Source organism: Pleurodeles waltl, chromosome 1_2 (assembly GCF_031143425.1).
Source record: "Pleurodeles waltl isolate 20211129_DDA chromosome 1_2, aPleWal1.hap1.20221129, whole genome shotgun sequence".
Lineage (NCBI taxonomy): Eukaryota > Metazoa > Chordata > Amphibia > Caudata > Salamandridae > Pleurodeles > Pleurodeles waltl.
The window spans coordinates 1150765564-1151342279 of NC_090437.1; the positions used below are offsets into that span (position 1 = coordinate 1150765564).

A 576716-nucleotide genomic window follows, 5' to 3' on the forward strand; every position below is an offset into this window, starting at 1 on the left:
GAATCCACGTGGCGGTCTTTCAACCGCGGTATTCCATTGGCGGTACACACCGCCATGCTCAAAATACACACACTCTGTCAAAACACAGCCACATTGGACAAATCGTAATACACACACCTGATACACATACACACACTAGTCCCACACACCCAATACAATATAAAACACACACCCACATCACCCACAAACACCTACGACCAAAATACCGAAAGAAGGCCAGAGAGAGACACTACAAACTACTACCAAGCATCCACAGGCACACAATACCATCACCCATATAACTTCCACGCACCTTACACAACACACCACTAAATATCTCCCCACACATCACAACACACACCACCCCACACATCACCCACACCACCCCCTGGCACGGCAAAGACACCCCAGGTTCTCTGAGGAGGATCTCAGGGTCATGGTGGAGGAAATCGTCCGGGTAGAGCCACAGCTATTCGGATCACAGGTGCAGCACACCTCCATAGCTAGGAAGATGGAGCTATGGTGAAGAATAGTGGACAGGGTCAACGCAGTGGGACAGCACCCAAGAAATAGGGATGACATCAGGAAGAGGTGGAATGACCTACGGGGAAGGTGCATTCTGTGGTATCAAGACACCACCTTGCGGTTCAGCAGACTGGCGGTGGACCACCACCTCCTCCCCCACATCTAACAACATGGGAGGAGAAAGTCTTGGTGATTCTGCATCCTGAGGGCCTCGCAGGAGTAGATGGAGGAATGGACTCTAGTAAGTCAACTCTCTATTATTATCACCCCCATACCTGCATGCTATCACATACCCCCACCCTGGCCCTCACCCCCATCACTCCAACTCCTCACAAATGTCCCAATATCACAAACCACACATCCCAACACCAACCCTGCATGCAACAACAAAGCATGGACACGCATCACCAAAGCATGGCCACTGCACATACCCATACACCCCCCAAAAACACCATCACACAAGGTCCCACACAGGAATGCAAGCACTGGAGTACACGGTCACCCACCCATTGCACACCATGGCACACACAGATGCAATAAACATCCTTTTATACCCCTGCAGTACCCCTACCCAACGTCACCAGACAGGAGGGTCCACACATGTCCACACCACCAACAGAAGAGGCCCACAGTGATGACAGCAGCTCTGTCCATCTGGATCTAGATGATCAGCCCGGCCCATTTGGGACCTCGCGACAGTCGGTTCCCCTGACACAGTCACAGGCCACCACAGAGCTTCCCCCCTCTGGAAACACCAGCACAGCACCCACCCAGTGGGCCCATACCTCTGTCCCCAGGACACGTCACTCAGCAGTGTGTCCACCACTACAGGGAACCCAGGCTAACCCACCACCCCAACAACAACAGGGACCTGGGGGCAGTGGCAGTGGGCACACGGTCCAGGGGACAGAGATCCAGGAACACAGGGGAACTGGGAGGGCTGCTGTGCAACAGGGGGAGGACAGGCCCAGGGAACCCACTCTCCACGAGGCCCTCTCCAACATCATGGGAGCCTACCACCATTCCCAGGAGACAATGGCAACGGTACTGGCCAAGTTTCAGGAGACCCAGCGGCTGCAGGAGGAACAGTATTTGGGCTTCAGGGAGGAACTCAGATCCATCAATTCCACCCTGAGCACCATCGTAGGGGTGCTGAAGGAAGTCCTCAACACCAGGAGGAACACTGTGGCACAACAAGGGGCCCCTGACACTAGCCTGGATGATGAACTGCCCACCACCTCCGCCGGCGCTAGTGGACAGGAGGCACCACCACAGGACCACCACACCAGCACTCCACCCCCTGCAGAGGGAGAACCACCCCGCAAACAGTCCCTGAGATCCAGGACAAAGACAGAGAACGATGCCAAGACCCCCGCCAAGAAATGAGACCACCCTGAATGTCATCCTTTTGTCCCACCTTGTCACCCTGTCCATCCTCAAACTGCCCCAGCTCCACTTCCTATGCCCCTTTGGGCAATGCACCTGTGAGACTAATAGACTGGACTCTGCCATGGACATTCCTCCACCATCACCCATCACCATTTTACAGCACCCTCCAATATTGAGCACTTAAATAAACACCCTTAAAGCACAAAACAATCTGGAGTCTGTCTGTGATTTCGAAATAGTGTATTAGCAATTACAGTGACAAAATGCTCTTTCAATAGCAAAGTCAATATACCTATGTCACACAGCTCTAGTCCATGAGGAAACAAAGCAGATGTCACACAGTGGGACCCACATCTGTGAAATCGTAGGGAAAGTGACAACTCAGTGACCATACACTGGGTGAAAATGACAGACAGGAAGGAGGTAGTACTGTTAAAGTACACATAGTAGGCAGGTTTGTATTCTTACCTGTGTCTCACTGGAAGTATGGCAGGATAACCGAGTTCCTGTTGTCGATGTGCTCTTCTTCTGCTTCCTCGTCTTCACTGTCCACAGGCTCCACAGCTGCCACAACACCTCCATCTGGAACATCCTCCTGCAGAAAAGGCACCTTTCATCGCAAAGCCAAGTTGTGAAGCACACAGCAGGCCATGATGATCTGGCACACCTTCTTTGGTGAGTAGAATAGGGAACCACCTGTCATATGGAGGCACTTGAACCTGGCCTTCAGGAGGCCGAATGTCCGCTCTTTAATCCTCCTAGTTCGCCCATAAGCCTCATTGTAGCGTTCCTCTGCCCTTGTCCTGGGATTCCTCACTGGGGTCAGTAGTCATGACAGGTTGGGGTAACCAGAGTCACCTGCAAATGGCGAGGGACAACTGTTAGACACACACTAACCTGTAGGGACATCCCCAGACCCACACAACCATTCCCACTGACTTGCTTCCAGGTGCTCACCTAATAGCCACACACTCTGGAGTTGACCCATCACATTAGGGATGCTGCTATTCCGCAGAATGTAAGCGCCATGCACTGAGCCAGGGAATTTGGCATTCACATGGGAGATGTACTGGTCTGCCAAACACACCATCTGCATATTCATCGAATGATGACTCTTCCGGTTTCTGTACACCTGTTCACTCCTGCTGGGGGTACCAAAGCCACATGTGTCCCATCAATGGCACCTATGATGTTGGGGATATGTCCCAGGGCATAGAAGTCACCTTTCACTGTAGGCAAATCCTCCACCTGAGGGAAAACGATGTAGATCTGCATGTGTTTCAGCAGGGCAGACAACACTCTGGACAACATGTTGGAAAACATTGGCTGGGACATCCCTGATGCTATGTCCACTGTTGTTTGAAATGACCCACTTGCAAGGAAATGGAGTACTGACAGCACCTGCACTAGAGGGGGGATTCCTGTGGGATGGCGGATAGCTGACATCAGGTCTGGCTCCAACTGGGCACACAGTTCCAGGATTGTGGCACAATCAAGCCTGTAGGTGATGATCACATGTCTTTCCTCCATTGTCGACAGGTCCACCAGCGGTCTGTACACCCGAGGATGCCGCCATCTCCTCACATGTCACAGCGGACGATGCCTATGAAGGACAACAGCGAGCACAGAGTCAACCAACTCAGAGGTACGTACACACAGCTTACACAGAACACGATTCATTATCTGAATTTTGCATGTATGACTGTCTAGGCAAGGCCTAGGTATGTGTGACGCAGTTAAAAATTGAGCCATGTGGCCCCTGAAATGACGGCTGCCTGACCTTTAAAGTGGGACAATGGGATGTGAGATAACTGCGCTGGCGTACACCGCTACGGTAGGCGGTCGAAGACCGCGGCGGAATTCTGCATTGGTTAACATTGGACCCTATGGGTCCCAGGAGCCAATGACGTTGTACGCCGGCGGTGATGGTACGCACCGCTGCGGACGTGACTGCCATTTTCTATCTGTTCAATCAATCGATACCTGATCTTCGACAGGAGAGGACCTACACTGCAAGTGCTGCTGTGACCTCAGTCTGGAAGAGACAATGGCTTGTGCGTCTGGGGAAAGGGCCCCTGCCTTCACCACGGAGGAGTTGGAGAAACTTGTGGATGGGGTCCTCCCACAGTACACTCTACACTACGGTCCTCAAGACAAACAGGTAAGTACACTGAGAGCATGCTGTATGGGCTATGCCTGTGTGGAGTGGGGTGGATTGAAGATGGGGGGGGAGAATGAGGCGTGCATGACACGACAGTGAGTGCATGTGTTACATGGCAAGGGTAGGGATGGGGGCCAATGACTGTGACGGTGCAGTTGGCAATAACTTCTCTTTTTTCCCTGAACAATTCCTGTAGGTCAGCGCCCACCATAGGAAGGACATCTGGTGTGCCACCGCCAAGGACGTCCGGACCATGGGGGTCTATCACAGACGGACCACCCACTGCCTTAAGACATGTGAGGACATTCACCGCTGGAGCAAGAAGACGGCGGAGGCCCAGCTGGGGATAGCCTCCCAACGTGGGAGGGGTGCCCATCGCACCATGACCCCTGTGATGTTACGGATCCTGGCGGTGGCGTACCCGGAGTTGGATGGGCGCTTGAGGGCATCACGGCAGCCACAAGGGGGTGAGTACACTCTCATTCTGCTGATTCAGCGCGCAGTGGAGGTGTCTGGGTGGGTGAGGTGGGCTGTGGGTTTCCCTAGGCCAGGGCGAGTGTTCTAGTTAGGTCCCCTTCTTCTGGCAGACCCTGTGGCACCCCACCCCACCTGTGTACAGTGCCAACTACACCTAGTCAGGCTCCTGTGACATCCATGTGTGCAGATGTCGGCCATAGCCTTGTAGGCCATGTCCCAGGGATTGAATAGTGGACCCCAAGTGCGCGGCGTAGTGCAGGGGGCTTCTGTGTCTGTCGTGTCTGCCAACGGTAGAGGTAATGCATGCACTCAACATGTCTTTCTTCTGTTTCCCCCCCCTTTTTGTGGTCTCCCTGTTCTTGTGTGCATTAGAATCATCAGGCGCAGGAGCAGTGGCACCGGAGCAGGAGGGAGCTGCATCCCACATGGCCCTGTAGGGCGACAGTACGGAGTCTGAATTCACCAGTGGGACGGAGGGCGAGGGGAGCTCCACGGCGGGGACAGGAGCTGACACCAGTGATACAGACTAGTCCTCTGATGGGAGCTCCCTTGTGGTGGCGGCCGCATCTACAGGTAGAGCCACCACCCCCCCTACCAGCACCGCCTTCCCAGCAGCCCCTCAGCCTTTTCCCCGTGCCCGCTCACCCAGGAGGGTGGGCATCACCTTCGCCCCAGGCACCTCAGGCCCTGTCCCAGTCACCCCTGCTGCCCTCAGTGAGGAGGCCATTGACCTCCTCAGGTCCCTCACTGTTGGGCAGTCTACCATTTTGAATGCCATCCAGGGTGTAGAGAGGCAGTTGCAGCAAACCAATGCATTCCTGGAGGGTATTCATTCTGGTCAGGCAGCCCTTCAGCGAGCATTTGAGACTCCGGCCTCAGCACCGATGGCAGCCATTGTCCCTGTCTCTAGCATCCCCCCTCCAGCTTCCTCCACTCAGACCCAATCCCCTGTACCTCAGCCTATCCCAAGAACACCCTCAAGCATGCACACACCTCAACACACAAAGGAAGCTCAGGCAAACATAAGCACCACACATCCCACAAGCACTCACGCAAGCATCACACACATGCAGACACACCAACATCCACTGCCTCCACTGTGTCCCCCTCCTCCTCGTCTCCCTCCTCCCTCCCAGTCTCGTCTCCACTCACACCTGCATGCACTACATCTACACCCACTACATCCATCACCAGCACACCCACCACCACACACCGCTCATGTGCAGTCTCCACCCCCACTACCATTCACACGTCCCCTGTGTCCTCTCCCAGTGTGTCTGTGACGCCACCTCCCAAGGTACACAAATGCAGGCACACACCCACCCAACAGTTATCCACCTCACGACAGCCTCCAGTGCTTGTACCTTCACCCAAAGTCACCAAACGTACACCTTCTACAAACACAACATCTTCCTCCACTCCCAAACCCCCTCCAGCTACCCGTCCCAGTGTTCCCAAGAAACTTTTCCTGTCCACCCTTGACCTCTTTCTCTCACCTCCCCCACCCCGTCATTCTCCTAGGGCCCGAATCTCCAGGTCCCAAACTAGCACATCAGCCACAACATCTCCGGGACCAGTGGTGCCAGTTGTCACCGGATTCTGGAGTGCACCAGGCAGCTGGCAGCCAGTGTGGCAAGGAGCCGCAGCACGGACAGTCCCCCACCTGTCAAGCATTAAGAGTTGGACAGTGCCTGGCGGGAGAGGGGGAAGACTCCAGCCACCCAAGCCGCTCCCAGGGGTACAGGTGGAAGTGTGGAGTCAGCTACGACACCTTCCAAGGTGGGGAAGGGGCACAAGAAACCCAGCAAGTCTGGGAATAGCAGCACGGCGGAGACAGTGCTGCCAGCACCATCCCCGCTGGGCCAGACAGGACCCCCAGCACCAGCCCCGCTGGGCCAGACAGGACCACCAGCAGCTGAGTCACTGCCAATGACCCCGCCGCCTCAAGCACTGCTGAACAGGACACCGCTGCCACAAGCACCGCTGAACAGGACACCGCCGCCACAAGCACCGCTGGCCCATGAGTGCCAAGGGCACTGAGGCTACTGAGTCCGCCATGAGCAGGATGAAGCACTCTGGGCACAAAGCCCCCTCCAGAACCAGTGGAGACTTACATCCACTACCTCTGTCCTTGGCAGGATGAAGCACTCTGGGCACAAAGCCCCCTCCAGAACTAGTGGAGACTTACATCCACTACCTCAGTCCTTGGCAGGATGAAGCACTCTGGGCACAAAGCCCCCTCCAGAACCAGTGGAGACTTTATCCACTATGTCTGTCCTTGGCAGGATGAGGCACTCTTGGCACAAAGCCCCCTCCAGAACCCGTATAGACTTACATCCACTACCTCTGTCCTTGGCAGGATGAAGCACTCTGGGCACCAAGCCCCCTCCAGAACCAGTGGAGACTGTTATCCACTTGAGAGACTGTGGCTTTGCACTCCCCAGGATTGAACAGTGGGCAAACCACCCACTGTAGAGACTTGAGAGACTGTGGCTTTGCACTCCCCAGGATTGAACAGTGGGCAACCCACCCACTGGAGAGACTTGAGAGACTTGAGAGACTGTGGCTTTGCACTCCCCAGGATTGAACAGTGGTCAACCCACCCACTGGAGAGACTTGAGAGACTGTGGCTTTGCACTCCCCAGGATTGAACAGTGGGCATGGGGCCCCCTTGTGGATTTGGCGTCGTGCACTCAACCGGCTGAGGTGCCCCCCCTTTTCCTTCTCCCTGAGGTGCCTGTTTTATTTCTATCTGATCCCCTTGCAGTGTTCTCTCCGTCGTGTTCGGGTATTGAGTGTGGGCCTCGCCCATGCAGTGTGGGGCCAGTGTTCCACGGACTTCAATGGAGCAATACCTGGACTACTATTCATGCTGTATATATTTGTTTATAGTGTATATATATTTTTGCGTACTGGATTTTAATAGATTACAATGGTTATACTCATTTCCTTTTGTCTTTGTATTCTTCCGGGGGGCTTGGGGGGTGTAACTGTAATGTATCATGCTGTATTGGTGTGTGTGTGTTGTCGTGGGTGACGGTGGGGGTGGGGGTGTTGCGTGTTGCATGTGTCCCTGTTTTTTCCCTCCCCCTCCCCTGTTTTCGTAGGTGCAGTACTCACCGTGGTCTTCGCCGCCGGCGTACGTGCTCCTGGTAGAGGAGCAAGAAGATTAGGGCAGGGAAAATGTGAAGCTCTGGTTCCATGGCGTCCTGGTTCCTCGTGGGGTGTGTAGAGGTGAGCGTTTTCCCTTCGAAGTCCTGTTTCCGCTGTGTTTTGGTTCACGGGGAATCCGCCCCGGAAAAGGTGGCGGATTGGTAGGTTGTGATACTGTGGGCGATACATTGTCTCCCGTCTGTCTGTTGGCGGTGACCGCCGCGCTGTTTGTTTGTGCCTCCGTGGCGGTCGGAGTGTTAAAGTGGCTGTCTTTGTTGGTGATTTCCGCCACAGTCGTGATTGCATTTTTTTTCCGCTGGCCTGTTGGCAGTCTTACCGCCGCTAAAACACCGACCGCCAAGGTTGTAATGACCACCATAGTTTCATTACAGAATTTAATGGCCGTTAAATAATTACATTATTTTTTAAATTACTATCAAAGGCTAGTGGTAGATGAGTCATAACAAAAAGATGACAAAACTGCAGGTAAAGTCTATTCACTCACATTTTAACACTTTTATTTACTTAATGAAGTATTCTCTGTTAAATTGTGTTAATATCTATCCACATCAGGAAATTAGCACCTAATGTAGCGCCCACCACCAAAGGAGTGCCTTGATCAACAAAGGATTGGTACCAGAATATTGCACAATAAATATTGTGCTGTAGTGTAGACAAAATATCAACAACCAAAAGATCATGGAAGTAAGTTAATGTAGACAACTGTAGGTGTGTTACACTTACCTCTATCTAAAGGTAACTTGATGATATAGATTTCAAGATACCCAGCTGTGGAGTTAAGAAAAGTATATCTATATTTTGTGTGTTTACTTCCACAATACTCCTGTTGTTGTTAAATTGCTACGATATTCTTGTAGTACTATATTTTTTGTAATGAAATTCTGTCGACATACAACCTGTTGATAGCTGATCTTTTGCAAATGAAGATACTGCAAACTAGTACATGTTTATTTTAAACACTATTTCAATATTCTCTAAAAATTGTAACGTTTTTTGGAGGTAGGTGAACACGAAACACCATTGCAATTTTGTTTAACAAATCGCTTCTAGTACCTGCTAAAATTGCTTTATAAATAAGTCTGCTTTTCAGTTCCAACAATGCCACAGAATGAAGTGATGTGTGTGTTTTAAATCTGAGTAATGTCTTAAAGGAAATGTTGTACAAGGTGTTTTTATCTCGCTGTTTCAATAATCTCTTGCACTTGTTTTAGAGGGGTTGTTTTAAGATCTCGCCAAGCTGACTCACGAGGTGTGCATGCAATCTACAAAGAAAGGAGCACTGAGCTCGGCACCTCTGCCTGTAGGTAACATCTAATCATAATTCATCACATTAACCATTCACAGATTGAATTAACCGGCGTTCATTCCATGTACAATTTTGCAGCGTGCTAAGGTTTCATTGGTGCAGGAGTGGAATGAGCCTTCATAACAAGGTGGAAAGCTAAATAGTTGTTCCTATGTATTGTGCATTTTTTACTACAGTGTGCGGTTATACAGTATTTAAAGCTTGATTTCTACCCTGCAATGATTAGTTTGTTCAGTGCAAGATAATGTTCACCTGATTGCGAGATACGTTCCATTCCAATCAAAAACAACCAAGATGGAAAGCGCATGCTGACATTTTCTCTGAGAGTTTACCTTGTTCATAGTTTTCTATGCATAGCGTCAAATGTACATATAAAGGGGCAGATTTATGAAAAAGGGCACTGCACCTAGTGCAGAGCCACTTTTCATGCGTCCCTTAGCCTCCCTTTAGCGTTACCACTTGTGCGCCATATTTAAAATACGGCGCACCATGGCGGTAGTCAAGGGTACTAGCGTCATCATTTTTTAAGATAATCCAGCAAAGCACCCAGAGGCCCGTTGAAACCAATGGATGCTGCCTTTTAATGCCTGCTCTGAGCAGGTGTTAAAAGTGTCCAAAAAAATGTCGCAAGGAAATCTCTTAGATTTCCTTGCAACATTTTTTTGGCCCCCTTAACTCCAGGCATAATGTGGTGCAAAGGGTTACAAAGTGGCGCAATGCATTCATTGCGCAACTTTGTAAATATGGTGCAGCGTTTTTGGCCTTCTAACATCACATTAGCGTAAACAAATGATGCTAATGTGGAATTAGAATGGCGCTAGGCTCTCTTAAATCTGGGTGAAAGTGTACTGTTTATGACTTAATTTATCACATAGTTCCTGATGTTGAAGCAAAAGGTAGAGCATAAAATATTCTATGGAACTGCATTTATATTGTGCGAAAAATGTGCACACCATTTGTGAATATGGTGTCTTAGTGTGCAGTCTATTATTTTTTGTTGCAGCTGATCTTAGACATGTATGAGGGCAGTAGACAATGGTCAATTGTATTCCATTCCGATGATTTGTAATTCCATCTGAATGCTATGTTTAACACTGTCAGATGAAGGCAATAATTCAACGAGGCCTAAGAAACTGAGCCCATGACGAGGGAGCTGGGATTCATAGCCCCAAAAGATTCATGTTAGTTCAAATTGTTTTAGTACCGGGAATGTATGCAACCTAAATCTGTTCTCCTAATTTGAGTTTGACAGCATCTAAACCAGCACAAACTATTTTTGTACCTACTCAGCATGCTGCTACAGTATTGTTACTTTAGGTGCTACCCAAGTTTGTGGAACCCATTTTTCCTGCTGTGATTCGGTCATCGGGTGTGCTAGTTGCACAGGTATTTATGTATCAGTACATTACCTCTTTGGGTTATTTTAGAAGCTTACGACGTAAGAAATAAAGGAGGGACTGGAATTAAAAACATTTTATGTTGCATAATAGAGCGGTTCCGAAGCAAAACAGATTCTATGTACATTTTTTTTAAAGTTTAGATTAGTCTACTGAGAATTTTAGCAAGCGAATACAGACACTTTAGGGATGAACAATAAAAGAGTGATATAAAAAGTATGTAGAGAGTCAGCATGGTTAAAAACATAAACAAAATGAATGACAGCAAGGCGCTAAATGGTTCAGCCTGAATAAAGTATAGCATGATAATAAGGTTTCATAAAATAAATCTATCTATCTATCTATCTATCTATCTATCTATCTATCTATCTATCTATCTATCTATCTATCGAAATATATATGTATATAGTCACAACTACAAATGGGGTAATAGCACCAATAGCATTTCCATGTATCATTGTACAGCGAGTCCAAATATGAGAAATAACATTATGGTCATGTCAATAAATAAATATATTGATACATGTCACTCCGTAGAGTTGGGAGATAAGAATAAAATAAAGAAAGCGAAGAGAAGAACACAAAGTCATGTGAGTCGAGCCAAATGTGCAAGAGACATAAACACAGTGGTTCATGTAGTGGAGTAGGATATCAGAGACAAGTTATGGATAAAGGAGTCAAGACAGCTCTACAATGTTTGAGATATTTTAGGCTTACTCACTATCAACATCTGAATATAGTCGGTAATCCTAAGGTAGAGAACCCATGCCCCTCAAGTATGGGAAGAAATGTGGTAAGATGTTTTCCATTCAATGAGGAGAGGTTAATCTTGATCACAAAAATTTGTAAAAGGTCTAGTAGAGCCTTGTCTTGTTGGGGTAAAGAAAGTAGGGTTATGTTTCCATAGGGAGCCAAGGGATATTGTGGTGAAATCCAGGGCAATAGTTATGTATTTATGGCTGTCATAGAGATCAACAACCATTTATTTCATTTTCTGACTCATAACCCACGCTATTTCATAGCAGCAGTTAACAGAACTCATTACCCACTGTTGTGATGTCATAAATGCATTCAATGCCAACCTGACAGGGCTCTCTATGAACCAGTCAGCACATTGCTGCTGTCTGCTTTGACTGACCACAGAAAGAACAGCTGCAGGAGGGGGAAGGAACACAGGAAAAATGTTGGGTGTTGGTCAAAGATGACAGGATTACCTCTTGGACAGGGATACATAAAAGAGGCCATTTTATAAATAGTTCCTCCATTAGGCCTCTGCCATTGTGTAGCAGTTGAAAGCAGGGGCAGATAATTTTGGAAGCCATGCAAAATATAAAATTACAAATGGGTAACAAATGAGTTCCAGGGATGTTTTTCACCTCTGGCTTCTGATAGGAATCATAGCCAACTCAAGCTTCACTCTTGCTGTCCACCTGATTTCACTCAGAAGCCCTTGATGAAAAATATCACAAACCTCACTGTTACCCATCTATAATTCTGTATGTTAGAGATGGAGATAATTGCCCCAAATTAGGAGTTAGCATCTTGCATTTGAAGAACATATGTTCATGATTAGCTTGGTTCATTTTGCAGGACTAAGATGCATCTGTATCCAAGGGATGCAATTTTAGAGAGTTTGTGTGGGGTCCAGTAGTCCAATATCAAAAGTGTGATGCAAATCAAAGAGTTTTGTTTGTCTTAGACAAGGTTTAAATGTATTTTGTAGGAGATGAGCACATATATGTTTCCATTATTTTGAGTTGGGGGTTCTCTAGCTTGCTTTTGAAGTAAGCAACCCACTTAAATTGAATAGGAAGGGAGAAAATGTTCATGGATGAGCACAATATTTTATAAATTTTGCCATCATGGAGATCTAAACACAGACATTGAGACAATAAGGTGGCATATGTTGGTGGCTGGAGTGGGCAAATTTGGAGATTTTTGCTTTCATTTTCAGGAACTTATAAAAGTCAACATCAGTTAAACCTATGTTGGAGAAGTGTGAACAATAGGAGGTCTTTTTCAGGATAGAGATCACTCATCAAGTTGATATAGTTAGAGACCCAAATAGGACCAATCACATTGGAGACTAGAGTTTCTCTTTTCTTTATTATTCCATACTGATATATCATAAGATCTGGAGAAGATCATTGAGATGTTTATCAACAATGTTTAAGGTTTTTAGTGTATATAGAATGATACAACATGAGTGAGTTAGCAACAACTTGGTTGTAGAGAAAGAAAGAGAGAGGCTACTAGGGTAGAGGTTAGCATAAATATTGTTCAATAATCAAATTTGCAGGGCATGTTAAGGTAGTCGAGAACCAATGGGCACCTACAGCTGCCAAAAAGGCTGTTTGCTGTTTGGTAATGAAAACAGTTAGGGAGTTTACAACCACCTTTGCAGAGGTTCAGTTTAAGTTTTTTATATCTAATCCTAGGATTCTTTTTACACCAAAGGAACTCAGAAGAGATTTTATTTAAAGGGAAGAAGACTGAAGAGGAAAGTCTAATAGGAAGCCTGTTAGAAAATAGGTCTCTAGGTGGCAGACGTATGCACCTTGGTGAAGTAGGGACCACAGTCCTAGTCAATGTAAGTCAGATACCCACCCTAAATTAACCCTTGGTCACCCCCTGGTAGCTTGGCACAGAGCAGTCAGGCTTAACTGATGAGGCAAGGTGTGAAGTATTTGTGCAAAACTTTAGTTACAGTAACACAGTGAAGAACACCATAAAAAGACTCAACACCAGTTTAGAAGAATAGACAATATTTATTTGAGTAAAACAAGGCCCAAACAACAAAAATCTAAAAAGTAGAACTCAAGATATGAATGTTTAAAGAATAAATATGAAAACAATGCTTAGACGTTACTAGCAGTTAATAGGTTACTTGAGGTCACGAGGAATCAGTGCAAATCCAAAATTCAGGTCCACTGCGATTGAGGGTAGGCCATCTACAGAATCCACACAGAGTCTGCTGAAACAATACCTTTGATGGACAGATGCGTTGACAGCAAGGACACGATGCGTCAATATTTTTATCTCCGTCTGGGCGCTGCGTCATCATCAGGCTCTGTGGAAGTGAATGCGATGGTTCATTGTTGGGATGAACAAGGGTCATAGTTGGACCGTGCAGTTTGAGAATCCGCTGTCGTCGGTCAGCCAACGCGTTGTTGCCAATGAGTGATGGGCTGATTTTTCTCAAGCATTCAGGGCGATGCATCACTTTTTGTAGGTTTAAGAGCAGTACCCACTTCTGAGGCCCTGGACTGGAGAAGGCACCTCAGGCAAGGGAAGGACAGATAGAGTCCAGCAGCACCAGGAGAGTTGCAAGCAGTCTTTGTTGTCCCTGAGACTGCAGAAAAACAGGGGGCAAGCCAGCAACACCTTGGAGATTCTTGCGTTCAAGGATGTAGAGAGCAAGTGTAGTCCTTCTCACTGCAGGACAGAAGCAGCAGGCCAACACAGCATAGCAAGCAGCAAAGTGGCAGTCCCTTCTACAGCATAGCATGTAGCAGCAGTAGGCCAACATTGCAATGCAGTTGCAGAGTGGCAGTCCCTCCTGGCAGCACAGCAGTCCTTCTTCCTGGCAGAGTTTCCTTGGTTCCAGTTGAGTAATGATTTGGTAGGGTCTAAAGTCCAGCACTTATACCCAAATATGTCATCGATGTGGGGTAGACTTCAAAGAGGCCTCAGAAGATCACAAGGTCCCTGCCCTTCCTTCCCTGGCTCCAGACACCCTACAGGAGGGTATTCAGCCCTTTGTGTGAACAGAGGCACAGTCTTATTCAGGAGTAAGTGTCAGCTCCTCCTACCCCTCTAGCCCAGGAAGAACCATCAGCCTGGTGAGGGGTAATCAGAATGCAAATTTCACACACAAGACTCCTTTGTGTGTGACTGTCTAGAGGGAATGCACAAAGCCCAGCTATCAACAAAGACAGATGTTTATTCAGATTCAGGCAGAGGCACAAAATGATTAAAGTAGGAAAATGCCAACTTTCTAAAAGTTCATGCAACAAAAAAGGTGCCAGTGCTGACCAAACTCTTTAATAGTATTATTTTGTATCTAAGATCATGTGACTAAATTTAATTAAAGTGCTCAACATCCATTAAGAAAATACTTTAGGAAAACAGGGTTCTGAAATTCACTACCCAAAAGAGATTTAAACTTTAAACAGAGAGTGTCTCTGATGGGTGGTAATTTTTTATCGCAGGGTTTGTGGTGCTCCCTCTGGTTTTTTCCCATTGATGAGGGTCCGTGAAATGAATAGGATGATAGGTCCTTTTGGGCACTGAATTTCAGAACCCTGACACATCTGTTTGAATATTACAAATGCTGCAATGTCTCCAATGCTCTTGCCAAAACAAATTCATTTAGGTATGTTTATATGTTTGTAGGCTGACAAGAATTATGTACATTAATTTGTTGTTGATTGTCAGATCATTGTGGTTTATGCTGTTTATAGCAATGTATTTTATGAATTTATTGTAATTCCAAAGACATTAAGCTTTATATTTCCATATTGTCCCAAATAGAAATTACACTTAAAATATAATTTAAGGCAATCCCAATGTCAATCTATGGGAAATATAGGACTTGAAGTAATGAGAAACAAATTTAAGAGTTTTTCACAACCTTTTAAATACACTGCACCCCGCCCTCGGGGCTAGCTTTGGTCTAAAAGGAAGGTTTAGGCCTGGCAAGTGGGTGCACTTTGCAGGTTTAAATGGCAGTTTAAAACTTACCACAAAGGCTCTGCAGTAGTAGGCCTGAGAAACGTTTAAAAAGGTCACTGTAGTGGGTGTCACAATCAGTGCTGCAGGCCCACTAGTAGCATGTAATTTGCAGGCCTTGGGCACACATAGTGCACATTACTAGGGACTCACAAGTCAATGAAATATGCCAATTGTGGAGAAGCCAATGCGGCCATGTTTTGTGTACAGAGCAGCTGCACTTTAGCAGTGGACAGCAGTGGTAAAGTGCCCTAAATCCAAAATGTCAGCAAGAGCAAGTCAGAAGTCAGAAAAACAGGAGGTCAAAGGGCAAAAAGTTAAGGAAAACCATGCCGAGGATGCCAGGTCTAACACTCAATAAAAAGTTTACTAAAGGAGTAATCATAGTTTTTAAGGATTTTAATCAGTCCTACCAAGAAATGTACTTAGGAGGCCATGTGGCTAATAAATCTCTGAATTTATCAATATTTTTTTGTTTGTTATTTTTATATATATATGTATATATATATATATATATATATATATATATATATACATATGTGTTCACACAAGAGGGAAAGCAATGAATATGGGAGAGGGATCTTATTTCTGTTTAAGAAAATCTGAGGTGGCTAAAATGGCAAATTCATGACCCTCTGAAAAAATCAACGTCAGCGCATGCTTCAGTTTTAAGGTGAGCATGATCAAACTGAAAAACCGTCATTGCAGGAGAACTGTTCAGCAAATGAAGTAAGGTATCAATGGGCAATAAGAAAAGAAGAAGCGATAGAGGAAAACCTTGGTATGTACCTTTCTGTAACTAAAAAGAACTGAAATAGAACCATTGAATTGATTCTGGGGGTGGATGCTCATATTAACCATAACCATCCTTGAGAACTGATTGCCTAGTTGATATCTGTGTAATACCACGTCAAGGTATGGCCACATGACCTTATCAAAAGCCTTCTCAGCACCTAGCGCAATTGAAGCAGAAGCAGGCGATTGGTGGACAGCAGCTCTTTCTATGATGTGGCGAAAGAATGTGTATAGTCATTGGTTAATCTCCCTTTGACGCAGCCAGATTGAGATGGATGGATTATCATAGTTATATAACGTTGGGGATGTTTGGTGAAAATGTTAATGTTAATATATATATATATATATATATATATATATATATATATATATATATATATATATGTTGCTTCCATGTGAATTTCAGAAACAGATCTGATTTTTTTTTATGGTATGAGAGGTTTTCCCTTCTTTAGGGATAGCTGCAACTGTAGCTTCAACATCTGTGCCAGAGACTCTACTGAGGAGGCAAAATAATTTAGAACTCCATGCAGAGGTTATCTAGACCTTGGCGGGGAAGTCATTCAGCCCATGAGCCCTACTGCTTGAGATTTGCTTAATTACCTCCAATAATTCATCTTGTTCAGTTGGTTTCTACAATCTAAGTATATCTGCTTCTGAGAGAGATTTTAAAGGCAATGAATTTAAGAAGACAAAAAAGGGAGACTCTGGGCTAAATTAGATGGCGTATACAGAGAGGAGTACAAATTCTTAAACAATCTCTAGAATATCAGCTGGAGGAGTCATTAATAAAGGAGATGAGGTTGATTCTTCTTTTAGACTTCAAGTAGCCTGCAAAATACTTCCCTGTTTTGAGGTCAAATAGTTTTTTCCCTTTCTGGGCATGTGGCAATAGGTGTGCTTGTTTACTTACAATTCAATTATATTTGTATTTGAAATTCATAAGCGGGGGAGAGGGATCTTTAGAATGTCTGAGCAATAGTTCTTTGTCTTTGATTGCTCTAGTCATTGTTTCTAAAGAGTTCATAATCTCCTTGTTTTTCTTCAACATATGACTGAAATTTCTTTCCTAATGGCACATTTCAAAGCGTCCAAAAGTGATAGTGGGAAAGAGACTGAACTAGAATTTAATTTCTATGAATTCTTTCATTCTTTGCTGTTGGAAAGTGGATTATTGGAAAGGACAGGTAAGTACCTACACTTAGCAATAAGCCACTAACCCCTTCTAGGCTCAATTAGGTCTCAGTAAATTAACCCCAGCTCAACTCTTGGTAGCTTGGCAACGAGCGACAAGGCTTAATTTAGGAGACAAAGGTCCTCATTACGAGGCTGGTGGTCATCAGACCTCCAGCCTTGTTGTGGCGGTCTTACTGTCGCGGACCCAGAGGTTACTTGCCGCATTACAAGTTGTGGGGTTTGGCTGAAGCCAAACCGCCACAACGGTGCCTGGCCCACCGGTGCGGTTGCACCAAAGTGGCTGGCGGTGAGCTCCTCCGGGCCCACAGCAGGCCTCTGCCTGCCAGACGGATTACAAGGCACCAGACTGCCAGGCTTTCTGTGGCATCCATGCACCCACCCACCCGTCCACACACTTGCAAACACCCCCCCCCAACCACACATATCCTTACAAACACCCCCAACCACTCTCATACTGACATACACACACACCCCCTTGCACTCACACATATGCACCCCCTCTGAAGTCATTACCGCCCCTACCCCTCCTTCTTCATGCACACCCCCACCCCCTCCAGACACGCATATATTTACATACACCCCCTCCGCATATTCACACTTCCCCCTCATCTGCACACTTGCAAACCCCCCTTCTCCGCACACTTGCACACAGACAGCCCCACTCACTCGCACATTTGCACACATGCACCACCACTCACATGCATCCCAACACACACCTACTCACTCACACTAAGACACCCCCCTCCCCTGTGCATACATGCAGACACACACCCTCAACCGCACGCATACATCCAGACACCTCCATTCACTCGCTCACAAGCGCGCACTCAGACACCCCCATTCGCACACATACATGCACTCAGACAGATGCCCTCACCCCTCTGCATACAAACACACACGCACATGCACCCCGACACATCCCCCTCCCCTCCGCATACACGAAGACATACACAGCCTTCATGCACTCATACACACGTACACCCATTCAGGCACACATACACGCACACACCACACACATGCACCCAACACCCCCACTCCTCCACCCCCTTTCGAATGATCAACTTACCTTTTCCGGTGTGGCGGTTGTCCGGGAGGGGATGGCTCCTGATGTATTTCACCACCAGCACAGCACCGCCGACAGGACTCCACCACACCATATTATGCCATTTTACGTATCATAATATGGCAGGCAGTGTCTTGTTGCCGTGGCGGTGCTGGGGGTGGAACCACCTCTTCAACTCCGTCAGCCAGGCAGACAGAGTCAGACTTACACCCATAAGTTGACTGCAGCGGCTTCAGCAGTCTGTTTAAAAGACCGCTGAAGTCGTAATGAGGCCTGAAGTTTGTAAAACATTTAAGTATCACAAAACATTAATAAAATATACCACAGGAAACAGTTTAAAAATCGAAAACAAACTTAAAACAATAGGAAACATTTTTATCTTTAATTTGACACTAAAACTAATAAATTCAGATAAAGGAAACCGTAGATATGAATTTTTAAAGAATTAGGCCCTCATTACAACCCTGGCGGTTGGTGTTAAAGTGGCGGTAATACCGCCAACAGGCCGACGGGAATTACCGCCAAAATTATGACCATGGAGGTGTTATCTTCGATAGACAGCCAATGTACCATACCGACCACAAGGGCAGAAACAACAGCCACCATGGCCGTAGCCACCTACAGCCAGGCAGAAGTCAATATTCCGCCCACCATAATATGACCTAGGAAACTGCCACCTTTTCCGGGCCGGTACCAACGACATCAAAAGCCTGGCGGAAACATAGCTCAGAAAGGAAAGAACTCACCATTGGAGACACAGGGGAACAACCACGCCGCCATGGAGCACGAGCTGCATGTCTTCCCCAGGATCTTCTATGTGCTGCTCCACCATGAACACCAACGACGGCAAAGACGGTGACGGGAAGTACAGCTGCCTAGCACACAAGGAAAGGAGGGAGGAAAATGACAGTGACACACAAACGCACAATACACACCCAACACACACACACCATACACACAATCAGCTGCATTACTAAAACATTTGTACCCCGTACCTCGGATAAATAATGCAAGGACAAAACGTTTTAGAAAAAGTGAATGTTAGGAGAGCAGCACATCAAGATAAATAAGTGAGGCAAGATAATAGATATATACATATGTACATCAAAAAGGACACAGCCCAGTCCACAATGTACATTGTCCACATGGCCACAGGCCACATTCCAAGGCCACACATGGCACCTGCCTTAACATGGAGAGAACACTGCAGGGGCATCAGTTTGGAAATAGGCAGGTACCTCAGGGGGGCAGGAACCGGAGGGCACCTTAGCCAGCAGATGGCTCTGGAGGGGGCAATGTGTCCTGTGCTTGGTCCTGGGGAGTGCAAGGCCACAGTCTCTCAAGTGGGTGACTTGCCCACATGCTCTGGGGGGGCAACATGCCCTGTGCTTGGTCCTGGGGAGTGCAAGGCCACAGTCTCTCAAGTGGGTGACTTACTCACTGGTTCTGGAGGGGGCATTGTGCCCTGTGCTCTTGATCCTGGGGTGTACAAGATCACAATCCCTCAGGTGGGTGTCATACCCACTGGATTTGCAGGGGACAGCATACACAGCAGCCCATGGAGGCAGGATTACATACCGTCTGCCAGCATTGATGGCTGCTCAATGGTGGTAGTGGTGCTGCTGCTGGTGGGGGGAGGATCCTGCGTATCCCCTGCAGCCTCGGACGGCTTCTCAATGGTGGTGGTGGTGGTGCTGCTGCTGAGGGGGAGGCTTCTGCCCATCCCCTGCAGCCTCAGACGGCTGCTCAATGGTGGTGGTGGTGATTCTGCTGCTGCTGGTGGGAGGAGGCTCCTGCCCATCCCCTGCAGCCTTGGACAGCTGCTCAATGGTGGTGGTGGTGCTGCTGCTGGTGGGGGGAGGCTGCTGCCCATCCTCTGCAGCCTCGGACAACTGCTCAATGGTGGTTGGTGGTGGGGGCTCCATCACAGTTCCAGCCCCAGGCCCCTTGCTCTTCCTGTCTGCTGGTGCATGCTCCTTGTTGTTCCTTTCACCAGCTGGGTCAGGCTCCTTAGTCTTCCTGGCAGCTGCTGGGGCAGGCTACTTTAAATTCTTACCAGAAGCTGGGGCAGGCTCCTTAGTCTTCCTGGCAGCAGCTGGGACAGTGTCCTCAGTCTTCCTGGCAGCAGCTTGGGGAGGCTCCTTGCTCCTTCCGGCAGCTGTGGCAGGCTCCTTTCCCTTGAGGCTGCCTAGTGCAGGCTCCTTCACCCTCAGGACATGTGCCCTGGATCCTTTCCCACCACGAGTGGGTATGGTGACGACTGGGGCCATGGACTGGGTAACTGAGGTGCTTGGCTGGGTAGACGTGCAGGAGGGAGGGGATGGGTACGGAAGAAGTCAATGGTGGATAGGAAAAGTTTTTAGGGACACTGGGGTTGGAAGAGGGAGAAGGTATGGGAGTGGAGGAAGAGGGAGTGGCTGTAGGAGGTGTCTGCTGATTTTGAGTGCAGGTGAATGGGCTGGATGCTGTTCTGAGGTGGATGGCTGTTGGGTGTCTGAGTGTTTGCGTTTGTGTACCTTGGGAGGGGACAGACACAGTGGGAGAGGACACAGGGATGTGTGCATGGCTGTTGTGGAGGTGTCTTCCAGTGAGGTGTGTGTTCTGCTAAGTGTGGTGGTGATGCTGGTAGTGGATGATGGTGTAGTGCATGCAGGTGTGAGTGTAGATGGAACTGGGAGGGGGACAAAGTGGAAATTATGGATGTTGGTATGTTTGCATCCGGATGGTGTTTGTGTGAGTGCCTGCGGGATGAGGTGTGGTACTTGTGTTTGCCTGAACCACTCTTGTGTGTTGTCTTGTGTGCATGCTTGTTTGCCTGTGTGCTTGGGGTAGGTTGGGGTTGAGGCGAATGGGACTGGGAAGAGGAAGGTGGAGGGGGGACGGTGGAAACAGGGACAATGGCTGCCATCAGAGAGGAGGCCAGAACCTCCAACCCAGTGTGAATGCCCTCCAGGAATGCATTAGTCTGTTGCATCTGGGCTGCCAGCCCCTGGATGGCATTCACAATGGTTGACTGCCCTACAGAGATGCATCTCAGGAGGTCAATAGCCTCCTCAGTCGGGGCAGCAGGGCTCACTGGGGAAGGGCCTGAGGTGCCTGGGGCAAAGGAGATGTCCACCTTCCCGGGTGAGCGGGCACGGGCAACTCGATGAAGGGCTGCTGGGAGGGCGGTGCTGGTATGGGGTGGCGGTTGTACCTCTAGCTGGGGTGATCAAAGAGGTGTCTGCCACCGCCAGGGAGCTTCCAGGAGGTATCTGTATCAGAACTGTCCCCTCCAGTCTCCGCTGTGGTGCTCCCCTCACCCTCCTTCCCACTGGTGCCCTCAGCGGCGGTGGACTCTGCCTCCTGGGTCCTGTGGGATGCAGCTCCATCCATCACCGGTGCCTCTGCTCCCCTGCCAGATGATGCTAATGCACATAAGGACAGGGTGACAAAACAAGAAGGGCGGGGGAAAGAAAAAGGATACACTTGGTCAATGGCTGCACCAACACCACCGTTGGCATTCACAGCACCCTCACACACAGGGAACAGGCCTACGCACTCTGCATTGAACTACCAGTGATATTGTTAGCCACCAAGGCATGGGGAGAGGCACACACTGGCAAATCCAGCACACCTAGGACCCACGCAGCCCTGCCCAGTAGTGGATGCCTACGAGCTAGGTAGCAGGACTATCCCTTCAAAACCCTAGCCACCAGGGGACCTACGCTGCAATGTCAGGCCTGGCCTAGGGGCACCGACTGACACACATCCACCACCCAGACACTATCCCACCAGGCGGTAGTAGTAATGATGGGGACTGTACTAACCCCCTTGTGGGTGCTGTGATGCCCTCAAGCGCCCATCCAGCTCTCGATAGGCCACCGCCAGTATGCAGGCTATCAGGGTGGTCAGGGTTCAACAGGCACCCCTTCCTCATTGGGAGGCCATCCCCAGCTGGGCCTCTGCCGTCTTCCGTGCCCCGCGTCTCAGGTCCTCCCACCATTTCCAACAGTGGGTGCTCCTCCTACCATAGACCACCAGGGCCCACACGTCCTTGGCGATGGCACGCCATATACCCTTCTTTTGATGGGCGCTGACCTGCAGAGGAAAAACACACAGGAAAATAGTATTAGTCAGACATACCTTCATGTTAAACTTATGGCCCACCATACCCCTTCACATCACCATTTGCACACACATGGCCCAGACAATAACCAATACGCCACCCAGAGGGCATCCACCCACCCCCCTTACACGAGGCCTTCACACACACCACTCCATGCATTCATGCCACATGCATTGTGCTCACAGTGTACTTACGTGTTGGTCTGGAGGCCCATACAGCAGTCCATACTGGGGTAGGACCCCATCTACCAGTCTCTCCAACTCCGCCGAAGTGAAGGCAGGGGCCCTTTCCCCATTCACATGGGCCATGGTAGGTTTCAGACACAGGTCACAGCAGCACATGCAATGTAGGTCCTCTCCTGTTGAAGATCAGGTAGCAAGTGAGGAATCTGATATAAAATGGTGGTCACCTCCACGGCGGTGCATACCGTCACCGCTGATGTAGATCACCATTGGCCACTGAAACCCATAGGGCCCAAATTACCCAATGAGGAGTTGCATGGCGGTTCCCGACCGCCTCCCGCCACGGCCACAATGTCAGCGGAATTACCTCACTTCCACCTGTTCCTCCACACAGGACAGGCAGATGCCATTTCAGGGGTGGGGGGCAAACCCTGTATAATTGCTGCATCACTGTTTAAATTTGGACATACTGGACACTTCACACTGACCCATTACAATTTAACAACAAGCAACGTTCTGTTGTAGCCCGATTGTTAGGTTTGTGACCGTCTCCTCACTCTTTTGCCCCATAGATTGCAACCGCTGCAGATGAATAGGAGATGGAGATATACCCCCATGTACAGACCCATGGTGGACTTGGCAACAATGGAGGACAGGCATATAATACTCACCTATAGACTTGACAGGGCCACAATCACAGAGCTGTGTGCCCAACTGGAGCCTGACCTGATATCTGCTATCCGTCACCTCACTGGGATCCCCCCTCTTGTGCAAGTTCTATCTGTGCTCCATTTCCTGGCAACTGGTTCTTTCCAAGTTACAGTGGGCTTGGCAGCAGGAATGTCACAGCCAATGTTCTCAATAGTGCTAACCAGAGTGTTGTCTGCCCTGATTAAACACATGTGCAGCTACATTGTATTTCCCCAGGTGGAAGATTTGGCCACAGTGAAGGCCGAGTTCTATGTAATGGAACATATCCCCAATATAATAGGGGCGATTGATGGAACACATATTGCTTTTGTCCCCCCCCTCCCCGGCAAAATGAATAGGTGTACAGAAATCGTAAGAGTTTCCACTCTATGAATGTACAGATGGTGTGCTTGGAGGACCAGTACATCTCCCATGTCAATGCTAAGTATCTTGGGTCGGTGCATGATGCCTTTGTCCTTAGGAATATCAGCATTCCAGATGTGATGGGCCAACTACAGAGTGTGGCTAATAGGTGAGCCCTCATCCCCACCCAGTATATGTTGGTGTATGGGTTTGGTGTAGGCCATATGGGATAGTGTGTGGCTAAATGTTGTCCCTCAATATTTGCAGGTGACTCTGGTTACCCCAACCTATCTTGGCTTCTGACCCCTGTGAGGAATGCCGGGACAAGGGCAGAAGAACGTTACAATGAGGCACATGGGCGAACAAGGATTATAGAACGGACCTTTGGCCTCCTGAAGGCTATGTTCACGTGCCTCCATCTAAGACGTGGATTCCTGTGCTACTCACCCAAGAAGGTCTGCCAGATAATAGTGGCATGCTGCATGCTGCATGTTGCACAACCTTGCCCTGAGACGCCATGTGCCTTTTCTGCAGGAGGAGGAGCCTGGAGATGCCGTGTGACAGCAGTGGACCCTGTGGACAGTGTGGATGAGGAGGCAGAGGATGATGAGGATGAAGACAACAGAACAGCAGTCATCAGACAGTACTTCCAATGACACACAGGTAAGACAGTGTTACTTCACATTTCATTGTAATTATTTTTAATTTCTGTGGCACTGGCATGCTGTTATTTCCCACTTCTATGCCCACTTACTGTACCCTTTGGCAATTCATTTGACAGATGTTGGTCCCTCACAATAGTTCCTGGTGTGATCACTGCAGCCAGCTACAGGTCATTGACATATGCTCATTTACTGTACAGTTGAATTGCAATGTTTGAACCTGGTTAAATGAAGACATCTTTAAAAAATTTGACATACTCCATACGTCTATTTTTTCTGAGGGTGTTTATTGAAGTGCTACAAAAAAGAGGGCAAGTGCAGTGGGATGGGGTGATGATGGAGGAAAGTCCAGGGTATTGTTCCAGTCTATTTGTAGCACAGATGCATTCTTCAAAGGGACATAGGAAGGGGAGCAATGGCAGTTCACGGTGGACAGGGTGACAGAGTGAGACACAAGGGTGACAATCAGGAGAGTCTCACTTCCTGGCGGGGGTCTTGGCAAGTGTCTCTGGCTTCTGTCTGAATTGCAGGGAACGTTTGCAGGGTGGTTCTCCTTCTGCAGCAGGAGGGGTGCTGGTAGCCTGTTGGTCCTGTGGCTGGGCCTCCTGTCCACTAGCGGCAGTGAAGGTGGAAGGCAGTTCAGATGTCTGGCTAGTAGCAGGGGCCCGCTGTTGTGAGACTGCCTCCCTCATTATATTGGCCATGTCTGCCAGCACCCCTGCTATGGAGACCAGGGTATTGTTGATGGCCTACAAGTCCTCCCTGATCCCCTGGTACTGTTCCTCCTGTTCTACTGCATATTGTTGAGGATCTGGCCCATCGTGTCCTGGGAATGTTGATATGCTCCCAGGATCTCTGTAAGTGCCTCCTGGAGCGTCGGTTCCCTGAGCCTGTCCTCCCTCTGGCACACAGCACTTCTCCCAGTTTCCCTGTTGGCCTGAGCCTCTGTTCCCTGAACCGTATGCCCACTGCCACTGAACCCAGGTCCCTGATTGTCTTGGGTATGAGGTGTGCCCTGGGGTCCCTGTAGAGGTGGACACACTGCTGGTTGACGTGTCCTGGGGACAAAGGTATGGGTACGCTGGGTGGGTGATGTGGTGGTGTTTCCTGAAGGGGGAGGCTCTGTGGTGGTGTGTGACTGGGCCTGGGTAACCAGCTGTCCAGATGTCCCTGATGGGCCACGTTGGTCATCCAGATCCTGAAGTCCAGAGTTCCTGTCATCACTGTGATCCTCTTCTGTGGGGGGACTGGATATTGCTGGCACCTCTTCTTCGCTGACATTGGCTGGGGTACCTGTGGGGATGTAAATGACTTGTTATGGTTTCTGTGTCTGACATATTGTGCATCAGTTGCTTGCCCTCTTTGGTTGTATTTGCCCTGGCAGCTTTCACTTGTGTATGTTGGTATGTGGTGGGATAGCTGATTCTCTCTAGCGTGCATGCTTTAGTGATAGGTGTCCATGCAGAGCTGTGAGTGGTGTCCATGCATTGGTATGGCATGCAGGGCTTGGCATTGGGATGAGTGAGATGTGATGGTGGGGGGTGTGGGACATGGTGATGTAATGGGAGTGAAGGTGAGGGTATATGATGGCATGCAGGTAGGGGAGTGATAATAGTAGAGAGTTGACTTACCAGAGTTCAGTCCTCCTCCTACTCTGGCCAGGCCCTCAGGATGCATGATTTCCAAGACTTACCCCTCCCATGTTGTTAGTTGTGGGGGATGAGGAGGGGGTCCACCGCCGGTCCTTTGTACATTGAGTTGGTGTCTTGCTGTAATGGAACGTTCCTTCCCCTGTAGGTCTTTCCACCTCTTCCTGTTGTCATCCCTAGTTCATGGGTGCTGTCCCATGGTATTGACCCTGTCCATGATTCTCCGCCATAGCTCCATCTTCCTAGATGTAGATATCTGCTGCACCTTTGTTCCAAATAGCTGTGGCTCTACCCTGATGATTTCCTCCACCATGACCCTTAGCTCCTCCTCTGAGAATCGGGGGTGTCTTTGTGGTGCCATGGGTGTTGTGTGAGGTGTGTAGTTGAGGGTGTGTAGTGTGATGTATTGGGGTGTGTGATGCATGGTTGCTGTATAGGTGTAGGTAGTGTGTGGCTCTGGTTTTGTCTGTGGTCGAGGTGTCTGTCTCGTGCCAATGGTTTGTATTCGTAAAGGGTTTTGGGTAATTTGGGGGTGTGTTTTATAGTGGTGTGGGTGTGTGGGTGTGGTGTGTGTATGGGTGTCAGGTGTGTGTTGTTTCAATTGTCCAATGTGGTGTTGTTTTGTTTGAGTGTGTGTATTTTGAGCATCGCGTTATGTACTGCCAATGGTTTACCGCCATTGAATGTCCGCCGTGGTGATACGTGGGTAATAATGTAATGGGCGTTGTTCTGTTGGCATAACGGTGTGGGTTTTGCTACCGCCACTTAATCACTGACCTTTGGACTGGCGGAATTGTGTGTGTGGCTGAATAGTGAAGGATTGGTGTGTGTGTGTCATAATATGGTAGACGGATATCCTCAGCGGTGGCGTTAAGTTGGTGGCAGTCAGCATGACGGTAAGTGGGATTTACCGCCAATGTCATAATGAGGGCATTAATGTTTTTCATTGCTTAGAAACTAAAAAGGCCATTCTGGATATGTGGTCGCACCTCGACCAGGGCAAAGTGAAAGTTTCAGGATTACCGCAATGGAGCCCTATTCAGCTACAGCAGGCGGGAGTCCTTGTCAAACGTTTACCTTTGGATTTAGGCCCTGATTATGACTTCAGCAGACAGAAAAGCCCATCTGCCGAAGTGCTGATGGGTAGGTTGCCGCCATTATGGCGGCTTCCCCTGCCGGGGTCATTATGAGTTTCCCCCTGGGTGTGTGAGCGGAAACTCAGTTTCTGCCAGCTGGCCTAGAGGGAAACCGCCTACAGGATTGTTTCTGGCTCATAATAGTGCCGGCAGCAATGCTGTAGGGCGTAGGGTGCACCAGCACCCATCGCAATGTTCACTTTCTGCAAAGCAGACAGTGAACATTGCGGTGGGGCTGGCCAGGGGGGCGCCTGCACTGCCCCTGCCAAGTGAAGAAACATTGCAGGTGCCCAGCTGGGGCCCCCTGCACCTCTTCTCCACCAGCCTTTTCATGTTGGTGCTATGGCCATGAATCTGCTGGTGGAGAAAGGGGTTGTAATCCCTAAGGCAGCGCTGCTTGCAGCACTGCCCTGGTGGATTAGGACCACCAGCACTGCCAGATAGTTGTGAAGTCGTAATCTGGTGGTGCTGGCGGTCTGACCGTAGTGCTACCGCTGCAGTCGTAAGATGGCTCTCTGCTAAAAGCATTGGCGCCACCACGACCACCATGGTAGTAATGAGGTCCTTAGTCTTTTTCTTGAAGATTGTCTTCAGCAGGACAATTCGCCAATCCAATTCAACCTCCCTAAAGCCCTCTTTGGATACACATCGCAGGAAGATTTGTTGAATAATTCTACCTTTGGACGATTTTTCAGGATGGAAATCTTCATCTGGGCCAAAGCTGAATCTTGATCCAGTGTCCCTGGAGCCTCCTCAGATACACTGTAAGGGATGTCCTGGTTCAACGTTTTACGTTCTAAATTCGTCACTTTTTTTGAGCTTTTTCTCTCCAATGTCGGAAGACCCTCCACAGCAAGCAGATTTAGAGTCAACATCGTTGGATTGCCTTTCCAGGAGCCTCCGGTGAAACCCCGGAAGTCTGGGGATCTGGAGCTTTTCAGCAGGATGAACCTCAAGTCTGGCCAGGTAACGGTGGACGTTGCTGGCTTGACTCTCAATAGAGGGTCGTCCCTTTATAAAGCTTTTTACCAAACGTTCTCCAGTCTTCTCCAAACTTCTGGATATTCTTCTAGAAGGTCTTTGAAGGTTCTTTATAAGTACACAGCTCACCCCAAGGTTCCAGAAGTTCTCCGTTTCTCCTTGAGGGCTAGGACTCCAACTCCCAGAATGTCCTTGGCTCAAACTCCAAAATGACTACTGGACAGTAGTCAGCTGGTCACTTTCTTCGGGATTTACTGCAGGGGACCCTGTTAGCTATTTTTCACCTGTAGCAAGCAGGGAGTCCCTTCTTGAACCACTTGAAGCCAGGCAAAGTCCTTTTAGTGGTGAAGCCCAAATGTGCATCCTTCGGAGTGCAGTATCCAGGAGCAGGTCAGGGGTCCAGCAGGGCAGTCCTTCTTCTGATGTTGTTCTTTGTAGGGATCTGAGGTGTGGGTGCAGCTCTGCCATATTTATCCTTGCTCCTGGGGTAAAAAGCTGGGGGGGGGGTGTCCAATAACAGGCAGACCACTACCCTTTTGGATGCCCACTTCCTGGGAAGTGTGACAAAAATCAATCCCAGGGAACAAAATTCTTTATAAATTCAAAATGGCTAAAACTGAATGTTGGAGGTTAGTTCTGACTGAACCCACCCACTGGTGTGAATAAAAATCTTTAACACACCCCTCTCCTGCCCTCTCCTAATCTAATCAAGAGGGGACCTGTTGGATTTATTATAACAATTAGTTTGATACCAAACTCAAAATATCTGGCTCCTATGGGTAATCTATTAATTAAAATAAAGTCTCCCCATTTTAGCCAATGGAGCCCGTTCACTAAAGTGAGAGTAAAACAAATGTGACTACTTTACCTCACCAGGGATTATAAAACAATTTTATAAGGTCCTGCTTATAGTTACATGGCATACAACCCTAGGGGCACGTATGGAACACCTTAGGGGTGACATATGTTAAAGTAAGGTAGTTTAAGACTCTTGAAGTACATTTAATTCCAAAGTCGGATTTGTATATAACTTTAGTTTAAAAGCAGCCAGCAAGGTAGGCCTGCCTTTAAAATGACCCTGGGCACCTCAGCAGTGCACCTATGGGTGCATTATCTATGCTAGTGTCCCTAAATCTACATGCCGTACCATATACTAGGGACTTATAGGTAGGTTGATACTGACAATTATAATTAGCCTAATTTGCATATCCACTTTACACAGAGCACTTGCCCTGGGACAGATAAGCAGTACCCAGGGCACAGCCAAGAGTAAGGAACCACCAGTATTTGCCCAAAAAGTTTGGGGGTGAGCAGGGCATTTATCCAAGCCCTGTACATCAGCCACTTGCCCCAATATTTCAGGGTTCACGCATCAACAATGATTTTAGGTTTAAAGTGGGGCAATTTGTAAAGAGATAGTGGTTGTGGTTACACAGTGATCTGAAATGACAATAGGCTCAATAGTAGAGTTTATTGAGTATTGAAAAGATGAAGAGTCAACCAAAAGTTAGTTGATTCTTGAAGACGAGGTTTGCAGGGTATGAAAAAAGGTGAGGTCACTACCTGTAGGATTACGTAGTCTCCAATAATCTGACACAGCATAAAATCTGCTCACACATGCCTTTATGGACACAGAGATGTCTGTAAGCACATGCAAATTGTCTCTCTGGAAGTGGGTCCATGTGGATTTTGAAATAATCACCAAAACAATGTGAAAGTCATTAGGGATAGAGACAAATTTGACAGATAAACCAGCCCAAATGTGTGTGGAGTCACTGTTAGGAGCATATATACTTAAGGCATGTGAGTCTGTGCTGCTCCTTTTAGGTCGAGTAATTAACCATGTTCCCGCATCATCATGTTATGAAGAAAATATAGCCAGTCCAGAGACTGCAGAACATGCCAAATCATAGAACCATCCCTGTCTCAGGGGCAAAGCTGCTTTTGTTTCCTGCAAGAAAATCAACTCACCCCCAGCAGATCTACAGTATTCAAGTATTTTCAAGTATTTCACTGTATGATTTAGCCCCTTGGCTTTAAAAGGAAATGCTTTCACTTGGGGCACATAAGAGTGGAGGTCCATCGATAGCTATGGAGTAAAAGAAATAGACAAGTGGAACTCATAATGCAAATAAGATATCTAGGGAATAGTGAAGATGTCCAAATGAGAAATCCACCCCATCAGAGTTGAAAAGTCCTCATGAGATGAGATTATCTAGTAGGACTCTAGGAAGACCAAGCTAAACCAGGGGCATAGCAAAGACATTATAATAAAACAGTGATACTTCTTGCATGTAACTCAAGCAAAACAGTCCCCAGTAAGAATATCGTCTAATTATGCATAGGCAACATCAGAGGAAAACAAGCCTGCAATAAGGGAATATCTGAATCAAAGTTGAAGCATAATCAACTTCAATAAGAAGAAGCCTAAGATAAACACATATAAGGCCAACTAGACATTATCAAATATGTAGCTTAGGTAATGGGAACAACAATGTAATAACACCATGATGGGATGACCCAGCAATAATATTGTGTCTATTGGCAACAGAAGAACTTCTTCAAACCCATAAACACTATATAAGTTGCAAATTAGGGCCTCCCATTACTATGAACTGTAGGAAAGAAGGAGTTGCCAATTTTGTAGTGCTAAAGATGGCTAGAAAATAAATAACACCCTCCATATTCACAGGTATTATTGGAACATAAACCTTTTTAATGGAAAGTAGAGATAGTGGATGCAGTAAACAAATGTGTCCTGATCAGATGACACTGCCATCCTCTGTTATCAGTGATTTAGATCAAGTGGTTCTCTGGAAACAAAAGATTTCCTTTGAAAGACAATTTTAAATTTTGAAGGCCTAACAAAAGCATATTGGATGTATTTGTCCACAAGTGTCTTCCTAAAGGCCAGGAAACCTTTTCTACATTGATTGTGCCTCTTGATAGTCTTGAGAAATTGAAATCTTCTCTCCAGGCTAGGATATCAATTTGCTCTTTCACATTTGTGCTAGAATATGTTCTCAATGTTGGTGGCACAAGAGTTTGAAATTTAGTGAGATCAGAGAGGGGGCATTCTTAGGTTTACACATGGATATCCTATGTGCCCTTTCCAGTTCAAAGTGTTCATAAATGAAATGTTGCATACTTTTGGGATCCACGATTCCAGGAAATGGATCATTGAAGGTGTCTCTTCTTCTGCCCTCTCTGGAAGTCCAAAGATTCTAAGGTTGCTTCTTATGTTGAGGTACTCCAAATCCATTATGTCATGTTTGAGGGAAGCAAGTAAGAATTCTGATTTCCAAAGTTTTATATTCTGTATATTGTTAGGATCCTCCACTGCACTAATTCTAACTTCTGTATTTGTGAGTCTAATATTCTGGTCTTTGAAATCTTTACAAATTCCAGCTACTTGCACTTGTAAGTCAGTATGTGTTTTAGTACTTTGGGCAATATCATGAACAGTGTTTAACTTCTTCAATATGGTTTTTAAAGTGTTTGAGTCATCAGACTTATTCTTCATGGAAGAGTCTGAAACTAGTGATTCTTGTTTGGGTCTTTTTAGAATGCCTTTCACCTCTTTCTCCATGGTAGGTTTAGCCTCCAACATTTTACCCGTCACCAGAGACATAGCAGGTTCATGATGTGATGGATTTCTGAAGGAAGATGAAGGTATAGAGCAGGTGTTCAGTAAAAACAGAGAAGTTAAATCTGCTGCATTAAGGTGATAGAAATTGTGTAGATGGGCACACATCAAAGGCATTCCCATAAGGCATGTGAATTGCAATAATGGAGGAAGGCAAGTCCAATATAGAGTGAGATAAAATTGTAATCAGGGTGGTAATCAAAGTCCATCTCAGAGAATGTCACATCCAGTGAAATATGATGGATGTTAGTATGTTGCAGCAGCAGAGTGAGTAATTAAAATAATCATTAAAACTAGATAAACTTGTTACAGTAATATGTCCCAGGTGTGTATCTCAACCATGTAGCACAGGGTACTCAAAGGGGACACCATGAGGAAAATACACACAGCTGGGAAGTTAAAGGCAATGCCATGCTGGGGGTTACAAATCATAAACATGTTGTTGAGGCAGGCAGGCAGGGGATACAGCAGTCACTGGCCATCAGATCTCCTGACATGAAAAAGCTGAAAAAGAAGGTGGTTCCAACAATGGGAACTGACCCATTGCACCCAGGGCCATGCAAAAGATTCTAAGGTGTTGGAGACAGGAATATGAGCCACCAGAGGGGCTGTTGCACCAATCAAACAATAGGTGGAAGCAGGCACACAGGGTAGCTGTCTGCAAAGCCCACTGAGTGTGAGACTTACAGATGATACTTCAAGGGAGCCTTCAAGGACGCAGTAACATCACAGCCACGCCTCCTCACCTCTGAGCCATGTTGTGTTGAAGAGAGAAGGTGCGACGTTAAGATGTTTTACTCCCCCGTTTTCACAGCATAGCCCAGTAGCATGAAGCAAGCTGGAATCTAAATGCGGAGCAAGTTGGAACCGCTGAATAATTCCACTAAACTTGGAGGGAGTCTCAGTGTTCAAAAGGGAGCTACCATGTTACTCGGGATCCAAGTCATGTACTCCTCCCAGCAGATTCTAGGTACTAACTGAAGTTATTATTATTTTTTTCAGGATCATATAATTTCCATTTTTGAAAGAGGGTAGAATTTCAAGTGTGTCTTAAATTTGCACCATTTCTCGCTTTTTCCTTCTAAAATGCTGACATCACAGGTGTGTCTAAGAGATAAATGTTCGTGTATAACTGAATTCATATTAGTCCCTTTGATTAATTTGTAAATTATACACTAATTATAAATAATTTAATTATGCCATTCGCTGTGCATGTGCCTTTTGGGGTGACTGGGTGCGCATGCCTTTTGTCACTTGTGCTTGACTCACTCACTTCAGGGGTGTTGCTCTCCTCCTATGTATCTGATAATTCTCGAGAACTTCTCACATCTCGTTTAATTTGAGTTGCAGTTATTTTGTCTGGTTTACACATGCTGTCATATTTCCGACTAAATGTCAGCATCATGCCTTGATTATACTAATTCAAGTCTCTCACATAATTATTCAAGTCCCTCACAAACTGTTTTTTGCTTTAATGTCATCTTTAAGCTTGTCTAACTTTTTATACATTTTTATTGTATACTCTTCAGTCCTTTTTTGACACTCCACTTTGTTGGGGTCATCTCCTTTTTTTTTTAAACAAATTTTATTATTTTTCTGAGTACATGACAGAACCACAACCCCCATTAGTGCTCTTCCTCTTCCAACTTTGCAGTTACCTTAGACATTATTTGCTTATATTTAATGACAATTACACCAGTCTTTGGACAGAATATGTAGGTTTGTTGTTTCCGCTTCGGAAGTGGAGCTCTACTCAGTGAACAACTCCCCCCCTCCGCTTCCCGTGTGTGCCAGCCATTGCAAATGCCCTGCCAAGTAGTAAGCCTCAAAGTCGGGAACAGCTAGACCCCCCTCTGCGAGTGTTCTTTGCAGTACTGAAAGTGCAAGTCATCTCCTGACGTCTCCCCAGAAGAAGCCCACCACTATAGAATTCAGTTCTTTAAAAAAGGCTTTCGGGATCCATAATGGGAGGGTGGTGAAAAAGTAAAGGCGGGGTAAGGTTATCATCTTCAGGAGCGCAACTCTTCCTGCCACAGATAACAGATAGCAGCAAGGAACACCCAGAAGCTCATAGAGCTGCAGAGTCCTCTCAGAGTCTATTCCACATCCCCCTCCAGCATCTCATGACAGTTATGGTAGACATGGACACATAGGTAGGCCAAACATCGTGGTTCCCATTGTAACTCGCCGAGATCCGGTGGAGCTGGGCGACTCTCCACAACTGGGAATAGACTAGATTTTTACCAGTTCACTCTCAGGCCGGATACCTCGCCGAATCTCTCCAACAGTCACCTAGCCCCTCACAAAGCTTCTCTTGCATCCCCCAAAAAGAGGAGGAGGTCGTCCACATAAAGAGCTCAGTATCTGCTCTGCCATTGTTAAACCCTTATAGTTTCTTCCCGCTCTGGCTATACAGGCGAGCGGCTCAACGGCAAGTGCGAATAGCAGGGGGAAAGTGGACAATCCTGCCTGGTTCCCCATTCCACTCGGTAGCTCTCCAAAATGGTGGTACCAGTGCAGACCCTGGCCCTTGGCTCTGCATAGAGTAATCGAATCTAAGCGATAAACGGGCCGCCCAGCCCCTCCAGGCAATCAAAAGGCTTTTCAAAATCAGTCGCGAAAATCATCGCTTCCTGCTTGTCATGTGTATTGTCAGGAATCCCCAAGGTGCCTCCTGCGTTATCTGTCAGCATCCCCAGGGATTAGGGTTAAATCATATCTCTGTTCTTGGTTAAACCTTCATGTTTCTAAATAAACATAATGTGCTGTGTTACACAATTGGTTTTATCAATGCTTGTTTTGCCAATGCTTGTTTGCTAATGTGAGAAGGTGTAGACATGTGCTTCTAATTGGGTGTGGTGTAGACATGTGCTTCTAATTGGGTGTGGAGGCTCATCCACATGTAGAAACTCAACTGCGTTCCTGATTGGCTATAAATAGCAGAGTGAAGCATGCCTCCCTTCCCTGCTTGGCTTTGTTTTGCTTCCTGATCTCAGCATCTGATTTGGCAGTCCAGCCCCTGCTGTCATTCTCGTATTCAGGACTTTTGAGGCAATTCTTTTCTTTGTTCCTGAACCAGCTGACACCAGGCATTCCTCCAGCACTCCAAAAAAGACTGCAGCTAAGTGACTAGTATTCTCCAGGGAGTTTGTTCTCTGAGAGCAGCGCTTTCCTAGAACAGCTGGTGTATTTCGGTCCTCGTATTTTGGCAGATAGCTTATCTTGAAGAGAAAAATGCATTTCTGAACATTCAACATTATTATTGTAGTTACTTGCCTAAATGTGCTTCAGGAAATCTGCTTGAAAAAAAGTGACAGTGCAATTTTAAAAGAGCATTTACATGACTTTTCTTTCTCTAATAGCATAACTCTTGGATTTAAATTGTGTCATTCATGCCTGTGTTTCAGGTTTGAGGAATTTGCTTTTGAAAGGTTTTTCACACACAAAGTAAAACCAAACTAACTGTTTAAACCCAGAGTGGACATTTGTATTTCTTGTATTGTTTTTGTTCCTTTTAGTTTAACCCTATGCATGCAGAAATGTTATACGTGATATAATTAATGCCCTTGTTTTTCTTTCTTGTGCATGATAAGTGCAACCACAGATCTAATTGGAGTGCGCAATAGTGAATCTCTGTGAAGCCAGCCCTAGTGTTGCAGTACTTATTGTTCTGGTACTCAGTTTGGGGTTTTGGTAATGCAGTGTTAGTAATTGTGCCAACCGTTATTATCATCCAAGAAAAGTGCTGGAGCATTCTGGTGTTCTTCTACCGCTCCCGTGCCCATATCAGAAAGAGGCATTCAGTTTCAAGGAAGTTGAGTGCACTAACTCTACTATCACTCTGTCAAAAAACAACCTGCCCCCGAAGATACAGGGTGCCTGGCTGGACCAGCAAGACGTGGCAGTGTTTTGTCTCTTACTCTTCCACTCCCCCTTTCCTTTTGGGACACCTGCTGGAGTTTCTGTGTCCAACAGGAAGTGCTGAGAGGTGTTCCAGAAGGTCAGGGGCATACCATCGCCCCTGCAGACATCCTGCTTTTCAGGTGAGTGGTCCTGTCTCGACATGTATCGTCATTTAGAAGGGAGAGCAGTCCTCATATGTTGATAGCTGTTTGACGCCCGGGGATAAACCCCGCCTGATCTGTGTGGAGTAAATGTGGCATATGTCGCAGGAGGCGTGTTGCTAAAATTCTACTCAATATTTTATATTCTACAGATTACATCGACAGGAGGTGGTAAGGGCTACATTTGTGGGAGATTTCTTTGGCTTGAGGAGGGGGATAATCAAAGCCTCCCGAGCTGTCGTGGGGAGGATGGTACATCTCATGGCCTCCTCAAATAATGCGACTAGTCTAGGGCCCAGCTTAGTAATATATGTTAAATAAAATTCAACCGGGAACCCATCCGGTCCCGGAGTTTTATTTCGTGCTATGTCAGCTATAGCAGCTTTCACTTCTGCAAGTGTGACCTCCGCTCCCAGGTTTGTCGCCTCATGGTCCGAAATTGTTGGGCAATCCACCTGTAGTAGAAAGTTGTGGATGTCTGTCGGAGTAGACTTTGCTCTTGTAGTATAGTAATTATAAAATTCTCAATTAATGGAGGTCTGTGTGTAGACACTCTGACCTGTGGAGTCAGTCAATTCAGTTGTAACCGAACCTCCATGCGCCTGATTCGCCAGCCAAGTCAACAGGGAGCTTGCGCGATCCCCTTCTGAATGGGTGCAAGCTACATAAGTTTTGTAGTTGAAACAACGGAGTTTCTCAATTGTTATTGCCGTTTTTTTCCCAGGCAGCAAGAAGTGCTGCCTGGAGGATAGGGTCTTTTTGGCGCCTTTGTTCTAATATACGCAGCTCCCGTTCAGCCCTTGCTATATCTTGAATCAGTGTCCTGCAAACTCCCTTGGCTGCTGAGATACATTGTCCCCTGTTCACTGTCTTAAAGACGTCCCATTCCAACAGCCTTCGAGCGCTCATTGACTGCAAAATAATCATCTATGGCAGTGCCTATGGTACTTGTGAAAGCCTAATCTTCCAACAAAGCCGGTTGGAGCTGCCACATGGGAATTGGTGCCCAAGTCCTAGATCACTCCAAACGCATCAGTAGAGGGCTATGGTCAGAGATTGTCCGGGTCTAATATTCAGTCAGGCATGCTAACTCATAAATGCCCAGAGAGCACAAAAATGTGTGTAGCCGGTCATGTAGGTCATATACTGGTGAATAAAAGGAGTAATCCCAAGTCCCCGGATGATTCCAGGAATCGACTAAACCCCACTCATCCTGCCAAGTTTGGAACAAGTGGGCAGCTCTCACAGTCGGCGAAGATTGTGACGGAGGATGTGACCTATCTAGTGTGGGGTCTGTAACATAGTTGAAGTCTCCCCCCAGCAACACTGCCCCTTTTAGCTGCGGGGCAAATCATTCTGAGAGGAGTGTGAGGAAACCCAATTGGTCAGTATTAGGTCTGTATATCCTTCCCAGAACTATGTCTCTCCCATCGAGCTTCCCAATGGCTACAGTATAGCGACCCAATGGGTCTATATTGGTCATTGCATGTTGGTAGGGGATTCCGGGTTTAGTCCATATTAAGGTTCCCCTTGCATAGGCCGAGTAAGTAATGTAATATACCTGGCCTCTCCATTGTTTTTGAAGAGCGCATCCCTCATCTGCGTCCAAATGTGTCTCCTGTAGTAGGGCAATATGGATTCCCCACCTAGTGTGATGTGAAAATACTTTATGCCTCTTAGCCATGGAGCGCAGCCCTCTAACATTCCATATTAGAACCTTGATGTTCAACGTAGTGTCCATCGGTGGTGTTGTATAAGACATGATGACAAATGTGGGGGTCTGGGACCCATCTGGAGGGGGCTCTACTCACACCACATCTTTTGAAAGACAGGGCTAGGCGACACTAAACATTTCTCACGGTAACCAAAGAACATTTACCCCAACTCTCCTTCCCTAGGGCAAGAGATGCAATTTGCTCGCCTAAACTATGAAACAACTAAGTAAATAATTTGTGCATGCCGTCTATTGTTCAGGCTACGGTCTGTGAGGGGGTGTCTGTTCCATTGTTATGCAGCAGGGGGCTCCAGGTACCCCCAGCTCACATCTCGCCCCCATTATATGTCCACAATGTAGAATAAGGTCAGGTTGTTGTTAGGAGTGAACCATTGCAGTTAGAATAAGGGAGAGTCCTAGCTGTCCTTTTCTTGCCGAGCAATGTTTGGTGTGGGTGCTGAGGGAGCAGGAGTGGTCTGCAACTGCATGTAGCTGGGTTGTTTGATTGATCTTTCAGATGAGTTAATCTGCTGTTCCTGGGGTTACCGCTAGTAGAACTTCACTTGGGGGGGATGAGGTCAAAGAGTCATTGTCTGAATCTGTCTGTTCTCCACTCACCCATCTGGTTGGGGACATATTGCTCAGCAATGAAACCCCCAATGAGGCAACCGCCACCACCCGCTGCCTCTCCTCTTACACTTCCTCTGCTGTAGGAGGGTTGATCCTGGCCGGCGGCTTTCTCTGGTGGGATCAAGATCTACGGTTCCTTTTCCAATGCTGAGAGGGGCCACTCGGGGTAGGCTTAGGCAGCAGGTCTAGCCAGGACAACACCTCCTGTGGAGAGTTGAAAAATTCCACTCCCGTCGGGGCCACGACCCGGAGTCGTGGTGGGAACTGCAGGGAGTATGTGATCTTTAGTTCTCTGAGTCTCTGTTTCGCAGCATTAAAAACCGCTCTCTGGCATTAGACTTCCCTAGAGCAATCAGGGAATATTGACACTCCACTATTATCCACTATCAGCTTCTCCTGCAGTCGAGCTTGCTGTAGAATGTAGTCCCGATCTTTGCAGTATAGTAGTCACACTACCACCGGCCGGAGGGGGGACACCCGAAGGTGGCGGGGTAGCAGGTACCCAATGGTCCCTCTCTAGCGCAAAGAAAGGAAAAAAGCCCCTCTGGGGCCACCACTGTCCTGAGCCAGTCTGCCAAATAGCTCACCATATCTGGGCCTTCAATGTTTTCGGGGATACCTACCAGTCTAACGTTGTGCGTCTTGCTCTGTTCTCTGCATTTTCGGCTCCATTTTCCAGTATTTTTACCCGAGCTTCAAGTGACCTCAGGCAGCCATCTGCTAAAGTCAATGCAGGTGTTGCAGTGAGATTTCTCTTTCCATTGTACAGACCCGGTCTGCCAGAAGACGATGTTCATCCCGGAGCAGGCCCAGATCAATTTTCAAGGTATCAATTTTAACCTCTAATGCTGTTCTCGAGGCTGCTATTGCCTGAAGGACGTCCTGTAGCATGGGGGTGGGGGCTACCTCATTCTCTGTAGCCATTAATATCTGTTCTTCCTCAATCCTGGTTGATTTTATCCGTTGGGAACTTCCTCCTTCTCCATCTCTTTTCTTAAAGGCTTTTCCCATGACGTATTATGTTGATATTAGATTCTATTTTTTTATGTGATCACTCCAGTAGGCACCATGTTATCTGCATTGTCTCCCCAGTCCCCGCCCCATTGGGAGTAGTCCGCTGGGTGTGTTTAATCAGTCCTGTCAATCCAGTTCTCAGTGACCGATAGGCCTTTGCGAGTATCCTTGCTGGTTGATTAACCAGAGGCGTAAAGTGATTATGAAAGGGCTGGTGTGCGCCTCCTGAAGCGCAGCTATCTGGGCTCCAATTGACTGTAAGATTATGTAAATGCCTTGGTTCATTGAGTGTTCCAAGTTTATGCGTGTTGACGAGCAAGCCAGGGGTAGCTCAGAGAGATATGCTGGGGGAACCCTCAATGGTACCTCTTTTTGCCCAGGGGCGCCCCTAGGCATCCCAGAGGCATCCAGCAGCCCAAGCAGGTCCTCTCCCCGAACCCATCTGGGTCCCCCTGCCATGGTACTCCATTTGAAGTCCCATCCTCTAGGCTGTGGTGATTAACGTGCCCAATGTTTTATGGGGAACCACAGTGTTAATGTCCTCCCTCACACTGCCTGGCCTCAGAGAGCGGCACTCCAGTGGCTTTTCCTGCCACGGGCTTCAGTGTAGCTCCCAGGGCCCTGGCACACTCGAGGGGTCCTGGGCATGCTGCCCCACCCTGGGCTTGCTCTTTGTTGTGCTCACACTGTAGAAATGTCAATCCCAGAGCAAAACTAGTGCTGTTCTAGCTTGGGGCCCACCGCCTCCACTCACATGGCTCTACTGCCGGCCCTGTTTCTAGTCTCCGAGCAGGGCCCGCTGTGGGACTTCAGTGTCCCCACTTGCTCCTGTATTTCCGGCAGATATCATATTGCTGTCCTCCCCCGCTGATCTTTACTGCCCTCAGCATTCTGCTCCACTTCTTTCCCAGCTCCCGTGGCACACTCCCAGGCTGCGGGGTCCGGCTGTGTTGTGCTCACCTTCTGTTCCTGTTTGTATGGTCCTTCGGTTGTGTTTCTTGCAGGCGCTGCTTGGCCTGCTCGCCCTCCGAGCAACGCTCAGTAGGCCCCAGTCCTCGGTGACTCGATGAATACACGTGCTCACCAAGGGTAGGAGACCCCAGTCCCCAGTGTCCCTGCTCCGCTGGTCTCCAGAGGCCTCACAATTCTGGATAGGCCGGCTGCAGTGCGGCTCTCCCGTCGCCCCACCCAGTACTCCCAAGAGGCGCGTTTCCACAGCGGGGCCTCTCCAGGACTTGGGCAGGCACTATCTCAATGCGGCCCTATACCTTCAGTCCGCTGCAGCTCCGACCGTCTTTTCTGGTCCTCCGCCCCTGCTGACGTTCAGCCAGGCTAGTGTCTGGCGTCGCTGACGTTCCTCCCGCTATTACTGACGCTTGTCCTGGAGCGTTCGAGATGTATGACATACAATGTTCTGACATGTTGTTCGCTTATGGCAAATATTGTTCATAATAATTGTCTCTTTTACAATCAAGATTATGTCTCTCATACACTTGGGCCCTCCTTACGACTTTAGTGGTTTTCGGGCAAGACCACCATGTGAAATGCGCCACATACCGCAAGTGGTGGCGGTACAGCGACCACGGTATTTCAAGTCACAAGGAACAAACTGCCCAAATACAGCTACAAAACCAACACCGCCAGGCCTGCGCTGGTGAAATGATGACTGAGCAACCGCTGGCCCCGCCACGACAAGCCAAGCCCATTCCGACAGCCATATTACGAGTCATTTTTCAGCACAGCAGTACATGCAGAGAGGACCACAATAATCTCCTGAAAGTTAGACAGGGACATCAATCACTATAGATGTTGCATATGCCAAATCAACACACATGCAATGTAAGTACAGGAAGCCAAGGTAGAGATGACAAGTCAAGTCCAAAAACATATGGCCATTACAAACCTACATTTACAAGACATACCTCCAACATGGTCCCTCCCTCACAGCAAACAGAGCCACATGTTCACACTGCCACAAACAGTAATGTTGCACTGCCTCCCAATGTTGAATCCCAGTACAGGATGCAACACAGATGACACCACCTAGTGTAGCACAGATATTGCACTGGATCTGGCAGTTCAGGGAACAATGGTCCTGCACATAGATGTCACAAGTGCATCAACACAACAGCAGGATGAGAATAACATTGACCTGTGCACATGAACAACCAAACTCATGGCCACATGTAACCCCACTCAAACAACCCAGAGTCAGATCTCCAATATCTCCAGTTAACACAGACATCAGGTAGTAGCATGGCATAAGGCAGACAGTGGAACTGGACAAATGCCATACATATCACACAAGCCTGTATCTCAGTGCAAGTATTGTCCTATCAGCTCTGCTCTAGAGTCAGCTGCATCCTCATCATCTTCCTCATCAACACTCCTCATGTGTCCAATGACTGGCATACTTTCTGTTGTGTGTAGAGTAGGGCACCTCCGGAGATGTGCAGACACTGGAATCTGGCCTTCAGCAGACCAATGTCCAGCTCAGTCATCTTTCTGCTACTACCATGGGCCTCATTGTTTCTGCAGCTGTAGTTGGATGCCACACAGGTGTCAGTAGCCAGGCAAGGTTGGGATAGCCAGAGTCACCTGTGTGCACAGAGGTAAGAGCTATGTCAGAACCAGGAGGGTGTAGTGCATGTTGTGAAGAGTGTTCAGAGCAGAGGGGCACACATATGTGAGGATACATACCGATTAGGCAGGCCTAGTCCCTCTGTAGTGGTGCCATCATGTGTGGGACGGTGCTGTTCCACAAAATGTAGGAGTCATGGTCAGACCAGGGAACCTGGCCGTCACTTGTGTGATATATTGGTCAGACAGACACACCACTTGCACATTCAATCAATTAATCAATCAAAACATTTGTAGAGCACACTACCCACCCGTAAGGGTCGCAAAGCGCTGAGGGGAGGGGAGGTGCTGCTACTGCTGGAATAGGCAGATTTTGAGGCGCTTCCTGAAAGTCAGCAGGTCTTCGGTCTGTCATAGGAGCAAAGGAAGGGTGTTCCAGGTCTTGGAGGCGAGGTGGGAGAAGGATCTGCCTTGGGTGGTCGCTCTTCGGATGCGGGGGATGGTGGTGAGAGTGAGGTCAGCTGAGCGGAGTTGGCGGATCGGGGTGTAGAAGGTGAGTTGTCTGTTGGGGTAGGCTGGACCGGTGTTGTGGAGCGCCTCGTGTGCGTGGGTGAGGAGCTTGAAGGTTATCCTTTTGTTGACGGGGAGCCAGTGTAGGTCTCTCAGGTGGGGAGTGATGTGGCTGTGGCAGGGTGCGTTGAAGATCAGGCAGGCAGAGGCATTTTGTTTGTGTTGAAGTCGTTTGAGGAGTTTGGCCCGGGCTCCTGCGTAGAGGGCGTTTCTGTAGTCAAATTTACTACTGACGAGGGCCTGGGTGACTGTTCTTCTTGTATCTGTGGCTATCCATCTGTAGATCTTGTGGAGCATGCGGAGGGTGTTGAAGCAGGATGAGGAGACGGCGCTGACTTGCTTGGTCATGGAGAGTGTTGAGTCAAAGATGATGCCCAGGTTGCATGCATGGTCGGTGGGTGTTGGGGCTGCTCCCAGAGCAGTCGGCCACCAGGAGTCGTCCCAGTCTGATGGGCTGGTGCCAAAGATGAGGACCTCTGTCTTATCTGAGTTAAACTTCAGTTTGCTGTTCCTCATCCATTCGGCGACAGCCTTCATTCCTTCGTGGAGGTTGGATTTGGCGGAGAGGGGGTCCTTGGTGAGGGAAAGGATCAGTTGGGTTTCCACAGCGTAGGAGATGATGTTGAGGGTGTGTAGCCGGGCGATGTGAGTGAGCGGGGCCATGTAGATGTTGAATAGTGTAGGGCTGAGGGATGGTCCTTGGGGGACGCTGCAGATGATCTTGGAGGCTTCGGATAGGAAAGGGGGGAGGCGGACGCTCGGGGTTCTGCCGGAGAGGAAGGAGGTGGTTGCCAGAGTCACCAAATCCTCAGGGTCTGCGCACGTTGCGGATTTCCACAAGAGTATGTAAATGCCATGAAATGGTTGCGCACAATGAACATCATGAGTTAAGCACAAGAAATGAATTGCGCGTCTTGTCAATTCGAATGCCACCATGTGAATGCCATGAAATGGTAGCGCACAATGAATAACATGAGTTAAGCAAAGAAATGAATTGCGCGTCTTGCCGATTCAAATGCCACCATGTGAATGCCATGAAATGGTAGCGCACAATGAATAACATGAGTTAAGCACAAGAAATGAATTGTGCGTCTTGCTGATTCAGATGTCACCATGAAAATGCCATGAAATGGTAACACACAATGAATATCATGAATTAAGCACAAGAAATGAATCACGCGTCTTGCCGATTCGAATGCTACCTTGTAAATGCCATGAAATGGTAGCGAACAATGAATAGCATGGATTAAGCACAAGAAATGAATCGCGCGTCTTGCCGATTCGAATGCTACCTTGTAAATGCCATGAAATGGTAGTGAACAGTGAATAGCATGGATTAAGCACAAGAAATTAATTGCGCGTCTTGCTGATTCAAATGCTACCTTGTAAATGCCATAAAATGGTAGCGCACAATGAATATCAAGACTTGCACATGAGCAAAGAATTGCGCGTCTTGCCGATTCGAGTATCAGCATGTAAATGCCATGAAACACCAAGCGCACATTCACACGCACAAGGGTAAAATTGTTTCTCATGCAAATTAGGCCCAAGAACTCGAAAGTCTTCGAGAATGGGATTGGGGGCCCAGCTCGACCTCCGTCTTACCGCCCTGATCAAGGATCACCAACAAAGTGAAAGGGCAAGCTCTGGAAGATCAAAGTAGGCCTCCGGAACAGGAGCTCAGGAAGTTGCTGCTGCTCTGCTCCGAGACCTCTGAATAGTGAGCACGTGGAGCTGGGCTGGCTCCCTTATATAGTCTTGGCCCAGCCCACAAACCACACCGAGTCATGCTGCAGACGAAGCTTCTAGAAGGCCCTGGAAAGGGACCACACCCTCACACTCTCTGAAAGCCTGCAGCAATACATTGCAAATGAACAGTATTTATATGCACCTTGAATATAAGTCTTCAGGATTAAACTCTGCAATGCAAAAGGTTAAACAACAGTACATCAGCATAATGCATGAATTACGTTATCTTGGAAGTGCTAGGTTTTTGCATTCCAGTTGCCCGTAGAGCGCGTACTGCCCTGATGTTGACAGTGGTCCACGCTAGAGCTTTGTCCCGGATCCCTGCGTTGTGGAGGCGTGTGCGTAGGGATTGGTGGAATAGAAGTTTTTTTTCGCTTCCTCGCTTTCCCTCCTGGGTGGCACCAAGGCAATGTGGGTGCCATCTATGGCCCCTATAACATGAGGGACATGTACCAGATCGTAGAAGGCAGCCTTCACAGTGTGCAAATCAGCACAATGTGGGAACCTGATATAGCTGGTCATATGTTGTAGCAGGGCACATAGGATGTCCTTCAGGATGTTGCTGAATATGGGCTGTCACATCCCTGCTGCCAAACCCACTATCATCTGGAAGGACCCTGAGGCAAGGAAGTGGAGGACTGACAACACCTGTACTGTGGGAGGGATAGCTTTGTGAAGTCAAATGGCAGGCAATAGGATCAGCTCCAACTGGGTCACCAGATCCATGTTGGCCTTACGGTTCAGACGATAGGTCTGTCTGAAGTGTCGCTTTTCCAGGGTAGCCAGGTTGATGAGGGCGCTGTGCACCAGAGCATTCCTCATCCTCAACCTTCCACCGTACCTTCAAATGGAAGGGAGTAGAAATCATGATATGTAGCATTTATTGTGTGGAAGCTTATCAGCTTATGCACAAGGCAACATATGTCACCCATGGCGCACCTTAAATGTGCCCTGAATACACATCGCACATGTAAAAAGGTGGCCGCCTGTCCTGCAGGTACTGGACAGATGGAAGTGTTCTCATCCCACCGGCGTAACACATCATGGCGGTAGGCGGTCTAAACCACCATGCAACTTCTCATTGGTTAACATGGTTGCCTATGGGAGACAGGAGCAAATGGTGATCGCTGCACGCATTGACGGTGATATCCGCAGCGGCTGTGACTGCCATTTCATGTGCTCATGCTCACTTGACTCCTGACAGTCATGCACACAGGAGCGCCACTGCGTGTGCTGCTGTGTTGTGACTGTGGTAGCCAAGATGCCACATCCTGCAAGAGATAATGCCTACTCCTTCATCCAGGAGAAATTGGAGAAGCTCGTGGAGGGCGTCCTACCCCTGTATGGACAGTTGTATGGGGCATCAGAGCAGCAGGTAAGGCCAAAGAGACTGTCCTGTCTTTGAGTGGTATGTACGGGGATGGTAGCCTTGGTAGGAGTCAGTGTGACTGGAGAATGGATATGGGTAAGGAGTCTAAGCCTACGTGGATCGCCATGTCTCTCTCCTGCCTAAGACATCCACCCCCAGCAAGGCTACAGTTACCCTTCCCACAGCCAAGCCCACTCCCTTCACTTCCAGGGCCAGGCCCAAACCACACCCCCTCTGGGCTAAACCGCCTCCACCCAGGGGCAAGCCTAAGGATCCCCTTCTAAACCCTGCCCAAAGGACCCCCCCATCCAAGGCCAGCCTAAAGGACCCCCCCTCAAAGCCCAAACCTCCCCTCACCCTTGAGGTGCCTTCATGCCCCATTGATGCCCCTGCCCTATGGAGGCCAGCACTTTGCAGTCAGGAGTCAAGTTGTGGCCTCATACTCTGCCCTGTGTTGTTGGGACACAATGGACAATTTTGGACTGTCCCTTGGGACTCTTTGTAGATAGTTTTATTGGTTTTAAGTTATTTATTATAAATGCACCACTGCGCTGTTGGTGTCGATGAAGACAACTTTGTCCTGGCTTTCCTTCCACATGCATGTCATAGTTATGCGATTTTGCACATGTGTGGGCGTGTGGCGTGGCTTGCCGTGCTGTTTATTTATTAATGTACTCTAGTAGATATGTAAGATATTCATGTAATTCCTTTCAATACCCACTACCCATTCCCACTTTGGGATGATAGTAGTAAATTTGCTTCTACGAAGGAATGGCATACTTTTATGAGGCATATTACAATGCATATTTCCGTGTGCCAGTACAGTGGTTGTTTTCTACCCACCATACCAGTTACTGCAATGTAATATTTGTGTTATTTTTGGGGGTTTATCGCATTCAAGATATTTATTTCTTTGCCCTTTATGTAATTGCAGAGAGTGGACGATATATGTATTATAAATAAGATAAAATTATAAGCGTCTACTTCCACTCCAGTAAGGTGTTATCTGTTCTTACTGCATGATGGTGATAACTTCTTTCAGTCTATCCTCCTGATTAATTAATGCTTTTTAAAAGCACACTGATTTTCACTCAGTATTCACCCATGAGAAAGGTATCCACTGAAACTTGTGTGTTTTTAAAGTTCCATTTACCTGCTGAATATTTTTTTTTCACAAGGAGGCCTGTGATTGCGGTCTGTCAGCGCACTTTAATTTGCTGTGATTGAGAAACAATTTTGATATATTACTATACTTGTGCATAGTTTAGTACTGTATATTATACAAGTGACCCTTGGCAATATTTTTTTGGGAATGCATACTCTTCAAAGTGAACACATGTAACCACAGCGTCCGAGAGTGTGAGAACCTATACGATTGATTCATTCTATGCCTCTAGCCACTGTTTCTCACACTGTTGGAGGCTGTTGTTAAATGCACACTTTAATATGCACTACAGAGTAATTACTGTCAGGGAGCACTTTTATACTGTACACTAAAATACAGTACAATTATATTCTGTAGTAGACTATACAGTACCACTCTACAGTATATAATACCACTTTCAGATTTAGTCAGAATAGCTTAAGAATTTATCATGTACAAACTTCATTCTGTCCGGTAGGGAGCTGAAAGACATCCTTTATCCTTTTGTGTACATGACAATGTATGTAGTAACACACAACCTGCTGAATGCGCTCATAGAATAAAGGAGAAAGGGAGAAAACTGTTTTTTGACTTCTCCGCCGGGGCCAGGGTCGGCGGGAGTACCGCCGACAGACCGGCGGTGCCCCGCAGGGCATTCTGACCGCGGCGGTTCGGCCGTGGTCAGATGCGGGAAACCGGCGGTCTCCCGCCGGTTTCCCGCTGCCCTGCAGAATCCTCCATGGCGGCGGAGCGCGCTCCGCCGCCATGGGGATTCTGACACCCCCTACCGCCATCCTGTTCCTGGCGGGACTCCCGCCAGGAACAGGATGGCGGTAGGGGGTGCCGCGGGGCCCCTGGGGGCCCCTGCAGTGCCCATGCCAATGGCATGGGCACTGCAGGGGCCCCTGTAAGAGGGCCCCACAAAGTATTTCAGTGTCTGCTATGCAGACACTGAAATACGCGACAGGTGCCACTGCACCCGTCGCACCTTCCCACTACGCCGGCTCAATTCTGAGCCGGCGTCCTCGTGGGAAGGCTGATTTGCCCTGGGCTGGCGGGCGGCCTTTTGGCGGCCGCCCGCCAGCCCAGGGCAAATCCCAAAATACCCTCAGCGGTCTTTCGACCGCGGAGCGGTATTTTGGTGGGGGAACTTCGGCGGGCGGCCTCCGCCGCCCGCCGAAGTTAGAATCACCCCCTTAGTGTTTTATAAGCACCGGTAAGATGTCACTGTGCAGTTTGACAATGACCTAGTTGGAATGCCAAGTAGCCATGCAGGATTCTGTTTGCTCTGTAGTCCAGGAACAGTGTGTCTCAATGGGCAAGAGTGCAGGTCTTGGGCAGGTGGTGACCTCCATGGTGTTCCATTGTTGTAGCATGTGTAGGTGAGGGAATGGCGTGTCATGGCATGGCATCAGAAGATGTAGTTACTCTGTGTGACTGTTGTGCTGGCATTGACTGATTGCACCCTGTCTCTCTCTCTCTCTCCCCCTCCCAACCTCCCTCCCTCTCCTTCTCTGTCCTTGTGTGCATCAGCATCATCTGGTGAAGGAGAAGGGGCACCGGCGAATAGGGATGCTGCACCCCACGGGACCCAGGAGGCTGATACCAGCAGAGCTGAGGAGACCAGTGGGACAGAGGACGAGCAGAGTGCCAGGGGGTACACAGGATCAACACCATCTTCAGATTTCACCTCTGATGGATGCTCCCTGACAGTGGCGGTTCAATCTGGGACCATTCCCAGCACCGTCCTTGTCCGCTGCCCCGTACCAGCACCGCCCTCCTTGTAGCTCCCCACCCAGTTCCCCGTCCCCGCTCACCCAGGATGGTGGGCATCTCCTTCGCCACAGGCATCTCTGCCCCTGCCCCAATCAGCCTTCTGCCCTCAATGAGGAGGTTATTGACCTCCTGAGGTCCATCTCTGTGGGGCAGACAACCATCGTGAATGCCCTCCAGTGACTGTCATCCCAGATGCAGCAGACCAATGCGTTCCTTGAAGGCATTCACGGTGCCCTGTCTGGCCTGCAGAGATCGTTTCAGGCTCTGGCCTCCTCCTTGATGGTAGCCAGTGTCCCTTCTTCTTTCGTCCCCCCTCCAGCTACCTGTTCCCAAACAAACATCCCTCTCCCCTCACCTATCCAAGGCACACTCACTGACCCACAAACATCCACATCAACAGACATGGTATGCAAGGACAGACACAAGCACTACAAACGCCTCTACCGCCATGCACACACACAACATACAGATGCAGACAGGCCAACATCCACTCCCTTCACTGACTCTACCGCCTCCCCCCTCACAGTCACGACAGCACTCACACCTGCAGTCAGCACCTCATCAGTCACAGATCCGGCCACATGTGCCCTCACTTGCTCCGTCACCACAATATCAGACCCCCATACATGCACCACATACACCACATGTGCAAACACCACGACAATAAACACCCCCACTCCCAAACGTCCTTCTCATGTCCTACCTTGTGCCCCTAAGAAAGTTTTCCTGACTGAGTTTTCCCTGTTCCCCACCACTGGCCCAGTCCCTGTTCCCCCCATGCACTGTGCTAACCTTCCCAGACCCCTACCTTTCACCTCCCAGGCCTCCACTGGTCCTCGCCATGTCTCTCTCCTGCCTAAGACATCCACCCCCAGCAAGGCTACAGTTACGCTTCCCACAGCCAAGCCCACTCCCTTCACTTCCAGGGCCAGGCCCAAACCACACCCCCTCTGGGCTAAACCGCCTCCACCCAGGGGCAAGCCTAAGGATCCCCTTCTAAACCCTGCCCAAAGGACCCCCTTCATCCAAGGCCAGCCTAAAGGACCCCCCCTCAAAGCCCAAACCTCCCCTCACCCTTGAGGTGCCTGCATGCCCCATTGATGCCCCTGCCCTGTGGAGGCCAGCACTTTGCAGTCAGGAGTCAAGTTGTGGCCTCATACTCTGCCCTGTGTTGTTGGGGCACAATGGACAATTTTGGACTGTCCCTTGGGACTCTTTGTACATAGTTTTATTGGTTTTAAGTTATTTATTATATATGCACCACTGCGCTGTTGGTGTCGATGAAGACAACTTTGTCCTGGCTTTCCTTCCACATGTATGTCATAGTTATGCGATTTTGCACATTTGTGGGTGTGTGGTGTGGCTTGCCGTGCTGTTTATTTATTAATGTACTCTAGTAGGTATGTAAGATATTCATGTAATTCCTTTCAATACCCACTACCCATTCCCACTTTGGTATGATAGTAGTAAATTTGCTTCTACGAAGGAATGGCATACTTTTATGAGGCATATTACAATGCATATTGCTGTGTGCCAGTACAGTGGTTGTTTTCTACCCACCATATCAGTTACTGCAATGTAATATTTTTGTTATTTTTGGGGGTTTATCGCAATCAAGATATGTATTTGTTTGCCCTTTATGTAATTGCAGAGAGTGGACGATATATGTATTATAAATAAGATGTAATTATAAGCGTCTACTTCCACTCCAGTAAGGTGTTCTCTGTTCTTACTGCATGATGGTGATAACTTCTTTCAGTCTATCCTCCTGATTAATTAATGCTTTTTAAAAGCACACTGATTTTCACTCAGTATTCACCCATGAGAAAGGTATCCACTGAAACTCGGGTATTTTTTAAATTCCATTTACCTGCTGAATATTTTTTTTCACAAGGAGGACTGTGATTGTGGTCTGTCAGCGCACTTTAATTTGCTGTGATTGAGAAACAATTTAAATATATTACTATACTTGTGCATAGTTTAGTACAGTATAGTATACAAGTGACCCTTGGTAATATTTTCTTTGGAATGCATACTCTTCAAAGTGTACACATGTAACCACAGCGTCCGAGAGTGTGAGAACCTATACGATTGATTCATTCTATGCCTCTAACCACTGTTTCTCGCACTGTTGGAGGCTGTTGTTAAATGCACACTTTAATATGCACCACAGAGCAATTACTGTCAGGGAGCACTTTTATACTGTACACTAAAATACAGTACAATTATATTCTGTAGTAGACTATACATTACCACTCTACAGTATATAATACACTTTCAGATTTAGTCAGAATAGCTTAAGAATTTATCATGTACAAACTTCATTCTGTCCGGTAGGGAGCTGAAATACACCCTTTACCCTTTTGTGTACATGACAATGTATGTAGTAACACACAACCTGCTGAATGCGCTCACAGAATAAAGGAGGAAGGGAGAAAACTGTTTTCTGACTTCTATACTACTTAGGGGGTTATTCTAACTTTGGAGGAGTGTTAATCCGTCCCAAAAGTGACGGTAAAGTGACGGATATACCACCAGCCGTATTACGAGTTCCATAGGATATAATGGACTCGTAATACGGCTGGTGGTAAATCCGTCACTTTTCCGTCACTTTTGGGACGGATTAACACCTCCTCCAAAGTTAGAATAACCCCCTTAGTGTTTTGTAAGCACCGGGTGCATATGTTTCCTCTGGCCTATATTCAATTGAATGCACACATGTAAGAAACCTTATTTAGATTGTATGCAACTGTTGCATCATTATCTTTTTTAAGTATTTTAAATCAGTCATTCTAGTTTAGTTTTACCTGTGATAACTGAATACATTTACTAGCTGGTCCTTGCTTTAGTTTACTTATAATCTTGTTTTGTTTAAAGGTTGTATTTTAAAGAAGCAAGATTGTAAACTCAAGCTTGTATCGCCATGAAATGGATCCTGCTACTACAGAGATTCTTGGATTGCTAACAAGATGTTTTCTCATACTTCCTATTAGATCACAGATTTTACCAACCTTAAGTATTTGCTCCAAAACTCTGTTTGCTGAATTTACCATACGTATCAGCACTTATGTTTCTTGTTTTTCTCGCCTCCTTTCTACAGCACTCGAGACGCTCCTCGGGAGTGCGTGTCACCATTATCTCCATTAGCTGTGATGAAGGTGAATCAATGCTTGCTCAGGAGGGGTTCGCGGCAGATATTAAGAGCATATTTAGACGAGTTGTCTAACGACAATTGCCAAGGAACAGTCTTACTGTGTGGAGTTTCAATACAGCTTTGGGCAAAGATAGCTGTCACGATTTCAAAATCTTGTAGAACCTTGCAGGTCCTTAGGCCTGCTAGAGTTGAAATTCTAAAGTCAACTGACACGTTAAAAAAAACACAGAAAAATATAGACTAAAGTTATAGAATAAATACATACTGTCTATTTTTGAGTGGTAAATAGTGATGAATACACACTTCAAGCATTGTGCCTCACTTATTCTGTTATTCACTCAGGCGCCTGAATTTAGACCTCTGCTAATCCATACTAGAGGTAGACTTGATTGGCAACTAGTCTATGCCAGCATGCTCTCACTTTAGAATAAATAAACTGCCTGTATTAACACCTCTCTGAGGGCCAACTGAATATGGTGAGCAGAACAACACTATAGTAAACTACTTATGCCACCCGATGGCATCTGTCGTAGGGTTGGCATTTCCTTGGTGGCATTGGCCAAAAAGGATGTTCCACGTTCTGTGTAGACTGTCGGACCAGCAGAGAAGGGGGCTAGGCATGGACACATGCAGGCGAAGAAGGTTGTAAAACATGGGCTTCTTCCTTAACTGCTTGAAAGATGACATTACTCAGAAAAGATGGGCATTGCTAGAGTTAGATTTACTTCTACCCAAGATGGTTGCCTCCCTGAACCAAAATGCTGATAATTTATTTGCTGCAATGTTATCTCCTGCTTTAACTATACATAAGGATTAGCCCTGAGATGGGTGTGTTTCAAAGCATTTGTTTCATGCACAAATGTTGGTCTTTGGTCTGTATTTTGTGCTTTACTTTTTAGAGGTGGATTTCTGCTTGGAATTTTAGGCCATATTTATGAAGCCTTGGCATTGCCCTTGGATCATGCAAGGCGACACAAGGATAATGCAGAGGCTTAAATAGTAATTACAAAGCCATGCATGGGTCAGTTTGCGTGGCCATGCATGAGTTTGTAAAGCAATATAATGCAAGGCAGCTGCTCGTGCTGTGTTTCCTTACATTACTAATTGAGAGGCCCTTTATGGGTGGAGCCTGGGCGATCCCATGCATCCAGTCATGTGACAAAATCGTACACCTTTCTAAGTGAGATGTAATGAAGAGAAATATTATTTACCCTCGTTATCTCCTCTTTCCATGTGGCTGCAGGTTGCAGCACAAATAGAAAGTTGAAAATACCACTACAGATTGTTTTTGTGTCGGAATGTATCCTTTCCTGCACAAAAACAATTCTGCCTGTAATGAAGTCTTCCTAGCACCCTGCATTCGTGCTAGGCTGCACACAGTGCAACAGCACAAGGAGAGGCAGAACTGCTCCATATCTTTGCAATTGTGGAGCATTTCTGCACTCTCCCTTTCATGCAACACAGAGCACCAAATGTGCTTGCTGTATTGCATTTTATTAAAGTTTAGTAAATGTGCATAGTTCTAGAAGACCTATGCTGGGATCATTCACCACACTGATCCTGGTCTGTTTTTTTTTTAAACTTCTCTTCCATTTGTATTCTTCAGACAAGAATCATTCAGATTGCCCAGAACGTTTCTTAGGCCTTTTGTGGTGTTTTCATCCAAGCTGGACACTCTTAAGGACTCACTTGATGGCTATAAATGCACGTGGCTACTGGGAGGAGTTCCCTTTCCTTGGGAAATCACACCGCAAACTACATAGGCCTTTCCCGTATTCATCCCTTTAAATTGAGTGTAATTAGTCACATCAGGGCAGTATCTCATATGTTTTGTGATATTGTAGTTATTATCCCTTTTTATGGGCGAGGGCACATTGCTCCGTACCATGCTGTAATCTCTCTTTGGGCTTCTAACCACTCCCAAGTCACGTCAGTCACTTTTATTGGTTTGTGGGCTTTCCTTTTAAAATCCGCTTGCTTTTATTTGTGAAAGGCATGCATACATTATGCATTTTCCGGTGTTTAGCCCACCTACACAGCACCGGTAAACTACTGAAACCATTCGAGACTTGATGTTTTCAGCATGGTTTCTGGACTACTTTATCTTTTTATTTTTCACTCAGCGCAATCGCGCTGGGGTTTACATAGCGCAAAAATACTCTGTTTTTCCGTTTTCAATTTCAGCGCGATCGCGCTGCATTTTATATAGCACGATTGCGCTGTGGTTTTTTTCCCTGTAATTTGTGTGGCAAGAAAATTCTGGTTAGGTATTTACAACACTAATATCTCTAACTTGAGCAAATGCTTGTTTACTTTCTCTTCTGTTGTTTTCTTTCACTTTCTTCCCCACCCCGTACTGCCGCCCAACCCCTTTCTCTTTTTTACACTGTATTTTCTCATTCACCATTTTTGGTGTCTTGCGTTTCATCCCGGCTGACCCACTGTGTGACCGTGGCAGGGCAGTATACACCTCTGCGCTGTGACCAGCAAGCCACAACGGGGGACAGACACACTGGCAGCAGTGACGCGCCCCAAACCAACATGGATTCTATTGTTGGGACAACTGGAAGTAGCCTTTGGGACACCTCTTTTTCGCGTGCCTCCTTCCTTCACTGGTAGCTGTTCCCTTTAGTTACTCTTTTTACTTTCCCGTCTTTTTCTTTCATTTTCATATTCTTTGGCTTTTCGTGTTTACTTTTTCTTCTATTTTTTTTCTGGTTTGACTTTATTTTTATTTTCTCTTCTATTTTTACTTACCTGTTGTATCCTTTCACTTTTGCCACGTCTCTCTCCCCTTTCTCTTTTACACTTGATTTCCTCATTTACAGTTTTGGGTGATTTGCTTTTAGTCCCGGCTGATGCACTTTGTGACCGTGGGAACGTCCCTCTCTGGTCGGCCATCGAATCTTATTTACTCTCATCTAACCCGGACCACAGACATTTCCCCAGGGAAAGATGTAAACAGAGCTGCTTACGGCCACGTGGCTATTTATAACCTGTGTGCCCTTGGGCGACTTTCACAAGAGTCCCCACCGTGCAAAGGGAGGGGTGTCTGAAGCCCTAGGGGTGGGGGAGAGTATTAAGGTACGAGTGAGCAGGAGGGTGTCATTTATGCCCCCTCACTCTCCACCTGGGGTTGTCACGTGGTAATTTAATTTTACTTCACTTCATTTCTTCGACGAAGAGTGCTCAAACTCGAGGAGAAAGAGGCGCAGCTTGTGCTGGAAGCCCTCGTCCATTCTGCTGGAGGTGCATCCTGCATGCAGAAACTTCATTTACTTCCTCGGTGCATGCACAATTTATCATTCATCGCCAGGGAATATGAATCCTGTTTCTCCAAAAATTATATGTAATGGGAAAAGACGGCTGTCCCAATGAGATTCCCTTGATTTTTTGTGCCCATAAACAGTTTAATTTTAATTCCAAATCATAATGTAATTTATACTTAAGCAGTCCAGTCCATTAAACCTCAAGGGAGATGAATCCCATCAGATTGCACACTTAGGGCCAGATGTAGGTAGGTGGCAAATTGCAAATTGTGTTTTTCGCCGTTTGCGAGGCGCAAAAGCCTACCTACATCTGGCCCATAAACACTTTAATCCCAAATTATCTTTTCATTTATTCGAGTATTCATTGCAGCTCAAGGAAGATGAATCCCCTCAGATTGCCTTAATGTAATAGGTGCCAATCACGTGACAGTGTGGACTCCAGATACTTTCTGCAAACAAGCACACTTTATTCTTCTATAGTGATTTAGTTTTCTATGGGTTTTCCATTTAAACTTGTGGGAGATGTTTACTCAGTCATGGGATAGTGAGTTCTCCTCGCTCACTCCATGCCAAGTGCCGGAGTGGTAATCCTATGTAACTAGGTGACCCATTTTCACACCGGGAGACCAAGGCGACACCTTCCCAGAGATGTGTCTCCAGCGTCCGCCTGGCTCACAGGCAAGGTCACTGGAATTATGTAGCAGAGGACTCAATTATGCGGCTAGAAGATCAAATTATGCAGGGTGAAGCGTACATTTTATAATAGTATTACTTCATTTTTTTTTCGGTTTTTACACTAGTTAACAATGTCTGAGCGCAGGTTGCACCGCTTTAATTCCAGTTAACCACCTGAGTCTAGCAATAAGCAACAGAAAAGTGACCAATAAACCTGTGTAAAGGGTCTTCCACTGCGTGGCAACACCCATCAATGTGTTTTTGGTAACTTCGAACCATTTGAACTAGAAATAATTTTTTGTTTAAAATTAACAGATTATGCAGTAGATGATGGATTAAGTGGCAAATGAGGCAAACACATAATTATGTGAAAAAAGCCACTGCCGCACAATCGCATGATTCTTGTGCCCATGTCTAAAGGGCAATCAAGCACTGCGTGATGGACTGGTTTCACAGATTAGTGTGTGGGCCGTTTTTAGGTCTTGGCTAGACAGCGCATGCTCTGTCTCGAAGAGGCCTGCTTGCAGTTCAGTGGGCTTTATAGGCTTCCCATTTGTTCCGCTCCAACGTTGCTCTTGTATCCTTTGTTCCCGTGTGGCCATGGGATGCATGTGTCATGCCTCATCCTGTGTTTGGCCCTCCTCCACAGCATGGACCAAGTACTTGTGTCCATCCACTGCTCCTGTTTTAGGAGCTACTTTTTTAGGTTGTAATCTATCTGTGGGCTTTTAACCACGCCCACCGCACGCTCATCACTATAATTCTTTCATGGGCTTGCTTTTGAAAAATCCATTATCATTGGTAAATGCTTTAGTTTGTCCCTCCTTGGGGTAGTTTTGTCACCGCCTTGGCCATCGACCCTGTTACATAGATAACTTCACGTTCAACGCAAACTTCTTTTTCCTTTTGTGTCTCTCCTTCGCGGTCATAGCAGCTGTAGCGCTTTGAATCGGCTTGCTTATGTCAACTGTTTACTTTTCATTTTCAATTTCTGTGCCAAGAAAAGTCCAGTTAGGAATTTACAATGCCAATAGCTCTAACTTGAGCAAACGCAAGACCCACTGCATAGCAAATTCTTGTTTAATTATACTTTTATTGTAATTACATTTATTTTACATTTATTTATGCAATAGTAAACCATATCACTGGTATATCTTCATGTGATGCCATTGTATCATAGGGCATGTGACACCACTTCCTGTGATTTCATCAAATAGGGTAAATTGTATTCTCCTGAAAGACATTTGAAAACTAGGGAGATTTTGAGCCTACGCCTTGACAGATTTCATGACATTGAAAAAAAACCTCTGAGTGCTGACAATGCATGACCTATTTCTTTTAGATTCATATGGGACAAATTAGAATTTGCATCTGTGTCTATGTGCATGGTTTTATGTGTACTTCAAGTGTTGACCATCCATGCATTCCCTGCAAGAAAGCCAGACCATCTGGCTTTTTCAATGAGTTTTAAGTGTCTTTCCAACTGATTAAACAGTTGTTTCCTGACTCTCAAAGCCATGTACACATGTAAATTCAAATTGCACTTGAAAATGGCACTTTTAAGAGTGTAACATACTCACAAAATGCGTCCTTGTAAAACAATCTATTCATGTACAATATTATTCCATGTGGGTATTCCAGGGCGAGAATGCCATGGAAAGTTTGGGGAAATCCACAATCTTGAGAGTGTCCGTTTATCTATAACCTCTTTTCTGAGTCATTACGACCCTGCAATTATTGGAGATTATTCTAAGGAAAAAAATTATTTTAAAGATGGGAATGGGCTTGGAAGACCCTAAGATGAAGGTATTTTCCATTCTGTACAATAGGATATGGGGAAATGTCAGTTTGAAAACACATTTCAGGCATATGCCTGTAACAGTCACAGATTTCCTGTGAGTGAAGTCATACATGTGCTCAGTAGGCTCTCATCCCAGACTTTCCCCTGATGTGGAAATAATTATTTCTTCTTCATTCAACCAAAGGGGCTGCAAAACAAATGTACCAATTTTCTGAAAGCTAATTCATTCATCTTAAACATCAGCATTTTCTTAAACTATAGGCATGATAACTTGTGTTTCTGTTATGATATGTTATGTTAACGTGTTTTTATTGTGCACCAATCACAAGTGAGGGTATCCAGGTGTTATGGAGCAGGTGTGTGAGGCTAGGTTTGGAGGGCTTACTCAAAAAGCAAAGTCTTCAGCTTCTTGTGGAAGTCAAGAAGAGAGGAGGAGTTTCTGATGTGTTGCAGGGGGTAGTTCCAGGCTCTTTGAGTCAGCTGTGAGAAACCATGCCCCCCTGCACTGCTTTTATATAAGCTTGAGATAATGAAAGACCATCAGAGGAAGTGAATGCTGCTCTTCAGCACTGCCTGGCATGCTCTATGGAATGCTTTGTAGATGTGGGTGAGGGGTTTGTAGTGTGCACACTTGTGTATTTAGAACCAGTAGAGTTCCCTAAGGTGTGGTGTGATGTGGGCTCAGTGTGGGAGGTTGAGGTCTAATCTGGCTGCTGTGTTATGGACAGCATACAGCATTCTTGTGAGATGGTTGGTTATTCCTGATTACAGTCTGTAGTTCAGTCTGCTGGTGATGAGGGCTTGGTAATCATTTTCAGGATGTTGTCTAGTTAGCACTTGAAGATTTTCTTCAGCATCATTAGGGTGGTATAGTAGGATGAGACCACTGCTTTGACTTGGGTGGTCATGTCCAGTTTGTTGTCTATGATGATTCTGGGGCTTCTCACTTGCAAGCAAGATTTGGGGTAGGCACAAGGGCTGCAGGCCACCTGACGAAGTCCCATGGTGAAGTGTCTTTCCCAAAGATCACCATTTCAGTCTTCGATTTCTCACAAAAGTTAAAACGTTGACATTGATTTATCAATGTCAATGTATAATTGATTCAGGGGTAAAGGATGTATATATAGTACCAGTCCAGTGAAGTGTTCCATGCATGCAAAGCTATTTCCAGATCACTTATTCATTTGGTACAGCTCAACAATTTTACATTTTTCATAAAAATGCTCCTATGACACCTCTATGGTGATATAGGCTGTTATAAAGCATACCAATCCACAAGGATTTACAAATATAGTGGCCATTTATATCACCATTTGAAAACCCAATACATTTTAAACAAATACCATGCTTGCCTAGATGTGTATGTATATGGAAAAGTGAGCACTATATTTTGCCATAGACATCAAAAAGAGAATACGCCGAATGCATACGATAAAATATTGAGAATGGAAGTGCTATGTCAATTAAAATAATCCAAGGTCTGAATCCGAAAACATATTCTTCTAGTCCATTGTCGTACTGCGGACGACATCCAAATGCCTGTGGTATCCAAAGCTGTAAGTAAATAAAAAAAACACATTCAGCATGTCAGATATATGAATTATTGCAAAGCAATAAATGCAAGGTATGTTGTAGCTTGCAATATCATTCCTTATACAATGTAATCCCTAACTCAGCTGCTCAATCATTAACCTGATTTTTTGGAATATCCAGAATCAGAGAGAAATGCAATTCCTATGCCATAGGAACTGAGAAGTATTATGATACAGGCCATTTCTGTGTCACCATTGTATGGGATGAAACTTTAAGTAGTTCCAGAGATAAGTGTTCAAAAACGAATCAAAGTTAATTCCATAGAACTATGAGCTTTATCTAATGACATCAAATTGCTGATGTTTTCCTACTAAGGCACTCACTATAACAATGAGAGCAGCTATTTAGTAATCTCTTGACGATATCCGCAGCCCGGCTCTGTGTTATCTGGAGCTATTTCAGTTCCTTTTAAAAGACCCCTCACCCATCAACCTAGTTGGCGGCAAGCCTCATCATAGGGGTCCCACACCGGGTGCCTAGCGCCTCTGAATGTGCTTCCATGCCTGATTACAGCAGAGCGAGTCAGTTGATTTTGTGCACCTAGAACGTGTTTAGTGCATGAATGTTTTGTTCTCGTGTGTGATTTAAAATTTTCTAAAGGGCACCCACATATTAGCGTACTTTTATTCTTGGTGTCCCTAGACAAGATTAACGAAAGTGTATGATGTATGAGGAGATTTAATGTAATTCTACATCTGATTTAAAGGTCTACATGTTACACCTGATACTCTAAGTGCCTCAACGGGGTTAGAATAAATTTATTCAGGACCTACTCCTTTATGCAACAGCTCTCTAAGATTGGCATCATAATCTGACACAGCTTCTTTGGAGTTCCTGTGAAAGAACACAGAGAAAAGACTTTCCTTAAACACAATCGGTCTGTGCTTCTCATATTATGCTAGTTTTTGAGGGAATCACATTTTCTCATGCAATATTTCTAACCTTTATGGCTTATACCCAGCGACTGCATCCCTTGCAAACCTTGTGACACCCATGCAGGTAGTGTTTTTTTATATATCCTACTATACTGAGTTTAACAAATCACATTTTGCTCATTCATCCGAATATTATAGGTCAAAAAGTTACCACGTACGTGTGCCTAAATAGCGTTTCACTTCATACGGGTCCCATGGGGGTGAGCCCTGTAGTCACACACTGCAGAGGACGCACTCACATTAGAAATTAAGCTCCCAGACCTTTTTAAATCAAATACTGTTTCTAAGTACCCCACCCGTTGGAGTCAGCTCCCACCTACTTTGTCAAGGGTTGTCACCGCCTTCTCACCTTCCCTTGTCCCCCAAGTGATAGGGGTGCCCTCCTCTTTTTGTGGTTAAATATTGTTTGTATTCCCGGTAAAATGTGCTGGTGTGGTTTCGCCTGGCATGTTGTGGGCACGTCCTACGGCCAAAAACGTCATATGTTGTCTGTTCGTCACTTTCAAGGGTGTGGCCTGTCTTGTTAGAGAAAGGTTCTTAAGGCTTTTTGGCTTCCATGTATTATTGTGCCCTTGAATAGTTGCTGTAATACAATTTTATCGAATTACTCATGGACTCCTCAGCCACAGACATATATGCTCTAAAATGTTTGTAGAATTTTTTGTATATGTGGAAGATGTTTTTAAGGTTAGCGTTACCTTTGTATGACCTCTGCCTTTTTGAAAATACCTCCTCTTCATTCGAACTAGGTATATTAAAGGAACCCCTTATTGGAACCCGATCTTTTGGTAGAACTATTTTCATTTATTAATTTAAATCCAATGAGTTAATTACGTAAGATGTATGAGAACACTCCAATTTTGTGGACTATTCTCAGGGAATTTAAAAGAGGGGGCAATTCCTAGTAAATGTTACTGGTGAATATTTTTATAGGTATCTGTCAGTCTCTTCACCACCTCTTGCTGTTCTTAACTGGTATTTCTTCTCCAATATTCTGCTGCCTATCCCAGACTTGATTCCCTCTTACATTTGTAGTGCGCCAGACGGAATGTTGTCATTTAAACCTCCTCTATGAGTCGAGAGCCAATACATCCACCTCTGTGCTTTCTCAAAAAGACTCCGTTCCAGGGCGTTCGTCATACCCCCAATTTGCTCTAAAACTACCCATTCCATATTATTTGGTGTGTGTCCCATATGTAGGAAATGTTGTGTCAATTTATTTGTGCTCCATTTACACCGGATATTACAGCGGTGTTCCCAAATGCATGTTTTCACTTCCTGGTTGTCATTTCAATATAGCATAACTGGCAGGGGCATGTTATCAAGTAGGTCACATCGGCGATGTTGAAATTTGGATGTCCCCTTATAGTTCACATCTTTCCTAGTTCTAATGCTAAATATTTGACTGTACTTGTAAGGTGGCACACACTACAATTGCCACAGGCGTAATGGCCCATAACCTTAGATAATCACCAGGCATCCTGTACTGTTGCTACTTGTTTTAAGTCATTCGGCCTTGGGCAAGTTTTTACCAGATTGTCCCTTAGACTTCTAGCTCTTTTAAAGGAATTTTTTTCCAGTCCAACTTCCGAGTTCTTAGTACTGTTCAGTTTTTATCACCTTGTTTGCTCTATTGGAAATAGTGCTGTAAGTCGTTACACAGGTTAGAGGCATGAAGATTGTCTCTATCTCTGTGTCTCTTCTAACAAAGCCTCCCTATTTTGGTTTCTGAGCTTTTTGGATAACACTGTTTGGGTAGTTCCTGATTGTAGTTTCTTTGATAGTGCATCTGCTTGGTTCTTAAAATCTGCGACTTTTGTGCAGTTTCTCCTCAACATCAGAAACTGCCCATAGGGTGATTTTCACAAAGTGGACGTGCCTGGTTTTGGATGGAAACTGTCATACCGTAACAGTGTGTAATTGTCTGTCGGTTTTTGGTCCTAGTGCAAAGTCGACCTCCCTCAGCAAAAATAGTAACATCCAGAAAAGTTATAGTGGTAGTGTCCATTGTCTGTGTAAACTTTAAGTTTAGATCCCATCCACTAATCCAGGATAGGAATGGGGGGATAGCACCAGTGCTTAATTTGTGCTTGTTGTTTCAGGTGCTGAGCACCGGCACTTATTTGTGAGGGCCGGGGCTTATTCTTATGCTTCACATATGACACATATGGGAAAGACGGAAGAAGAAAAAACTAAAAAGCGTCATAAAGGGAGAAAGTAGAAAGTTGCAGGATGAGCTGAAGGGGCAGGGATGGGCGTAAATGGATTGAAGAGGCCCGAGATGGCTTCAGGATTACGCTGCCTCAGTAGTCAGTGCTGACAGATTTAATTACAGCAGTCTTGTGTTTAAGAGAAGGGCTGTGAGCACCACCCACTTCCCCATCTCGGATGATTAAAATATCATACATATATCTTTTCCATTGGAGTGTTCTCTGCTTGAATTGGTTTGTGTCACAAAGTATATGTTGTTTTTTTTAAATTGCAGATATACAGACCTTCTACACATGGGAGGGAACGTACTCTCAATAGATGTCCTGATGATTTGCAAAATATAGAGTCCGTCATATTTATAAAAAGTTTTTCGCCAATGTCATACGTGCACAATCCAAAATTAAGCTCCTAAGGGCTAAAAAGTTCCACTCTTCCTCTTCCAGTGCCTTTGTTAGGATTTTCAAAGTCTCTTCCAGTGTGAGACTTGTGTAGAGAATCTCTACATCTAAACTCATTAGCAATTGTTTCTCAGGGTCAAACCTCACATCCTTTACTCAATAAATCTTTAATGTCTTTCAAATAAGTGTCAGGGTTTCTGAATTAAGGACGTGAGGAAAAATCGCAGTATTTTAACAAGGGTTTCAATATTTACCCTATCCCTGAGACTATTCAACAGCCCGGTGTTGGGGTCCTATTCTTATGAATTTTAGGTAATGTGTAAAAGTACAGGGTTTTAGGTTTCCTTGGTTTCATATACTCTGCTTCTTTAATGGTGATCAACCCATTTTCTTCTGTCTGCTCTACTAATGCCTTTAGTTCCATGTTTAATTCTGGTGTTGGGTTTGTTGTAAGTATTCTGTAGTACTTCTCATCATTCAAAAGACGCAAACCTTCCCTGTCATAATCTTGCTTGTTTTGGACTACTATTCCTCCACTAGATCAGCAGGTTTTATGACTATTCTGTCATCTCTTTCTAGTTCAGTTTGGGCTATCCATTTCTCCTTTGACATTCTCGTATCTGTCGCACATATTTGTTCTATGCCATTGTACACTGCTCGCTCAAATACCAGTATCTCTATTGGAACTGACAATGGCAGTGGAAACAATGTCGATTTTACTCTTGTATCTGTGTCCCCTTTATTAATAGGGTATATGGTTTCATTTTTATCAAAGATGTCTTTTAGTTTTAAGTTTCTAAAGAATTCAGCCAATTCAATATATGACAAAACTTGTCTAAGTGTGATGTATGAAGAAACCCTGGTCCTTTATTCAAGGCTCCATAAGGACTATGTTTGAGAGATTTGTTATGATGTCTGACCACTGCTCGGATCTGCCACTGGTTCCTTTGTTATGCTCCTCTTGTGCATACCTCCCTTCTTTTCCTGCCTCTGCCTGCTCTTCCTAAAAAAGAAGGATAGTGTTGTGGTGGAGGATAATATTTTTGGGGTGGACGTAGGGGTACATTATAAGGGGTCCCCATCTCCCACTGCTGGAGTCTGAGCCTCTGTTTATTCGTCTCTCTTTGTCTTCCTTTGTTTCCTTCCTTGCTTGACCAGCTATCCACATCAGTATTAATAGCCTCTGAGGGGTTTGACTCTGAGGTGTCGCTAGCCTTACTGGTCTGTCCAAAGCCTGGTGCTGAATAGAGGTAGACCTTGGTGTAAGAACATTTCTTCAAGTCTTTTTGAAATTTCTGTATCGTAGACTGACCCAAATGGTCTTTATATTCAGTCATGTCTTTATTCATTTCCTCATTTTTTTTCGTTAATGACTTCAAGGTTGTCTTAAAATGATTTTCAGTCATCTGTATTTCTATTAACATACTTTCTGACAGGCGGTTGGCAGTTTTCATAATTAGAACCAGCAAATCCCATGTACAGTGCCAGGCTATTTGTGCCCTCTCTTTTCCAAAGGTAGCATCCACCAAAAATGTCCTTGGTGAGTTTGCTACAAATAGTTCTCATAGGGTTGCATTTGTTCTCAGATATTCTGTCATAATCATCCCATGTAGGATAGTTCTTATTCTGGTTCATTTCTGTTCTGTAAGGGATTCCCAGTCCTTAGTGACATTGTTTGAGCCACATTCACGTAGGAGTGGGTGAGGAATTCTCTGCTCCACCGGCGGAGTTCGCAAAGTTTTCCCCACATCACACAAATTTCCGAAAACTCCTCAAAGTGACGGGGAGTGGAGTTTTTTCTCTTGGGTGTCTCGCCAATGGTAAGTTGTGAGCACAAGCGATAGAAATCGCTAAGTTGACAAGCGCGAGCAAGATTTCTGAACACAGGCGGTCACAGTAGGTCGCACCCGCTCATGTTGAGAAAGTTGCTGATCGCATTGAGAAAGCTGCCGCCTGAGTAGAAAATCTGCTTGAGCAGCAGAAAGAAGTTAGCGCTCTGCATGATGCCATTTGCGCTGGTTTTACACTGTCGGAGAAACTCCTGGTGCTGAAAATCAGTGCAAATTACCCAAACTCCACTGCTCGCAGAACTCCACGTAGCACAGCTGAGTTTTTTCAGCACTTTGCAGAGTTCCAAGTAGCAGAACTCTGCGAACTCCACCCAGACCTACATTCAAGTTGGTTAACAGTGGTGGGCCTAAGAAGATCTCGCTTGCGTCCTCCTAAGTAAATGTCTCCCCTTTCGGCCACTTAGAGTATTGGTTTATACATGTTGACTTTAAATCAGATTAGATCTCTGCATACACCATGCACTGTTTTTAATCTTGTCAAGGGACACTAAGAATAAAGTACACTAATATATGGGTGTTGTTTAGACAATTTTAAATCACACGCTTTCATTTCATACAGGAAACACATTCAAGGTGCACAAAAACAACTGACCAGCTCTGCTATAATCAGGCATGAAAGCACACCCCAGAGGCGCTAGGCACCCAGGGTGGGACCCCTATGATGAAGCATGCCACCAACTAGATTTGTGGGTGAGGATTCTTTTAAAGGGAACTGAACTAGCTCTAGATAACACAGAGACGGGCTGCAGATCCGATCAAGGGATGATTACCTGACACACCTACTGTCATTGTTATGGTGAGAAATTGAGTTTCAAAAGGTGAACAGGTATAATTTTCTTCTCACTCTTTCTTTTGTTGGTATAGATACTAATGTACTACTGAACAGCTTGGGCTTTAACTCTATTGGCATGAGAGAGCTGCCAGCAGATGTAGTAACTATTGCATCTGTTAAAATCCGATACTCTGGACCGGAATATAACAGCGGCAACTGAAGAAAGTTGCTGTGGTGCAGTGTTTGTTCGAGAAATGTAGAATCATGCAATGAAGCCTATGTGGGCTACTCTTTAATAAATAAAAACATGTAAAATATGCAGATTTATTCAGAAGTTTTCTCCATGCATAAAACGATCTGTCTACTTGATGTATCTATTTGGAAATCTGGATCTATGTTGCAAAAAGTGCCTCGGGTTGCCACAGGTGTTTGTGCCTTGTTCTTGCCGATCGACCAAACTCAGAGAATCCTTTGTGTTAGACAGGTCAGCCTTAGGGTGCCATTCCCCAAAGCTTACTGCTGTTTTGCTGAGTTAATCTGTGATGGCCTGGGGACTCCACACACTTTACCATTGCTAACCAATGCAAGTGCATGTGCTCTCGCCTTTACATGGTACAATTGGCTTACACTCAATTAGAACATCTAATTTACTTGTAAGTCCCTAGTAAAGTGGTACTACCTGTACCCAGCGCTATTAAATGAAATGCTACTAGTGAGCCTCTAGCACTGATTTTGCCACCCTCTTTCAAACATGTTTCAGGCCTGCTGGTGCAATCTGGGTACATGGTTTTAAACTGGCAAATTGACCTAAAAAGTAAACCCTATGCCAGGCCTAAACCATCCTTTTTATTACATAAATCTCACCCCTGGGTAGGCCCCAAACAGCCCATAACAAAGAATGCAGTGTATATAAAAAGTTGGAAATGTATTTTTTCATGCCTTGGTTGTGAAAACCCCCTCTACTGTGAGGCCTACCTCTCACATGGAATAAAATGGGACTCCCTTATTACATTTGTGGTAACTTTCAATTGGTAGAAGGAATGTCAAGTTTGGTATCTATGGAATGGGTATTTAAACCATATGTAAGGCAAAGTTTAATTTTAAGCTACAATTTTCAAAAAGTCCACTTTTAGAAAGTTAGCATTTTATTGCCCCAACCCTTTGGTGCCTGCAGCCTGCATCCTGGGTCACAAGACTAGGTGTAGCTGGAAGTTGGTCTTTGTGTATTGCTGCCCGACATTGAGACAAAGGGGGAATAGGAGTTGGCAGGATGAGCCATCCCCGAATTGATAGGGGTGCAGGGCTGTCACTTACCTCACTTGCACATCACAAAATCTCTGCCATTAGCACACTCACAAAGGGTTTGGCACTAGTTTTTGTGACCCCAGACAAGCTGGGGAAGGGCAGGGAGGCAGGAAATTCCAAGCACTTCCAAGAACGGGGGTGACCTCTAGTATCTTCTACTTCAAAGATGGCACCAAGTATAAATTCTTCAGTACACCCCTTGACCTATGGATGCTACAGAAGGACGGCTGTGCTGCTCGGCTGTCAGAAGGACTGCTACCTTGCTGTCCTGGCACTCTGCCATCCTACAGCCTGCTACCCTGATTGCTGAGAATGAAGACTGGACCTGCACACTTCATCCCAGGCTTAAGTGATTCCCCAGGCCAGTTGACTGACCACCTGTTCTGAGTGACAGGTACATAAAACGCTCCTGAGGCCTCTCTGCAACTGTTCAGCTGACCTGCTGCCTGGACCTGCAACCGGAACTGCCTGAGCGCTGCTAGACTCTGCTGGAGAGAGTTCCTGGATGCATAAGGGTGCCCCCTCAGATCATTGACTCTTAGTGTGGCTTTGTTTGAGCACCTCTCCACGTAAAGCAGAAATCTTGAAATTATAGGTTCTTAGCAACCTTGAATTGGCCTGTTTGCAACAAGAAACTTGTGAGATATCCACTTCACATTAGAGCATCAATAGCCTGCATTGATTGCCACCGCGATTCTCCAGCAACAACCGTTTGCAACCGTTTGCAAAACCCTACAGGATCTTTGGTGTACAGTGGCAACGGTCTGTGATTCTTGGCCTGCTCTTTATGCTACTGCGATGATCATTTGCACTGCCCTTCCTGCTTCTGGCAGCCATCTCCACCACAAACTGGAGTTTTTGCATGGGACTCTAGAAGGTAACTTTTTCAGAAGGGCTAACCAGGTCCCTGTATCAAGTCTGAGTTCTATTGCAGTCAGCCTGGACATTTTTCCAATTCTACTGATTGGATTTTTGTCATTTTCGTCTAAAAAATGTTTATAAAATGTACTCTATGTTTCTAAATTGGTGTGGCGTTTTCACTTTATTAATTCAATGATTCAAGGTCTGTATATCGCATGTAAACATACAAAGACGTGTTCTTTTGCCAAGAATGCCAGAAAGGCATTGAGCATCTTACCGAAATATTACACAGGAACAAAAATACAGTAATGTTCCTCAGGATTCTCTTCCTCTTGCTGAGTTCTTTGGGCTTTATGGCTTTGCTCGTAGGTTCACTGAGTGTAGGACTGGTAAAATCATTTTTCTCATCAGTGACACTTTTCTCGTTAATTACATCATTCTCGTTAATGCCGTTCTTATCGTTCTGAAATACGGTGCTAATTTCTTCTAATGAAGGCTTACAAACGTCCACGTCGGGGAAAGGGTCCTTCTCAGCTGTGAAGCTCTCACTGTACAGCAGCTCGAATGGTGGGTCTGGAAACAGAGGGCTCTCGCAAGGTATGGTGGCAACACTCTTCAGAGTAAGTGTGTCGTCATCTATTTGCTCTTCCATTTTGCAGTGAATGAATTCAATGACAAACACGTTCTGAATATATTTTTCGATAATAAGCATTATGGAGCATGGTAAATTATACCACGTGTAGACAGGATGGGAATCAGCATAGATGATGGCCAAAATGGAGCCCCAGGACATGATCCAGGTCCCACAGGAAGACCCAACTAAAAGTTCTGCGTCAAGTTTTATTGCAGGACTTTTCCCAACAGTCAGTTTTCTGTTCCCTGTCTTATATATAAGAAGGGCCACGACTCCTGTTAAGCTCATTATGATTAGTAACAGTGTGCAATACAAATAGTAGATGGAAAGAGCTAATTCACTGTGGAACTTTGAACGTCCAATCAGCAGAAAGTAGGTCACAGTAACTGCAATGGTGGTGGACAGCACAACTAGTCCTGAAGCACTCCCACTCGCAATGCCACGGATATCACATTTTTGCTTCTGGTGATGAGATTTCATCTTGCTTCCAATATTTTTCCATAAGACATATAGCATTGCGGAGGCTAGGATGTGGTATTCAATATTGAATGGATACAGGTAGTTTATTGCCTTTGAAAATGCTGTGCAGACTCCAGTACTACAGTTGCACTCCGGTATGGTGGACTCTAAAACAGAAAAAGGAATACGTATATCAAAAGAAGAACACAATTGAACGCATCTTTCGACATTCTTTTAGAAAAAGTCTATGTTACTTTCCACGACTTTGTAATTAATTTTGACCTTCTAAGGAGTTTTTGGAATGAAATTGAAGCTTTTTATTAAGTTATGTTGTGTAGCATGTGTTTATTGTATAACTGCCACGATTGTGGCACTGTTTGCAGTGCCCAAACGTTTTGGATCAACTACAGGATAGAGAACGGGTGGTTGTAACACATTCTCTGTTGGAAGAGCCTAGAGTGATGTATGAGGTTCTGACACACAATATGATCAGTCGCAGCAACTTATCTCTATCAGCAGGCATGCTGGAAAGAGGAAAGTGACATGCAATAGAGTATCAGATGCAGCATTTTTCCAATGTAACTGGTTGATGAATCGTAGAATGTGCCACCCAAATTTGTCTATCATGATCTTTCTGTAAGACTGTTATCTGTAGTGGTAAATTTATTATGCATAGTTATTAAAAACCTTACCATACATCAAGATATATTTGCAACTGCCACAGCAAATTCTATAATACAATACACAGTTTAAGGGAGTAGTGGACTTGATATTAAAAGAACAGAATTAATAAAGTTCACAGTATTTTTATTTTTTGCAGATTGCTTTAAAAAAATGGTAATTCAAAATGATATTTGTGAACTTAAAACAAACTGATTAATAAAGTTCAAAGTCTTTCAGGTATTTTTGCAGCTTGCTTTAAAAATTTAATATAATGACAATTCAAAATGTTGTCTGTTATCTTGAAGAATGTAATTACGGCCTGTCTGCAAGTCTGAACGCCACATTAGTTAAAAAGTGCTCTAATTGATACCCTACTTTCATTCATAAGAGGAGGGTAGTGGTTCACAAATTGTGGTCCCGGGTCCCCTGGGGTTCCTGAAGCCTGATCAGGGGGTCCGCGACTGCTCAGAAAATTTAATAATATTAACAGATTAGGTCCCCAGCTTTCAGTAATGACTCAGTGGAGGGTTCCCTGATTGCAATAATGATTCAGTGACAGTCCCCAGGTTCCAGAAATGATAAAGTGGGGCTCCACAGAAGTCAAATGGTTGGGAATCACTGGACTAGGATAAACAAAAGTTAAATGAACAATAGTTTCCTCCTCAGATTTGCATAGTCTATATCATAATATTTTTGTTTCTAATATTTTTGTTTCCCGAAGCCAGGGCACAGTAGGGGCTTATCCTGCGAGAAGGCCAAAATGGTATCCAATAAAGTACTCTTTTAGTTGCTTGGGCTATGCGGCCTTCAGGTAAGGCTGAAGTTTGAAGACTTTATAGTCATTTATGACCATCCAGGCGTGAGATCTGGCTGATAGTGTCTTTGTCCTTAACCGCAGAGTTTTATTTTCATTGTGCCATTTGTTAGAAATGGGGTTTCTGGTTGGCTAGGGTATGCTCCTCAGCCAGGCAGAACTTACCCACTCTAGTCAGGGCAAGGGAGTTCCACGTACAAGAAAACCCCTGCTCACCCCCTTGGTAGCTTGGCACGAGCAGTCAGGCTTAACCCAGAGGCAATGTGTAAAGCGTCTGCACAACACACACAACACATGTGACGCAATATCCCCACCACAAAGGAAACACAACACCAGATTATATGAAAATATACTGTATTGTACACAAGGCAATTATCAGACCAAACATCACATATCAGTACTATCCTGCTACCTTAGCAGTTGTCAGAACGTTACACATTAGTTACTCTGCAGCCTAGCAGTAGTCACACATAACACACAGGTTACTCTGTATTCTGCAACATAAGCAGTAGTCAGGAAAACACGTTATTACATCACAGCACTTGTCATAAGAATATCATAAAATGCCCATACTAGGAACATTAGAAAACATATGCAAGTTAGAAAAACATATTAGCAAGCATGTCCATAAAAGGAACATTTGCATACACATATGTGAAAACATCAAACGCAGGTAGGTAATATATGAATCAAACAAAAGTCTGTAGAAAGAACTTTGGATTGCCACTATATTGGTCCTTTAAACAGTACCTGGTTGGATGAAGGCACCTCCAGTGCCTAGAAGGCGAACAATGGGCCCCCCGGTGCTCCTATGCGCAAAACGGGGGCCTCCCTTATACTCTGGGGTCAGAGGAGGGCGACATGCACCTCCTCTCTTTTATAGACAGGCCCCTCTGGGGACCGTGATTACTGGGGGCCCCCCAGGGCCTCAACCGGCCCTCACGAGGGGGGCCAAAGCCAGCAAAAATAACTTAGGGCAGGAGGGGGGCACCACGCACCCCCTCCGGTTTAATGACAGGCCCCTCCCGGGACCCACGATCTCTGGGGGCCCCCCCGGGCCTCCACTGGCCCTTCCACCAAGCGGGGGAGCCCACAATAATGTCCGTTTTACCTAACATCAGAAAAGGAGCGTCCTGCTCCTAACGCAGAGGCCAGGGGGAAGGGGGCACTCCCCGCGCCTTCACCTGGTCCTGCCGTGAAGCCACAAGAAGATCGGACCCCACCTGGGGCCTGAGCAAACACTCGCCTGCACCCGATGCGGTGCGCAAGTGTTCTTCCAGGTTCCCGGGCTGCTGCGGTGATCTTATTTAAAGGGGCACAATGCAGCAAGGAGCCTACGAGCTCCCAAGGCTCCATAAGCGCGCTGCAATCAGCGCTATGGCAGCCGCAACCACGGAGAAGCACCCCTCATGAAGAAATGGATGCAGGGGTCAGGGGCCACAACACCCTGCCCCTGGGGAGCAGAATCTTAAGACAAGGCCCTCAGGTGGAGGGCCCAGCTAAAGGCCAGCACAAGGGAAAGGCAGCAAGTGGCAAGTCCTTCACAGTGACCAGGCAGTTCACAGGTCAACACAGCAGCAGCAGTCCATGGCGGTTCCTGGTGAGTCCTTTCAGCCTTTGGTGTCCAGTTCCAAGATGATTCCAAGTCTCCAAATTGTGGGGAAAATTCCCCTGTACTTATAGTCAGTTCTTACAGTGTTTTACAATGGTAGGGAGAGGAGGTTCCAGCCAGTTACAACTGGTTCTGGAAGTACCCCCTCTCTCATTTCAGCACAGGCTCCAAACATCAGTGGGGGGTTAACGACCCTATTGTGTGAGGCCAGGGCACAGTCTTTACAAATGCAGGTGTGCCCCGCCTCTCCCATCTCTCAGCCCAGGAAGACTATTCAGTATGCAGATGCACCTCTGTGACACCTCCACCCTCCCTGTAGACAGGCTGTCTGAAAAGCTGAAAAGTATGCACAAAGCCCCAACTGTCACTCTGCCCACACGTGGATTGGAGTCAAGCTGCAAAACACCAGAGTCATAAGCACAGATAAATGTGCACTTTCTAGAAGTGGCATTTCTGTGATAGTAATACAAAATACACCCACACCAGTAAGCAGCCTTTATTATCACCATCACAACCATACCAGACACGCCTACGCTACCCCTCATAAATCAGACAATACCCTTACACATAGGGCAGGGCATTTCTAATGCAATCCTATGAGAAGGCAGCACTCACAGCAGTGAGACACCAAGTTAGGCTGTTTGTCACTACTAGGACAGGCCATGCAATATGGCACATGTCCTGCCTTTCTACATACATGGCACCCTGCCCATAGGGCTAGCTACGGCGTATCTTAGGGGTGACTTACATGTAGTAAAAGGGGAGTTCTGGGCCTGGCAATTAAATTTAGATGCCAGGTCCCTATGGCAGAAAACTGTGCACCCAGGCCCTGCGCTAGCAGGCCTGAGACAGGTTTGAAAGGCTACTTCAGTGGGTGGCGCAAGCAGCGCTGCAGGCCCACTAGTAGTATTTAATTTACAGGCCCTGGGTATAGAGATACCACTGTACAAGGGACTTATAGGTAAATTAAATATGCCAATTAGGTATAAGCCAATCATACCAACTTTAGATGGGAGAGCACCTGCACTTTAGCACTGGTCAGCAGTGATAAAGTGCTCAGAGTCCTAGAGCCAACAGCGAGAGGTCAGAAAAACCAGGAGGAAGGAGGCAAAAAGACTGGGGATGACCCTGCGTAAGGCAAAAAGTCCAACAACATTTATCATTTTTTTTAAATGAACGTTGGAGAAGGGTCGTTTCCCATAATAGTTGAACGTTGAAGTCATCTATGGCTGAACCTAGATACTGGTGCACAGGCACATTTTTGCTTGTTTGAACTTTGTGCCAGAGGTATGTTGTTATGTTAATTTAACTTTCATCTTGCACAAATCATCCCTGAAAGGGTATCTTGGCGCTGTTAGCCATATAGAGTATAGACAGGGAAGACTGCAAAAATTAAAACACCATAGTCTTAAGCAATTTCCTACATTTATTGTAATCTGTGTACGGGCGAATACGGAGTGGAAGTGCATTTCAGTAAAGAGGGGCTAGGTAAGAAAAAGCACCTTCCCCCTTATTGAGTCCTTCTGATCCGTGGAACAGTACGCAAATGTTTATTACTGCGTAAGTACCTAACTGGGTGATAGGGAGTGAGCTTCGAGGTTAGATTGCAAGTCTCTTTGCCGATCAGTGACTTGTGTGTTAGACAGCAGATTTTTAAAATAATCCTCTCCATAGTAGGCAGCCATTGAAGAGTGCATAGAAGGGGAGAAGATGCTGTCCTCGCACGAAGATTGCACCTGCAACATGCAGCAGTATTCTGTACAACTTGCAATTTAGATAATAGTGTTTCATTAGCAGAAGTAAGGAATTTCCATATTCCTATTGGCTTATGACCAGATCTTGAACCAGAGTTTTTCTTACTGAAAGTGGAAGGAGTGGGAAGACTCTTCTCAACAGCCGCAACATGTCCCGACGATACAAAGAACTTGTGCTTTCATTTTGAGGGACTGGTCCAGGCGAACTCCTGAGTTCTTGACAACTGTTTAGGGCTTAGAGCAGTGCCTAATTCTGGAGGCCACCAATCAGAAGCCTACTACTGCTGGGCCTTCCCAAACATCATAATCTCTGTTTTTCCTGCATTCAACTAGAGACAATTTTCTACCATCCATGCAGCAATAGCTCTCAATCCTGCTTAAAAGCTCTCTTTTACTTTAATCAGATCATTATTGAAGGTGATTGTTAGCTCTGTATCATCAGCATATGATAGTAATTTGAATCCAAATGCTTCTACAATCTTGGCAACGGGTGCCACATAGATATTAAATAGCTTGGGGCTAGGACAAGCAACATGGTACAAGATTTAAAAGAACCTAAAGTGATGGTTTGTGTTCTGCTGGTAAGAAAATCATCAAACCATTGTGATGCTATGTCATTGATTCCAACCTCCCTCGACCTTTGAAGCCGCCTGGAATGCAACACAGTATTAAATGCTGTGAACACATCCAGCAGCATGAGCAGAGATGGTTTATTTGCATCAAGGGAACATCTTATGCAATCTGTGACAGCCACTAAGGCTGTCTCTGTGCTGTGAAATGGTCAGAAACCTGATTGGGATACGTCCACAAGCTTATTAATTTCTAAAGAGTCCATAAGTTTCTTATTTATTTAACCTTCTAATAGCTTATACAAAAAAGGAAGAAGTGAAATAAGTCAATAGTTGGTAAGATCAGTCGGTGTCAGATTAGCCCTCTTTGTGATCAATATGAGCTGTGCCGCTTTCCAAGTTGATAACAATTGGTTGATGAGGACTGTACTCTTTTCCATACTTTGATGTATGTCCCCTTTCTGGTAACTGATTGATTTACCAAGCCAAACTCAAGTCTTATCTGGGCCGGAGAGGCATTAGATGGAGGATAAAAAAGAGATCTGAATATTTTCATAATGATTGAGTTTACAGTTGTTACGTCTTTGCCTCATAACACCTGACTTCCATAGGATAGGCTTGGCGTTAGTTTTGATGCTATTACCTTTAGAAATGGCAATATTGCATCATTAGTGCATTACCCTTCATTTGTAGTGTTAGAAGGAGCCTTTATAATCAAATATTACTCTGAGGTATCTATAGGTTTCTACTGATTTCAGTTATTGTCCTTGTAGAAACTATTTATACCTTTTCTGTATTCTGTTGCTCACTTCCATGACTTTAGTTTTCTTTTGATTGTATGACATGCCATTGGCTACTGAGTAGTTAGATAGTCTATCAATGAGGTGTTGTAAACCGACTTTTGTTTGACTGAGGAGAATCACATCATCTGCGTACAAAAGATTAGAAATATGCAAGTTTCTTTGCTGAGGGGGCTGAGCATTTACCTCGTGCAGGGCTGGGGTAAGGTCTCCCAAATATAGATTGAGCAAATATGGTGCCAATACCAAATCCTTGCTTTAAATACTGGGGGACTGTCTAATTGACTGGACAGGAAGAAGCTATGCCCTATTCTCAGTCTTGCCTAGGTGCCCATGTATAGCATCTGTATTGCTTTCAGAAGTGTTTAGGGATTCCCCAGCATGCCAATGTCTGTCGGGTGAGATTATTCTGCACACAAACAAATGTGGCCTCCAAGTTCATAAAGCAAAGATAGGTTGCTTGCTTGTTTATCTATAATTTGTCCTTTATTATAGAAAGTGATAAGATGTTAAATGCCATGCCACCACCTTGTGCAAACCCAGATTTATTAGGAGGTATGATGTTTCTTCTTCAGCTGAAAGCAATAATTCAGGTAGTAGAAGGCCTGTAAATGCTTTGCCTCAGTATCTAACAGTGTGATTAGACAATACTTTTCGAGCTGTTGGCGGTCACCCCTTTTGAAGATCAGATTAATTATGGAGCCTTTTCATGAGTCAGGAATATCTTTTAGCTGCTACACACTGTGGAAAACCACCAAACGGCTGCCAGCCCAGAAAGTAGGATTGGTTTTATACAATGCTTTTGTATTCCATTTTGGCCCAGGGCACCATCACGTCTGCACTTCTGAATGGTTTTACATCCTTTCTCTTCAGGAAAGCTGAGTGTACTGCTTTTTGTCTCGTGCCTGGAGGCTGTTTTTCCCTCTAAGGATTGATTGGAGTGTTTGGTTAAAAAGTTGACCCATCTTGTTTCTGTTGAGCTTGAATTATTTGCAGCATTTGGGGCCCTATTTAGGCTGTTCACCATCCTCCAGAAGTCCTTCAAGTTTACTGTGATACAGGGCTTTTGCCAAGAAATTTTGCGTTCTTGCTAATATTTCGCCCCACACCATCTACCCAATAGCTTTTATTTATAATCTTAAGGTTCTTCGAGCTAGTCTCAGGATTCTATTATGATTCCTGTTTGCAATACGACATGATGCGGATATTTGATTTAATTTTAAGTCTTGGGAGCACTTTGTAACTTGGTGTATGCTTGGGTGTTTTTTTGATGAATAGTTGTTTATTAAATGACTTGCAAAGAGTGCCTATTTGGAGATCAGAGTTAGGTGTTCAATTATAAAGGAATCCCTAATAAGGGCAATTGTGACTTTCCAATAGCTGTTATAGTATCATTAGACCACCGTAATCTCTTGTAATTTATCCTTCCGTTTCCCCCATCAGAGTACTCTCCTGCTGATGGAGGATGCATTTGACATAATTCTCTATAATTTGTTATCCGTGGTCGCTTTTATTCATTTTTTCAATCTAGTATGATGTAATTAAATGAAGAAGGGGGAGAGTGGCTGCTGTGAAGTCAATTATGGAGTGTGAGTCAGATAAGTAAGTCCACACCGGTGGGGGATCTTGTTGGTATCTGCCACTTAATACTATTAGACCAAAGGATTCCAGATCTTTTACAAGTGACACTGCCTTTGTGTCTCTTTTTGTATTGTTTGTTGTTCCTGCAGATCGTCTGGGGACAAGCCAGAGATGTTCCCACTGTGTGATATGATCAACTCGGATGAAAGGCCACATCAGGCTCATATTAAACTCTCCGGTTACCATAATTTATTGTGATGTTGGGTCTTGCCAACTGTGTAGTTGTATATTTGATAATTGAATGACATGGCTTTCCTGGATACTGGATCTGGGGGACTATAGAAATTGATAAATTAAAGAGGTCTCCTAAATTTATTCATGCCAATTCAACAGTTTAGTCATTAGGCTGTTTTTGTCACCTGATACCCGCAGGCTCTGAGTTTCTCTGCATTGGGTGCATTAAAGCCAGTGATCAGGAGTTGCGCTGTGCTGAGATGCAAGGCTCTGTGTTGTTCTGCTTTGAATCCAGTGAAGCTGCCAATCAGGAGCTGCAAAGTCATGTAATGTGTAGCTCAGTGTCACTCTACACCCCTTTGATTTGGATCTGGTGAAACCTTCAGTTTAGAAGGGAGAAATATTCTCTGACTCCAGCCAATGGTCCAGAGCTTGAGGACAGCATTTGGGGGCAAGGACTCACTTCCACAGAGGCCATGAGAAGGAATAAGGCCATGTCCATTTGGGTGTGCGCAGCTGGAAAACAGGAAAGGCCTTTGGTAGCTTGTGTGCCCCTGAAACTCATACAGGAGGTAAGCCAATTGACCCTTAAAGTCACTTATTGGGTCCTATGTTCAAGGAAAGCAGGTCAATCTCCCTTATTCAAACAACAGGGTAGTTACAGGAGTATACTGTTTTCATGGTTTGAATGTGAAACTTTTATACCTATTGAGAGTGTCTGGGGGCTAGGGGAATCCTTTGTCTAACCCCAAAACTAGTTTTGATCTGTTTTTGCAATTCTCTAGGTTGGCTCCAGTTTTGAAGCAAAAGGTTGGGGCAGACCTGTTGTCAAGTTCCTTTGTGTGTGCTGGGACTGATGCCTTTCAGATATACTCAAGACAGAACACAGCCAACTTGTCAGGAAGACGTACTCTCTCCTACACCCAGGCCCCTTTGTCCACTGTTTGGCCCCAGTAGAACTTTTCCACTGGAGGCGACCATCCCCAGCCCAATAGAAACTAGGACTGACAAAAAGGGCATAAACTACTTTATGAAGGGAAATATCAACTTTCTTTAGCATTTCCAAAATAATAATTTAAAGTCAGATGTTACCATTAAGTAATTTACCATTAGAAGCAGTAATTATCCAGATGATCCCAAAATGAATTTAGCACTTATTAAATGTAATAGGATAAACTAGTGTTAATCTATGTGAAGCCAATCTTTCCCAGAATATTATCTATGCATGTCTTACTTTTTAAATACCCTGCACCCTTTAGGGCCTTGACTTACAAGTATTAAAAAGGAGGTGTATGCTTGACAAAGGGATTATTTTACCAAGTTGAACTGTCAGTTTAAAACTGCACTGCAAACTTAAGTGGCATGCCTGACACATTCTCTAAAGAACAACTTTGGTGGATGCAACAATGAGTGTTGCAGCCCACTAGTAGTATTTAATTTACAGGTCCTTGGTACTGGCAATACCATATATTAGGGACCTACAAGTACATTAAATATGGCAGTTGGATATATGCCGATGTTACCATCTTTAAAAAGGAAAAAACAAACACTTTACCTCTGATTGGTGGGGGTGAAGTGTAAAAAGTCCTAATGCCAACATAATTGGATTTGACTACAGAAGACAAAAATCTTTGGAAAAATCCGACAAAAGATGGTCATGTCTAACAGTGTGGAAGAGGTGTGAAAAACAAATGGTAGCCTGACAAGAAATGAAACGAGATGACTACTGTGAGGTCCACAGAGCATTCAGAGTTGGGGAAGAGGGTTTCTTGGTAATACCACAGAGTCAAAACCTACTTGACTTGACAGGTCTGTTCAGCAACATGTAACAGTTTGGGTGCGCTTGAAAGGGAGGGAACAGGATGCCATAACAATCCTTGTGTATCCCCTGTCTGATTCCTGGAGGGGCCTGGTTTTACTTTAAGATGAGTCAGGGCACTGGGAATTTCCTTATGACCCTCCCACCACATCCTAGCCCTCAGAGTCCAAGCTTAGTGTGGCAGAAGACTTTTGCCATCTTGAAAATGCCCTGGCACATGGCATTTTGAATCTAATTGCAGTAAAGCAAACCAGAACTACTGGAAATTGTGCTGGGTTGCTCCTAAAAATATCTATCCTATTGGTTAGAGAGTACCCAGGAATCACCCCAAATCACTAGCTGGTTTCAAGCATAAATGAACACTGCTGGACCTGCAAGAGAATACTAGGTGGACTGAATCTTCTGTACTTGGCATCTGTGACCCGAGAGAAGGACTTGAGAAGGTTGGACCTCCTTCTTTTGAAACCCAAGACCATACCAATCTCCAATGATCATAAGGCTGATGCACTGTGTAACATAAAATAGCTGAAGCGTGCATTCCTCTGAAGAATGGCAGCAGACCAAAGGCAACAGAACTCGGACCAGACTTTGCTACTGCCCTCTGACTTACACCATGTTAGTCTCTCTGTGCTGTCCCTGAAGTTCTGGGGTCCTTGGAAGTGTACCTCTTTGGTTGGTTTGGGCACCAAAAGAAGTGTTTTCAAACCTGTTGCTCCAGAACTTCAAGAGGACCAACTGGAAACAGCTTCCAAATGGCAATTTTACAGCCTCAGACTGAATTTCATGTTTGTCCCTCATGGAGAAAGGTTTTCCTCAGGAAAACAACTTTTCTACTTCCAGGCCATGGGGGTTTTATCTGTTTTGCATATCTGGCCTGCACTATGTGGTAGTCAGACTCATAAAATGCCTAGGCCTTCATCTACTGCAGTCATTGATAACTTGTGACACTTCGTGCTTTTTGCGACTATTTTCATTAAAATCTTTAAATATTTAGATCTCAGCTTCCCCTTATGCGGTGTTTTTGTGTTTTGGCATAATTTTGCTTAATAAAATGTTCTCTATTTTTATCAATTGGAGCGGTATTTTTATTATGTTTTTTACCTTTTAACTGTTTTGCTACTTGTTAGAAATGGGGTCTCTAGTTGGAAGAGGTATACACCCTTGTCCAAATAGGGATCACAATCCTAGTCAGGGTAAGTCACACACAATCCAAATTATCCTGTGCCCACCCTCTGGTAGCTTGGCACTGAACAGTCAGGCTTAACTTAGAAGGCAATGTGTAAAGTATTTGTGCAATAAATCATGCAATAAAACAGTGAAAACACCACAAAACTACACCACCCAGGTTTAGAAAAATATAGAATATTTATCTCAATGGATTAAGATCAAAACGATCAAGATCTGATAAACACAAGTAGAAATATCACTTTTGCAATGATAAGAAGAGTTTTAAGTCTTTAAAAAGCAGCAGGTGGCTCTTGCAAGCACAAAGTACCTGGTTTGCGTAAAAATGACACACACAAAGACCACAGAGAAGGAGATGCATGGAAAACAAAGGGTGTGTGTCAGATTTCGGTGCGCACACAGATGATATGTTGATTCTTTTCCACGCAGCAAGGGGTTTGCTTCGGATTTCCGGTGTGCAGGCTTGAATACTCTTTGTGATGCAGAGTCTCTTGACGCCTAGGGCCGATGCGTGAAATTCCTGGGAGTGCAGGAGGAAGTCACAGGTGCTCCGCCGATCTGGTGGGCGATGGGTCAGAGTTTCTGTCACATGGCAGGCACTGCGTCGATTCCTCTTGCAGGAAGTTGGGCTGCGTCATTCTGGCTCGGTGATGCATCAATCCAGTGGGCTGTGCATTGAAGTTCCGGTCAAAACGCTGGTGCTGCTTTGATCTCCACTCAGGGAGCCGGGCTGCGTTGTTCCGGTTCGGCTATGCAGTGACTTTCTCACCGCAGGACAGGCTGTGCGTCGATTCCGGCAGGAGGTTCTTTGCAGGAATTAAGTATTTATGGCCCTGAGACTTCAGGAACAGGAGGCAAGCTCAAACCTAGCCCTTGGAGAGCACTTCCCAGCAGAGCCAGAGGCCAGCAAGGCAGCAGAGCAACAGCAAGACAGCTGTCCTTTACAGCAAAGCAGTCCAGGTGAGTCCTTTGGGCAGCCAGGCAGCTTCTATTGGCAGGATGCAAGTTCCGGTGCAGAGTGTCTTTCCCAAGAATTGTCGGGGTTGATAGGTCAGGGACCCAGTTTATATAACCAAAAGTGCCTTTGAATTCGGGGAGACTTAGAAGAGGGGTTTTGAAGTGCACAAGGTCCCCTTCTAGTACAATCCTGTCTACCAGGGTCCCAGTAGGCGGTTTGGCAGTCCTTTGTGTGAGGGCAGGCCACTGTGCTTAGAAATGTAAGTGTCAGGCCCTCAACCCTTCCAGCCCAGGAAGACCCATTCAGTATGCAGATGTGTGCAGGTGTGACTGAGCATCCTGTGTTTGTAGTTGTCTGGGTGAAATGCACAAGAGAGCTGTCAACTAGCCCAGCCCAGACGTGGATTGGAGACAGGGTGTAAAGCACAAAAGGATTTTAAAAGCAGACAAATGCTCACTTTCTAAAAGTAGCATTTCTAAAATAGTAATATAAAATCCAACTTCACCAGTCAGCAGGATTTTGTATTACCATTCTGGCCATACTAAATATGGCCTATCTACTCCTTTCTGATCAGAATCTACCACTCAAACAGTATACAAGGGTAGCCCTAATGTTAGCCTATGAAAGGAGCAGGCCTCACTGCAGTGGAAAACAAATTTAGGAGTTTTCCACTTCTAGGACATATAAAACAAACAGGTATATGTCCTGCCTTTCGCGTACACAGCACCCTGCCCTCTGGGTTACCTAGGGCCTACCTTAGGGGTGACGTGTGGAAAAAGGGGAGTTTAGGGCTTGGCAAGTACTTTTAAATGCCAAGTTGAGGTGGCTGTGAACAAGTCTTACACACACAGGTCTTGCAATTGCAGGCCTGGGACATGGTTAAGGGGGTACTTATGTGGGTGGCACAATCAGTGCTGCAGGCCCAATAGTAGCATTTATTTTACAGGCCCTGGCTACAAGCAGTCCACTTTACTAGGGACTTATAAGTAAATTAAATATGCCAATTGGGTATGAGCCATTATCACCATGTTTTAGGGGGGGAAGCATATGCACTTTAGCACTGGTTAGCAGTAGTAAAGTGTGCAGAGTCCTAAAACCAGCAAAAACAGTGTAAACAAGTAGAGGGAGGCAGGCAAAAAGTTGGGGTGAACACCCTAAGGCTGTCAGGTCTAACACTACTTCTAAATGCTTTACACATTTTTTCTACTTTAAGCCTGTTTGCTCTGTGCCAGACCTACCAGGGGTTGAGGTCACATTTAAATGACTGAAATGGTTCACTGGTTCCAACAGGATAGTTGCTTTATTACTTGTGGTTGAGACTATTCACCTCATCCAATAAATCACTTTCTCACAGTAGCACTTTGTCTTCTTCAACCTTTTAGTCTCTCACTTTCTCCCTCATGTGGCTCATACTTTCTCTTTACTCCTTCCATGAATTGTGCTTTTTTTAGATTCAAAATTGTGTCTGTCATATCATGAGCGCATTAGCAATTTATTAACGTTTATCCTTGTTATAAGAAGCTACTAATTAGAACGGTGTCAAGTTTACAAAGCATTTTACACAAATGTAACATGCTGAAAAATTGCAATTCTGATTAAAAAGAAAGGATCTCTTGATTTTACTGCATGAAGGTGTTAACAGACAATTTGGGGGATATGCAGCTGTTGGAGTGTAGCTTTTATAATCAATATTAACATGAAATGCTTGCAAAATAATGTATCATGAAGTCGCATAGAAAATGTGTTAATGTGCTACTAATGTTCGCATTCGAAATGTGCCCACAGGAAGTGGCCACCAATATATACGACGAGTAATTAAATTGACTAATGATGAATTGATAATGTACTAATGTATGATTTTATATTAGTATTAAGAATTATATGTTAAGGTTTTGCTAAATTAATCCCTAGGCCTTAGTTAGCAGGGGTCTGGGCCTAGCTGCCTGATCTCATATTAAATGCATTTTTCTAACGTGCAATGTGCTGTCTTCCTGAAGGACATGTAACTGTACTTTTTCCAGGAGCTAGAGATGTGTGTGTAACCGTAGTAAATTCTTTCTCATGAGACCCGACTTGCTCAAGGAGACATTCTTGCTGAATGCAACAGTGTAATTCGCAACAGGTGCAAGGTCGCCTGCACTGGGACAAGACAATGGAGCTACTGACTGAAGCGACCAGTGTAACTTTTCCTACCTGACATTCTACCCGTTGAAGACGTCAGTTACAGGAGCCAATAAACTACGTGAGAACTGACTTAAGTGAAAATTCTAGTAAGGTGATCGATGGATCATTGGACAGAGATAGTGACGCACCAAATATTGCCCAATTGGAAATTAGAAGCTTGTTAGCCAGAATCAATATAACATGTCACAAGGAGAAATTGGCCATTATAGGGACACTCTTGCTGTTACTCTGACATTCTGTCTTAAGACTTTGCGGTTTGATTCTTCGAACCATCTTCACTTTTCTTGCCTCACCCACTACTTACTTCTCCTCCTTATGAGGGAAGGCCCTTTTGCCCTACCTTGCTGAGACTTTGATGTTTATCCTGGCCGATGGCGAATCAACTGATGGCCTGAGGACGAAGACTGACTCTGTATGCTGACCCATTTTGGAGGGTAACTATTTGATAATTAAATTGTAATTGTCTGTTTGCCTTTCCGTTCTAGGTACCAACTGCTCTTTGATAGAGTCCATAGTTAGATGTTTTCTAAATTTGTGTTGCTAAAATGTTTTGCATGAAGCCCAACATGCTGATGCTAATTCGAGGTTAGTTAAGGAGCCCACTAATAACGGGTGAAAATAGACAAATGACTGAATCTATGCTTTGTTGAATGTTGTGCTAATAATACTCTGCTAAAGTTAATTCATGTTGGCGTTGTGCTTTGTCCTAATGTTCGTGATCTTTGCTTTGATAAAGTCTTATACAAGTTGCCATATTGTAACATTGTTGATGTGTTTTCTGGTATTGAGACTGATAAAATTGTTAGTAGAGTATAACAAATAGGGAATACATATCCTAAATCTTACTAACTTGGTGTGATTATTCATGACTGAAAGGTCATGGCGTGTTTCGATTCTTATTAATGTCATTAACTAATTTGATTGATTTGTTATTGGAAACAATGATGAGGTTATTGATCTATTGGTTGAAATGCCAAATAGCTATCTCGTCTTAAGGTGTCTCCAATCAGGGTCAAAAGGTTCATTGGCCTGAAACGAGTCCCCGATGAAGTAAGGTAGCTAGGACGCGTTATCAGTTCTGGTAGCAGAGGACTGTTCCGGCCCTTTGGGGTCCTAAGACGAGGAACCATTGTTTTGAATTGTTTTTGGAATAATGCAAATTGAAGAGATAATGTGCCCCTAAGTCCCGAATGACTTTCCCGGAATCTCGGAGCTTGCCGAAGTGAGTTGGGTATGTTCTCGGCGTTCTAGTTATAGTACGAGTGACGTAGAATTTGCGCTTGCACAGCTTATGCATATCACAGGTGAATTGTGAGGATTGGGAGAATTTTAGGCCAGGTGATGTTTTAGTAGGAGTGTGTGTACGCTGCAGTATGAGAGTAGGGAATTCGGCGAACTTCATATAAGTATGGCGCTTTGTGCTCAAAAAAATGTCCAAGTGGTTGTTGGTGATGTACAGACCCTGTGTGGTCTAAGACTCCGGAGTATATTGATAAGTGTATGAGACACTTGGTTATGTTGTAATTTGCGCAGTTTAATAGGTCAATCGGGCGTGGTTGACGAGTCGAGTTTGAGTCAAAGTGTGTGAGTGGAAGATTTCGATGGAGATTTGCGGAGTTCTAAAGTGCACTAGGACAAGCCATTGACAAGTCGAGAGTAAAATTTGCGGGTCAAATTTTGCTTGCGAGTGTGGGATCTGAGAAGGAGAGAGTAGCGGCCGAGGCTTCAAGTGAAATCTCTGTAAAGTTCTGAAGCGATTGTGTTACCCTTCCTGTAGTAAACCGGAAAATTTGAGTTTTTGTTGTTAAGTGCTTGCAAGATATTGCATTAGTTTTGTGTGGATCAAGAGTGAGGAAGACAAGCTGCAAGACTTTGTCAGCTGCAGTGTGTGTGAGTGTGACATCATTGGAGCCGTGCTGGGATAGGTCAATTAGTGAGAAGGGTCGTGCACGGATTGGCAGACCTCCGTGAGAGGCATTGGTTGAGAAAGTAGGCAAAGAGAGTTCTGCTAATTAAAGTCACTTCCTGATTCAATTGTAAACAAAAAAAAGACGCAAAAGGGAAGTTTTTCAAGGCTTAAAAGCAGTGCTTTGAGGGGAGATGTGTATATTACAGCGAATGTGGGGGAGCCTACACCGCCAGAGGATACTCCGGCTTCTGCCGTAATGGAGGAGAAAGGAGTCGCGCCATGTCTTTGGCTGAAGCAATGGTGCAAATTAACAGAGAAAGATGGGTGTTTGGCGTTCCCAGAGAATGGGTTGTTCAACATAGGGATCCTAGAGAATTTGCGGAAGGCGTTATATGAGCAAAAACCGCCTCCAAAACCAGCCCAGTTTGGGGCGCTAGTGATTTGGGAAATAATGGCCATCCGACAGAGGCAACAGAAGTTTGAGAGGAGAATAAGGAAAGCAAAGAATACACTAGTGGAGGCTAGATGGGATAGTGAGCACAGGATGTGGAGAAGGGAAATAATAGACGGAGTTAGGATGTTCCCGGCAATAACTCAAGAAGCCGACACGCAGGGAAGAAAGGCCACTTGTAAAACTTACAAGGGCTCTAGTAAGGAAAAGGAGACTAAGAAGTCTTGGGCAGATGCAGATGACTCAGATGATGATGAGTTTCTTAACCAGTTGTTACACGATCGACCACCACCATATGCCATAGATGACAATAGACCAAGTACTAGTGCAGGTCCTGTAAATTCGACACAGAACCAGGGAACCATAAATACAGCACAGGTAAATACTGTTACAACACCAGTTCTGATACAGAATAGTGTCAGTGTATTCACTGCTCCAGAGATGCAGGCACAGTTGCAGCCACCACCGGTTCAGAGGCTCTACCCTGATGTCCCAGTATTAGAGACAAATACGAGCTTGATGGTGCCACCTGATCAGACATATGCGAGACCAAAGTTGGTGCAGATTGAGCCAACTCCTCTTTTGCCCCCCCAGCCGCAGCAACAGATTGTTCCGAGTTACACTTCGGTCACAGGACCGCAGTCAGTCACAGCACCCATAATAAATCAGAATGTAGGAGTTAATGCTTCACAGGGTTTGGGAAACAGGCAGGCGCCAGCTGCCATATCCTTACCGATTACAGTTGGTCCACCAGTACTGCTGTATGCACAGGGAAAGCCTAGTGTATGTGATCAGGGAGTAATGACCCAAGAGATGACAAGAGGAGGGTTCGTAGGGAGCTCTCAAGGAGTAACTCCAATAGATCAGACAGTAGAGAGATCCAGTTCCCTGTTAGACTTCAGTCCGATTGGGATTCCTCCAGATACAATGAGACAATCAGGTTTGGGACTGCTGACTCCGCAGATTCTAAGTGCGAATGTGCCGCAAACACCAATGGTGCCAGCTGAAAATATCTCGTTGCAAGGTTTAAAGGCGCAACAATTGAATGAATGGTTAGATAAGCTGAATTCACCACAAACTACTCCTGCGACAGCAGAGCGGTCGGAGAGAGAGGAATACCTGAATTTCGTGAGGTTGGGTGTGGAAGCAGCTGAGTTAGTTGAGGGGAGCATGGGAGTGAATAGGCTAGAATCAACACTGAAGCAGAGTTGCGGTATTTGTGCCCAAAGATAACTAAAGAAGTGAGTAAAGTGCACCAGAGGTTAGCAAATTTGGCAGACAAATATGGCATAGATCTAGACAATACAAAACATCTGAAGAGGAGCTACAGGTTAGACTTTGAATCAAAGGATTTTGATCACATGAGATCTACTGGGATGAAGGCACACCTTAAAGAGATACCACAGAGTGCTCAAGTTTGGGGAGCATTAGAGAAGTGGGAAGACAGATGGGCAAAGAATAGAGATAAAAGGAAAAGTGACTGCTCGGAACAGCAGCAGGCAAAAGCCGTGCCAGATACGGGTACAATAAAGATGTTACCAATGAGAGAAACAGCTGGAGGGGTTCTTATCCATGTACCATGGTCTAGAGGTGACATTTTGTCATTCACAAATGACTTTCCCAGATTGAGGGAGAGGCCAATAGAATGGTATCAGCAGACAGACAGGTTTGTGAAGCTTGCGAAGTGTCTTTGGGAGGACTTGAATACGCTGTTTGAGATTATTGTCCCAGCTGATTTGTGGCTTGAGTGCAAGAGAAGTGTGGACTGGCCAACAGAAGAATGGGCAAGGGACAGAGCTACGGGAGCACCGTCTCCTGATGTAATGAGGCATTACTATAAGGTGATTGAGTTTTTAAAGCAGAAAGTGTTGCCGCAAAACATTGATTGGCAAAAGATTGATTGAACGGCACAGGAGGGCAAAGAGTCGATACATGCCTACTATGAGAGGTTGTTGAAGGCATTCAAGCACTACAGTGGTACAGAAGTTATGGAGGCAAAAGACATGAATCATCTTGTGTTCAGGTTTGTTGAAGGGCTGAGACCGGAGATTAGTCAGATGATTAAGAATCATTTGATCTGGTGGCAAGCAAAGCCGATTGATGAGGTGTTGCAGTATACGAAGTACTGTAGTGACGAAATTGAGTTAAAGCAGAGAAAGTTGAAGGAGAAAGTGATGGTGATGCAAATTAAGGCAGCGGAAGCAGGGATGCAGGGGAATGAAGTACAGCAAATGGTGCAACAGCCGCAAGGAAACAGAATGTTTAAGACACAAGTGAGAGGCAGAGGTCGAGGAGGTTTTGTGAACCGTGGTCCAGACTTGAATACTGTTGTGGTTTAAAATGATGTGCAAGGGATGAAGAAGGTGCTACCGTGTCATGCTTGCAAGGGCGTTGGACATTGGAAGCGGGAATGTCCGATGATGGTGCAGGAGGGTGTTATTCAACAAAGCAACAATGTCAGTGCATTTCAAAATGTGAAGGGACCGAGGATGAGAGGTCCTAATCCGAACTTCCAAAATAACATGGTTCAGATGCAGGGTCTTCAACCCATGCAACAAGTGCAGATGCCACGTGTACAACCAGTGCAGATGCAGCAAGTGCAACAGCAGATTCCCGTGGTACCTAGACAGCAAATGCAGTTGCCTTTAGCTCCAATGGGACAGCAACAGGTGATGCTTCCTCAACAGGTCACAGGTCAAGGAATGAGTCAAAATAATGCAGTACAACAGTTCCCATTGCGTGGTGAGAATGGAATAAACGATGAATGGTCGGATGACAGCTCAGACGGTGAGGAGTGCAGGCTTGCAGCGTCCCTATAAGTAGATCAGAGAGGACCCTATGTGCAAGGGAATGTAATGGGCCACAAGGTATCATTCTTGTTTGACGCAGGAGCTACACACTCTACAGTCAGAAGTGCGGAGGTTCCGAAATTGCCACTTTTGTGGCGTACAATAAAGGTAGTAGGAGTAGCAAATCAGCTCCTAACTAACCCGATCACAGATCCGGTTTAGATTGAGATTGGTACCTTCCAAGGATTGCACAGATTTGTGGTTTGTGATTCAAGTCCAGTGTCCCTACTGGGAAGAGACTTAGGCCCATATTTATACTTTTTTAATGCCGCATTTGTGTCTCTTTTTGATTAAACAGTGGCGCAAACTTACAAAATACAACTGTATTTTGTAAGTTTGCGCAGCTTTTGCGTCAAAAAATGACGCAGTTGCGGCGCTAAAAAATTATAAATATGGGCCTTACTGTGCAAGACGAGGTGTTCAATCACCTGTTCCAAAGAAGGAATTGAGGTGCAGACAAACAGTGATGATGAGGAGGATGATGGTCAGATCTCAGAGACGGAGACCACAGATGAGGAGTATCCCTTGATAAGCTTCTTCCCAATGTTCACAGTGACCGTTTTGCCAGCAGAATTGCTGGGAACAGTCACAGAGAAGGTGTGGGACTTGACCGGAAAGGAAGTGGGATTGATAAAAGGAGTAGAACCAGTCAAAGTGGATGTGAAGCCAAATGCTGTGTTTCCCCAGGTACCGCAGTACCATATGGCGCAAGATGTCCTTATATAGGTGACGCAGAAAATTGCAGACTATGTGAAGCAAGGGGTCCTGAAGGAAGTAATGAGCAGTCCATGTAATGGGTCCACCTATAATGAGGTTGAGCAAGCCTTGTGGGAAGGTTGGAATTGTCCAAGATCTGAGGAAAATAAATGACATAGTGGTGAAGTGTTGCCCAATAGTGCCAAACCCAGCTGTGATTATGTTCCAGGTCCCATGTGATGCAGAGTGGTTCACAGTCGTGGACTTGTCTCAAGCGTTCTTTTCTGTGCCTCTTCATGAGGACAGACAATTTCTTTTCAGTTTCAAATTCTTGGACAAGGTTTACAGTTGGTGTCGAATTCAAGGGTTTTCGGAATCACCTTCCCTCTTCAATCAGATATTGAAGAAAGACTTGGAGTCATTGGAATTGCCTTTTAATTCGAATTAGTGCAATACATTGATGATTTGTGGATTGTGTCCAAAACGAAAGATGATTGCAGGTATGATACTATTGCCTTACTGAACCACTTGGGAAAGAATGGACATAAAGGGGGTCATAACTACCCTGGCGGTTGACGGAGAAGTGGCGGTTTTACTGGCAACAGGCTGGCGGTAAAAAAATTGGAATTATGACCATGGCGGTTACCGCCATGGTCATCCGCCACTTCTCCGATCAGACCGCCATGGCGGAGACGACCGCTGGGCTGGAGAGTTGGGTCTCCAGCCTGGCGGCCATCACAAGACCGCCGGCGGTATCATGACCCGGCTTACCGCCATGGATTTCATGGGGTTTGGAACCGCCATGAAATCCATGGCGGTAAGCACTATCAGTGCCAGGGAATTCCTTCCCTGGCACTGATAGGGGTCTCTGCCACCCCCCACCTCCTCCCCCGAGTCCGTCCCCGACACCCCCCACCCCCCTGCCACCTCCCAAAGGTGGCAGGACCCACCTCCCCACCCCTACCCCCGACATCACAACACAGACACACACCCGACACGCATGCATGCACCACTAACACACATTCCTGCACAAACACAAACAAACATGCCAACAGACACACACACAGTCATACACGCACACCCTCATTCAGACATAAACGCACACATCCATACAGACATACATACAGACAGACACGCACACATTTCCATTCACACTACACCCATGCATGCTTACACGCACTCACGCACCCCCTCTACATACTCACACGCACACTCCCATGCACCCACACATCACACAACACCCGCCCACCCCCCTCCCCTAACGGACGATCAACTTACCTTGTCGGTTGATCTTCCGGGAGGGGACGGGATCCATGGGGGCTGCTCCACCGCCACCACACCCTCAACAGAACACCGCCACGCCGAATCACAGAACGTGATTCGGTGGGCGGTGTTCTGTTGACGTGGTGGTGGAGCAACCTCCACTTCCCCGCCTCCCGCCAGTATGGCTGCTGGCGGCTCTCTGTCCGGAAAAGGACAGAGGGTTGCCAGCAGTCATAATACGCCGAGCGGAAAACCGCCACCACTGGCGGTCTTCAGCACGGCGGTCCCTCAGCGGTCTTGTCAAAAGACCGCCGAGGTCGAAATGACCCCGATTGTGTCCCCAAAGAAGCTGCAGTACTGTCAAAAAGAGGTGAAATATCTAGGTCATCTAATTGAGAAAGGGGTGAAGAAAATATCCAAGGAAAGAGTGACTGCCATATTGCAGATATATCCCCGACATCTAGGAGAGACGTTAGGATGTTTCTGGGAATGGTGGGCTACTGTCGTCAGTGGATCCCAAATTTCTCAGTTATCTCCAAGCCATTGGTGAGACTGACGGTTAAGGAGGTTAAGGATGGCCCAGATACATTAATTATGTCTGAGAAAGAGATGAAGGCATTAATTGAGCTGGGAGAGTGTATGTGCAGGGCTCCAGCTTTCGGTATACCTGATTATACAAAGCCTTTTGTCTTGTTTTGTCATGAGCTTGATGCATGTTCTTTGTCTGTCCTGACACAGGTCCATGGAGGTGCAAACCGACCAGTAGCATATTTTTTAGCTACTTTGGAACCAGTTGCAGCAGCCTTACCGGGTTGTCTGCCCTCAGTAGCAGCAGTTGGTCAAAGCCTCACACAGTGTGAAGGCATAGTGATGGGATATCCCTTAACAGTAATGGTTCCACACTCAGTTGAAATTTTACTGACCCGAACTAAAACACAGCACATAACAAATGCCAGACTGACGAAATATGAAACGATTATATTGGGGTCACCTAATGTGTCACTGAAACGATGTACTATGTTGAACCCGGCAACTTTGCTTCCAAATGAGAATACAGAGGTTGATGATGCTGAGGAGGTAGAACATGATTGTCTTGAGGTAACAGAACTGTGCACCAAACCGAGACCGGATATTAAAGATACCCAATTGTAAGAAAATGATTACATTATCTTTGTGAATAGTTCTTGCTTGAGAGACTCAGTATGAGTACTGAGAGCCGGATACGCTGTGTGTACAATCACTGGTATCCTAGAAGCATCTTGGCTTGAAAGAGTATACTCTGCTCAAGTGGCCTAATTGGTTGCTCTTACTGGAGCATGCCATGCTGCAGATAAACTGTAGATCACTATCTATACTGACAGCAGGTACGGATTTGGAATTTTCCATGATTTTGGCCAACTATGGTTACAGATGGGTTTTATGACCTCTTCCGGAACGCCAGTGAAAAATGGTGAAAGAATTAAGATATTGTTGCACGCGATTCAGTTACCCCTTGAAATTGCTGTGGTGAAATGCAACGCTCATGTGAAATCACAAGACTTTGGGGGTCATTCTGACCCTGGCGGTCGGTGATAAAGCGGCGGCCAACCCGCCAACAGGCCGGCGGTCAAAAAAATGCAATTCTGACCCTGGCGGGAACCGCTAACACAGACCGCCACATTAACACTCCGACCGCCACGGCGGAACAAACAAACAGCGCGGCGGTCACCGCCAACAGCCAGGCGGCAGACAATGTACCGCCCACCCTATCACGACCCACCAATCCGCCACCTTTTCCGGGGCGGGAGCACCGCCGATAAAAACACGGCGGAAACAGACATTTCCAATGGAAAACGCTCACCTCGAGACACTCCACGCGGAATCCGGACAGCATGGAACCCGAATTGAACATCATACCTGCTCTCGTCTACCTGCTCATCTACCACGAGTACGAACTCCGGCGCAGACGTCAACGGTGAGTACTGCACCTACGACACACGGGAGGGGGGAGGAAGAAAGGTTACGGGCATACACATATGCGACCCCCCCACCCCCCCAATATGTACACACCAATGCAGAGCAGGAAGTCACAGTGACACCACACAAAGACCCTTTAAAAATACAATGACACAACCAAATTTGGAATAAATTTTCATGTTAAAAAAAAGCACCTGGAAATAATTGAGCAACCGTGAAAAATATTTACAAAAACCAAAAATATATACACATCAGTGTATCACTGAAGTAACAAGTCCTGCACATCCTACGAATCTAACATGTCTGTGGGCCAAGATTCTGCGAAACAAGGGCAAAGCCCACACACGAGACCTGAGTCCTTTGGAGAGAACACTGCAGGGGCATCCGATGTCAAAACTACAGGCACCTCAGGGGGAAGGGAAGGGGGGGCCACCACAGCCACATGAGTCCACGACGCCAGATCCACGAGGAGCCACCATGCCCACTGTACCATCCTGGGGAGTGCAAAGCCACAGTCTCTCAAGTCTCTGCAGTGGGTGGGTTGCCCACTGTACCATCCTGGGTAGTGCAAAGCCACAGTCTCTCAAGTCTCTACAGTGGGTGGGTTGCCCACTGGACCATCCTGGGGAGTGCAAAGCCACAGTCTCTCAATGTCTCTACAGTGGGTGGGTTGCCCACTGTACCATCCTGGGGAGTGCAAAGCCACAGTCTCTCAAGTCTCTGCAGTGGGTGGGTTGCCCACTGTACCATCCTGGGGAGTGCAAAGCCACAGTCTCTCAAGTCTCTACAGTGGGTGGGTTGCCCACTGGACCATCCTGGGGAGTGCAAAGCCACAGTCTCTCAATGTCTCTACAGTGGGTGGGTTGCCCACTGTACCATCCTGGGGAGTGCAAAGCCACAGTCTCTCAAGTCTCTGCAGTGGGTGGGTTGCCCACTGGACCATCCTGGGGAGTGCAAAGCCACAGTCTCTCAATGTCTCTACAGTGGGTGGGTTGCCCACTGTACCATCCTGGGGAGTGCAAAGCCACAGTCTCTCAGGTGGATTACAGAGTCCACTGGTCAAGGAGGAGGCATGGTGGGCACAGTGAACCATAAACAGTGCCTGAGACGGCGGGACCCAGCGCAGCGGTGCATGACATGGTGATGTCCAGCGGAGCGGTGCTTGACAGGAAGGGTCCAGCGGAGCGGTGCTTGACAGGAAGGGCCCAGCGGAGCGGTGCTTGAGACGGCGGGGCCCAGCGGAGCGGTGCTTGACAGGAAGGGCCCAGCGGAGCGGTGCTTGAGACGGCGGGGCCCAGCGGAGCGGTGCTTGAGACGGCGGGGCCCAGCGGAGCGGTGCTTGACAGGAAGGGCCCAGCGGAGCGGTGCTTGAGACGGCGGGGCCCAGTGGAGCGGTGCTTGACAGGAAGGGCCCAGCGGAGCGGTGCTTGAGACGGCGGGGCCCAGCGGAGCGGTGCTTGAGACGGCGGGGCCCAGCGGAGCGGTGCTTGACAGGAAGGGCCCAGCGGAGCGGTGCTTGAGACGGCGGGGCCCAGCGGAGCGGTGCTTGACAGGAAGGGCCCATCGGAGCGGTGCTTGAGACGGCGGGGCCCAGCGGAGCGGTGCTTGACAGGAAGGGCCCAGCGGAGCGGTGCTTGAGACGGCGGGGCCCAGCGGAGCGGTGCTTGACAGGAAGGGCCCAGCGGAGCGGTGCTTGACAGGAAGGGCCCAGCAGAGCGGTGCTTGAGACGGCGGGGCCCAGCGGAGCGGTGCTTGACAGGAAGGGCCCAGCGGAGCGGTGCTTGAGACGGCGGGGCCCTGTTCAGCGGTACCTGTCTCCACGGCGGGGACCTGTTCAGCGGTACCTGTCTTCACGGCGGGGCCCTCTTCAGCGGTACCTGTCTTCACGGCGGGGCCCTCTTCAGCGGTACCTGTCTTCACGGTGGGGCCCTGTTCAGCGGTACCTGTCTTCACGGCGGGGCCCTCTTCAGCGGTGCTCTTCTGCACGGCGGGGCCCTCTTCAGCGGTACCTGTCTTCACGGCGGGGCCCTCTTCAGCGGTGCTCTTCTGCACGGCGGGGCCCTGTTCAGCGGTACCTGTCTTCACGGTGGGGCCCTGTTCAGCGGTACCTGTCTTCACGGCGGGGCCCTCTTCAGCGGTACCTGTCTTCACGGCGGGGCCCTCTTCAGCGGTACCTGTCTTCACGGCGGGGCCCTCTTCAGCGGTGCTCTTCTGCACGGCGGGGCCCTCTTCAGCGGTACCTGTCTTCACGGCGGGGCCCTCTTCAGCGGTGCTCTTGCAGTATGTCAAGGGAGTCATACCTGGCCTGGACACCCTGCTCAGTCGCCCTCCGACCGTGCTGTGTCAGGCCCCTTCGGGGAGTGAGTCCTGAGCCCTTTGGTGTCGTCCCTTGCAGCCGGGATGGGGCTTGTGGGGCCCTCCTGCTCCGCGCTCCTGGTGGTTGTCCTCTCCGCCCTGCTGTCCTTCCGCTCCTTAGATGGGGCTCTCGGGCCCTTGCCTCCCCTGGCTGCTGTGGCCGGTGAAGTGGCCGGAGTCACCTCCTTGGGGGCAGCCGTCTCTGTCCGCTCACGGCGGCCCTTCAATTTCCGGGTCCTCTTGCCTGGGGGGGGCTGGCTGTCCCCTTGCTGCTCACCGAAGTGTTACTGCCGCCAAAGGGTGGACTCCACATGCCATGCACCACTTGCACTGTAGTAGTTGGGCAGGTGGTGGCTGAGGTGCCCTTGGGACTTTTCCCAGTTGGAGGGGGTGGGTCGGGGGAGGGAAAGAGGTCAAAACTGGAGAGGTAATTTTTCTTGGGACCAAGGTAAGGGGTAGGAGTAGTGGTGAGAGAAGTGGAGGAAGAGGATGTGGTTGTATGAGAGCCAGGTGTGCTGTCCTTGGGTGCAGGTGACTGGGACGTAGGCTTTGGTGAGGTGGTTGGCTGTTGTTTGGGTGTCTGCCTGCGTTTATGTGTCTTGGAAGAGGGGGTGAAAGACACAGTGGGAGAGGACACAGGGGACGTGTAAATGCCAGTGGGGGTGGTGACTGCAGGTGTGCGGACTGTAGTGGAGGGTTTGCTGGTGGTGGAAGAACTGGCTGATGTTGGGGTGCATGCAGGTGTGAGTGTAGACGTCACAGGGAGGGAGGAGGGAGACGAGGAGGACGGGGACACAGAGGTGGTAGTGACTGTTGATATGTCTGCATCTGTGTGTTGCTTGGGTGAATGCTTGTGTTTTCTGTGGTGCTTATGTTTGGATGAGCTGGCCTTGGGTGTTGAGGTGTGTGCAGGCTGGTCTGATGGTGTGGATGGGATAGGTTGAGGTACAGGAGACAGAGAAAGGGTGGAGGCAGATAGAAGAGGGAGACTGGAGACAGGGACAATGGCTGCCGTCAGTGCTGAGGCCAGAGCAGTGAACGCTCGTTGATGGGCAGCCTGACCCGAATGAATGCCCTCCAGGTAGGCATTGCTCCGATGCACCTCCCTTTCCACCCCCTGGATGGCATTCAGAAGGGTAGTCTGCCCAACAATGAGCGTCCTCACCAGGTCAATGAGCTCCGCACTGAGGGCAGCAGGGGTAACAGAGGCAGGGGCTGAGGTGCTTGGGGCGAAGGAGACGCGCGCATTCCTGGCCGAGCGGCCACGGAGCGAAGACTGAGGGGCTGCTGGGAGGGCGGTGCTGGTGCGCTGGGTGGCGGCTGTACCTGTTGTTGCGGGGGGCACAGATGGTGCCGCCCCCGCTAGGGAGCTCCCAAACGAGGACGTGTCCGTGTCGCTGGTGTCTCCACCGGCCCCCGTTGTGGTGCTCCCCTCGCCCTCCGGATCACTGGTGCCCTCGGTGTCTGTGTCAGTGCCCACCGGGGCCTGGTGACCTGCAGCTCCCTCCTGCTCCGACGCCAAATCTCCTCCGCCGGATGATGCTAAAACACAAGAAGACAAAGATTTAGGGTGGGGGGAGAAATTAAACAAAGTTGAGTGCATGCCTTAGCAATACCCTTTGCGGAGAGGACAGACACAGGTGCCTCGTGCACTAAGTCGTGAACTTGGGGTACACTACTCAGTACTTCTGACTAGGCAAACAGGTCTAGGGACAACACACGCGCACATGGGTGATGCTGGAGCATGGGTAGCTGCACTTGGCACCCTACAGAGGTGGGGGGCGGGGGCACAGGGCCATGCCTAAGGGAGCGGACTACACTACAGAGAGCGCCCGGGCCTAATGTCACCCACAGCCCTCCTCCCCCCCCAGACGCCTCCAATGTGCATACAGATGGGAGAATGTGCGGATACTCACCCCCTTGTGTCTGCTGTGCTGTCCTCAAGCGCCCATCCAAATTAGGGTAGGCCACCGCCAGGATCCGGGACATCAGGGGGGTCATGGTGCGACTGGCACCCCTCCTAGGTCGGGAGGCCATCCCCAGCAGTGTTTCTGCGGTCTTCCTCGTTCCGCGGCGGATGTCCTCCCACCTCTTTCGGCAGTGGGTGCCCCGTCTGTTGTGGACCCCCAAGTTCCGGACTTCCTCGGCGATGGCACGCCAAATATCGATTTTCTGGTGGGCGCTCACCTGTTTGACATGTACAGGGTGGGAAAGAGAAACCGTCACATATCTGCATGTTTGGAGTACATGCCCCCCCCTCCCCAACCTTGTCATGGTTCCCATTCTCTCATCTGTCGTGCGTTGCACTCCCCATTCCCTCCACACCCCACCAACTTACATCCCCCCCCTCCACACAGGCATAACCCATTCAATGTGCACTGAGTGTACTCACCTGTTGGTCTGGAGGACCGTAGAGTTGCGCATACTGGGGGAGGACCCCGTCCACGAGCTTCTCCAACTCTTCTGAACTGAAGGCGGGGGCCCTTTCACCAGTAGCAGCAGCCATTGTCACTTCCAGACCGAGTTCACAGCAGCACTTGCAGTATAGGTCCTCTCCTGTGGATGATCAGGTCTCGAATGATTGAGGTGATAGAAAATGGCGGTCACGCCCGCGGCGGTGCGTACCGCGGCGGTGCGTCCCGCGACCGCCGGCGCACATCGTCATTGGCTCCTGAAACCCATAGACTTCAATGTTAACCAATGCGTCTTCGCACAGCGGTCTTCGACCGCCTACCGCCACGGTGTGCCCCGCCAGCGCAGTGACCTCACATCCCATTGTCCTTCTTCACAGGTCAGGCATCGGCCATTTCAAGGGCCCACATGGCTTAATTTCTAATGCGTCACACAGGCCTAGGCCTTGCAATGGCACACATACAAACATATCAAACCATACATTTACCTGTACTGTGCAAGCTGTGTTGTACGTACCTGTGAGTGGATTGACTCTGTACTCCATATTCTCCTTCCTAGGCACCGTCCGCTGGGACTAGCGATGAGAAGGAGGAATCCTCGCGTGTACCGGCCGCTGGTGGACCTGTCGACAATGGAAGAACGCCATATAATACTACGATACCGACTTGACCGTGCCTCCATCCATGAACTGTGTGCCCAGCTGGAGCCAGCCCTGATGTCCCCCATCCGCCAACCCACAGGAATTCCCCCTCTGGTGCAGGTTCTGTCAGTCCTCCATTTCTTTGCAACTGGCTCATTCCAGACAACAGTGGCCATGTCATCTGGGATGTCTCAGCCTATGTTTTCCAAGATCTTATCCAGAGTGTTGTCTGCCCTGATGAAACTCATGCGGAGCTACATCATTTTCCCAGAGGAGGGTGATTTGCCTACAGTGAAAGCTGATTTCTATGCCCTTGGACACATCCCCAACATCATTGGTGCAATTGATGGAACCCATGTGGCTTTAGTCCCCCCAAATGACGATGAACAGGTGTACAGGAACAGGAAGAATTACCATTCAATGAATATCCAGGTGGTCTGTTTGGCTGACCAGTACATCTCCCATGTGAATGCCAAGTTCCCTGGGTCAGTGCATGACGCGTATGTGATGCGAAATAGCAGCATTCCCTATGTGATGGAACAGCTACAGAGACAGCGTGTGTGGCTAATAGGTGACTCTGGTTACCCCAACCTGCCGTGGCTATTGACCCCAGTGAGGAATCCCAGGACCAGGGCAGAGGAACGGTACAATGAGGCCCATGGGCGTACTAGGAGGGTGATTGAGCGAACCTTTGGGCTCCTGAAGGCCAGATTTAGGTGCCTGCATATGACAGGTGGATCCCTAATGTACTCACCAAAGAAGGTGTGCCATATCATCGTGGCGTGCTGTATGCTCCACAACCTGGCTTTGCGACGCCAGGTGCCTTTCCTGCAGGAGGATGGTCCAGATGGTGGTGTCGTAGAAGCCGTGGAGCCTGTGGAGAGTGAAGAGGAGGAAGACTCTGAGGACGACACAGACAATAGGGACAGAGTGATACAACAGTATTTCCAGTAACACCCAGGTAAGAATCACCCACGCCATTTCACAATTGCTTATAGCCTCCTGCATCTGTACTTTCTGTAGTTCCCCACAGATGTTTTTCATTAATTTTTGCCTTTCCCTTCCCTTCTCAGTGCTGTCTGACTCAGTACCTGACTTCTGCTTGGTTCGCACATGAAATACAGCGTATTGACATTGGTATGTTGTCATGACTAATTGACAGAACAGAAATTGAACAGTAATATGTAATACATTTGTTAATAATACAGCATGACTCAAAACAGATTTGTGTGCAAAATGTGATTTATTTACAGTGCTAGATATCGGTACATGTGATTCTAAGGGTGATGGGTGGGGGTGGAGGAATATCCATGGCAGAGTCCAGTTCTCAGTCTCACAGGCGCATTGTTCTTTTGCCTGTGGAAGGATGGAGCATAGGCAGTTCATGGTTGGACAGGGTGGCAATGTGGGACAGTGGGAAGACTTGAGGGGGTATGTCCTGCTGGCGGGGGTCTTGACATCCTACTCTGTCTTTTTTTTTGGTCTCAGGCTCCTCTTACGGGGTGGTTGTTCTTCAGCAGGAGGTGGGGTTCTGGGGGGCTGTCGAGGTGTTGGGACCTCCTGTCCACTAGCGCCGGCGGAGGTGGTAGGCTGTTCCTGGTCCGGCCTAGTGACAGGGGCCCTGTGTGGTGCACCATGGTCCCGCAACGCGTCCTCTATCCTGTGGAGGGCCAGGACGATGGTCCCCATTGCGGTCCCAATGATTCTCAGCTCCTCCCTGAACCCCATGTAGCGTTCTTCCTGCTGTGCCTGGATCTCAGTGAACCTGGCCAGTACCGTCGCCATCGTTTCTTGGGAGTGGTGGTATGCCCCCATGATGGTGGTGAGGGCCTCTTGGAGAGTGGGTTCCCTGGGCCTCTCCTCCCCCCCCTGTCGCACAGCAGCCCTCCGAGCTGCCCGGTTTCCCCCGGCCTCTGTCCCCTGGCCGGTGTGCCCGCTACCACTGCCCCCAGGTCCCTGTTGTTGTTGGGGTGTTGGGTTAGCCTGGGTGCCCTGTAGTGGCAGACACACCGCTGATTGAGCTGTCCTAGAGACAGAGGCATGGGCCCGCTGGGTGGGAGCTGTGCTGGTGTTGGCAGAGGGGGTCGGGTCTGGTGTGGCCTGTGGCTGCCTGAGGGGAACCGACTGCCCAGAGGTCCCCGATGGTCCGGGCTGGTCATCAGGTTCACTGTCGACAGAGCTGCTATCCTCAGTGTGGGCCTGTTCCGGGGGTGGGATGGACACTTCTGGACCCTCCTGGCTGGTGTGTTGTCGTTCGGGTCCTGCATGGGGTAAGAGAGTTTGGTTATTGTTTCTGTGTGTGCAATAGCGTGCGTGTTATGGGTGCCCTTGGCCCCCAGTGCAGGCATTCCCTTGAGGGAGGTGTTGTGAGGGTAGTTAGGGGGGGGGGTTAGTGCAGTGGTCATGCTTAGGTGATGGGTGCCCATGATTTGTGTTGGCATGCAGGAGTTGGTGTTGGGATGGGTGGGTTGTGCTGGTGAGACATTGTCAGGGAGGATGTGTGCTGGGGGGTTGGGGGTGAGGGTGGGGGTGTGGGTTGGCATGCTGGTGGGGTGGGGGGATATAGTAGTTGAGATTGGACTTACCAGAGTCCATTCCTCCGGCTACTCCTGCGAGGCCCTGAGGATGCAGGATGTTCAAGACGTCTTGCTCCCACGATGTGAATTCGGGAGGGGTGGGTGGGGGTCCGCCGCCAGTCTTCTGGACCGCGATGTTGTGCCTGGAGACCATCGATCGGACCTTCCCCAGTAGGTCGTTCCATCTTTTGCGTATGTCCTCCCTATTCCTGGGATGCTGTCCCACCGCGTTGACCCTGTCCACGATCCGCTGCCATAGCTCCGCCTTCCTAGCTATACTGGTGTGCTGCACCTGCGAGCCGAAGAGCTGGGGTTCCACTCTTAGGATTTCCTCCACCATGACCCGGAGTTCTTGGTCCGAAAAGCGTGGGTGCCTTTGGGGTGCCATGGGGTGGTGTGGGTGTGGTGTGGGGTGGTGTATGTGATGATAAGTATGTTGGTGAGTGGTGCTTTGTGCTACTATGTGGTGTGTGTGATGGTGTAGTGTGCCTCAGTGTGTCTTGCTTTGGATTGTCTGCTGTGTCTCTCTCTCCTTCTCTCAGTAATTCTGGTCGCAGGGGTTTGTGGGTGATGTGGGTGTGTGTTTTATAGTTGGTTGATTGTGTGGGAGTGGTGTGTGTATGTGTATCAGGTGTGTGTATTTCAAATTGTCCAATGTGGCTGTGTTTTGGTGATGTGTGTGTATTCTGACCGCGGCGGTGTGTACCGCCAATGGAATACTGCGTTTGAATGACCGCCGTGTGGATTCGTGGGTCGTAATGGCATGGGCGTATTTCTGTTGGCGTGACGGTGGAGGTTTGGTCATCTCCAGTTTATCGCTGCCCGCTGATGTGGCGGCCTGCAGTGGAGGACGGAATTTTGGAGGTTTGGCCGTTGTGGGTCAGAATGACCGTGGCGGTTAACCGCGGCCGCGGCGGTGTTATGGCGGTCTTCTGACCGGCGGTAAGGGCCTTTTACCACCGAGGTCAGAATGACCCCCTTTGTGTCAATGGGAAACGGATATGCAGATCAAGTTGCAAGGTTTTGTGCATTGAACTGTATATCGTTTAAAGATCAGTGGGAATTGTTACCTGAAACTGAAAATGAGACATGTACAGGTTACGCATTAAGGGTGGTTGACACATTGGAGAAACTGAAATTGTTGCAGGGACGTGCCAGCAGAGAAGAGAAGCGCTCTTGGCTTAAGATGCAATGCGTACAAAGATCGGATGATCTGTGGGTCTCAGATGAGGGGAAAAGGGTTTTGCCCAACAGTCTTTTGTCACAGTTTGCAAGGTTTTACCATGGTCAAGCATATATTGGGAGATATGCCATGATCAGGTTGTTCAAGATTGATTGGTTCAACCCAAAGTTTAAACAAGCCGCAGAAGTGATTCGTCACAGATGCATCATCTGTCAGCAGATGAATGCGGGGAAAGGGACAGTGGTGAATCTGAGCCACATTGGGAGAGCAGGAGGTCCATTTAGCAGAATGCAATTGGATTTTATTGAGATGCCTGTGTGTGGGGGTTTGAGATACGTGTTAGTGATTGTGTATATCTTTAGTCACTGGATTGAAGCATACCCTACACGTAGGAATGACAATCTCACAGTAGCGAAGTTGCTGCTTAGGGAATTCATACCACGTTTCGGGTTTCCGATCTCTTTAGAAACAGATAGAGGAAGTCACTTCAACAATTAGGCGGTTAAGCTCTTGTGTGCCGCATTGAACATTGAGCAGAAGTTGCATTGTAGCTATCATCCTGAAGCATCAGGATTAGTGGAGCAGATGAATGGTACCTTGAAGTCGAGAATGGTAAAAATGTGCGCAGCTACAAATTTGAAATGGCCTGATGCATTGCCCTTAGTGCTAATGTCAATGAGAAATACACCCAACAAGAAAACAGGATTTTCTCCTCATGAAAATCTCATGGGCCGAGCTATGAGATTACCCGCAGTACCTGCAAATGCTCTTGTGAATATCATGGATGATATGGTGCTGGACTACTGCAAGGGTCTGGCTGACGTGGTCCGCTCTTTCTCTCACCAGGTGGAGGCCACCGCATTGCCACCGATAAATGATCCCGGTCACAACCTGAAAGCTGGTGACTGGATTGTTGTCAAGAAACACATGAGAAAGTCGTGTTTGGAGCCACATTGGAAGGGCCCATATCAAGTAATACTGACAACTACCACTGCTGTGAAGTGTGCGGGAATTCCAAACTGGATCCATGCCAGTCACACAAAGAAAGTGACGTGCCCGACTGATGAGGAAATTGAATTGTCAAAAATAACAGTTACAGAAAAGGAAGTTGGAACGGCTTGGTCACTCAAACAGTAAACGAGATCCAGAGGGGTGACAGGGAGCCTATCTCAACTGAGGCATCAGGAGGACCGACCCAAGGAGAGGTTCTCCCAGAAGCAGACGGATACAGGTTTGAAGTTGAACCCCTGACAGACCCAGAAGGCGAAGGAGTTGAGGCAGAGGGAAGCCAGAGTGCCCGGACTCCTCCTGAGCCAGTTGCAGGTCCAGCAAGAGAAAACACCATAGAACAAGAGGAGGGCATTGGGCTGCGAAAAGGAAAGCCAAGCAGTAGAGAGACACTGAAAGGAGATAAGTTGCCAGAATCGCAAGTGGCAAAAGGAAAGGTGGTTGTAGTTGAAACGATAGAGGAAGAGGTCAATACCACAAGGAAAGAAGACCAGAGTGAAGGAGAGTTGCAAGATGACCTCAAGTTGAAAAGAAAGGGAATAGCAAACAGAAGATACGCTCGTCCTGAATGGGCTTATGCAACATCAGCTGAGTGGCAACAAGAGTTCTTGGCCTTCTGTTTTGATCGAGAAGTCCCAGGTCAATACTATGGTACCTGAGTTTGACCACGAGGAAAAGAGACTGTGTTAAACTGAAACCTGAGAAAAGAGACTGATAAATTACCAGATGTGACACAGTTAACATGAATTGACTTTTAAAACCGATTGTGAGATGCTGCTAACCTGAATTGACAAGGATCCTGGGAGTGAAAGAGAAATCTGTAAATATTTGCTGAAGAAAGACTTTGCTTAGTTTTGCTGAGAAAAAAAATAAGAGAAAAAAAAGGCTTTTCACCATCCTCAGTTGGTTGTTGACACTTGTAGCACTTTACTTTCTGATTCTTTACAGATCATGCCTAACATGGGAGATGATACTGAGGGAAGTAGGCGTTGTAAATATCTGGGTGTTGCTTTGGGTGTCGTATGTGTGAAATTCATAATAGCTTTGTTTGTGGAAATGCGATTGGTGGATGAGAATGAAGCTAACAATGCTACAATTCTTGAGACTGCTACACTAACTCCTTGGGAGAGGTTTGAGCAAGATACGAAGTATCTGCATGAGGAAACTAACACAAAGAGAGAACTGTCTACTAATGTTTTCTATTGCTTGCTGAGTGAGTTTGTTGGCACTATGGATGCGAAAGCTTGTTATGTGTGTGTACACAAATTCCTGTTTAAGTGCAAGAGGGAGTCACCTATCATAGTTTGCCACTAATCTATGGGATAAGCTGTAGTTTGCTACTAACACGTTTCTATTACCAAGAAGAAGTGCAATATTTTTACTCTAATCATGACCTTTTGTTCTCTTATGTGCCTATCATAGAAGATTTTAATAGTGCAGCTAAATATTATGCTATAAAGTTGATTAAAGGATTCTTTGAAGCTAGAGTAACAATTAGTACCTCTTATGCACATCGCAATAACTTGACATGCTTGCTTACACCTGTAGAGAAAAGCTTTTTAGATCACACTGAAGATAGAAGGAGGGTTCTAAAGGGGAAATTAGAAAAAGGCTTGCAGCAACGGTCCTTTATTAATAGTGGTAGTTACAATGGGGTTAGGGAACAAGCGAAATTAGCTTTAGATGCACTACATGTAGGTAAGCTTTGTATAACGCGACCGAAGTCATATTATGATAATGTGTTTGTGGGAACGAGTGAATGTAAGCATGTGTTTTTGTTTCAAAGTAAGTGGACGTTCATGGTAAGTGGACAGGATCCAGCGATCACGGGGGTCTATTATATTTGTGGACGTAATGCTTATTACTGTCTTCCAAAGGGATGGTATGGGAAATGTTATTTGGGGATAGTTTTCCCAAAGATATATCAGCTAGAAGACTTAAAGAAGTTCCATAAAGTGTCTGAATTACATCGTACTAGACAAAAGAGAGAAACTGCTGCTGGTGTAGTAGGAGACATATTTGGAGCAATAAGTCCTTCAGTGGGAGTTATTTTGAACTCCATAAAGATTCAAAAGTTGCTCTACTATTGTGGATAACATGCTGACAAATTTTACAGGAGCTATACTCCTGATGGATACTGAACTTGCTGCGGAGAGGGCTATGACTCTTCAAAACAGGCTTGCTTTAGAAATTCTTTTAGCGAAAAATGGCGGAGTCTGTAAGATGCTTAATGAGCGTCACTGCTGTGCATATATACCCGACAAAAGCAATGAGATTAGAAGTATGCTTACTAACCTAACAAGAGATAGCGCAGATTTGAAGGAACTGAAGGAACCAGGAGTTTGGGAAAAGGTTGGAAAGGGACTTGCCAAAGTGGAAAGCTGGTTTAGTAATATTTGACATGGGATTTTGGGAAAATTAATACACCGAATAGTGATTGTTTTGTCTTTGGTCTATGGTTATCATGCAAAATTAGTAAATGAATTAAGGCAAAATTGGCAAAACGTAATGCGAGGAGGGAAGAGAAGAAAAGGGAAAAATTGTTTAGAGCAAAATGTGAAAAGGCAAAATCAGGGGAAGAAATAGAGATGAAAGAGATAAGAAAATGAATGTATTGTGAAAGAAAGGGATTTGTGTGATGACAAGAGTCATCAGAGGAGGGATTGCTGGAGTGTAGCTTTTATAATCAATATTAACATGAAATGCTTGCAAAATAATGTATCATGAAGTTGCATAGAAAATGTATTAATGTGCTACTAATGAACGCATTTTAAATGTGCCCACGAGGAGTGGCCACCAATATATACGATAAATAATGAAATTGACTAATGATGAATTGATAATGTACTAATGTATGATTTTATATTAGTATTAAGAATTATATGTTAAGGTTTTGCTAAGTTAATCACTAGGCCTTAGTTAGCAGGGGTCCGGGCCTAGCTGCCTGGTCTCATATTAAATGCATTTTTCTAACGTGCAATGTGCTGTCTTCCTGAAGGACATGTAACTGTACTTTTCCAGGAGCTAGAGATGTGTGTGTAACCGTAGTAAATTCTTTCTTATTAAACCCGACTTGCTCAAGGAGACATTCTTGCTGAATGCAACAGTGTAATTCGCAACAGGTGCAAGGTCGCCTGCACTGGGACAAGACAATGGAGCTACTGACTGAAGCGACCAGTGTAACTTTTCCTACCTGACATTCTACCCGTTGAAGACGTCAATTACAGGAGCCAATAAACTACGTGAGAACTGACTTAAGTGAAAATTCTAGTAAGGTGATAGATGGATCATTGGACAGAGATAATGATGCACCAAATATTGCCCAATTGGAAATTAGAAGCTTGTTAGCCAGAATCAATATAACAACATGTCACAAGGAGAAATCGGCCATTATAGGGACACTCTTGCTGTTACTCTGACATTCTGTCTTAAGACTTTGCGGTTTGATTCTTCGAACCATCTTCACTTTTCTTGCCTCACCCACTACTTACTTCTCCTCCTTATGAGGGAAGGCCCTTTTGCCCTACCTTGCTGAGACTTTGATGCTTATCCTGGACGATGGCGAATCAACTGATGTCCTGAGGACGAAGACTGACTCTGTATGCTGACCCATTTTGGAGGGTAACTATATGACAATGAAATTGTAGTTGTCTGTTTGCCTTTCCGTTCTAGGTACCAACTGCTCTTTGATAGAGTCCATAGTTAGATGTTTTCTAAATTTGTGTTACTAAATTGTTTTGCATGAAGCCCAACATGCTGATGCTAATTCGAGGTTAGTTACGGAGCTCACTGATAACGGGTGCAAATAGACAAATGACTGAATCTATGCTTTGTTGAATGTTGCGCTAATGATACTCTGCTAAAGTTAATTCATGTTGGCGTCGTGCTTTGTCGTAATGTTCATGATCTTTGCTTTGATAAAGTCTTATACAAGTTGCCATATTGTAACATTGTGGATGTGTTTTCTGGTATTGAGACTAATAAACTTGTTAGTAGAGTGTAACAAATAGGGAATACATATCCTAAATCTTACTAACTTAGTGTGATTATTCATGACTGAAAGGTCATGGTGTGTTTCGATTCTTATTAATGTCATTAACTAATTTGATTGATTTGTTATTGGAAACATTGATGTGGTTATTGATCTATTGGTTGAAATGCCAAATAGCTATCTCATCTTAAGGTGTCTCCAATCAGGGTCAAAAGGTTCATTGGCCTAAAATGAGTCCCCAATGAGGTAAAGTAGCTAGGACGGGACCCATTATCACAGCTACTTCCACACTATGTGTAACCTAGTGCTGTAGAAATAGGTGTAGCTTGGAGATTGCTAAAGGAATAGGTAACACAAACACTAAGAACACCACAAAGTCATAACTTCACATATTGACAAACAATTCTTAAATGCACGTCTGAACCTATACCTTCACGGTCCGTGGTGTTTCTGGTGCTGAAAGTGCAGAAAATAGTTTGGGAAAACCCGTGTTTGAGACGGGTCATATTCGAGTTAATTCATATAAATGCATGTACGATTTCGTGATAACCTGCACCAGTGGACGATCTTCAATGAACTGGGTCCACCATGTTGATAAAAAAATGCTAAATTTTCCTGTTCTGTCTTTTGAGAACTCTGTTAAGGTATAGTTCTACAATACATAGGCGTACGTAGTTGTTACGATATTTACAACTTATTTTTGTTAATACGTTTTATTGTTTTGGAGTTCATTACAGTCATTCAGTTCAGTTCATTCTAAACATCTGATGATCTAAGATTGAGAGAGTTTATATCTCTTGAGTGCTCCCAGCATTCACAATTACTTCATGCAGGTAATCACGAAGCAGGGTTATATATAATTTAAACAATGAGACAAAATGGAACCCTATTCTATTTCCATACTCATGGGCCACAAGGTGAGGTGAATAAACAGTATTCAAATATGCTGAAATTTCTCTGAATATATTATGGTAGTTTTGCAAGAAGAATGGAAATTATGTCCCTCCATTAAAGTAACTCATCATTGCCTCACTCCGATGAGTTAAAATACGTTTTCTTTAAAACAAAAACATTATATTGAACAACGGTATAGCATTCAAACCATTTTCAGCCAAACTTACCGAGTGTTATATTTTCAAAACCAAGTGTGATGAGTCTATCCATGTGTTCCAAAAGCTGATGCTTTGACTCAGTAAACACTTCACTAGCCCACAGCAGTAAATTTGTGAATACCGAATGGATCAATCCAAACCTAAAATAAAAGATAATAAATTATGGTTTGTTATGACCTTTTCTTTTCTACTGACAGAAGGAATCATCTTGAGTACAAGAATCATGGGAGCTTTATGGTACACTTTGGCCAGGAGATTAACTGTGCTACACTAACGTCGTTTCAGTGGTGTTACTATCTTGTGATTTCTGGGAGCACTGACAAGCGAGTATAAAGTAGTGCAACTCCCCTAAAACACCAAATTGATCCCTTCCTCATGTCCTCAGCACTGGCATCAACACCACTCTGCTGGTTGGCATCTGAAGCGAAAATGGAATATTCATTCAGTTCCCTCAAGGGAAAATATCAAAAGGAACTCCTGAGTAAAGGTCTGGCATGACTGCACACTGATTATGGGCTTACAACATCACATGACTGTCCGGGTTGTGCATTATCTTTAGTATTTTCAGAGTAGATTGCAAAAGAAGACCTGTTATAATACTGTGGCAACCTGACAATGTCCTCTTTCGTGGGTGCAGGGTTAAGGGGAGATCTCTTTATCTCACTGTATCTCACTGTTTCTCCCTCACTCTCTGTTGTCCCCTGCCATTGTTACGAATTAGGTGTATGTGTTATGCACATGAATATCACGGGCACCCCATCAACATTAGTTAAACTGTAACGTTTTTGCAGTAAAAATTCTCTCTCTGCCTCCCGCCCTTTAACATAGTAAACAAACTTGCAAGCCTATATTGGAAAGAGGCAAGTACAGAAACTGAGGAAGATTGGTCACGTTGTTAATTGTGTTTTTAGAGTGACCTGCAGAGGATCACAAAAAAAGATGGAACTATGCCTTCCAGAGGCCGCCCATCTGTGCATGGTTCTAAAAATTGAAAAAGAACAGTTTAGTTTTGTTGTGCGAAGGGCAGTGGGGAAGGATTGTCTCCAATAGTTCCTTGAAAGATTTCTCATGATTCGTTGGACTCTTGGATCACCGAAATCTCCTGTAAAGATTGATCTGTTCTCAGGGCCAACTACCATTACCCATTGATAACTCAAACTGTCTCTGATTGTCTCTCTCTTACTCAATAAGGCAAAAAAACTTCTGGAGTTGCTTACGTTCTCATTCAGGGGGAATGTGGTTTCCCACTTGGAACTGGACTGTATCTTTTGGAGAGATGACAAGGCTGATTACCGTATGGCAGGTTTCTACCTTATTGGTACAATGAGAAAAAATATGGTGAAAATGTGTGCCCACAGTGAGTGCTAGTGGTTATGAACAATGCAGGCATCCCAGATTATTTTTGTTTTTCTCTGTACAACATCAGTCAGGCTGTGCATACTTACAGAGTCTGCACAACCTGATCAAATGCACGAGCACACTCATTCAGGCCTAATGCACCTTTAGTCAGACCTTAAACGCGCTCAGCTTTGCCTTGACTGTCTGAGCTATACCTCACACGCAATTCAACATGAAAAACTCTTCAAACTCTCTGACATGTTTTGCATGTGCCCAGATACGCTGTTCATATCCTCAGTCACATGCAACAGGTAGTCATGATCTGTACGTTCAGACGCACTTTCCAACCCTTAGTCTTGCTCTGCATGTTCTAAATAATACTTTCAACTTTTTATCTCTTTCTCGCTCACACACACACGTGCACACACGCACACACACACACTCTGGGCCTCATTACGACCCTAGCAGTCTGAAGACCGCAAGGGCTTCAGGGGACAGTCGCACCGCCGCCAGTGTGGCAGTCCAACAGCCACATTGCGACCGTGGAGGTTGCGACATGGTCGGACCCCCAGAACCACCATTTCTCCTCCACTGGAGGGACTGGGGGTGTTGGCAGACCTAATCTACCCAGGCAACACGGTTTGCAGCATTATGAGTCCCTTCTCCATCAGGGGTTACATGGCGGTAGCCCAGCAATGTAAAGTTCGGTGGAGATGGCGTGCATGGTGGCACAGGGGGACCCCTGCGGGGCACCTGAACTGCCCATGCACATGCCACGAGCAGTGCAGGCCCCTCCAGCCAGCCCTGTTGCACTTTTCACTATCTACGTGCCAACAGTGCAAATCGCGTTGTGTGCCAATTTACTGATGACTGGCCATCCTGGATGGGGACCAGGAGTGATCAGGATATCTAGTGCGTGCAGTTCAGACATGGACCGCTTCGCTAGGAAGAGGAGGATATCATGGACAGACAAAGCAATTCTGTTGTCCAGCTGTGTGCCCTGGAGACCATTCAACGGAGTTACAGGATTTCTCAAAATCAATTAGTTGTAGAGGGTTTGAGTCTGATAGGGTCTGGGCATGCGACAAAACATATACAGTACCTGGTACTACAGGTTTGCATGAAGCGTGTGGATCAAAGTAGGGGGGCAGGCAGGCACCTCAGGGATTATCCAGGTTGGGAGGGTAGTAGGAACAGATTTGGAGGGGGTTTGGGCATGGGCTTAGGAGGGGTAGTCCTCTTATTCGGAGCTGTGGGCATCTCCTTCAGGGGGAGAGGTATGGCTATTTGCAGGGAAGGAGCAGGGGAGGCCTTTGAGGTGAAAAGGACGGCTTGGGAGCTGCGTGGGGTCCTTTTGAGTCTGGAACAGAGGGAGGGGAAACAGGGCAAAGGTCAAGTTCTCACAAAAAAGGTTTGGGACACACAGGAATGGTGATCAGAAGAGGTTAGGATTTAGAGGTAGAGGGAGTGGCTGTGTTGGTGTGGATGTTGTGGGTGTGTGCTTATGCAAGATATGCTTTGGTGTGGTGATTGTCTGTTGTGTGGGTTAGTGTGGTTGTTTGTACGTCTTAAGGAGATGGGAGGTGGAGGTATTGGGGGATGTGGAAGTGATGGATGTGTGTGTGTCTGTAGGGGTGGTGACTTCAGGTTGGCAGCACGTGGTGGATCTGTAGTTGTGGTATCTGTGGGTGTGGTACTTGTGGTAGATGTCTGCAGGCTGCTGGGTGGTATCTGCAGGTTTGATGGGAGAGCTGGGTGTGTCTTTGACTGTTGGTGTTGTGCCTGTGGGTATGCTTGATGTTGTGTCTGTGATGCTGGGGGCGATGGGAGTCTCCAGGGAAGTAATGAGTGTTGTTATGTCTATAGGTAGCTGTTGTTTGTGTGTGTGCTGGTGTGTTTTGTGGTGCTTGTGTTTGTGTGTTCTACTCTTGAGTGTTGAGTTGGATGTGTCTGTGTGCCTTGGGTGACTGGCTGCCATCAGTGATGTGGTCAGAGCCCAAAAAGTTTTCTGTAGGCTGTATACTGCACCATGAATGCCTTCCAGAAATGCATTTCTGTTGTGGCTGACTTGCCAATCCCTGGATGGCATTCACAATGGCTGACTGACCCACAAAAATACTTCTCAGGATGCCAATAGCCTCCTCACTGAGGGCAACAGGGATAACAGGGGCTGGGGCGGAGGTGCCTACGGCGAAGGAGACCCCCAACCTCTTAGGTGAGTGGACATGGCCAACTGGGTGGGGAGCAACAGGTAAGGCGGTGATAGAACAGGGGGTGGTGGACAGAGATGGTACAGAGGGATGCCCTGATGGGTCCTAAACCACTAGTGAGTGGCCACTGGAGGAGGAATCCAATGATGGAGAGGATGTTCTGGTCTTCCCTGTGGAAATCCCCTTGCAGCCACTGGATCCCTCTGTGTCGGTTGTGTGTTGACCCAAGGTCCCGTGGCTAGATGCTTCCCCACTTGGCTCTGACTTGTCTCCTCCGCTGGCCGGTGCTGATGCTGCAAGGACAAAGAGGAAGGAGGTCATCACATGTCCATGATAAAACTTGAGCGACAACTCTGATTCACAAACATTACCATTTTGTTAAGTAGTCCCCAGAAATAACTTGCACCTTAGTGGCACATACATGTGCCGTAACATATGCATACATGCCATCTGGACTTACTTAAGCTACCCATTGTAAAATCAGGATCTCAGACAACTACAATAGCATGGCTGACCACAATATCCATACAGGATTTAGGAAACCTCTACATCCTCAAAGCTGTCCCACATGATGCAGACCTCAGTTAGCTAATGGCAAACTATGTCATCTCATTGTAAAATCTGTTACCACATATCCCACACAAGGTCATGCACACATCTATTTTGCACATACACGATGATCCAACAGTGAGAAATGAAATCCTGCTCTGTTGCTTACAAAAGTGCTAGGTGGAACGGAAATACCCATGTCACATATGAAACATATCAACTATGTACACTTCACCAAGATACATCACTCCCAATAGAGTCAATTAAGTAGGATCAATGTTACTCAGTTAGGCATCTCATGTGGCATTGGAAGAAACACTATTGGCATTAGGTTCAATACGTCAGGGAGAGATGTCCCTAGAACACACAAAACAATGAATCAGCAAATCCCAGGATAGTCTCCACTAATGTCTGACACCCACTACAATTATAAACTCTGAGTATTTCTGTAGAAGCCATCTGTCCTTTGCATGTTGGAGTGACATGGGACTTGCAAGGACTAATAGAAGGCCTTCAACCTGTTGCCCAATGAGAAGCAACATCAATATCCACCTGTACCCAAACACAGGTCATGTCAACATTACTGTAAATCACTCTCTCATGCATGCTAATAATCAGGGCCCGATCCTCAACAATTACACATGTGCAGTGCAGTTTTCCACATGATCGAACATCAAGAGCACAGATGAACACAAAGTGTTTCCACTCTATGGGCCTACCTGTCATGTTCCTCATTGCTACTGCAGTTCTACATGCCAAATGACATATTATGTGCATGAAGGTATCTGTCAGACAATATACAATGGTAACACATTCTTGTCTGAGGCACAACAGGAAATATACCCCCATTGTTAATCTACAATCCCATATACTGTTTGCCATGCACGCATATGAGGAAATACAAACATCAATCTCCAGGTAGGCCACAGCCAGAATGCTGCCCATTAGGGGGGTCATGGTCCATTGGGCACCACGCCCACATTAGGATGACAGCCCCAGCTGGACCTCAGTGATCTTCTGGGCCCAGCGTCTTAGGTTCTCCTACCTCTTGGAAAGTGGGCACTCTGCCGGTTGTCATCCCACAGGGTCTGCACCTTCTTGGCAATGGCTCTCAATATCCCTTTCTTGTGATGGGCGTTGACCTGCATGGATGCAATAGACAAGAAAATAAATTATGTTCACAAGTCTCATCCAAAATGGCTGAGTCACATACATGCCAGTTCACCAAGCTAAGAACATTCTGTTTTGCCTTTATTGCCCAAGTGTGGCATTTACTAGCCCTTGAGTACAGGGACATGACTACAAACACTTCCCAATCTGCAGACCAACCCACCACCCTGCTCAGACCCTGCACTGACTAGGTAGCTCAACTGACATCTTGTGGGATATGATCTAGGAATATGACTGAGATCTGAGAAACTGTGAGACACATCACACTTCTGTGCCTTCTGAAAATTAGACTCCTCAAGCAAGTATGCATCAAAACACTTACACTCTGTGAGAATGATCCTCTGCATACAGTCCCTAAAGGCTACTGTCAGGGTGCAAACTCTAACATTATACATAGGTAACAATGAAGGGACTGGCATGGTGGGGACAGAAAGACTCTAGGCTGTCCATTTGTGGACACGTGCAAACACAAATGCAGACTCATGCCACTTCAGGAGGTGGGATTCTGTGTGTAATATAGTCAGCACAGAACACACTTTGGACATATGTGTCCATATTACATAGCTTGCAATAAGAACTACATAGGCATGCATTGTACATTTACTGCAATGTTAGCAGACTACAGAGTCGCATATCATGGGCTATGTTGGAAATGGCCTTTCTGCAGAGTCACCCCCAAACTTTTTACCTTCCTCCTTCTCTTTTTCAGACCTAATTTTTGCTGGCTTTAGGATTCTGCACAGTTTCCCACTGCTAATCAGTGCTAAAGTGACTATGCTCTCTCCCTAAAACATGGTGACATTGGCTCATACCCAATTGGCATATTTAATTTACTTGTGAGTCTCTAGCAATTTGCACTACATGTGCCAATGGCCTGTAAATTAAATACTACTAGTGGGCCTGTAGCACTGGTTGTGCCACCCACATAAGTAGCCCTTAACCATGTCTCAGGCCTGCCACTGCAAGGCCTGTGTGTGAAGTTTCACTGCCTCTTCGACTTGGCATTTAAAGGTATTTGTCAAGCCTTAAACTACCCTTTTTCTACATATAAGTCACCCCTAAAGTAGGTCCTAGGTGACCCATAGGGCAGAGTGCTATGTAGGTAAAAGGCAGGACATGTACCTGTGTAGTTTATATGTCCTGGTATGGTAAAACTCCTGTGAGGCCTGCTCCTTTCATAGGCTAACATTAGGGATACCCTCATATACTGTTTGAGCGGTAGATTCTGATCTGAAAGGAGTAACAAGGTCATTTTTAGTATTGGCAGAATGGGAATACAAAATCCTGCTGACTGGTGAAGTTGGATTCAATATTACTATTTTAGAAATGCCACTTTTAGAAAGTGAGCATTTCTCTGCACTTAAAACCTTCTGTGCCTTACAATCCACGTCTGGCTGGGTTAGTTGACAGCTCCCTTGTACATTTCACTCAGACAAACCCAAACACGGGATTCTCAGTCACACCTGCACACATCTGCATACTGAATGGGTCTTCCTGGGCTGGGAGGATGGAGGGCCTGACACTTACATGTCAAAGGACAGTGGCCTGCCCTCACACAATGGACTGCCAACCCCCTACTGGGACCCTGGCAGACAGGATGGAAATGAAAGGGGACCTTGTGCACTTCTAGGCCACTCTTTGAAGCCTCCCCCACTTCAAAGGCACATTTGGGTATTTAAACAGGGCCCCTACCCTACCAACTCAGACACTTCTGACCTGAACTTGCAACCTGTCAAGAAGAACTGCCTGGCTGCCCAAAGGACTCACCTGAGTGCTTTTCTGCAAAGGACAGCTGCCCTGCTGTTGCCTTGCTGCCCTCTGCCTCTGCTGAGAAGTGCTCTCCAAGGGCTTGGATTGAGTTTGCCTCCTGTTTTCTGAAGTCTCAGGGCAAAAAAGACTTCGGGGGTCATTCTGACCTCGGCGGTAAAAGCCGCTTACCGCCGGTCAGAAGGCCGCCACAATACCGCCGCGGTCAGCCGCCACGGACATTCTGACCCACAACTGCAAAACCTCCGAAAATCCGCCCTCCACTGCAGTCCGCCACATCAGCGGCCAGCGGTAAACTGGAGAAGACCAAACCTCCACCGCCACGCCAACAGAAAAACGCCCATCCCATTATGACCCGCAAATCCACGCGGCGGTCATTCAACCGCGGTATTCCATTGGCGGTAGACCCCGCCGCAGTCAAAATACACACACCTTTACAAACCCCTACCACATTGGACAATTTGAAAGGCACACACCTGAAACCCATACACACACCACTCCCACACATCCAATACCATATAAAACACACACCCACATCACCCACAAACCCCTACCAACAAAAACCAGAGACGAAGGAGAGAGAGACACACATCAGAGAATAGATAGCCAGACACACAGAGGCACACCGCAACATCACACACACCACATAGAAGCACAAAGCACCACACACCAACACACACATCATCACATACACCACCCCACACCTCATACACTTCACCCCATGGCACAACAAAGGCACCCACGCTTTTCGGACCAAGAACTCCGGGTCATGGTGGAGGAGATCATAAGAGTGGAACCCCAGCTCTTCGGCTCACAGGTCCAGCACACCACCATAGCGAGGAAGGCGGAGCTCTGGCAGCGGATTGTGGACAGGGTCAACGCGGTGGGACAGCATCCCAGAAATAGAGAGGACATCCGCAAACGATGGAACGACCTACGGGGGAAGGTGCGCTCGATGGTCTCGCGACACAACATCGCAGTGCAGAAGACAGGTGGGGGACCCCCACCCACTCCACCCGAATTCACAACATGGGAGCAGGAGGTACTCAACATCCTGCATCCTGATGGCCTCGCTGGAGTACACGGAGGAATGGACTCTGGTAAGTACAAGGCCAACCACTTCACCCCACCCCCAGCATGCTAACCCCCACCCTCACCCCCAACCCCCCAGCACACATCCTCCCTGAGAATGTCTCCCCAGCACAACCCACCCAACACCAACCCCTGCATTCCACCCCCAAACTATGGACACCCATCACCTAAGCATGACCACTGCACATACCCATCACCTCCCCCCACAAAACACCCTCACAACACCTCCCCCAAGGGAATGCCAGCACTGGGGGACAAGGGCACCTATAAAACGCAAGCTAATGCACACACAGAAACAATAACCATACCCTCTTACCCCATGCAGGACCCGAACGACAACACACCGGTCAGGAGGGACCAGAAATGTCCATCCCACCCCCGGAACAGGTCACTAGTGATGACAGCAGCTCTGTCGACCTGGAACCTGACGACCAGCCCGGACCATCGGGGACCTCTGGGCAGTCGGTTCCCCTCACCCAGACACAGGCCACTGCAGACCCAACCCCCTCTGGGAACAACCGCACAGCTCCCACCCAGCGGGCCCATGCCTCTGTCTCTAGGACAGGTCAAGCAGCGGTGTGTCTACCACTACAGGGCCCCCAGGGTAACCCAACAACAACAGGGACCTGGGGGCAGTGGGAGTGGGCACACCGTCCAGGGGACAGAGGCCCAGGGAAACAGGGCAACTCGGAGGGCTGCTGTGCGACAGGGGGGGGAGGAGAGGCCCAGGGAACCCACTCTCCAAGAGGCCCTCACCACCATCATGGCTGCCTACCACCACTCACAAGAGACGATGGCGACGGTACTGGCCAGGTTCCAGGAGATCCAGGCACAGCAGGAGCAACGCTACATGGGGTTCAGCGACCAACTAACCAACATCTCAACCGCTATGGGAGCATAGTCCAGGCCCTGAACCGCATAGAGGACACGTTTCGGGACCATGTGGCATCACACAGGGCCCCTGTCACTACCCAGGAACAGGAACAGCCTACCACCTCCGCCGGCGCTAGTGGACAGGAGGCCCCACCACAACAACAGCCCCCAGAACCCCACCTCCTGCTGAACAACAACCGCCCCGCAAAAGGAGCCTGAGATAAAAAAAAAACGACAGAGTAGGATGTCAAGTCCCCCGCCAGCATCACATACCCCCTGAAGTCCTCCCACTGTCCCACATGGCCACCCTGTCAAACCTTGAACTGCCCCTGCTCCATCCTGCCACAGGCGTATGGACAATGCACCTGTGAGACTGAGAACTGGACTCCGCCATGGACATTACTCCACCCCCACCCATCACTGTTTCACCATCATGTACCAATATCTATGCACTAATAATAAATCACACATTGCACAGAAATCAAGCAGGACTCAGGCTGTCTTATTTACAAATGTATGACACATTACATATGAATTACGTATTGTGAACATTGTGAATTACACATACCGAGGTAACTTAGCATTAGTCCATGGGCCAACCAAGCCGAGGTCACGCAGTGGCTCATACAGCACAGAAAAGGGAACGGAAATTCAAACACCATGTCCATAGGTCTGGGGGGAAACCGACAAAGTTGAGATGCAGGAGGCTTTCAGGAAATGTAAAATGGCATGGGTGATCATTACCTGTGTGCTACTGGAAATACTGTGCTATTACTCTGTCCCTGTTGTCTGTGTCGTCCTCTGAGTCTTCCTCCTCTTCACTCTCCGCAGGCTCCACAGCTACTTCAACACCACCATCTGCACCATCCTCCTGCAGGAAAGGGACCTGACGTCGCAATGCCAGATTGTGAAGCATACAGCAGGCCACGATGATGTGGCACACCTTCTTTGGTGAGTACATCAGGGATCCCCCAGTCATATGCAGGCACCTAAACCTGGCCTTCAGGAGGCCAAAGGTCCTTTCGATGATCCTCCTAGTTCGCCCATGGGCCTCATTGTACCGTTCCTCTGCCCTGGTCCGGGGATTCCTTACTGGGGTCAGTAGCCCAGGCAGGTTGGGGTAACCAGAGTCACCTATTAGCCACACACGTTGTCTCTGTAGCTGCTCCATCACATAGGGGATGCTGCTATTTCGCATCACATACGCGTCATGCACTGACCCTGGGAACTTGGCATTTACATGGGAGATGTACTGGTCAGCCAAACAGACCACCTGGACATTCATCGAATGATAACTTTTTCTGTTTCGGTACACCTGCTCATCGTCTTTTGGGGGTACCAAAGCCACATGGGTCCCATCAATGGCACCAATGATGTTGGGGATATGTCCAAGGGCATAGAAATCACCCTTCACTGTAGGCAAGTCACCCTCCTCTGGGAAAATGATGTAGCTCCGCATGAGTTTCATCAGGGCAGACAACACTCTACTCAAAATCTTTGAAAACATAGGCTGAGACATTCCAGATGACATGGCCACTGTGGTCTGGAATGACCCACTTGCCAAAAAATGGAGGACTGACAAAACCTGCACCAGAGGGGGAATCCCTGTGGGTTGGCGGATCGGGGACATCAGGGCTGGCTCCAGCTGGGCACACAGTTCATGGATAGTGGCTCGGTCAAGTCGGTATCGTAGTATGATGTGGCGTTCTTCCATTGTCGATAGGTCCACCAGCGGTCGGTACACGCAAGGATTCCTCCTTCTCATCGCAAGTCCCAGCGGACGGTGCCTAGGAAGGAAAACATGGAGCACAGAGTCAGCCAAACCACAGGTACGTACAGACAGCTTGCACAGTTAAAGAATGGCAATGGGTTGAAAGGCGTGTATGTGTGGCAATGCAAGGCCTAGGCCTGTGTGTCGCATTCAAAATTAAGCCATGTAGGCCCTTGAAATGGCGGCTGCCTGACCTGTGAAGTGGGACAATGGGATGTGAGGTCAATGCGCTGGCGGGGCACACCGTGGCGGTAGGCGGTCGAAGACCACGGCGCAAAGCCGCATTGGTTAACATTGAAGCCTATGGGTTTCAGGAGCCAATGACGAAGTGCGCCGGCGGTCGCGGTACGCACCGCCGCGGTACGCACCGCCGCGGGCGTGACCGCCATTTTCTATCTGCTTAATCACTCGAGACCTGATCATCCACAGGAGAGGACCTATACTGCAAGTGCTGCTGTGACCTCGGTCTGGAAGATACAATGGCTGCTGCGACTGGGTAAAGGGCCCCTGCCTTCACGTCTGAAGAGTTGGAGAAGCTTGTGGATGGGGTCCTCCCCCAGTATGCAGTACTCTACGGTCCTCCAGACCAACAAGTGAGTACACCGGGTGCACATGGAATGGGCTATGCCTGTGTGGATTGGGGTGGATGTAAGTTGGTGGGGTGGGGGGCGAATGAGGAGTGCAACGCCCGACACATGAGAGCATGTGCCATATGGCAAAGTTGGTGGGGGGGCCAATCACATCTAACATGCAGGTCATTGATGAATTCCTCCTTTCCACCCTGTACATGTCAAATAGGTCAGCGCCCATCAGAAGATCGAGATTTGGCGTGCCATCGCCAAGGAAGTCCGGAACTTGGGGGTCCACAACAGACGGGGCACCCACTGCCGCAAGAGGTGGGAGGACATCCGCCGCGGAACAAGGAAGACCTCAGAAACACTGCTGGGGATGGCCTCCCAACCTAGGAGGGGTGCCAGTCGCACCATGACCCCCCTGATGTCCCGGATCCTGGCGGTGGCTTACCCAGAATTGGATGGGTGCTTTAAGACATCACAGCAGACACAAGGGGGTGAGTATCAGCACATTCTCCTATCTTTCTGCGCAGTGGAGGCGTCTGGGTGGGGGAGGAGGGCTGTGGGTGACATTAGGCCAGGGCGCTTTCTGTAGTGTAGTCCTCTCCCTTAGGCATGGCCCTGTGCCCCCGGCCCCCACCTCGGTAGGGTGACAAGTACAGCCATTGAAGGTCCAGCATCTCCCATGTGCGCGTTTGACGTCTCTTGGCCTGTTGTCCTAGTCAGTAGTACTGAGTAGTGTACCCCGAATGCGCGGCTTAGTGCATTAGGCTCCTGTGTCTGTCCTCTCCGCCAACGGTGTTGACATTGCATGCACTCAACCTGGTCTTCTTTTTTCTCCCCCCACCCTTTCTCTTCATCTTCTTGTGCATGTGTGCATTAGCATCATCAGGCGGAGGAGATTTGGCATCGGAGCACGAGGGAGCTGCAGGACACAAGGCCCTGGTGGGCCCAGGAACAGACACCGAGGGCACCAGTGATCCGGAGGGCGAGGGGAGCACCACGACGGGGACCGCTGGTGAGAGCAGCGAAAGCGACACATCCTCGGACGGGAGCTCCCTAGCGGTGGCGGCAACATCCGTGCCCCCGCCTCTACAGGTACAGCCGCCACCCAGCGCACCAGCCCCGCCCTCCCAGCAGCCCCTCAGTCTTCGCTCCATGCCGGTTCGCCCAGGAAGGCGCGCGTCTCCTTCGCCCCAGGCACCTCAGCCCCTGCCCCTGTTGCCCCTGCTGCCCTCAGTGCGGAGCTCATTGACCTGGTAAGGACGCTCATTGTTGGGCAGACGACCCTTTTGAATGCCATCCAGGGTGTGCAAAGGGAGGTGCAACAGAGCAATGCGTACCTGGAGGGCATTCATTCGGGTCAGGCTGCCCATCAACGAGCGTTCACTGCTCTGGCCTCAGCACTGACGGCAGCCATTGTCCCTGTTTCCAGCCTCCCTCTTCTTACTGCCTCCAGCCTTTCTCTGTCTCCTGTCCCTCAGCCTATCCCATCCACACCATCAGACCAGCCTGCACACACCTCAACACCCAAGAGCAGCTCATCCAAACACAAGCACCACAGATCCCACAAACACTCACCCAAGCAACACCCAGATGCAGACATGCCAACAGCCACTGCCACCCCTGTGTCCCCCTCCTCCTCGTCTCCCTCCTCCCTCCCTGTGACGTCTACACTGACACCTGCATGCACCCCAACATCAGCCAGTGCTTCCATCACCACCTCACCCTCCAGTACAGTCCACACTCGTGCAGTCACCACCCCCACTGCCATTTACACGTCCCCTGTGTCCTCTCCCACTGTGTCTGTCACCCCCTTTTCCAAGACACACAAACGCAGGCAGCCACCCACCCAACAGCCATCCACCTCACGACAGCCTACAGCACCAGCACCTTCACCCAATGACAGCACACCTGACTCTCCTACAACCACCTCCTCTACCTCCACTTCCATCTCCACTTCTCCTACCTTTTACCTTGGCCCTCAAAAACTTTTCCTGGCTAACCTTGACCTCTTTCCCCCCGATGAGCTCCCCCATCCATCTTCAAAGAGTCCCAAGAGCACCGCAGCCACCACCAGCCCAGCTTCGGGTGTCACTGTTGTGCATGGTTTCTGGAGCCCACCCTTTGCCAGCAGTGACACATCCATCAGCAGCAAGGACATGTCCAGCCCCCCCCCGGCAAGAGGACCCGCAAAAACAAGGGCCGCCGTGCGAGGACCGACAGGGCTGCCCCCAAGGAGCAATGTGCGGCCACTTCACCACCCACACCATCTAGGGGAGGCAAGGGCCCGAGAGCCCCATCAAAGGAGCGGAAGGGCAGCAGGAGCGCGGAGAAGGTGGACCCCACATGCCACATCCCAGCTGGGAAGGAGGACACTAAGGAGGCCAGGAGTCCGTCCCCGAAGGGTCCAGAAACGTCACGGTCCGAGGGCGACTGAGCCGGGAGTCCAGGCCAGGTCTGGCTCCCTTGACCTGCTGGATGAGCACCGCTGAACCGGGCCCGCGGTGCAGAAGAGCACCGCTGAACAGGGCCCCGCCGTGGAGATAGGCACCGCTGAACAGGGCCCGCGGTGCAGAAGAGCACCGCTGAACAGGGCCCCGCCGTCTCAAGCACCGCTCCGCTGGGCCCTTCATCTCAAGCACTGCTCCGCTGGGCACCGCTGTCTCTCCACCTCTCCGCTGGGCCCTTCTTCTCAAGCACCGCTCCGCTGGGCACCGCCGTCTCAAGCACCGCTCCGCTGGGCCCTTCATCTCAAGCACCGCTCCGCTGGGCCCTTCATCTCAAGCACCGCTCCGCTGGGCCCTTCCTGTCATGCACCGCTCCACTGGGCACCGCCGTCTCACGCACCGCTCCACTGGGCCCTTCTTCTCAAGCACCGCTCCGCTGGGCCCTTCATCTCAAGCACCGCTCCGCTGGGCCCTTCCTGTCATGCACCGCTCCGCTGGGCACCGCCGTCTCAAGCACCGCTCCGCTGGGCCCTTCATCTCAAGCACCGCTCCGCTGGGCCCTTCATCTCAAGCACCGCTCCGCTGGGCCCTTCCTGTCATGCACCGCTCCGCTGGGCACCGCCGTCTCAAGCACCGCTCCGCTGGGCCCTTCTTCTCAAGCACCGCTCCGCTGGGAACCTTCATCTCAAGCACCGCTCCGCTGGGCCCTTCCTGTCATGCACCGCTCCGCTGGGCACCGCCGTCTCAAGCACCGCTCCGCTGGGCCCTTCTTCTCAAGCACCGCTCCGCTGGGCCCTTCATCTCAAGCACCGCTCCGCTGGGCCCTTCCTGTCATGCACCGCTCCGCTGGGCACCGCCGTCTCAAGTACCGCTCCGCTGGGCCCTTCTTCTCAAGCACCGCTCCGCTGGGCCCTTCATCTCAAGCACCGCTCCGCTGGGCCCTTCCTGTCATGCACCGCTCCGCAGGGCACCGCCGTCTCAAGCACCGCTCCGCTGGGCCCTTCTTCTCAAGCACCGCTCCGCTGGGCACCGCTGTCTCTCCACCTCTCCGCTGGGCCCTTCTTCTCAAGCACCGCTCCGCTGGGCACCGCCGTCTCAAGCACCGCTCCGCTGGGCCCTTCATCTCAAGCACCGCTCCGCTGGGCACCGCTGTCTCGCCACCTCTCCGCTGGGCCCTTCTTCTCAAGCACCGCTCCGCTGGGCACCGCCGTCTCAAGCACCGCTCCGCTGGGCCCTTCATCTCAAGCACCGCTCCGCTGGGCACCGCCGTCTCAAGCACCGCTCCGCTGGGCACCGCTGTCTCAAGCACCGCTCCGCTGGGCCCTTCTTCTGAAGCACCGCTCCGCTGGGCACCGCTGTCTCAATCACTGTTTATGGTTCACTGTGCCCACCATGCCTCCTCCTTGACCAGTGGAGACTGTCATCCACCTGATGGACTGTGGCTTTGCACTCCCCAGGATGGTCCAGTGGGCAGCCCACCCACTGTAGAGACATTGAGAGACTGTGGCTTTGCACTCCCCAGGATGGTACAGTGGGCAGCCCACCCACTGTAGAGACATTGAGAGACTGTGGCTTTGCACTCCCCAGGATGGTCCAGTGGGCAGCCCACCCACTGTAGAGACATTGAGAGACTGTGGCTTTGCACTCCCCAGGATGGTCCAGTGGGCAGCCCACCCACTGTAGAGACATTGAGAGACTGTGGCTTTGCACTCCCCAGGATGGTACAGTGGGCAGCCCACCCACTGTAGAGACATTAAGAGACTGTGGCTTTGCACTCCCCAGGATGGTACAGTGGGCATGGTGGCTCCTCGTGGATCTGGCGTCGTGGACTCATGTGGCTGTGGTGCCCCCCCCTTCTCTTCCCCCTGAGGTGCCTGTAGTTTTTACATCTGATGCCCCTGCAGTGTTCTCTCCAAAGGACTCAGGTCTCCTGTGTGGGCTTTGCCCTTATTTCTCAAAACTTTGGCCCACGGACATGATGATTTCGTAGGATGTGCAGGACTTGTTACTTCAGTTATACACTGATGTGTATGTCATTAGTTTTGTTGTGAATATCTTTCATAGTTGTACGATAATTTTCTGGAGCTTTTTGGTACATAAATATTTATTCCAAATTTGATTATGTCCTAGCATTTTTCAGGGGTGTTTGGGTGGTGTAACTGTGACTTGTTGCTCTGCATTGGTGTGTACATAGTTGGGGGGGGGGGTCGCATATGTGTGTGCCCGTAACCTTTCGTCCTCCCCCTCCCGTGTGTCGTAGGTGCAGTACTCACCGTTGTCGTCTGCGCCGGACTTCGTACTCGTGGTAGATGAGAAGGTAGACGAGAGCAGGTAGGATGTTTAATTCGGGTTCCATGCTGTCCTCCTTCCTCCTGGAGTGCGTAGTGGTGAGCGTTTTCCCGTCCGTAGTCTGTTTCCGCCGTGTTTTTATCGGCGGTGCTCCCGCCCTGGAAAAGGTGGCGGATTGGTGAGTTGGAATAGTGTGGGCGGTACATTGGCTGCCGCCTGGCTGTTGGCAGTGACCGCCGCGCTGTTTGTTTGTACCGCCGTGGCGGTCGGAGTGTTAAAGTGGCTGTCTGTGTTGGCGGTTCCCGCCAGGGTCAGAATCCCATATTTTTTACCACCAGCCTGTTGGCGGGTTGGCCGCCGCTTTAACACCGACCGGCAGGGTTAGAATCACCCCCTTTATCTCTTCAAAGAAGTTCTTGTGCGGTGAAATTTTGAGACACAGCCTGTCATAAACGACACACAGCCTGCATCATGGTGAAAAAATCACCGCACTTCGAACCGTAATGATGCAGCCCAGCTCCCTGAGTGGAGATCGACGCAGCACCAGCGTTGCAAATGGAACTTCAACGAATGGCTCACAGGATCGATGCTTAGCCGAGCCAGAACGATGCTGCCCGACTTCCTGCAAGAAGAATCGATGCAGAGCCTGTTGTGCAACAGAAATTTCCCCGGATCGATGCAGCTCCTGTGACTTCGTCTGCAGCCCAGGATTTCTCTGCATCGTCCCCGGTGCAACCAAATACCCCACAACCCGAAGAGGATCCAAGTCCATGCACCAGAAATCGACGCAAGGCCCTGGCTGCATGAAAAATATCGACGCATCGTCTGTGTGCACCCGGAGGATTCGACGCACACCTCCCCATTTTCCACGCATCTCTTCCTCTGCGGTCCCTTGTGGATAATTTAGACGCAAATCAGGTACTTTGTGCTTGCAAGAGACACTAATTGCTTTTAAGAACTTAAGACTCTTTATTATTTTCTAAAGTAATATTTCAACGTGTACATTTTGACCTTATTTTATCCAGATAAATATTCGATATTTTTCTAAACCTTTGCTGTGTATTTTTGTGGTGTTTATACTGTGTTAATACTTTACACAATGCCTTCTAAGTTAAACCTGACTGCTCAGTGCCAAGCTACCAGAGGGTGGGCACAGGATAATTTGGATTGTGTGTGACTTACCCTGACTAGAGTCAGGGTCCTTGCTTGGACAGGGGGTAACCTGACTGCCAACCAAAAACCCCATTTCTAACAGGCTCCCAGGAAACAACACACTGTTTGCACCTTTGAAACGTCAGAGATGCCATGAGCCTGTACAGGATATATGTGAACTGTATAAAGGTGACAACAGGGCTGTGGGATAAAGGGACCTGTCAGGTGTCAGAGATACATGTTGACAATGATGCCAAGTGCACATTAGTCACAGATCTTTAACTCACCCTAAAAGAAATTACAGTGTTATCAGAGGAAAGAGCCTCAGCAAGCTGCATATAAGCCCAAAGGCAAGATTTGGCCTCATAACAGGATCATCTGAGATACAGGGAGTGGGGACAGTGCCACAGTTGCATACCAAACATGGTTTTACACCAGTTTAGACTTGAACCCATACTGTGACATACATTTGGCAGGTCCTGGTCTCTGCAGGCTGAGCAGACAGAAACTACACGATAATCCAATCCATCACTTCCGTGCATGACAGTACATCATATAGCCAACTGCAACTTGGCATGTGGTGTGTGTGTGTGCCAAGATGAAGGGCAGAGTGAGTCAGGTTATGCCTTCCAATAAACAGTTATGCAAGAGTAGATGTGGTTTGAAATCTCTGTGGCAGCATACACATGTCTCACTTTACACACAACTGACACATACAAAAGGCATACACAGCTCATGTTGTGTGGTCTCACATTGACAACATTCATGAGGTAAGAGATGTCTGGGGATGACAGTAATGTCAGCTCATCTAGTTAAGTGCTTCCAACACACTGTGGATTAGGGAACACTGAATCCACACACACCACAATATTTTAGAACACAGTATTTGGCACTGGACACAAATAGCTGCACATTGACTCGCCCGTTGAGGCACACTGATTGCTCCTACTGGGCCTTGTGTTTACATACTGCCACACATGGGCACACTCTAGCCTGTGTGGAGTGAATATATGGTGAAATACAGAGAAAATATGTGCACATGAGGCACTTACCTGCTCCTCTGGTGCACCATAGATATGTCTGTACAGGGGTAGGACCTCAGACACCAGCTTATCCAGCTCCTTTGGTGAGACGGCTGGGGCGTGCATGATTTCTGACGGAGGTGGTACACAGCAGCTCACGTAGTGGAGGTCTTCCTGGCAGCAGTGTCATGAATCAAGTGAGGGATTTTGCAGAACATGGCGGTCACGTCCACCACGTACGCAGCCGACACTGCAGACAGACACAGTCATTGGCCTGTGACCACCACTGGCAACAATGTTAGCCTATGGCTGTGTTCGCTGCGGTTGCAACTGCCTACCACCATGACGACTTCCACCGGCAGTCGTGGGCGGTCCTTAATGTCCAGTGGAGTATGTCCGGCATCCACCATGTTAGAGGCCTGAAATGCCTTATAATGCTCCAAAAAATGCATTACTCTTCCAAAAATGTTGTTTTTTGCTGCAAAAAGTGCATGTCTTGTCTTGTCATGTAGGTCCTACTACTCAAACACCATTGTAGGACACCGCTAGGCATGTATAGCAATGTGCATTGGGGTGCACCTCTCCCCCTAAAGGTCATCTTAAAGCTTGGGACATCAAGTCACAGTCCGAGTGGCACTTATAATGCTCAAATTGGTGATGACCAGACACATGATTTGTACACATGTGTGGAAAAGCAAGGGGGGTAACATGTGACTTCTGTGTGATTATCAGTTGTGATGTGTCTGGTGTATCATGTCCACATCTTTATGCCTGCCTTGTCACATTTTAACATTGGCATGCATCCTGTATGTTGCAAGGGACACTACTGATTTATTTTCATATCTATGTACCCAGGGATGAGAAGGATAAGAAAAGCTCCTCTCTATCATCCATTGCCAGACCTTCAGACTATGGAAAAGGTTCACATCATCGAGATCTACCATCTGAATCGACAAACAATCATGGATTTATGTCATCAGCTGGAGCCAGATCTGATGCCTGCCATTCATCATCCAAATAGAATACCACCCATTGCACAAGTTATGGTAGTTTTGCACTTCCTGGCCACAGGTTCCTTCCAAAATACAGTGGCCCTATCTGCTGGCATGTTCCAGCCTATGTTCAGTATGGTCTTGAAGGATGTACTCTCGGCAATGTTCAAACACCTGGACAGCTATATGCGGTTTTCTTAATATGAGGATTTTGCCCATGTGAAGGCTGACTGCTATGGTTTGGCACACATCCCACAAATGGTGGGAGCCATTGATGGTACACATGTTGCATTGGTCCCACCGCATGGCGATGAACAAGTGTATTGCAAGAGAAAGGGTTTCCATTTCATCAATGTCCAAGTTGTTTGTTTGGGGATCTCTACATTTCACAGGTCTGTGCCAATTTTCCGGGTTCAGTCCATGATGCCTTCATTATGCGGAACAGTGCAATCCCTCTCATGATGCCATAAGTTTACCCAGAGAGGGCCTGGCTGGTTGGTAACATATGTTCTGTTTTTGTGTGTGCTATGTCTGCTGCAACAATTGCAATGAGAGGGACCCATAGTTGCACATATGTCTCATTCCATAACAGGGGACTCTGCATACCCAAACCATCCATGGTTGTTGATGCCTATGAAGAATCCAACTACGCCAGGGGAAGTCCACTTCAATGATAACCATGCAAGAACACTGCGTGTCATGGAGTGGGCTTTTGGGTTCCTCAAGGCCAGATTTAGGTGTCTGGACAAGACAGGTGGAGCCCTCCTCTACTCACCTGAAAAAGTGTGTGAGAACATTGTGGCCTGCTGTATGCTCCACAACATAGTCCTTCGGAGGAATACCCCATACATCCCACATGGGGGGGAGCTAGCACTGCCACCAGGTAAGAATCCTGAAATGCCAAGTGAGGATGACAGTGATGAGGAGGAAGGTGAAGACTTGCGGGCAGATCTCATCAATCACTACTTTACCTGAGTGTAAGTATGTAATGTGATATCACTACTGTGACTATGTGAGGAACTGTAGTTGTCATGATGTGTGGAGTAGGTTGTTTTTACAAGAGACAGGGGATCTCATAATTTGAAGCATCCAGCTAAGGGTTGCTTGCTAAGTCAGACATAAACATTTCACTACCTTGATTATCTGCTGGGTTTGGATTAGTCTCATAGTAAGTGTATCTACTGACATTTGATGTGCAGTTTTGGTCATAGGTATATGTTTCCAAACTAAACTCCTTGTATTATTTTAATCCAGGTACCTTCACCATGACATCCTCATGTTGGCATTTCAGAGAAGTTACATTGACATTGGAGGTATCTGATGCTGTTCTGACATAGGAAGTGTTCTTTACTTGTACTTTAGTCAACCAGTATTATTCTGACCTATCCAGGAGGAGACCCCCCTGTTTTGAGGTGGTTGCAACATCCGTTGTTGTTCTTCCCCACATGTCCAGTTCGGTGCTCTCTATTTTACTAAACATCTATTCATCTTTATTGGACTAGCACGGTAGTCCCTTTTTCTAATTGAAATCAGAGTGCAGTATTCCCCGTACTTTATTCCTTCGTGTGCTAGCAAGCTTTATATTTTGTTTTCTGTGCAATAGCACCAATTATTGTTTTCTCACCAAGGATTCATTGAGCGACTTGAGGTCCTTCTCCCTCTATTGTAAAGTTACACCCTGAGGAATGTGGTCCCTGCAACTTTATAGTATTCCACAGTAATGTGCATCAGTGCCAACACCGAGCTGCAGTAGCAGCACTGGGCTATGCCTACACCCTTGATCATTTATGGATATATCTTAGTGATTTCTGACCAATATAGAAGTGAGGCCAATATTATTTAATGGATATTTGCATTGTCCATGGAATGTGATTTGGTTTATACTTAAATTATTTTCAGTTTTGGTTTTCACAGTCCCGTGTTGTTGTATGCAAATATTCTTTTTATTATTGATTGACAGTGCATGTTGGTGTTTTAGTTGTTTCCCTGATTGAGATGGGGAGCCTGTGATACCCTTGAACAATGAATGATGAATTTAGATGAATTATGTTACAGTTTCATGTACTATGTATTTATGTAATATTAGGAGATATGTTTTTTTGTAATAAAAGATGCCATTTTGCTACATTATTGTGTTCTGGCTCTATATGTATGTATTTGTAATGAGTTATGTTTACTTACGTTTTTGTGAATTGGGGAGATGCAATAAATTGCTTTTCGTGTAATGTCTGACATAGAAAGGGGACATAAATTCATCAAGGTAATGTTGGTCACAGAATTAGAGTGTATGAGTCCTGTGCCAAAGAAGCTTGGACAGTGGGTGGCTGGAAGTCGGAAGTGCACAATACACTGGTTTGATGTGGTGTGTTTGGCTAATTGTTTCAAGAGGGTGATCAAATGGCCTTGAGATATGTTGTCTTCAAATGCAAACCATGAATTCTCCTTTCACATTCTGTCAGCAATGATCTTGTATGACCTTTTTGTAGCTGAGGATGTGTGCTGCTATTAATACTCAGCATGACACTACCTGTGACATGTCCCTCCTTTCAGTACTATCTTGTATCTTCCTGATGTGCATCAAATGGGCTTACATCTCAACATTTCAAAATTTGGAACAGAAGCAAGCAGCGATGATTTTTGGATAGGTGAGTTTATTCACATAGGTGCGGAAAATAATACTGATATGCCACACAAAAGGAAAGTGAAGGGATCAGTCACTGTGGATATAAAAAATCCAAAGCCCAGTGTTCTACTACCATAGAAAATGGAAGGTGGTTGAATAACAGTCAACCGAGTGAATGTGTTTTCCTTATGTGACCGGTACACATGCTATCAAATGTATTGACCTGACATTTGTGAAACATACCAATTCCACTTCAGTCAACCAGCTGCTGAATGTATATGTTCATTAACACTTGGGAGGATGGCAGAGAGCTGCATCTTGCCACCAGTGCAGGCAAAAAATGTGGCTGGGCAGGATATGACTTTGAACCTTTCAAGGACTAGTTGCCTGTTATGCAGGCAGACCCTGTACTGTGTTGTATGTGTGATTGTAGTCATCATGTGTCACTGCATTGTGAATGTGTATGCTGTCAATACCATCCAGGTGATGCATCTTGAGGCATTGGGTTATTTTGTAAGTTGAACACAGGTTGAACTGTCATTCCTGTCTCCAATATTTACATCTTGGATTAGCTGCTCAAGATAGATGTAGGTGGTTATCCACATTACAGACTATTCCATGACCTGTCTCATGCTCACTCCCAGGTGAGTAAACTTCATTTGTGAGTTTACAGACAGATGTAATACAGCCTCTCTGCCTCAGACAGGTGCAATATTACCTCTCCACTTCAGACAGTCACCATCACTACCTCAATTCAGGAAGGACCTCAAGAACTGGCTCTTTGACTGAACCCTGAGGACATTCCCCACAGTGCCTTGAGACCCTATGGGTGAGTAGCGCGCTCTAAAAATATCTGATTGATTGATTGGTGATTGGAGGATAGGAACTGGCCGTCCTGGAAATTTCAGTCATGTTGCCCCAGCGACTACACACAGTATACATAGGTTGTCCTCTTAGGTGAGTAAACTTCCATTACAAGTAAATGAAAAAGGATAGTTAGACAGATGCACACTGGGCTTGTTTTTGGATTAGGTGAGCCAGTGCCTCTTCGCCTTGGCAGTCATGTCACTCCCTGTACTTAATGCACTTGTTCCATATCAATCCCCCTAGTTGAGTGTACTTCATGTGTGGAGTCCCAAAGAAGGGTATACTTGCACGTCTACACTGATTGGTAGGTGGAGTGACAGTAAGGGAGCCTCCTGTGAGTTGCAGCCATGTTACTCCCTGTATACACACACTATATTAATGGCTTCCTCCCAGGTGAGTACATTTCAATTATGATATGGTATTTTTTGAGGGAGAACACTGTTTTGGTGTTTGGGGTCGGGGGAAGAGTGCCTGCTGTGAGTTGCAATCCTGTCACTCTCACTGTTCTCCAATACCTGACAGATGCCAACTCTCCCAGTGAGCACACATCATATGAGATTTTACATTACTGTGGACGTCTCAGTAGAGGACACTGTTCTGGTGTCTGTAGTGCCAGGAGCAGTGCCTCCTGGCCTTAGCAGTCCTGTCAGTGTCTGTACTACACACACACTATACAGAGGCCATCCTCGCAGGTGGGTACACTTCAATGGGGAGTTTAGGGACAAGCGATATTTAATCAGAGGACACTGTGGTCGCTGAGTAGAGTGACAGTAGCAGTGCCTTCTGGCCTTAGCGGTCCTGTCAGTGCCTGTACTACACACACTATACAAATGTCATCCTCTCAGGTGATTGCACTTCAATGGGGAGTTGACAAACAAGGTAATTTTGAGTAGGATACACTGTTTTGGTTTTTGAAATTGTGGGACAGTGCCTGCGGAATTGTAGTACTGTCAACCCCTGTAATACACACACAATACAGAGATTTTGTTCTCCCAGGTGAGTCTACTTCACATGTGAGATGTTAGACAGGACTCTATGGAAGGGTGAGCACTCAGCTGGTGAGTGGGGTGATAGTTAAGGTGGCAAAAGGTGAGCAGTGAGCATGCATGGCAATACATTTATTGAGATATTTTGACTTACCAGACTCCACTCGCCCAGGTATTCCTGTCAAACGCTCAGGATGTAGGATGGCCAAGGCCTTTCTTCTCCCATGATGTGAGTTGTAAGGGAGGAGGGGGGACTACCGCCACACTTCTGGACCTGTAAGTGGTACCTGGATGTCATGGAATGAACCTTCCTCCTGTGGTCATTCCACCTCTTCCTGATGTTGTCCTTTGTGCGCAGGGTGGGGCCTACAGAATTCACTCTGTCAACTATCCTTTGCCACATTTCCATTTTCTTGGTGATAGCAGTGTTTTGGATTTGGTCTCCAAATAATTGGAGCTCTACTGTTATGATTTCATTGATCATGACTCTCAACTCTTCATCTGTGAAACAGGGATTTTTCTGGGTGACAAGGTGGTATTAAATGAAAAGGACGAAATTAACAGGTGATGCTAAGTCATGGAGTTGGGTAGTACAAATGGATTTAAATGGAAATGGAAGTGTGTTGAGGGTGTGGGATATGCGCTCTGGCTTCTGTGTTTGGCATTGGAGAAGCAAAAGATTGTGTTGTGTGAAGGGGATGTTTTATAGTGTCCTTTGCAGGTGTATTTAGTGTGGCAATGAATGTCAGCTGTGCTGTTTTCAAATCCATCCAATGTGGTAGTATGTTTTTCTTTGGTGACTGTGAACTACTGTGGTTTTGACCAATATTGGTGGACCGCCATAGCTGACCGCCACTGCGACTTTAGACTTGCAATACATTTGGTGGTTGGTCGACGGGCTGTTAGTGCTGGTGGTCAGACCACCTATTTCCCACCCTCCACAGTACTGGTGGTCTGGATGTTTTGGCTGGCTTTTAGCAGACCTGCCTGTGTACCTTGTATGACTGCCAATGTGGTGGTCTTTTTGCCACTATGGCGGTCAGACCAACAAACTCATAATCAAGCTCTAAATGTACCAGAATGCACCATTGGATATGTGTTCTTCACGTCCAGGGCTGGGGTTGACCTATGTATGCACTGGTTAAAAGAGTATCATGTAATGATCATAGCTGAAGTGGAGACCCACAGGGTCTTCCTGAGTACTACTAGTTAGCAGGATGGCAAAGTTCTGCCAGTGACCTGCACATCTCAGTAAGCCAACCAGTTGCTATTGAAGGTTTCTAGATCAAAATGGAAAATTTACTAGTAATTGACATCACTAATGTGAGGGTATGTTCATGGAAACATGCTACAATTTATACCATATGTTATGCATCTGCCAATAATTGGTCATTGATGGAATATTGTCTCTTCTAATTCCTATAAAAAGCACATTTCCAGTTCCCTTTATTGTAATTTTGTCATTTTTATGTAATTTTGGTTATGAAATATTTCTCTGTTCTTCCAAATTAGATGAAGGGTTTTTCTTGTGTTGTGTTTTGACTGTTCAGCTGTTTTATCACGGGTAAATACTTTTCATATTTTCCTAGGTTAAGCCAATCTGCTTTGTGCCATAGCTTCCAGGTGGCTGTGTCCAGGTTTAAATTACAGAAACTGTGATTTATCTTGGCAGGTTTGTGGCCTTATTCCTTGTGGAGTACTCCCACCCCTCATTTAATAATACACATTCTACAACTATAATTACATTCCCTGAATTAACACTTAGGGCCTCAATACGAGTTTGGCAGGCCGACCGTCGGCCCACAAGACCTGTGGGAAGGAGACCGCCGCGAAGGTAGAGGTCTCTCCCTTAGTCTATTACAATGTTTCGACCAGGCTGACTGGCAGTAACTCCTGTATTGGAGGTGTCCACTGGTCAGCCTGGTGGAAACAGTGTGGAGGCATTGGCCTTGGTTCCTCATAGAGCCGAGGCCAATGCTGTCGCACAGAGGGTGCCCCCAGCACCTTCGGAATTTGTACCCTCGGAATGCGCACTGTCTACCCTAGCAAACAGTGCCCATTCCAAGGGTGCTGGGCAGGGGGATAAGTTATTTTCTAATATTTATAAATGTTTTTAAAATATGATAGTTTAAAAAAAAAATCCAAATCTAAAATAAAAATCAATTTTTAACATAATTCACTATTTTGTTGTTAATAATCAACAAAAAAAAAAAATTGGTAGAATAATAATATAATATGATTTCTAAAAAATAATTGAATGTAAAGTTTAAAAGAAATAATATTCTCATAAACAATTAAAGAAATTAAAACAATCCCTGACCTAAATACCAACTAAATCGAGCAACTTCGAAAATAAATATGTAAAATAAAAACAGATGTCAACTCCAAAGTAACTGTCTTTTCTTTAAAGTAAATAACCGATAAATACAATTAAAAGTATTTAACAATGATTTAAAATATTACCCACCTAAACGTTCTCAAGAAACCTGCATTCTCTGTGTCAAAAAGCTTTAAAAATTAATTAACAAAATTCTTACTTACCACAAATTTCAAACTTTCAAACCAAAATTTTAACATAGTGTTTTTATTACACTGCCTAACTAAACAAAATAAAATACAAAATTCTGAAATTTCAGATTAAAACATCTCTAAACAGTTATATTTAAATACTAAATTAAAGAGAATACCATTAAAAGTAATTTCAAAACAACGTCTAACCAAAACCCCTATAAAACCCCAAAATTACCCCATCATGATTTTATATGAATATAATTGTTGAGAAATTTTTTAAAAATTGTCATATACTACCCACCCAACACCCCTATAAAACACAACAACTAAAAAAATAAATACTATGAGCAAAATGTTTTAAAAATTAGCTATTGAAAAAAGTAAACATTACTTTTTTCCAAAACAAAATATCAAAACATTAAAATAGAAATGTAAAACATTTTGTATTCATTACCTACCTAAAACCCCTAAAAAAAGAAAAAATGAAACAATTAAGATTATTAATATTAAAATGTTGTGTGAGAAATATATAAATGAATTATTAAATTTGAAATTACAAGAAAAAAACATATTTTTGAAACATTACCATTACCAACTCAAACACATATAAACCCAAACAACCTAACCTGATTATTTAGCATTTTCTGTACTATAACTAAATTTAGGAAATAACACATGAATACACAACTTAATAAGCCTGTACAATAAATGTAAAACTAAATAAAATAATTAAGATATTAAACAATAATAAAAACAAACTTAAATATAAAATTTAACTTGTAGGCATTTTAAACTAAAATTTTAAAGTAGCAAGACAAAGAAGTACAAGGCTTACTGAGGGAGGTACATGGGTGAGAACTTCAGAGCTCTGCAAACTGCACAGTACATTTGATAAATAGATGTCCATCTAATGTTTTTACTTTAAAACAATTGAATTTGTAAACAACGATATACCAAATACACTATCACAAATATACCCAATGGCAAAAAGACATCTCTATCCCCTGCTGAACTAGAGATCTGTGTAAGAAGGTCTCCTGGTGTTAATAATGTAAAGCTCTTGCATATGTTTTTGTCACTAAATTAAAATGTGAAACCCCTTCCAATTGTATTTGTAACAGAGGTCACAATCTATTCCTCCTGCACTAATTACAGTGTTGTTTACACCATGCAAAGAACTTTTCTACTCAATTTGACAATGCTTCTGCATTACCAGGATATCTATCATATATGAACATTGGAACTACTTCACAGGTGAAGTAACAGAACTGCTGATCAAATACCCATACAAAATATGGTGAGAAGGGTGGAGCCAAAGCCCCTCTCTTTAGTCTGGCTTTTAGTTCTTTATTGTTCAACATTCTGCCTGTTAGTAGCTAAAGCTGTATTTAGCCATACCTTAAACCAGAGTCCAGTCCTTTACTAGTTGACAAGCTTCTTGTGGACATGGCACTACCTCAAATATATGACCAACCCGTTTGGCACTTCATTGATGATAGAATGATATTCTTCCCACCTTTTAAGCCGCATCTTAAAATACTAGTCTTTATTACATCCTAAGGAGGTTTATGAAATGTGCACAATTTCCTTCTGTGCAATTGCATGACATTTTAGAAACCAATTGCAAAATAATGTAAAATGCTAATCTCGAGTTTAGTGCTATATATTATCATGAAATATGTCTTGAATGGATGTGTGGATGCATTCCGAGTTGACATATACCCCAAAAAACACAAGTGCCATGAACAACAACTGCTTGCCTTTTGCTCGTTCACATTGTTTTACAATTGGATTTGTATCCAAACTAACCTAAAATCATACAACATGGCCTGTTGGTGTAACGCCAGGAACTTTGCAGAACAAGCATCATTCGATCATGCCAGAAATTACATGAGATTATGCTGGCGTAACAAACATATGTCCCAGGACTAATCCTAAATGTATGTATAATAATTTCACGTGTATACAGGGTGCTGATGGAATCAACAAGATTAGTAGGACAAGAGAGGTGAACTGTTGAAGTAGTTGCCTTTTTAAAGGGCAATTTGTAGTGAATGCTGAAAAGTTAAAGTATGGAGACTGGTTTGGAGCCAGAAGAAAGGCCCTTAGAAAAATGGCATAGAAACTCAGCCAAGCTATCTGAATTTTTAGCACAGCGAGCAGAATTTCTTAGGCTGAAAGAGTATTTAAAATTGCAAATCACAAACACTGCAAAATGTGACAAGGATATTTGAAAAGTTATTGAGTGCTAAATTAAGCAAGATTATTTAAGCACAGCATTTATACTTTACATTCAAACACAAGTTAGATGATTATGCACTTCATTGATTCAAATCGATGGTTTTAAAGTCTGCTGTTGAGAGCTTGGCATGCAAAGCCATGTCACCATCCATATGTATGGATTTATGCGTGTTAGCTGTTGGAAATGTTGCCTTACTGCAGGATCATACCAGATTTTTTCCTTCTTCAGTTGAACCAGTGATTGTTGACCATCGGACTCTCCACACTTTACTCCAGATAACCAGTGGTAAAAAATATTTGCTCTCTCTTTAAAAATGATGGAATTGGTTTAAATCCTATTGTCACATTTAATTTACTGTTAAGAACCCAGTATAGTGGGACTATATGTTTCCATGGCCTATGCAATTAATGGTACTATGGACTTTATCACTCACTTCTCCGCCCACTAAAGTGGCATTGTAAAACTTGTCTCTAGGTCTGCGTATGCAGCTTGGGTGGGCAGTTTTTATCTATTGTTTAGACCTGGCAAATAAAACCTTTTGCAAGGCCTAAACCTTATTTTTAAATCTTACATGTCACCCTTAACCTAGCCCTTCCGGCAGGTTGCATTGTAGTTCAAAAGTAGGACATGCATATTTTATGTTGTCCTGGCAGTGAAAACCCACAAAGACAAGCTCTTAGACAGGTTAACACTGGTTTACACTATGGGGGTCATTACAACATTGGCGGTAGAAGCCGCTTACCGCCGTGCAGAAGACCGCCAATACACCGCCGCGGCTGCAGAATTCCGCCACAGCTATTATGACCCACATCTCGGAATCCACTGAAATTCAGTCACCCACACAAGTCCGCCACACCACAGGTCAGTGTTAAACTGGCGAAAACAAAACCTCCACCTCCACGCCAACAGAAACACGCCCATGCTATTACGACCCACGAATCCACGTGGCGGTCTTTCAACCTCGGTATTCCATTGGCGGTACACACCGCCGCGCTCAAAATACACACACATCTCCAAAACACCGCCACATTGGACAATTCCAAATACACACACCTGATACACATACAAACACCACGCCCACACACCCAACACAATATAAAACACACACCCACATCACCCACAAACCCCTACGACCAAAAAATAGAGACGAAGGCCAGAGAGAGAGCACAGAATAGACAATCCCACTACACAGAGGCACACAACACCATCACCCACACAACATCCACGCACAAAACACCACACACCACTACACATCACCACACATCTACACTCACACCGCCCCACACATCACACACACCACCCCATGTCATGCCAAAGACACCCCCGGTTTTCTGAGGAGGAGCTCCGGGTCATGGTGGAAGAAATCCTACGGGTAGAGCCACAGCTATTTGGCTCACAGGTGCAGCACACATCCATAGCCAGGAAGATGGAGCTATGGCGCAGAATAGTCGACAGGGTCAACGCTGTGGGACAGCATCCAAGAAATCAGGAGGACATCAGGAAGAGGTGGAACGACCTACGGGGGAAGGTGCGTTCAGCGGTCTCTAGGCACAACATCGCGATTCAGTGGACTGGCGGCGGACCCCCACCTCCTCCCCCACAACTAACAACATGGAAGGAGCAAGTCTTGACCATCATGCATCCTGAGGACCTCGGAGGAGTCGGTGGAGGAAAGGACACTGGTAAGTCTAATCTTAACTATCATATCCCCCACCCTACCTGCATGCTATCACACACCCCCACCCTCACCCCCTCCACTATCACTCAAACTCCTCACTAATGTACTAAGAACACAAACCACACATCCCAACAACAAGCCCTGCATGACACAACTAAGCATGGACACCCAGCACTAAAGCATGCTCACTGCACATACCCAGAACAACCCCTAACCATCATCACACAAGCCCCCACACAGGAATGCTTGCACTGGGGTACACGCACACCCACCCATTGCACACCATGACACACACACATGCAATAATTATGCCCCTGCAGGATCACGAAGGACCGTCACCACACCGGAGGGTCCAGACAACTCCACTCCACCCACAGAAGAGGCCCACGGTGACGATAGCAGCTCTGCCCTACTGGATCCAGATGACCAGCCCGGACCATCGTGGGCCTCCTGACAGTCGGTTCCCCTTGCCCAGGCACAGCCCAACACTGACCTTCCACCCTCTGGTAACACCAGCACAGCACCCACCCAGCGGGCCCAAACCTCCATACCCAGGACAGGTCAATCAGCTGTGTGTCCACCACTACAGGGAACCCAGGATAACCCACCACCCCAACAACAACAGGGACCTGGGGGCAGTGGTAGTGGGCACACGGTCCAGGGGACGGAGGCACAGGAACACAGGGGAACTGGGAGGGCTGCTGTGCGACAGGGGGCGGACAGGCCAAGAGAACCCACTCTCCACGAGGCCCTCTCCTCCATCATGGGAGCATACCACCACTCCCAGAAGACGATGGCGATGGTCCTGGTCAAGTTTCAGGAGACCCAGCGCCTGCAGGAGGACCAGTATTTGGGCTTCAGGGAGGAGCTCAGGACCATCAGCTCCACCCTGGGCACCAACGTAGGGATGCTGAAGGACATACAGCAGACCATGAGGCACACCGTGGCACTCCAAGGGGCCCCTGACACTAGCCAGGATGATAAACTGCCCACCACCTCCGCCGGCGCTAGTGGACAGGACGCCCCGCCACAGGACCATCACACCAGCACCCCACCGTCTGCAGACGGACAACCACCACCCAAGCGGTCCCTTGAGATCCAGGAACAGGACAGAGCAAGATGGCAAGACCCCCGCCAGGAAATGAGACCACCCTGATTGTCACCCCTCTGTCCCACTTTGTTACCCTGTCCATACTTAAATTGCCCCAGCTCCACTTCCTATGCCCATATGGGCAGTGCACCTGTGAGACTAATAGACTGGACTCTGCCATGGATATTCCTCCACCATCACCCATCACCATTTTGCCACCACCCTCCATTTTTGAGCACTTAAATAAACACCCTTGAACCACAAAACTATGTTGAGTCAGTCTATGATTTGGTAAAATGTATTATCAATGACAGTGTCAAAATGAGTTTCTAGTTGTAAAGGCATCATACCTATGTCACACATCACAAGTCCTTGTAGGATGCATGCAGATGACACACGTTGGTAAACACACCTGTGAAACCGTAATGTAAAGGAACAACTCAATTACCAAATAATGCTATGAAATTACACACAGGATAGAGGAAGACATGTGACAGTGAATGTAATGGTAAAAATGAAAATGTTCTCACCTGTGTGTCACTGGAAATATTGCTGTATGACTGACTCCCTGTTGTCGTTGTCTTCTTCCTCAGATTCCTCCTCATCACTGTCCACAGGCTCCACAGGCTCCACAGCTGCCACAACACCGTCATCTGGACCATCCTCCTGCAGAAAAGGCACCTGGCGTCGCAAAGCAAGATTGTGAAGCATCGAGCAGGAAATGATGATCTGGCACACCTTCTTCAGTGAGTAGAATAGGGAACCACCTGTCATATGGAGACACCTGAACCTGGCCTTCAGGAGGCCGAAGGTGCGTTTGATCACCCTCCTAGTCCACCCATGGGCCTCATTGTAGCGTTCCTCTGCCCTGGTCCTCGGATTCCTCACTGGGGTCAATAGCCAGGACAGGTTGGGGTAACCAGAGTCTCCTAATAGCCACACACGGTGCCTCTGGAGTTGACCCATCATATCAGGGATGCTGCTATTCCGGAGGATGTAGGCGTCATGCACTGAGCCAGGGAACATAGCATTAACCTGGGAGATGTACTGGTCTGCCAAACAGACCATCTGTACATTCATGGAAAGATAACTCTTCTGGTTCCTGTACACCTGTTCACTCCTGTGGTGGGGGGACCAGAGTTACATGGGTGCCATCAATAGCACCTATGATGTTGGGGATATGTCCAAGGGCATAGAAGTCACCTTTCACTGTAGCCAAATATTCCACCTCAGGGAAAATGATGTATCTCCTTACGTGTTTCAGCAGGGTAGGCAACACTCTGGACAGCACGTTGGAAAACATGGGCTGGGACATCTCTGATGCCATGGCTACTGTTGTCTGAAAAGATCCACTTGCACGTCAGGGGGGATTCCAGTGGGATGGCGGATTGGTGACATCAGGTCTGGCTCCAACTGGGTACATAGTTCCTGGATAGTGGCACGGTCAAACCTGTAGGTGACGATTACATGTCGATCCTCCATTGTCAACAGGTCCACCAGCGGTCGGTACACCGGAGGATTCCGCCATCTTCTCAATTGTCCCAAATGACGGTGCCTAGGAAGGACAACAGCGACCACAGCTTTTTTCCAGGTATGTACCCACAGTTACACAGAACACGACACCAAACACAAAAACCTTCCTGTATGTGTGTTGAGTGTAGGCCTAGCTATGTGTGACGCAGAAGTAAATGAAGCCATGTGGGCCCCTGAAATGGCGGCTGCGTGACCTCTAAACTGGGACAATGTGATTGTGGAGTAACTGCGTTGCCGTTGCACACCGTCGCGGTAGGCGGTCGTAGACCACGGCGCAATGCTGCATTGGTTAACATTGGACCCTATGGGTCCCAGGAGCCAATGAGGAAGTGCGCCGGCGGTGATGATACGCACCGCCGCGGACGTCACCGCCGCAGACGTCACCGCCATTTTCTATCAGTTCAATCACTAGATACCTGATCTTCGACAGCAGAGGACCTACACTGCAAGTCCTGCTGTGACCTCGGTCTAGAAGCGACGATGGCTGCTGCGTCTGGGGAAAGGGCCCCTGCCTTCACTGCTCAGGAGTTGGAGAAACTAGTAGACGGGGTCCTCACCCAGTACACGCTACTCTACGGTCCTCCAGACCAACAGGTTAGTACACAGGGAGCACGTTGTATGGGCTAGGCCTGGGTGGAGAGGGCTGGTTGTAAGAGGGAAGGGGGCAGAGTTCAGGGAACATTAATGCATGTGAATGAATGTGCCACATGGCTAGGGTAGGGAGGGGGGACACTCACATCGACGGTGCAGTTGGTAATGACTCCTCTTCTTTCCTTGTGCATGTCATGTAGGTCAGCGCCCACCAGAAGAAGGACATTTGGCATGCCATCGCCAAGGAAGTCCGGACCCTGGGGGTCCACCAGAGACGGGGCACCCACTGCCGTAAAAGATGGAAGGACATTCACCGCTGGAGCAAGAAGACGGCGGAGGCTAAGCTGGGGATGGCCTCCCAACGTGGGAGGGGTGCCCGTCGCACCATGACCCCTCGGATGTTCCGGATCCTGGCGGTGGCCTACCCTGAGTTGGATGGGTACTTGAGGGCATCACAGCAGACACAAGGGGGTGAGTACACTCTCATTCAGCTGACTTTGCGTGCAGTGGAGGGGTCTGGGTGTGGGAGGAGGCCTGTGGGTGTACCTAGGCCAGGCAGAAATACGTAGGCTAGGCCCCTCCGTAATGCAGGCCATGTGGCATTCTACCCCACCGCAGTAGAGTGCCAAGCACAGGTATACATGCCCCTGTGGCATCCATGTGTGCAGAAGTCCATCTGTAGAGGCCAGGAGCACGGCGTAGTGCAGGGGGCTGCTGTGTCTGTATTGTCTGCCAACTGTAGCGGTATGCCATGCACTCAACCTGTCTTTCTTCTGTCTCCACCCCCCTTTTTCTGCTCTCCCTCTTCTTTTGTGCATCAGCATCATCAGGCGGAGGTACAGTGGCACCGGAGCACGAGGGAGCTACATCCCACATGGCCATGGAGGGCCACACCACGGACTCAGAATGCACCAGTGGGACGGAGGGCGAGGGGAGCTTCACGTCGGCCACCGGATCACCAACCAGCGACACAGACTCATCTGCCGATGGGAGCTCCCTTGTGGTGGCGGCACCATCTGTGCGCCCCACTTCTACAGGTACAGCCGCCACCTCCCCTACCAGCACCACCCTCCCAGCAGCCCCTCAGCGTTCGCCCCGTGCCCACTCACCCAGGAGGGTGGGCATCACCTTCGCCCCAGGCACCTCAGGCCCTGCCCCAGTCACCCCTGCTGCCCTCAGTGAGGAGGCCATTGACCTCCTCAGGTCACTCACTGTTGGGCAGTCTACCATTGTGAATGCCATCCAGGGTGTAGAAAGGGAGTTGCAACACGGTAATGCATTCCTGGAGGGCATTCATTCTGGTCAGGCTGTCCTTCAGTGAACCCTGCAATCTCTGGCCTCAGCACTGATGGCAGCCATTGTCCCTGTCTCTAGTCTCCCCCCTCCAACCTCCTCCACCCAGACCCAATCCCCTGTACCCCAGCCTGTCCCAAGCACACCATCAGACCAGCATGCACACACCTCAACACACAAAAGTAGCTCAGGCAAACATAGGCACCACACAACCCACAGGCACACACACAAGCATCACCCACGTGCAGACACTCCAACATCCACTGCCTCCACTGTGTCCTCCTCCTCGTCGTCTCCCTCCTCCGTCCCTGTCTCGTCTACACTCTCACCTGCATGCACTACATCTACAGGCACAAGGACTCGCACCACAACACCCAGCACCACACCCCGCTCACCTGCACTCGCCACCTCCACTCCCATTTACACTTCCCCTGTGTCCTCTCCCAATGTGTCTGTGATGCCCCCTCCCAAAGTACACAGACGCAGGCACCCACACACCCAACATCCATCCACCTCACGACAGCCTCCAGTACCTGCACCTGCACCCAAAACACCTAAAGTGACACCTCCTACAACCACCTCCTCTTCCTCCACTCCCAGACCTCCTCCAACTACCCATCCCAGTGTTCGTCAGAAACTGTCCCTCTGCAAAGTTGACCTTTTTGCCCCCCTCCCAATTCATCAGTCCTGTTGTAGAGCCTCAGCCAAAAAGCCTCCAGTATCAGTGGTGCCTGTTCAAGGTGTGTGGAGTGCACCGGCCACCAGGGCAGGCAGTGTGACACGGAGCCAAGGCACTGCCAGTCCACCCCCTGTAAAGGCTCTGAAGTTGGAAAGTGGCCGACGGGACCGTGTGAAGACTCCTGGAGGCAAAACAACTCACAGGGGTCCCAGGGGGATTGCAAAGTCAGCTGTGACTCCTCCAAAGGTGGGGAAGGCCCAGAAGAAGTCTGCACAGCCTGGTGTGAGCATCACGGCAGAGAAGGGCGGCTTCCTTCCCGGCGGCCGGGACGCCACCGCCAGCACCATCGTCACTGGTCAGGAGACCACCGCCAGAGTCATTGCCCAGGAGGGCCCAAGTATCGTCACTGGTCAGGAGACCACTGCCACCGCCGGAGTCAGTGCCCAGGAGGGCCCAAGTATCGTCACTGGTCAGGAGACCACCTCCACCGCCGGAGTCAGTGCCCAGGAGGGCCCAAGTATCGTCACTGGTCAGGAGACCACCGCCACCGCCAGAGTCAGTGCCCAGGAGGGCCCAAGTATCGTCACTGGTCAGGAGACCACCGCCAGAGTCAGTGCCCAGGAGGGCCCAAGTATCGTCACTGGTCAGGAGACCACCACCAGAGTCATTGCCCAAGAGGGCCTCGGCAGCAACAGCCCCGCTGGGCAATGAGGGACCGTCATGCCACACACCAATGCCCAGTCCAGAGACCGCCATGGCAAAGCACTGCTGAACAGTCCAGAGACCGCCATGGCAAAGCACCGCTGAACAGTCCAGAGACCGCCATGGCAAAGCACTGCTGAACAGTCCAGAGACCGCCATGGCAAAGCACCGCTGAACAGTCCAGAGACCGCCATTGCTAAGCACCGCTGAACAGGGCATGCACCGCTGAAGAAGGAAAAGACCGCCACATCAAGCATCGTTATCCCATGTGCAGCTGGGACAGTAACGGGACAGGAACTGTCACGGGGAGACTAATCCAGTCGGGGCACCAGTCCCCCTCCAGAACCAGTGGTGGCTGTTATCTACTTGAGAGACTGTGGCTTTGCACTCCCCAGGATGGTACAGTGGGCAAACCACCCACTGTAGAGACTTGAGAGACTGTGGCTTTGCACTCCCCAGGATTGAACAGTGGGCAACCCACCCACTGTAGAGACTTGAGAGACTGTGGCTTTGCACTCCCCAGGATTGAACAGTGGGCAACCCACCCGCTATAGAGACTTGAGAGACTGTGGCTTTGCACTCCTCAGGATGGTACAGTGGGCAACACACCCACTGTAGAGACTTGAGAGACTGTGGCTTTGCACTCCCCAGGATGGTACAGTGGGCAACCCACCCACTGTAGAGACTTGAGAGACTGTGGCTTTGCACTCCCCAGGATACATCAATGGGCATGGAGCCCCGTCGTGGATCTGGCTTTGCACTCATCCGGCTGAGGTGCCCCCCCTTCCTTTCCCCCTGAGGTGCCTGTTGTTTTTCTCTCTGATGCCCCAGCAGTGTTCTCTCCGTTTGTGGACAGGTATCTTGTGTGGGCCTCGCCCATGCATTTTTGGACTAGTGGTGCACGGACACTGATTTGTGCTTATCTGCGCTACTTCTTGTAATGTATATACTTTTGAATGATTTTATAATATATCTGTATATATTTGAGACATGTATATTGAAACATTACAATGTTTGAACTGATTTTGTTTTGTCTTTGCATTCTTCCGGGGGGGTTGTGGGTTGTTACTGTGATGTTTGTGAATGCATTGGTGTGTGTGTTGTAATATGCGAGGGTGGGAGTGGGGGTGGGGGTGTTGCGTGTGTGTGTCCCTGACTTTTGCCTGCCCCCTCCCCTACGTTGTAGGTGCAGTACTCACTGTTGTCTTCGCTGGCGCCGGCGTTGCTCTTCGTAGATGAGTAGGAATACAAGGGCCGGTAGGATTTGAAATTCCGGATCCATGGAGTCCTCCTTCCTCGTGGGATGTGTTCCGGTGAGCGTTTTGCCATTGCAGAAACTGTTTCCGCCGTGTTTATATCCATGGTGAATCCACCCCGGAAAAGGTGGCGGATTGGCGGGTTGTGATACTATGGGCGGTACATTGTCTTCCACCTGTCTGTTGGCGGTGACCGCCGCACTGCTTGTCTGTACCGCCGTGGCGGGCGGTGTGTTAAAGTGGCTGTCTTTGTTGGAGGTTTCCACCACGGTCATAATTCCCTTTTTTTGTCCGCCGGCCTGTTTGCGGTATTACCGCATCTTTAATACCGTCCGCCAGGGTTGTAATGACCCCCTATGTCAGTTAATAAATTCTATTCAATTTGAAAGCAACTACAAAAAAAAATTACAAACTGATTTTAATAGCAATTGAAAACCCAACTTTATGGTAAATTCAGATGTTATATTACTATTTTGGAACAGACACATTTAGAAAGTTGTCTTTTTCCTGTCTAAAATGAAAATGTTTTCCTGTCAGTGTCCAGGTGTCTCCTGAGCCATGAATGTGTTCTCCAGTGGTGAGATCGGTACTGCTCCCAGAAACTGTCCAACTGTCACCAGTCCCCCTCCAGAACCAGTGGTGGCTGTTATCTACTTGAGAGACTGTGGCTTTGCACTCCCCAGGATGGTACAGTGGGCAAACCACCCACTGTAGAGACTTGAGAGACTGTGGCTTTGCACTCCCCAGGATTGAACAGTGGGCAACCCACCCACTGTAGAGACTTGAGAGACTGTGGCTTTGCACTCCCCAGGATTGAACAGTGGGCAACCCACCCGCTATAGAGACTTGAGAGACTGTGGCTTTGCACTCCTCAGGATGGTACAGTGGGCAACACACCCACTGTAGAGACTTGAGAGACTGTGGCTTTGCACTCCCCAGGATGGTACAGTGGGCAACCCACCCACTGTAGAGACTTGAGAGACTGTGGCTTTGCACTCCCCAGGATACATCAATGGGCATGGAGCCCCGTCGTGGATCTGGCTTTGCACTCATCCGGCTGAGGTGCCCCCCCTTCCTTTCCCCCTGAGGTGCCTGTTGTTTTTCTCTCTGATGCCCCAGCAGTGTTCTCTCCGTTTGTGGACAGGTATCTTGTGTGGGCCTCGCCCATGCATTTTTGGACTAGTGGTGCACGGACACTGATTTGTGCTTATCTGCGCTACTTCTCGTAATGTATATACTTTTGAATGATTTTATAATATATCTGTATATATTTGAGACATGTATATTGAAACATTACAATGTTTGAACTGATTTTGTTTTGTCTTTGCATTCTTCCGGGGGGGTTGTGGGTTGTTACTGTGATGTTTGTGAATGCATTGGTGTGTGTGTTGTAATATGCGAGGGTGGGAGTGGGGGTGGGGGTGTTGCGTGTGTGTGTCCCTGACTTTTGCCTGCCCCCTCCCCTACGTTGTAGGTGCAGTACTCACTGTTGTCTTCGCTGGCGCCGGCGTTGCTCTTCGTAGATGAGTAGGAATACAAGGGCCGGTAGGATTTGAAATTCCGGATCCATGGAGTCCTCCTTCCTCGTGGGATGTGTTCCGGTGAGCGTTTTCCCATTGCAGAAACTGTTTCCGCCGTATTTATATCCATGGTGAATCCACCCCGGAAAAGGTGGCGGATTGGCGGGTTGTGATACTATGGGCGGTACATTGTCTTCCACCTGTCTGTTGGCGGTGACCGCCGCACTGCTTGTCTGTACCGCCGTGGCGGGCGGTGTGTTAAAGTGGCTGTCTTTGTTGGAGGTTTCCACCACGGTCATAATTCCCTTTTTTTGTCCGCCAGCCTGTTTGCGGTATTACCGCATCTTTAATACCGTCCGCCAGGGTTGTAATGACCCCCTATGTCAGTTAATAAATTCTATTCAATTTGAAAGCAACTACAAAAAAAAATTAAAAACTGATTTTAATAGCAATTGAAAACCCAACTTTATGGTAAATTCAGATGTTATATTACTATTTTGGAACAGACACATTTAGAAAGTTGTCTTTTTCCTGTCTAAAATGAAAATGTTTTCCTGTCAGTGTCCAGGTGTCTCCTGAGCCCTGAGTGTTCTCCAGTGGTGAGATCGGTACTGCTCCCAGAAACTGTCCAACTGTCACCTAACCAAAGATGGCTCCCTTGTCGTGAGATATGTATTGCTCTTAGACATTAGAAAAAGGACTCTGAGTGTGGAAAGTGAAACTCACACCTTGGTCTGCCTCCTTTTTGTCTCTCTAAACACAGTGGTGCCAAACCCAGTGAGAGGGGAGAATCAAACCAGAAGAGGTTTTGGGGTTGGACAAAGAATTTCCCACAGACTGGCATGGGGCATAAAAGTAGAGCTCACAGACCTCTTCTTAGAACATTCCTGGACCTGTGGAGAATCAGAAGAAAAATTGCACTGCTGTCTTAAGATTCTGATGGAGGACTGGACCTGCTTGCTTAAACACAGGGCTCCAGAAGTGATTCCAAGCATCAGTTAGCTGACATGTTTGAGGTACGCCTATATTTTCAGAGGCCTCTCCCCTGCAACTGCCTAGCTGACCAGTTCCAACTGGACCTGTCCTAGACCCGGCTGCTGGCCTCTGTTGTAATGAGTACTAAGTCCCAAGTGAAACTTTAACTGTTTTGAGAGCGTACACCTCCTGTCCAAACTGCAAAATCTGGAACTTAAAATAATTTTGCCAACTTTTCAGCCTGGAAAATCATCAAAGACTGGGATCGCTGTTGAAGGCATAGCTGCTGATGCTGAATCACTGGTTAGTCTTAGCCTGCTAGTTTGCCCCGCTGAAGGAAATCTGACTTCCAGAAAAGTCCGAACGTATAAGGTAGAAGGCTTAATCGGGATCAAGGCTGAGTAGCAATCGGTCAATTTTGAGGCCTTCTTGGGCACAGACTTTGTACTTCGGCCGCACCAGAGTTTACCCACCTTCTCTGATTACTGCAACGGGACTTTGGTCTTCAACAACTCACTGTCATCAAGCCTTGCTTCAGATCCACCTTTAAGCTGGCCCTGCTAACAACTTGTGATGACCACTTTTCTCCATGAAAATTTCCAAGTCTGATCCTGGCCCCTGTTCTGACCAGTCATCTATTGCGGTTGGCCCTAACTTTTGACTTTGACTCAGCCTAATGCAACCGGATGACAGCTGTTGGTGATCTGTGCTTTTTGGCTGTATTTTTTATTTAAACTTTAAAAATTCATATCTCTGGTTCAACATATTGGATTTTTGCTGTTTTGGTTTCATTTTATTTATTAAAATATTTACAATGTGTTTTAAATAGTTTTGAATTTGCTTGTGTTTTCACTTTAATACTGTTTCAGTACTGCATAAAATACTTCACAAATTGCCTCTAAGTTAAGCCTGACCACTTTGTGTCAAGCTACCAGAGGGTTAAGCACAGGTTTATTTATTGGCTTTTATGGTTCTCCATCATACGTATTGCACATTTTATTTGAGGTGGGATAACACCCCTCCCTCATCAGCTAATTCTTCAGTTTCTTACAATACCCATTTATAAGCAAGATTTGGTGAAGCCAATAGGTTTCACCTTTGCCAATGGTTTTAGCGGTGTTGTACAGCATCAATGATGCTATGCAGTATTTATAATATGCAGGAAAAATAAAACCTATGTGGTCAAATCAGTCATTTTGTGGGTGCATGCACCTAACGTGTGCACCTACAAAATGACGTGTGTTTTGTGTGTGTGCACCTACAAAATGACATGAGTGTTTTTTTCCCTATTGTTTACCGATCTAAGTTGGATTGGTTAAAAATGTTAAACAGCACAAGCAGATGCTGAAAGAATGCAGGTGGAGGAAGCAACAGGAAGGGCGGAATCATGAGTGTTTGGAAGCAACAGGATAGGGGAAGCAACACGGTGAGCGGGCGGAAGAAACACAAGTGCATAGTGGCAGAGGCAATACAGAGGGCACCGGTGGGGAGCAGCTATGTGGAACCCACATGGAGGTAAGTAAACAGAGACAGAGCAAAGTAGGTGATGCAAAAATGAACAAATAAGAGAGAATACAATGTTGAATTAAAGCACATGGGAGAGGCATTTAAAAAGGCAGAGCTGTATGAAAATTTAAACATACAAAAGAGCAGATCAAATGACAACGTTGTGGAAAATTCAATTTTTTTTAATCTTAAGAAAATAAATGTGCTGAGAGAAGTGAGCAAACATAGAATGGTAAAAATGCATGTACTCGCACGGAATGCTTCTGAAAGAAATGTGTTGGAAGAAGTGGGAAAACACAGAGAATGGACGAAATGTACACACCTGCATGGAAAGTTTTGAGTAAAAACATGTTCCTATAAAGCAGACATTTATGGAAGGTTAAAAAGAGTCAGTCAGATATATGTAAATAGGTTATGCTCCAGGAAGGTACAAATACTAGATGGACAGCCTAAAACAAGTAAAAACATCAAATAGAAAGCAAGAAAATAAGTCCACAATATGCCTTTTGCGACCAGACAGCTGTTCTGGCTGGCAGACTTTGACTAAAAGGGTGACATGAACAGATTTTCAATTATGCTCTGCCTGTTCTCACCAACACTGAGATGGCACCAGTAAATGTATTTCCCGAGAGTGGTTATTTGTTCAACATGTTAAAGCAATCTTTATATCTCCTCTTACTCCTTCCCCAGGCGCATTGCAGCGCTATTGACGGACTGCCTGCTTTATTGCTGGGAAATTCAAGGATGTGTGCATTGCCCGAAAATACCCAACTCTAATGCATGAACTAAGCGGTTTTCTCTCATTGCGTTCTTTCTTTTTCATAACATAATTTTATTGGCAGCGCAATCCACCAATAGAGGGAAGGAAAATATATAAGGAGGGTAACAGGAATTCACGAGTAAAACAGACGTACTACAAGAGTAAGTCACAGAAAATGCTTTTGGGAATTGGGCCTATTGTATAGTAGATGAGGAGGGCCTCAAGGAGGTTAAAAGGGCAGAGGGATGCAAGGTCATTGTTCCTATATTTAGTGGTGCCGGGTGGACACAGGAGAATTGGAAACAGATTAAGAAACGTATATTCTTTTGTGGAGGTTCATATTTTCATGTGGTCATACTCATTTCCTTTTAACAACTGATACATCTGATCAAATTGGCCAGAAGACTCAATGAGACGATTCGTATTTAACATATAGTTGTACATGAAAATGTATCAACAAAGGAGTGTTTTACACCGTGGATTTTGAGTGGACATTAAAGAACTCAAGATTGGTGTGTATATATATATGAATTATTTATTTATTTTATATTTATGGTACAATATTTTGCACTTCGGTGTTAAAACCGTCTGATTGCATCAGAGACCAAAATATGGGTCAACTTCCAGACTTCTTCATTCAACAATTTATTACTTTGTGATATAGAGACCACAGCACGTCAATGATTTGTTCTATAAATGTTTTTAGACATATTAAATGGGGTGTTTCATAATGTATTTATAAGAAAACGTTAATATGTTTGCCATGTCGTATTTGGATAATGGATCATTGGTTGTTTGCGGAGTTATTGGGTTCAGCCCATCTTTTGAACTGGCACCATGATACCACAGCTTTCTCTCGTGTTTCATAGGTGTAAAACGTCGGCCACCATGCACTCAGTTGTCCCAGCTACACGGGTGACGTTTTTAGTACAAACTGGCCCAGATTTACTAAGATGCGTCGAGTGAAGGGAAAAGTATAGGGCAGTGCCATATCTCCAAACGTTGGCCTGCTGAGGATTTCCTCACCTGAACTGGCACACAATGAGGCTTCATGAATAATGCACAGCCTCACGTGGGATTTGGATTTCCAGTACAAATTTCAATGCATAGAGTGTCGCAGACGAGTGAGATACTTTGGATTGTGCTGTTCACGCCAATTCACATGCAAAACAATATTTTCTGGGGGCCAATCAATGTAACCACACAAAGCGGCTCAAGGTGATTTTGCTGCTTTGAAAGGGACCCTTTTCCAGGATAAATCATATTCCGTGTGTGAAGGTAAATCACTGTTGCGCTTTAGATCACACTGGCACTGCTCTGCAAAGCCCGAGTAAAGAATGATATGTATATAGCATCTTATTTGCTCTATTGAGCAAATCTTAATTGACATATTATTGCCCTTAATTTCTGAACATTATTACCAGACCCTTTCCAAAGCAAACATTGCAATAAATGTATAAAAACAATGGCTTTATAACCGTATATTTATTTATCAAACATATGTTGTTACATGTGAACTTTTTACATTCTAATCGGTCTTCTCAGATATCACTGTTTACCAGCAACATAAGACAATGGCATTTGGTCGATATGCTTTATCTGCTTTATTTCCATCTAATCATCTCCCTTGCTTCTGGATGCCATTACCAGTACTTCATACCTTCACAAATTATTGGTTATCAGTAAGAACACACATAACAGTGTCTGATTTTCATGCATTTCAGCACTCTTGCAATCTCATGTTGTCTATTTGACAATGGCAGTCAAATCTCCAGACACATGTTCATAGTATCGCCATTAAATAATGCAATAAAGGATGATTTACATCGACTAAAAACTTAAATACTCTGGGTCTACAAGAAGATGCTATAATGCCCCAGTGGTAAGGAGGAAGTCAGTGGAACATTTGCACATTTCTCTTTATTTGGTTTATGTTCACTAATACAATCTTAGGTTTCGAAATTAGTTATTTCATACATTATAAGTAGGAACAGGGAAAAGTTTAGGACAACCACAAGCTAGCCAGCAAAGTATGCTGAATTACCTTTCAATGGTTTTAAAAGCCTGGATGATGTCCTTTGAGTGAAACCATAGAAAGCATACCTACAATGGAAAGAAAATAAGAGAAAGGAAATTCAGATAGGACATACATTTGGAATTGATACACATAAATTATGTCAGTGTGTGCAAAATACATACTTCAATCGCAGTTCAATATTTTAAGCTGCATTGCAACATTAAAGAAAGAGAGGCATCATGTGTGTGACTTTGGAATTATAGTGTGGAATCACAGATCCAAAGATGTGGAATCTCTTTATAACAGGTTGTCAATAATATTATTACTGCAGCTGTGTTCTGAAGTCAGAACACACCTGTAATGAGAAAATGATGCAACTAGTTAGTTGTTAGAAAGTATTACAGAGTGACATCTGTGATAGCACCCGTCCTTTCCCCACTGTCACCTCACTTGTAGGAAGAGGAGCAACTTCTGGGCGGAAAGGCAGCATCAGATATAAGAGACAGACCACAGAGAGGGGTCCCAGAAAGCTATCTGCCGCAGCCTTTTGAGGTCAGAGAGGTCATGGACAGTGGAGCAGCCACCTTACATTCAGAGATGAAGTCTACAAACTATACATATTTTTTGTTTTGAATGTTCTTACACTAAAATGAAAATTCAAAAACAGGACCTTGACAACAATGGAAAATAAACCAGTGTATGCAGATTTTCAGTCTTTCATCAGAGAAAAGTGTGCCTCTAAGGATGACAGAAATTGGCTGAGAAGGTGATAGAGAGATTTCAAAGTTTTGAGCCATGGACTTCTCTGATTTACCTCCAAGCCTTAGCCATTTAAAGGTGCCATTACAATCCCTGATGTGGTGAAGCAGTGATTTATGGTTGGTATGTTTTGAGATTCAACTGATAGTTGTTAATTTGGTTAATTTGGTAGAACAGTGACATGTATTGAAGACATCGCACTTAATACCTGCTTACACTGGGAGACAATTTATGAATTTTAGAGTTAATCATACATGGCTACATTTGGAAGAGGTTGGTATCCAAGGTGAATTCAAGTGAAACAGCATTTGCTGAAAGATGGGGTTTGAATTCATCAAGGTTAATTGCATTGAGCCAGTTTTGAGCAATCTCTTGCTTCTGTTTTTGACATATAACACAATTCTGTCTTTGTTGGTTTGAATTTCAAGTTTGCACTGGACATCCAGATCTGAATGAAGTGCAAATAGTGCTTGAATCTTTGGAGCAAAGGATACTTTCAGGTAGAGTTGTGGATATTGGTGAATCTTGATGCCGTTTTCTGTGAGTAAGGTCCTAAGGGGCTCTATGTAGAGGTTGAAAATTACCAGAGACTATATGGAATCCTGTGGGACTCCACATGGGATAGGGATGTTTTGGGATCTGCAGGTGTCCTTATGAACAAATTGGTGTTTATCAGAAATTTAGAAAGATAACTGTAAAGCATTGGTGGTGAATGCCATTTAAGACGCCAGGGTGTGGGCTATTGTTGGATGGTCAATTGTGATAAAGACATCTAAGGGGTCCTGCAATACTCGAAGGATGGAGTCATCTTGATTTATTGTCTGGAGGACAATGCAATGTATAAGCTTGTGGGCTCCTTGCTACAGCATGAACTGAAGCCACAGGGGTAGTCATGCAGGACATGGTTACCATTGATGTGAGCACAGACATTTGGCAGCTCACTTACTAGTGTTACAAGAGCTGATGTAAACCAACAAAAACTGTGTCACTCTTATGGAACTTGAAGTATCTCCACTGCCTGAGCTCCTCAGTCCGAAGAACTACTTCGATTGTTTTTTTAATGCAAACCACTCCTACTAAGTGACTTACTTCTTCCTAGAAATTGCTCCTCACCAGCAACGTTTGTTGCCAGGCAGGCTTATTTAGAGCTCTTAATGAGAGGAGAGTGGTTTGCAGGAAAGTATTTCAAAGAGGGGTCACTGTATTGAAAATTAGATAATGGAGGGCATTGATAACTCAATAATTGTTGTATCTTTCTTACTTGGACAAGGTTAAGAAGTAGGTAAGAAGAAGTAGGTGGTGAATTAGAACATCTCCCTCATCACTCATCTTGTGGTCCACACGTTTGTTCCCTATACATAATCACCCACTGGTCAAAGCTTTCTTCGTAACCAAAGTGGCCCTTCGATGTCTTAATCTAACTACTGTATGTGTAGGGTTGTTCCAGGAGCCTTGTCAAAGGCAGTTCTAAATATTGAATAAGAGCAGAGAGAGGTGTGAGCCTTGGGGTACATCATCTGACACTGCTCTGGAATGTAATTAATCTGCACCAATGATGATTTGTGACTATGATTTGTGAGAAAGTAATTAGTCTACACTAGGCAGATCTAGATACCCTGTCAAACAGTCTAACCTATCTAAAATAATTATCTGTCCCACTGTGTTGCAATTGTCAGAAAGTCCAAGGGCCTTCTTTAAATAAACATTTGCATAAGGTTACAAAAAAAAAACTAAACACGGGGACAGAATCCAAAGCAGACCTATGTGTGCTAACAGGCCCACTTGTCTGCTTATGGCAGGTTGGAAGTAAATATAATGGACAAAGTTTTAAGTATCACTAAGGATCCTTTGCCTCTTAGAAAAGTCAAGTAGGGTTGCAGTAGACTCAAGTGGCATGAAATCATGATCGTACTTACATGTGTTTCATTTCCAGCCAAACAAGATACATCTGGCAATTGTCAAATCCAAATACAATGTTACCATGGAGCTAAGTAACAAAGCAGAAGATCGAGATAATAGCAGGTTAAGGACTTTGAGACACTCCAGGGTGCAAGGTCACCTCCAGGAGATGAATTCAAAGTTGTTGGGTTCATGAGAGACATTGCGTTCTCGCATTTATTGTAATAAGAAAAATGTAGCTCAGGATTCAGCACTGGTGTCAATGTAGTGTTCAGTCCATATTCAACAATATCGAATTAGCTGTTAAAGGTCAGAGGAAAAACTAAAATAATGGAACGCCGGACTGCCCCAGGGCAATGCTCCTGTCAATGTATACTATTAAACTATTTAAATGCAATGCGCTGTGGTGTTGTAGCAGAGACCCCTGCTTGTAAATGCACTTTCCTGTAATGATACTGAGTAATGTTAAAAAAAACTAACTTTAATCAACACACCACACCAATACATGAATTGTTTTATTGATTGATTCTGTTAGCTCACTGGAAACAAATTGACTGGTCTGTGAAGGATCCAGGTGATTGTTGGCTGGCAGCCACCAGTCAATTTAAGGCCATGAGCTGATAAAATTACAAGAAATAACAACAGGACCAGTTCAGCGGAAGACAGTGTTCTTTGTCGGTTTCACTTCTATAGGGGCAAACAAGGAAGGCTGCAGGTTGGCAATGTGGAGTTCTTGTGAAGGGAGGATCCCAGTAGCAGAGACGATGCATCAGTTCTGCCCAAGGTGGTGCTATTGGCAGAGAAGATGCGTCAGTTCTGCTGGATCCACAGACAGGCTGGCAGAGCACCTTCAGAACCATTTCTAAGGGTTCAGGACTGGGGGGGGGGGCACCACGTGGCATGGTAGGACTCACAGATGGCAAAGGTTATGTCCCAGCCTTATGGCCTGAGGCTCTAGTCAGGAGGTCTGCCAACTAATCTGAGAGCCACCTTGGGGTCCTAGGTTCAACTGTTGCAGTTCCAGTCCTTCCCATTGAGGTAAGAGGGCAGCAGATCAGCAGGGCAGTAGTCCTGCAGAGCAGTGGCCCAGCAGAGTGGCAGCCCTTTCAGCAGCATAGCAGTCCTTCTTCCTGGCCGAGTAACCATAGGTCCTAAAATATACTGAAGAGTTGAAGTCTGAGGTCCAATATGTATACCCAGTTTTGCCTTTGAAATGGGGGAAGCTTCTAGAGGCTTTTTATTGACGTGCACAGGTAGCCTCCCCTCCTTGCCCTGACTCTGGACTAACTACTGGAGTATGTAGCCCTTTGTGTGGAGGCATGACACAGACTATTCAAGTGTAAGTGTGTCTGTGCCCAGCTGCTCCTTTCCATCCTGCCAGTGATGACCCACTCAGGCACACCTAATCTCTCTATTGTGTGTGGCTGTTTAGAATGAACAAAGTCCAACTATTAACTATACCCAGTCATGTGACCCAGAGACAGACTTCAGGCAGCAAATGGCTAAGGTTAAGGCAGGAAAATGCCAACTTTCTGAAAGTTGCATTTTGAAAACTGCAATAAAGAAATCTGACTTTACCATAAAAGATGATTTTTCATTACAATTCCAAAGACACCAAACATTAGTTTGGTTCCTGACCCCTTCTGACATTACAGCTTATTAAAGGTAAGAAGGTAACTCCAATGTTATCCTAAGGGAGAGATGGGTCTTGAGAAGAGAAAAATGAATGTGCTAGTTTTTCACTACCACAACATGTCAAACCTAAAAGTACATATCTAACTTTCTAACTAGACCACACCCTGCCCTCTGGGCTGTTCAGGGCCTACCCTATGGGGGCCTTATATATATTAAAAAGGAAGGTTTAGGTCTGCTAAACAGTTCATTTTTCAAGGTCAAAATATCAGTTTAACCCTGCATACATATGCTTCAATAACAGGCCCAAGACACGTTTGAAAATATTACTTAAGTGTGGGTGGCACAATCAGTGCCGCAGGCCCACTATTAGCATCTTTTTAACAGGTTCTTTGTAGAGGTCTTTCCACTTTACTAGGGACTAATAAGTAAATTAATTATGCCATTTAGATGTAAGCCAATGTTACCATGTTTTAAGAAGTGAGTGCAGGCACTTTAGCACTGGTTAGCAGTGATAAAGTGCACAGAGTCCGAAGGCCAACAAAAAACAGCTCACCAAAAGTGGTGGGGGTGAAAGCTAAATGTTTGGGGAAGACCACCCTAAGGCTGAGTGGTCTAACATGCTGTAAAGAAAAAAGACATAAAAGTGTGGGAGGTGGAGCTGGGGAACAGCACAGTAGTCAGATGCATGTACTACCGGCTCTCACTTTGTGGAGCTTGCAGTGGGTACAACCTATAGATAAGAAGGTTTCTACAGCCTCAAATTAAGCATTTCACAACCATTGTTGTCTCCAAAGAGAACAATATGGCCATTGGGACAATATCAAGAGGGCTGCACCAATCTTCATGTCATCCTTTGCCCCCTACTTTCATGGCATTGACCACCCACCTCTGGGCTTCAAGTATATTTTCTAATGATGTCCCCCACCATTGCCTTTGGTTTGTTTTTCATGTCTACTTCTGTGCCCTATACATTGTTCTTTGGATCCCAGACACCTGAGGACCCAAACAGTAAAGGATACAAAAGGAAACAACAGCAGACACACTATTGCAGTGATCAGATATACATAAGTGAACTGTCTTTGTGAGCTCTAGAAGGCACTATGCAGTCTTATTTGTGCAAGGTCACAGCAAATGTGAACAGCTCTTCTGTTTTTTTGCCAGAATCAGAACAATGACAAATGAACACTTTGCTTCAGCTTATTTTTAAGGTATCCACATTTCTGGGTCTACTTGAAAGAATACTTTAAGGTCCATGGGGGTCATTACAACATTGGCGGTAAAAGCCGCTTACCGCTGTGCAGAAGACCGCCAATACACCGCGGCGGCGGCGGGAGACCGCCACAGCTATTATGACACGCATCACGGAATCCGCCGAAATTCAGACACCCACACAAGTCCGCCACACCAAAGGTCAGCGATAAATATGCGGAAAAAAATCCTCCACTTTCACGCCAACAGAAACACGCCCATGCTATTACGTCCCACGGATCCACACGGCGGTCTTTCAACCGCGGTATTCCATTGGCGGTACACACCGCCGCACTCAAAATACACACACCTCTCCAAAACACCGCCACATAGGACAATTCAAAATACACACACCTGAGACACATACAAACACCACTCCCACACATCCAATACAATATAAAACACACACTCACATCACCCACAAACCCCTATGACCACAAATTAGAGACGAAGGCCAGAGAGAGACAGCACAGAATAGATAACACCATCACACAGAGGCACACTACACCATCACCCACACAACATCCACGCACAAAACACCACATACCACTAAACCCACCACACTCATCAACACATACACCACCCCACACATCACACACACCACCCCATGTCACGCCAAAGACACCCCCGCTTCTCCGAGGAGGAGCTCAGGGTCATGGTGGAGGAAATCATCAGGGTAGAGCCACAGCTATTTGGCGCACAGTTACAGTACACATCCATAGCCAGGAAGATGGAGCTATGGCAAATAATAGTCGACAGGGTCAACGCTGTGGGACAGCACCCAAGAAATAGGGAGGACATCAGGAAGAGGTGGAAAGACCTAAGGGGAAAGGTGCATTCAATGGTATCCAGGCACCACATCGCGGTACAGCGGACTGGCGGCGCACCCCCACCTCCTCCCCCACAACTAACAACATGGGAGGAGCAAGTCTTGTCCATCTTGCATCCTGAGGGCCTCGGAGGAGTCGTCGGAGGAACGGACACTGGTAAGTCTAATCTTCACTATCATATCCTCCACCCTACCTGCATGCTATCACACACCCCCACCCTCACACCCTCCCCTATCACCCTAACTCCTCACTAATCTACCCATAACACCAACCAACCACCCATCCCTACCCCAAGACCTGCATGACACAACTAAGCATGGACATCCATCACTAAAGCATGCCCACTGCACAGACCCACAACACCCCCCAACCATCACCACACAAGCCCCCACACAGGAATGGCTGCACTGGGGTTCACGCACACCCATCCATTGCACACCATGAAACACACACATGCAATATTCATGTTCTCATACCCCTGCAGGAACCCGAAGGACCGTCAACACACCAGAGGGTCCAGACAACACCACTCCACCCCCAGTAGAGGCCCACAGTGACGACAGCAGCTCTGCCCTACTGGATCTTGATGACCAGCCCGGACCAATGGGGCCTCAGGACAGTCGGTTCCCCTTGCCCAGCCACAGCCCAACACCGAACTGACACCCTCTATGAACACCAGCACAGCACCCACCCAGCGGACCCATACCTCCCTACCCAGGACAGGTCAATCAGCGGTGTGTCCACCACTACAGGGCACCCAGGCTAACCCACCACCCCAACAACAACAGGGACCTGGGGGCAGTGGTAGTGGGCACACGGTCCAGGGGACGGAGGCACAGGAACACAGGGAAACTGGGAGGGCTGCTGTGCGACAGAGGGAGGACAGGCCAAGGGAACCCACTCTCCACGAGGCCCTATCCTCCATCATGGGAGCATACCACCACTCCCAGGAGACGATGGCAACGGTCCTGGATAAGTTGCAGGAGACCCTGCGCCTGCAGGAGGAGCAGTATTTGGGGTTCAGGGAGGAGCTCAGGACCATCGGCTCTGCCCTGGGCGCCATCATAGGGGTGCTGACGGACATTCAAAAGACCTTGAGGGACACCATAGCACTCCAATGGCCCCTGACACTAGCCAGGACGACAAACTGCCCACCACCTCCGCCGGCGCTAGTGGACAGGACGCCCCGCCACAGGACCACCACACCAGCACCCCACCCCCTGCAGACGGACAACCACCACGCAAGCGGGCCCTGAGATCCAGGAACAGGACAGAGCAAGATGGCAAGACCCCCGCCAGGAAATAAGACTACCTTGATTGTCCCCCCACTGTCCCACTTTGTTACCCTGTCCAGATTGGAACTGCCCCAGCTCCACTTCCAATGGCCAGATGTGCAATGTACCTGTGAGACTAATAGACTGGACTCTGCCATGGACATTATTCCACCATGACCTCTCCCTATTTCACAACCCCCCTACATTTTTATGCACTTCAATAAACACCCTTGAAAGCTCAATAATATTGGAGTCAGTCAATGATTGTGAACTTTGTATTGTCAATTACAGTGTTAAAAAAGGTTAGCCATTGGAAGGTCAACATACCAATGTCACACATCACAAGCCTTTCAAGGGTGCAAGCTGTTGACACATAGGTCAACACATTAGTGAAACTGAAATGGAAGGGGACAACTCAGTTAACAAATAGGGAGAGAAATGTAGGTACAGGATAGAGGTAGACGTGTGAAATGTAATATAATGTGAAACATGAAATTGTACTCACCTGTGTCTCATTGAAAATATTGCTGTATGACTGCCTCCCTGTTGTCGTTTTCATCTTCATCAGCTTCCTCCTCATCACTGTCCACAGGCTCCCCAAGCTCTCCCGCTGCAACAACACCATCATCTGGATCATCCTCCTGCAGAAAAGGCACCTGGCGTCGCAATGCCAAGTTATGGAGCATGGAGCAGGCGATGATGATGTCGCACACCTTCTTCGGTGAGTAGAATAGGGACCCACCTGTCATATGGAGGCACCTGAACCTGGCCTTCAGGAGGCCGAAGGTCCGCTCGATTACCCTCCTAGTCCGCCCATGGGCCTCATTGTAGCGTTCCTCTGCCCTGGTCCTGGGATTCCTCACTGGGGTCAGTAGCCAGGACAGGTTGGGGTAACCAGAGTCCCCCAGTAGCCATACACGGTGCCTCTGGAGTTCACCCATCATATCAGGGATGCTGCTATTCCGCAGGATGTAGGCGTCATGTACTGAGCCAGGGAACATTGCATTTACCTGCGAGATGTACTGGTCTGCCAAACAGGCCATCTGGACATTCATCGAATGATAACTCTTCTGGTTCCTGTACACCTGTTCATTCCTGAGGTGGGGGACCAGAGCTACATGGGTCCCATCAATGGCACCTATGACGTTGGGGATATGTCCGAGGGCATAGATGTCACCTTTCACTGTAGGCAAATCCGCCACCTCTGGGAAAATAATGTATCTCCTTACGTGTTTCAGCAGGGCAGCCAACACTCTGGACAAGACGTTGGAAAACATAGGCTGGGACATCCCTGATGCCATGGCCACTGTTGTCTGAAAAGACCCACTTGCTAAGAAATGGAGCACTGACAGCACCTGCACGTCAGGGGTATTCCAGTCGGATGGTGGATTGGTGACATCAGGTCAGGCTCCAACTGGGTACATAGTTCCTGGATTGTGGCACGGTCAAACCTGTAGGTCACGATGACATGTCGCTCTTCCATTGTCAACAGGTCCACCAGCGCTCGGTACACCGGCGGATTCCGCCATCTTCCAATATGTCCCAACTGACGGTGCCTAAGAAGGACAACAGCGAAAAAACTGTCAGCATTCCTCCAGGTATGTACCCACAGTCATACACAAGACTACACCAGACAATTAACCCATTCGGGAAAGGTTTTGAGTGTAGGCCTCGGTATGTGTGACGCAGTAGTAAATGAAGCCATGTGGGCCCCTGAAATGGCGGCGGCCTGACCTCTAAAATGGGACAATGGAATTGTGGGGTAACTGCGCTGGCGTTGCACACCGTCGCGGTAGGCGGTCGTAGAGCGCGGCGCAATGCTGCATTGGTTAACATTGGACCCTATGGGTCCCAGGAGCCAATTAATAGGTGCGCTGGCTTTGATGATGCGCACCGCCGCGGACGTCACCACCATTTTCTATCTCTTCAATCACTAGATACCTGACCTTCGACAGGAGAGGACCTACACTGCTAGTGCTGCTGTGACCTCGGTCTGGAAGCGACGATGGCTGCTGCGTCTGGGGAAAGGGCCCCTGCCTTCATTGCACAGGAGTTGGAGAATCTTGTGGATGGGGTCCTCCCCCAGTATATGCTACTCTACGGTCCTCCAGACCAACAGGTTAGTACACAGGGAGCACGTTGGATGGGCTTGGCCTGGGTGGAGAGGGCTGGGTGGATGAGGGAAGGGGGCAGAGTACATAGAACAGTCATGCATGGGGATGAATGGGCTACAGGGATAGAGTTGGGAGGGGGCCAATTACAACGACGGTGCAGTAGGTAATGACTGTTCCTCTTTCCTTGTGTATGTCATGTAGGTCAGCGCCCACCAGAAGAGGGACATTTGGCGTGCCATCGCCAAGGTGGTCCGGACCCTGGGGGCCCACCATAGACGGGGCACCCACTGCCGGAAGAGATGGGAGGACATTCGCCGCTGCAGCAAGAAGACGGCGGAGGCTCAGCTGGGGATGGCCTCCCAACGTGGGAGGGGTGCCCGTCGCACCATGACCCCCCTGATGTTCCGGATCCTGGCGGTGGCCTACCCAGAGTTGGATGGGCGCTTAAGGACATCACAGCAGACACAAGGGGGTGAGTTCAACCTCATGCAATGGACTTTGCGTGCTGTGGAGCTGTCTGGGTGGGGGTGGTGGGCTGTGGGTGTCCCTAGGCCAGGGCGAGTTAGGTAGGCAAGGCCCCTCCGTTATGTAGGCCATGTGGCACTCTACCCCAGCTAAAAAAAAAGGCAAATTGATGTATAGTTGCCCCTTTGCCATCCATGTGGGCAGATGTCTACCATTGCCATGTAGGCCATTTCCCAGGAATTGCATGTGCAGAGGGCAGGAGCACGGCGTAATGCAGGGGGCTGCTGCGTTTGTCTTGTCCGCCAACGGTAGCGGTATGCCATGCACTAAAACTCTCTTTCTTATGTCTCCACCCTTTTTCTCCTCTCCCTGTCCTTCTGTACATCAGCATCATCAGGCGGAGGTACAGTGGCACTGGAGCACGAGGGAGCTGCATCCCACATGGCCATGGAGGGCCACACCACAGACTCTGATTTCACCAGTGGGACGGAGAGCGAGAGGAGCTTCACGTCGGCCACAGGATCACCAAACAGCGACACGGACTCGTCCGCCGATGGGAGCTCCCCTGTGGTGGCGGCACCATCTGTGCGCCCCACTTGTACAGGTACAGCCGCCACCTCCCCTACCAGCACCGCCCTCCCAGCAGCCCCTCAGCGTTCGCCCCGTGCCCGCTAACCCAGGAGGGTGGGCATCACCTTCGCCCCAGGCACCTCAGGCCCTGCCCCTGTCACCCCTCCTGCCCTCAGTGAGGAGGCCATTGACCTCCTCAGGTCACTCACTGTTGGGCAGTCTACCATTGTGAATGCCATCCAGAGTGTAGAACGAGAGTTGAAACACGGTAATGCATTCCTGGAAGGCATTCATTCTGGTCAGGCTGTCCTTCAGCGAACCCTGCAATCTCTGGGCTCAGCACTGATGGCAGCCATTGTCCCTGTGTCCAGCCTCCCCCCTCTAACTTCCTCCACCCAGACACAATCCCCTGTACCCCAGCCCATCCCAAGCACACCTACAGACCAACATGCACACAAGTCAACATCCAAAAGTAGCTCAAGCAAACATAGGCACCACACTCACCACAAGCACTCACACAAGCATCAGACCCATACAGACACAGCAACATCTACTGTCTCCACTGTGTCCCCCTCCTTCTCTTCTCCCTCCTCCCTCCCAGTCTCGTCTACACACACACCTGCATGCACCACATCTACAGGCACTAGGACTCGCACCAGGACACCCAGCACCACAAGCCGCTCACCTGCACTCACCACCTCCACTGCCATATACACGTCCCCTGTGTCCTCTCCCAGTGTGTCTGTGACGCCCCCTCCCAAAGTACACAAACGCTGGCAATCACTCACCCAACATCCATCCACCTCACGACAGCCTCCAGTACCTGCACCTGCACCCAAAACACCTAAAGTGACACCTCCTACAACCACCTCCTCTTCCTCCACTCCCAGAGCCCCTCCAACTACCCATCCCAGTGTACGTCAGAAACTGTTCCTATGTCAAATTGACCTTTTTGCCCCCACCCCCCCCTCCAATTCATCAGTCCCGTCGTAGCGCCTCAGCCAAAATGCCTCCAGTACCAGTGGTGCGTGTTCCAGGTTTTTGGAGTGCCCCGTCCACCAGGGCAGGCAGTAGGACCCGGAGCCAAGGCACTGTCAGCCCACCCCCTGTGAAGGCTCCGAAATTGGAGATTGGACGACGGGACCGTGTCAAGACTCCTGGTGGTACAAACAGTGAAATGGGATCCAAGGCGATTGGTGAGTCATCTGTAACTCAAAAGAAGGTGGGGAAGGTCCCGAGGAAGTCTCCCCAACCTGTTGTGAGTGTCACGGCGGAGAAGTGCGCCATCACTTCCGGCGGTCCAGACACAACCGCCAGCACCCTCGTTACTGCTCAGGAGACCACCACCAGAGTCATAGCCCAGGAGGGCTCAAGTATCGTTACTGGTCAGGAGACCACCGCCAGAGTCATAGACCAGGAGGGCTCAAGTATCGTCACTGGTCCAGAGACCACCGCCAGAGTCATAGCCCAGGAGGGCTCAAGTATCGTTACTGGTCAGGAGACCACCGCCAGAGTCATAGCCCAGGAGGGCTCAAGTATCGTCACTGGTCCAGAGACCACCGCCAGAGTCATAGCCCAGGAGGGCTCAAGTATCGTCACTGGTCCAGAGACCATCGCCAGAGTCATAGCCCAGGAGGGCTCAAGTATCGTTACTGGTCAGGAGACCACCGCAACCGCCGGAGTCACAGCCCAGGAGGGTCCAGAATCTCACAGCCCCGCTGGGCAATGATGGAACGTCATGCCACACACCAATGTCCAGTGTGGAGATCGTCATGCCACACACCAATGTCAGTATCTGAACCGCCATCTTAGGCTACCGCTGAACAGTCCATAGGCAGCCATGGCAAAGCACAGCTGAACAAGGCCAAGACCGCCATGGTGAAGACCGCTGAACAGGGCAAAGACCGCCATGGCAAAGCACCACTGAACAGTCCATAGGCAGCCATGGCAAAGCACCGCTGAACAAGGCCAAGACCGCCATGGTGAAGACCGCTGAACAGGGCAAAGACCGTGTGGGTATGAATAGTCCGGCACATCAGGCATCGTTCTCCCATGTGCAGCTGGGACAGTGACAGGACAGGTACTTTCACGGGGAGACTCATCCAGTCTGGGCACCAGTCCCCCTCCAGAACCAGTGGAGACCTGCATCTACCTGAGAGACTGTGGCTTTGCGCTCCCCAGGATATGGCAGTGGGCAATCCACCCACTGTAGAGACTTGAGAGACTGTGGCTTTGCACTCCCCAGGATGGCACAGTGGGCAATCCACCCACTGTAGAGACTTGAGAGACTGTGGCTTTGCACTCCCCAGGATGGCACAGTGGGCAACCCACCCACTGTAGAGACTTGAGAGACTGTGGCTTTGCACTCCCCAGGATGGCACAGTGGGTAAACCACCCACTGTAGTGACTTGAGAGACTGTGGCTTTGCACTCCCCAGGATACATCAATGGGCATGGAGCCCCGTCGTGGATCTGGCTTCGCATTCATGTGGCTGAGGTGCCCCCCCTTCCCTCACCCCTGAGGTGCCTGTAGTGTTTCTATCTGATGCCCCGGCAGTGTTCTCTCGGATTTTGGTCAGGTATCTATTGTGGGCGTCGCCCATGCATTTTTGGACTGTTGGTGCACGGACATTGTTGTGTACATATCTGCACTACTTGTTTTGTACATTTATTTTTGACAGATTTCGTGATATATATCCGTATATTTTTTAATGAGTAGTATATTGGCAAAATACAAAGTTTGGCCGCTATTCGCTTTGTCATTGCATTCTTCCGGTGGGGTTGTGGGTTGTTACTGTGATTTTTGTGACTGCATTGGTGTGTATGCTGTAATATGCGAGGGTGGGGGTGTTTGGTGGGTGTCCCCGTAACTTTTGCCTCCCCTGTGTCGTAGGTGCAGTACTCACCGGTATGTTCTGCGCCTATGTCGCTGTTGGTCGTAGATTAGCAGGAATGCAAGGGCAGGTAAGATTTGTAGTTCCGGGTCCATGGAGTCCTCGTGGGATGTGTTGAGGTGAGCGTTTTCCCATAGCAAAAGCTGTTTCCGCCGTGTTTTTATCCACGGTGACTCCGCCCCGGAAAAGTTGGTGGATTGGTGTGTTGTGATAGTGTGGGCGGTACATTGTCTTCCGCCTGTCTGTTGGCGGTGACCGCCACGCTGTTTGTCTGTACCGCCCTGGCGGGCGATGTGTTAAAGTGGCTGTCTTTGTTGGCGGTTTCCGCCAGGGTCGTAATTCAATTTTTGTTGTCCGCCGGCCTGTTTGCGGTATTGCCGCAGCTTTAACACCGTCCGCCAGGGTTCTAATGACCACCCATGTGCCTAATGTGACTGTAATCTAATTTGCCTGATAGTTACAAGTCCTTTTTCCAAGATGGCCAGGAAGCACTCCTTTCAACAAGGTGGTATGCCCTATTTTTAAATGTTTTGGTTTAAGACAGTCAAATATTATGTATTTATTTATTAATCGTGATTTATGTTGCTTCATACAGAAAATGTAGGACTAGTACAAAGCAGATAAAGGACATTTAGAATGCAGTCAGGTGCAGGAGTTATCCATTATCTAGATTTCCTAAGTCACTGCATCTGTGATATGTTAAGGCCAGTTCTGTAATTTTACAGAGACATCACAAAATGGTCACATATGCCCTCTATGGTTGTTGGGGGCATGGGGGGGAAGGCTAGCACCAAAAAAACACAATGTATGTTGGCAAGGGGTTCCTGAAATACTTACGCATGAGACATACCATTAGTAGAAAGAGTATCTGAAAAGTTCAGTTATTTAAAAAAACGAAAGTCTCCTAAGGCATGTCTAGTTCCACTTTGAGAAGAATTCAAACATGTTCCTGAATTTGGACCTGGAAATCTCAGTGACTTGCATCGATGCCATTGTGATTTGAAAGATGCTTGGTAGATCACCTGTGTCTCTGAGTGAAGCTTTCTGACTGAGAACACTCCGTAAATGAAATTGAATGTTTAAACCTGTTTCCTGGCTCTGCTTGGTGTGAACTAGGGGTTCCAATCCTAATCTCAAGTGGTGATGTTTCTGTTGGGTCAACATATCCTGGGGATTGTTTTTCAGACTATTATGATTTTTTTTGTGGAAGATTTGGAAAAACTGCTCTAGTGGTACTGACCTCTCCTTGCACTGGTTCTCATCAACTCCACATAGTGTACAGTTTGTAGGAATAGACTGATTTTGCAGAGCAACAATAGCTGTATTACATTATATATCAGGCTCATGGTGGGCAGTCTGTCTTCCATTGCTTTCCATTACTATGCAGGTTTGTATTGCTGTTCCGCTCCTTCCATGTGGGTTGCTAGTATATCTGATTCACATTACACAAAGTATCCTGGGGGCCAACGGAAGCATGCGTTCCAGGGCACTACTGTAGTACTGATAACACTGGCACACATGTGCACCAGAGTTATTGTGAGAGGGAATTCCATCATTTGCTTGGGACTTGGCACCATGAAATGAGGGAATCTCTTTGCCTCTATGACCATGCTGCATTATGGATTTGGGAGCAAAGGCAAAGAAGCCATCAGGAGGCGCACTGGCAGTGTCTCAGGGGTGCACCACTTGGCTGATGGGTTTGGGAGTACTAATAAGACATTGGCCCTCATTACAACATTGGCGGTAAAAGCCGCTTACCGCTGTGCAGAAGACCGCCAACACACCGCCGCAGCCACGGAATTCCGCCACAGCTATTATGACCCACATTTCGGAATCTGCCAAAAGTCAGACACCCACACAAGTCCGCCACACCAAAGGTCAGTGATAAACTGGTGAAAAAAAAACTCCACCGTCACGCCAACAAAAATACGCCCACACTATCACGACCCACGAATCCACGCAGCGGTCTTTCAACCGCGGTATTCCATTGGCGGTACACACCGCTGCGCTCAAAATACACACACATCTACAAAACACAGCCACATTGGACAATTCAAAATACACACACCTGATACACATACACACACCACTCCCACACACCCATTACAATATAAAACACACACCCACATCACCCACAAACCCCTACGACCAAAAATTCCAAAAGAAGGCCAGAGAGAGACAGCACCAGCAAGAACAACAGCATCCACAGGCACACAACACCATCACCCACAGAACTTCCACGCACCTCACACAACACCCCACTACATATCAGCACACTTATCACCACACACTCCACCCCACACATCACCTACACCACCCCATGGCACGGCAAAGACACCCCAGGTTCTCGGAGGAGGAGCTCAGGGTCATGGTGGAGGAAATCGTCCGGTAGAGCCACAGCTATTCGGAGCACAGGTGCAGCACACCTCAATAGCAGGGAAGATGGAGCTATGGCTAAGAATAGTGGACATGGTCAACGCAGTGGGACAGCACCCAAGAAATCGGGAGGACATCAGGAAGAGGTGGAGCGACCTACGGGGGAAGGTGCGTTCCGTGGTCTCAAGACACCACCTGGCGGTTCAGCAGACTGGCGGCGGACCACCACCCCCTCCCCCACAACTAACAACATGGGCGGAGCAGGTCTTGGCGATTCTGCATCCTGAGGACCTCGCAGGAGTAGGTGGAGGAATGGACTCTGGTAAGACAAATCTTAATTATTACATCCCCCACCCTACCTGCATGCCAGCACATACCCCCACCCTCACCCTCACCCCCAGCACCCCAACTCCTCACATATGTCTCAACATCACAAATCACCCATCCCAACACCAAGCCCTGCATGCAACAACAAAGCATGGACACACATCACTAAAGCATGCCCACTGCACATACCCATACAACCCCCTAAACCATCATCACACAAGGTCCCACACAGGAATGCAAGCACTGGGGTACACGGTCACCCACCCATTGCACACCATGACACACAGAAATGTCATAACCATCCTTTTATACCCCTGCAGGACCCCTACCCAACGTCACCGGACAGGAGGGTCCACACATGTCCACACCACCAACAGAAGAGGCCCACAGTGATGACAGCAGCTCTGTCCAACTGGATCTAGATGACCAACCCGGCCCATCGGGGACCTCAGGACAGCCTCACCTAGTCACAGGCCACCACAGAGCTTCCCCCCTCTGGAAACAGCAGCACAGCACCCACCCAGCGGGCCCATACCTCCGTCCCCAGGACACGTCAATCAGCTGTGTCTCCACCACTACAGGGAACCCAGGATAACCCACCACCCCAACAACAACAGGGACCTGGGGGCAGTGGCAGTGGGCACACGGTCCAGGGGACGGAGGCCCAGGAACACAGGGGAACTGGGAGGGCTGCTGTGCGACAGGGGGCGGACAGGCCAAGGGAACCCACTCTCCACAAGGCCCTCTCCTCCATCATGGGAGCCTACACCACTCCCAGGAGACGATGGCAACGGTACTGGACAAGTTTCAGGAGACCCAGCGCCTGCAGAAGGAACAGTATATGGGCTTCAGGGAGGAACTCAGAACCATCAGCTCCACCCTGGGCACCATCGTAAGGGTGCTGAAGGAACTTGTGAACACCAGGAGGGACACTGTGGCACTACAAGGGGCCCCTGACACTAGCATGGACGATGAACTGCCTACCACCTCTGCCGGCGCTAGTGGACAGAACGCCCCGCCACAGGACCACCACACCAGCACCCCACCCCCTGCAGAGGGAGAAACACCCCGCAAACGGTCCCTGAGATCCAGGACAAAGACAGAGCACGATGCCACGACCCCCGCCAAGAAATGAGACCACTCTGATTCTCATCCTACTGTCCCACTTTGTCACCCTGTCCATACTTAAACTGCCCTAGTTCCACTTCCTATGCCCATATGGGCAATGCACCTGTGAGACTAATAGACTGACCTCTGCCATGGACATTTCTCCGCCATCACCCCTCACCATTTCACTACCCCCTCGAATATTGAGCACTTAAATAAAGACACTTAAAGCACAAAACAATCTGGAGTCTGTCTGTGATTTCGAAATAGTGTATTAACAATTACAGTGACAAAATGCTCTTTCAATTGTAATGTCAACATACCTATGTCACACAGCTCTAGTCCATGAGGAATCTAAGCAGATGTCACACAGTGGGACCCACATCTGTGAAATCATAAGGGAAAGTGACAACTCAGTGACCATACACTGGGTGAAAACGACAGACAGTAGAGAGGTAGTAGTGTTAAAGTACATGTAGTAGGCAGGTCTGTACTCTTACCGTGTCTCACTGGAAATATTGCTGGATCACTGAGTCCCTGTTGTTCATGCTTTCTTCCTCTGCTTCCTCGTCTTCACTGTCCACAGGCTCCACAGCTGCCACAATACCGCCATCTGGACCATCCTCCTGCAGAAAAGGCACCTGTCGTCGCAAAGCCAAGTTGTGAAGTATACAGCAGGCCACGATGATCTGGCACTCCTTCTTTGGTGAGTAGAATAGGGATCCACTTGTCATGTGGAGGCACCGGAACCTGGCCTTCAGGAGGCCGAAGGTCCACTCGATCACCCTCCTAGTTCGCCCATGGGACTCATTGTAGCATTCCTCGGCCCTTGTCCTGGGATTCCTCACTGGGGTCAGTAGCCATGACAGGTTGGGGTAACCAGAGTCACCTGCAAATGGTGAGGGACAACAGTTAAACACTCACTAACCTGGAGGGATAGCCCCAGACCCAGACAACCATTCCCACTGACTTGCTTCCAGGTGCTCACCTAATAGCCACACACGGTGCCTCTGGAGTTGAGCCTTCACATAAGGGACGCTGCTATTCCGCAGGATATAGGCGTCATGCACTGAGCCAGGGAACATGGCATTCACATGGGAGATGTCCTGGTCGGCCAATCATACCATCTGTACATTCATCGAATGATAATTCTTCCGGTTTCTGTACACCTGTTCACTCCTGTGGGGGGGTGCCAAAGCCACATGTATCCCATCAATGGCACCTATAATGTTGGGAATGTGTCCCAGGGCATAGAAATCACCTTTCACTGTAGGCAAATCCTCCACCTGAGGAAAAACGATGTAGCTCCGCATGTGTTTCAGAAGGGCAGACAACACTCTGGACAATACGTTGGAAAACATAGGCTGGGACATCCCTTATGCTATGGCCACTGTTGTTTGAAAAGACCCACTTGCAAGGAAATGGAGCACTGACAGCACCTGCACTTGAGGGGGGATTCCTGTGGGATGGCGGATTGCTGACATCAGGTCTGGCTCCAACTGGGTACACAGTTCCTGGATTGTGGCATGGTCAAGCCTCTATGTGATAATCACATGTCGCTCCTCCACTGTCGACAGGTCCACCAACGGTCGGTACACCGGAGGATGCCACCATCTCCTCACATGTCCCAGCGGACGGTGCCTATGAAGGGCAACAGCGAGCACAGAGTCAAACAACTCAGAGGTACGTACCCACAGTTTACACAGAACACCATTCATACACAAAAGATGGCCTGTATGTGTGTAGAGTCTAGGCCTAGGTATGTGTGACACAGTTGAAAATGAAGCCATGTGGGCCCCTGAAATGGCGGCTGCCTGACCTCTAAAGTGGGACAATGGGATGTGAGGTAACTGCGCTGGCGTTGTACACCGCCGCAGTAGGCAGTCCAAGACCGCGGCGCAATGCTGCATTGGTTAGCATTGGACCCTATGGGTCCCAGGAGCCAATGACGATGTACGCCGGCGGTGACGGTACGCACCGCTGTGGACGTGACCGCCATTTTCTATCTGTTCAATCACTCGATACCTGATCTTCGACAGGAGAGGACCTACACTGCAAGTGCTGCTGTGACCTCGGTCTGGAAGAGACAATGGCTCGAGTGTCTGGGGAAAGGGCCCCTGCCTTCACATCGGAGGAGTACACGCTACTCTACGGTCCTTCAGACAAACAGGTAAGTACACAGGGAGCATGTTGTATGGGCCAGGCCTGTGTGGAGAGGGCTGGATGTAAGAAGGAAGGGGGGAGAGTGCTGCGTGCATGAAAGACGGTGAATGCATGTGCCATATGTCAAGGGTAGGGATGGGGGCCAATCACTTTGATGGTGAAGTTGGTAATAACTTCTCTTTTTCCCCTGTACATTTCATGTAGGTCAGCGCCCACCAGAAAAAAGATATTTGGCGTGCCATCGCCAAGGACGTCTGGACCCTGGGGGTCTACCACTGACGGAGCACCCAATGCCGTAAAAGATGGGAGGACATTCGCCGCTGGAGCAAGAAGACGGCGGAGGCTCAGCTGGGGATGGCCTCCCAACGTGGGAGGGGTGCCCATCGCACCATGACCCCCCTAATGTTCAGGATCCTGGCGGTGGCCTACCCGGAGTTGGATTTGCTCATGAGGGCATCACAGCAGCCACAAGGGGGTGAGTACACTCTCATTCTGCTGACTTTGCGCGCAGTGGAGGTGCCTGGGTGGGGGAGGTGGGCTGTGGGTTTCCCTAGGCCGGGGCGAGTTCCGTAGGCAAGGCCCTTCCGTAAGACAGGCCATGTGGCACCCCAATCCACCTCTGTAGAGTGCCAAGTACACCTAGTCATGCCCCTATGTTATCTATATGTGCAGATGTCGTCCATAGCCTTGTAGGCCATTTCCCAGGAATTGAACTGTGGACCCCAAGAGCACGGCGTAGTGCAGGGGGCTTCTGTGTCTGTCGTGTCCGCCAACGGTAGCGGTAATGCATGCACTCAACATGTCTTTCTTCTGTCGTTCCCCCCCTTTTTGTGGTCTCCCTGTTCTTGTGTGCATTAGCATCATCAGGCGGAGGAGCAGTGGCACAGGAGCACGAGGGAGCTGCATCCCACATGGCCCTGGAGGGCGAGACTACGGACTCAGAGTTCACCAGTGGGACGTAGGGCGAGGGGAGCTCCACGGCGGGGACAGGAGCTGCACCAGCGACACGGACTCGTCCTCTGATGGGAGCTCCCTTGTGGTGGCGGCAACATCTGTGCCCCCGCATCTACAGCTACAGCCGCCACCCCCCCCACCAGCACCACCCTCCCAGCAGCCCCTCAGCCTTTGCCCCGTGCCCGCTCACCCAGGAGGGTGGGCATCACCTTCGCCCCAGGCACCTCAGGCCCTGCCCCAGTCACCCCTGCTGCCCTCAGTGAGGAGGCCATTGACCTCCTCAGGTCCCTCACTGTTGGGCAGTCTACCATTTTGGATGCCATCCAGGGTGTAGAGAGGCAGTTGCAAAAAACAAATGCTTTCCTGGAGGGCATTCATTCTGGTCAGGCGGCACTTCAGCGAGCTTTTCAGACTCTAGCCTCAGCACTGATGGCAGCCATTGTCCCCGTCTCTAGCCTCCCCCCTTCAACTTCCTCCACCCAGACACAAACCCCTGTACCTGAGCCTATCCCAAGCACACCTACACACCAGCATGCACACACGTCAACACACAAGGGAAGCTCTGGCAAACATAAGCACCACAAATCCCACAGGCACTCATGCAAGCATCACATACATGCAGACACACCAACATCCACTGCCTCCACTGTGTCCCCCTCCTCCTCGTCTCCCTCCTCCCTCCCAGTCTCATCTACACTCACACCTGCATGCACTACCTCTACAGCCACTACGTCCCTCTCCAGCACACCCACCACCACACCCCGTTCACGTGCAGTCACCACCCCCACTACCATTCACACTTCCCCTGTGTCCTCTCCCAGTGTGTCTGTGACACCCCCTCCCAAGATACACAAATGCAGGCACACACCCAGCCAACAGCCATCCACCTCACAACAGCCTTCAGCGCATGCACCTTCACCCAAAGTCACCAAACGTAAACGTCCTACAACCACCACCTCTTCCTCCACTCGCAAACCCTCTCCAGCTACCCGTCCCAGTGTCTCCCAAAAACTTTTCCTGTCCAACCTTGACCTCTTTCCCACATCTCCCCCACCCCGTCCGTCTCATAGGTCCCGAACTAGCACCTCAGCCACAACATCTCCGGGACCAGTGGTGCCTGTAGTCACCAGAATCTGGAGTGCACCGGCCACCAGGGCAGCCATTGTGGCACGGAGCCACAGCACAGACAGTCCCCCACCTGTGAAGCATCTGAAGTTGGCCAGTGCCCGTCGGTAGAGGGGGAAGACTCCAGCCACCAAAGCCGCTCCCAAGGGTCCCGGTGGGAGTGTGGAGTCAGCTGTGACACCTTCCAAGGTGGGGAAGGGCCACAAGAAACCCTGCAAGTCTGGGAAGAGCAGCACGGCAGAGAAGACCGCCATCATCCCCGATGCTTAGGACCCCACCTCCAGCACAAGCCCAGCTGCCCAGGACAGGACCGGAGGCCACCGCCAGCACCAGCCCAGCTGCCCAGGAGGCCACCGCCAGCACTAGCCCACCTGCCCAAGAGGCCACCGCCAGCACCAGCCCACCTGCCCAGGAGGCCACCGCCAGCACTAGCCCCGCTTGGCCATAAAGCCCCGCTGGGCCATGAAGGACCGCCAGCAAAAGCCCCGCTGGGCCATGAAGGACCGCTGGCAAAAGCCCCACTGGGCCATGAAGGACCGCCAGCAAAAGCCCCGCTGGGCCATGAAGGACCGCCAACAGCTGAGACCCTGCAATGGAGACCGCCATCTCAAGCACCGCTGCACAGGGCACTGGTGTCTCAAGCACCTCTGTACAGGGCTCCGCCGTCTCAAGCACCTCTGAACAGGGCATCGCCATCTCAATCACCGCTGAACAGGGAACCGCTGTCTCAAGCTCCGCTGAACAGGGCACCGCCGTCTCAAGCACCGCTGAACAGGGCACCACCATCTCAAGCACCGCTGAACAGGGCACCGCCATCTCAAGCACCGCTGAACAGGGCACCTCCGTCTCAAGCACCGCTGAACAGGGCACCGCCATCTCAATCACCGCTGAACAGGGCACCGCCATCTCAAGCACCGCTGAACAGGGCACTGCCGTCTCAAGCACTGCTGAACAGGGCACCGCCATCTCAAGCACCACTGGCCCATGAGCGGCAAGGGCACTGACGCAACTGAGTCCATCACGGGGTGAATGATGCACTCTGGGCACGATGCCCCCTCCAGAACCAGTGGAGACTGACATCCACTACCTCTGTACTTAGCAGGATGAAGCACTCTGGGCACCCTGCCCCCTCCAGAACCAGTGGAGATTGACATCCACTCCGTCAGTCCTTGGCAGGATGAAGCACTCTGGGCACCATGCCCCCTCCAGAACCAGTGGAGATTCACATACACTACCTCAGTCCTTGGCAGGATGAAGCACTCTGGGCACCATGCACCCTCCAGAACCAGTGAAGATTCACATCCACTACCTCAGTCCTTGGCAGGATGAAGCACTCTGGGCACCATGACCCCTCCAGAACCAGTGGAGAAAGGCATCCACTACCTCAGTCCTTGGCAGGATGAAGCACTCTGGGCACCATGCCCCCTCCAGAACCAGTGGAGACTGTCATCCATCTGTGAAACTGTGGCTTTACACTCCCCAGGATTGAACAGTGAGCAAACCACCCACTGTAGAGACTTGTGAGACTGTGGGTTTGCACTCCCCAGGATGGAACAGTAGGCATGTGGCCCCCTCGTGGATTTGGCGTCATGCACTCAAGAGGCTGAGGTGCCCCCCCCTTTCCCTCCCCCTGAGGTGCCTGTTTAGTTGCTGTCTGATGCCCCTGCAGTGTTCTCTCCGTCATGGTCGGGGATCTTGTGTTGGCCTCGCCCATACCGTATGGTCCCAGTGTTCCACAGACTCTCTTAGAGCACTACCTGTACTACAATGCTTGGTATATATTATGTCTTTGCATTCTTCCGGGGGGTTTGGGGGTGTAGCTGTGATGTATTGATATGCATTAGTGTGTGTGTTGTAGTGGGTGAGGGTGGGGGTGTTGCGTGTGTGTGTCCCTGTTTTTTCCCTCCCCCCTCCCCTGTGTCGTAGGTGCAGTACTCACCATGGTCTTCGACGCCGGCGTTCGTGCTCCTGGTAGAGGAGCAGGAAGACTATCGCAGGGAGAATTTGGAGTTCCGGGTCCATGGCCTCCTCGTCCCTCGTGGGATGTGTAGAGGTGAGCGTTTTCCCTTCGGGATTCCTGTTTCCGCCGTGTTTTTATCCGCGGTGAATCCGCCCCGGAAAAGGTGGCGGATTGTCCTGTCATAATAGTGTGGGCGGTACATTGTCTCCCGCCTGTCTGTTGGCGGTGACCGCAGCGCTGTTTGTCTGTACCACTGTGGCAGTCGGAGTGTTAAAGTGGCTGTCTTTGTTGGCGGTTTCCGCCACGGTCGTAATTGCACATTTTTTACCGCGGGCCTGTTGGCGGTCTTACCGCCGCTTTAACACCAACCACCAGGGTTGTAATGACCACCATTGTATCTAGTGGAGAGAGTCTAAGAAGGGGTGTGTGAACCTAAGGGACATGCTCATGTCTGGAGCTTAGGTTACTAATAGTTGGATGTCTTGGGTGGTGAATAGCTGAGGAGATATGTAGTTCCACATGATATTCAAATGCTTTAAGACAGGTGGTGTCAAGGGGACTGAGGGAGCTGATAATGGGTGCAATGTGACTGTGGGGTGAGCTGATGCATGGATAAAAGAGGGCTAAATGATAGCTAGATGTAGTTTAAAGCCTTTAGGCATGGGAGGATTGGGCACTAATGGGTCTTGTGTCATGTAGCAGTCAACCTAAGAGATGAAGTACCAAACCAAAGAGAGTTATGGCATAAATGGCCTACATGGTTGCCTGCTTGACAGGACCTCTATGCTTTCATTGCAACTACCATTGTGGCAGATGTTCTGAAAGCACAGATAAATGCTGAGCTAGTGAAATCTTTTTTGCCCTATCTGCATTTATCTTTTGTTTTCATGAAACTGTTTTCAAAGTAGGATTTTTTCAGTGAAACAAACATTTTAGGAGGCTGACATCACAACCAATCTATACCAGCATTTAAAGAACTAAATATTCAAGAATAAAATTATTTTCTCATACCACCTAAGTTTGTTCGGCCAGCCTTTACTTCTGCAACTCAGTGTGCTTGTTTGGCTGAAGTACCGAACCAGATATGATAGCAATACAGGAGTTTAGAAAATTAAGGAGAAGTTTAGGAATGCAATGAAAGGTGTGCCATGCTATATACTTTCATGTATTAGCTACACAGAAAGCAAGCGCTCAAGCAACTCGACCCTCCTATCTTGGGCCTCCAAGCCTAGCAACCACATTCATATCATACAAACCACAACACACAACCTACCCATAGTTAAAACATCAAAGATCATGGTTATCAATCCCTAATGTGTCATCTTCTTTGCTTCAGACATTGCTGGCACCTTAACTACTCATTACCTAGAAATACTTCATCACAGAAACATGGTTCAATCCAGGTTATCCCACATAACCACTGTCCTTATAACTTTTTCAAATAACATACAGCATATGGCCTGCTTACATTACACTGATGTCAGGGAAACAGTTGTCCATGAACACACCTGGCCCTACAACTCTCAAGAAGACCTTTTTTCAGCTCCTTTGTGCTTGTCACTTGCTGCTTCCTATGCCTACTACATCAAAAAATCATTTTCCATCGTATTTACTGTCTGCCAGTAGCCTACAATGCTGTAATTGATTAATTATTTGGCATCATCACGAACACATCTCCAGCCACACTAACAACATATTCCCCATTATCACTAGGGGGATGCAATGTATAATGATCATCCTTCTCAACAATTAGGGCTTCAGACAGCAAATTACCATTCTAATTTCCAGCAAATGAAAACATTCTGTTCTTGACTGTCTCTGATTTCCTTTCTTTAAAATACTACACCCCTTTACCTCTACTGTTAGAAGATAACCTACCCACCCCGCTATGCATTCACCACACTGCACCTGCTCTTGATGCCATCTCAAGCCCATTTGACAATTATCATTCTCCTTTCAAAATTTCCCCTAAAGGCACTTAGTCAAAAATGTTCTACCAAGTCAGATTGTACACCATGATCACATGATGTAGATGCTATGATGCCCAGCTTCAATTGAAAGTCCACCATTCAGAAATCAGCAAGTTTCCCATTGAGACAGTTATCAAAGTACAGAATATACACCCCAACTGTGCTATCTACCATTCTTAAATGGAACACATTCACTGCCCTCACTCTAACAGATTTTACATGGCTTGAATGCACTGAAAACTATTTCCAATGAATATGACATCCTCCACACCTCGTTCCCCTCAACCTTGAGACTTTCCAGATGTGCACTGGACCTGTTGGTCCAATACCCATATCTTGCTTATAAAATATTAGTCAAATTCTATATCTAAAATCACATCATCACTCATAATGACCTGCATAACTGTCAGCCTTTTGGTCATGGTGCATCACAGAAACAGTCACCATTCACTGTGTAGATGACAGAAATAAGGCCTCCATAGAAAAAGATTCATAAGCATGACCAATTAAGATAGGACTTAACTGCTTGGCCCGAAAAACAATATTGCTTGAATGCTTAAAGCATGCTCTGAACTCTACTTAACCCATGCTGCATGACTTGCAAAACAAGCTGTATTTTTTTCCTCAACTGTTTCTTTTATAACCTTCTCTGACCTATATGATCTTTTGAAACAATGGTAGCTGTATTACATACAGTTTTACCCAACTACATAACTGCTTTTGGAATGTGCTGAGGATATTAAAAGTAACCATGGAAAAACTAAAAACTTTAACATGTACCTGAATTATGTGAATTACGTGGGTGTTATATTCATACTTAAAATTGTTCTTTCAGATACATAGTGGATGAGAATCAAGATGAAAGTACCAAGCTTAAACTATGGTGAATGTTCAACATTTTATCAATCAAAATGTTATATAGGGTGTCCTAGAGGGAGTGAGGCAGTATTCCTCATTGTCTTAGTCTTCATCTTTGTGATGCTGCTAGATGCCTTTGCAGTGTGATGCTGAGAATCCTGATCCATAGCTGAGAGAATCTGAGAGACAGAGAGAAAAACGCCGCCTCCTTAGCCACCCATTCAAACCGCAGTTGCTGCTGAAGCTAAGAGCCATTGTTGAAAATATATATAGATAATAATGGAATTAGGCCGTAGAGAGCAGGTTGTGTCAGAACAGTACTGCGAGAGCTTTCTAGACATAAAATCTTTAAGTACAACAGAGTTATTCATTCCTCTGCTAGTTTGCCTTGCGTCTTAGAAGAGTTGATAATTTGTTTCAGAGGAAGCCTGATAGCTAGAAGCACATGAGACTGATAACCGTTAGGATATCGTGAAATGTAACACACTGACACTCCATTCTAAAACTTTCTCAGACTAAGAACTGTATTAGACAAGATATGTGAAGAGTAGGGAAAAATTTAGGACACACTTTATGTGTGTTACTGTATATTGGTATTTTTGATTAATAAACTAATTTAAGAATATTCATGAAATAAATATTTTAAACTACCTAAAATTCTCTTTATTGACTCTAAAATCTAAAGTACTGATAAATTGGGTATTGTAGCAGCATTTATGGTTTTCTTTTGCCACTCTCATTACAGATCCACACAAAGTTAATGTATAGAGACATATTTAAGGGTGGTGCACCGAGCAATACATTCTGGTAGTAGAGGGGTGGTTGAGTGCTAAAAAAAAGGGAAACTTAACTAATTAAACTGCAACAAATTTAAAGGATGCTAGAAATTAATTTAAAAGACTAGAAAGTGAAGCTTAGGGCTCAACTTCTGACTACAGTAGATAAACGAGGTGCAGCTGAACGTGGTGGTCACAAGTGGCAGCAGCTGAGTGGCAAACCTAAGTATGAATAGGGCTGTAAGTTGATAATGTAGAATACATTTTATTTTGTTAAAAGAGGTACAGACTAGGTGATAGTCTAAAATCCTAGGATAGACAATTGAGTTGCTTTGTCTGCTACGAAGTGTAATTAGTGAGACATCATCAATTACACAAGATTAGGGAATGAATTATTCTTTGTGTGACCGTACTAATAGGTATTAGTGATTGGGTCACTTCATGCGCAAAAAATTAAGATTTTAAAAGCAATAAGAAGGCTAATAAGAGGATGTTAGAAATGGGGTCTTTGGTTGGCAGTCAGGTTACCCCCTGTTCAAGCAAGGACCCTCACTCTAGTCAGGGTAAAAGAGAATCACCCTCAGCTAACCCCTGCTCACCCCCTTGGTAGCTTAGCAGAGCAGTAGGCTTAACTTCAGAGTGCTATGTGTAAAGTATTTGTACAACACACACGGTAACTTAATGAAAACACTACAAAATGACACAACACAGATTTAGAAAAATAGGAAATATTTACCCAAACAAAACAAGACCAAAATGACAAAAATCGGACATACACAAGTCAAGTTATGAATTTTTAAAGATTAAATTAAAAAATAGCGATTAGAAACACAAAATACTTCTATGAGGTGTTAACACGGCGTTGTGACGGAGTTGTTCCCAACAATCTGACACCAGCGGCGCCGGCCACGAGTCATGCGGACCGTCCAGGTACAGTACCTTGGTGAAGAGTGAAAACAAGCCGATGCGAAAAGTTGAATCTGCGCACTTCGAGCGGCGACGGTCACAACGTGGTGCAGCGACTTCCACGGGGTCGTGGACTTTGGCGGGGCTGCAGCGGTGTCGGGCCTGCGAAGGTCGTCACGCTCCAGCGAAGATCACGGAGTCGGTTGCAGGCGGCGTCACCGGATTCAGCAGCGGCATCGATCCGGAGTCGTCCGAAGTCGATTTCCTTGAATTTTCACCAGTTTTTCCTTTCAAGGGCCCAAGGACTGGATAGGGCACTACTTATCATGGCAGGAGTCTCTCCAGGCACAGCCCTTTCAGGTGTAAGTGACCACTCCTCCCCCCCCTCCTAGCACAGATGGCTCATCAGGAAATACAGACTACACCCCAGCTCCCTTTGTGTCACTGTCTAGTGTGAGGTGCAACCAGCCAAACTATCAAACTGACCCAGACAGGGAATCCACAAACAGACAGAGTCACAGAAATGGTATAAGCAAGAAAATGCTCACTTTCTAAAAGTGGCATTTTCAAACACACAGGCGGTGATTCTAACCGCGGCGGGCGGCGGTCGCCGCCCGCCATGCGGTTACCGCCAAATGACCGCACCGCGGTCACAAGACCGCGGCGGCCATTCTGGCTTTCCCGCTGTGCTGGTGGGCGACCGCCAAAAGGCCGCCCGCCAGCACAGCGGGAAAGACCCAGCAACGATGAAGCCGGCTCCGAATGGAGCCGGCGGAGTTGCTGGAGTGCGACGGGTGCAGTAGCACCCATCGCGAATTTCAGTGTCTGCTAGGCAGACACTGAAATTCTTTTTGGGGCCCTCTTACGGGGGCCCCTGCAGTGCCCATGCCTTTGGCATGGGCACTGCAGGGGCCCCCAGGGGCCCCGCGGCACCCCCTACCGCCATCCTGTTCCTGGCGGGAGACCCGCCAGGAACAGGATGGCGGTAGGGGGTGTCAGAATCCCCATGGCGGCGGAGCGCGCTCCGCCGCCATGGAGGATTCTGCAGGGCAGCGGAAAGTCGGCGGTACACCGGCGACTTTCCGTTTCTGGCCGCGGCTGAACCGCCGCGGTCAGAATGCCCAGCGGTGCACCGCCAGCCTGTTGGCGGTGCTACCGCGGTCATTCGCCCTGGCGGTTTTTACCGCCAGGGTTAGAATGACCCCCACAATCTTAAAATCAACTTTACTAAAAGATGTATTTTTAAATTGTGAGCTGAGACCCCAAACTCCACATGTCTATCCGCTCCCAAAGGGAATCTACACTTTAATCAGATTTAAAGGTAGCCCCCATATTAACCTATGAGAGGGACAGGCCTTGCAACAGTGAAAAACTAATTTAGCAATATTTCACTGTCAGAACATATAAAACACATTACTATATGTCCTACCTTAACCATACACTGCACCCTGCCCTTGGGGCTACCTAGGGCCTACCTTAGAGGTGTCTGACATGTAAGAAAAGGGAAGGTTTAGGCCTGGCAAGTGGGTACACTTTCCAAGTCGAATTTAAAGTTAAAACTGCACACACAGACACTGCAGTGGCAGGTCTGAGACATGATTACAGAGCTACTAATGTGGGTGGTACAACCAGTGCTGAAGGCCCACTAGCAGCATTTGATTTACAGGCCCTGGCACCTCTAGTGCACCTTACTAGGGACTTACTAGTAAATCATATATGCCAATCATGGATAAACCAGTCAACCATACAATATACCCAGAAAGCATATGCACTTTAGCACTGGTTAGCAGTGGTAAAGTGCTCAGAGTTCAAAAGCTAACAGCAACAGGTCAGAAAAAAATAGGAGGCAAAAAGATTGGGGATGACCCTGCACAAGCAAAAAAGTCCAACAGAGGGGATACAGTGGTACCAGTTAGGGAGGAAGACGTGAAGCCTGTGGAAGGAACACCAGGTTACCATATGTTGACAAGAAGGGGGTTACATACATGTGGCTGGCTTCGAGAATGAAACTGAATCAATGAAAAAGTGGGTGATTTGAATTTTCCAAGATGGGAAACATTTAATTTGGCAATAATAGGACATTTAAGGGAAACATTGAGTGAAATACATTCATCTGCTAGATCCACCCAGTGTGAAGCATTATGCGAACGGGAAGAAGGGCCCTAATGTTCGACAGGGAAAGATACATTAAAAGAACAAAAAGAGCAGTAAAGAATTATGAAGATGCAATTTGGGACCAAAAGGCACAGAGATGGAGAAAACGTATAGCTAAAGGGGCAAAACTATTCCCTATGCAATTAATGGAAGAGCAGAAAAGACCAAGAGAAGATGATAGACCGCTAAAAAAGAAGATTAATGGGGAAAATAAAACACAGGAAGAACAACCAATAGTTACAGATTCTGATTCAGGGGATGATTTGTTGGAGTAGATATTAGCAACACGTCCTCTGTCTTATGTTGAAGCCTTTAGAGAAAATGCTGGGAACAGTTTGGTGGAAGCCATGCTCCTGTAGATCCTGCAATTCCACAGCTTACTAGCCAATTTCAAACACCGATGCCTGTGAATATGCCCCTACCAATGGAACAACAGGTCCAATCACAGTCATTAACAATTCAATCGATTATTCCACAGACTGTTACTACACAACATTCGACACAGCAAGCTCTTGTTAGCACTCCTGCTCAAGTTATAGCTGCACAACTGATACCTTCTTCTGAGGTGCCACAGCAGAAATACAATAAGCTTCTGGCAACGCTCCAGTAAGTAGTTTTGTCCCAACCTCACAGAATTTGCAACTTTAATTTGGACACCACCACAGAATGTTATGACACTAGGGGAGGGAGCTTGGTTTGATTTCACAACAGTACCTGCACAGGCTGAGGAGAAATTAAGGGAAGGGTGGGTCCCAGATGGGATGCAAGAGGTGATTTTATAAAGTGTGGAAAGACAGAGAAGGCAGAGGAACTAAGAACCAGTGCTAATGTAGATGGTGTTGAATCACTAACAGGATCCAAAAAAGAGAGACGCATGGATATTCTAAAGTTAAAAGTGGAATTGGAAGAAATCTTATGAAGGTGCTTAGTCTTGGAACATATTGAGCATTATCAAGAAAAATGACGGGTCTATTTATGTAAAGAAATTACTAGAAGAGAAGTTCAAGTGCATGACAATTGACGGAATTGGCAAACAGATACAATATTAATATTTCTAAAAATGTGCCTCTCCAGACAAGCTTTAGACTACAGCTAAATTACAAATCCATTGAAAATATGCACACACCAGGTTTGCAAATGCATCTTACTGAATTAGTAAGGTGCGTGTGCAAATGGAGTGCCATGGAAAAATACAAAGCCAAGTGGGTACAAAGACAGGAAAAGAAAAAGAAGTTAGCCAAGGAAGCTGAGGAGAAAAGAAAAATGAAGAACAGTTAGGATAGGGGGAAACCACTGCTGCTCACCCATTCAAAGGGACCCCAAGTGGAAAATACATATGTGTGCCATGGAGCAGAGGTGATCTCCCAGCATTTACTAACGATTTTCCAAAACTGAGAGCCAGTCCCATGCAATGGTATACCCAGCCTGAGAGGTTTTTCCGTAGTTGGACTCTTGCTCTCGGCAAGACTGCTGGTTTAAGGATGAACGTACTTATGTTTGTAGGCCACTATGCCAGTCCTACAGCAAATTGCATCTGTCGTCCCAACCCTTCCGCTAAACCCAAAACAGTAAAAGGTGATTTGTGGCAGCCTTTACGCATGGACTCAAGAGTATGACATCTCAGGGAGCGTCGTGGTTAAACAGAGATTACCCCTTTCTCACATTAACATGTCTCAATCACACACAGGCAAATGAAGAAGATGCAGTAAAGTTTCAATAGGTTTCATTTGAGTAAAACTGTGATCTGCGATAAGTTGCATGGGCTGCAATGATTAGGATAATGAACAGTGCAAGAAATAGAATGGTACAGACAAGAGTCATTAATACAAAAGCCCCAACCATCTTGCAATATCATGAAACTACATGAAGTCTGTGATCTATCCTAATAACCTAGCATGATAGGCCTAACCTCTAACCTAAAAGATAGCTAGGTATGGTAAACCTAATCTGCCAATGCCATGTCCATGAGAACAGCCCCCAACCCTTGTTACCTTGGAATGAGGTCTCTAGCTCAGACTCTGTAGGAACACGAAGACTGGATCAGCATCAATGTGACGTGCAGCATCAATAGCAGCGATGGTATCTGGTCGGAATCCTTCTGACTATCTGTTAAAGTGTGGAGTATTTATACAGATCTACTTGGACCCCTGACGTAGGTTTATTCCCAAGCAATAGATAACAAGGCGTGCTTGGGACAGGAATTGATATAAACAATCTCCCCGAAAGCATGAAGAGGGAAAGTACCTAAATAGAACACCTACAGTTTGTTTGTCTTTGTCACTTGATCTTGACACCTTAGCGTGGTGGCACTGATAATGCAAACTAAAACATGGGCCTAACTCAAAACAAGGCAGCCATCTTAAAAGATTTCATTAAATAAATGTGCTAAAAAAGAGCAAGCTATGTAGGGTAAATGTCACTGGGAGACGGGGGCACGAGTCTCCAAGCCACAGGCTAAGATAACTCCTGTATCCCATTAAAACAAACTATGATTCACTACAGTTTCTGAAATTGTCAAATGTTGTGTTGACTAATTTAGATGCTTTCTTTGATATAGTAATGCAGAGTGACTTATGGGCTAAAAGTAAAGAAGCTGTTCAATGGCCAATCACAAAACCCCAGAGGAAAATTGGTACAAATGCACCATTTTCTATAGTAATGGCTAAGTATAATGAGGTGATTGCATTTATGAAGAAGAGAGTAGAATGCAGCAAGAAATTAAGAAAACTGTGCCTGAGTTTTGTGAGAGATAAATGAAAGCATTTCAGCAACACGCAGGACAGACACATTTAGATCCAGGAGACATGGGTTTCTTTATTACGATTTTTGTGCTTGGCTTGTGACCTGAAATTTGTTAGAATATACAGTAGAATGTTATTTGTTGGTAGACAAAATTTCTAGATGAAATTTGAAAAATATTCTCAATAATGTAGCGGTGAGCAAGAAATCATGGAGAGAAAAATAAAGGAGAAATTAATGTTAGTTCAGACAAAATTGGTACAGCGAGGGTTTCAGAACATGGAGAGTATGACAGTGATTCAAAGGATGAGAGGTATGGCAAAGATAAGAAATCATGTAATTTTGGGGCGGGGAAGAGTACCTAATTAAATGGGCATAGGTGCTGATATAGCAACCTTAAAGAAAACAACTGCCTTTCATATTATATTTGTAACAAGAAAGGGCACTAGAAGCAGAAATGTCAATTTAATCCTGATAAGATCCAAGCTAATCAGATGCAGGGACCAAATCAGATCCAATTGCCAATTGTCCCTGCAAGATAAGTGCAACACCAAATGCAAAACCAAAATCAGCCTATGCAACAGCCTCATATGACACAACCGAACATAAATGGACCCTGATTAAATCAAAATCAAGTGCCTCCAGTGAACTAAAATGTGACACAAAATCCTGAACTACTAACGCAGTTCCCAATGTTTGATTAAGATGAGGTATCAAATTTTATCACGTCACAATGATGGTGCCTGAGAGGGGAGGGAGATTGCAAGGCGTATTGGTGTATGCATGTATGTGCGGGTGGAGGTAAGTACGGGGATGGGGGAGGGGGTGTTCACTACTGGGAGGGGGAGTTACTGCGGGGTTTGGGGAGGTGGGGAGTGGGAATGTTGTGAGGGAAGGGGGGTGGGGGGGCTCTTGGGTAGATGGGGGTGGGGGAGTCATCTACCGGCAACAGGAATGCAAATTCCTATCGCCGTGGCCTTGTCACCAGGGTTTTTGTGGAGGAGCTACTGCCACAAAATCCCTGGCGGAAATGGGACTTGTGATACTGCCAGCGGTATTGGGTGGACCACCAGGTCTGAGATGCTTATCTCTGGCTCGGTGGGTCCAACTGCCCTTGCGGTAGGAATGGGTAAGTGGTGGTTTGGCACAGGCCAAACCACCACACTCGTAATCTGGCGGTTTGCAATGCTGGCCCGTCGGCGGTGAAGACCGCCACCACGGCCCTTGTGGTCGAAGACTGCCAGGGTCAGAATCACCACCTCAGTTTTGATCGTACTGATCACGTCAAGTACAGAAGAAAATTGCCAGGAAGATTCCATAGCAATGTGAAACCATTTGGCTGGAAATGGATACAAGGTGTCAGTACAGAAATTGCAGTATTGCCAAAAAGAAGCACAATACCTACGACACATAGTTGAAAAAGGGAAAAGAAAAGTGTCAAAAGACAGAACTGAAATGATGCTGAACATGAACACGCCAAGATCGCAAAAAGAGGTCAGAATGTTTCTCCAAGTGGTGAGCTACTGTCAACAGTGGATACCCAACATTTTCCTGGTGGAGAAATCGTTGTTAATAATGACTCACAAAGATATTACTGATCCAATTTTATCAGACTAAAATTGAGAGAAAGTCTTTGTGATGCACCTGTGTTGGGAATGCCAAATTATACTAAAGAGTTCATTTTGTTCTGCAGTGAAAAATACTGATGCACTCTCTCAGTGCTAACCCAAGTTGAAGAAAATTACAAAAGACCCATTGCGTACTTTTCTGTAACTCTTGATCCGCTAGCAGCCACCTTGTCTGGTTGTTTGCAAGGAATGGCTGCAGTGAGTGCAAGCCTTGAAAAATATGAAAATATTGTGATGGAATTTTCTTTGACTGTTATGGTCCACCATTTGAATGAGGGGTTACTAACCAAAACTTAAACACAGCACCTCACAAACTCGCTACTCACAAAATATAAGCAACACATTTTGTCTGGAAACAACATTGTGTTAAAAAGATGCAATTTTTTTAATCCCAGTACGTTGTTGCCAATACCTGAATCAGGAAATTCTGATCATTATGAACATGATTGCCTTGATGTCACGGACCTATGCACCAAACGCAGACCTAACATAAAAGACGAGCCTTTGATTAACCCTAATTACGTGCTTTTTGCTGATGGCCCATGTTTAAGAACAAATGAGGGTTTATTGAGAGCAGCATATGCCATCTGCACCTTAGAAGAGATGATTGAAGCATCATGGTTGCAGGGAAGTACATCTGCACAAGTCGCAGAGTTGATTGCTCTTACTAGAGCCTGCACATAAAAGCTTGGAGTAAGGGTAACAATTTTTACAGACAGCCAGTACGGGTTCGGTGTTTTCCATGACTATGGGCAATTATAGTCTCAGCAAGGTTTCATGAAGCTAGAACACCTATTAGAAATGGGCAACAGGTAAAAGATTTATTGGAGGCTTTAGAAGAACCCAGGGAAGTAGCTGTTATAAAATGTGCTGCGCATAGGACTGACTTTAGCTATGTCAGCATTGGTAACAGGGATGCTGAATAAGTGGCACCCTACTGTGTGACTATGTCATGCACGTACAATGGTTCATTCATGACTGGAAACCAGGAAGGGAGCATACTTGCCATGATTTTGAAAACAGCAGAAAATTGGAATGAACTGACACAAGTGCAAGAGAATGCACCAGTTAAAGAGAAACAAGGTTGGATTCAACAGGATGTAGAATTGATGACAGAGTTGTGTTCATTCCATTCCATGCCATTCATTCCATTCAGTACTACCAGTTTGCTTATTCCAATGACACAACATTTACATGGTCAGGCACATTTGGGTAGAAATGCCATGGACAGAGTATTTACACAATACTGGTATAAGCAGAAATGTAGATCTCAAGAAGATGAGGTTTGTAATAGATGTGTTGAACGCTAGCAAATGAATGTGGGAAAAGCACATGTTACACTGAGCCATATAGGAAAGTCTGCAAGGCCTTTCAACAGAATGCCGATGGATTTTATTGAGATGCCACCTCATAATGGGTTAAGGTACATTTTGGTGATTGTCTGCATCATTCCAGAGTGGGTGGATTCTTACCCAACACGAAGAAATTACAGTCTTGCAGTGGCGAAGGTACTGCTTAGGGAACTGATACCGAGGTACAGTATGCCTGTTTCTATGGAATGAGATTGAGGTACTCACTTCCATAGTGAGATTATAAAAATGTTTGTGTGTCCAGCATTGAGACTTTATCAGAAACTCTATTGTAGTTATCATGTAGAATCTTCAGGAATTGTTGAGCAGATGAATAGTACAATTAAATCAAGATTGGCTAAAGTCTGAGCAGCTACTTTTTTTAAATGGCCAGACACATTGCCCTCAGTCCTGATGAGTTTGCGGAACACTTCTGATTGAAAAACTGGGTTGTCCCCCATGAGGTGTTGATGGGGATAGTCATGAGGCTGCCTGCAGTTCCAGCAAATGTACTTGTGAACATAACAGATGACATGGCACTCGATTACTGCAAAGGGGCGGCTGATGTAGTCTGTTCTCGGTCCCAACAGGTTGAGACTTCAACTGAAAGTTCAAGTCAAGAACAGTGCCACAATTTGAACCCTATAGACTGGGTTTATGTTAAGAAGCACGTGAGAAAGTCCTGTTTAAAGCCTCGTTGGAAAGGTCTCTTTCAGATGGTTCTGTCACAAAATACAGTAGTACAGTATGATGGAATTCCCAAATGGATTCATGCCTCTCACACTCACAAGACAAGAAGTCAAAAAGAAGAAATAGAGCTGAGCGCTTTAGTGAATGTGCCACAGAACGTTGCACAAGAAGAAAACAGTGGTCCAAATCAGCAAGCAAATTGGGATGAAGAAACTGTAACAGGTGAAGTGGTCCAATCTCATATTGTGGTGATGTCTATGAAATCCAAACTGTAATTACTGAAGACCCAGGTGCAGAGGAAAACACAGAAGCATACGGGAAATTTAAGACCTAGGAGAAGGTTCAAGTTCTAACAATAGAAGGACAGTAATCAAGATCTGGCACATAAATACAAATAGGAAACAAAGATTGGGTGCAAATACAAATCTGCCACCACTAGAAACCATCAAAGAAGAAGAAAAATCAAGTTGTGCCACTGAAACAGAAGGATTGGCGTACTCACAGAGAAAATCAAAAAGAACCCGAGTACTTTGTCGGAGATATTCTTCAGCCGAGTGGACTTTATATTTAGGGCAAATACTGAATGTACCAGTTTCTGACATATTTGAATGGAGCACTGAGCAATCTGAACCTCCCTGAAAACAGTCTTAAAAGAGAAGGATCATCATTAAAATTAAAAATCAGAAGAAAGAATTTACCCAGAGCCAAGATTAAGAAGAATACATTTAGGGATAACAATTAAGGAGAAGCATCAATAAGACTAGGGATTGTCTAACAAAGAAAACTAACGAAGAACTTTGAAAGAAATATTGTTTCTCTTTAAATTATTTTACTTTTTCTTTCTTCCTTTTCCATTTGTTGTGACCAACAGATTAAGCTAGGTAGTAGATCTGATTTTAGAGAAAATGTGTACTGTAACCAGAACTAGAGTTAAGATATTTCTGGGAGCACTAGTTATACCAATAGTATTAATAGCCATAGCAGTTTATTTAGTAATATATTTTACACCAGAGACAGACAGGACAATTTCCTTATTCCAGAATGCAACACAACATCGAATCCTAATAGATGAAGTCAAGCTAAACATTGTGTGTGTAGATTACATGCAAGATGACTTTGCAGTAAATGTTTACTCAAGATTAATACAGGAACATACTAAAGCTTTTGACGTTAAGGATTGTTGTGTTTGTGCACACATGCTATCTTCTGCAGATGAACAGGTTTCATACCATCACATACTACTAACATACCCTACATCTTGTAGTATATTACTAACCTTAGAATACAGAGTGCAATATTTAGATTAATACTTTTCAAATTTTGAGATGGCACTTTCAAAAGCACCATTAATGAAAGATACAAATGTACACCCAAAGGCTAGAGAAATGGAGACTGCTAGGCATTACTTTAGAACACATTTTCCTCTCAGCACTGTCAAGGCACATGAGATGAATCTAGCTTGTAAAACGAATACACCACAGAAAGGTTTTACACATATGTTAGAAGAAAGAAATGAAAAACTCATGAAGTCTGAGAGTAATAAAAATGATGTACAGAAAAATGTATGGAAAGGAGAAGATGAGTTTAGAAAGAAAATACGTGGCCTAAATTGAGGTTGGATGAGAGGTTGTCTGGGAAGATATGGGCATACAAGAGACGAACACAGAGTGAGAAAGTATTGGTGGGAAACAGTAAATGTGAACATACTGTTTAGTTATCAGGAGGAGAATGGCAAGTTGTACAGGAAAATGAGCCTGTAATACCTGGAGTGTATTTTGTTGTGGAAAGAATGCTTACTTTAAACTACCCCATTTAGGGAGGGATTATGGTATTTAGGATTAATCATTCCCAAAATGTACCTTGTTGATTCTTTAGAAGTGCTAACAGTGACATCTGCAATAAAAAGATATACAAGGAGTGTGAATGGGGGAACACAACTAATAGGAGTTTTATTTGATGCTGTCCTTCCTGCTTTAGGGGTAGAATTGAATGATGAGGCAATTATCCACAGTTGTAGATACATTGGCTGCTAGTACATCTGGAGCCACATTGCTAGAAAACACTGAGCTTATTGCTGTTAGATCAATGGTTTTACAAGATCGCTATGCTTTAGACATCCTTTTGGCTGAGAAAGGCAGAGTCTTTACATTGTTAAGAATCGAAAATTGCAGCAGTTATATCCCGGATGAGAGTAAATAGATAAAAGCCTATGCCCAGGTAATATTACTGATTTGAAATTGAGATTTACAACCTTTGAAAACCCCAATTATAGCTGAAAGGATCTCTGAAAGCTTTATTGAATTAAAAATTAAGAACATGGCTGAAGGAATCCTTAGTCATATACTAATCCCTGTCATAGTGGTAACAATCTGTATTATTGCCTTCTATAGCTTTTGTGTAATAATAAGACTAATAATTAAGGAAAATAGAGAAACCAAATGAAAGAAAAGAATGAAAAAAGATATAGAGATAAGTGAGAGAGTGAGTGAGGAATATACGAAAATAAAAGATATGGAACAAATGAAAAGAAAACGGAAAGAATCTGAAAAATTGGAGGATCCAATTGAAGTAGAATTATGATGGTTCCAACCATCCAAGGGGGGATTGTTACGGCCTCAGAAGAAAAAGATCCATAAGCATAAATCATTAACACAAGAACTAATTGCTAGGCCCGAAAATTCGCTATTGCTTGAATACTTAAAGCATGCTCTAAACTCTACTTAACCCATGCTGCATAACTTGCAAAACACGCTGGAATTCGTTTTCTGAACTGTTTCTTTTAGAATGTCTCTCTGACCTATAGCACAACATCTATCTTTTAAAACAATGGAAGCTGTATTACTTACACTTTTACCCAACTACTAAACTGCTTTGGAATGTGCAGAGGCATATTAAAAGCAACTACAACAAAATTAGAAACATTAACATTTACATGAACGCTGTGAATTACGTGGATGTTATTTTCATACATTAATTTGCTCATTCAGATATGTAAAGTGGATAAGAAAGCGGATGAAAGTAGCAAACCCTATCGCCCAACAAGATGTATTGTTTAAACTATGTAGAATACTCTACACTATATCGACAAAAATGTTACATAAGGTGTCCTAGAGAGAGTGAGGGGGTATTTGTCATCATCTTCAGCCTCATCTTTCTGATGCTGCTAGATGCCGGTGCAGTGTGATGCTGAGAATCCTGATACCTAGCTGAGAGAATCTCAGCAACCGAGTGACAAACGCTGCCTCCTGAGCCACCCATTTTGGGGCCTGATTTAAGAAAAGTGGCGCTGCACCAAGTGCACAGTCACTTTTCTTGGGCCCCTTAGCACTCCCTAACGCTACCATGTGTGCACTGAATCTAAGGTACAGCGCACCATGGCGGTAGTTAGGGAAACTAGTGTCACAAGTTTTGACGCTAGTTTGGAACTTTGCAGGATTAGCCTCAAAAATCTTTATGCTAATCCTGCAAATCCCATTGAGGCCCATTGTAAACAATGGTGTGCCTCCTTTTAACGCCTGCTCTGAGCGGGAGTTAAAAGTACCGAACAAAATGATGCAAAGAAATCTCTTAGATTTCAGTGCACCATTTTTTGGTCCCCCTAACGGGGGAACGCCCCCTTTGCATACATTATGCCTGACGTAGGCATATTGTAGTGCAAAGGGTTCCAAAGTGGCACAACAAATGCATTCCGCCACTTTGTAAATTTGGGGGGTGATTTTGGCCTCATTGCACAACATACAAAATGACACTAATGTGGCGCAAGGAGGTGCAAGGGTCTCTTAAATCTGCACCTTAGACCACATTTGCTGCAAAAGCTGAGAGCATAAGTGAATATATACATATAGATAATAAGGGAATTAGGCTGTAAAGAGTAGACTGTGTGAGAACAGTGCCATGAGAACCGTCTAGACATAGAATTTTTAGGTGCAATAGGGTTCTTCATTCCGCTGCAGGCTTGTATTGAGTCTTAGAAGAGTTGACAGTTTGTTGCAGGGGAAGCCTGATAGCTAGAAGCACACGAGACTGATAACCATGCGAATATTGTGAAATGTAACGCACTGACACCCTATTCTAAAACTTTCTCGGACTAAAAACTGTATTAGTTGCATTTTGGAAGACAGGATCGACAGAGTTGGGACAAGTTCTGGACACTCTTTATGACTCCCTGCCTTTTTGCCTTCTGACCTCCTGTTTTTAAGGTTTGCTGGACTCTGTTTTTGCAGGTTTATTGTCTCTTCGCACTTTACCACTGCTGATCAGTGCTCAATTTCAAGTGCTCCCTACGTAAAATGTATTGGTGATTGATTTATCCATGATTGGTATATTTGATTTACTCAAAGTCCCAGGGCCTGTAAATCAAATGCTGCTAGTGGGGCTGTAGCACCCACATGAGTAGCCCTGTAAACCTGTCTCGGATCTGCCACAGCAGTGCCTGTGTATGCAGTTTTAAACTGCCAATTCAACCTGGCAAGTGTACCCACTTGCCAGGCCCAAACCTTCCCTTTTACTACATGTACGTCACCCCTAAGTTAGGCCCTAGGTAGTCACATGGGCAAGGTGCAGCGTATGTTAAAGGTAGGACATGTACTGATGTGTTTTATATGTCCTGACAGTGAAGTACTGCCAAATTCGGTTTTCACTGTTGCAAGGCCTATCTCTCTCATGGGTTAACATGGGGACTGCCTTTAAATATATTTTAAGTGCAGTTTCCTATCTGGAGTATATAGAGATATGGAGTTTGGGTTCTCCAAACTCACAATTAAAAAATACACCTGTTGGTAAAATTGGTTTTATAGATTGTCAGTTTGTAAGTGCCACTTTTAGAAAGTATGCATTTTCTTGCTTAAACCAATCCGTGCCTCTGTCTGCTTGTGTATTGTACATCTGTGTCAGACTGTTGTGAATTCCCTCTAGACAGTAACACAAAGGGATCTGGGGTGTAGACTGCATAATCTGATGAGTCTCCTGGGCTAGAGTGGAGAGGGAGGAGCTGACACTTACACATGAAAGGGCTTTGCCTGTCCTTACACAATGCAGTCTCTGGCCCCCTGTAGTGTGTCTGGGTCCAGGCCTGCGCAAGGCAGGATCTTGTCAACAACAGAGACTTTCCTTTGAAGTTTGCCTACTTCAAAGGTGGAAAAGGGTGTAAGCAATGAACCCAAAACCCCAGATTTTCAGAGCACTTCTGAATCAAAAGGAACCTCTGCCAAGAATAAGAGCTGAAGAGATGAATGAGGAGTACTGCCCCTTTGCTTTGTGTGCTTTGCTGGGTTGGCCTGCAGTTGCTGCTTTGGCCTTAAAGAGGACTAAAACTGGGCCTTGCTGTGTATCCTGCTTGTAAAGTTTCCCCAAGGGCTTGAAGTAGAGCTTGCCTCTTGTTAGAAGTCTCAGGGATATCAAAGACTTCAGCTTCATCTGCCTACAGTACTGGGAACTGTGTGTGTTGTGCTGTAATATAAAAAAAAACACTGCAATGCCATCAATGATGCTGCTGCCTGCACCGTGACCTGACAACGCCACAGAGATGTGCCCAGCGTCGCACCACAACCGTGGTATCACCGACACCACCACCTGATGCAGTCACCAAGCTGCTGCTTGCACTATAACCTGTGGGCCCCGCACTCCGCATCACCTTGCTCACACCGCAGCCTTGTCATCCCTGATGATGCTGTTCCACACTGACAACGACGCCACTGCCTGCACTGTGGCCTGAGGACACCACTCACAAGGTCCACGATGCACCTTCCCGTCCTATACCCAGCCCTGGTCCACTGATTCCAGCGCCATCGACTCCAGTGTCGTCAACAGATGCCCCTGTCTGCACCACAACCTGTGGGGGCTGCACGGATCCCACCCTACATTGCGCCGCACCCTTGGGCCAACCGATGACAGCGCTTCAGCAGCTACAACACCGATGCCTGCAATGTGACCTGGAGAAACTGCATGTCACACTGCCCCACTTCACACTGCAGCCCTGGTCTCACTGATGATGCAGGATGTTGACACCAAGCCGCTGCCTGCACTGTGACCTCTGGGCACCACACGTTGCATTTTCCGCTTCGCACTGCAGCCCCGATGCCATCCACGCCAGCGCTTCTGACTTCATCATCAGCCCAGAGTTTGATCTCCAACGTGCGTGACTTCAAGGGTCTGACAACCCCGCACTGACCTCCGGAACCGATGCCTGCGATGCCAGCAGTGCCATACCCCGGATCTCATTGCGAGGATCACAATGCCCTACATTTCCAAGTTACTGTTTGTGGGTTTTTCTGACAACGTATCTGGCCTGTGACGCCACGGCCGGCCTGAACTGTTGGATTTGTTGTTCATGACACCATGATTGCCCCAGATGGAGTGATCAACTTCAAGGGACTGAATTTTTAAGTTAATTTTGTCAAATTTTTCTTGTTTTGGTCTTGTTTTACCAAGATAAATTCTGGATATTTTTAAAAAAACTGGTGTGGTGTCCTTTTGTAATGTTTTCACTGTATCACTGTGTGTTATGTACAAATGCTTTACACATTCCTTCTGAGGTAAGTCTTACTGCTCGTGCCAAGCTACCAAGGGGGTGAACAGGGGTTTTCTGAGATGGGTATCTCCCTTATCCTGTCTAGAGTGAGGGTCCCTACTTGGACAGGGTGCGAACCGACTGCCAACTAGAGACCCCATTTCTAATACTGTCAAATTGATTATTGTTGCCGCATTTGGGATTTCCTTTTGCCACTCTTATCAAAGATCGACACAAAGTTAATGTATAGAAGTATATTTAAGGGTGGCGTACCAAGGAACAGCCTACACTTAATGAATAACAATGATCCCAGTCTTCTTGTGCTGCTGTGACTATAAACATTTGTTGATGCAGAAAATTACAATACCCTCATTGTGTGTATTAATGTGTTGGTATTTGTAGAGATTGAGCCTGGCCTAAGAGCAACAAAGCACTGAACACAACAAGCATGTCCCAGGCCAGGAAACATACAATTAATCGGGGAATGTAAAAGATTGACTGTTGGACGGGGTAGTGCTCGTTGAAAAGTTGTGTCTCCCGTTTTCTTCCAAATTGAAGGTACTCATCTAATGTTGATAAAGATGCTGTTCCAGATCCTGGGAGCACGAGCGAAGATGTCTTTTCTTGTCTTCTGTTTTTTTTCCTTCTTGTTATGGTGTCCACCAGACATGGCTAGTATGGTTGCCAGGTAAACAAGGATCTTGTTATTTAGGACTTCATAAGTGATACAAGTTGTCCTGAATATCATCAGGGCTTCAGGGCTAGGCGGGGGAGAGTGTAGGTCTTTATCATGGGGATGATAAGGTTAAACTTCTTTGGGCCCTTGATGAGCTCTGCTAATGCTGGAGCCATCATATACAAGTAGACTATTGATACCAAGTTGACATTTAAATTTTCATTAGTCAATGACATTCTCTAATTCATGCCTGCCTCACACTTATACTGTAATGGATGTTTCATTCTTACTAAAGTTCAAGCTCACCTAAACAGAATGAGTTCTCTTAACTACGAAAAAATAACACACTCTGTACCTTGAAATATACAAAACCTCTTGGGTTCACATTCAGAGCAACTCCACCTTCAAAAACCATCTGAAAAAGGAAACCCAGATGTATAGGTGCTATACTTTAAAAAGTAAAATTTTACACATTGAAATCAAATATCAGGACTGTGAGAGGACGGTTCTGACTATTGGGTCCGCCCTGATTTTTCACTTTTTAATCACCTGTTTTTTTACCTTTTACTGTGAGGGAGCCTCATAGTTGGGGAGTCACCCACAGTGAAATCATGGTAAAATGGACTGCGCTTGTTTACCGCTGGTGTCGCCTTGCTAAGGAAAGGCTGCCAAGGCACAGCAAGAGTAGGAGGACCCGAGATAGTTACATGTCATCACATGTGAGGGCTGCGCGGGGAGGATTCCTAGCGTGCGCAGCCCAAGAACTACGTTTAGGTAGCGTGGCGCAGAAGGGACTATGCAGAATGTCTTTGACCAGAAGTTTCACTTGGCTCCACCAGCCTGCCCCGAGCCCCTGATACAATTTGACTGCCGTCTGGACAGCAGTTCGAGGCCCTCCTCCACCCGCAGGCACCCGCCTGCGCCTCATTCCTGGTGCCCGGCTTTTCCTGCTGCCCTCGCGTGAGTAATTCCTTTTGTATTTGCCATAATCTGTTTCTGTGTTTTATATTGCCGTTAGTTTTTGCCATTAGTTTTTGTCGTTTTCTGCTGTGTTTACCATAATCCGCTTCTGTGTTTTATATTGCCGTTAGTTTTTGCTGTGTTTCCCTTCCCCGATTAATTCCCTCTGTGTTTGCCTTAATTTGTTTCTGTGATTTTTGCTGTTAGTTTTTGCCTTTAGTTTTTGCCGTTAGTTGTTTGTGCTGTGTTGTTCAGCGTGTCTCTGCCCCCCTGCCCCCCGTTTTAGCTCTTGTTTGTTCTCCTGGTTCTCACCGCCTGTTTTCTCTGCACCGGCTCTGGCCGGTCTCTGTTCCCCTGCCGCTGCCTCCCCTGCGGCCCCACCCCCCGCGCACACCCATTGGCCCTCACTCCCTCCTCCCAGCTGCTCCACCCTCCCACCCCACGCCCTGTGTAAACTCCCTGACCGTCTTTGGCCAGGAGTTTCACTTGGCTCCACCAGCCCACCCTGTGCCCCTGATACTATTTGACTGCCGTATGGACAGCAGTTCAAGACCCTCCTCCACCCGCAGGCACCCGCCTGCGCCTCATCCCTGGTGCCTAGTGGTAGGCTTTTCCTGCTGCCCTCACGTGAGTAATTCCTTTTGTGTTTGCCATAATCTGCTTCTGTGTTATATATTGCCATTAGTTTTTGCCGTGTTTCCCTTCCCCAATTAATTCCCTCCATGTTTGCCTTAATCAGTTTCTGTGATTTGTGCATTCGTTTTTGCCTTTAGTTTTTGCCGTTAGTTGTTTGTGCCGTGTTGATCAGCGCGTCTCTGCCCCCCCTGTTTTAGCTCTCATTTGTTCTCCTGGTTCTCACTGCCCATTTTCTCTGCACGGGCTCCGGCCCGTCTCTGTTCCCCTGCCGCTGCTTCCCGTGCGGCCCGCCCCCCACGCACACCCATTGGCCCTCCCTCCCTCCTTCCAGCTGCTCCACCCTCCCACCCCACCCTCTTAATGGCGGCAACTGTGCCCCCCGCGCACACCCATTGGCCCTCCCTCCCCCCTTCCAGCTGCTCCACTCTCCCACCCCACCCTCTTAATGGCGGCCGCTGTGCGGCCGCACCGCTGGCACGCCAGAGGCGCACCGGAGGCAAGCCCGTCTGCTCCCGTTGGCACCTGGACCGCGCCCAGCGCCAGTCTACCTGGTCCCCCTAACTCAGACCACCCAGACAACACTACTGTACAACCACACCCTCAACCCAGGACCACGCCCCGCCTGCCCCTAAGCCAACCCTACACACACACAGGGACCCTTCACCTGCTATGCCTGCCGATTCTCCTGCTCCACCTTTAACACCAGAAGCACCCACACGCCCCACACCAACACTTCCCACAACAAACACCACAATTTCAACACACCAGACTCCCACACAGCCCCCGCCCATCCCAACAGACCCCACCCCAACAAGCCCCACAACCCGAACACACTCCACGACAACACCACCACAACCCACAGCAACACCAAAAACCCCCACACCAACACCATCGCACACCACAACAACAACAGTCCCCACAACCACCTCAACTGTATACTCCTAAACACCCGCTCCTTACATACACAAGCATGCTGTAGGACTCTGGGACCTCATCACATCACACTCACCTGACATCGTCTTCCTCACGGAAACCTGGACGAACCACTCATCTGAGCCAGACATAGCCACAGCCACCCCTGATGGATACAAACTCCATTGCGGCGACCGCTTAAACAAACCAGGAGGTGGCATCGCCATTCTGCACAAAGACCACCAACACACACAACACCCTAGACAGCGCAGAACACATGCACTTCCTAATTCACATAAACAACAACACCACCCTCAGAGGAACACTAATATACAGACCACCAGGGCCTCGCCCCCCCTTCTGTGACGCCATCGCTGACACCATCAGCCCTCACGCCCTCACCTCCACAGACTACATCCTCCTCTGTGATTTTAACTTTCACCTGGAGAACCCGCATGACCACAATTCCTCATCCCTTCTAGATAACCTCACGAACCTCGGACTCAAACAACTGTTCACAGCACCTACCCACTCAGCAGGACACACACTAGACGCAATCTTCACCTCGAGCAACCACATAACCTACACTCACACCACCGAACTCCATTGGACTGACCACCACTGCGTCCACTTCTCCTTCTCCAAACCTCCCACACACCACCACCAACACACCACACCCTGCCACATGTGGGACATGATCCCCACAGAACACCTGAACTCCCAACTTGCACAGAACCCCCCCCACACCAACGACCCCAACATTGCTGCTCACAACCTTGCCCAATGGATCACAACCTGCACAGACTCACTTGCCCCCCTCAGAAGAAACATCACCACCCGCAACATCAAGAACGCCCCCTGGTATACCACTGAACTCCAAGCGTAAATGCTGCAAAGCAGAGAAAGCTTGGCGACAGGAACCCTCAACCACCAACTTCTCCACCCTCAAAACCTCCATTCGCAATCATCACTAACTCATACGCACCACCAAAAGAGCATACTACAAGGAACGCATAGACAGCAACTCTTACAACAGCAAGGAACTCTTTACCATCATCAAAGAGCTCTCCAAACCCAAAGCCAGCAACATGGACCCCACACACACACAACTCCTCTGCGACTCCCTCTCAAACCAGTTCCACCGCAAAATCTTAGACATACACAACAGTTTCAAACCACACGCACCCGCCACTCAGACCTCTGACTCGACCAACATAGACCCTCCACACACACACCCCAACCTTCTAATCACCTGGGCCCCTACCACCGATAAAGAAACTGAAAAAACTATGAATTCCATCCACTCAGGCTTCCCCTCTGACACCTGCCCCCATCGCATTTTCAACAAAGCCAGCCCAACCATCGCCCCCAAGCTTTGAGACATAATCAACAGCTCTTTCAACACCACCACCTTCCCAGACCCCTGGAAGCATGCAGAAGTCACCGCCCTCCTGAAAAAGCCCAAAGCTGACCCTGGCGACCTCACCAACTACCGCCCTATCTCTCTCCTCCCCTTCCCCGCCAAAGTGACTGAGAAACTAGTGAACACCCACCTGTCCCACTTCCTTGAGGAAACCAACACACTCTACCCCTCCCAGTCTGGGTTCCGCAAGAACCACAGCAATGAGACCGCCCTCATCGCATGTACTATCGACATCAGAACTAGAGTCAACAAGGGTGAGACCATCGCACTCATCCTCCTGGACCTCTCCGCTGCCTTTGACACTGTCTGCCATCATACACTCCGCACACGTCTCCACAACGCAGGGATTCTACACAAATCCCTAGACTGGCTCACCTCTTTCCTCACCGAAAGAACCCAAAACGTCTGCCTCCCTCCCTTCCACTCCACAGCCACCAAAATCATCTGCGGAGTCCCCCAAGGGTCCTCCCTCAGCCCTACCCATTTCAACATTTACATGACCCTGCTCGCCAACATCCTCCGACCACACGGCATCACCACCATATCCTACGCAGACGACACCCAGCTCATCATCTCCTTCACCCGTAACCCTCCCACTACCAAAACCAACCTGCACGCTGTACTCCTTGACACCGCCACATGGATGACAGCAAACCACCTCAAGCTCAACTCCAACAAACCATATGGGATGACTCCTGGTGGCCCACCGCACCTACCCCCGCAAACCACGCACGCAACCTCAGCATCATCCTGGGCCCCTCCCTCTCCATGACCTAGCAAATCAACGCCGTCACCTCCTCCTGTTTCAACACACTCCGCATGCTGCGTAAAACCTTCAAATGGATTCCCATAGAGACCAGAAAGACCGTCACGCACGCACTCATCAGCAGCAGGCTGGAGTATGGGAACGCCCTCTACGCCGGCACCACACTCAAACGCAAACTCCAGAGAATCCAGAATGCAGCCGCTCGCCTCCTCCTGGACCTCCCTCGCCATGAACACATATCGTCACAACTCAGATCCCTTCACTGGCTTCCAATCGACAAGAGGATCCCCTTCAAAATTCTCATCCACACACACAAATCCCTCCACAACACCTGACCAACTGACCTCAATGAGAGAGTGAACTTCCACACTCCCACTCGCCACCTCCGCTCCCCGGACCTCGCACTCGCCACAGTCCCCTGCATCCAACGTGCCACCACCGGAGGCAGATCCTTCTCCTACCTCGCCCACAAGGCCTGGAACTCTCTCCCCACCAACCTCCGCAAGACCCAGGACCTCCTGCTCATCAGAAAAAACCTCAAGACGTGGCTGTTCGAATAGTAACCCCCCTCGCCCCCAGCGCCTTGAGACCCTCACTGTTGAGTAGTGCGCTCTATAAATTTTTTGGATTGATTGATTGATTGAGTGACCTGCGGTAGGCCTCATGAGATGGGAGTATAAGTGAGGGACAATCAGTGTTCTTACTTTCTTTTCACTGTAGGGACACTATGTTACATGTCAACGTCAGTGTGCTTACTGTCTTTTCACTGTTAAGACACCCCATTCAATATCAATGGGATAGGATGGCCTAGAGCGCAACTCCAGTGCCCTAGAGTTCACAGAGACCAGAGTCACACCAACGTACTCCGTAACCTGTATGAAAAGAATAATGCAGGAGGTTACAAAGGCATTGTTGCACAATTGATGGCTCATCTAAGAATGCCATCTTTCTCTGACTCAGATCAGGATTAGGGTGAATTACTGCTCTGTCAAGATGCCTAAGCAGGGCCTTCCATCAATCAGCCAGCTGTCAGCCCATGCCAGAAAATGGGTGGAGAAGGCCTGTAAGGAATGCCAGGGAGGCTAGGCTGAGTCTTTCAAAGCAGATGGGGCACTAGCTCCTGGACAACGCCATTTTGAGTTATCCCAGAAGACTGTACCAGAAGGAGGGGACAGGGGCAAGGAACTGATGTGGCACCTCTGGATTGGCCAGTGGTGCATGCCTTCTGGACACTTCCGGCCCCACTTAAGAGGTCTTGCACAGGAGAGGGCTCTCTGTCTTGGCTAAGCTTCACTACAGGACACTGAGACTGAAGACGGGCTTCATGGACAATTGGAAAGAAGAACCCACTGACTGCCCTCTGGGGCAGGGAATCTGTCCTTGAATGACTTCAGACTCAGCGAGGCACATGCCAGAGCCAAGTAAGCAAGCCCCCTTTACCCTGCCTGAGGACCAGTTGGGGGAAAGACTGGACTGGCGCAACGAGACTGCGCTGCCCAGAAGACCAGGGAGGCAACTAGATGAAAGACTGGCTTGGGGAGTCAGTGGGACTAGCTCCCTACAATTTGCGGATCTTCTAGGCCAGGAGGCCTAAAGAAAGTGCTCCTGGTGGAAAGGGCTTGCCACCAGGAGCTAAACAACACAAAGATCATCAAAATCGGCCCTTGGGGGCCCAAGATATCACGAGGGGAAGGTCTGCGACCGTTTACCTATAGCTGAGCAAGCAGCGAAGCGCAGTGGACTCTGCCACTGCTCTGGTCGATGCCCCCTGGGTGAGCCAGTTCCCAGAGCTGCCCCCAAAGAAATAAAGCCAGGGGCGTTGTTGCGTCCCCTTTGAAGATGAGCATAGGGGCCCTGGACCCCATCCCAGGTCCCCAAGAAAAGCAAACGCGGGGAGCGCCATCTCAGTCCCCGTGGATATGGGCAGGGCCGCGAGCCCAAAGTAAAGACCAGAACACCACTGCACCACCGTGAAGGTTGTGGAAGGTGCTCCCGTGAACATGCAGGAGGTGGGCCCCGGAGTGGCCTGCCAAGAAGAGAAGCCAGGGGGTGCCATCACACTCTTGTAAAGGTGCAGGAGGGGGCCCTGGATCCCATCCTAAGGTCCCACATGGAAAGTGAAGTCGGGTGCTGCCACGCCCCCTTGAAGCTGCCCAGAGTGGCCCCAGACCCCATCTGGGTGCCCCATGAACAGGAGGACGGCGGAGAGCATCGTTGCGCTCCCCACGAAGGTGAGAAAGGCCCCGGACCCCATCCCAGGGCCTCAACCATGCCAAGAAGGAGTGGGGAGTGCTGCTGCACTTACCCGAGGCAGCTGCCCACCCGCAGCTGCTCGTGTCTGCCTACAGGAGCGGACAGATACCAATCGAAGAGCCGGCTCCCACAGCAGCACGGTGCTGGCCATGCAGGGAGCCAAGGGGAGTGGCTGGGGGTGGGCTCCCCGAACTTCTCCCCAGTGGCACTCACCTCGGGGGTATCTGGGTGGGATCGAACACCCTCAACAACAGGAGCAGCCGAGGCTGGGCTCCCTGCACTGTCCACTAATGATGCTGCATTACAGGGGTGTCCGTGTGAGATCGGACACCCCCAACCACGAGGGCAGCTGGGGGTGGCCTCCTCACACTGCCCTCCAACAAGGCAGCATGCCGGGGGTTCCCAGGTGGGACCGGAGATCCCCCTAACAACGGAAAACATGACACAAGGACACTGTACGAAACACAGTGAAACCAAAGTGAAGCGGCTCTCCCTGGCACAGTGGGAGAGCTTCCCATCAACTATGCAAAGCGGCCCACAATGCCTTGCGAGGCACCACATTCCAGGTACTCAGCTTGTGGTGGCCCCAGGAAGATGGGACCACCGCCAACAAAGTGCCCATGGACAGGGGGAGCTGCAGGAACAGAGCTGCTTCCCCCCAATGCAGAGTTGATGTCCCCACCCTAGGTTGGGTGGTACAAAAGAATTATAACCCCTCAAGGGTTAAAAGTACTGTGGTTCACAAGCTGGATGGAACTGTTGTTCTTTGCTTGTGGAACTTTGTCATCTAGTGGCAAAAGGCTGTAATAGAAAGTAGTTTTATATTCCCAATGAAAACAATAGCAGGTTATGCTAAAGGTAATCTGGGAAAGTGTGGTACTGGTAGAGAAATCCATAGTATGGCATGAGAAGGTATGGTCTGAGAAGAGTCATATGACAAGGCATTCTCTAGGGGTGCAGGATGGTGTTATGAGTAACCTGATGGTAATCCTGAAAGTGGAAAGTATTCCACCATGCCCAAATAGGTTCTTATTCACGCTTATTTGAGTAATGAAACTGGCAGCCACCTCTTAACCAAGGAGATGTACTTTATTGCAAGATTCAGGGGCTCTCACTCCAAATTACCTATATTATATTGCATTGGAATGTTTTGTCATGTGGGATGTTGGATTATATGTCCCCCCAGGTGAGACCAGAATGATTCCGCAATGTCATCCAAAAGTAATTCCATCAGCTTGTGTATACTTGTAAATTGTTGCATAGTATTGATCAGTATGTTTGTGTAATAGTTGTACTTTATCAAAAGCAAAAGCACAGACTGGACAATGAAAGTGGGTGTTATTTTTGGGAGCTTGTGAATTGGGATTACTAGCCCACACCACCTCCCGTGAGTAAGCCATGGACTGCTCTGCAACACTATCTACTGAGAGTCAAGCGCTACAATGAGGTGTTTGATTTCCAGTGGTGGTCGATTGCGTACCCATTACTTGTGCTTTCCACACATCTAATGACCCACCTTCCAAAAAGGGCCAACCCCGAGAACTTGATTTCTCACGTATAGAGAGTGGCAAAGCCTGCCTAACTGTCACCTCTAACAACACTTTAGCACAAGTTAAGCAAATCTTACAGCCACACAGTTTCAAAAATAGCCAGTGAAATCTGATCACATCTTGTCCTTCTACATTGGCTTATTGCAAGTAAGTAGCATCTTCAGATTTTAATGGTCACCAGCAAATATAAGATGGTCAAGTCTCTGGCATATTTGATGGACTTCTTCAGAAGTACACATAACAAAATATGCCACCGCATTTAAAGGCCTGGCTTCGACAACACAAGAATAAACAAACTTAGAGGCAATCTTTCACAATGTGTGCCCTTATATTGTGTTTTTTTAAGATGCATTTTTGCAATTTTACATTGTACACATGCATACTTTTTGTTTTTCACCCAGAGTCTTGAATTACACAAGTAAGTATTTGTTTAACATTAACAGCTCTTTTTTATTTTTGAACTTCAACTAAAACCTCCTGCCAGAGAACTGTGTAAGGGGTCATACCATCTATGCTTCACTATTACACTAGAGTCCGTGATGGCCAATGAATGCCAGGTTAGCTGGGGCCCTTCGGTTGGGGTTCATCAGTCCTTTATGGGGAGCACTTGTCTCGGGGACACTGTAGTATCCCAGTTAACGCATGCCATAAGTCCATATCTCCCGGTAGCTTAGGGTCAGTTTTCATTAGCTCCATCTTAAAACCCTCTGCGGTGTTCCATTCAGCCACATCTTTCAGTGATTTAGTCACTAACAATTTTCTAGGGCAGTCGGGATCAGCGCTTACTAGCAGGGTCTTACAAGGACAGAAAATAGGCTCAGGCACTAAAATAAAAGCCCCCCTATTTGCGAATCAGATAAGTGAAAAAGTGGCCCAGGTTTGCAAATAGGGCAGTTTCGAACTTGTAAAGACATGCTGTATGCATGTCAATTCATCAAAATGCCTGAGGTAGCGGAAGTGATGTCACACACCATTTGAGCTTTACATAGCACACACTCATATGCTTACACACATACACACACACACACACACACTCACATAAACACACTCTCACCCCCAAACATGCATACAATATACTTTTTAAAACATTTTTAGCTACCTTAGGCGAACTGTATTGCATTTTTGTGCACAAATAGTGAACAAAGTAACAATTGACAGAAAACCAGTAAAGTGAAGCCTCAACAAACTAAGACGAGCTGCACCTGAGTTCCAGGCACTGATTATGTCACCTCTGAAGCCAGAGGGCGCAAATGCAGTGCCAGGGGTCCCAAGGGGTAAGCCAGGGGTCACAGCTGTGACTCCCGGCGACCCCTAAATGAAGTCCCTGGTGGATGTTTTGCAAAATGTGTGAGACTGCGTGCATTTGTGCTTGCTACAGGCAATGTTTACGGTAATAGCAAGGAAAACCGAAACAACCGGCCCAAGAGACCATAAAGCAGGCCACAGACCTAAAAAAAAAAGCGCCCCTCGGGCATTGTCGGATTGGCCTATTGGCCAGTCCTACACTGATTACTAGATGCTTTACTAATTGTTGGATTATGTTGTTCCTCAAACCACATTGTTTGAGAGCATGTTCTAAGTGTCATGTTCATTTCAATTGAGAAAGAAGCCTGAATTCCCCCTCTACAAAGAATATCTTCTTCTACCGCCTAGACACCAATCAATGTCATCTCCAAATCATTCCTCTGCCCCCAGCTTCTCTGCACTGCCCCGCTCATATAATAATTCACTGTTCCCATAGCTAAGTTTGAATACCCAATACAATATGATAAAATAGTGGTCGTATGTGAAAGAAAGAGCATCTCATAACAGGCCAAGTGCATTGCATCAAACTATTATAGAGCTGTTCTTAAAATGCCACTAAACTCAAGCCGAAAAGTTGAAATAAAATTAAAAGAATTGTTTGCTTTCGCCAATTCCTCTATTTCCAGTGGCAAGTCATTGTGTGGTACATGTTCACAGGTTCCTTGTAACAAAGTATAGGATTACAGGGATCTCAGGTTTCTATAACTAAACCTCCCTCATTGGCAATGGAAATTAACAAAGAAATAGAATGCGCTCTTTAGAATCCTCTATAATAGGAAACAACAATTCATGATGACGACAGAGAGAGTGTTTCTTCATAGTGAAACGGAACACCTATATTCAGAATAGGATATTTTCAGCGAGAGGCCTGGTTGGCAGGAAAAAAAAACAAATACATTTGAAGAGTGAAATTGCTTCCACATAAAAATGAGGAGTTATAGATTCATATTCTCATTTTTATAGACTGGGTGATTACTATTCATGTTATTAGACAACTAAAGCCGTTAGGCAGGCCTACATCAGGCATTATTCTTCCCATAGCCTTTCTGTGCTATATCAAACTTTCTGCTTCTGGGAAGTTGCCAGTTCCTGGTGCAAAGCACTACATGTAAAACGTTCCCAATATATTAGATGGCATCTTTCAATATGAACCTTCTGCAATTCAGATTCTTGTGTTACTAGTTCTACTGACAAGCACCATCAGGCAGTAGGGCTTTCCCCTTTAGTGTTTTACATAAATTCATTTTGCAAAAAACTATAAGCAAAACATTTCCAAACATCTGTAATCGAATTCCAGTGTTTTTAAACGGTTAATGACACAGTTAGCCTGTAGGGAACCTCCTCTTTACTATAAAACAGATTGTTAGCTACTTGGCATCAAGTCAATTCACCAAAATGCCAGGTGTAGCGGGAGTGACATCACACACCCTTTGAACTTCAGTTCCACTCACACTCAGATTTACCCTTACACACACATTCACACAAACACATACTCTCTCGTGTAAACAAACACTAACCCGCAAACACGCACACAACATACATTTAAAAGCAGTGTTTTTTCCACTTACTTCAGCTTCCTGGGAAGGTATATTCCAGCTAATATACATTAATAGTAAATAATTAAATATTATTGACTATTAGTGTGATACAAAAATAAGAGAAAACTGTGGTATGTACTAGGGACAAGTTGCCTATGTGTTCCTGGCACTGATTGTGCCACCTCTGAGGCCAGGGGTCGCAAAATCAGTGACAGTGCAGAGGCGACCCCTACATGACGTCCAAGCTACTTGTATTGCTAATTCAGGATGGTGTAAAGAAGGGCAATGCCGAAAGAAAATAAAACAGCTTATTTCACTAAGAAGATAATGAAGTGACAGGAATGTAAATAAAAAAGAAAGCCGCACAACACGATTCTGGGAAAATTTACAGAATTACACATAATAGGCCATTCCGTGAAACCTTGTCAGGTGCTGGTTTTCACTCTCAAAGGAGTGTAGTGAGGAAATCTACTGCACATAATCACTTAATTCACAAGCTCATGTGGTTAAATGGTGATTGTAAATATATGTTAGACATGAAAATAAAGTTCTGTATTCAGATGGGACACAAAAATGCATTCCAAAGATATTATACTGTGCTCACTTTACTTCGTTCTCAAATATATTCTATGTGCAAAGCCCCAGGTCGATGTAGGAATAAGTAGGGACAACAACAACCTGCATTGTACTCAAGATATGCAAAGACATACTGTGGCATAAAGCAGCAGCTAGGAGGAGAGAACAGATTCAGAATAAGTACCCACAGGAGAAACATGTACATGCATACTTGTTGAATGTGACATCTTTGGCATGGTTTTCCCCCAACATTTTTGTCTTCAATCTTCCTGTTTTTGCTGACTTCATTTTTGCTGGCCCTAGGAATGTGCATTTTACCACTGGTAACTAGTGCTAATGTGCTTGTGCTCTCTCCTTTAAACATGGTAAAATTGGCTAACACCCAAATGGCCTATTTAATAATTGCCCCTAGTAAACCCCTAGTAAAATGGTACTACATGTACCCAGTGCCTGTAAATAAATACTACTAGTGGGCCTGCAGCACTAATTGTGCTACCCACCTAGGTAGCCTGTAAGCATGTATTAGGCCTACCTTTACATCCTGTGTGTTCAGTTTTAAACCACCAGGGGAGGCTGAGCCACAGAGTCATTACCTTGGAACCCACAGGAGATGACATTGCTGCCCTGTGAAACCTCCCTCAATTGATCAATTGGCAGAAGGAAGGAGAACCCACCTGGGAAGACTTCTGCAGAGAGCAGAAGGAGTGTGCTACTCTGGAGAGCCACTGTGGCAGGCCAAGGCCCAGGCAGCTGGTGACACCTGAGGTGATCACCTGATTTACTGGAAGAATGGTCCCCTCTGCAGCGAATCCAAGGTTCCTGAGCCTGGTGCAACTTGTGTGTTGGTGCTCCCCCAGTGCTACAGTTCCTTCATACTGGAGCTGGCTCATGATGTTCCCCTGGCATGTCACCTGGGGCAAGACAAGATCTTTTTCAGTCTTGTCGCCACTTTTATTGGCTTCGGATGAAAGTGACCTCAGATGCATTCTGTAGGTGATGTCTCAACTGCCAGGCCTGTGGGAAGTCAGCAAGGAAGCACAAGGCCCCCTTGGCCCCCTTCCGGTCATTGGCACCCCCTTTGAAAGGGTGGGCATTCTGGACTTCAAGACACCCATAGGCAACAGGTTCCACCTGGCCTTGGTGGATAATGCCACCCAGCACCCAGGGGCTATTCCTCTGAGGACAGTAACTATGACATCAGTGGCCAGGGCACTTATAGGGATCTTTACCCGAGTGGGGTTCTCCAAGAGGGTATTATCTGACCAAGGTACCAACTTCCTGTCAGCATGCATGCATGAAGTCCATGTGGGACGAGTATGGAGTAACATGAAAGTTCTCTACACACCCTCACATCCCTACACCAATAGGCTTGTTAAAAGGTTCCACAAGACCCTCGCAGACTTGATCATGTGCCTAGTAGAGATCCTGCAGGGAAAGGTTGGTCCCTTTGAAATTCTATACTGTCTCCCTGTCAGAGCGCTTACCAGTATGTGAGCAAGCTCCCAGCAAAACCCATCAGGTTGTTGTCAGCTGTATTCTTGTCCTCCGCTCTCAGATGAAGCGCTTATGGAAGAAGGTCAAAGAGAATCTGGAGGCCAGCCAGGAGGTTATGAAGCTATGGTATGACCTAAAGACCACTCTGGTTGAGCTTCAGCAAAACTGGAAATGTGCGGTGATAGAGTATATAGAACCCATGTTTCTTCTAGACCAATAGTCTGGGCTCTATGAGGTGAAGGAGTGCAAGGGAGATGTCAGTCTCCTGGTGGACCTCAAAGCCCCTATGAACCTGTTAATGGTCCTGCATGTCAATTGCCTCAAGCCCCACATTGAGAGGCCAACGTTTACCATGCTCCTGGTCACAGACGATAAAGTGCGGAGAAGAGTGAAGGTCTTTCTGAACTCCTTTCTTTCAAGTAGCAGGAAGCATCACTGGAGGGTGTCAACCTCACTTTTGTTTTGATCCTAGGGCAACAGAGGGGCTCTTGACAAGTGCTAGGCACGCTGTCTTTCGCTTGACATTAACCCTGAGGGCTCACTGCAAGGTGTACCCATGATATCGACCCTTGCAAAAGCATGCATGTGAAGAGTAAGAGCTACAGGCTATTTGACAATGTAAGGACCAGCATAATGGAGGAAGTCTCCAAAATGCTGGAGCTAAGGGTAATTGAGCCCTCACTCAGCACTTGGTGCAGACGAGTAGTGCCAGTCCTCAAGGCTGCCCCTCCAGCACTCCGGTTCTGTGTGGATTATCAGGGCCTCAATTCAGTCACTGGGACTGACACTCATCCCATCCCCTGAGCTGATGAGCACAGTCATTTGAGGGCTGCCAATTCCTCCCCATGTTTGACCAGATGTCTTAGTAATGGCAGACCACCTTAAATAAGGACACCAAAGAGATGTATGCATTCTCTACCCCCAAAAGCCACTTAAATTTTGGCTGATGCCCTCCAGGTTGAAGAACAACCTGCCACCTTCCAGAGCTTGGTCAACAAGGTTCTGGCTGGACTGGAAAATTTAAGTTCTGCTTACCTAGATGACATTTCAGTCTTGAGCCCTGACTGGGAGAACCACATGTGTCACCTACGGGAATGGCTTCAGGCTCTTAGAAAACAGGCATGACTATCGAGGCCAGTATTTGCCAGATAGGGCAGGGTTCTATGGTTCATTTGGGTCACCAAGTTGGGGGGGGGTTGACTACAGCTCCTCCAAGGCCAAGATTCAAACCATTCTGGCCTGGGAATCACCAGGCCCTAGATGGAGGTGAGGGTTTTTCTGGGCCTCAGTGGGTAGAGCTGACTTTGTAGAAGCAACACATACAAGTGATCTGGATGGAGGTGTGCCAGAATGGTTTTGACACCCTGAAGAAGGCTACATGCACAACACCCATGCTCAAGGCCCCTGATTTCTCCCAAGAATTAATTGTGCAGATCGATGCCTCACAGCATGGTATTGAGGCTGTGCTTCTACTGCTAAATGAAGAGGGCCTAGATTAATCGGTACCCTTAATCAGTATGAAGTTGCTTCCCAGGGACCAGAGACAGAGTACAATAGAAACGGAAACGTTTGCAGTGATCTGGGTACTGAAAAAGTTGAGACCATCCTTGCTTGGGGCTCACTTGCAGGCTTAGATAGACCACAGAAGACTCAGGTGGTTGATGCAAACGAGGGGTAAGAATCCCAGACTGATGAGGTGCTCCATCTCCCTAAGGGGAATGGACTTTACAGTGGAGCATCACCCTGGAACTGTCCACGCCATTAATGATGGCCTCTCCAGGTTACTCCACCCTACTGAAAAGAACTCGCATGAGGTTGGGAAGTTCTCTCCACTTTCAGCTGGGGTGCACATGTTGGACCTGAATTCTTTGGCATGGTTTGTCCCCAGCTGTTTGCCAACAACCCTCCTGTTTTTGCTGATTTTTTTTTTTTTTTTTGCTGGCCATAGGACTCCACACACTTTACCTCTGACACCCAGTGCTAAAGTGCTTGTGCTCTGTCCTTTACATGGTAAAATTAGCTTACACCCAATTGGTCTATTTAATTTACTTTCACGCCCCTAGTAAAGTGGGACTAAATGTACCCAGGGACTGTAAATTAAATACTACTAGTGGGGCTGAAGTGACCCACCTAAGTAGCCCTTTAACCATGTCTCAGGCCTGCCATTGCAGGCGGTGTGAGCATTTGTCAATTTGGTTTGGCAAAATAAACCATTTACCAGACCTAAACCATCCTTTTTAATACATTTGTCACCCTGGTTTCATCCTTAAACAGCCAATAGGGCAGATTGCAATGTATTTAAAAGGTTGGACATGTACTATAAGTTATACATGTCCTGGTATGAAAAACATCTAACTTATTTTTTTCACTATTGTGAGGCCTACCACTCTCATATGATAACATTGGGTTTTCTTATTTCATTTACTAAAAGGTAACCTTCAATTGGAAGCAGATAGGAATGCTGAGTACGACATCCAAAGAATTATGATTTAAAATCAGATTTAACAGTAAAGTCAGATTTTAGGCCGCAATTCTTAAAATGCTACTTTTAGAAAGTTGGAATTTTCTTGTTCTAAACATTTGGTTCCTGCAGCCTGTATTCTTGGTCACATGACTAGGTACAGCTGGCAGGTGGACTTTGTGCATTGCTCCCAGATAGTGAGAAACAGGGGGAATAGATGTTGACACGATAACCATCACTGAATTGATGAAGGGGAAAACCTGCCACCTACCACACATGCACATCAAAAAGCCCCTACCTGAGCACAATCACAAAGGGGTTTATGCTATTCTTGTCAAAGACAAGGCAGGGCACATAAGAGAAGGAGTGTGCGCATGTGTTAGTGTGTGTGTATGTGTAACCATGCATGCGTGAGTGAAAGTATGCTTAAATGTCATGTGATGTCACCTCTTCTACCTCTGGCCTTTTGGTGAATTGATGTTCATGACAGAACCTGCATCTTGAACCTAGGACCACCAGAGTGATTCCATGAGGTAGTTGGATGGCCTCCTGAACAGAGCCTCTGGGACAGGAAATAATCCAATCCCGTTGACCCCACACCTGGACTCTGGCTTCTGTCAGTTTTGCCTCTTACGTGGTGCCACCCCATCCCTGGGTCTTTGGTAGTGGGTCTGAAGCTGATCTGCTCACCCAGCTGTGGTTTCTTGGGCAGAAACAATGGCGCGTGATGCATCGCCTTGCACCAGAACCTCCGCAGAAACACACATCCACAGTGCAGGACCTCGGACCTGCAGCTGCATGACTCATCTTCAACCCAGGGCCTCGCATCACAGCCCCTCAGCTCCTCAGAACTGCCACTGCATGACACATTCTCAATGCAGTACCTCAAATTGCTGTCCCACTGCTACTTGGAAACACTACTGCGTGACTTATCCTTAACAGGGGACCTCACATCACAGTCCCGCAGCTCCTCAGAACCACCACTTCACAATACATCCTCAACACAAGGCCCTGAAACTCTCTTCAACCGGTACTTAAGGTGCTTTGTTCAGCAGGCCTAACTTGGTCCACAGTCCATCATGGTCAGCCTGAACCTGTGACTTTGTCCCGGTCCAGTCTGACCAGATAATCTCAGTTAGCGCTTGGCGCTTCTAAGCACTGTTTTCACTCAAATCTTTGAAACTGCATATCTCCGGGTCTACTAATTGGAGTTTTGGTGTGAGATTTTTCTTGCGTAGTGTTTTTACTTTATTAGGGTTTGAAGTACTGCATAAATACACATTGCCTCTAAGTTACACCTGGTTGCTTTTGTGCCAATCAACCACAAGTTAAGCACAGGTTAATTTGGGGTTTGCCGGTGTTTCACCCTAACAAAAATTGCGGTTGCTGGTTAAGTGGTTTTTTATTTCCTCTACCAGCAAACCAGTTTCCAAAAGTATTTAATGATCATGATAGCTGAGTTGTTGTTCAGCACTAAAAAAAAATTGTTCTACTATGTGTTTTCTCATATACTAAGAAGTTACTGCACTTTGTGCCCCATACTTCTAAGGCAGCATATAAATACGACAGACAACTAGCACACTTCTAGATAACGTCCTCTTCTTTATCATTTAGTTACTATATTCCAAATTTAGGCCATGACAAAGTTTAATTATAATAACGAAATTCCGAATTTTGTGGTATGTGAAATTCCACACAATGTCACACTATGTGATTTCACATAACTTTTTTACCCGAACTTGCATCTCTCATAAAATAGAGTGAGATACCACCAAGGGACTTATTCATGCAGAAAATGTCTCACTGAGAGACATTTTCTGATTTTCTCATCGCATCAGTCTCCTACCGGTATCTCACAAGACCTTTTACGTGAGGTGCGTGGTCAGGCATGCGAGATGGCAGCAAAACACATTTCCCTGAAAAAAGTTTAATTTTGTCAAATTATTATGCAATTCTGCGACATTTTGAAAGAAAAATATGATGCAATGTTGCACATCCCCTAATCAACATCAGCTGTTAGTTCAAAACAATCTTGAAAGCAGATAAAATTATGGGCTTGATAAACATGATACCAACTGGGAATGCAAGAATAACAATGTTATATAGGATCAAGTGCAGCCTGTTGACCAAGTTAGGAGTTAACTGGTAACTTCATAAGTCATTGATTGTAGGAAAGCTGTGGATGTTGTTATTTGTGGATGACCCCTTCTATTGAGTGGTGTCTTCCATGTCCCATCTCCAAGGATAAGCAATCATGTAATCACTAATTACATGTCTTTATAAAAGTCGATTTGTTCAACACTATTAAATAGTTTGACACAACTTTCAAACCATACCAGCTGGAGGACGTAAATTCACTTAAGCTTCAAGGAACATGTCATTTAAGAAGGTTACGGTTGAAACCACAACCAAACATTACCTGGATCAGGGTATGGACAGCGTGTGTGACTGGAAACACTCCTTCGGGCACAGATAAACATTCCGAATAACCCAAGTAGTATCCAAGTTTCAAAGCATCCAGGATTACAGAAATCCCTGCAAACAATGCTATGCCACCTAGGAAAAATGAAATGTACATATTTAGGGTGAAGCCATAGGAAACACCTTGCCTGTCTCTATTTAAAAAAAGGTGGGTCCCACTTAAATCTCGAAGACTACTCGTGTTGACATTATCAGTTGAATTTACTTCATGTTTGTTTCTTGAAGAAATATCAGAATTTTCCTCAAAAATATGCGAATCTCTTTTTTGGACAACAGTGCAGTTGTATTACTGCCAAACTCAAAGACAGATTTACAAAGTTGTCACGCAATGCAGTGCACCAACCAAAGTTTCTGTGAAGTGTTGTGTGAGTTGGAGAGAGCAGGACAGTGCCATATCTACCATGAAATAGCACTCCTGCTGTCTTCTCTAGCACTGCTGCACCAGCAGGCTGCCTAGTGCCATAGTGCAAAGCTGTCTGTCTGAGTCTAGCAAAGGAGTCTGTATGATGACCACCATATGTCGTGTACTGAAGGATGCCCTACCAATACAAAATACTATACCAAGATAAAATTAAAACTTTTCCCACATTGGATGTGTACTGTAGAGTGCAGAACACTTGCATTCTGCAGCTCACATAGAAAGAGCAAAAGGCCATTAATGATTGTCTATGTGCAGGAAGGTGTCCCTTCCTGCACATAAACAATCATTCCCTGCAACACAGGGAGCCTGCATTTGCGCTAGGCAGCTAAATTTAACACCACCCTAGGGGCTAGGGGAGCCACAGGGGTGCACCGTATTTTTGTAAATACGGTGCATCCCTGCATTTCCTAAGTGATGCAGGGCAGCACCACTTTCTTGTAAATATGCCCCATGACTTTTTCTCAAATGTTATGCCTGTCTCAAGGAGGGTGTAATTTTTTAATGGAATTCCCAATCTCTTTCTATCAAAGTTTGTAGATAGAGATTTGTGTCAAAATCCGTGGGTGAGTGCATAAGAATAATGATTTACCACCAATGGTACCTCCTTGACATAAAGTAGCTCGTAATGCTACTGTGTTTTAGTTTAGGGATTTACACTAGAAGTCAGCCCCAATACAACATGTTTCACTAGGTTTGATTCAACTTTGTGATGCAAACGAGGCACAAAGTGTTAGTAATTCCACCCCATAAATGTAACACAATGATTGAGGTGTCATAATATTGTATCGCTGCTCAAAAGAACCATTTTTAGCAACCTTGAAATAATAAAAGATTAAGTGAAAAAACAATAAGGGCCAAATTTAAGAAGGCATAGCGCCACGTTAGCGTAAAATGCTAATGTGGCGCTAGGTTTGTAAAATCGGAGCACCATATCCCCAAAGTGGCGCAATACATGCATTGCACTACTTGGTGACCCTTTGCTCCTGCATTATGCAGGCGCCATGCATAATGTATGCAAAGGGGGTGTTCTGGCGCAAGGAGGACTGCAAAACTGGCGCAATTAAATCTACAAGATTTTATTATGTCACTTTTTTATGTAATTTTTAACGCCTGCTGAAAGCAGGCATTAAAAGGGTGCACCCTTTGTAATCAATGGGCCTCCTTGCACTTTGCTTCACTAGTGTCAACATTTTAGACGCTATTGTTCCTAATACCGCCATGGTGTGCCGTATCATATATACGGCACACACATGGTGGCATTAGAGGGCTGCAGGGGGGCACAATAAAAGTGAGGCTTTATTGGATGCAGTGCCACTTTTCTGAAATTCGGCCCTAAGGGCCATATGTACGAACACTTTTTCCCATAGACACAGAATGGGTAAAAACCTTTGCTACATCTGGCCCCAAGTCTCTAAACCTATTTCTTTCAAATTGCATGTAGTGTTTTCATGTCAATTCATAGCACAACGTGTCATATCAGAAGGATTGCTACTTATGAAATCCAAGTAATAACATGATCTCTGTGACAAAAGCAATAACTCACTGAGGTTCCAATATAAAATATGAATCTGATATCTGCTTTTCACGTTGTGCTCTGCAGCAGGAACAGTTACCCTCTATGCTACTATGTCATGAGTCAAAACTGTGACTATACAAATCACAGATATTACCCTTAAGTACATTACCTGCCAGATTTAATATGCCTTTTGAATTTCCCCTGAAAAAATGCAGGGCACTGGAAGATCTCAGCAGACCACTCATCTCAGTTCAGCCTGACACACCATGTCGCCCAGTACAATAGCACGGGTCACATCACCCTAAAGCCAGCACTAATAGTAATAATAATACCCTGCATTTAAGGCTTGTTACAGCAGTCTACAAAATATTGTAAATGACAGATATAACGTTTGCACTGTGTACCGATCTCAGATAAGTGGAAGTCTCAGTGGTTTTATGTCGAGATGGTGTACCATTTGTAGTAAGTAGGAGAACAAAAACAATGAGTGAAATTATTTTCTATCTTCAGTTTGAAGAAACTCAAAAATTGTGTGTCTTGAGATGTTGAGAATGCAATGTTTGAATTTAAGAGTGTAGGGCTTAACACAATTATTGATTTGACCTCTGGTTTTGCTTGCCGCTCGCCCACCAGATCACACAGCTCCTTTCACTGATTCCGCGATTAGCATCAGTGATCCAGTCACCACTGCCGTCAGTTCGCTCCTCCTGCCTCGAGTCTGATTCCTGCTGGTAGCTAACTTTGAATTGTCTTTTGCCTGGCCATATTTTGCCACTGTATTTGGCATTATTGTATTGTTACTTGTATTTCTGATTTTTATATGTAGTTACTTTTCTGTGCCTTATTAGTCGCTTGTCCCGCTGATTGCACTGCATGTTTTCCTACCATCTCTCTCCCGCCTACTGCTCTTTCCGCTTCCCACCCTCCTTCTGCCCTGACAGCCTCTCCCACTTCAAAGGGCTACTTATAGAAGCCGCTGTGCAGCCGCAAGAAGGGGGAAAGCCAGCAGCATCCCGAAGGCACACCAAAGGCAAGTCTGTCTGCATTTGTCCATGCCTGGACTCCACCTACCACCAGAACCCCTGGCTTCCCCACCATCTGACCATGGACACCGGTCAGCAGCTGTTTCACAGCCACCCCGCGATCAACGAAAGGACCCTACATCTGCTGCCACTGCCACTTCACATGCCACACTGGACCCCTTGCCTGCACCGGACCTCACACCACCCCAGTGTCGATGACTACGAATGATACATCACCACTCCAATGCGTCCTGCTCAATGTCTGCTCTCTAGGCAAACACGCCATGGAAATCTGGAATACCATCACCACCTACCCAGATGTTGCGTTCATCACCAAAACCTGTCTCAACCCCTCCTTGAACCCCAACATCGCCACCACCACCCTACATGGATACAATATAATACACCACGACTGCGCAGATAAACATGGAGGGCATAGCCATCATCTTCAAGGAAACCATCCGATGAACCGTCACCAACGACAACCCCATGCCGCTTATGGAACAACTCAACTTCTGACTACAAACTGACACTAATACTTGCCATCAATTCCCTCAACTACGCCCTGATCTGGGACCTCAACTTCCAAGTTGATGACCCCAACCACACCAACTCTCCCCCCCTCCTGGAAAACCTCAGCAACATCGGCCTCACCCAACTACTCACCGAAACCACACACAAAGCCACACACACACTTGATGCCATATTCACCTCCAATGACAGAATCAAATTCACCCACATCCCCGAACCCACCTGGACTGACCATACTATTGTTCAGTTTACCATCTCCAATTACCAGCACCCCAATGGCAAGCACCACAGCACCCCCCCACACACCAGGGGCAAGGTGAACGAGATGGTATGGACTTAAGCCCTCAGAACCTCACAAACCAAAACTTCTGCAGACCTTGTCGAGGCCGTCCAGAACATCTCCAACCGGATCAACAAATGCCTAGATGAAGTCACCCCAATGAAAACAACAAAAATGAACAAAGGCTCCAAACAAGTCAGTTGGTACACTCCAGAGCTTAGAATCACCAAGCAGAACTGCTACCACCTCGAGAAGCGATGGCGCACTACCAAGGACCCTGCGGACAGAGCTGGTCACAAAGCAGTCCTTAGCAATTACCACCTATGCATAAAAGAAGTCAAGCAAACAGCCATCAATGTCTGCATCAACACTGCGGCCAACCACACGAAGGAACTCCTCAAAACTGTCCAGGAATTTTTCAACCCGACAGCCAAGGAGAACGCCATCCACCCCTCCCAAGAACTCTGCAGCACCCTCTCAGAGTACTTCCACAGCAAGATTGCAACCACCTACAAAACGTTTGACCCCCAAATCCACCACCCTCAGCATCGAGAACTTTAACCAACCAACGAACACCACCGGAACATTAACCACTTGGTCTCCTCTCGCCACCCAAACCACCACAGCCATCATATCATCCATCCACGCTGGAACACCCAATGACCCATACCACCTCTTCCACCTGAAAGCCAACCCAGTATGCTTGGAATGAACAAGCATCCTCAGCATCTCCATCTCCAAAGCAACTTTCCCAGATGGATGGGAACACGCAGACGTCAGACCCCTCCTCAAGAAACCTTCTGCCAACCACAGTGGCCTCAAACACTTCTGACTGATTCCTCCTGCTCACTGAACACCCCCACAACGAAAAAAACAACTTCTGCAGCACCATGACCAACATAGCAAACTGGATGAGAGACAGCTACCTCAAACTCAACTCAGACAAAACAGAAGTTCTGGTCTTCGGGAACAACACCTCCACATGGGACCAGAGCTGGTGGCCGGCAAAACTCGGAGCTACACCCACACCACAGACCATGCATGCAACCGCAGCACCATCCTTGACAGCCATCTCACCATGAAATGACAAGTCAGTGCAGTCGCCTCCTCCTGCTTCCAGATCCTCCACATGCTCCAGAGACTCTTCAAAATGATTACCATCAATACCAGAAAGACCATCACGCAGGTGCTCTCTATGCCGGAATCTCCACCCAGCTCCCTAACAGACTCCAGACCATACAGAACACTGCAGCCAGATTCATCCTGGACCTCCACAAACAGACATGCATCCCCCCTCATTTCAAAAACTTCCACTGGCTCCCCATCAAGAAGAGATGCCAGTTCAAGATCCTCACACATGCATACAGAGCCCTATGTGGCCAAGGACCATCACACATAAACCATTGACTGAACGCATCCATCGCAGCTAAGGTCGCTCCTTCCCTTTCATCTCCGCCAAGACCTGGAATGACCTGCCCCTCCACCTCTGAACAGCCCCCTACCTAGGAGACTTCAGAAAGAAACTTAGGACCTGCCTTTTCAGCTGAGACACTGCACCCTCACCACCCACAGACCCTTAGGGGTGGTAGTATTGCACTACACTAATACTGATAGATAGATTGATTGATTCCATATGTAAATGTATCCATGGGTGTGACTTCAGAGATGATCGTGAGATCAATACGCTGTTTAAAAAAAATAAAAAAAAATGAATGAAGCTGTTTTTTAAAGCACACATCGAGGAGTGTCACAGAAATAAAACAATAACACCACAAAACAATCATGAGGATCAAACAAGTCTTTGAACTGTACAAGGACATTTATAACGGAAGATATGATTAACTGAATATAACGTTCATATTTTTGTTCAACGTGGTATGAGTGTGCTGTTTTCAATATACGATGTATATTTAGCTTTTTTCTCGTTATTTACCTTGGAAATACTTTCATAGAATAATAGCTATTGCCAGGCTATTACTTAATTATATCGGCAGTCCACTGTTATTGCAATACCTTTTTTTCTTCTTTTTACCTGAGTCTTATCTTACCTTTATTTCTTTGTAATCAAACTATACAGAGTCCCTTTAATTATATGGTTGATACTTCTTGCTTTTTAACAGTTTTTTATTGATGATAGTCTGTATACAAGAGGATATATGTTATCAAGACAGGGTTACTGTAAATACCTATGGCTGGCGTGGTTTAATGAAATGTTATTTAGGTAAACTTGTGAGATAAAAAATGCGGATTCAGGAATCTCGGTTCAACTTGAGGGCATGATAATTAAATAAACATGGGTGGCTCATGTTTTCATTATACTATGCCATACATCTACTAGGATCGAAGATCTCACCCAGAACACTGAAAGTATACCTGTTTTAATAGATGTCGCCATTATTAATATATTCCTGTATGTATGTCACAAAGGTATGGTTCAAATAATTTTGAGGTCGCAATTGGGGATGATATCTTTACTCTCATAAAAAAATGTCTTTTGTGATGATCTGATTGTTGGAGACGATTGAAATTAAAATGTGCATCCTTTTTTAGAGAGGAGATCCACAGTTACCATTTTGCTGAGGAAGCAGTTCTTTCTGACCAAGGATTACGCTGGGTTAGACTCCATCATATTAATCTCTGCTACTTTATAAAGGATACAGCACACATACTGCCACAAGCCATGCCTCCATTTCTTCCTTCACTGCCCAAGAACCTCTAGCCCTTTTTAGAGGCCTAGGCCACTAGAGGCAAGGAATTTTAAATGTTTCTTTGCAGGGCGAACCAGGCATGTCAGATATAAGATTAGCTTTCTAGCTTTCCTGCTAGATATTCAGAATTACCCCAGGCTAAATAAATGAGTTAAATTTAGGTTCATGCATAAGCGGTTTTCATACCTAGAGTAGAAGATACTTAATCCTGGCACCCGATGATTACATCACAGCAGAGGCAATGAAGGTAGGTAATCCCATAAAGTAATTGTGTGGCCAACAATGTCCCTTTCTCTCCAACCCAAGTTAACGTAACAAAGACCTCCATCATTTGTTTCTAACAGAATGTATTAATTTAATAACTCAGATATCTCCCGAATCACAATCAATCATAAGGGTCCACTGCAATCTTTGGCAATTTGCGCGGAACATGGGTCTTCCTGTTCCTTGTTATTCCCATGGGCATGCATCAATATTTTAATATTTCTCATGTGGCACCAAAGCATCTAACTCATGTTGCCATCACAGGCAACAAACTAACCATCTGCTAAGTGGCATCTGACTACCCACAATCAATTTCGTAATGCAGAATGATTACAAGAAAGTTAAAGGCATTATGTCACAATGCAGATGCATCACAAACCTGAAAAAAAGAGATTTAGGACCTGATTACAACTTTGGCGGAGGGGGTTAATCCGTCCCAAATGTGACAGATACCCCGCCCACCATATTACGAGTTCCATAGGATATAATGGACACGTAATACGGCGGGCGGGATATCCGTCACATTTGGGACGGATTAACCCCCTCTGCCAAAGTTATAATCAGGCCCTTAGTCTTGCTGTTTTTGAAGATTTATCTAAATGTGGAAACTAAAATAAAGTCTATTGGAAATACAGGTCCATCAATTTAGAATTTTAATTAACTGTAATTAAAAATACTGTCATATTTATGATGTAAGTGGACCTGTGTTCTAAGGTTCCACTAGAATGTTGTAATTTAATTTTCTGGTAGTCAGTTGCTGGCAGGATAAAGTCACGCTTTGGTAGGCTGATAAAAGCTTCACCTAAAGTTCAGGCTTGCCCGACTGACACTTCATTTACAACAGTTTTGGCCATGATTTGCAAGCCTGTAATCAGACTGCCAGGTGGCATTGATTAAGAGGGCTGTCTGACTTCACAGTGTGTTCCGGATTACGAGGTGCCACCAGCTTGGTGTGGGAGTGGTTAGGAAACAACCATCTTAAATTACTGTTTTCTCCTGTAGTACTGTAAAACTCACCCTATATTCAACTTACACTCTTCTTTCCATCATGGAGCACCTCGTCCAGGTCCTGCCTTTGCTGTAGACACCTTTCCCATGAATAAAATGCACACCGTTGGCGTCAACTCCTAAGGTAAGCCACTTGTACATTTGTTTCACTGTTACAAAGGCTGTGGACCCATGCTGTTGGACAAGGTATGTTTTCCATAGATGTAATACATATGTGTGTATTTTCAAACTTGATTCGTCTACAGACACACACATATGTATTTGCACTGTGGAACAAAACCTATGAAAATTGACATTCCTAGCGCACCGGTTCACCTCCGTCATAAGAGCGCCGCCCTGAGACCGCCACCACAACAGAAACATCTTAATACAGTGGGTGGGAGGCCGCAGGCTTGGCAACGTTGACAGGCCCACCACCGCAGCAGTCCAGCGGTAAGACCGCCAAAGTCACAATCAAGCACTAAGACAACAATAATACTGCTTGATGCCGAAAAAGCAATTGAACAGGTTCAATGTTTGCCTTTCCTCCCCGATTTGTTGAGGTTATCAAGAACCTCTATGCAAACACAAAAGCAGCAATTATTATAAATGGCAAAACAGCAGGCACGATCACAATAAGTCGTGGAACACGTCAAGGGTGCCTCCTTTCCCCAATATTATTCTCTCTATTTTTTGAGCCATTAGCATGTACCATAAGACTAGAACAATCTTCCAGCCACCTGTAGAAGTGTCAAAGCTGAAATTATTTGCTGGCTCAGTATCTGACAGCAGGCACGTCTGACATTGCAGGGGCTCTCACTAAAATTTGTGGGTTTACGAGAGTTGGGGGCCATAAGATACACTATGGGAAATCAGAAGTGATTCTACTTAACTGCGCCTCCGATGTATTGCCAGACTCTCTCAAGGCTCATTATTTAGTGGGCACCCCAATAACATATTTAGGAATTTATGTAACCTCTAAGCTAGATGATTTATTCACACTTAATTTTAGGCCTACATTAAAAAAGACATCCGGCTCATTGGAGCTATGGCAGAACCTTCCTTTATGGATTACTGAGCGAGTAGCTCTAGTCAAAATGAGTTACTTTGCTACTTCTGTTTTTGTTTGTGAACATTGTGATGAAAGTTCCTCAGTCCGTTTTCAATCTGTGAACTGAGAAATCAAGAAATTGAATCTGGCAAAAAAGAAGCCTAGATTGAAGACCCAGGCATTGCAATTAGATAGGGAAGCGGGAGGGTTGGCATTCCTTAGTATCAAGACTTATTATCAGGCAGCACTCCTAGATTGGTTAACCCGATCCTCCTCTTCTAGTTCAAGAATAGCAAACTTTTATCTCAACCTTATGTTAAAGAATTCTGAAATTAATATCTCCACTTTTATAGAAATTCCAAAGTTTCCTAAAATAACTAGATAGAATAACCAGAGACTCAGAATGGAGTGTTTTAAGAGAATTTGGGAGGATCATGAGATTGTAACTTGTGGATTGTATCCTGCTGGGGCTGCATTTATCAGTCTCCACATGCCTTCATTGGTCTCGGTTAGGCTTCAAGACAGTGCAAGATTTGTATTTTAGTGGCAAATTTATTAGGTAGAATAGGCTGGTGGAGCTCAACCCTAATATAGATCCCTGTCATTTAGTTGTATCCAGGTTAAGCATTTCTGCTTGGGATATAGACCGAGCGAGGGATCTTTTGGAGATGAACTTGGGAAAGCGTGTTTATTTTTACCAAACTACAGGGTTTAGGCAATTGGTATAGCCAACACAGCAAAGCATTGATTAGGGATTTGCTACAGCTTAAAGACGACTAAACAGGGTGTCGGCTGAATAGCAATCAATCGCAGCTCTATAACCGTATAAGCCAGAAGGCACTCAGTGCTATGAATTTTAGAAGGGTGGCTTTCTTCACAAATTGATGCTGTACTGTACACCTGCCAAAATCCCAAAAATATATTCAGAGGCAGATTCTTGTTGCTTTAGATCCAAGCAGGTGAATGGGGATTCGCTGCTCATGACATTCAGGTGCAGTTATCCTAAGGACTTAAGCTGAATTAAGCTCAAGATTTGCGTATACCATCACTCCAAATACATATAGGGCACTGTTTGGTATTGTGGTCACTTCTTTTGAGATGTCTATACCACAGCCCCAGGTGGTTTTTATTGCAGCATGGGGCCAGATTCTTAATTTTGGCTAAATGGAAATCTGATGTAATTCCCTCGGTTTCTCAAAGGATTTTAAAGATGGAAAAGATTTGACCTCGAGACATTATGTATGCCAGGAGAATGGGTTTGATAGCTCGTATTGATAGGATTTGGAGTCATTGAGAGGTGGGGAGTAAGGAATAAATTAAAGGTGGTTCTATACTAAGGCATTACTGTACGTTATGCAAGAAGGAGCTAATTGGTTTTTAGCCCTTATTGGGCTGAAAGAACATGTTTGTATGATGTGCTACCATGGTAATGATTCTGCTATCAAATAATTGCTATTATAACTGACTATCTAGCTGTCTATCCCAGAATAAATGAAACACTAAAAAAAAAAGATTGTGACTGAGTGTCCTCTGCTCTGGATACACAAACATCTTCAAATAATACTCCTAATTATTCTAAGATACAATGCATCATCCTCCAGAAAGGTGCCAGCAGGTTTGCTACCTTCCATTGTAGAAAAGACTTGCCCTCTTCCAACTCACTTTCATCAGATCTCTGCCCATTGCTGGTTAAAGCGATCTATAGAAAGTCCTCACAACAGAGGTGTGCCATTTTTTTAACCTGATTAGCTATACCAAGGGTTGTCTGATGAAATAGCCAAAGGATTTTCACAGGTGTTCAACCACGTGCCACAGATTAGCTATCAAATAAAAAACCTGTCCTGAAAGCCTGGATTTCTCATACCATAAGCCAAGACAACCTGCAGCTGCTTGAACAGGTGTTGTATTATGATATATATCGAGTTCCAACTTGTTACAATCTGCTGGATTAGTTGATGGCTTGGCAATATGTCCTGCATCTGAACCAAGTAAAAGTAATTGATGTTATTATAGGAATGCCAAGCTCAGACCAGATCTGCTGAGTTTTCTCAGTGTGTGGCAGGATGTGGCTCAACATCAAATTGAAGACATGGGAAAAGGTATATCTGCAGAGCTACCAGAAGCTACACTTGTCATAGTGGATTAGTTGCTTTGCTAGTCCACAAAGTCTCACTTTGACGTCTGGTGGAATGCAATGTTAAATCGCTGCATAAGAATTTTACTATGCAAAAGAATATCCTCTTTCTTGGGATGCTTGAGCATTACTGTTTTGACAAGACTGGCTATGACAAACACTCAATGATCTGGAAAGGTCATGTTTACTTTACCATCATGCCCTCATGTGAAACTCAAGGACAACTGCTCTTACAACACTGATACTGCAGTATGGGACAAATCCTTCTTATGTAGCACACCCACTATCATCATTAGAAACCCCTTTTAAATGGTACTTATGTCACTGATATGTCAACTAGTACTGAGGGTACTTGAGGTGTGTGAGGATCACATGGCTCTTGAGTTACTCTCTGCAACTCAAAAATGTTCCTGTATTTGACACTGTGGTTGGTTGGTAATAACACAGAAATAAGCATTGACATTTGGCACCTTATCCTATTGTTGTATATATTTTCTCAGACGGACATTTTTTCCTCTCTGTTCCGTAGGGATATATATTTCCCTTTTCCATTGTGTGAGCCAATGTCACACCAACCTTTGATTGGAAGGTACATTCATCTTGTCCCTGTATGGGTGATAACATCCTGCTCGAATGTGAAGCACCCAGTGTTATTCGAAATCTAAATGTTTCCCAGATCCAGTTCAACCTTGGAGACACCTCCACTCACATGGACTCCTATTTTCATACATCCCACGCATACGGAAAACCAGTTCCAGCAGTCGAGCAACCAGATCCGGAAATCAAGCCTTCTGAATCAATCAAGCTCACTCCTAAACTGTATAACGATCTGCCACTACACATAAGAGCCTCCTCCTCACTTATTGAATTCCACATGAGGCTGAAAACCTAGCTTTTCAAGTAGTCCTACTAGGCCCTAGGGTCAGCTAGACTTATACCTGCTCTGCACCTGGATACCTTCCCAGGTAATAGCGTGTTCTACAAATCTGCATCGGCCTGCTGCTCCTGGAGCCTTTGGACTCAGCTGCACTTCACTGTTATTGAGCAAAGGGAATGATACTGGTCTCTTATAAAAATAAGTTGTATTCTTTTTCTTTAAAAAGACAATTCCACAACAAACATCCCATGGAGGCTTCCAGAGATATACATTTTTAAAGGCACAATAAATCACTGCTTTTTCATTCAGTACAATATATATATGTAATGGGTCACACTCGCTGTCAAATTTTGTAAACTTTAGAAACCTTTTATGAAGTTGTAACTTACTACTCTAGCCCACTGTGAGGGTAGCTAAATCAGGCAGGGAGCAGGAGCTAGAAGCAAATGAAGCTTGGTTTGATGCTACCTCACAGTCAAAGCAGTTTCCAGTCCAGTTCCAGGCTCTACTGGCAAACAAACATACACTGTATTGGAGTGGTCCTGATGTAAGTGATACAGGATTCTGAAGATGTTCAAGGATGCTGTGGCTTCTGATCCAGTGATGGGACTCTCCCTGGAGTCACCCCTCAGTCAAAAATAATAGTGGGGCAACTTTGGCCACAGGGGTCAATGTGCCTTGAAATTCGGTTAAAGTCCAGCCACAAACTAGTTGCAACTGATCTCTGCTTACAGTGAAACCTGAAGTCCAGACAAAAACCAGTTGCACCTGGTCTACTCGTCTCTGCTTATAGTGAAACCAGCAGCGCCTTCAACTGGAGACAGGTCCATCTTGGGTGACCAAACTGCACTCCCAATATCCCTCCCAGGTCTAGCTGATTTGGGTCTAACCTTTGAGGGTTGAGCATTGGCCTCCCAGGCTGCACATTGGTGGTCAGAGGCAGTTAGGCATTGTTGGCTTCCAACTCGCCAAGGCAGGCTTCTTCTGCTTATGTATCCCTGTAGCTGTAACATGAAGTCAGTCAATTGAGTCTGACTGAGACTCAGAGATGACTTTTCCTCAAGCACAGCACCACAAACAGAGTCTACTCTTTGCTATCCCGAGGAGCAGTAGTTGCAGTCCAGTCTTGATTCAGCCTCTTTTTGCTAGGCTCAGGGAACAGCATGGCAGTCCTTCTTCTGTATACTCTTCAATACAAACATGGTCTGACATGATCTAAGGCCTGAGTGCAGTTGTGCCACTTTCCTGCCTAGTGTGTGCCCTCTGGGATGTTGTGACTGCTAGCCACAGGGTTCCCAGGCCCCTCCCACCTAATGATGACTTCCTGTGAGGTGCAGCAGCTTACTAACCCTGAATGCACAATTCTGCCCAATGTCAATATGTCAGGACCCTTAGGTGAAAGGTGAAGCTTCCTAGAGGTGTGGCTACCTGGGGAATACATGCAAGGAAAGAAAGTTTGACAGCAGCTTATCCCTCTCTGTCCTCAATGCCAAACTATACGATAGAGCAGTCCGTCTTGTGTGAGAGCCCATTTGTGCTTTAAAGGTGGCTTCCCATTTGAAGCTTGCCTTTTTAGCTTACACCCTGTTTGGTAATCCTGTCGAGGAAAGGTCACACCTCCTCTAAAGGTAAGCTCCTTATGTTCCTTACTGATAGACTTTCACTTTCCCCCACCTTCCCCAGAAGGACAGAAGCCTGTCTCATGACCAGCAACCATAAAAGGTCACTGGACAACTATGGGCAACAAATGGGCTACTTACTAATGTGCCAATGATGCACAAGTTACATTATGTTGGACTTGACAAGCATTTGGGTTTAATGCAATGATTTTTTTGATACCTTGAAGTATCATATTTAGTAGTCCCATTCAGAAGTTAGCACTTCTGAGGTGTATTCACTAATGGGCTACTAAGCTTTTCACATTAAAAGCAACAATGCAAGGTTTTTGCTGCCAGAACTTGTAATGTTAAGAACACGGACAACTTTTTAATATAACGAATCCTGTCTTTAGGGCTCAGTACACTTGTCTGAAGAGTGACTTATAAATATTAAAAAGGTAGGTTTTAGGCATTGCCATTACTTTAAATGGTAAAGTCTAGTTAGCAGTCAACAACTGTTCTATCAACCAGCAATGAACGTCTGGGAGTCTTACTTTATTTGTCTCACTCGTGGTGGCACAATAAGTGACGCAGTCCATGGGAGACAGCTTAACCTACAGACCCTGGGTACCGCTGGTACTATAACCTCAGGATGTAGGCCTGTTTCACAGGACGGACTCAGTGTACCTTCAGAATCGTAAAACCAGCACCATCGGTTCAAAACCTGGAGGTGATCATGCAAAAAGGGACATTTCTTTACAGTGTCCTACTCTTGTATCTGCATATGTTCCCTGGGACGCTTTCAATTTATCTGACCTTGCATTTCTGAACGCAGAAAATTGCTTTAATACGTTTCTCAATAGTACCTTAATATATGGTTATTCTGCAAGTACCAATTAATAAATGTAGTCCTGGTTTCTGTATGCTGCAAAACCTACCTACGGGTTTTGACACATTAGGAATAGTGCTATGCTGTACACAAGTGGGCCCATATCCTGGCCTTATTGGTGGAAGTATTTATGAAGATAAAGTAATCATTCTAGACAACATCAAATATAGTGTACTGTCACTTGTTTATCAAGTTCTAGAACCCTATTTACATATTCAATAAATGCTTTTGTTTATGTGACCAATATTAATTTTGGAGCAGAAGGACATAACCAATGCAAACTATTTACAAGACCAGAGCTCTTGGGAAAAGCTCCTTTAAGAGATAACAGCCCTCATGGATCATATATATCCAATCTTAATCATACTGGCCCATGTGGCTCAATGTGGTTCAATCTCACACTTGAGGTAGCACATTTACTTTTAGTGGAATTACCCAGAAATATCCTATACCGGCTCATGGTGGTATACAGATAGCAGTAAAGTGGTATGGAAACATGTGAGCTCCATCCTTATTGAGATGGTTAAGCGGTTATGTAGAAACAGGCAACGTTTGAGTCTCTTACTGCAAAAAACATGGCTTTCAAGGTTTGCTGTGGGCCACATTGGGAGCAGGGCTCACCTCTGGCTAGGGACTGGGATCACAACCAGTGCACTAAAACATGTCAAGGCTCTTCAGACTTTTCAACACCATTTGCGCAACATGCCTCATAACAGAAGATGCAAAGCTGAAGATAACAAATTAAGGGGGTCATTCCGACCCTGGCGGTCGGTGTTAAAGCGGCGGCCAACCCGCAAACAGGCAGGCGGCCAAAAAAATGGAATTCCGACCCTGGCGGGAACCGCCAACACAGCCCGCCACTTTACCACTCCGACCGCCACGGCGGTACAGACAAGCAGCGCAGCAGTCACCGCCAACAGACAGGCGGCAGACAATGTACCGCCCACCCTATCACAACTCACCAATCCACCACCTTTTCCGGAGCGGGAGCCCCGCCGATAAAAACACGGCGGAAACAGACTTCGAATGGGAAAACGCTCACCTCCATACACCCCACGAGGAATCTGGACAGCATGGAACCCGAACTACACATCCTACCAGCTATTGTCTACCTGCTCCTCTACCAGGAGCACGAACGCCGGCGCAGAAGACAACGGTGAGTACTGCACCTATGACACAGGGGAGGGGGGAGGCAAAAAATTACGGGAACACACATACGCCACACACCCACCCCCACCCTCACCCACTACAACACACACATCAATGCAGAGCAACAAGTCAGAGTGACACCCTCCAACCCCCCCGGAAGAATGCAAAGACAAAATAAAATGATCATTAAAAATGAAGTATATTATAGCATAATTGAAGTTAAGTGAAATATGAAAATATAAATAAAATATATTACATCATGAACAATATATACATAGGTCAAAAGTCCGGCCCATATTGGGTATCATCCATTGTTCGTGGGCCAATGGGCCTAAACACATGGGCAAAGCCCACACACGAGACCCGATTCCATTGGAGAGAACACTGCAGGGGCATCAGATAGTAAAACTACAGGCACCTCAGGGGGAAGGGAAGGGGGGCACCTCAGCCAGTTCAGTCCACGACGCCAGATCCACGAGGGGCCTCCATGCCCACTGTACCATCCTGGGAAGTGCAAAGCCACAGTCTCACAAGTCTCTACAGTGGGTGGGTTGCCCACTGTACCATCCTGGGGAGTGCAAAGCCACAGTCCATCAAGTGGATTACAGACTCCACTGGTTCTGGAGGAGGCATGGTGCCCAGAGTGCTTCGTGAAGCCCTGGCCGACACAGATCCGGCCCTGCCAATGGGCCAGCGGTGCTTGAGATGAAGGGCCCAGCGGAGCGGTGCTTGAGATGAAGGGCCCAGCGGAGCGGTGCTTGAGATGAAGGGCCCAGCGGAGCGGTGCTTGACAGGAAGGGCCCAGCGGAGCGGTGCTTGACAGGAAGGGCCCAGCGGAGCGGTGCTTGAGATGAAGGGCCCAGCGGAGCGGTGATTTACAGGAAGGGCCCAGCGGAGCAGTGCTTGAGATGAAGGGCCCAGCGGAGGGGTGCTTGAGATGAAGGGCCCAGCGGAGCGGTGCTTGACAGGAAGGGCCCAGCGGAGCGGTGCTTGAGATGAAGGGCCCAGCGGAGCGGTGCTTGAGATGAAGGGCCCAGCGGAGCGGTGCTTGACAGGAAGGGCCCAGCGGAGCGGTGCTTGAGATGAAGGGCCCAGCGGAGCTTGAGATGAAGGGCCCAGCGGAGCGGTGCTTGAGATGAAGGGCCCAGTGGAGCGGTGCTTGAGATGAAGGGCCCAGCGGAGCGGTGCTTGACAGGAAGGGCCCAGCGGAGCGGTGCTTGACAGGAAGGGCCCAGTGGAGCGGTGCTTGAGATGAAGGGCCCAGCGGAGCAGTGCTTGACAGGAAGGGCCCAGTGGAGCGATGCTTGACAGGAAGGACCCAGCGGAGCGGTGCTTGACAGGAAGGGCCCAGCGGAGCGGTGCTTGACAGGAAGGGCCCAGCGGAGCGGTGCTTGAGATGAAGGGCCCAGCGGAGCGGTGCTTGACAGGAAGGGCCCAGCGGAGCGGTGCTTGAGATGAAGGGCCCAGCGTAGCGGTGCTTGAGAGGAAGGGCCCAGCGGAGCGGTGCTTGACAGGAAGGGCCCAGCGGAGCGGTGCTTGACAGGAAGGGCCCAGCGGAGCGGTGCTTGACAGGAAGGGCCCAGCGGAGCGGTGCTTGACAGGAAGGGCCCAGCGGAGCGGTGCTTGAGAGGAAGGGCCCAGCGGAGCGGTGCTTGAGAGGAAGGGCCCAGCGGAGCGGTGCTTGAGAGGAAGGGCCCAGCGGAGCGGTGCTTGACAGGAAGGGCCCAGCGGAGCGGTGCTTGACAGGAAGGGCCCAGCGGAGCGGTGCTTGAGATGAAGGGCCCAGCGGAGCAGTGCTTGACAGGAAGGGCCCAGCGGAGCGGTGCTTGAGATGAAGGGCCCAGCGGAGCGGTGCTTGCCACGGCGGGGCCCAGTTCGGCCGTGCCTGCCACGGCGGGGCCCTGTTCAGCGGTGCTTGTCACAGCGGGGCCCAGTTCGGCGGTGCCTGCCACGGCAGGGCCCTGTTCAGCGGTGCTTGTCACGGTGGGCCCTGTTTGGGCCCAGTTCGGCGGTGCTTGCCACGGCGGGGCCCTGTTCAGCGGTGCTTGTCACGGCGGGCCCTGTTCGGCGGTGCTTGTCACGGCGGGGCCCTGTTCAGCGGTGCTTGTCACGGCGGGGCCCTGTTCGGCGGTGCTTGTCACGGCGGGGCCCAGTTCGGCGGTGCCTGCCACAGCGGGGCCCTGTTCAGCGGTGCTTGTCACGGCGGGGCCCTGTTCAACGGTGCTTGTCACGGCGGAGCCCTGTTCAGCGGTGCTTGTCACAGCGGGGCCCAGTTCAGCGGTGCCTGCCACGGCGGGGCCCTGTTCAGCGGTGCTTGTCACGGCGGGGCCCTGTTCAGCGGTGCTTGTCACGGCGGGGCCCTGTTCAGCGGTGCTTGTCACGGCGGGGCCCTGTTCAGCGGTGCTTGTCATGGCGGGCCCAGTTCGGCGGTGCTTGCCACGGCGGGGCCCTGTTCGGCGGTGCTTGCCACGGCGGGGCCCTGTTCAGCGGTGCTTGTCACGGCGGGGCCCTGTTCAGCGGTGCTTGACATGTGTTCCCAGGGAACCAGATCGGGACAATATTTTCCGCTCAGTCGCCATCCGACCTTTCGCTTGCGGGGCCCTCCTGTGCTGGAGTCCTGGGCCCGTGGGTGTCCTCCTTCACACCCGAAATGGGGCTGGTGGGGCCCTCCTGGGCAGCTCGCCTGCTGCCGGAAATGTCCGCCCTGCTGCCCTTGCCCTCCTTCACCAATTCTCTGGGGCCCTTGCCTACCTTTGTAGACATGCCAGGTGACGGTGCCAGGGCCTCTCGCGCCGTCCCTTCCCTTTTTTAGTTTTTTTCCCAGGGGGTGGGCTGGCTGTCCCCTTGCTGCTGGCCGATGTTGCTGCCCTAGAAGCTGGTGGACTCCAATAGCCCTGGACTATGGTCCTTGTAGGTGCAGGGCTTGTGGTGGATGAGGTGCTGTTTGGACTCTCACGAGATGGAGGGGGTGGGTCAGGTGATGCAAAGAGGTTAATTTTGGAGAGGAAAAACTTTTTAGGAGCAGTGGGAAGGGTAGGTGCTGTGGGTATGGGAGTGGAGGAAGAGGATGTGGTTGTAGGAGATGCAAGTGTGTTGTCTTTGGGTGCAGGTGCTTGTGACGGAGGCTGTCGTGAGGTGGATGGCTGTTGGGTGGGTGGCTGCCTGCGTTTGTGTGGTTTGGAAGAGGGGGTGACAGACACACTGGGAGAGGACACAGGGGACGTGTGAATGGCAGTGGGGGTGGTGACTGCACATGTGCGGAGTGTTCTGGTGGGTGTGCTGGTGATGGACGTACTGGCTGATGGTGGTGTGCATGCAGGTGTGAGTGGAGACGTCACAGGGAGGGAGGAGGGAGACGAGGAGGAGGGGGACACAGAGGAGGCAGTGGCTGTTGGCATGTGTGCATGTGGATGTTGCATGTGTGAATGCTTGTGTGATCTGTGGTGCTTATGTCTGGATGAGCTGCCCTTGGGTGTTGATGTGTGTGCAGGCTGGTCTGTAGGTGTGGCTGGGATAGGCAGAGGAACAGGGGAGTGGGACTGGGATGAGGAAATTGGAGGGGGGAGGCAGGAGACAGGGACAATGGCTGCCGTCAGTGCTGAGGCCAGAGCGTTGAACGATCGCTGATGGGCAGCCTGACCCGAATGAATGCCCTCCAGGTATGCATTGCTCCGGTGCACCTCCCTTTCTACACCCTGGATGGCATTCAGAAGGGTAGACTGCCCAACAATGAGCGTCTGGAGTAGGTCAATGATCTCCTCACTAAGGGCAGCAGGGGTAACTGGGGCAGGGCCTGAGGTGCCTGGGGCGAAGGAGATGCCCGCCTTCCTTGGCGAGCGGGCACGGGGCGAACGCTGAGGGGCTGCTTGGAGGGCGGAGCTGGTGCACGGGGTGGCGGCTGTACCTGTTGTAGCGGTGGGCACGGATGTTGCCGCCACCACAAGGGAGCTCCCTTCCGAGGACGTGTCTGTGTTGCTGACGTCTCCACGGGTCCCCGTTGTGGAGCTCCCCTCACCCTCCGTCTCACTGGTGAACTCGGAGTCGGTTGCATGGCCCTCCGGGGCCATATGAGATGCAGCTCCCTCGTGCTCCGATGCCACTTCTCCTCCACCTGATGATGCTAATGCACACATGAACAGGAAGACCACAAAAAAGGGGGGGGGGGGAATGACATGTTGAGTGCATGCATTGGCGACACCGTTGGCAGAGAGGACAGACACAGAAGCCCCCTGCACTACGCCGCGCACTCGGTGTACACTACTCAATTATTGTGACTTGGCCTACAAGCCTATGGACGACAACTGCACACATAGGTGACCCAGGGCCATGGATAGCTGTACTTAGCACCCTACAGAGGTGGGGGGCGGGGGCACAGGGCCATTCCTTACGGAGGGGACCAGCCTACAGAAGTCGCCCTGTCCTAGAGATACCCACAGCCCTCCTCCCCCACCCAGACACCTCCACTGTGCGCTAACATAGCAGAATGTGCTGGTACTCACCCCCTTTGTGTCTGCTGTGATGTCCTCACGTGCCCATCCAAATCGGGGTAGGCCACCGCCAGGATCCGGGACATCAGGGGGGTCAATTGACGGGAGCCACCCCTCCTACATTGGGAGGCCATCCCCAGCAGAGCCTCTGCGGTCTTCCTGTTCCCGCGGCGGATGTCCTCCCACCTCTTGCGGCAGTGGGTGCCCCGTCTGTTGTGGACCCCCAGGGTCCGGACGTCCTTGGCGATGGCACGCCAAATGTCAATCTTCTGATGGGCGCTGACCTATGTGACATGGACAGGGTGGGAAAAAAAATATCATAATTTTCTGCATGGTCGATGTGAGTGGCCCCCCCTCCCCAACCTTGCCATATGGCACATGCTCTCATCTGTCGTGCGATGCATGCCTCATTCGCTCCCCTCCCCACCATCTTTCATCCACCCCACTCAACACAGGCATTGCCCACAAAGCATGGTCCCAGTGTACTTACCTGTTGGTCTGGAGGACAGTAGAGTAGCGCATACTGGGGGAGGACCCCATCAACAAGTTTCTCCAATTCCTCAGATGTGAAGGCAGGGGCCCTTTCCCCAGTCGCAGCAGCCATTGTATCTTCCAGACCGAGGCTCCTGAGACCCATAGGGTTCAATGTTAACCAATGCTGCTTTGCGCCGCGGTCTTCGACCGCCTACCGCCACGGTGTGCCACGCCAGCGCATTGACCTCACATCCCATTGTCACACTTCACAGGTCAGGCAGCCGCCATTTCAAGGGCCCACATGGCTTAATTTGTACTGCGTCACACAGGCCTAGGCCTTGCATTGCCACTCATACAAGCCATTCAATGCATAGCGAATCGTGTTCTGTGCAAGCTGTGGTTACGTACCTGTGGGTTGCTTGACTCTGTGCTCCATGTTGTCCTTCCTAGGCACCATCCGCTGGGACTTGCGAGGAGATGGAGGAATGTTCCCGTGTACAGACCGCTGGTGGACCTGTCGACAATGGAAGAAAGACATGTCATACTGACATACAGACTTGACCGAGCCACTATACAGGAACTGTGTGCCCAGCTGGAGCCAGACCTGATGTCCCCCATTCGCCAACCCACAGGTATTCCCCCTCTGGTGCAGGTTCTGTCAGTACTCCATTTTTTGGCAAGTGGATCATTCCAAACAACAGTGGCCATATCATCAGGGATGTCTCAGCCTATGTTTTCTAAGGTTTTGTCCAGAGTGTTGTCTGCCCTGATGAAATACATGCGGAGATACATTGTTTTCCCTGAGGTGGGCGATTTGGCTACAGTGAAGGGTGATTTCTATGCCCTTGGCCATATCCCCAACATCATTGGTGCCATTGATGGGACCCATGTGGCTTTGGTTCCCCCCAGTGAAAGTGAGCAGGTGTACAGGAATAGAAAAAGTTATCATTCAATGAATGTCCAGGTGGTCTGTTTGGCTGACCAGTACATCTCCCATGTAAATGCCAAGTTCCCTGGGTCAGTGCATGACGTGTACATCATGCGAAATAGCAGCATCCCTTATGTGATGGAACAGCTACAGAGACACCGTGTGTGGCTAATTGGTGACTCTGGTTACCCCAACCTGTCATGGCTACTGACCCCAGTGAGGAATCCCCGGACCAGGGCAGAGGAACGTTACAATGAGGCCCATGGGCGGACTAGGAGGGTGATCGAGCGGACCTTCGGCCTCCTGAAGGCCAGGTTTAGGTGCATGCATATGACAGGTGGATCCCTAATGTACTCACCGAAGAAGGTGTGCCAGATCATCGTGGCCTGCTGTATGCTTCACAACCTGGCTTTGCGACGCCAGGTGCCTTTCCTGCAGGAGGATGGTCCAGATGGTGGTGTTGTAGCAGCTGTGGAGCCTGTGGAGAGTGAAGAGGAGGAAGACGACGGGGACGACACAGACAACAGGGACACAGTGATACAACAGTATTTTCAGTAGCACACAGGTACGAATCAACCCCGCCATTTTACATTTACTTAAAGTCTCCTGCCTCTCTACTGTCTGTGTTTCCCCCCAGTTCCTGTTAACTGAGTTGTGACTTTCCCTTCCGTTTTCAGAGCTGTGGGCCCCACTGCGTGACCTCTGCTTTGTTTGCCCATGGACTACAGGTGTGTGACAGTGGTATGTTGTCATCACAATGTAACTGAACATTTTGGCACCGTTATGTCTAATACATTTGTTCAAAATACAAGCAGACTCCAGATTTTTTAAGTGCAATAAGTGATTTTATTAAAGTGCTAAATTTAGGGACATGATTGTAAAACGGTGATGGGTGATGGTGGAGTAATGTCCATGGCAGAGTCCAGTTTTCAGTCTCACAGGTGCATTGTCCATATGCCTGTGGAAGGATGGAGCAGGGGCAGTTTAAGTTTGGACAGGGTGACAATGTGGGACAGTGGGATGACATCAGGGGGTATCGTTTGCTGGCGGGGGTCTTGGAATCCTACTCTGTCTTCTTGTGAGATCTCAGGTACCGCTTGCGGGGTGGTTCTTCTTCTACAGGAGGTGGGGTTCTGGTGGCCTGTCGTTGTGTGGGGGCCTCCTGTCCACTAGCGCCGGCGGAGGTGGTAGGCTGTTCCTGGTCCAGGCTAGTGACAGGGGCCCTTTGTGGTGCCACATGGTCCTGCAATGTGGTGACTATCTGGCTAAAGGCCACGACGATGGTCCCCATTGCGGAACTAATGTTTCTCAGTTCCTCTCTGAACCCCATGTACTGTTCCTCCTGCAGTACCTGGATCTCCTGGAACCTGGCCAGTACCGTAGCCATTGTCTCCTGGGAGCGGTGGTATGCTCCCATGATGGAGGAGAGGGCCTCTTGGAGAGTCGGTTCCCTGGGCCTGTCCCCCCCGTCGCACAGCAGCCCTCCCAGTTCCCCTGTTTCCCTTGGCCTCTGTCCCCTGGACCGTGTGCCCACTACCACTGCCCCCAGGTCCCTGTTGTTGTTGGGGTGGTGGGTCAACCTGGGTGCCCTGTAGTGGTGGACACACCGCTGATTGACGTGTCCTGGAGACAGAGGCATGGGCCCGCTGGGTGGGAGCTGTGCTGGTGTTCCCAGAGGGGGTTAGGTCTGCTGTAGCCTGTGGCTGTCTGTGGGGAACCGACTGTCCCGAGGTCCCCGATGGACCGGGCTGGTCATCTGGGTCCAGGGAGACAGAGCTGCTGTCATCACTGGGGGCCTCTTCTGGGGGTGGGATGGACATCTCTGGACCCTCTTGGGCGGTGTGGTGGCGTTCGGGTCCTGCAGGGGTATAAGTGTATGGTTATTGCTTCTGTGTGTGCCATTTCGTGTAATGGGTGGGTGGCCGTGTACCCCAGTGCTGGCATTCCCTTGTGGGGGCTTTTGTGACGGTGGCTTGTGGGGGAGATGGGCATGTGCAGTGGGCATGCTTTGGTGATGGGTGTCCATGCTTTGGGGAGGCATGCAGGGCTAGGTTTTGGGATGGGTGGGTTGTGATGGTGATCCATTTGCAAGGAGTTGGTGTGATGGGGGTGGGGGGGAGGGTGGGGGTATGATTTGGCATGCAGGTGGGGTGGGGGGAATGAAGTAGTGAAGATTTGACTTACCAGAGTCCATTCCTCCGCCTACTCCTGCGAGCCCCTCAGGATGCAGGATGTGCAAGACTTCCTCCTCCCATGCTGTGAATTCTGGGGGAGTAGGTGGGGGTCCGCCGCCAGTCCGCTGTACCGCGATGTTGTGCCTTGATACCATGGAACGCACCTTCCCCCGTAGGTCGTTCCACCGCTTCCTGATGTCGTCCCGATTTCGTGGATGCTGTCCCACAGCGTTGACCCTGTCCACTATTCTGCTCCATAGCTCCATCTTCCTGGCAATGGTGATCGTAAGGGTTTGTGGGTGATGTGGGTGTGTGTTTTATATTTAATTGGGTGTGTGGGAGTGGTGTGTGTATGTGTCTCAGGTGTGTGTATTTTGAATTGTCCAATGTGGTAGTGTTTTGTAAAGGTGTGTGTATTTTGACCGCGGCGGTGTGTACCGCCAATGGAATACCGCGGTTGAAAGACCGCTGCGGGGATTTGTGGGTCGGAATGGCATGGGCGTATTTCTGTTGGCGTGACGGTGGAGGTTTGGTCATTGCCAGTTTTTCGCTGGCCGTTGCTGTGGCGGACTTTTGTTGATGTCGGGTTTTTGGCGGTTTGCCAGTTGCGGGTCAGAATGACCGTGGCGGTTTACCGCGACCGCGGCGGTGTTATGGCGGTCTTCTGACCGGCGGTAAGCGCCTTTTACCGCCAAGGTCAGAATGACCACCTAAATGTACTTGCTAGTTGCTTGGACCTCACCCATTGCATGTTGTTAAGATCTTTGGTCTTCTGAGGGGGTTCACAGACCAAGAAAACCCCTTTTCTGCTCAGGATATTCCTTTATTGTATTTGTATTTTTCAATGTTATTTTTACAGTTGTATGTAGATCACCAGATGCTGCAGTGACACAGCACTTTATAGAACACAATAGAAATGTCTGAGAATAAATACATATTGTCACATCACAATCAAATGTACTAAAAGGCAGGTCAGATATATATTGTGCAAACTTTTTTGCGCCTTTCTTTGATTTGGTGGTATAACCTATGTAGTATTAGCTTGTATTGCAAAAATTCCAGTCACAGGAGGTAGCAAAATAACCTACCTACTGAATATTATCTAAGCAGGTCACTATTTACTACCCTCTGTGATTGGCTACAAACACAGGGAAGGTCGCCCTCAAGGAGCAGCAGACTACAATCTCTGTGCTTGTGCTACCAAATGGGAAAAAACATTTTTAAGCAGGACGAACAACCCAGAGAGTCAGGCTCCCACGATTCATCTCAAAACCGACGGAGACCAGCCGCAGAGGCCTCCATGAAAAACTAATTTGCAAAGCCACAGCAGCTTTAGAAAACCATGAAAATCAGTCAAAGCCATGAAAAATACTAGATGACTCCCAGTTGAACTGCTGCTAAGACAGCAGTGCAACTGGGACAAGGGGTACAGTACCCCTTGATTGAACAAATTACTCCACAAATGTGCAACCATAACATGTTGTTTGGTAAAAAGAATAAATAAATTGTCTTTCATGTTTATTCATGGTTATTTAGAACAAAACAAATGGTCTGCAGAGACTTTCCCAAGGATGTCTCATACACACAATTCATCTCACATTAATGCTTCATAGCTGAAAGGCTGGCTCAGTGAGCTAAACACTCACTACTGAAAATGCAGTGTTGTAAACCTCACAAGTTTGAATCTCAACAAAAACAACTCATCCTTTCGAGGTGGTTAAATTAAGTAACATAAGTTAGTGGCATCTGTTATTTATGATCCTCAGAAGATGTAGACGTGCATAATTTTGTGCTCTATCAAAAACAAGTTAACATCATTTTTCAGTTCCAAACATTTGTCTGACAACAAACAGACAAACAAAATCCTCTCACATTCATATACAACACATCCAGTGGGAAGATATTTGTCCATGGGAAATCATGTCTGGTCTGGTAGGAAATTTTGGGCCTTGCTGTATTAATGATGGCTATGCCCATACACAAGACACTCCGAATGCCATATGACTCCATATGGAACACTGTAATACCTGTTGGAGAAAGGTGTTCTCAACAAAGCAAGGGAAAAGCACACACTGTGCAAAGGGAAAGGCACATACTTAGGCCCTCATTACGAGTGTGGCGGTCTGACTGCCACGGTCCTGGCGATAAAGACTGCCGCATTTCAAGCTCGGCAGTTTGGTCAAAGCCAAATCACCACAAGGCCACCAGTGTGGTCGGACTGGCACAGCTATCGGTGAGCTCCTCCGGGCCGGCGGCATGCCTAAGACCGATGGCTGTATTAGGAGGCAGCAAACTGCCAGGCATTCTGTGGCTGTTGCCCCGCCCCCACAAAAACCCTAGCGGTAACGCACCCGGCGATAGGAATCCCCATTCCTGTTGTCGGCAAACGCATCCCCACATGTCCACACACTTGCAGACACACACTCCCACACTTGCAGACACACACCCCCACCTGATGGCATACATCCAGACATCCCCACCCAACCGCATGCATACATCCAGAAACACACACCCAACAGCACACATACATCAAGACAGCCCCACCAAACCGCATGCATACATACAGATACCCCACCGAACTGCACACATACATCCAGACACTCTCACCTAAACGCACGCATACATCCAGACTCCCCCATCCAACCGCATGCATACATACAGAAACACCCACCCAACTTCACGCATACATGCAGACACCCCCACCCAACCGCACGCACGCATCAAGACACCCCCACCCAAACGCACGCATGTATCCAGACACCACCATCCAACCACACGCATACATCCAGACACCCCGACCCAACCGCACACATACATCCAGACACCCCCACCCAACTGCACGCATACATCCAGACACCCCCACTCGCTTGCACACAATCTGACACGCACCTGCATCCAACCAAACACAAAAAGACAGGTACCCGCACTGGCTTGCATACATTCACTCACACACAGCCCCTCTGCATTCATACAAACCCCCACTCCACACTCCACCTACATTTACACACAAAAACCCCATCCGCATTCATATACACCCCCACCACCAGGCTATGCATACATTCACACAGACAGACATCCCTCCGCATTCATACACACACACCCCCCCACGCTCTGCATACATTCAGCCACACACCCCCTCCGTATTCATACACACCCCTAACCTCTCACTCCACATTCATTCACACACACACACACCACCAAGGACACATACAATCACACACACATGCATACACACCCATTCCGACACACACACATGATCGCACACATATACGCACAAACTACACACATGCACCTACCATACACACACCCCCCTTCTGATTAGTCCACCTATCTTTCTGGGCCACACAGAAGCCCACGTTGAGGTGGTCGTCCAGGAGGGGGTGGATGTCGGCAGTTCCACCGCCAATGCCGCACTGCAGTGCAAGGACCGCCATGCCATATTACTGCTCGTAATATGGCCGGTGCAGTTCTTCCTGCATGGCGGTGCTCACTGTGCCACTGGATTCAAGCTAGCCTGGCTGATGAGGGGTGAAACCCCGAAACCGGTCCCAAGATTCTTGTTTCGGGTCCAGGGAGAACCTGGCCTGGCAGTTCGGGCTGGACTGTTCCCATGTGGAACAGGGTCAAGACTGATTTGCATATGGCTGGGTTCAAACTGGGGTGGCATGGTGAGCAAAATAATGGATGGATTAAACCCAGATCTGTGACTGGGGGTGAATGTTTGATTGGTTCTGCATTCCGTCCATCCAGTTACGCTATCCCACAGCGTTTGTGTTTTGCTTTGCTTTTGCCGCCCTAAGTGCGCCGGGTATGCCCAGACGTGGGTCCCGGGCTCACTGTGCCACTGGATTCAAGCTAGCCTGGCTGATGAGGGGTGAAACCCCGAAACCGGTCCCAGGATGCTTGTTTCCGGTCCAGGGAGAACCTGGCCTGGCAGTTCGGGCTGGACTGTTCCCATGTGGAACAGGGTCAAGACTGATTTGCATATGGCTGGGTTCAAACTGGGGTGGCATGGTGAGCAAAATAATGGATGGATTAAACCCAGATCTGTGACTGGGGGTGAATGTTTGATTGGTTCTGCATTCCGTCCATCCAGTTACGCTATCCCACAGTGTTTGTGTTTTGCTTTGCTTTTGCTGCCCTAAGTGCCCCAGTTATGCCCAGACGTGGGTCCCGGGCTCACTGTGCCACTGGATTCAAGCTAGCCTGGCTGATGAGGGGTGAAACCCCGAAACCGGTCCCAGGATGCTTGTTTCCGGTCCAGGGAGAACCTGGCCTGGCAGTTCGGGCTGGACTGTTCCCATGTGGAACAGGGTCAAGACTGATTTGCATATGGCTGGGTTCAAACTGGGGTGGCATGGTGAACAAAATAATGGATGGATTAAACCCAGATCTGTGACTGGGGGTGAATGTTTGATTGGTTCTGCATTCTGTCCATCCAGTTACGCTATCCCACAGCGTTTGTGTTTTGCTTTGCTTTTGCCGCCCTAAGTGCGCCGGGTATGCCCAGACGTGGGTCCCGGGCTCACTGTGCCACTGGATTCAAGCTAGCCTGGCTGATGAGGGGTGAAACCCCGAAACCGGTCCCAGGATGCTTGTTTCCGGTCCAGGGAGAACCTGGCCTGGCAGTTCGGGCTGGACTGTTCCCATGTGGAACAGGGTCAAGACTGATTTGCATATGGCTGGGTTCAAACTGGGATGGCATGGTGAGCAAAATAATGAATGGATTAAACCCAGATCTGTGACTGGGGGTGAATGTTTGATTGGTTCTGCATTCCGTCCATCCAGTTACGCTATCCCACAGCGTTTGTGTTTTGCTTTGCTTTTGCCGCCCTAAGTGCGCCGGGTATGCCCAGACGTGGGTCCCGGGCTCACTGTGCCACTGGATTCAAGCTAGCCTGGCTGATGAGGGGTGAAACCCCGAAACCGGTCCCACGATGCTTGTTTCCGGTCCAGGGAGAACCTGGCCGGGCAGTTCGGGCTGGACTGTTCCCATGTGGAACAGGGTCAAGACTGATTTGCATATGGCTGGGTTCAAACTGGGGTGGCATGGTGAGCAAAATAATGGATGGATTAAACCCAGATCTGTGACTGGGGGTGAATGTTTGATTGGTTCTGCATTCCGTCCATCCAGTTACGCTATCCCACAGCGTTTGTGTTTTGCTTTGCTTTTGCCGCCCTAAGCACGCCGGGTATGCCCAGACGTAGGTCCCGGGCTCACTGTGCCACTGGATTCAAGCTAGCCTGGCTGATGAGGGGTGAAACCCCGAAACCGGTCCCAGGATGCTTGTTTCCGGTCCAGGGAGAACCTGGCCTGGCAGTTCGGGCTGGACTGTTCCCATGTGGAACAGGGTCAAGACTGATTTGCATATGGCTGGGTTCAAACTGGGGTGGCATGGTGAGCAAAATAATGGATGGATTAAGCCCAGATCTGTGACTGGGGGTGAATGTTTGATTGGTTCTGCATTCCGTCCATCCAGTTACGCTATCCCACAGCGTTTGTGTTTTGCTTTGCTTTTGCCGCCCTAAGTGCGTCGGGTATGCCCAGATGTGTGTCCCGGGCTTACTGTGCCACTGGATTCAAGCTAGCCTGGCTGATGAGGGGTGAAACCCCGAAACCGGTCCCAGGATGCTTGTTTCCGGTCCAGGGAGAACCTGGCCTGGCAGTTCGGGCTGGACTGTTCCCATGTGGAACAGGGTCAAGACTGATTTGCATATGGCTGGGTTCAAACTGGGGTGGCATGGTGAGCAAAATAATGGATGGATTAAGCCCAGATCTGTGACTGGGGGTGAATGTTTGATTGGTTCTGCATTCCGTCCATCCAGTTACGCTATCCCACAGCGTTTGTGTTTTGCTTTGCTTTTACCGCCCTAAGTGCGCCGGGTATGCCCAGACGTGGGTCCCGGGCTCACTGTGCAACTGGATTCAAGCTAGCCTGGCTGATGAGGGGTGAAACCCCGAAACCGGTCCCAGGATGCTTGTTTCCGGTCCAGGGAGAACCTGGCCTGGCAGTTCGGGCTGGACTGTTCCCATGTGGAACAGGGTCAAGACTGATTTGCATATGGCTGGGCTCAAACTGGGGTGGCATGGTGAGCAAAATAATGGATGGATTAAACCCAGATCTGTGACTGGGGGTGAATGTTTGATTGGTTCTGCATTCCGTCCATCCAGTTACGCTATCCCACAGCATTTGTGTTTTGCGGTCAGGCCGATGGTGCTGGATTTCCACCTGTTTATGGGCAGAAATCCATTGGTGCCTCCTAATATAGTGGACTTCGGACCACCAAAACAGGCGGTCTTTTGACGCACACTTCGAAATTAAGGCCTCAGTCTAACTCACACAAGGATATAGAATCTGGTATATGTTTGTTCGAACCACCCGCATGAATGATGTCTGAAATGGGTTTATTACTATTAGGAGCATGGTACCCCTACCAACTTAAAAAAACAGATATGATTAACTCAAAACATATATCCAAGATAATATCTGCTCAACCTCTTGTAGTTATGGCACAAGCAGTATGTAATTCTCATATATTTGTACTCAGTTCAAGCAGTACCAACAATTCCAATTTAAGAACACAACACAATATTATTATCAAATCAGTTTGGAAAATAAAAGAAACAAAATGACACCAAGATCATCAAACCAAAGACACATTTTTTAAAAATTTTAAGGCAAAAAGCAACTATGAAAAAGTCAAGCACTATGGAAAAAACAGTAGTTTGTGGTGGACTAGAACGCAGGTGCAATTTTAAGTCGACTGCGATATTCATTTATATTTACTGACAACTATATGCAGATAGTTTCCCACTCTAAAAATACACACAAATGTACTTCTGGGTGAATGGGTAATTTTTTATGATGTTGAAGGGTAAAGGAGGATTATTTTTCTCAGCAGGAAGAACGTTTTTTATATGGTTGTTGGACTGGGCCCTTTTTGCAGTGTCACCCCAGATTTTTGCCTTCCTTTGTTGAACCCATTTTTGTGGGCTTTTAGGATAAGCAGACTCCTGTCAACCAGTGGTAAAGGGCGTGTGGTCTTCCCCTTAGACATGGTAAAATTGGTATACACCTGATTGATCAATTTAATTTAATTATTGGTCCGTTGTATCATTTACTACAAGTACCCAGAACCTGTAAATTAAACCAACTAGCGGACTGTAGCACGCATTGTACCATCCAATAAAGTAGCTCTGTAAATCATGTCTCTGATGTGCCACTGCAGTCTTTGTGCAGTTTAAAATGCCATTTCGACCTGTCAAAATACATCTTTAGACAGGTTTAAACGTTTATTTGTAATACCGAGGAAGCACCCGTAAGATAGACCCTGAAGGCTCATAGGGATCCTGGTATTAATAATGTAGGATGTGTGCTTATGTTTTTCATATCCTGGCACTTTTTCTCTGTAGCAGGGCTATCTCTTCATAGGCTATCACTGGGTTACCCTTTTGCACATAATAAGTGCTAGCTTAAGTTTGGGAGCAGATAGAGAAATACTTCTTCCACTCAACAATAGAGGTAAATATGAATGTAAAACACATAAAGAAACTGTTGTGGTGCAAAGGAGGAATCTACCAAGTACAATGGAATTGTGATCTTATATAGTTATTGTTAGAAATGGGGTCTTTGGTTGGCAGTCAGGTTACCCCCTGTCCAAGCAAGGATCCTCACTTTAGTCAGGGTAAGTCACACACAATCCAAATTATCCTGTGCCCTCCCTCTGGTAGCTTGGCAATGAGCAGTCAGGCTTAACTTTGAAGGCAATGTGTAAAGTATTTGCACAATAAACCATGAAATAACACAGTATAAACACCACAAAAGTACACCACACATGTTTAGAAAAAACTTAGGGGCATATTTATACTCCGTTTGCGCCGAATTTGCGTCGTTTTTTTCGACGCAAATTCGACGCAAAACTAACTCCACTAGCGTCATTTTTTTGTGTGAACACCTTCCTTGCGTTAATGATATGCAAGGTAGGCGTTCCCGTCTTAAAAAATGACTGCGATGCATATGCGTCATATTTATACTCCCGGGCAAAAATGACGCCTGGGAGTGGGCGGGACAAAAAAACCCGCATTAGCGCCGGATTTTAGCGCCTGGGTCAGGGCAGGCATTAAGGGACCTGTGGGCTCAGAATGAGCCCAGAGGTGCCCTCCCAAGCCCCCAGGGACACCCCCTGCCACCCTTGCCCACCCCAGGAGGACACCCAAGGATGGAGGGACCCATCCCAGGGAAGAAAAGGTAAGTTGTGGTAAGTATTTTTTTTAATTTTTTTTTTGGCATAGGGGGGTCTGATTTGTGCCCCCCTACATGCCACTATGCCCAATGACCATGCCCAGGGGACAAAAGTCCCCTGGGCATGGCCATTGGGCAAGGGGGCATGACTCCTGTCTTTGCTAAGACAGGAGTCATGTTAATGGCGTCTGGGCGCCCCAAAAAAATGGCGCAAATCGGGTTAAGACGATTTTTTTGCCTCAGCCTGACTTGCCCCATTTTTGGACGCCCAAACGCCATTTTTCCCTACGCCGGCGCTGCCTGGTGTACGTGTTTTTTTTTCACGCACAACAGGCAGCGCCGGTCGGCTAACGCCGGCTAACGCCATTCAATAAATACGGCGCCCGCATGGCGCTTCAGAATGGCGTTAGCCGGCGCAGTTTTGCGTCAAAAAGTATAAATATGGGCCTTAGAATATTTATCTGGGTAAAATAGGGTCAAACCCATCAAGATTTGATAAGTACACATTGAAATATTACTTTGAGAATGATAAAAAGAGTCTTAAGTTCTTAAAAGCAATAAGTGTCTCTTGCAAGCACAAAATACCTGGTTTGCGTCTAAATTATCCGCAAGGGACCGCGGAGGAGGGGGTGCATGGAAAACGGGGAGGTGTGCGCCGGTTTCTCCGGGCGCACACAGACGATGCATCAATATTTTTCACGCAGCCAAGGCCTTGTGACATTTTCTGGCTCGCAGACTTGGATCCTCTTTGGGTTGCAGAGTATTTGGACACCACAGAGAAATCCTGGGCATGCAGGACGAAGTCACAGGAGCTGCGTAATTCCGGTGCACGATGCAGGTAAATTTCTGTCGCACTGCAAACGCTGCGTTGATTCTTCTTGCAGGAAGCCGGGCTGCATTGTTCCGGTTCGGTGTGTGGTGATTTTCTCACCGCGATGCAGGCTGTGCATCATTTCTGGCAGGCTGTGTGTTGAAATTTTGCTACACAAGGAGTTCTTTGCAGAGATTATGGCCCTCGTTACAACCCTGGCAGTTGGTGTTAAAGCGGCGGTAATACCGCCAACAGGCCGGCGGTTAAAAAAATGGAATTACGACCATGGCGGAAACCTCCAATATAGACAGCCACTTTAACACTCCGACCACCACGGCGGTAGAAACAAACACTGCAGCGGTAACCCCCAACAGACAAGCGGAACCCAATGTACCGCCCACTGTATTACAACAGGCCTATCAGCCACCTTTTCCGGGGTGTTACCAACCCCATCAAAAGCACGGCGGAAACAGGACTTAGAACGGAAACCACTCACCTCTCAACACCCAACGAGGAACCAGGAAGCCATGGAGCTCGAGTTACAGGTCCTGTCCATGTTGGTCTATCTCCTCTTCTACCAGGAGCAGCAAAGACACCGGCGACGACCACGGTGAGTACTGCACCTAGCACACAGGGGAGGGGGGAGGAAAGAGAGAGTGACACACACACACGCAACACCCCCACCCCACCCTCACCCACAACAATATACACACATATACATGCAGCAACATTACATTTACACCCCGTCACCCCCTGGAAGAACGCTGAACAAAATAAAATGTAATCATTGAAAAATCAGATAGGCCAAAATAACTTTAAATCATCAGTATATACACATATGTACAGACAACCACACAAGTCTGGATAGTGTACCAATCATTGCCCGTGGACGACTGGTCCCAAAATGCATGGGAGAAGCCCACACAAGATACCTGACTCGAAACGGAGAGAACACTGCTGGGGCATCAGATCGAAAATAAACAGGCACCTCAGAGGGAGGGGGGGCACCTCAGCCGGATGAACGGACGACGCAACTGCTCCACGAGGGGGCCCCATGCCCACTGTTTTATCCTGGGGAGTGCAAAGCCACAGTCTCTAAAGTCTGTCAAGTGGGTGGGTTGTCCACTGCTTTATCCTGGGGAATGCCAAGCCACAGTCTCTCAAGTCTCTCAAGTGGGTGGGTTGCCCACTGCTTTATCCTGGGGAGTGCAAAGCCACAGTCTCTCAAGTGGGTGGGTTGCCCACTGCTTTATCATGGGGAATGCCAAGCCACAGTCTCTCACGTCTCTCAAGTGGGTGGGTTGCCACTGCTTTATCCTGGGGAGTGCAAAGCCACAGTCTCTCAAGTCTCTCAAGTGGGTGGGTTTCTCACTGCGTTATCCTGGGGAGTGCAAAGCCACAGTCTCTCAAGTTGTTGACATGTTCCACTGTTCTGGAGGGGGCTTTGTGCCCAGAGTGCTTCATCCTGACAAGGACTGGGGTAGTGGATGCTATTCTCCACTGGTTCTGGAGGGGGCTTGGTGCCCAGAGTGCTTCATCCTGCCAAGGACTGTGTGAGTGGATGCTTTTCTCCACTGGTTCTGGAGGGGGCTTTATGCCCAGAGTGCTTCATCCTACCAAGGACTGTGTGAGTGGATGCTTTTCTCCACTGGTTCTGTAGTGGGCTTTGTGCCCAGAGTGCTTCATCCTGCCAAGTACTGGGGTAGTGGATGCTGTTCTCCACTGGTTCTGGAGAGGGTTATGTGCCCTGAGTGCTTCATCCTGCCAAGGATTGTGTGAGTGGATGCTTTTCTCCACTGGTTCTGGAGGGGGCTTGTAGGAAAGTACCATCTTGCCTGGCATGTTACCCCCATTTTTCACTGTATATATGTTGTTTTAGTTGTATGTGTCACTGGGACCCTGCCAGCCATGGCCCCAGTGCTCATAAGTGTGCCTGAATGTGTTACCTGTGTTATGACTAACTGTCTCACTGAGGCTCTGCTAACCAGAACCTCAGTGGTTATGCTCTCTCATTTCTTTCAAATTATCACTAACAGGCTAGTGACCAATTTTACCAATTTACATTGGCTTACTGGAACACCCTTATAATTCCCTAGTATATGGTACTGAGGTACCCAGGGTATTGGGGTTCCAGGAGATCCCTATGGGCTGCAGCATTTCTTTTGCCACCCATAGGGAGCTCTGACAATTCTAACACAGGCCTGCCACTGCAGCCTGAGTGAAATAACGTCCACGTTATTTCACAGCCATTTTACACTGCACTTAAGTAACTTATAAGTCACCTATATGTCTATCCTTTACCTGGTAAAGGTTAGGTGCAAAGTTACTTAGTGTGAGGGCACCCTGGCACTAGCCAAGGTGCCCCCACATTGTTCAGGGCCAATTCCCCGGACTTTGTGAGTGCGGGGACACCATTACACGCGTGCACTACATATAGGTCACTACCCATATGTAGCTTCACAATGGTAACTCCGAATATGGCCATGTAACATGTCTATGATCATGGAATTGCCCCCTTTATGCCATCCTGGCATAGTTGGCACAATCCCATGATCCCAGTGGTCTGTAGCACAGACCCTGGTACTGCCAAACTGCCTTTCCTGGGGTTTCACTGCAGCTGCTGCTGCTGCCAACCCCTCAGACAGGCTTCTGCCCTCCTGGGGTCCAGCCAGGCCTGGCCCAGGATGGCAGAACAAAGGACTTCCTCTGAGAGAGGGTGTTACACCCTCTCCCTTTGGAAAATGGTGTGAAGGCAGGGGAGGAGTAGCCTCCCCCAGCCTCTGGAAATGCTTTCATGGGCACACATGGTGCCCATTTCTGCATAAGCCAGTCTACACTGGTTCAGGGACCCCTTAGCCCAGCTCTGGCGTGAAACTGGACAAAGGAAAGGGGAGTGACCACTCCCCTGACCTGTACCTCCCTGGGAGGTGCCCAAAGCTCCTCCAGTGTGCTCCAGACCTCTGCCATCTTGGAAACAGAGTTGCTGCTGGCACACTGGAGTGCTCTGAGTGGCCAGTGCCATCAGGTGACGTCAGAGACTCCTTCTGATAGGCTCCTTCAGGTGTTGCTAGCCTATCTTCTCTCCTAAGTAGCCAAACCCTCTTTTCTGGCTATTTAGGATCTCTGCTTTGGGGATTTCGTTAGATAACGAATGCAAGAGCTCATCCGAGTTCCTCTGCATCTCTATCTTCACCTTCTGCCAAGGAATCGACTGCTGACCGCGCTGGAAGACTGCAAAACTGCAACAAAGTAGCAAAGACGACTACTGCAACTCTGTAACGCTGATCCTGCCGCCTTCTCGACTGCTTTCCTGGTGGTGCATGCTGTGGGGGTAGTCTGCCTCCTCTCTGCACTAGAAGCTCTGAAGAAATCTCCCGTGGGTCGACGGAATCGTCCCCCTGCAACCGCAGGCACCAAAGAACTGCATCACCGGTACCCTGGGTCTCCTCTCAGTACGACGAGCGAGGTCCCTTGAATCCAGCAACTCTGTCCAAGTGACTCCCACAGTCCAGTGACTCTTCCGTCCAAGTTTGGTGGAGGTAAGTCCTTGCCTCCCCACGCCAGACTGCATTGCTGGGAACCATGACTTTTGCAGCTACTCCGGCCTCCGTGCACTTCCGGCGGAAATCCTTTGTGCACAGTCCAGGCTGGGTCCACGGCACTCTAACCTGCATTGCACGACCTCCTAAGTTGTCCTCCGGTGACGTGGTACTTCTTTGTGTGACTTCGGGTGAGCACCATTTCTCTCCACTTTGTAGTGCCTGTTCCGGCACTTCTGCGGGTGCTGCCTGCTTCTAAGAGGGCTCCTTGTCTTGCTCGACGCCCCCTCTGTCTCCAGACGCAATTGGCGACATCCTGGTTCCTCCTGGGCCACAGCAGCATCCAAAAACCACAACTGCACGATTTGCAGCTAGCAAGGCTTGTTGGCGGTCTTTCTTCAGGAAAATACTTCTGCACAACTCTCCACAGCGTGGGGGATCCGTCCTCCAAAGGGGAAGTTCCTAGCCCTTGTCGTTCCTGCAGATTCTTCAGCTTCTACTGTCCAGTAGCAGCTTCTTTGCACCCACAGCTGGCATTTCCTGGGCATCTGCCCATCTCCGACTTGCTTGTGACTTTTGGACTTGGTCCCCTTGTTCCACAGGTACCCTCGACTGGAAATCCATCGTTGTTACATTGCTGATTTGTGTCTTTCCTGCAGAATTCCCCTATCACGACTTCTATGTCCTTTTGGGAACTTTAGTGCACTTTGCACTCACTTTTCAGGGTCTTGGGGTGGGCTATTTTTCTAACCCTTACTATTTTCTAATAGTCCCAGCGACCCTCTACAAGGTCACATAGGTTTGGGGTCCATTCGTGGTTCGCATTCCACTTTTGGAGTATATGGTTTGTGTTGCCCCTATCCCTATGTGTCTCCATTGCATCCTATTGTAACTATACATTGTTTGCACTGTTTTCTAATATTATTACTGCATATTTTGGTATTGTGTACATATATCTTGTGTATATTTGCTATCCTCATACTGAGGCTACTCACTGAGATACTTTTGGCATATTGTCATAAAAATAAAGTACCTTTATTTTTAGTATATCTGTGTATTGTGTTTTCTTATTATATTGTGCATATGACACTAGTGGTACTGTAGGAGCTTCACTCGTCTTCTAGTTCAGCCTAAGCTGCTCTGCTAAGCTACCATTACCTATCAGCCTATGCTGCTAGACACCCTATTCACTAATAAGGGATTACTGGGCCTGGTGCAAGGTGTAAGTACCCCTTGGTACTCACTACAAGCCAGTCCAGCCTCCTACAGGGCTTTGTGCACAGAGTGCTTCATCCTGCCAAGGACTGTGTGAGTGGATGCTATTCTCCACTGGTTCTGGAGGGGGATTTGTGCCCAGAGTGCTTCATCCTGTCAAGGACTGTTTGAGTGGATTCTTTTCTCCACTGGTTCTGGAGGGGGCTTTGTGCCCAGAGTGCTTCAAAAGCAGTGTGGCAGGTCCCATCCCCTCACCTGGGTGTGTGTGCCATGAGATTGCCTGGGAACAGGTAGCATGATACTCCATGGAGGCAGAGACACACTCCACCCTGCTGCAACTTTTCCTGCCACCTGCTGGTACAAACAGAACTAGGTGTTGTGCCTCAAGTAGTCTGTGCATGGTCCAGGACGTCTCCTCCAGCCTCGGACATCTGTCCACTGGGAATGTTAGCCATGTCGGCTGTGATGGCATTGTCTGAGCATGTTGCAGGGCTGGTGGCGGTGGTTGAGGCGGTGTCTGTGGCGGAGATGCTGCCGGTGGTGAATGTGTCAGCACCTGTGGAGGGAGACAGCAGGATGTCTCCTGCAGCCTCGGACAGCTGCCCACTGGGGATGAGGCTGGGGACTGTTGCTGAGGCAGCAGACCTGCAGGTGGTGGTGCAGGTGGCGGTGGCTATGTCCACTGTCGTACAGGTTGCTGTTCTGGTTGCCAGATGGGGTGACTCTAGTCCCTCAGCCGGAGGCTCCGTGCCATGTCCTGACTTCCCTTTGCCCTTGTGTCCCTTCCCCACCTTGGATGTGGCTGCTGGTCCCTTGGCACTGTCCCTTTTTGGCTTGGAGTAGGCCTTGCTGTGTGGTTGGTGCAGCTTCTCCCTACGGCATGTGGGCACCTTCTTCACCTTGGTAGGTGGCGGAATGGGCTGATCCTTGGCCTCGCTAGGTGGCACACTGGCATCCCTGATGGGTGCCGCCCGCGATGTGACCGGACTTGCTGAGACCACAGTGCTGGAGGATTTGGTGGCTGAGGTGCTGGGCTGGGACCTGGACATCCTGGCCCTAGGGGAAGGATGGGGGGGAGGTCTAGGGAAGAGGTCAATGTTAGTCAGGAAATTTTTTTTAGACACACTGGGACGGGAAGATGGAGGGGGTTTCGGAATGGAGGAAGAGGGAGTGGTTGTAGGAGGTGTACGTCTGCTGAATTTGGGTGAAGGTGCATGGGCCAGAGGCTGTTGTGAGGTGGATAGCTGTTGGGTGGGTGTGTACCTGTGTTTGTGTAGTTTTAGGAGAAGGGTTCACAGACACACTGAGAGAGGGCACAGGGGACGTGTGCATGGTAGTGGGGGTGGTGAGTGCGCATGAGCGGTGTGTGGTGATGGGCTTGCTGGTGATGGAGGTAGTGGCTGAGGATGTAGTGCATGGAGGTGTGAGTGGAGACGATACTGGAAGGGAGGAGGAAGATGTGGAGGAAGGTGACACTGGAGGCAGTGGATGTTGGTGTGTCTGCATGGGTATGGTGCTTGTGTGAGTGCCGGTGGGATGTGTGGTGCTTATGTTTGCCTGAGCTACTTTTGTGTGTTGATTTGGGTGAATGATGGTCTGATGGTGTGCTTGGTATACGCTGAGGTAGAGGGGATTGGGTCTGGGTAGTGGAAGTTGGAAGGGGGAGGCTGGACATCGGGAGAATGGCTGCCATCGGTGCTGAGACCAGAGCCTGAAATGCTCTCTGTTGGGCCGCTGCGCCAGAATGAATGCCCTCCAGGTATGCATTTGTTTGCTGCAAATGCCTCTCAACACCCTGGATGGCATTCAAAATGGTTGATTGCCCAACAGTGAGGGCAGCAGGGCTGACTGGGGCAGGGCCTGAGGTGCCTGGGGCAAAGGAGATGCCCACCCTCCTGGGTGAGCGGACATGGGAAACACGATGAGGGGCTGCTGTGAGGGCGGTGCTGGTAGGGGGTGGCGGTTGTACCTGTTGTTGCGGTGGGCACAGAGGTGCCCGCCCCGCAATGGAGCTCCCATCAGAGGAGGAGTCGCTGTTGCTGGTGTCTGCTCCTGTCCCCATCGTGGAGCTCCTCTCGCCCTCCGTCCCACTGGTGCCTTCAGACTCCCTAAATTCACCCTCCAGGGCCTTGTGGGTTGCAGCTCCCTCCTGCTCCGGTGCCATTACTCCTCCGCCAGATGATGCTAATGCACACAGGGACAGGGTGACAAAACAGAAAGGGGGGGGAGACAGGATAGACACATGGTAAATGCCTGCAACACCACTACCGTTGGCAGACACAACACACAGGGAGCATACCTATGCACTAGCGCATGCACTAATAGTACAGGGGAAAAGCACATGCCCATGGGGGACTCTGCTTAGACCCACTTAATGCACAGCTGGAACCCATAGGAGCCTGACTAGGTGTAGAGGGCAACTACCACCTTTGGGGTTGGAGTGGCACTGAGCCTGCCTAACAATGGATGTACCTTGGTGCATCTGCCCTGCCTTAAGGAAACCCCCAGGCCACCGTCCCCACCGAGACACCTCATCAAGCACGCTGAGTCAGCTGAATAAGACTGTACTCACCCCCTTGTGGCTGCTGTGATGCCCTCAAGTGCACATCCAACTCAGAATATGCCACCAACAGGATCCGATACATCAGGGGGTCATGGTGAGGCGGGCACCCCTTCCACGTTGGGAAGCCATCCCCTGCTGGGCCTCTGCCGTCTTCTTACTCCAGGAGCGCAGGTCCTCCCATCTTTTCCGGCAGTGGGTGCTCCGTCTATGGTAGACCCCCAGGGTCTGCACTTCCTTGGCGATGGGACACCAAATACCCTTCTTCTGGTGGGTGCTGACCTAGAGGAATAGTGAAGTAAAAATGGATGTTACTCCCCCATCCAGTTCTACTCACTCATTGGCCACAAACCTCCCACCCTAGCCCAGAAAAACATACGCTCACCATCCTCACATGCTGGCCTGTCCCCCCGTCTCTTCCATCCACAACACTCCATACAATCATGTGCCATCTACCATGCACACAGTTTACTCAACTGTTTTTCTGGAGGACCGTAGAGTTGCGTCTACTGGGGGAGGACCCCATCCACCAGTTTCTCCATCTCCTCCACAGTGAATGCAGGGGCCCTTACCCCATACACTGTAGCCATTGTCGCTTCCAGACTCAAGTCACAGCAGCACTTGCAGTGTAGGTCCTCTCCAGTTGAAGTTCAGGTATCAAGTGAGTGAACAGATAGAAAATGGCAGTCACGTCCGCAGAGGTGCGTACCATCACCGCTGGCGTACATCGTCATTGGCTCCTGGAACCCATAGGGCCCAATGATAACCAAAGCTGAATTGCGCAGCGGTCTTCGACCGCATACCGCAACGCACAACAACGCCAGCGCAGTTACCTCATTTCCCCTTGTCCCTCCTTACAGGTCGGACAGCTGCCATTTCAGGTGGCCACATGGCAGGCCAACTAACTGCGTCACAGCACTTTTGGCCATGAATGCGGACAAAGGCACACAAAGAATAGTTCACGATTGTGCTAAACAGCCTTGCGAAACCTATGTAGTGTATGACCTTCTGCTCACCCTTCTCCTCCATGGGGCAGGTGATGAGATGGTGGCATCCTTTGATGTACAAACCCCCGGTGGACCTGTTTACAATAGAATACAGACACATCATTATCACATACAGACTTGATTGAGCCACTATCCTTGAACTGTGTGCCCAGTTGGAGCCAGACCTGATGTCAGCTATCCGCCATCCCACAGGAATCCCCCCTCTAGTGCAGGTCCTGTCAGTACTCTATTTCCTGGCCAGTGGGTCCTTTCAAACAATAGTGGCCATGGTATCAGGGATGTCACAGCCAATGTTCTCTAACGTGTTGTCCAGAGTGATGTCTGCCCTGCTGAAACACATGCACAGCTACATCGTGTTTCCTCAGGTGAAGGATTTGCCCACAGTTAAAGGTAACTTCTATGCCCTGGGACATATCCCCAACATCACTGGTGCCATTGATGGTACACATGTGGCATTTGTCCACCCCCGCAGGAATGAACAGGTGTAAAGAAACCGCAAAAGCTACCATTCTATGAATGTGCAGATGGTGTGTTTGGCAGACCAGTACATCTCCCATGTGAATGCCTAGTATCCTGGCTCTGTGCATGACATTTACATTTTGAGGAATAGCTGCATCCCTTATGTGATGGGGCAACTGCAGAGGCACCGGGTGTGGCTAATAGGTGAGCCCAAGGTCCCCACACAGTTTAAATAGGTGTCTGGGTATGGGAGAGTCCCTAATGTTTGGAGGATGTCTAACAGTTGTCCCTCGATATTTGCAGGTGACTCAGGTTACCCCAACCTGTCATGGCTACTGACCCCGTGAGGAATCCCAGGACAAGGGCAGAGGAACGCTACAATGAGGCACATGGGCAAACTAGGAGGATAATAGAGTGCACCTTCGGCCTCCTGAAGGATAGGTTCTGGTGCCTCCACCTGACAGGTGACTCCCTGTACTACTCACCGAAGAAGGTTGCATGCTGTATGTTGCACAACCTGGCTTTGCGACGCCAGGTGCCTTTTCTGCAGGAGGATGGGCCTTATGCTGGTCTTGTGGCAGCTGTGGAGCCTGTGGATAGTGAAGAAGAGGAGGCAGAAGAAGATGTAGACAACCGAAACAACATCATCATGCAATACTTTCAGTGAGACACAGGTAAGAGGATGGCACTGCTTCTCACATCTCATACTACTGTAAGACATAGCATAATTCTGCATTTTTGGACCCTGACATGTCACTTTGACTTTCCATTTCACAGATGTGGGTCGCACTTTGTGCCCTCTGCTATGTTTACTGCTGCCCAACAACTGTGTTACATTGGTATGTGTAAATGAACATTGACATTGCTATATTTCCGAAAGGTTGCAATTACACGTTTGTAAAAATACAGACTGACTCCAGATTGATTTGTGATTCAAGGGTGTTTATTTCTGTGTTAGTAAGTGGAGGGGGTGTGCAATGGGCTGGGGTGATGGTAGAGGAATGTCCATGGTAGAGTTCAGTCTCTTGGTCTCACAGGTGCATTGTCCAACGGGACATAGGAAGGGGAGCAATGGCAGTTTAAGGTGGACAGGGTGACAAAGTGGGACAGAAGGGTGACAATCAGGAGAGTGTTATTTCCTGGCGGGGTCTTGGCAATGTTCTCTGTCTTGTTCCTCGTTCTCAGGGACCGTTTGCGGTCTGGTTCTCCTTCTGCAGGGGGTGGGGTGCTGGTGGCCTGTTGGTCCTGTGACGGGGCCTACTGTCCACTAGCGCCGGCAGAGGTGGAGGGCTGTTCATCATTCAGGCTTGTGTCAGGGGCCCGTTTGTGTGCCAGTGTGTCCCTCATGGTGTTGGCCAGGTCTGCCAGCACCCCTGCAATGGTGACCAGTGTGGTGTTGATGGACTTCAAGTCCTCCCTGATCCCCAGATAGTGTTCCTCCTGCAGCTGCTGGGTCTCCTGAATCATGGCCAGTACCATGCCCATGGTCTCCTGGGAATTATGGTTTGCTCCCATGATGTTGGAGAGTGCCTCGTGGAGAGTGGGTTCCCTGGGCCTGTACTCCCCCTGTTGCACAGCAGTCTGCCCAGTTATCCTGTTATCCTGTGCCTCTGTCCCCTGAACTGTGTGCCCACTGCCACTGAGCCCCGGTCTGGGGTTGGTGGATTTGCCTGGGGTCCCCATAGTGGTGGACACACTGCTGATTGACGTGTCCTGGGGACAGAGGGATGGGCCCGCTGGGTGGGTGCTGTGGTGGTGTCTCCTGAGGGGGGAGGCTCTGTGGTGGCTTGTGACTGTGGCAAGGGAACCGACTGTCCAGAGGTCCCTGATGGGCCGGGCTGGTCATCTTGAGCTGCTGTCATCACTGTGGGCCTCTTCTGTGGGGGGCTGGATATGTCTGGCACCTCCTGTCTGGTGACGTTGGGTATGGGTCCTGTTGGGGTGTAAATGCATATTTTTAGTATCTGTGTGTGCCATCTTGTTCATTGGGTGAGTTACCCTCTACTCATGTGCTTGCCTTGTTGTGTGTGCCATTGTGTGATTAGTGTTTTGGGGTCTGTGTGGGTGTCTGTACTGGACATGCTTTGGCAATGGGTGTCCATGCTTTGGTGTTGCATGCAGGGCTTGGTATTGGGATGGCTGGGTTGTGATAGTGGGGCAAATGTTAGGTGTTGGAGTGATGGGGTGAGGGTGAGGGGGATATTTGATGGCATGCAGGTGGGGTGGGGGGAAATGGTAATAAAGATATGACTTACCAGAGTCCAGTCCTCCTGCTACTCCTGCGAGGCCCTCAGGATGCAGTATTGCCAAGACTTGCTCATCCCATTTTGTTAGTTGTGGGGGAGGAGGTAGGGGTCCACCGCCAGTCCTCTATACAGCAATCTAGCAAAGGAGGTGTGCTGCACCTGTGATCCAAAAAGCTGTGGCTCTACCCGGATGATTTCCTCCACCATGACCCTAAACTCCTCCTCAGAAAACCTGGAATGTCTTTGAGGTGCCATGATGTGGTGTGGGTGATGTGTGAGGGGATATTTGTTGTGCTGTGTGAAATGTTGTGTTGGTGTGTGTTATTTGAGGTGCGTGGATGTTGTATGTGTGATGGTGTGGTGTGCTGGTGGATGCTAGTGTAGTGTTAGCTATTCTGTCTCCGTGCTTCTTCACAAATATGTCATTGTAAGGGTTTGTGGGTAATGTGGGTGTGTGTTTTATAGTGGTGTGAGTGTGTGGTGTGTGTATGTGTATCAGGTGTGTGTATTTTGATTTGTCCAATGTGGATGTGTTTTGTAAATGTGTGTGTATTTTGAGTGCAGCGGTGTGTACCAGCAATGGATTATCGCGGTTGAAAGACCGCCGCATTGATTCGTGGGTCGTGATAGTGTGGGCGTATTCTTGTTGGCGTGATGGTGTAGGTTTTGGTATCGCCAGTTTATCACTGACCTTTGGTGTGGCGGGCTTGTGTGGGTGTCTGTATAGTGGCGGATTCCAAGATGTGGGTCGTAATACCTGTAGCGGATTTCCACCACAGTATGCTGGCGGCTTTCAGCACAGCGGTAAGCGGGATTTACCGCCAGGGTTGTAATGAGGGCCTAAGTCTTTTTGGCCCTGAGACTTCAGAAAACAGGAGGCAAGCTCAATCCAAGCCCTTGGAGAGCACTTCTCAGCAGGGCCAGAGGGCAGCAAGGCAGCAGGACAACAGCAAGGCAACAGTCCTTTTCAGCAAAGCAGTCAGGTGAGTCCTTTGGGCAGCAAGGCCGCTTCTCTTGGCAGATTGCAGGTTCTGGTTCAGAGTTTCTTTACCAGTGGTATCTTGTACAGAAGTGTCTGAGTTGTTAGAGTCAGAGGCCCTGTTTAAATACCCAAATGTACCTTTGAAGTGGGGGAGACTTCAAAGAGTGGCTTAGAAGGGCCTTTCAGTTCCATCCTGTCTGCCAGGGTCCAAGTAGAGGGTTTGGCAGTCCATTGTGTGAGGGCAGGCCACTGTCCTTTGACATGTAAGTGTCAGACTCTCCACCCTTCAGTCCAAGAAGACCCAATAAGTATGCAGATGTGTGCAGGTGTGACTGAGCATCCTGTGTTTGGGGTTGTCTGAGTAAAATACACAAGGAAGCTGTCAACTTACCCAGCCAGACGTGGATTGAAAGGCACAAAAGGATTTGAGTGCAGAGAAATGCTCACTTTCTAAAAGTGGCATTTCTAAAATAGTAATATTAAATCCAACTTCACCAGTCAGCAGGATTTTGAATTCCCATTCTGGCCATGCTAAATATGACCTTGTTACTCCTTTAAGATCAGAATCTACCACTCAAACAGTATAGGAGGGTAGCCCTAATGTTAGCCGAAGAAAGGAGCAGGTCTCACAGCAGTGTAAAACTAATTTAGGAGTTTTACACTACCACAACATAGAAACTACACAGGTACAGGTCCTGCCTTTTCCCTACATAGCACCCTGCCCTATGGGTTACCTAGAGCCTATCTACTTTTGGCAGGTACTTTTTAATGCCAAGTCAAATTGGCAGTGAAACACACACAGGCCTTGCAATGGGAGGCCTGAGACATGGTTAAGGGGCTACTTATGTGGGTGGCACAACCAGTGCTGCAGGTCCACTAGTAGTATTTAATCTACAGGCCCTGGGCATATGTATTGCACTTTACTAGGGGCTAATAAGTAAATTAATTGAGCCAATCGGGTATGAGCCAATGTCACCATGTTTTAAGGGAGAGAGCACATGCACTTTAGCAATGGTTAGCAGTGGTAAAGTGTGCAGAGTCCTAAAACCATCAACAACAGTGTCCAAAAAGTGGAGGGAGGCAGGCAAAATGTTAGGGGTGACCACCCTAAGGCTGTCAGGTCTAACAGTTATTGAATTGTAAGGTGAAAGGGATTAGGAGTTGGGACTGGAGGTTGGTGGTTAAGGTCAGGAAAGGTAGGGTCTTCTTAGGTTAAGACTTTTCATCCTCACAGTAAGGAAGTGTGAGACATTGCCCCTCTTAGGGGATTACCCTGAAACTTTTAGATTTTTCCTCACAGTTTTTTTATGACTCTCTTTGCATGGCCTTAGCACTCCGGGCGGTTTCCCACTGTACTGCAGTGGGAAAGTGCATGTACCCTACCTTCACATGCCAGGAAGGCCAGTGTGTCCGCACTTGCACAATAGTGTTCTAACATGTGTTCAGCCTGCCATTGCAGGTCGGTATGTGCCACTTGCACAAAGGGTGCTGTGGGCCCAAGAGCACATGCCTGCTCTATATGTGAGAATGAGAATACATCTGCATTTATATATCCCATCAGGAACATAGATAGGCTTAATCTGTATACTGGCAGAGATATTAAATAGAGAATCAATGCACCATGAAAAGCTAACAGTCCTATTCTCAAGGAAGGTGGTCCAGGTGTTATTTTGCTGAAAAGTGATACTCAAAGGCACTCCCTCTTGACGGTAAGAGTTTGAGTTTTCATACATTTTGGGCCGCATGCCATGATCCACGTGTTATTGGTAGGTTACGCCAGTGACATAAAATGAAGATTTAGGCGGTGCTCAGTGCTACAGACAATAGGCGACACCCATGGCATCTGAATGTTGGTAAATCTGCCATGTAATGTAGCATGATTTCATGTCTTGGTAGGTGTATATGTGTGTCAAGGGACAGAGCAGTGCTTACGCTCTTCCATAATTTAAGTACATCTCAGCAGTTGTGGATGATGTACATCATGTCAAGGTCTGGCTGTCCGCATCTCCAGCAGTTGGAGTGTTGCAACAAACTCTCTGAATTCAGATTTTTGGGGGAACCAATACCAGCCATTGATCGTCTTGAATAAGCAAAATTTAATTCAAACCTCTTTGACCCCTCTGTGAAACTGACATTTAGGAGACTGTTAGACCTGGAATCCTTGGCGTGGGTTTTACTGACTTTATGCCTTCTGACCTCCTGTTTTTCAAACTTCATTTTTGTGGCTTTAGGATTCTGTACAGGTGCTCTGCACTCTAAACATGGTAATGTTGACTTTTCTACAATTTACATATTTAATTTACGTGTAAGTCCATAGTAAAGCGCACTATGGGGCATATTTATACTCCGTCAAAAATGTTGACGCACATTCAGCGCAAACGTTGCCCCATATTTAAACCCTGACGCCCGAGCCGGCGCAAAAGGAAGATGGCGCTATGTGCGTCAGTTTCTGGAAGCGGCACCCCGCCCTGCGTTAATGACATGCAGGGTAGGCGTTCCCGTCCAAAAAACGACGTACACAGCGGTGCGTCGTATTTATGCTTCCGGGCAAAAATGACTCCCGCGTGGTAGGCGGCGCAAAAAAATGACGCAAAGCACGAATATCGTGAAATTTTAACGCCTGGGTCAGGGCAGGCGTTAAAATGGGGCAAACACACCTGTACTTAATCAGAACACACAGAACAAACAACAGAGCAGCAGAGCAGCAAGAGGGAGACATGGAGGTGCTTTTTCTTCAGCGTGTACGTAGACGCAGAGCCCTGCAGCAACAACAGCAGCCACAACAACAACAACAGCAGGGACCCCAAAGACAGCGCAAAAGGCAGGAGAGGATATTCCGCCCAAGAACAACCCTGCATGGCCTCAGGGAACGGGACATCATCCAGAGGTACCGGTTGAACTGGCAGGCCATTCAGCAGCTGCTGAGAAATATTGAACAGCAGTTGGCCCCCACTTTAGTGACTCCCCGCACTATCCCAACAGAAACAAAGCTGCTTGCCGTACTTCACCTGCTGGCAAGTGGCTCGTTTCAGACAACTGCTGCCCTGGTTGGTGGAATATCACAATCATCATTCTCCACATTCCTGCCTAAAGTACTGGATGCCATCATTCGCCTGACACCCCGCCACATCTGCTTCCCTAACACACTGCAGAAGCAGCAGGAAACTAAACAGGGGTTCTACGCCATCAGTGGCTTCCTGCATGTCCTTGGTGCAATCGACTGCACACACATACGTCTTGTGCCACCTGCTGCAACAGAACACCTCTACCGCAACAGGAAGCACACACATTCAATCAACGTGCAGGCCATAGTCGATCACCAAGGACTGATCACCAACATTGTGGCTAAATATCCTGGGAGTGTACATGACGCATTCATCTTCCGTCACTGCACCATCAACCAACACTTCCAGGATGGACGATATGGCAATGGACTACTTGTTGGTAAGGACAAAAACCAAACTCATATACACACTGCACAGAAACCCCCTAGGACAAACAACACATACACCACAACAGCAACATCTAGACAGGAACACACTGAGGTACTCACATCACTAGCCATGTTTCAGAAGTCACCATTGAACCTGTCACACATTGGATTTTACTCTACAGCTTAATGTGAAGACATTAATGACTGTGGTTGCCTAAATGTCACCTTGCAAATTGGAAGGTCTCACAATAACCTGTACACCAATACAATGCATAAGTTTAAATGTATGGGATGGCATGGGTATGTTCATATGAAAGTTTCAAATACACTTTCATGTTTCAACTCTGCAAAAGTCACAGACAACACAAGACAACTACTGCCATCAAAGATCCGTACAACAGTGCCTCCTACATCTAATTGATCCCATTCTGTGTTTCTCTTTCAGCTGATCAGGGGTATGGCATCCAGCCTTGGATAATGACACCATTTGGGAACCCAAATACTGCTGCTGAGCGGGCATACAATGACGCCCACATGAGGACACGCAGCATTGTGGAGCGGACCTTTGGGATCCTAAAGTCAAGGTTCCGCTGCCTTGACATCACTGGCGGTAGCCTACTCTATTCCCCAGAGATGGTCTGTAAGATCATACTCACTTGTGCCATATTGCACAATATATGTGTAAAAAGGAATATTCCCCTCCTTGAACTGGACCCAGACATGCCTGAGGATGACGAAGAGGAGGATGCTGGCCGGCAACAGGAGGGGGAACAACCTAACACGGCAGCAGGAGTGCGTAGGCGCCAACAGCTTGTCAACAATTTTTTTACTTAATGTATCTTAATAACTTGTATAGCACAATTATAAATAAACACAGATAACAAACACCACATCATGCTTTGGCCTATGCATTTCTGACCACCTTTATTTTGAAATTGCTGAAGAAGAATGTCGTCTCATTGAGCAATAATGCTATAACAATCATGACAACCAAAATTAACATCACAAATGTATGCACAGAGGGTAGGATGTGACATGATACATTACCATACACAGAGGCCAACAGGAGTACAAATGTGGCAATCACACATGCCGGATCCAAACACCTGAGACAGTATCTCTCCCAGCCCAAAAATTTAGATCATTTGAAAGTCACATCACACGTGTTCAGAGACAGGGTGGGACCATCCATGTGTACGTGACCATGTCATCAATGGCTTCTCTCAAGTGTGTGAGATGAGCAATACACAATTGGAACAACATTAGCTGCCACTAACTCAGGAGGAGACCTTGAAGTCACAGTGACAACATACACCCAGACAGGTGATAGTGGATCCACATTCCAACACACATGTAAACATATGTCATACAATCAACCTAATATTTGAAAGTAGACCATCACAGTTGTGTTCCAGTCTGAACCTAGCAGGAAGAATGTAACATGCCACTAAACCAGTTAATGCAGAAAGGGACACAGACAACAACTAAATAATTTTCATCAGCACATCAGGAACGCTGAGAGTCTTGCAAACATAGTCATTGGAAAATGTAATGCAAGTTTGCTCAAAATCATCATTACTGCAAACGTCAAATGGGATAATGAGATGAATGAATGGTCAACAGTCATTCATACCATATGGCCTTACATTAGCCTGCTGCTGCACGTTTGCCATAATATAATAAATAAAACCCATGGATACAGTAGCTATTCTGGATGGTCAAATCCTAGGGTGCTGGGGGCCTAAGTCCACCTCTACCGCCCCCCAAACATACAAGAATCTTGTACTTGTGAACTAAACACATGCATAAGGCACATGTGTGGGCTACATGTCAAAAGTCCAACACAAATCAGAAACACAAAATCATAATGGGACATGGTTAGCCCGATAAAAACTGTAAGTGACTATTGCACTCCCTGTTAGGACTACAGATAAAAGCATCACCATCATAATTGTGGCCACATTTTGGAGAAGGAATACATCATGGTATCCCATCCATCATTTCAAAACAGCCATCAGCAATTACCCAAAATATGTTGACAAATATGGTCAAGACATTATTTAACGTATCCTAAACATTACAGTGTGAATGCCCTCTATACATACAACAACGGACATGTGTCATATCCAACCACAAATGTGTAACACATAGCACCGTTTGACCATGACAAATCACCTTCCCCAAGTTAAAAACATGAAGACATAATAAAAAATAATTGCTCAATATTCTACGCATACAGCATGGGCGTCATAATTTATTCATGTACATGAGTGCACAGAATACAGAGTCAATTATAAATGTATCCAAAAGTTTCACATGTTTAGCCATCAAAGTATAATTTCCAGCATATATTTTTTGGACTCAGCATCATGTGCACTACTGTACGTGGAAAAAATATGACGCACATGATGTATGCGTGGTAAAATTGATGCAACATGGACAATATGTTGTTCATCTCATGTACATTAAAAAATTATTAATATTCATATCATATTTTTTGACTCAGCATCATGTGCACTACTGTACGTGGAAAAAATATGACGCCCATGATGTATGCGTGGTAAAATTGACGCAACATGGACAATATGTTGTTCATCTCATGTACATTAAAAAATTATTAATATTCATATCATATTTTTTTACTCAGCATCATGTGCACTACTGTACGTGGAAAAAAATGACGCCCATGATGTATGCGTGGTAAAATTGCTGCAACATGGACAATATGTTGGTCATCTCATGTACATTAAAAAATATTAATATTCATATCATATTTTTTGACTCAGCATCATGTGCACTACTGTACGTGGAAAAAATATGACGCCCATGATGTATGCGTGGTAAAATTGACGCAACATGGACAATATGTTGGTCATCTCATGTACATTAAAAAATTAATAATATTCATATCATATTTTTTGACTCAGCATCATGTGCACTACTGTACGTGGAAAAAATATGACGCCCATGATGTATGCGTGGTAAAATTGCCGCAACATGGACAATATGTTGGTCATCTCATGTACATTAACAAATTATTAATATTCATATCATATTTTTTTACTCAGCATCATGTGCAATGTTATGCGTTAAAAAAAAAGATGCACAATTGTGTATGCGTGAAAATATGACGCATAACGGGAAAATAAAAACGGCGGCCATTTTCTGCAGGAAGTGATGTAATAGGATATCCTGTTTACAAAATCTGTACTGGGAGTTAACTTCCACTTTCACTTTGCAGTATCAGATTTATCTAGACTGTGTGGTTGTGTGAAAGGTGTTGTCCTGTGTTTTACTGCTTTTGTGTCCTGTGTACCTTGTATTTTGTCTTTTTGTGAATCTATTCTTGTTGCATAACATTGTCTCAGTCTGTTTAGTCTAGTATTGTCTATTCCTGTTTATGTTTGTATTGTCTGTGGGAGTCTGTTGTGGGTAGCATAGTTTTTGGGGTTAATTGGGCTATTTTTCTCCTGTTTCATTTTCCTTCACACCTCTACCTTTCCCCATTTCCCACTTTTACTTTCTTATTTCATTTGTCAACTACTCTTGCTTTCAATATGTCAGGTAGGCCTCGCCTGTCCAGGATGGGTGAGGATGAATTGGGGGGATTCATATGGCTAGTTAGCCATTTCCTCCCACTGATGCTGGAGGCTGGGGGCCGTGTGATACAGGGGTATCACACCGAGGCAAGGAAAATCCGGTGGGAGAAGGTGCGCCATCACCTGGTCCGGGTCTACGGGAGCATGCGCACTGTCCATCAATTGAAGCACCGCTGGGCAGATCTGATCACCAGGGAACAGGACCTGCTGGACCACCTGGGAATCAGGATTGGTGGCCATGTTGGTGAGTACAAATCAATTACATGGGAATAATAGAAATCTGTGTGGGAACATGTGATGATTGTTACCCAATCTGCTAGATAAGTATCTGACTGTGTGTAATGCTAGGGAAACCTAGGCCCATGTTTATACACATATATCCCCATTTTTGCACCACATTTTCACGCAATAACAGCAGCAACTTACAACATATATATGTATTTTGCAAGTTTGGCCCCTCTCTGCGTCACAAAATGATGCAAATGCTGCGCTACAAAGGTATACATATGTGCCCTAATGTGTATTTGTTGCACAATGTTTATGAAGACCAATGCTAGCAGTCAGATGGCTCATTTTTTCTACACATACCAGATGCCTGTAGCTGTATGTAATGTAGTGTTGCATTTGTGTCAGACAAGCAACACGTGAACGGCTCTTTTTGTACTCTACAGGTCATAATGGCCAGTGAGTAAGTCATGTAGAAACAACATACCTACATATGTAGACGCCATAGCTAGACAGAAAATTTGTAACCCATGATGATGCTACACATGTGTGTTGCCTTCACGACACATGAAGTTAGATATGTTGTCCACAGATATGTCACATGTGTGTGTGGTTGCTGTGTGTTGAACATGTCCACCTAGCCTGTTTGATTGTGAGTGGTCATGCAGTCCTCATGGAACCAGTTTTGGGATGTCTCTCTGGGATGCACATGCTGAGATGTATGGATAACATTATTGTTGGGGCATACTAATGGAGGGTGAACTTTGACGACACCTGACTGTCCTGGTCACTGCATGTGTGTAGTAGGGTGTTTAACTGTAGCAGGAGACCCATCCAATGTTAATGTTGAATACAAAGTCATCCATGCAGTATGAGCATGTGGGGAAGTGTATCATTACCATGTCATATTCGCACAGTGTCATTGTAACTGAAATGATTTGTCAGTTCACCCAGTCTGAGTATATTCTTCCTTTCATGCTTTACAGGTGGACCAGCCCCGTACACCGTGGGAGAGGTGGCACATTTTGACGACCCCGATACCTACAGTGAGTGTCGCCTGAGTGCTATATTCATTGTTTGGTAATGAAGCATGATGGACTACTGTGTGTTCAAGAGTAATCATGATTTGATGCGCTGGCCGTTCATTTGCATTGTTGTTTTAGTGTGATATCAAATTGGACTTATGTTTCTGTAAAGCAATACCTAGCCATCTCTCAGATTGAGGGGCTGTAGGTCATTCCAGTTGGGCCACAAGGGGGAATGGGATGAGTCATTTGGAATACACTGGTCAATGTAAGACTTGGTCGGGGACTTGGCATGAACTGAGTCTGCATATCAGACTGACAGTCTCCCATATAGCTTAGGCACATGGCTTTGATGACAAGTGCTTCTTCCTATTTGAGGATGGACTGTGTACACTGTAGGTTGGATCTTCCGGGGGCATGTACTTCCACAAGGTGAACTAGAAGTGTGTGTGACTTGAGTGCAATGGCCTAGGTGTTCTGTCGAATCATGAGAATGTGTGTTCTACCTCCTCTGTGTGTGTTGTTAAACATGCCTCACTGATAGTATGTCATGTTGGCCTAAGTCATATCATTTAGACATGTGTGGACCTTGGATAGGACAATGTTTGGCTGACTACAACGTGTTGCTAGCCATTCATAGATGTTGTGTGTGAAGGCACATACTTGTTTAACTTTCTATACACTCCTGGGTATGCATTGAACATGGGATTGTTGGTTGTTCTTCCCACACCACCATCAAAGACTAGGATGTTAATGTGAAACAGGGTACCTAGGACTGTAGCAACCAGTATGTTACAGGTACTTGAGACCTTTTGTGACTTGAGTTAGTACCTAGGGCCAGATGTAGCAAACTGTTTACAAGTTGCAAATGTCATAAATTTCTGTTTGTGAGTTGCAAACGTCTGTTTCCTATTCCGAAATGTATTTGGTGATTATGAACATATTTGCAAATTGCTTGTCCAAATCCAAAATATGAAGGGGTTTTTCAGACCTATTTGCAACTCACAGTGGTATGCAATTCCATTTGCAAACGAGTACGTGGTTGCAAAGTGAGTCGCTGTTATCATCCACTTGAAGTGGATGGTAACCCACTTGCTTACTGGAAGGGGTCCCCATTGTAACCCTTCACCTTTGTGAGTGGACCTAAATAATCCTGTACAAAACAGCCAGTGGTCCAAGGGACCACTAACTACCGTGAAATTATCCAAGATTGAAGTTGTTGTAATTTATTTCTAAGTGCAGCTCATTTTCCTTTCAGGTAAACGGCCTACACTTGGGGAAAAATAACCTGCTTTATTTAAAAGCAGTCACGGCCATGGAGGTCTGCTGTTCCCAGCAGGCCTCCATCCCCGTGAGTGCCCATAGTCGCTAAGGTGGCGCAACTTGGAACCCACTTCATTGATGTTAATGAGGTGGGTCTTAGCGTCCCCATAGCGACTTGCAGACGGTGTCAACGACAACGTTCTGCATTGCAAATTGCTAGTCGCATTTTCCAACTTCCTACATCTGGCCCCTAGTGTAGACATTTTGTTATGGCCCATGGGTTCAATCTTAGCACACAACTAATTCCAAATGGCATTGAGTGAGGAGTGTGATTGTTATCACATAGAGTGACATATGTAGTGAAGTCAGTATGCGGAAGAGTTGCTGCCATGATGTCAAATGCCTTAGGTATGATTTGGATGAGTAGTTTAGGGTGATGTCATCCATCATGTAGAGACATGGATATGCTAGGTGTGATATGCCCTTATGTATGCATGCTTCACATGTACTTCCTCTGAGCCCTTCCGTGAACTATGTTGTGACAATTGCTGCAACCAATACATTGCTTGTAATGTACAAGTAACCCATTGTGCTATTCCACCCAATGCAAATCCTAAGGTAAATATTTGCCTTTTCTCTTCACAGCTGCAAACATGAGTGCCGCAGATCGCAACCAATTTGAGCGCCGTGCCATGAGATACAGGCACATCCTGCAGGTGCAGTGTGGGTATCGGAGGATGGGCCGCAAGTACCATTCTGATCGGGCCTCCGGGGCGTGGTGGGCCACACCACAGGCTCCCCCTACAGTGCCACCACCAACCACCAACACCACATCCACCAGGTCTGCCCAAGTGGACCCAGCAACGTCTGCAGCAATGGACCCTGCATCTTCCTCCAGACCTGGACCCAGCCGTGTGGTGGTAGCAGGACTCTCCCGTGGCCAACCAACTCATGCCACAACATCAACCTCCACCGGCACACAAACCAGCACAGACCCTCCTGTGGACCCAGCTGCCTTCCTGGCATTGACCAGAAAATTGGACAAGTTAGTTAAAAAGGTGGACGACCTGAGGGAGGACATGAGTTACATCAAAAAGAAGGTCTGCTCCATCAGGCGCACACTACGGAGGGAAAATCTGTAGCACTTTTGCCCTCTTGAACTTTTACCCCTCCCCTATCACCTCTTTCCTATTTTCTACTGTTAGTTGGATTTTGGGGATTAGTATTAGGATAAGTATAGGTAATTAGCTTAGTTAGTGTTAGGGAAGGGGGTGGGGGTCCTTATTCTTTCTATCTAATATTTTTGTGTGGGTGGGTGGGTGGGGGGCAATGTTGGGATTCCTGTTTAAAAAAAATAACAAAAATAAATAAATCTGAAAATTTCAAAAAAATATATGTTTGTTTAGGATAGTATAGTATGTGTGTAGGTTAGTAAGTGTTGTCCTGCATGTGTCTTGTCTCTTAATGTTGGGTGGGGGGTTGATGTTTAGATCGTTTCGTTACATGTGTCGAGTAAGTTTAGCTTAGGTTAGTTAGGGACAGTTGTGGGTTAGTAGTAGTCAGGGTAGATTAGTGTAGGTTTACCTTTCCCTTAGTTGCCTCTTGTATTACTCAATTGAAATAAATATTTAGTTAACCCTTTACATGATGCGTTAGGTGCTACATTATCATGGCCTTGACATCAGTGTAGCAGAATGTTTGAGTATGACATTTGTGTCCTATGCTCGCCATCCCCAGGAAATTGAGGTTTCACATCCCAGCTACCCGTGTGCTAACTTGGTAAGTATCCACCATGTGGGAGACCCACCATTGGTAGTGTGCATTGATCACCAAGGTTTTGTTTCGGTATGTATCCTACTTCACAAAGAGTGCTTCCAGACTTGTTATTGTGGGTAAATTGATAGGTCGGACAGCAGTGTGAAGTTCAGGGAGATCTTTGTAGATGAGGAGTTGTTCAAACTCTTGTCTTGTTGCTTTCATTGCTGACCTACATCATGTGTGTACTGATTCAGCATGACTTTCCTTCATGGAAGTATACTCCGTGAGGGTGATTGATGCAGTGTAATTTGTTCATGATTCCTTACATTATGCAGCATTAATTCCTATTTATGTATTGCATGGTGCCTACATTTCTCAGCCACCATTTGTTCTCTGGAATAGCGATAGATGGTGCATCATTCTGTCCAACACAGCATGATTGTGTGTGCTTAGTTCCTTCATCAGTTATTTTCCTCAGTATGGTAAGGCTATGATGCAATCCTGGCCACTGCACAGATGTTTCAGTATACATGAAATCAGGACAGTACTATAGAGAATCGACATGGTTGCAACACGGCCACTTTGGAGTTAGGTACTGCACAGTTGAAGTGTGAAATGACACAGAGACACAATAGGTGTGCAAGTGCTATTTATTTATAGGTGGTGTAGTGCAAATTGTCCATTCACCATATTTGCTGAGTCCGTTCTGGTGCATTCTTACATGGTGATCCTACAGAAGGGGTGTGGATGATGCTCCTGACATGCTGGGGTGATGTCACAGACAGTGCAGAGGAACAGGAATTGGAAAATAGTTGGAGAGAGACATTCACTGGCAATGGGGACAAGTCATACAGTGGATTGCCAAACAGTCATTGAGTGTAGTTGTAGTGAGACTGGTCTTTTACAAAACGTAGGACCTTGGTCAGAGTAGGCCATGGTGCAGGGACTAGGGCTTCCGGGTACTCTTGCGTGTGAATGTTATCTGTTCCATGTCTTCTTCTTCAGATGTGTGTGTTGCCTGGTGTGTCCTTGTTGTTGTTGGTTGTGAAGGGGCAACACACACCTCAGTGTTAGAAGACATGGAGGCAGACATCCCGGGGGCTGATCCCTGTGGAGTTAGGAAGGGCAGTACTTCAGCAAGGAGGGCCTGCTGGTTTTTCAGAATTGCAGCCACATCACGATGGTAGGCAGCCAGGTCGGCCCTGAGGGGTTCTAGGTTGCATTCGTGCACACGTTGACTGGCTTGCAGTTGTAGTTGTTGTGTCAACTGGATGACAGCTGTGCAGATTTCCTTCTGTGTTTTTAAAAGTTCCTGCAAGAGCGATGTTCGGGCTTGCATAGCAGCTGCCTGATCCTCGGAAGACATCATGCACGAACGCACCCCCTCAAGGCTGGCTGCCATAGTTTGCATCCCCACCCGCACCTCCTTGGCCAGCTCTCGCTGGACCCCAACGACGGTTCTTTCGAAGCTGGTGCCAGTGTCGTCAGAGTCCTCAGCTGTGTTGGAGCTGGCAGGTCTTACAATTGGGGTGGCGGGTGGTTCTCCTGTGGTGGCTGCTTCTTCTGTGCTCCTCCTTGTGACTGAAGGTGGGGTTTGGAGGCTTTCAAGGACCATTTGAATGGTCTCTTCTGGGATGTTTATGGGCTCGTCTTCCATGTCATCAGGGAACTCAGGGACAGGCATATCGGCAGGAGATCCGTGTTCCTCTGCAATGAAACAGGGTACAATTAGTGTGTCTGTGTTGTGACAATTTTGCACTAAGATACAAGCCTTTGGATGCCTTAACTTTGTGCTCTGTGTTTGTCTTGGTATCTGCTGTCCGTCATAGGGCATTGTTGTAGGCCTATGGCCCACCTGTGTGTCACATGTATGATATGGAGCTATCAGACATGTCTGCCTGATCGCCTCTAGGTGTTGCTTTGTAATTATTTAGGAATAGGCGTGTTTTTGTCCTACTCCTACCTCGGTGTTTAACTATTGTTATGGAGGGACATTTTGTTGGGTGGGCTCTCATTATCCTACATGTGATTACTGGCTTTCTAGGCAGCAGGATAGCTAATGGTGTGGGGGACTAAGTCTGACCCACTTGTAAATAACTCTGTCACCCTGATATTTCATTTTGCTCAGACTAACTAGCAGTGCCTCTGGTCTCCCACATCAAAGGAATGTTTAGACATCCGAGCGCATGACTTCTTTGGAACTTCTCAGGGAAGTCGTGGTCACTCAGATCCTACACAATTATCTCTTTTCCGGTATGTTCCCATACACAAATGAGAAAGACAGTATTTGTTTAATATGAGGTTTCATTGTACAACTGACTTGTTGAAATTTAGGTGTGAGCCACAATAACCCAAACAATACACACTGTTAGAAGTGAAATAGTCCGCAGGAGAGTAATACATTAGTACACAGCTATCATGGTGCCTAACAGTTTATACTCTCCCTCTGCTTGTTCTATGTATAGCACAGCATGTTAAGTTTGGAGCTTGCCTGTCGGAATCACTGGGGAGACATCATCCCTCATATCAGAGGAATGGCCTGTGATCTGGTTGTGCATCAGCAGCAAGGCAGGCAGCATCTAGTTGTGTTTCTCTGTTTGGAAACTCCCTCATGCGTGTCTTGGGACAAGGAAGTGATTTTATAAGTCATATGTCATCGTGATGACAAAGTTTCCCTACGCAGGAATGCCAAATCTTAACCCCTACCACATCTATCAGCAAAGTACCAGACTGTATCCTTGACTGGGGCACAGAGTGAATATGTTCTGGCAAACTCCAGTGCAGAAGTAGGCAAAACAGTGTGATTTGACTAATTAACAACACCTTAGGACTGGCTATTTGCTAAATTAACTGATAGGAAGGGCAATGAGAAGCATTTAGTGCAAAGTGCTCTGAGGCTCTTAGATGTGAGCAAATGAGTAAAAGTACATTCAGGGTAAGATGCACAAAGGCCTCCAGCCTGAGGCTAATGCGCAAAGTATACGTTACACTTGCCACAATACACTTTGACTGACTGTGGGTGTTGTGACTGCCCTGCCAGCACACTTGCCTCTCAGGACCTGCCCCATACACTTTTTATTCACATTGCATGAACTGTACATGTTACGTGGCATTACCTATGCATGTCAATGATAGGATGTGGTATGGATGTAAACATTGTTGATGTTTGAAGATGATGTTGGGTCATGTGTGTTTAATTGGATTGGCCTGTTTATCGTATGAAGGTCCTATTTGGTTGTCAGACTTTGCAGGTGTGTTTCAGTGACCAGTTGCCTGTGTCCCCTCCTCAGGTGTTGTCTGAGCAGTATGACATTAGTGATGTAGCCTTGTTAGCCAGGCACGTGAGGGACGCTGACGTATGCAGCATGTGTGTGTCGTTAGTGCTGTGTGGCTCCTAATGCTGTTTACTTTGGCTTATGTATGTGTCACGTATGGACATTCGGCATTTGAGTGTACTGGTGCCTTTGTCTTATTTCTACGAATAGTTGCGGATGTCATCCTCACCCCCTAATTTGGGTATGTATGTTCCATGGGGAGGTTCCTGCCATTTGGTACTATAGCTGCACAGAGATGAGAGGTATTATTGTCAACTGTTGTGGCAGTTACATTGCAGGTGTTGTTTTGGCTACTGCATTACTGATAGGGACCTAGTTGATGTAGGATAGATTTTGCAAGACAAGTGCCTGGATGTGAGTTTGACGTAGTGGCCTTCACACCTGTCGCTGCTTTCCCTTGGCTCTATTGTTGTCATTACAGGATGGCCCCATGGGAGTGTTGTTGGTGCTGTATTTTGTCGTGCCCCAGATTCAGTCTGTGCTGGGCATGCCCCCCTGCCGTGCCCCTTTACCCATGCCACTTCATATATGTGCTGACTTACATGCATTGTGTAGTAGGTATCCCCCCCCTGCTTACAGTCCCCATTAGTGCATTTTAATTCCCCATGCGACTTACCCTGCATGTGCGTTGTGTCGTGGTAGTCTGCGCTGTCCTGTCCTTGAATCCCTGTGACGATCTCCTCCGGGATGACGGCTGCGACCATCTCCTCCATGTGGTCCAGGGCCTCCTGTTGTGCTGGACTCCCCCCTCCAGTCTGCATTGCTGCCTTCCTGTTCCTGTCCATTTTCTCTTTTGTCCTACGTTTGCAGTCATGCCAGCGTTTCTTACACTCAGTGACTGTGCGGCGTTCTTCAGCCACACTGTTGATCTTGTCCACTATTTGTTTCCATATGGCCTCTCTCCTACTGAGTGGCAATTTAGAGGAGATGAAAAGTTGGTGCTGGTGTTCCGTCACCTCTTTCACCAGGATTTCCTGCTCCTCTTCACTGAAGCGACACTTTCTTTTTTTTCTTATAATGTCCTGGTTCCTGTATGGATCCTCCTGGCTGGTTCCTGGTCTGCTCTCATCCTCCTGGGGTCTGTAGTGGCCTCTGGGATCCATTTTGGCTCTCCTCTGCTGAGAGGGCAGTTTTCGCGCAAAAATTTAACGCAATAGCGTGAGAAAAAACAGCGATTTCCGGATTGCGCTGTCGTAAATCGACCCACAGTGATGTGCGTCGCCTTTACGTTGGTTTCCTTTACGACGGAACGCCGCTGTGTGCGTCACGAAATAATGACTCCCACCTGTTGGTTGCGCCGCCGTACGTCAAAGTATAAATTTGACACCCGCACGGCGCTTCAAAATGGCGTTAGACGGCGCTAACTTTTTTGACGCAAAACTGCGTTGGCGCAGTTTTGCGTCTAAAAGTATAAATATGGCCCTATATGTACACATTGCCTGTAAATTAAGGGCCATATTTATACTTTTTGACGCAAAACTGTGCCAACGCAGTTTTGTGTCAAAAAAATTAGCGTCGTCTAACGCCATTTTGAAGCGCCGTGCGGGCGTCAAATTTATACTTTGACGTACGGCGGCGCAACCAACAGGTGGGAGTCATTATTTCGTGACGCACACAGCGGCGTTCCGTCGTAAAGGAAACCAACTTAAAGGCGACGCACATCACTGTGGGTCGATTTACGACAGCACAATCCGGAAATCGCTGTTTTTTCTCACGCTATTGCGTTAAATTTTTGCGCGAAAACTGCCCTCTCAGCAGAGGAGAGCCAAAATGGATCCCAGAGGCCACTACAGACCCCAGGAGGATGAGAGCAGACCAGGAACCAGCCAGGAGGATCCATACAGGAACCAGGACATTATAAGAAAAAAAAGAAAGTGTCGCTTCAGTGAAGAGGAGCAGGAAATCCTGGTGAAAGAGGTGACGGAACACCAGCACCAACTTTTCATCTCCTCTAAATTGCCACTCAGTAGGAGAGAGGCCATATGGAAACAAGTAGTGGACAAGATCAACAGTGTGGCTGAAGAATGCCGCACAGTCACTGAGTGTAAGAAACGCTGGCATGACTGCAAACGTAGGACAAAAGAGAAAATGGACAGGAACAGGAAGGCAGCAATGCAGACTGGAGGGGGGAGTCCAGCACAACAGGAGGCCCTGGACCACATGGAGGAGATGGTCGCAGCCGTCATCCCGGAGGAGATCGTCACAGGGATTCAAGGACAGGACAGCGCAGACTACCACGACACAACGCACATGCAGGGTAAGTCACATGGGGAATTAAAATGCACTAATGGGGACTGTAAGCAGGGGGGGGGATACCTACTACACAATGCATGTAAGTCAGCACATATATGAAGTGGCATGGGTAAAGGGGCACGGCAGGGGGGCATGCCCAGCACAGACTGAATCTGGGGCACGACAAAATACAGCACCAACAACACTCCCATGGGGCCATCCTGTAATGACAACAATAGAGCCAAGGGAAAGCAGCGACAGGTGTGAAGGCCACTACGTCAAACTCACATCCAGGCACTTGTCTTGCAAAATCTATCCTACATCAACTAGGTCCCTATCAGTAATGCAGTAGCCAAAACAACAACTGCAATGTAACTGCCACAACAGTTGACAATAATACCTCTCATCTCTGTGCAGCTATAGTACCAAATGGCAGGAACCTCCCCATGGAACATACATACCCAAATTAGGGGGTGAGGATGACATCTGCAACTATTCGTAGAAATAAGACAAAGGCACCAGTACACTCAAATGCCGAATGTCCATACGTGACACATACATAAGCCAAAGTAAACAGCATTAGGAGCCACACAGCACTAACGACACACACATTCTGCATACGTCAGGGTCCCTCACGTGCCTGGCTAACAAGGCTACATCACTAATGTCATACTGCTCAGACAACACCTGAGGAGGGGACACAGGCAACTGGTCACTGAAACACACCTGCAAAGTCTGACAACCAAATAGGACCTTCATACGATAAACAGGCCAATCCAATTAAACACACATGACCCAACATCATCTTCAAACATCAACAATGTTTACATCCATACCACATCCTAACATTGACATGCATAGGTAATGCCACGTAACATGTACAGTTCATGCAATGTGAATAAAAAGTGTATGGGGCAGGTCCTGAGAGGCAAGTGTGCTGGCAGGGCAGTCACAACACCCACAGTCAGTCAAAGTGTATTGTGGCAAGTGTAACGTATACTTTGCGCATTAGCCTCAGGCTGGAGGCCTTTGTGCATCTTACCCTGAATGTACTTTTACTCATTTGCTCACATCTAAGAGCCTCAGAGCACTTTGCACTAAATGCTTCTCATTGCCCTTCCTATCAGTTAATTTAGCAAATAGCCAGTCCTAAGGTGTTGTTAATTAGTCAAATCACATTGTTTTGCCTACTTCTGCACTGGAGTTTGCCAGAACATATTCACTCTGTGCCCCAGTCAAGGATACAGTCTGGTACTTTGCTGATAGATGTGGTAGGGGTTAGGATTTGGCATTCCTGCGTAGGGAAACTTTGTCATCACGATGACATATGACTTATAAAATCACTTCCTTGTCCCAAGACACGCATGAGGGAGTTTCCAAACAGAGAAACACAACTAGATGCTGCCTGCCTTGCTGCTGATGCACAACCAGATCACAGGCCATTCCTCTGATATGAGGGATGATGTCTCCCCAGTGATTCCGACAGGCAAGCTCCAAACTTAACATGCTGTGCTATACATAGAACAAGCAGAGGGAGAGTATAAACTGTTAGGCACCATGATAGCTGTGTACTAATGTATTACTCTCCTGCGGACTATTTCACTTCTAACAGTGTGTATTGTTTGGGTTATTGTGGCTCACACCTACATTTCAACAAGTCAGTTGTACAATGAAACCTCATATTAAACAAATACTGTCTTTCTCATTTGTGTATGGGAACATACCGGAAAAGAGATAATTGTGTAGGATCTGAGTGACCACGACTTCCTTGAGAAGTTCCAAAGAAGTCATGCGCTCGGATGTCTAAACATTCCTTTGATGTGGGAGACCAGAGGCACTGCTAGTTAGTCTGAGCAAAATGAAATATCAGGGTGACAGAGTTATTTACAAGTGGGTCAGACTTAGTCCCCCTCACCATTAGCTATCCTGCTGCCTAGAAAGCCAGTAATCACATGTAGGATAATGAGAGCCCACCCAACAAAATGTCCCTCCATAACAATAGTTAAACACCGAGGGAGGAGTAGGACAAAAACACGCCTATTCCTAAATAATTACAAAGCAACACCTAGAGGCGATCAGGCAGACATGTCTGATAGCTCCATATCATACATGTGACACACAGGTGGGCCATAGGCCTACAACAATGCCCTATGACGGACAGCAGATACCAAGACAAACACAGAGCACAAAGTTAAGGCATCCAAAGGCTTGTATCTTAGTGCAAAATTGTCACAACACAGACACACTAATTGTACCCTGTTTCATTGCAGAGGAACACGGATCTCATGCCGATATGCCTGTCCCTGAGTTCCCTGATGACATGGATGACGAGCCCATAAACATCCCAGAAGAGACCATTCAAATGGTCCTTGAAAGCCTCCAAACCCCACCTTCAGTCACAAGGAGGAGCACAGAAGAAGCAGCCACCACAGGAGAACCACCCGCCACCCCAATTGTAAGACCTGCCAGCTCCAACACAGCTGAGGACTCTGACGACACTGGCACCAGCTTCGAAAGAACCGTCGTTGGGGTCCAGCGGGATCTGGCCAAGGAGGTGCGGGTGGGGATGCAAACTATGGCAGCCAGCCTTGAGGGGGTGCGTTCGTTCATGATGTCTTCTGAGGATCAGGCAGCTGCTATGCAAGCCCGAACATCGCTCTTGCAGGAACTTTTAAAAACACAGAAGGAAATCTGCACAGCTGTCATCCAGTTGACACAACAACTACAACTGCAAGCCAGTCAACGTGTGCACGAATGCAACCTAGAACCCCTCAGGGCCGACCTGGCTGCCTACCATTGTGATGTGGCTGCCATTCTGAAAAACCAGCAGGCCCTCCTTGCTGCAGTACTGCCCTTCCTAACTCCACAGGGATCAGCCCCCCGGATGTCTGCCTCCATGTCTTCTAACACTGAGGTGTGTGTTGCCCCTTCACAACCAACAACAACAAGGACACACCAGGCAACACACACATCAGAAGAAGAAGACATGGAACAGATAACATTCACACGCAAGAGTACCCGGAAGCCCTAGTCCCTGCACCATGGCCTACTCTGACCAAGGTCCTACGTTTTGTCAAAGGCCAATCTCACTACAACTACACTCAATGACTGTTTGGCAGTCCACTGTATGACTTGTCCCCATTGCCAGTGAATGTCTCTCTCCAACTATTTTCCAATTCCTGTTCCTCTGCACTGTCTGTGACATCACCCCAGCATGTCAGGAGCATCATGCACACCCCTTCTGTAGGATCACCATGTAAGAATGCACCAGAACGGACTCAGCAAATATGGTGAATGGACAATTGCACTACACCACCTATAAATAAATAGCACTTGCACACCTATTGTGTCTCTGTGTCATTTCACACTTCAACTGTGCAGTACCTAACTCCAAAGTGGCCGTGTGGCAACCATGTTGATTCTCTATAGTACTGTCCTGATTTCATGTATACTGAAACATCTGTGCAGGATTGCATCATAGCCTTACCATACTGAGGAAAATAACTGATGAAGGAACTAAGCACACACAATCATGCTGTGTTGGACAGAATGATGCACCATCTATCGCTATTCCAGAGAACAAATGGTGGCTGAGAAATGTAGGCACCATGCAATACATAAATAGGAATTAATGCCGCATAATGTAAGGAATCATGAACAAATTACACTGCATCAATCACCCTCACGGAGTATACTTCCATGAAGGAAAGTCATGCTGAATCAGTACACACATGATGTAGGTCAGCAATGAAAGCAACAAGACAAGAGTGAACAACTCCTCATCTACAAAGATCTCCCTGAACTTCACACTGCTGTCCGACCTATCAATTTACCCACAATAACAAGTCTGGAAGCACTCTTTGTGAAGTAGGATACATACCGAAATAAAACCTTGGTGATCAATGCACACTACCAATGGTGGGTCTCCCACATGGTGGATACTTACCAAGTTAGCACACGGGTACCTGGGATGTGAAACCTCAATTTCCTGGGGATGGCGAGCATAGGACACAAATGTCATACTAAAACATTCTGCTACACTGATGTCAAGGCCATGATAATGTAGCACCTAACGCATCATGTAAAGGGTTAACTAAATATTTATTTCAATTGAGTAATACAAGAGGCAACTAAGGGAAAGGTAAACCTACACTAATCTAACCTGACTACTACTAACCCACAACTGTCCCTAACTAACCTAAGCTAAACTTACTCTACACATGTATCGAAACGATCTAAACATCAACCCCCCACCCACCATTATGAGACAAGACACATGCAGGACAACACTTACTAACCTACACACATACTATACTATCCTAAACAAACATATATTTTTTTGAAATTTTCAGATTTTTTTTTTTGTTATTTTATTTTTTATTTTTTTTAAACAGGAATCCCAACATTGCCCACCACCCACCCACCCACACAAAAATATAAGATAGAAAGAATAAGGACCCCCCACCCCCTTCCCTAACACTAACTAAGCTAATTACCTATACTTATCCTAATACTAATCCCCAAAACCCAACTAACAGTAGAAAATAGGAAAGAGGTGAGAGGGGAGGGGTAAAAGTTCAAGAGCGCAATAGTGCTACAGATTTGCACTCCGTAGTGTGCGCCTGATGGAGCGGACCTTCTTTTTGATGTAACTCATGTCCTCCCTCAGGTCGTCCACCTTTTTAACTAACTTGTCCAATTTTCTGGTCAATGCCAGGAAGGCAGCTGGGTCCACAGGAGGGTCTGTGCTGGTTTGTGTGCCGGCGGAGGTTGATGTTGTGGCATGAGTTGGTTGGCCACGGGAGAGTCCTGCTACCACCACACGGCTGGGTCCAGGTCTGGAGGAAGATGCAGGGTCCATTGCTGCAGACGTTGCTGGGTCCACTTGGGCAGACCTGGTGGATGTGGTGTTGGTGGTTGGTGGTGGCACTGTAGGGGGAGCCTGTGGTGTGGCCCACCACGCCCCGGAGGCCCGATCAGAATGGTACTTGCGGCCCATCCTCCGATACCCACACTGCACCTGCAGGATGTGCCTGTATCTCATGGCACGGCGCTCAAATTGGTTGCGATCTGCGGCACTCATGTTTGCAGCTGTGAATAGAAAAGGCAAATATTTACCTTAGGATTTGCATTGGGTGGAATAGCACAATGGGTTACTTGTACATTACTAGCAATGTATTGGCTGCAGCAATTGTCACAACATAGTTCACGGAAGGGCTCAGAGGAAGTACATGTGAAGCATGCATACATAAGGGCATATCACACCTAGCATATCCATGTCTCTACATGATGGATGACATCACCCTAAACTACTCATCCAAATCATACCTAAGGCATTTGACATAATGGCAGCAACTCTTCCGCATACTGACTTCACTACATATGTCACTCTATGTGATAACAATCACACTCCTCACTCAATGCCATTTGGAATTAGTTGTGTGCTAAGATTGAACCCATGGGCCATAACCAAATGTCTACACTAGGGGCCAGATGTAGGAAGTTGGAAAATGCGACTAGCAATTTGCAATGCAGAACGTTGTCGTTGACACCGTCTGCAAGTCGCTATGGGGTCGCTAAGACCCAACTCATTAACATCAATGAAGTGGGTTCCAAGTTGCGCCACCTTAGCGACTATGGGCACTCACGGGGATGGAGGCCTGCTGGGAACAGCAGACCTCCATGGCCGTGACTGCTTTTAAATAAAGCAGGTTATTTTTCCCCAAGTGTAGGCCGTTTATCTGAAAGGAAAATGAGCTGCACTTAGAAATAAATTACAACAACTTCAATCTTGGATAATTTCACGGTAGTTAGTGGTCCCTTGGACCACTGGCTGTTTTGTACAGGATTATTTAGGTCCACTCACAAAGGTGAAGGGTTACAATGGGGACCCCTTCCAGTAAGCAAGTGGGTTACCATCCACTTCAAGTGGATGAAAACAGCGACTCACTTTGCAACCACGTACTCGTTTGCAAATGGAATTGCATACCACTGTGAGTTGCAAATAGGTCTGAAAAAACCCTTCATAGTTTGGATTTGGACAAGCAATTTGCAAATATGTTCATAATCACCAAATACATTTCGGAATAGGAAACAGACGTTTGCAACTCACAAACAGAAATTTATGACATTTGCAACTTGTAAACAGTTTGCTACATCTGGCCCTAGGTACTAACTCAAGTCACAAAAGGTCTCAAGTACGTGTAACATACTGGTTGCTACAGTCCTAGGTACCCTGTTTCACATTAACATCCTAGTCTTTGATGGTGGTGTGGGAAGAACAACCAACAATCCCATGTTCAATGCACACCCAGGAGTGTATAGAAAGTTAAACAAGTATGTGCCTTCACACACAACACCTATGAATGGCTAGCAACACGTTGTAGTCAGCCAAACATTGTCCTATCCAAGGTCCACACATGTCTAAATGATATGACTTAGGCCAACATGACATACTATCAGTGAGGCATGTTTAACAACACACACAGAGGAGGTAGAACACACATTCTCATGATTCGACAGAACACCTAGGCCATTGCACTCAAGTCACACACACTTCTAGTTCACCTTGTGGAAGTACATGCCCCCGGAAGATCCAACCTACAGTGTACACAGTCCATCCTCAAATAGGAAGAAGCACTTGTCATCAAAGCCATGTGCCTAAGCTATATGGGAGACTGTCAGTCTGATATGCAGACTCAGTTCATGCCAAGTCCCCGACCAAGTCTTACATTGACCAGTGTATTCCAAATGACTCATCTCATTCCCCCTTGCGGCCCAACTGGAATGACCTACAGCCCCTCAATCTGAGAGATGGCTAGGTATTGCTTTACAGAAACATAAGTCCAATTTGATATCACACTAAAACAACAATGCAAATGAACGGCCAGCGCATCAAATCATGATTACTCTTGAACACACAGTAGTCCATCATGCTTCATTACCAAACAATGAATATAGCACTCAGGCGACACTCACTGTAGGTATCGGGGTCGTCAAAATGTGCCACCTCTCCCACGGTGTACGGGGCTGGTCCACCTGTAAAGCATGAAAGGAAGAATATACTCAGACTGGGTGAACTGACAAATCATTTCAGTTACAATGACACTGTGTGAATATGACATGGTAATGATACACTTCCCCACATGCTCATACTGCATGGATGACTTTGTATTCAACATTAACATTGGATGAGTCTCCTGCTACAGTTACACACCCTACTACACACATGCAGTGGCCAGGACAGTCAGGTGTCGTCAAAGTTCACCCTCCATTAGTATGCCCCAACAATAATGTTATCCATACATCTCAGCATGTGCATCCCAGAGAGACATCCCAAAACTGGTTCCATGAGGACTGCATGACCACTCACAATCAAACAGGCTAGGTGGACATGTTCAACACACAGCAACCACACACACATGTGACTTTTCTGTGGACAACATATCTAACTTCATGTGTCGTGAAGGCAACACACATGTGTAGCATCATCATGGGTCACAAATTTTCTGTCTAGCTATGGCGTCTACATATGTAGGTATGTTGTTTCTACATGACTTACTCACTGGCCATTATGACCTGTAGAGTACAAAAAGAGCTGTTCACGTGTTGCTTGTCTGACACAAATGCAACACTACATTACATACAGCTACAGGCATCTGGTATGTGTAGAAAAAATGAGCCATCTGACTGCTAGCATTGGTCTTCATAAACATTGTGCAACAAATACACATTAGGGCACATATGTATACCTTTGTAGCGCAGCATTTGCATCATTTTGTGACGCAGAGAGGGGCCAAACTTGCAAAATACATATATATGTTGTAAGTTGCTGCTGTTATTGCGTGAAAATGTGGTGCAAAAATGGGGATATATGTGTATAAACATGGGCCTAGGTTTCCCTAGCATTACACACAGTCAGCTACTTATCTAGCAGATTGGGTAACAATCATCACATGTTCCCACACAGATTTCTATTATTCCCATGTAATTGATTTGTACTCACCAACATGGCCACCAATCCTGATTCCCAGGTGGTCCAGCAGGTCCTGTTCCCTGGTGATCAGATCTGCCCAGCGGTGCTTCAATTGATGGACAGTGCGCATGCTCCCGTAGACCCGGACCAGGTGATGGCGCACCTTCTCCCACCGGATTTTCCTTGCCTCCGTGTGATACCCCTGTATCACACGGCCCCCAGCCTCCAGCATCAGTGGGAGGAAATGGCTAACTAGCCATATGAATCCCCCCAATTCATCCTCACCCATCCTGGACAGGCGAGGCCTACCTGACATATTGAAAGCAAGAGTAATTGACAAATGAAAAAAGAAAGTAAAAGTGGGAAATGGGGAAAGGTAGAGGTGTGAAGGAAAATGAAACAGGAGAAAAATAGCCCAACTAACCCCAAAAACTATGCTACCCACAACAGACTCCCACAGACAATACAAACATAAACAGGAATAGACAATACTAGACTAAACAGACTGAGACAATGTTATGCAACAAGAATAGATTCACAAAAAGACAAAATACAAGGTACACAGGACACAAAAGCAGTAAAACACAGGACAACACCTTTCACACAACCACACAGTCTAGATAAATCTGATACTGCAAAGTGAAATGAAATGGCCGCCGTTTTTATTTTCCCGTTATGCGTCATATTTTCACGCATACACAATTGTGCGTCATTTTTTTTAACGCATAACATTGCACATGATGCTGAGTCAAAAAATATGATATGAATATTAATAATTTGTTAATGTACATGAAATGACCAACATATTGTCCATGTTGCGGCAATTTTACCACGCATACATCATGGGCGTCATATTTTTTCCACGTACAGTAGTGCACATGATGCTGAGTCAAAAAATATGATATGAATATTAATACTTTTTTAATGTACATGAGATGACCAACATATTGTCCATGTTGCGTCAATTTTACCACGCATACATCATGGGCGTCATATTTTTTCCACGTACAGTAGTGCACATGATGCTGAGTCAAAAAATATGATATGAATATTAATATTTTTTAATGTACATGAGATGACCAACATATTGTCCATGTTGCGGCAATTTTACCACGCATACATCATGGGCGTCATTTTTTTCCACGTACAGTAGTGCACATGATGCTGAGTCCAAAAATATGATATGAATATTAATAATTTTTTAATGTACATGAGATGAACAACATATTGTCCATGTTGCGTCAATTTTACCACGCATACATCATGGGCGTCATATTTTTTCCACGTACAGTAGTGCACATGATGCTGAGTCAAAAAATATGATATGAATATTAAGAAGTTTTTAATGTACATGAGATGAACAACATATTGTCCATGTTGCGTCAATTTTACCACGCATACATCATGTGCGTCATATTTTTTCCACGTACAGTAGTGCACATGATGCTGAGTCCAAAAAATATATGCTGGAAATTATACTTTGATGGCTAAACATGTGAAACTTTTGGATACATTTATAATTGACTCTGCATTCTGTGCACTCATGTACATGAACAAATTATGACGCCCATGCTGTATGCGTAGAATTTTGAGCAATTCTTTTTTATTATGTCTTCATGTTTTTAACATGGGGAAGGTGATTTGTCATGGTCAAACGGTGCTATGTGTTACACATTTGTGGTTGGATATGACACATGTCCGTTGTTGTATGTATAGAGGGCATTCACACTGTAATGTTTAGGATACGTTAAATAATGTCTTGACCATATTTGTCAACATATTTTGGGTAATTGCTGATGGCTGTTTTGAAATGATGGATGGGATACCATGATGTATTCCTTCTCCAAAATGTGGCCACAATTATGATGCTGATGCTTTTATCTGTAGTCCTAACAGGGAGTGCAATAGTCACTTACATTTTTTATCGGGCTAACCATGTCCCATTATGATTTTGTGTTTCTGATTTGTGTTGGACTTTTGACATGTAGCCCACACATGTGCCTTATGCATGTGTTTAGTTCACAAGTACAAGATTCTTGTATGTTTGGGGGGCGGTAGAGGTGGACTTAGGCATCCAGCACCCTAGGATTTGACCATCCAGAATAGCTACTGTATCCATGGGTTTTATTTATTATATTATGGCAAACGTGCAGCAGCAGGCTAATGTAAGGCCATATGGTATGAATGACTGTTGACCATTCATTCATCTCATTATCCCATTTGACGTTTGCAGTAATGATGATTTAGAGCAAACTTGCATTACATTTTCCAATGACTATGTTTGCAAGACTCTCAGCGTTCCTGATGTGCTGATGAAAATTATTTAGTTGTTGTCTGTGTCCCTTTCTGCATTAACTGGTTTAGTGGCATGTTACATTCTTCCTGCTAGGTTCAGACTGGGACACAACTGTGATGGTCTACTTTCAAATATTAGGTTGATTGTATGACATATGTGTACATGTGTGTTGGAATGTGGATCCACTATCACCTGTCTGGGTGTATGTTGTCACTGTGACTTCAAGGTCTCCTCCTGAGGCAGTGGCAGCTAATGTTGTTCCAATTGTGTATTGTTCATCTCACACACTTGAGAGAAGCCATTGATGACATGGTCACGTACACATGGATGGTCCCACCCTGTCTCTGAACACGTATGATGTGACTTTCAAATGATCTAAATTTTTGGGCTGGGTGAGATACTGTCTCAGGTGTTTGGATCCGGCATGTGTGATTGCCACATTTGTACTCCTGTTGGCCTCTGTGTATGGTAATGTATCATGTCACATCCTACCCTCTGTGCATACATTTGTGATGTTAATTTTGGTTGTGATGATTGTTATAGCATTATTGCTCAATGAGACAACATTCTTCTTCAGCAATTTCAAAATAAAGGTGGTCAGAAATGCATAGGCCAAAGCATGATGTGGTGTTTGTTATCTGTGTTTATTTACAATTGTGCTATACAAGTTATTAAGATACATTAAGAAAAAAAATTGTTGACAAGCTGTTGGTGCCTACGCACTCCTGCTGCCGTGTTAGGTTGTTCCCCCTCCTGTTGCCGGCCAGCATCCTCCTCTTCGTCATCCTCAGGCATGTCTGGGTCCAGTTCAAGGAGGGGAATATTCCTTTTTACACATATATTGTGCAATATGGCACAAGGGAGTATGATCTTACAGACCATCTCTGGGGAATAGAGTAGGCTACCGCCAGTGATGTCAAGGCAGCGGAACCTTGACTTTAGGATCCCAAAGGTCCGCTCCACAATGCTGCGTGTCCTCTTGTGGGCGTCATTGTATGCCCGCTCAGCAGCAGTATTTGGGTTCCCAAATGGTGTCATTATCCAAGGCTGGATGCCATACCCCTGATCAGCTGAAAGAGAAACACAGAATGGGATCAATTAGATGTAGGAGGCACTGTTGTACGGATCTTTGATGGCAGTAGTTGTCTTGTGTTGTCTGTGACTCTTTTGTCTACTAATGTGACAACCTATGGTTGTTGGTGAAAACTTTGGCATTTAGTTTTTTTCCTTGGCTGAGCAAGTGTTTGTTGCCTAACTGGTTGTCAGCAGGATGTATTGGTTTTTCAAGTACAGTGTGCCCTCCCTAGCATTGTAACTTGTGATACAGGTGTCCGTGTGTCCTCACTGGGGGTGTGATGATAGTTCCATGCAGAGTTGAAACATGAAAGTGTATTTGAAACTTTCATATGAACATACCCAGGCCATCCCATACATTTAAACTTATGCATTGTATTGGTGTACAGGTTATTGTGAGACCTTCCAATTTGCAAGGTGACATTTAGGCAACCACAGTCATTAATGTCTTCACATTAAGCTGTAGAGTAAAATCCAATGTGTGACAGGTTCAATGGTGACTTCTGAAACATGGCTAGTGATGTGAGTACCTCAGTGTGTTCCTGTCTAGATGTTGCTGTTGTGGTGTATGTGTTGTTTGTCCTAGGGGGTTTCTGTGCAGTGTGTATATGAGTTTGGTTTTTGTCCATACCAACAAGTAGTCCATTGCCATATCGTCCATCCTGGAAGTGTTGGTTGATGGTGCAGTGACGGAAGATGAATTCGTCATGTACACTCCCAGGATATTTAGCCACAATGTTGGTGATCAGTCCTTGGTGATCGACTATGGCCTGCACGTTGATTGAATGTGTGTGCTTCCTGTTGCGGTAGAGGTGTTCTGTTGCAGCAGGTGGCACAAGACGTATGTGTGTGCAGTCGATTGCACCAAGGACGTGCGGGAAGCCACTGATGGCATAGAACCCCTGTTTAGTTTCCTGCTGCTTCTGCAGTGTGTTAGGGAAGCAGATGTGGCGGGGTGTCAGGCGAATGATGGCATCCAGTACTTTAGGCAGGAATGTGGAGAATGATGATTGTGATATTCCACCAACCAGGGCACCGGTTGTCTGAAACGAGCCACTTGCCAGCAGGTGAAGTACGGCAAGCAGCTTTGTTTCTGTTGGGATAGTGCGGGGAGTCACTAAAGTGGGGGCCAACTGCTATTCAATATTTCTCAGCAGCTGCTGAATGGCCTGCCACTTCAACCGGTACCTCTGGATGATGTCCCGTTCCCTGAGGCCATGCAGGGTTGTTCTTGGGCGGAATATCCTCTGCTGCCTTCTGCGCTGTCTTTGGGGTCCCTGCTGTTGTTGTTGTGGCTGCTGTTGTTGCTGCAGGGCTCTGCGTCTACCTGCACGCTGAAGAAAAAGCACCTCCATGTCTCCCTCTTGCTGCTCTGCTGCTCTGTTGTTTGTTCTGTGTGTTCTGATTAAGTACAGGTGTGTTTGCCCCATTTTAACGCCTGCCCTGACCCAGGTGTTAAAATGTCACGATATTCGTGCTTTGCGTAATTTTTTTGCGCCGCCTACCGCGCGGGAGTAATTTTTGCCCGGAAGCATAAATACGACGCACCGCTGTGTACATCGTTTTTTGGACGGGAACGCCTACCCTGCATGTCATTAACGCAGGGCGGGGTGCCGCTTCCAGAAACTGACGCACATAGCGCCATCTTCCTTTTGCGCCGGCTCGGGCGTCATGGTTTAAATATGGGGCAACGTTTGCGCTGAATGTGCGTCAACATTTTTGACGCACATTCGGCGCAAACGGAGTATAAATATGCCCCTAAATGTTACTAGTGAGCCTGCAGCACTGATTGTGCCAACCACTACAGTAGCCCTGTAAACATGTCTCAAGCCTGCCACCGCCAGTTTTTAACTGCCATTTTGACCTGGCAAGTATACTCTCTTGCCATGCCCAAATCTTCCTCTTTATTACATGTAAGCCACCCCTAAGGTAGGCCCCAGCTGACCCAAAGGGCAGGGTGCAGTGTTCTTAAAGAGTTGGACATGTACTTTTAAGTATAACCTGACCTGGTAGTGAAAAACTATCAAAATATTTTTTTACTACTGCACGGCCTATCTCTCTCAAAGGTCAATGTTGTGATTGCCTTAAAGCATCTTTTAAGTTCAATTTACAATTGGGAAAAGATAGAAATATGGAGTTTGGTGTTTCTGGACTCCCAATTTAAAATCACAACTTATTGTGAAGTCGGATTTTAAATTGTAAGCCTGAAAATACCACTTTTAGAAGGTTGTGATATCAATAACAATGTCTCAACAGGTATTTATTTGAAAGATATTGGCAACAACAAATTCATATGCAACAACGAAAAAGGGAAGAAAATCAATTACATATCAAAATCATTTCACAATTTAATAAACAAACACAAAAACAATTTAGCATCTATCTTTATCCTAAAAAGATTTAGTGACTAAAGACAAGTGAACACATAGGGCCTGATTCTAACTTTGGAGGACGGTGTTAAACCGTCCCAAAAGTGGCGGATATACCACCTACCGTATTACGAGTTCCATAGGATATAATGGACTCGTAATACGGTAGGTGGTATATCCGCCACTTTTGGGACGGTTTAACACCGTCCTCCAAAGTTAGAATCAGGCCCATAGTGCTCGTGAACAAGTGTTCCAAACCTGGTGCATGTGAAACACAAATAAACAAAGAAATAAGAAACTAGCAGCCACAATGTAGACAGTCATTTCAGGTACAATTACATCAAGTCAATGATTCTCATAAAAAAAAATCAGATTTGAACATGTAGGTCAAAGAGCCTAAATTCTGCTGCTGAATTGTCGCACCGTTAAACACTTAAGGTCATCACCAGGACCAAAAAATACATGTGGACAAAGTGGTGCAACAAGTTAAAAGGCTCCCATCCTTTGGGGGAAAAATATCAAGAGGTGTTGTCTTCCTTTCAATTTTTCAGCTTGCAAATGAGGAAAGCTCCCCAGGAAAAGCTAGATACCTTCCAAATATAAAGATCGAATATATCCACGAGTATTAGAAATGGAAACAAGAATAAATCAAGGTTTTTTGGGACATTAAATCCCTTTAACTGTAACTCGGGCTGCTGAGGTTGGAAAATCCACCATAGAAAGTTGGCATTTTCTTATCTTAACACTTCTGTGCCTCTGCCTGTCTCCAAGTACACCTCTGGGGTGCACTGCAGCTGGGCTTTGTGCATTTCCTCTATACAGTCACACACAATGGGAGCTGGGATATGACATTTGCATCTTGATGGCCCATCACCAGGCTGATGACTGGGCCTTCCAGAGCTAGATGAGAGGGAGGACCTGACACGGCTGAATAGGGTTGTGCCTCTCCTCACACAAAGGGCTGCATACTCACCTGTAGAGTGTCTGGAGCCAGGGAAAGAAGGGCAGGGACCTTGTGATCCTCAAAGGCCTTTGTGAAGTCTCCCCCACTTCAAAGGCCAATTTAGGTATAAGTACTGGACACCAGACCCCACCAAATCATTACTTTACTAAAACCAAGGACATTCTGCCAGGAAGAAGGACTGCAGGAAAAAGGACTGATATGCTGGCAGGAAGGACTATCACACTGCAACTGCATTGCTGTGCTGGCCTGCTGCTTGCTGTGTGCTGTGATGTAGGAGGGATTGCCACTTTCAGGCCTGGAGTGAGAGGGACTGGCCTACTCCCTACATCCTTTAAACCAAAATTCTCCAAGGGCTTGTTGACTTGCCCCTGTACTACTGCACTCTCAGGGACATCCATGACTGACTGCAACTCATTTGGTGCTGCTAGACTCTGGTATCTGTGAGTCCTACCCTTGCCTGAGGTGCACCCTCCAGTCCTGGGCCTCAGGAGTGGGTTCTGCAGATGATTTCTGAAATAAACGATGCATTACCTCCACTGCGTGAGACAAATTGTGCATCGCTCTTAAATGATGATGCAGTGTCTGTTCGACGGAAGCAGATTCAGAGCCTGCGTGGCTCGATGATGATGCATGGCCTCTATTCCACGGAGCCCAACAACAACGCAGTAACCAGACTACGTAGAAAATATTGATTCATCAAGCCCTCAACGTGAATGCTTTGACCCAACAAAAAGGTACTTTTTCAGCGGACACTGTGTGAGTTTTGCAGCCAACCTGCCCTCCTTCAGGTCAGCCTGAATTTTGGACTTGCACCAGTCCCTTGCGACATCAAGCAACTCTTTGACTGCTAGTGACTTCTGAGCATGATTTTCATATTTAGGCCCTCATTATGAACACGAAGGGAAAGACCATACCGCCAGCAGTGGCGGTAGCTACTGCCAACAGGCCGGTGGTCTGGGCCACCAAATAATGAAGCACATGAAAAACAAGCAGCCTGAACAACACTCCCCGGCAGCAGAGGAGTGTCGACAATGACGGAAGAGGCCGCCCACAGGGCGATGGAAAGGCCCTACCCGCCCAAAAAACAATGAAGCACAAGACCCCCGTCAGTTCCGGGGCAGGAATCACCTCCACTCAAAGCCAGGTGGAAACAAACCAAATAAAAGGAAACACTCACCAGAGGCTCACACAACACGCCGAAGCAGACATGGAGAGAGAGTTGGAGATCATGCCAGTCCTGCTCCTTGACATATACCTCTGCGACCATGACCACAGACGAAGATGACTACAGTAAGTACCGCAACCTACTAAGCAAAGGAAGAAAGGGCACGGTTACCCACGCACCCCACCCACCCTGCAACCCACCTCCAACCCCTCACAACATCACAAAGCATACACACCTGACCATGAGGTACTTACCTGACACAAGATCAAGACAACCTGGCCAAGGTACCCACATGTGCACAACACCCCCTCACAATGAAACGAGGAAGCACGGATCCAGAGTGTGCTAACACCAACACTAGACACACAAACTTTATTAAAGCTCCAGGAGCAACAGATTGTCCAAATGAGGCCATTGGCCAGTCCATATCAAAAAGGCTGATGGGCCCAAATGGCCCGAACTTGATTCCCACATGTGCACATGGTACTCCACCATAAAGGGACATCAATGGTGCAGCCAGGTAACTCAGGGAACAGGGGCGGGGGTGGCGGGGGTGGGGACTTATGTCTGGGAGGGTTTGTTGGGCTTAAATATGGGAGGTGGAGCGGGCTTGGACCGGGGGTGGCAGATGATCCACGGCCAGCACAGGGCCTCTTGCTCACTGGGGAAGGGGCACGGGAATGGGAAGCGCGGACAGGGTCAGACTTGGACATAGAAGGAGTGGACAGGGCAAGGAGGTGGGCACGTTTAGGGATGAGACGGGGTGAGCCAGTGGGTTCAGAAAGGTCTACACAGGATAGGAAAAGTTTCTTAGGGGCAGTCGGGATGGACCTGGAGGAAGGTGTGGGAGTGGAGGTAGAGAGAGTGGTTGTAACAGGTGTAGGTGTGCATGTCTGGATGCAGGTGCCTGTACAGTATGCTGAGGTGTGGTGGATGTGTGTTGGGTGGGTGTCTGGGAACATCTGAGTGTAATGGGAGGAGGAAGGGTGGACACAGTAGGACAAGTCAGGCTGCCAGTGTAAATGGATGTTGTCTGGGTGTCTGTAAGTTTGGTGAATGTGCTGCATGTGTTACCCAGAGTCGTTGTGGTGAGGGCAGGTGTGGTGTCTGGGGTGCATGACTGGATGTCTGATGTTGTGGTGACTGTCAGAATGGGATCAGAAACAGTGTCTGAGGGTGCAGTGCTTGTGAGTGTGCATGTAGAGGTGACAGACAGGGAGGCGGAAGAGGTGGACACACTGGTGGAAGTGGATGTTGTAGTGGGTGGCTTAGTATGTTGGCTGTGTGTCGGCTTGTGGTGGGAAGTGTGGTGCTTGTGTTTCTCTGTGTGCTTCTTGTGTGTTGAAGTGTGTGCATGGCTGTCTGAACGTGTGTTTGGGATGGGTGAAGGGAGTGGGGTGCTGGAAGGGGTAGAAGTGGTTGGAGGGGGGACGGAAAGGCCAGTGGACTGCCATCAAAGAGGAGGCCAGAGCCTGAAAAGATCTCTGTAGGCCAGGCATGGCACCGTGAATGCCTTCCAGGTATGCATTGCACTGCTGCATTTGGGATGCTAGCCCCTGGATGGCATTCACGATGGTTGTCTTCCCTAGAGAGATGGCCCTCAGGAGGTCAATAGCCTCCTCAGTGAGGGCAGCAGGGCTGACTGGGGCAGGGGATGAGGTGCCTTAGCGAAGGAGACGCCCACCCTTCTGGGTGAGGGGGCATGGGCAACTGGGTGGGGCACAACTTGGAGGGCGGTGATGGTGTGGGGGTGGCGGAAGATGTCATAGATTGGGTGGGCCCACTAGGGCCCGCCACCACCAGGGAGCTCCCATCAGAGGAGGTATCAGAGTCACTGCCTCCAGTGGTAGTTGCCTTCCCTGTGGTACACCCCTCGCCCTCCAACCCACTGGTCCCCTTGGCGTTGGTAGACTCCACCTCCTTGGAACCGTGGGCCGCTGCATCCCCACAGGCTGGTGCCACTGCACCCTTGCCAGATGATGCTGATGTACACAGACAACACAACAATAAAGGGGTGGGGAGACAAAACAGGAGAGAGATTATTAACATCTGAATGGATGTACATATTTGGTTCACCCATACTCCCACCCAGCTAATACCCCAACATCCACCACCTACAGCTATGCTCATGGCTATACCCCTGACTACTGGCCACAACCCTGGTATACAACCATCTCCCACATTACAGAATGACCTGAAGAAAAGCAGACCTGCTCCTTATCATCTAACTGCCCATGGGGTACATAATTCAATATGACATCAGTCAGAGTCCCTGCCGCTAGACAACATGCATACTACAGCACCCACAGACATCCATCAAGGAGGCATGAAATGGTCTTGGTACTCACCCCCTTGTGCCTGCTGTGCAGCCTTCAAGCATCCATCCAAGTCTGTATATGCCACTGCCAGAATGTGGCGCATTAGGGGGGTCAGGGCCTGATGGGTGCCCCTTCCTCGTTGGAAGGACTTCCCCAGCTGGGCCTTACAGGTCTTCCTCGCCCAGCGCCGCAGATCCTCCCACCACTTCCTGCAGTGGGTGCTCCACCGGTTGTAGACCCCCAGGGTCCACACCTCCCTGGCGATGGCCTGCCAGAGTCCCCTCTTCTGATGGGCGCTGACCTGTAGAGGACACAGAGAAAATAAACTCTGAGGTCAGAATAAGCACCTTTGATACCGCTGGACATATGTCCACTATGGGACAGACACTTAACACAGCATTCCAGCACCTCACTCACGCTGAAAGTCATGCATTAAACTGCTGTGCAGTTACAAATCGTGCACACATGCATACAGGCATCCACCACCATCACACACATCCATGCACCCATCCGCCTACTTACCTGCTCCTCTGGTCGCCCATATAACTTGGCATACAGGGTAGGGCCCCGTCCACCAGCTTCTCCAGGTCCTCCGTGGTGAGGGCCGGGGCCCTTTCCCCTGTGACATGTGCCATTTCCAGGACCAGAGTCAGGACACAGCAGCACACTCAGTGGAGTACTTTCATGCACTGAATCTGGGAGTCAAGTGAACCTGGGGTGACAAAATGGCATACGCTCCGCAGCGGTGTGCACCGTCACCGCCGGCGCCTATCATGATGGGCTCATATTCCCCATTGACAACCATTTTAACCAATGAATGGGTGCATGGCGATGAACACCTCCTTACATCATTACAACAACCGCTAGCGGTATGAGGTCACTTCCACTGCTACATATCTGGATGACAAGGGGCTGACATTTTGCTCACCACTACGCAGTTATTACCTGGTCATGGGCCCCATGCAGGCCCTATGGACCCCAGCACTCTAACGCATGCCCAAAAGACTATTTACTTACCACAACAGTCCAGATGTATCAGTTAGGACATGTCACTCCAGTTCAACATCCTACAATGCTAATGCATCACCTAAATGTTTGACAGCAGTGTTGAAAACACAGCATGTTGTGAAAATTAATTTGTGTCCCTCCCATGTGTTCTCCACTCCTCCTAGGTACAGACCCATGTGGCGAGGAAGGGCCCCATCTGTGTACAGACCACTTGTTGATTTGGAGACCATGGTGCTACTCGTGCTACTATTCATGAACTTTGTGCTTTACTGGATCCAGTACTGAGACCGGCTAATCGGAATCGCAAGTGCAAGTGCTCTCTGTACTCCATTTCCTGGCCACGGGCTCATTTCAGGTGACAGTGGGCATGGGTGCAGGGATTTCACAGCCTATGTTTTGCCTTATCTTGTACAGTTTCCTGGATGCATTTGTACAACACCTGCAGTCATATGTGAGGTTTCCCCAAAGCGCTGGACTCCCTGCCATCAAGTCAAACTTTAATGCCTTTGCCAACATTCCCCATGTGATAGGTGCCATTGATGGCACCCACATAGCTCTCATCCCCCCAAGAGTAAGAGAACAGCTGTACAGCAACAGTAAGAACTTCCACTCCATGAACAGTCAATTGGTGTGTACTGCAGACCAATACATCTCACATGTGAATGCCATGTTCCCTGGATCAGTCCATGATTCATTTACGCTGAGGAACAGCAGTGTGCCACACATGATGGAACAACTACAAGGGGAAAGATGAGGGATCATAGGTGAGTGTGTCTGATACTTTTTCTGTACATAGCTGACAGCCAGACTGTCTGCAACTGAGGGTAGTTAGTTACAGTAATGTTTTGCCCACATTTGCAGGTGATTCTGGCTACCCCAATGTGCATTGGCTCCTGACACCAGTGAGGAATCCCAGAACAGATGCTGAGTGGAATTACAATGAGGCCCTTGGACTACTAGGAGGGTGATTGAGCGCACTATAGGTCTCCTGAAGGCTAGATTCCATTGCCTCCATCTCTCTGGGGGTTCCCTGTGCTATGGCCCTGAGAAGGTGTGTAGAATAGTGGTGGCCTGCTGCTTGCTGCACAACGTGGCTGTGAGAAAATCTATCCCACTTTTGGAGGAGAAGGGTGCTGTAGATCCAGACCAGCTTCCTCTGAGAGGGGATGTGAGTGATGGTGATAATGAAGAGGGGGAAGATGTCCACTCCAGGAACCAACTGATCCAACTATACTTCCAGTGACTATGAGGTACTCTTTGCTGATGATGTTGTCTGGACTTCATACTGTCAGTCTGACTTATTCTCTATGGGGGTGTGGGGTCTGTAGCCCTTTACACTGTGATATGATTTTCAAGTGACATGTGACAGGATAAACAAATTGTTAGACATTTCTTTTACTCCACACCCTGTTGTGCGTGGGGTGCAATTCCTGCAATAATGGTCTGATTATTGAATTCAACATGCAAATGCATTCACACTTCGATTTGATTCAACATATTGACAGGGGACATTGGAATTGGTGTACATGTGTTATAATAGGTGTCAGGGATGCATTGGTGCTCTTTACAGTGAGTGGAGTGGGCTGATGGTGGGTGTCCATACCGGCTACATCATCTCAGAGGTTGTTGGCAGTGGTTATATGTCCATCTGTACTTTACTAGTTGCTGAGGTGCTATTGAGCAGTGAGGATGGTGGTACAGTGGCACACTTGGGAGACAGTTCGGGTCAGAGTCACTTATCTGACGGTGCTTTGGTCTTGGCAGGTGTACCAGTGCCATATCTGGGTCTGAGGGACTTTTTAAGTGTCTGGTGTTGGGCTGTACGGGCTGGGCTGCTGGTCTCTTGTGTGCCCTTAGACAGTGGCACCAGTCTGGTTGCTGCTGCTGATATTGATAGCTGGTCTGTATCGTGGTCTGTGGTAGGGGCTTCCTGGTTTGTGGGGGTCCCAGGTTGGGTTGGGAAGTGGTGCAGCAGGGGCCCCAGCAATAGTGGCCATGGTGGCATTGAGCTGTTTCCACTGCTCCATGGCCTCTTGGTGGTAAACTATCTGCAGCCTTTGATTCTGCTCCAGGGTGGCCACGATCTGGCCCATCCTGTCCTGGGTATGGTGGTATGCTCCCAGGACCTCAGATATCAGCTCCTGGGCTGCAGCATCCATCCTTTGGCCTCCCACTAGCCCTAGCCCCCTGTGCCTGTGTTCCCAGCACAGGTCTGGCGGTACCACTTGTACTGGGGCCATTGTCATCCTGCCTGTTGGTAGGTGGAGACTGTGGCCTCTGTGCTTGTGCTCTACCATTCTGGGGCCTGGATACACTGGTGTGGGGTTGTTTGCCAAGTGATGATGTTGGTGGCTGGGTGGAAGGGGTGTCAGTGGTGTCGTGGGTGGGGCTGCTGGATGGTGACAGTCCAGGACTGTGTGATGGGCCAGTGTATTCCTCATTGTCTAGAGTTCCCTCTCCAGTGTTCTGGGTGGTGCCTCTGTCTCCATGTGGGGCGCTGGCACTCCTTGGCCTTTCCGACAGGGTGGCATGGGTGGTGGTGCCTGTGGGGGGGAATGGACATGTATGTTAAATTTACAAAATCAGATGGGGTGCACAAGGCAGGCCTATTTTGTGCAGGTTTCCCACTGTTGGGCAATGCAGGGTCCTTTTGAGAGGTTGCCATTGCATCTAGCATGGGTTGTGGAGGTGCATTGTGGGTGGTGTTGTGCCAATATGATACCTTGCAGGGGTGGGTGGCTGTGCACAGGGGGAGGGATGTGGGCCTGTTAGTGGATTTGTGGGCATTCAAGGTGACTGGATGTAGTGATTGTGGCCAGGGTGGGGTGTGGTCCAGGTGGTAGTTGGAGGGGTGAGGTGGTGCATACATTACAGGTGTGATGGATAAGGGGTAATTGTAGTTGACTTACCCAATTCCATTCCTCCAGTGAGTCCAGTGAGGCCCCTTAGGGTGCAGGATAGCCAGTACCTTTTCCTCGTAGTCGATGTAGTCGGGGGTGTTGGTGGGGTCCTCCCCAGCCTTCTGGACCACAATGTTGTGCCTCGATGCCATGGACCTCACCTTTCCGCGCAGGTTGTTCCATCTCTTGAGGCTGTCGTACCTTGTGTGTGGATGGTTTCCCATTGCGTTGACCTTGTTGACAATCGTCTGCCATAACTTCATCTTCCTGGCGATGGGTGTGTGCTGGACCTGTGCACCGAATATTTGTGGCTCGACCTTGAGTATCTCGTCTACCATTGTTCTTAACTCCCTTTGTGTGAAGCGTGGGTGCTTAGGGGATGCCATGGTGTGTGTTTTGAGTGGTGTGTTGGGTGGATATTGGTGAGGGTGCTGTTGTGTGATTGGGTGTGTGAGTTGTGTGTTGTTGCATTCAGTGTCTGCTTGTAGTGTTGTCAGTCTGGCTTCTCCTATTGGGGATGCAAAGGATTATGGGGTGTGTCTGTGACTGTTTTATGGTGTTGTGGATGTGTGTCATGTGTGTGGGTTTCAACCTTGCCAATGTGTGCATTTCTTGCTGATGGGTCCCATTGCTGGCCATGTAGGTCTGTACCTCCAATGGTTGTTTGCCATCCACTTACTGCCGCTGTGATTTGTGCATCATTATTTGGAGGGTGGGGGATTTGTGGGCTCGGCGGTGTCTGGGTGGGATGTGCAGCCTTTCCGCGGACAAGGCCCTGGTGGTAGCTAGTGGTAACAAATATTTTGGCGGGTTCTGTTTTTGGCATCTTTATATGGCGGGTTTCTGTTCACCGCCAATGGTGGTACTCTGTTCACCATCACCACGGCGGGCAACTGTGTTTACTGCCACGTTCATAATGACCCCCTTAATCTTTAAAAATTCATGTCTTGACTTCTACTTATTGGATTTTTTGTTTTGGTCTTGTTTTATTAGGATAAATATTCTCTAATTTCCTAAACTGGTTTTGAGTCTTTTTGTGGTGTTTATCACTGTTGTACTGTAATTTATGTGTTACACAAATACTTGACACAATACCTCTTGAGTTAAGCCTGCCTGATCTGTGCCAAACTACCAGATGGTGTGCTCAGGTTAGCTTAGGCTGTATTACCCTGACTAGGCTTGTGGTCCATAGTTAGACAGACAACATACCTCTGCTAACTAGACACCAAGGGGCATATATTGTTTTTGACACAAAACTGTGCAAACGCAGTTTTGCATCAAAAAGTATAGTGCCAGCTTGTGTCATTCCAGAACACCCTCCGGGCACCAAATTTATGGAATCCCGCAAGACGCGCAAAGGGTGGGCTAGCGTCTGGGAAAATTACATTAGCTGGGTGTGGGTGGCGGTATGGGGGAAGGAGGCTTTGCACAAAAAAAATCACACTAGGCTGGTTAGAGGCAAATAAATGCCTTTAATCAGCCTAGCGTCATTTCCTGACGCAAAACCATCCATACCACGACTCCTGTCTTATAAAAAACAGGAGTCATGCCCACCACCCCAATGCACAACACAGGGACCAAAGGTCCCCTGGGCATGGCTATTGCACCCAGGGCCATATTGGGGGCCCATTTTAAAGTACTTACCTCTACTTACCTACTTACCTGTAATGGGGTTCCCCCATCCTCTGGTGTCCCTCTGGTGTGGGTGGGGATGTTCCAAGGTCTTGGGATGGGCACCTGTTGGCTCTTTCCATGGTGTCTGACTATAAAAATGGGTCCACAGGTCCTCTAACCCCTGCTCTGACCCAGGTGTTAAATAGTAACACTAAGCAGGCACTCCTCCTCTCGTGCACCATTTTTGCACAGGAAGATAAATAAGGCGGTAGGGGCTTTGAGTAATTTTTTAGACGGGAATGCCTACCTTGCATCTCATTGATGCAAGGTGGTTTCACACATCCAAAACACGTCTAGCATCAAAATATAAATATGGACTTAAGTTTGCGCTGAATTTGAGTCAAAAGAAAGGATGCTTATTCAGCACAAACAAAGTATAAAAATGTCCCCAAATTTCTAACAGATATGTTGCTAGTGAGTGCTCATGGAGGAACCCACACAGGTAACTGCCATTCCAAGCATCTACAATGTCCTGGAATCACTAGGGCATTATCCGACAATTAGGTATTCAAGATGAATCATACTGAAAAAGGGAAAAAGAAAATAATACAGCTCCAGTCCAAGGTCTTAAGCAGATCGGACGTTGCACAGACTGGAGCAGATTCTGCAACTTTATAGACTCCAAGGCCTGACTCAATAACCTCAAAGAATATAGCACCCTCCATGCAGCTGTCCTATCTGAGAGCAGTCCTTCTAAACAGGATACATGGATCCGTTCACAACTGAAGCCTCTGGTCTCAGCTCTTGTCTGATGGACACAAGTAGAAGCTGCACAAATTATTCTTGCCTTAAGCTCAGTGAGGAACAGATGAAGATGTGGATAAAATATCCATGCATGCATGTGCTCTCAACTGCACGTTTGAGCCACCTGGAGGGCAGAAATGAATGATTCAGCAAGGAATGCTTCAGTACAGAGGTAACAGATATCTTAGGTGACTCATGGTAAAGAAAAGTATGCTGTGCAGTACGAACGTTCACTTGCATGAAGTGGTGTGGAAACATGTCAACGGCTGTAAGTACTCAAAGTAATCAGGATATAAAATCTTAGGAAACTGAAGCGGTGTACACATTTAGGGTCAGATTTAAAGAAAAATGGCACAGTGTGGTGCTGTGTCACTTTAGAAACACAGGGATGCGCCATATTTAAGGGGATATGGTGCACTCCTGGGTTTCCCCCTGCGCTGGCGCTAAATTTAGCTGCCAACGCAGGCATCCTTGCACCATCGTGCAAGGATATCTGTGTTGAGGGGTATGATTGTTTATGTGTGGGAAGGTGTTCCGTCCTGCACATAAGCAATCACTAATGGCGATTTTGCACAATGCAGCACACACTGAAGTGCCAAAGCGTCATTTTCAAATGATTGTTATGTGCGGGAAGGGACACCTCCCCGCACATAAACAATCATTTCTGCTATTTTTCTTCTTCTATGGGTGCTGCAGAATGCAGTACTCATAGAAAAAGCAAAAAACGAGGAGGAATAAAGTATTCCTCCTCGTTGCACCCTGCTAACGTCACCCCTGGGGGTGGCGGTACATTTAGGCACTGCCTCAGGTTTTATGAGATTTAATACATTTGAGGCAGCGTCAAAATGCAATGGGTGTTGTTGTGGCACGCCCACAGCAACACCCTTTGCACGCCCTTTCCATGCACAATGCTGTGTGGGAAGGCGCCGTATTTATAAGGTGGCGTTAAGCCGCAAAAAGTGGCTTAACGCCACCTTGTAAATACGGCACTGTGTTTAGCACCACATGCGTACCTGTGGCGCTAGGGGCCTATACATACGGCCCTTAGTAACTAATGAGAAGTACATTTTTATGTCAGATCACTTGTTTGATGTCTCCCTTTATTATGTATTGCAATACAAGTCTCTGGTCAATTCAGTGTAAGTTCAAAGCGTGCATTCACTGGACACGCCAACCACTAGTCCAATATGTAAACGTGGCCACTCACAGAAGGAGAACTAGCCCAGCTGCGCCGCTGAAAACCGATTCCAAAGCTCTTTTCAGTTTCTGAACTTACAAATTCACAAGAAAGACTGGGACGGGGACAATCGGGATCCATTGTGTAAAGCAATATCTGAAGTAAAATACATCTCTGCAGCCGCCATCTATCTTGTAAAGTCATTAAACAACGGTTTCCTTTTATCTTTCAATGACCTATTCTCCCAGAACCTTGGTGACTATTATGCAAAATACAGACATCTTATTGTATGGTCATAAGCTATAAGGTCGTGTTCTTCTGTAATTCTATAGGGGCGTACTTTGAAAAGCTAACTGTTCTTTAGGGATACAATGGAAATGTTTGCGTTCATTGTATTTGTATGGAACTAATGTAGGTTACTTTTTCTCACAGCGATAGAAATTGGGTAATGGAGACACGTTTATAAAGGCCCCCTCTCATTAAAAAACACTATTTATTGTTTTTACAAAACAAATACAGACTTAATTATGTACTTGTTGTTTTTAAGTCTGCAGTTTACATTGCAGTAAGTACTGCAGAGCGTCAAAGTACCACATGACCCTCTATGCAGCACCCCTGTCACCCCTGGTGAGCATCGGTTTTACGGTCTGAAGGGCAAAGTGTGTCAAAAGGGTGTCATTCTTCATCACCACCCGGTGCACGGGTCTCACGCCGCAGCTGGATGATGGCAGATGGCAAGGCATGGAGAAACTCCTTACCCTGCCGCCTCCTCATGTAAATGCAAACGAAGTGAAATTGCCGGTATTCCCGCTCCCTGTACCTAGACACGTTCATTGGCTGCCCTGTTGGCTGAAGCAAACATTAAATGGTGATGGCAACAAGATAATGGTCGAAGGGGGGTGGTCTCCACTGTCCCACTTCATGTATGCTGCCCTGTTATCCGATGCAAAGCGCCAATGACACCTCAAGCAAGCTATGGAGATCTTCCCTTTCTTTTGAATCATTATTTTTATTATTAATTGAAAAAAATCTGGAGATATAGATTCATCTTTCTTCTGCAGGCAACGTGCTGCAGTGTTGATTGTTTGCACAGGACTCAAGAGACCTGTAGTCAGAAACAATGAGGTTTTATTTCCACCAGTGGAACACCGTGTTTTTACTGTAATGCACTGCATCCCCATAGGAAACATCAGAATGTAGAGCTTTCAGTTGCCATCTGGTGCCTTTGATCACTTTATGGACCTGCGGCTCTGCATGTAGTGTCCCTTGCATAAACTGTAACTAACCATCTACACAACACATCTTCCCTCAAGCAAAAGACCATAGATGGATTGCACCCCAGAATCAAGGTCAAAGCTGAAGCTGGGACCCTGCACATCTTCAAGTTCGATCATTCGCAGTCCTAAACAGAAGCTCAGTATAGCACCAGTCCAATAAAGGGGAGTAAAATAGTGAGCATTTAAACGCCACATATTACTCAAGCCAATGGTGAAAGCGGCTTATGTGAGCATACAATTTCACACCAAACACTAAACACATACAGAATCTGAAATCAACTTACGGGCAAAGGCCCAGCTAATATGACTAGTTTTCATTATTTAGTTAGCCCCTGATAAATTGTCCATTACACCTGGAAAAGATTGTTCACTCATATGACTGCACTGAAGTTGCTCTGAACACATGAGGACAGACATTTTAGTCTCCAATGGTACAAGGCAGGACCGCCCTCTGTCCTCTCTGCCGTTTGTGCCTTCGGTTTGGTCAACGGTTCATGAGATGTTGGCTGGTTGATGGGCCCCTGCTCATTTTTATAAGCCAGTGCTGTACAATTGTATGAAAGTGAGCCTCCTGATGTTTTAATGAAGCCTTGATATGGTTAATCGATTCAAGAAAATATGGCTTCTAATACACTGTTCCAGATGCGAGATGTCCCGTCAAGGTTGGCTAATGAGATTCCAGCTCTGTGGACCCACTTGTCGTTAGATAAGCACAGAGAACCATAAAATACAGGAGCATCAACTTTTATCTAAACCTGACAAAAAGAAACACAATATGTATGGCCTGCTACAATCCATTGTGGCCAAAGCAGACAGATAGATAAGGCTTCCCAGCTCAACTGCAGGTAGGACAGTTATTCAGAAACTGCTGATTTTGCCCAAGTTATTGCATAGTTTTCCTAACAACAAGTAGTGGCCACAGTTGACTAGACTGTGGTGGGCTAGCAAGATTCCATAAGCAAATCTAGACACCCTTACAAGGGCGAGAGGCAAGGGGACCTGCAAGGGGAGGCAAGGATGCTGCACTGGTCTCAAATTTTGGATAGTGTACAACTGACTGGTTAGGGGAGCGATGTAGTCCATGATTCTCAATTTAGAGTTTTGTAAATTAGAGAACGGGTAGGGCCTTCTGTTATTAATGCACATTAATCTACAGCACAAGCATAACCACTCTATCAAGATGTGATTCGTTTCAGGCAGCCAAATTGATGAATCTAGTCATTGTGTCACACCTAGCAGCAGAAGGGAATACCATTGGAGGAATACATACCGGAGCAATACCAAGTAAATGTAAGTGAAGCTGGTACCTGCCAAATTATTTAATAGATAAAAATTTGTGAGTTGTGAGTTGGACCTTTGGAGTCTCCTCACGGTGCAGCCAAATAATAAAAAAAAAATCAAAAATTATCACCTGTAAGATTTGCCCTGAGGTGCCCATCCAGCATATTTCATGATTCTGTGTTATTTGACCTGAGGCCATATCATAGAGAGTTCCTGCTTTTTTGGGTCCCTGGGGCACTTTCGTACTTCAGTAAGAGACGTAGACACTGTAATACAAATAGAGCTGGAGCACATGTAGGGCTATGGGAGCCTGGTCCTATGCAAATGAGGGAATCACCTTGCCTCTGAGCCATGCCGTATTATGAACGCAGGCCCAAAGGCAAAGAGCTGTCAGGAGGCCAAAAGTGGCACTCTGTCAGTAGGCCCCCTGATGGCAGCCCTCTGGAGGAAGTCAAGGGGTTCCTATGGACTGCCCAGATATCCCCAGCAGGCAGGTGCAGTCACCCACTGCACCCGCCTACAAGATGATCTTTCATCCCTCCTAAAGTGCAGACACATTGCCCCTGCACATTGAAACATGGAGCAGCTTTGAAGCTCTCCTCTGCCTTTCACTTCCTTGTACTTTCCTAGGGTGGCATGAGTTTGCAGCTGCCCTGAAGGCAGCACATTCACCATGATAGGGCAACCTGCCCTGTTTGCACCCCGTGCACCTGTTTTAAGGTGCACTGTGGCACGAAGCAGAAAAGTGCTCCCTGTATGATAGGGCCCTAGGGACTGTATTATAGAAAGTGTCACAGAGCACAAAGGGCATTTGAGCCCATTTTGTGCACCCACTGGGCACTTTGGTATTGCAGAAGTGGCTGCTGATGATTGTGGAGCCCCTTCTGAATTACAGATAGTGCTGGCGCACATGTAGCGCCTGAGCTATCTCAAGAAGGAATTCCCTCTTTTGCATAGGAACAGTGTTAGTACGATATCAGCAGTATATATATGTGAGAAAAACAATGCTTTCCCTCCCCGTAACCACATGCGGTACTACCGCATTGGCAGCACTAGACTCACCCCAATTCAATATTGGGTGGCATCAGTAACTCTCAATGTCAACCACTATTGTAAATAATGTGCACGGCAGTGCTACCATGTGGTGAAAGCAAGACCAGATACTCACTCCAACACTCTCACTCTCACTCTGCAATGCTATGCAGTGCCATGGATATCAGTCACGCTGATACACACACACTCCAACACACTTGTTTCCAGCACCCTAATGTGGTTCTCTGGCAGCCAACAGGAGAGATGTAAATTAGTTTGTAGGCCCCTCTTGGGCCCGCCCTTCCTCCACCCTCCAACCAATTCCCACACCCTCAGATTTAGAAATTAAGCAACCTTTACCCAGATTCTAAGCCACTTGTGTCCAGTTGTTGCACTTAGTCAGGATCCCAGGGCAAAGGGACAGGGGAAGAAAGAGAGGATGGCTGATCAAGCAACAGGTGGCAAAAGGAGGTTTTGTCCCCTCTTGGGAAGTTCACTCAGGGGTATCCACACTGGCCTTCCAGTGCAGGCCCTGGTCTGCAAAGCACAGGGGAAGGGTTGCCTTGGGATACGCTGTTCACAGTGGTGCCCAGGCAAGCCAGACACTCCATTTAAAAATAGTTACCAATCAGCAGCTCCCAGGGCAGGAGACCCATGTCTGGAGTTTACCAAATTCCGCACCCTCCTGGTATGGGCACAAGGTCTGGTGTGCAATGACCTGGGTCACACCAGATGCTTCTGAATGCACTCACAAAGTGCCACCCTGGGATGAGGTCCAAAGTCTGGTGCACCATGACTTGAGTCACATCAGACATTTCCGGTCATACATGAAAGGTCACCAATGCCGTGCCTCCCGGAATGAGGGAAGCCTGGTGTGCGATGATTTGAGTTGTACCAGACAATATTGCTTGCACACAAGTTACCAATGCTGTGTCTCCATGGAATGAGCCACAATGTTTGCTGTGCTACTCTTGAGTTGAACCAGACAATCCCACTTGCACACAACAAGTTCCAGTGCTGTGCTTCCCTGAAATGAAACACAACATCTGGTGCACGATGACTTGAGTCACACCAGACAATCCCGCTTGCACATGAAAGGTTACCACTGTAGCACCTCCCGGGAATGAGATGCCACACCTAGTGCTCGATGCCTTGAGTCACACCAGGCACTTCTGAACACACAATCAATTCCCGTTCCGTACCTCCCTGGAATGATGCCCAGCATCTGGTACATGATGACTTAAGCTGCACCAGACTAATCCGGTCACACACCCAGAGACGCAAGTTCAACGGTACCACATGAGTTAGAATGTGACACTGCTCCAGGTACGCTGCCCCCTGAGGGTCGCAACCAATGTAAAGGACACTGCACACAATGAACATGCAGTTGGGTGCCGCACAAGAGAAATGCAGCACACTCAACAGCGTACTTTGCGGGGTCCCGCAACCAGTAATCCGTTCGCTACCAACTGAGTATGAAGTGGCCCTATGATTAAGGCCCACACTACTTGAATGTGGGCAGTACTTTGCAGGCTCCGTACCTGGCAAATCCAGTGTCCAGTCACAATTTTTAGTTCTACGCTCACACTGCTGCCATCCAGTGGAATCCAGCAGCTGTCGTAGATGAGTAGGAGGGCTCCACTCTCCAGATGACACAGTAGAAGGTGTAGATCCCATTAGGACCCAGTAGGTCTTTGATGTTCCTGAGACCTCCACACAGAATGGGGGCAAGTCAACAAGCCCTTGGAGAGCAAACTTCAAAGTGTCACAATGCAGCAAGCAGTGTGCACAGGTCAGCCACAATGCAGAAAGGGTGTGCAATCGCTTCCTATGACAGTGAATACTCCTATGCACAACAGATTTCTCTGTCAGTGTGCACCACGCAGTTCGGGTACTCCATCCTGTGCTCCTGCAAGTGTATCTCTGAATTGCTGAAGTGTGGTATCCCTAGTTATACTCAAGTGTGCCTTTCAAGTTGGGAGTGGTTCAAAGGGTTCCCCTTTGAACCACAGATGCCACCCCTAAATTTCAGTCCTGTCTGCCTTGGGGCCATGGTATGTAGATCTTTATCTTTAATGGTGCCATGATCTGATTCTGAGAGGCCAAGTGTCAAAACCTCTCCCTCCAATTTATCCAGCAGGCCCTAAATTGACAGAGGTCTGTCGTTCCAGTTGCCCACATTTTATAGCTGTCATTGAGGAATACACAGATGTGGTAGACCCCAGTGGAATGAAGCTTGAATTAAAAAGACATACAAAAGGGATTAGAAAATGGAAATGCCCACATTCTAGGAGTGGCACTTATAATGTATTACTGACAAAACCACCTGCACCATTGGAAAGGGTTTGTCTTTAGGAACCTAATGATAGTAAACATTATGAGGCTGCTCCACTGCAATCCACTAATGCAACTAGGATTAATTATAAACTTTTCCCCACCTATGGGGAGAGCAGCTATAAATGGTAGTGAAAACACACATGGGCATTCTCCACTCCGTGGGCACATGCGCCCTTGCACATGCACAAGCCTGCAGGTATAGGGTGGACACAAACTTTGAGAACACCACAAGGGTGCAAGTGCGCCCATACAGGCCTGCTGTGACTAGCTCAGTATATATATAAACCACTAATGTGCCAGTGTGCACATACTGGCAAGTTGGGCCAGGCTCAGTATATACATATGAAAACACAAATGTGCAAGTGTGCACATACTGGTAGATGCCACTTCATAGCATATGTAGGAAGGGTGCTTGCACTTTCACACTGTACTTAAAGTGGGAAAGGGCCCAGGGCCCGAGAGTCACTCAAAGAGAATCTGCAAAGCCTCCTAGAAAAAGCAAAAAAGTTTGGGGAACCACTACCTCAGCGTGTCAGGTCTAACACTATCAAAATAAACATAATTAGATAAATGTTAGTGCTTTCAAATTAATGTCAACAATGAGCTAAGAAATGTTCTGACAATGTCAACGCCAACATAATGCCTTAAGTCTGTACCATCAAGCCTTGGATGCCACAACCAGCATTTTGTAAGCGCTAGTACCCACCATGCTATTTATACCGAGAATATGCAAGGAAATATGACAATAAGCTAGGGGCAGCATTATCCACAGGGGTCATGAAAGATCATGGTATACTGAGAATTATTACAATTATTTAAGGGTAAGCATTATGGCAGGTATAGTACCCATCTTACCACTGATGCCAGAATAAACTAACAATTACCTTTAAGCCAAGCCCAGCATTATGTCTTAAGTAATTGCTTTCATCTCATTGGTCGGCAAAACATGGCACAAATCTCCTTAAGTATGGGATGGTCGGTTTTTGGCGCCATACCCATAAGTGAACCAACCAATATCATAAACGTAAATTGGTGCACTTCATGCTTTTTCTTTGACAGGTTTGTTCTCGTGTGATTTATGCATTTTAGACCAAAACGTTAAACTAGTGTGCTAATAGGTGTCTGTATGGATGTGAGTTACATCCTGTTTTTTGTGCACAGTTGCTAGACCTGGCACCCTTAGTATGGTCTTATCCCAGACTTTTTGCCTTTCACCTCCTGTTTTTATTGCATCCTTTTGTGGGCCATAGGACTCTGAGCACTTAACCACTGCTAACCAGTGCTAAAATGCATGTGCTTCTCTCCTAAACATGTTAGCATTGCTGTATACACAATTGGCATATTTAATTTACTTGTGAGTCCCTTGTAAAGTGGTATGCAATATACCCAGGGCCTGTAAGTTAAATAATGCTAGTGGGTCTACAGCACTGATTGTGCCACCCACACCAGTAGCCTTTCAAACCTGAATCAGGCCTGCCATTGCAGGGCTTGTGTGTGCAGTTTCACTGCCACTTCGACTTGACATTTAAAACCCCTTGCCAAGCCTTACATTCCACTTTTACTACATATATGTCACCCCTAAGGTAGGCCCTAGGTAGCCCATTGGGCAGGGTGCTATGTAACTAAAAGGTAGTTTGTGCTTTTAAGGATTACATGCCGCATAGCGAAGAACTCCAAAAGTTATTTTTCACTATTGTGAGGCCAACTCCTCTCATAGGCCAGCACTGGGAATTCCTTAATATATTTTTAAGTTGTAATTCCTGATCAGAAAGGAGTAGTTGCATCATGTTTCATATCATTGAAATGGTAATGATACATCCTCTTTACTGGTGAAGTCAGATTCATTATTTCTATTTTAGAAAGGCCACTTTTAGAAAGGGGGCATTTCTCTGCTCTCACTGCTCTGTGTGCCTGACAGCCTGACTCCAATATACGTCTGGACTGGGCTGGGTAACAGCTACATTTGTGCATTCACTCCCGTCACAACATAGGACACTCAACTGCATCTGCACTCATTTGCATAGTGATGCATCTTTCAGGGCAGGGAGGATCGGAAGGGCTCACACATACACTTCAACACAGAGACCTGATTACCCCCACTAATAGAAGGTACTTTCTCAGTGGACACTGCGTGGGTTCCTGTAGCTGGCCTACCCTCCATCGTGGCTGGCCTGAACTTTGGATTTGCACCAGTCTCTTGTTACCTCAAGTAACCTTTTGACCGCTAGTGACTTCGAAACACTATTTTCACATTTAATTTTGTGGTGTTTTCAGTGAGTTACTGTATTTTATGTGTTGCACTTTGCATATTGCCTCTCAAGTTAAGCCTGACTGCTCAGTGCCAAGCTAATAGAGGGTGAACACAGGTTGATTTAGGAAGTGTAAATAACTCACCCTGACGAGGATTGTAGTCCCTACTTCGACAGGGTGCTTACCTCTTCCAGCTAGAGACCCAATTTCTAACAATAGCTTTGTAGATTCTTTTGCATGCACCATAAAAGAAAGGTGGCTAACAGAGCACCTTCAAGATACATCTGAGTTTGGCACATCGAAGTGACATGGAATATATTTAAAAAGCTGCCACAGTCTCAGTCCCAGTGTGAGCTATACAAAAATACCAAAAGAAGTAATCTTCTCTCTTGATCTGAAGCAGGAAATCCAGAGCTGACCTTCCAGAAAACACTCAAAACCTAGATGGTTAAAGCATGTTAATGCTTTCTTTGTGTACAGCTTTGATAGCCTGACACTCCGATTTGGAGTAACCAAGTGCTTTATGAACACCATAACATAGCATATAACATAACATAATTAAAGCAGACATTTATAAAGCTTGCAAAGCACACAGCTACTGGAAGGATTTCTTCTGCTGAAAACGATGCACTCCCACTTAGACCGGCTGACACAACTAAGGTGGGCTTTTATTGTGAGCAGCTGTCAGTTTCCTCACTGAAAAGTTTACATCTTTCAGTATTGTGCATAGCTTAGAAGGCATGCATTTCATTTATGTAAAATCAACATTTCTTGAAACGACATCAGGAACTGAATATCACCTAGGAATCGCACTACCTATATAAATCACCGGCTTTTCCCCCTTTATGTCAGTTGTTACTATCAAGAAAGCAAGCATTTTACGGTATCCTCTCAGTGGATAAAGTATGTTTGCTTGATTAGCTTAATAACTAAATGATTATAGCTCAGGCTTCTATCTGTCATCATACAACACTAAAAATGAATATTATAAATTAAAATATGTTTATATTCAGTTACCAGAAACAACAGGATTATACCATGCCTTGAATGACATGAGGAGGATGCCTAGAGCATGCTGTCTTCTGTATCTTCAGTAAGGATGCACTTATAGTGAACATTGTGGGGTGTTTTTAGGTTTTATTCCAAGAAGTGGGTTTGTCTCCTAAACGTCTACGCTGAGACATTAACCTGGCACTGAACATTTCGCACAATAAGAAAATTAGGCCCAGACTTCAGAGGGTCTAGCATATCCTTGCACCACATTAGAGTCATTTTTTTAATGCTAATGTGGCCCAACGAGGCCAAAATCGTCATGCCAGATTTACAAAGTGGCGCAATGCATGCATTGTGCCACTTTGTAACCCCATGCACCACATTATGCCTGCGTAAGGCATACTGTAGACAAGGTGGGCTTTCCCCCGTTAGGGGGGGGCTGAAAAAATAGCACACAAAAATCTAGAAGATTCTTTGCACCATTTCTTCGGCATTTTTAAAACCTGCTCAGCGCAGGCGTTAAAAGGGGACACACTATTATTTATAATGGACCCCTATTTAAAGTTCAGGGTTAGCGCGAGAATTTTGGTGCTATCCCTGAACAGTACATCGATGACGTCAAAAATGTGGACGCTATTGCCCCCTGCCCTGTGTCATGGTGCGCTGTATTTTATATACAGTGCACACAAGGTGGCGGTGGGGTTATGCTAAGGGGCGCAAGAAAAGTGGTGCTGAACTGGGAGCAGCGCCACTTTCCTTAATCGGCCCCTTAGAGCGGTGAGTTACACCAGTTCTTTCATCTCTATAATTTATGACAGGAATCTTTTATCCATCAAAACATCTTTTAGGTGTAGGTCAAGACTATCCAGTACATAATACTGAATGGTCACAATGCGGTGATCTGAATATCGAAGGACAAACTACTGAAAGGTAAACTTGTATATATTTTCTCTATGTAATTCCACATATGCTCATACATATATATCTTTATTGGATATAAATGTGGAGTTAAGAATAGTAAGTCTTTACCTCCCTCTGTACTCTTACCGCTTCCAATAATTTGTGCTCGAGATTCCCTACCACAACTCATTATTTTGCATCCTTTCTCAGTATCACAGCATAAACACAGGAAATAGTGTAATCTTGCTTTATGTCTGCACCCTGCGCGTGCCCACATGATCTGAGGAAATGTATACCTTCGCTTTAAAAAAATATCAAATGAGCAGCCAAAAGAATCATGTTTGTCCTAATGCATTTTGTCCCAGTTTGTAAAGTTTTTTGTTCTCCAAATTTAGTACCATTCGAAGTTTTAAAGGATCCGTGTTTTAATGTTTGACAATTCAGTACTCCAGTCGAACAACAAATCAGAACAGGGCAAAATGTATGCTACAAAAACAGCGTTAAAAATGAAGCGTTTCGTTAGGGGATGGATATGCGTGTGTGTGTAGGTATGTCTGAATAAGGGAAGGTTGCACTTTCGCTGATTATGCTCTACAGAGTTTGTACAAAGAAGGCTCATACCCAGTCTGGTGCTGTGTCTGTTCTCTAAAAGTATAGCAGCCAAGGTTTCACTATCCTTATGTGTGGCACTTCCATGTTTTAGTAGGGTCATGTGTGACATGTCAATTCATTTTGGGTGACACTGAATGACACTTTATAAAGGGTAAAACAATGCCTTCATTTCCGTGTTTCCTTCTTATATGCTAGATCATTAAAACAGCAACAAGGTCTTTTTTCAATGTTGGGTATATCAGTGTAATTTTAAGGCATTTTGAGTTCCTGGGCTAGACATGTTTTCATGGTCACTTGAATGCAACTACTTTCAACTCAATTGTCTGTTTTCTAAAAACTCAAGCCTGCATTCTGCCAGCAATGCTGAATTACAGATAAATGAGGAGCCCCAAAATCCTTAAAACCACACTGGTTAGACAGGCACAGTCAGAGATAGAGGTATGTATGGAGAAATTCTGATAGCATTATCAACAAAGATTTAGCTATTTTACCAGCGGGGCCCTCGGAAAGGGGGCCCTAAGCAACTGCCTACTTTGTTCATGTCTTGAAACGTCTCTGGGGCATATAGATTTTACAATTTCCCTCTAAAATAGTGTGAAAATGAGAAGGTGAAATAGGCCAGTGGTTGAACTACCTGCTGCAGCGATTGTGTGCAACCTTCAAATTTAGAGGTTCACAATACCAGAACGTGTATGCTGTGAGGGGTAGGTGTACATAAGAATGACTTTAAACTCTAGAATCACCAATGCATCACCTTAACAGTTACTACTGCTAAATTTACTAGCTTCTAGCTCCTCAAGGCAATTGTGCACACTGCATGTACAACATGAAAACGTTTCTATGGTATCTGTATCTATGGCCTAAAGGAGTCTGACCACACTAATTTATGTTAACAATATGTATTGAAAAGACCTCATTAAAGACATGTGATGTAACTACACCTGTAACCCCCATGCCCCACGCACTAGTCCCCACTGGTGTTCTCTAAAGCGCTTTAAAGGTATCTAGACCCATGCAAATAGTCCAGAACATGATGTAAGAAGTAACCTGTCTGGAACAGGAAGGAGAATTTGGGGGTTAGTTAATGACGAAGAAAGAAGGAGTTTGCTGCAAAGCTTGGGAAACATCCATAAAAGATGGGGCAGTGATTGAGAAGAGCATAGCATATGAAAACAAATATGTAACAACAGGGAACTGGGCTTTTGTTAACTTGTGTAGCCTGTACAACATAATGAGCTCTGGGACTCCTTCTTTCACTTCTATGGACAAAGCATGGACACTTCTGGGTAGATCACACTGGGCCAGGGTAGCCTCAACTCTCAGATGGGTTAGGCCTATCATATTTTGTCTCCCATGCCGCAAACCTATTTTAATTCAGTCCCCAGATTAAGGGCCTCATTACGAGTATGGCGGTCCATGGACCGCCGTTCTTGCAGCGGCGGTCGGACCACCACACCTTGGTGGTCCGACTTCCGCATTATGATGCTGGCAGTCAGACTGCCAGCACACTGTCACCACCGCTAGGATCAGAGCTCCTGATGGGTTGGTAGCAGTGAAAGTCATGGTTAGCCACAGCAGTGTAGAGTTCATCACCTCTATGGTGATCACAACTTTCCTTTCTGCCAGCCTTTACATTGCAGTGTCACCGCCATGAAAGGGTTGGTGGAAAGGCAGAGTTGGTACCATGTCGTGGGCAGTGCGGGGTCCCCCTGTCAACACCCTCGAAATGTGCACTGTCTGCTATAGCAGACAGTGCACATTTCGAGGAGGCTGGGGGCACTGTCCGGCACGGCATTGGCCTCGGCTCCCTCAGTGAGCCGAGGCCAATGCCACCACACTGTTACTGCTGGCCAGCCTGGGGGAAACATCATAATATAGCAGTGGGAGGACTACCAAGTTCCTAATCGGGCCCTAAAACTGCCAACACAAGCCAAACTGTATGCAGTGATTGCTACAGCCACTATCAGCATCTATAATTGGTGACCCATTTGTTACTTTAGCTGGTCAGTCGGCCCTGTCAGGCAGGTAACAGGAGGGAGGCGGGGACTAGAGCCTCAGAAAGCACAGTAACCCCTGACTACGACCTTTTCTCGTGCCCAAGAAAGCTCCAGCAGCAGCTATATGCTTTCAGAGGACTGAGCATCAGGCAGGGCTCTGGGAATTGACCTGTGCTGAGAAATCAAGAGGTGCGGCAGGGTGAGGGACTTTACATTTGCGTGAGGATAGATTTTAGTGTGCTAATGCAGGGATAAGAGCCCATATGCGTTGCCCTGACCGCTGATGAGTGACACGTGGCATTGCTGTAAACGTGAGGGACGCCTATTTTGTTGCTTTCAGTATTTTGCTTGTTTCATCATAGTTCTGCTGTATGGACGTTGGTGGGTTAATTGGTGTGGTCGTCTCGCATGCGTGAAAGCTACAGAATAATAGGAATCAACAGGAATGCTCTTGAGAGGAGTCAAACCTTTTATGAGCGAGGGACGTGTGAACAGAAATGGGTTTCTTAAGCAGAAGTAGGAAGCAATCTTTAACACAAATTAATACTTACATCGTAACCACCGTGCTCCGGCGTGAGAATCCTTTTCTTTGGTAGAATTCTTCCCTCTTTTGGTTAGCAATATATACCAGAGCATCCACATTAGCTGAAGCAACATTATTACTATTAAGTAGCACTGGATGTCTTTCTTATTAAAACCGGTGATATTTAAGGAGCCAGCAAACATCAGGAACATTCCAGCCAGAAACACATTAATTCCATATTGGCTGCTCACAACTTCGGAGATTTTCTGCGTGAATCTGAAGTGATTTTTTTTCTTCTGAATTGTTTCTTCATAGAAAGGAGAGACTGCACTCTTTACCGAAGCTGTTTCTTCTGATGAAGAATTATCTTTAAACATGGTGTCTGGCATGCCTTACGTTTATGGAAATACCTGCAATAACAAAGGTTATATAAAATGATTTTTAAACAGCAACCTTGTTGACTATTTCTCAGTCTAGCATAACATTCTGCATTTAAGAAACTATTAAAAAAAGAAGAAATAGCGCACATTACAATAATCTAAAAAAGCAATGTTCAAATCAATAGTTCGTGCATTTAAAAGGCTGAGCTGTTTACTTTGCCAATGCCTTTTGACAACCACATGCAATGCATGCCCACAAATGACCGGTAATCTTGCCATGGGTTTTCTGCTAAAGAAACCCAAACTAAGAGGGCTGCTGATGCACACACATGCTTTGTGACGCGTTTGTACATGGCTCCCATGACGCATGACAGACATTTTCAATTTACCATGTTAACACAACAGGCAAACATGCTCGAAAATAAATACAAATTAGAAAGTCAAAATAAGTGTGCATCAGCACTAAAAATTAAATGAGCGTCCCAGTAACACTTTGCAGCTGAGCCCTCATAGAAAATACATATTTGTAACGGGCAGCAGGACAGGGGCAACAAGGCAGAGAAAGGGGTGAAAAAGTGAGTATGCGGGGTGGAGAAGCAAGTGGCGAGGAGAGAACAGGCGCAGGCTAAGTCAAAATGTCTAACCTGTAATTGACATTACAAGCCAAGACAATGAGCTATGGGAGTTTTGTTTTCATATTGTTAGCTTAGTCCCAAAAATTATAATTTTTGGACTCTGCACAGTCCAAAGAAACAAATCAACAGAAAACACAGGGGGCACACAGCCCGTATGTGGCATTCCTATGCCTTTCAGTTTTTAAGATCTACAATTCACTGTTTCCTGATGCAAGTTGCAGTACCTTGAGCTGCTATTTGTGGTGCCTCATGACACCTAAGAGGAGTCGCGTGTACACCCAACATACATTTCTTCATTCTGCAGGGCACTACAATAGTTAATCTCCTCAAAGAAAAGAAACATGCACGCAATATCGATAAGGGGAGACAGAGAAATTGGGGCCAGATGTAGCAAAGGTTTAGCGAGTCGCAAACGGCAAAATTTGCCGTTTGCGACTCTCTAAACGCGTATCCCAATGCAGAAATGCATTTTGCGAGTCGTTACCGACTCGCAAAATGCATTTCAGACTCGCAAATAGGAAGGGGTGTTCCCTTCCTATTTGCGAGTCGCATTGGGATGCAATACCATTTGCGACCGCATATGCGGTCGCAAATGGCATCGCAGTTACCATCCACTTCAAGTGGATGGTAACCCAATCGCAAATTGGAAGGGGTCCCCATGGGACCCCTTCCAGTTTGTGACTGGACCCCAAAATATTTTTTCAGGGCAGGGAGTGGTCCAAGGGACCACTCCCTGCCCTGAAAAAAACCCGAAACTAAAGGTTTGGTTTTTTTTGAAGTGCAGCTCGTTTTCCTGTTAGGAAAACGGGCTACACTTAAAAAAAAAAGAAACTGCTTTATTGAAAAGCAGGTCGCAAACATGGAGGTCTGCTGACGACACCAGGCCTCCATGTTTGCGAGTGCCTATACTCGCAATGGGGCCGCAATTTGCGACCCACCTCATGAATATTCATGAGGTGGGTCATTGCGACCCCATTGCGAGTCGCAGTCGGTGTCTGAGACACCGTACTGCATAGCAATTTGCGACTTGCAAATTGCGAGTCGCAGGGACTCGCAATTTGCAAGTCGCAAATTGCCGACTTGCTACATCTGGCCCTTGATCCTTCTGCTTCCGAGCCTTTAACAGTTATAAAATAGAAAGCTACTAAGGAGATGCTTTTCATAAGTGTTTCTCAAATTTCAAAGTGCTTCTTACTTTGAAGTGAAATGTAGGTGGAATCATAAGCCCTCCTCACTGCTGTGCACGAGAAAAAATGGAAGTCACCGGGCAAAGGAAGCTGTGTGGCCAGAAAGGTAGTTGAGAGGCTTTATAATTAAACAGAGATATGCATTCGTTCTCTTAGTTGTGCTATACAGTAGCAAAACATAATATAATTCATACAACTAGATGAATGGCAGTCACTTTTCCATTGTGTCATTTCTGTTCAAGTCTTCAGATTTCTCATCCATAACACATGGATCACACTGTGAGAAATTGGGTTATTGAGTGAGGGGAGGTGAAACCCTCCTCAAGCAACAACTACAATTCTTGTCATGGTAAAACACATAAGTTCTCTAAATTAACCTGTCCTTACCCTCTGGTAGCTTGACACAAAAGCAGTCAGGCTTAACTTAGAGGCAATGTGTAAAGTATTTATGCAGCACTCAAATAGTAATGAAGTGAAAACACAACCCAAGAAAAATCCCACACCAAGTTAGAAATTAGAGTAACATTTGGTAAATTATTTGACGCCAAAATAACAAAAATTTAATCAGTAGAGCAAGAGGTGTGCACTTTCAAAGATTTAAGGTAAACCTAATGCCAAAGAGCAGTAGGGGTTATCTTGTCTTTCTAGACTGGGTGAATGTCACAAGTTCAGTCCGACAACAATGGAGTGACCAAGTAACCCTCACTGAAAAAGTTAGCTTCTCAAATTCTCACGCAAAAAGTCCAGTTCATGGGGGAGGAGGCCACAAGGAGCAAAGATAACCTGCAGAAGGTGTAGTGTGAAGACCAGGCCAGGCATCATAGGCAGTCATTGCTATAGCACGAAGATCCTGTTGGCCACTGTGGACAGTCATTGCTGGAAACTTTCATTGGAGGTCACTGTGGACTTTTGACATAGTACCACAAAGTGCAGATGCTGCATTGCTGGTCATCGCTGTTTGTGGCTGTAGGGTGAAGAGTCACATCCACAAGAGCTTGATGTTGGCAGTTGGTGTGGGCATCAATATTCTGGTGTGAACAGGCCCATTTGTGGTCAAGAAGGGACAAAAAACCTCAGGATTCCTCATTTACTTTCAGGAGGAGCTCAACTGATGCCATACCAAGGGGCTCAGACATGGAAGGCATCTCTTGGGAATGGGAGCTCACTGCAGCAGGGCTGAGGCAGGTCTAGTTGCAAGTCCAGAAAGGTCGGGTGCAGCAGCCCAGCTGGGCAGTTGCAGGGAAACCTTTGGAGCTGGTTGTATCCCTTTAGCTCAGAAGAGGAGGCCAGCTAACTAGACTTTGGAGTCACTCAGGTGCCCTGGGATTTAGGGAGCAAATTTAGTCTTCCTACAGGCTATATGCAGCAAGGCAGTTTTCTGGCAGCAGTGCAATCCTTTTCCTTTAATGTCCATAGGTCCAGGAGTGTACTGAAGACTGGGTCTGAGGGTCCTAATTTTTCCTGGTGCTAGATTTGAAGTGGAAGAAAAGTCTGGACCTTTCCCCTTCACTGAAATGTCTGAGATTTCCTGCCTCCCTACTTTGGTCCCAGGATATCTGGAATCACAATAGCCTAGTGTGAAATTATTGATGTGTGTAGTCAGGCAGTTTCTTTGGAGTGCAAGTGGGGCTATGCACATCTCCAAACTGGCATACTTCCAGAGTTGCTCATCCTGCTGTAACCTAGTCCCTCTATTGTGTGACTATCTAGTATAAATACACAAAGGCCAATTGCCCATTGCACTTAGTCATGTGACCCAGGAAAAGGCTTCAGGCACCAAACGGTTAGGACAAGAAAATGCCAACTTTCTAAAAGCTGCATTTTGAGAATTGTGACTTAAAATAAATCTCACTTTGCCATTAAACAAAGTATTTTAAATTACAGTTCTTTAGACACCAAACATGACATTTTTACCTGCTTGTTAGAAATGGGGTTTCTGATTTTCAGAGTATGCACCTTATACAAGCAGAAACCACCACACTCGCCAGGGTAAGCTAGATACACACTTAGAGATAACCTGTGCTCACCCTCTAGTGTCTTGGCACAAAGCAGTCAGGCTTATCCAGAAAGGCACTTTGTAAAGTATTTGTGCAACACACACACAGTAACACAAAACATACACCTCATACACATGGTTTAGAAAAACAGCTTTATTATGGAGTTTTAAAGTATGCAGATAATTACAATATTCAAAGCATCCTTGCACTTCTATTCAGATATTATGGTCATGCTCGGCACTCAGCAATGATCCCAATAAGGAATCAATAGCTTTGTAGTGGTTTAAAAATAAATCTGTTAAGAGTAGGATTGCGGCTCTTAAGACCGGACCCCCAGGTAAGACCAGCTGCTCAGGAGGCTCTGTGGAACAACTCCAGAAACATTGCGGGTCTCTTGCTGCACAGTACCAGTCACGTAGACCAGATGTGGGGAGTTACAGCTCTAAACAGCAGAGGCAGTTTTAGGCAAAGCGGGCAGATGCGCAACTTCTTCTATTCAGGACCCGTGCTGTGACCTTCTCTTAGCGGTGGGCGAGGCTGCACAGATTGGCCACACTAGGTTGTCCTTGTGCATTTTTACTGCAGGCCAGACTCAGCATTGCTTGACAACAGCAAGGTGGTTTCCCTCAGCAAACATCTTCCTAGAGTGTGAATCAGAAGGGGAACAAAGAGCACTCAATCTTCCTTTCTCTGCTGGAGGGTGAAGCGCTCGCTCTGCTAACACCATGAGCAGAGGATTAAGAGCAATCTGTTCACTGTCAAGAACCCACTGCCAAAGGCACAGTGTGCAAAGTCCCATGGCAGGGGCTAAAACCTGAAGTTTTTAATGGACCTAAGACTTCGGAACAGGGGGATAGCCAACAAGCCTTTGGAGACACTTTGGTTCAGCAGCATGGTCAAGTCCTTGTCCTCAGCAAGGCAGAGATCAGCAGGCAGCAGGGCAGCCCAACAAAGCAGAGAAGCAGTTCCTTGAAACAGTCAACCAAGGCAGACTGGCAAACTTTACAGCTCAGCAGTCTTTACTCCAGCACAGTTTTCCCCAAGTCGAGTAGTGATCTGATTTCAGGGGGTCAGAGCCACTGTACTTATACTCAAAGGTGCCTTTGAAGTGAGGGTGACTTCAAAGCAGCTCCCTGAAGTGCACAGGTCTTCCTTTCATCCCAGCCCTGGCTCCAGACTATAGGTTTGGGGTAACCAGCCCTTTTGGGGGCCTCAGGCCACTACCATTTGAAGTATCAATCAATCAATCAATCAGGAATTTGTAAAGCACACTACGCACCTGTGAGGGTCTCAAGGTGCTGAGGGGGGGAGGGGAGAGATGCTGCTACTGCTCAAACTGCCAGGTCTTGAGAAGTCTCCTGAAGGTAAGGAGGTCTTACACAGGTAGGTGGGAAGAGTGTTCCATGTGATATCAGAGAGCAAGCCAATGGATGCAAAGCATGGTGAGTCACACTGAGTCATCAACTGCAACAAGCAAGCAAGTTGAATTAGTGCTCCCCACTCTTTTAAGGGGGTTCTTCTGCCTAAACAAATTGAAAAATAGACAGTAGTAAGATGGTGTATTTTATTGCAAGGTTTTGCTAAACAATTTGGCTACAAATTTAGATTTAAAAAGCAATTCTCAAAGAGTAGAATTGAAATATTCAAATACTTGAAAGCATGCACACCATTATTTGCAGCAGGAAATATTATCCCAAGTTAAATAGAATACTTATTGACCAGATTGTATAGCACAGTCATCTAATATTTTTCACACTTCTACACGAGTCCTTCTCTATACAACATCAGTGCTTAAGTAGATCATGTCAGACACTCTTTTAGATCGTCCCATGGTACATTTCCCCCATGATAATTGCCTTGCAAACTAATAAAACATACAAACCGCACAAGAGGAACTCTCATCTAAATAACTCTGTGAATAAAACTGTTCAAACCCGAAGTCTGACTGGAGCGTGTGTGCATTTCTTTCATTATTTTTGGTATTTTATTTTATCTTCTTGGCTCCTACAAAAAGGTGTTGGCTGAGCTATCACATGCTCTCACAGATGAAGATGGGTCAATCTTCCTTTCACACCATTAAGGTTTTACGGGGTAATTTCGCTGTTACAGATGTGAAAGAGTTTTTTAAAATTAGAAAATCATGTATATTTACATGTATTTTTGTTAGAGTAACTAGGCCGCACATTTAAATTACTAGGCCTCAGTCAACTGGCATTTACATACATTTTAAAGCTGCAGATGAAAATGTGGCTTTTAAGATTACATGAACAAGCTTCCAATGTTTATGTTTCTTTTCTTTCTTTTTCGTTTTCAGAAAATAGAATAAATGGAATCCATTTTATGGTGTTGTTTTCTTGTACTGAATAGAATGGAGGAAGCCATGTTGGGGTATTCCCCTATGCTGCAACATTGAAGGCATTTTTAGGCGGCCTGTTCAATGTTTCTTTTGATTTGCAAATGCTCTGTTTTTAAGTGTTGCAGATCTATTTCCTGATTTGTATGTATACAAAATAGAGATATCTAAATGTTACTTATTTTATGTATCATGTTTTACCAGAAAATAATTGTTTTTTGTCACTATTTCTTTATTTCACACCAGTACAAGTGTGTGGTTTTTCACTGTCTTGAATCTATAAAAAGTGTCTTGTCTGGTATGTGTACCAGAAGTCTGCAGACTTTCTTCTTGCTTTCTCGAAGGAAGACACCATGTTAGTTAGTCGGTTTCCAATTTTTTACTTATGGAACTTTTCCTGCCTTTAATTCTAAGCAGTCTCCAGGTTAGACTGGTTGCTGATTTATGTCCAGTTCTGTTGGCTCTTTCCTCAGAGGCAGACTTCTTGTAGGTCTTCTTGCTGATATATATTTATACTTCCTCCTTGATGTACAAACTGAGTAGATTTATGCTAGTTCTTTGCTAAACTATATTCTGGTTTATGCTAATTCCCTTATGGTATGACTTCTCACATTTGGCTCTATTTGTATGCAATATTAATGCTGATTTGAATCTGACTGATTACTGTTTTCCACTGATTATGATTCTTACGTTTTGGATAAACCATTATGGCTTTGACTTTTTATTTTGAGAAGTAGTGTTCCTATTGTTCAACTCTCTCAACCTTTTGATCGCCCTTTTTAAACCAATTGTGGGTTATCAAATGGGGTACGGGTCAAGTAACCCCGAAATCAAAATCTGGAAGTTATAGAGGATTGATAAACCCACTGAATATCCAATTCTTAAAGATCCAATCTAATCACATATGTTGATTTAATATGTAGAGTTGACACATTGAGTCAAGAGTGATGAATCCAAACTTTGCTTATTAGTGCACATATGCGTAGAAAGCCACTGAGTGCTGACACGTGTTTCACCCCCCCTAGGGTGTATCAACCTGGGGCTTTTTTTAAGGCTGTAATGATAATGACAGTGCAATCAGTTACTAAGGACTATTGGAAAGAGTAGTTTTATTCCCCTGCATAGCCAGTGACATTGGTGGAAACTGAGAAATCCCTAGATATAACCGCTCTAGGCAAAAGGTTTATACTGGTTTTAGTGGACCATGCCACCCGCTATCCAGAGGCAATCCCTCTAAGGATGGTGACTGCAACGGTGGTGACCAGAGCTCTGATAGGGATATTTACCCGTGTGGGGTTCCCAAAGGAGGTTGTGTCTGACAGAGGCACAAACTTCTTGTCAATGTACATGAAGTTCATGTGGGATGAATGTGGGGTAACCTACCAGTTTACCAACCCCTACCATCCTCAAACCAATGGGCTTGTTGAAAGATTCAACAAGACCCTAAAAGGCATGATCACTGGCCTGCCTGAGGCCATGAGGCGTAAGTGGAACATCCTCTTGCCATGCCATCTCTTTGCTTATAGGGAGGTGCCCCAGAAAGGGGTGTGGTTCAGCCCCTTTGAACTTCTCTATGGTTACCCTGTCAGGGGACCACTAAGCATAGTAAAGGAGGGATGGAAGAAAGCTCCCAAGAAACCTCTCCAGGATGTGGTCAGTTACATGCTGGCCCTCCTCAACCAGACACAACATTTCTGGGAACAGGCCAAGAGCAACCTTGAGGCCAGTCAAGAGGTGATGAAGGAGTAGTAGGACAGAAGGCTACTCTGGTAGACATCTCACCCGGAGACGAAGTATGGGTGATGGAGCCAGTAGAGCCTAGAGCTCTCCAGGACTGCTGGACTTGTCCATTTGAGAACAAGGAGCAGAAGGGGGAGACCACTTACCTAGGGGACCTCAAGATCCCTAGAAACCCTCTAAGGGTTCTCCACCACAACAGACTGAAGCCACATTTTGAGAGGACTGATGTCAGTATGCTCCTTTTGACAGATGAGGGCATGGAAGAAGAGAGTGAGCCTCTCCTCGACCTCCTCTCTGCCAAAGAAGGTGATGGGTCAGTGGAGGGTGTTAATCTCTCTGACTCCCTGACCCTAGAACAGAGAGGAGACTGCTATGAGTTGTTGGAGCAGTTCTCTTCCCTGTTCTCCCTCAATCCTTGACTCACAGACTTGAGTGTGTATGACTTTGACACAGGGGACAGTCCACCTGTAAAGAATAAAATTTACAGGGTGTCAGACAAAGTGAGGTCCAGCATCAAGGATTAAGTTTTCAAAATGCTTGCTTTTGGGTTGATAGAGAAGTCCAGCAGTCCCTGGTCCAGCCTGTGGTTTTGGTTCCCAAGGCTGCTGCCCCCGGTGCCAAGCCAGAACCCAGGTTCTGTGTGGACTACCAGGGTCTCAACTCTGTCACAAAGACATATGCTCACCCCATCACCAGAGCTGATGAGCTCGTAGACAGGCTTGGCGCTGCCAAGTTCCTTAGTACCTTTGACCTCACGTCAGGGTACTGGCAGATCGCCTTGACTAAAGGGGCTCAAGAAAGATCCGCTTTCTCTACTCCTGAGGTCCATTACCAGTTCAGAGTAATGCCCTTTGGATTGAAAAATGCCACTGTTACCTTACAAATTCGACTTTGGAATTAAAAGTAGTTCCAAAGTCTTAAACTACCTTATTTTTACATATAAGTCACCCCTAAGTTGTGCCCTATGTGCCCCTAGGGCTGGGTGCCATGTAACTGTAAGCAGGGACTTTATAAAAATAGTTTTATAAGCCCTGGTGAGGTAAAAACAGCCAAATTCGTTTTTCCCTCATTGTAGTAAATGGCCTTCATATGCTAGAATGGGGAGAATTATTATTTTAGTTTTTAAAGTCTCCTTAAATGATGCATACCAAGAATTTGGTATCAAATTAATTGTTGTAATAAATCCCACAACTTCCAGTTGTTGGATTTAATATAACTTGTTCAGGTAAAGAGTTTTAAACTTTACCTGAAAAAGTTGCCAATTTCAGCCCTGCATTGTTTTTGCTGTTGTGCTCTGATTGGCCAGCCTCTAGCAGCTTGGCCAAGCTACCTTGATGAGGTGTGAAGTGGCCTGGCTTCACACAAAGGAATGTGCCTGTGGGAGGGAATCTCCCCTCAGCAGATGGTGAGGCAGGAAGGGCTGCCAAACTGGTCTTCAAAGGCAGAGAAGGACATTTGGAGCAATCAACAACACCCCCACATCCTGCAGCCCCAGACAACTAGGTGCCCCCTTGATTAGATTAGGAGAGGGCAGGAGAGGGGTGTGTTTATGATTTTTAGCCACACCAGTGGGTGGGCTCAGCCAGATGTAACCTCCAAAAATCAGATTCAGCCATGATGGATTTTTGGAGAATGTTGCCTCCTGGGATGGATTTTTGCCACACTTCCCAGGAAGTGGTCATCACAGGGGGAAGGACCCTGCACCTGATTGGAGAACCAGGACCCCCCTGCTTTTCACCCAGGAGCAAGGATAAAACTGGCAGACCTGCACCCACACCTCAGATCCCCATCAGATTCCAACAAGGAAGAACCAAAGGAGAAGAAGGACTGCCCTGCTGGACCCCTGGCCTGCACCTGGAACCTGCACTCAGAAGGACTGCACCAGCTGCACACTTGGGCTTCACCACAAGAAGGACTTTGCCTGGCTTCAACTGGTTCAAGGAGGGACTCCCTGTTTGCTACAGGTGAAAAATTGCTATCCGGAGTCCCCTGCACCAACTCCTGAAGAAAGCGACCAGTTGACCACTGTCCAGTGGCCAAAAAGGAGTTTGAGCCAGGTGCATTCTGCGAGTTGTAGTCCGCACCCCCCAAGGACCATCTCAGAACTTCTGGACCCTTGGGGTGAGCTGTGGACCCCAAAATAACCTTAAAAGGACATCTGGGAGAAGCCCCAGAAGTCTGGAGAAGTTTGGACAACTTTTGAAAAAAAGCTCCATAGAGGGACCGACCCGCCGCGGCAACTCTAGCCGGCTTGCCTCAACCGCGACCCGGCCTGATTTGCTGGTTCATCCCGGTAAATAAAAATCTCTGAAAAAGAGACTAAGGCCCTCATTCTGACCCTGGCGGTTTGTAACCGCCAGGGCAAAGGGCAGAGAAAGCACTGCCAACAGGCTGGCGGTGCTTCCGGGGCAATTCTGACCGCGGCGGTAAAGCCGCAGTCAGAAAAGGGGAACCGACGGTTTCCCGCCGGTTTTCCCCTGCCCCAGGGAATCCTCCATGGCGGCGCTGCTTGCAGCGCTGCCATGGGGATTCCGACCCCCTTCCCGCCAGCCTGTTCCTGGCGGTTTACACCGCCAGGAAGAGGCGGGCGGGAACTGGTGTCGTGGGGCCCCTGGCATGGGCACTGCAGGGGCCCCCTAACAGGGCCCCATTAAGATTTTCAGTGTCTGCTTGGCAGACACTGAAAATCGCGACGGGTGCAACTGCACCCGTCGCACCCCAGCAAATCGGCCAGCTCCATTCGGAGCCGGCTTTATCTTTGCTGGGGCTTTCCCGCTGGGCGGGCGGGCGATCTTTTGAAGATCGCCCGCCGGCCCAGCGGGAAAGTCAGAATGCTCCGCGGTGTTTGGGCGGTGCCCGCCACCCGCCGGGGTCGGAATGACCCCCTAAGTCCGAAGGTAAAAAGTTGACCGGGACCTCCCAGCCAGCGTATCCGAGGAGGGCTCCATGGACGTCGGATCAAGATCCAGGTTTTCCCCGGTCGAAGGATTTTCACCTCGAAAAAACGACTAAGTCCGAAGGTAAAAATATCCACCGAGGATTCCAGCATCGCGTATCCGGAGAAGGGCTCCAGGAGGTCGGATTGGACTGGAAGGTTCGTCCCGCTGAAGAAAACCTTCGAAAAAAAGGCTAAGTGAGAAGGTAAACTTTTAACCGAGGCCTCCCACGGCCTGTAGCCGAGCAGGGCTACATCGCGGTCGGCCTTAAACTTTGACTTTGCCCCGGTCGAGGTGCAACCAGATGACCCGTTTGGCGCTTTTTGTTTCTAGGCACTAAAAAAAAAAAAATTCTTTAAAAATTCATTTCTCCGGTTCCCCTTATCCGATTTTATTTGTTTTGGAGTCATTTTAAAGATAAAAATATAATGTATTTTTATCAATTGGTTTTGGATTTTTAAACTGTTTCCTGTGTTTTATTTAAATACTGTTTTGTGATATTTGAATGCTTTACACTCTGGCCCTCATTCCGACATTGGCCTGTCGGGGGCCGCCAGAATACCGTTCCGCGGTCGAAAGACCGCGGCGGTAATTCTGACTTTCCCGCTGGGCTGGCGGGAAAGAGGCTTCCACGATGAAGCCGGCTCGGAATCGAGCCGGCGGAGTGGAAGCTGTGCGACGGGTGCAGTTGCACCCGTCGCGTATTTCACTGTCTGCGCAGCAGACAGTGAAATACATTTAGGGGCCCACTGACGGGGGCCCCTGCAGTGCCCATGCCAGTGGCATGGGCACTGCAGGGGCCCCCAGGGGCCCCGCGTCCCCCCCTACCGCCATCCGGTTCCCGGCAGGAGAACCGCCGGGAACTGGATGGCGGTAGGGGGGGTCGGAATCCCCTCGGCGGCGCAGCTAGCTGCGCCGCCTTGGAGGATTCCAATGGGCGGCGGTACACTGGCGGGAGACCGCCAGTGTTGCCGGTCCGACCGCGGCTTTACCGCCGCGGTCGGAATGCCCATTGGAGCACCGCCGGCCTGTCGGCGGTGCTCCCGCGGTCCTCCGCCCTGGCGGTCATAGGCCGCCAGGGTTGGAATGACCGCATCTGTCTCTTAAGTTAAGCCTTGACGCTCGTTGCCAAGCTACCAAGGGTTGAGCTGGGGTTAATTTACTGAGACCTAACTGGCCCTTAGTGGAGGTTAGTGGCCTATTGCTAAGTGTAGGTACCTACCTGCCCTTACCAATAACCCATTTTCCAACATTTTTGGTGAGCAGTGGTGGGATCCTGTACTTGTGTTCAGTATCACGTTACAGTTTTAAGTAAAACAAATTAAAAATCCTTTAAATTGTCCTAGTGCAAAAATTGTTTTTAATTTTTAATTTGGATTAATTTCAATTATTGAATTTTTTTGAGTTTTCTAAATTCTTGTTTCCAATTTTTGCAAAAAGTTTTTGTTGACACAAAACCAGGGAACCAGGGAGCTTGATCTGGCTAGCCTACCCACACTGACAGTAGTCCAGCTTAGGGGGTTGTGTACTGAAAGAGGGTTGCCTGCAACCACTGACCTCAGGAAGCATGTCCTGGTCAAATCCCTGACAGCATGGGCTGAGGCCCAAGAGGCAGACTCAGAAGAAGTTCCAGAGGAGGGATAAGTAGGGGAGGATGCTAGCTCCAACCATTCAGGGGAGGGAGGGCATCTGAGCCTAAGTGAGGATGAGGAAGACCGGTCCTCATTACATACAGTCACTCGGGGCAGACCCAAAGCTAGTTGGGGGAAGGGGGTCCCTTCAGGAGGAGAGAACCTGTCCCTCAGGGAAAGAGAGCTGGAGGCCCAGCTAGCATTCATAGCTTTGGAGGCAGAGAAGCTGGCCCTAGAAAAGAAAAAGTGGGCAAGGGAAGAAAAAAGAGATGGTGGCAACGACAAAGAAGCTGAGGTGTCCCTGGGTGGGGGTTTTTGCCCCAGATTACCCAAAGGGGTGGTTCCTGCCTATGTACAGGGGGATGATATAGATAAGTGGCTGGGAGCCTTTGAGAGGGCCCTCCAGATAAGGAGAGTCAAGCCTCTGTACTGGGGTTCACTTCTTTGGGAGTTGGGAGTTGGTTCCCAACTCTGGGAGGGATAGGCTCCTAACCTTGAGGGGGAAGGAGGCAGACTCATACCCCAGTATGAAGAGATGCTTGACTAAAAAGTTTGGTCTGACCCCAGAGCAGTATAGGCTCAAGTTTAGGGAGACCCAAAAGACAAGCAGCCAGTCCTGGGTGGACTTTGTGGACATTTCAGTAAAAGCACTAGAGGTCTGTATACAGGGAAACAAGGTAAGTACCTTTGAGGGGCTGTACAATTTGATTATGAGGGAGCACCTTCTAACCAATTGTGTCCAAGAGAAGCTCTGCCAGTATCTAGTTGACTCTAAGTTAACCAACCCCAGCGAGCTGGGGGAGGCAGCAGATGACTGGTTAAGAACTAGGGTTAACCAGAAACCCCCAGTGGGTGATCAGAAAAAGGGAGGGCATGGTTCTTCTCAGGGGAAGAACCAAGGGAAAGATGATAAAAAGCCCAAAGAGTCCTCACAAGAGTCCCCAAAAACTTCTCAGGGTGGGGGAGCCCCGAGCCATTCCACTTCTAAGGGGAAAGGGTATCAGGGAAAGAATTATGATCCTGCTAAAGCAGGAAAGTGTCAGGAGCTTGCTAAGGCCGGCAAGTGTTTTGAGTGTCATCAACCTGGACACAAAAGAGGAGATGCTATCTGCTCCAAGAAGCCCCCACTGGTGGGCAATCCCAGGGGATTGCTAGTGTAGGGTTGGGGGTGGAAGTTGGCCCAGGGCTGGGATCAGGGTACAGAGAGGTCACCTTAGTATCCGTGGGTGGGGTGGACATTGCAACTATGGCCACCTTACCTCCCAGCATGGAGAGGTATAGGCAGAGGCCTAAAGTCAATGGGACTGATGTGGAAGCTCTGAGAGATACAGGAGCCAGTGTGACAATGGTCACAGAGAAGCTGGTTTCTCCAGAACAGGTCTTACCTGGTGTCTTCCACCAAGTGACTTATGCAGATAGCAGAACCAAACTCCATCCCATGGCCGTGGTGAGTCTGGAATGGGGAGGTGTGACTGGCCCTAAGAAGGTAGCTGTAGCTCCTGCCCTCCCAGTAGAGTGTCTGCTGGGAAATGATCTTGAAGCATCTCAATGGTCAGAGGTGTAAAGAAGGGTCCATGCACAGATGCTGGACCTCCCTGAATGGGTGTGTGCTGTGACCAGGTCACAGGCCGCACAACAGGGAAGTGCTGGACACTTGGACCCTGGAACAATGGGCCAAGCCTCCAGGAAGAAGAGAAAGGGCACTGGGTCCGGCTTGCCAGCTCCTACAAGTACAGAGGGTCAGGAGGAATCCAACCCTGAGGGGGAGGATCTGACCTCTGAGGGAGGGACACTTCCCCTGCAAGCTCTGCCTGACTTGGCAGAACTGCAAGGGGCAGGTTGGCCCACCAGAGAAGAGTTGTGCCAGGGACAAAGAGAGTGTCCCACTCTTGAGGGCCTGAGGCAGACTGCTGCCAGGCAAGAACAAGGGGATACCAGTGGGACCCACAAGGTTTACTGGGAGGATGGAGTTCTCTACACTGAGGCAAGGGCCCTCAAACCAGGGGCCACCAGGAGAGTAGTGGTCCCACAGAAGTATAGAGAATTCCTCCTTACCTTAAGCCATGATATCCCCTTAGCTGGACATTTGGGACAGACCAAGACCTGAAACAGGCTGGTCAACCATTTTTATTGGCCCCAAATGTCAGAAAAAGTCAAGGAGTTTTGCAGCTCCTGTGTTACCTGCCAAGCCAGTGGCAAGACAGGGGGAAAGCCAAAGGCTCCCTTGATACCACTGCCAGTGGTTGGGACTCCCTTTGAGCGGGTGGGGATTGACATTGTTGGTCTCCTAGACCCACCAACTGCCTCAGGTAACAGGTACATTTTGGTGGTTGTGGACCATGTCACAAGGTACCCTGAGGCAATATCCCTCCGGACAGTCACTGCTCCCACAGTGGCTAGGGCCCTACTTGGTGTGTTCACCAGAGTGGGGTTCCCAAAGGAGGTGGTCTCAGATAGGGGCACAAACTTTATGTCAGCCTATCTGAAAGCCATGTGGGATGAGTGTGGTGTTACTTATAAGTTCACCACCCCCTATCATCCACAGACCAATGGTCTGGTGGAAAGATTTAATAAGACCCTGAAGGGCATGATCATGGGTTTGGCTGACAAACTCAGGAGGAGATGGGATGTTCTCCTCCCATGCCTGCTGTTTGCCTACAGAGAGGTGCCACAGAAGGGGGTTGGATTCAGCCCCTTTGAGTTATTGTTTGGGCACCCTGTAAGAGGCCAGTTGTGCTTGGTGAGAGAGTCTTGGGAAAAGCCTCTGAGAGAGTCAAAGGAGAATGTGCTAGATTAAGTCCTGGGCCTGCGGTCACGCATGGCTGAGTACATGAAGAAGGCAAGCAGAAACCTGGAGGCCAGCCAGGAGCTCATGAAGCTCTGGCATGATCAGAAGGCTACCATGCCTGAGTATCACCCAGGACAGCTGGTGTGGGTTTTGGAGCCCATGGCTCCTAGGGCACTTCAGGCCAAATGGACTGGGCCCTATCCAATTCTGGAGAAAAAAGGGTGAGGTCACCTACTTGGTGGACCTTGGCACCCCCAGAAATCCTCATAGGATCCTGCATGTTAACAGGCTGAAACCCAACCAGGACAGGGCAGACATGACCATGCTGATGGTCACTGATGAAGCGAAGGAGGAGGAGAGTGAACCTCTGCCAGACCTCATGTCCTCAAATGCACAAGATGGGTCAGTGGAGGGAGTGGTACTCTCTCCCAAGTTGACAGACCAGCAACAAAAAGACTGCAAACAAGTTTTGGAACAGTTTGCTAGTCTGTTCTCCCTGACCCCTGGACTCACCAATTGGTGTGTCCATGACGTTGACACTGGTGACAGCTTGCCTGTCAAGAACAAGCTGTACAGGCTGTCTGTCCAGGTCAAGGCCAACATCAAAGCTGAAGTGGCTAAGATGTTGGAGCTCAAGGTAATTGAGCCCTCTGACAGGCCTTGGTCCAGTCCAGTGGTACTGGTGCCCAAACCTAATCCCCAAGGTGGGAAGAAAGAATTGAGATTTTGTGTGGACTACAGAGGTCTAAACGCAGTCACTAGGACTGATGCTCACCCCATACCTAGAGCTGATGAGCTCATTGATAGGTTGGGGGCTGCCAAATTCCTGAGCACGTTTGATCTGACCTCAGGATACTGGCGGATTGCCTTAAGTCCAGGAGCTAAGGAGAGGTCAGCATTTTCCACACCAGAGGGCCACTTTCAGTTCAAGGTGATGCCCTTTGGCCTAAAAAATGCTTCTGCCACCTTCCAACAGTTGGTGAATAGAGTCCTGTCTGGGTTGGAATCTTTCAGTGCAGCTTATCTGGATGATATAGCTGTATTTAGTTCCACCTGGGAGGACCACCTGGTCCACCTGAAGGAAGTGCTTCAGGCCCTGCTTCAAGCAGGCCTGACTATCAAGGCAAGCAAGTGCCAGATAGGGCAAAGCTCAGTTGTGTACCTGGGCAACCTTGTTGGTGGAGGCCATGTACAACCTCTCCAGCCCAAGATCCAGACTATCCTGGATTGGGAGGCTCCTAAAACCCAGACTCAGGTCAGGGCCTTTCTTGGCCTGACTGGGTACTACAGGAGGTTTGTTCAGAATTATGGGACCATAGTGGCCCCTCTGACTGAGCTTACCTCCAAGAAACAGCCCAAGAAGGTCATTTGGACCCCAGAGTGTCAGAAAGCTTTTGACACCCTAAAACAGGCTATGTGTTCAGCACCAGTGTTACTGGCCCCTGACTATAGCAAGGAGTTTATAGTGCAAACAGATGCTTCAGAGGAAGGGATTGGGGCAGTGTTAGCACAAGTTAATGAAGAGGGCCAAGATCAACCAGTTGCCTTCATCAGCAGGCGACTACTCCCCAGAGAGAAAAGATGGAGTGCCATTGAGAGGGAGGCCTTTGCTGTGGTCTGGTCCCTGAAGAAGTTGAGGCCTTACTTGTTTGGCACTCACTTCTGTGTACAAACTGACCACAGACCTCTCAGATGGTTGATGCAGATGAGGGGGGAGAACCCAAACTGTTAAGGTGGTCCATTTCCATACAGGGGACGGACTTCACAGTGGAGCACAGACCTGGGACTGACCATGCCAATGCAGATGGCCTTTCCAGGTTTTTCCACTTAGCTGATGAGGACTACCAGGGTGTAGGTTAGTACCCATCACCTTTCATCTGGGGGGGGGGGAGTGTAGGAAAGTCCTCCTTTTTGCCCTGGTCACCCCCACACTTTTTGGACAGGTACTGGTGGCTACTGACTCTTGGCTGTGCCCTGGGTACTGCTTACCAGTCCCAGGGCCAGTGCTCTGTGTAAAATGGATATGCAAATTAGGCTAATTATAATTGGCTAAGTTAACCTACCTATAAGTCCCTAGTATATGGTAGGGCATGTAGGTTTAGGGACCACAGCATAGGTAGTGCACCAATAGGTGCACTGCTGAGGTGCCCAGTGCAATTTTAAAGGCAGGCCTGCCTTGCTGGCTGCTTTTAAATTAAAGTTATATGCAAATTCGACTTTGGAATTAAAAGTAGTTCCAAAGTCTTAAACTACCTTATTTTTACATATAAGTCACCCCTAAGGTGTGCCCTATGTGCCCCTAGGGCTGGGTGCCATGTAACTATAAGCAGGGACTTTATAAAAATAGTTTTATAAGCCCTGGTTAGGTAAAAACAGCCAAATTCATTTTTCCCTCATTGTAGTAAATGGCCTTCATAGGCTAGAATGGGCAGACTTTATTTTAATTTTTAAAGTCTCCTTAAATGATGCATACCAAGAATTTGGTATCAAATTAATTGTTGTAATAAATCCCACAACTTCCAGTTGTTGGATTTAATATAACTTGTTCAGGTAAAGAGTTTTAAACTTTACCTGAAAAGTTGCCAATTTCAGCCCTGCATTGTTTTTGCTGCTGTGCTCTGATTGGTCAGCCTCTAGCAGCTTGGCCAAGCTACCTTGATGAGGTGTGAAGTGGCCTGGCTTCACACAAAGGAATGTGCCTATGGGAGGGAATCTCCCCTCAGCAGATGGTGAGGCAGGAAGGGGGAGGGCTGCCAAACTGGCCTTCAAAGGCAGAGAATTACATTTGGAGCAACCAGCAACACCCCCACATCCTGCAACACCAGACAACTAGGTGCCCCCTTGATTAGATTAGGAGAGGGCAGGAGAGGGGTGTGTTTATGATTTTTAGCCACACCAGTGGGTGTGCTCAGCCAGATGTAACCTCCAAAAATCAGATCCAGCCATGATGGACTTTTGGAGAATGTTGCCTCCTGGGATGGATTTTTGCCACACTTCCCAGGAAGTGGTCATCACAGGGGGAAGGACCCTGCACCTGATAGGAGAACCAGGACCCCCCTGCTTTTCACCCAGGAGCAAGGATAAAACTGGCAGACCTGCACCCACACCTCAGATCCCCATCAGATTCCAACAAGGAAGAACCAAAGGAGAAGAAGGACTGCCCTGCTGGGCCCCTGGCCTGCACCTGGAACCTGCACTCAGAAGGACTGCACCAGCTGCACACTTGGGCTTCACCACAAGAAGGACTTTGCCTGGCTTCAACTGGTTCAAGGAGGGACTCCCTGTTTGCTACAGGTGAAAAATTGCTATCCAGAGTCCCCTGCACCAACTCCTGAAGAAAGCGACTAGTTGACCACTGTCCAGTGGCCAAAAAGGAGTTTGCGCCAGGTGCATTCTGGAAGTTGTAGTCCGCACCCCCCAAGGACCATCTCAGAACTTCTGGACCCTTGAGGTGAGCTGTGGACCCCAAAATAACCTTAAAAGGACATCTGGGAGAAGCCCCAGAAGTTTGGAGAAGTTTGGATAACTTTTGAAAAAAAACTCCATAGAGGGACCGACCCGCCGTGGCAACTCTAGCCTCAACCGCGACCCGGCCTGATTTGCTGGTTCGTCCCGGTAAAGAAAAATCTCAGAAAAAGAGACTAAGTCCGAAGGTAAAAAGTTGACCGGGACCTCCCAGCCAGCGTATCCGAGGAGGGCTCCATGGACATCGGATCAAGATCCAGGTTTACCCCGGTCGAAGGATTTTCACCTCAAAAAAATGACTACGTCCGAAGGTAAAAATCTCCACCGAGGATTCCAGCATCGAGTATCTGGAGAAGGGCTCCAGGAGGTCGTATTGGACTGGCAGGTTCATCCCGCTGAAGAAAACCTTCGATAAAAAGGCTAAGTGTGAAGGTAAACTTTTAATCGAGGCCTCCCGCGGCCCGTAGCCGAGCAGGGCTCCTTCGTGGTCGGCCTTAAACTTTGACTTTGCCCCGGTCGAGGTGCAACCAGATGACCCGATTGGCGCTTTTTGTTTCTAGGCACAAAAAAAATTATAATTCTTTAAAAATTCATATCTCCGATTCCCCTTATCCGATTTTATTCGTTTTGGTGTCATTTTAAAGATAAAAATATAATCTCTGTTTATAAATTGGTTTTGCATTTTTAAACTGTTTCCTGTGTTTTATTTAAATACTGTTTGTGATATTTGAATGCTTTATACTCTGTCTCCTAAGTTAAGCCTTGAAGCTCGTTGCCAAGCTACCAAGGGTTGAGCTGGGGTTAATTTACTGAGACCTAACTGGCCCTTAGTGGAGGTTAGTGGCCTATTGCTAAGTGTAGGTACCTACCTGCCCTTACCAATAACCCATTTTCCAACACATTGAATCCGCATGTTCAATTTGGGTGCATTTATTAATCTCACACAATGAAGAATTCTTGAGAAATACAAAGAGAGACAGCCAACATGTGTTTCACCCCCTTTTTTTGTGGTGTCAGCTGGGGCTTTTTCAAGGCTGCAAATAATTAAAAGTGATCAGATCAAGTAGTAGTACTATCGGAATTGATAGACTGGGATTTAAGTGAAGAAACTAACAAGATACCACCCATTAGTTCAAGATGGTGAATAAAAGAAAAATAATATTGGATGGTGATCATTATCCAAGTGATTGTCCCATAACCTAACTCAATGCGGTGAGAACGACTGTAGGTAAGTGTTTGTGGCAGTTAATATCCAAGATTCATGCTCGTAAGATTGAGACGTTCATAAAAACAAAATTGGTACTGGCACTAAAAAGTTAAATTTGCTATCTCATTAGTGTTTTGTGTATTAATTAGAATTAGTTAATATCTACTAGTAATTATAGTAGGGAGACATCATACCATAAGTTGTTTATCAGAGAGAGCCAATTTTTTGATCAATACGATTAATCTGAATAGAAATAGGGTATCATAAGTACACATTTTTCTAATTGTTGATTGAATAGACGTATAAGTAATAGATGTAGCAAAACCTTATAATAAAGGAATTTTGTATGTATATTATCGAACATTTCAAAAGATGTGCAGTTTATCCATACTAACAAGGTGAAAAAATATAGGCATACTTTAATAAAACAGATTCTATAGCAGGGACTCAGAGAAGAGCTGATATTGTCATGACTGCTGCCCTGCTGTTGCCCTGCTACCTTGCTGTCCTCTGGCTCTGCTGAGAAGTGCTCTCCAAGGGCTTGAATAGAGCTTGCCTCCTGATCCTTGAAGACTCAGGGCCCAAAAGACCTCATTATGCAAAGAACTCCTTGTGCGGTGAAAATTAGACGCACAGCCTGCCAGAAGAGACGCATAGCCCGCATCGCGGTGAGAAAATAAGCGCACGCCGAACCAGAACAACACAGCCCGGCTCCCTGAAAGGAGATCTTCGCAGCACCAGCATTGCGACCCGAACATCGATGCTCGGCCCACTAGATTGACGCATAGCCGAGCCAGAATGACACAGCCCAACTTCCTGTGAGAATGTCAGGGAGACCAGATCCTCAGGGTCTGCGCACGTTCCCAACATGTCCACAACAAAACAGCTCCAAAACTCTGATAGAAATCACAGAGCCTAAGAGAGTCCAAGTGGGGAAAAGGGGATTAGGAACGGAACAGCTGGGAAGGAGACCTGTAGGAAGCAAAAAGGTTAAACAACACAATATCAAGATATAAACACGTTGTGGTTCATAAAAACTCTCTGTTGAATCTAGGGTTCAATGATACTCAGAACATGAAATAACACTCTGTGGAGTCTAGCGTTCAATGATATTCGGAACATGAAATAACCCTCTGTTGAATCTAGAGTTCAATGATACTCGGAACATGAAATAACACTCTGTTGAATCTAGAGTTCAATGATACTCGGAACATGAAGTAACACTTTGTTGAATCTAGAATTCAGTGGTACTCGGAAAATGAAGTAACACTCTGTTGAATCTAGAGTTCAATGGTACTCGGAACATGAAGTAACACTCTGTTGAACCTAGAGTTCAATGGTACTCAGAACAAGAAATAACACTTTGTTGAATCTAGAGTTCAATGATACTCGGAACATGAAGTAACACTTAGGGGGTCATTCTGACACCGGCGGTCAGAGACCGCCGGGGCCAGGGTCGGCGGGAGCACCGCCGACAGACCGGCGGTGCCCCGCAGGGCATTCTGACCGCGGCGGTTCGGCCGCGGTCAGATGCGGGAAACCGGCGGTCTCCCGCCGGTTTCCCGCTGCCCTGCAGAATCCTCCATGGCGGCGGAGCGCGCTCCGCCGCCATGGGGATTCTGACACCCCCTACCGCCATCCTGTTCCTGGCGGGAGACAGGATGGTGGTAGGGGGTGCCGCGGGGCCCCTGGGGGCCCCTGCAGTGCCCATGCCCATAGCATGGGCACTGCAGGGGCCCCCGTAAGAGGGCCCCACAAAGTATTTCAGTGTCTGCTATGCAGACACTGAAATACGCGACGGGTGCCACTGCACCCGTCACACCTTCCCACTACGCCGGCTCAATTCTGAGCCGGCGTCCTCGTGGGAAGGTTGATTTGCCCTGGGCTGGAGGGCGGCCTTTTGGCGGCCGCCCGCCAGCCCAGGGCAAATCCCAAAATACCCTCAGCGGTCTTTCGACCGCGGAGTGGTATTTTGGTGGGGGAACTTTGGCGGGTGGCCTCCGCCGCCCGCGGAAGTTAGAATCACCCCCTTAGACTGAAAAAACATGAATGGCCTAGCACTAGACTCCAACTAGGCCTCAAGAAATCTAGGTACCTGGAAAGGAATCAAGAATGGGTAATACAATGTTTCATGGGGACTTTTCATGAGTTGTTACATACTGTCGAGGAATACAAGAACCTTCTAGAACAATGTCCCAGAACAAACACTGCCTCATTACATGAGGACAAAAAGGCAATCCAAACATTCCCTGGAAAACAAAAGGAATTGTACTAAGGACTTAACATGCACATAGAATGTAACATCTTGGATTTAACACCTCTGCAGAAAATTCAAGGGCCCTGGATAATTGTATGCACTTCAGGAAACACTACACATCAAAGTTTTGATTGCCATGAAATGATCGCGCACATTGTAAGGGATCTGAACATCAAGATTTAAATGGGGAAATGAATCGCCCGTCTTGCCGATTCGAATGTCACCATGCAAATGTCAGGAAATGGTTGCGCACAATGAATATCAAGAGTTAAATGCAAGGAATGAATCACACTTCTTGCCGATTCGAATGTCAATATGCAAATGTCTAGAAATAGTCGCGCACACTGTTGCCGACCCGAATCTCAAAAGTCAAATGCCAGGAATGAATTGCGCGTCTTGCCGATTCGAATATCAACATGTAAATGCCAGAAACCATTGTGGAATCACGTTCTCCTGGATCCATTTGGACCTAGTAGACCCTGTGATACACAATGAAAATACAGGCCTGTTTCTGTTGAACACATTAAAATGTTGAATTAACTAGGCCTTGAAGAAATGTCTATTGTGCTTGAAACGCATTATGTTGCAAGGCTTGCTAAACTGATGGCCATCATGAGACACCACCGCATGCTAGCTTGCGAAATCCTCACTGCTAAAAGTACTAACGTATGCACTTATGGTTCCTCTTTCTCCACATATAGATGTATCACAAGACATTTGATTCAGAGGACATTGTGCAAGCTTCCTGTTCATGATTCTAACCCTTATATGGAACATCACGTGTGCTATATAGAAACATTTAATCATACAACATTATCAAGAACCAATGAAAATGTATTCAAATGTCTGCGGTTTAATGCTATAAAAGATCATGCATTACTTCTTTGGGCAGACTGTTCGAGCTAGATTTTGCTCGCTCAAGTCTCCGTGTACACGTATTTCTTATTGTGTCTTATTAGTTCTTATTAAAAGTAATCTAAAGAAGAGCGGCTGGTCTCGGTTTGTTTCCTGAATTGTCTGGATCTGGAATACTCTGACTGGGCTTCGATAACTTGGCTTCGACATTTGGTGGAGAATGGAAGAATTGCGGTCTCGTTCAGCGAATAGTTTCCTTCAGCCCGGCTCCTGTTTCGGTTGGGGCGACAGCTGACCCATTGGACAGGGCCCCTCCTGCGACGGAGTTTGGAGCTGTCGTGAGTATCTATTGCTGCTTCGTGGTCCTGCTCTCGCTGTTTGCTCTACTGTTTTTCCGGTGTAAATATTGCGAAACAGGGAGGTAACTGGGGTGTTTCGTTAATATGTTTCCTGCATAGAGTGGTTATGCATTTATGCTTAATATTTCTATTTGCCGTACCCCTTAGCCAGTTTTTTGTAATGACATCTTTTTATTTCTCTGTCTCCGGTGGCATGCCAAGGGCATTTCTTCCTCTGTTGTCCTCTGTTGTGGGCTCCGATAATGCACCTCGTGAAAACATTCAGATAGTTAACTATAACAGTCCGCAGGCTGCTAGCATTCTGTGTTAATTTGGTTCTTCCATTGTATTACACCATTTCCTTCCTCCCTGCGCTGCAGCTGTATACTTAGAATAGCTTCCTGTATTTCATGTAGCTTGTTACTGTTAAAAAAAAAAAAGATGTCCGAGGAATAGAGGCAACTAGCGGTGTTGCTTCAGAACACAGTGCGAGTCGCTGTTTGAGGTCCCCAGCCGGAGGGGCTGGGGCGGATAACTCTGGTCAGAGAGGGTGTTGTAAAAGGGCGTTGCCCAGATATGGGATGGTAGTAGTCCGTTCCAGGTTCTATGTGTACATTTAAGAGGAACTGGCATGTGATTTCAGCTTCCTTGTGTTTATAGGAGTGATAGTGTTTCATTCCAGTAACTGGATGATTGTGGTTCATTCCAGTGGAGCAGGCAGGCTCTGTTTGTTGTGTTAAAAAATTGTTATGTTATCTGTTTCCTGTAATATTGCAGCTCTTTGAACAATGCTTATGGCATATTGAACTATCGGCTACTCATGTGAAATGGTGTAAACTGTAGAAGTGATTTTTGAGGTATAAATCAATGTGTGTGTAAAAGTGGTTTTTGAGGTATAAATCCGTGTGTGTGCGAAAGTGGTTTTTGAGGTATAAATCCATGTGTGTGTAAAAGTGGTTTTTGAGGTATAAATCAGTGTGTGTGCGAAAGTGGTTTTTGAGTTATAAATCTGTGTGTGTGCGAAAGTGGTTTTTGAGGTATAAATCCATGTGTGTGCAAAAGTGGTTTTTGAGGTATAAATACGTGTGTGTGTCTGAAAGTGGTTTTTGAGATATAAATACGTGTGTGTGCGAAAGTGGTTTTTGATTATAACATTATGTGTGTTGATAAGGGTGTGTCCTTCCTGTTTGAACATGTTAATGAAGAAAATGTGTCATAAGGACACTGAGCACCATCATAAGAGAAGGCATGAGGATGAGACCAGGGAAAATGATGATATTGAAATGACACCTGTCCATCAGGATGATTAAACGGTCAATGAGTGTTTTCATTGGGTATCAGAGGGCGGAATGTGGAATCACGTTCTCCTGGATCCATTTGGACCTAGTAGACCCTGTGATACACAATGAAAATACAGGCCTGTTTCTGTTGAACACATTAAAATGTTGAATTAACTAGGCCTTGAAGAAATGTCTATTGTGCTTGAAACGCATTATGTTGCAAGGCTTGCTAAACTGATGGCCATCATGAGACACCACCGCATGCTAGCTTGCGAAATCCTCACTGCTAAAAGTACTAACGTATGCATTTATGGTTCCTCTTTCTCCACATATAGATGTATCACAAGACATTTGATTCAGAGGACATTGTGCAAGCTTCCTGTTCATGATTCTAACCCTTATATGGAACATCACGTGTGCTATATAGAAACATTTAATCATACAACATTATCAAGAACCAATGAAAATGTATTCAAATGTCTGCGGTTTAATGCTATAAAAGATCATGCATTACTTCTTTGGGCAGACTGTTCGAGCTAGATTTTGCTCGCTCAAGTCTCCGTGTACACGTATTTCTTATTGTGTCTTATTAGTTCTTATTAAAAGTAATCTAAAGAAGAGCGGCTGGTCTCGGTTTGTTTCCTGAATTGTCTGGATCTGGAATACTCTGACTGGGCTTCGATAACTTGGCTTCGACACCATGAGCACATTTACACGGACAAGGAAAAATCTTCCAACATGAAAACTAGGCCCAAAAACTCGAATGCCTTCCAAAACGTGATCGGGGTTCCAGCCCGACTTCCGTCTTACTGGTCTGATCAAGGATCACCAATACAATGAAGGACAAAGTCCTGGAAGATCAAGGTAGGCCTCCGGAACAGGAGCTCAGGAAATTGCTGCTGCTCTGCACCGGGACCTCTGAATAGTGAGCACATGGAGCTGGGCTGGCTCCCTTTTATAGAGTATGGCCCAGCCGACAAACCACACCCAGTCATACTGCAGAGAAAGCTTCTCGAAAGCCCTGGAAAGGGACCACACCTGACACACTCTGAAAGCCTGCAGCAATACCTTGCAAATGAACAGTATTTACAAGCACCTTGAATATAAGTCTTCAGGATTAAACTCTGCAATGCAAAAGGTTAAACAACAGCATATCAACATAACGCATGAATTATGCTCTTGCATAAAGACTGGGTTTTTGCATTATAGTCGCCCGTGGAGCGCGCACTGCCCTGATGTTGACAGAGAAAGAAGTGACGCAGCGCCTGCAGTGAGACAGAAATTTCCCCACATCGCCCACCGGATCGACGCAGCTCCTGTGACTTCATCTTCCATGCCTAGGATTTCTCCGCATCATCCCTGGTGCGTCCAAATACCCTGAAACCCAAGGAGGATCCAATTCAGCGCATCAGAAATCAGCGTAAAGCCTTCCCTATGTGGAAAATTATCCTCCCCGTTTTCCACACTTCTCCTCCTCTGCGGGCCCTTGCAGAGAATTTGAACGCAAACCACGTACTTTGTGCTTGCAAGAGACACTTGCTGCTTTTTAAAGACTAAAGACTCTTTTTATCATTTTCAAAAGTGATATTTCAATGTTTACTTATCAAATCTTGCTCGTTTTGACCTGCATTTAACCAGTTAAATATTCTATATTTTTTCAAAACACTGTGTGGTGTATTTTTGTGGTGTTATACTGTGTTATTGCATGATTTATTGCACAAATAATTTACACATTGCCTTCTAAGTTATGCCTGACTGGTCAGTGCCAAGCTACCAGAGGGTGGGCACAGGATCATTTGGATTGTGTGTGACTTACCCTAACTAGAGTAAGGGTCCTTGCTTGGACAGTGAGTAACCTGACTGCCAAACAAAGACCCCATTTCTAACACAATATCTCTCTCCCGCTAAGCCCATTACCTTGATACTTTATGTTTGCAAGTCAACAGATAACGGCAGATTGTAGGAAAATGACACTGTTGGCATAGTTACCCCCTAACCTTTTGCCTTTTGTTGATGCTTGTTATGATTAAAAGTGTGCTGGGTCCCTGCTAACCAGGCCCCAGCACCAGTGTTCTTTCCCTAAACTGCACCTTTTAGCCAGTGTGGGATTTATTGAGAAATACACACAGAGGGCATCTTAGAGATGCCCCCTGTATACCAGCCTGACTTCTAGACCTAGGCTGACCAGTTTCTGCCAGCCTGCCACATCCAGATGGGTTTCTGGCCATATGGGGTGAGTGACTTTGTGCACTCTGTGCCCAGGAACAAAGCCTGTACTGGTTGGAGGTGCTTCACACCTCCCCCTGCAGGAACTATAACACCTGACGGTGAGCCTCAAAGGCTCAAGCCTGGTGTTACAGCGCCCCAGGGAATTCCAGACAGTGGAGATGCCCACCCCCCGGGACACAGCCCCAACTTTTGGCGGCAAGTCCGGAGGAGATAATGAGAAAAACAAGGAGGAGTCACCCTCCAACCAGGACAGCCCCTAAGGTGTCCTGAGCTGAGGTGACCCCTGCCTTAGGAAATCCGTCATTGTGCTTTGGAGGATTCCCCCCAATAGGATTAGGGATGTGCCCCCCCTCCCCATAGGGAGGAGGCACAAAGATGGTGTAGCCACCCTTAAGGACCGTAGCCATTGGCCACTGCCCCCCAGGCCTAAACACCCCCCTAAATTAAGTATTTAGGGGTGACCCTAAACCCAGGAAACCAGATTCCTGATGGCCTGCAACAAGAAGGACTGCTGACTTGAAAGCCTCTCAGAGACGACAGAGATGACAACTGGTTTGGCCCCACCCGTACCGGCCTGTCTCCAGACTCAAAGAACCTGTACAACGACGCATACATAGGGACCAGCAACCTCTGAGGACTCAGAGGACTGCCCTGCATCCAAAGGACCAAGAAACTCCCGTGGACAGTGGCTCTATCCAAACAGCAACAAAGAAACCATCTTTAAAAGGACTTCAGCCTCACTCCGGAAGAGTGAGTCCCCAACACTCTGCACCCGACGTCCCCGGCTCGTGTTCTGAAAAACAACACTGCAGAGAGGATCCCCAGGTGACTCCAACGATGTGGACACCCTGAGATGACCTCCCTGCATCTCCACAGCGACTCCTGCAGAGAGAATCCAGAGGCTCCCACTGACCGCGACTGCCCGGTAACAAAGAACCCGATGCCTGGAAGAAGCACTGCACCCGCAGCCCCCAGGCCCAAAAGAAACCAACTACCAATCCAGGAGTGACCAGCAGGCAGCCCTTATCCTTGTCCAGTCTGTGGCTGCCCCGAGAAGCTCCACTGTGCCCTGCCGCCATCGCCAGAGTGACCCCCGTGTCTCTCAATGGATTTCAACCTAAAACCTGACACCTACTTCATACACACTGCACCTGGCCGCCCCTGTGCCGCTGAGGGTGTGTTTGTGTGCCTGTTGGGGACCCCCCCAGTGCTCTACAAAACCCCCCTGGTCAGCTCCCCGAGGATGCAGGTACTTACCTGCTAGCAGACTGGAACCGGAGCACCGCTAGTCTCCATAGGAGCCTCTGTTATTTGGGCCCTACTTTGACCTCTCCACCTGATCGGCCCTGTGTTGCTGGTGTTAGGTGTTTGGGGTTGACTTGAACCCCCAATGGTGGGCTGCCTATGCCCTGGAAACTAAAGTTGTAAGTGCTTTACTTACCTGAAAAAACTAACTATTGCTTACCTCCCCCAGGAACTGTTGATTTTTGCAGTGTCCACTTTTAAAATAGCTTATTGCTATTTTTCCAAAACTGTGTACCTTACTGTTTTAACTCAAAGTTCCATACTTACCTAAGCCAAGTACCTTACAATTTATGTACTTACTTGAATTCTGAATCTTGTGGTTCTAAAATAAATTAAGAAAATAGTATTTTTCTAAATAAAAACCTATTGGCCTGGAGTTAAGTCTTTGAGCGTGTGTTCCCATTTATTGCCTGTGTGTGTACAACAAATGGGTAACACTACCATCTGACAAGCCTGCTGCTCGACCACACTACCACAAAATAGAGCATTAGTATTATCTAATTTTGCCACTATGAACCTCTAAGGGGAACTCTTGGACTCTGTGCCACTATCTCTCACTTTGAGATAGTTATACAGATCCAGCTTCCTACACGGATCATCACAGCAGACAAAAATAAAGAAACAGCAGACTTGATCAAGTATTCAACACAAGTGCTGGCATACATAGCTCGTATCCCTGTAACTTGTCCTCTGCCAAAAACACCTTTCAAGCCTTGGAAAGAGCTGTTCAAAAAGAAACCTCTAAATCGTGGGAGGCAACCTAACTTAAGAAATACATTGAACATGACCTCATACAGAGGGGTCTCAGGATTCTGATCTTCCCACCCACGGATACTTTCTGTCAAGAGAGACTTAAACAATGGGAAGCAAAATTACACACAGCCTCGAACATTATGTTATGACAACTGATGGAAATAGCACAAGAAGAATTTGAAAAATATAGAGAGGAAGTTGATACGCTCAATAAACAAATTAAAGAAGCCAGTTGGGGTGATATCACCAAGAAAAAACATGACGTCCTTAATAAAATCATAGATGAATATGACAAAGATATAATTCAAAGGAAAATTAGGAAATGCAGACAAGGTCTAACCGACTATCAACTTGGCCAAGTATATATCTTCGGCAAGAAATATGACTACATAAAAACATCAAAATCTCCTACTGAACTACCTGGTTGCTCTGAGACAATACCATTGTCAGAGGTGGAATCATCAGAAGAAAGAGAATTATATCAAACATACCAGGAGTACATATTTACGAAGAAGTAAAAAGACATTTCTTAGCGACGGCACAAAACAACAGTACAAGTCCACCAAGTTCTTTAACCCCAGAACCAAGTATATCAGGCATACAGACATGGGCCTGCAGCTAGGAAGCCAGGACCAAAACTTAAATGAGGAACTGAGGCAAGAAACTGAGTTCCTATGATCCCACTCTCTCATCCTTTAAAATGCCTGTTTTGAGTTGGATGTGGGTTATCACATGAGATATGGACCAATTTGCCCCAGTTTAAATCTTGAGATAGAGGAAAATTGTGAAACTCACAATGCATCCACAGATAAAATTCCAAACTTGTAGGCATATAGTAGTATGAAATATCATGTAGAGTCAAGATGGTAAGTTCAAGGCAGTTTTATTGAGTTTTTTGGACAGGTGATCGTAGATATTTGAGCAGAGAGCCTCAACCAGTTTACATAGATTCAACATAGTTGCTAAAAAGTATAATTTTCAGGGTGACATAAGTATATCCTGAACAATGAACCCCTAGACGTTTATACATGATATCCACTTCAGCATGGCCGTCATCAAAATACACCCATAATGTTGCCTTACAGGTCCATGATAACAGAAGTAGGACTAATGTATCGGATCATATTAAATATGGAGCTGTACGGGCACGCGTACTTACAACACGCGATTCAGCCTGAAATACCATCTGTCATCAGACGATTCTCTCATGCCTCATAGACTGGTAAGCGACCCGTATGATAGCTGCAAGGTTCTGCTTCTTGACAAGCGGATTTGACAAAATATCCACAGTCCACCTATTTACCGAGTGCCAATCCTTATTCTCAGGGGAACCTTGACGATCACATAACTGAAATACGATCCGTGGCAATAAGCTCTGAGTAAGCTTGTACTATAGATCCACTTGATGCCCGATAAATGTTTAGGAGAAACTTTGGGATAAATGACTTGATATATGGACTTCTAAATGAACTCAATACTTACAGGTATCCTCTTTCAGAAAACGAGTTAGACATTAATGCCTTGGGATCTGACATACGGATTGGTAAATGAATCCATTTCCTACCAAGACTCTATTTAGGGATAACAGGTTAGATATATTGATGTACTGTGCATATGTTGTCTTTGACTTACCAACCTAACCCTGTGAGATCTCTTTACACACTTACAATGGCTTCACTTGTAAATCATGCTCAAGTAGGAGGTCTGTAACCTTCATGTTCAGGATATACTAATGTCACCCTGAAAATTATGCTTTTTAGCACTATGTTGGATCAATGTAAACTGGCTGAAGCTCTCTGCTCACATATGTACGATCACCTGTCCAAAAACCTCAATAAAACTTCCTTGAACTTACCATCTTGACCCTACGTGATATTTCATACTACAGTATGCCTACAAGTTTGGAATCTTATATGTGGATGCATTGTGGGTTTCACAATTTTCCTCAATCTTAAAGGAGAAATTGATTGTCAGCCTATTGGATAAAGCACTTTCTAGATCCCAAAAAGAGATCCTGACTAAGGGTCTTTCATTCTGCCCAACGCTGGCATGGGATTTAGTTCAAACTAAACTAGATTTGTTCAAGTTCACCAGAAAATTGGAATTGAAATCCTTCTTTGCCACACAAAAACTAACAAGACCAAGGGGGTCAATACAACATTGGCGGTAAAAGCCGCTTACCACCGTGCAGAAGACCGCCAACACACGGCCGTGGCCGCGGAAATCCGCTGCAGCTATTATGACCCACATCCCGAAATCCGACAAAATTCAGACACCCACACAAGTCCGCCACACCAAAGGTCAGTGATAAACTGGCAAAAACAAAACCTCCACCGTCACACCAACAGAAATACGCCCATGCTATCACGACCCATGAATCCACGCAGCGGTCTTTCAACCGCGGTATTCCATTGGTGGTACACACCGCCGCGCTCAAAATACACACACATCTCCAAAACACCACCACATTGGACAATTCGAAAGACACACACCTGAGACACATACACACACCACTCCCACACACTCAATACTATATAAAACACACACCCACATCACCCACAAACCCCTACGACAGCAAGTGAGAACGAAGCACAGAGAGAGACACCACCATCCACAAACTAGCAGCCACAGACACTCAACACCATCACCCACACTACTTCCACGCACAAAACACCACACACCACTACATATCACCACACTTATCACCACATACACCACCCCACACATCCCCTACAACACCCCAATGGCATGGCAAAGACACCCCAGGTTCTCGGAGGAGGAGCTCAGGGTCATGGTGGAGGAAATCGTACGGGTAGAGCCACAGCTATTTGGCTCACAGGTGCAGCACACCTCCATTGCTAGGAAGATGGAGCTATGGAGAAGAATAGTCGACAGGGTCAACGCAGTGGGACAGCACCCAAGAAATCGGGACGACATCAGGAAGAGGTGGAACGACCTACGGGGGAAGGTGCGTTCCGTGGTCTCCAGACACAACATTGCGGTACAGCGGACCCCCACAACTAACAACATGGGAGGAGCAGGTCTTGAGTATTCTGCATCCTGAGGGCCTCGCAGGAGTCAGTGGAGTAATGGACTCTGGTAAGTCAAATCTTAACTATCATATCCCCCACCCTACCTGCATGCTATCACAGACCCCCACCCTCGCCCCCACCCCTATCACTCCAACTCCTCACAAATGTACCAATATCACAAACCACCCATCCCAACACCAAGCCCTGCATGCAAAAACAAAGCATGGACACCCATCACTAAAGCATGCCCACTGCACATACCCATAACACCCCCCTCAACCATCTTCACACAAGCCCACACACAGGAATGCCAGCACTGGGGTACACGGTCACCCACCCATTGCACACCATGAAACACACAGATGCAATAATCATGCTTTTCCACCCCTGCAGGACCACTACCCAACGTCACCAGACAGGAGGGTCCAGACATCTCCACCCCACCCACAGAAAAGGCCCACAGTGATGACAGCAGCTCTGTCCACCTGGATCTAGATGACCAGCCCGGACCATCGTGGGCCTCGGGACAGTCGATTCCCCTCACACAGGCACAGCCCACCACAGACCTTCCATCCTCTGGTAACACCAGCACAGCACCCACCCAGCGGGCCCATACCTCCGTACCCAGGACACGTCAATCAGCTGTGTGTCCACCACTACAGGGAACCCAGGATAACCCACCACCCCAACAACAACAGGGACCTGGGGGCAGTGGTAGTGGGCACACGTTCCAGGGGATGGAGGCACAGGAACACAGGGGAACTGGGAGGGCTGCCGTGCGACAGGGGGCGGACAGGCCTAGGGAACCCACTCTCCAGAAGGCCCTCTCCTCCAAAATGGGAGCATACCATCACTCCCAGGAGACAATGGCAATGGTACTGGCCAAGTTTCAGGAGACCCAGCGCCTGCAGGAGGAACAGTATTTGGGCTTCAGGGAGGAACTCAGAACCATCAGCACCGCCCTGGGCACCATCGAAGGGGTGCTGAAGGAGATACTGAACACCAGGAGGGACACTGTGGCACTCCAAGGGGCCCCTGACACTAGCCTGGACGATGAACTGCCCACCACCTCCGCCGGCGCTAGTGGACAGGAGGCACCGCCACAGGACCACCACACCAGCACCCCACCCCCTGCATATGGAGAACCACCCACCAAGTGGTCCCTGAGAACCAGGAACAAGACAGAGCACGATGCCAAGACCCCCGCCAAGACATAAGACCACCCTGATTGTCATCCTACTGTCCCACTTTGTAACCCTGTCCATATTGGAACTGCCCCAGCTCCACTTCCTATGCCCATATGAGCAATGCACCTGTGAGACTCATAGACTGGACTCTGCCATGGACATTCCTCCACCATCACCCCTCACCATTTTACAACCCCCCTCCAATATTTAGCACTGGAATAAACACCCTTGAAGCACAAAACAACCTGGAGTCAGTCTGTGATTTAGAAAATTTATATTAGCAATGACAGTGACAAAATGCGTTCTCAAATGTAATGTCAACATACCTATGTCACACATCTCAAGTCCATGAGGAATCTAAGTAGATGACACACCTTGTAAACCACACCTGTGAAACCGAAATGTAAAACTCAGTTACCATATACTGGTTGAAATCGACAGACAGGATAGAGGTAGAAGTGTGAAAGTACTTGTAGTAGGCAGGAATGTATTCTCACCTGTGTGTCACTGGAAATATTGCTGGATAACTGAGTCCCTGTTGTCAATGTCTTCTTCCTCTGCTTCCTCCTCATCACCGTCCACAGGCTCCACAGCTGCCATAACACCGTCATCTGGACCATCCTCCTGCAGAAAAGGCACCTGGCGTCGCAAAGCCAAATTGTGAAGCATACAGCAGGCCACGATGATCTGGCACGCCTTCCTTGGTGAGTAGAATAGGGAAACCCCTGTCATATGGAGGCACGTGAACCTGGCCTTCAGGAGGCCGAAGGTGCGTTCGATCACCCTCCTAGTCCGCCCATGGGCCTCACTGTAGCGTTCCTCTGCCCTGGTCCTGGGATTCCTCACTGGGGTCAGTAGCCATGACAGGTTGGGGTAAACAGAGTCCCCTAATAGCCACACCCGGTGCCTCTGGAGTTGACGCATCACATAAGGGATGCTGCTATTCTGCAGAATGTAGGCGTCATGCACTGAGCCAGGGAACATAGCATTTACCTGTGAGATGTACTGGTCTGCCAAACATACCATTGGTACATTCATGAATGATAACTCTTCCGGTTCCTGTACACCTGTTCACTCCTGTGTGGGGGGACCAGAGCTACATGGGTCCTATCAATGGCACCTATGATGTTAGGGATATGTCCAAGGGCCTAGAAGTCACCTTCACTGTAGGCAAATCCTCCACCTGAGGGAAAACGATGTAGCTCTGCATGTGTTTCAGCAGGGCAGACAACACTCTGGACAACACGTTTGAAAACATAGGCTGGGACATCCCTGATGCCATGGCCACTGTTGTTTGAAATGACCCACTTGCAAGGAAATGTAGCACTGATAGCACCTGCACTTGAGGGGGGATTCCTGTGGGATGGTGGATTGCTGACATCAGGTCAGGCTCCAACTGGTTACACAGTTTCTGGATTGTGGCACGGTCAAACCTGTAGGTGATGATTAAATGTCGCTCCTCCATTGTCAACAGGTCCACCAGCGGTCGGTACACCGGAGGATTCCGCCATCTCCTCACATGTCCCAGAGCACGGTGGCTAGGAAGGACAACAGCGAGCACAGAGTCAAACAACTCAGAGGTATGTACCCACAGTCTACACAGAACACGAAACATAATCCAAAAAGTTGCCTGTATGTGTGTTGAGTCTAGGCCTTGGTATGTGTGACGCAGTTGAAAATGAAGCCATGTGGGCCCCTGAAATGGCGGCTGCCTGACCTCTAAACTGGGACAATGGGATGTGAGGTAACTGCGCTGGCGCTGTACACCGTCGCGGTAGGCGGCTGAAGACCACGGCGCAATGCTGCATTGGTTAACATTGGACCCTATGGGTCCCAGGAGCCAATGACGAAGTGCGCCGGCGGTGATGGTACGCACGGCCACGGACGTCACTGCCGCAGACGTGACCGCCATTTTCTATCTGTTCAATCACTCGATACCTGATCTTCGACAGGAGAGGACCTACACTGTAAGTGCTGCTGTGACCTCGGTCTGGAAGAGACAATGGTTCGTGCGTCTGGGGAAAGGGCCCCTGCCTTCACTGCACAGGAGTTGGAGAAGCTTGTGGACGGGGTCCTCCCCCAGTACACGCTACTCTACGGTCCTCCAGACCAACAGGTAAGTACACAGGGAGCACGTTGTATGGGCTATGCCTGAGTGGAGCGGGCTGGTTGTAAGAAGGAAGGGGCCACAGTTCTGCGTGCATGATGGACTGTGAATGCATGTGCCACATGGCAAGGGTAGGGATGTGGGCCACTCACTTCGACAGTGCAGTTGCTAATGACTTTTCTTCTTCCCCTGTACATTTCATTTAGGTCAGCGCCCACCAGAAGAAGGATATTTGGCGTGCCATTGCCAAGGACGTCCGGTACCTGGGGGTCCACCACAGACGGAGCACCCACTGCCGTAAAAGATGGGAGGACATTCGCTGCTGGAGCAAGAAGACGGCGGAGGCTCAGCTACTGGTAAAGCTCGTGGGCTGTCGCTCAGTGAATTGAAGGTTCAAATCCTGATATCTCTTGGTAGTTTGTCTGTTTATTTAGTCTTTTTTTATATTAAGCATTTCTAGTTATAGAACAGTTGTGTCTTTTTCCAATAAAAATCTTTGGTTTGACTGTCATAGTTACGTCTCGAGACTGCTTGGTAGGGTGTCGCCTGTGGTCTAGTAGTTTAGGTGTCGGACCCTCACACTAAAGGTTGAGGTTCAAGTCAAGGTGTGTCATTTCCCAGTTTTGAATTCTTTTCAACTTCAAATATTTAAGGTACATGCCAAAAGGTTAGCTCACTCTTTTTACTTGACAATTAAATTTTTCTTTTCACTTTGTTTTAAAATATATCATTCTAACTACGTAATTTATTAAAGTTCAGAAAAACTCTCTGGGTGGTTACAGGGAGTTGGCTGCAAGGCCTGGCCACAGGCCAAGCCTTGCGGCCAACCTCTGCCACGCACTGCCGAAGCCTGTGGGCAAAGAGGAGTTGAATGGTTATAGGGACTGGCTGCAGGGCCTGACCGCAGGCCATGCCCTGCAGCCAAGCCCTACAACGCAGAGCCGAAGTCCGTGCATGCCACTTTTTTGCATTTCCTGACATCCTGAGTGTGCGTTATACATGGACTTTTGTTCATTTGCTGTTGTGGATTTGTTTTTACCAGTCTGCTCTGCCCGTTTATGCACCACCCCTCATGGGCCGTTAGAGAACGAGAAGGAGCTTTATATATATATATTTATATATATATATATATATATATATATATATATATATAGAGAGAGAGAGAGAGGTGCACATTTTTTTCACAAAAACATCAAAGGTACAGGACATTATAATTAGGTTTTAGGTTCACACTTTACATACTTAACCATTGATTGTCAGCAGTTATAGGTTTCTCAAGAAACGATAACTCATGCCCTAAAGTAACTATAACTCACAACCCACCATGCACAGTTGTCTTAGCAATAGATTTACAGCAAATGTTGTATTGATATTATCAATGATGTCATAGGAGATGTCATGAGTGAAGCAATATGTGAAGTAATTAAAAGTGCATGGGGAGGGTGTGAGTTATAGTCACCTTGAAGCACTTTTGTAATAAATACCGAAAGTTAGAGATCCAGAGCCTGATTTAGATCTTGACAGGAATACTGCCATCCTGCCATGGCGGCAGTCTAAGGTACTTTGTCAAGCCGACGGAGTTCTGACTGCTGTGTTTACATGTATTACACCTGAACTGCTGACAGCCTTGACGAAGTGCACTACCTCTCCGTCAGGCTGGTGGGCTCCCTCTGACCATATTTAGATGTTACAGTTCTGCAGGCATTCTTCTGGCAGTGGATCGCTGACAGAGGGAGGCTGTATTGGGAGGCAATGTACATTGCACAATGGCAGTGGCTATGGAAAGGATGCAAGTAACAAACACGCCATATACTTTAGCCCTATGTGCCTCCCTGCAAAACACATACAAAACACACTACATACACACCATTATCCTTTTCTATTCCACCACAACACAACATTTAAATGCAAAAAACACACAATGCACACATCCTAAATACAACATACACACACTATTGATACTACACCCATATACAAAAGAACCACAACTTACAACACAATTACACACTCATCTACACACACTGACACAAAAGCACAGCTACACACATCAGAACAACAAACACAACCAAACATCCCCACTCACCTGAATGTGCACACAGCAAAGCATCACACAACCAAGCATACACAACAAGCACAACACCACACATAGGTGGCACACATTCAGACATAACCACATCGCACACTCCAGCTCCCTCTGCCTCAACCAGCCAATCCACTTCCACCCATCCAAGGTAAAAGCTTTGAGGTGCCAGATATGTTCCCAGTAGAAGCCCATTCATGAGGAGGATACCCCTAGACTACAGGCTGAAGAAAAGGGAAGGGCAACAGAGTTGGGGGAAATGGTCCCATCCAAACATTGTTCACTGTCACATATGAGTTACTTTGCCAAAATAACATACATGAGCGTAGCAGTACATGTTTGATGAGTTGAGTCCAACTTTCACATAGCGTGTCCCAAATTGTGTATTGCAGTACAATGAATTGTGTCATTGGAATGGAAATGTTGTTCCAGTGAGATATATATACTGACTCACATTCACAACTAGACGCACAACATTTCACTTACAGGCCCCCTGGCACAATGCACACATAGACATAGTTTACAGTTGTGATGTTCTTTTAATTTTGGTGCAAGCATTCATTTGGCAAAGAATACTTTCACAAAAATAAAAATAAAAAATGTCTTTGTCATCAATTTCTTTTTTTAACAGGTGTTAGAAATGGGGTTTTTGGTTGGCAGTCAGGTTGCCCTCTGTCCAAGCAAGAACCCTCACTCTAGTCAGGGTAAGTCACACACAATCCAAAATCAGCCTGTGCTCACCCTCCGGCAGCTTGGGACGAGCAGTCAGGCTTAACTTAGAAGGCAATGTGTAAAGCATTTGTGCAATAAATCATACAACACCATAGTATAACACCACAAAAATACACCACACAGTGTTTAGAAAAATATAGAATATTTATCTGGATAATTGTAGGTCAACACGATCAAAGTTGCACTACGAATTTGTAAAGATATCACTGAGAAGTGATATTAAGTGTCTTTAAGTCTTCTTTAAAAAGCAATAAAGTGTCTTTCAAGCACAGAGTACCTGGTTTCTGGTGGGAAATCTCCTCAGAGGGCCACAGGAGAAGAGATGCGTGGAAAAAGGGGTGTGTGCGTCGATTTCTCCTCAGCACACACAGACTTGCGTCGTTCTTTTCCACGCGGGGAAGTCGGGCGTCGTTTTCCGGCGCGCAGACAGTCTCTTTTTGTGGATCGCGGGGATTACCAGATGTCCCGGGTCTGTGCGTGGATTCTCCTGCTTGTTTTCTGGCTGCGCGTCGTTCTGCGGGGCTGCGCGTCGAAGTTTCGATCTCACGGTAGGCGTCGCGTCGATTTCTCCTTGGAAGTCGGGCGGCGTTGTCCTTGCGAGGCCGTGCGTCGAAAGTTTGGTCTCACGGCAGGCGTCGCGTCGATTTCTCCTTGGAAGTCGGGCGGCGTTGTCCTTGCGAGGCCGTGCGTCAAAGTTTCGTACTCACGGTGGGCGTCGCGTCGATTTCTCCTGGAAAGTCGAGCGGCTTTGTCCTTGCGAGGTTGTGCGTCGAAGTCTCGATCGTCCGAGGGCGTCGCGTCGATCAGCGTCGGTGTGCGGCGTTTTTCTCGCCGCGAAACAAGCTGTGCGTCGAAATTTTCGGCGCACGGAGCGTCCAAGTGAAAGGAAGAAGTCTTTTTGGTCCTGAGACTTCAAGGAACAGGAGGCAAGCTCTATCCAAGCCCTTGGAGAGCACTTTTACAGCCAGACAAGAGTTCAGCAAGGCAGCAGGGCAACAGCAAGACAGCAGTCCTTTGTAGAAAGCAGACAGGTGAGTCCTTTGAGCAGCCAGGCAGTTCTTCTTGGCAGGATGTAGTTTCTGGTTCAGGTTTCTTCTCCAGCAAGTGTCTAATGAGGTAGGGCAGAGGCCCTGTTTTATACTAAGTCGTGCCTTTGAAGTGGGGGTGACTTCAAAGAGTCTGTAAGAAATGCACCAAGTTCCCTTTCAGCTCAATCCTGTCTGCCAGAGTCCCAGTAGGGGGTGTGGCAGTCCTTTGTGTGAGGGCAGGCCCTCCACCCTCCCAGCCCAGGAAGACCCATTCAAAATGCAGATGTATGCAAGTGAGGCTGAGTACCCTGTGTTTGGGGTGTGTCTGAGTGAATGCACAAGGAGCTGTCAACTAAACCTAGCCAGACGTGGATTGAAGGGCACAACAAGATTTTAGTGCAAAGAAATGCTCACTTTCTAAAAGTGGCATTTCTAGAATAGTAATATTAAATCCGACTTCACCAGTCAGCAGGATTTTGTATTACCATTCTGGCCATACTAAATATGACCTTCCTGCTCCTTTCAGATCAGCAGCTGCCACTTCAACAGTGTATGAGGGCAGCCCCAATGTTCGCCTATGAAGGGAGCAGGCCTCACAGTAGTGTAAAAACGAATTTAGGAGTTTTACACTACCAGGACATATAACTACACAGGTACATGTCCTGCCTTTTACCTACACAGCACCCTGCTCTAGGGGATACCTAGGGCACACATTAGGGATGACTTATATGTAGAAAAGGGGGAGTTCTAGGCTTGGCAAGTACTTTTAAATGCCAAGTCGAAGTGGCAGTGAAACTGCACACACAGGCCTTGCATTGGCAGGCCTGAGACAAGGTTAAGGGGCTACTGAGGTGGGTGGCGCAACCAGTGCTGCAGGCCCACTAGTAGCATTTAATCTACATGCCCTAGGCACATGTAGTGCACTCTAATAGGGACTTACAGGTAAATTAAATAGTCAATCATGGATAAACCAATCAATAGTACAATTTACACAGAGAGCATATGCACTTTAGCACTGGTTAGCAGTGGTAAAGTGCTCAGAGGTCAAAAGCCAACAACAACAGGTCAGAAAAAATAGGAGGAAGGAGGCAAAAAGTTTGGGGATGTCCCTGGTAAAAAGCCAGGTCCAACATGACCCCCTACCAGCCTAAAGCCAGGGGAGAACAATCATTATCCTGATGTACTTCCCTGTTTGAGGCGACAGAACAAGGACCCAGGCCCACAACAGCAGGGGCATGCTCCAGTTCTTCGCCTTCCTGACTCCAATTGGATCCCTCTGTCCATACTCTCAGGGCCCACTAAGCCCATCCATGGGGAGCCTTTCTCCTTTCCTGCGGATCCCATCTGTGCAGCACCTAACCTTACATTGCTCACAGATGTATCCCAGGAGCAGGATAGTACCACCAGGACCAACCCAGTGGTGTTGCCCATTCTATCCCCGTGGTGTGACACTTGTCCCCTCCCCAGGGATAACTCTGTCCACCCGGACAGCAAGCCACTGTGGTTACTGACAGTTGTCAGGGATGAGAGCCAGGCCCCAGGCCTCTCACAGCTCTCCCACCACTGTGGCTGTGGAGAGTGGGGGGCGGTAGCCCCAGGTGCTGGGCACCCTTTAACCACTCTCCCTTCCACCAGGTCAGGGATGACAGCCTGAACCGGGTCCTCCCCTCTGGGGCTCTGTACCCTCCCTCCTGGAGCGGTACCCCCAGAGTCCACCATGGTCAGGGTGCTTATAGAAGTCGCCCTGTACCATTCCTCCACCAGTGCAGGGCTGTTAACCTGCAACTGGCCCTCCAACCTGGGGTCTGTACCTTCAGGTTGGACTAGGGTCCGGGGTGAGGCTTCCCTCCCCCTGCCCTCCCTTCTGGGGTCCCGCACCCTCCAACTAGGAGTGGCCTCCTTAGAAGACAATAGGGTAGGGGCACTGTTATCAGTAGCCCCTCTCTCCAGGTCCGGGGGGACACCCTGAACCTGGTCTTCCAGCCCAGGGTCTGTACCCTCAGACTGGATCACTGCCTGGCAAACCAGGACTTTCTGGGAGGCACACCTACCCCCCACCAGGTCAGAGTTTAACCTCTGCACCTGACCATTCAACTCAGAGTCGCCACCCTGAAGTTGAACAATTGCCTGGCACGCCAGGACTTCCTGGAGGGCACACTGACCCTCCACCAGGTCAGAGTTTAACCTCTGCACCTGACCATTCAACTCAGAGTCACCCTGAAGTTGAACAATTGCCTGGCGCACCAGGACTTTCTGGGAGGCACACCTACCTCCCACCAGGTCAGAGTTTAACCTCTGAGCCTGGTTCCCCAACCCAGGGTCACCACCCTGAGGTTGGGCAATTGCCTGGCACGCCAGGACTTTCTGGGGGGCACACCTACCCCCCACCAGGTCAGAGTTTAACCTCGGAACCCGGTTATCCAACCCAGAGTCAGCACTCTGAGGTTGAACAATTGCCTGGCACGCCAGGACTTTCTGGAGGGCACACTGGCCCTCCACCAGGTCAGAGTTTAACCTCTGAACTGGGCCATTCAACTCAGAGTCACCACCCTGAAGTTGAACAATCGCCTGGCACGCCAGGACTTCCTGGAGGGCACACTGACCCTCCACCAGGTCAGAGTTTAACCTCTGAACCTGGTTCTCCAACCTAGGGTCACCATCCTGAGGTTGGACAACTGCCTGGTACACCAGGGCTTTCTGGGGGGCACACCTACCCCCCACCAGGTCAGAGGTTAACCTCTGAACCTGGATATCCAACCCAGAGTCACCACCCTGAGGTTGAACCATTGCCTGGCAGGCCAGGACTTTCAGGGAGGCACACCTACCTCCCACCAGGTCAGAGTTTAACCTCTGAGCCTGGTTCTCCAACCCAGGGTCACCACCCTGAGGTTGAACCATTGCCTGGTATACCAGGACTTTCTGGGGGGCACACCTACCCCCCACCAGGTCAGAGTTTGACCTCTGAACCGGGTTAGCCAACCCAGAGTCACCACCCTGAGGTTGGGCAATTGCCTGGCACCCCAGGACTTTCTGGGAGGCACACCTACCTCCCACCAGGTCAGAGTTTAACCTCTGAACCTGGCCATCCAACCCAGAGTCGACACCCTGAGGTTGGACAACTGCCTGGCACGCCAGGACTTTCTGGGGGGCACACCTACCCCTCACCAGGTCAGAGGTTGACCTCTTCACCTGGTAAGCCAACCCAGAGTCACCACCCTGAGGTTGAGCCATTGCCTGGCATTCCAGGACTTTCTGGGGGGCACATCTACCCCCCACCAGGTCAAAGTTTAACCTCTGAACCCGGTTATCCAACCCAGAGTCACCACCCTGAGGTTGAATCTTTGCCTGGCATGCCAGGACTTCCTGGGGGGCACTCTCACCCCCCACAAGGGACACGCCGTCCCCAAGGGCCACACAAGAGTCTGGTTGGCGCAGGTCTCCCGACCTCTGCCCATCCGGCAGAGTCTGGGTTTCCCCCAAACCAGAAACGGTCTCACCTGGGTCATTCCTGGGGGGCTCTGCTCTCAGAGCTGACCCCTGACTTTCAAGATCCTCCACTGGGGTCTGCCACCCCCTCTCAACCCTATGTCTGGACTTCTGCACCCCCTCACTAGGAGTGGTACTGCCAGACACCAGAACTGTTGGGATGCTGTCTACAGTCATCCCCCCAAGTTCTTCTGACACTGCGGGGCTTCCCTCAAAAGGTGGCCCTACGGTACAGGTTAGGCTCTGAGACCTACCTGGGACACTACAATCCTCTCCCACCTCACTTGGTCGGGAACCACCTAGACCACTCCCTTCAGGAGCACCCCCAAATGCCTCTTCAGACTCTCTGGTACTCACCCAAAAGTCTGCCTCCACTGTAAGTTCCCTTGGGTCAGAGAACTCACACTCCACCTGGTGTTGGCGTAGCTCTGGAAAATAAGGACCAGACATATGCTCTCCAGCAATTACATCACTCTGCCCTTCACATGTATTAACCACAGTACCCTTCACCCAACCACCCAGTAACTCAGCCTTGGAAAAGCACTCTATGTCACCCTCTTGAGACTGGTGAGACAGTATCTGCCTGTCCCTGACACTCAACCCATACTCTTCTGGGATGTCTCTACACTCTATATCCAGGACGTCCACCAGGGGGGAACCCTTTTCTCTGTCACTCTCTGCTAGAGTCAGTAAAGTGTCCCTCCCCCCAGTAGGAATATGACTCCCTGTGCCAGTTCCCCAATCCTTCTCAGGGACCCTGTGCATAACGGGAACTACCTCATACCCTTGAACTGCCTGGGGTGTGTCAACTCCCTTCTTCAAGTTGGGCACCACATCTCTGGGCTTGTGCCCTTCTTCAGCAGTACTAGATGCAAGATTTTTGCTGCCACCATCTGAACTGGACTCAGCCCTTCCGGCCTCCAGTTTCAGCTCTTTACCGCTCAGCTCTTGAGCTGCAATCTTTTCTTCTTCCAGGGCTAAAAGTCTTTTTGCCTCAACCTCTGCAAGATACTCCTCTAATTGTTGCTCCTGTCGCCTTTGACTTCGGAGCCATTCATCTATTTCTGGGTCACTGTCCAACTCTGAGTAGCCTTCCTCCTCATCTGAGTAGTCTTCCTCCTCATCTGAGGGGTACTTAGTCATTTGGTTTCTTGCTGCCTCTCTCTCTGCCCATCTTTCCTCCCCCCAGACTATGTAGTGATGGAGCATCTCCGCTTTAGTAGATCTCCTTGCTACAGGAAGGCCCCATTGTCTGCAAAGCTTCCTTAGGTCAGCCTTAGTGAGGTGGTCAGTACGAACAAAGCATGAGTTGGTAAGCAATCCCATTCTGATAAGATCTTACTAGCAAAAACCAAAATCCAAAGTCCAAAATATCAATAGTATATCCAGGAGGACATCAGAGAACCAAAGCCAAAAAAGATGAAAAATCAAGTTGACCTTCAACTGTGGGTAGGTAGTGAAATACTTAGCTACTGTATGTCACTGCACAAACACAAGTCCTATCCTCACCGCTGATCACCAATGTTAGAAATGGGGTTTTTGGTTGGCAGTCAGGTTGCCCTCTGTCCAAGCAAGAACCCTCACTCTAGTCAGGGTAAGTCACACACAATCCAAAATCAGCCTGTGCTCACCCTCCGGTAGCTTGGCACGAGCAGTCAGGCTTAACTTAGAAGGCAATGTGTAAAGCATTTGTGCAATAAATCATACAACACCATAGTATAACACCACAAAAATACACCACACAGTGTTTAGAAAAATATAGAATATTTATCTGGATAATTGTAGGTCAACACGATCAAAGTTGCAATACGAATTTGTAAAGATATCACTGAGAAGTGATATTAAGTGTCTTTAAGTCTTTAAAAAGCAATAAAGTGTCTTTCAAGCACAGAGTACCTGGTTTCTGGTGGGAAATCTCCTCAGAGGGCCACAGGAGAAGAGATGCGTGGAAAAAGGGGTGTGTGCGTCGATTTCTCCTCAGCACACACAGACTTGCGTCGTTCTTTTCCACGCGGGGAAGTCGGGCGTCGTTTTCCGGCGCGCAGACAGTCTCTTTTTGTGGATCGCGGGGATTACCAGATGTCCCGGGTCTGTGCGTGGATTCTCCTGCTTGTTTTCTGGCTGCGCGTCGTTCTGCGGGGCTGCGCGTCGAAGTTTCGATCTCACGGTAGGCGTCGCGTCGATTTCTCCTTGGAAGTCAGGCGGCGTTGTCCTTGCGAGGCCGTGCGTCGAAAGTTTGGTCTCACGGCAGGCGTCGCGTCGATTTCTCCTTGGAAGTCGGGCGGCGTTGTCCTTGCGAGGCCGTGCGTCAAAGTTTCGTACTCACGGTGGGCGTCGCGTCGATTTCTCCTGGAAAGTCGAGCGGCTTTGTCCTTGCGAGGTTGTGCGTCGAAGTCTCGATCGTCCCGAGGGCGTCGCGTCGATCAGCGTCGGTGTGCGGCGTTTTTCTCGCCGCGAAACAAGCTGTGCGTCGAAATTTTCGGCGCACGGAGCGTCCAAGTGAAAGGAAGAAGTCTTTTTGGTCCTGAGACTTCAAGGAACAGGAGGCAAGCTCTATCCAAGCCCTTGGAGAGCACTTTTACAGCCAGACAAGAGTTCAGCAAGGCAGCAGGGCAACAGCAAGACAGCAGTCCTTTGTAGAAAGCAGACAGGTGAGTCCTTTGAGCAGCCAGGCAGTTCTTCTTGGCAGGATGTAGTTTCTGGTTCAGGTTTCTTCTCCAGCAAGTGTCTAATGAGGTAGGGCAGAGGCCCTGTTTTATACTAAGTCGTGCCTTTGAAGTGGGGGTGACTTCAAAGAGTCTCTAAGAAATGCACCAAGTTCCCTTTCAGCTCAATCCTGTCTGCCAGAGTCCCAGTAGGGGGTGTGGCAGTCCTTTGTGTGAGGGCAGGCCCTCCACCCTCCCAGCCCAGGAAGACCCATTCAAAATGCAGATGTATGCAAGTGAGGCTGAGTACCCTGTGTTTGGGGTGTGTCTGAGTGAATGCACAAGGAGCTGTCAACTAAACCTAGCCAGACGTGGATTGAAGGGCACAACAAGATTTTAGTGCAAAGAAATGCTCACTTTCTAAAAGTGGCATTTCTAGAATAGTAATATTAAATCCGACTTCACCAGTCAGCAGGATTTTGTATTACCATTCTGGCCATACTAAATATGACCTTCCTGCTCCTTTCAGATCAGCAGCTGCCACTTCAACAGTGTATGAGGGCAGCCCCAATGTTCGCCTATGAAGGGAGCAGGCCTCACAGTAGTGTAAAAACAAATTTAGGAGTTTTACACTACCAGGACATATAACTACACAGGTACATGTCCTGCCTTTTACCTACACAGCACCCTGCTCTAGGGGATACCTAGGGCACACATTAGGGATGACTTATATGTAGAAAAGGGGGAGTTCTAGGCTTGGCAAGTACTTTTAAATGCCAAGTCGAAGTGGCAGTGAAACTGCACACACAGGCCTTGCATTGGCAGGCCTGAGACAAGGTTAAGGGGCTACTGAGGTGGGTGGCGCAACCAGTGCTGCAGGCCCACTAGTAGCATTTAATCTACATGCCCTAGGCACATGTAGTGCACTCTAATAGGGACTTACAGGTAAATTAAATAGTCAATCATGGATAAACCAATCAATAGTACAATTTACACAGAGAGCATATGCACTTTAGCACTGGTTAGCAGTGGTAAAGTGCTCAGAGGTCAAAAGCCAACAACAACAGGTCAGAAAAAATAGGAGGAAGGAGGCAAAAAGTTTGGGGATGTCCCTGGTAAAAAGCCAGGTCCAACATGACCCCCTACCAGCCTAAAGCCAGGGGAGAACAATCATTATCCTGATGTACTTCCCTGTTTGAGGCGACAGAACAAGGACCCAGGCCCACAACAGCAGGGGCATGCTCCAGTTCTTCGCCTTCCTGACTCCAATTGGATCCCTCTGTCCATACTCTCAGGGCCCACTAAGCCCATCCATGGGGAGCCTTTCTCCTTTCCTGCGGATCCCATCTGTGCAGCACCTAACCTTACATTGCTCACAGATGTATCCCAGGAGCAGGATAGTACCACCAGGACCAACCCAGTGGTGTTGCCCATTCTATCCCCGTGGTGTGACACTTGTCCCCTCCCCAGGGATAACTCTGTCCACCCGGACAGCAAGCCACTGTGGTTACTGACAGTTGTCAGGGATGAGAGCCAGGCCCCAGGCCTCTCACAGCTCTCCCACCACTGTGGCTGTGGAGAGTGGGGGGCGGTAGCCCCAGGTGCTGGGCACCCTTTAACCACTCTCCCTTCCACCAGGTCAGGGATGACAGCCTGAACCGGGTCCTCCCCTCTGGGGCTCTGTACCCTCCCTCCTGGAGCGGTACCCCCAGAGTCCACCATGGTCAGGGTGCTTATAGAAGTCGCCCTGTACCATTCCTCCACCAGTGCAGGGCTGTTAACCTGCAACTGGCCCTCCAACCTGGGGTCTGTACCTTCAGGTTGGACTAGGGTCCGGGGTGAGGCTTCCCTCCCCCTGCCCTCCCTTCTGGGGTCCCGCACCCTCCAACTAGGAGTGGCCTCCTTAGAAGACAATAGGGTAGGGGCACTGTTATCAGTAGCCCCTCTCTCCAGGTCCGGGGGGACACCCTGAACCTGGTCTTCCAGCCCAGGGTCTGTTCCCTCAGACTGGATCACTGCCTGGCAAACCAGGACTTTCTGGGAGGCACACCTACCCCCCACCAGGTCAGAGTTTAACCTCTGCACCTGACCATTCAACTCAGAGTCGCCACCCTGAAGTTGAACAATTGCCTGGCACGCCAGGACTTCCTGGAGGGCACACTGACCCTCCACCAGGTCAGAGTTTAACCTCTGCACCTGACCATTCAACTCAGAGTCACCCTGAAGTTGAACAATTGCCTGGCGCACCAGGACTTTCTGGGAGGCACACCTACCTCCCACCAGGTCAGAGTTTAACCTCTGAGCCTGGTTCCCCAACCCAGGGTCACCACCCTGAGGTTGGGCAATTGCCTGGCACGCCAGGACTTTCTGGGGGGCACACCTACCCCCCACCAGGTCAGAGTTTAACCTCGGAACCCGGTTATCCAACCCAGAGTCAGCACTCTGAGGTTGAACAATTGCCTGGCACGCCAGGACTTTCTGGAGGGCACACTGGCCCTCCACCAGGTCAGAGTTTAACCTCTGAACTGGGCCATTCAACTCAGAGTCACCACCCTGAAGTTGAACAATCGCCTGGCACGCCAGGACTTCCTGGAGGGCACACTGACCCTCCACCAGGTCAGAGTTTAACCTCTGAACCTGGTTCTCCAACCTAGGGTCACCATCCTGAGGTTGGACAACTGCCTGGTACACCAGGGCTTTCTGGGGGGCACACCTACCCCCCACCAGGTCAGAGGTTAACCTCTGAACCTGGATATCCAACCCAGAGTCACCACCCTGAGGTTGAACCATTGCCTGGCAGGCCAGGACTTTCAGGGAGGCACACCTACCTCCCACCAGGTCAGAGTTTAACCTCTGAGCCTGGTTCTCCAACCCAGGGTCACCACCCTGAGGTTGAACCATTGCCTGGTATACCAGGACTTTCTGGGGGGCACACCTACCCCCCACCAGGTCAGAGTTTGACCTCTGAACCGGGTTAGCCAACCCAGAGTCACCACCCTGAGGTTGGGCAATTGCCTGGCACCCCAGGACTTTCTGGGAGGCACACCTACCTCCCACCAGGTCAGAGTTTAACCTCTGAACCTGGCCATCCAACCCAGAGTCGACACCCTGAGGTTGGACAACTGCCTGGCACGCCAGGACTTTCTGGGGGGCACACCTACCCCCCACCAGGTCAGAGTTTGACCTCTTCACCTGGTAAGCCAACCCAGAGTCACCACCCTGAGGTTGAGCCATTGCCTGGCATTCCAGGACTTTCTGGGGGGCACATCTACCCCCCACCAGGTCAAAGTTTAACCTCTGAACCCGGTTATCCAACCCAGAGTCACCACCCTGAGGTTGAATCTTTGCCTGGCATGCCAGGACTTCCTGGGGGGCACTCTCACCCCCCACAAGGGACACGCCGTCCCCAAGGGCCACACAAGAGTCTGGTTGGCGCAGGTCTCCCGACCTCTGCCCATCCGGCAGAGTCTGGGTTTCCCCCAAACCAGAAACGGTCTCACCTGGGTCATTCCTGGGGGGCTCTGCTCTCAGAGCTGACCCCTGACTTTCAAGATCCTCCACTGGGGTCTGCCACCCCCTCTCAACCCTATGTCTGGACTTCTGCACCCCCTCACTAGGAGTGGTACTGCCAGACACCAGAACTGTTGGGATGCTGTCTACAGTCATCCCCCCAAGTTCTTCTGACACTGCGGGGCTTCCCTCAAAAGGTGGCCCTACGGTACAGGTTAGGCTCTGAGACCTACCTGGGACACTACAATCCTCTCCCACCTCACTTGGTCGGGAACCACCTAGACCACTCCCTTCAGGAGCACCCCCAAATGCCTCTTCAGACTCTCTGGTACTCACCCAAAAGTCTGCCTCCACTGTAAGTTCCCTTGGGTCAGAGAACTCACACTCCACCTGGTGTTGGCGTAGCTCTGGAAAATAAGGACCAGACATATGCTCTCCAGCAATTACATCACTCTGCCCTTCACATGTATTAACCACAGTACCCTTCACCCAACCACCCAGTAACTCAGCCTTGGAAAAGCACTCTATGTCACCCTCTTGAGACTGGTGAGACAGTATCTGCCTGTCCCTGACACTCAACCCATACTCTTCTGGGATGTCTCTACACTCTATATCCAGGACGTCCACCAGGGGGGAACCCTTTTCTCTGTCACTCTCTGCTAGAGTCAGTAAAGTGTCCCTCCCCCCAGTAGGAATATGACTCCCTGTGCCAGTTCCCCAATCCTTCTCAGGGACCCTGTGCATAACGGGAACTACCTCATACCCTTGAACTGCCTGGGGTGTGTCAACTCCCTTCTTCAAGTTGGGCACCACATCTCTGGGCTTGTGCCCTTCTTCAGCAGTACTAGATGCAAGATTTTTGCTGCCACCATCTGAACTGGACTCAGCCCTTCCGGCCTCCAGTTTCAGCTCTTTACCGCTCAGCTCTTGAGCTGCAATCTTTTCTTCTTCCAGGGCTAAAAGTCTTTTTGCCTCAACCTCTGCAAGATACTCCTCTAATTGTTGCTCCTGTCGCCTTTGACTTCGGAGCCATTCATCTATTTCTGGGTCACTGTCCAACTCTGAGTAGCCTTCCTCCTCATCTGAGTAGTCTTCCTCCTCATCTGAGGGGTACTTAGTCATTTGGTTTCTTGCTGCCTCTCTCTCTGCCCATCTTTCCTCCCCCCAGACTATGTAGTGATGGAGCATCTCCGCTTTAGTAGTTCTCCTTGCTATAGGAAGGCCCCATTGTCTGCAAAGCTTCCTTAGGTCAGCCTTAGTGAGGTGGTCAGTACGAACAAAGCATGAGTTGGTAAGCAATCCCATTCTGATAAGATCTTACTAGCAAAAACCAAAATCCAAAGTCCAAAATATCAATAGTATATCCAGGAGGACATCAGAGAACCAAAGCCAAAAAAGATGAAAAATCAAGTTGACCTTCAACTGTGGGTAGGTAGTGAAATACTTAGCTACTGTATGTCACTGCACAAACACAAGTCCTATCCTCACCGCTGATCACCAATGTTAGAAATGGGGTTTTTGGTTGGCAGTCAGGTTGCCCTCTGTCCAAGCAAGAACCCTCACTCTAGTCAGGGTAAGTCACACACAATCCAAAATCAGCCTGTGCTCACCCTCCGGTAGCTTGGCACGAGCAGTCAGGCTTAACTTAGAAGGCAATGTGTAAAGCATTTGTGCAATAAATCATACAACACCATAGTATAACACCACAAAAATACACCACACAGTGTTTAGAAAAATATAGAATATTTATCTGGATAATTGTAGGTCAACACGATCAAAGTTGCAATACGAATTTGTAAAGATATCACTGAGAAGTGATATTAAGTGTCTTTAAGTCTTTAAAAAGCAATAAAGTGTCTTTCAAGCACAGAGTACCTCGTTTCTGGTGGGAAATCTCCTCAGAGGGCCACAGGAGAATAGATGCGTGGAAAAAGGGGTGTGTGCGTCGATTTCTCCTCAGCACACACAGACTTGCGTCGTTCTTTTCCACGCGGGGAAGTCGGGCGTCGTTTTCCGGCGCGCAGACAGTCTCTTTTTGTGGATCGCGGGGATTACCAGATGTCCCGGGTCTGTGCGTGGATTCTCCTGCTTGTTTTCTGGCTGTGCGTCGTTCTGCGGGGCTGCGCGTCGAAGTTTCGATCTCACGGTAGGCGTCGCGTCGATTTCTCCTTGGAAGTCGGGCGGCGTTGTCCTTGCGAGGCCGTGCGTCAAAAGTTTGGTCTCACGGCAGGCGTCGCGTCGATTTCTCCTTGGAAGTCGGGCGGCGTTGTCCTTGCGAGGCCGTGCGTCAAAGTTTCGTACTCACGGTGGGCGTCGCGTCGATTTCTCCTGGAAAGTCGAGCGGCTTTGTCCTTGCGAGGTTGTGCGTCGAAGTCTCGATCGTCCCGAGGGCGTCGCGTCGATCAGCGTCGGTGTGCGGCGTTTTTCTCGCCGCGAAACAAGCTGTGCGTCGAAATTTTCGGCGCACGGAGCGTCCAAGTGAAAGGAAGAAGTCTTTTTGGTCCTGAGACTTCAAGGAACAGGAGGCAAGCTCTATCCAAGCCCTTGGAGAGCACTTTTACAGCCAGACAAGAGTTCAGCAAGGCAGCAGGGCAACAGCAAGACAGCAGTCCTTTGTAGAAAGCAGACAGGTGAGTCCTTTGAGCAGCCAGGCAGTTCTTCTTGGCAGGATGTAGTTTCTGGTTCAGGTTTCTTCTCCAGCAAGTGTCTAATGAGGTAGGGCAGAGGCCCTGTTTTATACTAAGTCGTGCCTTTGAAGTGGGGGTGACTTCAAAGAGTCTCTAAGAAATGCACCAAGTTCCCTTTCAGCTCAATCCTGTCTGCCAGAGTCCCAGTAGGGGGTGTGGCAGTCCTTTGTGTGAGGGCAGGCCCTCCACCCTCCCAGCCCAGGAAGACCCATTCAAAATGCAGATGTATGCAAGTGAGGCTGAGTACCCTGTGTTTGGGGTGTGTCTGAGTGAATGCACAAGGAGCTGTCAACTAAACCTAGCCAGACGTGGATTGAAGGGCACAACAAGATTTTAGTGCAAAGAAATGCTCACTTTCTAAAAGTGGCATTTCTAGAATAGTAATATTAAATCCGACTTCACCAGTCAGCAGGATTTTGTATTACCATTCTGGCCATACTAAATATGACCTTCCTGCTCCTTTCAGATCAGCAGCTGCCACTTCAACAGTGTATGAGGGCAGCCCCAATGTTCGCCTATGAAGGGAGCAGGCCTCACAGTAGTGTAAAAACGAATTTAGGAGTTTTACACTACCAGGACATATAACTACACAGGTACATGTCCTGCCTTTTACCTACACAGCACCCTGCTCTAGGGGATACCTAGGGCACACATTAGGGATGACTTATATGTAGAAAAGGGGGAGTTCTAGGCTTGGCAAGTACTTTTAAATGCCAAGTCGAAGTGGCAGTGAAACTGCACACACAGGCCTTGCATTGGCAGGCCTGAGACAAGGTTAAGGGGCTACTGAGGTGGGTGGCGCAACCAGTGCTGCAGGCCCACTAGTAGCATTTAATCTACATGCCCTAGGCACATGTAGTGCACTCTAATAGGGACTTACAGGTAAATTAAATAGTCAATCATGGATAAACCAATCAATAGTACAATTTACACAGAGAGCATATGCACTTTAGCACTGGTTAGCAGTGGTAAAGTGCTCAGAGGTCAAAAGCCAACAACAACAGGTCAGAAAAAATAGGAGGAAGGAGGCAAAAAGTTTGGGGATGTCCCTGGTAAAAAGCCAGGTCCAACAACAGGCATGTCTCCATTAACGTCTGACACAGATATTTTACAGACATATGCATGTAACTAGTTTTTTTATAAATATTAATGTGGCATGTATGTTAATGCACTGGTTCCTAACTAATGTTAAGTGACCAAACAACATTCACTAGTAATGCTTACCTTTGAGTCCGGCAATGACAGGGTCATGTTTCCTTCCTGGTCTAGTGGCAGCAGCAATGGCAGGACTTGACCAGTTGGGTTAAGTCGAAAACGGAAGTGGAAAAGGTTAAAATAGTAGATTTTAACCTCATTTCCCATCCAATCTGCCAACTCATGTGTGGAGGTGCCACAGTTTTCTTGGTGGGAATGCACATTGTAATTGGCTCTGCAGGTATAGGGGATGGAGTCACACAGCCAGCCAATGTGTAGATTTCTGGCGGAGTCGTGGGACTCAGGTGGTTAAGGGCATGGACTCAGACAATAGAGGGTGGCAGGAGGGGGCAGAGGCAGCCAGTTTACCATGCTGGGCAGGCGAGAGGGGCAGTGGCAGCACAACGGACAATGGAGGCCAGGGTCAAGGGGTACAGGGGCTTCAAACCAAACTATGCAGGACAAGCAAGAGAGGCTGTGACAATAGAACGGACCATTGAGGGCAGAAAGGAGAGATAATGGCAATACAACCATACATGCAAACATGCCCAATTCAGACAGGAGAGTCACAAATTTTTAAGCCCAAAAGGGCGCTACTGTTAGAAAACACTATAAATGAGTGGCCAGGTATGAGAAGGTGCGAACCTGGGCATCCCAAAAGAAAGTGTGTTTTTGTAAACATTGCACGTGGTGCTCTAAAGAGAACTAAAAGGCTACCTCAAACTTTGCATAGAAGCTAAAGCTTCTTGTCAAAAATATAATAACCCCCTGAGCAGCCGAAATTATATTAATCATTGTAAATTGTCCATATGTTCAAAAATGTTTCTTTATTAATAGTCTTCATATTCTTCAATCAATCCAGACAGAAAATGTAGCCAATGTGTGTTTTGTCGCTGTGGCACGGTAACAAACAACTTCATCAGGGTTACTGTCATATATGATTACAAGTCAGGTATCTTACCAAGCAAAATGTACCATCGTAATAGTGTCAAAAATTCAATGCCAGATTTGCAAGACCAGTCCCAGAAAGGGAATTACTATCTCACTAGAAAAATCAGATTTCTTCCAGGTTATATTAATTATGCAATCTTAAAACTCTTACTGTTGCAAGATTGTCATAAAGGAGAGTACTCCAACCACCTCACATGTATTAGCGGCTTTATTTTAGCTATGTCCCACCTGAAATCTCTTCATTTTCAATGTAAGCCAATGGGGAAAATCAATGCCCCCGATTTTCTTTTCACAATCTCCTTCTTATCACGTTCAAAATGTTGGCATGTATGGAACAATGGACCATGAAGGACAGGATGAATGGGGTTAGAACATGGACCTGGACAATAGAGGGCAGGAGGGAGGGGAACTAAACTGACCTTGCAGGGCAAGCACCAGGGGTTGTGGCAGCAAAATACACCACAACCACACTGGTAAGCAGAAGGGCAGTGCAGCACAACAGACTATGGAAAACAATAGGGAGGGGACAGGGTTATGTGCATGGACAGGAGAGGACAGGAGCAAAGAAGGCAAGGGCATCAAGCTGACTGTAGAGGGCAGGCGGGAGGGGCAGTTGCAGCACAATTAACCATTGAAGTTCATTGCATTGTGCATTCCTTGCATATTTTGAGTAGGTATGTCATAATAATGCCCACCATTAACACAATGCTGACCTGGCATAATATTGATAATTCTTGTAATAATGTCAGTATCCGCGGTATGATGGTGTCCAAACTAGCCATAATGATGACTCTGAAACAATGATTATACTTTGTGGCATATTGTTGACACCATCCCTTTAAAACAATACTAGTCCTGGCAGTATGGTGTTAATTATTGGAATATTGTAGGAACCCATGACTTCATGGTCTCTGGCATAACAATGGCCCTCCTTCACTGTAGTAATTTCTAGCATATTGTGGTCAAACATGGTGTGATGGTACATTCCACTAGAACAATGCTGTCCTAGGAATATAGAGGTCAATGCCTTGTCTATGGCACCCACACATTGCATAATACTTGTCCTGCCTTAATGGAAGTATTTCTTGGAATATTTTGAACATCCATGATATGATGGATACTACATGTACTTAGGACCTGTAAATTAAATGCTACTAGTGGGCTGTAGCACTTGTTGAGCCACCCTCTAAAGTAGCCCTGTAAAACATGTCACAGGCCTGCCACTACAGTGTGTAGTGCAGGTTTAAACTTGTATATCGGTCTGATCAAATAAACTATTAGCCAGGCCTAAACCCTCTTTTTTAATATTTATACATCAACCCTATGGTAGACCCTAACTACTCCTAGAGCCGGGTGCATAGTATTTAAAAAGTAAGACATTCATTTAGGTTTTGCATGTCCTGACAGTGAAAAGGTTGGTTGTGTCATCTGTAAGGTTATCTCTCCTGTAGGCTAACACTGCGGTAACATATTACTCTTAATGGGTGATCATTTCAGTATGGAAACAGATAGAAAAATGCTTTGTTCACTCAACTGAATCATAATTTAAGAGTCTCTTTAAAGATAAAGTCAAATTTTAAGCTATTATTCTAAAAGTGCCACTATTAGGAAGTTGATATTTTCCTGCCTAAGCCAAATGTAACTATAAGCCACTGTCCAGGGTCAAATGAGTGTGAACATTACTCCTGTGGTGTTTTTTGCATTTCATCCAGACATGAGGACAAAAGGGCCTTAGGTATGAGGCAGGGTATTGCTCTCCTGAGCAGAGTGTCCTGAGGATGTGTTCAGCCTTCCTGGGGTTCAAAGTGTAGCTCAGGGCTTGGCTACCCCTTTCTTGACATCTTTAGGCTGCTGCCTTGCTATTGACAAATGCACCTCACACCTTTGGCTGGGGGCCCTTTGCTGTCCCAGACATTCTGGAGACAAACCCAGGGAAGTGGAAAGGACAGGCAAAGGGGGCATTCCCCAACCACAGGCTGGCACTAGGGATAAAAGTGGCACCTTCAGATCCTCTCAAGAGAACACTCCTGAACCTGTGGAAGATTCATGAGAAGGACTGCCCTGCTGTCTGAAGAACGAAGACTGGACCTGCTTGCCTTGGACCCTGAACTCCAAGGATTTCCCGTTTGAGATACAGGGACACAGCAAGCCTCAAGAGGCCTTCCCTTCAACTGCCTAGCAATCAGCCCGAACTGGATTTGCCTGAGCCCTGATGCTGGCCTCTGTTGGAGTGCCTTGCTGATCCCCAAGAGATGCCTCCCAGGTCCTGGACCCTTGGCTGGCATTAGAGTGTACTCCTCCTGAACTCAAGCTAAAAATACAAATGTTGTGAATCCTTGCGAAGGTAAAGTGGCCTCTTCACACCAAGAAACAACCACCTAAGACACTGCAAAAGTAAAGCTTCAGTGGGGCGTGCACTTTGAGCCAACACAGTCCATCCATGACAACTGCTAACATTGGGTTCCTTTGAGCCAACAGCAACAGCCTGAGACGACAGCCAACATGAAACTCCAGCGATGACGAGATGAAAAATGAAAAACATATATGATAGCCACAGGTGGATATTTCCAGAAATACACTTGCTTTGCTTGAATTTTGGGACTCATTTAGAGTTTGCCGGATGGTTTAATCCGGTACAAACAGGACTGATATCCAATTTGGCCATATTACAAGTGCAATTGTATATAAAGCAGTTGTAAGTTGGTGGGGGGATATTTGTCACATTTGTGATGGAGTAACCAATCCACCCTTTCATAAGAAGATGCATAAAACAACAGTTATTCTAGGAAGGTACTTAGGGATTGCAAGGGCACTAGGTAATTGATGGGAAGGGTAGAGAAACAGGAGAAGGTTGCACTTCATGGCGGGAATGGTCATTTAGAGGAGGTACAGGCAATGAAAGTACAAACTTGGCTGAAAAGGGTGCTGAGGTAAAGCTAAAGAGAGATGGGTTCTTGTGCAATGGATGGGGGAGATGAATCAATGAGATGAGTACAGGGCTTTCTTTCAGAGTTACATGTAACAAGGTGGTTACATGGTGAAAGGTTTGTAACTGAGGAGCCAAAGGGGGGATCTAATTGCATAGTGTCTCCTTGGTGTCAGATGCCATTTTCCACTCTCTGCTATGACAGTTTTTAGTTACACTTCTGGGGGCATTTCATCACCTATATTGGTGATGATTTTTATGAATTTATGATTACTGCTGCCTGAGCCAATGTGACAGTCATTTTAACCTGAGTGGTTCCTCCAATGTAGGATTCTGTAGCCTCTATCTTCTTCTTCCTACTCATGAAAGGACGGGTTAGGTAGGATTGAAAAAAGATTCTATCAACATTTTTAAAAAAAAATTATAAACATGAGACATTTATTACACAGAATATTTTAACTCCTACTAGAAGCTAAATAGTTAGGAAATTGTGCATTTGTATAAAGCGTTCTTTCTGATGATAATCTGAATATTTCATTAGTGGCCTATTCGAACCTATGCCATTTTGGTTGAAAGCTATGTCTAACATGTACAGTTTGTCCCAATTTCCACAAGATTGTTTCGTAGGAGACAACCATATTCCACAAAGACTCAAGGAGGATCTGAGCATCACATGCTTAATGGGCTGGCACTCAGCATTTCTAGAAAATATTCATACCACCCCACTTTAAATTGTCATCTGCTACCACTTCTCACTGCAACTTTTTTCCCATCGCTTTGAAACTTTGTCAGTTGACATTGAACAGGTCACCCCATTGCAAGTATTTCAACAGTATTGAGTCAAAACATGTTTCTGTCACTGACCTTTAATGTACGATGGTAAAATGTTTATTTCTGCTCTTTTTTTTATTCAGTTCTGGTAAGATTATGTTTTCTCAGATCTCAGTTGAACATACCATGGACCTTCAACATAAAGACGTTCAGCTATACACCAGGTATATGGGCCTGTTTGACACTTTTGAGTCAGGTGAGCAGTGTGCCTCTCATTATAATAACCCATCCCTTCTATGATTACTAGCAATGTTTTTGATGGCTTGTTTAAAATAGTTTTGAACAAATTCAGTCAATGGGGTGCAGGTATATTAAAGCCATAACATTTCTTATTCCTTACTTGGTGCCTGTAGCATCTCATATTCTGTACTCCTGCTATTAGCCCTTTACATCACTACTAAGCCTTCTCCAAAGATTTACAGTTAGGGCTAATTGAGGTGATGGAATAAGAGAAAAGAGCTACTGATGAAGCACTAATGAAGATATTCACGAAAGTGGACTCTAAAAGTGGCTGCAAATTACACATCACGTTTTGTGACCAGCCTTTAATTTTGCCGCACCACCAATGTAATAACATCTTGCTATGAAAAAACTCCAGTCGTGGGGGGGTCACAGAAGGGCCTGCTTAATGAACATCAATTAGGCAGGTCGGTCTCTGTTACCCCCTGTGACTGGCTACAAACAAAGATATGGTGGCCTGCAAGGAACAGCGATACACTAGTTCCCACCTCCCCACTTTTTTTTTTTTAAAGCAAGCCTGTATCCCTTAAAGGAATAGCCCTTCTTTAAAAAAAAAAAAAAAAATCCTATTTGGCCGACGTCATAAAAGGAAAGGTATAAATCAGTCACTACCCCAACACAGGGGTCGGTAACTTGTCAATGTTTGGCGGCTGCAGTTGTGGTCTCAAACCATTGATACATGTCTTTCTAATTCAGAAATAGGAAGGAAACAATCCTTTTGCCCTCTCATGTTTGCGATTTGAAATAGATCGCAAAAACTTTTTAGGGGATCAAAAGAATTTTCCAACTGGCAAAAGGACTTTTATACAGAATGAAAAGTTACTTTGCTGTCATAAATCCTGTAATCTAGCAGCGAACTGCAGTATTTTCAATTACAAAAGGCCTTTATACTTCTGGTCCATAGCCCCCTAATCCATATCATAGTGATTGACAGATGGAAATAATATTTGTTTGCAAATAAGACATCTGAATCATTATTAGGTAGGCAATCTTCAATAATTCCTAATAAAAACACTGAGATTTTTCATATTGCTTTTTTACACACCTTTTACAAGCTTCTATGTTTTAAATTTATGATGGAAACTATTGTAAAATTCAGAATAAAAAAAAAAAAAAACAGTTAAACCATCAAGGTTTTTTCACGGCCATATATAAGGCCAATACAGGCATTGGGTGTTTCCCTGGGAGGCTGGATGGATGCTTTTGATAATAGGGGTCAGTTCTGTAGCAGTGCTGTGCAGCAGTTTTAAGTGCACTGCAGAGTTCCTTGAATATCCAACAGTTTTCAGGCAACACTAAAAGTGCCAAAATAACTATGGTGAATAATGTAACTACTGGAGAGAGACCTGTGTTGTGTCTAGTGATATTTTATGTGCAATGCTCAATGAGATTCTGCTTTTGTCACAGATATCCTTTTGTTACTGTGCAGTTCAAATGTTACAATCATAATCTATAACAGTGAGCTATGAACTGTCATTGATTACCTCATTTTTGCTAAAAGGGGTTGTTTGTGTAGAAATAAACTAGTAGTAGTAAAGTCAACCCTAGCCACTGTGTTCTAAATCCTGAGTTTATACTTCCGCAGACCAAGCATTCTTGGAAAATGCCTATCAGTATATGGTTGACATGTGAACCCTACACCTTTTAGTGCCTTTGGCTAATGTACCATTTTCTATACACTGATTTACACATGTATGATTCATTGTCTCCGTATTTGTGTGTGACGTAAAGTGCTCTAACACCCTACCCTAGCAAGAGAGGCACTATAAAACAAAAGAAGTACATGTGAGAGAGGGGCCATGGAGAGATGAGACACTTAGAGAGTGATAGTTAGGGAATCAATGAAGAGCCCCAATCAAGATTGCTGTATCTTGGTTCATTGTAAGGTCATCATTTACTATACTTTAACAACTAATACAATTGAATATATAGTGACAAATGTGTTGTAGAATGTGGAATCTTGATTACGGCATCAGTAAAGGACGCTGTCACCAGCAATAAAGGATAAGTTCAATTCAACAACGAGCAGAATTGTTTTAATTTTTTCTTCTTTTTTCAGTTCCTTACTTGTTAACCTCCAAATATACAGACAACAATAAAGGAGCAAGGAAGGAACCACGGGTTTTAAGATACTAACAATATGACTTGAGTCGTTTATTGTAGAAATGTAAGAATGTCTTTAAATAAAAAGCAAGACTTCATAGACCGATCTCGATGGGTCGCATTTTATGGAGGCCAATTGCATCCAATTATGTGTAAATGAGGAATAACTGATAAATAACTCGTTGCCATCCACGCTACACTGGCAGACTGCTAAATAGTGCATTTTGCACCACGATTTTCGTCAGGTTCTTTCCTGCGGAGAACTGAAGGTACAAATCCCACAAATTACGGCCTAGTTGTGGGCAACAAAGGAGTTTGCGCCAAAATGGGATTATCAGGTTTATCGTGATCGGGGTTTAATTGTTTACACTGCCGTTTCCTAGTTTTAAGGAGAGCCACATTACACAAAAACGAGTTGAATGAGACTTCCCCAGTGCCACCGTTATGTTCCTTCAGCTCATTGATTTGTAAAAAATAATGTAATATAGGTGCTCTTTCCGGTACATATTTTTGATTCTAGAATTTTAAAGGCTATGTTATTAAAACTATTTGATGAAATGTGCAGAGGCCACAGTTCACGTCATCAAAGTAAACATGCCAATGTCTAACTTTTAGATACTTTTGAATACATTTTATAAATTAATTGTATTTTGAAAAAAAAAAACACATTTCATGCTGAGACAGTTTACTAACTTCTGTCCAGTGGCCATGGGATCATGCGAGTAGGCGCACCCATAACGTCCCAATCATCGCACGCGAATTTAAGTCCCATCAAGTCTCATAATGAAAGCATGCGCTTGGCTTACCCTCGTTCCGAATCTACACGTTCCTCAGCTTCCGACCCCGCTCCTCTCAGGCGTCTTACTGTTGCGATGTGTGTGTCCTCTCAGGCATCAGTGGCTTTGACTTCTTTGAAATAGGGAATTACAGGAGAAAAACCTACGTCAGCGGATAGGATTTCATAGGCAGGGCACTGGAAGCGTACTCTTGTGAAAGAAGGTGTCTCACAATTCACATTATTCAAAACTCCTAGGCAACCCGCACCAAGGGGCGGCTCCGGCCAGGTATCTCAAGCCTTGGACAGCCAGCTTGATCTTTTTTAATCCTCACAGTGATGGGCATGCAGGGCAGCAAGGCAAGGAGAAATAAATAAACGCAGAACAGCAAATTACAAATAATACATATCCGTAGTGATGAACAAAGCAAATTTATAAATCCTTAACGTGGCAGATATAATGAGCTGGACTGGAAGTGAAGGAGTAAAAGAAAGCTTGTGCCTATATTTACTTTATATTTATGTGTGCGTTTGACGCGTTTGACCATAAAGGTCAAATGCATCCTCTTTCAAATGTAAATATTCTTTGGTAAACAAATAAATAAATTTAAAAAAAAATCATGTTGTGGTGCGCCACGCCCCTATAATCTATACAAAGAGAGTATTAAGAGAGCAACTACTCTAACACCCGTACTTTTTCCACACAAAGCAAGGTGTCCTATAAGAGTGTGTGACCTGGCTTTGCTTGTAATACTAACTGCAAATGAAATTAAGTGCCAACAACAAGCAAGTACACTATTATAGCGATATATGATATTCCAACGTGTCATTTTAGCAAATGTAAACATTTTTTATGCTGCTCACCCTGAGACATTTATCCTCACGTCTAAATTTGTAGGTAGAAGTGCGCCTTACGTGCAATGGAAATCTTGTGCGTGGCTGCGCTAGATCTCCTTTGAACAGTTGCTCAATCAGTAGCACTGCCCTAAAATGCCGTTTTTTGATTGAAAGCATGGCCACTGGCATCAGCGGCACACGTGCATGTTAAATATGACAGAACTCAAGCTTTTCCCATTTGAGTAAAGGTGTGCTGTTAGTTTTCATCTGGTTCTAAACTGCGTGAATGTTAATCTGGATCTAGGAGTTCCTAATGCTGCAGGTGTTCAAAGGTATCTTAGATAAGAATCATTGTAAGACATTGAATTATTGTGCAGGATAGGTCCAACATTTCCTCTTACTGGGAACTAAGCACCCCATTGTACTGCTTAACTCTAAAAAAACAAGGCAACAATGACTTAAAAATATATAAACAGAACCAAATGGGTGATAACATTCTCTTATCACTGACATCTTTAATAATAGTATATTTCTCTATATTAAAAATACAATATATGACTCATCATATCAATATTATAAAATCACATAGAACACAGCAACAAAAATTAAAAAACAATTCTTCTGACAATGCAAAAAGGTTAATGTCCATTCATGTGAAATTCCATTTGGCAATTGAGCCCAGATGTTCAGTCTTTATAAATCCTCAACCAATCGAGGTAAGCTTCAGACCGTACGATGTTTTAGCCGACACATGTTTCGTCACATTCTGGGACTTTATCACGGCTTATGTTTTATTCCTAATGAACTCCAAATTCAATAGAATCAAACTCTTGTTATTTATTTATTTGTTTGCCTTTCAATTTCCTGATTTGACTCATTGATATCCACTATTCAACCCTAATCAGGGTTTCCAAACTATATGTGATGGTGTATATTACACATGCATTGTCTTACACATGTCTCTATCTTCCAACTTGTCTGAGGCCACAGTTGGACATGCCCCCTCCCTGGGATAGTAACAGGAATTACTCTTGCACTGACCCGTGGCCCATGTTGGGGGTAATTTTTCAAAGTTGCAGTGGAGCCCCACACTCTGTGATACTCAATGGGGGTCAAAGGTCACCAACATTGAAAACTCCTTAACATGGGATCCGTTGAGTCCAGTTGGGTGATCCATTTTATTCATGGTGGAGAGCTCCAGTACCAGGAGCAGTCCCCGCAGGCCTCCTGGCCTCAAAAGTAACGTAATTTCCAGGGAACTGGTTTTATTGGATTCCAGCACCAGTTTTCCTCCTTTCCTTTGCCTTTGGTGCTCCACTCTTCCTTCCGGGGCACTGAAGCACAAATCATTCCCCAGCTGGTCCTCAGGAAAGTGTAAGAGAGCCTGCCTCAATGGCACTGGGACAGACCCACTTTTCCAAAGGTCAACCGGGGGCAGAAGCCTTATTCCGTTAAGGCATAAGGTGGTTTGCCCGTTATCCCTAGCTGTTGCTGCCATTCAGTAAAAAGCACTCCTTCTCCCCTGTGTAAGAATTTATAAATGGAAGTGAAAGGTTCTAGATGTCAGGCACTCCCGGACAATCCTGGGATGCCACATCATCTCTGCACCCCTGTCCCAAACTTCCTTGAGGTCTTGCTACTTGCCACACAAGAAGAATTCGACTCAAGGGATTTCAAGAATCTGTTTGAATAGGCGCACACAGCGTGTTGATTTCTGAACATTCACTAACAGCCCCCACCAAGACAATATTAGCCCTTATATTTAGTTATAAAGTTTGCAAAATAATTCTGCAAGCAATCAGACAAAAACAAACATTATATACATGAATATTTGACTGGCCATTTATATGGACTTAACCTAGGATAAGCAATACGTCAGAAAATCCTCGATGCATTTAAGAGAAAGCGATGTGAAAATTGCACCAAATTCCTGCGACTATTTACTGCCAAATCAATGTGACGAATGATAGAAAGATGTGGCTTTCCACTGATCCCACTAAAACCTAGGACTGGGAAAGGAGCTGGGAAAAAGCATCATCTGCCTCCTCGGTAAGTGTGGGGAGAGCCAGGGTGCTCTGCTAAGAGCTCTGGATCAGGGAGTGGAAGAGAGACATCCCACTGTCAGAATAATAAGATTATAAGTAATGAGGCAGGATTGATCAACACTGTGGAAGTCTAGGTGGATCTATAATGCGGGTATTGAGGTAGGATGTTTTGGCCTAGGTAAATTAAGTTATGGGAAAAGGAAGGGGTTTATGCACCCTTGCTATTGAGGCTGCAGCCATGGATCTTAAGGTGGTTTGCTGGATGTATCAGAAAGGCTATGGGGTGATGCAATTGCAGTTGTACAACTTGTATCAATGTGTTAAGCAGTTTTGGGTTTCTAATCTTTAACATGGCTTGAAGATAGGGGTGAACATCTGGATTAAACAGAACTAACCAATACATTGGAAAATGATTCTTCAATTCATGCATGACATGTATATACAATTGTGGATTGAAATGTTAAAAACATGCATGTGATGATTAAACAGAGCAAAATGTACCCATACCTGGTCAGGTAAATGCACACTTTGCGGGGAAACCCACATGGCTAGGCTTGGGTGTGACAAGTTAGATCATAAATGGGCTGGTGCTAGTATAATAAATATAGCAGACTGTCACAATTGCATGCTTTCGATCCAAGTATTAGCAAGTAGGGATTCTCACCAAATACTTGCACCTTTGTTGAGACTTAACGCATGGAGCCGTGTATGTAGCCAAATGGCTGGTTGAAGACCTCTGCATTGCCCCGTGGGGAGGTGGGATTTGTTCAATTGGCTGCCTTGGTAGGAAGTTCAAATAAGACATGTAGACAATTTGCATAGACACTTGAGGCATTCATTAAAGGCATTCTTTAAATTATACATTGCTTTCTTTGTCTTCAATTGTAAAGCAGATTGTATGTCAAAATAGTGAGGGGAAAATATTGTAGGGCATAATATCAAGGTCTAAGTACTAAGAACTGAAATATTCCCATTGTAAGTTCATACAAGTAAGTATAGATTTACTATTCTTAACTTCACATGTATATTTTCCACTCACAACATTTTCCTAAATATTCTGTGAAAAAACTTTAAGAGTGCATGAGTGCATGGATGTCACACTATCAACAATACCAATAGCAGATACCTGATATCATGTACAAAAGTGTTGAAGTTCAATATACATATTGTGATTGGTAATATAATATCAAAAACTTAAATATTAAGTATATTGGACATACAGGAATGTCATACAACAAAATATTGAAATAAAAAATATTGTTTTCCAGAAAATACAGTAAAAATACCAAAGTACTGAGTACATAAATATGATGTGCCAAAATATTAACAATATTAATATGAAAGGAAAACACAAAGTAGAGTGAATAATTTCTGAAAAAATACATATTTTTTTACAATAGAATAAAAAAAAGTTGCTGTTCTCTGGCATCAGGAACAAAATGTTGAAGTCCTTTATTACAAATGTAGTGCATTCTTGGAGTTTTCGTCATTCATTTGAATGTAAAAGTTGCACTGAAAGATTTTTAAAAAATAATTTCCAAAACAAAAACCTAAGATGAGCACCTTGTGTCCATGAGACATATAGGGCCTGATTTAGAGTTTGGTGGAGGAGTTACTCAGTCACAAATGTGACGGATATCCCATCTGTCATATGACAAGTTCCATAGGCTTTAATGGAATTGTAATACGGTGGACAGGAATCCATCACTTTTGTGATGGAGGAATCCCCTCCACCAAGCTCTAAATCAGGCCCATAGTAACATAACATTTGATGAAATACTGAAAAGTTGGAGGCACTAATCATATATTGTTTTAAACGTAGCACTTAACTGATTATATGTTTATATGTCCCAAAGATTTAGACTAAATTACCTAACCATTGAAAATGATTAAAATGATTTAATTAAATATTAAAAGATACAAACAGAACTCAACACATGCACTTCTCAGTCATTCCGAAACCTGTTAAAGGTAAGAATGTTAATTTGGAGCAAGAGAGCCATTGACCCACCAAATTGCAATACAATATTATTTTTTTAATTAAGAGTATTGAATAAATATAACATAAGTAAAGCACTACACAGTTTTCAATATGTTACCAAACTACATCTGAAAGAAGTACCCAATAATATTCTGACAACAGAGATATCACCAGATATGGGAAACCGACACTCTGTTGCAGTACCCCCACACTTTTTGCCTGGTTTCTGGATGCAATTTGGACAGGAGTGCACTGGGATCCTGCTAACAAGGTCCCAAGTGCCAGTGTTCTTTCCCTAAAATTTCAAAGGTCTTGATATAATTGGCAACACCTTTAGCTGCCACTATATGTCCCTAGTAAATGGTACATAGGTACCCATGACATGGCGTACTAAGGGTAGGCCTCTGAGGGCAGCAGCACAGATTGTGCCACCCTCATGGACTATGCATCCAGATGCACCCAGCACTGCCATTGCAGACTGAGTGTCCTGGTGATCCTAAAATGCAAGCTTGACTTGACATACAACCTTTGTGCCCTGTCCACTACACACTGCATGCAATATACATACGTCACCCCTCTGGCAGGCCTTCCAGCCCTAAGGCAGGGTCCACTATACTGTAGGTGTGGTCATAAATGCATGGACAATATGCCCCTACCATGTGTTTGTCAAACCTTGGACATTGTAAATGAACAGAGCAGACATTTTAAATACATGTGCTGAACACTGGTCAGTATGGGTTTCAAGGTTACATGATGGCTACTCTGAATCCTGGGTTGTTTGGTATCAAACAACTCAGAATGATAGATCCAATCTGGTACCAGTATTGGATTTATTGCAAAAGGTACCCAGGGACCACCTTAGAGGTGTACTCTGCAACGCTAACTAACACTGGCCTGGCTGCTGGCCAGTTACAACCAGACTGCCACCATCAGACAAGACTCTGCAACCCTGGGGTGAGAGCTCCTGCTCTCTGGGTCCCAGAATGAAGCCCCTCCCTCCTCAGGAATGTGCACTGCCCTGCTAGAAAGCTTCAAAGGGCTTACTGCCTTTGAAACTCGATCCCCACACCTGCTGCTAGCAGCAAATGGCTACCCCCATTGCAAATTCCCACTTTTGGCAGGAGCAACGTTAGGAAAACACACAAAAGGATAGGAGGAGTGGCCACCACCGGCTTGCAACTCCCCTAAGGTGTTAAATGCGAGGTGACCCTCCATTTAATTTTTCTCCATCTTGCATGGTAGGAAAATAGCCTATCAGGGATAGGGAAGTGAACTCTGCCCGCAGGAAGTGGTCACATAGTGGGTGTAGCAACCCTAAGGCAGATGACCCATTTCTCACTACTAGGTACACCCCTGAATGCCCACTAAATACAATATTTAGTTGGAACCCGTAGACGAGATTCAGATTCAAAAGACACAAGAAGACCAGCAACAAAGAAGATCCAAGGCTCGAGAACTAAAGTCCTGCTGCAGCAAGAAAAAGGTACCAAACCCTGCCTGCTTCACCCAGGACTCAGCAATCACTGCTGAGGGAATGCTTGGACATCGGACAGACTCTAAAAATCCCCAGAGGACCTCCACTCTTCTATAAATCACTGAAGATTTCCCTCCAGAGTGAAGGCATCACTCTCCTGCAACCGAGACCAAAAGACTATTTTTGCTATACTTTGAAAAATCATAACTTATTTATTAAAAAGCTAAAAAATATATATATGTTACTTTTTTAAATTAAAACAATAAAAATGATGACAAATTTAGGGGCTCGTTACTAGTTTGGTGCTCGAACGAGCCGAACATTGGATTACGATGTTCCAGCTGGTCAACCCGGTGGGAACAGTGCTACAGTATTGGTTTCGGCTCCCTTAAGGGAGCTGAGGCCAATACCACAGCACAAAAGCACCCTCGGAATGTGCACTGTCTGCGTGTTGGCGGTCTTCCACCCTATTATGAGTTACACAGGCAGAACCGCAGACTGCCAAACAAAAAAGACAGACTGCCAGCGTCACGGAGGCCTGGAAATAGGTGGTCTGACTTTCAGCACCGACAGAACAGTGACCAAACACTGACCGTATTTGAAGCACAAAGTCGCTGTGGTGGACACCCATGGCAGTCAGCCAATGGTGCTTCGAACCACGGCAGTCCGCGATCAGCAAAGTAATACACAATGGCACATTGCTGAATTTGAAAACAACATAGCTGACACACATTGTCACAGTGGAAACACATGCAAAATACACTATAAAACACACCTCTTCACAAACCATCAACCTTTGCATTTTCACAGCAAGACCCAGCAAGACAAACCAAATTTACTAATCCACATACCATAAATTAGGAACTCCCATACAATACTCTGCACACACTTCACTTCATTCACACCCTATTGCACTACCCCTGTTTAGTAAGCCACTTTCAAACTTTTTAATTCAATTATTTTTCCACCATGTCAAGTACAAAAAATCCCAGTTCCTCAGAAGATGAGTTGAGTCATGGTGGATGAAATCATAGGTGTAGAGCCAGAATTGTTTGGAGCAGAAGTCTAGGGACACTTCTCTCACTAGGAAAATGGAAATATGTGACATGATAGTTGATAAAGTGAATGCTGTAGGCACCAGACTGTGCACAAGGAAGGTCATTAGGAAGAGATGGAATGACCTTAAGGGAAAGGTCTGTTCCCTGGCCACCAGGCACCAGCTGCAGGCCAAGAAGACTGGTGGTGGTCCTCGCAGTCCCCTATGACAGCTCTTTCTCTGGGAGGGGAAGGTCTTTGCCATACTGCATCCTGAGGACTTGATAGGAATAACTGGGGGAGTGGAATTTGGTAAGTTACCACACCAAAAATTTCATATAAATGCTATGTCATGCATGCTCACAGCTCATCTTTTGCCACATCTACTGTCACTCTACTTACCAGCCCAGTGTTTACCTGTCCAAAGACCCCTATTTGTGAACTCCTGATTGAAGCATACTCACCTGAGGGGAGAACATTTGTCAAGTGTGTGTAGTACAGGAAGTAACATGACTACAACTCCCAGGAGGCACTGTTACTCAAAAAAGCAGCCCAGGATTTCCTTCTCCAAATACCCTTCTTTGTCAACTCCCAAATGAAGTGTGCTCAACTGGGAGGATACTATGGGATAACTATTGGGAAGTAGAGGAAGTAACATGACTGTAAAAACCCAATAGCCCCTGTTTCTCCAAAACCAAACACCAGCCCAGTGTACACTTGTCCATATACACCTGTTTGTCATCTCTGTAATGCCCTTCAGTCACCTGGTAGAACAACATTTCCCAAATGTTGAAAAGTAGAGGGAATGACCTGACTGCAAAGCCCAATAGGCACTGTTAGTCCAAGTCCAAACCCCAGCCCAGTATTTCCTTCTCCAAATACACTTGTTTGTTTACTCCCAAATGAAGTGTACTCAGCTGGGGGTTTAACATTTGTATAGAGTGAGTAGTACAGGGACTAACGTGACTGCTATGGCCTGGAGGCACTGTTTTAAGAACTCCAACCACCAGCACAGTGTCCTCTTCTCCAAATACTCCTGTCAATTCACAAATGACGTTTACTGACCTGAGGGGACAGCATATGGATGATGTAAAGGGACTGCCATCAATGCAACTCCCAGGAGGTTCTAATACCGTTACCCCAACCTCCAGCACAGTGCCCTCCTCTCAAAATACCCTTGTTGGTAACTCACAAATTTAGTTTACTCACCTGGGGGATGACATATGTATAGTGTGTGTAGGAGAGAGAGTGACCTGAATGCTATGCAAAGTGTTCCCTTGTCCCAAGACCCCTGTTTGGCAACTCACAAATGAAGTGCACTCACCTCGGGAAATGACGTTGGTCAAGTGTGTGCAGTAGATAGAAAAACTGAATGGCAACTCACAGGAGGCACTGTTTCTCTGACTCAAAACACCAGAACAGTATACATTCGATCAAAGAGCCCAGTTTCTCAAATCACAATGTACGTCTACTCAGATGTGAGGCTACCATTTGTAAAGTGTGTGTGTAGTAGAGGGAGTGACCTGACTGCTAAGGCATGGAGGCTCTGTATCTCTCACTCGAGACACAAGCCCAGGGTCCAGATGCTCAAATATTCATGTCTGTGAAAATCCCAAATGAAGTTCACTCACCTGGGATGATATCATATGAAAAATGGTGTGAAGTAGAGGGAGTGACCAGAATACAAAGCCTAATTGGCCCTGTTTCCCTAACTCCAACAACAAAACCAGTTTCACTTGCCCAAATCCTTCTAGTAGAGAAATCCCAATTGAACTCTACACACCTGGGAGGATGACATATTTCAAGTGTGCCCAGAAGAGACAGTGACATGACTTGAACTCCTAAGAGGCACTGTTTCTCTAACTCAAAATACCACACCAGTGGTCACTTGATAAAATAGACTTGCTTGCTAAGTCAGATTTGAGGTTTACTCATCTAGGAGTGACCAGGATATAGATCATGCTCAACACTGATATGTGTCTGGCTACCTAGCTCCATCTTGATCTGCAACCCCAGATGTTGAGGACTATTGATTATGGGAAAGACAGCTTACCCCAGTATGCAAAACAATGATCCCAAAAGCCTCAAAATGCATCATCAGAATGTTATAGGCAGAATACACATTCACGACGCACTGGCCACATGATCACTCCTGTCACATATGTTACTAACACAGGGACCTAGTACACAACTGGGTAGAATCCACAAACCTCGTGCTCCTCAGGGACGACACATGGCTGGGTACATTGATCAATCAACTACTGTTTGTTGTTGTTGTTTGTGCAATTCCTATGCAATTGACCACTACTCCTCAATGTTACAGGCCAAATATAAGTAAGTAATGGATTGCTGTCCTCAGCTATGTGCCTGGGTAAATTAGTACATAGGCATCTGCTACCCAGAGGCCACTTGTCTTCAGCGTATGACAGGTGCTGGTGCCTCACTGCAATGTGAAGATGCGCAACATACATTTGACAGAGACTACATTGTTTTTTGGGTCAGCTATAGATCAATACTTTCCCTTGGCAAGTGAGGAATGTCCATTGACAGGATTTATGAGCCAACATTGTTTCTAACATTCCTTGTGCCTACATGTCAGCATGTGCCCCTTTCTCTTTTGAAAAACATTTGTAAGCAGCTGTTTCATGCATGGTCTACCTATGTTGATGGGATGATGTCTGTATTCCCTCACATATATGTGCATGGCAACCCGTGTGTGGAATAGGACATTTAGAATGGGGTACATTTCATGTTGTGTAACAGACAGCACTGTGTGATCATTGTTTACTGGCTGACCCATTCCCTCATGAGTCATAGCATGTCATTTGGCATGTACAACTGCAGGAGCAATGAAGGACATAAAAGGTTGCCCTAGAGGTTTGAGCCACAATGTGGAATTCGGTGCCCTTGATGTGGCATCACGTGTAAAAGTGCACTGCACAAGTGTAATGGGTAAGGTTTGTGACCTGACTGTTGGCCAGCATCATGGAGTGTCTTGCAGTTATTTTGGAATCACGTGTGTTTGGGTGCAACGCTTCTTCCACAGACAGACATTTGGGTCAGCATGATCATAATGGAGACAATGATGTAGCTTTTAATTAGGCAACATGTTGAGGGTCTTAAACAAGTACTATCAAATCTGTGGGCCTCTTCAACATCTAAGGGACTAATGGTGTCTACTGAGGCACATAGATTATGTCATTGTAAGGGGTGCCAGACATTAGTGGTGATTACCCTGGGGCTTACTGATTCAATGTATTGTGGATTTTGGGGACATCACTCCCTGACATATTGCACATGATGTCTACAGTGTCCGGAAGCCACATGTGTGGCTTTGGAGTAAAATTAATACTACCCCCATTACTCTATTGGGACAAATATCAGTTGGTGAAGTGTGCGTAGTGGAACTGCTTCCAGTGCAACATGAGCATTCCCATGTCACTTTCTCCAGGCTATTGTACCTTTGTCAGCAACATGTCAGGATTTAGGACCATCACTTCTTAATGTGGGGTGATTTTGTATGTGACAAATAAATGTGTACATGACCTTGTGTGGGATCCATGGGAATGCATCTGACATTGGCCTACTATTGTATGACAACAGGTAATTGAGGTCTGCTCCAATGGACAAAGCTTTTGAGGGTGATGGGGTCTACTACTTGCTGAATGGTTATTATGATTGCACAACTTCAGCCATGCAACTGTAGTTGCGTGAGATCCTGATTTTCCTATGGGCAGCTGTTGGCAGTTGAGATGACATGCATGCATATGGTATGGCACATGTATGGGCCACTTAGGTGGGGTTTGTTGCTAGGGCCTACTTGATATCATAGTAATGTTTGCTAATCAGAGCTGTTGTTCAAGTGTGATCATGGACATGTGATGGCCCTATTCCTCTTTGTATTTTCAGCATCAGCACCGGCAGGTGAAGGAGATGGGTCACAGCCAAGTGGGGAAATATCTGGCCACAGAACCTCAGGTCAAGACACCACAGACACAGAGGGACATTGTGGTGCAATGGCTGGCCTACAAAGATCTTTTCAGGCTCTGGCCTCCTCACTAACTGCAGCCAGTCACCCCTCCACCACCACAACAGTCAGTGACACACCCACCACAACCAGCATACCTGCAAATACCACACCAACAGACATCCCCCACAAGCACCATACCCATGACACCACCCAGACAGAAACACAGATATCCACCACAGACAGCATACCCACACTCACCACCCCAACCGACACACACACATTTACCACTCCATCCTCTAGCACTCACTCACCCACCCAACAGATACCAACCAAACACAAGCATACCTCCCAGAAGCATGCACCCTCAACATCCACATCAACACAGCAGACAACCACTCCCTTGACCTCCAAATCCCCACCCCCTTCTGCTGACCTTCCCCGTGTCCCTAAAAAAAGTTTGACCTTGACCTTTCCCCTGTTCCCTGCACCCTCATCCCAAACCAAAGAGGCCCCCACCCAAATCTCAGCCCTCCCTTCAACCTCCTTCCAAGGCCTCCCCTGCCCCCCTGCAAGCACCTATACCTCTCCCCTCAAGAAGAAGCCCACCCCTCCCAAAAAGAAAACCACACCTCCCAAACCCAAGACTAAACCCTCCCCTCCTGAACCTGAACCCCCGATGATCCCTGAGGTACCTGCCTGCCCACTTGATGCCCCTTCCTGTGGAGGTTCCCTGGCAGTCAGGAGTCAAGTGATTGCACCATGATGTCCCTGTGTCAACACGCATGGACTTGCCAATGGCCTTGGATTTTTCGCATTTATAATTTAATAAACCCAAACTTTTTTGGGGGTATACATTTGTCCTGCAATACCTCTTCCACTGTTATGTTGTTCATAAGTAACATGTGTTGTGTGCCTACATTTGTGTGTGTTTCAGTCTGCTTGCTGATCCATTTACTGTTGTTTGCAGTATCTGACTACATGGGGAGTGCTGGTGTCCCCCAAGACAAGGGTATATATTGACTGTATGGATATGTGGGTGTAGATGCATTGGTGGCGTCATGGCATTGTGTACTGTTTGTCATGTTAAATATTTCACCTTGTGTTGCTCAATGTGAGCATGTATGGTGTTAGAATTATCCCCCTGATATGAATTATGTATTTATCTGATGTGTGTCAGCTTGAGTTTTGTTTGTGAAGATTTGGAGAGTGCTGAATTATGCTAGTGATCATTGCATTTGATTGAGCATGTGTCCATTTAGCTGTGTGCACCTTGTAGCTACTTCATGTAGAGGAGTGTTCCATGCAGTTAGAATTGTATGTCCTTTGTTGATTTGCACACCCACATTGTACAGACAGGCATGTCATTTGGGTCTAGCATTGTTTGTCCTTAAGATACCTGAAGGGCCATTTCCTGTGCAATAGTTGTTTTTGGGCAGTTGCAAGGTGATGTGTGTCCCAGTGCAGCCTCCTTCCCTGGATGTTCCTGCTGGTCCCATCTCTATTGTGCAGGTGTTGTTGACATGTGAGATTTGTACAGTTGTCTTTCTAACTATTGTTCATCCCATTATTCCTCCACTGTGTTGCTATATGGGTGATGTGTGTGTCCATTGCAGAGCTGTTTACTAGTAGTGTTTGTGTTCCATGCCACGTCCATACACATGCGTGTTGAATGTGACACAATCTATGGTATGTGTGCAATGTGCAGGTGTGAGATGTATTTGTAGATGTGATGTTGGTGTTGGGTGAGACAATGTTGTAAACACTTAACTGTCCCTGTGCCTGAGATTAGTGGATTTGAATAGTGTTCTGAAGCAGTGTGAGTGACCTGCCCAAAAAGGGCATATTGTGACTGTGCATTTGTCATTCTTTGTGTAGGATCCTGAGCCGTGAGACAATGACATGTGTACTTGATGCCCGTAGCGTGACCCCCATATCATGTGGACGACGGGACAATGACCTGTTGGCAGGGTTAATAACACAGGTAGGTGTGTGTACTTATGGTCGGTTGCGTCCATGGCAGTGTGGATTCATGCACCTTTGATGATCAGCAGCAGCTGCAGGTCATGTGTGAAGGGCTCCATGGCGGCATTAAATATGTAAGGCTGACTGCAGATGAGTGTCTCCTTTTATGCTCCCTACTTCTGCCTGCTGGGACGTGGTGTTCGGACTGCCATGGTCAAATTGGCGGCATGCAACCCCATACTGTGTCATGTGGAAACACAGGCTCCGCCAACCTGTTTGTGGAGCCTTGTGACCACGACAGTCCATGCTGCATGGCTGTGCCGGCGGGGCAATGGCGGTCTTTGCTCCATAGGCCAGCATGACTTGTAATATTGTGGTCCAACCATCAATCCGACGGCTGTCGGACCACTGCCGCCGCCATGGCAGTCCATGGACTGCCAAACTCGTAATGAGGCCCTTAATCTCTTACAAAGCGTACATCACCTCACAAAATGGGTAACAACTCTTAACCTATCTGGCTACACACATTCCCAAGAAAAAGACATTAATTAAAGACAGAACTGTAAGAGAACAAAATATTATTCAAACCAGTTCTAGGAAATAACAATTGTGGTTAATGGACCCATTAAAAACTGAAGGGAAAAGCACATCTAACGATTTTAATTTGATTTGATTGTAACTCCTACTGGCATTATAATAGCATTTTACGCCACATAACTACCTGTACATTTATATGGGCAAATGGCACCTATTCAACATTTATAAAGAATAATTAAGAGAAAGCTCAAACAATGTCCATAGTTCACACCAGTACAAAAAGATATGACCAGTTAGACATTCACCCCACCCCTAACAGTGACTCATATTTAATAACAATAGCAATGATAAATGAATCCAAATATTCAGAACTTAAAGTAATCTACAAACTCTAACACAATCACCCACATGCTTGATCGACAGTACTTTTAAATTGTCCCCACCCCAGTTTACTCAAGTATACACTATGCACAGGACACATCTAATTATTAACATCCCATTTCTATGTCATTTTCTCCCAAATAAAAAGCCTTTTACATATAATTAACTTATGATGGTTATAAATCAGCAGAGAAACTAGTACGCCAGTTGTTCAAAAAGGCTGGTCCTTTTTCTATCTTCTCTTTCATAAAATGAGCACACAACTGCAGACACATGCAGTGGGTGAGCCACTGGCGAGCTGAACGCATGCCCAAGGTAAGCCAATTTGCTCTTGTCCATGCTCAGGTCGTGTTCAGAAAAAGCCATGCTTTTCAACCTTCCCTTGATTTGGCAAGCTCCATTTCCTACAACAAAGAAGCCCTCTTAGGCAAGCGGCTGTCCAGGTGTCTTCATTCTTCCACCTGAACTCCTGAATGAGGCAGCTCCTTCTTCTGCTCTTTCTGCAACTTTTCCTTCTCTATTGATGCCTTTCCTATCCCCAAGAGTGGTAAAAAATTAAACCATGACCAGGATTTGAAGCTCAATCCTAAGGAGCTTAAAAAAAACACCCTAAAACTTTGCCTAATCACTCTAAGATCCCTCCCCAAACATAAAATGGAGATTTGGAGCATTTTACAGGATAACTACCGGGATATTGTCTTCCTCACTGAAGTGTTGCTTAATCCCTGCTCAGGCCCTGATCGTGCCCTAGCTATTCCTAGTGATCATTCTATTTGACACAGATTAGGCAAAAAATGGGGTGGAATGGCTTTTATTTATTAGACTAAATCACTTTTCTCTAGTCGGTCCCTGTGCTTAGTACAAAGTGGGGTGGCTCTCGCCTTTATTATCAAAAATTCTCACACCTCCGTTTCGAGTGTTCCTAACTATTGACCCGCTAACAGTAGCACTAAGTTTGGTGATCTATTATCAATGGCAATCGTGCCACTTTATCTTCAACATTATAATTTTGTGATTCTCGGTGACTGCAAACTACATGTCGATGACCACAGTTCTAAAGCTACAGGAACAACTCATCAAAATTTTGTCTGACCTCAAACTTCTATAGAGCTAAGGGTGCAACTCAAGATTTACATTTTTCCAATCGCCCTACGTGACATGTTAGCTCTACCATCCTTTTAGCTTGGATTGACCCCTTCTTAGTCCCTTTCAGTTTAGAGATTTCAACATCCTGGGCTCCTCAACAACAAAAGCCATCTTTCTATCGCTCTTTGCACTTTATTACTGATCCAAATAAACACTGTCTGTTCTAAATAGAAGTTAACCAACAGGTTGATATTGAATTGGCCGTCTCTTCTTTTAATTAAAATCTCTAGACTACTCTTGATGATTTATTAGCTCTGAGAGTGACAAACGAGAAAGACATCTACCTCTGCGCTCTAGTTCTCTGCTTCATTGAAAGCCGAAAAACAACAATGTAAAGCCCTAGAAAGGACAATAAAGTGAGGTAAAAACTGCCCTTAACTAGTTCAGAAAAAAGTAAAAAAAGCCAAAGCTTCTCTATTTACAAAACAAATCAACGAAGTTGATAATGCTCCTTGTGCAATCTTTAAAATTGTTAATTCCTTGTTACAGAATCAAGATATACCTACTTCACAATACCTGGTTGATAACTGATCGGGCTTTTTTCACAATAAGATATCTAACATTTACTCCAAATGTACTAACGCCAAAGATACCATGTTGTTCATGTCTGAACTTACTTCCCACATGGGGAACAGTTATATATCCTCCTTTGATAAGATCTCCGTAGAGGACTCCGGGAGTTTGATTTTCAATGCTCGCTCTGGCTCACCACTGGATCTTTGTCCATCTCATATACTCAAAAGGGCTCATCAGTCCTTGAATCTCTAGATTAACATTCTCTTTCATCCTCTCCCTCGATTCAGGTTCTTTGCCTACAAGGTGGAAGAAGACATTCATCCTTCCACTCTTAGGAAAACTAATTTGGATCCTTCCTGTCCTGCTAGGTACAAGCCAATATCTCTTCTTCCTGCATGTGGAAAAATGCTGAAATCTGCAGTTAATCATCAGATTACAAACTAAATGAAGGCAAGCAATGTGCTACATCCCTCGCAATCAGGATTAAGATCTGAATTCAACACAGAGACGGGTCTCCTAGAGGTATTCAAGTTTATTCAATCCTGCCTTGACTTGCATACAGACGTCATAGTTAGTCTGCTGGATTTATCTGCAGCTTTTGAGACAGTGTCACATGACATTCTCGTGCAAGGACTGAAAATGGCAGGAACTGTTGGCACCATGTGCAATTGGGTTAGGTTTTCTTCTACAACCGCAAGCAAGCCGTCTACCTCCCTCATTTGCATCAGAATTTTGTGAAATCATATGTGGTGTACCACAGGGCCCAGCATTGAGCCTGTGTCTATTTAATATCTATTAGGCTCCCCTTGTTGCTTTGTTGAAGAGTACAGCTTCGGTGTGGTGTCGTATGGTGATGACACCCAACTGATGTTTGCTTTTAAACACCTTGACTCCTCAGTTTCAGTCAATTGTGGGTTGTCTATCTGCATTTGCAGATTGGATGCATAAAAACTGTCTTTGTCTCAACACCGAAAAATCTGAAATGTTGATATTTAGTTCCACTTCCCATCTGGATGTGACTCATCTGTGGCCTTCTGAAAATCCTAAGAAAGACCCTCAAATTCATTCTGGAACACTCCAGAAAGATCTTTGTTCACTCATTGATCACATCTAGACATGACTATGACAATGTGCTGCTTCTGGGGTCTCCCTAAGCTTTGATAAATATATTGCAATGATCCAGAATGCGGCTGCCAGATTAGTGTTGAACATCCTCAAAAGACAATCTATTTGGAAAGGCTTAAAAAGCCTGCATTGCCTATCCATTAAGCAAAGAATACAGTTCAAAGCCCTGTTAATAATGATGTGGGCCACTCAATAGAGAGACCCAAAATACATCTGTGATAAAATCAAAAGATATCTTCCCTGCAGAGCTTTTCGCTCGGCCATCCACAACTTACTTTGCGTTCCTAAGATCAACAAGACTACAACAGGTGGACGTTCCTTCTCTTTTTTTGTCTAAAACTCTTGACCCTCCTACCTGAGCACATTAGATGTGCCACCTCAGAGAACGCTTTTAGGAGCCTTCTCAAGACCCACCTCTTCAGAGAGATCCAATGTGCATTTGTTCCTTCTTTCAGTCTACTCCTCTTAACTGCGCCTTTTGTCACTTAGCTCTGAGATGCTCCTTTTGAAGCAGCTGTTTAGTGCCTTGCAAACCTAGTTCATTTATTCATTCATTCATTCACACCAAAATATGAGCATTGATTTTCAAAGTGGATAAAAAAATAAATACAGAAAGCCACATACAAATATGTATTTTCCACCGTAACCAAGCAAGCATAAAATGAACAAAATCTCTCTCTCATCACAGACCAAACTACCATAAACAACTTTCAATTTGAGATAAAAAAAATATTATCTATCTCAATTTGTATATCCTGACTCCCCCCCCCCTCAGAACCCACTTACTGCAAAAACACTGAAGAAACAAATCACAACCATACTGAACTATTTTGAGGACAAGAGGATGTGTTGCATTTGACCACACCTAAGCATCCTCATTCCACAACCTTTTTGTGGAATATGTAAAAAAGTACAAAAACAGCAAATGCTAATAATAGTAATGAAGGATGATGAACTCTTTTCAACGAACTCTAGTAAAATTGGTTGCAAACTTTACCAATTTATAGAGAATGTTAAAAGTGGCCATGGTTTTAGGAAGTATGCAAATAACAGTCCCTAGAAAACACTCAGGGCCCCATTATGAGTTTGGTGGATGGAAAACACCTGTTAGGGTTGCCCCAGCCTACGCCGTGACCTCTCCGCCAGAGCTATTATGGGTTTCCTGCTAGGTAAGTGGGCGGAAACCTAATTTTCAGCCTGCTGGCCTAGCGGGAAACAAACTACGGCATTGTCTCTCACTCTTAATCGAGCCACCGGCAATGCTGTTGGCAGGAGGGTGCACCAGCACCCTTTCAATGTTTACTGTTTGCAAAGCAAAGCAGACAGTGAAACATTGCAATGGTGCTGGCCAGGGGGACCCCTGCACTGCCAATGCCAAGTGCATGGGCAGTGCAGGGGCCCCCTGAGGCCCCCAGGACCTGTTCTCTACCAGCCTTTTCATGGCACTGCTACCGCCATGAAATCACTGGCAGAGAAGGAGTTCGTAATCCTCAGGGCAGTGCTGGTTGCAGAGATGCCCTGTTGGTGTAGGAGCACAGCTACCACAAGATCGCTGGGATCCAAGATTCTGGTTTTAATGTGGCGCCCAGATGGCCGCATTGACGCATTGACTGCCACACTTGAAATTAGGCTCTCAATTCCCTAAAATATCCAATCATTCAAAACAAATGCATGTCATCCTGCAACATATGTTCTCTTGCTTCCCAATGCTCATGTTATGGATTACATTGAATCTATGACCTGCACCACACTCAGAAAAAAAAAAACATTAGAAGAAATAGAAAAAAACAAGTATACTAAAATTAAACACGAATTAGCTAATGGACGTTATGCAGAACACACACAACTATTGATATGTGCAATAAAAAAATTATTTAAAATTATATGACATATTTAACCAAATAGTATTACTTGCAATATTTACAAGCAAGGTCAGTTGATATAATGCACTTTATTAATCTCCTCACTAGCACTCAAAACCAAATCCACAAACACTGGGGAATTGAAAGTTACTTTAGTAATTTCTCTTCCTTCTTTGTTCTCTCTAAAGGCCACCTGGTCTATATCCCTTTTGGTTAACTCCTCTAAGGCCTTACAGGCAGTGAAAGCTCTTAACCCCTTCCCCGCCACGGACGTAATGGTTACGTCCATGGCAGCGCCCGTGTGGCGCCATGGACGTAACCATTACGTCCAGGGACTGGCAGTCGGGGGAAGCGCTAGCGCTTCCCCCGAGGGCCGCCCCCCAACACCCCCAGGCCAGGGCTGAAAGGGGAATCCCTTCCCCTTTCACGGCCACCCCCCCCCCCGCCCCCCCCCCCATGACGTCAGCGCGCGATCGCGCGCTGATTTCATGGAAAGGGGGAATGACGCGCTGGAAGCCATTTGCTTCCAGCGCGTCAAGGGAGAAGGTGAGTATTTCACCTTCCTGCGGGGTGGGGGTGCTCTCAGAGAGGCATCGAGGGAAAGGAAAGGGTTTTCCTTTCCCTCGATGTCTCTTTGAGCATTCCTGCTGCCCGATCGCGATGCGATCGGGCAGCAGGAATGCCCACTAGACACCAGGGATTTCTGTATGTGTGTGTGTGTGTGTGAATATTAGTGTAGGGGAGCGACCCCTTGGGCAAGGGTCGCTCCCCTTTGGGGGCACATGCATTTTACGTCGTTTCTGCCCCCCCTGGGGGCAGATTGGCCCTATTTTTAGGCCGATCTGCCCCCAAGGGGGGCAGAAAGCCACTAGACACCAGGGATTTTATTGTTGCTTTGTATTTTTTGTGTTGGGGGGCGGCCCCTTGGGCAAGGGTCGCTCCCCTTTGGGGGCACATGTATTTTACGTCGTTTCTGCCCCTCCTGGGGGCAGATTGGCCCTATTTTTAGGCCGATCTGCCCCCAAGGGGGGCAGAAAGCCACTAGACACCAGGGATTTTATTGTTGATTTGTATTTTTTGTGTTGGGGGGCGGCCCCTTGGGCAAGGGTCGCTCCCCTTTGGGGGCACATGTATTTTACATCGTTTCTGCCCCCCCTGGGAGCAGATTGGCCCTATTTTTAGGCCGATCTGCCCCCAAGGGGGGCAGAAAGCCACAAGACACCAGGGATTTTATTGTTGATGTGTATTTTTTGTGTTGGGGGGCGGCCCCTTGGGCAAGGGTCGCCCCCAGGGGCCCTCATGTATTTTTGGGCAGTTCTGCCCCCCTTGGGGGCAGAGAGGCCTATTTTTTTTAGGCCTTTCTGCCCCCAAGGGGGGCAGAATCCCAATAGCGCCAGAAATAGTATGTATGTATGTGTGCTTTGTGTTGGGGGGTGGCCCCTTGGGCAAGGGTCGCTCCCCCCAGGGGCGCAATGTATTTATTGTCGTTTCTGCCCCCCTTGGGGGCAGATTGGCCCTATTTTTAGGCCGATCTGCCCCCAAGGGGGGCAGAAAGCCACTAGACACCAGAGATTTTATTGTTGATTTTTATTTTTTGTGTTGGGGGGTGGCCCTTGGGCAAGGGTCGCCCCCAGGGGCCCACATGTATTTTTGGGCAGTTCTGCCCCCCTAGGGGGCAGATATGCCTATTTTTTAGGCCTTTCTGTCCCCAAGGGGGGCAGAATCCCCATAGCGCCAGGGATACTATGTATGTGTGTGTGTGCTTTGTGTGGGGGTGTGGCACCTTGGGCAAGGGTCGCCCCCCCCAAAGGGTGCAATGTAATCTGGGCGATTTCTGCCCCCTCCCCTTGGGGGTAGATTGGCCTATTTTTTTTTAGGCCCATCTTCCCCCAAGCAGAGAAGACTAGACACGGGAAAATGAAAAAATGGTTAGTGGCGGAGTGTTTGTCAACTGGCGAAGTATTTACTTTTATGATAATAACAGTTTTTCTCCTTTTTGTTTTAGTTCAAAGCTTTTGCTGACTTTGCTGTGGCTTGTTGCAGTTTTGGCAGTAGTTGTCCTGCGGTTTGCGTAGTTGCATGTTTTAGGTAAGTAAATAAATTTACTCCAAGTGAGTATTGTTGCAATGCATGAATGACATGTTTGTAGGTGGTGTACTGAATGCAGGATTGTGTGTGAAATTGTCCTTAGAGTTATGCACAATGATTATTGTGTTGTCTTATGTCTAATTTGCTTTTTTTTTTCTCTTTTTAGTGGGATATCGTTGGTGATTGCTGTGGCTGTGCAGAGTAGTTGCTGGTGAGTCAAGCTTTTTCAGGCAAGTGAGCAGTATAGTTTTTGAGTTTATAATTCTTAGTGATAAACCTATACTTTGTTACTTATCTTACACAGTGCTGGTTGTTGGTGGTGTATTTGTCCAGTTAATTTTAGTAGGAAGGATCATGGCCAGCCATAGGATGACCGCTCAGCAGGTTGTTAGTGTGCTTTTTGAGTCATCTTCTGACCATGAATATGAGACTGACTCTGCATCTGAGGCAGAGGAGGAAGTGCAGGATTCTGGAAGTGAATTTTCTGTCAGAGATGAATCATCTGATGATGAAGCCACTCTCAGTGCTGATGAAGGGCCTGTTTTAGAGGAGGACAGTGATGTGCCAATGGTGCAGGAGCCAGCGGCTGAAAGGCTTCCCATTGGAAGACCTGACGCATGGGTTGCACCAAACATGGAGCAGCCACAGTTGCCTGCGTTTACTGGTTTTCCAGGGTGTCGAGTTAATACGGAAAACTTTTTGCCCGTCAACTTTTTTGAGTTGTTTATGGACGATATATTTTTGGAAGAGATTGTTGAGCAGACTAATTTGTATGCAGAGCAGTTTTTGAGGGACAACGCTGCCAGACTTAGGCCACACTCTAGAGCTAGCCGGTGGATTCCCACAAATCTGGAAGAGTTGAAAAAGTTCTTGGGTTTAACTTTTTTGATGGGGCTGATAAGGAAGCCGTCGCTGTCTTCATATTGGTCTACTAGTCCCTTGATGGCAACTGCTATATTTCCTGCCATCATGAGTCGTAACCGGTATGAGCTTCTTCTTCGGATGTTGCATTTTGTAGATAATGCTTTAGCCTTGCCACGAGATCATCCTGATTCTGACCGTCTTTTTAAGATTAGACCTGTCCTTGATCATTTGGTAGATCGGTTTTCAGAGATCTATGTTCCAGGGAAAGAAATATCTGTAGATGAGTCTTTGGTCCTGTTCAAGGGTCGTTTGGTTTTTAGGCAGTACATTCCTAGCAAGAGGGCACGGTATGGAATTAAATTGTATATGCTGTCAGAAAGTAGTACAGGATATGTTTATAATTTCCGGGTCTACACTGGTAGGGATTCCAATATTGACCCCCCTGGTTGTCCTCCCACTTTTGGAGTTAGTGAGAAAATTGTGTGGGAACTTGGTAGACGACTGTTTAACAAAGGTCACCATTTATATGTAGATAACTTCTACACTGGAGTTCGGTTGTTCAAGGAGTTGTTCAGAGTGGACACTGTTGCTTGTGGCACAATCCGCTCTAATCGGAAAGGCTATCCAAAAGAGCTTGTCTGTAAAAAACTTGAGAAGGGACAGTGCAGTGCCTTGCGGAATGATGAGCTGCTAGCTCTGAAATTTGTAGACAAGAGGGATGTATACATGCTAAGCACCATCCATGATGAGAGTACTTCACCTGTGGCTGTTTGGGGTCAGGTTGCCGAAGTGCGCAAACCTGTGTGCATCTTAGACTATAATAAGCACATGGGTGGTGTTGATAGAGTAGATCAGAGGTTAGAACCTTACACTGCTGCTCGTAAGTCTTATGTGTGGTATAAGAAATTAGCGCTTCACTTGTTCCACTTGGCAACTTTTAATGCTTTTGTTGTGTTTAAGGATAGTTCTCCAGAGTCAAGGATGACATTTGTGAAATTTCAGGAGTCTCTCATAGCTAGCCTTGTTGTGCTGGAACAGGCAAGAGTTCCTAGAGAAGCAGTGGTGGAGGATGTGGCTAGATTGAAAGATCGTCACTTTGCTGAGCACATTCCTCCCACGGCCCAAAAAAACTTTCCTGCTAAGAGATGTAGAGTCTGTGCTCGAAGAGGTATCAGGAAGGAGACTAGGATGTACTGCCCTGATTGTCCTTCAAAGCCTGGGCTGTGTGTGGGTGGCTGTTTCAGGAGCTACCACACACAGAAGAATTATTGGGAAATTCCGTGAGCGTAAACTGGTGTTTTATATTTTTATATGTTCGGTTTCACGGTTGGCATTAGTCATGTATTCAGTTAGAGCTTTTGTGTTTGTAGTTTTGTACTAATTTATGATTAGTGGTTTCTTTGTTGTTTAAAAACAAAAAAAAGGGGATGGCATGTGTAGAGTGGCGCTTGGCTGGCGGCGTGGGTGTGGTGGCGCTTGGCTGGCGGTGTGTGTGGGGTGGCGCTTGGCTGGCGGTGTGTGTGGGGTGGCGCTTGGCTGGCGGTGTGTGTGGGGTGGCGCTGGGCTGGCGGTGTGTGTGGGGTGGCGCTGGGCTGGCGGTGTGTGTGGGGTGGCGCTTGGCTGGTGGTGTGGGTGGGGTGGCGCTTGGCTGGTGGTGTGGCGCTTGGCTGGCAGTGCCGGCCAAACGCCAGTCCACACACTCATCAGCTGGTGTGATTGCTGTATCAGGCATGTGGGCGTATGAAAGTGATGGGCCCTTGACTGGCGCTGTCTGTGGATGCGAGTCTTGTAATGTGCTGGGCCCGTGGCTGGCGGCGTGAATGGTCTAGTGCATGTCATGTATGAAAGGTGTGTGAATGGACTGTAAAGCGGTTGGTGCCTTGTCGTGGCTTTACAGCTCACGAGCTGTGAGTCATTGGTTCAGTTTTTTGGCCTTTCAGTTATTACCAGTGCATTTCACTTTTGTGAAATCTCTTGTTAATAAAATTTGATCTACTGAACCATCACTCACCCTCGTGCCAAATCCAACCAGTATGTGTGGTACAAATGACAAAACCTGCTCCGCTGTAATCAGGCGTCGCAGCACACTTGAGACACGCTAGGTGCCTCAGGTGGGACCCCGATGATGAAGCATGCCACCAACTTGGTTGGTGGGTGAGGGGTCTTCTTCACATAACCTAAGTGTGTTTCTTTTCACAATTTTAGTGTTTGGCACATCACGGACGTATGTGCACACATCAAAGTGATATATTCCAAAAATACCTGTGTTTGGGGGGGAGGGCCCACCTATGTTTTTGGTCCTGGGTGCGGCCGTCATGTAGGGAAACCTACAAAACCCAGAAACTTTTTTAAACTAGGCACCCCAAGGAGTCTAGGGAGGTGTGGCTTGTGTGGCTCCCCCAACATTTTCTTACCCAGACTCCTCTGTAAACCTCACAATTTGCATAAAAAAGCATATTTTCCTGATTTTTCTTAGTAGGATCACCGCTCCAGCACAAAATTCCTACTCCCCAGTTTTCCCCTCAGTCTCCCAAGTAAAATGACACCTCACTTATGTGGGTCCCCAAAGCAGAGTCCGTCTAAAGATGTATAAAAGAATATGCCCTTATAAACTTGCTGTGCTATCCCTTCTATCCCTTCAGGTTTTGGGCCTTATTATGTTGCAGGCACCTGGGCCACCCACACAAGTGAGGTATCATTTTTATCGGGAGACTTGGGGGAATGCTGGGTGGAAGGAAATTTGTGGCTCCTATCAGATTCCAGAACTTTCTGCCACAGAAATGTGAGGAACATGTGTTTTTTTAGCCAAATTTTGAGGTTTGCAAAGGATTCTGGGTAACAGAACCTGGTCCGAGCCCCGCAAGTCACCCCTCCTTGGATTCCCCTAGGTCTCTAGTTTTCAGAAATGCACTGATTTGGTAGGTTTCCCTAGGCGCCGGGTGAGCTACAGGCCAAAATCCGCAGGTAGGCACTGTTTTCTCCCAAAATTGTGGATGTGTCCACGTTGCGCTTTGGGGTGTTTCCTGTCGCAGGCGCTAGGCCTACCCACGCAAGTGAGGTATCATTTTTATCGGGAGACTTGGGGGAACGCTGGGTGGAAGGAAATTTGTAGCTCCTCTCAGATTCCAGAACTTTCTGCCACAGAAATGTGAGGAACATGTGTTTTTTTAGCCAAATTTTGAGGTTTGCAAAGGATTCTGGGTAACAGAACCTGGTCCGAGCCCCGCAAGTCACCCCTCCTTGGATCCCCCTAGGTTTCTAGTTTTCAGAAATGCACAGGTTTGGTAGGTTTCCCTAGGTGGCGGCTGAGCTAGAGGCCAAAATCAACAGGTAGTCACTTTGCTAAAAACAGCTCTGTTTTCTGTGATATGTCCACGTTGTGTTTTGGGGCATATCCTGTCGCGGGAGCTAGGCCTACCCACACAAGTGAGGTATCATTTTTATCGGGAGACGTGGGGGAACACTGGGTGGAAGGAAATTTGTGGCTCCTCTCAGATTCCAGAACTTTCTGCCACAGAAATGTGAGGAACATGTGTTTTTTTAGCCAAATTTTGAGGTTTGCAAAGGATTCTGGGTAACAGAACCTGGTCCGAGCCCCGCAAGTCACCCCTCCTTGGATCTCCCTAGGTCTCTAGTTTTCAGAAATGCACAGGTTTGGTAGGTTTCCCTAGGTGGCGGCTGAGCTAGAGGCCAAAATCTACAGGTAGTCACTTTGCTAAAAACAGCTCTGTTTTCTGTGATATGTCCACGTTGTGTTTTGGGGCATATCCTGTCGCGGGCGCTAGGCCTACCCACACAAGTGAGGTATCATTTTTATCGGGAGATGTGGGGGAACGCTGGGTGGAAGGAAATTTGTAGCTCCTCTCAGATTCCAGAACTTTCTGCCACAGAAATGTGAGGAACATGTGTTATTTTAGCCAAATTTTGAGGTTTGCAAAGGATTCTGGGTAACAGAACCTGGTCCGAGCCCCGCAAGTCACCCCTCCTTGGATTCCCCTAGGTCTCTAGTTTTCAGAAATGCACAGGTTTGGTAGGTTTCCCTAGGTGCCGGCTGAGCTAGAGGCCAAAATCTACAGGTAGGCACTTCGCAAAAAACACCTCTGTTTTTTTCCAAAATTTAGGATGTGTCCACGTTGCGCTTTGGGGTGTTTCCTGTCGCCGGCGCTAGGCCTACCCACGCAAGTGAGGTATCATTTTTATCGGGAGACTTGGGGGAACGCTGGGTGGAAGGAAATTTGTAGCTCCTCTCAGATTCCAGAACTTTCTGCCACAGAAATGTGAGGGACATGTGTTTTTTTAGCCAAATTTTGAGGTTTGCAAAGGATTCTGGGTAACAGAACCTGGTCCGAGCCCCGCAAGTCACCCCTCCTTGGATCCCCCTAGGTCTCTAGTTTTCAGAAATGCACAGGTTTGGTAGGTTTCCCTAGGTGGCGGCTGAGCTAGAGGCCAAAATCTACAGGTAGTCACTTTGCTAAAAACAGCTCTGTTTTCTGTGATATGTCCACGTTGTGTTTTGGGGCATATCCTGTCGCGGGCGCTAGGCCTACCCACACAAGTGAGGTATCATTTTTATCGGGAGACGTGGGGGAACGCTGGGTGGAAGGAAATTTGTAGCTCCTCTCAGATTCCAGAACTTTTTGCCACAGAAATGTGAGGAACATGTGTTTTTTTAGCCAAATTTTGAGGTTTGCAAAGGATTCTGGGTAACAGAACCTGGTCCGAGCCCCGCAAGTCACCCCTCCTTGGATCCCCCTAGGTCTCTAGTTTTCAGAAATGCACAGGTTTGGTAGGTTTCCCTAGGTGGCGGCTGAGCTAGAGGCCAAAATCTACAGGTAGTCACTTTGCTAAAAACAGCTCTGTTTTCTGTGATATGTCCACGTTGTGTTTTGGGGCATATCCTGTCGCGGGCGCTAGGCCTACCCACACAAGTGAGGTATCATTTTTATCGGGAGACGTGGGGGAACGCTGGGTGGAAGGAAATTTGTAGCTCCTCTCAGATTCCAGAACTTCTGCCACAGAAATGTGAGGAACATGTGTTTTTTTAGCCAAATTTTGAGGTTTGCAAAGGATTCTGGGTAACAGAACCTGGTCCGAGCCCCGCAAGTCACCCCTCCTTGGATCCCCCTAGGTCTCTAGTTTTCAGAAATGCACAGGTTTGGTAGGTTTCCCTAGGTGGCGGCTGAGCTAGAGGCCAAAATCTACAGGTAGTCACTTTGCTAAAAACAGCTCTGTTTTCTGTGATATGTCCACGTTGTGTTTTGGGGCATATCCTGTCGCGGGCGCTAGGCCTACTCACACAAGTGAGGTATCATTTTTATCGGGAGACGTGGGGGAACGCTGGGTGGAAGGAAATTTGTAGCTCCTCTCAGATTCCAGAACTTTCTGCCACAGAAATGTGAGGAACATGTGTTTTTTTAGCCATATTTTGAGGTTTGCAAAGGATTCTGGGTAACAGAACCTGGTCCGAGCCCCGCAAGTCACCCCTCCTTGGATTCCCCTAGGTCTCTAGTTTTCAGAAATGCACAGGTTTGGTAGGTTTCCCTAGGTGCCGGCTGAGCTAGAGGCCAAAATCTACAGGTAGGCACTTCGCAAAAAACACCTCTGTTTTTTCCCAAAATTTAGGATGTGTCCACGTTGCGCTTTGGGGTGTTTCCTGTCGCCGGCGCTAGGCCTACCCACGCAAGTGAGGTATCATTTTTATCGGGAGACTTGGGGGAACGCTGGGTGGAAGGAAATTTGTAGCTCCTCTCAGATTCCAGAACTTTCTGCCACAGAAATGTGAGGAACATGTGTTTTTTTAGCCAAATTTTGAGGTTTGCAAAGGATTCTTGGTAACAGAACCTCGTCCGAGCCACACAAGTCACCCCTCCTTGGATCTCCCTAGGTCTCTAGTTTTCAGAATTGCATAGGTTTGGTAGGTTTCCCTAGGTGGCGGCTGAGCTAGAGGCCAAAATCTACAGGTAGTCACTTTGCTAAAAACAGCTCTGTTTTCTGTGATATGTCCACGTTGTGTTTTGGGGCATATCCTGTCGCGGGCGCTAGGCCTACCCACACAAGTGAGGTATCATTTTTATCGGGAGACGTGGGGGAACGCTGGGTGGAAGGAAATTTGTAGCTCCTCTCAGATTCCAGAACTTTCTGCCACAGAAATGTGAGGAACATGTGTTTTTTTAGCCAAATTTTGAGGTTTGCAAAGGATTCTGGGTAACAGAACCTGGTCCGAGCCCCGCAAGTCACCCCTCCTTGGATTCCCCTAGGTCTCTAGTTTTCAGAAATGCACAGGTTTGGTAGGTTTCCCTAGGTGCCGGCTGAGCTAGAGGCCAAAATCTACAGGTAGGCACTTCGCAAAAAACACCTCTGTTTTTTTCCAAAATTTAGGATGTGTCCACGTTGCGCTTTGGGGTGTTTCCTGTCGCCGGCGCTAGGCCTACCCACGCAAGTGAGGTATCATTTTTATCGGGAGACTTGGGGGAACACTGGGTGGAAGGAAATTTGTAGCTCCTCTCAGATTCCAGAACTTTCTGCAACAGAAATGTGAGGAACATGTGTTTTTTTAGCCAAATTTTGAGGTTTGCAAAGGATTCTGGGTAACAGAACCTCGTCCGAGCCACACAAGTCACCCCTCCTTGGATTCCCCTAGGTCTCTAGTTTTCAGAAATGCATAGGTTTGGTAGGTTTCCCTAGGTGGCGGCTGAGCTAGAGGCCAAAATCTACAGGTAGTCACTTTGCTAAAAACAGCTCTGTTTTCTGTGATATGTCCACGTTGTGTTTTGGGGCATATCCTGTCGCGGGCGCTAGGCCTACCCACACAAGTGAGGTATAATTTTTATCGGGAGACGTGGGGGAACGCTGGGTGGAAGGAAATTTGTGGCTCCTCTCAGATTCCAGAACTTTCTGCCACAGAAATGTGAGGGACATGTGTTTTTTTAGCCAAATTTTGAGGTTTGCAAAGGATTCTGGGTAACAGAACCTGGTCCGAGCCCCGCAAGTCACCCCTCCTTGGATCCCCCTAGGTCTCTAGTTTTCAGAAATGCACAGGTTTGGTAGGTTTCCCTAGGTGGCGGCTGAGCTAGAGGCCAAAATCTACCGGTAGTCACTTTGCTAAAAACAGCTCTGTTTTCTGTGATATGTCCACGTTGTGTTTTGGGGCATATCCTGTCGCGGGCGCTAGGCCTACCCACACAAGTGAGGTATCATTTTTATCGGGATACGTGGGGGAACGCTAGGTGGAAGGAAATTTGTGGCTCCTCTCAGATTCCAGAACTTTCTGCCACAGAAATGTGAGGAACATGTGTTTTTTTAGCCAAATTTTGAGGTTTGCAAAGGATTCTGGGTAACCGAACCTGGTCCGAGCCACACAAGTCACCCCTCCTTGGATTCCCCTAGGTCTCTAGTTTTCAGAAATGCACAGGTTTGGTAGGTTTCCCTAGGTGGCGGCTGAGCTAGAGGCCAAAATCTACAGGTAGTCACTATGCTAAAAACAGCTCTGTTTTCTGTGATGTGTCCAGGTTGTGTTTTGGGGCATATCCTGTCGCGGGCGCTAGGCCTACCCACACAAGTGAGGTATCATTTTTATCGGGAGACGTGGGGGAATGCTGGGTGGAAGGAAATTTGTCGCTCCTCTCAGATTCCAGAACTTTCTGCCACAGAAATGTGAGGAACATGTGTTTTTTTAGCCAAAGTTTGAGGTTTGCAAAGGATTCTGGGTAACAGAACCTGGTCCGAGCCACACAAGTCACCCCTCCTTGGATTCCCCTAGGTCTCTAGTTGTCAGAAATGCACAGGTTTGGTAGGTTTCCCTAGGTGGCGGCTGAGCTAGAGGCCAAAATCTACAGGTAGTCACTTTGCTAAAAACAGCTCTGTTTTCTGTGATGTGTCCACGTTGTGTTTTGGGGCATATCCTGTCGCGGGCGCTAGGCCTACCCAAACAAGTGAGGTATCATTTTTATCGGGAGACTTGGGGGAACATAGAATAGCAAAACAAGTGTTATTGCCCCTTGTCTTTCTCTACATTTATTCCTTCCAAATATAGGGGTGTGTGTAAAAAAGACATCTATTTGAGAAATTCCATGTAATCTTGTGCCCTTTTTGGAAATGCAAAGGTTTTCTTGATAGCTATTTTTTACTCCTTATATTTCAGCAAATGAATTACTGTATACCCGGTATAGAATGAAAACGCACTGCAGGGTGCAGCTCATTTATTGGCTCTGGGTTCCTCGGGTTCTTGATGAACCTACAAACCCTATATATCCCTGCAACCAGAGGAGTCCAGCAGACGTAACGGTATATTGCTTTCGATAATCTGACATTGCAGGGAAAAGTTACAGAGTAAAAAGTAGAGAAAAATTGATGTTTTTTTCACCTCAATTTCAATATTTTTCTTTTTCAGCTGTTATTTTCTGTAGGAAACCCTTGTAGGATCTACACAAATGACCCCTTGCTGAATTCAGAATTTTGTCTACCTTTCAGAAATGTTTAGGTTTCTGGGATCCAGCATTGGTTTCATGACCATTCCGGTCACTGACTGGAAGGAGGCTGAAAGCACAAAAAATTGCACAAATGGGGTATGCCCCAGTAAAATGCCAAAATTGTGTTGAAAAATTGGGTTTTCGGATTCAAGTCTGCCTGTTCCTGAAAGCTGGGAAGCTGCTGAGTTTAGCACCGCAAACCCTTTGTTGATGCCATTTTCAGGGGAAAAACCACAAGCCTTCTTCTGCAGCCCCTTTTTCCAATTTTTTTGAAAAAAACGAAATTTTCACTGTATTTTGGCCAATTTCTTGGCCTCCTTCAGGGGAACCCACAAAGTCTGGGTACCTTTAGAATCGCTAGGATGTTGGAAAAAAAGGACGCAAATTTGGCTTGGTTAGCTTATGTGGACAAAAAGTTATGAGGGCCTAAGCGCGAACTGCCCCAAATAGGCAAAAAAAGGCCTGGCACAGGAGGGGGAAAAGGCCTGGCAGCGAAGTGGTTAACAAGTTAGACCTATTCAATGGATTCCATGTGCACGCTTTTTCACCTTCAGGGTTACATCCAAATAAAAAAACTTTACTCTTCGGTCCCTATGGGGGATTAGGGCCTGACCAATGGCAGTTCCTAAGTATATGTGACGTAACACTGGAACTCCTTGGTACTTCTTTACAATAGGGCTCTTATTTATATATGGAGAGGGATCATCCACAGCATTAAGAATCAGATTCCAAGTTCCTTTGGAGACCATGGTTCCCTTTCTATCACCTCGAATGCTACATCCTCTACTGAGAGACCTTGAATATAACTGGTGCTTTGGGGTAACATCCTTTAAACAACCCATAGCTCTTTTGACCCCCTTTTTCCCCTACGCATGTTCTCCTTTTCATACTTTGATCCTTTGCATATTGGGCGTGGAACTCTTGATCTACCACTGGCCTAAGCTTCTGAGAGACGTCTTCGCTTTTTAGCCTTACCTCTACCTTTCCTAATGGGAAGCTGACTGAAGTGCCAATACCCAAACCACCTATCATTCTGTCTTCTCACTAGCATAGGTCTTTTTGACATATACCTAGAAGTGTTACCCTGTGCTCCCCCTTGGACCATCTCCTCCTCACCAAGTATTGAAGCTAGCGGGTTACCATCCCCACCAAAGGCCTGCAGGAATTCATAGATTTTAGCTCAGCCAGAATCTCCTTAAGCATACCAGCCTCCGATTTCAGAGACACATTTACGGCTAGGAAGGTTTCTAAAAGGCCAAATTGGGTTTTCTGTATTAATAGGAGCACATCTAACATTGGAGAGTTAACAATTAATGAAGAATACATGTTTGCTTTGGAAGAGTCCAGGGTCCCTTGAACAGCACTGTGAGGCAGCTCGCCGGCCAAATCAGGGATTGCCGTCAACACACTATGAGGTGAAGCATTTCCAGGGCTTGCCCTGATACTAACACTCTCCCCTGAGACCCCCTCTATCCTTGTCCCCTCTTCAGAGCTCGAAAAGCTCAGTTCAGATGGTCAGAATAGACAGGGAGAGGAGGAAAGACAAGGGTATATTGTTCCATCATCACCACTTAAATTCAAAACCTCCTTTTCCTGAAAATCGAGTAGCTTCAACGGCCTTCCTCCTAAAGAGGCTGTGTCCACCTTTTGCAGAGCCTTGTCTTTCAAAAGGCTTAATGTGCTTTCCCACAAAATCCTTTATTGAATGAGCCAAAGTCTTAGCTGAAGAGTTCACATTTTCAGCTACCAGAGAGCAATCCCCCCACATCTTGAAGACCTCAGTGTGAGGAAGGGTTACATTAGATCCGGTCCTTGTGACACTCTGGTTTCACAAATATTGGCTGTAGCTCCACCATTCCATTTGCTTTTCCTGGCCGCCAAGAGCTTGATGCCCTTTTTCCTAGAAGGTGGCATCACTAACTAACCTTAGCACAGAGTGCAAGTATATTTTTATCCCACAAAGTAAAGAAACAACTAAAGACACTTACCTTCTCCTGTCTCACCCAAAACAACCACTAGAGCTGTGCTGCCACACTGCTGCATCCACCTGTAGTAGTCAATTCCTACTGCTTTCCGATAGTTAACCCTTTATAAGTTCCCTCTCCAGCAATGGGAGCTACAGGCTAGTGCTTCCGGAGATAGTGATCACTCAAGGCCCCTTCCAAGTTGTACAGATTATGGGACCTTTAGTGTAAAGGGCGATTATCCAAAAAGAATGTAGGTGGTAACACAGTGGGCAGCCTTCAGCCCCCAAGAGGTGGCTCCTGCCAGCATGATGCACAGGGAATAAGATTAATTAATTGCCACTAACCGGATGTGGTATTTTACAGGGAAACAGTTAGGAGCCCCCCTTTCCCCCAGTATTCACAACAAGCTTCCAGGGATCACTGGAGCTTTGGTTCCTTCCAGCTCCAATTCAACCACAAATCCAGCAGATTCCAGCAGATCTCAGGGTCTGGCAAACCTGTGAGAATGGCGAGACAGCTCCAGACTCGGCATTCACAAGCAAACATGTGGGCATGAGCATGGGTGCTCAGCACAACATGTTGCGTAGGCTTCAGGCAACAGGAGGCAACAGCAGGAGCTACAGTGAAATAATAAATATATTTTATTTCATATATATTTAAAATATTAAAGTATATTCATTTGTATTTTAAATATTTTAAATAGCATAATAGCATAATTAATTTACCATTATTTCCCATCAGGTTTTATTTTAAGTCCATGTCTCCATTATTTTCTATTGGTAGGTGCTGCTGTATCAGTGGTTTGCCATGTGTGGTGCTGTACTTACAAAAACACCTAAACACTTAAAACTCATAATTTTGCTTCCACACCCTATTTCAGTGGAAGGAGGCTTGTAAGTTTACACTTTTGAGTAACTACAGACACAGTTAACTTGCCCTAGATTTCCTCTGTTAAATCAATTTATAAAAGCTTCTGCCACTGATCACAGAACTGTAGCAGAAAGGGATTGAAATGTAGCTAATGCACTAATACGTTATAGAATTCTGCCAGTACTTCTCTGTTTAGTTGCAATTGTTTGAAATATTTTAGGATGGGAGAGTCCTGCTTGTCCCATGGTAAAGAACTCTATCTGATTTCAAGACAATGTAGCAGTTATATTTCTATTTCTGACATGTAGGTAAATAGAGCTTCTCTTCTCAAAGGGTTTGATATTTTCCTGTGTCAATAGCTACTCCAGGGGTAGGATACTATCCCTCTCCCATGTCTTCCACTAAAGGGTCCTTCACCACCATACGTGCTAATGTTGTGTCCTATAAGTGCATGTATAAGCTACTTACCATCAATCAGTAGCAATTTTTGTGAAAGTATCCAGGTTTCAATATGGAATGAACTATAAGATTCGGAGTCAGTGCAAAAGGGATCCTATGTTTGTACAAAGATTGGAGACCTGGTCTACTGAGCATGGGTTCCTGATTGATGGGTACCCATAAGTGGGCGTCCTTTGTTTTTGGCCAAATGTAGACTAATTGCAAAAGTTGCAATTTAGTATACTAGTGTTTGACACAGTAGTGGACTCCAACCTCTGCAACTCCTGTGAGATATTAGTCTTGAGATTTTCAACCTCTGCTTCAGGTTGAACCAGACAAAGGGGTCAATTAAGAGTAAGGCGGATGGGAAGACCAATCCGCCGAACATCTGGCAGGGAGGTTGCTGCCTTACTGGCTTTTTACTTAGAGACTTCTCTGCTGCTAGCTCTTCCCACACATCTTTCATTTCTGTATTTTCTGACTTTGTTATATATGAAGTAACGTATCGAGCTACAGCAATATAATTGTCTGCTACAGACTGAATATCCATGTTGGCATTCCACATGGACAAGATTACTGGATTATAATCGACTCGTATTAAGCTGTTGGCAATGCTGCCGCCCACAGGAGGCATCAGCACCCTCGTAATGCACACTGTCTGTGTGGCCCCCTGCACCTTCTCTCCGCTAAAGTTTTCCATGAAAAGGATGGCGGAGAATCAGCTTGCAAACAGCAGGTTGGCATAGAGTTCAGTGCCGCCCTGGCTGATTCGAACCTGCACCTACCATCAGCCCATCGGGAACATTGTTCCCATTGGAGACAGTGGTTGTTTGGCGGTCTTACCTCCAAACTCTCAATTTGGCGGTCAGACTGCCAAACTGCTGGCAGTCATGACCGCCACCGCGAGTCTGTTGACCACCAGACTGCGAATGAACCCTAAGGCTTTAATATCCTTATCAATGAATCACACAAGACTGAGGTCTTAACTGACAGTGGTAGCATACCTAGTTGATACATATACATTGTATGCAGGAGCCATCATCGTGTTGTTTTTATACTCTATTTATATACACTTTTTTAGAAATCGCCAGGGGCCTTATTGTAGGGGAGGTCAGAAGAGTGATTTCATTATTTGCAATCACCAGTGCTAAAACACTCTACCTTCCTCATTAAGATCTGGTAGTGTCAGGTCACCCCCTGTCATCCTCTATTTCGGAGCTATAAAATCAGAGCTCTTCTGTTGGATTTGTGAAACAATGTTGAGTTCTAGGATAGTCTGATTTTCTGCCCTATGCTTGTTGGCCTTCCACCAAGGAGTATTCTCATACATGGCCACTTAAGAAAGCCAAACACCATATCAGCATCCAAGAAGACAGACATTACAAGTAGGTTTGAGCTATCTGATACATTAACGCAAACAGAGAGAAAATGTTATGCGATGACAGCCTACCTGATGCAAATACTGTCTTATCTTTGAAGACCAGGTCATACTTGAGGGGGGTGGTCAGATGCTTGGCTTTAACAATTACAAGGATTTTGCTGTCTAAACCGAAGAGATGATTTGACACTGCAGACTATCGTTATTAAATGTCAGTAATTTTTTTATCGCCTCCTGAGATGTCTGTGGGAGTGTGCCTTATTCTATTGTCTCCATATACATGTTTAGGAGATGTGCGATCAACAAAGCAATATGATTCTCAGAACTCAAAATGTAGTAAGTCTATCTGATCCTCAAATTTTACATGTGGCTAGATCATTTAAGGCTGCATTTATTTTTTTCAGGGGAAGGGATGCTATCAGACCTTGCATTTCATTCTTACCTATCTAAGCCATAGTAAGTCCCTCCAGAAACTGAGTACTCTGTGTGTAGGGTTGGTTGGTGTTTGCAAGTGTATAGCCTTTCATACTATTGTGTGTAAACATTTATAATGGCCTGCATTGTTGACCCTGTTCCCTCGCTCGTTTTTAATGGCCACTACTATGTTTTGTTTAGTAAGTTCTCTCTTCAGTAAAGCCAAAGTTCTCCATCGTCATTCCACCTTCCCAAACCTTCTCAATATCGTGCTCATGTCTAGGTAGACAAACTACATGACAGCCATGCTTCCTAATATTTCAAAGCTATGCTGAGTTCTTTCAATATTTTCCTATCTTTGTCAGTGGCTAGCTTGCATTCCAGGACAACTATTTTCCCTTGAAGCTTATTTAATTGACTTTGTGGGAATTTCAGGAGCAAGCCTTTCCAGAGATTCTCATTCCAGTTATAGCCATTTTGAATACTTCTGATAAAGTGTAGTATTATGTGGAAGTTCCTTTGTTAGGTAAAAGTATTCTTTGATAGCCTCAGATATTTGAAAAGTCTTTGAAAGTTGGGTACCTTAGAGAGGGACTCTCTAGGAATAATAAACTCACTTTGCAGTTGGAAGGATAGGACAAAGTTCCCTGGAGAGTGTTCTGAGATTGTATCGGAAAAGTACTGTATCTCAGAGCCTGTGGTAATATTTGATAGGGAATAAACATAACTCAATTCTAGATAACGAGCCATACACGATGGACAACAGAATGCTTGCTCATCGTGGGTCACTCTCCGAAGATCACCCAATCCCAGCACCTTCATGCCTTATTTAACAGCCTTTTCAGCCTTTTTGATATGATATTGACAGGGACCCAGTCAGTCACAATCTGTTGAAATCATCCTCACACACAATGTTCTGTGTGTCAAGTTGTCTGTAAGCATGTTAAATCTCATTAAAACCCCACATGATTTTGTATTAGGGCCAAGTACATCAATCACTGTAATGGGGATATGTGACAATGTAGTTGGAAGCTTGGTGCACATTTTACCACCTGGAATCCTACACTGAGATTCCAAAGACTGTCAGCTGGCCCGGGTTTTTTTCCTGTACCAGATATATTTTCCTTATGTCCAATAAAACAGCTTACCTGCAGAGGGAGTGTCCAGTGCTGTTGGAGTCTTGTGGGCTGTGAAGTCAGCTGATGGCACTTTAACAGCTGCATTTCCCTCAATCAAGGTATGGTGCACTGCGACAGGCGAATAGCTACCGGAAAGCAGCAGCAGGCCAAAGGGATATCAGGATGGGCAACCTGCGACGGACAAACAAGACTGGTTTGTGAGAGCCAGCGTATGACTGGTACCCAAAGCTAGTGTGAAGTGGTTTGTGGCATATTTAATGTACTCACTCAAACTGGGCTGCTAGCATGTAACCACATGTGAGATTAATGCTCCCATCCCATTTTTTAAAAAACATGGGGAGCTAGTGCTGGAATGGGCACAGTGGAAAGAGGGCTTTGAGGCCTACCTAGAAGCGATTGGTGAAGATGTCTACACAGACAAGATGAAATTTGAAAATCTGCAACATTGTTTAGAAGCAGAAGGGAGATGGGTACTCAAACATTTCTCATCACTTAGGGCCTTGTTACGAGTTTGGTGGTGCGTGGACCACCATGACGACGTTGGGGGTCCGCCTGCCCCCGGGTTGGCGGTCCACCCATCATCGGGTTGGCAGTCGGATTGGCGTATTATGAGTCATGCTGGCCTCCGGAGCAATGATCGCCATGGTTCCAGGCCAGGCCAGGCAGCAGAGACTGCCGTAGTCACGAGGTAGCACAAACAAGCCAGCGGAGACAGTGTCTCTGCAGGACACATTGTGAGGTTACATACCACCAATGTGATGGTGGCAGTCCAACCACCACATCTCAGCAGGTGGAAATAGGGAGCATAAAGGGACAACTTACCTGCAGGCATCCAGTGCCACCATGGAGCCCATTGCACACGTCCTGCCACTGCTGATGATCATCAAAGGTGCTCAGAATCCACATCTCCAAGGGTGTAACTGGCCGTAACTACACACCTACCTGTGTCATTACTCTCAACAAAAGATTGTCACACCATCATCCACATGAGATGGGGGTCATGCTACGGGCACCAAGTACACTTGTCATTGTGTCCCGGGTCAGAATCATACACAAGGAATGACAAATTTGCACTCACAAAATGCCCTTTTGGGTCGTTCACTCACACTGCACCGCAACACTACACAAAAACATACATCTCCTCATCTCAGGCACAGGGACAAGGAGGTGTACACAACATTATGTCACACAACACCAACAATGCAGCAAGATCGCATCTACAAATACAACTGACACACTGACATTGCACACATGTAATGGACTGTCATCACATTCAACACATACATGTTTAGATATGGCATGGAACACACACACCCTCCCATTAAACAGTCCTGCAAAGGACACTCACAATACCCCCATTGCAACACAATGGAAGGACAATGGGATGCACAATAGACAGAGAGACAGATATACAAAGCTCACTATGCAAACAATACCTGCATGGGGGCATCAGGAGCACTCAGGGTAGGAGGCTGCTCTGGGACACATATCACTTTGCACATGCCCCTTAAACAACATTTGCACAGGAACTGTCCCTACATGTATCTCAGGGGCAAACAATAGTAGAACCAAATGGCATGCCTATCTGCACAATGTAGAAGTGCAAGTCACAAAAGCACATACAACTCCAAATGCATGGTACATACATCTGCATTAAATAGCTGCATGGTTCACTCAACTAAATGGACACATGCACAGGCAAATGCAAACAAAGTTAGCACAATAGAATACTCTCCATGTCTGCACAAACATAACTCAAGCTGCTACACATGAGAGGAATACACAATCCATATCAGGGGGTTAAGTCTAACCATACATGCTGACACTGGATAACACAAGATGAAATATTTTCCATGCCAAACAGAACACAATGCTATGACATCAAAATTACATCCACATATCCACACAGTCAACATATACCGTTGCCACGGGGGACACCGACACTGCCCACAAAGTCAGATACTGCAAACAACAGCAAATGGATCAGCAAACAGGCTGAAACACACAACTGTAGGCAGACAACACACATTTCTCAGGAACAAAATAAAGGTAGAAAAGGAATTGCAGGACAAATGTATACCCAAATATAACAACTGCTTGGGTTTATTTTCAAACAAATTTTAAAGGTCCAAGGGCATTGGCCAGTCCATATGCCATTGTCTAGGCACATCATTGTGATCTCACTTTACTCCTTTACTGCCAGGGAACCTCCACAGTAACGGGCATCAAGTGGGCAGGCAGGCACATCAGGGATAATCCTTGCACGGAAATGGGGTCGGATTTGGGATTGGTGGGTTCAGGTTTGGGAGGGGTGGACGGCTTCTTAGGAGGTATGGGCGTCTTCTTGGGTTGGAATGATATCGGTGCTTGCATGGGGGGCATGTGTGACAGTGAATGACTTGGAGGTGCAAGAGATAGGTTGGAAGGTGGGTTTGGGGCCTTTTGGGTTTGGGATGGGGAAGGAGGGAACAGGAGAAAGCTCAAATAGATCAGACTTAGGAACCCAGGACGGACATCAGAAGACGGTTTGGGTTTTGGAGGTCGTGGGAGTGGTTCTCTGCTGTGTCGGTCTGGATGTCTTGGGTGTGTATGTGTGGGAGATATGCTTGTGTTTGGGTGGTGTCTTGTGTGTGTGAGTATGGGCATTTGTATTCCTTGGGGAGGCTGGGAGGTGGAGGTGCTGGTGGATATGGGAGTGGTGGATGTGATTGTCTGTTGGGTGGTGTCTGCAGGTATACTGGATTTGGTGGATGTGTCTGTATCTGTTGGGGTGATGTCTAGGGTATGGTGGATGTCTGAGTGAGTGTTGGGCTGGTATCTGCAGGTATGGTGGGTGTGGTAGGAGTGTCACTGACTGTTATGGTGGTGCCTGTTGGAATGCTTGATGACGTGTGGTATGGTGGCGCAGGAGGGGGTGTTTGGGGAAGTGGTGACTGATGTTGTGTGTGTTGGTGTCTGTTCAGTGCTTGCATGTCGGTGTAATTTGTGGTGCTTGTGTCTATGTGTGCTGCTCTTCTATGTTGAGGTGGGTCTGTGCAGATCAGTCAGTGTGCTTGGGGTGGGTAGGGGAATAGTCAATTTAAATTTGGAAGAGGGAGGTGGAGGTGGAGGGGGGCAGAAAGCAGGGGGGTGGATGACTGTCATCAGTTTAGAAGCCAGAGCTTAAAAAGATCTCTGTAGGCCAGCCATTGCACCATAAATGCCTTCCAGGAATGCATTTGTCAGCTGCAGTTGGCTTGCCAGTCCCTGGCAATGGCTGTCCCTGGCAATGGCAATGGATGCCAGTCCCTGGCAATGGCAATGACCGTCAGAGGTATATTTCTCAGGAGGTCAATCGTCCTCCTCACTGAGGACAGCAGGGGTAACAGCGGCTGGGGCAGAGTTGCCTGCTGGTAAAGGAAAGGACCCCCCCTTTGTGTGAAGGGGGATGGCCAACTGGGTGAGAAGCAACAGGGAGGGAGGTAATAGACCTGGTGGTGGGGGACAAAGATGGTACAGAGGTCTGCCACCAGTAGGGAGTGGCCACTGGCCATAGAATCCGAAGATGAAGTGGATGTTGAACCGATCGCCCTCGTGGCACTCCCCTCATCCTCTGGGCCACTGGGTCCCTCTGTGTCAGTGGTGTCTTGACCCAAGATCCCATGGCCAGATGCTTTCCCACTTGGCTGCGCCCTGTCCTCCTCACTTCCCTGGGATGATGCTGCAAATACAAAGAGAACTAGGGTCATCACATGTCCATGATCATACTTGAACAACAGCTCTGATTATCAAACATTACCATGATACAATGTAGGTCCCAGCAACAAACCACCTAAGTGTCCCATACATGTACCATACCATATGCATGCATGCCAACTGAACTGTCAACAGCTGCCCAAAGGAAAATCGGGATCTCACATAACTGCAGTGCATGGCTGTGTAATCACAGTAACCATTGAACAAGTAGGAGATCTTATCACTCTCAATGTTTTGCACCATGGAGCATCCCTCAGTTGCCTGTTGTCATACAATAGTAGGCCATTGCCAAGACCATTCCCACAGATCCCATACAAGGTCATGCATACAATTATTTTTCACATATATAAGGACCCAACAATAAAAAATGAAGCTCCAAAATCCTGCCATGTTGCAGATAACAATACAATAGTGTGGAGAAAGTGACTGGCCCCGGCAACAAACTCCACCTAAGTGGCCCATACATGTACCATACCAAATGCATGCATGCCAATTGAACTGTCAACAGCTGCCCACAGGAAAATCAGGATCTCACACAACTACAACTGCATGGCGATCTTATCACCCTCAATGATTTTCCCCAATTGAGCTTACCTCAGTTACCTGTTGTCATACAATAGTAGGCTAATGCCAAGTCCATTCCCAGAAATCCCATACAAGGTCATGCACACAATTATTTGTCACATTTGTAAGGACCCAACAATACAAAATGAAGCTCCAAAATCCTGCCTTGTTGCTGACAACAGTACAATAGCCTGGAGAAAGTGGAAGTACTCATGTCACACTGGAAGCAGTTCCACAATGCGCCCTTCACTAAGTGAGATTTATCTAAGTGGAGTCAATGAAGTAGTACTAGTATTGTCAGATAGGCCACACATTTTGCATAGAAATGGACACGGTAGACATCATGTGCAATATGTCAGGGAGATATGTGTCTAAACTCCACAACACAATGAATCAGCAAGCCCCAGAGAAATCCCCACTGTCTGGCACCCCTTACAATGACATATTCTAATTGCATCAGTAAACCCCATTAGGCCCTTCGATGTTGAAGAGGCCCAGAGATTTGAAAGTATGTGTTGAAGGCACTCAACATGTTGCCCAATTGGAAACTATATCATTGTCTCCATTGGGGTTATTGAAACCCAGATGTCTGTGGATGAATTCTTGTACACATTTTCAGCACAACTGCAAGTCACTCCATGATGCATGCCGACAGTCAGGTTACAAACCTTCCCATTTCACATGTGCTAGGCACTTTGCTACATGATTTTACATAAATGGCATGGAAATGTACATTGTGGCTAAAAACTCTAGGCCTACCTGTCATGTCCCTCATTGCTACTGCAGTTCTCCATGCCAAATGACATGCTAAGATGGGTGAGGGTATATGTCAGCCAATAATCTATAGTGACACACTCCTGTAGGTGGCACAACATGAAATGTACCCTCATTGTAATGTCTCATTCCACACACAGATTGTCATGCACATATTTGTGAGGGAATATAGACATCATTCCATCAACACAGGGACACAATTCATGACACAGCAGCTTACAATGTTTTGCTAAAGAGAAAGGGACACATGCTGACATGAAGGCACAAGGAATGTTGGCAATAATGGTGGCACATAAATCATGTCAATGGACATTCCCCAATTACCAAAGGAAAGTCTTGAGCTGTAGCTGCACCCAAAGAACAATGTATGCTCTATCACCTGTATGATGGCCATCTTCACATTACAGACAGTAGTGAGGTACTAGCACCCATCATACGCTGAAGGCAAGTGGCCTCTGGGTGACAGATGCCAAAATACTCATTTAACCAGAAACATGATTGAGAACAGTGATCCATCATTTCCTTGCCATTGTCCTGTAACACTGAGGAGTAGTGGTCTTTTGCATAGCATTCACAACCACTTCAACAACAAATAGTACTTAATTGATTAATGTACACAGTCATATGGTGACCCTGGAGAGCAAGTTGTTTGTGGATTGAACACAGTTGTGTCCTAGGCCCCTGAGCCAATAGGTAAGGCACATCAATACATCAATATACAACACCTGACATGTCTATTCAAACAATCACTCTTCTACTGTGTTACACATGGCTCATCCCTAATCATCTGGGGGGTGCTATCAGAACCTAACACATACACCTGGCAATGTGACAGACAGGAATATGCACTGTACTCGCTCCCTTGTGGCTGCTGTGCTGTACTCAAATGCCCATCAAGGTCTAGGTAGGCCACCACCAGAATGCAGGCCATTAGGAGGGGGTCATGGTCCAACTGACACCCTACCCACATTGGGAGGACATCCCCAGCTGAACCTCAGCATCTTCACTGTTTCACGTTCTCCCATGACTTCCAATAGTGGGCGCTCCGCCGGCTGTGGACCCCCGGGCTCCGCACCTTCTAGGCGATGGCTCTCTATAGCTCCTTTTTCTGGTGGGCGATGACCTGCATGGATGCAAAAGACAAATCAAATCAAGTTTTGTCACAAATGGCTGAGTCACATATATGTCAAACACACCAAGCTAGAACTTTTTAATTTGTTAACACCCCCCAACACGCAAGCACATAATTACAGGGACATGAATAAAGACATATGTATTGTCATCTGCAGACTAACCCACTACCCTGATCATGGCCTACAATGACTAAGTAAGCTTACTGACATCAGGTACCCCTGCTCCAGCAACATTTACTGTGACGTGAGTCACAATAAACACTACACACCTATGTGGCCTCTGAAGAATAAACTCCTTAGCCTGACTAGACCAACACATTCACACTCTGTGAGTTTGACTCACTGCTTGCACTCCCTAGAGGGAACTGCCATAGTACAAACATCACCATTACACTTGAGTAGCAATCAAGGGGTTGGCATGGTGGATACAGAAAGTGTCTTCCTTGTCCATGTGTGGACATGTGTAATAAGAAATGCAGACTCATGCCACTGCAGGGGGTGGGGTTCTGTGGTATGTACCTGTACCACAGAATACTCCTTTGGACATATGTGTCTATCCTACAAAGATGACATTCAAAACTAACAAAGGCATGCATTCTACAGTTTCAACTAGGTGAGCAAGCTACTGAGTCACATATCATGGCCTCCCAGGAATCAACACACTGTCTGCACTGTGAGACTGTTGCAGTAAGCCTGCACAGGACACATATGACCTGTGTGAAAGTGACAACAGAGCTGTGGGATAAAAGGACCTGTCATGAGTCTAAGACACACATTGACAATAATGCTAAATACACATGTGGATAAGATTAATGATTTGCCTCTGTACCCATTCCTAATCTAGTCACAGAAATGAGGCATTCAGGGCATGTTTTGCAACTTGAATATCATATTGGCCACATACCACGATCTGCTAGGGTACAGGGAGTAGGCACAGTGCCACAGTTGCATAGACACAATGACTCTCCCGTACCCTAGATTAGATCCCATACTGGGAGATACATTTGACACACCCTGGTCTTTGCAGGCTGAGCAGACAGAACCTACATGACACTCCGTTCCCATCAATTCCATGCATGACAGTACATCATCTGTCCAACAGCAATTTGGCATGTGGTGTGTGTGGCAACCTGAAGGGCAAACTGAGTCATGATATACCTTCCGCACAATAGTTTAGCAAGGCCAGATGTGGGCTGAAAGATCTGTGGCACTGTACACATTGCTCACATGATTATCAAATGACTCACACAAGATGCATACACAGCTCATGCTGTCATGCATCATATGTGTTGTCTGGTATTAACTACAATCATAAGGAAAGAGATGTCAGTGAATGGCAGTAATGCCACCTTACCAATTATGTGCATCCAACGCAAGGATGATCTAGGGCCCCAAAAACCTCACAAAACAGGCACACAAGAAGTCTAACTGGCACACATGGGCACATTTTATCCTGAGAGGAGGGAAAGGATGGTGAACTTCAGAGACAATTGTGCACATAAGGTACTTATCCACTCCTCTTGTGAGCCATAGAGCTGTCCATACTTGGGTAGGACCTCAGTCACAAGCCTCTCTAGCTTCTCTGGAGAGAAGGCAGGGGTCCTATCACCTGAACATGGCATGATTGCTGCCAGAGGTGGCACACAGCAGCTCAGGTTGTGGAGGTGTTGCTGACAGCTGTGTCAGGAGTCAATTGAGTGAATCTGTAGAACATGGCAGTCACGTCTTCCACGTACACGGTCATCTCCGCCGGCGGACACAGTCATTGGGCCATGACCTCCACTGGCAACAACTTTAGGCTATGGCTGTGTTTGTTGCTGTTGCACCCACCTACTGCCATGACAACTTCTGCTAGTGATTGGAGGTGGTTCCTAATGTCCAGTAGAGTAGGTCAGGAATCCACCATTTTGGCAGGCTGAAATGCTGTATTGGGCTTCATAAATTGTGTCACAACAAGGTTTTTGAACCTCCCAAACATCCTTATCGTGTCTTGTCATATAGGTCCTAATACTCTACCACTGTTGTAGCATGTTGTACGGTGCAGATGGCATTTAACAGTGGGGCACAGTCCACCACCGCTGACCGTCATTTTGGCAGTCGGGATTTACAGTTACACATCTTTGATTTTGGTCCATATCAGTGTTGTGGGCACATGTGTTGAAACCCATTGGGGGTTCACACGTGACCCTTGTGTTCTATACCTCTGTGATGTGTACTGGGTGCCATGTCTATCCAGTCAGAAATGCTTTGTCACATGATATCATTGACAAGCATCATGTATGTTGCTGTGGACACACTGACTAATGTTAGAAATCATGGCTTGTCATACATAGGTGTCAAGGAAGAGGGAGGATGTGACAACTTCCTGTCTACCTTCTACTGCCAGACCTTCAGACCATGGAGCAGAGGCACATAATAATGTATTACCGCCTAGATAGGCAAACAGTAGTGGACTTATGTCGTCAGTTTGAGCCAGATATGATGCCAGCTATTAGTTATGCAACCAGCATACCACCCATTATACACGTCATGTCAGTATTGTACTTCCTAGCCACAGGGTCCTCCCAATATACAGTGACCCTGTCTGCTGGTATGTCCCAACCAATGTTCAGTCTGGTGTTGAAGGATGTCCTCTCAGCAATGTTGAAACACCTTGACAGCTTTTTCCAGTTTCTCCGAAGTGAGGATTTAGCCTATGTAAAGGCTGACTTTTATGGTTTTGCACGCATCCCACATATGGTGGGGGCCATTGATGACATTCATGTTTGCTTTGTCCCACCGCAGGCCAAACAACAAGTTTATTGCAACAGAAAGAACTTCCATTCCATCAATGTGCAAGTTGTCTGTTTGGCGGATCTCTACATTTCACATGTGTGCCCATTATTTGGGTTCAGCCCATGATTCCTTCATAATGCAGAAGAATACCAGCTGATGTCACAACTGTACCCAGAGGGCCTGGCTGGTTGGTAAGTCACATCTGTCCTGATTGTGTGTGTGCAATGTCTAGTACTACAATCAAGAACTGAGTGACTTGTTGCACATATGACCCCATTCCTTGACAATAGACTCTGCATAAGCAAACCATCCTTGGTTATTGATGCCCCTAGGAAATCTAACTATGCCAGGGGAAGTCCTCTTCAATGAGGCCCACGGAAGAACACAGCAGGTTGTGGAGCGGGCTTTTGGGCTCCTGTACACCAGATTTCTGTCCAAGTGTCTGGATGGGACTGGTGGAGCCCTCCTCTACTCACCTGAAAAAAGTGTGTCAGATCACTATGGCATGCTGCATGCTCCACAACATCACCCTGAAGAAAAATACCCCGTACCCCAAAGGAGGTGGAGCCTGCAGTGTCATTGTGTGAGAATCCTGAAATGCCAAATGTGGATGACAGTGGTGAAGATGAAGGAGCTGACTTACGGGAAGATCTCATTAACAGCTACTTTTCATGAGTGTAAGTATGTTATGTGATGTAATGACTGTGACTGTACAATGAACCGTAGTCTGGGGGATGTGTGGAGTTAGGCGTTTTATCAACAATTCAGGAGCTGATACTCTGCAATATTCAGCCAAAGGCTGATTGAAGAGTTAGCTTTTGACATATCCCCACCTTGATGATGTGTCAGTTTCCTTGCAATGTAATTACATTTCTAGTTGCTTGCTATGTGATTTGTGTAACAGGTATATTTCCAAGCCTATACTCCTTGCTTTGTCTTTGTACAGGTGCCTTCATCATGATATTCTCATGTGGGCATTCAGAGTTGTGACACATTGGCAGGTATCTACTGTTCTGACATACAAAGTGGACATGGATTGTTCAAGATAATGTAGGTCACAGATTTGAGGTGTATGAGACCTGTGCCAAGACAGCTTGTACAGTGTTTGCGTGGATGGTCAGAAGTGCACAATGGACTTGTTTTATGTGCTGTGGTAGGCCGATGTGTGTCATCATGTAGGTAGGAAATATGTAGTCATAGATTGCGACCAAGTCATTTTCCCTTTACATTGGCCAAACACTCTTCTTGTGTGACCCATATCTAGCTGTAGATGTGTTTCATCATTGCAGGTCACAGTGCCTGTATCACAATACTGACATATGTTTGTGTCACACCACCAGATGCATGGTCAATAGATTATGATGGACATGTGATTAGGGACTTTTGCACTGCCATCTGTCTGTATGTGATAAGGCTCAAACTGGTGACATCATCCATGTTAATGCTTTCCTATTGTACAGAACAATGTCTGACAAATCTCGTCCTTCTATGGTCTGTGGGGTTGTACCATGTAATATGTACTTTGACTCAGTATGAGTCACACATTCTTGTTTCAGATAGTCCTGACATATGAACAGCCTATGTGCTGTACACTGTAATAAAATGTTTGATGTGACCAGACACGTATGTGTTTGTGTGTAATGGTTGCAATCCTTAGCAGGACACTGTGTACCTGTAACATATCCCTGATGGCACAAGTAAGTTTTGTCTTCATCACATGGTTCACATGGTCTTACATCTCTACATGTTGAAATAAAGCAAGCAGACAATGAGTTTGTGATGGGTAAATTTATTACAATGCAGATAAAGAAAATACATTTTGGATAGAAAAGAATAAAAAATAAAGTGAAGGTGGCAGTCATGGTGAACGAAAGCAGTAGAGTAGATGCCACACCATTGGAAGGCCAAAGTGCAGCGTACTCCTCCCATTGGAATTGGTAGGTGATTGAGGATCAGTCAACAGAGTGAATATGTGGCACACAAAGGAGTTCCTTTTGGAAGAGGTCACTTGCTGGCAGTGGTGGGCATCTTACCATCCGCTCCTCCTGAATTCTTTGCTGGACGTCCCCATTTGTGTGTGTGTGGAGGGGGAATTTGCTGCTACAGTGGCAGGGGTGTCTGTGGTTGGTTCTTCCACTGACAGCGCCTCCCTTCCAGTGGCTGGCACCGACGTAGATGTGTCTGGTGTTTTATGAGCCAAAAGAAGGGGAGGATTGGTTTTTAAAATGCCCTGCTCAGTACTGTGTAAATGTCCCTCATCATCCTTGTTATTGAGGCCATGCTGTTATTGCAAAAGGTACCCAGGGACCACCTTAGAGGTGTACTCTGCAACGCTAACTAACACTGGCCTGGCTGCTGGCCAGTTACAACCAGACTGCCACCATCAGACAAGACTCTGCAACCCTGGGGTGAGAGCTCCTGCTCTCTGGGTCCCAGAATGAAGCCCCTCCCTCCTCAGGAATGTGCACTGCCCTGCTAGAAAGCTTCAAAGGGCTTACTGCCTTTGAAACTCGATCCCCACACCTGCTGCTAGCAGCAAATGGCTACCCCCATTGCAAATTCCCACTTTTGGCAGGAGCAACGTTAGGAAAACACACAAAAGGATAGGAGGAGTGGCCACCACCGGCTTGCAACTCCCCTAAGGTTTTAAATGCGAGGTGACCCTCCATTTAATTTTTCTCCATCTTGCATGGTAGGAAAATAGCCTATCAGGGATAGGGAAGTGAACTCTGCCCGCAGGAAGTGGTCACATAGTGGGTGTAGCAACCCTAAGGCAGATGACCCATTTCTCACTACTAGGTACACCCCTGAATGCCCACTAAATACAATATTTAGTTGGAACCCGTAGACGAGATTCAGATTCAAAAGACACAAGAAGACCAGCAACAAAGAAGATCCAAGGCTCGAGAACTAAAGTCCTGCTGCAGCAAGAAAAAGGTACCAAACCCTGCCTGCTTCACCCAGGACTCAGCAATCACTGCTGAGGGAATGCTTGGACATCGGACAGACTCTAAAAATCCCCAGAGGACCTCCACTCTTCTATAAATCACTGAAGATTTCCCTCCAGAGTGAAGGCATCACTCTCCTGCAACCGAGACCAAAAGACTATTTTTGCTATACTTTGAAAAATCATAACTTATTTATTAAAAAGCTAAAAAATATATATATGTTACTTTTTTAAATTAAAACAATAAAAATGATGACAAATTTAGGGGCTCGTTACTAGTTTGGTGCTTCAAACCACGGCAGTCCGCGATCAGCAAAGTAATACACAATGGCACATTGCTGAATTTGAAAACAACATAGCTGACACACATTGTCACAGTGGAAACACATGCAAAATACACTATAAAACACACCTCTTCACAAACCATCAACCTTTGCATTTTCACAGCAAGACCCAGCAAGACAAACCAAATTTACTAATCCACATACCATAAATTAGGAACTCCCATACAATACTCTGCACACACTTCACTTCATTCACACCCTATTGCACTACCCCTGTTTAGTAAGCCACTTTCAAACTTTTTAATTCAATTATTTTTCCACCATGTCAAGTACAAAAAATCCCAGTTCCTCAGAAGATGAGTTGAGTCATGGTGGATGAAATCATAGGTGTAGAGCCAGAATTGTTTGGAGCAGAAGTCTAGGGACACTTCTCTCACTAGGAAAATGGAAATATGTGACATGATAGTTGATAAAGTGAATGCTGTAGGCACCAGACTGTGCACAAGGAAGGTCATTAGGAAGAGATGGAATGACCTTAAGGGAAAGGTCTGTTCCCTGGCCACCAGGCACCAGCTGCAGGCCAAGAAGACTGGTGGTGGTCCTCGCAGTCCCCTATGACAGCTCTTTCTCTGGGAGGGGAAGGTCTTTGCCATACTGCATCCTGAGGACTTGATAGGAATAACTGGGGGAGTGGAATTTGGTAAGTTACCACACCAAAAATTTCATATAAATGCTATGTCATGCATGCTCACAGCTCATCTTTTGCCACATCTACTGTCACTCTACTTACCAGCCCAGTGTTTACCTGTCCAAAGACCCCTATTTGTGAACTCCTGATTGAAGCATACTCACCTGAGGGGAGAACATTTGTCAAGTGTGTGTAGTACAGGAAGTAACATGACTACAACTCCCAGGAGGCACTGTTACTCAAAAAAGCAGCCCAGGATTTCCTTCTCCAAATACCCTTCTTTGTCAACTCCCAAATGAAGTGTGCTCAACTGGGAGGATACTATGGGATAACTATTGGGAAGTAGAGGAAGTAACATGACTGTAAAAACCCAATAGCCCCTGTTTCTCCAAAACCAAACACCAGCCCAGTGTACACTTGTCCATATACACCTGTTTGTCATCTCTGTAATGCCCTTCAGTCACCTGGTAGAACAACATTTCCCAAATGTTGAAAAGTAGAGGGAATGACCTGACTGCAAAGCCCAATAGGCACTGTTAGTCCAAGTCCAAACCCCAGCCCAGTATTTCCTTCTCCAAATACACTTGTTTGTTTACTCCCAAATGAAGTGTACTCAGCTGGGGGTTTAACATTTGTATAGAGTGAGTAGTACAGGGACTAACGTGACTGCTATGGCCTGGAGGCACTGTTTTAAGAACTCCAACCACCAGCACAGTGTCCTCTTCTCCAAATACTCCTGTCAATTCACAAATGACGTTTACTGACCTGAGGGGACAGCATATGGATGGTGTAAAGGGACTGCCATCAATGCAACTCCCAGGAGGTTCTAATACCGTTACCCCAACCTCCAGCACAGTGCCCTCCTCTCAAAATACCCTTGTTGGTAACTCACAAATTTAGTTTACTCACCTGGGGGATGACATATGTATAGTGTGTGTAGGAGAGAGAGTGACCTGAATGCTATGCAAAGTGTTCCCTTGTCCCACAACCCCTGTTTGGCAACTCACAAATGAACTGCACTCACCTCGGGAAATGACGTTGGTCAAGTGTGTGCAGTAGATAGAAAAACTGGATGGCAACTCACAGGAGGCACTGTTTCTCTGACTCAAAACACCAGAACAGTATACATTCGATCAAAGAGCCCAGTTTCTCAAATCACAATGTACGTCTACTCAGATGTGAGGCTACCATTTGTAAAGTGTGTGTGTAGTAGAGGGAGTGACCTGACTGCTAAGGCATGGAGGCTCTGTATCTCTCACTCGAGACACAAGCCCAGGGTCCAGATGCTCAAATATTCATGTCTGTGAAAATCCCAAATGAAGTTCACTCACCTGGGATGATATCATATGAAAAATGGTGTGAAGTAGAGGGAGTGACCAGAATACAAAGCCTAATTGGCCCTGTTTCCCTAACTCCAACAACAAAACCAGTTTCACTTGCCCAAATCCTTCTAGTAGAGAAATCCCAATTGAACTCTACACACCTGGGAGGATGACATATTTCAAGTGTGCCCAGAAGAGACAGTGACATGACTTGAACTCCTAAGAGGCACTGTTTCTCTAACTCAAAATACCACACCAGTGGTCACTTGATAAAATAGACTTGCTTGCTAAGTCAGATTTGAGGTTTACTCATCTAGGAGTGACCAGGATATAGATCATGCTCAACACTGATATGTGTCTGGCTACCTAGCTCCATCTTGATCTGCAACCCCAGATGTTGAGGACTATTGATTATGGGAAAGACAGCTTACCCCAGTATGCAAAACAATGATCCCAAAAGCCTCAAAATGCATCATCAGAATGTTATAGGCAGAATACACATTCACGACGCACTGGCCACATGATCACTCCTGTCACATATGTTACTAACACAGGGACCTAGTACACAACTGGGTAGAATCCACAAACCTCGTGCTCCTCAGGGACGACACATGGCTGGGTACATTGATCAATCAACTACTGTTTGTTGTTGTTGTTTGTGCAATTCCTATGCAATTGACCACTACTCCTCAATGTTACAGGCCAAATATAAGTAAGTAATGGATTGCTGTCCTCAGCTATGTGCCTGGGTAAATTAGTACATAGGCATCTGCTACCCAGAGGCCACTTGTCTTCAGCGTATGACAGGTGCTGGTGCCTCACTGCAATGTGAAGATGGGCAACATACATTTGACAGAGACTACATTGTTTTTTGGGTCAGCTATAGATCAATACTTTCCCTTGGCAAGTGAGGAATGTCCATTGACAGGATTTATGAGCCAACATTGTTTCTAACATTCCTTGTGCCTACATGTCAGCATGTGCCCCTTTCTCTTTTGAAAAACATTTGTAAGCAGCTGTTTCATGCATGGTCTACCTATGTTGATGGGATGATGTCTGTATTCCCTCACATATATGTGCATGGCAACCCGTGTGTGGAATAGGACATTTAGAATGGGGTACATTTCATGTTGTGTAACAGACAGCACTGTGTGATCATTGTTTACTGGCTGACCCATTCCCTCATGAGTCATAGCATGTCATTTGGCATGTACAACTGCAGGAGCAATGAAGGACATAAAAGGTTGCCCTAGAGGTTTGAGCCACAATGTGGAATTCGGTGCCCTTGATGTGGCATCACGTGTAAAAGTGCACTGCACAAGTGTAATGGGTAAGGTTTGTGACCTGACTGTTGGCCAGCATCATGGAGTGTCTTGCAGTTATTTTGGAATCACGTGTGTTTGGGTGCAACGCTTCTTCCACAGACAGACATTTGGGTCAGCATGATCATAATGGAGACAATGATGTAGCTTTTAATTAGGCAACATGTTGAGGGTCTTAAACAAGTACTATCAAATCTGTGGGCCTCTTCAACATCTAAGGGACTAATGGTGTCTACTGAGGCACATAGATTATGTCATTGTAAGGGGTGCCAGACATTAGTGGTGATTACCCTGGGGCTTACTGATTCAATGTATTGTGGATTTTGGGGACATCACTCCCTGACATATTGCACATGATGTCTACAGTGTCCGGAAGCCACATGTGTGGCTTTGGAGTAAAATTAATACTACCCCCATTACTCTATTGGGACAAATATCAGTTGGTGAAGTGTGCGTAGTGGAACTGCTTCCAGTGCAACATGAGCATTCCCATGTCACTTTCTCCAGGCTATTGTACCTTTGTCAGCAACATGTCAGGATTTAGGACCATCACTTCTTAATGTGGGGTGATTTTGTATGTGACAAATAAATGTGTACATGACCTTGTGTGGGATCCATGGGAATGCATCTGACATTGGCCTACTATTGTATGACAACAGGTAATTGAGGTCTGCTCCAATGGACAAAGCTTTTGAGGGTGATGGGGTCTACTACTTGCTGAATGGTTATTATGATTGCACAACTTCAGCCATGCAACTGTAGTTGCGTGAGATCCTGATTTTCCTATGGGCAGCTGTTGGCAGTTGAGATGACATGCATGCATATGGTATGGCACATGTATGGGCCACTTAGGTGGGGTTTGTTGCTAGGGCCTACTTGATATCATAGTAATGTTTGCTAATCAGAGCTGTTGTTCAAGTGTGATCATGGACATGTGATGGCCCTATTCCTCTTTGTATTTTCAGCATCAGCACCGGCAGGTGAAGGAGATGGGTCACAGCCAAGTGGGGAAATATCTGGCCACAGAACCTCAGGTCAAGACACCACAGACACAGAGGGACATTGTGGTGCAATGGCTGGCCTACAAAGATCTTTTCAGGCTCTGGCCTCCTCACTAACTGCAGCCAGTCACCCCTCCACCACCACAACAGTCAGTGACACACCCACCACAACCAGCATACCTGCAAATACCACACCAACAGACATCCCCCACAAGCACCATACCCATGACACCACCCAGACAGAAACACAGATATCCACCACAGACAGCATACCCACACTCACCACCCCAACCGACACACACACATTTACCACTCCATCCTCTAGCACTCACTCACCCACCCAACAGATACCAACCAAACACAAGCATACCTCCCAGAAGCATGCACCCTCAACATCCACATCAACACAGCAGACAACCACTCCCTTGACCTCCAAATCCCCACCCCCTTCTGCTGACCTTCCCCGTGTCCCTAAAAAAAGTTTGACCTTGACCTTTCCCCTGTTCCCTGCACCCTCATCCCAAACCAAAGAGGCCCCCACCCAAATCTCAGCCCTCCCTTCAACCTCCTTCCAAGGCCTCCCCTGCCCCCCTGCAAGCACCTATACCTCTCCCCTCAAGAAGAAGCCCACCCCTCCCAAAAAGAAAACCACACCTCCCAAACCCAAGACCAAACCCTCCCCTCCTGAACCTGAACCCCCGATGATCCCTGAGGTACCTGCCTGCCCACTTGATGCCCCTTCCTGTGGAGGTTCCCTGGCAGTCAGGAGTCAAGTGATTGCACCATGATGTCCCTGTGTCAACACGCATGGACTTGCCAATGGCCTTGGATTTTTCGCATTTATAATTTAATAAACCCAAACTTTTTTGGGGGTATACATTTGTCCTGCAATACCTCTTCCACTGTTATGTTGTTCATAAGTAACATGTGTTGTGTGCCTACATTTGTGTGTGTTTCAGTCTGCTTGCTGATCCATTTACTGTTGTTTGCAGTATCTGACTACATGGGGAGTGCTGGTGTCCCCCAAGACAAGGGTATATATTGACTGTATGGATATGTGGGTGTAGATGCATTGGTGGCGTCATGGCATTGTGTACTGTTTGTCATGTTAAATATTTCACCTTGTGTTGCTCAATGTGAGCATGTATGGTGTTAGAATTATCCCCCTGATATGAATTATGTATTTATCTGATGTGTGTCAGCTTGAGTTTTGTTTGTGAAGATTTGGAGAGTGCTGAATTATGCTAGTGATCATTGCATTTGATTGAGCATGTGTCCATTTAGCTGTGTGCACCTTGTAGCTACTTCATGTAGAGGAGTGTTCCATGCAGTTAGAATTGTATGTCCTTTGTTGATTTGCACACCCACATTGTACAGACAGGCATGTCATTTGGGTCTAGCATTGTTTGTCCTTAAGATACCTGAAGGGCCATTTCCTGTGCAATAGTTGTTTTTGGGCAGTTGCAAGGTGATGTGTGTCCCAGTGCAGCCTCCTTCCCTGGATGTTCCTGCTGGTCCCATCTCTATTGTGCAGGTGTTGTTGACATGTGAGATTTGTACAGTTGTCTTTCTAACTATTGTTCATCCCATTATTCCTCCACTGTGTTGCTATATGGGTGATGTGTGTGTCCATTGCAGAGCTGTTTACTAGTAGTGTTTGTGTTCCATGCCACGTCCATACACATGCGTGTTGAATGTGACACAATCTATGGTATGTGTGCAATGTGCAGGTGTGAGATGTATTTGTAGATGTGATGTTGGTGTTGGGTGAGACAATGTTGTAAACACTTAACTGTCCCTGTGCCTGAGATTAGTGGATTTGAATAGTGTTCTGAAGCAGTGTGAGTGACCTGCCCAAAAAGGGCATATTGTGACTGTGCATTTGTCATTCTTTGTGTAGGATCCTGAGCCGTGAGACAATGACATGTGTACTTGATGCCCGTAGCGTGACCCCCATATCATGTGGACGACGGGACAATGACCTGTTGGCAGGGTTAATAACACAGGTAGGTGTGTGTTCTTATGGTCGGTTGCGTCCATGGCAGTGTGGATTCATGCACCTTTGATGATCAGCAGCAGCTGCAGGTCATGTGTGAAGGGCTCCATGGCAGCATTAAATATGTAAGGCTGACTGCAGATGAGTGTCTCCTTTTATGCTCCCTACTTCTGCCTGCTGGGACGTGGTGTTCGGACTGCCATGGTCAAATTGGTGGCATGCAACCCCATACTGTGTCATGTGGAAACACAGGCTCCGCCAACCTGTTTGTGGAGCCTTGTGACCACGACAGTCCATGCTGCATGGCTGTGCCGGCGGGGCAATGGCGGTCTTTGCTCCATAGGCCAGCATGACTTGTAATATTGTGGTCCAACCATCAATCCGACGGCTGTCGGACCACTGCCGCCGCCATGGCAGTCCATGGACTGCCAAACTCGTAATGAGGCCCTTAATCTCTTACAAAGCGTACATCACCTCACAAAATGGGTAACAACTCTTAACCTATCTGGCTACACACATTCCCAAGAAAAAGACATTAATTAAAGACAGAACTGTAAGAGAACAAAATATTATTCAAACCAGTTCTAGGAAATAACAATTGTGGTTAATGGACCCATTAAAAACTGAAGGGAAAAGCACATCTAACGATTTTAATTTGATTTGATTGTAACTCCTACTGGCATTATAATAGCATTTTACGCCACATAACTACCTGTACATTTATATGGGCAAATGGCACCTATTCAACATTTATAAAGAATAATTAAGAGAAAGCTCAAACAATGTCCATAGTTCACACCAGTACAAAAAGATATGACCAGTTAGACATTCACCCCACCCCTAACAGTGACTCATATTTAATAACAATAGCAATGATAAATGAATCCAAATATTCAGAACTTAAAGTAATCTACAAACTCTAACACAATCACCCACATGCTTGATCGACAGTACTTTTAAATTGTCCCCACCCCAGTTTACTCAAGTATACACTATGCACAGGACACATCTAATTATTAACATCCCATTTCTATGTCATTTTCTCCCAAATAAAAAGCCTTTTACATATAATTAACTTATGATGGTTATAAATCAGCAGAGAAACTAGTACGCCAGTTGTTCAAAAAGGCTGGTCCTTTTTCTATCTTCTCTTTCATAAAATGAGCACACAACTGCAGACACATGCAGTGGGTGAGCCACTGGCGAGCTGAACGCATGCCCAAGGTAAGCCAATTTGCTCTTGTCCATGCTCAGGTCGTGTTCAGAAAAAGCCATGCTTTTCAACCTTCCCTTGATTTGGCAAGCTCCATTTCCTACAACAAAGAAGCCCTCTTAGGCAAGCGGCTGTCCAGGTGTCTTCATTCTTCCACCTGAACTCCTGAATGAGGCAGCTCCTTCTTCTGCTCTTTCTGCAACTTTTCCTTCTCTATTGATGCCTTTCCTATCCCCAAGAGTGGTAAAAAATTAAACCATGACCAGGATTTGAAGCTCAATCCTAAGGAGCTTAAAAAAAACACCCTAAAACTTTGCCTAATCACTCTAAGATCCCTCCCCAAACATAAAATGGAGATTTGGAGCATTTTACAGGATAACTACCGGGATATTGTCTTCCTCACTGAAGTGTTGCTTAATCCCTGCTCAGGCCCTGATCGTGCCCTAGCTATTCCTAGTGATCATTCTATTTGACACAGATTAGGCAAAAAATGGGGTGGAATGGCTTTTATTTATTAGACTAAATCACTTTTCTCTAGTCGGTCCCTGTGCTTAGTACAAAGTGGGGTGGCTCTCGCCTTTATTATCAAAAATTCTCACACCTCCGTTTCGAGTGTTCCTAACTATTGACCCGCTAACAGTAGCACTAAGTTTGGTGATCTATTATCAATGGCAATCGTGCCACTTTATCTTCAACATTATAATTTTGTGATTCTCGGTGACTGCAAACTACATGTCGATGACCACAGTTCTAAAGCTACAGGAACAACTCATCAAAATTTTGTCTGACCTCAAACTTCTATAGAGCTAAGGGTGCAACTCAAGATTTACATTTTTCCAATCGCCCTACGTGACATGTTAGCTCTACCATCCTTTTAGCTTGGATTGACCCCTTCTTAGTCCCTTTCAGTTTAGAGATTTCAACATCCTGGGCTCCTCAACAACAAAAGCCATCTTTCTATCGCTCTTTGCACTTTATTACTGATCCAAATAAACACTGTCTGTTCTAAATAGAAGTTAACCAACAGGTTGATATTGAATTGGCCGTCTCTTCTTTTAATTAAAATCTCTAGACTACTCTTGATGATTTATTAGCTCTGAGAGTGACAAACGAGAAAGACATCTACCTCTGCGCTCTAGTTCTCTGCTTCATTGAAAGCCGAAAAACAACAATGTAAAGCCCTAGAAAGGACAATAAAGTGAGGTAAAAACTGCCCTTAACTATTTCAGAAAAAAGTAAAAAAAGCCAAAGCTTCTCTATTTACAAAACAAATCAACGAAGTTGATAATGCTCCTTGTGCAATCTTTAAAATTGTTAATTCCTTGTTACAGAATCAAGATATACCTACTTCACAATACCTGGTTGATAACTGATCGGGCTTTTTTCACAATAAGATATCTAACATTTACTCCAAATGTACTAACGCCAAAGATACCATGTTGTTCATGTCTGAACTTACTTCCCACATGGGGAACAGTTATATATCCTCCTTTGAAAAGATCTCCGTAGAGGACTCCGGGAGTTTGATTTTCAATGCTCGCTCTGGCTCACCACTGGATCTTTGTCCATCTCATATACTCAAAAGGGCTCATCAGTCCTTGAATCTCTAGATTAACATTCTCTTTCATCCTCTCCCTCGATTCAGGTTCTTTGCCTACAAGGTGGAAGAAGACATTCATCCTTCCACTCTTAGGAAAACTAATTTGGATCCTTCCTGTCCTGCTAGGTACAAGCCAATATCTCTTTTTCCTGCATGTGGAAAAATGCTGAAATCTGCAGTTAATCATCAGATTACAAACTAAATGAAGGCAAGCAATGTGCTACATCCCTCGCAATCAGGATTCAGATCTGAATTCAACACAGAGACGGGTCTCCTAGAGGTATCCAAGTTTATTCAATCCTGCCTTGACTTGCATACAGACGTCATAGTTAGTCTGCTGGATTTATCTGCAGCTTTTGAGACAGTGTCACATGACATTCTCGTGCAAGGACTGAAAATGGCAGGAACTGTTGGCACCATGTGCAATTGGGTTAGGTTTTCTTCTACAACCGCAAGCAAGCCGTCTACCTCCCTCATTTGCATCAGAATTTTGTGAAATCATATGTGGTGTACCACAGGGCCCAGCATTGAGCCTGTGTCTATTTAATATCTATTAGGCTCCCCTTGTTGCTTTGTTGAAGAGTACAGCTTCGGTGTGGTGTCGTATGGTGATGACACCCAACTGATGTTTGCTTTTAAACACCTTGACTCCTCAGTTTCAGTCAATTGTGGGTTGTCTATCTGCATTTGCAGATTGGATGCATAAAAACTGTCTTTGTCTCAACACCGAAAAATCTGAAATGTTGATATTTAGTTCCACTTCCCATCTGGATGTGACTCATCTGTGGCCTTCTGAAAATCCTAAGAAAGACCCTCAAATTCATTCTGGAACACTCCAGAAAGATCTTTGTTCACTCATTGATCACATCTAGACATGACTATGACAATGTGCTGCTTCTGGGGTCTCCCTAAGCTTTGATAAATATATTGCAATGATCCAGAATGCGGCTGCCAGATTAGTGTTGAACATCCTCAAAAGATAATCTATTTGGAAAGGCTTAAAAAGCCTGCATTGCCTATCCATTAAGCAAAGAATACAGTTCAAAGCCCTGTTAATAATGATGTGGGCCACTCAATAGAGAGACCCAAAATACATCTGTGATAAAATCAAAAGATATCTTCCCTGCAGAGCTTTTCGCTCGGCCATCCACAACTTACTTTGCGTTCCTAAGATCTACAAGACTACAACAGGTGGACGTTCCTTCTCTTTTTTTGTCTAAAACTCTTGACCCTCCTACCTGAGCACATTAGATGTGCCACCTCAGAGAACGCTTTTAGGAGCCTTCTCAAGACCCACCTCTTCAGAGAGATCCAATGTGCATTTGTTCCTTCTTTCAGTCTACTCCTCTTAACTGCGCCTTTTGTCACTTAGCTCTGAGATGCTCCTTTTGAAGCAGCTGTTTAGTGCCTTGCAAACCTAGTTCATTTATTCATTCATTCATTCACACCAAAATATGAGCATTGATTTTCAAAGTGGATAAAAAAATAAATACAGAAAGCCACATACAAATATGTATTTTCCACCGTAACCAAGCAAGCATAAAATGAACAAAATCTCTCTCTCATCACAGACCAAACTACCATAAACAACTTTCAATTTGAGATAAAAAAAATATTATCTATCTCAATTTGTATATCCTGACTCCCCCCCCCCTCAGAACCCACTTACTGCAAAAACACTGAAGAAACAAATCACAACCATACTGAACTATTTTGAGGACAAGAGGATGTGTTGCATTTGACCACACCTAAGCATCCTCATTCCACAACCTTTTTGTGGAATATGTAAAAAAGTACAAAAACAGCAAATGCTAATAATAGTAATGAAGGATGATGAACTCTTTTCAACGAACTCTAGTAAAATTGGTTGCAAACTTTACCAATTTATAGAGAATGTTAAAAGTGGCCATGGTTTTAGGAAGTATGCAAATAACAGTCCCTAGAAAACACTCAGGGCCCCATTATGAGTTTGGTGGATGGAAAACACCTGTTAGGGTTGCCCCAGCCTACGCCGTGACCTCTCCGCCAGAGCTATTATGGGTTTCCTGCTAGGTAAGTGGGCGGAAACCTAATTTTCAGCCTGCTGGCCTAGCGGGAAACAAACTACGGCATTGTCTCTCACTCTTAATCGAGCCACCGGCAATGCTGTTGGCAGGAGGGTGCACCAGCACCCTTTCAATGTTTACTGTTTGCAAAGCAAAGCAGACAGTGAAACATTGCAATGGTGCTGGCCAGGGGGACCCCTGCACTGCCAATGCCAAGTGCATGGGCAGTGCAGGGGCCCCCTGAGGCCCCCAGGACCTGTTCTCTACCAGCCTTTTCATGGCACTGCTACCGCCATGAAATCACTGGCAGAGAAGGAGTTCATAATCCTCAGGGCAGTGCTGGTTGCAGAGATGCCCTGTTGGTGTAGGAGCACAGCTACCACAAGATCGCTGGGATCCAAGATTCTGGTTTTAATGTGGCGCCCAGATGGCCGCATTGACGCATTGACTGCCACACTTGAAATTAGGCTCTCAATTCCCTAAAATATCCAATCATTCAAAACAAATGCATGTCATCCTGCAACATATGTTCTCTTGCTTCCCAATGCTCATGTTATGGATTACATTGAATCTATGACCTGCACCACACTCAGAAAAAAAAAAACATTAGAAGAAATAGAAAAAAACAAGTATACTAAAATTAAACACGAATTAGCTAATGGACGTTATGCAGAACACACACAACTATTGATATGTGCAATAAAAAAATTATTTAAAATTATATGACATATTTAACCAAATAGTATTACTTGCAATATTTACAAGCAAGGTCAGTTGATATAATGCACTTTATTAATCTCCTCACTAGCACTCAAAACCAAATCCACAAACACTGGGGAATTGAAAGTTACTTTAGTAATTTCTCTTCCTTCTTTGTTCTCTCTAAAGGCCACCTGGTCTATATCCCGTTTGGTTAACTCCTCTAAGGCCTTACAGGCAGTGAAAGCTCTTTACAAGTTAGACCTATTCAATGGATTCCATGTGCACGCTTTTTCACCTTCAGGGTTACATCCAAATAAAAAAACTTTACTCTTCGGTCCCTATGGGGGATTAGGGCCTGACCAATGACAGTTCCTAAGTATATGTGACGTAACACTGGAACTCCTTGGTACTTCTTTACAATAGGGCTCTTATTTATATATGGAGAGGGATCATCCACAGCACTAAGAATCAGATTCCAAGTTCCTTTGGAGACCATGGTTCCCTTTCTATCACCTCGAATGCTACATCCTCTACTGAGAGACCTTGAATATAACTGGTGCTTTGGGGTAACATCCTTTAAACAACCCTTAGCTCTTTTGACCCCCTTTTTCCCCTACGCATGTTCTCCTTTTCATACTTTGATCCTTTGCATATTGGGCGTGGAACTCTTGATCTACCACTGGCCTAAGCTTCTGAGAGACGTCTTCGCTTTTTAGCCTTACCTCTACCTTTCCTAATGGGAAGCTGACTGAAGTGCCAATACCCAAACCACCTATCATTCTGTCTTCTCACTAGCATAGGTCTTTTTGACATATACCTAGAAGTGTTACCCTGTGCTCCCCCTTGGACCATCTCCTCCTCACCAAGTATTGAAGCTAGCGGGTTACCATCCCCACCAAAGGCCTGCAGGAATTCATAGATTTTAGCTCAGCCAGAATCTCCTTAAGCATACCAGCCTCCGATTTCAGAGACACATTTACGGCTAGGAAGGTTTCTAAAAGGCCAAATTGGGTTTTCTGTATTAATAGGAGCACATCTAACATTGGAGAGTTAACAATTAATGAAGAATACATGTTTGCTTTGGAAGAGTCCAGGGTCCCTTGAACAGCACTGTGAGGCAGCTCGCCGGCCAAATCAGGGATTGCCGTCAACACACTATGAGGTGAAGCATTTCCAGGGCTTGCCCTGATACTAACACTCTCCCCTGAGACCCCCTCTATCCTGGTCCCCTCTTCAGAGCTCGAAAAGCTCAGTTCAGATGATCAGAATAAACAGGGAGAGGAGGAAAGACAAGGGTATATTGTTCCATCATCACCACTTAAATTCAAAACCTCCTTTTCCTGAAAATCGAGTAGCTTCAACGGCCTTCCTCCTAAAGAGGCTGTGTCCACCTTTTGCAGAGCCTTGTCTTTCAAAAGGCTTAACGTGCTTTCCCACAAAATCCTTTATTGAATGAGCCAAAGTCTTAGCTGAAGAGTTCACATTTTCAGCTACCAGAGAGCAATCCCCCCACATCTTGAAGACCTCAGTGTGAGGAAGGGTTACATTAGATCCGGTCCTTGTGACACTCTGGTTTCACAAATATTGGCTGTAGCTCCACCATTCCATTTGCTTTTCCTGGCCGCCAAGAGCTTGATGCCCTTTTTCCTAGAAGGTGGCATCACTAACTAACCTTAGCACAGAGTGCAAGTATATTTTTATCCCACAAAGTAAAGAAACAACTAAAGACACTTACCTTCTCCTGTCTCACCCAAAACAACCACTAGAGCTGTGCTGCCACACTGCTGCATCCACCTGTAGTAGTCAATTCCTACTGCTTTCCGATAGTTAACCCTTTATAAGTTCCCTCTCCAGCAATGGGAGCTACAGGCTAGTGCTTCCGGAGATAGTGATCACTCAAGGCCCCTTCCAAGTTGTACAGATTATGGGACCTTTAGTGTAAAGGGCGATTATCCAAAAAGAATGTAGGTGGTAACACAGTGGGCAGCCTCCAGCCCCCAAGAGGTGGCTCCTGCCAGCATGATGCACAGGGAATAAGATTAATTAATTGCCACTAACCGGATGTGTATTTTACAGGGAAACAGTTAGGAGCCCCCCTTTCCCCCAGTATTCACAACAAGCTTCCAGGGATCACTGGAGCTTTGGTTCCTTCCAGCTCCAATTCAACCACAAATCCAGCAGATTCCAGCAGATCTCAGGGTCTGGCAAACCTGTGAGAATGGCGAGACAGCTCCAGACTCGGCATTCACAAGCAAACATGTGGGCATGAGCATGGGTGCTCAGCACAACATGTTGCGTAGGCTTCAGGCAACAGGAGGCAACAGCAGGAGCTACAGTGAAATAATAAATATATTTTATTTCATATATATTTAAAATATTAAAGTATATTCATTTGTATTTTAAATATTTTAAATAGCATAATAGCATAATTAATTTACCATTATTTCCCATCAGGTTTTATTTTAAGTCCATGTCTCCATTATTTTCTATTGGTAGGTGCTACTGTATCAGTGGTTTGCCATGTGTGGTGCTGTACTTACAAAAACACCTAAACACTTAAAACTCATAATTTTGCTTCCACACCCTTTTTCAGTGGAAGGAGGCTTGTAAGTTTACACTTTTGAGTAACTACAGACACAGTTAACTTGCCCTAGATTTCCTCTTTTAAATCAATTTATAAAAGCTTCTGCCACTGATCACAGAACTGTAGCAGAAAGGGATTGAAATGTAGCTAATGCACTAATACGTTATAGAATTCTGCCAGTACTTCTCTGTTTAGTTGCAATTGTTTGAAATATTTTAGGATGGGAGAGTCCTGCTTGTCCCATGGTAAAGAACTCTATCTGATTTCAAGACAATGTAGCAGTTATATTTCTATTTCTGACATGTAGGTAAATAGAGCTTCTCTTCTCAAAGGGTTTGATATTTTCCTGTGTCAATAGCTACTCCAGGGGTAGGATACTATCCCTCTCCCATGTCTTCCACTAAAGGGTCCTTCACCACCATACGTGCTAATGTTGTGTCCTATAAGTGCATGTATAAGCTACTTACCATCAATCAGTAGCAATTTTTGTGAAAGTATCCAGGTTTCAATATGGAATGAACTATAAGATTCGGAGTCAGTGCAAAAGGGATCCTATGTTTGTACAAAGATTGGAGACCTGGTCTACTGAGCATGGGTTCCTGATTGATGGGTACCCATAAGTGGGCGTCCTTTGTTTTTGGCCAAATGTAGACTAATTGCAAAAGTTGCAATTTAGTATACTAGTGTTTGACACAGTAGTGGACTCCAACCTCTGCAACTCCTGTGAGATATTAGTCTTGAGATTTTCAACCTCTGCTTCAGGTTGAACCAGACAAAGGGGTCAATTAAGAGTAAGGCGGATGGGAAGACCAATCCGCCGAACATCTGGCAGGGAGGTTGCTGCCTTACTGGCTTTTTACTTAGAGACTTCTCTGCTGCTAGCTCTTCCCACACATCTTTCATTTCTGTATTTTCTGACTTTGTTATATATGAAGTAACGTATCGAGCTACAGCAATATAATTGTCTGCTACAGACTGAATATCCATGTTGGCATTCCACATGGACAAGATTACTGGATTATAATCGACTCGTATTAAGCTGTTGGCAATGGTGCCGCCCACAGGAGGCATCAGCACCCTCGTAATGCACACTGTCTGTGTGGCCCCCTGCACCTTCTCTCCGCTAAAGTTTTCCATGAAAAGGATGGCGGAGAATCAGCTTGCAAACAGCAGGTTGGCATAGAGTTCAGTGCCGCCCTGGCTGATTCGAACCTGCACCTACCATCAGCCCATCGGGAACATTGTTCCCATTGGAGACAGTGGTTGTTTGGCGGTCTTACCTCCAAACTCTCAATTTGGCGGTCAGACTGCCAAACTGCTGGCAGTCATGACCGCCACCGCGAGTCTGTTGACCACCAGACTGCGAATGAACCCTAAGGCTTTAATATCCTTATCAATGAATCACACAAGACTGAGGTCTTAACTGACAGTGGTAGCATACCTAGTTGATACATATACATTGTATGCAGGAGCCATCATCGTGTTGTTTTTATACTCTATTTATATACACTTTTTTAGAAATCGCCAGGGGCCTTATTGTAGGGGAGGTCAGAAGAGTGATTTCATTATTTGCAATCACCAGTGCTAAAACACTCTACCTTCCTCATTAAGATCTGGTAGTGTCAGGTCACCCCCTGTCATCCTCTATTTCGGAGCTATAAAATCAGAGCTCTTCTGTTGGATTTGTGAAACAATGTTGAGTTCTAGGATAGTCTGATTTTCTGCCCTATGCTTGTTGGCCTTCCACCAAGGAGTATTCTCATACATGGCCACTTAAGAAAGCCAAACACCATATCAGCATCCAAGAAGACAGACATTACAAGTAGGTTTGAGCTATCTGATACATTAACGAAAACAGAGAGAAAATGTTATGCGATGACAGCCTACCTGATGCAAATACTGTCTTATCTTTGAAGACCAGGTCATACTTGAGGGGGGTGGTCAGATGCTTGGCTTTAACAATTACAAGGATTTTGCTGTCTAAACCGAAGAGATGATTTGACACTGCAGACTATCGTTATTAAATGTCAGTAATTTTTTTATCGCCTCCTGAGATGTCTGTGGGAGTGTGCCTTATTCTATTGTCTCCATATACATGTTTAGGAGATGTGCGATCAACAAAGCAATATGATTCTCAGAACTCAAAATGTAGTAAGTCTATCTGATCCTCAAATTTTACATGTGGCTAGATCATTTAAGGCTGCATTTATTTTTTTCAGGGGAAGGGATGCTATCAGACCTTGCATTTCATTCTTACCTATCTAAGCCATAGTAAGTCCCTCCAGAAACTGAGTACTCTGTGTGTAGGGTTGGTTGGTGTTTGCAAGTGTATAGCCTTTCATACTATTGTGTGTAAACATTTATAATGGCCTGCATTGTTGACCCTGTTCCCTCGCTCGTTTTTAATGGCCACTACTATGTTTTGTTTAGTAAGTTCTCTCTTCAGTAAAGCCAAAGTTCTCCATCGTCATTCCACCTTCCCAAACCTTCTCAATATCGTGCTCATGTCTAGGTAGACAAACTACATGACAGCCATGCTTCCTAATATTTCAAAGCTATGCTGAGTTCTTTCAATATTTTCCTATCTTTGTCAGTGGCTAGCTTGCATTCCAGGACAACTATTTTCCCTTGAAGCTTATTTAATTGACTTTGTGGGAATTTCAGGAGCAAGCCTTTCCAGAGATTCTCATTCCAGTTATAGCCATTTTGAATACTTCTGATAAAGTGTAGTATTATGTGGAAGTTCCTTTGTTAGGTAAAAGTATTCTTTGATAGCCTCAGATATTTGAAAAGTCTTTGAAAGTTGGGTACCTTAGAGAGGGAATCTCTAGGAATAATAAACTCACTTTGCAGTTGGAAGGATAGGACAAAGTTCCCTGGAGAGTGTTCTGAGATTGTATCGGAAAAGTACTGTATCTCAGAGCCTGTGGTAATATTTGATAGGGAATAAACATAACTCAATTCTAGATAACGAGCCATACACGATGGACAACAGAATGCTTGCTCATCGTGGGTCACTCTCCGAAGATCACCCAATCCCAGCACCTTCATGCCTTATTTAACAGCCTTTTCAGCCATTTTGATATGATATTGAGAGGGACCCAGTCAGTCACAATCTGTTGAAATCATCCTCACACACAATGTTCTGTGTGTCAAGTTGTCTGTAAGCATGTTAAATCTCATTAAAACCCCACATGATTTTGTATTAGGGCCAAGTACATCAATCACTGTAATGGGGATATGTGACAATGTAGTTGGAAGCTTGGTGCACATTTTACCACCTGGAATCCTACACTGAGATTCCAAAGACTGTCAGCTGGCCCGGGTTTTTTTCCTGTACCAGATATATTTTCCTTATGTCCAATAAAACAGCTTACCTGCAGAGGGAGTGACTAGTGCTGTTGGAGTCTTGTGGGCTGTGAAGTCAGCTGATGGCACTTTAACAGCTGCATTTCCCTCAATCAAGGTATGGTGCACTGCAACAGGCGAATAGCTACCGGAAAGCAGCAGCAGGCCAAAGGGATATCAGGATGGGCAACCTGCGACGGACAAACAAGACTGGTTTGTGAGAGCCAGCGTATGACTGGTACCCAAAGCTAGTGTGAAGTGGTTTGTGGTTGGTGGCATATTTAATGTACTCACTCAAACTGGGCTGCTAGCATGTAACCACATGTGAGATTAATGCTCCCATCCCATTTTTAAAAAAACATGGGGAGCTAGTGCTGGAATGGGCACAGTGGAAAGAGGGCTTTGAGGCCTACCTAGAAGCGATTGGAGAAGATGTCTACACAGACAAGATGAAATTTGAAAATCTGCAACATTGTTTAGAAGCAGAAGGGAGATGGGTACTCAAACATTTCTCATCACTTAGGGCCTTGTTACGAGTTTGGTGGTGCGTGGACCACCATGACGACGTTGGGGGTCCGCCTGCCCCCGGGTTGGCGGTCCACCCATCATCGGGTTGGCAGTCGGATTGGCGTATTATGAGTCATGCTGGCCTCCGGAGCAATGATCGCCATGGTTCCAGGCCAGGCCAGGCAGCAGAGACTGCCGTAGTCACGAGGTAGCACAAACAAGCCAGCGGAGACAGTGTCTCTGCAGGACACATTGTGAGGTTACATACCACCAATGTGATGGTGGCAGTCCAACCACCACATCTCAGCAGGTGGAAATAGGGAGCATAAAGGGACAACTTACCTGCAGGCATCCAGTGCCACCATGGAGCCCATTGCACACGTCCTGCCACTGCTGATGATCATCAAAGGTGCTCAGAATCCACATCTCCAAGGGTGTAACTGGCCGTAACTACACACCTACCTGTGTCATTACTCTCAACAAAAGATTGTCACACCATCATCCACATGAGATGGGGATCATGCTACGGGCACCAAGTACACTTGTCATTGTGTCCCGGGTCAGAATCATACACAAGGAAGGACAAATTTGCACTCACAAAATGCCCTTTTGGGTCGTTCACTCACACTGCACCGCAACACTACACAAAAACATACATCTCCTCATCTCAGGCACAGGGACAAGGAGGTGTACACAACATTATGTCACACAACACCAACAATGCAGCAAGATCGCATCTACAAATACAACTGACACACTGACATTGCACACATGTAATGGACTGTCATCACATTCAACACATACATGTATAGATATGGCATGGAACACACACACCCTCCCATTAAACAGTCCTGCAAAGGACACTCACAATACCCCCATTGCAACACAATGGAAGGACAATGGGATGCACAATAGACAGAGAGACAGATATACAAAGCTCACTATGCAAACAATACCTGCATGGGGGCATCAGGAGCACTCAGGGTAGGAGGCTGCTCTGGGACACATATCACTTTGCACATGCCCCTTAAACAACATTTGCACAGGAACTGTCCCTACATGTATCTCAGGGGCAAACAATAGTAGAACCAAATGGCATGCCTATCTGCACAATGTAGAAGTGCAAGTCACAAAAGCACATACAACTCCAAATGCATGGTACATACATCTGCATTAAATAGCTGCATGGTTCACTCAACTAAATGGACACATGCACAGGCAAATGCAAACAAAGTTAGCACAATAGAATACTCTCCATGTCTGCACAAACATAACTCAAGCTGCTACACATGAGAGGAATACACAATCCATATCAGGGGGTTAAGTCTAACCATACATGCTGACACTGGATAACACAAGATGAAATATTTTCCATGCCAAACAGAACACAATGCTATGACATCAAAATTACATCCACATATCCACACAGTCAACATATACCGTTGCCACGGTGGACACCGACACTGCCCACAAAGTCAGATACTGCAAACAACAGCAAATGGATCAGCAAACAGGCTGAAACACACAACTGTAGGCAGACAACACACATTTCTCAGGAACAAAATAAAGGTAGAAAAGGAATTGCAGGACAAATGTATACCCAAATATAACAACTGCTTGGGTTTATTTTCAAACAAATTTTAAAGGTCCAAGGGCATTGGCCAGTCCATATGCCATTGTCTAGGCACATCATTGTGATCTCACTTTACTCCTTTACTGCCAGGGAACCTCCACAGTAACGGGCATCAAGTGGGCAGGCAGGCACATCAGGGATAATCCTTGCACGGAAATGGGGTCGGATTTGGGATTGGTGGGTTCAGGTTTGGGAGGGGTGGACGGCTTCTTAGGAGGTATGGGCGTCTTCTTGGGTTGGAATGATATCGGTGCTTGCATGGGGGGCATGTGTGACAGTGAATGACTTGGAGGTGCAAGAGATAGGTTGGAAGGTGGGTTTGGGGCCTTTTGGGTTTGGGATGGGGAAGGAGGGAACAGGAGAAAGGGCAAGCTCAAATAGATCAGACTTAGGAACCCAGGACGGACATCAGAAGACGGTTTGGGTTTTGGAGGGCGTGGGAGTGGTTCTCTGCTGTGTCGGTCTGGATGTCTTGGGTGTGTATGTGTGGGAGATATGCTTGTGTTTGGGTGGTGTCTTGTGTGTGTGAGTATGGGCATTTGTATTCCTTGGGGGGGCTGGGAGGTGGAGGTGCTGGTGGATATGGGAGTGGTGGATGTGATTGTCTGTTGGGTGGTGTCTGCAGGTATACTGGATTTGGTGGATGTGTCTGTATCTGTTGGGGTGATGTCTAGGGTATGGTGGATGTCTGAGTGAGTGTTGGGCTGGTATCTGCAGGTATGGTGGGTGTGGTAGGAGTGTCACTGACTGTTATGGTGGTGCCTGTTGGAATGCTTGATGACGTGTGGTATGGTGGCGCAGGAGGGGGTGTTTGGGGAAGTGGTGACTGATGTTGTGTGTGTTGGTGTCTGTTCAGTGCTTGCATGTCGGTGTAATTTGTGGTGCTTGTGTCTATGTGTGCTGCTCTTCTATGTTGAGGTGGGTCTGTGCAGATCAGTCAGTGTGCTTGGGGTGGGTAGGGGAATAGTCAATTTAAATTTGGAAGAGGGAGGTGGAGGTGGAGGGGGGCAGAAAGCAGGGGGGTGGATGACTGTCATCAGTTTAGAAGCCAGAGCTTAAAAAGATCTCTGTAGGCCAGCCATTGCACCATAAATGCCTTCCAGGAATGCATTTGTCAGCTGCAGTTGGCTTGCCAGTCCCTGGCAATGGCTGTCTGACCGTCAGAGGTATATTTCTCAGGAGGTCAATCGTCCTCCTCACTGAGGACAGCAGGGGTAACAGCGGCTGGGGCAGAGTTGCCTGCTGGTAAAGGAAAGGACCCCCCCTTTGTGTGAAGGGGGATGGCCAACTGGGTGGGAAGCAACAGGGAGGGAGGTAATAGACCTGGTGGTGGGGGACAAAGATGGTACAGAGGTCTGCCACCAGTAGGGAGTGGCCACTGGCCATAGAATCCGAAGATGAAGTGGATGTTGAACTGATCGCCCTCGTGGCACTCCCCTCATCCTCTGGGCCACTGGGTCCCTCTGTGTCAGTTGTGTCTTGACCCAAGATCCCATGGCCAGATGCTTTCCCACTTGGCTGCGCCCTGTCCTCCTCACTTCCCTGGGATGATGCTGCAAATACAAAGAGAACTAGGGTCATCACATGTCCATGATCATACTTGAACAACAGCTCTGATTATCAAACATTACCATGATACAATGTAGGTCCCAGCAACAAACCACCTAAGTGTCCCATACATGTACCATACCATATGCATGCATGCCAACTGAACTGTCAACAGCTGCCCAAAGGAAAATCGGGATCTCACATAACTGCAGTGCATGGCTGTGTAATCACAGTAACCATTGAACAAGTAGGAGATCTTATCACTCTCAATGTTTTGCACCATGGAGCATCCCTCAGTTGCCTGTTGTCATACAATAGTAGGCCATTGCCAAGACCATTCCCACAGATCCCATACAAGGTCATGCATACAATTATTTTTCACATATATAAGGACCCAACAATAAAAAATGAAGCTCCAAAATCCTGCCATGTTGCAGATAACAATACAATAGTGTGGAGAAAGTGACTGGCCCCGGCAACAAACTCCACCTAAGTGGCCCATACATGTACCATACCAAATGCATGCATGCCAATTGAACTGTCAACAGCTGCCCACAGGAAAATCAGGATCTCACACAACTACAACTGCATGGCAATCTTATCACCCTCAATGATTTTCCCCAATTGAGCTTACCTCAGTTACCTGTTGTCATACAATAGTAGGCTAATGCCAAGTCCATTCCCAGAAATCCCATACAAGGTCATGCACACAATTATTTGTCACATTTGTAAGGACCCAACAATACAAAATGAAGCTCCAAAATCCTGCCTTGTTGCTGACAACAGTACAATAGCCTGGAGAAAGTGGAAGTACTCATGTCACACTGGAAGCAGTTCCACAATGCGCCCTTCACTAAGTGAGATTTATCTAAGTGGAGTCAATGAAGTAGTACTAGTATTGTCAGATAGGCCACACATTTTGCATAGAAATGGACACGGTAGACATCATGTGCAATATGTCAGGGAGATATGTGTCTAAACTCCACAACACAATGAATCAGCAAGCCCCAGAGAAATCCCCACTGTCTGGCACCCCTTACAATGACATATTCTAATTGCATCAGTAAACCCCATTAGGCCCTTCGATGTTGAAGAGGCCCAGAGATTTGAAAGTATGTGTTGAAGGCACTCAACATGTTGCCCAATTGGAAACTATATCATTGTCTCCATTGGGGTTATTGAAACCCAGATGTCTGTGGATGAATTCTTGTACACATTTTCAGCACAACTGCAAGTCACTCCATGATGCATGCCGACAGTCAGGTTACAAACCTTCCCATTTCACATGTGCTAGGCACTTTGCTACATGATTTTACATAAATGGCATGGAAATGTACATTGTGGCTAAAAACTCTAGGCCTACCTGTCATGTCCCTCATTGCTACTGCAGTTCTCCATGCCAAATGACATGCTAAGATGGGTGAGGGTATATGTCAGCCAATAATCTATAGTGACACACTCCTGTAGGTGGCACAACATGAAATGTACCCTCATTGTAATGTCTCATTCCACACACAGATTGTCATGCACATATTTGTGAGGGAATATAGACATCATTCCATCAACACAGGGACACAATTCATGACACAGCAGCTTACAATGTTTTGCTAAAGAGAAAGGGACACATGCTGACATGAAGGCACAAGGAATGTTGGCAATAATGGTGGCACATAAATCATGTCAATGGACATTCCCCAATTACCAAAGGAAAGTCTTGAGCTGTAGCTGCACCCAAAGAACAATGTATGCTCTATCACCTGTATGATGGCCATCTTCACATTACAGACAGTAGTGAGGTACTAGCACCCATCATACGCTGAAGGCAAGTGGCCTCTGGGTGACAGATGCCAAAATACTCATTTAACCAGAAACATGATTGAGAACAGTGATCCATCATTTCCTTGCCATTGTCCTGTAACACTGAGGAGTAGTGGTCTTTTGCATAGCATTCACAACCACTTCAACAACAAATAGTACTTAATTGATTAATGTACACAGTCATATGGTGACCCTGGAGAGCAAGTTGTTTGTGGATTGAACACAGTTGTGTCCTAGGCCCCTGAGCCAATAGGTAAGGCACATCAATACATCAATATACAACACCTGACATGTCTATTCAAACAATCACTCTTCTACTGTGTTACACATGGCTCATCCCTAATCATCTGGGGGGTGCTATCAGAACCTAACACATACACCTGGCAATGTGACAGACAGGAATATGCACTGTACTCGCTCCCTTGTGGCTGCTGTGCTGTACTCAAATGCCCATCAAGGTCTAGGTAGGCCACCACCAGAATGCAGGCCATTAGGAGGGGGTCATGGTCCAACTGTCACCCTACCCACATTGGGAGGACATCCCCAGCTGAACCTCAGCATCTTCACTGTTTCACGTTCTCCCATGACTTCCAATAGTGGGCGCTCCGCCGGCTGTGGACCCCCGGGCTCCGCACCTTCTAGGCGATGGCTCTCTATAGCTCCTTTTTCTGGTGGGCGATGACCTGCATGGATGCAAAAGACAAATCAAATCAAGTTTTGTCACAAATGGCTGAGTCACATATATGTCAAACACACCAAGCTAGAACTTTTTAATTTGTTAACACCCCCCAACACGCAAGCACATAATTACAGGGACATGAATAAAGACATATGTATTGTCATCTGCAGACTAACCCACTACCCTGATCATGGCCTACAATGACTAAGTAAGCTTACTGACATCAGGTACCCCTGCTCCAGCAACATTTACTGTGACGTGAGTCACAATAAACACTACACACCTATGTGGCCTCTGAAGAATAAACTCCTTAGCCTGACTAGACCAACACATTCACACTCTGTGAGTTTGACTCACTGCTTGCACTCCCTACAGGGAACTGCCATAGTACAAACATCACCATTACACTTGAGTAGCAATCAAGGGGTTGGCATGGTGGATACAGAAAGTGTCTTCCTTGTCCATGTGTGGACATGTGTAATAAGAAATGCAGACTCATGCCACTGCAGGGGGTGGGGTTCTGTGGTATGTACCTGTACCACAGAATACTCCTTTGGACATATGTGTCTATCCTACAAAGATGACATTCAAAACTAACAAAGGCATGCATTCTACAGTTTCAACTAGGTGAGCAAGCTACTGAGTCACATATCATGGCCTCCCAGGAATCAACACACTGTCTGCACTGTGAGACTGTTGCAGTAAGCCTGCACAGGACACATATGACCTGTGTGAAAGTGACAACAGAGCTGTGGGATAAAAGGACCTGTCATGAGTCTAAGACACACATTGACAATAATGCTAAATACACATGTGGATAAGATTAATGATTTGCCTCTGTACCCATTCCTAATCTAGTCACAGAAATGAGGCATTCAGGGCATGTTTTGCAACTTGAATATCATATTGGCCACATACCACGATCTGCTAGGGTACAGGGAGTAGGCACAGTGCCACAGTTGCATAGACACAATGACTCTCCCGTACCCTAGATTAGATCCCTTACTGGGAGATACATTTGACACACCCTGGTCTTTGCAGGCTGAGCAGACAGAACCTACATGACACTCCGTTCCCATCAATTCCATGCATGACAGTACATCATCTGTCCAACAGCAATTTGGCATGTGGTGTGTGTGGCAACCTGAAGGGCAAACTGAGTCATGATATACCTTCCGCACAATAGTTTAGCAAGGCCAGATGTGGGCTGAAAGATCTGTGGCACTGTACACATTGCTCACATGATTATCAAATGACTCACACAAGATGCATACACAGCTCATGCTGTCATGCATCATATGTGTTGTCTGGTATTAACTACAATCATAAGGAAAGAGATGTCAGTGAATGGCAGTAATGCCACCTTACCAATTATGTGCATCCAACGCAAGGATGATCTAGGGCCCCAAAAACCTCACAAAACAGGCACACAAGAAGTCTAACTGGCACACATGGGCACATTTTATCCTGAGAGGAGGGAAAGGATGGTGAACTTCAGAGACAATTGTGCACATAAGGTACTTATCCACTCCTCTTGTGAGCCATAGAGCTGTCCATACTTGGGTAGGACCTCAGTCACAAGCCTCTCTAGCTTCTCTGGAGAGAAGGCAGGGGTCCTATCACCTGAACATGGCATGATTGCTGCCAGAGGTGGCACACAGCAGCTCAGGTTGTGGAGGTGTTGCTGACAGCTGTGTCAGGAGTCAATTGAGTGAATCTGTAGAACATGGCAGTCACGTCTTCCACGTACACTGTCATCTCCGCCGGCGGACACAGTCATTGGGCCATGACCTCCACTGGCAACAACTTTAGGCTATGGCTGTGTTTGTTGCTGTTGCACCCACCTACTGCCATGACAACTTCTGCTAGTGATTGGAGGTGGTTCCTAATGTCCAGTAGAGTAGGTCAGGAATCCACCATTTTGGCAGGCTGAAATGCTGTATTGGGCTTCATAAATTGTGTCACAACAAGGTTTTTGAACCTCCCAAACATCCTTATCGTGTCTTGTCATATAGGTCCTAATACTCTACCACTGTTGTAGCATGTTGTAGGGTGCAGATGGCATTTAACAGTGGGGCACAGTCCACCACCGCTGACCGTCATTTTGGCAGTCGGGATTTACAGTTACACATCTTTGATTTTGGTCCATATCAGTGTTGTGGGCACATGTGTTGAAACCCATTGGGGGTTCACACGTGACCCTTGTGTTCTATACCTCTGTGATGTGTACTGGGTGCCATGTCTATCCAGTCAGAAATGCTTTGTCACATGATATCATTGACAAGCATCATGTATGTTGCTGTGGACACACTGACTAATGTTAGAAATCATGGCTTGTCATACATAGGTGTCAAGGAAGAGGGAGGATGTGACAACTTCCTGTCTACCTTCTACTGCCAGACCTTCAGACCATGGAGCAGAGGCACATAATAATGTATTACCGCCTAGATAGGCAAACAGTAGTGGACTTATGTCGTCAGTTGGAGCCAGATATGATGCCAGCTATTAGTTATGCAACCAGCATACCACCCATTATACACGTCATGTCAGTATTGTACTTCCTAGCCACAGGGTCCTCCCAATATACAGTGACCCTGTCTGCTGGTATGTCCCAACCAATGTTCAGTCTGGTGTTGAAGGATGTCCTCTCAGCAATGTTGAAACACCTTGACAGCTTTTTCCAGTTTCTCCGAAGTGAGGATTTAGCCTATGTAAAGGCTGACTTTTATGGTTTTGCACGCATCCCACATATGGTGGGGGCCATTGATGACATACATGTTTGCTTTGTCCCACCGCAGGCCAAACAACAAGTTTATTGCAACAGAAAGAACTTCCATTCCATCAATGTGCAAGTTGTCTGTTTGGCGGATCTCTACATTTCACATGTGTGTCCATTATTTGGGTTCAGCCCATGATTCCTTCATAATGCAGAAGAATACCAGCTGATGTCACAACTGTACCCAGAGGGCCTGGCTGGTTGGTAAGTCACATCTGTCCTGATTGTGTGTGTGCAATGTCTAGTACTACAATCAAGAACTGAGTGACTTGTTGCACATATGACCCCATTCCTTGACAATAGACTCCGCATAAGCAAACCATCCTTGGTTATTGATGCCCCTAGGAAATCTAACTATGCCAGGGGAAGTCCTCTTCAATGAGGCCCACGGAAGAACACAGCAGGTTGTGGAGCGGGCTTTTGGGCTCCTGTACACCAGATTTCTGTCCAAGTTTCTGGATGGGACTGGTGGAGCCCTCCTCTACTCACCTGAAAAAAGTGTGTCAGATCACTATGGCATGCTGCATGCTCCACAACATCACCCTGAAGAAAAATACCCCGTACCCCAAAGGAGGTGGAGCCTGCAGTGTCATTGTGTGAGAATCCTGAAATGCCAAATGTGGATGACAGTGGTGAAGATGAAGGAGCTGACTTACGGGAAGATCTCATTAACAGCTACTTTTCATGAGTGTAAGTATGTTATGTGATGTAATGACTGTGACTGTACAATGAACCGTAGTCTGGGGGATGTGTGGAGTTAGGCGTTTTATCAACAATTCAGGAGCTGATACTCTGCAATATTCAGCCAAAGGCTGATTGAAGAGTTAGCTTTTGACATATCCCCACCTTGATGATGTGTCAGTTTCCTTGCAATGTAATTACATTTCTAGTTGCTTGCTATGTGATTTGTGTAACAGGTATATTTCCAAGCCTATACTCCTTGCTTTGTCTTTGTACAGGTACCTTCATCATGATATTCTCATGTGGGCATTCAGAGTTGTGACACATTGGCAGGTATCTACTGTTCTGACATACAAAGTGGACATGGATTGTTCAAGATAATGTAGGTCACAGATTTGAGGTGTATGAGACCTGTGCCAAGACAGCTTGTACAGTGTTTGCGTGGATGGTCAGAAGTGCACAATGGACTTGTTTTATGTGCTGTGGTAGGCCGATGTGTGTCATCATGTAGGTAGGAAATATGTAGTCATAGATTGCGACCAAGTCATTTTCCCTTTACATTGGCCAAACACTCTTCTTGTGTGACCCATATCTAGCTGTAGATGTGTTTCATCATTGCAGGTCACAGTGCCTGTATCACAATACTGACATATGTTTGTGTCACACCACCAGATGCATGGTCAATAGATTATGATGGACATGTGATTAGGGACTTTTGCACTGCCATCTGTCTGTATGTGATAAGGCTCAAACTGGTGACATCATCCATGTTAATGCTTTCCTATTGTACAGAACAATGTCTGACAAATCTCGTCCTTCTATGGTCTGTGGGGTTGTACCATGTAATATGTACTTTGACTCAGTATGAGTCACACATTCTTGTTTCAGATAGTCCTGACATATGAACAGCCTATGTGCTGTACACTGTAATAAAATGTTTGATGTGACCAGACACGTATGTGTTTGTGTGTAATGGTTGCAATCCTTAGCAGGACACTGTGTACCTGTAACATATCCCTGATGGCACAAGTAAGTTTTGTCTTCATCACATGGTTCACATGGTCTTACATCTCTACATGTTGAAATAAAGCAAGCAGACAATGAGTTTGTGATGGGTAAATTTATTACAATGCAGATAAAGAAAATACATTTTGGATAGAAAAGAATAAAAAATAAAGTGAAGGTGGCAGTCATGGTGAACGAAAGCAGTAGAGTAGATGCCACACCATTGGAAGGCCAAAGTGCAGCGTACTCCTCCCATTGGAATTGGTAGGTGATTGAGGATCAGTCAACAGAGTGAATATGTGGCACACAAAGGAGTTCCTTTTGGAAGAGGTCACTTGCTGGCAGTGGTGGGCATCTTACCATCCGCTCCTCCTGAATTCTTTGCTGGACGTCCCCATTTGTGTGTGTGTGGAGGGGGAATTTGCTGCTACAGTGGCAGGGGTGTCTGTGGTTGGTTCTTCCACTGACAGCGCCTCCCTTCCAGTGGCTGGCACCGACGTAGATGTGTCTGGTGTTTTATGAGCCAAAAGAAGGGGAGGATTGGTTTTTAAAATGCCCTGCTCAGTACTGTGTAAATGTCCCTCATCATCCTTGTTATTGAGGCCATGCTGTTATTGTGGGCCTCCATCTGTTCTTGCATGTCCCCAAGCATGTACTTCTGTAGCTGTTTGATTTCCCAGAGTTTGGTCAAGATGTGGCCCATCACACCTTGGGACTCCTGATGGACCCCAAAGATGCAAAGAAGACCTCACCCCGCAGCCCACAGCATCTCTCCCATGTGCCATACCCCCATGGGCCTGCACCCTTGTCACAGGGTGCCCTATCCCACTGGTTCCTGGACCTTCATTGTCTGAAGTGTTATGCTGCAACTCAGGATCCAGTAGTGGGGCGCAGAAGATGATAGACATTGTGCTCGGCACACAGGTTGGGGGCGAATGGTTGCCTGTGATGTTGAGGCAACCGGGCTGGGAGTTGTTGATGTGGTGACAGTGAGACTCACTCTGGGTGTCTGACCACCTTGTCCAGATGGGCCAGAACCATCCTCCACATCCAGACATCCAGGAGTGTCTTTTTCACTGAGGGCTTTCTCCAGGGGAGTAGTGGTAGTCTCTTCTGTGGCCTTGTTGTGCTCAGTAGCAGCTCAACCTGTTGATGTGAAAGATACAATGTTACTGGTTGTATTGTGACATCTACAATTTAGTGTTGCGTTAAGCATAGACCTTGTACAAGATTCATTTTCAGTTAATCCTATTGTGGCAAGTACCCATGATATTGGTTGTATTGATATGACATTTGTGAAGCATGCCAATCCCATTTAAGTTAAGCAGCTGCTGAAATGGGCAGATCATCAGCACTTGGGAGAATGGCCTGAGAATGCCATCTTGCCGCCATTGCTCCAAAACAGTGGCTAGGCAAGATATATCTGTGGTCATTTTGAGACCTAGTTGATTGTGATGCAGGCAGACCCAGGAGTGTGTTGCATATGTGACTGGAGTCATCATGTGGACAGTGCAGTGTGAAAGTGTCTGCTGCCAATACACTTCTGGTTTTGCATCTTGAGGCCTTTCAGATGATTGTTCTGCACACTGGGTAAGCCTCCCTTCCTGTCCTCAGTAGTTTCATCTTGGGTTAGCAGGTCAAGATGGAGCTAGGTAGCCAGATACATCTCAGAGTTGAGAATGAACTGTATCTTAGTCACTCCCAGGTATGCCAACTTCATTTGAGAGTTAGCATGCAAGGGTATTTGGACGAGTGGCCACTGGTCTGATGTATGGAGTTACTGAAACAGTGCCTCCTGAGAGTTGCAGTCATGTCATTCTCCATACTACACACACTTGACAAATGTTATCCTCCCAGGTGAGTAAACTTCATTTGAGAGTTCACAAATGATGGATTTGGGCATGTGAGCACTGGTTGTGTGGTTGGAGTTACAGAAACAGTGCCTTCTGGGCTTTGCATTCTGGTCACTCCCATTACTTCCCACCACTATACAAATGTTATCCTCCCAGATGAGTAAACGTAATTTGAGAGTTAACATACATGGGTATTTGGGCATGTTAACAATGGGCTTGTGTTTGAAGTTAGAGAGACAGAGCCTCTTGTCCTTAGCAGTCATGTCACTCCCTCTACTTCATACACTCGATAAATGTCATCCCAAATGAGTATACTTTATTTGTGAGTTTACAAAGAAGGGTATTTAAAGAAGTGAACATTGTAGTTAGAGTGCCAATAGCTGAGCCTCCTGGGAGTTGCAGTCATGTAACTCCCTATACTATACAAATATTATCCCCTCAGAAGAGTACACATCAAGTGTGAGTTACCAAATAGGAGTTGTTGGAGAAGAGGACACAGGGCTGGTAAGTGAAGAAACAGAGATGGACTCTCCTGGCCTTATCATTCATGTCACTCCCTCTACTACACACACTATACAAATGGTATCCTCCCAGGTGTGAACACTTTAATTGAGAGTTACCAAACAATGCTATTTGGACAAGAGGGCACTGAGCTGGTGGTTGGTTTTACAGACACAGGGCCTTCCTGGCCTTAGTAGTCATGTCACTCCCTCTACTTCCCCCATTTGACACATGGTATCCTCCCAGGTGAGTAAACATAAATTGAGACTTTACAAACAGAGGTCTTTAGACAAGTAAACACCGTTCTGGTGCTTGGACTTGCTGAAACAGTGCCTCCTGTGAGTTGCAGTCAGGTCACTTTCTCTACTTCACATACTTGGCCAATATTCTCCACCCAGGTTAGTACACTTCAATTGAAAGTTTACAAACAGATGTATTGTAGCATGTGGCCACTGTGCTAGTGTTTGTAGTTAAAGGACTAGTGCCTGCTGGGAGTTGTAGTTATGTCAGTGCCTGTACTACACACATTGGATAAATGTTATCTCCCCAGGGGTGCACCCTTAAATTGATAGTTAACAAACAGGGGTACTTGGACAAGTAACCACTGGTCTGGTGTTTGGAGTTATGTAAGTAGTGCCTGATGGAGTTGTAGTCATGTCAGTCCCTGTACTTCTACACACTATACAAATGCAATCTCCCTGGGTGAGTACACTTCAATTGTGAGTTGCCAAATAGAGGTCTTTAGACAGCTGAATACTGGGCTGGTGAATAGAGTGACAGTAAAAGTGGCAAATGCTGAGCTGTGGGCATGCATCACATTGCATTTTGGTGACATTTTTAGTATAGTGACTTACTAGACTCTGCTCCCCCGGGTACTCCTGTCAAGCCCTCAAAATGCAGGATGGCCAAGACTTCCTCTCAGGGAAAGAGATGTAATGGGGCACTGGGAGGGCCACCACCAGTCTTCTTGGCCTGAAGTAGGTGCCTGGAGACCAGAGAATGGACCTTGTCCCTGAGGTCGTTCCACCTCTTCCTAATGTCCTCCTTTGTGCGCAGGGTGGTGCTTACAGCACTCACTGTTGACTATCCTGTCCCACATTTCCATTATGCTACTGAGAGGAGTGTGCTAGATTTGTGCTTTAAACAACTTTGGCTCTTCTATTATGATTTCATCCACCATGACTCTTAACTCATCTTCTGAAAAGTGAGGATGTTTGGAATGAGACATGGTGGAACAAAACGAAACGGGTGACAGTGACTTACTAAACAGGGAAAGTGCAATAGGGGGTGAATGGACAAAAGTGAGCTCAGGGTGTTCAATGGGATGGTAAAAAAAGGGGTGCCTTATATATGTTCTTTACAAAAAAAGGTGCTCAGACTTCCTTGTCTTGAGGTGTAAATGCAAAGGACTGTGGTCTGTCAAGGGTGTGTTTTATAGTGTCCTTTGCAGGTGTGTCCAGTGTGGCAATGTGTGTCAGCTGTGTGGTTTTCAAATTCATCCAATGTGCAACTGTGTATTACTCTGGTGACCGCGGACTGCCGTGGTTCCGGCCGCCATTGGCTGACTGCCATTGGGGTCCGCCACGGCGACTGTGTGCTTGTACTAAGGCCAGTTGTTGGTCGCTGTGCTGTCAGCGCTGGAGGTTGGACACCTATTTCCAGCCCTCTGGGCTGCTGGCATTCTGCCTTTTTTGGTTGGTGGTCAGTGATCCTGCCGGTATAACTCATAACAGGGCGGTCTGAAAGACCGCCAACATGGTGATCTTTTTAGGACTGCCAACATGGTGGTCTGGCAGCCCAACTACCAAACTCGTAATGAGGCCCTAAGTGATGAAGAAGATGATGAGGAAGATGATTACTACAAGACAAAAATAAAATAACTTGGCATGCATTATGAAATCATGAAGTTGCAGCAAGACATATGTTTCTAGGAAGAGGTGAATAGCCCAAAGAATCAACAGATGCCTTTGTTAGTGATCTGCGAGTGTTAGCATCCAAATGTAATGATGGCGTTTTTCATGACTAATGTTACAAGATCAAATGGTTCACACAAAAAAATATTCGAAGTTACAGGAAAATATACTTTTAGTTGATGACTTAACACTAGATAAAGCCATTGATATTTCTCATGAATTTGAAGAAATTAAAATGGGTAGGAAACAACTGTTTCAGAAATGTACAAATGAAGTACAGCAGGCTAAACAGGATGGTGATTTTTTTTCCTACCAACCCTCAGCACAGGAAGTGACATCACTGGAGCTCCATTATCCACCTACACCGAAAGTGAGATCACTAGATTTAACATCATCCAGCTACACAGGAAGTGACACCACTTGTTTCACCACCAAACCATCTTTAAAAGAAGAAGGCAAGGAAGAGGTCTTTGTTTCCCATCAGGCATCACCACATGTAGTGATATCACTGGTTCTCCTGCCATCCATTGGCATATTAACTGATATCATTGTGTTTTCCATCATCCATCTGCACAGGAAGTTAAATCATTGGTTTCCTGCCAAAACTGTCTTTAATTGAAGAAGCAAAGCAAGAAGACTTAGGGGGTTATTCCAACTTTGGAGGAGGTGTTAATCCGTCCCAAAAGTGACGGAAAAGTGACGGATTTACCACCAGCCGTATTATGAGTCCATTATATACTATGGAACTCGTAATACGGCTGGTGGTATATCCGTCACTTTACCGTCACTTTTGGGAGGGATTAACACTCCTCCAAAGTTAGAATAACCCCCTTAATTTCCATTCAACATAGGAAGTGACATCAATGGATTTCCCAACATCCACCTGCACAGGAAATTATATCACTGTGCTCCTACCCACTGCCACTACCTACTTAATGGCAGCTGCAATGTGGGTGAGCAACAGAGGCATGAAGTGGGTATGCCACTGGAGCACCATGACCCTATTGTTGCCACACCACACACAACAGTACTACCCACTGCCCTTTCTATTGCAAACACCTACCCACACTCCAAGCAAGACCCCCAACCAACATCACACACCACAACAAACCTGCATGCCAGCACTCATTTGTATATATGCTACTTCACATGCAATGGACCTCTTGTTCCTCACAGAAAGCCTTGCTCAGCTCCATATCAGCACAAGACCTCATGATTTGGCCCCTGATAGTGGCTTTAAATGCTGGTCAGATAATTTGTGCTGAATTCACTGAACCTTTATTGTCTTTCAAATATGTTAAAATGTGAGATTTACTCTGGGCTTTATCTGATGGTTTTTTGTAGTGGAGGTGCCACAGTTCCCTTGCCAGTTAATTCAAGAGTGAATCTATGTGTTTGCGTAATGTTGTATGATCCTTGATGGAGTCTTCTAAGGTGTCACAGTCTAGGATCAATGGGGCAACATGCAGAATATCAGGAAATAGTACCACTTCCACTGAGTGTCAATCACACTTGAAAGGGAAGAGTTTTCTCTGTCTGAAGGGTGCAGTTTGCACCATTCTTCAAGGAGACCATGATTTGCAGGGCATCTCTCGAAGCTGCCTTGTCTTTATTATTAGCTATGTTGAGTGGTCCTGTCTGTTCCATAATTGCATGCATCCGTGGTCAGATACCAATATTCCCCAAGGATCTTGAGTGTTATACCGAGTTCAAATGTGATTCTGTTGATTCTGCGGAGAAAGGACATTTTGTTTCCATGTTGGACGTAGACAGAGACCTCGTTGATCACTTGGGTACCCAGACTCAGTATGGCAAAGACATACCTTGCCTAATCATCCACTCCGGACTGCAGCACTGTACATGGGAAGGTTACATTCACTAAGATTTATATCTCACATCTCCAGCAACTTTTCTGGATGGGGTTAGTGGCAAACCCTTAGTGGGGGTCCCTCCAGCTAAAAAGAACCCTCCCCACCGACTCCCTTTTGTTTTTTTTCAGCCTCTGATTTCGGGAGGTGGTTCTCCTGACAAAGAGCAATTTATGCTTGTGCAGAGGCTTGGTAAAATTGTTTTTTTTTCCTTTTGATGTAATGTGTTGGGCCATTAACTTTTAGGGACATGAAATTAAGGGTTGTGGGTGGCGTTGTATAAACACTGAGGCCCATATTTATACTTTTTTAGCGCCGCATTTGTGTTGTTTTTTTACGCAAAATCGGCGCAAACTTGTAAATTTGCGCCGATTTTGCATCAAAAAACAACACAAATGCGGCTCTAAAAAAGTATAAATATGGGTGTTTAATAAGAAAGTGTCCCCCAGTCAAAGGAATCTTTTTTCCAACAGAGAAGTACGGGCTTGCATGTAGGACTCTAAGACATCCTTCTCCTGTATGTTGAGGCTTTTCCACATCTCTGTTGGTTGACATGTGGGTCTGGACTGTGTAAGCTCTTTTTAATTCCTATGGCAGAAAAGTCAGATGTGTACGGTGAGAAACAAGTACTATCACCAGCGTACTGAAATTCTGCATCCAAGTTGTATTGTAAGAACTGGTCACTGCGTCTACACAGTGTTTGCAAATACTGAGAGAACCTTTGCTTTTGTTTTGTCCTCAAGTTGTTGAGAATGTATGAGTAGGAGCAGTCTCCTCTAACAGGATAAAGGTACTGTGCCATTATTCATTCAAATTATTAATCTGTTGCTAGAGTGATACCTGGGTACATCTTAATTTTTTTGTAGAATATTAACATTCCACAGAATGTTGATTTCTGGTATCTCATGTTCAAAACGCTGCTGCTCACATGCAGATTTATAGTTTTGCGCTCAAAATATAGATGAACAATCCACTTTGTTCAAAAATGTACCTGAAATGTTTGTTGACTGCCTATGTTAAAGTAACTACTGCTCTTTTTCACAACACTGCTGTTTGGATTTACTGTTTTGAGGCTCAAATATTAAACATATATTCCACAAAATTACCTTAAATGCTGCTTGCATTGACAAATTTCCGAAACGGCACATTGTTGTTAGTGAAACACAGATATACACAGGCAATAGGTTATGAATTATTCAATTTAACACAAGAAAATTAACATATTTTTTCTTATCTAACTGTGATCAATGGATTCATTGCAGAAAGAAACTGGCCTAAAGAGAAACCTTCTCCTCTCTTTCATCAAGGCCTTCAGACAATTTAAAAAATGTCCTGCAACAGGACTCAGTTGAAAACCTAATTAACACAGTACTGAAATAAGATCCAACACTTTTAAAGGCAAAAGGAAATAGGACTAAGGGTGATCCTAAAGTAGATGTCATTGGTCAGGGCAAAAAGGATAAGGAGCTACAACATTTCCCCAATAGTTCAGAGGCTTTATAGATTAGTAGGGTGAGTGGTCCACTGACCAATGAAGAGAATGGGAGGTCTTGGAGCAGAATTTGTGCTTGTATTGTGGCAAAGCAGGACACTTTGCTAAGGATGCTTGTTAGACCTCTTGGCATGTTTCCCCTGTACATTTTGCTTCTAAACTACTGGTTTTGATCCTGTGCTGAATTTCCTGTTTGCTGGCTCTAGGACTCTAGGCACTTTACCACTGCTGACCAGAGCTAAAGTGCAGTGCTCTCTGTCTAAATTGGATTGGTGATTGGTTTCTCCATGGTTGGCATATTTGGTTTACTAGTAAGTCCCTAGTAAAGTGCATTGTGTGTGCCCAGGGCTTGTAATTCACATGCTACTAGTGGACCTGCAGCACTGATTGTGCTACCCACATGAGTAGCCTGCAAACACGTCTCTGACCTGCCACTGCAGTTTCTGTGTGTGCAGTTTTGTACTATCAGTGCGACCTGGCAAGTGTACCCACTTCCCAGTCCCAAACCTTCCGTTTTACTACATGTACTTCATCCCTAAGGTGGGCCCAAGGAAGCCCCATAGGCAGGGTGCAGTATATTTAAAAGATTAGAACATATACTGATGTGCTTCACATGTCGTGATAGTGAAATACTGTTAAATTTGTTTTTCACTATTGCAAGTCCTGTCTCTCCCATGATAACATGGGGATTGCCTTACAAATATCCTTTAAGTGTAATTTCCCACTGGGAGTAGATAGAGATATGGAGTTTGGGGTCACTAAACTCACAATTTAAAAATATATCTTTTGGCAAAGTTGTTTTTTAGAATGTAAGTGTGAAAATGCCACTTTTAGAAAGTGGCCATTTTCTTGCTTAGCCATTCCGTGCCTCTGTCTGGCTGCTGAAAATACGTCTGGGTCAGACTGACGGTTGGGCTGTTTGTGAATTCACTCTAGACAGTCACACAAAGGCAGCTGAAGTTTGTCCTGCACATCCTGATGGGTCTTACTGGGCTACAGTGGTGGGAGGAGCTGACACCTGTACTTAAATAGGGCTATGTCTGTCCTCACACAATGCAGTCTCCAAACCCCTAGAGGTTATATGGGTCCAGGACAGAAAGAGGCAGGGTTGGTTGTTCCACAAAGTATTTCTTTTGATGTTTACATACTTTAAAGGTAGAAATTAGTAAAAGGATTGGACTTCAGACCAGAACACTTCTGGATGGAGGACATTCTGCTAGGGAGAAGAGCAGGATGCTTGAGGAGGACCTGTCACTCTGCCTGTTACTTTGTTGTGCTGGCCTGCTGCTGCTACTTCTACCCTAGGAATTAAAAGGCTGGACTATGCTTTCTACATCCTGTTTTCCAAGGTTCTCTAAGGGCTTGAACTGAGCTTGCCTCCTGCTGTGAAGTCTCAGGGACATCAAAGACTTCATCTGTCAGTGCCTGGGCTCTTCTGTTGAGAGTCCTGACTTGCCAAGTGGTGCCAAATCCAGTCCTTGTACCTCTGGAAGTGTAAGCTGGTAAACCTGAAGAACAATCCACGTACCGATCCATTGCAGCAGAAAAACCAACGCAGCACCTGAAATTGACACCTCACCTGCTTCAGAGCCGATCCGGGGTCCCTGGGCATCAAATCAGCAACATCACATGTGTCCAGAAATTGATGCATTGTTCTCCTGCGGGGAAAAGAATTGAAGCATTGCCTACCTGGCAGGGAAAGAATTGATGCACAGCTTAACTTGCGAGTAAGGAATCGAAGCATTGCTTGCTTTTCTGGCGCATCACCCCTCCTGTGGCTTTCTTTTTGACGTAAAGCAGGTACTTTGGGCTAAAACAACGCATCCTTTGGTTTCTATGGATTCTGACTCTTTTAACTTTAAAAAGTGATATCTTTACTTGTGTATGTTGGATATTTGTCATTTTGGTCTTGTTTTATTCAGATAACTACTGACTATTTTTCTAAACTTGTGTGGAGTACCTTTGTGGTATTTCCACTGTGTTACTGTGTATGGGTACAAATACTTTGCCTCTGAGATAAACCTGACTATTGTGCCAAGCTACTAAGGGGTTGGACGGGGTTATCTTAGATGTGTGACTCCCTTAGCCTGACTAGAGTGAGGGTCCCTACTTGGACAGGGTGTACATTGACTGCTAAGTAGAGTCCTCATTTCTATAAATGTTCATGAAAGCCTAAATCAGTCAAATTGGTGGCAAAGAAGTTCAGGAAAACATCAACCCCTGATAATAGATTAGACTATCTTAGTGAGAGCAATCCCAATTCCAATATCCCATATTCAAGCCAGAATCCTAACCCAATCAACTGTAACCATCATCTTGGCCCTGTCTACATTATTCAGAGTAGCAATACAAGTGGTCCTGGACTCGAGAGTCATAGGGAATTTCATAGATATTGCCTAAGATGAGATCATAGACCTACCTATTATTAAGAAAGACAGTCCATAATCTGTTTGAGCTATCTATGGCACTTAACTGATTTACACTTTACACATGTAATTTACTCGTACTCACAAATTCTGAGAATAAATTTATGCAACATGTAGACTTACACATCCCCTCTGCCTGAAAAAGGGATAAAGCCAAATTTATGACCGTAAGTTACTACTGCCAAAAAGAAACAGTAGTGGATCTAGCACCGCACATGGCAAACCACTGGTAATGGGACAACCTTTCAAAAGATATAATGGAGATAGGTGCTCAAAATAAAATTCTTAGGAAATAATGTTAAATTACATTATGTAAATTGTTTAATATAAATGATTTAATTTAATGTTAAACATATCTACAAATAAAACATTATTTATCTATATAATAATAGTTTAACAACCATTATTGAATTTTTAAACATCACATTAATTTTGATTAAAATGTAATTATCCTGCTGTTAATTGATTATATACATCACTTTTAAATAATAAAACATTATTTTTCAATGTATGTGGAAATGGATTTTTAATTTAAAACTTCAGAAAACGAATTGTACTGTAATCTGGTATAGTTACATTACTTAAAGATGTAATTAAAAATTAAGTTGATATTGCTGTGCTAATTTATTCTGTTGTTGTATGTTTAAAATAATTGTGTAAAATTCATTTACAAAAACACAATGAGATATTTAATACATAAAAAACTGATTAAATTTTTAAAAATGTTCCCCATTATTTACCAGAGGTTGATCTCCACCCTGACTGTGAAGTCTTCCTATGGTAAAGTATAAGAAAATGTTTTTATATTAAATGATAATGTGAATCAACGTTTTATTTTATTTAAATGTAGAACACATTTTGAAAATGTTACAGCTCTATCATCACAACTTTCAATTAGATATGTGGTTAATTTAAAATTAATAAATTAAATAAAGAATATTCTTCTGAATTTTAACTGAAAAAATGCATTGCTACCTAAAGTAAATACAATATTTTATTTTGCATAAATGATTAATAAAAAGCATATAACAAATCAATTAAAGTAAATGTATTTATATTTGAATAAAGTTACATTGATTTATAAATTCAAAAAGCTTAACATATTTTATAATTAAATAATTGATATAAATTATAATTATTATTTGTTAAACATTGAATTATATTTATTTAAATTATATTTATTTATATATTTGTAACTATTTTAAATGATTTAGTATAATTTAACATTATTTCCAATGGGTTTTATTGTAAGTCCCTACTTACATCATTTTATATGAGAAGAAGTTGCAGTACTAGTTGGTGGTCATGTGAGGTGCTGGACGTCCACCAGCTCTGAGCTGGAGTAAGTTACTACTGTGTTGGGACCTTTTTTGTCTGTACTAAATTTAGAAGTACAATTTGTGAATAGCAATGTGCTTTTATGGTAGGTGCGTGCTTTTCCTTAAACCCAACATTAACTCTGCTTAAACTCCTCCTAACACTTCCCTGAACCTCTCCCATTTAGTAGTAAGTATGTCTCTTTTTCAAGCCATTCCTCCTCATACAAACATTTCTCTTTTTTCTTCATACTGACTGCGTTGACTGCTGGCTCTCTTTCACTTTGTCTGAGGTACTCAATTCCTATGCTTTGTGATGTCCTACTTTCCCTAGAGTCTTGCAAATAATTGGAAGAATTACTATCATTATAATGGGACCAATCTGTTTTTTATGTTTTTTCATGGTCCTTCAGATGCCATCCACTTGAACTGGACTCTTGATTTGGAGGAAAGCCAGTCCTATTTTTCTATTTAGCTTTCTGCCTTTTCTCAGCTTCTGGTGCTTTTTCTTTACCAGAACCCTCAAACTCCTTTTTCCTTTTGAGTTGTGGGTCTCTTGCCCAACAGAGGTATAGATTTCCAAAATAATTTTAGGAAGTTCCTGTTCATAGTCTTGAACAAGAACAGCAGCCAAGCACTTGCACACTGGCAAAACCACTACTTCCTCTCAAATGCTACTAAGAATTATCAAAGAGACAGTTATCATACTTAAATCAGCAGCCAGGAGGATTCATGCTCATTTTATATTTGTTTTCATACCTCCAGTGTCACTGCCAATGAGAATATGACATGCATGAAAAAGAGTTCCTCATGTATTAAAGTTTTCTATGGGTTGTACTAAACAAAATTCTATGCTTGTTTCGGAGTGCAGTGTGATGATAGACTGCTTCAAATGTATTATTTTTGCAAGCAATACATAAGGAATCTCATATTACTCTGTTGGCTCTATTTTCATTCACTGGAAAATGCAGTTGTACAGCAGCAGGAACCAAAGTACTAATCCCTACTGCTTGTATGACACATTGCTGAATTTGTCTACATAGTGTCACTATCTTGGTTGTCTTCTTTCCTGAGTCTCGATGCTGAATATAGTTCGTGGATTCCCTAATGGATCCATGCTAACATTCTGCGATGTATGTGGTAATTGCACACCTGTGGTACATGTTTGATGTTCCTGGCATCCTACTGAGATTTCTAAGTTTTGATGAACTTCATATTCAACAGGTATCAGGTCAGCTTTTCAGCTATGAAAATGCTTAATGTCTAGATACACAGCGTTAAACTCCACTCACTTGTAAAATATATCCCAGGGGTAAACTGCATGTACATTTACGACTAAAATGACTTCACCCCACCTCAGAAATCCTTTTCCTGTGAGGTGCTATATCTATGGTCCTCTGAAATCTGCTATTATCACAACAGGTTGTGGCACCACTGCAGAACAGAGTGAGAATGAGATTCAACATGCAGTCCATAGGAGAAAATCTTTTACTATTCAATCGATTGACAACCCCTTCAGGAGTATTTGTAAGACAACAAGGAGAGTAAGGGCCTAATTATGAGTTTGGTGGATGGGAACACCTGTCCGCCAAACTCTTGAAGGAGTGGTTGCCACCATTCTGACGACCTCCCCGCTGGCCCCATTAGGGCTTTCCCACTTTCCCCAAGGTTTCCTCTGGTCAGCCCAGTGGGAAAGTGGCAGCAGCATTGTCGCTGGCTCGTAATAGAGCCGGTGGCAATGCTGCTGTACACAGGGGGCTCTAGCTCCCTTGAAATGCGCACTGTGCACATTTTAAGGATGCTAGGCAGGGGAACCCCTGTACTGACCACGCCACAGTCATGCTCAGTGCAGGGGCCTCCTGTTGCCCCCTGCACCGTTTTTCCACCAGCCTTTTAATGGTGGTGGTACCACCATGAAGAGGCTGGTGGAGAACAAGGTTGTAATCAGCAGGGCAGTGTTGACTTTAGCGCCACCATAACTGATTACAATCTGCACCCATCGTCAGCCTGTCAGGATTGAATATCCTGGTGGGAATGATGGTAGGTTGGCGGGTCTGCCCACCTACCTCAATGCTGCTGCCACTTTCCCACTGGGCTGACCAGCAGAAACCTTGGTTTCTAGTTGGTATAGGCATGCACCCTGTCCAAGTAGGGAGCACAATCCCAGTCAGAGTAAGTCAGATACACACCCTAAATTAACCTGTGTCCACCCTCTTGTAGCTTGGCACAGAGCAGCCAAGCTCAACTTAAGACAGCCCAGTGGGAAAGTCCTAATGGGGGTGGCGGGTGGGTTGAAATGCTTTTGAATCATTAACAGCAAAATAGGAATGCCCTAAATCACAAGACTGCATTTTCATGGTTTATTTGCTCTTTTACAATGAACTAGAGTAGGTATCAAGCGTCTAGAAATTCTCCTTGTTGTGCATATTTTGCTGGAGTTAGCAGGCCTTTGTTAAAGTTACACATCTTGATACACCCACTGAAGGCCAGCTGATGCATTTCTTACAACTTACATGATGAGTAGCCTTTGTGTGGATATCATCTGGCCTTGTGCCAAGGGGATGTGAAAGTTAGAGATGGGCCTAGGTCCTATCATCTAAATGTACATTAAATCAATTAAATTAACTGTAAGAAAGAGCAGCTAAATACCTTCCTGTTTCATCTAGTTCTTGAGGTTGCAAAAGTAAGCCTGTTCAGATGCTTGAATAATCATTTATCTGGGAAGTAAGGTTAAAGTATGATTTGTATTTTAATGTGCTTTAATGAGGTTCCACGAAGTTGCGGAGTTCATGTGCCAAGGCTGGAATTCCCACCAGAATAGTTGAATCAGATTATGAACCCAATAGTGCCAGATGAGGTGAAATAAATCCCTGTTTCGATATAGTCCTTGACCCCTGAATGGTAAGTCGGAGAATTCAGATCCTGATTTAGAGTTGGGTGGATGGGTTACTCCCACTGATGCTGGAACAGTTTATAGAGTGGGGGTGCTGCCATTAATACTATGGTACTGAGGTCATAGGGAATGTAAAGTATGCAAGCATCATAAAAACACAAATGTTGCAAATGTGCCATGTCATTCAGGAGGAGAGTGTTAAAGGTGTGATATGTAGCTAGTAGTGCATTTTGGCGCACAGGTGAGGCAGTGCACTGTCATTTACAGGCAGAAAATATTCATTTGAAACTGTCAGATTTGCATAGACGTGCAGTTTTACTAGCTGTTAGAAATTGGGTCTCTGGTTGGCAGAGGCATGCACCCGGTCCAAGTAGGGAGCACAATCCTAGTCAGGGTAAGTCAGATAACACCCTAAATTAACCTGTGTTCACCTTCTGGTTACTTGGCACAGAGCAGCCAAGCTTAACTTAAGAGGCAATGTATAAAGTATTTGTGCAATATTTAAATGACAGTCACACAGTGAAAACACCACATAAAGACCCCCTTCAAGTTTAGAAAAATAGGGAATAGTTTTATGAGTAAAATACACCAAAATGACAAAAATCCAATAAGTAGAACTTGAGATATGATTTTTTAAAGAATGAACTGCAATACAGTGCTTAGAAATCAATAGCGCTTAAAGGCTACTTGAGGTCGTGCTGAACTGGGATAAATCCAAAGTTCAGGCTGACTGTGATGGCGGGCAGGCCAGCTACAGGAGTCATGCAGGGCACACTGAAAAGTACCTTGGATGAAGAGTCATGTCGATGTTGAGGAGTCAATGCGTCAGTTCTGATTCACACAGCCAGCGGATGCCTCGCTGTCGAGGCACGCAGTTGTCAATGCAGAGTCCTTGAGGTACAGTGTCAAACCCTTTGCACTGAAGGTGATGTGTCGTTGTTGAGCTGCGCAGCCAGCGATGTGCCAGGGCTGGTGGTGGTGCATCAGTCAGGTGCTGCAGAACCAGTGAGGCAAAGTCTTCATCCTCAGAGGCGATGCAACCTCATTGAGGAGGGATGCAGTGGTTCCAATTGGTGCAACAGCAGCGATATGTCAATTTTTGTAGAGAAACACCTGCAAAGCACACTGTCAAGGTCCAAGACTGGACTGGCACTTCATGGCAGGGCAGGACTCACAGTTGGTAGCCCAGCAAATGAAACAGGATCAAAGAAAGTCTTTGATGGCCCTGAGGCTTCAAAACAGGAGGCAAGCCAACAAGCCAGTGGAGTCACTTAGGTTCTTGGAGGATGTAGAGAGGATATTCCAGTCCTTCCCACTCCCAGGCAAAAGGCAGCAGGCAGCAGGTCAACACAGCAAATCAGTTCAGCTATTGGAAGTCCCTCCTGGTAGCACAGCAGTCCTTCTTCCTGGCAGAACTTCCTCAGATCCAGGAGTGTACTACTTTTGGTGGGGTTTGGGGTTCAATACTTATACTCAGTCGTGCTTCTGAAGGGGGAAGTCTTCAAAGAGAGGCCCTTGAAGGGTACAAGGTTCCTGCCCTTAATTCCCTAGGTCCAGACACTCTACAGGGGGTTATTCGGCTCTTTGTGTAGGGCTAGGCACAGCCACATGCAGATGCAGGTGTTAGCTCCTCCCTCCCATCGACCTTAGGAAGGCTCATCAGCCTGGTGATAGGCCATCGGGATGTCACACCCAGGCTCCCTTTTTGTGTGACTGTCTAGTGGGAATGCACAAAGCCCAGCTGTTTCCCACCCCAGATGTCTTCAGAGACAGGCAGAGGCACAGAATAATTAAAGTAAGGAAATGGGTTAGACAAATGGTAGGTAGTTGTCCATGCCTCTTGGTAGTTTGCCTCCCCCTTTTCATATTGCACCATCAAGTTCCCTATGAATTTAAGTGTAAGTTTCTTTAATTTTATGACTTAAAACTTTGCAATTGATTGCAATGAATTTGAACTTGAAATTGTTTGATCTTAACTCCATGTTTCACTGTCATAGAGGTAATTCTATGGAAGTTGGAAGTCCTCATATGCATACATAAAAGTACAGCTTTATCCTTGATAAGGACTGTGTATTTTTGATAGTGGTTTGGTATACAATTGTAAGGGTGAAGTCATTGTATTTACTGATTCAGATTTGGCATTTTTCCAGTGAACAATATCTTGTCTTGAGATCCAGCGGAATACCCATATTTGTGTATGAAATTTGTTTTTCATCACAGCATCAGTTATCCAGCCAAATTATGACCTAATAGGTTAATAACAGAACAAATAGGGGAACTGTGTGCCCCAGTGTAAAATAATTTATGTATTTAATTTGATCTAAGGAAACAGACGTTTCCTTAATGAGACAATACCTTGAGAGAACATTGATTCCAAAATTAATAATTTGTAATCTGACTAAATGAACAAAATAGTCAATTGGAAGTTTTTTATTCCTGTAGCTGAATGGCAATTCTGAAGTATCTGTTGTGTATGACATAGTCCTGTCACATGAAATATATTGTACATTCATGAGATTTACATCCAGATTATGCACATGAACTCATTAAGGTGGTCATTATGACATTGGCAGTGAGTGATAAAGTGGCAGAAATACCGCCAAATTATGACCATGGCGGTGATCCCTCTCATAGACAGCCAATGTAACACACCATCCGCCAGGGTGTTAACACCACGCACAACGGCGGTAGCCATCAACAGCCAGGCAGAAGACAAAGTACCACCCACCATATCACGACACAGCACACCACTGCTATTTCCGGGGCGGAAAAACGCCATCAAAAGCCTGGCAGAAACACTGCACAGAAGACGAAAGACTCACCATCAGAGACACAGAGAAGGACAACGTCGCCATTGAACCGGAACTGTAAGTCTTCCCGATACTCTGCTATGCCATGCTCCAGCTGGAACACCAACGCCAACGAAGACAGTGAGTACAGCTGCCTAGCACACAAGGGAGGGAGGGAGGAAAAGGAGAGTGACACACACATGCACAACACACACCAGACACACAACCAGTTGCAGATGAAAAACAATGGCGCACAACACACGGCATAATAATGCAAGGAGAACAAGAAGGCAGTAATGAGAATGTATTGAATGGGAACAGCCACCAAATGAACCAATTGGGTAACAAAGAGATATGTACAAATGTCCACAAAGGGGCAATGCCCAGTCCAAAGTACTAAGGGCCCACATGGCTACGAGGCACAGTCCAAGGCCCAACTTGTTTCCTGACATCATCCGCACAGAACTCTGCAGTGGCATTATTTTGCGAGTGGGCAGGCACCTCAGGGGGAAGGGGGGAGAGGGGCACCTCAGCCGAAGTCAGGAACTTGCCCACTGGTTCTGGAGGGGGCTCCATGCCCATTATCTTTGCTGGGGAGTGCAAGGTCATAGTCTCTCAGGTGGGTGACATGCCTACTGTTTCTGGAGGGGGCTCCATGTCCATTATCTCTGCTGGGGAGTGCAAGGTCACAATCTCTCAGGTGGTCGACTTGCCCACTGGTTCTGGAGGGGGCTCCTTGTACAGCAGTCCCTGGAGGGTGGCCTACATGCCCTCTGCTGGAGGTGAGGGCTGCACTGTCTCAGCTGGAGGTGAGGGCTCTGTGACCACTGGTGGTGGTGGTGTTACCCTTCCAGCCTCTGCTGGAAGTGAGGGCTGCACGGTGTCAGCAAGTGAAGGTGCCTCCTGGGCAGCCTCTGCAGGAGGTGAGGGCTGCACTGTCTCAGCTTGAGGTGAGGGCTCCGTGACCACTGGTGGTGGTGGTACCCTACCAGCCTCTGCTGGAGGTGAGGGCTCCTTTCCCTTCATGGCAGGAGTCAAGGGCTTCTTCCTCTTCATGGCAGGGGTCGAGGACTTCTTCCTCTTCATGGCAGGAGTCGAGGACTTCTTCCCCTTCATGGCAGGAGATGATGGCTTATCCCCTTCATGGCAGGAGGTGAGGGCTTCTTCCCCTTCATGACAGGAGGTGAGGGCTCCTTTTCCTTCATGGCAGGAGTGGAGGGCTTCTTCTCCTTCACGGCAGGAGTTGAGGGCTTCTTCCCCTTCATGGCAGGAGTTGAGGGCTTCTTCTCCTTCATGGCAGGAGGTGTGGGATCCTTACCCATCCTGGGTGGTGGAGTGGAATCCTTCACTGTCTTGCCTCTGTCGAAGTAAGCCTCAGCAAGGCCTACTAGTGCAAGGGGTTCGCCCTTCTCTGCACAAAGTCCTCAGACCATATAGGAAGAAGTTGGCACAGAAACTGAAATAAAAGACAAAGTTTATTAAACCTCATGAGGTGGTACCACAGTTTAAACAGCACCCTTCGGTAATGTTTCAAGTAGCACACTGAACTAAGAGAGCATGGTCCTTTTATACCCACGCAGGGGCTAAAAGAAGGTGGTACAATTATAGAAGCAAGACTTATATGCTTATGGAAATGCACAGTCAACAGGTAGGGGGGGCTAACAGTTTTCAAGGACTAGTTGACACATTACTGTCTGTTACTAATTACTAACAGCTGCAGATCTTACTAGGCATGTGCGAAAGTGGGAGATGCTAAATATAACTTGTCAGTAGACAGATTTTTAAGAGTAGTTAACAGGAAGGTAGGACAGAGCACATGACGAGCACATGACAGAGATAATGGCTGCCATGAATACAAAATGGATTCTGCGAAATGTTCCCAATAGTTGCTAAATACAAGATGTCTTCTGCTAATGCTTAATCTAATCGCTACTAAATTACAACAGACGACCCTTTCAGCATTAGCTGAAGACATTCGTCTTTCTGGGATAATCTAAATATTCATCTTGTATATTTATGCTCATCATTCCAGCTATTTCCTTATCTAACATGTGTTGTGCTTTCATTTCTGTAATATTTCTTTTGGTAGGCATATGAGCAGTAATACACATGGAGCAGAACATTGGACCACACTGAATACAGATACAGCATGTGAAAAATATTGCAATCATTACACACAGGATAGTCAGTAGTTTCCAGCCCCAAGCGGAAACAAGAGCCCAAAGCCATCCAGAAAAAGTCCAAGTGCCAGTCTCTGTGTGAATTTCTGCAGCAATTTTATGCAATTTAGATATTGCATCATATACTGAAGGTGAGTGATCTGGAATGAAAATGCAGCAACTACTACCGATGATGCGACATGCACCACCTCGGTCAGCTAATATCACAGCTAGTACCATACGATTTTGGAGCACTACAGTCCTCGCAATTTGGAGCCCCTCGGTAATATTCCCAAGTGCCAGAGCTGCCTGATTGGTAACAGCTTCCACAACCCTAGTCAATCGTCTCACTTTCCTACTGTTTAATGCAGCACCCACAAAGGAGAACAACCCTAAATTAAAATCAACATATTGTTGCAGGCTAGTGTCTGTTTGGTCTACTTCGTTTGTACTTATTGTCCTTTTATATCTATCTTTAATGATGTAATTGAACAGTTTAAAATCTCAGTGATATGATGCAGGTGCCAAAAACACAGGGGGTAATAGAAAAGATACATAACACACACCTGACCACCCAACAGGTAGTTGGTAATATCCATAGTTACCACAAACAAAATATGTATTATGTGAATCTGTAAAACTACTATTATTTACACCCTCAGTAGTTAAAATCAAGGTACAATTGCTTGTCCCCACTGGAATTCGCCCAATGCTACATATACATAAATCTGCTTTAGTTTTTTTAACAGAAATTACAAATTGTTCTTTCTTGTCAGAGTCTCTTATATTTGTGAAGACATATGGTATTGAAACATTGTCCGGTTGATACTCTTCCCATTCCCATTTAGTTCCTTTGGCTTGGGGATACCCATCTTTGTCTTGGTAGCATACTTTATTATTAAGGCGAAAAAGAAGTCCACCCTCTGTACGTGTTCCAGATGCAAACAAAAGCGTATACCAAGCTTGACAAGAACCATTGTGTAAAAAAGGAACAGGAATGAAAGGTGTTCCTCCTTTCTTTTGATGCGCAGGTGTCATTCCACATACCCAACAGTTAGTAGTATTTGTAGCATTATGAGTATGATGCAACATCTGAATGAAAGTATTATTGAAGTACAATTGACGGTGCTTCTGCTCATGATAGGTAAGCGTAAAGTAATAGTGATCCTCTGGTACTAGAGTAGTGGCAACAAAAAACTCACGAGCAGGAGCCTTCTTTTCAACAAACCAGGTGATTATTGCTATAACCACCAAAACAACAACAAACCCCATAGTACTAATGATCACTTTGTTCTTCATTTTAGCAACAGTGATAATCGACCCTTCCAGAAATTAATTAAAAACAATCATTGGAGCTCTTATCCCTGGGCAGCCGCTGATTTCTTCACCATGGACCAAGACGGGTGTCACTACTCTAATGCATGGCTGATCCCTCCCCACCCCTTGCCACATTGGCTCTCCGTTTCACTAACCCAGGCCGGTAGCTCAAACAGTTTTTTTTCAGCACTATAGATTCTTTCCTCGGTCTCAAATTATATCGCAACACTCCAGAAATCGTATGGTCCGGGAAGAACTACGCAGGTTTGTCAGGTGATATAGCACGGCCTTTCTCCGTAGTCAAGATCTCTTGATGATCAGTCAGCACAGCAGGTTCCACCAAGGTAGGTAGCACTCTCTTGCAGTGAGTACTATTGACCAAATTCTTTCAGTTTGTCACTCGAACTGCTGTCCTTATTGCAAGGAGCACCTGATCTGGGCCTCGCCACCTTGGTTCCAAGCTGCTTGATCTTTCAAAGGACTTAATCATCACCTGGTCACCAGGACGGAGTTCATGGCCTTCACCTGTAGATCTGTCAGGAAGTGCTTCTCAAACCTGTTGATGAATAGAAACCAAATTGTCGGTTAACTGTGCCAAATAATCATTCATCAGGACACAAGGTACATCATATACAGAATTTGGCTTAGGAACTCCCCAAATGTTCATTGGCCTTCCAAATACTATTTCATAGGGGGTAAGGCCTGTTGGAGAGTGTGGCACTGACCTAATAGACAATAATGCCAACGGTAATGCATCCAGCCAAGTTAAAGATGTGGAAGCCTGTATCTTCGCTAACTTCAGCTTCAAAGTAGCATTATACCTTTCCAAAAACCCTGCTGATTGTGGGTGGAAAACCGCATGGAACTTCTGTTTGATCCCTAATCCTTTCAGGACATACTTAATAACTTCCCCAACAAAATGAGGTCCGTTATCATTCCATAAAAGTCTGCAAACACCAAACCTAGGGAAAAATTCTTTCAAAAGCACCTTCGCTGTGGTAATGGCAGTGTTATCCTTTGTGGGGTACGCCTCTATCCATTTGCTTAAGGCGCATACCAAGACATACTTAAAATTGTTGCAGCGTTGAAGCTGAATATAATCCATTTGTAGAACTTCGAAAGGTGCAGTTGGTTTAGCAAACCCTCCCGCAGGAGTTTGTGTCCCTTTTCCAGGATTGTATTGTAAACAGATCAAACAAGACTGTACCACTCTCTTAGCTGTACTGGAAATTTCTGGATGCTCCCAAACGTGCGTAAGCAACTTCGTTATTGTTGAAGCTCCAACATGTGCCAGTCCATGTGCCATCTGAACCATAGGTTGTACAAAAGCTTTAGGCAATTTCCATTTATCCATCTGCTTATTCTGCCAACAGCCCTCATCATCCAGTTCTCCTTCTTCAGACCATTGCTCACGTTCTTTCACAGAAGCAGATTTCTGTATATCTATTACGTCTTGTCTAGCTTTATGCCAAAGTTCAGCTTGTGACATCACTACATACATGGAAGTAGTACTTCGCTGCATCGCAGTCTCACTTGCTACGCGGTCCGCAAGGGCAATACCTTGCCCTAACTTATCAGTCACTCTCTTGTGTGCACTACATTTCACAATAGCTATTTTCTTTGGATATGTCAATGCAGTCAAGAGGTTATGCACTAATTCTCCGTGCATTATCTGCATCCTGTGGGATGTGAGAAAGCCTCTCTCCTTCCAAAGCAAACGAAAATCATGAGCCACTCCAAAAGCATAGCGGCTGTCTGTATAAATATTCCCACATAAGTCAGTACTAAGCTCAGATGCTTGTGTCAAAGCTATTATATCAGCTGCTTGAGCTGACTTCTGTGGTATAGGAGCTGTCTCCACTACCGTGTGTATTGTGGTGATTGCATATGCAGCTGAGGTCATACTGTCTGACAACTTCAAACAAGACCCATCAACCCACAATTCCCCGTCTACATCTGGAAGGGGCGTATCTTGCAAATCAATACAGCCCTTTGTCTGTTCTTCGGTAAGGAATATACAATCATGTGTTTCTTGTGACTGAGGCTGAGTCACCGGATATGGCAACAAAGTGGCTGGATTTAGTGTTGCACATCTCTTCAGTGTAATGTGAGGAGCCAGCAATGTCAATTCATATCCTGTCAGGCGAGCGCTAGTTAAATGTTGCGTCTTTGTTTGATTTAAAAGAGCATCAACCGCATGGGGTACTAACACCAGCAGCTTATCTGACAAAACTATCCCTTCACTCTGAGATATTGACACAGCTGTTGCCGCAACTGAACGAAAACACCCAGGCAACGCTCGAGCGACGGGATCAAGTACTGCTGAAAAATATGCACAGGGACGCTGCTTATCACCATGTGTCTGTACTAAAACTGAAAATGCACACCCATCTTTCTCATGTACGTAAAGTGCAAAAGACTACGTGTAATCTGGAGTACCTAACACTGGTGCTGAACAAAGGGCTTGTCGTAGCTGCCGGAAAGCAGTCTCACATTCATCTGTCTGTGGGAGGGGCATTGGAGTATCTTTAGTCAAAAGTTCTAGCAAAGGTTTGACAATCTGTGAAAACCCTAATATCCATTACCTACAAAAAGAAGTAAGACCAAGGAATGCACGAACATCTTTCTGAGTAGAGGGTACTGGTGTGTCTAAAATTGCTTGAATACGATCTGATGTAAGTGCACGGCCCTCCTTAGACAAAAGGTGACCTAAATACGTTATCTTTGGTCTATAATATTGCAATTTCTTTTGTGACACTTTATGATGGTGTGAAGCAAGAAAAGAAAGTGAGGACAAAGTGCACTTTTCACATTGCTCAGGGGTATCAGCTGCCAGCAAAATACCATTGACATATTGTATGAGAGCCACACCTTCAGGCAAAACAAAAGAATCAAGTTGTCGTTTTAACGCATGACTATAAATACTAGGACTCTCATTATAGCCTTGAGGAACTCTGCAAAATCTAAATGAATGTTTATTCAAAGTAAAACCAAGCAAATATCGGCTGTCAGGATGAATAGGAATCGAAAAGAAAGCATTCTTCAAGTCTATCACAGAGAACGTAGTTGCTTTCGGGGGAACCAAAGTAAGAAGTGTTGTGATGTCAGATACCACAGGATATTGTGGTACCACAATCTTATTCACTTCTAGTAAATCAATAATGAATCGGTAAATCCTAGTATCAGTATCCATTTTTCAGAATAGGAAGAATCGTACTGTTACAAACATTATACGGAACTTCCTCAACAACTCCAACTGCAATAAGATCATGCACAATTCGTGTGAGTGCTTCTTCACCCTCCTGTGAAATTTTGCATTGAGGCAAACGTGGCAATACAGCTCCCTCCTTGACACTAATACGTACCGGTCGAATAATCATTTGTCCCACATCAGTATCTGAAGTAGCCCACAAAGTACTAGGGAGTGAAGCTAATGCAATATCCTCTTTAACAAGACAAACTCTTTCTATCACAGGATGATTATCATTCAAAATAACATGCACCCCCTCAGGAGAGCATCATATTGTAGCCCTCAAATACTTGAGCATATCAAGACCCACAATATTGCCTGGTGTATTTGGAGAAAGCAAAAACGGACATGGAGCAGTAAATTTATCAACATGGAATGCAAGTGGTTGTGACAATGGGCTAGGGGAAGGTGTTCCATCGAAACCTATCAATGTAATGGTTAAGCCAGACAGGGGAGCCCTTGGAATCAACCAGAAACTGATCAGTAGAACCCAAAACATGTGCTGTAACATAGGGACCCCTCTGATCTACTGGAACTTCAACTGATTCCTTACCCCATCCTAGGCAATCCTATGCATAAGCAGTATCTTGGAAATCAGGCTGCACATAGTTAGACATCTGGTATTGGTTCCATCTATCAAAAGTGTTAAACCCATCCTGCCCTCGTACATTAGCATCAACCCTAGCATGATAATTCGTGCTTCTTCTAGGCCCTGAATATCCTGAGCGATTTCTTATTTGTCCCTGACCACGTGAACACTGCTGAACACGTAGTGCTGGACAATCGGCAGCCCAAATTTCTTACAATACGCACACTGATCAACAGACAAATTTGATCGAGTGTAAGAAGAACCATAAGATCCACGTCCACCTCTATCACTACCTCTAAAAGGCGGACCATAAGCTTTAGCCAACATAACCTTCGTCTTTAATTCTTTAATCTTTTTATCCTCGCTACCTTTCTTCTAATTCCAGACGTTCATAATACTGAGCCATAGTCAAAAGAGAAACTGGAGTAGAGATAGTCCATGAACTTTCACAAGCTTTTAGACGACGAGCTATTCCTGGTAACAGATTTGTGACATATTTATCGACTAACAAATATCTGCCCGTATCATCTGACAATAACTGTCCGCTAAAACCATGAAATGCTTCTTCAAAGTGTGGAAAGAAATCAGAGACCGATTCATCTGTCTTTTGCTTACAAGGTGCTAAAACAGTCCAATCTATCTTTTTAGAGGGAATAATCGTTTTTAACTTAACTAATATGGTTTCGGGAAGATCTAGAATCAACTGATACGGCTTTTTCGCAGGTTCCCTATCCCCGTCCATCTGTTCTAATTCTTTCCATGACGCCCCAAAAACTACACGATCATCAACTTTATGAACAGTTCTCCACATATCTGGCGGTAATATCAATCTGAAAAATAAATCAATGTCAGCCAAAGTCATAGTACAAGAACTAATTGTTCCCTCAACTTCCTCATAAAGGGCGGCTGGATTTTTCCGCGGGTCAGGAAATGCTGTTTTAAGTGCCATTACATCTGCCCTATTCCAAGGAGTATACACCCAATTATAAATAAAATAACCCTTAGCATCAACAGAAGTTTTATCATCACTTGTACCTGATCCTTTGGGAGGAACATACAAAGGCGCGGCCTCCCGCATTGGTTTCGCGTGACCTATCATAGTCTTATCTGTTCCGAAGATGGAAGCTTGCACCCCGCCGGTCTGAGATGTCCGTGCAACTACGTCCACGGCCCTTTTCTCTTCTCGCAAACGGTCTGCCGCAACACATAATTTCACCAAACGCCTGATTGCATCAACCACCTGGGAGAAAACAAAAGGACCATCACGCATTTGCTTACGATCAGCTGCTACATCATCGGGCTCTAACTCATCAGAATATTTCCAAAATAGTTCAATAACTTCTGTGCCAAATACCTCATTAAGATATAGCTGCTCCTTTTCCGTCCACCCTTTCATGTTATCTAAAAGTTCAGAAGCAGCTACGAATTGTTTTACGAGCAATAGAGCTAAGCTCAGACGCACGGTCAGCAGGCAACATAGAGCGACTGTCTCGTATCTTCTGTTGCTCCGAACCGGGGACCTCAGCTAACTCATGAGGGGCAGAAGGAACGACATATGGAGGTGGAGGGCGATCTAGTAACAAAAACTCATTGTGCGGTTTATTAAGGATAGGATAGAGAAGTTGCCGAACAGTGTATTGGCCAGTTACCTGCAATTTACGTTCTTTCTCTTCTATCTCCTTTAAATCGTTTATTTCTTTCTTTCCCATTTCCAATGCTTTCACATATACATTCTTCTGCTGCTCTTTCTCAAGCAAGGCTTGCTCACGCTTCACTCATCCACGCACTTCTTCCACATTCGTACACAGTCAAACATATCTTGCCTAGACCATCGCTTACACATACATTGTTCCACATACTCAATCTTTCGCAAATCAAATGACCCATGCATAGGCCAACGTAACTCAGGATCCGCACGAGTGTATTTATTCCATAATGTGCTGTACATTATAGTAGAAAGACCATGTTTAACATGTTTAACATACATATCTCTATTGGGCGTCACCTCTGGGGGTGCCGGTTGCGATTCTTCCAGTCTCAAATTGGTATCATTACAAAAGCAACACATCCTACGAAGTGCGCTAAAAACAGGCATGCCAAAAACAGTGCAGAATATGCAGTATTATAATCAAAGTAGCAGTTAAGGTGCTGTTCAAGTAAAAATTAAATTGGAGAAAATTCTCATTACCTGCCTATATAAATTGCAATTTATATATCAATTCAAAGGACACAAATTGACTAGTCACCCAAAACACGAGAGCCACAGTAAGTGGTGAAACAAAGGCATCAAAACCCACAGCAAGTGCCGTAAAACAGCTCTTACCAATCACAGGGCGTCCAGGTTCCAACTGCCAAGTTCTCAAATCAACCAGATGGTCACTGCATGACGAATTAACAAAAAGGATCTCAGTCGAGGACCGCGCCACCTGGATGTTCAAATCAGAAAGAAGGAAAAAACGCCGTGGTTGCCAAGACTCGGGTCTCCTCAGGCATTGATCGTCCACAGCAAGATCACAATCCTTCGTTGCGACCAATCCGTCGGGCGTCCGAGTCACCAATGAGTCTCTGTTCGGGTGCCAATTTGTCGAAGTAAGCCTCAGCAAGACCTACTAGTGCAAGGGGTTCGCCCTTCTCTGCACCAATTCCTCAGACCATATAGGAAGAAGTTAGCACAGAAACTGAAATAAAAGACCAAGTTTATTAAACCTCATGAGGTGGTACCACAGTTCAAACAGCACCCTTTGGTAATGTTTCAAGTAGCACACTGAACTAAGAGAGCATGGTCCTTTTATGCCCACGCAGGGGCTAAAAGAAGGTAGTACAGTTATAGAAGCAAGACTTATATGCTTTTAAGGTCATATGGAAATGCACAGTCAACAGGTAGGAGGGGCTAACAGTTTTCAAGGACTAGTTGACACATTACTGTCTGTTACTAATTACTAACAGCTGCAGATCTTACTGGGCATGTGCGAAAGTGGGAGATGCTAAATATAACTTGTCACTAGACAGATTTTCAAGAGTAGTTAACAGGAAGGTAGGACAGAGCACATGGCGAGCACATGGCAGCATGTGGCAGAGATACTGGCTGCCATGAATACAAAATGGATTCCGCGAAATGTTTACAATAGTTGCTAAATACAAGATGTCTTCTGCTAATGCTTAATCTAATCGCTACTAAATTACAACAGCCTCCACGACTAGGAGGTGCCTCCACTGTCCCCATGAACTGTTTGGCTGAGATGCTGGGCTGGGGTAGGACGGGGGGTGAGGGGGAGGGAAGAAGTCAAGTTGGGCAAGGAAAAGCTTCTTTGCGACATTGGGGTGAGAAGACAGAGGAGGGATGGGAGTGGAAGTTGAGGGAGTGGTTGTTGGAGGTGTATGTCTGCTGAACTTGGTTGGAGGTGCATGGGCAGTGTGCATGTGTGAGGTGGATAGCTGTTGGGCGTCTGAGTGCTTCTGTTTGTGTCATTTAGGAGGGGGGACAGACAGGGTGGGAAAGGACACATGTTGTGGAGGTGTGTGCTAGTGAGGTGTGTGTGCTGCTTGGTCTGGTGATGCAGGTGGTGTATGTTGATGCAGTGCATGCAGGTGTGAGTGTGGACGTGACTGTGAGGGAGGTAGAGGAGGAGGAGGAGGGGGACAGTGGAGGCAGTGGATGTGGTTGTGTTTGCAACTGTCTGGTGTTTGCATGAGTGCTTGTGGGCTGACGTGTGGTACCTGTATTTGACTGTGCCACTATTGTGTGATGTCTTGTGTGCATGCTCGTCTGTATGTGTACATGGGATGGGTTGGGGTTGAGGAGACTGGGAATGGGAAGTGGTAGTTGGAGGGGGGACGGTAGGCACAGGGACAATGGCTGCCATCAGCGAGGAGGCCAGAGCCTGAATCAATCTCTGTTGGGCCGCCAATCCACTGTGGATGCCTTCCAGGAATGTACTGCATTGTTGCATCTGGGATGCCAGCCACTGGATGGCATTAACAATGGTTGACTGCCCTACAGAGATGGATCTCAGGAAGTCAATAGCCTCCTCACTCAGGGCAGCAGGGTGCACTGGGGCAGGGCCTGAGGTGCCTGGGGCGAAGGAGATGCCCACCCTCCTGGGTGAGCAGGCACGGGCAACTTGCTGAGGGGCCATTGGGAGGGCGGTGCTGGTATGGGGTGGCGGCTGTATCTGCAGCTGGGGTACTCACAGAGGTGTCTGCCACCACCAGGGAGCTTCCATCGGAGGAGGTATCTGAGTCTGTGTTGTCACCTCCTGTCTCCGCCGTGGTGCTCCCCTCGCCCTCCATCCCACTGGTTCCATCGGCGTCGGTAGACTCTGCCTCCCGGGTCCGGTGGGATGCAGCGCCCCTGCTCCTCCGCCAGATGATGCTAATGCACACATGGACAGGATGACAGAAGAAAAATGGGGAAGAGCGAGAAAGGGAGCACTAGGTCCATTAGTGCACCAATATCACAGAAGGCATACACAGTGTGGTCATACACAGGGATCAGGATTGAGCACTATGCATTGCACTCCCAATCAATTGGCTAGATGCCACAGCAAGATGAGGGCCAACCACCACCAACTGCACCCCTCCTGGGACCCACTAAGCCCTGTCTGACATGGAATGCAACCTAGCTAGGTTACCTGGATTTCCCTTTCAACTATTACCCTTGAGCTGGATCACGCTGCAATTTTTGGCCTGCCATTAAGGGGCACACACTATCTGACACCCACCACCCGGATCCCATGCCACGTAACAATTATAGTTGTAAAGGCCACATTACTTACCACCTTGTGGCTGCTGTGATGCCCTCAAGCGCCCATCCAGCTCTGGGTAGGCCACCACCGGTATGCTGACCATCAGGGGGGTCAGGTTCCGACCGGCATCCCTTCCTCGTTGGGAGGCCAAACCCATCTGGGCCTCCGCAGTCTTCCTTGCCCAGCGTCTCAGGTCCTCCCACCGTTTCCGACAGTAGGTGCTCCGCCTGCCATAAACCCCCAGGGTCCGCAGATCCTTGGTGTTGGCACGGCATAATCCCTTCTTTTGATGGGCGCTGATCTGCAGAGGCGATACAGATGGGAAGACACCATTACACATACAATCCAGCCTGTCACACATATGGCCCACCAATCCCGTTTTTATCACCGTTGGCACACACATCGCCTGACGCCCACCATGTACACTGCCACAAGACATTCCCCCGATAACACGATGTTTGCACACACAACTGCATGCATCCTTCCCACATGCATCGTGCCCAAGGTGTTCTCACCTGTTGATCTGGAGGCCCGTACAGCAGTCCATACCGGGGTAGGCGCCCATCCACCAATCGCTCCAACTCATCCGCACTGAAGGCAGGGGCCCTTTTGCCAGTCACACAGGCCATGGTAGGTTCCAGACACAGGTCACAGCAGCACACGCAGTGTAGGTGTTCTCCTGTTGAAGGTCAGGACACAAGTGAGTATTCAGATAGAAAATGGCAGTCACATCTGCAGCGCTGATCCCCATTGGCCACTGTACTCCATAGAGCCCCATATTATCCAATGAGGAATTGCACGGCGGTGCAAGACCGCCTTCCGCCATGAGGCCCAAGGTCGGCGGAGTTACCTCACTTCCACCTGTCCCTAAATACAGGACACGCGGGCGCCATTTCATGGTGGTGGACAACGATCAGATTAACCTTAACTGTGTCACTGCTCAGATTTGCACATGCTTTGCCATTCCCACTGTCCCATCACATAAATGCACTATGTACACAGAGGTGGGGGTTCCATTGTTCAAACTGTGACAGCCTATTCACTCTTGTGTCCCTTAGATACCTATCACTGCAGATGAATGGGAGGAGAAGACAAACCCCTGTGTACAGACCCCTTGTGGACTTGGCTACACTGGAGGACAGACACATTATACTGACTTATAGACTGTACAGGGCCACAATCACAGAGCTGTGTGCCCAATTTGAGCCTGACCTGATATCAGCTATCCATCATCCCACTGGGATCCCTCCGTTGTGCAAGTGCTATCAGTGCTCCATTTCCTGGTAACTGGTTATTTCCAAGTGACAGTGGGCTTGGCAGCAGGAATGTGACAGCCAATGTTCTCAATCGTGCTGCAAGGGTTTTGTCTGCCTTTGTGAAACACATGTGCAGCTACATTGCTTTCCCCCAGGTTGAAGATTTGGCCACTGTGAAGGCAGGATTCTATGCATTGGGGCATATCCCCAATATTATTGGGGCGATTGTAGGGACACATATTGCGTTTGTCCCCACCCACCCACCAGAATGAACAGGTGTTCAGGAATCATAAGAGTTTCCATTCACTGAATGTGCAAATGGTGTGCCTGGCAGACCAGTACCTCACCCACGTCACTGCCAAGTATCCTGGGTCGGTGCATGATGCCTTTGTCCTAAGGAATAGCAGCATCCCAAATGTGATGGCCCAGCTACAGTGGCACAGGGTGTGGCTAATAGGCGAGCCAGAGTCCCCACCCACTGAATGTCAATGTATGCCTTGAGGTGTTATCCCCATAGCATTGTGTAAGGCTAAATGTTGTCCCTCAATACTTGCAGGTGACACTGGCTACCCAAACCTATTGTGGCTCCTGACCCCTGTGAAGAATGCCAGGACAGGACCTGAGAACCGTTATGATGAGGCACATGGTCGAACCAGAAGAATAATTGAAAGGACCTTCGGCCTCCTGAAGGCCAGGTTCAGGTGCCTCCATCTGACAGGTGGATCCCTGTGCTACTCACCCGGAAAGGTCTGCCAGACAGTAGTGGCATGCTGCATGATGCACAACCTGGTCCTCAGATGACATGTGCCTCTTCTTCAGGAGGAGGAGACTGGAGATGCCTCTGTGGCAGCAGCGGACCCTGAGGACAGTGAGGAGGAGGAGGCAGAGGATGAGGATGTGGCAACAGAACATCAGTAATACGTCAATACCTCCAATGACACACAGGTGAGACAGTGGAACTGATCATTGCTCTGACTATTGATTTCATCTGTGTGACTGTAGCATGATGGCATTCACTTCCTTTGCATCTCAACTTACTGTCCCCTATGGCTTCTCATTTTCCAGATGCTGGTGATATGACAACAATGTCCTGGTATGATCACTACAGACAGTTACAGGTCATAAATTGTATGCTATCACAGTGTTTAGATCATTTGCACATTTCAACATATAAAACAGTGTCACTCAAATTGTGTTCAAGGGTATTTATTGTAGTGCTAATAATTGACTGAAAAGTACAATGGAAAGGGGCGATGGTAGAGGAAAGTCCAGGGTATTGTTTCAGCCTGTTTGTAGCACAGTTCCAGTGTCCAAGTTGCCATAGGAAGGGGAGCAAAGGTAGTTCAAAGTGGACAAAGTGGTGCAGGGGACACAAGGGGGACAATCAGGATAGTCTCATTTCCTGGCAGTGATCTTGGTCTTGGCAAGTGTCTCTGGCGTCTGTCTGGGTCGCAGGAAATGTTTGTGGGGTGGTTCACCTTCTGCAGGGTGAGGGGTGCTAGTGGCCTACAGGTCCTGTGGCACGGCCTCCTGTCCACTAGATGCAGCAGAAGTGGAGGGCTGGTCAGTAGACTGCCTAGTGGTAGGGGCCCGCTGATGTGCTGACCATTCCCTCATGATGTTGGCCATGTCTGCCATCACCCCTGCTATGGAGATCACGGTGGTGTTGAGGGCCTGCAAGTCCTCCCTGATCTCCTGTTGGTGTTCCTCCTGCAGCCGCTTGTTCTCATGCATGTTGTCAAGGATCTTGCCTATTGTGTCCTGGGATTGTTGGTAAGCCCCCAGGACATTAGTGAGTGCCTCCTGGAGAGTCAGTTTCCTGGGCCTGTCCTCCCCCTGACGAACAGTGATCCTCCCAGTGTCCCTGTTGCCCTGTGCCCCTGTCCCCTAAACGGTGTTCCCACTGACCCCAGGCCCTGATTGTCTTGGGGCGAGGTGTTGACTGGGTCCCTGTACAGGTGGGCACACTGATGATTGACATGTCCTGGGGACAGAGGTGTTGGGACGCTAGGTGTGTGCTGTGGTGTTGGATACTGATGGGGGAGGCTCTGTGGTGGACTGTGAGTGGGCTGGGGTGACCGACTGTCCAGTGGTCCCTGATGGGCCAGGTAGTTCATCCAGATCCAGAAGTCCAGGATTACTGTCATCACTGTGGGCATCTTCTGTTGGAGGACTGGATAGTCGTGGCACCTTCTCTCCGCTGTGGCACCAGTGGGGATGTAAGTGATGTATTATGCGTCATGCCTGTGACATATTTTACATCCCTAGCTTCCTCTCTATCATTGCTTTTGCCCTGCCACCTTTGAATGTGTATGGTGATGTATTGTGGGATTGTTAGTTCCCCTATGCTGTGCATGCTTTGGTGATGGGTGTCCAAGCAGGGCTGGGAGGGCAGTCCATGCATTGGTATGGCATGCAGGGCTTGGCATTGGGGTTAGGCATCTGCGTTGGTGCAGTGTGTGGGATGGAGTGGAGTGGTGTGAGTGAGGGTGAGTGGGTGAGATGGCATGCAGGTATGGGGGTGATAAGTGGTAAATGTTGACTTACCAGTGTCTAGTCCTGCTACTCCAGTGAGTCCCTCTGGATGCAGTATTGCCAAGACTTGCTCCTCCCATGCTGTGAGCTGTGGGGGAGGAGGTGGGGGTATGGCGAGCTGGTGCCTTGCTGCCACAGAACGTACTTCACCCATAGGTCATTCCACCTCTTCCTGATGTCTTGCTCTTGGATGTTGTCCCACAACGTTCACCCTGTCCATGATTCTCCACCATAGCTACATCTTCCTTGCAATGGATCTCTGCTGGACCTGTGCTTCAAAGACCTGTGGCTCTACCCTTACTATTTCCTCCACCATGACCCGTAACTCCTCATCTGTGAAACGGGGGTGCATCTGTGGGACCATGGGTGTTGTATGATGTGTGTAAGTGTGTGGGTGTTGGGTACTGTGGTTGGGTGTGCATAGTGGAGTGCATGAGTGATGTATGGGTGTGCGTGTGTAGTTGTCGCATTAGTCTTGATGTCTGTCTGGTGACAATGATTTGTATTCGTAAGGGGTTGTGGGTAATGTTGGTGTGTGTTTTATAGTGGTGTGGGTGGGTGCGTGTGGTGTGTGTATGGGTGTCAGGTGTGTGTTTTTTTAATTGCCCAATGTTGTGTAGTTTAGTATTTGGGTGTTCGTTCTGAGCGCAGAGGTGTGTACCGCCAATGGTTTGCCGCTGTTGAATGTCCGCCGTGGTGATTCGTGGTCATAATGTGGTGGGTGTTGTTTTGTTGGCGTAACAGTATGGGTGTTGGTACCCACAGTTTACCACTGACCTTTGGGCTGTCGGATTTGTGTATGTCGCTGTATTCTGTCGGTTTGGTGAGTGTGTCATAATATGGGGAACGGATATCCGCCACCATGGCGTAATGTTGGTGGCCTTCACCGTGGGGGTAAGCGGTATTTACTGCCAATGTCATAATGAGGGCCTATATCTCCTCTCACCTAGAGGTGAGAGAAGTACCAGATTTCTGATTTCAGAGTCTTAGCTGGCTCGGCTGTCCAACACCTTTGACCCTACGGTCCTCCACCACAGGGCTTCCATGTCACTGTGGTGCTAGCCCCACCCTACTCAAATCTGAGTGATCACCACTGATATACCTTGCCTATGTCCACAATTTGAAGCAATATGGAAGCAGGTAGCAAAAACAAACAATCCTCCTCTTCCCCCAAAAGCAGAGTTATCTTTTTTGTTTTTCATGAACTCCAGGTTTGGTAGTTTGTAATTGTAATTGGATTTATATAGTGCTTACTACCTTTTACAGCAAGTAGCACACTACTCTGGAACCCAAGGTTTGTGGTTAGTCCAGTGATTATTGTTGGTTATTGTAATTAGTAATGTATTCTCAAGAAAAATGCCATGCCTTTACTATATTTTCTTTGTGATATACTACTACCAGGTCGGTGTGATCATAAGTGGGAGCTAGGTGGTTTCAAGTGAATGATTGGTGATATAGATAGGCTGGCGAAGATAAGGGAATGTTAGCTTGCAGGGATAGGGTTTTAAAGATGACAAGTTGTGATCTATAAAAATAAGTATCAACCAATTACATAATTACAATAAGAAGGATTGAGGCAGACAGGCATGAGACTGAGAGGAGGATGTTCTCAGAAATAGAATGTATGCAGATAATGCAAGGTAAGAAGAGGGTCACTCTGAAGAAAGAGAGGAGATGAATCAAACAAGAGCAGATGAGAGTCAAATTATCATGCAGGGTTCAGGATTATAGTGGGAGAGAACTTTCTGAGTTAGCAAGCAGTCAGAGAATGTGGTCTGTAGTAAGAAACACCAATATGCATAGTGCGGCAGATATCTCAAACATATGATGAGTGTACACATCATTTAAACATGAAAAACCCTAACCTGTTGTGTTCCAACCCTTGGATAGCCTTTTTAAGTATGGTCTAGAGTATCTCAACCTTGATACAGGGTCAGTACAATGCACAAGGGGAGTTGGCACAGAAAAAGAGAAGATATTATTTAAAGGTCTTCCTTCACTGACCTATAAGTAAATGTTTTTTTTCACTGACTCACTAAAAATTATTTATTTGGCACTGACTGAGTGTAAGAAATTAGGTTGCTGGTTGAGTGAGGTAAACCCTACTCAAACAGCAACCATAATTTTTTGTTAGGGTGAAGTGACAAGCAAACCCTAAATTAACCTGGGCTCATCCCTCTGGTAGCTTGGAACAGAACAGTCAGGCTTAAAGAGGTAATATTTAAATGATTTTGTAGCACGTCAAACAGTAATAAGGTGAAACATAACATAAGGAAAATCCTACATCAATTTAGAAAAATAGAGTAAAATGTGAAAAATAATTCAAGACTAAAGGGACAAAACTACAATCAGTAGAACCAGAGATGTGCAATTTTAGAGATTTAAGCAAAAATAGTGCCAAAAAGCACAGAGCGATAACTATGGTAATTTGGTTGCACAGAACTGGGACAATGTCACAAGTTCAGGCTGATGACGATGGAGCCTGGGCTGGGTATAGGGACCCAGTTAGGTCTGCTGAACAAGAGTACCATGATCTTGGTTGCAGGGTATTGAGGTGCAGAGTCCTGAGTCGTCATTGTGGCTGCCATCGATGAGGGTATTGTGATGTGGCGACCTGCATCTAGGATGCCTTTTGCATCGGCAGTTCTTATGATGCTGCAGGCTGTACTGCAAAGCCTTGAGTCACGGTGGTGTCACACAACACTTCCGATATGGAGGTTCGGAGAGGCGACGTCTCGCTCAGGGGCCCTGATACAGAGTTTCTGGGAGGCAATGCATTGCATCAGTTCCAGTGGGACTGCAGTTAGGCTGGCAGAACACCTCTTATACCATAGGACAATAAACTGCCAACTTTCTAAAAGTGACATTTTCAGAATAGTGACTTAAAATCCAACTGTGATATTATTGAGGCTGTTAACTACAGTTCTTTGGACACCAAACTGGACCCTTCTACCTGGTCCCAATTGAAAGTTATCACTTATTAAATGTAATAAGGGAACCCATTGTTAGTCCAAGGGAGAGGATTGCTTTGCAGCAGTGAAAAACGAATTGGAGGGTTTTTCACTAACAGGACATGTTAAGCTTAAAAAAGCATGTCAAACTTTTTATATACACTGCACCCTGCCCTCTGGGCTGTTCAGGGCCTACCCTAGGAATGGCACACGAAAAAAAGGAAGGGTTAGGCCTGGCAAGAGGTTTATTTTGCCAGGTCAAAGAACAGAACTGGATCTCTAAACATTCTCTGGCATTTAGCTTTACCCTAAAGTGCATCTGTTCTACAGGCAGATTAAATTTTGACAAAGAAAATACCACCAGATAGGCAGTGTTTAATTTTGCAGGCTGTCTGCCACCAGGGGGTGGAAACCAAAAACTGCACATCTTTGTAAGGTTATTCAAATTCATCACAGCCATGGCCATCATATATGAGAAGTTTTAATGAATACATTACCTGGAATTCACAGCCTTAAGCCAAAATAAATGTCTTTTTTCGCATTTAGGTTGCCTGAAAAACACAAATATGTGATAATTAGATTACCACTGATCTACTTCATTTCACTTACATAAAGAGAAGTAGTATTACTACATTTCCAAAATGCTGTAGTATTAAAATGTGCAAAACAAAATGTGCTAAATGTATTCCACCTAAATGAGGAAAGATAGTGGTAGTTGTCACTGACACGTTATTTCACATTTATGCGAGTAAAATGAGATATTTGGCCTGTCCTTTATTAACTGTATTTATGTAATAACTACATTTAGGGGTATTACCACAGATGTATGTATATATGTGGTGCTTCTACAGCACAAATACAGCCAAAAGGCAGGTAAGCAACAAGCTAAAAATGTTATCTCAGTGGGATTACATGGTTCCATCAGCGCATGTCAAGGCTATTTATTTAAAGACAATAATGGGCATGAGAAATGGCAGCAAGCAAACCTTCCTGTACATGGGGAATGTTTGAGTAGATACTTGGGGGAAATTTATTGAAAGTGGCAATGCACCGACTGCAGCGCCACTTTCCCTGCACTCCTTAGCACTCCCTTACTGCCACCATGTGTGCACCATATTTAAAGTACGGCACACCATGACGCAGGGTAGGGGGCAATAGAGCCATTTTTTATGACACTATTGATGTACTCTGCAGGAGTAGCACCAAAATATTGGCACTACTCCTGCAGAGTACATAGGGCCCCATTCTAAAGAATGGAAACCCCCTTTTAATGCATGCTCTTGAGCAGGTGTTACAAGTGCCGTAACAATGGCACAAGGAAATCTCATGGATTTCCTTACGACAGTTTTCTGGCTCCCCTAATGGGGAAACACCCCTGTTGCATACATTATGCCTGGCGCAGGCATATTGTAGTGCAAAGGGTTACAGAGTGGCCCTGTAAGTATGGTGTGTGGATTTCTGCCTTATTGGGTCACATTAATGTAAACAATAATGACGTTAATGTGGCACAAAGTGGTGCTCGGGCATTATTAATATACGCCTTATTTCCTAAAGTGCTTAATTTATAAAAAGTAAATATTAAAAGGGCCCAAGGTTTTAATTACGAGCCCACCTCTGATGTTGCTGGATGTTGAATATGTGATATTCCAAGGCTGCCTAGTCGTGATGCCACCCCATTCCTCTTTCTTACACCATCCTGCACCTTTCTGCTCTTAATCTCACTCTTGCCAGTTATGTTTTTCATCTCATCCCTGTTTGCTTTCCTCATAACTGTTTTCCTGTTTTATTTTTTCCCTCTCTTTTATTACTTTATGTGGTTTGGGACAAACTCTGATGATGAAAGAAACATTCCAATCCTCAAAAAGTTGAGAGTGTTCAACACTTGTAACCACCGACCCAAATTTAGCATTGTGTGTGGGATCTACATTATCACTGTTTCACTCAGAAATAAAAAGAGCACATATTTGTAAGGAATTATGTCATATAGGTTTTCGAAATTACAGTTTTAAGTGCCGACATTTAACAGGTAGTATTAGGCACATTGCCAGTACTAAGAGACGTTGCCTGGTGCCCCTCACAGAGCTTCGCTTCCACAATTGCCTTATTAAGATTTAGTAGGGTTGTCAACATTCTCTTGCCAGTTTTCAATATTATGGTACAGAGTACCAATGCACCAACAGTTCAATAGCAGTCAATAATATCTGGTGTAATAGAGACAAGTTAACCCCGATCTCAGCACCCTTCTCAAGCTAAACGAGTGCATTTGAGCACAGAATTAGCGACCGTTCGATGTTCAGCTGATGGGTACATTGATAAGTGCGGCATTGGTAAGCATTTTAGTTGCTAGAATCCATATGAAAGCAGTAGCATACATCTAATGTAAAATGGAATGCGGAGACATGGACATATTTATATTATTAGCCCAGAGGCTGTCTAAAGACTTCCCTTTCAAGGGAGGTGGAAAAAGAGCATCCCTGGCCCAATCACAACACATAATAACGAAGATAGAAGCCTACATTAAAAGGCAAAAGAACTCCATCTTTCCTGCAAGCAACAAATCTCCTCGCGAGTTTATTTTTTAAAGTAATCACTGTCTTCGTAGAATGAGCTCTTAGACGGGCTCATAGAAAATTATATGAGTAAATAAAATATAAATTTTAAATCAATTAATAGATAAAAATGTTCTGGGACGTGGGCTGTTTTTTTACTCCTGTTTCATCACGGCGATACTGTAGGAAATCAATACAGTACGAATAAGTGCCTTACTACTTAAGGTAAATTAATGACCAAATAAGAATCCCTTTAGCTCAAAATGAGTTTCGCTGCAATAAATGAAAATGTATATTTAATGTTTTCAAGATGTTTTCATGGTTTAATTGATCAATCTTTTATAATGCAAGCTCGGCAATCCTTAAAGACGGAGAGCACAGGGGCGTAGCTTCAGGGTGTGTGTGTGTGGGGGGGGGGGGTGTTACACCCCACTAATAAATGTATCTTGTGAAAATTGGTTGGGTGCAGGTGCTTTCAGTCGGGTGTGGTGAAATGTCTGTTGGATTTCACCAGGAATTTTAGACACACAAACAAAAACGCACTCTCTCCCTCCTCTGTTTCTGAAGACATCTACCCCTACCAATCTGTATTGCTTCCCCTTTCCGCTGCCATTTAAGACTCTCTTGTGAGCCATGCTTGTCATATAATGTATTTCAACATTATGTGCCAGAGTGATTGTTGGGAAATTCCGAAGCTCACACACCCACAGCCTTACAGACCAATCCACACTTCTGGGAGAGCATTGCTTGATTATGACGAAAAGTCCCATGGAGGTATTTTGGAACTGACTAGATCTGTGCGGGACCGACTTGGATAGATACATTATAATGATTACAATACATTTACAAAGAGTCTCTATTTCAGACAAAGAAATGCAGTGGCATAGTAAACTTTTATCGTGCAACAAAAGGTAGAAAATGACAGGAAACATTCACATTGAAGGTGATTCTGGGTTATTTAAACTATTTTTAGACCTACAATAGCAGCTTCGGTTGGCCAAAGTAACCTTATAGGTCCGCTTTCTTCAATGCAACAATACCTAGTCTTTCCCATCCATTAAAAGTGGAAAGGCATCTATATTTAGCCATGGCCTGATGTAAAAACATCTACGGTATACTGTAGCGAGCAAGTAATGTATCTGTGGGAAAACATATCTTACAAAACAGCTCCTAAAATAAAGGTTTCTGGGGCATGCTGTGAAAGAGCTAAGCCCCTGAAACAAGAACACCTAACTTCTAAGACGTTTAGAGAACTGAAGACATAACCTTATTTTGTAATTAATGTAAAAAAGTATTAGTAAGTAAATTGATTCCATGAGAATGAATCTCTCTGACCTCGATTTAGGTTTTTTCTGCATCAATGTGTAGTTTTCTGAATTTCAAGGAGGGTATTCTGCGGTTTTGTTCTGCATAAATATAGCAGCAGATGTATGTTTTCCCTGTCTACGCAATGGCGATGTGCAAACGTCATATTTGTTTTTTTTGTTATTTTTTGTGGCTGCCGTTGTTTTTGTATCTTATTCTTGCTAACACTCAATGGTGTATCGAATACGAACGGATATATCGTCATTGTTAGAAATGGGGTCTTTGGTTGGCAGTCAGGTTACCCCCTGAACAAGTAAGGGCCCTCACTCTAGTCAGGGTAAAGGAGAATCACACTCGGTTAACCTCGCTCACCCCCTTGGTAACTTGGCACAAGCAGGCAGGCTTAACTTCAGGTGTAAAGTATTTGTATCAACACACAGTGATGCAGTGAATCACTACAAAAAGATACAACACAGGTTTAGAAAAATATTCAATATTTTATCTAAATAAACAAGACCAAATACGATAAAAATCTACAATATACAGTTTAAAATATGAATTTAGTACTTGAAAGCAAGAAAACAGTGATCTGAGGTGAAAACACTGCAATTTGGTAAACCACGGCGTCGTAACGATGTCATTCACGGAGTAGGTTGACTCCAGGTACAGTACCTTTAGAACAAGTAGAAAACAAGCCGGTGCACGGAGTCGGGGAGAACGGCTTCGCTAGATTCGGTGAAGTGTCAGTTCCGGTGCCACAGGGTAGGAAGAGTGCGGCGTCGCGCAGCGGCATTGGGTCCTCACTACGGGGCGGTGGAGGTGAGCAGCGTTGGATGTGAAGTCGGTCCCTTGATTCCAGCAGATGCGAGTCCAGCAGTTAGAAATGCTTCGGCGCGACCTCACTGGGTCGCGATGACATCACGGGCCCGCAGGCGCCTCGATGTGTCGGAAGTCACCAATGTTGGAATTACGATGTCAGCGAAGTCGGGCAGGATCAGCAGTTGCATTGATACGAGGCTTACAGGTTCATCGGGCTACCTAGGGTCTACCTTAGGGGTGACTTACATGTAAGAAAAGGGAAGATTTAGGCCTGGCAAGTGGATACACTTGCCAAGTCGAATTGACAGTTTAAAACTGCACACACAGACAATGCAGTGGCTGGTCTGAGCCATTGTTTACAGGGCTACTAATGTGGGTGGCACAACCAGTGCTGCAGGCCCACTAGTAGCATTTGATTTACAGACCCTGGGCACCTCTAGTGCACTGTACTAGGGACTTACCAGTAAATCAAATATGCCAATCATGGAAATCCAATTACGCATACATTTTACATAGGAGCACTTGCACTTTAGCACTGGATAGCAGTGGTAAAGTGCCAAGAGTAACAAAAACAGCAAAAACAGAGTCCAGCACACATCAACAACCTGGGAAACAGAGGCAAAAAGTTAGGGGAGACCACACCAAGGATGCCAAGTCTAACAGTCATATAAGCTATTGATATACTTTGCACCAATAAAAAGGAGTTAGTTATTCATTTAAAACTAACATTGTGTAATATTATTGCATGCCAACTAATGGGGTATGACGGTGTTATGTCATTTCCATGGATCCAACTGAATACCAGCACTTATTACTAGGAAGCCCACATACTCTAAAAATACTTAGATGATATAACACCTGAAGAGAAACTTCAAGATACTTAGTAGCAACAAGGTGAAGGTGTACTTGTTCTAAAGGTAATTGAACTCAACTTTGAATAACTGTCCCCAAAAAGCTGATTCTAACATAACCCTAAAGAAATAGAAATTAATTGAACGTTAAGAGTCCATGAGATGACTATATAATGACCATACAAGTTTTTGGGTTTAATGAGACAAAAATGAGCAAATGTACATGCTAGACCTTTTCTCCGGCCTTTACAATGATAGGGACCACTGAGCACTAACAGAATGAGAATGCAAAGGATCCCAAGTAACAAAGGTTCTGGTTGCTAGTACGCCATAGAGTCAGGATTTCTAGGTACAGCACAAGAAAATTATTGCAGTTGCAAAACTTATGTTAATATCCAGCTAGAGTTGTTGGTGCACAAAACGTAAAAAATATTAATATATTTACGGTATAAATTGTAAATCAAATTAGAGAAAGTACTCAACACAATCCACTATGAAACAATGGTGTACACTACATAATGTCTGTATGCACTACATAAAGTTTGTGATCAATAGATGATCACAAATCAGGCATATTCTTTCAACAAAAAAAATGGAATACTACAAAGTATGCAGTTACAAAATACTTAATATTAAACAAACTTTGCAAACAATAGGTGTGAGAAATTTGGTTCTTGGTTGACTGGGGTATTAACTCTACTCAAGCAACAGCTACGATCCCCACTTTGGTAAACCACAAAAGTCCCTAAAGTAACCTGTGCTTAACCCTCTGGTAGCTTGGCCCAAAAGCAGTAAGGCTTACCTTAGAGGCAATATGTAAAGTACTTAAGTGGCACACAAACAGAAATAAAGTGAAAACACAACACAAGAAAAATCCCACACCAACTTAGAACAATAGTACATGTTAACAAATTATTTGATACCAAAAAGCCAAAACTGCAATCAATAAAACCAGAGTTATGATTTTTTCAACTTTAAGGCAAAAACTAGTGCCTAAAAGATCAAAGTGCAAACTATGGACATCTTTTTGCACAAGATGGCTTACTGCAATGGGGTGTGGGTTGGATACTGAAACTGGACTGGGCCCGGTCTGTGCTTACCTTTGGACTTAAAAATAAGTTTGAAGAAAATGTTCTGAGATGGTAAAGTTCAGTGGGGCAAGGCTGCAGGCGGTGTCTGAGGAGGGAGCGTCATTGTCGGGAAGCTGCTGGGTGAAGCCTTGGTGAAGATTTCTTCGTTCAGACTTAGTCACATTTTTAAAAGTCAGACATCTCCAGTGGAATGAGCCTGGAGGCTGTAACCAGCAACAGTTCATAGCCCTTTGCGAAGGACTGCTAAATAGGATTTGCTGCAGAAAGGAACATAGCAAGAGCTGCCACAAAATCACACCAACCGGCGATGCGCCATGGGCAGATAGACAAGCAGGATGGTATGGGTCTCCTCTTGGTTCTCAGAGTGGTTTTTAGTCACAAATATTCCTAAGTTTTGGATCTTGGCTATCTGGGCACCTTTTGCACCACCACCAAAGGTCCAGCAGTGGAGGGGCACCACTTGGTGGGTTACGATTCACGCAGGCTGGGGACATGTGTGGGTTTAAAATGGTTAAAGCTTTTTTTGTCCCTAAGGCTCTGATCACTAGGCCAGCCAACTAGCCCGTGGAGTACCTCTGGTAGTCCTGAGTTCAGCAAAACAGCAGGACTCATACAGCAGGTCAGGCCTCTGAGGGTTCAAACAGGATTCAGGCAGCAAAGCAGTTTTTCCAGCTACAACAAAGTAGCCTTCTGCAGTACACAGCAGGCCACAGTAGCGGGCACTTCCCTGAGGTCCAGAAAGTGAACTGACGAGTGGGTCTGATGATTCTGTTTTTATAACTGCTGCCTGCTTTGAAGTAGAAGTTTCTAGAGAATTCCCTTCTGAATTGCTTGAAGATTCCTGACCCTCCTATATTGGCTCCAACCTGGTTACATGAACAATGCAGGGGTGACAAGGCCTTTGCTTGAAAGCAGAGCTCAGCCTATTCAGTTGCCAGTGGGGCTGTGTTGAGCTCCCCCCACCCCATCCTGCCAATTGATGGGCCATCCAGGCACATCTGATCCCTCAATTGTGTGGCTGTCTGAGAGGACTAAACAAAGTCCAACTGTCAATTTTCTAAAAATGTCATTTTCAAAATTGTAACTTAAAATCTGACTATACTATTAAAGTGTGTTTTTAATTACAGTTTCTCAGGCACCGAACACTAAGGGCCAGATGTACAAAGCTATTTAGATTTCGCAAATGGCAAAATTTGATGTTTGCGACCGCTAAATGGCTTTGTGCCAGGTACCAACCCTATTTTGCGAGTCCGTAATCTATTACTGACTCATAAAATAGGGTTTGTAACTCACTATTTAGAAATGGTGTGCCAACGGTGGCCTTTCCTAATAGCGAGTAAGAAGGGATCGGTTGGACCTGGCTTTTTGACAAGGAGATCCCCAAACTTTTTGCCTCCTTCCTCCTATTTTTTCTGACCTGTTGTGATTGGCTTTTGACCTCTGGGCACTTTACCACTGCTAACCAGTGCTAAAGTGCATATGCTCTCTGTGTAAATTGTACTATTGATTGGTTTATCCATGATTGGCTATTTAATTTACTTATAAGTCCCTAGTAGATTGCACTATATGTGCCTAGGGCCTGCAGATTAAATGCTGCTAGTGGGCCTGCACCACTGGTTGTGCCACCCACTTCAGTAGCCCCTTAACCTTGTCTCAGGCCTGCCATTGCAAGGCCTGTGTGTGCAGTTTCACTGCCACTTCGACTTGGCATTTAAAAGTACTTGCCAAGACTAGAACTCCCCTTTTTCAACATATAAGTCATCCCTAATGTGTGCCCTAGGTAACCCCTAGAGCAGGGTGCTGTGTGGGTAAAAGGCAGGACATGTACCTGTGTAGTTATATGTCCTGGTAGTGTAAAGCTCCTAAATTCGTTTTTACACTACTGTGAGGCCTGCTCCCTTCATAGGCTAACATTGGGGCTGCCCTCATACACTGTTGAAGTGGCAGCTGCTGATCTGAAAGGAGCAGGAAGGTCATATTTAGTATGGCCAGAATGGTAATATAAAATCCTGCTGACTGGTGAAGTCGGATTTAATATTACTATTCTAGAAATGCCACTTTTAGAAAGTGAGCATTTCTTTGCACTTAAATCTTTCTGTGCCCTTCAATCCACGTCTGGCTAGGTTTAGTTGACAGCTCCTTGTGCATTCACTCAGACACACCCCAAACACAGGGTACTCAGCCTCACTTGCATACATCTGCATTTTGAATGGGTCTTCCTGGGCAGGGAGGGTGGAGGGCCTGCCCTCACACAAAGGACTGCCACACCCCCTACTGGATCTCTTGCAGACAGGATTGAACTGAAAAGGGGCTTGGTGCATTTCTTAGACACTCTTTGAAGTCACCCCCAATTCAAAGGCACAACTTAGTATAAAACAGGGCCTCTGCCCTACCTCATCAGACACTTGCTGGAGAAGAAACCTGAACCAGAAACTACATCCTGCCAAGAAGAACTGCCTGGTTGCTCAAAGGACTCACCTGTCTGCTTTCTACAAAGGACTGCCGCCTTGCTGTTGGCCTGCTGCCTTGCTGAACTCTTGTCTGGCTGTAAAAGTGCTCTCCAAGGGCTTGGATAGAGCTTGCCTCCTGTTCCCTGAAGTCTCAGGACCAAAAAGACTTCTCTCTTTCACTTGGATGCTTCGTGCGCCGAAATTTTCGACGCACAGCTTGTTCCGCGGTGAGAAAAACACCGCACACCGACGCTGATCGACGCAACGCCTTCGGGACAACTGGAACTTCGACGCACGGCCTCGCAAGCACAACGCCGCCTGACCTCCAGAGGAGAAATCGACGCGACGCCTGCCGTGAGAGCGAAACTTCAACGCGCAGCCCCGCAGAACGATGCGCAACTGGAAAACAAGCAGGAGAATCCACGCACAGACCCGGGACATCTGGCAATCCCCGCGATCCACAGAAAGAGACTGTCCGCGCACCGGAAAACGACGCACGACTTCCCCGCGGGAAAAATAACAACGCAAGTCCGTGTGTGCTGGGGAGAAATCGACGCACACACCATTTTTCCACATATCTCTTCTTCTGTGGCCCCCTGAGGAGATTTTCCACTCCAAACCAGGTACTTTGTGCTTGAAAGAGAATTTGTTTGCTTTTTAAAGACTTAAGACACTTTATATCACTTTTCAGTGATATCTCTACAAATTCACATTGCAACTTTATTAGTTTTGACCTACAATTATCCTGATAAATATTATATATTTTTCTAAACATGTGTGGTGTATTTTTGTGGTGCTATATGGTGGTATTGTATGATTTATTACACAAATACTTTACATATTGCCTTCTAAGTTAAGCCTGACTGCTCGTGCCAAGCTACCAGAGGGTGGGCACAGGCTAATTTTGGATTGTGTGTGACTTACCCTGACTAGAGTGAGGGTTCTTGCTTGGACAGAGGGCAACCTGGCTGCCAACCAAAAACCCCATTTCTAACAGGATCTATGACTGTTTTACAACCAGGAATGCGGTCATAAAACAATCACTGTTACCACCAATTTCTAATTGGTGGTAACCCATTCACAAATGGGAAGGGGCCCGCAAGGGACCCCGTCCCCTTTGTGAAGAGGGGTGCCAACAATTTTTCAGAGCAGACAGTTGTCCCACGGACTGCCAATCAAAAGGTATGAAGAAGAAATTTATAAGAGTGGTCCTACGGACCACTGCCTACTCTGAAAAAATAAAAAGGAAACTTTTTTTTTTTTGGAATGCATTCTGTTTTTCTTTAATGAAAACGGACTGAATTAAAAAAATGAAACTGCTTTATTTAAAAAGCAGTCACAGACATGGTGGTCTGCTGTCCCCAGCAGGCCACCATCCTTGTGAGTGCTGGCCATTTCCAAATGGGTCACAAATTGCGACCTGCCACAAGAATATTAATGAGGCAGGTCCCTTGCAACCCATAGGCGTCTCGCAAACAGTGTCTGAGACATTGTTGTACATCTGCTTTTAGGACTCGCAAATTTTGAGTCACAAAAAAATCAATGTGAGTTGGAAAAAGCTGACTGTCGTACATCTGACCCTAAATGTTTAAATGTTCCCAATCAAAAATAGCACATATTAAATGTAATAATTTAGCCCAATGGTATCCTATAGGAGAGGTAGGCCTCACAGTAGTGAAAAATGAATCTAGGAGATTTCACTACCAGGACATGCAAAACTTAAAAGTACCTGTCCAACCTTCTAACTACTATGCACCCTGTCCTATGGGCTACTTAGGGCCTACATTAGGGGAGACGTATATGCAATAAAAGGGTAGTTTAAAGCCGGGCAAGGAGGTTATATTTCCAAGTTGAACTGGCAGTTTAAAACTGCACTTTTGAAGGAGCTACTCAAATGAGTGGCACAATAAGGCCCATATTTATACTTTTTGACGCAAAACTGCGCCAACGCAGTTTTGCGTCAAAAAAATTAGCGCCGGCTAACGCCATTCTGAAGCGCCATGCGGGCGCCGTATTTATAGAATGACGTTAGCCGGCGTTAGCCGACTGGCGCTGCCTGGTGTGCGTGGAAAAAAAACACGTACACCAGGCAGCGCCGGCGTAGGGGAAAATGGCGTATGGGCGTCTCAAAATGGGGCAAGTCAGGTTGAGTCAAAAAAATCGACTTAACCTGATTTGCGCCATTTTTTTACGACGCCCATCCCCCATTAACATGACTCCTGTCTTAGCAAAGACAGGAGTCATGCCCCCTTGCCCAATGGCCATGCCCAGGGGACTTCTGTCCCCTGGGCATGGTCATTGGGCATAGTGGCATGTAGGGGGGCACAAATCAGGCCCCCCTATGCCACAAAAAAAAAAAAAAACTTACCTGAACTTACCTTAATGTCCCTGGGGTGGGTCCCTCCATCCTTGGGTGTCCTCCTGGGGTGGGCAAGGGTGGCAGGGGGTGTCCCTGGGGGCAGGGGAGGGCACCTCTGGGCTCATTCTGAGCCCACAGGTCCCTTAACGCCTGCCCTGACCCAGGCGTTAAATTCAGGCGCAAATGCGGGGTTTTTTGCCCCGCCCACTCCCGGGCGTGATTTTTGCCCGGGAGTATAAATACCACGCACATGCCTGGGAGTCATTTTTATAGACAGGAACGCCTCCCTTGCATATCATTAACGCAAGGAAGGTGTTCACGCCAAAAAATGACGCTAACTCCATGAACTTTGGCGCTAGACGCGTCTAACGCCAAAGTATAAATATGGAGTTAGTTTTGCGTCGAAATTGCGTCGAAAAAAACGACGCAATTTCGGCGCAAACGGAGTATAAATATGCCCCTAAGTGCTGCAGGCCCACTTGTAGCATTTAATTTGCAAGCCCTGGCTATATGGTATACCACTTTACTTGGGACTTATAAGTACATTAAATCTGCCCATCAGATTTAAGCTAATTTTACCATCTTTAAGGTGGGAGCACAAGCACTTCAGCACTGGTTAGCAGCTGTAAAGCACACAGATTTATACAGCCAACAAAGCAAATTTACCAGCATAGGCGGCTGTAGGTAAAAAGTTTGGGGAAAGACCACACTAAGCCCTAAGGCTGACTGGTCCAAAAATAGGTTATCTCAAAACAATGACATTTTACCACCTTGGACCTCTCTGGGCTTTTGGCCAGAGGCTCCACACTCAAGTGAACCCTACCTTAATGACCATGGTGGGGGCAGAGTAAGGTATCATATACCGTGGGCTAAATATTGTCTGACAAAAATATTGGGCCAGATGTATGCAGCTTTTTGTCTTGTCGCAAACAGCCCAATTTGCGGAATCGGTCCATTTGCATCAAGAAAAAAAGAATTTTGGTTTGCACAAACCCTATTTTGCAATTTGGTAATCTAGTTACCGAGTTGCAAAATAGGTTTGAAAATCACTATTTGGAAGCGGCGTGCTGAGGGCGTCCCTTCCAAATAGCGAGTCACAATGGTATGTAAGATTCTTTTGCGAACAATAAATGTGGTCACAAAACAATTGCAGCTACCACCAACTTCATGTTGGTGGTAACCCATTCGCAAAAGGGAAGGGGTCCCCAAAGGACCCCTTCCCCTTTGTGCAAGGGAGTGGCAACATTGTTTCAGAGCACTGCCTACTCTAAAAAATTGAAAAGGAAACTTTCTATATTTTTTGTAAAGCATCTTATTTTCCTCTGACGAAAACAGGCTGCATTAAAAAAAAAAACTGTTTTATTTAAAAGCAGTCACAGACATAGTGGTCTGCTGACCCCAACAGGCCACATCCCTGTGGGTGCGGCCATTCTCGATGGGGTCTCAAATTGCGACCTACCTCATGAGTATTGATGAGGTAGGTCATTTGCGACCCAATTGGGAATCACAGTGTGCTTGACACCGCTGTACATTTTGTTTGGCAACTCGCAATTTGCAACTTCAAAACGGATCGCAAATTGCGAGTCGCAAAAGAAAACATCATACATCTAGCCTATTGTTTTGTAAATATAGCTTGAATATATATATATAGCTAAAATATATAGCCGTGCCATATTAACATAGTGGCGTAATGCATGCATTGCACCACTTTGCAAACCTGTCAACATCAGGACAGTGCGCGCTCTACGGGCGACGAAAATGCAAAAACCCAGCCTTTATGCAAGAGCATAATCATGCATTTTGTTTATATGTAGTTTAGTTTGTTAACCTTTTGCATTGCAGACTTTAACCTTGAAAAACACTATTAATGATGTTTGCAATAACTGTTCAATTGCAAGGTATTGCTGCAGACTTATTGAGTGTGTTAGGGTGTGGTCCCTTTCTAGTACCTTCTAGAAGTTTTCTCTGCAGCATGCTTGGGTGTGGTCTGTGGGCTGGGCCAGACTCTATATAAAGGAGCCAGCCCAGCTCCACATGCTCACTATTCAGAGGTCCCGGTACAGAGCAGCAGCAATTTCCTGAGCTCCTGTTCCGGAGGCCTACCTTGAAGTTCCAGGCCTGCTCGGCATTATCTTGGTGATCCTAGAGCAGGGTGGTAAGACGGCGGCTGGGCTGGGCCCCCGACCCCGCTCTAAAAAAGCTCTTGAATTTTTGGGCCTATTCTTGAAATTTTCTGAGTATGCGAAGCATTGCTCTGATGTTAATCTTGGTGTTCAGATCGGCAAAGGTTTGCACGATTGATTCATGGGATTTACGTACTCCTGTTGGAATCGGCTGTGTGCGCGATTCATTTCCTGCATGACAATCTTGGTGTTCGGAACGGCAGGGGTTTGCGCGATCATTTTATGGCATTTGCATATTCCTGTTGGAGTCGGCTGTGTGCGCAATTCATTTCCTGCATGACAATCTTGGTGTTCGGATCGGCAAAGGTTGGCGCGATCGTTTCATGGCATTTGCATTCTCTTGTTGGAATCGGCTGTGTGCGCAATTCATTTACTGCATGACGGACTTGGTGTTCGGATCGGCGGGGGCTTGCGCGAACGTTTCGTGGCATTTGCATGTTCCTGTTTGGAGTTGACGGTGTGCGTGGTTCATTTCCCACATGTAGAACTTGATTTCCAGATCGCTAATAGTGTGTGCAATCATTTCATGGCCATACAAAAAACTTTGAAGTGTAATGTTATTTAATGTGCACATATTTATTTTGTGAAGATGACAAATCCTAAATGTGACGTTCTTTGTGCATATTGGGTTCCTAGTACAATTCCAATTGTTTTCCAGGGATGGTTTTCAGACAGCCTTTAGTCCTCATGTTGAAGGGGCAGTGTTTGTTCTTAAGCAGTATTCTAGAGGGTTCTTGTATTTCTAGACATTGTGTGACATGTTGTGAAAAGCTCATATGAAACATTGCATTAACCATTCTTGATTCCTTTCCAGGTACCTAGATTTCTTGAGGCCTAGTTAAAGTCTAGGCCATTCATGTTCCTTCAGTCTAAGTGTTATTTCATGTTCCGAGTATCACTGAACTCTGATACTCGGAACATGAAATAACACTCTGTTGAGTATAGAGTTCAATGATACTCAGAACATGAAGTAACACTCTGTTGAATCTAGAGTTCTATGATACTCGGAACATGAAATAACACTATGTTGAATCTAGAGTTCTGTGATACTCGGAACATGAAATAACACTCTGTTGAGTCTACAGAACTCTAGATTCAACAGAGTGTTATTTCATGTTCTGAGTATCATAGAACTCTAGATTCAACAGAGCGTTACTTCATGTTCCGAGTATCATTGAACTCTATACTCAACAGAGTGTTATTTCATGTTCCGAGTTTCATTGAACTCTAGACTCAAACAGAGTGTTGTTTCATGTTCCGAGTATCATTGAATCCTAGATTCAGCAGAGTGTTATTTTATGTTCTGAGTATCATTGAACCCTAGATTCAACAGAGAGTTTTTATGAACCTAAATCTGATTTTATTCTGATGTTGTGTTGTTTAACCTTTTGCTTCCTGCAGGTCTCCTTCCCAGCTGTTCCCTACCTAATCCCCTTTTCCCCACTTGGACTCTCTTAGACTCTGGGACATTCTAATCAGAGTATTGGAGCTGCCTTGTGGTGGACATGTTGGGAACGTGCGCAGACCCTGAGGATCTGGTGACTCTGACAAAACCCTTGTGCCACATTCTGCTTGTGTCAGTTATAATGTATGCACGGTGGGCTTTCCGGAGTTAGGAGGCCGGCAAAAATGGTGGAGTGAAAGCTACAAGATTTCACCTCGCAGTTTTTGGTGTAATTTTCAACACCTGCTCAATGCAGGTGTTAAAGAGCCTCACCCATTGTAATCAGTGGGCCTCCTTGCACTTTGCTGCACTAGTGTCAAAATTACTGATGCTAGTGCAGCAAAGGCATAAATAGTGTCAAAAGTGTTGATGCTATTGTCCCAACATGCACCATGGTGTGCCGTATTGTAAATACGGTGCAACCATGGTGTCGTTAGGTGGCAGTAGGGGCACACAAGAAAAGTAGCGCATCAGGACCGATGCACCACTTTCTTGTAAATCTGGCCCCTAATGGTAAAGTCAGATTTCATATTACAGTTTTGAAAACTGCACTTTCAGAGATTTGTCATTTTTCCTGCCTAAGCCAAGCGTATCTTTTTGCCAGTGTCCAGACTGACCTGATCCCTAATGGCTCCCTGGAGATTTATGTGTATTTGTCCCATGCAGCAGACAAAAGGCCTTCGGTGTTTGGAGGGGTGTTCTTCTTCTGAGCAGGATGGCTTGGAGCGCTGTACCCAGACCCTTCTTTACTTCATAGACTGCTTACCCTGTCACTGGTGGATGCAGCTCACACCTGAGTCTGCCTGTTCTTTGTCTCTCTAGTTAGGCTGGCACCAAACCCAGTGTTGTAGAGCGACTGTACAGAACTGGTTTAGGGGTGGCCAAAGGCTTGTCCCCCCATCCATCCACAGGCTGGCACTGGACATAAAAGTGGAACTCAGAGACCTTTCTCAGAACACACCTGGACATGTATGGATCAAGCCTTGCAGGTGCTGTAACAGGCAAGAGCAGTATAATTTGGCTTCCACGTCAATGAGTGCTATTAGCCTGTAATTCGTAGGTAGGGCCGGGTTTCCACTTCTGAAGATGGTGTGTATAATGCTTCCTCTCCAGGAATCTGGAATGTGGCTGGCCAGAGCAGTGGTAGTAAAAAGGGGCAAGGAGTATTGTGCCCAGTACTCTGGATGGATTTTAAAGATTGCGTTTGGGAGCCTGTTCGAACTGGCAGTCCCCTCAGATTTCATCTTCCTGATCAGGTCTGTATTTGGTTTGATTTTCAGACTGGGACCTGGGGATCCTTCTTGGCGGTGGTCGCTGGAGGGCGCTCTGCTTGCTGGCTGTTATGTTGTTGTGGCTCAAGGGCGGTTGCTCCCCTATCTGATTGGGTGCGACAATTCCTTTACCACTTGTCGGGCCGTACAGGCTGTGGATATGACTCTCCTACATGGCCGGATTAATCCCATAACTGAGAAGATGGTTTTTCCCCAGGGCCAGGTCAATCACCATGCCCCAGAAGGCTTTGCTGTTTTTCATTTTACTTGCCCAAAGTAGCTTGGACCATGAGTCTTCTAAAATGTTTTTCTTTGCGGCCCAGCAGTCAGCATGATACTTTTTTGTTTCATAAACCTCAGGGAAGCTTTGTCGCCTTGCGCACTCTGTCTGGTGGCATTTGCCAATTTCCTGGCCTGCTGCGCAATATGCGTTTTGTGTAGGCGCAGAGCTTTATTAATCCAGGATTGACTGTCTCAAACCCTTTTTGAATCAATGGCCAGAAACAGTTGGAAATTTTAAGAGAAGCCCGCCACTGACCTCTGCCCAGGTGTTAATCCAATTTCCTTTGGAAATGGGGTCCTTTTGGTGCTTGTCTTATATGTTAATTCTCTCCTCTAGAGACCCAGCCTTTTGATACACCTCATCCATCATAACCGCGATCCCTGTTTGGCGCCATTTCAATCTCTTGAGGTTGAATATTGCTGGGGCTGAGAGTAGATCATTTGAGCCCTGTAATTTCTTGGGTTTATCAGCCAGCTCCAATGAATGTGGAAAATGATCGCTCTCAGCTCTGCATATTATTTGAAAGGAAAGCATCAGGGGTATCGCAGAAATGTTTATCATGGTGAAGTCGATGGTTGAGCTTGTTTTTCCGCTTACAAAAGTTACTGTTGCTGGGAGTCCTTTTCGCTGTTGCCATTTAATAAAGACCTTAAAGATCCAGGTATTTCCTATGGGTGCTTGCCATTCATTTCTTCGCAGTTCCTCCTTTTGAGGAGAGTAAGTTGATATTGAAGTCACCACTGACGATGAATGTGGATTTGATGTATTGCCTTTGTGAGAGCTTGATTAATTCGCCTAATTTTCCACTTTTTTGTACTTTTAAATGTACACATTTAGAAGAATTAGGTTTAATTGACTGTTTTGCGGACTGCTAAGTGTGACTTTGGTTGCCTGAATCCAGTGTGACTTTGTGGCCTATGAGTGCCGAGGAGATAATGGTTGTCATGCCTCCCTTTACATTGCCCATATTTGCTTGAACTCTTGGCTGGGATGTGGAAGGTGGTGTACCCCGACACCGCTGCTCTGGCGGGTGCAGCCTTCAAGCTCCCTTCCATGAGGGGGAGGAGTGTATTGGAGTTAAGAGCCGGACATTCTGGCTCTTGCGGGCTGAAGATTTGACTTGTGAGTTGACATATCAGAGAGCGGACCCTTTTAGATTCTTGATCAGGGGCCTTCCCTGTGGTATTTTTAATTCAAACTTTTAAAATTCACATCTCCAGTTCTACTTTTTTTGTTGTTTTGGTGTCATTTCATTTATTAAAATGTACTCTATTTTTCTAAATTGGTTTGGGATTTGTTTATTTTTTCACTTTATTACTGTTTGCGTGCTGCATAGATACTTTACACATTGCCTCTAAGTTAAGCCTGACCGATTTTGTGCCAAGTTATCAAAGGGTTAAGCACAGGTTTACTTAGTTTGAGGTGCACCCTGACAAGGATTGTGATTGTTTGTTTAAGTGGGTTCTCACCCCTTTCAACATATAATCCTGTTTCTTCCATTGATCATTTTGGTGTCCCAGAGGAACAGACCAGGACATGGAGTAGTAGCTCTATCAGCCTGAGTTTGCTAAACAAGCTCAACTAGTTAAAACAAACCCAAACTACTCTGCAGTGTTGGTAATAATCATGTTGTACTCTCCTCTACTTGTTTCTTAGGTTGTTGGGTGTTTTTGGAAGCTGTGTTCTCCTTGTTTGATCTCAACAGCGATTTAGGTGCCTGTGTGATACTCTTTATATTATACTCTGCAAATAATCCCCTTTACCTTTAATCTTATGATTACATGTGAACAGGGATGATGGAGAATGCCATGATATATTATTGGCATCATAGGCAACATAATATGCTAAAGCCCACATTTGCTAACATTTGGAGTCAAGGTTGCATCACTTTTTTGACATAGCCCAAGGCAAAATGCATGGTGGATTTTACTAAGCCGCACAAGACAGATTTGCATGGCTTTGTGTGGCTTAATAAAGAAAGGGTTGTATGATGGAACCATGCATGCAATTACCACACATGCCATTACAACATAGTAACTACAACACACGGGTCAATGCCACACATGCACTTAAAATGAAAGTTTTTTACCATGCAAATGCTTGTTCCACGCATGACTTTGGCATGGTTGCTAAAGACATATGCATGGTATGGGGGCACTACCTATGCTGGGGTCGCTAAACCTCCATGCCCTACCATATACTAGGGAGTTATAGGTAGGTTGACTTAGCCAATTATAATTAACCTAATTTGCATACTGATTTTACACAGAGCACAGGCCCTGGGACTGGTTAGCAGTACCCAGGGCACCCTCAGAGTCAGGAAAACACCAGCAAAAAGTGGAAAATGGGGGCAAAAAGTTAGGGGGCCTCTGCAATCAGCCCTGTTCTCTCACACCTGGCCTCCAGACAATAACTGGAGGCCCTGATGCTTGGTGGTGGTCCTCCCAGTGCCCCATTACAACTTTTTCCTTGGGAGGAAAAGGTCTTGGCTATCCTCTATCCTGAGGGCTTGACAGTAATAGCTGGGGGAGTGGAGTCTGGTAAGTTATAACACAAAAACTGTCACAAATCTTCGATGTCCGGTATACTCACATGGCACCTTCTGTCACTATGCTGGTCATCTACTTTTCTAACAAACAATACCCAGAGTTGCAAAGGTGTAAGCTTGTCAATGTGCATTGCCGTACATAACATCACAAGTATCAATCCCCATTTCATGCCATATGTAGGAATGGGTGTCTGTTTTCAATATCAAAAGATCATCCCAGGACCCATGGTATGTGTCATCATGTAAATGTGTGGTCCAACCTAACTGTAGTGTGGCAACAGATATGTAAATCTAAACATTTGTCAAGTGTTGGGAAGTACAGAGAATGACATGACTACAATTACCATGAGGCCCTGTTTCTGTAGCTCAAACCAATAGGCCTTTCTCCACTTGTCCAAATACACGTGTGCCATTTCTCAAATGATAAAGCCTCCACTGGGAGTTTAGCACTTGTGCAGTGTGAGGAGTCAGCAAGTGACCTGACGACAACTACCAAGAGGCTCTGTTTCTGTAAGTCAAACCAACAAGACTTTCTGCACTTGTCCATCTACACCTATGTGTCTTCTTTCAAATGCTGTACCCTCCCCTGAGAGTTTAGCATTTCTGGAGTGTGGGGAGTCAGTAAGTGATGTGAATACAACTACCAAGAGGCCCTATTTCTGTAACTCAAACCAACAGGACTTTCTGCAGTTGTTCAAATACACCCGTGTGGCGTCTCTCAAATGTTGTTGGCTCAGATCTACATATCATGCTCAACTCAGAGATGTGTCTGTACATCTAGCTTGCTCTTGTCCTGGTTTCCCAAAATGAAGCTATGGACGACAGGTATGACACCTCACCAAGTTTGTACATCAAGTATTCCTAAGGCATTAAGCTGCGTCATCAGACTGATAAAGCAGTTAACACATTGACTCAGGACTGCTCATATGATGGCTACATCTACATATACAACAAAGCCTGTATCCCACACAACTAGGCCTTGGAATGGTCAAATACACGTCTCCTCTCCACTTTGTAGGCTTAACTTTTCCTAAGATGTCATGCACATTCCTTCATCTAAAGAGCAATTGATCAGCACATCTAATGAGCAGCTTGAATCCAATATTTTCTGCAAGCTTCACACGTCATGTCAACAACTCCAATACCATTTTAACATAGCACAATCAGCAAACATACTACTCAAGATTGTTCATGGTCCTTACTTACAGTGACTTAAAATCTTTGGATGTAGATCACACATTTCAACCCATGGCAATGTACTTTATTTTTCAACAGCCCAAGCTATCACAGACATTGTCCACCGATCAGACTCCCAACCCACCTCTGGATGAAGACCTCAGTGATGATGACACTCATGGACATGTGGACGTTAAAGATGGTCCTAGTCCATCTGGGCAGCCTGGTCAGACAGCAACAGTGAGTCTCACTGTGCCTACAACAACACCTCCACCCCAGTTGCTTCAACATTGCAGATAACAACTTGCCCCTCAACCTGTGTACCTAGCACAGTTGCTAACATTTTGTGTCCCCTAGTCCTGGATCCTAAGGTGCAAATCAACAATCCTGACACTGAGGGTCCAAGAACATCTGGAGAGTGCACCATGTGCCAAGGGAACAGGCTTGAGAGGGTAGGGGCCATGGGAGGGATGCTGTGGGCAGGCAGAGTGAGGCCACTCATGACCAGGACACCATCAGCCAAGTCTTGGTGGTCTATCAGGAGAGCCAAGCTGTGATGGGCTAGGTGCTGATCGTACTCCAGTTATGAAGCCTGCTTTAGAGGGACATGAATCAATGTATGGAAGACCATAATTTCAACATGGCCATCCTAACAGGGCTCCTGAGGAACATCCATACAACCCCGAACATGGCTTTTCTCCCAGCATCTACCCTTTTCCGTGGGGCAACTACATCAAGCCCAAATACATCTGTTGCAGACAGAGGAAGGACGGCCGTGCCAGAGGACCAACTACCCTCAGACACCCCTGCTTCTGCACCAGCTGACCCAGCCCTGGCCTCACAAGCGGGAACGTCCATGTAAAAATCTAGGAGGTTCCAATGGCAAGACACACACCACTACCAGGAAGAAAACACATCCTTAATGTCCTCCTTTGTGTGTCACACATTCACTCTGTGGACTGATCCTAAACCCTATTCTATTTCTGATGGGAGAAGTACTCTGGACATTGGACTTGCGTAGGTGTGGCATCTACTCCCATGGTTTCATTCACTATGACTGACCCCTTCACTTTTTATTTATGTTACTTTTTCCCCACAAGTTTGTTTTCACCCTTAGCACTGCAAAACATTCACCAGTCACAAACGCATTGTCTGTTGTCCTAAAGTGTACATTTAGCAATGTAGATATTTAAAAATATGTGACCCAAACCATGAAAAAACAAACTGCTTGTGGAAGCAGGAATATGCTGCATGTACACAGTGTCCAGCTCTGAATTACAACCATTCTACACAAACACATACATACAAGTGTCTTGTCATAGAAGACAATTTATTACATTGTTCAGCTTATAGGCTGTCAATATGTCCCAAACATTGGAAATCATACATGATTGAATCATACTGAGTAAATGATCAAATTTACAGGTAACAACCTCCAGACAATGGAAGGAAGGAAGAAGGAATATATCAGACATTTTCCTGCATAATAGGCAAACATGAAATTAGTTGATATCATTTTCTGAAGCCATATCACCTACCTCACAAAAGGATCCAACATCATATAATGCAAGACTCATACATATGGCAATACAATAGTTTTTGATCACAGGGTCATCACAATCCAGTGCTTCTACGTCTGGTGGTATGACACAAACAAATGTCAGTGATGTGCCACAGGCACTTTGGCCTACATTGAGGAAACACATCAACAACTACATATAGTTTATACAAAAAGAGTATTTAGCCAGTGTGAAGGGAAACTAACATGAATTCAGCCTAGGACTACATAGTTTCTGAGCCCATGATGACGCACACGATGCATCAGGGCCACCACCTGGTAAGGAACAAGTCCAATGGAGTCTACAACACTTCCATCCTATCACTATGCAAGCTGTCTTGGCACAGGTCTTGTACATCCAAAGTCTGTGATATACATTCCCAGGAACAATCCATATCCACTTTGTATGACCGAGCAGCATCATATACCTGCCAATGGCACAACTCAGAAATGTTCCAGTGAAGATGTCATGGTGAAGGTACCTGAACAAATGCAAAAAGAAGGAGTATAGTTATTAAACCATACATATGACACAATTCACATAACAGACGTCTGGAAAATGCCTTTCATGTAATGCATCTCACACAAACAAAGCATCATCTCCAAAATGTGATTGTGCCAAAAGCTTTTTCATCAGGCACACTTTGCCAGTATTTGCCAGAGCTTCAGCTTCCGAACTTTTCCATCAAGTATACTCCTCACATCATCACAACAAGAGTTCATTGTACAGTTAAAGTCATCACATCTCATTAGATACTTACAATCACAAGAAGAAGCAGTTGATGAGATCTTGTTGCATGTCAGCTCCTTCCTCTTCACCACTATCATCTTCATTTGGCATTTCCAGATTCTCTCCCAGTGACACCAGAGGCTCCTCCTCCTCTGGAATGTAAGGGATGTTCCTTTGCAGGGCGATTTTATGGAGTGTGCAGCATGCAACGGTGATTTGGCACACCTTCCCGGGTGAGTAAAGAAAGGCTCCCGAATCTTGGAAAGACAGCAAAATCTGGCCCTCATGAGCCCAAAAGGCCGCTCAGCTGGCCATTGTGTCCTTCCTTTGGCCTCATTGAAGCAGACTACCTAGGCGTAGTTGGATTCCTCAGCAGTGTTAACAACCAAGGACGCTTGGGAAATGCTCAGTCACTTATTTTGTAATGAGGCATAAGTGCCATAATGAGTCACACACTTCCTGATTGTGGCACCTGAAATTACACACACAAGATCACAACAGATGTAACTTACCAAGAAGCCAGGCCCTCTCAGGTTACAATGGTGACATTACCTGGCATACAGTGCTGTTTGACATAACAAAGGGGTCATGGGCTGAACCTGTGAACCGGGCACAGACATTTGAAGTGTACAGATCTGACAGCTGTACAGATGTACAGATGTGACAAGCAAACAATGTGCACATTGATCGAATGGAAGTGCTTCCTGCTGTGATAGACTTGTTCACTGGCTTTCTGTGGCACCAATGACATATGGGGGCAATCAGTGGACCCCACAACATATGGAGGTGACCAAGTCCATAGAAGTCAACCTTCACATTGGCTAAATTCTCACATCTGGGGAACCTGATATAGCTGTCAATGTGTTCCATCATTGCTGATAGCATGTCTTTTCAAACACCACTGAACATAGGTTCTGACATACCACCAGATATAGCCACTGCATATTGAATTGACCCTGTGGCTGGGAAATGTAATACTGCCATGAGTCTCACAATGGGTGGTATACATGTTGGATTATTGTTTTGAGTCTTGAGATCTGGCTCCAAGGCTTGAATTGTTTGCCTATTCAGACGAAAATACTTTATTATGTCATGTTCTTCCATGGTCTGGAGGTCTGGACAATGGACAGTATACTGGAGGTTGTGGCATCCTTCCTCTCCCAGGGTACCTATTTGTGGAATGAAATGAGTTGAAGCACTAGTCACTGTGTCCAGCCCAAAATTTCTGATGAGTAAGACCAAAGTCATGTGACAAAACATTACTTACTGGAAATAAATTATACCCATTACACATCAAATCTGACTACTACTTAAGGTACAGCTCTGATCCCCATGGTTGTCCAGACATGTGTCTACAACATATATGTGAACATAGCACACCGATCTGCTCCTCTTGTGTCCCTTGATATTTTTTATATTGTGACTATCAAAAATACTGTCATCGATGGGGTACAGTGCACCGTGGTTCTATGACATCTGTGAACACCAAGACACTACACTTATGACTGTGTAGGAGAATCTACATATCAAGGGAGCTTTACAGCTGTGGAGATGTTGATACACAGTAAGAGATGTTGTGATGTATTTAACAGTCACCAAACCTATAGTTTCAACTAGCAAAATGGTGGATGCCTAACCTCGTTCATTGGACTTTAGGAACCTACCGCTGGCAGTAGAAGTCGACCGGGCGGTGAGGGGTTCCAACCATGGTGAACACAGTCATAGGTTAAGTTGTTGACTGTAATGGTTGCAACCCAATGACTGTGCCCATTGACAGTGCTGACCATGTACGAGGCATACATGTATACAACGGTTTGGAAAATAACTCTCTTGCCTCCTGACACTGCTGCCATCAAAACCTCCACCACTTCAGCTGTTGTATGCCACCTCTGAGAGCAATCATACCAGACCAGGCAGGTGAAAAGGCCCCTACCTTCTCTCCAGAGGAGCTGGAGAAACTTGTCGAAGAGGTCGTTCTCCTGTATGGTCAGCTCTATGGCTCACCAGAGGAACAGGTAACTATCTTACACACATTTTTGACTAAAACCTGCCTTTCCTTCCTCACAGGCTAAAATGTGCCTGTGAGTCCCAGTGAGTTGTTTGAGTGCCCATTGTCACAATCTGTGGTCCATATATAGGATGTACAAGTTGTGGATTGTTGTAGAAAAGTAGCCTCTTTCTAGCTTGTTTTCCCCCACTTTTGGCCTGTTTGTCAGTGTATTTGACTGTGTTCACTGGGATACTGCTAACCGGGACCCCAGTGATTTGCTCTCTCCTTTAAACTTGGTAGTTGGAACTGTATTTCATCCCTCAGTTGGCACACTGGTGCCCCATTATAAGTCCCTAGAATATGGTACCTAGGTACCCAGGGTATTTGGGTTCCAGAGGATCTTTATGGGCTGCAGCAAATATATTGCCACCTATAGGAAGCCCAAGCAAAGGGTGCTGCAGGACTTCTATTGCAGCCTGTGTGAAAAGGTTCAAGCACCCTTTCACTGCCACTTTTTAGTGCACCAGGGGCCAGATGTAGCAAAGGGTTTGCGCCTCGCAAACGGCGAAAATCGCCGTTTGCAAGGCGCAAAAGCCTCTTTGCTATTCAGAAATGCATATTGCGAGTCGGTACCGACTCGCAATATGCATTTCAGAATCGCAAATAGGAAGGGGTGTTCCCTTCCTATTTGCGAGTCTGAGTGGTATGCAATACCATTTGCGACCGCGTACGCGGTCGCAAATGGTATCGCAGTTACCATCCACTTCAAGTGGATGGTAACCCACTCGCAAATTGGAAGGGGTCCCCATGGGACCCCTTCCACTTTGTGAATGGACCCAAAAATATTTTTTCAGGGCAGGGAGTGGTCCCAGGGACCACTCCCTGCCCTGAAAAAATACCGAAACTAAAGGTTTCGTTTTTTTTTTTAAGTGCAGCTCGTTTTCCTTTAAGGAAAACGGGCTACACTTAAAAAAAAAAAAACTGCTTTATTGAAAGCAGCCACGAACATGGAGGTCTGCTGACGACAGCAGGCCTCCATGTTTGCGAGTGCCTATACTCGCTATGGGGCCGCAATTTGCGACCCACCTCATGAATATTCATGAGGTGGGTCATTGCGACCCCATAGCGAGTTGCAGTCGGTGTCTGAGACACCGTACTGCATACCAATTTGCGAGGTGCAAATTGCGAGTCGCATGGACTCGCACTTTGCACCTCGCAAATTGTTACGTTGCTACATCTGGACCTGGGTCACTTATAAGTCACCCCTATGGCAGGCCTCATAGCCACGAGGGCAGGGTGCAAATTACCTGTGTGTGAGGGCACCCCTGCACTAGCAGATGTGTCCCCACAAACTCCAGGCCCATTTTCCCAGAGTTCATGAGTGTGGCGATGCCATTTTACATCTGTCAATACCTATGTCCAGCTACATAATGGTAACTCTGAACATAGGCATGTTTGGTATCAAACATGTTGGAATCATACCCCAATGCTTTTGCAAGCATTGTTTGCATGATCCCATGCATTCTGGAGGCTCCTTAGTGGACCCTTAATATTGCCATTACAGCCTTCTGCGGTTTTCCAGGCAGCCCAAGCTGCTGCCACCTCCCAGACAGGTTTCTGCTCTCCTGTTGCTTGAGAAGCTCAGGCCCAGGAAGGCAGAACAAAGGATTTCCTCTGGAGAGGCGTGTTACACCCTCTCCGTTTGGAAATAGGTGTTGCAGGCTTGAGAGGGGTAGCCTCTCCAAGACACTGGTTATGCTTTGAAGAGCACATTTGGTGCATAAACCAATCTACACCAGTTCAGGGACCCCCAGTCCCGGCTCTGGTGGGAAACTAGACAAAGGAAAGGGGAGTGACCACTCCCCTGTCCATCACCATCCCAGGGGTGGTGCTCAGAGCTCCTCCAGGGGGTCCCTGGGTTTTGCCATCTTGAATTCAAGGTTGGCAGGGAACTCTGGGAGCATCTGAGTGACCAGTGCCAGCAGGTGACGTCAGAGCCCCTTCCTGATAGGTGGTCACCCAGCTAAGTGACCAATCCCCCTTTCAGGGATATTTATGGTCTCTCTCTTGGGTGGTTCCTCAGATTCAGATTGCAAGACTCCAGCAGGATTTCTCTGCAACCTCCACTTTGACTTCTGACTGAACAAACTGCATTTGGATACTCCAGGACCCGAAAAGCTTCAACAAAGAAGAAAGACACCTCCTGCATCATTGTATCCACGGCTCCTTCCAGCAACTGCAACCGCATCCTCTGAGGACAGCCCATCTTTAGCCTGCATCAGAAGGAAGAAGGAATTTCTCTTGGAGTGAAGGAGTCACTCCCCTGCTTCTGCAGACACCAACTGTAACGACGACCGGCTGCGTGGATATCCTCCACTGCTGAGCTGCGTGGATCCTGCATCACCTGTGGTGGACGGTCCTCTCTTCTAGCTGTCCAACTTGGGTGGAGGTAAGCCCTTGCCTGTCCACGCAGGACAGTACCCCCGTGCACCTCGTCCTTTGCAACTGCCAAGGAGTGTTGGCATGTTTTCCAAGAGATCTTCAGGCATCTTGAAGCTCCAGCCCCTAGCACTTCATCCTGCGACACACAGCTCCCTGAGTGGTTCTCTGCTGGCGTGGGAGACCTTTTCATAGTGCTGCATGGGCCTCTTCTGCGACTTTCATGTCCCCATCCTCTGAGACCCTTTTGGGTGCTGCCTGGGCTTCTGTGGGATCTCTGTGTTGCTGAGGGCACCCTCAGACTCCACCTCCTGGGTAGAGTCCACCTGGTCCTTCCTGGTCCATGGCAACTCCACTTTCCACTAAGCATGAGTTTTGCGTGTGCCAAGGCTCGTTGGGGGAATCCAAAGACACAAACCTGACTGCAATCCTACTTCTGGCATGGGACATCACCTGCATCCTCCAGGAACTTGACTTTGTCTTCTTGGCTGCAGTGCTGACTCTCCTTTTTCATCGTCGACTCACCTCTTGCACCTTCAGTCTGGTGGGTAGCGGCTCCTGCCCTTCTTGGACTCTGCTGTGCTTCTTGGACTTGGTCCCCTTCTTCCACAGGTCCTCTTGTCCAGGAATCTTCTGTTGGTGTATTGCAGTCTCTTCTGGGATTTGCATTATTCTTCTTTTCTTCTAAGTGGGTGTTCTGGGGAATTTAACGTATTTACTCCTGCTTTCCTGGTTGCTGGGGTGGGTTGTGGTACTTACCTCTGGACTTTCCTAGTACTCTCAGCTCCTGTACACACTCCACTTCCCTAGGTGAGGGACTGACTTTCGCATTCCACTTTTTTAGTGTATGGGTTGTGCTCTCCCTTAGGCTATTTCTCTCCATTGTGATTTTCACTAATTGCACTGTTTTCTAACTGTTTTTATGCCTATTTCTGCATGCTAGTATATATAATGTGTTTAATACTTACCTCCTAAGGGAGTATAGCCTCTATGGTATTTTTGGTATTTGTGTCACCAAAATAAAGTACATTTATTTTTGTAACATTGAGTGTTTTCTCTCTTGTGTGTAAGTACTAAGTGTGACTACAGTGGGATTGCATGAGCTTTGCATGTCTCCTAGATAAACCTTGGCTGCTCATCCACAGCTACCTCTAGAGAGCCTGGCTTCTAGACACTGACTACACTATACTAAGGGATACCTGGTATAAGGTGTAAGTGCCATAGGTACCCTCCACACACCAGGCCAACCTCCTACAATTGTAGAGCCCTGTACTCTTGAGTATTTCAAATTACCATTGTCTTGTCTGATATACGATAATCCCTAGATCCTTTTTGTGTTGCATTCATATATCTAAGCAAGTAAACTTGATGATGGTAAAGAACACAGTAAATGTATTACATACAGCTTGAGCTGGTTATGTATACTGTTTGAGTCATTTGATGATGTTAGCAATGTATAAAGTCCCACAAATCACTCAGCCCAGATCAGGCCCTGGCAAACTGTGGTATGAGACCAATGTAAAACTCACAGCCCTTCAGAGTGCCACACAACCATGAACTCATATAGGATGGTCACATGATGTGCTGTCATGAATGGAAGTGATGGAAATTGCTGTTTATGTAGAGCAAGGCTAGTCAAAGCCTTTTCACAGTATTTGACATAGCCCAGTCTGGTGCACAGTAAATTTGGCTATGCAACTGAGGCACCCGTTCCACTCCCTGTAGACCTTCTGATCCTTGGATGTGGCCAAAATGAGTATTCAGAAGCAAGTTTTGGCCTGAATGCGTTTACATTGACTACATTAAGAATGGGGACTCATGTGACCACTTGACCTGGTACTTATTCCCATTGACCCTCACTGTCAATGTGTGTCATTACCTAATGACAGGGTCCTTACCCCAACATATCTTTTGTCACCTTTTGAGACATCAGGTTTGTACAGTACAGGCCTATAACACAAGTGACAATCACACAGTGCAGATAGTTGGTAAATGCAGGAGAGATCATGACGTGAATCACTAGCTTTGTTACATGCAACCAGTCAGACAACAAATACCTAGGTATGTTGAATGGCATTTCTGTAGGAGTGCCACATATAATAAGAGGTGTTTTCTGTGATACCAGTACATATAACACAAGCCCACTCAGAAATGGTATGAGATGTCATTGTGGAGACCACATTTCCACACATTCACAGAGAAAAAGCTTTCAGTGACACCCATACCAGCCCTTTCATTGTCACCTAAGTCTTACAGTGTAGTCTGTACCATGTTAGCTGCCTTTATAGACTCTGTGTAGCGAGTTGATATGCCTGGTTGTACAGGTGTCATGCACAAGTAATTTGCCCATCAGAAGGCCACAATGGTGTGTTGTGTTTCCTATTGGGTCACATGACAGTACATGTTGCTTGGCCAAGGGCCACATGACATCAGTGGGCTTGGTTAATCAGTGTAGCCTGACCAGGTTTGTGGATAGTGAGCAGATGACTCCAAAAGTGTGCATTTATGTCCCTGTACTTATCTTCATATGTGTTTTACATATATTGTGTATTGACGATTACAAAATTCCTAATTGGGTGTTAAACAACCAGTTCCCCTAAAAAGTGCAATTGGGACCATTTGATTTGTCTATTGCAGTTATACAGGTCAATGCCCATCAGAAGCAAGGGGTTTGGAGAGCCATCGTCCGAAAGATGCAGACGCTAAGGGTATATCACCAGTGGAGCATCCAGTGTTGAAAAAGGTGGGAAGACCTCTGTGGCTGGGACTAGAAGATCGTGGGGGTCCAGCTGGTGTGGGAAACTGACACCTTGTTGCAGTACCCCGCCACACTTTTTGCCTGGTTTCTGAATGCAACTTGGACTGGAGTGCACTGGGATCCTCCTAACCAGGTTGCCAGTGCCAATGTTCTCTCCCTAAAACATTGTAAAGGTAATTGATTACAACCTTAGCTGCCACTATAAGTCCCTAGTAAAGGGGCACCTAAGTGCCCAAGGGCATTGGTTACTATGGGTAGGTCCCTGGGGGCAGCAGAACTGATTGTGCCACCATTTAGGCCATGCATCAGATGCACCCAGCACTGCCATTGCAGGCTGAAGGTCCTGGTGCAAACCCAAAGTACAAACTCGACATGCTACACTGCCTGTGTGCCATGTCCACCATACACTGCATTTTCTATGGATAAGTCACCCCTCTGGCAGGCCTTACAGCCCGAAGGCAGGGTGCACCAAATTATATGTGAAGTCATAGCTGCATGAGCAATATGCTCCCCCTGTGTCCTTACCAAACCTGGGACATAGTGAATGAACAGAACAGCCATTTTAATGCATGTGCTGGACACTGCTCAAACATGAGTTTGCCAGCTACATGATGGCCACTCTGAACCATGGGTTGTTTGGTATCAAACAACTCAGAATAATAAATCCAAACTGGCACTAGTATTGGATTTATCCCTAAATGTACACAGGGGCCACCTTGGAGGTGCCCCTGTAAAAGCTAACTATCCTGGCATGGTTGCTGACTGGCCTTATCCAGCTGCCACCTCCAGACAGCCAATATGCAAACCTTAGGGGAGAGGCTTGCCTTGGCCTGCCTCTCCAGTTTGTAAGAAAATGCCCTTCCTGGGTGGAGGAGCTAACAACCCCTCCCTCAGGAATTTGTGCTGTCTTGGCAGTGAGCTTCAAAGGGCTTACCACCCTTGAAACTCGACCCCCAAGCCTGCTGCTAGCAGCAGCTGGCATCCCCCTTTGTAAAACTCCATTTTTGACGGGAGCAAAGGCGGGAAACATAACGAAGGGTAGGAGGTGTGGCCTCACCTGGCATGCAAGGTGGACCCTCAGATTCAGTTTCCTCCATCTTGGAATGGAAGAAAATAGCCAATTAGGTCTAGGGCAGTGACCCTTCCCGCAGGAAGTGGTCACTATAGTGGGTGTAGCCACCCAAGGGTAATTGTCCCATTGGACACTACTAGGTTCCCCCTAAAACACTCACTAAATTCAGTATTTAGTGTGCATCCCTTGACCAAGAAATCAGATTCGAAATGACAAAGAAGAAGACAGCCTCAAAGAAAACCACAGCAATAGAACTGAGGACCAGCTTCATCAGAAGGAGAGCCAAGACCCTGCCTGCTGCATCTGTGTCGCGACAATTGCAGCTGCGGAGGGGCTGACCACTGGATGACCTCAATAGACCCCGAGGACCTCCAGGCTTCACAAATAGCCTGAGATCTCCCTCCAGAGTTTAGGCACCACTCAAGAAAGCAGCAAGAACCAACAATCCAGCAAGGGTCTATTCACTGACTGGCTGATATCTCTGCAACCAGAAGTCACAGCTGGACCCAACAACACACCAAAGATAGCCCAAATGAGACCTACAAGTGTGCCAACTTTGGTGGTACTGCACCCTCCAGTGGCCGAGTTGTGCCAATACCCTAGGTACTGGCCAGTGCACATCAGATTCCAATAAAAACAGCTCTCCCACAGCTGCAACTTGACCAGAAGGAAGCCTCAGTTGAGGAACTTCAGGAATACCCTGGAACTCCCACCAGAGTGCCACTGTGATACCAGTACATATACTGTCCATATATTGTCCTGTTAACCACCCTCAAAGATCCTTACCTCCAGCTCCAAAGGGCTCCATTGCACACAGCTCCTGGATAATCAACTGGCCCTGCATTCAGCCACCCTGCACCTTGCCACGAGGAACCAGTTGTGCTCCACAGGTCCCTATCCCCTTGCGACCTCGGCACCCCAGGGGGACCCCAAGACACCACCTTTAAGTTTGCAAACCATCTCCTTTTCCAGGTGGTACCTCCAAGTGGCCCTGTGCCTGTGCTAAGAGACTTTTCAGCTCTGCTCCCGCCGGAACCGGGAGCTGCCCGAGGCTCCCCAGCTGGCACAGTGTGCCCACTGACTGCTTCGATCATCCTGCAAAAGAAGAGTGATAACCAAATGTACGATTTTTAATGCTTTGTTAAAAGTGACTGCCTATTGATTCATGTGGTGCATAATTACACACAGAAAGACTAACTTTATTAAAACGTTGAAAAATCATAACTCAAAAAGTACTTAAAGTATCTTAACCATTTTGGTCTTTAAAATACATAAAAATCTGAATTATTTTTATAAAACTGGTCTTGAGTTATTCATTGAGTGTGTGTGGTGCATAATTGATACTGTGAGTACAACAAATGCTTACCACGCCTCCTCGATTGGCCTAACTGCTCGACCAAGCTACCTCAAAAATTGGAGCATCAGGTGATCTGATATTTTCCTCTGGAAACCAACGTGTGGTTGCCTGGCCCTCCTGCACAGTGTGCCTAGTTTTGCACACTACATAGGGAGTCAGCCTCCTACAGCTGGAGCTGTCCACCCAACATGGGCTGGGTGCATGCTGGACCCTGACCCATCTGTTGGCCAGCATACTGGCAGTGCCCTACCTTGAGCTTGATGGGCCTTTGAGAGGAGAACAGCAGCTACAAGGGGCTGAGTACTGGGCCGATTTATACCTGTTACATTGCCAGGTTGATGTGTTAGAGGCAGTCATCTCCCCATGAATATTGGAAATGGCCAATGTGCAATACAGAAGATGAGTTATTGTTTGTGTAGGTGTGGTAGTTGGTGCATGGTGATGTGCTTGCTCCTTGTCCTAGTGACCAGGGATCCAACAGAGTACAGTCCACTACCAATATATTCCTTAGTGCAAACACATGGCTGAGTGCAGTTGTCAATCATCTCATGTTGTTTCTTCTGCCTGTCTGTTCCGACATCAAACAACATGAGGTATTGGATCACTGTACTCAGCCATGTGTCTACTCAAGAGAGTATATTGACATCTGTACCCAACAGGCCACTTGTCTTCAGTGTGTCAAGAGTGCTGGTGCCTCGCTTTTGTCTCTCATGTGGTGGCCATCATATATGCAACATAGCATACATTGTCCTTTGTGTGCAGTCCCTGAGAAATACTTTCCCCTGGTAAGTAGGGAATGTATAGTAAAATTATTTGGGTATCATCACTGTTGGCATCAGTATGTGTGCCTATATGTTAGCATGTGTATCTTGCACTTTTGTATTATCATTTCCACTACTGATTCATACATGATCTACCTGTCTTAATGGGATAGTGTCTGATTCCATCTCATGGACCCTGCTTGCAGGTAGGTCGCTCCCCGCTCCGCCTTCCGCGCCACCTCCTTGCCCGTCCCCCCTTTGCTTTTTCCCCGCTGCTGCGTCCCTTGCGGCCCCTCCCGCCTCCCCCCTCCTTCTCTCACCGTTTTCTCGTTCCCTTTCCCGCCGCTGCATCCCTTGCGGCTCCTCCCGCATCCCCCCTCCTTCTCTCCCCGTTTCTCATTCCCTTTCCCGCCGCTGTGTCCCTTGCGGCCCCTCCCACCTCCCCCCTCCTTCTCTCACCGTTTCTCGTTCCTTTTCCCGCCGCTGCATCCCTTGCGGCCCCTCCCGCCTCCCCCCTCCTTCTCTCACCGTTTCTCGTTCCCTTTCCCACCACTGCGTCCCTTGCGGCCCCTCCCGCCTCCACCCTCCTTCTCTCACTGTTTTCTCGTTCCCTTTCCCGCCGCTGCGTCCCTTGCGGCCCCACCCCCCAGCCCTCCCATAGGACAAGCCCTCCCGCCTCCCAGCTGCCACTCCCACCCTCCCCTCCTCTTATGGCTGCTGCAGCCACGCAGCGGGCACGCCGCTGGCGCACCAAAGTCAAGCCCGTCTGCACCCGTCTGCACCTGGGCCGCGCCCAGTGCCACCCCCCCCCTGGTCCGCGAGACCCCTGCACCTCCAGGCGCCGCTACACAGCCGACCAACTCAACGCCTTCAATCCCGGCCGCATCACAGCATGCTCCCAGCCCTCACCAAGGAACACCCACGGACCCTTCGCATGCCACACCTGCAGATTCACCTGCGACAGAACAACAAAACCAACAAAGACCGAAACTAACCACCTCCACTGCATACTCCTCAGCACCCGCTCCGCATGCATGCATGCCATCGAGCTCTGGGACCTGCTCGACTCTCTGCCCCAGACGTAGCCTTCCTGAGCGAAACCTGGTGGAACGACTCCTCAGCACCCGACATCGCAATAGCCATCCCGGACGGCTACAAGATCATCCGTAGGGACCGCAACAATGGAATCGGAGGAGGCATAGCCATCGCCCGCAGATCCTCCCTCAAGGTCGACACCCACACTGACGACTCCCTCAAGACCGCTGAACACCTACACTTCCGCATCCACACCGACCCCAACACCACTCTCAGAGGAACGCTCATCTACAGACCCCCCGGACCACAAGCACCATTCAGCGAATCCCTCGCCGACCTCACCAGCACCCACGCACTCACCTCAACGGGTTACATCCTCCTCGGGGACCTACAATTCCACCTGGAGAACAACAACGACACCAACTCCACTACTCTGATCGACAACCTCACCAACCACTGCCTCAGACAACTCGTCAACACACCAACCCACATCGCCGGCCACACGCTTGATCCCATCTTCTCCTCAAGCGCCCACGTCACCTTCAACCATACCACCATACTCCACTGGACAGACCACCACTGCATCCACTTCACCTACAAGAAAGATACCGAGCACCATCGCACCCAACAACCACCCCGCCGATGCTGGAGCAAATTTACGGAAGACCAGCTTACCAACGCCCTCGCCCAGAACCCACCCCCGACTCCACCGACCCAGACACCGCCGCCCACAACCTCACCCTGTGGATCAACGACTGCACCAACACCCTTGTGCCACTCAAAAAACCCACCGACAACCAAGCCAGAAGAAAAGCCACCTGGTTCACCGACGAGCTCCTAAACTCCAAACGCAACTGCCGGAAGCTAAAAAAGGAATGGCTCCTCAAACACACACCTGACAGCCTCACAGCCCACAAGGACGCCACCCGCAAGCACCACCAACTCATCAAACAAGCCAAACCATCCCACTTCAAAGACCGCCTGGACAGCAACGCACACAACAGCAAAGAGCTCTTCAGCATTGTGAAAGAACTCTCCAACGTCAACGACATCCCTCCATCCCAAGAACTCTGCAACGCACTGTCCACCTTCTTCCACCGGAAGATCACCGACATCCACAACAACTTAAACGCCACTCCCACGCCAGACCCCACCCCCGAACACTCCACATGTGCAAACCACCTGACCTCCTGGACCAACGTGAACGACACAGAGACCCGCAAGATCATGAACTCCATCCACTCAGGATCTCCGTCAGACCCCTGCCCCCACCACGTATACAACAATGCCGACTCCACCATCGCCCCCCAACTACGGAAGGTCATCAACATCTCCTTTGAAACAGCAACATTCCCTGAAAAATGGAAACATGCCAAAATCCGCGCCCTCCTCAAGAAGCCCAAAGCAGACCCCAACGACCTCAAGAACTTCCGACCCATCTCCCTGCTCCCTTTCCCAGCAAAGGTGATTGAAAAAATCGTCAACACAAAACTAACCAGCCACCTCAAAGACAACGGCATCCTAGACCCCTCCCAGTCCGGCTTCAGACGAAACCACAGCACCGAAACCGCCCTTCTCGCCGCCACAGACGACATCAGACGCCAAATGGACAACGGTGAAACATCAGCCCTCATCCTCCTGGACCTATCTGCCGTCTTCGACACAGTCTGCCAACGCACCCTAAAATCATGCCTCCACGAAACCGGAATTCAAGGAAAAGGCCTCGACTGGATCATCTCATTCCTCTCCAGCAGAACCCAGAGAGTCCGCCTCCCCCCCTTCCGCTCCGAAGCCACCAACATCATCTGCGGCGTCCCCCAAGGCTTATCCCTCAGCCCGACGCTGTTCAACATCTACATGGCCCCCCTCGCACAAGTGGCCCGACAACACAACCTCAACATTCTCACCTACGCCGACGACACCCAGCTCATCCTCTCACTCACCAAAGACCCGCGCACCGCCAAAACCAACCTCCACGAGGGAATGAAATCCATCGCCGAATGGATGAGAAGCAGCCATCTGAAACTGAACTCGGACAAGACGGAGGTCCTCATCCTCGAACCCACCCCCTCCGCCTGGGATGACTCCTGGTGGCCCACTGCACTAGGAACCCCACCGACAACGTCGGACCACGCTCGCAACCTGGGCTTCATCCTCGACTCCTCCCTCACCTTGTCTAAACAGTCTCCTCCTTCTCCTGCTACAACACACTCCGCAGAATCTACAAGTGGATCCCGACAGAAACAAGAAGAACAGTGACACAGGCCCTCGTCAGCAGCAGGCTGGACTACGGCAAAGCACTCTACACAGGCATCCCAGCAAAAGACCTACTTTGCCTCCAACGCACCAAAAACGCCTCCGCCCGGCTGATCCTCAACGTACCCCACCACAGCCACATCTCCCACCACCTGAGAAACCTTCACTGGCTCCCCGTGGACAAAAGGATCACTTTCAAGCTTCTTACCCACGCTCACAAAGCGCTCCACGACAACAGACCAGCCTAACCAAAACAACAGACTCAGCTTATACACCCTCACCCGTCAGCTCTGCTCCACTAACCTCGCCCTCGCCGTCGTTCCCTGCATCCGAAGAAAGACCTCCAGCGGCAGATCCTTCTCATACCTCGCCGCCAAAACCTGTAATACCCTCCCCACCACCCTGCGACAGACTCAAGACCTACTCACCTTCAGAAGACTCCTCAACACATGTCTCTTCGACCAGTAACAACAGCTCCCCCCCCCCCCCCAGCGCATTGAAACCCTTACGGGTACGTAGTGAGCGTTATAAATCCTATTATTGATTGATTGATTGATTGATGTGTGCATGCCAAAATCTCTTGGAAAATAGTTGTATATGATAGGTATACAGTTTACATGGCAGCACTGACAGGACTGTGTCAACGTTGTTTGTTGGGGCACACATACATTAACCTGTTACTCCATGTCATTTATGATGAACAATTGCAGAAGCCATTAAAGACATGACAGTCCTTACTCACAATGTGCATTTCCATGCCTTTATGTTGAATCATTTGGCTAAGTGCTTCGTACATGTCAATTGTTGAAGGTTCATTTTCTGACTGTTGACATGCATCAGGGAGTGACATGCAGAAATGTTGTAATCATATGTGAGTGTGTATACTGAGTGTGACTGTGTAATATATTGGAATCTCTGTTTGCATGACAAAAAGGTACAGAGTTGTCCATACCCATTGAGAAACATGTTAAAGGCCCTCTTCAGATATTGGAGATTCCCTGAGCCACAACAACATTCAATTGACTATTGACTTTTAGTTGTACAATGTTAGCAGGGTGTTCTCAGCTGTGCAATTGAAACAGGTGATTTCCCTAGGCCTAGCTGGTTTACTGTGCTGTGGATAATTGTAAACAAATCTCCCAGACATTTTGACCAGATTGGGTCCAGTGTACTTTTTTGTGCAAGATGTGTAATCTAGCAAAGCAACAGTACTACAGCTTCCATCATACTACTTAGACAATGTACATATTGTGAAGTTACCATTGGTGAGTTTTTACGGTGTGACATGGGTGTTTCCATGTCACCTTCTTCGGGCTACTGTACTTCTTACTGCAACATGGCTGGATTATTTCCCTATCTTTTCATCATGATGTGGTATTGTATGTGGACATTTTTTGATTGCAAGACATTGTGTGGAATCTTTGAGAGTGTCCTTGGCATTGCCACTATATTTGCTGTAAACAGGCTAGTGAGGGGTGCTACAAGAGCAAAACCATTCAAGGTGACAAGGCCTCCTAGTTGAGCCCTGGGTATTGAGACTAGACAACTTCACTCATGCAATTGGTGTTGTCTGTGATTCAGATGTTCCTGTGTGCAAATGTTTACAATTCATGTAGCAGGCATGCAAGTGGTGTTGCAAATGTTGGAGGCACTTTGGAGGACCTTGTGGCTGGGGGCTGCTGTACATTATAGTAATGTTTTGTAATCAAAGCTGTTGTTCAAGTGTGGTCAGACAGATGGACTGACCCTATTTATATTTGTCATTTCAGCATCATCACAAGCAAACAGAGGAGACAGGGCTGACATCAGTGGGGAAGTAACTGGCCACGGTACCTCCAGTCACATCGGACATGGAGGGAACCAGTGGCCCACAGGGTGAAGGGAGTGCCACGGAGAAGACCAGCTCCACATCATCTTCTTCAGTGTCGACCTCCAGTGGCTACTCCCTAGTGTTGATGGAACACTAAGAGCCAACACCTACACCATTCTTTTCCACCACCCCAGTTCCATCTCCACCCTCCTTGTTGCTCCTCACCAATTGGCTTTGCCCGCTCCCCCATGAGGGTAGCTATGTCCTTCGCGCCAGACATCTCACCCCTTGTCTCTGCTCCCCCTGCTGCCCTGAGTGAGGAGGCTATTGGCCTCCTAGGGAACATCTCTGTGCATCAAACTGCCATTCTGAATGCCATCCGGGTAGAGGGCACCCAGCTCCAACAGATAGTTGTGTAGCTGGAAGACATTCACAGTGCTATGTCTACCCTACAGAGGTCTTTTCAGGCTCTGGCCTCCTGCCTTTTGACAGCCTTTTACTCTCCACAATCCTCCCCTACCACTTTCCTTTTTCCCATCCAATTTCCCCATTCCCATACCTGTCCAAAGCACACTCACACATAATCATGCACACACAGTAACAGCCACAAGCAAACACCAATACCATAAGATACACAAGCATGCAGGCACTCAACAGTTACTCACCCCACTCTCAACTGCCACCACATCTACCATACCCGTGACACCACCCCAACACCCAAAGACACATCCACGACATCCACCAGACACCACACTAACACCCCCACACAGAGCTACCGCATCCACTGTTCCCCAGATACCACCCCAACTTCCACATATAGCCACGAAATCTGATATAGTCACAGTCACCACCCCAACACCCACAAAAACAGCCACCACATCCACCATACCGCCAGACAACACCCAAACACCCACAGACACAGACACAAGTCACACCATACCTCCAGACTCCACACCATCCACACAGACACTTCCACCGCTCCCAACTTACCCATCACATCCACATCACAGCCCAGAAAGAGACACAAATGTTCGCACATTCAACAGACTTCAACAAAACACAAACACACACACCAGCACCAAAACAACCAAAATCCACAGCTAACACAAGCATTCCTCAACCGCCCAACCCCTAATCCCTCTGGTACACTCTCCCCATTTCTGAAGGAAAGTTCCCTGTTTGGCCTTGCCTTACCTCTGTGAACCCTCTCTCAAAGCAAAAATGACCCCCTCACACCACAACCCATCCCTTCCATGTCCATTTCCTCCCCTGTGACACCCGCCCCCTGAACCAAGCAAGACCCCACCCAAACCCAAGAAGATGCCTACCCCTCCAAAAGTTAAGCCCATCCCTCCCAAGACCACACCCATCCATCCAAAACTGGACTCCACCCCACCCCAGGGTGATCATTGAGGTGCCTGGAATGTCCACCATATGCTCCTTTCTGTGGAAGTTTCTGTGGCAGTGATTTGTGAGGCAAATTGTGGGGCACAGCAGTGTGCTCAGCACATTTGTTTTCAAAGACTACCCATTGGCCTTTTCTCCATTTTTGGAATGGTGTAAATAAAGTTCAATTGTTTGCTGTGCTACACATTGGTCCTACCATTACCTTTCTACCTTTTAGATGTGCATGAATAATTTGTGATGTATGACTACAGTTGTGCCTCTTTCACCCTGATTGATAAGCCAGGTGGTCCAGAACATGGCAGCTCGCTTTCTCTAGAACATCCCCAGACATCAATCGGCTAAACTTGCCCTTTTAGCCTTACACTGGCTCCCCACTGAACAACGAATAAAGTTCAAGGCTCTCTGCTGCATTCACAGTGCCCTTCATGTTAAGGGTCCTCCGTTGCTGCGTACCTTGGCCACCCTGTATAGGCCAACCAGACAATTTAGATCATCATCAGCAGGGCTGGCAGTCATTCCCACAATTAAAAAAGCCAAATGGGGTGGAAAGTCAATGGCCTACCTCGGTGCAAAGCTCTGGAATTCCTTGTCTCTTTCCATTCGGCTAACTAGCCACGAGTCATCATTTCGGTGGCTATTGAAAACTTGGCTGTATTAACATCTGTTCCTATGTGTTAGTCATTGGAGATTTCATTGGAAGCGCTGGAGGCCTCAGGGTAGCTATGCTCTCTATCAATGTCCATAACATAACATGTGGTTAGTAAGATCTGACTTTGGAACCAGTGCTTGAGTCAACCAGGACAAGGGAAAATGTTAGATGGACGGATGTCTGGGATGTAATCCAATTGGGTTGGCATTGCATTGGGCGTTGTTTCATATGGTAAGTATTTCTTTTTAGCTTGGCCAATGTCAGCCACTATTGGGTTACATTTCTTCCCCTGATTTAGATTGACCATTTGTGTAATGTGTGCAAGCTAGAGGTTTGTTTGTCCACACATGGAGGATGTTCAAGTGTGCTATAATCCTATACATTTGAATGAACATGTGTCCATTTTAATGGGTGTACCTTACACCTACTTTATCTAAACGTGTGAACCATTCTGTTACTGGTGTATTTGCTTTAGAGCCTTGTACTTACACATTTGCCATATGGGTATGACACTTGGTTATACTATTGATTGTCCCTGATATTCGTCAGGCCACAGTTCCTGTGCAAAGGGTGTTTTTGAGGCATGTGTAAAGTGAAATCTGTCCTAGGGAGGCAGCCTTTATGGGGTCCCCTGATGCAGCCATACCTATTCAGCAGGGATTGTTTACATTGTGTGCTTTGGATGTTTGTCAAACAAATTAATCTGCATCCCTTTTACCTTACATTCCCTTGTAATGTGAGTAATATGCAAGTCCAAGGATTTTGCCAGGAATGTGTGTTTGGGTTCAATGACACATCCATGCAGATGTATATGGTCTGTCTGGACTGGCCATGGCATTTGAACTATGTGAGGGTGTCACTTCACTTTGTAGATGTGATATTGATGAGGATTTGCTGTTGACACACTGTTATGAATACATCACCATCCCTATTACTGGGATGTGTACACATATTAAGTTTTTAGAGTGTGGTGATGCAGTGTCAATGCCCTGGCCAAAGGGAGCACCATAGGGATGTGATTGGGACCTATGTTGTGTCCAACTCAAAATCAGGACACATGACATATTTGGGCCACAGAGCACAGCTCACATAGCAGGTCAGTGGCAGCCCGTCGATTGGCTCTGGTTGCTGTGCCTCTGGAGGACACAGGTAGGTGTTTGACTTACTGTCAGTTGCATCTACGATGTTGTGTTGGCTCTCATTGTACCATGAGACAGCTGGATTTGGGCGGCAGCACCACCAGGTTACGAGGAACTGAGTCTAATTCCACATTGTGTGACAACTAGCTGCACCTCACCAGCACCTGAAAGTGTCGGTGATTTGTGGCAGCTGTGCCCACTCCCTGTACCCCAGCAGATCCTGGCATGATGCTCTAGTGCATCATTGTCAATGTGTGTTTAAGACTCACAACGGGTCTCTTACTCCCACTGCTCTGTTATCTCCTTCTCACAGCTCAAAATTTGTCCTGTCCCTATTTAGTTCATGAATGACAGTCTAATAGTACAGACAGGGTGTTGATTCCTGGGAGGGCATGGTATGTGAACAATGAAAACACTTTCTGTATCCACCATTCCAGGCCTTTGATTATTACTCAAGTGTAGTGGTGAAGTTTGAACAATGGCAGTTGCCTGTAGAGACTGTATCCAGTGAATCAATCTCAGAGTGTGAATGTGTTGGTCTAGTCAGGTCTACGGAATTTACTCCTCAGAAGCCACATAGGTGTGTATTGTTTCATTGTGGCTCACATCACAGTCCATGTTGCTGGAGCATGTAAGCATGCTTAGTCATTGTAGGCCATGAGCAGGGTAGTGGGCTAGACTGCAGGTGCAAATACATATGTCTTTATTGATATCCCTGTACTTATGGGCTTGTGTGTTTCACACTTGTCGAGTGGTAATCAATTGAATATTTCTAGTTTGGTGTTTCTGACGTATGTTACTAAACCATTTGTGACAAAACCTATGATTGTAATCTCTTGATTTGTATTTTGCATCAATGTAGGTACATGCCTATCAGAAAAAGGAGCTATTGAGATCCATTGCCAAAAAGGTTCAGACCCTGGGTGTCCACAGTCGGCGGAGTGTCGGAGGAGGTGAGATGACCTGAGTTGCTGGGCCCGGGAGATCACAGAGGTCCAACTGGAGATGTCCTCCCAACGTGGGTGGGATGGACCATTACCCTGCTTATGGTCCGCATTCTGGCAGTGGCCTATCCTGACCATGTGGATAGCACAGCAGTTACAAGGGGGTGAGTACTGGGCATACTCCAGCCTGTCACATTGTCAAGGAATGTGGTAGGTTTTGACAGCTCACCTAGACGATTAGGGATGAGCCATGTGTAACACAGTAGATGAGTGATTATTTGTGTAGACATGTCATGTGTTGCATACTGATGTCTCTTACCTATTGGCCCAGGGACATAGGACACAACTGTGTACAATCCACAAAAATTTGCTCCCCAGGGACAACATATGGCTGTTGTTAGAAATGGGGTCTTTGGTTGGCAGTCAGGTTCCCCCCTGTCCAAGCAAGGACCCTCACTCTAGTCAGGGTAAAAGAGAATCACCCTCAGCTAACCCCTGCTTACCCCCTTGGTAGTTTGGCACGAGCAGTAGGCTTAACTTCAGACTGCTAGGTGTAAAGTATTTGTACCAAAACACACAGTAACTTAATGAAAACACTACAAAATGATACAACACAGGTTTAGAAAAATAAGAAATATTTATCTAAACAAAACAAGACCAAAATGAAAAAATCCATAATACACAAGTCAAGTTATCAATTAAAAAGCAAAAAGTCTTCATGTCGTTTTAAACACACTAACACTGTTAGCGTGAAAATGTACCTTGGCTGCGTCAAAAATAACCCCGCACGGGTGAGTGTGCATCAAAAAGAGCTTACGATGCGTCGATTTCACTCACAAGCTAGACCTTGCGTTGTTTCTCCTTTCGTTGTGCCGGGTGCGTCGTTTCTTCTCTTTGCAGAAGAGTGATGTCGTCGATCTGGTCAGCACTCTTGGGTCCGGGAAGGTCTTGCGTCGGAAATCCAGCTGCACGATGATCCAAAAACCACACAGCGCGGGTTGCGATCTCACCAGCCTCCATCAGCGATGCTGTGCATCATTTCTCCAGCCCCGGGCATCGATCTTTGGGTCGCATTGCAGGCAAGCATTGATTTTCAGCCACAAAGCCGGCGGCGTGTCGATTTTTCAGCCGCAGATCGGAGTTGCGTCGATCCTTTCCTCGCACGGCATTTTGTGCATGGATTTCTTCCTCTTAGGCTGCCAGCTTCTCCTTTCAGGGTCCCAGGAACTGGATGGGCACTACTTGGCAGAGTAGGAGTCTCTCCAGAGACTCCAGGTGCTGGCAGAGAGAAGTCTTTGCTGTCCCTGAGACTTCAAACAACAGGAGGCAAGCTCTAAATCAAGCCCTTGGAGATCTTCACAAGAAGGAAGGCAACACAAAGTCCAGTCTTTGCCCTCTTACTCTGGCAGAAGCAGCAACTGCAGGATAGCTCCACAAAGCACAGTCACAGGCAGGGCAGCTCTTCTTCCTCAGCTCTTCAGCTCTTCTCCAGGCAGAGGTTCCTCTTGGTTTCCAGAAGTGTTCTAAAGTCTGTGGTTTTGGGTGCCCTTCTTATACCCAGTTTCTCATTTGAAGTAGCCCTACTTTTGTCTACACTGTACGTTTGCATGCCAAATAGGTGGCCTACCTGAGCAACATTAGTACTACCTCCGTGACTCCATTAGAACATATATCACTTGGTGAAGTGTGCATTGTGTAACTGTTTCCAGTGTGACATGAGTATTTCCGTGTCGCCTTCTCCAGGCTATTGTACTGTTGTCAGCTACGTGTTCTGGAAGGATCATTTATTATTGTTGTGTCATTGTGTATGTGACAAATAGATGTGTGCATGACCTTGTGCGGGATCTGTGGGAATGGAGTTGGCACTGGCCTACTATTGTATGACAAGAGGTAAGTGATGTATGATCCATGAGTCAAAGCATTGAAGGTGATGAGGTCTCCTACTTGTTCAATGGTCACTGAGATTGCACAAATTCAGCCATGCAATTGTAGTTGTGTGAGATCCTGATTTTTCTGTGGGCAACTGTTGAAATTTTAGATGGCATACATGCATGTGGTATTGTACATGTATGGGCCACTTAGTTGGAGTTTGTTGCTGGGGCCTACTTGACATCATGTGAATGTTTACTAATAAAAATTGTTGTTCAAGTATGATCATGGATGTGTGATGGCACTATTTCTCTTTGTATGGGCAGCATCATCCCAGGGAAGTGAAGGAGACAGGGCACAGCCGCGTGGGGAAGCATCTAGCCACGGGACCTCAGGTCAAGATACCACAGACACTGAGGGACCCAGTGCCCCAGAGGGTGAGGGGAGTGCCTCGTGGAAGACCAGATCTTCATACTTGTCATCATTGGATTCTTCCTCCAGTGGCCACTCCCTAGTGGTGGTGTTCTCATAGGGACGTACCCCTGTACCATCTTTGTCTGTCACCCCAAGTCTATCGCCACCTTCCCTGTTGCTCCTCACCCAGTTTGCCGTGCCCACTCACCCAAGAGGATCAACGTCTTCTTTGCTGCAAGCATCCCTACCCCATCTATACCCCCGCCCTGTGACCGCTACTGCCCACCCAATTTCAGCAGACAAATGCATTGCTGGAAGACATTGATACAGCAATGTCTGGTCTACAGAGATCTTTTCAGGCTCTGGTCTCCACAATGACGGCACCGATGGCAGCCAGTCACCCCCCCCACCCCCCCACCCCCCCACCTTCGGTCCCCCGTCCAACTCCCTCTTACCAATCCCAAACCTCCATTCCCTTACCTATCCCAAACACACATCCCAATCTGAATCCTCCCACCTCAAACCACAAGACCAGCACATATAAAGACAAACACAAGCACTCAACAGATACCCACACGCACAAAATCAGCCCATTGTTCCCCAAGACCCCCACTGAACCACACACCACATCAAGCATATTCACAGGCACCACCACAACAGTCAGTAACACACCTACCACACCCACCATACCCACAGGCACACAGACATCCATCACCTCTACCATACCCACAGAAACCACCCCAGCAGACACACACACATCCACCACTCCATCACCCAGCACCTTCACCTCCCTGCTCCACAAGTTACTCAAACACCCACACTCAAAGGATATCACCCAAACATAAGCATACCTCACAGACGCACACACTCAAGACATCCACACCAACACAGCAGACAAACACTCCCTAGACCTCCAAATCCCCACCCACTTCTGCTGACTGTCTCTGTGTTCCTAAGACAGATTTTCTGTTTGAGCTTGCACTTTCTCCTGTTGCCTCCACCTTGTGCCAAAGCCAAGAGGCCCCCACCTACCTTCCAACCCATCCCTTCCACCTCCCAGTCCTCCCCTGTCACACCTGCCTCTCCTGTAAGCACCCATACTCCTCCTCCCAAAGAAGAAGCCCACCCCTCCTAAGAAGCAGTCCACCCCTCCCAAACCCAAACGCACCCATCACAAATCCAACCCTCCTAAGGGTGATTCCTGAGGTGCATATCTGTCCACTTGATGCCCCTTTCTGTGTAGGTTCTCTAGCAGTGAAGAAGTCAAGTGAGAGCACAGTGATGTGCATGGATAATTCTATATGGACTGGCCAGTGGCCTTTGACATTTACAATTTGGTTAAAAATAAACCCAAACCGTTATTTTTGTTAGATACACATTTGATCTGCAATTCCTTTTTTACCTTTTATGTTGTAACTTGTGTTGTCTGCCTACAGCTGTGTGTGTCAGCCTGCTTGCTGATCCATTTGCTGTTGTTTGCAGTATTTGACTTTGAGGGCAGTGCTGGTGTCTCCCAAGGCAACGGCATATGTTGACTGTGCGGATATGTGTTTGTTAATGCAATTGTGGTGTCATTTCCTTGTCTTATGTTTGGCATGGTAAATATTTCTTCTTGTGTTGTCTAATGTGAGCATTTATGGTGTTAGACTTGTCCCCCGATATGGATTATAGATTCAGCTAATATGTGGCAGCTTGAGTTTTGTTAGTGCAGACACACAGCTTAAGTTTTGTTAGTACTGTCACGAAGGGTGTTCAATTACGCTAGCTTCCTTTGAATTTGACTGTGCATGTGTCCAATTAGTTGTATGTACCTTGCAGCTACTTCATGTAGATGTATGTCCCAGGCAGTTGGAGTTGTATTTGCCTGGTTTACATGCACTTCCACATTGTGCAGATTGGCATGTCACTTGAGTCTAGTATTATTTGTCCCAGAGATACCTGAAAGGCCAGTTCCTGCGAAAATGTTGTTTAAGGGGTATGTGCAAAGTGTAATGTGTCTTAGGGCAGCCTCCTTTCCTGAGTGCTCCTGATGACCCCATTCCTTTTGTTCACATATTGTTTGAATAGTGAGATTTGTATAGTTGTCTCTCTGACTATTGTGCATCTCATTGTCCTCCCATTGTGTTGCAATGTGGGTGAGTGTGTGTCCATACCAGTGATGTTTAATGGGACTGGTGTTTGTGTTCCATGCCACATGAATACACATGTCTATTGAATGTGACAACAGTCCATGGCACGTGTTCAATGTGAGTTGTATTTGTAGGGGTGATGTTGCTGTGTTGTTGGTATTGTATGACACAATGGTGTGTACACTTCACTGTCCCTGTGCCTGCAATGAGCAGACATGTGTTTTTGTGTAGTGTTGCCATGCAGTGTGAGTGACCTGCCCAAGGGGGGTGTTTGGTTATTGTGAGTGTGTCCTTCTTTGTGTACGATTCTGACCCGGGACACAATGACACATGCACTTTGCCCAGGTGCATGACCGCGATATTATGTGGCTGACGATGTGTGCGATGATCTGTTGTTGAGTGTAACGACACAGGTAGGTGTGTGTACTTACGGTCGGTTGTGTCCATGGCGGCGTGGATTTGTGCATCTTCGATGATCAGCGGGAGGATGTGTGTGATGGCTCCATGGTGACACGGCATGTATAAGGCTGCCTGCAGGTGAGTGACTCCCTTCAGACTCCTCGTTTCTGCCTATTGAGACGTGGTGGTTGGACTGCCACAGTCACATTGGCCGAGTACAACCTTATAATGTGTCCGGCAGAAGAACAGGCTCTGACGGCCTGTTTGTGCTTCCTTGTGACCGCTGTGGTCTGCGCTGCCTGGTGGTACCAGCAGGACCACAGTGGTCTTTGCTCTTTAGGTCCGCATGACTCCTAATACGGCTGTCCAACCGCAAACCTGATGGCAGTCGGACAGGCCAACACCACTGTGGCAGTTCATGGACCGCCAAACCCGCAATAACGCCCTAAGTAAAGGTAGAGTAATACATTTAAGAAGGTTAAAAAAATGGCTCAACAAAAAGAAGAGACAACCATACACAACACCGTTACAGCTACTTAAGAGCTGTTACCCTTTTTTTCAAGGACAACACACAACACAGCATTAGCAGAGGACCTTGAGTACAAGCGCAGGCCATACAAATCTGGAACAAACTGAAACTTCATCAAATGAACAAAAGAAACAAAATCAGCCAAATATGATGGAAATTCCAGCTGCAATAGATATATATTTTTATGAGTTACTGGACAATGTTCATTAACCTCAGCATTACAATAAGCCTTCTGACAACAAACTTAAATGAGATTATTAATACCCTGGATTCTCAATTGTAAAGAACACTCTACTTTAATATACAAACCCTTCATAAGCTATTATACATTTCGCCAATTCTTTAACATCTGTTCTCAAGATCTATTAAATTTGAAGTTTATAACAGACTATAAATTAGGAAAATACACAATTGTGCCACTTTGGGCCTGATTATGAGTTTGGCGGTTGAACCGCCCGAAGTCCAGTACGGCGGTGGGGAGGTGCCCTTCAACCAGCGACATCACCACCATCATATATCAATGTTTTCACCGGGCTGACCAGCAGAAACAGTACAGTGGCATTGGCCTTGGCTCCCTCAGAGAGCCAAGTCTAATGCCATCACACACAGCACCCTCAGAATGTGCACTGTCTGCCGGGGGGGCTGCACTGCCCATGGCATGGTCGTGGGCAGTGCAGGGGCCTCCTGTTGCCCCAACTTTGCCTCTCCACCAGCCTTTTCATGGCGGGGACCCTACCACGGTAAGGCTGGTGAAAGAAAAGTTGTGATCAGCATGGGGTGCCGATCTCAGCAGTGCAGTGGCTGACCACTGCTGACAATCCATCAGGATCCTTGCTCCTGGTGGTGGTGGGGGGTCTCCTGGTAGTAGGTCTGCCAGGATAGTAATCTGGCAGTCTGCCGACTGTGGCGAGTTGGCAGTTTTAGGACTGCCAAACTCATTATCAGACCCTTAGTCTACACAAGCTGGGTTTGGGCTTAACTATTCTGCATTCTCTACTATTAATAATGATTAAACAAAACCAATGATGACTAGCAAAATCCTCCGATATTTATGCGGCAGATGAACCAATAGCTTGTACCTAATCTACCACTGGAAATAATAGGCAGGTATGAAGACAGATAGTGAAAACAGAAGTGGTACCCAGAAGGAGCAGACTCAAAAGATCTGCCTCCTCAAGCCTAAAAGAGGGCTTCTTAAGATGTTTAACACAGTATGGTATCTGAGGAGCTTAAGAAAATCTGCAACAAAAGTCCATGCTCAGTTGATACTGATGAGGAAATTAGTGTCAAAGGCACCACTACCCTAATGTTGACTGGTGCTAGAGCATAAAGTGGTAGATGTATAAATCACAAGTTTTTGTCAAGGTATAAGGGAAATATGGAATGAACTACATGCCCTCTAAGTATGGTCCCTTTGGCACTTGATAGTCACTCAATTTTCCAATTAAAGATAATGCCGAAAATGTAAACATAAGTGGAGAGCTGAAAACATGTTATGATGTCCCCTGATATCTTCTGATATTGTCAGACATTATAGTTTAATTAAGATTGCAGGTAGCATGAATAATAATATCACCAAACTGATCTTTATACTAGGGAGTTGTTTAACCATGTTATCCTCTTTACTGAAATATAGCATGTTTTGTGTTATTACTTGCTACTATAAGCAGAAAAAGAAATACTGTGCAGAAAAACAAAGTCTCCTAGTAAAGTTGTAACTGTAACCAGAGAATGTTAAAGAGAATAAGGTATAGTGTAAAAACCCTTTTAATCTGACTGAAAGGAATAGACTTAACTGGTGTGCCCTGTAGTTGCCTCTGAATATCCATTTGAGTGTTTCCCACATTCAGATCAGTCAAAGCTGGAAAAAGCAGATAACATGGACCTATGCCTGATGATGATAGAAAGGTGTGTTAGGGTACACAACCTAGGCTCAAGGATCAATAATGGCCACCTGTAAAAACAATTACATGAGGAAGTAGCAAACCTACACAAAGTGTAAATGCAGAATTCAGCAGAAGAAATTAGGTCATTTTGCTGGATATCTCCTGGAATATTCCATGAAGGTAAGGCAGCAATATTGATAATTAATTTTTTAGAATACTTAAACACCTTTTCTTTTTTTTCTGCTCTAGCAGACCGAATTCTTCCCACTGACTGGTGGCCATTTGTTAGGAGGTTTTCCCTATTTATGTAATTATATTTTTGTAGGTCTCCAGACAGAATGGGAAAAGCTACTCAAATGACTTGTAATTCAAACTAAAGATAACAACTGCAGTGCTGTTGGTCAAGAGTGGAAAGAATCTACAAGAAACCCCAATGGTCTAAGCCCAGTGTTGCATTTTTAATCCAACAGTATGAATATTTCAATATGTGGCAAGACATAGGGGGTCATTACAACATTGGCGGTATAAGGCGCTTACCGCCGTGCAGAAGACCGCCAATACACCGCCGCGGCAGACCGCCACAGCTATTATGGCACACATCTCGGAATCCGCCGAAATTCAGACACCCACACAATCCAGCCACACCAAAGGTCAGCGATAAACATGCGGAAACAAAACCTCCACCTCCACGCCAACAGAAACACGCCCATGCCATTACGACCCACGAATCCACGTGGCGGTCTTTCAACCGCGATATTCCATTGGCGGTACACACCGCCGCGCTCAAAATACACACACATCTCCAAAACACCGCCACATTGGACAATTACAAATACACACACCTGATACACATACACACACCACACCCACACATCCAATACAATATAAAACACACACCCACATCACCCACAAACCCCTACAACCAAAAATTCAGAGAGAAGGCGAGAAAGAGAGCACAGAATAGACAACCCCATCACACAGAGGCACACAACATCATCACCCACACAACATCCACGCTCAAAACACCACCTACAACTACACTCACCACACTCATCAACACATACACCACCCCACACATCACACACAACACCCCATGTCACTCCAAAGACACCCCTGCTTCTCCGAGGAGGAGGTCAGGGTCATGGTGGAGGAAATCTTACGGGTAGAGCCACAGCTATTTGGCTCACAGGTACAGCACACATCCATTGCCAGGAAGATGGAGCTATGGCAAAGAATAGTGGACAGGGTCAACGCAGTGGGACAGCACCCAAGAAATAGGGAGGACATCAGGAAGAGGTGGAACGACCTACGGGGGAAGGTGCGTTCCGCGGTCTCCAGGCACCACATCGCGGTACAGCGGACTGGCGGCGGACCCCCACCTCCTCCCCCTCAACTAACAACATGGGATGAGCAAGTCTTGTCCATCTTGCATCCTGAGGCCCTCGGAGGAGTCGTTGAAGGAACGGACACTGGTAAGTCAAATCTTCACTATCATATCCCCCACCCTACCTGCATGCTATCACACACCCCCACCCTCACACCCTCCCCTATCACCCAAACTCCTCACTAATGTACCCATAACACCAACTACAGATCCCAACCCCAAGACCTGCATGACACAACTAAGCATGGACACCCATCACTAAAGCATGCCCACTGCACATACCCAGAACACCCCCCAACCATCACCACACAACCCCACACACAGGAATGCCTGCACTGGGGTTCACGCACAACAAACCATTGCACACCATGAAACACACACATGCAATAATCATGTACTTATACCCCTGCAGGAACCCGAAGGAACGTCACCAAACCAGAGGGTCCAGACAACACCACTCCACCCCCAGAAGAGGCCCACAGTGACGAGAGCAGCTCTGCCCTACTGGATCTTGATGACCAGCCCGGACCATCGTGGGCCTCAGGACAGTCAGTTCCCCATGCCCAGCCACAGCCCAACACCGAACTTCCACCCTCTGGTAGCACCAGCACAGCACCCACCCAGCGGGCCCAAACCTCCCTACCCAGGACAGGTCAATCAGCGGTGTGTCCACCACTACAGGGCACCCAGGCTAACCCAACACCCCAACAACAACAGGGACCTGGGGGCAGTGGTAGTGGACACACGGTCCAGGGGATGGAGGCACAGGAACACAGGGGAACTGGGAGGGCTGCTGTGCGACAGAGGGAGGACAGGCCAAGGGAACCAACTCTCCACGAGGCCCTATCCTCCATCATGGGAGCATACCACCACTCCCAGGAGACGATGGCCACGGTCCTGGACAAGTTGCAGGAGACCCTGCGTCTGCATGAGGAGCAGTATTTGGGGTTCAGGGAGGAGCTCAGGACCATCGGCTCCGCCCTGGGCACCATCGTAGGAGTGCTGACGGACATTCAAAAGACCTTGAGGGACACCGTGGCACTCCAAGGGGCCCCTGACACTAGTCAGGACGACGAACTGCCCACCACCTCCGCCGGCGCTAGTGGACAGGACGCCCCGCCACAGGACCACCACACCAGCACCCCATCCCCTGCAGACGGACAACCACCACGCAAGCGGGCCCTGAGATCCAGGAACAGGACAGAGCAACATGGCAAGACCCCCGCCAGGAAATAAGACCACCCTGATTGTCCCCCCACTGTCCCACTTTGTTACCCTGTCCAAATCGGAACTGCCCCAGCTCCACTTCCAATGGCCAGATGTGCAATGTACCTGTGAGACTAATAGACTGGACTCTGCCATGGACATTCCTCCACCATCACCCATCCCCATTTCACAACCCCCCTTCATTTTTTAGCACTTAAATAAACACCCTTGAAACACTAAAAAAAATGGAGTCAGTCTATGATTTGTAATTTTGTATTATCAATGACAGTGTCATAATGGGTTACCCATTGGAAGGCTAACATACCAATGTCACACATCACAAGCCCTTCAAGGATGCAAGCAGTTGACACGTAGGTTACCACATTTGTGAAACTGAAATGGAAGGGGACAACTCAGTTAACAAATAGTGAGTGAAATGTCGTACAGGTTAGAGATAGACGTGTGAAAGTTAATATAATGTTAAACCTGAAAATGTACTCACCTGTGTTTCACTGGAAATATTTCTGTATGACTGACTCCCTGTTGTCGTTTTCTTCTTCCTCACCTTAATCCTCATCACTGTCCACAGGCTCCACAGCTGCTACAACACCGTCATCTGGATCATCCTCCTGTAGAATAGGCACCTGGCGTCGCAATGCCAAATTATGGAGCAGGCGATGATGATGTCGCACACCTTCTTCGGTGAGTAGAATAGGGACCCACCTGTCATATGGAGGCACCTGAACCTGGCCTTCAGCAGGCCGAAGGTGCGTTTGATCACCCTCCTAGTCCGCCCATGGGCCTCATTGTAGCGTTCCTCTGCCCTGGTCCTGGGATTTCTCACTGGGATCAGTAGCCAGGAAAGGTTGGGGTAACCAGAGTCCCCAAATAGCCATACACAGTGCCTCTGGAGTTGACCCATCATATCAGGGATGCTGCTATTGCACAGGATGTAGGCGTCATGCACAGAGCCAGGGAACATAGCATTTACCTGCGAGATGTACTGGTCTGCCAAACAGACCATCTGGACATTCATCGAATTATAACTCTTCCGGTTTCTGTACACCTGTTCACTCCTGCTGGGGGGACCAGAGCTACATGGGTCCTATCAATGGCACCTATGACGTTGGGGATATGTCCAAGAGCATAGAAGTCGCCTTTCACTGTAGGCAAATCCTCCACCTGAGGGAAAATGATGTATCTCCATACGTGTTTCAGCAGGGCAGCCAACACTCTGGACAAGACGTTGGAAAACATAGGCTGGGACATCCCTGATGCCATGGCCACAGTTGTCTGAAAAGACCCACTTGCAAGGAAATGGAGCACTGACAGCACCTGCACGTCAGGGGGGATTCCAGTCGGATGGCGGATTGGTGACATCAGGTCTGGCTCCAACTGGGTACATAGTTCATGGATAGTGGCACGGTCAAACCTGTAGGTGACGATTAAATGTCTCTCTTCCATTGTCAACAGGTCCACCAGTGGTCGGTACACCGGAGGATTCCGCCATCTTCTCATATGTCCCAGCTGACGGTGCCTAAGAAGGACAACAGCGAATAAACAGTCACTATTCCTCCAGGTATGTACCCACAGTCACACACAAGACTACACCAGACAATAAACCCTTCCTGGATGTGTGTTGAGTGTAGGCCTCGGTATGTGTGACGCAGTAGTAAATGAAGCCATGTGGGCCCCTGAAATGGCGGCTGCCTGACCTCTAAACTGGGACAATGGGATTGTGGGGTAACAGCGCTGGCGTTGCACACCGTCGCGGTAGGCGGTCGTAGACCGCAGCGCAATGCTGCATTGGTTAACATTGGACCCTATGGGTCCCAGGAGCCAATGAACAGGTGCGCCGGCGGTGATGATGCGCACCGCCGCGCACGTCACCGCCGCGGACGTCACCGCCATTTTCTATCTGTTCAATCACTAGATACCTGATCTTCGACAGGAGAGGACCTACACTGCTAGTGCTGCTGTGACCTCGGTCTGGAAGCGACAATGGCTGCTGCGTCTGGGGAAAGGGCCCCTGCCTTCACTACACAGGAGTTGGAGAAACTTGTGGATGGGGTCCTCCCCCAGTACATGCTACTCTACGGTCCTCCAGACCAACAGGTTTGTACACAGGGAGCACGTTGTATGGGCTAGGCCGGGGTGGACAGAGCTGGGTGGAAGAGGGAAGGGGGCAGAGTTGATACTACAGTAAAGCATGGGAATAAAAGGCCCACATGGCCAGAGTAGGGAGGGGGCCACTCACAACAACGGTGCAGTTGGTAATGACTGTTCCTTTTTCCTTGTGCATGTCATGTAGGTCAGCGCCCACCAGAAGAGGGACATTTGACGTGCCATCGCCAAGGAGGTCCGGACCCTGGGGGCCCACCAGAGGCGGGGCACCCACTGCCGTAAGAGATGGGAGGACATTCGCCGCTGCAGCAAGAAGACGGCGGAGGCTCAGCTGGGGATGGCCTCCCAAAGTGGGAGGGGTGCCCGTCGCAGCATGACCCCCCTGATGTTCCGGATCCTGGCGGTGGCCTACCCGGAGTTGGATGGGCGCTTAAGGACATCACAGCAGACACAAGGGGGTGAGTACAACCTCATTCTGCGGACTTTGCGTGCAGTGGAGGGGTCTGGGTGGGGGAGGTGGGCTGTGTGTGTCCCTAGTCCAGGGCGAGTTAGGTAGGCAAGGCCCCTCCGTAATGTGTGCCATGTGGCACTCTACCCCACCTCAGAAGAGTGCCAAGTTGAGCTATAGTTGCCCCTGTGGCATCCATGTGCGCAGATTTCCAGCATTGCCATGTAGGCCATATCCCAGAAATTGCATGTGTAGAGGCCAGGAGCATGGCGTAATGCATGGGGCTGCAGCGTTTGTCTTGTCCGCCACCGGTAGCGGTATGCCGTGCACTAAAACTCTCTTTGTTCTGTCTCCCCCCCCTTTTCCTGCTCTCCCTGTCCTTTTGTACATCAGCATCATCAGGCGGAGGTACAGTGGCACCGGAGCACGAGGGAGCTGCATCCCACATGGCCATGGAGGGCCACACCACAGACTCTGAATGCACCAGTGGGACGGAGGGCGAGGGGAGCTGCACGTCGGCCGCCGGATCACCAAGCAGCGACACGGACTCGTCCGCCGATGGGAGCTCCCTTGTGGTGGCGGCACCATCTGTGCCCCCCACTTTTACAGGTACAGCTGCCACCTCCCCTACCAGCACTGCCCTCCCAGCAGCCCCTCAGCGTTCACCCCGTGCCCGCTCACCCAGGAGGGTGCGCATCACCTTCGCCCCAGGCACCTCAGGCCCTGCCCCAGTCACCCCTGCTGCTCTGAGTGAGGAGGCCCTTGACCTCCTCAGGTCACTCACTGTTGGGCAGTCTACCATTGTGAATTCCATCCAGGGTGTAGAAAGGGAGTTGCAACACGGTAATGCATTTCTGGAGGGCATTCATTCTGGTCAGGCTGCCCTTCAGCGAACCCTGCAATCTCTGGCCTCAGCACTGATGGCAGCCATTGTCCCTGTGTCCAGCCTCCCCCCTCCAACTTCCTCCACCCAGACCCAATCCCCTGTACCCCAGCCCATCCCAAGCACACCTACAGACCAGCATGCACACAAGTCAACACACACAAGTAGCTCAAGCAAACATAGGCACCACACACACACCACAGGCACTCACGCAAGCCTCACCCACATACAGACACAGGAACATCCACTGTCTCCACTGTGTCCCCCTCCTCCTCTTCTCCCTCCTCCCTCCCAGTCTTGTCTACACACACACCTGCATGCACCACATCCACAGGCACTAGGACTCACACCAGGACACCCAGCAGCACAAGCCGCTCACCTGCACTCACCACCTCCAATGCCATTTACACATCCCCTGTGTCCTCTCCCAGTGTGTCTGTGACGCCCCCTCCCAAAGTACACAAACGCCGGCAATCACTCACCCAACATCCATCCACCTCACAACAGCCTCCAGTACCTGCACCTGCATCCAAAACACCTAAAGTGACACCTCCTACAACCACCTCCTCTTCCTCCACTCCCAGGGCCCCTCCAGCTACCCATCCCAGTGTTCGTCAGAAACTGTCCCTATGTCAAATTGACCTTTTTGCACCCCGCCCTCCAATTCATCAGTCCCGTCGTAGCGCCTCAGCCAAAAAGCCTCCAGTACCAGTGGTGCGTGTTCCAGGTTTTTGGAGGGCACCGTCCACCAGGGCAGGCAGTAGGTCCCGGAGCCAAGGCACTGGCAGCCCACCCCCTGTAAAGGCTCTGAAATTGGGGAGTGGACGACGGGACCGTGTCAAGACTCCTGGTGGGACAACAAGTGAAATGGGATCCAAGGCGATTGGTGAGTCAGCTGTAACTCCAAAGAAGGTGGGGAAGGTCCAGAGGAAGTCTCCCCAGCCTGTTGTGAGTGTCACGGCGGAGAAGTGCGCCATCATTTCCGGCGGTCCAGACACAACCGCCAGCACCGTCCACACTGGTCCAGAGACCACCGCCGGAGTCACAGCCTAGGAGCGCCCAAGTATCGTTACTGGTCAGGAGACCACCGCCAGAGTCACAGCCCAGGAGGGCCCAAGTATCGTCACTGGTTAGGAGACCACCGCCGCCGCCAGAGTCACAGCCCAGGAGGGCCCAAGTATCGTCACTGGTCAGGAGACCACAGCCACCGCCAGAGTCACAGCCCAGGAGGGCCCAAGTATCGTCACTGGTCAGGAGACCACCGCCGGAGTCACAGCCCAGGAGGGCCCAAGTATCGTTACTGGTCCAGAGACCACCGCCGGAGTCACAGCCCAGGAAGGCCCAAGTATCGTCACTGGTCAGGAGACCACCGCCGGAGTCACAGCCCAGGAGGGCCCAAGTATCGTCACTGGTCAGGAGACCACCGCCACCACCAGAGTCACAGCCCAGGAGGGCCCAAGTATCGTCACTGGTCAGGAGACCACCGCCGGAGTCACAGCCCAGGAGGGCCCAAGTATCATTACTGGTCCAGAGACCACCGCCGGAGTCACAGCCCAGGAGGGCCCAAGTATCGTCACTGGTCAGGAGACCACCGCCGGAGTCACAGCCCAGGAGGGCCCAAGTATCATCACTGGTCAGGAGACCACCGCCACCGCCAGAGTCACAGCCCAGGAGGGCCCAAGTATCGTCACTGGTCAGGAGACCACCTCCACCGCCAGAGTCACAGCCCAGGAGGGCCCAAGTATAGTTTCTGGTCCAGAGACCACCGCCGGAGTCACAGCCCAGGAGGGGACAGGATGCCACAGCCCGCTGGCCAATGATGAAACGTCATGCCACACACCAATGTCCAGTGTGGAGATCGTCATGCCACACACCAATGTCCAGTGTGGAGATTGTCATGCCACACACCAATGTCCAGTGTGGAGATCGTCATGCCACACACCAATGTCCGGTATCAGAACCGCCATGGCAAAGCACCGCTGAACAGGGCAAAGACCGCCATGGCAAAGCACCGCTGAACAGTCCTGAACCGCCATGGCAAAGCACCGCTGAACAGGGCAAAGACAGCCATGGCAAAGCACCACTGAACAGTCCTGAACCGCCATGGCAAAGCACCGCTGAACAGGGCAAAGACCGCCATGGCAAAGCACCGCTGAACAGGGCATGCACCGTGTAGGAATTAATGGATCGCCACATCAGGCATCCTTATCCCATGTGCAGCTGGGACAGTGACAGGACAGGAACTTTCACAGGGAGATTCATCCAGTCTGGGCACCAGTCCCCCTCCAGAACCAGTGGAGACCTGCATCTACTTGAGAGACTGTGGCTTTGCACTCCCCAGGATGGCACAGTGGGCAAACCACCCACTGTAGAGACTTGAGAGACTGTGGCTTTGCACTCCCCTGGATGGCACAGTGGGCAAACCACCCACTGTAGAGCCTTGAGAGACTGTGGCTTTGCACTCCCCAGGATACATCAATGGGCATGGAGCCCCGTCGTGGATGTGGCTTTGCAGTCACCCGGCTGAGGTGCCCCCCTTCCCGTCCCCCTGAGGTGCCTGTAGTGTTTCTATCTGATGCCCCAGCAGTGTTCTCTCTGATTTTGGTCAGGTATCTATTGTGGGCCTCGCCCATGCATTTTTGGACTGTTGGTGCACGGACATTGTTGTGTACATATCTGCACTACTTCTTGTATTGTATATATAATTATGAGTGATTTAGAGATATCTATCTGTATATTTTTGTATGACATGTATATTGGCACATTACAATGTTTGACCGAAATTCGCATTGTCTTTGCATTCTTCCGGGGGGATTGTGGGTTGTTAATGTGATAGTTTTGACTGCATTGGTGTGTATGTTGTAATATGCGAGGGTGGGGGTGGGGGTGTTTGGCGGGTGTCCCCCTGACTTTTGCCTCCCCCTCCCCCGTGTTGTAGATGCAGTACTCACCGGTATCTTCTGCGCCTACGTCACTGTTGGTCGTAAACGAGCAGAAAGACAAGGGCAGGTAGTATTTGGAGTTCCGGGTCCATGGAGTCGTCGTTCCTCGTGGGATGTGTTGAGGTGAGCGTTTTCCCATAGCAAAAGCTGTTTCCGCCGTGTTTTTATCCATGGTGAATCCGCCCCCGAAAAGGTGGCGGATTGGCCTGTTGTAATACTGTGGGCGGTACATTGTCTCCTGCCTGTCTGTTGGCGGTAACCGCCGCGCTGCTTGCCTCATTCCAAGGTAACGAGGGTTGGGGGCTCTTCTCATGGACATGGTACCAGCAGATTACGTTTAACACACCTAGCTCTCTTTAAGTTAGAGATTTGGTTCATTATGCTAGGGTATTAGGGCATATTTCACATCTTATATTGTTGCAAGATGGTGGGGGTCTTCATATTCACGTCTCTCATTTTTACAGTTCTGTGTCTTGCATTGTTCCTTTTCCTAATCATTGCAGCCCATGCATTTTACAGTAGATTGCAGTCTTGTTAATAAAACATATTGAAAACTTTACTGCATCTCCTTCATTGCCAGAGTGTGACTGAGACTTGTTGCTCAGTTGAGCAACCACAACTCCCCTGACATGTCACATTCTCCCTGCATAAAGGATGCCACAAATCACCTTTTACTGTTTGGGTTTTTAGTGAGGTACTGCTTGTGAGCCCAGAAGGTTGGACTGACAGTTGCGACTTGTAGGATTGGCGTAGTTGCCTACAAACAAAAGTGCTGTCATCCCTAAACCAGCAGTCCAACCACAACAGTAAATAGTTGTTATGACACTGATGTGCAATAATTTTAAAGCAAGATGAACTAAGTAGTAGGAAATATACAAAGTATTTATGCAGCTTACTCTCAGAAATAAAGTGAGAACACAACACAAGAAAAATCCCAAACTAATTTAGAAAAATTGAGTAAATTGTGATAAATAAAACACTACCAGAACAACAAAAATCTAATGTACCTTATGCCCTTGGTGGAGGTCTGCACAGTTTGCAAGGGTTTGTGTTACTTGGCATCAGTTTTGAAGAAGCTTTCACCTCTGTCATGAGGCTTTGTGGGTCTTTTGGTCACTTGGGGTTGGTCCTATTGAAGCTTTCAGCTGAGCATTGGGGCTTTTCTGGGTTTTGCTTCACTCTGCATCTGTTCTGATGAAGCTCTCATATGTGAGGCAAGGTCTTGCAGGGTTGTGCATCACTATAAACTGGATTCAATGAAACCTTTATCTAGGCAAATTGGTTAATTCATGATGTCATCCAAGGGCCCAGGATCTCGGGAGACACAACTTGGGGATCAGAGACACACTCCAGCAGGGCTCAGGCAAGTCCAGCTTCAGGCACAGCCAGGTTCAGTGCAGCAAATCAAGCTGTCAGTTGCAGAAAGGCCTCTGAAGCTTGATGTGTCCCTGTAGCTCAGACAGGAGGTCTGCCAAATGACTCTTGTTGTCACACACATTAATCTGGTTTAGAAGGGAGCAGGTCCAGTCTTCCTTCTCAGAGAGCAAGGCAGTCCCCTGGTAGCAGCAGCACTGTCCTCTGTTGAGCAAAGCAAGCCTCATGCATCCAATGGGTGCAGCAGGTCTACTAGCAGCATTTAGTTTGCAGGTCCAGGGTACATGAAATACATTACCTAGGGACTTATCTGTAAATTCAATGCACCATTTAGGTATTGGCCATGTGTACCTTGTTTGAAGGAGAAAGCATGAGCCCTTCAGCACTGGTTAACGATGGTAAAGTGCACAGAGTCCTAAAGCCACCAAAAAATAGTTCAGCAAAACAGGAGGAATAAAGCCAAAGTGTTTGGGTGAATACTATGCCAAGGATGTCAGGTCTAACTACCCCAAAATAGGTCTTACTACACATAAGTCTGAGCACATGGTATTTTAAAGTAAGACATTTAAAATTTTAAGACATGTTCTTAGGGTGAAAAGGCCTGAAAAGCTATTTTCACTGTAGCAGGGTTGGCTGCTCCATAGAATAGCATTAGGATACAATGTTACATTTTAATAAAGTTATTTTCCAAAGGAAGCAGCTTCAAAAATCATTTTAAAACTTTTTGAAATATGTATTACTTTAGGAAACTGGATTACTGGTTGAGGGGGGTGAAACCCTACGCAATCAGCAACCACAATTCTTATGTCGGTGAAAAACAAGAAACACTAAATTAAACTGTGCTCAACCCTCTGGTAGCTTCGTTCAAAAGCAGTCAAGAGGCAATGCTTAAAGTACAGCAGATGTCAACAGGGCTCAGGCAGGTCCAGTTGCTGGCTCAGTTGCAAGTCACATAATCAGATGCTTGGAGGCCTCTGAAGCTTGTTATGTCCATATTATGCCCCTGTAGCTCAAAAGAGGAGGCCAGTCAGCTGACCCATGGAGTTACTTCAGACTGGTATGTAGGGTACAGGTCTAGTCTTCCATCTCAGCAAATATGGCAGACCTCAAGCAGCAGGGCAGCAGGGCATCCTTGTTCTGCAGGAGACACAGGTCAGGGGCTGTACTGAAGCATTCGGTTCGAGGATGCAATATTCATACATGGTGTCAGGTTTGAGGTAGGAGAAGCTTCTAGAGGTGTGCACCCACAGACGTGCATGGAATTTCCTGCCTCCCCATCCCGGCCTCAGCTCCTTCTGAGGGGAGTATAGACTGGTGTGAGTGGCTGAGGCAGAATCTTTGTGATGTGCAAGTGTGGCAGGTGTGGTAGGTGAATGTAAGTGTGATAGGTGACAGTTTCTCCCTCATGAAGTCAGAGATGGCTAGTCCTGCCAACACCTATTCCTCTTTGTTTCACTGTCGGGAAGTACGACCAACTACAAGCTACACCATGTCATATGACCTTGTATACGGGCTGCTGGCATCAAATGGTTAGAACAAGACTTTCTAAAAGTAGCATTTTCAGAATTATGAGTTAAATCCAACTTTACAGTTAGAGGTTTTAAATTACAATACTTTATAAACCAAACTCGGCTTTCTTACCTGCTTCCAAATGAAAGTTAGCACTTACTAAATGCAATTAGATAGCTCAATGTTAACCTATGGGAGAGGTAGACCTCACAGCAGTGAAACACAAATGTAAGGAATTTTTCACTGCCAAGATATGTGAAAGTTAAACATACGTCCAACATTTTAAATATACTGCACCCTGCTCTCTGGGCTATGCATGGCTATCTTTTGGTTGACATATGTATTGCAAGCATTTGCAATGCAATAGGTCTTGAATTTTAAATATTAGATATATTTGCATTGTAAATTCTTAACTGGGCTTTTCTTGTCACAGAAATTGGTCAGGTCCCAGCAAATAACTTTGGGTTTCTACATATTGACGGGAAAAAGAGGCATTTATAATAAAATGTGAGTTGACAGAATAAAGATAAGAAAAACACCAGAGAAAGTAAGGATGAAAGATCTAAAAAAAGTGAAATGACCCATACTGAGTCAAAGGAAAGAAAATAAAAAAGATAAAAATGAATGAAGGCAAGAGAAATGATAGTGAAAGAATGAATACCTGAGGAAGAAAAAAGAGGAATGAAACAAGGAAAGAAATAACCAACTTTTTTTGAGTTTGAAAGAGGAGGTTTGAAGAGGAAGTGGGAAATAAAAAAAAGGGAGAGGAGTAGAAATAAACAGTTAAAAGAAAGAATGAAACGGTTAATGTGTGGATTTTAAAAGCTGGAAAGAGAAAAATGGGGGAGAAAGAAAATATTGAGAGTAAACAGAGTAAAGGAAAGAATGGAGCAAATTAGATGGAGCAATATAGATGAAACTCACACTCTGAAATAAAGATGGCAGCTAATAATAAATTTACTTGACTCCCTCACGTCCTCAAACAGAATTCAGAGTTTGGAACAGCAGGGGGCACTGCAGAACAGCCTGAGGTGCATCAGCAGATATGTATGTGAACCTCAATACAGCAATATTGGGGCTCTTCAGATCAGGATTTGAGGTATTGACAGAGCTATGTCCTGGCCCAGAGCTGGAATAACTGAAAGGCAGCGGGTCAAGAATAAGAAACGGAACACCCTTGTAATTCCTGGTATTGGAATAATGGGGCATTGCACTTTGGGGTTGAGCTGCACTGACAGAGTTATTTATGGGCTGCAGTACCGGAATAGTAACAGGCACACAAGGTCAGAAGTGAGGTATGTTAATGGAGCTATGTGAGGAACCTAGTATTGGCATGCCAGTGTTGAAGAGTGTTAGTCTGGAAGTGCCTTGTTGGAGCTGCAAGTGGGGCCCAGCATGGGAGTGCATTGCCTCTGAACCACAGAAACGAGGAGTCCTGTGTGTGAGGCTTAATACTGACAAGAAATGTGCACTGAATGTTAGAATTTATATATTCCGGTGGAGCTCTGGTGGTTCCCATCAACGGTGGCTTTGGATGTTAGTATTGAGGTGCACTGGCTGAGCTGTGTTTTGCTCTTTTGGGTCCAGTATTGGTTTGACAGTGGGACTGAATAATAAAAATGAGTTGCTGTAACAGAACTGTATGTGAGCGGGGTCTCAGTACAGGAAAGGAAATGACCTTGCCTGGGTAGAACAGAGGTGTACTGAGGTGCTCTGGCAGACAGCGTGTGTGCAGTTCTGACCTTGGCATGGCTGAGGGGCTTGGAGAGTGTGAACCCCAGGCATGCCTTCTTATCTATTATATGTGAACATACCTGCATCAGGGGTCCTGCAAGATCTGTATAAATTCATCTCACACAGACAAGGTTCTCAGAGCGATTCCTACCAGATGCCATCAACACTATCTATGCTACACGTCACCTTGATGCAGACTCAGCCTTCATGTCCCCATGGAATCTGATCTAAAGGCCTCATTCCAAGGTAACGAGGGTTGGGGGCTCTTCTCATGGACATGGTACCAGCAGATTACGTTTAACACACCTAGCTCTCTTTAGGTTAGGGATTTGGTTCATTATGCTAGGGTATTAGGGCATATTTCACATCTTATATTGTTGCAAGATGGTGGGGGTCTTCATATTCACAACTCTCATTTTTACAGTTCTGTGTCTTGCATTGTTCCTTATCCTAATCATTGCAGTCCATGCATTTTACAGTAGATTGCAGTCTTGTTAATAAAACATATTGAAAACTTTACTGCATCTCCTTCATTGCCCGAGTGTGACTGAGACTTGTTGCTCAGTTGAGCAACCACAACTCCCCTGACATGTCACACTCTCCCTGCATAAAGGATGCCCCAAATCACCTTTTACTGTTTGGGTTTTTAGTGAGGTACTGCTTGTGAGCCCAGAAGGTTGGACTGACAGTGGTGACTTGTAGGATTGGCCTAGTTGCCTACAAACAAAAGTGCTGTCATCCCTAAACCAGCAGTCAAACCACAACAGTAAATAGTTGTTATGACACTGATGTGCAATCATTTTAAAGCAAGATGAATTAAGTAGTAAGGAAATATACAAAGTATTTATGCAGCTTACTCTCAGAAATAAAGTGAGAACACAACACAAGAAAAATCCCAAACTAATTTAGAAAAATTGAGTAAATTGTAATAAATAAAACACTACCAGAACAACAAAAATCTAATCAGTAGTACCAGAGATATGCAACCTTAAAGTTATGAAAATAGATAGTGCCAAGAAGCAGAAAGCACCAACTGAGGATATTTGTTTGCACTGGACTGGGGCAAAGTCACAAGTTCAGGCTAACCACGATGGAGCACAGGCCAGGCACAGGACCAAGTTTAGCCTGCTGGGAGTTGTACCTTATGTCCTTGGTGGAGGTCTGCACAGTTTGCAAGGGTTTCTGTTACTTGGCATCAGTTTTGATGAATCTTTCACCTCTGTCATGAGGCTTTGTGGGTCTTTTGGTCACTTGGGGTTGGTCCCATTGAAGCTTTCAGCTGAGCATTGGGGCTTTTCTGGGTTTTGCTTCACTCTGCATCTGTTCTGATGAAGCTCTCATATGTGAGGCAAGGTCTTGCAGGGTTGTGCATCACTATAAACTGGATTCAATGAAACCTTTATCTAGGCAAGTTGGTTAATTCATAATGTTATCCAAGGGCCCAGGATCTCGGGAGACACAGCTTGGGGATCAGAGACACACTCCAGCAGGGCTCAGGCAAGTCCAGCTTCAGGTACAGCCAGGTCCAGTGCAGCAAATCAATATGTCAGTTGCAGAGAGGCCTCTGAAGCTTGATGTGTCCCTGTAGCTCAGACAGGAGGTCAGCCAAATGACTCTTGTTGTCACACACATTAATTTGGTTTAGAAGGGAGCAGGTCCAGTCTTCCTTCTCAGAGAGCAAGGCAGTCCCCTGGTAGCAGCAGCGCTGTCCTCTGTGGAGCAAAGCAAGCCTCATGCTTCCAATGGGTGCAGCAGGTCTACTAGCAGCATTTAATTTGCAGGTCCAGGTACGTGAAATACATTACCTAGGGACTTATCAGTAAATTCAATGCACCATTTAGGTATTGGCCATGTGTACCTTGTTTGAAGGAGAAAACATGAGCCCTTCAGCACTGGTTAACGATGGTAAAGTGCACAGAGTCCTAAAGCCACCAAAAAATAGTTCAGCAAAACAGGAGGAATAAAGCCAACGTGTTTTGGTGAATACTATGCCAAGGATGTCAGGTCTAACTACCCCAAAATAGGACTTACTACACATAAGCCTGAGCACATGGTATTTTAAAGTAAGACATTTAAAGGTTTAAGACATGTTCTTAGGGTGAAAAGGCCTCAAAGCTATTTTCACTGTAGCAGGGTTGGCTGCTCCATAGAATAGCATTAGGATACAATGTTAAATTTTAATAAAGTTATTTTCCAAAGGAAGCAGCTTCAAAAATCATTTTTAAACTTTTTGAAATATGTATTACTTTAGGAAACTGGATTACTGGTTGAGGGGGGTGAAACCCTACGCAATCAGAAACCACAACTCTTGTGTCGGTGAAAAACAAGAAACACTAAATTAAACTGTGCTCAACCCTCTGGTAGCTTCATACAAAAGCAGTCAAGAGGCAATGAGTAAAGTACAGCAGATGTCAACAGGGCTCAGGCAGGTCCAGTTGCTGGCTCAGTTGCAAGTCACATAATCAGATGCTTGGAGGCCTCTGAAGCTTGTTATGTCCATATTATGCCCCTGTAGCTCAAAAGAGGAGGCCAGTCAGCTGACCCATGGAGTTACTTCAGACTGGTATGTAGGGTACAGGTCTAGTCTTCCACCTCAGCAAATATGGCAGACCTCAAGCAGCAGGGCAGCAGGGCATCCTTGTTCTGCAGGAGACACAGGTCAGGGGCTGTACTGAAGCATTCGGTTCGAGGATGCAATATTTATACATGGTGTCAGGTTTGAAGTAGGAGAAGCTTCTAGAGGTGTGCACCCACAGACGTGCATGGAATTTCCTGCCTCCCACCCCGGCCTCAGCTCCTTCTGAGGGAGCAATAGACTGGTGTGAGTGGCTGAGGCAGAATCTTTGTGATGTGCAAGTGTGGCAGGTGTGGTAGGTGACTGTAAGTGTGATAGGTGACAGTTTCTCCCTCATGAAGTCAGAGATGGCTAGCCCTGCCAACACCTATTCCTCTTTGTTTCACTGCCGGGAAGTACGACAAACTACAAGCTACACCATTTCATATGACCTTGTATACGGGATGCTGGCATCAAATGGTTAGAACAAGACTTTCTAAAAGTAGCATTTTCAGAATTATGAGTTAAATCCAACTTTACAATTAGAGGTTTTAAATTACAATACTTTATAAACCAAACTCGGCTTTCTTACCTGCTTCCAAATGAAAGTTAGCACTTACTAAATGCAATTAGATAGCTCAATGTTAACTTATGGGAGAGGTAGACCTCACAGAAGTGAAACACAAATGTAAGGAATTTCTCACTGCCAAGATATGTGAAAGTTAAACATATGTCCAACATTTTAAATATACTGCTCCCTGCTCTCTGGGCTATGCATGGCTATCTTTTGGTTGACATATGTATTGCAAGCATTTGCAATGCAATAGGTCTTGAATTTTAAATATTAGATTTATTTGTATTGTAAATTCTTAACTGGGCTTTTCTTGTCACCTAAATTGGTCAGGTCCCAACAAATAACTTTGGGTTTCTACATATTGACGGGAAAAAGAGGCATTTATAATAAAATGTGAGTTGACAGAAGAAAGATAAAAAAAACACCAGAGAAAGTAAGGATGAAAGATCTAAAAAAAGTGAAATGACCCATACTGAGTCAAAGGAAAGAAAATAAAAAAGATTTAAAAAAATTAAGGCAAGAGAAAAGATAGTGAAAGAATGAATACCTGAGGAAGAAAAAAGAGGAATGAAACAAGGAAAGAAATAACCAAGTTTTTGTGAGTTTGAAAGACGAGGTTTTAAGAGGAAGTGGGAAATTAAAAAAAAGGGAGAGGAGTAGAAATAAACAGTTAAAAGAAAGAATGAAACGGTTAACATGTGGATTTTAAAAGCTGGAAAGAGAAAAATGGGGGAGAAAGAAAATATTGAGAGAAAACAGAGTAAAGGAAAGAATGGAGCAAGATAGATGAAACCCACCGTCTGAAATAAAGATGGCAGCTAATAATACATTTAATTGGCTCCCTCACGTCCTCAAACAGAATTCCCAGTTTGGAACAGCAGGGGGCACTGCAGAACTGCCGGAGGTGCATCAGTAGATATGTATGTGAACCTCAATGCAGCAATATTGGGGCTCTTCAGATCAGGATTTGAGGTATAGACAGAGCTATGTCCTGGCCCAGAGCTGGAATAACTGAAAGGCAGCGGGTCAAGAATAAGAAACAGAACACCCTTGTAATTCCTGGTATTGGAATAATGGGGCATTGCACTTTGGGGTTGAGCTGCACTGACAGAGTTATTTATGGGCTGCAGTACTGGAATAGTAACAGGCACACAAGGTCAGAAGTGAGGTATGTTAATGGAGCTATGTGTGGAACCTAGTATTGGCATGCCAGTGTTGAAGAGTGTTAGTCTGGAAGTGCCCTGGTGGAGCTGCAAGTGGGGCCCAGCATGGGAGTGGCATTGCCTCTGAACCACAGAAACGAGGAGTCCTGTGTGTGAGGCTTAATACTGACAAGAAATGTGCACTGAATGTTAGAATTTATATATTCCGGTGGAGCTCTGGTGGTTCCCATCAACGGTGGCTTTGGATGTTAGTATTGAGGTGCACTGGCTGAGCTGTGTTTTGCTCTTTTGGGTCCAGTATTGGTTTGGCAGTGGGACTGAATATTAAAAATGAGTTGCTGTAACAGAACTGTATGTGAGCGGGGTCTCAGTACAGGAAAGGAAATGACCTCGCCTGGGTAGAACAGAGGTGTACTGAGGTGCTCTGGCAGACAGCTTGTGTGAGGTTCTGACCCTGGCATGGCTGAGGGGCTTGGAGAGTGTGAACTGAGGTGCAGAGATGGAGCTGCGTCCAAGGTCACAGTACTGGAACAGCAGTGTGTACTAACTGCAGGAACTGAGGTGCTCTGGCAGACAGCATGTGTGAGTTTCCAGCCTTGGCACAGCTGGGGGGTTTAAAGTGTGTAAACCGAGGTGCACTGATGGAGCTGTGCCCGAGGTCCCAGTACTGGAACAGCAGTATATACTGACAGCAGGAACTGAGGTGCTCTGGCAGACAGTGTGTGTGGGGTTCTGGCCCTGTCATGGCTGATGTGTACTGATTGCAGGAAGTAAAGTGCTCTGGCAGACAGCGTGTGTGGGTTCTGGCCCTGGTACAGGTGAGGGGCTTGGAGTGTGTGAACTAAGGTACACCAATGGAGCTGCACCAGAGGTCTCAGTACTGGAACAGTGTGTTCTGACTGTAGGAACTGAGGTGCTTGAGTAGACAGCATGTGTTGGGTTCTGGCCCTGACACAGCTGAGGGGCTTGGAGTATGTGAATGGAGGTGCATTGATTGAACTGCGCCAGAGGTCCCACTACCAGAGCAGCAGAGTGTACTTACTGCAAGTAATGAGGTGCTCTGGTAGACAGTGTGTTTTGGGTCCTGGAACTGGCACAGCTATGAGCTTGGAGTGTATGAACTGAAGTGCACTGATGGAGCTGCAAGTGGGATCCCAGTATGGAGCAGAAGTGGGCACTATCTCTAAGGATTGTGGAGCCCTGGTAGAGCAGGGTGCCTAGGCTATAAGCAATTACAAGCGCCACAGGCAGGCACACTTGAGGGCGGGTGGGAGCCAGGCAGCTGACAGAGGGTGCAGCGAGCCCACAAAGACAAAATGCAAAAATGAAGCTTACCTGGACACCAGCAGGAAAAAAGAAAATAAAACGTTCCCTACAGACCAGCTAAACAGGTCACCGCATTATTATACAGTAGTTGGTACCTGCTCCCACACAGAAAGAGGAGAGACAAAGAGGCAACACTGACCACCAGCAAACAAGGATTTTAAATGACACTGAAACTAACAAATGAAATAGCTGGAAGCCTACAGAAAAACATTATACAGGAGGTCGTACACTTACGCTCAACCTAAAAAAGGAAGTTTTACACCTGGCAAGAGGTTTATTTGGTAATGTTGAAATGGCAGGTTAAAAGTGCACACACGCTGTAATGGGAGGCCTGAGACATTTTAAAAGTCTACTTAAGTGGGTGGCACAACCAGTGCTTCAGGCCCACTAGTAGCATTTAATTTATAGGCCCTGGTATTTGTAGTATCACTTTACTAGGGCTCTACAAGTAAATTGAATGTGCCAATTAGATGTAAGCCAATGGTACCATGTTTTAGGCAGAGAGTACAAGCACTTTAGCACTGGTAAACAGTGGTAAAGTGTGCAGACTCCTAAGACCAGCAAAAACAAAGACAGCAAAAACAAGAGTATTGAAGGGAAACATTTTGGGGAAACCTCACCAAGAATATCAGGTCCAGTAATTACAAGCCCAATTCACTAATGAAGTGAGATTTGTTATAACTATTTTGGAAAAGGTACTTTTAGAAAGTTACTTTTTCCTTACCACCTGAAGCGTCCCATTGTCTATTTGCATGAGCCCAACTGCCATATGACAGCTGAATAGCTATCTTGATGAGGTGTGAACTTGATCCCAGAACTGAGGCAATGTCCTTATGTGTGGGAGGGGATGACCATCTGGGCTGGGCCAAAGAACTTAATCGACTTCAAAGAGGCCTACATTTCTGAAGGCAATTGTTAGCTGACATCTGGTCTGGGCTCTTCCTTTGTCCCTCCAGACAGGTAAGCACCAATCCCAGTGGGATTGGAGCTCCATCCTGAACTAGAAAACATTTGAAAGGTGCTGCTCATTTCCCTGGTGACAACTTCTGGGTGGGTACACAGGTTCTACAGAAGGTAAGAAGGGTTTCACCATCTTTTGATTTAGGGGAACTGTGGTATTGTTTGCAATAGGGCCCAGAGGGAGTGCTGCAAAAAATAGGTAGGTTGCCACTGGGAACTTTGATCCTTGGGGGTTAGGAAGGGACCAGGAGTCACCTCCACTCACAGGCTGGTGTCAGGCATGAATGTGGCACTCACAGTGCTCTCCTCAGGACACTTTGCAGACTTGTGAAAGAACAGAGGAGGACTCAACCTGTTGTCTGTGACCTGAAAAGGGTCTAGAAGACTGGACCTGCGCTTCCTCTTGTACCCAGGACAAAGAAGTAGACTACTCAAAGAAATGGAATGAACTAGATATCCTATTCTAGTGACTGTTTTGGCTACAGTAATTTTTCTGAGTTCTGTTTGTAGTTCCCTATAGAGAGCACAGTTGATACTTTCTTTATGCCCAGAAATGTTATCCAAAGAGTGTGCTCATGTATTTAATTCTCAGGAACAGTACTCTTAGCAGGAAGAACTGTGTGAATATGTATTCTTTCCTACGCTTTCTATTCTATAGCTCATGTGGTTATTAAACACTGTTTATTTCTAATAATTCTCAGTAGCTGACTGTGCATGCCCAGTAAAGTCTAGATTGACCTCAGTATCTGTGAGAATGTGGAAGAACAGTCGTAAACACCCCACAGAGTGCCAAACTACAGCCGTTCACATCAGACCCCAAAGGAACATGCGGAGTGCCCAAAGGTTCATCACTCAGCCCAACGCTTTTCAACATCTACATGACCCCGCTCACAAAGATCAACAGACCACAAGGGCTAAACATTGTCTTCTTCGCCAATGATACCCAACTGATCCTGTCCGATGACCCTGTAAATGCCAAGAGAAATTTCTACAATCCGAGACTAGTCACTGCCTGGATGGAAGCCAGCTTCCTCAAACTCAACTCGGACAAGACAGAGATCCTCGGAATTGGCTCCACCCCTTCCCCCTGGAACGATTCCAGTTGGCCTACCGACGTGGGAAATGCCCGTGCTCCCATGGACCACACACACAATCTGGGCATCATCCTGTACTCCTCCCTGTCCATGACCCACCAAGTGAGTGCCGTCTCATCGTCTTGTTTCCACACCCTCCGACTCCTTTGAAGGATCTTCAAGTGGATCTCTTCCGACACGAGGAAGACAGTCACCCACGCACTTTTCACTAGCAAACTGAACTATGCTAATGCACTCTATGCCTACATCACCAAGAAACTGTAATCAATACTGCAAACAATCCAGAATGCAGTGGCCAGGTTGTTCCTGGACATTCCCGGCACAGCCACATCTACTCCCACCTCAGAGAACTACACTGGCTCCCAGTCAACAAGCGCATCACATACAAACTTCTGATGAACACCTAAAAGGCACTACACAACATCGGACCAGCATACCTCTACCACCGCCTCACCTTCTACGTACCCAAAAGACAACTCTATTCCTCCCAGCTCACCCTCTCAGCCGTTCCCAAGATCCCAAAAAGCACAGCAAAAGGAAGATCCTTCCCCTAACTCGCAGCCCGGACATGGAACACGCTATTTCTCAAACTCAAACAGACCGCATGTAGGAGGCTGGACCGGCTTGTAGTGAGTACCAACGGGTACTTACACCTTGCACCAGGCCCAGGTATCCCTTATTAGTGTAGAGGGGTGTCTAGCAGCTTAGGCTGATAGAAAAGGTAGCTTAGCAGAGCAGCTTAGGCTGAACTAGGAGACGAGTGAAGCTCCTACAGTACCACTAGTGTCACTTGCACAATATCATAAGAAAACACAATACACAGATATACTAAAAATAAAGGTACTTTATTTTTATGACAATATGCCAAAAGTATCTCAGTGAGTACCCTCAGTATGATATATGTACACAATACCAAAATATGCAGTAATAGTAATAGAAAACAGTGCAAACAATGTATAGTCACAATAGAATGCAATGGGGGCACATAGGGATAGGGGCAACACAAACCATATACTCTAGAAGTGGAATGCGAACCACCAATGGACCCCAAACCTATGTGACCTCGTAGAGGGCCGCAGGGACTGTAAGGAAACAGTGAGGGTTAGAAAATTAGCCCACCCCAAGACCCTGAAAAGTGGGTGCAAAGTGCACCTAAGTTCCCCAAAGAGCACAGAAGTCATGATAGGGGAATTCTGCAGGAAAGACCAACACCAGCAATGCAACAACGATGGATTTCCAGACGAGAGTACATGTGGAACAAGGGGACCAAGTCCAAAAGTCACAATCAAGTCGGGAGTGGGCAGATGCCCAGGAAATGCCAGCTGTGGGTGCAAAGAAGCTGCCACCGGATGGTAGAAGCTATGGATTCTGCAAGAATGACAAGGGCTATTAACTTCCCCTTTGGAGGATGGATGTTCCACGTCGTGAAGAGTTGTGCAGAAGTGTTTTTCCGCAGAAAGACTACAAACAAGCCTTGCTAGCTGCAAAGCTTGCGGTTAGGGTTTTTGGATGCTGCTGTGGCCCAGGAGAGACCAGGATGTCGCCAATTGCGTGAGGAAACAGAGGGGGCGTCCAGCAAGACAAAGAGCCCACTCAGAAGCAAGCAGCACCCGCAGAAGTGCCGGAACAGGCAATAGAAAGTGGAGTGAATCGGTGCTCACCCGAAGTTGCACAGTAGAGTCCCACGCCGCCGGAGGACAACTTAGGAGGTTGTGCAATGCCGGTTAGAGTGCCGGGGACCCAGGCTTGGCTGTGCACAAAGGAAATCCTCGGAGAGTGCACAGGAGCCGGAGTAGCTGCAAAACACGCGGTTCCCAGCAATGCAGTCTAGCGTGAGGAGGCAAGGACTTACCTCCACCAAACTTCGACTGAAGAGTCACTGGACTGTGGGAGTCACTTGGACAGAGTTGCTGAGTTCAAGGGACCTCGCTTGTCGTGCTGAGAGGAGACCCAGAGGACCGGTGATGCAGTTCTTTGGTGCCTTCGGTTGCAGGGGAAAGATTCCGTCGACCCACGGGAGATTTCTTCGGAGCTTCTAGTGCAGAGAGGAGGCAGACTACCCCCACAGCATGCACCACCAGGAAAACAGTCGAGAATGCGGCAGGATCAGCGTTACAAGGTCGCAGTAGTCGTCGTTGCTACTTTGTTGCAGTTTTGCAGGCTTCCAGCGCGGTCAGCAGTCGATTCCTTGGCAGAAGGTGAAGAGAGAGATGCAGAGGAACTCTGATGAGCTCTTGCATTCGTTATCTAAGGAATTCCCCAAAGCAGAGACCCTAAATAGCCAGAAAAGGAGGTTTGGCTACTTAGGAGAGAGGATAGGCTAGCAACACCTGAAGGAGCCTATCAGAAGGAGTCTCTGACGTCACCTGCTGGCACTGGCCACTCAGAGCAGTCCAGTGTGCCAGCAGCACCTCTGTTTCCAAGATGGCAGAGGTCTGGAGCACACTGGAGGAGCTCTGGGCACCTCCCAGGGGAGGTGCAGGTCAGGGGAGTGGTCACTCCCCTTTCCTTTGTCCAGTTTTGCGCCAGAGCAGGGCTGAGGGATCCCTGAACTGGTGCAGACTGGCTTATGCAGAGATGGCCACCATCTGTGCCCATCAAAGCATTTCCAGAGGCTGGGGGAGGCTACTCTTCCGCAGCCCTGAGACCTTTTTCCAAAGGGAGAGGGTGTAACACCCTCTCTCTGAGGAAGTTCTTTGTTCTGCCTTCCTGGGCCAGGCCTGGCTGGACCCCAGGAGGGCAGAAACCTGTCTGAGGGGTTGGCAGCAGCAGCAGCTGCAGTGAAACCCCGGGAAAGGTAGTTTGGCAGTACCCGGGTTTGAGCTAGAGACTCGGGGATCATGGAATTGTCTCCCCAATGCCAGAATGGCATTGGGGTGACAATTCCATGATCCTAGACATGTTACATGGCCATGTTCGGAGTTACCATTGTGCCGCTATTCATATGTCGTGACATATGTATAGTGCACACGTGTAATGGTGTCCCCGCACTCACAAAGTCCGGGAAATTTGCCCTGAACAATGTGGGAGCACCTTGGCTAGTGCCAGGGTGCCCACACACTAAGTAACTTAGCACCCAACCTTTACCAGGTAAAAGTTATTCATATAGGTGACTTATAAGTTACTTAAGTGCAGTGGTAAATGGCTGTGAAATAACCTGGACGTTATTTCACTCAGGCTGCACTGGCAGGCCTGTGTAAGAATTGTCAGATCTCCCTATGGGTGGCACAAGAAATGCTGCAGCCCATAGGGAACTCCTGGAACCCCAATACCCTGGGTACCTCAGTACCATATACTAGGGAATTATAAGGGTGTTCCAGTATGCCAATGTAAATTGGTGAAATTGGTCACTAGCCTGTTAGTGACAATTAGGAAAGAGATGAGAGAGCATAACCACTGAGGTTCTGGATAGCAGAGCCTCAGTGAGACAGTTAGTCATAACACAGGTAACACATACAGGGCACACTTATGAGCACTGGGGCCCTGGCTGGCAGGGTCCCAGTGACACATACAACTAAAACAACATATATACAGTGAAATATGGGGGTAACATGCCAGGCAAGATGGTACTTTCCTACACCGCATCACTGAAGCAGTTCAGGAAGGACCTCAAGAGCTGGCTTTTCAAATGAGCAGCACACCCGCAAACCGCACCTTGAGACCCTATGGGTGATTAGTCGCACTTTAGAAATATATTGATTTATTGATTGAATTCCCTACATCAAGTCAAATGTATTTTGTCAAAGTAAGCAGCATTAAGATGCTTTATCACATTGTAACAAAAATAATAGTTGGCAACTGGTTCTTACATTTCATCCCACCAGCCAGTAAACCAAATGGTATATGAGGAAGTGAAATATCTTCTCATTGTTATCCAGGATAATAACTAATCACTACCTAATACAGCTATTCCTTTGTACAATATTGTTAATAATCTCTAGTATCAATGACCAGTCAGCAGGACCTCTCAGCTAGTTTGTTAAAGAAAACCTAAATAATTCAAGTATTGGCCCTGTTTACCAAATGTGCTTATTGTGTGACGTTGCATAATACAATCATCATGATGACATTGTATACTCCATCTAAGACTATCCAGATATGCCCCTAGTGATGTATCTAGGAACTAAAGAGCAATGTAACCTGGTTTCAATACACTTCAAAAAACAGTTATGTCTTATTAAATATTTATAGAGATATTAAGACCTCTTTCTTCTATTCTACACAGTGCACTTGTGTTTGGCCCAGACAATATCAGCAATAAATTAAACATTAAGCCCCAGAAAGTTTCATTGCTATGTCAACCAATGCCTGCTCCACATCCACAGTTATACTCAAACAAATGATAACCTCACAAACATGTATTTAAAGGTTTCGGCAAGTATTAATTAGTTCAACATACTCTCTAGAACCTCAACCTGCATCACTTCTGTTAACGCTGAGTTTTACTAAGGAATATTCGTGTATTCTGAGTGTCGAATGCGCATAAAAAATGTATTAACTTAGAGAAATATAATGCACAAATGTACTAATTAATAGCTTGTTAATATTAAATGTTGAGCTTATGTTTGATTAATGTAGTAGTATGTCATATTAAGGGTTATGTGTTATGTATTAGCTTTATTAATCGTAGGCCTTAACTTAGGAAGGTCTTGGCCTAGTTGCATGGCCTCATGTCAAGCTGCATTTCTTAGGCAACTAATAAAATGGCTGCTTAGAGAATTAAATTGTGATTTTCCACTGTACTGACCATGTGCTCGTAGCTGAAGTTCATTCTCATGAGAAACTGCTTGCTAGAAGATGCTGTACTAGATAGAGAAACTATGTATAATGTAGTATGGGTGAGACTGACCTTCCCAGGAAAAGATAATGGATGCACTGACTGGAGTATAAGTTGCAACAATATTGATACCTGACAAGCCAAACGATGGGAACAGGAGAAGAGGACCCAATCATCGACATGTGAACCATGTAGTAGTAAAACTTTAGATTTTAGGTTTTATTTTCATTGGACTAAATGCAAACATGTGATTCTTTGACCAATAAGGACATGAAAAGTGGTTTTAGGAAATCTAACTTAGCCAGACTGCACAGAGAAAAGACAAGCCATTAGCTCTATTCTTTTGAACTGCCCCGAGAACCACTTTTCCATTATTTTCTTGTCTGTGCCGAGAAGAGACATGCTTGCCTTTATTGCTTAAAGAGACTTTTTCTGAACTTTGATGCTGAATCCTGATGCCTTGCTGACCGAACAGATCCCTATTAATGAAGAATGTCACAGATTGCTGAACCATAATGAGGCAAGGTATTAGATGATGTTACTGATTGTTATGTCTATTTTCTTTTGTTTCTAGGTACCAACCACTATTTTGAGAGAGCCGTAGTTAGATATTTTCTAAATTTATGTGACTAAATTGTTTTGCATGAAGCCCAAACATGCTATTGTAATACGATGATAGTTTGGGTTCTCACTTGTCTTTTCTTTGCTAAATCTAAATGTGTGCTATTTCGTTTGCACAGTTATTCGTGTTGGTTATTTGTACCGTAACATTATAGTGTGTGGTAGCTCAAGCTTTGATTAGATTGCGATTCATTTGCCGCTTTGGTCAACCAGTATTGTTTCTTTATGTTTATCATCCGATTTTGAGATTAAGGCCCTCATTCTGACCTTGGCGGGCGGCGGAGGCCGCCCGCCAAAGTCCCGCCGTCAGGTTACTGTTCCGCGGTCGAAAGACCGCGGCGGTAATTCTGACTTTCCCGCTGGGCTGGCGGGCGGTCGCCTTCAGACCGCCCGCCAGCCCAGCGGGAAAGAGGCTTCCACGATGAAGCCGGCTCGGAATCGAGCCGGCGGAGTGGAAGCTGTGCGACGGGTGCAGTTGCACCCGTCGCGTATTTCACTGTCTGCGCAGCAGACAGTGAAATACATGTAGGGGCCCTCTTACGGGGGCCCCTGCAATGCCCATGCCAGTGGCATGGGCACTGCAGGGGCTCCTAGGGGCCCCGCGACCCCCCCTACCGCCATCCGGATCCCAGCGGTCGGACCGCCGGGATCTGGATGGCGGTAGGGGGGGTCGGAATCCCCGCGGCGGTGCAGCAAGCTGCGCCGCCGTGGAGGATTCAATGGGGCCGCGGTACACTGGCGGGAGCCCGCCAGTGGTGCCGGTCCGACCGCGGCTTTACCGCCGCGGTCGGAATCCCCATTGGAGCACCGCCGGCCTGTCGGCGGTGCTCCCGCGGTCCTCCGCCCTGGCGGTCTTTGACCGCCAGGGTCAGAATGAGGGCCTAAGTTACGTGACATTAGCTTCGTTAATATAAGAAAATAAACATTCTAACTTTTGCATAAAGGAGTGGTCATTCATGGCTGTGAGTTCATGGTGTGCCAAAATTACTGACTCCTATTGATTATTGATGTAATTGATTGTTATTGTATTGATTTGTATTGGTACGGGTTACATGGTGGGAACTACTCGAAGAGCAGTCAAAAGGTCCATCGGCCTATACGCGTTCTCTTGTAAGTTTACTTAATAAGGTCTGACACGGTAGCACTTCCTTATAAATGTACCAAGAAGCAATTTACATCACAAAATATTTAGCACATCTGAAGATATTTTATTTCTTTAACATCAATTATAACTCTTTAAACATTTGTAACAAATTAATTTTTACACATAATCCATAAAATAATGTATTTATTTTTTCACTTTACGTATGAACAATTTGTAATCACTTAAACCACTCAGGGACCAGTCCGCTTCTATAGTAATGAAAACTGTTGCATACGCTTTTCATTACCATCCACACAAAACCCTAGTATCCCGTCTTCAGAATGAAATTATAATAACGCAATTTCTCTGTGTTTCCGTTTCTCTTTGTTTCCTCGTGAAGGTAGTTAAATTTGTGGTCCTGCATTATCAATGGAATGTTATTCATTCATACAATTGTGTCATATGTCTTTTAAATTAGAGACAAGTGAACTTGCTTTATATAGGTTTTATCACTATTGGACAACTGTATATTACTTTGAGATCATAGTGCAAATAAAACTCTGTGTTATACTATGAAATAGTTTGCAGAGTGATTGATGACTCTGGGCCTCCGTCACAACGCCTTTAGCACGGCTAAGTGCCACCGAAGGGTAGAGGAAGTTGTATTTCCGAATGTAAAAATTAATCAAACAATCCGGTAGAGAAGACTGTGGCAATCCATGTATGTATAGGCAACAAAGCAACATCTCTGGCTATATGATAAAATGAAGAAATTGAATTGAACAATTGGAGGAAAGTACCATCTTTCTTGGCATGTTACCCCCAATTTTACATGTACGTCAGTATGTTTTTGCCTGTCTCACTGGGACCCTGCTAGCCAGGACCCCAGTGCTCATAGTTTGTGGCCTAAATGTATATGCTTGTGTAGTGCCTAACTGTGTCACTGAGGCTCTGCTAATCAGAACCTCAGTGCTCATGCTCTCTCTGCCTTTAAATTTGTCACTATAGGCTAGTGACCACTTTTACCAATTTCAATTGGCATACTGGAACACCCTCATAATTCCCTTGTATATGGTACCTAGGTACCCAGGGTATTGGGGTTCCAGGAGATCCATATGGGCTGCAGCATTTCCTTTGCCACCCATAGGGAGCTCGCTCAGACAAACCTTTACAGCCTGAGTGAAATAACACACATGTTATTTCACAGCCATTTTCACTGCACTTAAGTAACTTATAAGTCACCTATATGTCTAACCTTCACTTGCTGAAGGTTAGGTGCAAAGTTACTAAGTGTGAGGGCACCATTGCACTAGCAAAGGTGCCCCCACATAGTTCAGGGCCATTTCCCCGGACTTTGTGAGTGCGGGGACACCATTACACGTGTGCACTACATATAGGTCAATACCTATGTGTAGCTTCACAATGGTAACTCCAAATATGGCCATGTAACATGTCTAAGATCATAGAATTGTCCCCCCATTCCAACCCTGGTATTGGGAAGCAAATTCCAGGCATCCTGGGGGCTCCACTAAGGACCCCCAGTACTGCCAAACCAGCTCTCTGGGGTTTTCTCTGCTGCTACATCTGCTGCCACCCCACAGAGAGGGTTCTGCCCTCCTGGGGTCTGGGCAGCCCAGTCCCAGGAAGGCAGAACAAAGAATTTCCTCTGAGAGAGGGTGTTACACCCTCTCCCTTTGGAAATAGGTGTTAAAGGCTGGGGAGGGGTAGCATCTTCCAGCCTCGGGAAATGCTTTGAAGGGCACAGATGGTGTCCTCCTTGTATAAGCCAGTCTACACCAGTTTAGGGAACCCCAGTCTCTGCTCTGGTGTGCAACTGGACAAAGGAAAGGGGAGTGACCACTCCCCTGTCCATCACCACCCCAGGGGTGGTGCCCATAGCTCCTCCAGTGTGTCTCGGACCTCTGCCATCTTGTTTTTAGAGGTGTGGGGGCATTCTGGAGGCCTCTGAGAGGCCAGTGCCAGCAGGTGACGTCAGAGACCCCTCCTGATAGGTGCATACCTGACTAGGTGGCCAATCTGCCTCTGAGGGCTATTTAGGGTCTCTCCAGTGGGCTTTTCCTCAGATTACGACTTGCAAGAATTCATCAGGGTTCCTCTGCACTTCTCTCTTTGACATCTGGCAAGGATCAACCGCTGACTGCTCTAGGACACCTGCAAAACTGCAACAAAGTAGCCAGAAGACTACCAGCGACATTGTAGCGCCTAATCCTGTCAGCTTTCTCAGCTGTTTCCTGTTGGTGCATGCTCTGGGGGCTGGCTGCCTTCACCCTGCACTGGAAACCACAAAGAAATCTCCTGTGGGTCAACAGAATCTTCCCCCTGCTTCAGCAGGCACCAAACTTCAGCTCCACCGGTACTCTGGGTCCCCTCTCATGGTGGACCCATGTGACCCAGACTGTCCAGTGGTCCAACTGTCCGAATTTGGAGGGGGTAAATCCTTGCCTTCCCTCCCCAGAGAGTAATCCTGTGCACCATGTGTTCTGCAGCTACAAGGTCTTCTGTGCACATTTACAAGAAATCCTGCATGCACAGCCGAGCCTAGGTCCCCAGTACTCCCTCCTGTGATGCTCAGCTCCCTGAATTGATCTCCGGTGTCGTGGGACCATTCTTTGTAGTGTTGAGACGACCACCGTGTTCAGTCTTTTTGAACCCCTGTTCAAGGACTTCTGCGGGTGGTGCCTTCTTGTCCGTGGGCTCTCTACATTGCTGAGGGTCACCTCTGTCTCCTCTCCTAAGTTACGACATCCTGGTCCTTCCAGGGCCCAGGCAGCACACTTTTTCTCCAACCGTGACTCTTGCAGCTAGCAAGGCTTGTTTGTGGTATTCTGCCAAAGAAACAACTCTGCATCCTCCAGCACACAGTGGGACATCTTCTGCATGAACAAGAACTTCCTACCTCCTTTCGTTGTTGCAACACCTGCAGCTTCTTCCAACAGGAGGCAGCCATTTTGCACCTACATCCGGGGTTTAGAGGGCTCCTGCCCCCCAGACACTTTAGTGACTCTTGGACTTGGTCCCCTTCCTTTCCTGGTCTTCAGGTCCAGGAATCCGTCTTCAGTGCTTTGCAGTCTGTTGTGGTCCTTGCAAAATCCTTTATCATGGCTTTAGTGTGTTTTTGGGGAAATAGTAGTACTTTACTCCTACTTTCCAGGGTCTTGGGGTGGGTTCTCCTTTATACCCTTAGTGTTTTTTTACACTCCCAGTGACCCTGTACATGCTACACTTGCCTAGGGGTCCATTCGTGGTTCGCATGACCTTTGCATGTCTCCTAGTTCAGCCTTGGCTACTCTGCTATAGCTACCTCTATCAGCCTAAGCTGCTAGAACCTGGCACAAGGTGTAAGTACCATTGGTACCCACTACAAGCCAGGCTAGCCTCCTACAACAATATTTTGTGCTTACTATTAAACAAAAAGGTTTGGAATTTTACAGTGTGGGGCAAATTTATTAACAATTTGCATCACCCTTGCGCCATGCAGCGGGGTACAAGAGTGGGGCAAGTCAAGTTAGAATCATGAAGCCCAGCAAGACCACCTTGGGTTGTGTTACTCTGCCCTGGGAAGATATTCCATGGGTGGAGCATGGGCATGGATTATGGCGCTTTTGCAGTTTTACCATGACTGGTAGATTTGGGAATGCATCAAAATGCAATTCCTCCCCAGGTGCATTTTACAGCACACCTAGATACAGGTAAATGCTTTTCAGGATTGCTTTTGTACCAGAAGGTACACCGTCGTCATGTACAATCCTGCCTACAATGCAGGCCCCCTTGTACCATGGTGCAAGGTTGCCTGCATTGGCCCTAGGCAGCACATTGTGAGCCAGCTCAGGGAAAAGACAGGAATGCGTCGTACAATATTAAGTATAATACATTCCTGCCCTTTCCCTATCTCACAGGGCAGCAAGGTGACTTGCTGCGCTGCGTGATTTTTAAATAAATATGCCCCTTAGGGCCTGATTACAACCCTGGTGGAGGGGATTACTGCTTCACAAATGTGACTGATATCCTGTCTGCCATTTTACAAGTTCCATAGGATATGTTGGAACTTGTAATATGGCGGACAGCTTATCATTGTAACATTGAAACATTGCTAAATGAGGCCCTTAGTATTGTGTTATGTATGACTCTAATAGAAAGCCTCTATCATTTATTTCACTTTCTCAAGGCCATAACTCCTTGCTATGAGCTCACAACAATTGACAAGAAAACTGATTGTCATAAAGTGATGTGTGTGAATTAATGGAAAAGCAAAGAACTGAGAAACCACACTGGAGGGAACCAAATTATGGAAAACCAATTTTAAGGAAATACAAAAAAATCAAAACCTAAAGAAAACATTTTAAAGGAAAGATAACTTTGAGAACAATCTGAAATAACATTAAACTTGGATGGAGTCTAGGACTACTGTCGGGTTTTTGGGCTCATGGATGCGTAATGTTTAGAGTGATGCGGTGGGGTGTTAGGGGTCAGGAATAAATGGCTTGTGGGCATACAAAAGGGTTTTTAGGCTTTATCGATGGGGGGAGTGCATTGATGTGAAGAGTTTTTAGGGTACATGGATGAATGGTGTTGAGGAGTCTTTAGGTTTCAGGGATGGGTGGAGTGTAAGGGTGTTGAGGGGTTTTAGATTCATGGATGGATGGAGTTCATAACTGGTGAGTGATTTTAAGGTTCAATTATGGGTAGCAGCTGGGGTGGTGGAGTTTTTAGGGTTTAAGATGGGGTGGTGTTTAGGGTGGTGAGGGGTTTTAGGGATGGGTGGAGTTTAGATGTAGAAATGTTTTTTGGGGTTCAGGGATGAACAGTTTAGGGTGATTTCTTATGGATCATGTTTTGCTGGGGTTGGATGGTAGTGAGGTTTTTTTTAGAGTTCAGGGATGGGTGGAGTGTGGGTGTGCTGAGGTTTTAGAAAGGGGTTTCAGAGTTCAGGAATGGGTGAAGTTAGGGGTAGTGAGTGATTTCATGGTTCAGGGATGGTAAATATTTGGGATAGAAAGGGCTTTTAGACTTGAGGGATGAGTGTAGTTTAGTTGTTGAGAGGAATAATAACAGGCAGGGATTGATGGTGTTTAGGGGTTGTCAGTGGTCACTGGACTGTGTTTACTAGTGATGATGGGCCAGAGAATTAAAATCATCCAAAGTGATTGTCTGACAATGTAAACTATATAAATATCAAATAATGTCTCCTGAAATAAAATACTGAAATAAATATTTGACAAAACTGTTTATAAAGGTAAGATCAGCAACCATTGCATTTACGCTCAAAACATAAGCATTCAAAGCCAATTGTGACAAAAAAGACTTTCTGTGAATTGGTGTCTATAAAAATATAAATGCCGTCCATTGTGAAATTTTGCATCAATCAGTTTCTCAGTGATGGTGTTCCATGAAATATGTTTTCTATGGAATCACATACAACCATCATAAAGGCCTTCCAGGCCAGGTGACAGGGCTCTCTTAGAACCTGCCAGCTCAGCTCTGCTTGTCTGCTTTGACTGAAAGCAGAAAGCATAGCTGTAGGAGAGGAAACGAAGGCAGGAAGGGTAGTGGGTTTTGGTTAAGTGTAGCAGGTAAGATATTTATTTTTCACACTTGCGTCAGGGAGAAGAGGGCATGTATGTATATCGCTTCTATTATCCTCTGCCTTTGCTCAGTAGTTGAAGGCAAGGACAGATGATTTTGGGAGCCATACATGACATAAAATTAAAGATGGGGAAAAAGTGAATTACAGGGATGTTTTTCATCTCAGGGTTCTGAGTGATATCATAGACAACTCGAGTTTCCAGTTTTTAGGAAATAGAGATTAAGCGATTTGCTGAGAATAACATGATTTTATTCAGGTAGTAAACCCAGAATTGGAATCCAGGTATCAACACAGGCAATTTTCTTGCTAGACTGCATTTAGTCCACAAAAGTTGCATTCACCAACAAGAATTAAACGACCAAGGTATTGTTCTACGTTCAAGTGTGCAGAGCAGAATCTATTGTTTTCAGACAAAAGCCTTTTTTCTAAAATAAATGTGTTCCTTTATTGTGTAGAAACTAGATGTTCTCATGGACTGGATTAAAACATGTAATTCTAGAAGTCTGGCAACAAACAGAGCTTTGAGTTTCTCTCTGTTCCTTGTAGTTTTGTGAAACTAATTATAACTCGTTAATTGACTGCCCTGCATCAGGAAAAACAATACAGATCAATGTCTGGTGCTACAAAACAACTACAGCAGTCAAAGTGCATAAAAAAAAAGAATGGAAATTGTGATCCAAAGTGGAGTGGGGAGGGGTCAACAAGTGGGTGAAGGGTCAGAGGCATGGCTATAAAGAAGAAAATATTCTGGAACTATTTCTTGGCCTTTATTTGCAGTCAACTGCATATGTAATGTAGCATAACACTTTAATTGACATAAAAATGTAAATTAGGCTAATCTGTGGGAAATTGACTATTTCATAGAAAATCCTGATTTGGTTTGTGCTATCCCTACAGACGTCTGTTTGTGTAAAGGAGGGTCAGGGATCTAAGTTGTGGTTGAGTCACTGGGCAACAGTGGTGTGTAAACAATGTCTCAGCTTGTGGCAGAAAGTACAGTGAAAAAAAGTAAGTTATTATCTTAAAAATTCATTTTACAAAGTGTAGTGTAGGCTGCAAATAAATGCAGTAGGATTAGTACCTTCTTGGAGGTCTACCCAAGAAATTCACTGACCCTTCCCAACAACAATGTGCATGGAACATGTAAACAGACAAGAGCAACACTGATTCACCATGAAATGGCCCCTGTGCTGCACATAGCACCCTTCTAAATTGTTAATTATTTAAATGGATTAAACAGTGGACTTCTTTGATAATATCACTTGACACTGGGAATCAGAGCAAAGCTCATTGTGTACCAGCAGATGATACCTACCTCCCGTCAGGAAACGGTAATTTGCTCTCCACAAATGAATCTCTTGGAGCCTCACAACTTCAATTTGATGCTGAGTCAGTGACTAGAACACTGCTACCCACTTAACCTTATTACCTTCATCATTGACGTGTTAGGACAGTAGCATTAAGTAATGTTCCCTTTGTGACATTGTGAAACTGGTATGGGGAGCTCTGGCAGTGAATATGATTCTACCTCTAAATTCTCTCTCCATTCTGCAGTCATCCTGACCCCAACTGTATAGCTATGAAACAAACAAATAACTTTCATCTCCCTGTCATGAGGTAATCAAACTTTCCGCCTCCAGAAGTAGTCACCTTGACAGTTTAGCTTTCTGGATGGAGTAAGACTAGGTGAAGCCCAGACCCTGTTCAACAAACTGTTGGTGGGGAGTAAGTGAGAGCCAGACTCTTACAATACATTATCTTGCAGGTATCCACCAACATTTCTATGTCAAAGAATATACTGTTATGAGAACTCACCCAAGATCAAGCTTTGAAGGTCTCACTCAACAAAGTTACAGGTGCATGGAAGAATCAGGGAAGAATTGGCAGTAACTACTGGGCATATTTACAAGAAAGTGGTGCATTGGTCCCGATGCGCCACTTTTCTTGCATCTACCCTGACCCACCTCACAACACCATAGTTATGCCGTATTTACAATATGGCGCACTGTGGCAGCATCACAAATGTTGACACTAATGTGACGCTTTGCTGCACTAGCATCAAAAATGTTGTTGCTAGTGCAGCAAAGCACAGGGAGGCCCATTGATTAAAATGGGTGCATCATTGTAACACCTGCTCTGAGCAGGCATTAATAATGATGGAAAAAATGGTGCAATGAAATGTTCTAAATTTCACTGCACCATTTTTTATGGCCTTCCTGCGACGGAACACCCCCTTGCATACATTATGACTAGCGCAGGCATAATGTGGTGCAAGGGTTTACAAAGCGATGAAAATGCAAACATTGCACCACTTTGTAAATACGGCACAGGAGAAAGGCCTCATTAAAGCCACATTAGCATTTTAAAAAGTATGCCATGGTGGCGCAAGATGGCAGGAAGGGGCCTGCAAATATGTCCCTCAGTGTCTATGTCTACCTGAAGATGGATGTTGGGGAACCATGCATGCACGCATTTATTGGTGCCTTAACCATTACAAGATCCTCTTTGGTTCACTGTGTAGAGATGTGGATCATACTTAGCCAACTTGGATTCCTCTTCTGGGTCACAGTAAGTAGATCCACATAGTTCACACTAGAAACATCTTTGTTGATTTTTTGGGTTCCTGTGGGTAGTTTCCCTTAGAAAGGAATTGTCTCCTGTGACTGTTTACTTTTCCTAGTACCTCACTCTGCTCCATTCATCCTGGAAGCTGAGGCTTAGTAAATCCAGTTGCAAACTGTTTGGTATTGTTGGAGTCAGGATGACAAACCAGAGCCATTGGTAATGGTAGTTTTGTTATCACTGCCGAAGAAATGCCACTTCGATGAAGTGGACCTTTTGAGGCATTGTGACTGGTTCTGGTGCCCCGTAAATTAGGCTTCATTCCATACACCCCAGGGGAAGAGCACATCTGCACATTCCCCAGATGACAGCTATAAAACTTGGGCATCCAGATTGACAGATCCCTGACATTTGGGGCCTAGTGATATAGATAGGGGAGAGGTTGTGCCATTTGGCCTCCCGGAGCCAGAACCTGGCACCCAGATAAAGGTCTGCATTGGAGGACCCCAGGGGAGACAAGGAGGAAATTTAGGGGAGACATCTGTGGTACAAAGATATGTCTTTTGAACCACCCCCTCTTTAAAGGTTTTACCTAGTATTAATAGGGGTACTTGGTGTCTTCAACTTAGAGTACCACTGACAGATACGTGGGACCAGTGTGGCTGTACCACATTGGCGTACTGTCCTGTGCCCAGGAGGATAATTGTCCAAGGAGGGGGATATGTGCACCCTTCCCGATTAGAGACTGGCTTGAGGCTGGTTGCCTGCTGCTGTGTGGCATTCTGAAGTGGCTCTCCAAGGGCAGATTGGCTTGCCCCCTGTTGTCTGCTGAGGTTTCAGGGACATCAAAGACCTTCAGAGGGGGATCTACATCATAATCTACATCATAATCAATGATATCTGGAAAGTGTTGCCCTCTGTTTGTGAATGCATTGTGCGAGACTCCACTCGGCAGGAGCAGTGTGCTTGTAAACCCAGATCTAAGTCTAGAACCCGGCACACCAGGTGCGGCATTGTAGCATACTACTTGCTCAACTGGTGTGTGGGCCTTCATCATGAGGACCACTGCACCCCAAAATGGCTGGTGAAGTGAACGGACCACTTTTGCATGACCCTGCTGGTGCTTTGGTAAGGTTGAGTGGGAAGCATTTCTCTCATGCGACCCTCAGCTGCATGCTCCTGTGCTGTGCCTGTTCTTGGTGTGGAACCTGCTGAGGAGTGCTTTACTAGACCTGGTATTGCACAACGGAGCTTGCATCTAGTATCTTTGTCCAGAGAATCCAGTTCTGCTAAAGTAATAGTGTACAAGGCACAGTACCTCAATCCAGAGTACAGCACTAATCATTTTCTATAATGGATCAAACCTGTCTGGGGCCACTGGAAGTTTACGGGCACCAGACAGAATGTCTTCAGTCGGGAGACACAGACCTGGTAACTTGTGTAAAACCTGAAGTGTCGAGGGAGGGTAGTGTCAACATCATTCCACAGGTGGCGAAGTTGGATACAATTTGGTAAAATTGGATTGTCGGGTGGGGCTGGGCGCTTCAGAGCCAAATGGTTGGCCCTGGTGACCATCTCCCTGTGTTTTGCAGACCACTGAGTGAACCTCCTATTGGGAGCCTGAATGCCTCCTCCTTAATTGTTTACTGGATGTTGTCTTTCTGGTCCCCCTCCTTGAACCTGACACCTGGGGAGTTGTGACTTAGCTGTAAGTGGCTGGATGCCCAGGGTAAAGTACTATTGTCTTTGGGATTGTGGTGGGTCGAGGTTAACTGGAGGCTGGTGGGCAGGTGGAGGGTGGGTTCGGAGTCAAAGGGTTTGCAAGAGTATGGGCATCTACTTGCCAGTTATCAGGGCATCACAGTAGGGTGCCAGAAGGTAGGGCAAACAAGGTTATGTGTGTGTGCACCTGCAACAACTGATACCCAGGCCCCATCCATAGGCACAGGGTGGATGTGAGGGAGTGACTCTGAGTGAGATTGAGTGAGTGCTGGAGCAGCACTGAAGTGTTGCTGGTACTCAGGTTCTGCCAGGGAATTCATAAGGTTGACATCACATTGTGCTAGCATGGCTAAGGCCATGGACTTAGATGGGAGTGTGGTTATACTGTGATATACATTTTGCTGCTACTATCAACTCCAGGGCGCACCCTAGATTAACTGTGTTATGCTGATTGTGGGTAACATGAGGGTGGGCCTAGAGCTGACAATGGGTGGGCACTTTATGGGGTTGCAGGAAGGGAATGTGTGTTTTCCTCTAATGTATTTACAGTAGGCAATGTTTAATGAGGTGGGGTCTATTGTTCTGTGTAGTGCTGTTCATTGAGATTCACGCCCAAGTTTACATTGCATTGTGTATTGTGTATTGTTTGCTCATTGACATTTACGCTGGGATCACATTGTAATCAAACTGCGTTAATCATGTGTGTGTGTTGAATACAGTTTTCTATACATACAACCAGTGTGAAGTCTTTGTTTTGTTGTTCAGCTGGGGTGTTGTGGGAACATGCTGTGCTATTGCTTTAAACATCGCCTCCAAGATAAGCCTGACTTCTCTGAGCCAAGCTACCTAAGGGTGAGCACAGGTTATCTAGAAGGTGTACTGGACCACCCCAGACAGGAGCAGCACATTCTGCCTGGATGAGCATGCCTTTAGCCAACAAGACTGAGCCACCTCCAACAGGATTTTGTTACCAAATTATTGATAAACACTGAGGAGTTGGAGACAGAATTCCTTGAAGGCAACGTAGGGAATGCAGATCACAGAGCAAAGGAGCTTTGCACAGACATAGCTGCAGCTGACCTTGTGAACATCATCCAGTTGTTTGAAGGCGGAGGACTTGTTATGCCTTCTTTTAGAGGGCTCAGCCATGCCTTGGCTATAGACTACATATTCTCTACATGCATCTTTTCTTCTTACTTCTCCCAGGTTGCCATTTTAGAAAATGACTGGGGGGACCACAATGCTCTAATTTCTGTAGGGCATTTTCCATTGATTACAGTAACAAAGCCAGCTGGCATGTCGATGACCATGCAACTCTCCATTGATGTCCTCAGGCTTAATTGGCCCCTGAGGGACCTAGGTGCAATTCTTGGCTCCCTTTTAGTCACCCATCTAGTGATATTATTTTAAGTTAGTGGAAATTCCATGTTAGTCCATTTTGAAGAATTATATGTACGTATCAAGAGTAGCTTCATGAAACCGGCCAGGAATGCCCAAGAGTGACAAAATTGGTTTGAAGTGGAGAAGGCTATCAGGCAAAGCCTGGGAAGGAAAGCTCCAGGTCATTAAGTGTAATATTGATTTGTGGGGCCCCATGCTTACCAATGCATTTAACAACTTGTGCAATAGTATCCCTTGTTCTTGGGCTCCTTCAGTTATAGTGCCCATATTTAAAAAGGGGGGCCATATGCCCCCCAAATGCTATCGGACCATATCTTTAGTTGATTATGAATGAATAAACACAAACCTTTTTTGAGTGCTTGTCAATTTGGGGTTATGCCCAGGGTTGGCTACAGTGAAACAGTGCCTGAACCTGCACATGGTCATTGGCAAGTATACTGTCACCCGGCGCTGTCCATTGATCCTAGCCTTAATGAGTCACTCAATAGCCTTTAATTGTATTAATCACATGAAGTTTTGGTTCCTATTGGTTGATTTGTGTATAGAGGAAGCCCTAGTAAATATCCTTTATTATTTCAATGAAAATGTAGCTGCCAAAATCAGCCTTGGCATATCGGAAGAACTAACAGAGCCCTTTCCATTGGCTGTAGGGGTGCGCCAAGAATGTAATCTTGCCCAATTGTTATTATTTGTTTATATTAATGGTTTGAGGTCCTTCTTGGTGAGTACCACAAGTGATGCCCCGAAGATAGGGAGTTCTCAAATTCCAGCATTACTTTATGCAGATGATGCAGTAGTCATGGCACATATACCGAGAGTGCTATGCAGACTCGTGGAGTCCTTTGTGACTTTCACAAGTAAGTTGGACTTAACCACAAACTTTGGAAAGTCCTACCTTATGGAATGTGGGCCAGGAAAGAGTAATGTCCCTAAACTATTGGTTGG

General features: G+C 46.5%; 1 protein-coding gene across 1 annotated transcript; it reads right to left on the reverse strand.

The window, feature by feature from the left end:
* Positions 1–56401: 56401 nt before the first annotated feature.
* Positions 56402–374339, reverse strand: LOC138248881 (proton channel OTOP1-like). The gene is made up of 7 exons (XM_069202863.1): positions 374266–374339; positions 313413–313794; positions 213035–213171; positions 150816–150874; positions 106722–106852; positions 67323–68305; positions 56402–58674 (listed from the first exon to the last, which is right to left on the reverse strand). Exons 2-7 carry the CDS (start codon positions 313771–313773, stop codon positions 58504–58506), a joined length of 1842 nt encoding a protein of 613 aa, XP_069058964.1. The 5' UTR covers positions 313774–313794; positions 374266–374339; the 3' UTR covers positions 56402–58503.
* Positions 374340–576716: the final 202377 nt, after the last annotated feature.

Coding starts and splice junctions, on each gene's coding strand:
- LOC138248881 (XM_069202863.1), bottom strand. CDS start 313,773: ATGCCAGACACCATGTTTAAAGATAATTCTTCATCAGAAGAAACAGCT. Junction 150,875..213,034: donor CTGTCCATACCCTGATCCAG/GTAATGTTTGGT, acceptor TTTCCATTGTAG/GTATGCTTTCTATGGTTTCA. Junction 68,306..106,721: donor TTTTGAAAATATAACACTCG/GTAAGTTTGGCT, acceptor TTTCTGTTTTAG/AGTCCACCATACCGGAGTGC.